This window comes from Triturus cristatus, chromosome 8 (genome assembly GCF_964204655.1).
Source record: "Triturus cristatus chromosome 8, aTriCri1.1, whole genome shotgun sequence".
In the NCBI taxonomy this organism is placed as follows: Eukaryota; Metazoa; Chordata; class Amphibia; order Caudata; family Salamandridae; genus Triturus; species Triturus cristatus.
The window spans coordinates 623,841,773-624,418,488 of NC_140591.1; positions in this window are offsets into that span (position 1 = coordinate 623,841,773).

Here is a 576,716-nt window from a genome sequence, read left to right on the forward strand (position 1 = left end):
CCGATTCGAATGTTTACAGTCATGTGACAACCAATCAGATTTGAGCTCGCGCACGGCACCGTACGCGTACGGTAAGCTTACCGTAAGCGCACGGAGCGCGCTTACAGATATATATATTGCTTTAAATGCTATTTTCTCAGGAACTACTGAACAGATTTACACCAGACCTACAAAAGGCACATCCTTGACCTACGGACTACCTCTCTGCCAAATTACAAGTAATTCTGTTCAGCCGTTCGGGCTGTAGCTCGGACTAAAGGTCCTATGGAAAATGCATGGGGAAAACGCGTTTTGGGACCCCCCTCTTTTCTCAGCCCCCGCTTGACGTATCACCCCGAGACTTTCAGGGTAGGAGCTGGACGGAGCGCCCCATTTGTTTTGAAAATTTCGCGAGGAATCGTCAACCGGCGCCAAAGTTATTCAAAATAGAATTTTCAGATTTCCTATGGAAACACGGTCCTGACTATAACTACCTACTGGCGACCGCCAGTAGGTAATATATATATATATATATATATATATATATATATATATATAATATATATTGGGGCATTGTCCCTGTCAACTTAACAATAATTAGGTTGATACCTCGTATTTGTTTCTCAACATCTCCTCAACATCTCCTGCCAATGAACGATGAACAGTTAACTCATAACCTTTAGACATGGCTGCAGCCAATACTGCTGAACGTAATTACACCAAATTTGGCAGGAAGGTGGATGTTGGTCCAAAAAAGTACCTTTTGTGATTTGGTATAAATTCGGTCAGTAGTTGCAGAGTTATTTAAAGGTTTTTCATATATTCAACTGGGGACGCGGAGGATCCACGGCTCCACCTGAGATCTCATGCTGGGATCTGACTGGATGCAACACTTCAAACCAGAAAATGTTGGCAGCCATCTTGTGACTCAATTAAACGGAGTCACAGAAAAAAAGATGTTTTTTTGTTTTTGTTAAGGGGGCAGGGTAGAAATACCCTGACCCCCTAAGCATCTTGAAGGGAGGTCCCACTGCAAACTCCCAGGGCCAAAAAAGCATTAAAAAAACATTCTGTCGGAGTAGCGCTAGATCCGCATCTCCCGCCAATTAGTTATTAACATCCAGGGGTCCAGGTCCCAGGTGCTGTTTTTCTGGTAATGTGGGGGTTACTCATGCAGCACCCCTGCGACCCGGGATCCATCATTCCCTGGGGTAAACATATGAAAACTGATGCAGGGGCTTGCATGGCCCCCTGCTACCCCGGGCACTGCCACCTCCCCAGGGCTATTGGTTAAAATTATTGCAGGGGAGGCCTGTATGGCCTCCCAGCAGCCCTGGAAATCTCCAACTCTCTAGGGCTAATAATGTATTAATGCACAGGCCCACTAGGCCCCCCTGCAGCGCCAAGGACGTCCACCGCCCCAGGGCAATAAATAATGAATAGAAATGCATAGAAATGCACGGAGTGCATGCCCCCACAGCCCCAGGGACCACCAGCCTCCCTGGGGCTCAAATCATATATATGCAGGGGGTCAGTCACTTCTCCCAGGCCCTAAGGACCACCCCGTTCCCAAGGCAAATTAGAACAAAGGAGGGGACATGGGCCTTTCTTGTGGGGCCCTAGATTGCCCTAGGGACCACCAACCCCTAGGGCCTGCTCCAGCAATGTCCTGGGGTACCCACCACCAGGACATTGCAGGTTGCTATGGCTTGGCAGGAGCACCACTCCCGCCAAGCCATAGCAAACAGTGCTGTGCTTTGAGCAAGCAGAGCACAAGCTGCTTTTACACACAGGGAGCCGAATGTTAGCAGCTCCCTGTGTGTAAAAGCAGTGCCTGCTCCCACAGGACGCAGGGAGCTGGCAGGGACCAGAGGGCCTTCAGTCTCCCCCCATGGTGCCCATCGGTGGCAGTGGGTGCCCAGGGTCAGACCAGGGCACCCACACTACAGGCCAGCCCCTGGGGATGGGGGCCCCGGTTCCAAAATCAGCACGCCCTATAAATTATATATAAACGAAGGAAAAGGCCAGGACCCGGGGATGGGGTCCCGGGGCTGAAATCAGCCCGGGGGGCCGCAGTTCCACTCCATAAAAATAGTTTTTTATAAACCTCCTGCAAGCTATCTCTTGGCACAATGGAACCCCTTCTGTTACCCCCAGTAAGTCCCAGATAGTGGGGTTGCTGAGATCACTTGGAGGCCATGCCCCTTTCTCCACCACTCTGCAAACACACCTCCTGGCATGCTGCTGGTTGGGGAATTAATTCCCCTTTACTCCTGAGGGCCTCAGGACTAAAGTGGACTTCTTCCCCCAACCAGTAGTGCGCCAGGCGGTGTGTTTGCAGAGTGGTGGAGAAAGAGGCCATGGCTTCTAGCGACCTCTCCGCAATGCAGCTATGTGGGTCTTACTGGAAGTAACAGGAGGGGTAGTTGGCCCCCAAGTTCACTCAAGGGGCAAGGGGACTTCATTCCCCAACTAGTAGTGCACCAGGAGGCGCATCTGCAGAGTGGTGGAGTGAGGCGGTGGTGCCACTCAAAACCTCTCAGCAAACCCACTGTGTGTGACTTTCTGGAGATAACAGGAAGGGTAGTTGGCCCCTAAGGACCTTTAATAGCCAAAGGAATTTCATCCCCATCTATTAGTGTGCCAGGAGGTGCGTTTGCAGAGTGGTGGAGAAAGGAGGCGTGGCCTCTGACACCCTCTCAATAATCCTGCAGTGTGGGACTTACTGAAGGAAACAGGAGGGGTAGTTTGCCCCCAAGGATGTCCTTGGGAGCCCACTACCCCTCCTGTTACCTCCAGAATGTCCCACACAGCAGGATTGCTAAGAGCTGGTCAGAGACACAGCCCACTTTCACGACCACTCTGCAAACACGACTACTACTTTTAAAACACATAGAAATTCATTGAAAAAAACCAAAGGTTACAGGGAAAGTATAGTTAGGAATTAGCATTTAAAAAAACCTCAGAAATTCACTTAAAAACCAAAGGTTACAGGGACGATATAGTTAGGCTCATGTTTCACTTGTACATAACCAGTGGAATTCAGCAGTTATAGTTAGCTCAGCTAACTATAACTTACGCCCCCGCAATGCACTGTTTAAGACCTCACATATTACATCAATCATGACATGGTCAGTTACATCACTGATTACATCACTGATGACATCTCATATCCATGTGATGTAAAGCGCTCTCATACCCTGCAATGGGATGTGTAGCGCTATAAAAGAAATAAAACAAAAGAGTTGTATTTAATTTGTTATTTGTGTAAATACTGAGACAGACCAAAACATGTCAGTCTCACAGTGCACGCATATCTCTTATATAAAGGGACTGTTCAAAGTCAAAAACATGTCTCTCTTGTACTTATGAAGTGATTACAAGCTGTGTGCTTTTGTTTCCCCTACATTGCATTTGCATCTAGACGTGGGGCTCGAGATCGCTACTAGCCAGGCTACTTGAACAAAAGGAGGCCTGATGGCCCCTTAACTTCAGCTTTTGTTTTGTACCCAGCTAGAATTTAAAATATCAAAGCCCCCTTGCCACCTGCAAGTTGCTGTTGGGAACAAAAACAGGCAACGTGTAGGTGTTGCTGAATATGTCCCGGTGTTTGAAAATTACACTGGATGGGTTCAACATATTTCAGTAGGGCCAAACTTCTTGGCATGGTGAATAGTGGGTGGACTCCGTCTATCCGCGTGTACCCTGACTTGTGCCCTGGGTGTAAATGACCCTGGAGGCAGATTTACTTTTTGATGGATTTTCCCATTCCACGTCTGATGTCAAGGCCCAACAGAACTAAGAGTGGTGACCACAGGCCATTAACATGTCAGATTAAAGCATTAAGGATTGTAACAAATAATGTTTTCACTGATTTAGGGTCAATGTTTTATGCATCTTTTTCAGTAGTCATTTTGAGATGTGTTTTAATAAATGCTGAGCATTTCACAAGGTTTCTTTGTAGGAAACAACACTGTTTGCTTGATGCCCATGCACCAGGTGTGTATGTGTTGTTGTAGTGTGTAAATATTTATCAATAGTGATTCACACATCCTTCCTGCATCGGTAAATCCCGCGCATAATGCTGGAAAATAATACTTCAGTTAAGATTCGTATTGGGCAAAGTCTTGTTCCCACTGCCTCCGGCTCTGATGCGAACATGACAGCATCCACCGCTACAATGTGCCATAAAAAGAGGGTTAGAGGGCACGGAAATCTTATTTAATCCATAGCACGGAGTGACCTATGTAAATGCGGGCCTGCCTCTGGATAGACAATGATGACCAGCTGCCAACGAGCAAGAGTGGAGAAAAAGAGCAATTAAGGCCGCCAGCAAGACACAACGCGAGAAACTGAAATTGCATACCGCGCGCGGATAAATGGTAATGTATATGTCAATACTTGTTAAATATTCATTGTTTAGAGAAAGCGCAGCAATCCTTGAGCTGTTTCCGTTAAGTAAGTCTCGCGCACTGTTCCTGTCATGCGGGGCCTGGCGAACGTGCTCACGGACGTCATCTGTTCTCGCTCTCAGGTCATGACCTCTTGGCTAGGTATTGAACGCCTAGCTTAAGCCGCAGCGGCAGAGAAAGAAAGGCATATTCCATAGACATGAAAAACTCTAGTTTTCACACATTAAAGCTGCAGCAGGGATACTGCCATTGTGAAGAAAACTGGAACATGTTTGAGCAAAAATGAGGATGACCGAAACAGAGGAAATTCAAGGTGACGTTCCCCATTTGTCTTTCAAACAAAAGGAACCCCATACAAAGTCAATTTTTGCTCTGTATCTGTAACTGCCGCAACTGACATTGCTTATGCCTTATACTCACACAAGAAAGCACTTGTTTTATAACAGTGAAAAAAAAGTGTCCCAACAACACGTTATTGAGAACAAATATACTAAAAATGCACACTGTGCTATGACAGTGCAACCCCAGTGCAGAGTAACTGACAGACATGTTGCAATGACTTTACACAAGAAAACAACTCTGTAAATCCTCATGAGACCCTTTCACTGGTATTTTACACCATTGCATGAATTTAAGCCCTTGTATCCTAATTCTGGTTGAATACGCACTGAACACATTGAGTAATATGTTATCTTATTTATAAAAATTATTGAGGGATGGGGGCAAGATGACCCTCTCTAGTCTTAGCCTCTTTTGATTTGTAGTTATGACCCATCCCCACACTCTAAAATGGTATTAAACACATTAAGCTTTGAAAATCTACACTTATACTATATATTTTAAGTAAACAAATGCTTTGGCGCAACTTAAGGTGAAAACAAGCTCACAGTGGCTATGCCACAAAAAAAAAACAAGAGAAATTGCAAAATTTAAGGTATGCCCTGACTCTCTTCTTCCTCACCAACATAATCAATTAACCTTGACCACAAACATATGATGCAGCTTTTAAGGCATGAAAGTAGATGCTAAATGTAAAATTGTCTATTTGTATGTTTTTAGTATTAGTTTTATAATGTTTAGAATGGTTAATGTTGTGAAAGGTGTATGTTGACTTTTCAACAATTGTATCAATAATAATAATAATAATAATAATAATAATGATCATCATCATCATACATTATGGAGATGACACTGATAGTTTAATGAATGTTGGCAGACGGTGTGCATAATTTTAGAATGTTATTTTGGTAAACTAATTGTAAAGTAGTTGTTTTATGATTATTTTTATGAAATGTTTTGATTTTGTTGTAAGGATGCTTTTGTTTGCATTATGTTAATTTTGTGAAATGTAATACATATAACATTTTAATTTGATTTTAGAAAATGAAGGTACATTGTATATAGAATGGAATGTGAATTCCTGGTAGAAGATTTTATAACAATTTTCTTACTGTTTACGAAACTGTCCTCCATTTTTTAAGAGTACCAAAACCATTGAATATGATGGTGACCATGTGAAAGCTTCTGTATGACTTTCTGCATGAACAGATGATGCTAGTGATATGTATGCATAAAGTGTCATTGTTTTACTAATTATTACACATGGCTGTTAACAGCACTTTGTGATTGAGTATTAATTAAGGGATGTTATAAAAAATTAGAATTACTATGTTCCAAATTACATTTATAAAAAATGTGTATTTGTAATTTGACATGGGTGGGAGTTAAGGCTTAGGGGCTTATTACGATGTCGGTCGGAGTTGCCTCCGACCGAACCTGTCTCAGACTTGTGATTTGACTGACCTGAGGTCGGCGGTTCTGATCACCTGATTACGATGCGACCGAACACTGTTTGGTCGGATTTACACTGTTCTCTATGGGAGCTTGTGTCACAGCCGTAAACCAGCCATAATACAGGCTCCTAGAGAGAAATGACTGTGTGTGTAAAACCCTGCATCCTGTGGCAGGCACCACATGGTGCCTGTCACACAGTGCCGGGTTATACAAGGGGGTACCCTAGGTACCCCCTCGACCACCAACCGTAGCCTGCGGAGGCAAGGGGGCCCTACTAGGGACAAAAGTCACTTTCTGACAGCCTTTCCGTGTTGGAAAGACTGGCATGGAAAGGCTGTGGGAAACCAACATCCTAGTCTTGATGGCGAAAACGCCTTCCATACGGAATTACAGTGTAGTTCAGACTGGCTGGAAGACCAGAGTTGAAATGACAGACCGGTTTACGTTCCGACCGCCGACATCGTAATTGGTCAGTCGGACCGCAAACCATGTTGGTCGGAAAGCCTCAGACCATGGTCGGAAAGCTTCTGACTAGCGGTCTGAGACTTTCCGACCGATATCGTAATCAGCCCCATAGTGTATGTTAGGGGGAGAAAAAAGGGAGTGTGTATGATAACATTCAAATTTCTCGGAGGAAAGCAAATCTTTTGTGTGGAGCCCTCCATTTGTTTCTGGATTCTGACTGAATGTGTTGGTATTTTTTTTCTAGGCACTTATTGCTCATCATCTCTGTGCATCTGCTCTAGTATCTTAATATGGAGTAAAATTGGCTAACCCCAATTAGCTAGCATATTTACATTTTAAATTAGGTCACAGTAACAAGGCATACAAAAATCCTACAGTGACATAAACGTTAAATGTCATGTGGACTACACTGTACATATGCACAACCCTAATGTGTGACTTTCAAAGTATTTCTTTCATTCATGCCACAGCAGCCCAGACTGGTTGTGATAAAAGCCACAACATGCCCTTGTCAAAAGATACTGATTTGACATGTGTATATGTCTTCTTCTAACATTAGCTATGTTACCACCAAAGTGGTGACTTGCAGCCCAAAAGGCTTGGGTGCATAATTTACAAAAGAGGGATATGTCTATTATTTAGTTTGTGTTGGAGAGAGGCTACACAGAAGCTTGTCTCACTGCTTTGACTAATATTAAAAGTATGCTCATGAATAAAATTGTTTTTGTACTGCAAGTCAGGCTCATAAAATGGTACAGGGTCATCCATGTACATTTGTAATATTTGGCAAAAACAATTCAGCTGTGAATATAGTTTTTTGTTGAAATACCATACAAAAATATATATACACATTTATTTACCTCCACCTGAGAAACCTGGACCTTAATTAATTGAGGGTTCTTGGGCTCTATTTCTCCACCAGTGGCATTTTTTAGCATATCGATGAAGTGTAAATAGCTTTCATTGGGAGAGGACAGTATAATAGGACCTCCTGTCAGGAAAAATGGCAGGGGCAACTGGCTAGAGCTTTGTAGTGTAGCTCATTATACTAAACAGTTCTATAGTGTCAGGGGACCTTTAAAGTGACTCCCCCCTAGACAGCGTATCCCTTTTATCAGCAAGCATGAGTCTAGCTGCAGAGCTAGTCAGGGTCGATTTCAAGTGGTGGTCCCTCATTTCCCTAGGGCAACCTCTGGGGAGTAGCTTTGTGTCAGGTTGAACTAACCTTGTGCACATTATGCAAAAATAATGATGCTCTTTTCTGTTTCTCGCCACTCTCACCAATGACCACACATACAGAAATGTGAGGGTGAATGACAGCATCAGGGAAAGGCCAGTGGGATGAGAGAGAAAATAGAGACATAGGAGCCTATCACTTCTGCCTCGTCACTCGTCTGCAAAGTGAGATCAGAGGGCTGTAGTGAAATTCTACAAAGCAAAGGAGATATCATAATGCCTGGTTGTTCCGAGAGCAAAACTTAACTGTTATTGTGAATTAATATACCTTACCTCTATCTCTGTGTAACAAACTCTCTGTACTTCACGATGGAAGACGTAATTTATGAAAACTAAATATATAAATAATACGTATCTTGAATATACATGCTCATTAGTGTTTCTTCATATGCGTTGGATAACTAAATCTAGCATTTTCACTGCACACTCTCTTATGGAAGATAAGTTACAATTTCTGCTTAACTTCTCTACAACTGCAAACAGCCCCCGTTATATTCAGTTTTTCCTAAGTTTGTGGAACTTGAATTACAATAGTAAATCTGCCCCCCCAATTTACACTCTTTCCTCAATGTTTGTGGAAGTGGAGCTAGAATAGAAAAGCTCACTCCTCCAATTTATCCAAATTCCGCAATGTTTGTGAGACTGGAAATAGAGTAGTAAATCTTACACCCCCAAATATATACACTTTCCTCAATACACTTTCCCCAATATTTATCGGATTGATTTTAGAATATTCACCCTATCCCCCGCTCTCCTAATTTATGCACTTCCCCTATGTTTGTGGGGCTGGAGTCAGAATAGTAAATCTGGCCCCTCGTTCAATCCATGCGCTTTCCCTATTGTCTATGGGATTTGATTTAGAAGAGTAACTTTCAAGCCTACCTGGATTTATGCTCTTTCCCCAATGTATGAAGAATTAGAGTTAGAATGGTAAATTTCACCTATCCAATTTGTTGTAGACATTGATTATGGCGGGAAAAACTCTGAGCAGGTGAAATTCAAATTTCATAGCCGAATAATTCATCGCATGAGGGAGATAGGCTTCATGTCTCCACCCTGTCAAGATTTCAACCCTTGTACTTCGTCTTTTTTGTGGAGCGACAAATCTTCCACTGTCCCAAGCCTGAAGCTGTATCCAATTACGGGCCTGATTACGAGTTTGGAGGTGCCGTGCTGGATCCATCCTTCCGCTGCACCACCAAAGCCATGGTCAAGCAACCTGCCAGATTAGGAGTTTCCTCTTGTCTGTCGGGCTTTGTTTTTGATGTTCCCACGGTAGTGCCTCTAAAAATAGGCACTGCAATGGAAACACAAAAAGCAGTTCCTGCACAGCATGGACTGTAAAGTCCATGCCGTACAGGAACTGGGGTGCATGCACACAGGGGGGCACTTGGTGTGCTCTCCTGCATGCATCCCAATGCGGGGGAGGCACAGAGGGCCGATTTTGTTTCCTCTCTGCCACAGTTTTCACAGCAGTGGAAGCGCCCTGAAAACTGTGGCAGAGAGGAAACTTGTAATATGCTTGGCAGAACTGCAGCAGTCCTTCCAAGCATATTATTGTCTTGTGACCGCCACAACAATGGCAGGGAGCGGCGACTGGTAGAGGGGCAATGGTGGTCTGACTGCCCTTATTGTAATAGGGCGGTCTGTAGACCACCACCACCGTCCTCCCATAAGTCTGGCGGTCCGTGGACTGCAGACTCATAATTAAGCCCCAAATTGCATCCAAATTGGACCCATTTGTGATTAGGCCCCGCAGACGCTCTTGGAAGTCACAACTTTTCAGAGTTTCTGGAGCAGCTGCAATTGGTCACTTCTAAGACTCCCAACACCTCAGGGACAGCACAAAAGGACCAGGGTTTACTCTAGCACAGAACATCAGCAGGGTATAATCCAGTTCCAGTTGCTACTAGTCATCTGGGCACTTCAAGGGAATGATCACTCACAGCTTAATGTCTCCCTGTAGCCTAGTGACCCTTGGAGTTTACTTCATAGTTCAGGGAACAAGTGGGAGCAGGCTCAGGCCTTCAAGTATCCACACAGGTTTCAAACAGAAGGTCCAGTCCTCTTCTGTTTTTCTACAGGTTCAGAGAGTATTCTGATCAGCTGTGGGTGAGGTGCCAGATTTGCAGATTTCACTAACCGATGGGTAGGATGACTCCTAGACACTCTATAACCAATGAGAATTTTTTTTAGTAGAGGCAACCCTTCCCACATCTGCAGCACATCCTGTTTGCCTTACTGCAAACTGTCCCACAGTGCACTATTATGAGGGAAATTCAACATGGCAGAATATGTCTGCCCCTTAAGAGATCTTTTGTGGCAGCCAGGGATGTGTTTATGTAAATAATCAGTGTCCTCCTCAGCGAAACAAAACTGGTTCTGGGACCAGCTCACCCGCCTACTGGCAAACTGACTAATATAGAACAAAACATTTCTTCCCAGGTCTCTCTTACCACTTAATATTAATGGGCAGGCCTCACCCTGGTCCCATTTGAGATAACAGTGTTCTTGAACTCTCCCCAGCTGCCCTGCCTGATCTGATATGTGACAGAAATCTCACACTCAGGTCTCACTGTGAAGATGCCTATGCTATTGTTTCTTCTCTAGTAACAACTTTCACACCTCTTTAATGCGAAGCACAAGCAAGGCCATCTGCCGAAGGCTAAGGCTAAGTAGCCTATGGGGGGACTCAGGCAGGCAAAGTCAATTTTTTAAAAGTTACTTTTCCTAAATATTAAAAAAAATCAGACTTTACCATTGAATTATAATAAACTTTGAACAGTGTTTATGTTATTCCAGTAACTTCTTCCAAGTTGGAGATAGCAAAGTTATGATTTTATTCTGAACTATAATTTTTTTTCTCCTAGGGCAACTGCAGTTCTTTACATTTGAAAGTGATTTTAGGGACTAGTCACTGCAGGTACAGGCCAACATTATGACTTTAATAAATCAACTACCCTACCTTGTGGGCTACAAGGCCTTCTTGAGGGTTACTTATTTGCTATTCAAATGTAGGGTTGTTTTCCGTCAAAAAGGCTTATTTTGATGTTTGCCTGCAGTTTCAAAAGCTGCACGAGTCAAGCTACACAGGCCTGTAGCCATGATTTCTTCATCACTCTAGTGGGTGGCACAATAAGCGCTGCGGTCAACAGGTGACATTTAACTTTCCACAACACTGGTGAATTTTCTTGAACATATCCTATGATCTTACTGTAAAGTTGAAATGTCAATTCTGGGAGTAGCCAATTCTACCTTGTTTTAGGGGTCAGAGCACATACACTGGAGCCCAGACAACAGTGTACCAGTGTGCAGAGCTCAAATACCAGCAAATGCCAGTCAGAAAAAAATAGGAGTGACCACTCAAAATATACACTTTCTTACAATAGTAAATCTCACATCCCAAAATGTATACACTCACCCTAATATTTGTATGATTAGAGTTAGATTTTTAAAGCTCATATACCCAATTTAAGCACTTTACCTAATCTTTGTGGGACTGGGGTTTTGAATAGTAAATCCCACCCACTAATTAATGCACTTTCCCCAATCTTTGTGGGATTGGATTTAAAAAACTAAATCGCAGCTCCCCCCGCTCATTTTTTGCACTTTTGCAAGTGGATTTGGGGCTTGCGTTAGAATAGTAAATAGAATTCCCAAATGTATGCTATTTCTTCATTGTTTGTGGGACTGCAGTTGGAATAGTAAATCTGACGCCCATCCCAATTTGCTCACTTTTTCCTATGTTTGTGGGATTGAGATTAGAACATTGATTCCAAACAACACCCCCAAAGGTATAAATATTTGCCAGTGAGTGTGACAACGGATTTAGAATAGTAAATCCTCCCTGAATTAGATCAGTAAAATATCACTTCAGTATATTTTTTTGAGTTTAATCAACTTTTAAAATTTTCCTAATACTTTAACATATGGAGATTTTACAGTTTATATGTTTATTTTGAATGTAGAACACAATAAAAAAGAAATTTAAATCACTATTCACTTAAATTTGAATTAAATCTTTAATTAATGTAAATTAAATTAATAATATTTTTCTGAAGTTTAAACTGAAAAACAAAACTCCCACCTAAATTAAAAATAATAATTATTAAGTGAAGTATAAATTTATTACAAATAACGTAATTATATTTCATCATAATGTGTTGGTATATTAATTTTGTAAATTCATAAAATGTAATTAAATATTTAATAATTAAATTAAAAACGTACTACTTTTACATACTCTTGAATATTAAATTAGATATATATTTTTATTTGTATTTATATTTTTAACTATTTCAAATAATGTAATTTAAATGAATTTAAATGCGAAGTTAAATTTGCATTTTTTTTCCTCTGGGGTTTACATATAAAACCATGTTGCCATTATTTGCCAAGGAAGAGAGTTGCACTAATAGGAGTTGGCCATGTGTGGTGCTAGACTTAATACTGTTTGTTTTTTCTTCAGAAGTACCTTATACTTGTAAGTTAGGATCCACTTCCTTTTTCAGGGGGTGGAAACGTGCAATTCTATACTTTTGAGTACCTTTACACTCAGATTTTGTAAATAAGCGTAAGTTTATATATGTAAATTACTCATAAATATAACTTACCTTTGTGAATAGCTGATAATATATATGTGTGTGTGTGTGTGTGTGTGTGTGTGTTTTTATATGTGTGTAATATGACAGCTACCCACCACTATGTAAACTATAAAACAAACTAGCACACTAATTGGAGGATGTTATCAGTGATGTGATCATAAGTTTATCATTTGAGATGCCATCAGTGATGTCAATAATGATGTCCTAGTACACGTCATGAGGGATGTCATATGTGAGATCATAATCAGTGCATGGCTGGGGCAAAAGTTATAGTTAGTGCTACTAACGATAACTGCTGAATTTCTGTGGTTTTATTTGTTTACATCTTTAACGTTATCACTGAGAAATTCACCTAACTATAATGTTACTTTAACCCCTTCGCTGCTGCGGACATTCCGCTGCAGCGCTGGGGGGGGCAGGGGGGCAGCGCGGTGGGCCTGTGCTCATGACGGAGCCGCTCCGTCATGAGCCACAGTTGAGCTGTGCTCATGACGGAACGGTTCCGTCATGACTCCGCCCATTTGCGTTGTCCCCTCGCACAGGTGGGGAAACAGCGCCGCGCAGGCGGAGCGGCCGCCAACAGGATTGTCATGACGGAACCGTTCCGTCATGAGCACACGGCAACCGTGGCTCATGACGGAACGGTTCCGTCATGAGCGGGGAAGGGGTTAACCTTTGTTTTTTTCAGTGAATTGTTTATTTTTGTAAGCAAATTAAATATTTTTATGAGTGTGTGTATGGTAGAATGACTATATTATATGTTGTGTTCAGACATTATTTTAGTAAAATAATGTTTTTTTATTGTAACAAAACAGGATATGGTTCACAGTTTGGAAAATCTTTGTAAAATGTGTGTGAGTATTAAACAGATAAATATTCAATAGAAATTGTTTATTTGCTCAGGTATTGTAACTCTGATATCAAAACATGTCACCAGCAATCTGGATTTAAGGTGTCATTACTCTAACAAGAGGACTGTGAGAGGCTTGTAGGACACTCACAAGATTGTAAAGTTCTACATTTCATTGTCATCTGTTGTATATAGTTCTTTATCATGTTTTCAGTTATTATTTAATGCTAATCTATAATAGAGTAGTAAATAAAAGATGGTTGTATATATATATTTTTTAGTGATGACTCTCGTGAGTCGCTCACGGAAGCCAGATACATAATCCTCCGCGTGGACTCTGAGGGGGCTGTACTTCCTGTTTGGCTCTCAGGAACCACTTGTGAGATCGTACATTTAGGATTGAATTAATTTGTGTTTTACTCTAATTTTGAACAAATTAGAACATAAGACATGTTAAGGTAAAAAAATGTACTGTACCATAGAAGATATAAAGAAGACCTTTTTTTACAGTTTAGCGAGAAAACCGTAAGACACTTGCTAGAGGTCCAGGACAGGAGGCACACCCCAAGGAAGGATTCTGATTGGTTCATATGGATGTCTTTATTTGGAAGAGGAAGATTTAATCCTTTTAGCTTTATTTCACTATTGGACTTTGGTGATAGTAGACATATTTAGCTTACTCTCCTACCCTGTTTCCCCTTTAGGAGAAGGAGGTCTTCACCATATTCAGAAGAACAGCCAGGGGCTTCTGTACCAGCTCAGGCATGTCAGCAACCCAAGGAATGCTTTTCATTAAAAAAAGGCCAGATCGCAAGAAAGTTTCTGCAAAGTATGTTACCTGCAAACTTTGCAGCAAGGTCAGAAGAAATAAGCATGAGTATTGCAGGGATGTGAAGACACCTGAGGTCTATGCATCTGCAAAGGTTTGCACAAGCCAAGTTGGCTTGTGCTGTGGAGCTAAACAACTCTACAGGGGCTTCAACATCAATTGGTTCAGGAGATACTGTTCCTGCACAGGTTCTCAGTAGCCAGGCAGACAATAACATCCTCCTTACGTGACCAAAGGTCAGTGAAAATAAATGTGTCCTTGTAAGACAGATTATTTATAGTTACTGAACTATTTAACACATATTGACGTATAAAACACAATCGCCAAACACAGTACATATGATATAATCATTTTAAGAACCCGCCTACGATTTCTGATAGAGATACGAACCACAAGAAAGTGGTCATGAATAACTTGTTACATCTCGCAGTGTAATTCTATTCAAAGCATAACACACATTTCATCTTTGTGTTAAGCTTACAATTAATACAATATGTCATAGCAATATAAGAATATCATGTGTCAAAAATAACATTCATAAATGCATCAAGGCCCAAAACATACACAAGACATGCAACAGTATAGGGAACTACTCAAGAAATGTTGTCGCCTTTAACACCAGCTTCAGAAAGGTATATATGGAAATTGCAGTCTCCTCTAAGCCACCAGATTGTAAAAAGTGCAGTGCTACCGTGGAATGGTGCAAAGAATACTTGTTGGACAGGCCACACAGAGGGCTTGCTCCCCCCCCCGCACGACAGGGCCCGAGCTCCGGCCCACCAGGCATACCCCCGTGACAAGCCCCTGTACTCCGTCTCCCGACGGACCCTCTGCCCTCGGACCCCTACTCATCACGGGGCCCAGCCCCACCGGCTTCCCCGGCCGGGTCAAGCCGCCATCTTGGGCCCTGCACCACGCGGCCGCGTGGCCTCACCTCGACCCTAACCCCGGGCCTGGCCGGCCCCGACATCCCGGCACCACCATCCACCCAGGAGGTGAGCGGACCACTTGGCAGGTCAATGGGAGAACGAAGCGTCAAGAGCTCTTCCCCCGCCAGGTGCCGATCGCCTCCAGCAGCCCCCAGGCGCTGGCTCCACCCCCTGCTGGGTGTCTGGACACCTTCATCCCGGACCCTCCGACCTCCAAGTGCGAGGGTCCGGACATCAAAGGGCACCAGCCCTATAACTAAGACAGCTCCGGAGCAGGAAGGCAGTTGTATCCTGGAGTCGAGAGACACCGAGTGAACTCAACCCTGACGGTCTACTGGCGCTGCCGTAGCCCGCTCTTGTGAACCATCGTCCTGCCTGCTGGCGCTGCCGCGGCCTTCTGCAACCTTCATCTTCCTGGGACCTGCTGGCGCTGCCGCGGCCCGTTGTAACGACCATCCTCACCGGGACCTGCTGGCGCTGCCGCGGACCGTCATCTTCCTGGGACCTGCTGGCGCTGCCGCGGCCCGTTGTAACGACCATCCTCACCGGGACCTGCTGGCGCTGCCGCGGACCGTACATCTTCCGGGGACCTGCTGGCGCTGCCGCGGCCCGTTGTATCAACCATCCTTACCGGGACCTGCTGGCGCTGCCACGGACCGTACTACCTAAACACCAAGCTCGAGGATTGTGAGCTCATCATCATCTCATCCGAACTACCTGATTGGTAAATAGACTGACCCGCTACCCCCTTCCCTACCTTACGAGACTCTAATCGAGGGGACCCCTGCGTCCAGACCTCCTTGTACCATTCTACCGTATCATAACTAAGTACCTATAAAGAACACTGAACCTTATCCGTGTGTGATCTCTGTCTGTGGGGGGGAAGTTACTTGTCTGTACGATCGCTGGAGACGGCTCTCCCCGGAGACCTCTCCCCCTGACCCCGGCCGGCCCTCCCGGTCCGTCTACCTTTTCTAACATTGGTGGCCAGCGGCGCGATCCGAATCAACGCGTAATCGTACAGAGAGTAGCTCACCCCACGACAAAAACACGATGTCGACCAAAGAGAGCAGCTCCACCGAGAAATTCCAAATGGAGAAATTAGAAGAATACAACCACCGCGAACTGAGACAATTTTGCATAGAACTTGGCATTGCTACCACTGGCCTGAGTACCAAGGATGATCTAAAGCGCGCTCTGGAGTCATGGACAGAAACGGGGGTCACAGGACCCTCCGACCAAAGCAGCGTCACACCAGACCAAACCAGCATCACACCAGAGGGGAACGCCACGGCTCCCGAGGAGCGGGGAACGGGCCTCCCGCAAGAGGAGATCCGAGAAAGAGACAGAGTCAGATTACACGAGTTGGAGATGGCACGACTCAAGATGGATGGGGAACTCAAGTTAGCTGAACAGAAACTTAACCTCGAGCATATGCGGCTTCGAGAGGAACGAGAAGAAAAGCAGAGACAGAGAGAGCTGGAAGAGAAAAAAATAACGCTCGAGCACGAGCGCCGACTAGCGGAAATAGAACTGCGCAAACAGAATAAGGAACTGGGGGTGCCTGAGCGACCACACACCCCGGGGCCAAGTGAGAAAAAAGTTCACATCCCCAAGGATGTTGTCTGCGAATATGTCCGAGAAGACGACATACAACAGTGGTTTAAAGCCTATGAGATCGCAATGACCTCCCACCGAATCGACCGGAGTGATTGGGGAGCCGGACTTTGGGGGAGATTTATCAACGAGGGTCGCGATGCCCTGCTGCAGCTCCCCGATCACCAGATGTCGTCCTACGACCACATGAAGGCTGCCCTCCTCACCCGCTACGGCCTCACGCCCGAGATGTACCGCCAGAGGTTCAGAGATTGCACCAGGATCCCAGGTACAACTTGGGTAGAATACGTGAACTATTTCAGCCGGGCATTCGAAGGGTGGATCAAGGGAAGTCAGGTCACCACTTACGAACAACTCTTCAACCTTATGGTATGGGAGCACCTGTCAAACAACTGTTTCGTCGAGCTCCGGCAGCACCTACTCGACAGTAAGCTGACCGACCCCCGGCAGCTCGCCGCCGAAGCTGACCGGTGGGAAAGCACCCGAGTGGGCCGGAGAGGGCCCCACGACCAGAACAGAGGCAACCAAGGCCAGCACCGTCCTCGGGGAGGAGGAGGGGGCCAGGGGCGAGGGAGAGACGCCTTACCAACAACACCCGTGGCCAGCACCCCGCCTCCGGCCGGCCGGGGCAACCCCCCGTTGCGGCCTGGGTACCGAGCCAACGTCACGTGCCACCGGTGCCAGCGACTAGGCCACTACGCCAATGACCCGAACTGCCCGCTAAATCAAACACCCAAGCCCCGCCAGGTAGCGGCCGCTGCCCTAGGGGAAGAGCAATCATCGGAGGGACCCGAAGAGTACGAGCCGGCCCAGCAAGGGTGGGAACCGGCCGCCATGGTCCTGGCATGCCTAGGGGGAAGAGACATGGTTCCGCGGGCTCCCCTACCCGCCAACACCAGAAAATACGGTCAGTGGGTGACCATTAATGGACAGAGAGCCGAGGCCTTGCGTGACACCGGCGCCAGCGTGACGGCCGTCCGCTGTCATCTGGTGAAGCCCGAGCAGATCCTGCCGAACATTCTCTGCCCCGTCCGCTCGGCAGATAACTCTGAGAGTATGTGTAAGATGGCCTGCGTCCCGTTTGAATGGGGAGGGGTCTCCGGCCTACTGAAGGTGACGGTCCGGGACGATGCCCCCGTGGACTGCCTCCTGGGGAATGACCTCGAGAGTTCCCCGTGGGCCACCGTCGAGAAAAGAGAGCACCTGGGGATGCTGGGCCTCCCGGACTGGGCCTGCATAACCACCCGATCCATGGCCGCCCGGGCCACCCCCCGATCAGAAGAAACCGAATGGCCAGCACCTCCGCCCCCGGTTGCCCCCGTCGAGGACAACGGCGAGTCCGACCTCCCGGACCCGACTATCGAAGCAGACGCACAACACCAGGACCTTCCGGATCTGGCTCAGTGGCGTCAAGAGGGGGGGCCCACCCGGGGGGCCCACCCAAGAACAGTTCCGCCAGGAACAAAAGACCTGTCCCTCCCTCGAGGGACTCCGCCAACAAGCCGATACCCAAAACGCAGGGGACACCACCGGAACCCACTGGGTCTACTGGGACAACGACCTGCTCTACAGCGAGCAAAGAATCGCCGAGCTGGGGGCCGGTCGAGTTCTGGTGGTACCGCTCCGCTTCCGAGACTTTCTGCTCAACCTGGCCCACGATGTCCCCCTGGCTGGACACCTGGGCCAGGACAAAACATACAGTCGCCTGGTGACCCACTTTTTCTGGCCAAAAATGAGGAATGACGTCCTGAACCACTGCCGATCTTGCCCCACGTGCCAAGCCAGCGGGAAGAGTGGTCGGAAGCTGAAGGCCCCTCTGCAACCCTTCCCTGTGGTCACCACCCCGTTCGAGAGGGTGGGGATAGACATTGTGGGGCCTCTGGACCCCCGCACGGCACAAGGACACAGGTTCATCTTGGTACCAGTGGACCATGCCACCCGCTACCCCGAGGCGGTGCCCCTACGGACAGTGACAGCTCCGGTGGTTGGCCGGGCCCTGATGGGGATCTTCTCCAGGGTAGGCTTCCCCCGAGAAGTCGTCAGCGACCGAGGTACGAATTTCATATCTAAATACATGAAGTCCCTCTGGCAACAATGCGGGGTCACCTACAGATTCACGACCCCCTATCACCCCCAAGGGAACGGACTAGTGGAGCGTTTTAACCGCACTCTCAAGGGGATGATTGGGGGATTGGAAGAGCCTCTCCGTCGCCAGTGGGATGTGCTGCTCCCGTGCCTCCTCTTCGCCTACCGAGAAGTCCCCCAGAAGTCCCTCGGCTTTAGCCCTTTCGAACTCTTGTACGGGCACCCTGTGCGAGGGCCCCTCAGCCTAGTCAAGGAAGGTTGGGAGATGGCCCCCTTAACGACCCCTCCCGACGTCTTCAAATACATCCTGGCCCTACGAAACCAGACCCGGCGCTTCAGGGAGATGGCCAAGGCGAACCTCGAGGCCAGTCAGGAGGACATGAAGAGGTGGTATGATCACAATGCCTCCTCCGTTGAATTCGAGCCTGGGCAGCAAGTATGGGTGATGTCCCCCACCGAACCATGTGCCCTGCAAGACAAGTGGACGGGGCCCTTCAAAGTGGTCGAGCGTAAAAGCCCCGTCACTTACCTCATCGACATGGGGTCCACCCGGAACCCCCTGCGGGTCCTCCACACCAACCGGCTCAAACCACACTTTGTGCGCTCCGAACTAAGCCTCCTGATGGCGACCGACAGTGGTACAGAAGAAGACTCCGAGCCCCTCCCGGATCTCTTGAAGACTCAGGAGAAGGACGGCTCCGTGGATGGGGTCCGGCTCTCCGACGCCCTCACTTCGGAGCAACGCCAGGACTGCCGGGACCTCCTGCTGCAGTTCGCTGCCCTGTTCTCCCTCACCCCCGGGGTCACCCCTTGGTGTTTGCACGACGTAGACACCGGGGACAGTCCCCCTGTCCGGCACCGGGCCTACCGCGTACCAGATCGGGTACGGGCCTGCATACAGGAGGAAGTGGCCAAGATGCTCACGATCGGGGTCATCGAGCCCTCGGACAGTCCCTGGGCCAGTCCGGTTGTATTAGTTCCCAAGGCCGCTGCCCCCGGCACCGCCCCTGAACTGAGATTCTGCGTCGACTACCGGGGCTTGAACGCTGTCACCCGGACCGACGCTCATCCCATCCCCCGAGCAGACGAGCTGATCGACCGGCTGGGGGCCGCCCACTACCTTAGTATCTTCGACCTAACGGCGGGCTACTGGCAGATCGGCCTCACACCCAGGGCTCAGGAACGGTCAGCCTTCTCCACCCCCGATGGCCACTATCAATTTAAGGTCATGCCCTTTGGCATGAAGAATGCCCCCGCCACATTCCAACGTCTTGTGACCCAGGTCTTGGCAGGGCTCGAAGAATTCAGCGCTGCCTACCTGGACGATATCGCTGTATACAGCCGCCACTGGTCCGACCACCTCCGTCACCTCCAAGAGGTCCTCCAAGCCCTCCAGCGGGCCGGCCTCACCATTAAAGCCGGCAAGTGCCAAATTGGCCAAGGGTCTGTGACCTACCTTGGGCACCAAGTGGGAAGCGGGCTGGTGGCCCCACTACAACTTAAGATTGCTGCCATCCAGTCCTGGCAGCCCCCCGTCACCCAGACCGAGGTCCGAGCCTTCTTGGGGCTCACCGGCTACTACCGGCGGTTCGTAAAGGACTACGGCAGCATCGTGGGGCCCCTCACGGGACTCACATCCAAGAATCAACCGAAGCGGGTCCACTGGACTCCTGATTGTCAAGCGGCCTTCGAGGAGCTGAAGGCCGCCCTGTGCACCACCCCGGTGCTCCAGGCCCCCGATTACAGTCGGGAATTTGTGGTGCAGACCGACGCCTCCGACCACGGCATCGGGGCCGTCCTCTCTCAGCTGAACTCCGAAGGTCATGACCAGCCGGTGGCCTTCATCAGTCGACGTCTCCTGGCCCGAGAACAGCGTTGGAGCACAATCGAGAGGGAGGCATTTGCAGTAGTGTGGGCCCTCAAAAAGCTCCGACCCTATCTCTTCGGTACCCACTTCCGGGTACAAACCGACCATCGACCCCTGCAATGGCTGATGCAGATGCGGGGGGAGAACCCAAAACTCTTGCGCTGGTCCATTTCCCTGCAGGGAATGGACTTCACTGTGGAGCACCGGCCAGGCCAAGACCACGCCAACGCGGATGGCCTGTCCCGCTTTTTCCGCCTCGACGAAGAGAGTCCCCAAGGAGATGGGTGACTCTCCCCGCCTTCAGCTGGGGGGGACGCATGTTGGACAGGCCACACAGAGGGCTTGCTCCCCCCCCGCACGACAGGGCCCGAGCTCCGGCCCACCAGGCATACCCCCGTGACAAGCCCCTGTACTCCGTCTCCCGACGGACCCTCTGCCCTCGGACCCCTACTCATCACGGGGCCCAGCCCCACCGGCTTCCCCGGCCGGGTCAAGCCGCCATCTTGGGCCCTGCACCACGCGGCCGCGTGGCCTCACCTCGACCCTAACCCCGGGCCTGGCCGGCCCCGACATCCCGGCACCACCATCCACCCAGGAGGTGAGCGGACCACTTGGCAGGTCAATGGGAGAACGAAGCGTCAAGAGCTCTTCCCCCGCCAGGTGCCGATCGCCTCCAGCAGCCCCCAGGCGCTGGCTCCACCCCCTGCTGGGTGTCTGGACACCTTCATCCCGGACCCTCCGACCTCCAAGTGCGAGGGTCCGGACATCAAAGGGCACCAGCCCTATAACTAAGACAGCTCCGGAGCAGGAAGGCAGTTGTATCCTGGAGTCGAGAGACACCGAGTGAACTCAACCCTGACGGTCTACTGGCGCTGCCGTAGCCCGCTCTTGTGAACCATCGTCCTGCCTGCTGGCGCTGCCGCGGCCTTCTGCAACCTTCATCTTCCTGGGACCTGCTGGCGCTGCCGCGGCCCGTTGTAACGACCGTCCTCACCGGGACCTGCTGGCGCTGCCGCGGACCGTCATCTTCCTGGGACCTGCTGGCGCTGCCGCGGCCCGTTGTAACGACCATCCTCACCGGGACCTGCTGGCGCTGCCGCGGACCGTACATCTTCCGGGGACCTGCTGGCGCTGCCGCGGCCCGTTGTATCAACCATCCTTACCGGGACCTGCTGGCGCTGCCACGGACCGTACTACCTAAACACCAAGCTCGAGGATTGTGAGCTCATCATCATCTCATCCGAACTACCTGATTGGTAAATAGACTGACCCGCTACCCCCTTCCCTACCTTACGAGACTCTAATCGAGGGGACCCCTGCGTCCAGACCTCCTTGTACCATTCTACCGTATCATAACTAAGTACCTATAAAGAACACTGAACCTTATCCGTGTGTGATCTCTGTCTGTGGGGGGGAAGTTACTTGTCTGTACGATCGCTGGAGACGGCTCTCCCCGGAGACCTCTCCCCCTGACCCCGGCCGGCCCTCCCGGTCCGTCTACCTTTTCTAACAATACTTAATCATGAAAGGCTTTAAAAGAAACCTATGATGGGAATAAAATGTACAAAAACACAATACATGTAAAGTTCTTTGTGCTGATTTCTGATCACATGGGCAAGGTGGTAGATCTTGCGAACAATCATTATATTTAGGGAAGGTGACTAATCTATGAAATAAACTAGGGTCCCTATTATGATGTCGGACGGAAAGCTGAGCGTCATAGGTTTCCCTTTCGACCGCCGTATTACAATGACGGCGTTCGGAATTGAAACCGGCCGGCCATTCCGGCTGGCTTCCGACTGGCTTAAGGAGCCCGTCAGGCAGTCGGATACGGAACGCAATCCCTTCAAGACGGTGGAAACGCCGTAGGGATTATGATGTCGGTTCGCCACAGGCTTTCCATGTTGGGCTTTCTGACATGGAAAGCCTGTAAAGAAAGTGACTTTGGGGGTCCCTAGCAGTGCCCCCTTCTCCCTGTGGCCTCAGTTTGGGGGGCCTAGTCGGCTCCTATGGCCCCCCTGTTAATCCCTCCACCAATACCTTTACCCATCTCACCTCCTCTCAAAGGGGGTAGTGCATAGCCCTAGGTATTTTTTTGTGTAACGTAGGCAATGATTGTAAATGGTCTTCAAACAAATCCCACCTGCTCAGAACCATGGCCGTGTCCCTAGTTCCCCTCAGCCAGGGAACCTCTAGACCTTGGGACAGGGTCAAGAAATCCTCAATTATCAATCTGTTAAGGGGGAGGGTCTCATTGACCCAGACCCCTTGCCATAACTTCATTGGACAGGTTCTTAAGATATCCTCAAGGTGTTGAAGCCTTAATGCCATATGACTAATAAAAGAGGGAGTGAACAGTAGAAGAGCCAGTTTGTGGCATGCAAATGTGTTTTTTGTGACCTGTAGGGGAGATACCTCAGACCACTGCCCCATAGGTTGCTATACCAACACATTTTGAATGGTAGATGTCCAGCATGTGGACAAGCAATATTTTATCTAGTTTGATCGCAAAGGCGAAAACAACAATAACACTTCTCATTAACTGGTTTTTCCAGATTTCTAGCTGTGGCTGCCAAGATTCTCTTGAGTTAAATGTTACCCCTAGGTAACTGAAGTTGATCACATGCTTAACAGGAGTGGCATGGAGCTTTAAAGTTGGTTTCAAATCCTTCCGATATACACAGTGTTAGACCCGGCACCTTGGCGTGGGTCTCCCTTCCATTTTTGCTGTTGTCTCATGTGTTTTTGCTTGTGTTAGTTGCTCAGGGCACTGTGCTACTGCTGTCCAGTGCCACAGTGCAAGTGCTCCCTATTGTAAATTGATGTATGAATTAGTGATTCCATGATTGGTTGGTTTGGTTACCTGTCAGGCCCCAGTACAGTGCACCAGGAGTGCCCAGGGCTAGTAATCCAAATACTGCTGGTGGGCTTGCAGCACTGGTTGTGCCACCCATAAAAGCAGCCTGTAAAAGTGTGTCTAAGGTCTGCCATTGCAGAGCCTGCGTGCAGTCTGGTAATGTCATGCTGACTGGGCAAGCGCACCCACTTGCCAGTCCCTAAACCTTCCCTTTTATTCATATCAGACACCCCTATGGTAGGCTCAAGGGCAGGGTACATTGTAAGTATAAGGTAGGACATGCCCTGCTGTGTGTGGCATGTTCTAATAGTGAATTACAGCCATTTTCGTTTTTCACTATTGCAAGGCTACCTGTTCTCCATAGGCCAGAATGGGCAGTTTGATTATTACATCTTATAATCCTAACTGACTCAGGGAACATGGTAGAAATTCGAATTTAGTATGCCTGAACTCAGAATGATAAAATACATCTTTTAGTGAAGTTGGTTTTAACATTCTGAGTTTGAAAATACCACTTTTAGAAAGTAGGTATTTTCTTGTCTAACCATTCAAACCTGCCTCTGCTGGGCTGTGTATTCCTAGTCTGGAGTTTGAGTGACAGGGCTGGGGAATTCCAGGAGACAGGGGGAGGTAGCCCAGTGGTGAATAGAGAGATCTGCATCTAGATGGGAGGGAGGGGTTGCACCTGGGACCTGAATAGGGCTGTGCCTTCCCTCCACAATGCTGGCTCCACCTCCTGTGGTGCGTCTGATGTCTCTGCCCTGCACTCTGAAAGGAAAGAAGGAGTCAGGTAAACAAAGTGCTCCAGGACTGACCAGAACTGATTTGAACAAGGCAAAGGCCTCTCTGCCTTCAGAGAACAAAGGAAAACTTAGTATAAATATTGTGACCCCAACCCCAGAACTTTAGATCACTTTGGGAAAACAAGAAGAAACATCTGCTGAGGAGAGGAACCAAGAAGAAACTGAGGGGAGACTATCCCTGAAGCTGGGGAATTGGCCTGCAGGGGTTGCCTACTGCCAAAGTGAGGAGAAAGGAATTTTGTGTGTACTTTTACTCAACTTGTGAAGGATCTCCAAGGGCTTGGAAAAGAGCTTGCCTCCTTCTGAAGTCTCAGGAACAACTGACTTCAACCACCAGCTCCCCAGAGTTCTTTGGAAGTGCCTGCTGCTGTTTTGGGCTTTCTGAGGGACTGCGTGTCGCAAGGAGCTGGAAGCATGACTCAAGAGGGAGAAGCATGCCGCCGTCGGAGCTGTTGTTGTCGCATCGCGTAAAGGGGTGACGCCGCTGCAGTAGTCACATCGAGCGGAAGCATCTCGCAACGCCGAAGAAGCGTGTCGCCATCGCAGCCATTGTAGCTGACGCATGGCACCGCATCAAGAGAAGAGTCTTGCATCGAGGAAGAAGTGTGTTGCCATAGCAGCCGCTGCCGTCGCATCTTGGATGATGCCGCTGTAGCTGTCGCATTGCACCGCATCAAGAAAAGCACCTCGCATCCATGAAGAAGCGTGCCGCCGTCGCAGCTGTTGTCGTCGCATCGCGTAAAGGGTGTCGCCGCTGCAGTTGTTGCATCGAGTGGAAGCGTCTCGCAAACGTCGGAGAAGAGTGTCGCCGCCAAAGCCGCTGTCGTCGCATCGCGTAAAGGGGTGTTGCCGCTGCAGCTGATGCATCAAATCAAGTCTTCTCGCAACATCGGAGAAGCGTGCCGCATCTGGAAAATCTTCACGTCTTTATTTATTTGCACGAAACTTTCATCGCATCAACATCATCGCAACACTTTTGTTGCCCTGTGTGTCGCATCTACAGGTACATTGACTTAAAGTGTCGCATTTAAGTACTAAAGAGGACTAAGCTAAATTCTACCATCTTAAAGTAACGGTATTGTGAATTTTTGTCGTTTATGGTCTTGTGGTAAATCTATATAAAGAATACTTATTTTTTATATAAAACCTGTGTGGTGTCCATCTGTAGTGTGTCACTTGATTACTGTATGTGTTCACAAATGCTTTACACACTGCCTCTGAGATAAGCCTGTCTGCTCGTGCCAAGCTACCAAGGGGGTGAGCAGGGGTTATTTTAGGAGTGTACTCCCTTACCCTGACTAGAGGCGAGGGTCCCTATTTGTCACAAGTGCATACCTCTGCCAACTAGGGACCCCCAAGTCTAACACACAGGACATTACAAAGGATGTATTGGTGTTTATGCTCATGTAAAGCCCCTTCATAAAGGATGCAAAACATCCAAGAGATGCTGCAATGCAACAGGTATGTGGCTCATGATGAGAGCATCGTTAGTTTATAGTAAGGCCGGTATTGGACACTTACATATATGGGGCATGTCACCTCACCTTAATAGTAACCCCCTCTCCAGATGATTGATATAGAAGGAGAATAAAAAAGGCGCAAGGACACACCCTTGACTAACATCCGTAGGTACCTGAAGCGTCTCGGAGCCCCAGCCCGACCCTTACTACAGCACTAGAATTGCAGTAAATGTCTCTGATGCTAATGACAATGGATCTGTAAATGCCCAAGTCTTCCATCATGCCCCACAATTTAGTGTGGAAAACACGATCAAAGGTCCTGGACAAATCCATGAAACCCAAGAGCAGTTCCCCACATTCTGTGATTCTGTATTTCCCTAGAAGAAGGCAGAGATTCATACATTGATCTTCTGTCCCCATCCGTCTTTTCTCCTGAACCTGTACTGGATGTCTGATACAGTGCCACTCTCCTCAACCCAAGCCTCCAGGATGGTAAAGACCCAGAACCTTCACAGTACAGACTGGGAGAGAGATTGGGTGATAGCAGAAAGGGTCCTCTCAGTTACCTGTTTAAAAAATTAGAACAATTTGTGAGTTGGACCATGATGGGATCTTAGTACAAGAGCTCATATCGATTAAAACGTTAGTTACCAAGGGAGCCCACAGAGCTAGATGACTCTTAAAAATACCTAGAGGGACCCCATCTGAACTAGGGGCCTACCCGCTGGGGCTGGATCTAATGGCCACTATCACGTCTTCCAACGAGAGTCAATACTGTGGGAGGAAACAGTCCTTTACTGGGGTCGAAAGATCACAATCACTTTAATTCATCCCTAACAGAATAGACCTTACTAGAGCCCACTTGTGACCAGATATGGCAGTTTTGATGCTATTCTACACGATTAAGAAATGGTTGGTTAATGATAGTCCAAAAGGCCATCTGACCATTCTTAGAGCAAGCTTCCTGGAGATATTCCCACGCTTTTAATCTGAGGGCATTTTTCCTTGTGATCGCCATTTTATAGGTATTACTTCAATGTGCGACCTCGGCAGCAGACCTAAACTGCTTCTAAAGGGAAGCCATTATATATTTATGAGACCTGGAGCATGCTGTGTCAAACCAATCCCTTTTCTTACCCGGGCCCTCACAGCCACTCTACATAATACCCTTGACAGTGCCTCTGAGAGAGTGATGAATGCTTGCTTTATACTAGCTCCATCAGCCTCAGCATCTAGGCAAGTCTTACCCTTATCCAGTTGGAATATGAAAATTTCTGCGTTAATGAACTCCCACTTAATGTGGGTACCCATTCTCCTTTGAGCGCCAATGCCAGTGACTCTCTTGGTGGAACAGATTGGCTCCTGCCACCTAGTAATACCCACAATACACAGGCACGGCCAAGAGTCTGGTGGTGATTCTGGATAGTGAGTTTTCACTTGACTGCCAGGTCAATCGCACCACATCACCCTGTTTTTCTATCTTCAGAATGTTGAAAAAAATGTTTCTGCTCATTCCCCTTCCGGCACGAAAATAAGTAGTCTTGGCATTGGTCTCTTCTAGAACTTACTATTGTGTATGAGTATGATAAATCTTTATTCGGTTTTAGAAAAAATCCTAAAAGCACAAAATACAATACAGTGGCAATAAGCCAGTTAAAATCACACTCAGCAAAATCATTAAGAGTTAAAAACAAACCTATGTGTTCCACATCACTACACTAACTCTAAAAAGTTCATACATTAGGGTGATTTGATTTGTAGTCATGCCAATACCAAAATGACAGAACAGTGACAAAATAATTAAAAGTGCATAAGTGCCATTAAAAAACAGGTGATACCAGCCACTGTAAATGTCTGTGGAATAACCTCCACAATTTAGTCATGCCAATACCAAAATGACAGAACAGTAACAAAATAATTTAAACTGCATAAGTACCATTGAAAAACAAGTGATACCAGCCACTGCATATGTCTGTGGAATAACATCCACAATGCTTTACACAACCGTTCAACAGCTACCCAAGTCCGATGATTCAAGTTCCTCTATGTTTACAAACAACTAGAAATAACAGAGGGAAATTGTCATGGCACCATCATATCATCAATAAAGGTACAAAACGTCTATCAATACATCATATACAACTTTGCATCATTCAAAATCTAAAAGAAAAAGGTAGGGCATTTAGAAGGGCCCTACCGGGAAGCCCTTGTTTCTTAAGGATGTCACTAAAATTTTGTTTCTTCTTCTTTATGCTTTTTTTTAGTTTTGTGGTCTTTGGGCTAAAGATGCAGGGTTTAGAAGCATGTTTCAGGTCTTATATAATTGTTTTACAAACTGTAGAGATTCAGAAAATATCAAAATCATATATGATATTTTGGCTACGTTTGAGTCTTTCACTAATAGGTAAAAAGGCTGGTTTCATAAGACTCTTTCCCAATATGTACAATCCCATTTACCCTCAGACAGAGAATGGGTGAAACCCATTTGATACATCAGCCCTCTTTTCTGGTGAGTCAGTATTGATAGTAGGTGAATTGCCAAACACCCCAGGCTTTAAACATTCCATGCAAGGTGTTGTGACAGGTATATGTGAAATGAACGGTGTCACCAAGCATCTGGGATAGTGGTAAAAACATGACACCAGACGTTTGGAAAACATGGAACGCAGTGTCACTTGGAATGCTGCTGCAAAAGGTTCCTACTAAGTTCAACAAAGATTGGAGTGATATTGTTTGTATTTGCAAGAATTCAGCTACGTATATGAAAATGTTGTGTGATGGCCTGTCAAAATGCTAGGTGGTATGCTAAAAGCATCTTTACAGTCTTGAGAGTTAATGAAGAATGCTATTGGCTTTGTAGTCTATTCTGGTGCACTGTTTTGTTATGCATGAGAACTAAAACACAAATATTTCTTATTTTGTGCTTTGTGTGCCATCAAAGAAAGAGCATCACAATTGTGTCATTTAGCCAGTGGTTCTCAGTTCTAGAGGCCATGAATGCTATATTATTCATGTGGTAACCGTTTACAGAATTTTTGCTTAGTGATGATACCAAAGGCAAGAAATTTGAAGATCTTTGGTCTCATATTGATAGTGATGTGAAAAAAAGTACACTCTACTGCTTTTTTAGATTTTTACAGGAAAACATGACTGCTGCAGTGGGCATAATCAAGACTAGAGTCTAAATACACCCTTGTCTACCAAGGTGCCAATTACGATCCGGTAAAAACTGGGTACGAACCGTCGGACGGAGCATATTCTCCGTCCGACGCGTACCCGGTCGTCAAAATATACAAACATGGAATTACGATTCGCACGGAAACACCATTTCCGTACGAATCGTACAAAACCCCGACCGACGAAAATAAACATACAAATGCGATCCGGGAAAGCGCCGACGTGACGTCGGGACGCACGCAGCCTGCCATTCACGAACCAGGAATCACGATTCGCACCGACGTCATCCCGCACGGTGAATATTTTCCGGCAGCCAAAAACTGCCGGGAAATCAGGACGACATGAACAAGGAGTACCTGTACGCGACGGACAGACATGGACGCAGACGCCGCAGAAGGTCAGAACAACACCCAGGGGCAAAGGGGGGGGGGATCAGGGGCAGGACACAAAACCCCCACCAAAGTCACACAGCACACATGCCCTGGACATACCTGACCCTCAGGCCCTGGTCACTACGAGGGGGTAGGGGCGTGTCCAGCAAAGCCAGCGACCGCCACAACGGAAGTGCTTGACGACGCGAACCGGCAACACAACAATACAGGTACGTCCCGTACCCACGCCTTAAGAGCGTGGGTACGAGTCGTACCCCGCCCACACCTACATCATCCCAACTATGGCGGGACGGCTGTACCCACGTGGCAAAGGCCTGGGTACGGCCCGCACAAGCATCACATAGCGTGGGGACGCATATGTACGGACCGTACCCCCACCCCCGTATGCATGGAGCGTACCCCCACCCCAACAGTGTAAGTATGACCCGTACCCTCACCCGCGGACGTATGGAGCATACCCCCACCCCAACAGTGTAAGTACGACCCGTACCCACACCCGCGGACGGATGGAGCGCACCCCCACCCCAACAGTGTAAGTACGACCCGTACCCTCACCCGCGGATGTATGGAGTGTACCCCCACCCTAACTGTGTAAGTACGACCCGTACCTTCACCCGCGGACGTATGGAGCGTACCCCCACCCCAACAGTGTAAGTATGACGCGTACCCACACCCACGGACGTATGGAGCGTACCCCCACCCCAACAGTGTAAGTACAACCCGTACCCTCACCCGCGGACGTATGGAGCGTACCCCCACCCCAACAGTGTAAGTATGACCCGTACCCTCACCCGCGGACGTATGGAGCGTACCCCCACCCCAACAGTGTAAATACGACGCCTACCCTCACCCGCAGACGTATGGAGCGTACCCCCACCCCAACAGTGTAAGTACAACCCGTACTCTCACCCGCGGATGTATGGAGCGTACCCCCACCCCAACAGTGTAAGTACGACCCGTACCCTCACCCGCGGACGTATGGAGCGTACTCCCACCCCAACAGTGTAAGTACGACCCTCACCCGCGGACGTATGGAGCATACCCCCACCCCAACAGTGTAAATACGACCCGTACCCTCACCCGCGTATGTATGGAGCGTACCCCCACCCCAACCGTGTATGTACGACACGTACCCCCACCTCGTATGCATGGAGCGAACCCACACACGTGTATGTTCTAAGCGTACATATCCTGAAATAGGAGGGGTGGGTGCAGAGTTCTCCCAGCAGTGCCCAGAGACAGGAGGGGTGGGTGCAGAGTCCTCCCAGCAGTGCCCAGAGACAGGAGGGGTGGGTGCCTATCACTCCCAGCAGTGCCCAGAGACAGGAGGGGTGTGTGCAGAGTCCTCCCAGCAGTGCCCAGAGACAGGAGGGGTGTGTGCAGAGTCCTCCCAGCAGTGCCCAGAGACAGGAGGGGTGGGTGCCTATCACTCCCAGCAGTGCCCAGAGACAGGAGGGGTGTGTGCCTCTCACTCCCAGCAGTGCCCAGAGACAGGAGGGGTGTGTGCAGAGTCCTCCCAGCAGTGCCAAGAGACAGGAGGGGTGGGTGCCTATCACTCCCAGCAGTGCCCAGAGACAGGAGGGGTGTGTGCCTATCACTCCCAGCAGTGCCCAGAGACAGGAGGGGTGTGTGCAGAGTCCTCCCAGCAGTGCCCAGAGACAGGAGGGGTGGGTGCCTATCACTCCCAGCAGTGCCCAGAGAGAGGAGGGGTGTGTGCCTATCACTCCCAGCAGTGCCCAGAGACAGGAGGGGTGGGTGCAGAGTCCTCCCAGCAGTGCCCAGACACAGGAGGGGTGTGTGCCTATCACTCCCAGCAGTGCCCAGAGACAGGAGGGGTGTGTGCAGAGTCCTCCCAGCAGTGCCCAGAGACAGGAGGGGTGTGTGCAGAGTCCTCCCAGTAGTGCCCAGAGACAGGAGGGGTGGGTGCCTATCACTCCCAGCAGTGCCCAGAGACATGAGGGGTGTGTGCCTATCACTCCCAGCAGTGCCCAGAGACAGGAGGGGTGTGTGCAGAGTCCTCCCAGCAGTGCGCAGAGACAGGAGGGGTGGGTGCCTATCACTCCCAGCAGTGCCCAGAGACAGGAGGGGTGTGTGCCTATCACTCCCAGCAGTGCCCAGAGACAGGAGGGGTGTGTGCAGAGTCCTCCCAGCAGTGCCCAGAGACAGGAGGGGTGTGTGCAGAGTCCTCCCAGCAGTACCCAGAGACAGGAGGGGTGGGTGCCTATCACTCCCAGCAGTGCCCAGAGACAGGAGGGGTGTGTGCCTATCACTCCCAGCAGTGCCCAGAGACAGGAGGGGTGTGTTCACAGTCCTCCCAGCAGTGCCCAGAGACAGGAGGGGTGTGTGCAGAGTCCTCCCAGCAGTGCCCAGAGACAGGAGGGGTGTGTGCCTATCACTCCCAGCAGTGCCCAGAGACAGGAGGGGTGTGTTCACAGTCCTCCCAGCAGTGCCCAGAGACAGGAGGGGTGTGTGCAGAGTCCTCCCAGCAGTGCCCAGAGACAGGAGGGGTGTGTGCCTATCACTCCCAGCAGTGCCCAGAGACAGGAGGGGTGTGTGCAGAGGCCCCCAGCATTGCCCATGAAAAAAAATAAGGGTGGAGTACCCACAGATCCAATTGCCACAATTGTCAGTCAGGTGCACAAAGACCCTGCAGTACATGTAACACATGTGTGCGAGGCTGGGAGTACACACCTGCATACAGCCTAAAATGGAACATGTCCACATGAAGTCATGTCAACAGACTACATACACAAGTACAGTGATCACCAAGGATGCCACGAATGATGCAGGTGGAGACATCGCTCTGCATGCATGGCCAAAGTTGAAGGTGTCCGTCACACACCCAGCTAATGTACACACAGCTCAGCGCTCAAAATTGGGAACACCCTGCAGGGTACACAGAGGAAGGAACACACCTTGGGACAATTTCACCATGCAGTAACTGCTGACATGAACAGAGAAACCTAGCTAACACCTTGTGATGGCACACAGATACCAGGGTCCCCCCTATGACCAGCACACTACTATATTTCCCACACACCCAACACATGATCACCACCCAAAATCACGTAGCAGCCCCACCAACAGCAACACCACAAAAGCAGTAGTGTTCTAAGGAAAAAAAAGGCTTTATTCAGCATTTCCAAATAACGTGTGTGTGGATCAAGTTCTATATTTACAAAGCCCATAGGGCAGTCCATGAGTCACAGCTGGATGGGGGACACAGTGGGACGCGTGTCCCCTAGCTTGCCTGCACATTCAGACTCCTTCGTCTTCCACAGAGGGGAGGGCATCATGTGGGGGGGAAGGACCAGGCACCGCAGGGACATGAGGGCGAAGGGTAGGCGTCGTGGGTGCAGGGATGGAGGACTCCACCACAGGGGGTGGGGCAGGGCCAAAGGCGGAGGCCAGGATCTCGCTGCACACCTTAGCAAGGTCCTCCAATGTCTCCCCTGCACCCGAAGGAACCACAGGCCCCAAGGAGGGGGGGGGCGGAGGGATGGGTCGCAGTGCCACTGGGGGAGGGTGCGGACAGGGGGGGGGACTCAACCACCCTGACCGGGGACTCCCTTGACCGCTTGCAGGGTGGTGTCACAGTGGGGCTCAGGGACAGAGCGGCCATGAAGGAGTCCTTGTCGGATATGTGGCCAGGAGAGCTGAGGGGAGGGGATTTGGAGGGAGTGGATTGGGTGGAATGCGGACTCCCACTCTGGCTGCATGACTTATGTTTGCCCCCCGACCCAGTGGGTGTGCCTACTTCACCCTGTGTGTGCGTGCCAGGAGGAGTGCGTATGACCTTCCCTGCTGGTGTGGTGCCTGTGTCTGTTGTGGTGGGTGCATGCTGACTTCTGGGTGTACGTGGGACAGGCATGGGAGTGGGAAGTGTGGATGGGGCAGGGGTAGGGGGTGGGACGTAGCGCTGCAGGAGACCCACTGCTGCAGTCAGTGTCGAGTCGATGGACCTCAGCAACTGCCGTTGGTCAGCCTGCGATGAAAAAATGCCCTCCAAGTATGCCTCCATGTTGTGCAGCACTTGGCTGTTGCCATGGAGGACATTAAGGATCGCAGCCTGACCAACCTGCAACTGCCGCTGGATGTCCACAGACTCGGCATTGGCGGCAGCAGTGGAGACAGGGGCAGGGGTGCGGTGCCTGGCAGGAAGGAGACATGTGGTGACCGGGCACGCTGGGAAGGGACACGAGCAAGTGGGAGGCGGCTGATGGCAATGGTGGGGGCGGGGTGCGATGTTGTGCCGCTGTCAGCTGCTGGTGCAGCCTCCGCCCACTCGGAGAGATCATCCTCGGACCCGTCAGCTTCATATTCTGTCGTGCCAGTGGACAGGTCCTCGGCCTCACTCTCCTCCGCCTCAGTACCACTCAATGTGCCAGCCACGATGTCAACGCTGGCACTGGTGCTCGGTCCCTCTGCTCCGTCTGTGCTCATGTCTCCCTCCGTGTCCCCTGACGATGCTGTGGGCAAGGTGAAGAGACAGCAATTAATCACACACCTGTATACATATGTCACATGAGTCCAATCTACATAGGTTACAGTGCATAGCCTGCAAAGAAAGATCAGTAACATCTACAAAACAAGGCACAGATGTAGGGCATGCAACACACAGTTGGTTCACCCACCATGCCAATGAAAATCCATGGAGAGCATGACACAATAGCAAATGACATGAGATGGAGTTTGACATAGGAGCCAGGCCCTGGGGACAATCCAGCACTGCATCTGCACCACACAGCGTTGGCGAAAATAGGGATGAGGAGGGACCATATCCATTAACTTGAGGCACATGCTGCATAGGTAATACTGAAAACATGCCCACCATGACTGGCTCACTGCACCTTAAGTGTATGTCCAGACAAACATCACACACTGGCCAGACCTAGCAAGGAGAATTCTGGTTTTGACATGTAGGCTTGGCCCGCACCAACCACCCCCTACATGAGACAATTTGTTGAGACACAGGTGGCACTGTTCTCGCGTATGCGTACCCATAGTGGTACGGACCGTACACACGCCTGTACGCTCACTATCACTATGAGTACACATACGCGAGAACACCCATAGTGATAGTGAGCGTACAGGCGTGTGTACGGGCCGTACCACTATGGGTGTTCTCGCGTATGCGTACTCATAGTGACAGTGAGCGTACAGGCGTGTGTACAGTCCGTACCACTATGAGTACGCATACGCGAGAACACCCATAGTGATAGTGAGCTTACAGGCGTGTGTACGAGCCGTACCACTATGGGTGTTCTCGCGTATGCGTACTCATAGTGATAGTGAGCGTACAGGCATGTGTACGGTCCGTACCACTATGAGTACGCATACGCCAGAACACCCATAGTGATAGTGAGCGTACAGGCATGTGTACGGGCCGTACCACTATGGGTGTTCTCGCGTATGCGTACTCATAGTGATAGTGAGCGTACAGGCGTGTGTACGGTCCGTACCACTATGAGTACGCATACGCGAGAACACCCATAGTGATAGTGAGCGTACAGGCGTGTGTACGGGCCGTACCACTATGGGTGTTCTCGCGTATGCGTACTCATAGTGATAGTGAGCGTACAGGCGTGTGTACGGTCCGTACCACTATGAGTACGCATACGCGAGAACACCCATAGTGATAGTGAGCGTACAGGCGTGTGTACGGGCCGTACCACTATGGGTGTTCTCGCGTATGCGTACTCATAGTGATGGTGAGCTACAGGCGTGTGTACGGTCCGTACCACTATAAGTACGCATACGCGAGAACACCCATAGTGAGACGGACCGTACACGCGTGCGTACGCTCACTATCACTATGGGTAGGCCTACGGCAGCACTCACATAGTGATAGGGAACGTACACAGGCCCTCTTAGCAAAAGTACGGTGCCTTTCACACATCACAGTGGTGACAGGCAGCACACAGGAAGGAATATGGCTGACATACTTGTCCATGGATGGACATCAAGGCATTGTCTGGGCAGTACTACATGTGTGGGGCACAGGTGTGAAAGGCTGTGATGTGGCACATTACTCCTGAGTCGAGAAGGCACCAGATGTAGGATGAGATGTGTACAGATGTTATGTGTGACGGTGCAATGTGTGCCAGGCATGCCCTTGACTCCTTTGACATGTGTGCATGCCGTACTGCACACTTGGGATGAGCGTCACTGGCATGGCATGGTCTACAACACACGCAAGTGTCCCCTGATGCCCGCTACAGGGGTTACCACACCAGACAGGTCACTACCCATGGTGCACCATGTGACTAAGTCATGTATGTGTGGGGGGTTCACATTGGGTTGATGTTGGTGCTCCCTCAAAAGCATCAGCTGTTGCAGCAACCAACATGTGTCTGTGTGTAGATTGACATGGCACACTGTTCCGCACACCAGGCCACATGTGGTATCGGATGTGAGGTGCGTATGTATGCATGGGACACAGAGTAGCGTAACAAGGACATGTCTGCATCCTCTCTATGAATGTGTGGTGAGTCATCACATGTACACCTTCATGGCAAGGTGTGTGGGCTGTCCTAGTGTAATGTCATGTGACCTGTGGCTCTAGTGTTCCGCTACCAGTCTCTGCAATCGACATCCTACTTCTGCTGATGTGTGGATGTATGTCACTCCTGTGTTGCATCTGGCTGTTCACTTACACTGGGACACAGCTAATCCCATGCCATGGCATGTGGAGGTTCACAATCTCCGTGTGTAGCTGGGTCTTGGTAGGAGTATCACCTGGCAGCCATACGTGTCCAGGGCATGTGGCACATACCTGACTCCATATGTCGCATATGTGTATTGACAGATTGACATGTGCTCAGTACATATAAATTGTTGTTGTAGTGTACTCACTCTTCCTTGCCTCTTTCCCGACCAATTCCGGACTTGGCTGCCATGCGGGAGAATGACTGTATCCGGTGCTACCGCTTCCCCCAACCGTTGATTCTGGAGTTGACGGCGAGACTGGCACCACACCTGCAACCGCTGCACAGGTATCCTACGGCACTGACACCCAAGCTGAAGGTAATGGCAGCCCTACATTTTCTGGCCAGGGTACCTTTCGAAATACCATAGCTCATGTTGGTGACATGTCCCAGAGCATGTTCTGCCGTGTGCTGCATGATTTCTTAGAGGCCATGTTGCTTCACCTGGATGAGTTCATCCATTTCCCAACCCCTGAAATGTTGACTGGGGACAAGCGTGGATTCTATGCCCTGGGAGGGATGCCCCATGTCATTGGGTCCATAGATGGGACACATGTGGCTTTGGTACCACCACAGGCACAGGAGGTAGCGTACAGGAATCGCAAGCACTATCACTCCATCAATGCCCTTGTGGTGTGTCTGTCCAACATGGTGATTTCACATGTCTGTGCTCGTTTTCCAGGATCAGCACACGATGCCTACATCATGAGGCGTAGCAGGGTGCCTGAAATGATGACGCAGCTGCGCAACGAACGAGCATGTGTTGTTGGTGGGTACAGTCTGTCTGTCCTGTATTTTGCGTAGACTTCCAGCACGACCGCTTCTCCTGTCCTACTTATGTCCATGTGCTTTCCATGTAGGGGACGCTGGCTATCCCAACATGCCATGGCTGATCACACCTCTCCGCAACCCCATCACGCCGGCCCAGCTCCGCTACAACACCGCCCATGGCCGGACAAGGCGAGTGATAGAGAGGACGTTTGGCCTCCTGAAGAGCCGATTACGATGCCTCCACAAGACCGGCGGCGCCCTCCCATATGCCCCGGCGAAGGTCTGCAAAATCTTCATGGTCTGCTGCATGCTGCACAACATGGCAGTTGAGAAAGCTGTGCCACTCATCCTGGATCAAGATGATCAGGACCATCCACCCATGGAGGACGAAGGGCTTGGCAATGGGGCTAGTGATGTGGAGGACGTGGTTCCGCAAGAGGACATCCGGACTCGGCTCATACACGACTTCTTTGCTTAGTGGTGAGTACCAGTGTCTGTGTGTGCACGCATTGGTCCCCGTGTGGCATGTGTTGCGATGTGTGTGTCCATCTGCATGTATGGCACGTGAGTCAGAGGTGTGTGTGGATGTGTCACTCGAGTGATGGTGGCAGTGATGTGTATTTCCCCTGTCATAATTGTGACCTGGCATGTTGTCATCCTTACATGTGTCGAGTACATGCACATGCAAGTGGCTGTGCTTTTTGTGGCTGACTTCTTGTGTGTCTCTCATCCCCAGGTACTTGCGCATGCCGTCTGCTGGTTGCATTGTTGTGGCACTGCTATTCCTCATGGACACGTCATCGTGTGCTGACTCAGCGTTACCCGCACGGACAAGTTTGGAAGTCTCCTTAGGGTAAGGGATGCATCAGGGGTGTATTGGGTGTGGCAGTTGTTTAACATGTGTGCACACTGCCCCTGTCGATGTTTGGTTCCTCTGCAGACATGTCGCATCACCATGGTACACATGACATGCAGCTGGGTACACCTGAATAGATGGTCAGACTTGTTGACAGTCATCAGTGATGGGATTGTGGAATGTGATGATGGCATCAATGTGTGTTACACTGCCCTCGGACACATACGGTTTGCATTGGCTTGACATGGTGTGGGACTTCTACATCAGCGGATCAATGGTGTATGGCAGTCTCTCTGTGAGCAGCAGGGGGTGTTTAGCTGTTAGCCGACACTTGTGTGCCAGTTCCATGGCTATCACGCATTTGTGCTGCAGAAGTGGGGTGGCAGTGTTGGACCCACATGTTACTCCACATGACCCGTTCATGTGTACTCTGAGTTGCCTCTGCAATCCCGAATACATGACTAATAAAGGTGTCCCTATGCCTCCAAGGTGCCTCTTCTCAGTCAATGCTGGTGTGTTGCCACGGTGCATCCGGCATGTCTGGCATGGTTTTCCGTGATAGTGGCTATGTGTCTATTTGTAGAGTTGCAAGATGCAAGCTGTTTGTGTGGGATTAGACTGTGTATTGTGCATGTAGTCCATGACTGTGTGGGTATTGTGACATGTGCCATCCCCATGCATCCAACGTTGGCCAGGCCACCATTCTCTGCATCCACCTGACTGAAGCTTGCAGGACATGGTTCTGCCACCTGTCCACACATACCTGGGTGCCCCCCAGGACACTCCACATGATCCCTGACCTCTGCGCATGGCTGTCGCTGTACTCAATATGTCTGTCGGCACGGTTGTGCGGCCACCCCCTCAGCTGGTTGGGCCCATCACGGGTGTGTATGGTGCTCCATGTCTGTCTTGCCTACTACAATGTGGCCCATGTGTGTCCTGTGCCAGACTCATGCCCCAGGGTGTGGATGGTTGAAGTCTAATGAGAACTCAGGCATAGTTAGACTTTACAAGACACATGTAAGGTAATAATGCAATCAGTAGGCATCTTTTCTTTATGGTGTGACTTTTTATTTTGGTTGGGGTGGGGGGGGGTTTGACATGACGGGCTTTCCGGGTGTGTGGAATCCAAAGTTCACTAGGGGAGTTGGTGTCCTTGCCATTTGAAATCCTCAGAGTCCATGCCACAGTCTTTGTCAACATTGGTCAGACAGTGACCAGCAAGTCCATGTGGCAGAGAATGTCTTTTGCTGCTGTGCTGCTGTTGCTCCAGTGGGCCAGGTGCCAGGCCAGGTGTCCTGGGAGATGGTGCTGTTGCGCCGACCCTCACGGTCTTTTCCGTGGATGACCCGCCCTCCTGCGGGGACCCTCAGAAGCAGGCCGTGACGATGTTTGGGATGCTCCATCGGATGTCTCCTCCTCCTCCTCATCCCTCCCTGTGGGTGGTGATGTTCTACGCCTGGTGGCACAGGGAGGGTTGCCCATATTGTCGGCCATCCGACGGAGTGTACTGTGAATTCCCGTGAACACCGTCACAAGCTCAGCCTGTCTGTCCTCCATCCGCCGTTGGAGTTGCAGTAGACAGGCATGTTGCTCCGCATGTTGCTGGGCCTGCTGGGTCTTGATCCCCTCGAGGATGGACACAACCTGGGCCATGCCCGTGGTGTCCTGCCAGTATGTGTCCAGGATGTTTCGGACATGGGAATATACCGGTTCCCCAGCCAACCGGTCAGGCTCGCGCCTCTGCCGTCCTCCACTCCCACCACCCCTGCCCACTTGCACCTGGCCTGCCCTTGTGGGCACATCGGGTCTCCGGGACCCCTGAGGGGTGGCATTGGCGTTGTCGCCTGCCTCCTCCTGGGTGCCCGGGACACCGTGTCCCTCCTGGCCAGCCTGGCTGCATTGTGGTGATGGGGCAGGGATCCTGGGTGTCTCCTGGGATGTGGCCGGAGTGGGGGTGGTGGTTGGCCCAGTTGTACCTGACGCAGGTGCTGCAGGTCGTTGGACACCAGAGGGGCCAGGTTGGTCGGGGTCGGGTTCGTCCACAGAGTGGTGTGAGTCGTCGCTGCCGGTGGCTCCGTCATCCCGCCAAGCCGGGTCCTGTGAGTCTTCCCCCCCAGTGTTGGGGGGTGATCCACGACGTTGACCTGTGTGTGAGAGAGACAATGTTAATTTTGTTCCATGCAACATCCATGTTTCATTGTTTTCAAAGTTGGCACTTTTCCTCTGGGAATTTGGATATGTCTTGCATTCCACTCACAGTGCACTTGTGCATGGGTATGTCCCTTGGCCACAGCTTTTGCGACTTTACCTATGTGTGGCACAGTCTTACTTGCTGCGTCAATTGTGACTGCAGTGGACAGGTGGGGCGAGCAATGCATTGGCGCCTTCCGTGTAGCACTGTACGTGTGCACATGGAGTTGTTCCACACACTTATATGATGCAGGTAGCTGTCGTTGTGCTCGTGCACAGGTTGTGACATGGCCCTGTGTTTTGCCATGGAGAAGAGGGGGGGTTCTGGCACTGGCCACCCTTGTCTACATGCACGCAGTCCACCTGCTGATGAGCAGACATTCCCACACCCCACAAGGCTGATTTGCTCTCCCTGTGTGTCCCTCTCTCGCTCCCTCTCCGTCCCCCTCTCCCTCCCTCTGTGTGTCAGCCTCCTCCCTCTGTCCGTCTCCCTGTGTCTCCCTCTCTCTCTGTCCCCCTCTCCCTCCCTCTGTGTGTCAGCCTCCTCCCTCTGTCCGTCTCCCTGTGTCTCCCTCCCTCTCTGTCCCCCTCTCCCTCCCTCTGTGTGTCACCCTCTGTCACCTCAGCCCAGCTTCCTGGGCACACACTGTTAGCAGATCTTTGACTGGCCCTTGGCTTGTTGATGTGAGTTTGTTTCTGATCTCCAGGCACCCATTGGGTGTAGTGTCTGTGTGTGCGCTGCTGCTGTGGTGGTGTGTGCTGCCACTCTTTCACAGTGTTGGCTGTTCATTAGCTGCTGTCATGTGCAACAAGTGCCTTCACCCCCATGTGTTAATGCAAGGCGTCCGCCATTTGCTGGCAAGTCTTTCCTGTGTGGGGACACACTGTTTGTCTGGTTGTGACCTAGGCCATATGGGCAGAGGGCATTGTTGTCTGCTTCTGAGTTGCACTATGTGATTTTTGTGGCCCACACTCCCGCCATCCGGCTTACCGTGTCTTGTGTTGGTGTTTTCTGTGGCCTGTGACTTGGCATTGTCCAGCCGGGTGCATGGGGCATGGTGGCGCCAGTGGCATGTGCGTGTTCATGGAGTGTGGTTGAGTCATGCGATAGCTTGGTGTGGTTGCGTGCCTGTTTGTGAGTTTGGTTGTGGATGACGTTCCCCCCATGTGAGGTGAGTTGTTGTGTACTCACCCGGGTCTCGGAGTCCGTCTAATCCATCCACTGCCACCACCGGCAGTATGGCCATCACCCTCTCCTCCCAGGGATGGTATTCTACGCGTCTGTGGGACGGCCCTCCTCCAGTGACGTTGGCCTGGTTGTGTTCGTCCGTCATTTTGGCTCGGCAGATCGTACCACCTGGCTTGGCATTCATGCCTGGTCCTTCTGGTGTCCGCAACGGCATTCACAGCATCGACGATCGTCTGCCACATGGATGTTTTTTTCTGAAATACTGGTCTGTCTGACCAATGTTCCAAAGAGGTGTGGCTCAACTCTGAGGATTTCATCGACAAGGACCTCCAACTCTCGGCTAGTGAACTTTGGATTCTTGTTAGTGGGCATGGTGAGGGGTGTGGGTGTGGATGGGGGTTGTGGATGGTTGTGGGTGTGTGGGTGTGGTTGTTTGGGTGTGTGTGTGAATGTGATGAGGGGGTGTTTGTGAAGGTGTGTGTGTGAAGGTGTGCAAGTGTAAGGTGTGGTTAAGGTTCTAGTATGGTGCTGTAGGTTGTCTGTGGGGTCTGGCAGCAGTGAGTCTGTTGCAAAGGCTCATGGTTTGTGTGTGTGGGCCCTTTTTATTGGTCCATTGGTGGGTGTGGCTGTGTTTGAACTTTGGGTGGGTGTGTTATAAGGAGTGGTTGGGTTTTGGGCCTCTGTTTTGGATTTTGGCAGTTGCAGGTCAGTGAATGTGTTGTTTTTGTGGTTGTTAGACATGTTTTGTGGCTTTGTGCCATTCGAATGGTGTATTCTTGTGTTGTGTTGTTTTGCTTTTGTCCTGGTTGTGTACGTGCGTTTTTAGCGTGTGTACGGTGTGTACATGGGCCATTTTGTTGTACAGTGCTGTCCTTGTGTCTGGCTTGGTACGACTCGTACATGCGCGATGTTGTGTGAAGGTGGTGATGTTGGGGCCTGGGGTACGCTCCATACGTACGCGGGTGAGGGTACGGGTTGTACATACACGGGTGGGGGTACGACTCGAACGTACACGGGTGTACATACACGGGGGTATGCCACGTACATGGGTGTACATACACGGGTGGGGGTACGACTCGAACGTACACGGGTGTACATACACGGGAGGTACGCCACGTACACGGGTGTACATACACGGGGGTACGCCACGTACACGGGTGTACATGCACGGCGGGTACGACTCGTACACGGGTGTACATACACGGGGGGGTACAACTCGAACGTACATGGGTGTACATACACGGGGGTACACCACGTACACGGGTGTACATACACGGGGGTACGCCACGTACACGGGTGTACATGCACGGGGGTACGACTCGTACACGGGTGTACATACACGGGGGGTATGACTCGAACGTACACGGGTGTACATGCACGGGGGTACGACTCGTACACGGGTGTACATGCACGGGGGGTACGACTCGAACGTACACGGGTGTACATGCACGGGGGTACGACTCGAACGTACACGGGTGTACATGCACGGGGGGTACGACTCGTACACGGGTGTACATACACGGGGGGGTACGACTCGAACTTACACGGGTATACATGCACGGGGGGGTACGACTCGTACACGGGTGTACATACACGGGGGGTACGACTCGAACGTACACGGGTGTACATGCACGGGGGGTACGACACGTGCACGGGTGTACATACACGGGGGGTACGACTCGAACGTACATGGGTGTACATGCACGGGGGGTACGACACGTACACGGGTGTACATACACGGGGGGTACGACTCGAACGTACACGGGTGTACATGCACGGGGGGTATGACTCGAATGTACACGGGTGTACATGCACGGGGGTACGACTCATACACGGGTGTACATACACGGGGGTACGACTCAAACGTACACGGGTGTACATACACGGGGGTACGCCACGTACACGGGTGTACATACACGGGTGGGGGTACGACTCGAACGTACACGGGTGTACATACACGGGGGGTATGCCACATACACGGGTGTACATACACGGGGGTACGCCATGTACACGGGTGTACATGCACGGGGGGTACGACTCGTACATGGGTGTACATACACGGGGGGTACGACTCGAACGTACACGGGTGTACATGCACGGGGGGTACGACTCGTACACGGGTGTACATGCATGGGGGTACGACTCGTACACGGGTGTATATACACAGGGGGTACGACTCAAACGTACACGGGTGTACATGCACGGGGGGTACGACTCGTACACGGGTGTACATACACGGGGGTACGACTCGAACGTACACGGGTGTACATGCACGGGGGTACGACATGTACACGGGTGTACATAAACGGGGGGTACGACTCGAACGTACACGGGTGTACATGCACGGGGGGTACGACATGTACACGGGTGTACATACACGGGGGTACAACTCGAACGTACACGGGTGTACATGCACGGGGGGGTACGACTCAAACGTACGGGGGTTGGGGGGGTGTTCGGCGCGTATGCGGGCACATGTCTCCATGGTTGCTATGGGTGTTCGGTGCGGACGGTGTTTTTTGCACATGGTTATAACATCGGACGCATGGGATGGATCGTGATTCCGCGGTCGGACTTTACTTTTCACATTTGTACGGTGAATCGTCCGGGGACGTGTAGGACACAATTTCCGACCCGAGGACGTGTGGGGAATTGTTCCCAATGCGATTCGTATGGTCTTTTTCCCATGCGAATCGTAATTGGCAGTTTGTACGGCACTTGTACGATTCGTACGGTAAAAAGACCAGATACGGGTCATACCGGCTATTTTTTTACCGGATCGTGATCGGCACCCAAGTGTTCAGCGTAATTGGTGTAGATGGGAAACAACTCCTTCAGAGTAGCCTGGGCAACACTTTTAGTGACTTTGACACTGAAGTATATTCCGCGTTAGAATTCTTGCCACTAGTTAAGCAAAAAAACTGTTGAGGACCAATTCAGGACATTTTATTTTCCAGTGCATGATAAATGGCTTGCAATGATGCATAGAAATGTCTCTTCACCAACCATAGCATTTGAAGTCAATGCAGCCTCCCTGAGGTACTCAGCACAAGTTCTAGATCACTTCAGTGAAGGGGAAATTTCTCTGGAATTTGAAAAGTACTGCTTCATTTTTTACCGCTTCAATAACTGAGGGCTTATGCACCCAGTTCAACACATATGTTGCAGAACCTATCCCACAGGATTACAATCTTCAGGTGCACAAGTATTGGCATGGAAAGCTATGTCAGTGGCCAGAGTTAGCAAATTGTTTAGTGGCTGGTTTGGCATTGCCGGTCTCAAGTGCCAATGTTGAGAAGGGCACTTCACAGATAAACATTTACATGGGAAGGAAAGAGCGAGCGCACCTGACCAAAGACTCACTAAAGAAGTATTTTATGGTGTACTACAATATGTTTGATTTGTAAAAATGTATTTGGCCCCCATATACCCTGTACGCACACTGTCTATACACTATAAACACCCGTAGTTCAAGTTCAACAAGCCATGATGAAAAAGGAAAATTAGTTCCTATTAACTGATTTTTTGACGAAACGACTGTTACCTGTCTACTTCTATAAGAACAACTGTTATTCTACATGAAAAACGTTAATCTTGCTTATATATAAATATATAGATGGAGACATTTTCCATATGAGATATAAATATAAATAGGAATATTCAATAGGTGTTTTTGTTGCTGTGTGTTGTCTGCACACTGCAACCAGTATGGTGGTGTTTATTGTATCTTTTAGTCCTGAAGGAGTCGTGGGGGACTCCTTATTCGACGAAACACATGTTGGCTGGGCAAAAGAAAATAATAAAATAAAGATAACAAAGAATAATCATTGTGTATCAACTGTCTGCATAATTTGTGATATTGTTTAGAGGGTGCTCAAGGATTGTGTGTTTATATTTGCAGTGATCCTTGAAATCCTATTTAAGGGGCTAGGGTGAATTCTCCTTCCTTTAGAGCACTGTGACATACATTAAGGCCCTTTTTGATAGCACAATAACTGTAAGCGCCGTAGAACACCTCACTTGTATTTACCCCTTTTGATTAGCTGGGATAGCGAGGTTGGAGCACTGGCGATAGTTCAATCCTCCACAGGAAGAATTTATCATTGAGCTGCCAGACAAGGTTGGCTAGGTTCAGGAAAATCCAAGTAGTGATAGTAATGTCTCTACCCCTTGAGGATGGATTTTCCCTGAACTCTATTGACTGCTGATGTGTGTTGTCAATCTGTCTTTTGCTTGCCATTGTCCAAAGCAATTTAAAAATTGTACTCCTGTTAAGGACATCACATTTGCCCCTAGAGACATAGCGTGGAATAAACTCCAGCTTGTTCATTGAAATATTGGATGTACATAAAAGCTTCTGTATCCTCGCTTCTGCTGCCTCATTATTGATTGCCCGGATCCTATATTTGTCGAATTAACTCCTTCTGCACAAAAAGATTAGTGAACTGTTAGAACATTAGACCTTACACCAGCTGTAAAGAGATGAAAGGACACAAAGGCAGTATTAGGCGAAGAAGGCTAATGGGCAGGCGCAGATATTACCATTGGTTGAGTTTGACAATTCCGTTTGTAGTTGAGAACCTAGAGGTCTAGGGTCTTCACTCAACATACTAGGCATGTTAGATCCAACAATAGTAGTAGTAGAATTCTCATAGAGTGTATTGCAAGTTTGAGGATTTAAACTTTGGGGTTTGAATCAAATGGAGATGATACCAAAGACATGATTGTATGCTGATTAACTGATATTGGTGATATCTCACCCATGACAGAGTCTGCTTTATGGCCAGGCTTTAATACTGGAGTGCAATGAAACAATGAGTATGTGTTTTATTCCACTTGGAAGCTGCTTGCCTAAAAGTGGAGGGGTATGTAGCAAGAGTACCTGCTGATGCCTCATTGTCAGGTGAGGCCATCTGCACAGGAGCTGCACAGGGATGCAGAATGCAGATAGCTCTTCGTTTATGTCTTGCTTTCCAAAGCCTTTTGCACTCCCTTTTCGTAGGGGTGTTCTCAGCCACTCTGTGCTGTGCTGTGGGCACTGTTGCATCATTGACTGAGTTGATGTTGTCATTTTGTGAGTTAAACGAGGGTGCACTGGGAGCACCAGGAGTACCCTCGTTGCCATTTTCAATGTTGGATGGTCCACGTTCCGAAGCAATAAGTCACTCAGATACTAGACTCTCAAATACCTCAACAGAATCAGGTCTGATGGTCTGTGTGCAGTGAATATTCAGAGATGCCATTAAACAAAGTAGAGTCCTGGCTAAATTGCATCTTAACCTGTTGAATCAAAGTTGTACCAGTCTTCTGGGCAAGTGTTAAAATCCGGTGATGGATAACATCCAACATTTGAGGTATCCTAGCAAGCGAAATGACCATACTGGAACAAGAGTGATATACAGCATCCGGGTATGACTGGACCCTTGTAATCAAATAATTCAGTGCTGCAAATTTTGCGTCAATACCCACAATGTGGGCCTCTAAAGCACTTAGATTGTCCACTTGCACATCTAGTTTATCAGAGTGATAATATAATGATGCTGAAACTGCCTCCAAATTGTTTAGTGGAGCATTACAGATGGTGGCACTTGAACTGTGCAGAGGCATCCCTCCAGTCTGACTACTAAAGAATTTATGTTGTAATTTGCATTCTTCACAAAGGGACATTAAATCAGAATTACTTGAAGAACCAAAGTCATGAATCTCATAATGCTCTACTATGGGAGGGTGACTAGACATTTCCTTAATTGAACTAGTGGTCAATAATTTTCCACATATTAGATTTAGCATTATGGGACTTAATGGGGTGGAAGGAACCAAATGACATACAAACTTACCTGAAGTGTTGTTCCAATCTGTTGCTTGAACACATGGACTATGCTAAGTTGAGCTTGTCAACTGGCTTACCGGGATAGCCACCTCATTGGAAGGTTTGGTCCTTAAAGCTTTGCCCACATCTGCAGTATTTGTTTCTGATAATAATGAAGTAAAGTATTCAAATGTTGTCTCAAAAAATTATATTACTCTCCTGGTGGTCTGTAGATGGGGCATGGTCCTTAGGGGTGTTAATGCCTTGTTTGCCACTCAAGGATACAGGGCAATCATCAGCTGAAGTACAGGAGGCATGCTAGGTCAGGCTCATGGCTCCATTGCTAATGTTGGAATTATTTGAATTTAAATAGTCAGTGATCTTGGAGCGCTTTTGTGGAGGGGGATGGGAATGAGATATGGAGGCGTGGCGAGAGCCAGATGATGTACTAATACTGATGTCTCCTGCCCAGTCATCATGGAAAGTGGACATGTCTTTCTTGCCAGACTTCTTGACTGCTTTTTTGAAGCCCCCTTTTTATTAAGAGTGTAGCAAACTGGGCTTCTTTGCACATGCCTCAACCCCCACTTTCTGCCCCGATTTGGACTGCTAGGGAATGTTTTCTTACACTGATAGTGTATTGGGACCTGCTAACCAGGCCCAAGTCCCTGTGCACTTTTCCCTAAAAGTATTGTGAATTGGTGCACCCAATTGGGAAGGTACTTTGCCTCCTTATAAGCCCCTAGTATATGGTAACATTGGCACCCAGGACAAGTGTGGTCAAAGAGTAACCAGGGCTGCAGCACTATATTGTTACACCCTGTGTGACCCAAGTAAAAGTATGTCTGCCATTGCAGCCCTGCATGAGCAACCGTTTCTGATCAAGAGTTACTCCACACACACCAGGTGCTTAAGAGCCACACCCCTGCTTTAATGTAAGTAAGTCATTCTTAAGTTTGTCCTCCTAAGCCCAGGAGGTGTAGTGCATGATATTAAAGGTGTGGATATATTTGTCTAAACATATATATATATATCTATCCCTACAGTAACCCTGTAAATCAAGGTTTTACTGTAAGTGAACATCGGTCAATAGAGTAACATTGGCTGGCTGGGTTGGTGCCAAACACTGTGCTTTTTCACCCCCAACACGATTCTCGTGTCGAGGGTGATCTGCCATGCACATAGGTGCCACCCTGAGTGGGTGCTCACCTAAGGTTTAGTGCTCCAGTGCCTTGGCGGGCTTCCCTGAGCTGTTTGCCACCAAGATAAGAGTCAACCCAGCTGGTGGGATGTGCTAGCACTTCCCCAGGATGGAGACTAAGGCCTGGGCAGGTAGGAAGTCACACCTCTTCCCTCCCGGGATGGCTAGTGTTTACAATCATCAAGGCAATAAGCCTCAAAGGCTTTCCTGCCCTTGATGTGTAGTTACTTGTCCCCCACTCGAGGACAAAGCCCTTCCCGCCCAATCCATGCAGACAGGTGAACAACATATGCAGTCAGGAAGCGTACGCCTCCAAAAGTCTAGCCACACCTTTAAGGTGGGCTAGGAGGTCTGTACAGCCAAGGAAGGGTTCTGCCTCTTTGGCAGACCCTACAATAGGGGGTTCCTAGAAGCACAGTGACGTACACCTACATGATGTTTGTGAGAAGTTGGCCTGGTATATGCTGTCCACTAGTTATAGTGGGCACCTTGCACCAGTCCAAACAGCCCCTTATTGATGATAGGTTAAAGACAACCTTAATTGAAAGCTATCCGAATGGTAGCTATGGAGAGCAGCCTTCAGGCTCAGTCTTGAAGGAATGTAAAGCAGCTTGTTTTACCAGTCTATAAACTCTTGAGTGGCTAAATGAAAGGAGACCACACCAGGTATATATATAAAATATATGTATTTATTCCTAAACACACTCTAGTAGTCTCTTTATGAGGCTAGAGGTAAAAGCACATATGTTACACTTCAAATATTACAGTAAATTAGCACAATACACGTTAGGCCCTAGGGGCGGACCAAACCATATACTAAGAAAGTGGTAAAAGAACCACGACTTGACTAGACACAAGGCCTAGAGCCTGTAGACTCACTGGGATCCCGAGGAACCCCCCAAGGTAGTGACACAGGGGACCCACGGAGGACGTGTGCAGTGTTCTATGGAGAAAGTCGCGGTTAGATTTTAAAGTTAAAGGACACTTAAAAATGGACTGGGACCGAACCCTCTTGGACTTAGACAGTTCTAGGGTCAACACCCATGGGAGCACCGGTGTACTCGAGTTACCTCACCCAGAGAACCTGGGTGCGTAGGTGTCAAATGGTGTCGGGTCGCGTCGTCGTCTTCAATGGCAGCTTGCAGAGAAGTGCTGTTGCCAGGAAGATGCGAAGTGTCCGAAGAGATCCAAGCCTGGATCGGAGATGTGAAGAACCTGAAAGCAGAGGGGACAGAGTCTGGGTCACTTGCCAGTGACCAGGGGCACGATAGATGAATGCCCACCAATGTCGGGTGTTTCAGGTGAAAGAGGTGAAGCTTGACTCTTCAGCCACGAGGACCAGGAGGCGTCGAGGACAACCAGTAGCTGGATATGAGCTGTCCCACAAAGTATGTCAAGTGCTGCAGTATCGGTGCCCGGATTGGACACAACAAACCTTGGCAACAGCAACCTACGCAAAAAGGAGAAAGAGGCTTCGGTGTGGACCAGCAAGGTCCTGGGGACTCCCCAAGCAATGGAGAGTCGGGGCACATCTGGAGCAACCAGGGAAGCCCAATGGAAGCGGAAGTTGCCTTCACAGGGTCCCACCAGTTGACAGACCGCAGATCGCGAAGGTACCTCGAGCGGGAATGCAAAGAGCGGACTCACGGAACACTCGTGGAGTGTAGGCCAGCAATCTTCGGTGCAAAAGGTGCTCAGGTCTGGGCTACAAGTAACCCAATGCACAGCCTCAAGAGACGGCGGGAAGCTGATACACTTGCAAATATGCACAGTGTTCAGGGGTTCCGGTTCCACGGTACCCACGAGGGTTACGGGTCTCAGCTTTGCTGCGGACTCGGGTCAGCCTCGTGGAAGTCTGGAAATCCACCTCTGGTGTTGCAAAGTCTTTGGCGTCCGGCGGGAGCTTCGGAGATGCAGACCAGACAGATGCTTCTTTGGTGCCTGCCAAGCACGGGAGTAACTCCTTTACCCCAAGGGAGATTCTTTAGTCATCTGGCGTTGAACAGATCGTCGAAGGTCCAGGATTCAGTTGCAGAGTTTCATCCAGGAATATCTAAAATCCTGTAGTCAGGGGTTCCTTCTTTATACCCAAGAAAGGGGTTGGACTTCCTCTGTGGACCCACCTATGGGAGGGTTTGGAAAGAGGGGTGGCTACACCCATTTCCTTTGTTCTGTTTGGTGCCAGAGCAGGGGCTGGTAGCCCCTGCAACTGGTTTGAGCTGGACTATGCACAGGGACACCATATGTGCCCCCAGTGCAGGCTTCAAAGCACTCCTGGAGTGCTCCCACCCAGCCCTAATCCACTAAGGCCTGTCTGGGAGGTGGTAACACCTCCTTGTGACAGGAAACCTATTGTCCAGGCTTCCCCTTCCGGAGTTTCGGAAAGCAGCAGGAGGCCAGACCCGTGTCTGTGGCTGGCAGCATCCATTTTGTGATGCCAGGGCTCTGTTAGCTGGTACCGGGTATACCGGTGCTGTCATGTCTCTCCCTCTAGAGGTGTGGGATCATACTCCCACACCAGTTACTGGCATGGGGGTATGATTCCAAGGTGTTTGACACCAAACACGACATGTTTCCATGCAGCCAGTCCAAAGTTAGCATTTACCGTTTGGTTATAATGCACTTAAGAGTATATGGTCAGGCTGCATCACAGACAACCCCGGAGAAGAGATTCCGAAGGCTGCAGAGGGGCTCAGCTCATGCCTGGACACCATCTCACACAAAACTAAGCACCCTGCCTTCAGGATTGATAAGGCCTGCCTTTAGGGGTGGGCGGAATTTGCGAAGTTGCCTTTCGCAAAATTTCGCCAAAAGGCAAAAAATCTCCGCGAACACGTGAAATTTCGCGTGCTCCTGAAGATTTTGGGCTGATTAATGCGTTACTGAATTTGAGCTTCAACTCGGGCACCTGCTTTATTTATATCTATAAGTGCTTCTTGTTGAGGTTTAGTTTTTGTGACAGGAGCATCGTGCCAGAATGAATCCTGTGCAATACCTCTACCCTCATGCCCCCCCGAATTCCGTTCCGCCGCGGATAGCGGAAGTTTCGACATTTTCGTGTTTTGCGCGGAACGCGAAAATGCTGAAATTTCGCAAGTTCTGTGAGCTGAAAGGAATTTGTCGCCCACTCTTACCTACCATCGGGGTGACTGATAGGTTTATATGTGCAGTAATAGGGTGAGATATAGTGAATCTATATCTCAGTAAGGGGTGCATGCACCACCTTACCCAGGCTGCAGTAGCAGATTGTAGTGTCATTTTGGAGGGCTTCCCAGGGGTGGCATAATATATGCTGCAGCCCCTGGTAGGCCTCTGGGGTACCTATGCCCTGGGTACATAGTATACCATATACTATGGACTTCTAAGGGCACCCCAGAATCGAATCTGGAGTTAACCTAAAGTACTAACAATCAATTTAAGGGAGAAAGCAGATAGGCTGGGGTCCTGAAAAGCAGGATCCCAGCCAAACTAAGTCAAAAACCAGCAAAACACCAGGAAACAAGTGGGGGCAACCATGCAGTCCAATTCCACCTTCCTACATAACCCCCCCCCCCCAAACGAAAGGAGATAAGGCTAACCTTGGCCAGTTGAGCCTTTATTGACTAAGTGGCCATATAAGGAAGTACCTGCACTAGCATGGTTACCCCTGTTTTATGGTCCACTGAGCAATCCCTAACCCCAGGAGTATGGGATGATCTCTGCCATGGTGAATTACTATCTGTGGTGTGTTTTGGCAAAGTAAACGGCTTGTGGGGTGTCTGAGTATAGAAGTGAAGCCCTAATAAAGTTGGTCTCACCTTCCTCAGATCACTGGTCGCCATGGAGGCCTTTCTTTCCATGACTGAGTTGTATCTGGCCCTGAGGGTTAACCTTTGGCTGTTTACAGCTGGGGGTTGGGTCTCTTTGGTTGGAACACTGGAGGGACATGGTAGGTTTGGAACCTTTTGGCTCCAGGTTTGCCTTTGCCCAACAGAGTCCATCTGGGGGAGATCCCTGCACAGGGGTGAGGGGGCTCCCTCAGTGGGTTGAGGAATTTTCACCTGGCTAGGGCTACTAGACTGCTGATGAGGGGGTTCCTCTGGACAGGGGGCCCTGTGGGGTCCACTGACCTCCCTGACCTTTGCTGCCCTGGGCTGACTGAGGTAGGGTAGAGAGGGGCAGATTACCTGCTCCAGACTGGGTACCACATTGGATGGGTCCCCTGCCATCACAGGTGTTGCCAGGGCAGGTCTGACTACCTCTGGGACAGTTCCTTCACTAGGGGTATGATCAGTTCCCTGAGGAGGCTGACCCTTACCTGTAGTATGGGGGAAGAAGACTTTTCACCAACCCGTGTGCTCTCTTGTGGAGGAGAGTGGGCCATTCTTTCAGGCTCCATCACTCCATGTTTCCCTGCGGTTGGGCTGTGTCCTTCACAGCCCCACCAACACTCTCAGGGAGGCCTAACATTCTTAAATGGGCCTGGTATTCAACTTCAACCCAGGGTGAAATCTCCAGATCATTGCCCAACGAGCAATCTACAGGCAAGTTGGGGCACACTGCCACTCTCTTTGGGCCAGTGACCCTTCCCCAGCTGAGATTGACTATGGCCATGGGATGATTTGTTCTGATACCATCAATGTTGGTCACCTGGTACTTGAACTCAGGTAAAAGCTGTTGAGGGGGGACTAGTTTCCCTGTCACCATGGTGACACTAGCCCCTGTGTCCCTGAATGCCAAAGCTTTTTGACCATTGATTAAGGGCTCCTGTCTGTACTTGCCCAAAGTATTGGGACTCATAGTAAAGGTGGCAAATCCCATGCCACCATCACAGACAGAGGAAGCCTGTGAGGGGGACCGCTCTAAATTAGGACCCACCGCTGTTCCCCATGAGAATGCACCTAACGTTTTGGGTGCTACACCACCGCCTGGGGGATTACCACTAGTAGTACCAGGAGGAGTGGTAGTATTAGTTGGACAAATATTTTCTTTATTGCCAATCCTGGGGCAACTGGGATCAGTTTTCCAGTGGCCAGGCTTTTTACAAACATGGCAATATGGTTTCTTTTCAGGAGAGGAAGGGGTTTGGGACCAACCCCAGAAGAGAACTTTTGGGGTCCTGTAGGGGACTTGTCTTTAGATTTATCCCAGCCTTTCTCTTGGGACTTGGTGGAATCTTTCTTCTGGTCACCACCCTGATTCTTAGGCCTTACCCTGGTTCTGACCCATTTGCCTTATTTCCCAATTCTTGGGGAGAGGTCAGATCAGAGTCCACCAGGCACTGGTGTAAAAGTTGGTTTTGACAATTATTATAGCACAATCTACAAAGTCAACCCAGTCTTGAGTCTGAGTCTTTTGGGTGTCTCTGAACTTCAACCTGTACTGTTCAGTGGTTAGGCCAAACCCATCAATCAGAGCACTCTTCAAGACCTTGTAATTGTCAGCATCCTCTTCTCTAACAGTGAGGAGCTTATCTCTGCCTTTGTCTGCAAAGGAGAGCCACAAGATTGCTGCCCACTGCTCCTAGGGGACCCTCTGTACTTTACAGGCCCTTTCCAGTGCAGTAATCCATTTGTGGATGTCATCCTCACTCTGGTAGGGAGGGACAATATGTTTAGGTTTCTATGGTCATGAGACCTCTCCCTAACAATAGGGATGGTGCTGCCACCATGGGACTCTAGTCCCATCTATTTTCTAGCTCTGTAGAGCTCTAGGGCCTCCCTATCTAGGGCTATCTGTGCTCTTCTGATTCTAAGCTGAGCTTCATCGTATTTAAACTGTCTGTCTTTCCTCTCCTGAGAGGCTTACCTCCTATGAGAGGAAACAGAGGTCCCTATGGAGGTGTCAGAATGGTTAGACTCCTGAGAAGGAGATCTGGACCTTCTAGGCACACTCCCAACTCTTCCTGGTGGAGTAAAGAGAGGGCCGTCATGGCCATCTTCCTCATCTTCAGGAGGAGTTGCATTGTCCAGGTTAAGATCATTTTCATCTTCCTGGCCAGCTACAGAGGTCAGGTTAGGGGAGTTTGTACCCCGGGCCCTTCCTCATCAGCTGCCCCACCCACTCTGCCTACCCCTTCAGACCCTGAGGTCTTTCTGAGACCATACAACAGCAGTAACTCTATGAGGTGTTGGGTGTTTGCACTTTTTCCTGTCTTCAACTTCCTAGTACTACACAACGCTCTCAATTCCAAGAATGAGAGTTTGTCTTACTTGGAGGCTAGAAGCCCACTGGCTTCTGGCAGGGACCCACTGGTTCCTGGCCTTGAAGACATCACTAGTGAGGTGTGGTGTATGCATTACCTACTTGAGTGTGGCCTACTAAACTCTCTTGAGTTGTAGAAAGGGTGTGCTAAGCCCTTGACACACAACTCTAAGTTCAGTGGAATGTACAGTAGTTTAAGCTTGTATTTTATGTACCTTAGGTACCTTTAGTGGTTTTCAGTTAGTCACTCACTTGAGATTATATGGTAAAACAATAGCAAGCTGGAATCCCAACCGCTGCACACCAATGTGAGAAGTTGGCCTGGTATATGCTGTCCACTAGTTATAGTGGGCACCTTGCACCAGTCCAAACAACCCCTTATTGATGATAGGTTAAAGACAACCTTATTTGAAAGCTATCCTAGTGTTAACTATGGAGAGCAGCCTTCAAGCTAAGTCTTGAAGGAACGTAAAGCAGCTTGTTTTACCAGTCTAAAATCTCTTGAGTGGCTAAATGAAAGGAGACCACACACGGTATATATATAAATTATATGTATTTATTCCTAAACCCACCCTACTAGTCTCTTTATGAGGCTAGAGGTAAAAGCACATATGATACACTTCAAATATTTCAGTAAATTAGCACAATACACGTTAGGCCTGAGGGGCAGACCAAACCATATATCAAGAAAGTGGTATAAGAACCACAACATGACTAGACACAAGGCCTAGAGCCTGTAGAATCGCTGGGATCCCAAGGAACCCACCAAGGTAGTGACACAGGGGACCCACGGAGGACGTGTGCAGTGTGAGAACACAGCCGCGGGACTCAATTAGCTTCTATTGGGAAAGTCGTGGTTAGATTTTTAAAGTTAAAGGACACTTAGAAATGGACTAGGACCAAACCCTCTTGGACATAGACAGTTCTAGGGTCAACACCCATGGGAGCACCGGAGTACTCGAGTTACCTCACCCAGGGAAGCCGGGTGCATAGGTGTCAAATGATGTTGGGTTGCGTCGTCGTTTTCAATGGCAGCTTGCAGAGAAGTGCTGCTGCCGGGAAGATGCGAAGTGTCTGAAGAGATACAATCCTTGATCGGAGATGTGAAGAACCTGAAAGCAGAGGGGACAGAATCTGGGTCACTTGCCAGTGACCAGGGACACTATAGACGAATGCCCACTGAAGTCAGGTGTTTCAGGTGAAAGAGGTGAAGCTTGACTCTTCAGCCACGAGGACCAGGAGGCATCGAGGACAACCAGGAGCTGGATTTGAGCTGTCCCACAAAGGATGTTGAGTGCTGCAGCATCGGTGCCCGAATTGGATACAACAACCCTTGGCAACAGCAACCCACGCAGAAAGGAGAAAGAGGCATCGGTGCTGACCAGCAAGGTCCTGGGGACTCCCCAAGCAATGGAGAGTTGGGGCACGTCTGGAGCAACCAGGGAAGCCCAATGGAAGTAGAAGTTGCCTTCACAGGGACGCACCAGTCGACGGACCAGGGATCGCGAAGGTACCTCAAGCGCGAATGCAAAGAGCGGGCTTACGGAACACTCGTGGAGTGTAGGTCAGAAATCTTCAGTGCAAAAGGTGCTCGGGTCTGGGCTACAAGTAACCCAATGCACAGCCTCGAAAGATGTTGGGAACCTGATGCACTTGCAAATGTGCATGGTGTCCAGGGGTTCCGGTTCCACGGTACCCACGAGGGCTGCGGGTCTCAGCTTTGCTGGGGACTCAGGTCAGCCTCGGGGAAGTCTGGAAATCCACCTCTGGTGCTGCAAAGTCTTCGGCATCCGGCGGGAGCTTCGGAGATGCAGACTGGACAGATGCTTCTTTGGTGCCTGCCAAGCAGGGGAGTAACTCCTTTACCCCAAGGGAGATTCTTTAGTCATCTGGCGTTGAACAGATCGTCGAAGGTCCAGGATTCAGTTGCAGAGTTTCATCCAGGAATATCTAAAATCCTGTAGTCAGGGGTTCCTTCTTTATACCCAAGGAAGGGGTTGGACTTACTCTGTGGACCCACCTATGGGAGGGTTTGGAAAGAGGGGTGGCTACACCCATTTCCTTTGTCCAGTTTGGTGCCAGAGCAGGGGCTGGTAGCCCCTGCAACTGGTTTGAGCTGGACTATGCACAGGGACACCATATGTGCCCCCAGTGTAGACTTCAAAGCACTCCTGGAATGCTCCCACCCAGCCCTAATCCACTAAGGCCTGTCTGGGAGGTGGTAACACCTTCCTGTGACAGGAAACCTATTGTCCAGGCTTCCCCTGCCGGAGTTCCGGTCAGCAGCAGGAGGCCAGACCCATGTCTGTGGCTGGCAGCATCCATTTTGTGATGCCAGGGTTCTGTTAGCTGGTACCGGGTATACCGGTGCTGTCATGTCTCTCCCTCTAGAAGTGTGGGTTCATACTCCCACACCAGTTACTGGTGTGGGGGTATGATTTCAAGGTGTTTGACACCAAACACGACATGTTTTCATGCAGCTAGTCCAAAGTTAGCATTTACCGTTTGGTTATAATGCACTTAAGAGTATATGGTCAGGCTGCATCACAGACAACCCCAGAGAAGAGATTCCGAAGGCTGCAGAGGGTCTCAGCTCATGCCTGGGCACCCTCTCACAGAAAACCAAGCACCCTGCCTTCAGGATTGATAAGGCCTGCCATTAGGGGTGGGCGGAATTTGCGAAGTTGCCTTTCGCAAAATTACGCGAAACGGCAAAAAATCTCCGAGAACACGCAAAATTTTGCGTGCTCGTCAAGATTTTGGGATGATTAATGCGTTACTGAATTTGAGCTTAAACTCGGGCACCTGCTTTATTTATATCTGTAAGTGCTTCCTGTTGAAGTTTAGTTTTTGTGACAGGAGCATCGTGCCAGAATGAATCCTGTGCAATGCCTCTACCCTCATGCCCCCCCCCCGAATTCCGTTCCGCCGCGGATCGCTGAAGTTTCGACATTTTCGTGTTCCGAAATTTCGCAAGTTCCGTGAGCGGGACGGAATTTGTCGCCCACCATTACCTGCCATCGGGGAGACTGATAGGTTTATATGTGCAGTGATAGGGTGAGATATAGTGAACCTATATCTCAGTAAGGGGTGCATGCACCACCTTACCCAGGCTGCAGTAGCAGATTGTGGTGTCATTTTGGAGGGCTTCCCAGGGGTGGCATAATATATGCTGCAGCCCCTGGTAGGCCTCTGGGGTACCTATAGCCTGGGTACATAGTATACCATACTAGGGACTTCTAAGGGCACCCCAGAATCTAATCTGCAGTGGAGGTCAGGCTACAGTGAGTCTGCCAAGAACATCTATCGAATTGCTCTGAAAGAACTCCACAGCATGATTAGGATAGCTAGAAGGCAGTACTTGGCTGATTGCATTTATAAGGCTGACAACTCAACCAAAGAGGTGTTCAAAGTTGTCAATTCCTTTCTTAAACCCAGAGCTATGAAGTCCACTGTGCAACCTTCACTTTCCTTGTGTGAAAATATTTCCGTCTTCTTCGACAATAAAATCCAGGAAGTGTATAAATCTTTCTCAGGTCCGGCGGTGACGGAGAAATGTGACAGGAAAGTAGCTAGAGCTATAGAGCCGTCCTTTATGGCATTTTCCTGCATCTCCCAACAAGACGCTCTGGCAGAAATTATGAGGTGCAAGTCGGGGGCACCTGATGATCCATGTCCCCCCAAACCTTGGAATGTGTTGGCTCACTCCCTGTCGTACACTCTGACACACATCTGGAACTCCTCCCTGATGACCGGCACATTTCCAGATATCTGGAAACATGCTGCTCTCCTCCGGCTAAGGAAAAAACCAAATGGGGATCCTGGGGATCTGACCAATTATAGGCCCATCTCTTTGCTACATGCACCAGCAAAGATGCTGGAAAAATTGGTGCAGAGGCAATTGTCCAGCTTTGTTGAGAGGGAGGGCATCTTGCATGACACCCAATTGGGTTTCAGGTCGGGTTTTAGTATGGAGACAGCCCTACTGAAGGTGGTGGAGCAAGTTAGACAGGCAGCAGATTCAGGGGCATCCGCGATGTTGGTGCTCCTGGATCTGTCGGCTGCATTCGATACAGTCGACCACACCTTGCTAGCTGTGGGACTTCAGGAGATTGGCATTGGAGGCACGGCTCTGGCGTGGTTGAAATCCTACCTGGCTAAGTGCACACAGAAGGTTGCACTCCAACCATTTCTATCTAAGCCAAAACAGCTCTGGTGCGGAGTCCCTCAGGGTTCAGCACTAAGACCTCTTCTGTTTAATCTGTATCTGGCTCCTCTGTTCACCTTGATAGCCAACTGGGTGATCAAAGCGATCTCCTATGCGGATGATTCCCAGTTGGTTTTCACTTTTAAAGAGCAGACCGAGGTCGCCTTTGAAAGCGTTAAGGGTTGCCTGAAAGATATTGCGTTGTGGATGAACAACAAACTCAAGCTCAACGCAGGAAAGACAGAGGTGCTGTTCTTCGGGAAAGAGCTGCCTCCAGCTCTGGACCTCTGGTGACCTATTGAAATGGGCCCGCCACCTTCACCGGCTGATTGTATAAAAAACCTGGGTGTGAAGTTGGAGGCTGACCTTTCTTTTTCAGCTCAGATACGTCAGGTGACCGTGACCTGCTTCTGTCAACTGAGAAATCTGAAGAAATGTCTACATCTTCTGCCAGAGGAGTGCCGGAAAAGCATAGTTCATGCCTTATTGACATCCAGGCTGGACTATGCAAATGGCCTTTATCTGGGTCAGCCTGACTACTTGATTAAGCGCCTGCAGATGGTGCAAAATGCGGCTGCGAGACTAATCAGGCGAGTGCCCTTTTGCGAGCACGTCTCTACGCATCTAAAAGCGCTTCATTGGCTCCCAGTCTCAAAAAGAATTTTATTTAAATCCTTGACGTTGGCATATCGTGCCTTGCATGGCAACTGCCCTAGATACCTAAAAAACAGATTGCATGGTTATCAACAGGCCAGGCCCTTGAGGTCCAATTTGCAAAATTTACTGTGCATCCCCCGTTTCAAAAAGGTGCGAATGGGGGGCAGATCTTTTACGCTCAGCGCAGCAAAACTGTGGAACTCCCTGCGGAGTAATTTCCGTACCATTGAAACCGAGTCCCTCTTCAGGAAAATTGTAAAAACCTGGCTCTTTAGGGCAGACTGAGGGCCCGTGGGCCTGACTTGAACTGTCCAGCACTGTACTACTGTTCGCTTAGCGCCGGGACACCTCTGTCTGAGGTAGCTGTTGCGCTTTATAAGTTTCTGTATTATTATTATTATGATTATTATTATTAAGACTCTCTGGGCAAGGTAAAGGAGAACAGACTGTTGAGGCTTGGTCTAGGGACCCACTAGAGCTTAATTTCATGACAGTTTGTATGAACTCACCCTGCAAGTGAGCTAGTGCCACCTGTGTTTCCCTCATTCATTTCAATGGGACCAGTCTGACAGTTTAAAGTGCATCTATTTTTGAACACTTGAAAAATCCACAACTCGGTTGTATGTATGATACAAATTTTGTTTTAGTGTCTATATTTCTATAAAAATACAATCTATTTCTACAAGTTGGTGTTGGATTTCTTTCGAGTCATCTCAATTACTTATGCACTATAATGGAACTGTAAAATGTGGTAATTTGTTCAGAACAACTATCTGAACACCCGACTCTTTAACAAATCTCATCTACTGTGCCCATGTGTCTTCTAAATGTAGCCCAACAAAGGGCGTCGATGCGTTCCGGTGTTAGTTAGAAATTTGTAACACCTTCTTCAGGACAACAATTATATCTCATGTAAACGTGACTATCATTAAAAACCAAGCAGAAGATAAACAATCTTTAACCCTTTGGGTGCCAGGCCTTTTCCCCCTCCTGTGCCTGGCGATTCCCTAGTGGGTGGGTGTCATGACAGGATAGTCTCGTCATGGGCACAGCGCGACTGTGCTCCATGACGAGACCATCTCGTCATGGGCACAGAAGAGGTTAAACTAAAGGGTGGTTCAAGTATTGTAAAGATCTGGTAATTTTCTTTTCTGGTCTCAGTTCAAGATTATTTACCACGGGTCTTTAAACCTCTTTTTATTATTACCTCTTTATCTCAGGGGTTCTCCCTCCTGGTCCAAATTATGAGACTCCCACTTGTGTTCACTGAGTGTTAAGGGGTGCTTGGCAGCTACGTCTCCTATGTAATCAAGGTATTTTGTAATCCTCAGTAGCTCTCAATATTGTCGCTGTATCGTGTTGCGTGTGTACGTCTGCGTGTCGTCTTCAGGTCAATTGATTATCAATACTTACTCATGGTGGGGGCACAAAGGTTAGATGCGTGGGGACAGGTAAAAGACATGAATGCATGAATTATGAATAGAGAAGTGTGTTGAACATAGGCACCAAAGGGAACAACTTTGTGACTTAAGCCCCACTGTTCCTGAATTAATAGTTGGGCAGCGCAATGCAATACAGTGCGAGAGTAATGTATTTTTGTGGTCACTCACTCGCTCACTCCTCCTCCACCTCAAATGAGTAACAAAGGACCCGCAGCCTCCGCAGTGCGGGGAGGCCGAGCTTCATGGGGCCTCCTCAGCACAGTGCCCTGGCCTGAGAGCTCCTCAGTGAGTCCTGAGGGAGGCCCTCTATGTACTTTGCAGGGGGGCCCCCTCAAGTTTCGTTACACCCCTGCTCTACCTGCTGTGTTCTCTCTCAGTTTCAGTCATCAGAGGCTAAATGTAGGTTATGATTATAATTATTATTTTTAACCATAGCACACAGAAGTTGAGATGAGAAAACCAGTTTACTATCTCACAGATGGCATGTTACCTCTGTTGAGAGATGGGAGCATCATTGGATCTCTGACCTCAATGCACTCAATTGCTCACTCACCCTGTCCAACTCCGTCAAATCTCTTGGCATCACTATCGACAATACCCTAACCCTTAATGTTCACATCAATAACTCTGCCAAAGGAGCCCTCTTCACTCTCCATCACCTCAAGAAAATCAAACCATTCATACCCACCGATGATTTCAAACTCGTAGTTCAGTCTCTTGTTCTGTCCCGTATTGATTATGGTAACGCCATCCTTAATGGAATCCCCAAGGTACACCTAGCTCCAATCAAAGCTGTGCTCAACCTTGCTGCCAGGCTCATCATGGACTGCAAACGCTTCGATCATATATCCCCGGCTCTCAAATCTCTTAAATGGCTCCCTATCGAAGGCAGATCTGCCTACAAAACCGCCGGCATTACTCAGAAAGTCCTCCACCAAAACACTCCGCAGTACCTCTCAAAGAAACTCCACATTGCGGGCTCCACTCGACCTCTGAGAAGCACCAACACCCTACTCCTAATCCCACCTCTGCATAAAAAGAAAGCCACACAATCTCGCTCCTTCTCTGGCAATGTCCCTATTATCTGGAATGCCCTCCCAAAAAACCTGTGCTGTAATCCCTCCTATTCTAGTTTCAAAAAAGACCTCAAAACCCACCTCCTCAATTACTATTGGGGTTCCTAACTGTGTCCTACTCCTGATCTCTTATCAATCATACTATATTTGTTCAGTAATATATACCCTGTTCTCCTGTTCACCCTTTACCTAATTACTTAAATGTATAGCTCCTGCCCCTGTTTATTAATCTTGATTTGTATAATGCTCATGTTGTTTGTACTTTGTATATTTCAAATTGTTTGTTGCGCTACCTTTCATATGCTTTGATACCCTATGTGCCTTATACTGTCCTTATCTTGTAAAGCGCTCTGATACCTCTGGGTCTAGCCAGCGCTATATAAAACCTTCAAAATAAATAAATAAAATTTTGAACCGCTCTAGACTTCACCTCTCCTGAGTCATGGCCCATCCCTGCCCTCAACAATGCTAATAAACAGCGCAATGCAGCCTGTCCACCTATATACAAATAGGAAGAAGACATTCTGTAAGACAATTATATTTGTCCAAAATCAAGCAATCAACTCAGTTATTGAAGCAGCGAGCATGTGCTATTGAACTAAGGCAGTCACATCTCCCCAGGTGATATAATAAAAGATATTATTGTTACCCAGCTCAGTGGCTTTCTTTTTTTTCCACTCCAAAAGGTTTAATTGCCGAGTACTGCATATCACAATTCCACCATGTGTCTTGCACGTTCCACACTGATCTCTGCAGAGAAAGTCAACCCCGTACTGGTCACACTTGGAAAGTACAACAAATAAATTGCATAGAAAATCTCAGTAAATGTAGTAATTAACACTGAGCAACAACGAGTACGTTACACGTGCGACATCCTGGCGTGGTATGGACGCCAAGACGTAAGCGGATACCGTTAAAATAAGCGCTCCGTCGGTAAAATACACAATTGGATTGCAATCACAATACAGAATATAGACAAGCCACTTCCATTCTTCACTGTGAAAGAAAGCACCGTCTGAGACGTCAGAACAGCAGTTACAGGGGTCACAGCAGGGTCAAAGTCAAGACGCTGTAGTTACTTAATTGGACAATTAAGGTACATTAAGACAATAGACTCTTCATTATACAAGTGTCAGGGGTTAGACACTGCGTTTTGGCCAGTCAGCCAATTACACTTGTTCAGGTAATTAGACAATGATAATTTGCCAATTATTTTGAGAGCGCAGCGTTCTGAGCTGGAAAAGGTGTGTCACTTTCAACGCCGGTCCCAAGCATCTTTTGAACTTGTGACCATAATATTGATTAGTATCATAGTCACGTAACGCGGTAGCCTTCATAAAGGTTTCTTCGTTAGGCATATCTCTGCGTCCAAATAGAAATGATTTAAAAACCCATTATGAGCTTTTAGAGTTTGGGGAGATTTACAGTTAACTTGATACATTTAGGAAATGCTTGAAATTAGCATTATTTATTAAGGAAGTGCATCGTTTAAGAATAATACTGCTGGTTTAAAAAAGAAAAATGGGAGCCCTGTAGTTCAGGTAAAATTTTGAAAGACCACCGCTAGATGGCAGCAGCAGATAGGATTTGGGAAAGTGCCCGCCTGACAAGTCTCATAACGCAGCCTAAAAATTCCAAACTGCACTGGCTGACGGAGACCTTGCTATGCCACAATCAGTCTTTATTCACCTCAGATTAAATGGTTAGATATACTTGATTGCCTCGGGTCTATAATAAAGCCCGTAAATACCACGTGCGTGTCATCTGCTAGGAGGATCTTTTGTCGGTGGAGAGGGTTGAAATCTTTCTACCACCCATTACGATGTTTGTCTTTCCAAGGCATCTACTACCTTCCTTGTGAAGCGGTATCTTGTTGTTGTGATTCATTTCAAAACAGAGAGATCCATATTCACTATAATGATTTCGCAGGGGATCTGGCGATGCATGGCGGTGCTTCGTGACACTTCACAGCGCTACAGTGCTGCTCAAATTTCGCTCACTGCAATAATTTTGCTGTAGAAGTTGATGGAACGTAACCTAACCACCACAATTACTGATTTCCGTGGAGCACAAGCCCCCTGTAAACTATATGTAAGGGGCAGTCGGGGTGGGAACAGGGCAATCACATATTTTCTCTTAAAAATCCAGTAACGTAGTCAGTTTGTAGTGGGCAGGCGGAGGAGCGTCGCCCCACTGCTTTCAAGCAGTGCAGAAGCAAAAACATAAAATGATAATAATGTTATGTGTGACTGTTTTGGGGACGGGCGTGGCTGCTCTCGGAGCAGGGTAGGGGAGGAGTGGTTTACCCACTCCTAAATATGCACAGTGACTGTTTGGTCGGCCCTCTCGGGTCGCCCAAACCAGTCATGTGCAGTTTTCAACCGCTCCATGCAGGCTGCATTACAGCCTGCAGTGAGGACAGGGCTACCCCTACACAGGGCCGGACTGGCCATAGCGGGCACCGGACGTTTTGCCGGTGGGCCGCCAGGGTTGGGGGCCGTTTTTGGGTCCCTGGGGGCTGATTTGGTACACGGCCGTTTTTTGCAGCATAGCTGCAATATCGGCCACTGTAACGAAATCGGCAGAAACCGGCCATGGAAAACAGCACGGCTGCACCCCCAAACCCCTGGGGGGCTGACCAAGCACTTTGCCAGGGCCGGTTTTTGGTCCCAGTCTGACCCTGCTCCTACAGCCCCTGGCTGAGCGCCGTGTCACGGCACCCAAGCCAATCACAACGCAACAATTGCAGCGTTGTGATTGGCTTAGCAGAGGGAGCCTGCCTGCCTGCCTGCTTCGGGTTCCTGAAATCGGAAGCAGGAGAGCAGGAGTAGGCGGCGTCAAGGTAAGGGATTATTTTTTAATTTCATTTTTCCCTTTCTCCTGCATTCATGACCCCCCCACATGCATCCCCCAACACTCTCCCGCGAGTCATGCTGGTCGCTGCTGGTGGAAGGTGCAAGGAAGGAAATGCCAGCTCCCTTGGCTGCTGTTTAAATGATTAAATACTGCAATAATCAGGGCTCAGTGGGTCCCTCAGGCCTCTGAAACTCGGCGACACTTCACTTGCTGAACCAATGGAAACTATGCCCCGCCAAAGTCATATCTTCTAAAATAGCATGACCTGTGTTACTTCGGAAACCAGGGACAATCAAGGAGCAAGCAAAAGATTGTGCGATATTCTTGTGCGCAAGGTCTATTAGTACTGCAAGTTACACAATTCACACGGCTTACCTTAGACGATTGATCTCCTTGAGTTTTCTTCACTATAAAGCTCACACACGGCACGGCTAGGTCTCCTTTGCGCCCTAGCATACTTCTTAGTTTTGCACTAAAATTAATATTTAGCATTTTTTTCCCATTCGCGCAATTCAGCCCTGTTGATCTAATTCAGAGGAATGCATGAATTTTTGTAAATTATGACAAAAAAGCATTAGCTTGTGTGGACAGCGAAATATGATAGTTTACACTTCCTGAAAGACAATGGCAAATTTTCCTTTGTGTCTTTCTGTGACATAGGTAAAAAGGTCTGGTCACACTTCTGATCTTTCCAAAACACAGAATGCTGCCCCATCGATTTATGCACTATATCCAGGGCAGGGACAGCCGTTCTCTGCACATAAGGAGGGCATGCTTGGTGTGCCCTTCCAGGTCACAGGACAAGTTCAGGTGCTTACATAGCAGTTGAAAAGCGCACAGAGTACCAATGACAACAAAAATGAAATTCAGAACTCAGGAGGGGTGAACACAAAAAGTCTGGGGGTGACCCTGCAGAGAGGGCCAAGTCCAACAGTACCTCTGACCACTCCACTGCCCTGGGGTTAGACACTCTTGGGGGTTGCCCACATGGCTGTGGCCAATTATTTTCACAGTGCAAAACGCCCAAAGCCAACCCAACTCGGGAGTTTCAAGATGGCAAAAAAAATTTGAGTTCTAATCCAGACAATCACATTTTGTAAAAAAAAAAAAGAAATCAGAATATAATGCTATTGGACTAGCACAGCAGTAGAGTACTGCAAACTTTGTTTGAATTTTTTTCAGTATAGCTGATCATGTACTAAATTGGTGAATTCCGAGTCCAAAGAGGGTCCCTAGGACCCAGGGAATGATCGAGGATCCTCAAATCCAGCATAAGTCCAGAGATTCCCATGATGAAAGTCATTTTATGATTAATATGTGTATTATTTTTTTATTTACAGAGGGGTCCCCATAGTGATCCTGTGGGTCAGTGTAAGTTAACCTTGCCCATTGTGCCCTTTTTGTTTATATATTTCCCTTTTAAAAAACACATTTCTGGAACATCTTTCTCTGTTCAAGCAGCCAAATTATGGAATTCCTTAACCACAAACTTAAGATCCACAGACAACCATCTCCACTTTAGAAGATTAGTCAAGAGCTGGCTTTTCCACACGTAGTGACTGTTAAACCTACCAGCATTAGGGTGCTCTTCCCCCAAACATTTTGCCTGCTTACCACCTCTTTTATCTTATTCTTTTTTGGACTTAGGAGTCTGAGCACTTATTTTTGCTGATCAGTACTAAAGTGCATGTGGATCTCCCCTAAACATGTTTACATTGGTTTGTCCAAAACCGCGATATTTCGTTTATCTGTAACTCCCTAGTAGCGTGCACTAACCGTGACCAGGGCCTGTAAATTAAATGCTGCTAGTGGGCCCGCAGCACTGATTGTGCCACCCACACAAGTAGCCCTTTAAACATGTCTATGGTATGCCACTCCAGAGTCTGTGTGTGCAGTTTTACTGCCATGTCAACTTGACATTTAAAACCCGTTGCCAAGCCCTAAGCGCGTCTTTGTTTTTTACACATAAGTCACCCCTAAGGTGTGCCCTAGGTATCCCATAGGGCATGTCCTGGTAGTAAAAAACATGTACATTTGTTTTCACTATTGTGAGGTCTACTTCTCTCATAGGTTAACATTGGGAATTCCTTATAACACTTTAAGCTGTAATTCCTGATTGAGAAGGAATAGCTCTGTCATGCGTGATATAATTGGAATGGTAATGATAAATCCTCTATACTGGTAAAGTTGGCTTTAACATTACTACATTAGAAATGTCACTTTTAAAAAGTTGGCCTTTCTATGCTCTTAAAGCTCTGTGTGCCTGCAGCATGTCTCCAATACACATATGGTGTGCATGAGAGCTTGACTTTGTTCATTTCCTCTAGACAGCAACACACAAAAGAAGGTTGGATGTGTCTGATTGCCCATCTGCATCCTGATGGCTCATCCCGGACAGGATGGGAGGGAGGAGCTGACACTTACATCTAAATAAGGCAGAGTCCTGTCTACACACAAAGGGTTGATTACCCCCATGTAGACAGTCTGAAGCTAGGGCTAGGAAAAAAGGACCTCTGTGCACTTCAAAGACCCTTCTTTGATGTCAACCCCACTTTGGAAGCACAACTGGGCATATGTACTGGGTCTGTGACCCAAGCAAATCAGACACTTCTGGACCTGTAAAGAAACTCTGTCAGAAGGAAGGACTGCTGTGCTTCTACAAGCACTGTCACTCTGCTGCACTGCTGCTCTGAAGAACTACTTTTCTCTTGTGCTGCCCTGCTTCTCTCTGACTCTGTTGATGTAGAACTGGACTCTGCTTTAACCCAGAGTGATCTCCAAGGGCTTTTTGGCTTCCTTCCTGTTTATGAGACTCAGAGATATCAAAGGCTCACCACCTGCTCCTGTGCCTGGTCCATTGGAAGTGTACCCAGGTGTTTGCTCCAGTCGAACTGGCGCATCTCCTCTCTGCGTGTAGCAGCACCGATGCGTCATCACAGTTGTGGGAGCAGAATCGGCGCATCGCACTCAGAACCAGTGCATCCCCTTAAAGAACCTGTGCATTGGAACCAACACATTGCCACCGCTGCAGTGTGGGAAGATTGACGCATCCCTTTGACTGCATGGAGAAACCCAGCACATCGTCTATGGAACCAACACCTCTGGGCACATCCTCTACTGAACTGGCGCATCACCACCACTGTGTGAAGAACATCGATGCATCACCTCAAGTGCAAGCCTGACACAGATGCATCGCTCGGCTGCACCCCACATCTCGTGGTTGCGACCAGGAGCAAGGTACTTTGTTCAGTGGGCCTTGCATGGTTCCTGTATCTGGCCTGCACTCTATTGCGGTCAGCCTGAACTCTTGACTTTGCTCCAGTCCAGCACTACCATATAACCCATATAGGCGCTTATTGCTTCTAAGTGCTATTTTATATGCAATTTTTAAATATTCATATCTCCACTTCTACTCATTGGAGTTTTGTCACTATGGTCTTGATTTCTTTATAAAAAGAATATCTATTTTACTAAACTAGTGTGGGGTCTTTTTGTGGTGTTTTCACTGTGTTACTGTTTGAAGTGTTGCACAATTATTTTACCTATTGCCTCTTAAGTTAAGCCTCCCTGCTCTGTGCCAAACTACCAGAGGGTGAGCCCAGGTTAATGTATGGTGTGTATCTGACTTACCCTGACTAGGATTAGCGTTCATGCTTTGACAGGGTACATACATCTGCCAAACAGCAACCCGATTTCTAACTGTGACTAAACTTACAACTCAAGAATATACCACACCAGTTTACTAAGGCAAGACTAACTGTACTTCTATACTATGCCTCTTGTTATTTGCATATACATTTATATAAAGGGAAGACTTTATATTGCAGCACAAGAAACATTTATATCAGATCATGTCAAAAGTACTTCTTCTATGACATATAGGTGCACATATAGAGGATTATGCCTGCTCCCAATAACCACAATAAGTAGCATGTGTATATTTTATAGATATATACTCAAAAAGGCACGACTCCCAGTAATCCAAAGAAAAAAGCATGACCACACACAGTGTTCTCAATCATTAAAGTTTATACGGTTTATTGGGAGGATGGACTCCTGTATACTGAGGCCAGGGACCCCAAACCAGGGGCATCTAGAAGAGTGGTGGTCCTCGAGTCATACAGGGAATTCATTCTTACAGTGGCCCATTACATCCACCTCGCTGGACATCTGGGACAAACTAAAACCTGGGAAAGGCTAGTCACCCATTTTTATTGGCCCCTAATGTCTGAGAAATTTAAGGAGTTCTGTCACTCTTGTCCAACTGTCAAGCCAGTGGCACGATAGGATCAACTACAAAGGCTCCTTTAATTCCACTACCTGTGTTTGGGCTCCCTTTGAGAGGGTAGGGATCGACATGGCTGTTCCCCTAGAACCCCTACTGCATCTGGGAGCAGACCTATCCTAGTGGTAGTGGTCCAGGCCACTAGATATCCAGATAGTCCCCTTAGGACTGCAAGTGGCCCTCCTTGGTATCTTTGCCAGGGTTGGTTTTCCTAGGGAACTGGTCTCAGATAGAGGGCCTACTTCATGTTCACATACCTCAAGGCTACGTGGGATGAATGAGGCGTGAGTTACAAATTCACAACCCCCTACAGCCCCCTGATTAATGGCTTGGAGGAGAGATTCAACTAGACCACTAAGGGCAAGATTGAAGGACTCCCAGACAAGCTTGAGAGGAGATTGGATGTCTTGTTACTATGCCTTATGTTTGCATACAGGGTGGTTCTCCAGAAAGGGGTTGGCTTTAGCCCCGTTGATCTTCTGTTTGGACACCCTGTAAGAGTCCTCCAAGATTCATGAGGGAAGGTTGGGAGAAACCTCTCAAACAATGTTAGCAGGATATAATGAATTATGTGCTAGGCCCACGCTCACACATGGCAGAGTACATGAAGAAGGCAAATAGGAATCTGCAGGCACGCCAGGAGCTCACAAAACTCAAATATGACTAGAATGCAGACATGGTCGAGTATCAACCAGGTCAGCTGGTGTGGGTGTTGGAGCCTCTGGCTTCCATGACCCTCCAGGACAAATGGGCTGAGCCCTATCCCATTTTAGAAATGAATAGGAAGGTCACCTACTTAGTTGACTTAGGCACCCAAAGAAGGCCTTTCATAGTACTCCATGTCAATCGCCTAATACCACACCAAGAAAGAATTGACATGACCATGCTGATGCTCACTAATGAGCGACAGAAGGAGGACACCAAACCTCTTCCTGATTTGTTGATAACAAACCCTCAATATGGTACTGTGGAGTGTGTAGTGTTATCTCACACTCTCACTGCACAGCAGTAGACTGACTGCAGGAATGTCCTCAGACAGTTTCCCCAAGCTCTTTTCCTTGACCTTTGGACAGACAACGTGGTGTACCCATGCTGTGGACTCTGGTGATAGCTTCCCTGTCAATAACAAGACATATAGACTGTCTGATCAAGTCAAGGCCAGCATCAAAGCTGAGGTTAGCAAGACCTTGGGGTTGTTGAACCCTCTGACAGACCCTGGGCCAGCCCAGTGGTACTGGTCCCCAAACCTCACCGAAAGGATGCTAAGGTAGAGATGAGGTTTTGCATTTATTGCAGAAGGTTAAATGCAGTCACTAGGACTGATGCCCATCCCATCTCAAGAGCAGATGAGCTTATTAATACGCTGGGGGCAGTCACATTTCTGAGCACCCTTGACTTGACATCAGGCTATGGGAAGATTGGCTTGACCCAAAGAGCAAAGGAGTGATCAGCATTCTCCACCCCTGCGGGCCACTTTCAATTTAATGTGATGCCCTTTAGATTAAAGAATGCATCAGCCACTTTTCAGAGGTTGGTGAAATGAGTTCTTTCAAGCCTGGATCACTTTAGTGCATCCTATCTAGATGATATTGCTGTCTTTGGCAATATCACCTGGTCCACCTCAGAGAAGTTTTGCAGGCCCTGCATCAGGCAGGCCTCACAATCAAGGAAAGCAAGTGCCAGATTGGGCAAAGTACTGTTGTGTACCTGGGCCATCTTTTAGGGGGAGGCTAGGAAAGACCTCTCCAACCCAAGATCCAGACAATTCTGGTCTGGAAAGCTCCAAAGACATAGACACAGGTCAGGACATTGCTTGACCTGACTGGTTACTATAGGAGGTTTGCTAGGGGGTACGCTACCATTATGGCCCCTCTCACAGAATTCATCTCAAGGAAGTAGCCAAAGAAAGTAATTTGGATGACAGGCTGTCAAAATGCCATGGGCTCTGTCTTAAAAGCACCTGATTATGAGAAACAGTTAATTGTTCAACTAGATGCTTCTGAACATGGGATTGGGGCAGTGTTGTCACAAACCAATGATGAGGGGCAGGATCAACCAGTTGCTTACATTAGCAGGCGACTCCTCCCTAGACAGCAGCATTGGAGTACCATTGAGAGGAAAGCCTTTGCTGGGGTTTGGTCCCTGAAGAAGCTAAGACCATACTTGTTTGGGACCCACTTCAAAGTGCAACCTGACCACATGCCTCTCAGGTGGCTAGAGGAGAGGACCCCATGTTATTGAGGTGGTGCATTTCCCTACAGGAGAAGGACTTTGTAGTGAAAAACAGGCCAGGGACTGACCATACGAATGCAGAGGGACGTTCCAGGTTTTGCCACTTAAATGATGAGACTGACTAAGAGGACAGTTAGCGCTCATCACCTTTCATCTGAGAGGGGGTCATTTTAGAAAGTGCCCTTTTTGTCATGGTCACCCCTCCACCTTTTTCTCTAGATGCTGTGTTAATAAGTCTGGAAGTGCACTCGGACCTACCAACCAGGTACCAATGGCAGTTCTTTTTCCCTTGAAATGTAACTGTGAATTGGTACATCCAATTGGCATGTACTTATCACTCCTTGTAAGTCCCTAGTTAATGGTACCAGTGGGACCCAGGGCAAGGGTAATACGAGGGGTAAACAGGGCTGCAGAGCTGCAGGGCTGTGTGACCCAAGTAAAATTATGTCTGCAGGTCTGCCATTTCAGCCCTACACAAGCAGCCTGTCTGTTCAAGAGTGACTCTGCACACACCATGTGCTACAAAGTTGGTCACTCTTAAGGTTGTCCTCCTAAGCCCAGGAGGTAGAGTGCATTATATTAAAGATGTGTATATGTATATATATGTTAACACACACATATCTCTACAGTAACCTTGTAAAGCAAGGTTTATTGTAAGTGACCGTCGGTCCATAGAGTAATATGGGCTGGCCATCGAGCAAATTTGAGATAGCCAGCTCCATTATGGTACCACCAAATTAAGTAGTGTTTGGCCCCAAACACCTCGCTTTTTCACCCCAGACACGATTCACAAAAAGGTTAGAGCCTTTATGAAAGCGTGGTTGGACAACTCCCATACAATCTTTGCCCTAACTCCTAGCATTGAAGGGCAACCTACAGGATTTAGAGCTGAATCCTTACCCATATATACTGTCAGGCTGTATACATAACCAGTAGAGCTTTCACTCAGCATGTATATAATGAGCTCTTTTATTTGATATTTACTGCCTGAACAGCAGCCACCCTTTCCACAGGATCAAAGACTCATAAGTGGCTATATTGTTTCCAGAAATATACATCTCTGGAAAGCTGGCAAAAAATGTTCCACAACATGCCATGTTTTAAACAATCTCTCATGGTATGGCTAGTCCTGGGGCAATGAAGTAGAATTATCATTGAAATGCAAATGTGCTGCAATAGCAAAAAAGTATCTCTGCTCATGATCAGTGCAAACGTGGGTGTTACCAAACCATGCGAGTAGACCAGGACTGTACGCTTGTTTTGTACACTATCCCCATTTTGAGCATAAGGTCCAGAATATGTTTCAACTCCCCAAGTGAAGAGGGAGTCCACCAGTGTACCGTGGAATGAGGCCTAATAGTGCCTCCATGCTCAGAAACAGTTTAGCACCCAAATTTGTTTGGTCACAATTTCCTCAAGAAAGTCAACATCCAAAAAAAGATGGATGTAATCAATAGAAAAAGAATTGATGTATCAACTTTGCATCCAGTGTCTGCAGTCAATGTGAGAATTTGGTGATGCACTAATTTGGGGTGCTGCCAAGGGAGCACTCGGTCTGTGCTTGCCCTTGCATGTGCCTGATCTCTGGACTGGTCTACCTTGCTATTGTCTCTCCATTGCACAGATTGTGCTTGCGATAATTACCATGACCATGCTCTTCAGAAGTTCTGGAAGACAAGTCATCTGATTGAACCACCCAGACTGAAAAATCACTTCCATATTCTGTTCCATTTTCTTCTCCCTCAGATGGTGTCTCATTATCTGATCCTGCTTCAGAGCTGTCCTCCATGTAATTTGAGTTAGGACTGAACAGCAGTCATCCACAGAGATGCAATTTCTGTGGACTGTCCAAAACGTGTCTAAACCCTTCCTTCTAAAATACTTTCCTATGTGGAAGGCAGAAGTATGTTTCTAAATCAGTCAGTGGGTGTGTGCATTGGTGACATGTGTGTTACAATTTGTGAAAGCCCTTAGATTATCGTTAGGGGGGTGTGTGTGTCTATGTGTGATGGTAGCAAACGCAGCGTATCAAAGCAGCTTCTCCAAAGTCACAAAAAAGAGAAAAAACAAAGTATTACTTCAGCTTGCCACATAGCCAACACCACAGTGTACTTCAAATAACCCAATCCAGCCACTGTTCATTTATTATGGCACTGACATGCAGCAGAGACAATTTTAGATGGGTGGGCAACTAAAATGACATAACCGAGTCAGAAACTAGGCATGCAATAAAAGTGACCTTGTTAGAAATGGGGGTCTCTAGTTGGCAATGGTGTGCACCTTGTCCAAGTAGGGACCCTTCCATCTAGTCAGGATAAGGGAGTTACACTCCTAAAATAACCCCTACTCACCCCCTTGGTAGCTTGACACGAGCAGTCAGGCTTATCTTAGAGGCAGTGTGTAAAGCTTTTGCAAATAACCAACAGCAATACAATGTAAGCACTACAAAAGGACACCGCACCAGTTTAGAAAAATATCCAATATTTTTATATACTTAAGACAAGACCAAAAACAATAAAAATCCACAATACAGTACTTAGAAATCTTCAGTTATCAAAATAACCTTGAAATAAAGTTCCTTGAAGTTGATAGCTCCGTCCGGGGCTATCATGGCATCGTGAATAAACAAATGCAAACAGTTCCGGCTGGCGTTGCGGGCCAGCTTTGGTGTCGGGCAGACCCGCAAAACAGTACCTTCAGAAATGCAGGGCATCGACGACCTCTCGTTGAGCTTCCGAAAGCATGGCGTCTGCAGGCGTTGGTTCCGGAGGTCGGTGCAGGAGTCGTCGGGCCCTCGAAGTCACACGCGTTGCAGATCGACATCCTCGTGGTTGAAGTCAGGAGCACTGGTGTCGGCGGGTGTAGGGTGCTGTGGTGCAAAGTGCAGCGGTGCGGCGTGCGATGCCCTCGGGTCGCGGTGCGAGCAGTGGCTCAATGGTGACGTAAGATGGTATAAACAAACTCCAGGGGTTTGGGCCCCACATTTTCTATAGCCCAAAATCCTTTGTCCTCTCAGGCAGAGAGTGTCTGTGTCCAGCCAGAACCAGTTATGTCCTCTCTGGTGCAGCTTCCCAGAAGGAGGCGGAGACAGCATTGTCCAAGGCAGACAGGGCCTATTCAGGTGCAAGGGAAATCTCCTCCCACCACTCTAAATGCACACAAGGCCTATCAGGTACTAGTGAAACTCCTCCCACTACTCTGAATGCAGCCCAGGCCTATTCAGCCCAGCCCTGACTCATTCAGACTCTCTGGAGCGACTGCTCCTCCCCAGCCCCTGTCATCCAAAGCCAGACAGTCAATCCTCAAACCCAGTAGAGGCACACTGGATGGCTGAGCGAGAAAATACCTACTTTCATAAAGTGGTATTTTCAAACACAGAATGTAAAAATCACCTTCACCTTCACTAAAAGATGCATCCTTAGATTCTGAGTTCAGGCATACTAAACTTTATTTCTCTACCTTGTTCCCAGGGTCAGTTTTGTTTATAAGATGTTATAAACAAACTCCCCATTCTGTCCTATGGGAACAAGTAGTCTTGCAATAGTGAAAAACTAAATTGACAGTAATTTACTATCAGGATATGCCACACACACCAGGGCATGTCCTACCTTTCACATACACTGCACCCTGCCCACAGGGGTACCTTGGGCCTACCTTAGGGGTAACTGACATGTAAGAAAAGGGAAGGTTAGGGCCTGGCAATGGGGTACACTTACTAAGTCGACATGGCAGTCCCAGACTGCACAGAGGCTCTCCAATGGCAGGCCAGAGTTACATTTGCAGGCTGCTTGGGTATGTGGCACAATCCAATGCTGCAGCCCACTAGCAGCATTTGATTTACAGGCCATTTCACTTTACTAGGGACTGACAAGTAAATCAAATATGCCAATCATGGAAAAACCAATCCATTATACAATTTACAGAGAGCACATGCACTTTAGCACTGATTAGCATTGGTAAAGTGCCCAGAGTCCTAAAACGAACAACAACAGGCCAGGAAAAAAATAGGAGGAAGAAGCAAAACATTTGGGGGTAACTCTGCAAAAAGGGCCATCTCCAACAGACCTCCATTAGTAAATCTGATAGCTAGGCAACCATTTGCACAGTCAATAGGTTTGGCAATCACTGCCAGTCTTTTGGCTTTGTCAGTGGTTTTTCATGGCTTATTCAAAACTGTACTGTTGGGCAATTGGCTGTATTAAAATAATTGATATGGACCCAAAGGGGGTCGACCGTTATGTCAGGAGATCCAACCCCCTAACATTTTTCAAATGTGTGTTTTTGTTTTCCTAGGGGGTCAACCTTTATATGAGGAGGCTGGACCCACTAATACATTTTTTTTAAATGTGAGTTTTCCCCTTACAGTTGCAATCGGCACCCCAGTGAAGGGGCCCAAAGGGGTCGACCCTTATGCCAGGAGGGTTGAACCCCTAACAATGATTTTGTTTTGTTTTTGAAATGTGTGTATTCCCCTGCGGGCATGATCAGCCACGAGGGAAAACACCTATTTAAAGAATATTTTTTTTACCCGTATGCTAGGATGGCCAATCCCCTAACAAAACAGTATTTTTTTTTTACACCTTTTAAGTACCGTGAGAGCTTGATTGCACTCCCCAGGGGAAAAAACACTTTCATAATAAATAATATGGCCCCCCATGGGGTCCGCCTCTATAGCAGAAGAGCTGACCACCCAAACACAAACACATCCCTGGTGGACCGGTGGCGTGACTGTGGTCCACAAGCAGGAAACTGTTTCAGGGAGGCATCACTGGAAAGGGGAGACTCTCTCTTTTCTAATGATGCCTCCTAGAAAAGCGGGGAGGCTATTTTGAGCAAAGAATCTCCACCTGCTTTTCTCCTCTATGGACGGAGGGATTTGTGATGTCAGTCCGCCTTGCAGCATGCCGATGTTACATATTTGCAGGGGTGGGGCTGAAGCAGAAGTGATTCCATGTCGCCCCCACCCTGTGGAATAAAAAAGGCCCCTTCTTGTGCAAACAACGGTGGTTCCCTTTAAACCCTTTCCAGTGCCAGTCAATAGCCTACAGATGCACTGAAGTTGTTAAAAATATATGCAGATTTTTATTTTCTCATCTTGTTGCAGTGGAGCACAGGCACCGCCAGTTCTGCACATTGAGCCTTTCTTTTGTTTTCCCTTAGAAAGAACCACAGCTATTGAAGTAGAGTTGGGCATAGACCCTCAAAAAGGAGAATGCTCAGGCAGCTCCATCAAAGTAGAAAAGAGAGTGGGGCAGGGGAAATTTGAAGTAGAAGATGACAAATGTGGTGTGTTCTTTAGGGCTGTTTGATCTGGTGAGCAGGAGAAGGCTTCCTCTTTTCCTCCTTTCCATGAGCACCCGTGCTATTGTTCTTTGCTGAGAGAGTCAAGCCATGTGCAGGAGTAAAGAGGTAGTTCAGGGGTGAAAGCTTAAGTAAGCAGATTTAGCATGGGGTATCAAAAAATAGCTAGAGTCAGCTTAGTAAGGGTTGCAGGAGGCTCACCAAATGTTGAGCATGTTAGGGATTGGGATTTTATTCCCTGGGTTGGTGACGTGGTTAGCACAAAGCACAGGAGCTGACACATGGCTGGAGGTGAGGGTACTTTTCTGGTCTTGGATGATTCCATCCATGGTTGCATGCAGCCAAGACAAGGCTGGCAGTGGGTAGAGTTGTCACCAGTATATTGAGTCTGAGGTAAGGCTGGGTTTGAGGGTGCCAGTTGTTGCGGGGATTCTGCTCATGCACAGAACTATGCACAGGAAACCAGGACAGTGAATTGTTGTGTACCAAAAAACTCACCTCAGTACCCAGAACCCCTATCTGACTAGCATCAGTGTCTCATTCGTTCTCCGTATCATCTCGAAGCTACCAATGATTAGACAACCCAGAACAAGCGACTTAGAGTACTCTCAGGAATGGTGGGAATCAGAAACACCTTTTCGTTATTATTCTCATATCAGTCCACAACAAGAGTAATCAGAGACACGGAAAAGTTTAAAATGTTTATTTTTAACTACGTGCTCTAAGATGCAGTACTTTGGCTAATATAAGCAGGCAAATGATTAAAAACAAAACCATCAGCATTGTTACAATACCATAGAAAACGAAGAGATAAATCATATTAGAAATTATAGCGGAAAACAAGTAATATAATACTTTGTGAACCACCCTCCCTTGGCTAGTAAACTAGTTTTATAAACTAATAGAAGGTCTCTAGGTTTGAATGGGGAACCCCATGCCTCAAAGATCAGCTTAGGTGAATCACATCACAGGATCAGCTCTGCTCTCTGTGTCTGGAAAGGTTTTCTCCACGTGTCTGAATCATTCATGCAAATGCAATATTAAAGGCACCCGAGTTTCAGATATTTGCAGCTGTGTGCGTGTTGTGTCTAGAGCGTGGGCCGATCAACCTGAATTCAACACATTGTTATATAAACTTGACGGCTTCTCCACACAGTGTTCAGACTAAGGTCGTGGTGCACGTCTAGGGATGTGAACAACAGACCGTTCTCATGTGAAGAAAAAGCAAGCAAGCAGTTTTGCTTGTAATAACAGCTACCGGTAGTGTCGTGTGCAAAAGCAGCAAAGTGGCAAGATGGCGTTTTACTTCCAAAGCGCTTATGCTAACATAGCAATGTGTGCACATAAAACTTAATCTCCACTACACAGTAACAGGCATGGCCTTGATCTGACGGTGAAATTCTCGTGCCCATGCAGGGGCTTTTGCTGGATTGGGAATTGCAGTGGGGGAAGCAGGAGGGAGGGAACAGAGCAGTTGCGAGGTGTTGGGTGTTTGGTGCCTGCAACTATGGGCATGGTAGGCAAGTTAATGTATAAAAGAGGAAGCCAGGGGCACAAAGGCCACCAGAGTATAAACATATTGTTAAGGGTAGTATTATGCCTAAAGCAATGGGGCAGCTGACACTAATGGTGGAATGTAAAAATGATGCAACTGAAAAATTAGTTCAGTGGTATGAGCTCAGGTTCCAGGCATCTGTGGCTCAAAGTTTGGATCCCTTCAGTTGTGTCCCGGCTTTCATAATGTTTGTATGTACCATTAAATTAAAAAAGAACAAATGATGGACAGAATGCAGAACAATGTCATACATTCACCCCAGTACAGAGATCTGGGCTTAAATCCATCATTTTTTTGCTCACCATGCCATTTCAGTTTGGACCCAGCCATATGCAAATCAGTCTTGATCCTGCGCCCAATGGGAACAGTCCAGCCCGAACTGCCAGGCCAGGTCCTCCCTGGACTGGAAACAAGCATCCTAGGACCAGTTTCGGGCTTTCAGCCCTCATCAGCCAGGATAGCTTGACTCCAGTGGCATGGAGAGCACGGGACCCATGTCTGGGCATACAGGGGTGGCGTAGTGGGCAAAAGAACGATGGATTCAACCCAGATCTTTTGACTGGGGGAGAATGTTTGCATTGTCAGCATTCTGTCCATCATTTGTTTGCTGTAACAATTTTCGCCCTAAGTGGGATGGGTATGCCCAGACGTGAGCCCCTTGCTCACTGTGCCACTGGATTCAAGCTAGCCTGGCTGAAGAAGGGTGACATCCCCTGAAACCGGTCCCAGGTTGCTTGTTTCTGGTCCAGGGAGGACCTGGCTTGGCAGTTCGGTCTGGACTGTTCCCATGGGGCACAGGGTCAAGCCTGATTTGCATATGGCTGGGTCCAAACTGAGGTGGCGTAGTGGGCAAAAGAACAATGGATTTAACCCAGATCTTTTGACTGGGCAGACTATTTGCATTGTCAGCATTCCATCCATCATTTGTTTGCTGTACCATTACATTGCCAAAACCTATGGTACCAAGCTTTGTATGAAAGCTTTGTTTTGGGTTGAAGGATAAGAGCAGCACATGCAAGAACACTTAAAAAAATGTGCTTGCGGCAAGGGCGCAGGAAGGATCTATGTAGCTGTGATCTCTGGGGTTGTGGGTGCCTGCTAGGCTTAGGAAGAGTGGAGTTTGCCGGAAACAAGGTCATTAGCAGTATAGAGAGACAGGTTTAGGGAGAGATATAATGGGGAAGGCATTATGTGATTGAGCCATGGTGGAGAGTCTAGGTTTTGAATGAAGGGGGTAGGCAAAAAAGCGGGAGAGGGGTATTAAGTCAGCTTGAGTGTACAGTATAGTGGGAAAGTGATTTCTCTAAAGATTGATGTGGTTCTGGTAGATTGACAGTGATACCAATTAGGGACAAGCTGGCAGAGTCTAGACTGCCCCTTGGATGCTGGTCGGAAGAGAAAGTGTGGTCTAGGATGGCTAATCTAACAAGGAAAAAAACATGTCAATAGTTTGGTGAGAGGTCACCTGTAAATGTTGAGATGAAGAGTGAGATGAATATGTTGGAATTGTTTGTTTATGAAAAGTGTCAGAGGTTGTATTGGAATATGAGGAGGAGATATATGGTGAAGAGGGATGAAAGAAAATGTTTGGAAAGGACAATGTAACAGGTCTTTATTGGAATGAGGCTTTGTCATGGTGGTGGGCGACATTCTTTTTAGATATGTTAGTGTGGGATACATTGTATTGAAGTGAGATGAACGTTTTCAAATGTACAGAGTTAGTCATAAGTGAAGGACGCAAGGCTTTTGATCCATGTTAGTAGTGTGGTGGTGTGTATGAAATTGGCCAGAGAGATAGGCGCTTTCTTATTTCTTCCTGTGGGTCTTTGTGGGGTGGGAGCAAGATTTCTGAGCAAATTGCAGGGGAATTCCAAGATTTATAGTAGTGAAGTGGTAGCAGCATTAGTGAAGAGGAAGTAGCGTTTAGAGAGTGATATGGTGTCTGGGGGGGCAGGCGGGGTGGCGGGGAGGTTTTGCTATAATGACAAGTGCCAAAGTATCAACTTGCCAACATTTTATGATAAAATATCAGATACTAGAAAACTGTGAAGGTTTAAGTTTATATAGGTAAGTATAGATTCACTATCTCAAACTCTTATCTATGTACCTTGAAGATATATATAATGTGAAGGAACTAATTGGTAGATTTAAGTATTGTAAATGTATAACTACCATAATTATCTTCACAATAGTCTGGTAGTCGATATTGTGCCCCAATAATTTGGCAAATCAATATTTAAATGTTGATATTCTTAAAGTAGCCTTCTTGGGATTTTTCGTAGAGGTGGGGTTTGTATGGTATGGTGCGGGAAGAAAATTTAGGAGCATTGAGTGCTACAGATGATTTGAGATATAAGAGAGTCAGGGAGGTCCAGTAATTTGATGGCCCCCTAGTTGACTGGCACACAAGCAGGGGAAAAGCATGGTGGGTATTTTCATATATCGGTCTGTAATGAAAATGATGGAATGTTTTGCGGCTAACTAAGGAGAGACAATATCTTGGGACTCATGGTTTATTTCTATCAGTAATGTTGAGACAGAAAAGTCCCATGCGTTGTGATGGACGTGCACCCCAGCCCTGAGTGCCCCAAATGTAATGAAGTCTGGATCCCTAATGCCGATTTTTGATGTCATGAGCAAACACAGATCATGTGTGTGCACCATGACATAGGACTCTCTCCTTGATTGCGGTCTTTTTATGTGAACAGGTTCTTTTTACCTGTGTCACTGTATTGAGTCCTACAGGCTTACTCATTTAAAGTTCCACTGCTGTGCGGTTAACTCACCCTTGGCCTGCATCAGTTTTCAGTCTGGTGTGGAGTGCTGCACAGTGTGTGTGTGTTATACAAGTGCTGGGCGTATGTGTTCCTGTGAATTGTACAGTATAGGGATAGTGCAGTGATGTGCATTGAGTGTATATTTTATGCATGTGCTGGATATATGTGTGACTGTGAATGGTACAATACATGGAAGATTCTGAGTTCCATTGTTGGCGACTAAGGCTAACTGAAGGAACACGAGGAGGTAGAGAACCCTCCCCAGACAGACACTGGAAGAAGGAGAACCAGGCTTTTCAATATACTTCATAGAGTGCTCTTTGATTCAGAGAGAGGTCATTGGAAAGGGGCATGGGTACATCTCAGGAAGGAGAATCATAAAGAGTAGGTCAGAGGCCCTGGGGTATCTTTTTGATACACATATCACTGTAGCTGACATTCAGGTGTGAGCCTCTAGTCACTGCCATGGCCTGGGCTGTGGTGCTGCTATCAAAAGTGCTGCTTGCAGATTGTCTCATAGTCTGATTGCAGAGCGAAGTTGGCAACCCTGTAGGTCAGTTGGCGATGCCTTGAAGTAGTGCTGCTGTGCTGATCGGGCCATGGCCAATGTGCAAAGCTAAGCTGGTGACCCCAGTGCCAGGTACGGCTGCCATGAAGAAGTGCTGCTGTGCCGTTCAAGCCGTAGCCTGTGCGCAAAACTAAGTCAGGGAGCCTGTATGCCAGTTTGGGCCACAGCGAAGATTGCTGCTGTACAAATCGGGACATAGCTCTTGTGCAGAGTGGCGATGGTGACCCCATAAGCCACGGGGGCATCAGGACAAGGCAAAGAGCATGGTCTGGTCAAGGACACAATTGTGAGGAGGAGGCTGCTCTAGTGAACCAAGCGCCAACTGAGGATCAGCACCAGGAGCATTACAGCCCATCTCTGAGGGGAAGATCCCAAGAAACTTACCAGCATCGTAGAAGCATCGAGGACCCCCCAGCTGTCTCATCTGTAGGACTGCATGTGAGGAACTCGAGGACACCTGACCTCTGGCCCTCCTGGACCACGTGTGAGGAATTTAATGGTGACAGCTGCTGCATCTTCGGGATCTGTAAAGTCGGTAAGAGACTCCAGTTGCTCAGATCTTGCTGGTGGGGGTAAGACTGATTTACGGGCCAGCCAGCACCAGAGGAACTTGCTTGCCGTATAGTGTTTCAGCGCTGGAACACTTTTGGCTTTCATGAAGAGTTGAAGTGGAACTCCTGAGACTTAGAATACTAACTGGACTCCACCTGAATTTCGTCTATAGTGAATGGGGAATAACCACTACCACTAGAGACTCAGGGACCTGCCTATAAAATACTAGAACCTTGACCTCAGGGGACTGTGTGTGTATGTTTGTGAATGTCATATTTTTCTTTATGTTCATTTAAAAAATACTCCTTTTTTCATAAAAGCAAGTATTTGGCTGGACAATAATCTTTTGCTGCTGCTCAATGTATCTGGAGTTCTGAGCCTGTGTCTGCCCCTTACGTCTACCTCCTCCCTGCCCTCACAAGAAACCTTGGAATGCTCGGCTCATGCTACCCTGAGAGTCAAGTGCTGAAAAGGGACTTGGCCCAGTTGCTCAGGATCCATAGTAGCTCAGACCCAGATACATCAGGAGTAAAAGGCCTCAACCTCCACGGTTGGGGCCAGCAGCTCCTGCTTGCCCCATGGCACTTTGAACGGAGTTCTGACAAGTAATGAATTATGTGGCCGATGCATATGATGAGATACAAACAACTGAGCAGCAGTGTTGCAGGAGCTGCTGGACCTTCATCAATGTAAAGAAAACCTAAAACAAGCATTGATTAAATGCCAGAATATATTTTTATCAAAAAGTCACAGTATTCCCCGGCACTGAAGAGGACTACTTTGTATGCGAACATAGGATTACATCTTCTGCAAGAACAGAATGCTGCCACTCACAGTGAAATTAGCCAGAGCCTTAAGTTGTCTGACCCGAATAACACATGCCGTATGTTGTAGCGATACCAAAGGGGATGATGGACGGAGCGTTTGAGCAAATTAAACACTCACCCCCAGTCAACTGATCTGGGTTTAATCCATCATCATTCTTTAGCTCACTCCACCACCCCAGTTCAGACATGGCCATATGCAAATCAGTCTGACCCTGTGCCTCATGGGAACAGTCCAGCCCGAATTGCCAAGCCATGTCTTCCCTGGACCGGAAACAAGCATCCTGGGACCGGTTTCGGGTTCATAACCCTCATCAGCCAGGCTATCTTGAATCCAATGGCAAAGTGAGCATGTTGTAGCAGTTATGTTTATGGATGAGAGAGAATCTGGTGGCAATAATTTCCCTATTAATCGCTTGGCTAAATTCAGCTACAGGTGCTAGGGGAAACATGTGAATTACTATACACAGAATCAATGGATAAAGAAGGCGCGATGAAAGTCCCATAACTAATTTTATCATATGTTCATTATTCAATCAAAATCAAAAGGTCTTAGCTAATGCCAAACCTAAAAAACAACCATTTTAAAATAGCAGAATTTTTTCAGTCACATTTTTTCTAAAATTGTTCTTGAGTAAAGAATAGGGATTGATGATTTTAACTCTACCACTGCAAATAAGCTGTTCCACAGGGAGCTGAGGCATGTGTTTGTGTTATAATGAATGTAGAACATGGAGCAGGTCTACTTATGTCAAAGCAAGCATTAGCAGAAAGACGTGTACAGATACACGAATTGAAGGGAAAATACAGGCCTAAGTTGTCTACAATGGCAGAATACAGATCACAAATTGATTCAGGACCTGGGGGGAGGGAGGAAAACACGAGTTTTAGTAGAATAGAGAAATATAATTAAGTAAACACAGCAGAATCGAACGTTACAGTATACACCACAGTCATGCAGTGCAAAACACGTCTCTGAGAAAATACGTAGATAGGAATGATACATAGACACATATGGAGTAGGGCATTGCCAGGCTTCAAAGCTCGAGACACGCCAAGGACACCAGTAGTGCAGTGGTGGTGTGAAATGTAGCAATAGCATGTGCACTTGAATCATATTCCATAAATGTGTGGTTAGATATTTTTGCAGAAACTATTGCTTTTTGCTGAAATGTTAATAGATAACAATGTGCTTGAGCAAACGTGTGATTTGATATGCTAATAATGTATGACATATTTGTGACTGCAAAAGTATATAAGAAACTGCTTGCTACATTGTAAGTTTGAAGTTCAGTTTCCAGTTCCACTGAGCTGACTGACCTTCCTTGTGCATTTTTTAAACTCTGTACTATATTGCCAACTGAAGTCGTGTCGTCTTTTTCTTTCGGCTGGCAATATTGGTCATCGATTAGGGTGACTGGGGGCTGAAGCTCTGTAAGGGTCTTTCGCACGAATTATCGATAATGTGCAACATGCTCTCACTAAAATGTATATTGATATGAGAAAATACAAACTTCATTTAGCGAACACAAAGTTTTCCTTTACTGCTGAACTGATCTCAAAAAGATTTTGATTAAAAAAGCAAAAATCTTTTTTCCATATCATCAATTTATGCATTTTTCACAGCCGTTGCTGCGACCCTGTCTGGAAATAAGCATCAAGATGCTAGATGGCATTCAAGCACTCTAAAAGTCATTAACATTAATTATATTTTAATAAAAGTAATGTTACATTAATTTTTACATTTACAGTTTTTTTTAAATATGTTAACTTTAAATGAAATATATATATATTTTTAGTTCATTTTACATTAACTTAAACTTATTTTAAATTGCAACTGATTTAAATAATGTAATTTAATATACCATTATTGTCTATGGGGTTTTATTTTAAGTCCTTACCTGCATTATTTTCAATGGGAGAGTGTTGCACTATCCGTGGTTGGATATGTGTGCTGTCTGTCTGTTTTGGGTCCTTTTTGGCTGTAGCAGCTTTAGAAGTGCCGTTTGTGAATAGGAATGGGCTTCCTCTTTTGTGGCTAGCTAAACGTCCCTCACTGCATCTCTTGCTACTCCTCCCTTAACCCCTCACCTTTGTAGTAAGTATTCCCCATTTTTCAGCCACTTCCTTCTGTCCCTCCACATTCACTACCAAAACACATATTTACGCGCGCGGAAACTCCACAGTTGGTCGGAGATGCAGAGAGGTGATATGAAAGTGGAACTTATGCGCATTGGTTTGCGAATAGCATTTTGTGGTACAGTAGTAGTACTATTGTACTACTATTAAAAGTAAATATAACACTCCTTAGCACACGTATATCAATCTTTGAAGTAACACAGGTACGTGATGTGTTCAGTCAGTAGGAAGCGTACTCGGCATCCAGACTAAGCGGTGGCGTCGGGGAAGAGATTTTCTACAATACAACAATCTTTGAGAAGAGTTTGACATGAAGAATTATACACCAACATATTATACAGAACAGTGACGCCACCACGACCCCAGAAACCCTATGTGGGTCAGAATTATCACCACATAAATAAACATATTCTTCACATCAAATAGCCTTGAGAAAGTCGTGGGACGACCTCCCAGTTGCTCCGAAACACGTGTTGGCTGTAGAGAACAATTTGTGAAGACTTTCACGTATTAAATTGAGCGACAAAGAAGAAAGAAGAACTATTTCATGTCTATTATTTATGCTTGTACTGACTGAACACATTACGTACCTGTGTTACTTCAAAGATTGATATACGTGTGCTAAGGAGTGTTATATTTTCTTGAAGGCTGAGGCTTGTCCTGAGGAGTCAGGTGGTTCTGCCCACCTTTTAGCACCGTTAAATAACTGGTAGCATCAAGATATTGTGTGCGAATATTCCACGTGGCGCCGTTATACCTAAACATAATACCACTGTTCAGAAAATGTTACTATTAAAAGTACTACAAACAGCATTTTGTGACTAGGATCCTGCAATCTTTTTCCAAGTGTCTCTCCATACGAGTAAAGCTTTGCAAATCATTCTGTCTGGGGTAGGATGGAAAAAAGGTATCTGCACAAAAAAACAGACATGAAGAGATCTGTGTGTATCTGTACAATGCTGTGTGCAAGACATGCAGAAGGGATTTTACTGGATAAAGCTGTTCAGGAGTGTAGCAGCTAGAATTTACAATGGCGGCCCAACCTGCAGTGTGTCATCAGCAGAGGATTTAACTCATGAATTCATTAGCAAAGAGCACTTGATAAGACAGTAGATCTTTTCCCCTTTGTTTAGGTTCTGGCTATCAATCTCCTACTAAATCTGTACTTTCAAACTGTGTAATTCACGAGGAGTTTGGGCCTGTAAAGCTTGTTTACTGTTGCAGTATAGGAGGACATATTTCACCTGTTTGCCAATAGCATTTGAATCGAGCACTGTGGTCTTCTTTATATTGAGCGACCTTCTCAAAGCACCAAATAAGCTTTATTTAATGAATACACTGTTTTAAATCTTTTGCTTCTGCTGACCTTCTGTAACAGGTTTATTTTTCCAAGCAAGAACTCCCTGCATATTAAACCCGAAATAAAACCACAGCTATTCTTTGCCGCCACAATACAGCCAGGCCGCTGCGCGTGATTTAATCTTGTTCCCTTTGTGTTCTTTTACCAAGTGATTGGGAACATGCAGAAAGCTCAATCCATTTCCTTGATTAAAACACAAGGGCAATAATACCTCCGAGCTCCCATCAGGTTGGAGGACATAAAATCCTGGCAGCCCTCACAGAAACTGGTGCCTTCTACCGGGGGATAAGTACAGGACGCAGAATCCACTTACCGCAGGCTTAAATAATATATCGCAGGGATAAACGAGTTGGCAGGTTGGAAAACACGAGGACCGCAGATAAATGATTTGGCAGGTGGGAAAAGTTGAGGAACGCGGCATATTCTTTGGGGCAGAACCAATAAGCATGGTTGGGGTGGTCTAGGATAACCTATTGAGTTAACACTTTAGCATAAGTGTTGCTGTTTCAAAATGGCGTATTTTCTTTCCAAATAGGTGCACTTTTGATAAAGGCATCTGAAAAACAATGAGGGGCCTGTTTACGATAATGTCACGCGGTGCAGCGCAGCAACTTACCTTGCTGCGCTGCACTGTGTGACAGGGAAAAGGCAGGAATTCACCGTATTCAAGGCAATACGGTGCATTCCTACCTTTTCCAATGCGCTGGCGCACTTTTGGCAGTCTAACACCAACGCAGTCACCCTTGCATAATGGTGCAAGGGTGCCTGCATTGCATGCAGGATTGTTTTGTGCAGGCACGGCTTCCTGCAAAAAAACACAATCCTGAGAGGTATATTCCTCTCTGTTTCTGCAACACACATAGAAAGTGGAAGTAACAAGGAGAAATTAAGACATTTCTCCGTGTTATGCCTCTCCTGGGAAGGTGTATGTTTTTGACGCATTTACAGGTTTACAAGTTCTGGTAAATCTGGGAATGTCAAAATCCATGGGAGGTGCGTGTGAACACCAACACACATGAAACGCCTTCCTAGGGCAGAGTAAGGCAATGCAGCGATTTGCACTGCGTTGCTTTACTCCTTATTTATAGAGCCGCCTAGGGCCATGCAAAGTGGCCTTGCGTTGCTTCATAAATCTCACTTAAGGCTGCATTGGGCAAGTATCATGTTGCGTGGTGTAAACGCGACACAAACAGGCTTGTAAATATGCCCCTAACTCTCTTGTATGTAGAGGCAATGGCTTGTAGACCTTGGATCCCCTCTCACACCCACAGACCACGCATGAAACCTCATATCATCCTAGACTCCTGGCTCACCATGAACCGCCACATCAACGCCGTCTCATCATCCTACTTCCACATGCTACGTCTGCTCCAAAGGATCTTCAAGTGGATCCCCACCATGTCCAGAAAGATGGTCACCCACGCACTCATCAGCAGCAGACTCGACTATGGCAACGCACTCTACGCCGGCATCACCTCATGAAACTGCAAAACATTCAGAATGCCTCCGTTATACGCATCCTCAATATCCCCCCTCCACAACCCCATCACTGGCCACCTGAGAGACCTCCATTGGCTCCCAGTCAACAAAAGAATCAACTTCAAGCTCCTCACACACACCTACAAAGCCCTACACATCGTGGGACCTGTGTGCCTCAACCACCGCCTCTCATTCCACACACCTACCAGAGACCTCCGCTCCGCCCAACTGGCCCTGGCCACCATCCCACATATCCGCAAGACCACGGCAGGAGGAAGATCCTTATTCTACCTAGCGGAACCTGGAACCTGGAAGGCCTCTCCACCTCAGGCAATCACCGTCACTGTCTCAATTCAGGAAGGACCTCAAGACCTGGCTCCACAAATGAACCACAGTGCCTTTCGACGTATCAGCTCCCCCCCCCCTCCTCACCCCTGCGCCATGAGACCCTTCCGGGTGAGTAGTCGCCATTTACAAGTCACCCGATTGATTGATTGAATGCTAGAGAGATGCAGTCCTGTTAAGGTCACTGATATAAAAATGATACTTGGCCAATGAAGATATAGACATGGGGAGTTCTGCAGCCGTTTTTTGTTCCACTGCCCTGAGCAATGGCAGCTGGCCAGTGAAGCACTTGATATACAAACATGTTTTCATCACCAGTGCGTCAATCAATCCAATGCTTTCAAAAGGTATTTTGGTTTCTGCAATCAGCGCGCTTCGCTTTCCGTGAAGTGCAGGTGTCACCCTGACAGCTATTATGGCATGCACGTTTTTCAAAGGAGCCATTATTTCGAAAAAACACTTTTTTCCGCCAATGTTTCACTGTCGACGCGGCGCGCTTTTACAGATGCGCTGCTTCACTGAGCCTTAAACAGTGTCGCTCCTTTCCAGGTGCCGTGTTGCATAAAAACAAGTCTGGGAAGAGGTTCTGGCTATCTCCCAGTCGTTTTCTCGATGCAAATTGAAAACAGATGTTATTTATTTGAAGAAAGACCCCCAGACCTTGATATGTGTTTATAATTGAATAGGAAAAAAGCGAGTGAAAATAATATGAATAATTTCATGGGGAAATGGAAAATGCCAGTAAATGCAGAGCGCCGATATGCTAAAGCATTTAGTTTAATTCAGTCACAAGAGAATCCATCGTTTTACTTACTGAAACCTCTTTCAAGTTGACTTTTTCAGAAGGTTATAATAAAATTAAAAGGGGCATGAATTCACAATATAAAATATGTTGCACCTTACTGCTGATGTTTTACCTTCTGCTGGATTTCAAGTCAACAAGCATTGGCAAAGTCATTAGGTCTGGTGCAATGTGTATATTTTTTGTAATGCAAGCAAACGCCACAAAATGAAAAGAAAATAAATGCAACCACCTAACCGTGGCTCCCATATGCTTATATTATAATAAAAATGTTTACATAAAAAAAACCACTGACGTGGCTACATTAATAATGATGTTTTAAAAAACAAGCTTTTCAGTTGCGCCCTGCATTTTATTATTATTATTTGTGAAGGAGATAAGAATAAATCACCACCAAGCACTCAAATTGCAGGCAGCTAAAATGTTACTGTGGCACTTAAACAATCTATTACAGTAAAGTTAAAAAGAAGGCGGGAAATTAATCGGCATCTAACTGGGCACTCAAAGTACAGGCAAAATAAATAGCCAGTATATAAAGTTAATATGCAAAATAGAATAAAGCACAAATTGAACCATCTTTACCATTGAAGAGAACGAAACTATTCTCAGGCACAGGTGCATAGGTTTTGTGCATTCGCTCAAAGTGAAGTGAGCCAATGAAAAAAGTGAGCTGATCGATTGCATCACGCAGAATGCTGCAAGTGGGCAAAAGCAACATGTGAATGACAGTTCAAGAGACCAATGGATGAAGCCCACTGACCAAAAACCCCTCTTTGTATATATATTATATTTGATTATTTTGCAAAAACAAGAGCCTGGCAGTACAGTTCAAGCTGCCTCAGAGGCCAAACCTAAAAACCCATTGCTTCTATCGTATTTTTTAGTTTATGTAATCAATTTTCATTGTTTTGGGGGTGTTAAACTTTTGAGACTTCCTTTAAAGCAAAGTAAGTGAATTCAGAAGAGGACAAGAAGTGTAGATTCTTGATCCATCACAGCGACAAACGTACAAAATAAAAGGTTGTCCTCTATTGGTCGAAAAGAAAATTAAGATGCATTTTGGCAGTGTCATAGATCTGAACAAGAGGATGCTTATTCTTCGCTGGAGTCATTTCCTGTTTTAAAGATAAAACACAGGTCACATAATTGTTTTGATTGAGAAACGTAGCAACATTAGTTTAAACAATACTAAAGAATAGCATCACTTTTTAAATGTTTGGTGTCTTCGTTTTCTCTGAGTTTCTGATTTCTGGTATCTATGTCAAGTTGACTTCGTTTCCAGATTTCCTAAATGCTAGATGTTAAGATCTGTAACTTCCTACTATGGGGCATATTTACAAGGCGGCGATAGTAAATTATCGCTGCTTTTACGACCGTTTTCGGCCGAAAAGCGGCGATAATTTTATCGCCTAATTAGCAAGGTCACGCTAACGCGTGAAACCTTGCATTAGCGCACAAATTCTTAACGCCCAGCTTTGCATCTCTAAAGAGTTGCAAAATGGGCGTTCCTGACCTGACATGACAGGAGAAATGTCGCTAAATTTCTCCTATCATCAAGCCCCACGCTATGAAGCATAGCGGCAAGAAAAGTAGCAATAACCCCTGTTATCGCTACTTTCCTTACGCCTGCTTCAGGACTGACTTAGCCATGATATCCTATGGAAGGTGGATATCATGGCTAAGTTTGTGGGGCCCTATCATCAAGCTAACGCCACATTGCGTGATATTATCGCTGAGTTTCCAGCGATAATCTCACGTTAGGCAATTAGCGCGGGGCTTTTTATCGCTTTTGAGATAAGCGTTGCTAATAGCACGCTATCTCAGCGATAAAAATCCATGTTACCCGGCGATAATTATCCTAGCGCTAAGTGCGCTTAGCGATAATTATCGCCGGTTCTTGTTGATATGCCCCCATATTCGATTCTTTCATGAGATGAACAGACGAGCTGAGTAAGCCTTTTGAAGTAGCAACGTTGAGCTGTTTGCATAACATACATAAAAAAGTAATGTATACTCTACCAAGACAGTGTAAGTGTTTTCATAAGGTGAGGTTGGGTGCTTTATGGAAGTCTTAGGGCACCATGACAGTTTGGCGCCAAATCACAGCAAAATACATAAAAATGCTTTTATTATTTTGTGTATTTAGAGAGCTCAAGAGGCAAAATAATAACTGCCCTGAAGCTTCGAAAATCTTTGCAATGTTTTTGTCCCAATGTTAAAGCTCTTTTCAATTCTACCAGGCATTTGGCTCAAGGAATCAAACACAAACTGAATTTATGCCATGCTCTCTTGCTCACATTGATAAAATGAGAATTTGGGTACCAGGTGAGATACAGAGAACACCGCGATCTAATAGAACTGAAGAAGCAACGTCATTGGCCCCTGATGGTACATCATATGCCTTCTTATTTTCTTTCGTTTATCAGTGCTTTAGTGGGGTGAAAACATTGAGTTTCTCTAAATGGGCAAGACTCAATCACGTGGCATATCTAACCAAGAATGTAGTTTAATACATGTCTCTTAATACCCTATGCCTGCCACATTCATAAATAGAGCCTTCATTTACAAAGATAACAACTAAAAGCAACAAACAAGTGTCTTATTTAGCAGTTTATATCACACAGTTATCTCAAAACATTAATACAAATCATTGGACAAGTTTCATGGAAAATCTAAGCTGGTGACTGCTGGAAAATGCATGAAGACAAGAAGTACAATTTGAGTACAGAGGACCCGAGCCAGACTGGGGATCCAAGCACCCACTAATTCTAACACAGTGCTGACCAGTGTCACATGGTTCCTACACATTTTGTAGGCCTGTGGATTGCATCTACAAAACATCATAATACAGGGACTGAGTCCTCTTATATTATCAGTAAATGTTGGTTCAGCTAGCTCATAGTGCCGCATCTAAATTCCTAAACCGCGAGAGTCATAGATGCTGTTGGCAACCTCGAACAGGACTACCCTTATTCCCAAAGAATTCATGGAAACAGATCTAACCCTTTCATATATCACTTTTGCATGTCCAAGGTTTCACAAAGAGAAGAGACAAAAATACATTTTTAAATGTTTATTGTAAAGATCTAACCCTTGTAATTAAAACATTAACTACGACTATTAGACAGAAGAGGCACATCAGCATTATAAGCATTATTGGAATGCTGAAAAATATTAATAATTTGACAATGTTGATTATTCCTAATATTACTTTCATCTATCACTAATACCCATGCACTAGTGAGAGCATGTGGAAGTATCCTTCTGCCAGACCCAGTTGGAAGGATTTTATCCCAAACCTTGGTGTAATGTCTCAGGAAGCCAGTCTGAGTGCATGGACGTCATTTGGGAGTAGTCAGGGGTTGCAACTGTGAGCTCTGGCTTACTCCCCGTTACTCCTGCAACTTCCTTTGCGACCCCTGGTCTCCGAGGATGCAAAGTAGTCAGGGGTCGCAGCTGTGACCTCTAGCTTGATCCTTGCTACGCCTGGCACTTCCTTTGCATCCCTTGCCTCTGAGGAGGCAAAGGTTTTGCCCCCTCTGAGGGAAGGAGGGCACAAAGGAAGTGTCAGTAGTAGCAGGGAGCAAGCTAGAGGCCACAGCTGCGACCCCTGACATATCTCAATTGATGTACATGTCTGAGTGTATTAGCAAATACATTCCATCTAAGTATGCAAGCCTACACATCTCTGTCAGCACAACTATCTTTCTTCTTAGAATGTGTGTAGGGCCTTCAGAGCTGCATCTTTTCGTATCTCTCCACAGCATCCTTAATAACTCCAGTGTGAAGTGCCTCTCGTCTGAATTCAAAATAGATGCAGTTTAAATAATAAAACACCGGCCTTATCTCATTTTGCGAGAGATGCAGAAAAACAGCTTTACTTAGTCTGGGTAAAAGAGTACTCTCTTACAAGCACCAAATGAAGCAATGATAGTGTGTTCTAATATGTGTCCCTGAAACTAACAGTGTAGACTACAGAACAACAATGTTTAAATATAATAAATGCATGTGTAGCATTTTGTCATTTTAGTGAAAAATATGTTCAAACCACCATCTACGAAAGATGCTAGGTTAAAAAGGAAAATTAAAATGGAGACAAAATATAATCCCTATAACACCAGCAGCCACCATCCGCAGCCAATTTACATGTGGAGGATGAAGCAGATACCACAGCACTTGTTTCCACTTTACCAATCATTTAAGGTACCACCAACTGAAGATTAGCCTGTGCCCAGGTTCATCACATCATGACCCCAACTAGACCATTGTAATCAGTCACACATCAGGGCAGCGTGGAAGTATGCCACCTCCTTTTGTCTCTGATTGCATCCTACACACAGATCTCCAGCAGACCACTGGGGTAGCACAGTGCTAAATCAGGAATATAGAGCCAGAACTGGGATATAGAGACTCATGTGCAGACTATGTGGAGTGCAAAAAGCAGGGTGTCATTCCCTACCTGAAGCGCAGGCCTGCCCATCAATTACCCACTATCTCATAGTCAAATACCCATTTCATTTTTGGAATGTTTTCAAAAATATTTTATTTAGAATTTTTTTCTATTAAAATCACATATCATATCACATTGATCAAAAAGTAAAATTTAAAACAAAATTGTTCTTATAAAACATCATACAGTACATCTTAATCGGAAGAAATTGATTAACAACAAATAACAATAATGACCAGCATAATAGAGACAAACACATATGTAAGACACAGCTACTATTCTTTACATAATTATGATTTGTTTTAATCAATTTCTTCCGATTAAGATGTACTGTATGATGTTTTATAAGAACAATTTCGCTTTAAATTTAACTTTTTGATCATTGTGATATGATATGTGATTTTATTTGTTTTAAATAAAATATTTTTGTAATATAGAGTTTGGATATAGCATTCAATGTTTTTATTGTTAGCTATGATACATTGATATTGGAATTGTAGAATCAAGGGAATACTTTTTATTTTGGTTTCAAGTACCTTATTTCCCTTGATAGTTTTAAGGGGTCCCTCTCCTTTTTTCTATTGGATTCACATTCCTACAAAAACGGCTGTACATGTCTGCAATATAATCTTTTAAATTATTTTTTCCGTTTTAACCCCATCCTCTGAAGCACGCTTAGCAACACTCAAGCCGAAGGCAATAAGTTCAGGCATTTCTCATAATGGAGGGAACCTGATGCTGCGCCAGCCAATGACATTTGATTTTCTAGAGGAACTCTTTTCACAATCTGTCACACGCAAGCGGGGAGTGTATTATTACAGGCAGCGGATTTGGGGCTATTTATTTATGCAATCTATTGCATTCAATGGACTGTGAGGTACGATTTCCCACTGCCCTGCTGTTACATTGTACGCTGGGTTTATAGTTAGAAATACCATGTCAAAGACTGCTGCTGTGAGATGGATAAAATCAAACCTGAATATCTTAGATGGAAGCCTCAGGACAAAATATTGGAAAAACAATTACACAAGAAGGTCCAAGTCACAGGACCAATGCGAGTGTGTGGCCAGATAGGGTGACCCAGGGTCTGTATATTGTTGATGTGACAACTACAGAGGTCAAGGGTTGGAATGTGTTACTGGAAGAGAAGAAGCAGAAAAGTTATTTCAGCAAGAAGATGATTTGGTAATCTCTGGGGATTACTACTTTCACAGGTCCTGGAGAATGTGATGGTGTATGATATGGGGAGGGGTGGGGGGCAAAACTTTGATTCCCCAATCCTTTACCTCTAATAGGAGGAGCTACATAGTAATACAAATGTAGTCTGTAAAATCAGCTTTGTCAGATATATGCATGTAGTATTCACATAGCCTGGGCGTAGCCAAACCGCCAAGCTACAGTTATTAATTATAGATAAATTCAATTACATTCATTGATATATTGAACCCAGCAGGATCCAATTCAGAAACGTATGCAAGGACACAGAAGAGTAGAGGAAGGCATCACATTTTATTAAACATCCTAAAATGGAGTAGCTTCCGTTTCTGTCATTTTTGCATTTCAAGAATTAACATTATATACAGTGCTCACACATACATAAGTGAGGGTGCGTGAAGTGAAGTGTTTAGTGACAATAAAAACTTTGCATCGCATTGAAAAAGTCCAATTATGACAAAGAAATTATGCGACAGCTTAACAACACTACTCACTATGAACCACTGAATAATAACCCTCTCAATGACATAAAAACTTTAATACAAACATCTACCAGGGCCGCAGAAGAGGCAGGCTACATCAGCCATAATGATTTTCTTTTCCTGAATAATAAAAACCCTAGAACTCCAGTACTTTACACACTGCCAAAGGTACACAAAGATTCCAGCAATCCTCCAGGCAGGCCAATCCTCTCGGGTTGTGATTCCATTTTGGAACCCCTAGGGAAATATGTCAATTTCTTTATTCAAGACATAGTTACGAACACAATTGCCTATGTTAAAGATACTACACATTTTATCAACATAGTAGAAACAGAGACCTTTGACCCTTCCTGTGAACTTTTGGTCACCCTAGACATCGAGTCACTTTACACGAACATTCCACAAGACAAAGGCAAAGAAGTCATTGAAAAACATCTAAACAACAGAACTCGTCCACACAAGGTACCGACTGAATTCATCATTTCCCTTCTCGAAATAGCTCTCTCTGAAAACTACTTTTTGTTCAATGAGAAATATTACAAACAAAGGAAGGGCACTTCTCTGGGTGCAATTTTTGCCCCAAACTTTGCCATACTGTATGTCGATGAAATAGAGAGGATATTCATCCTAAATGAACTCAATCCACACCGTAACAAAATTAAAAGCTGGCATCGTTACATCGACGATGTGTTTATGATCTGGCATGGCTCCAACTCAGAACTCGCTGAGTTCTGCCTGTGGCTCAACAACTGCCAACCGGATCTCAAGTTCACACATGACTCCAGTAACCACTCTATAAATTACCTTGATGTTACTGTTAGTCACTCAGAAGGTACCCTATATACCACTCTGTACAGAAAGACTACCGAGCGCAACACTCTACTACATTACAGAAGTGCACATCCCAGAGCACTCAGAGATGGACTTCCCTTTGGACAATTCCTACGAATTAGAAGGAATTGCAAACTCAAAGATGGCTATTTTAAAGAAGCCAATATCCAATGTGACAAACTATTTAACAGAGGTTACCCCAGACGCCTAGTAAAAAGATCTATGAAGAGAGCGTGGTTCTCCCACAGGGAGACACTCCTGGAACCCAAACCCAAGAAATCCCTATCACGGATCACCTGTGTGACCACCTTTTGTCCCGCTACCAACAACATAACCAAAGTAGTCAAAAAACATTGGCCACTCTTGACATCCATAAACATCACTAAGGAAGCCCCACTTTTTTCTGTCAGGAGGGGACGCAATATCAAAGATCGTCTAGTTAGGGCACAAAGACCTGCATCCAAAAACAATGGAATTCATTCTTTTTTTGGATTGCCTCCTGTTATAGGCCATTTCAAATGTGGTAACTGTGCTGCATGCCCTTTCACAACTAACACCAAAGTATTTCAATACGCTACTAGCTTGCATGACCTGAATTTCTTTTCCAACGGTAACTCCACAAATGTAATTTACTGCATTCAATGCCCATGTAACCTGAAGTACATTGGCCAGACAACGCAGAAAATCAAAGCCAGAATTGGACAACATAGGAGCAGAATACATTGCCGAGTTACAACAGCCCCCTTGGTGGACCACTATATTGAAAAAGGACATACTGAAAATGATCTGAAATGGCTAGTGATTGACATGCTTCACCCTAACAACAGAGGTGGGGACCCGAACCTCATTCTAAACAGACTGGAATGCAAATGGATATTTAATTGTCGCTCAATTGAACATGGTCTGAATACCATTGATGAGTGGAACATGATTTTGTAAGGAATAAGTCTATATGCTAATACTGACTCTATGCGCACGACTTAGAGCTCCTCATGCCCACCATTGAATATGTTGTTTATGTACCTTGCATGGTTTATAGGTGCACCATACTTCTATGTATTAACATCTTAAACAGCACTCAGTGTATAAGTGTCCATCTGTATTCATACCGTTTTAATTTGTTAATTGTAACCCTTTGTATGTAGATGCAATTCTACCCTTCACACCTGCATATGCGTGTATAATCCCCTCACCCAACATGGCCGCCTTTTTACTCTGCTTAGACTACATGACTACTCATGGTCCACGCATGCGCTGTTCCACCCTCAAGCCTTAATTAACAGGCTTTGGCGAACACACACGCCACATGCTACGGACTGCTGCCAGCGCGTTTCCTGCCGTGATTTGCTCACTCCTGAATTATTCTCCTTGCAAGTTAGTCTGACTCCTCACGCCGCCCGCACGGCTTTTCCCTCAACCCATTATTTTTTAATTTTAATTCCTTCCTCCCCTTGTCTCACCTCCAGCAATCCCGGGACGGTTGATTCCTCCAACGTGTCCCTCTGGCAACACGGGCATTCTTCTCCCGGTTTTGGATCCCTCGGCCAACTCAGCCCGGTTTCCTTACAATTGCTACTAATTCACATAGTAAGTCCCACTTCTTTGCGCCAACAATTAAGTTTGTGCATGACGTTAATTCTCTCCTTGCACTCCATCACGGTCCTTCAGATATAAGCAGCTCACTACCATACTCATCCTTGACCGCTTTTCGTCACTTCACCGCCGCCTTTAATTTGCTACTAATTCACGTAGTAAGTCCCCCTGCCTTGTGCTATCATCATTATTGTTCGTACATGGCGCATTAAATTCTCTCCTTGCTTTCCGTGACGTTTCCTTAATTGCCAGCTGTACCTCACAAGCACGGCGGGAGTTCTACTCCCCCTCCAAATTGAATTGCGCACACCACTACCTTGACAAGATTAGTCACCATCATACCATCACCAGCTTCGGAGTAACAGGAAAGCTCTGCCTTGTTCTTGTGTTTATTCGATATCCTTAGCATCACATTAATTGCTCTGATGTTCCTTTCTTTGGCCCTTTAGATTTACGCTAGCACGCCTCTAATTGCGCCTTCACTACAACGCAAGTGTTTGTTGATTCTTGTTTTTAGGACACAGTAGTAATTGATTTCTTTCCCCCATTTTAGATCTTACGTGCTCGCACTTACACTGTCCTGATGATGATCTTGAATTACTAAGTTCGAAACGCCGTCGACTTTCAAAGTTCCCTAATATTGTTTAAATCATTTGGGTTCTTTTGACCTTTTTTTCAATGTGATGCAAAGTTTTTATTGTCACTAAACACTTCACTTCACGCACCCTCACTTATGTATGTGTGAGCACTGTATATAATGTTTATTCTTGAAATGCAAAAATGACAGACACGGAAGCTACTCCATTTTATGATGTTTAATAAAATGTGAGGCCTTCCTCTACTCTTCTGTGTCCTTGCATACGTTTCTGAATTGGATCCGGCTGGGTTCAATATATCAATGAATGAATGTAATTGAATTTCTCTATAATTAATAACTGTAGCTTGGCTACTTGAGGATCCCTGACCTCACCAGACCACTGTCTTTTTGAACTATCTACCTACCCCAGGTCACATACGTGTGGGGTCCCCTTGTTTTTCAAACATAGCCAAACAACAGCAGATAGATATATTGGGTAAAAAGGTAAAATCATAATCACCAATTGATAGGAGGGGTAACTGGTTTCAAGGAGCGAAAGTGAACTGTTAATGCATCATGATATAGTGTTCTTAAGGAGGTGCATCTTCAGGGCTTGCATAAATAGGAAACTAGCTTAGGGTAGTCTTGATTATTGCAGCAATGTGGTTCCAGGTCCTGGCTGCACAGAGAAGGCCTGTTGCCTTTTCTTTTCCTTTTTTTACTTCTTTGCTGTGGGTGTGCCATGAGCCACCAGAGATGTTGAGCTTGTCAGATAGGTATGTCACTTATTATTCATGTACTTTAAATACAACTCACTTTACTGCTTGTCCATGAGGGCCAGCTGTATAACACTTTCCTTCGGGACATACCATCTTCATTCCATCCTCAACGTGAAGCAAAAGATTTTGCATCAGCAAAACTCACTGTCAGGGCTTTAAGTGGGTTGTGTCCCTCCAGGCCTCAGGCCCAATAGTAGTTACGAATGGACATTGAAATGTGTCCCTAATGGGACCTATAGTCAGGCCCTTAGCCCTAGTGCCAAAACAATAATCGATTTCTGAACAATGAATATAGAAAATGTTATGGTAATCCATGTCTGCCATTTAGATCCTGTTTACATTTCACATTTCAGTTAATCTTTCATTCCCTAAGTATGTTAGCCATTTCCAGGATGTTGTGTTTCTGTACCTTTTAACTTGTAGCATATTAATCTTGTATAATGCATACTTTGAACTAAGTCACCACCAGGTGTTTATAACATGCCCCATTTGAGAGCTATGAAGTTAAAGGCAGTGCAAGTTCTGACAGTCCCTGTTAGTGGGTAAAAAAGGTATTGGAATACATGGTCATCCGGTACTTACCCTCTCTTCACAGCACAGAGAGCAATGGTCACATATTCCAGTTTCAATTGTGATCCTGTGAAAACATGTGTTAAGGAGATGCATGGTTGTCAATATTTTGACAAGGCCAAAGAAAATGCAGTGCTTAGAGATGAGTGCGTGTGTTGTGTGTTTTGTGGGGTGTCAAAGTGAAAGAGATGTGAGGAAGGGCATTCAGGAAAGAGCAAAAAGAGGGTGCCAAAGATTAAAGAAATTAGGTGTAAGATAAGCAAATGGAAGAGCTGTGCAGAGAATACAGTCTACATGTCAAACACGGAGTGAACATTCTGGACAACACTAACCCTTCCACAGGGCTTAGTAATGTGTAATTCAGCATCACAATTTCACTATTGAAACGTTTTCAATGTTATTGTCAACAAAATTATTGTTGTTAGTCACTTATCTTAAACAGTAAACAATCATTGACCAAGCCAGTAGTCCAGGCTGGGTGTAGGTGTGCACACTATGGGCACCACAGAATTAGTTTACATGTTTAGGCTACGCCCTTAATTGCACACGACAGACCCCTTTTAAGACCTCCCCCTTGTTTCCTCCCACTTAAAGGCCTGTAGTTTGTTGTTGTAAACCTGGAATTGAAAGATATCCATAAAATAGGTTACAAAAGTGCAACTCACATTGTTAATTATTGGTAGAGAAAGAAGCCACAGACTCTGTGCCAATAGTGCACATTGGGAAGCACTACAAATGTATGTATCCACCTTACATCGAGCAGGTAGAAAAAGTTTGTAATCAAAAAGTAATCCATACTGGACAACTTCCTGTTTGCTCTTGGGCCAGCCATTGACTCCCTCTCCTCTCCCACTACATGTGAATGGGCAGGGCTTGTAACTGCGGCTTTTATTTTGATGGGAAATACTTGACTAGTGGCCGCAGGTGGATTCATCCCTCTGACCTTTGAGGATTACCTGCACTCACAGTAGAAACTGAGCAGGTCTTCCTCTATGCACTATGGTTGAGCTAGGTGGTGCAGGTTATTAGATAAATAAAGCAATATTTAATCAAGCAAAGAGCAAATCACACTGCAGAGTTTTCATTATTAACAGTATACAGTATTACCAAAGTGTTCTCTGATACATTCTGAAGATTGGTGGTCTTAAACAATTTTTGATGCATTGCACAAATTTACGAAAATGTTTACGGTCTTTTGCTACGGAGAAGCATTGAAATTAATTAGTTTATGAGTCAAACAGCCGTTCTCCTTAATATTTCGGATTACTTAAATATTTAATTGAAGCATTATAAGGGCATATTATCAAGATAGGCGATAACATTATCGCCGCTTTAGCGGCAGAAAACTGCAGCTAAAACGGCGATAATGGGCTTGATAATATGCTCTATGGAATTCCAATTGAAGCTCAGGTTAGATGTGAAGGACATCTAACATGGGCTTCAATTGGAATTCCATAGAGCATATTATCAAGCTCATTAACGCCGTTTTAGCGGCAGTTTTCTGCCACTAAAGCGCCGATAATTTTATCACCTGTCTTGATAATATGCCCCATAATTGTGCAGACCTTGACGCTAAAATCCCCCCAGCCCCGCTCTGCTCTACCGAACGTGAAATCCTCTTACTTTAGGGTAAAATTGTCAGAATTGGTCTCAAACAGATACTTTCAATTTGAAACCACTTGAATTAATCTCAGTTTTTGTTACAGGAAGTGCCTTCCAATAATGACACATTCCCTGCAGTGCTCCCTGACCTTGGTGATTGTGGGGCTGTGATGACTATGTATTGTTTCTGAGATTCATTTGTCTTCTCTCTCATCTGCATCTGTGCTGACATCTGATTTAGACTCATTCTCCCTCGAGATTGCTTTTTTCCTGAATGGTTCTTTTGTGTAACAAAATTGGCTTTGCATAATACATCTATGAAATAAACATGAACAAAAGCGCCCCTTCTTGCTGACTACGCTGGAATGAAAGACGGAATAATAAACGTCCCACACCTGTTTTGTAAGTGCCATGCTTTGGGTTGAATAGAAGAAGAGACCGTTTTATTTTCATGAACATTTTCTCTGAAAAAGAAACCTTTTCTGTTTTTGATGAAAAGTCAGAAAAGGTAATGTTCTTCATGGATTATGAAAGCGAATATGAAAGAAGGGACAATGATGCCATAGCAGCACATGTTTGCACGCCATTTTCTGTACTTTTGCGAGTGTTTTATTTGCCTTGATTATTCCGTATTGGACAGTGGTTACTGCTGATCACGTGATCCCACAACCTACATACAATCACGTGACTAAGCATTTGCCTGAGCAGAAACCATATAAAACATGCTTGGAGATAACCCATTGAAATACTATTCGAATATAATAGCATCAGATACCTTAAAGCAAAACCTATGCTCTCGACCTTACTGTAGAAAAATGTACCTGTCTGCAATGGAAATACAAATAAAACAGCAGAGGTTAGGGGAGGTGACCCTATTAATATATCATTTTTGGCTGGTAGGGAGGTTTTAGCACGTCAAGGGGGCTGAGTCCAGGATATTTTTTAAGCTAAGAGGTTCCTGTCAGGTGCTGCATTACCTCACGATGTAAGAAATTGAAGGAGGAAGATACTTCCTAATAAAGGACGACCACAGGTAAGTAATCAAACTGCGAGCTCTCATGGGAAAAAGGTACATGCTGGCCAATTCTCGTTGAAAAATCAGACTCATTGTTAGCCACTGACCTTCCCCAACCAGGGTACTCATAAATGAATACACGACACACAGAGCTTAGTTTTGCATGTCTTTTTTGCTCAGTGTGTAACTCAACGTTCTAAACATGAACTCTATTCGCTACACCCGAACACTTAAGTCATAGTTCTACGGAGTTCATCAGCAACCAAAAGGGTCCCATCATCGCTAACTGACAAGACATCACATCTCCCCCTTGTTAAATAAAAAAATGTTTTTACATCTATATATATATATATATATACATTCGAACAGGTTTTCTGGCTCTCCCCACTTCCCAGTCGGCGAAGAGAGAGTCACGGACTCCGATATAATGTGGCAGATTCAGGTCTTTATTTTCATAGCCATATGACGCGTTTCGGACAACAAGGTGTCCTTGTTCACATGTGGAAACGGAGTCCGCCTACTGTTTTATACTTTTGTTTTTTGCTTTCCCCCGTGTCATGTGATCACCAGACATAAATACCATACTACAGTGCTTGGTTTCTCATAGTCTGTTTTTCGATCAACGTGCTCTGTTCATTATACAATTTGGCTTTGCTGTTGACTGTTTTGCCTTGTGGCATATCTGAAGTTATTTTTTTTTTTTTAGAAAGTGCATGTGCGTCTTAATATCTGCATGAAAGCAGTTATGTCATTGAATTGTGTAAGATATGGTTAAAAATTACAATTCAACATTACAATGTTACAATTAATAAATAATTAAATACATATATAATTAACTATTATGTCATTCATTTCATGATAAAAAATGTATGTAAAAACCCTTTTTGAATTCTGACATATCTGCAATATAAAAGAACTGGATACGTTTTCCGCCTACATTACCTGTGCAAAACCTGCATTATGTCCTGATACTTTCTTACTATCTGGCACATATGTGGTACTTTTTAAATGGTTGCCTTAGTGCTAATGTCATATTGAGGTCCCTCATGTTCGAGATGGTCATATGGCCTCTGTATTGTAACTTGTGCAGATATTAGAAATGTACTCTAAAGAATGTTGGGGCACGGATCAATTTATGTATAAAGTGCTTGTTAAAGTGCAAAAAATTGTGTTATTGTTTGGATAGGGCAGCCGCCTTTTCCAAACTATAAAGTGCTAATGCTACTACATTATGTTAACGCATAAAAGACAGTGGGTTTAAAAACAAAGAATTAGCAGCTGAGGATCTTAAAGTGCACTCATTTTCATACGGAGGTGCCTATCTTAGGTCAGATTGTACCTGTACCCTCTTGTTTATGTAATCTTGCCTCTGTTCTAGACTTAGGTATTGTTGTGTGTATGTAGTGTCTATTTTCTAATGGGTCTCATATCTATTGATTATTAAACTACAGGAAGTTGTATAAATCCTCCGTATTGTATATATCCACACACACACATATATACATGTATATATACAAACACATATATATTTATAAATGTATATATATATCTATGTATATATATATATATATATTACCTACTGGCGATAGCCAGTAGGTAGTTATAGTTAGGACCACGTTTCCATAGGAAAACCTCAACATTCTATTTTGAATAACTTTGGCGCCGGTCGACGAATCCTCGCAAATTTTTCAAAATAGGTGGGGCGCTACGCTCCGCTCCTACCCTGAAAGTCTCGGGGGGATCCGTCAAGCAGGGGCTGAGATAAAAGGGGGGTCCCAAAACGCGTTTTTCCCATGCATTTTTCCATAGGACCTTTAGAACGAGCTACAGCCCGGACGGCTGAACAGAATTACTCAAAATTTGGCAGAGAGGTAGTCCCTAGGTCAAGGAAGTGCCTTTTGTAGGTTTGGTGTAAATCTGTTCAGTAGATTCTGAGAAAATAGCCTTTAAATCAATATATATATCTGAGCCAGCTTACGGTACGCTTACCGTACGCTTACGTTAAGCGTACGGTAGCGTGCGCGAGCGCGATTCTGATTGGCTCTTAGATCTTAGTAAACATTCGAATCGGCCGAAACCAGGAAGCGGCGGCCGCCATTTTGTCTCTCGCACTGAGAGTGATTTTTAAAATATCAAGCCCAAAAACATGTAAAGGGGCTGTTTTGACAACTCCCTCCCACATAGTCATGTTGAGGGAGTCCCCAAACATCCCCCAAGTGCAAAAACGGTTTTATTTTTTTTTCGGCAATTTCGCGGGGTACGCTTACCGTACGCTTACCGTAAGCGTACGGTAAAAAAAAAAAAAAAAAAAAAACACTATCCACACTTACCCCACCCCCTGTGCTTTTGGTGGCCGAAGGCCACCAAAAGCACAGGGCTTATTTTAAGGGCAAAAAACACTATCCACACTTACCCCACCCCCTGTGCTTTTGGTGGCCGAAGGCCACCAAATGTACAGGGCTTATTATAAGGGAAAAAAACTTAGCATTTAAAAAACCGTACTAATTCACTGAAAAAACCATAGGTTTCACACACGTTATAGTTAGGAATTAGCATTTAAAAAACCTTGCAAATTCACTGAAAAAACCATAGGTTTCACACATGTTATAGTTAGCGGAAATTTTACTGATAAAAAACCAGTGAAATTCCCCCGTTATAGTTAGCGCAGGCAACTATAACTCACGCGACTGCAATCTTCTGCTGATGACATATGTGTCTTTATGAAAAAAAAATATTTGTAATATATGTATAGCTAAAAATGTATGGAAGAAGACATGGGCAAATAAGTGTCTAAATACAGTATTAGCATCAGCAGAGGATAGCAGTCGCGTGAGTTATAGTTGCCTGCGCTAACTATAACGGGGGAATTTCACTGGTTTTTTATCAGTAAAATTTCCGCTAACTATAACATGTGTGAAACCTATGGTTTTTTCAGTGAATATATATATATATATTACCTACTGGCGGTCGCCAGTAGGTAGTTATAGTTAGGACCTATTTTCCATAGGAAATCCGCAACATTCTATTTTGAATAACTTTGGCGCCCGTTGACGAATCTTCGTGAAATTTTCAAAACTTTTGGCCAGCTCCGGTCCGCTCCTATCCTGAATGTCTCGGGATGATTTGTGTAGCGGGGACTGAGAAAAAAGGGGGGGTCCCAAAACGTGTTTTTCCCATGCAATTTCCCATAGGACCTTTAGCCGCAGCTACAGCCCGAACTGCTGAACGGAATTACACCAAATTTGGCAGAAAGGTAGACCTTGGTTCAGAGTCGTGCCTTTTGCTTAAATGGTGTAAATCTGTTCAGTAGTTCCTGAGAAAATCAAAATCAATATATATCTGGGCGGAGCCTAACCACACATCTCATCGTGAGATCTGATTGGCTGTCAGTACTTCATCCAAGAAGTGTTGGCAGCCATCTTGGGACCAATATACATGATAGCACCTCATTAAAAAGCATTGCAGTTAATAGAAGGTTTTAAGACTTTAGTTACATTATAAATCATTTGTTGATGGTACCATACTCATTTTAGAAATTTTGGTGTGTTCTAAGGTGATTTTACCTTGTGAAAAAGCCTTCTGCTGTGATATCATGAATCATGTTTGAGAGAAAACTATTTTCTGATGCTTTTCCCACAGAGGTTTGGAAGGTGATCTATAAGCTAAACTGAGAGCATATTTTCTGTAAATTCACATTATCTTTCTCAGTCATGTGAGAATGAAGTCTGACATTCTCAGTAAAACATGTACATCCAACAAGGGCAGAGACTGTCAGTTGATTCCTTTGTGTTCTACTGCAGCTTCCCAGAGTGTTCTAAAGAACAGTTAGAGCGCTAACAGTCTTACTTATGACAAAAGTATGGCACACCTGAAGCCATCTTGATTGGAATAAAGTGGTAACACTTAAAACATTTAATTTGCAAAGGAACAAAATGAGGGGGTTCATTTTGCCATAGAAATTATGATTAGTGCTGCAGAAAGAAAAATTAGGGCCCATTTTGACTTCTCAAATCCTCTTCTAATTCATAAAAAAATTCTGACTTGCAGACTGAAACATGTACTTTGAATACCAGCAGCAGACTTCCCTGGTGAGCAGTAGCTTTACTACAGTGATCTAATGAGCAACTAGAGTGCTAACATTCAGAATTTATGGCAAATGTGTGACATATCTGAATACCTTCTTGATGGAATCAAAGTAAAAAACTGAAAGCATTTCAAACTGAGGAGACTGCAGTAAATGAGGAAATTAGGAAACTTCTGAACAAATAAATCTCCTAAATTGACCACCAGAGACAAAAGAGCCCAAATGCAGCACAGATATCACCCAGATGTAGCCCACATGTAGCCCAATGACAGAAGTGTGCAAAACACTTATTTTTTGTGTTTTTGCAGTTTTATATAGTGCAGATTTGTCAGGTATTGGAGTGCTTTACATGTGCATTGGGTACATCACACAAGATCAAATTCATTTTGGTTGTAGACATAGGGAGATTAAGTGATTTGACCAGAATCACAGAATGTTGAGCTGAAGCAGAAACTCCAATCTGGTTCCCCAGTTGCAAAGTCTGCAGCTCTGGAAGTAACACCACATCCTCTCCCCTAAGTGCAACATTTAATCAAGTGGTCAACTGGATAAACAAATATAAAGATAACAAATAATTTAAAAGTGCTTTGTCGCTATTTGAAAACTCAGAAAATATGTCCTCATTTTAGTTTTTTAGCGCACTAACCATAATTTTGATGCAAATAAGACCCTCTCATATATGTAATTTCTAAAGGAAATGCTCTAGATATTACAGTTTTGATTACATCAAGATGACGTCAGCAATCTAGTTGTTCATTAGGATACTGTTGAGAGGCAGAGGCCAGGGGCACGGACTCTGAAAATTGAAGGCAGGTAGGAAGGTGCAGAGGCAACAATTTGACCACACTGGGCAGGCAGGAAGGGCAGTGGCAGCAAAACAGACTATGGAGGGCAGTGGATAGGGGGGCAGGGGCAACAAACCAACAATACAGGACTGGCAAGAGAGGCTGTGGCAATATAATAGACCATTGTGGGCAGAAGGAAGAGGCAGTGGTAGTACAACCATACATGCCAACAGACCGGATTCAGCCAGGAAACATCCAATGTTTTTAATCTCAAATGGGCTTTATTTGATCTGTCCCCTGTCTACAATCTCCTCTTTTTCAATGTAACTCAAAGGGGAAAATCAATACCCCAGTTTTTTTTTTTAAATCTCCCTCTTACCAAGTTCAAAATGTTCGCAAGTATGGTACACTGGATCATGGAAGGCAGGAGGAATTGGGGTAGGGACATGGACTCGGATAACAGAGGATAGGAGGGACATGGAGAGGTGCACCAAACTGACCCTACAGGGCAGGCATCAGGGTTTGCCGCAGCACAATACACCACACAGGGCATGCGGGACGGGAGTGCAGCACAACAATCAATAGAAAGCAATAGGGAGGGGACAGGACCATGCACATGGACAACAGAGAACAGAGGGGAAAGAGGCAATGGTAGCTAGCTGACCATAATGGACAGACAGGAGAGAAAGCTGCAGCATAACAGACCATAAAGGGCAGGAGGTACGGATCAGGGGCATTACAATGGAACAGACAAGCCAGGAGGGAGGGAATAGGGGTCTGCACATGGAAACAGAGGGCTGGGGGCAAGGGGGCAGGGCAGGAGCAGCAAGATGACCATGGAGGTCAGGCAGGATGGGCACTAGAAACAAGACACACAATGGAGAGCAACAGTGAGACTATGATGGCATACACACAGACCATGGAAGGAAGGTGGGAGGGGGTCAGGGGCAGGTAGCTGACCACACAGGGAATGTGGGAGGGGCCGTGGCAGCACAGAAGACCATGCATGGCAAGCGGGAGGGTTAGTGGCAGCACAATGGCTATGATGGGCAAGAAGGAGGGTGCAGGGGCATGCACAAAGGACCATGGAGGATGGAAGGGAGGGTCAGGACCTGGGCACAGACAAGAGAGTACAGGGGAAGGGGCCTCACAACAGACCGCGTGGGGCAAGCAGGAGAAGCAGTTGCAGGACAACAGACCAGGGAGGGTAGAAGGGTGTGGCAGTAAAATGGACCATGTAGGACAGGAGGAAGGGGATAGGGGCATGGCATGTGGACAGGCAGGGTGGAGGTGGCAGGGACAGGTTACAGTCATCTGACAATGCTAGGCAGGTGGGAGGGTAGTGGCAGCTCAACAGAACACAGAGTAGATAGGAGTGGCAGGTCCATGGAACATGGTGGGCAAAAAGGATGGAGCAGGGGCATGCACAAAGACATTGGAGGGCAGGGGGAAGTAGAATAGGGGCAGCAAGCTAAGCACAGAGGCTAAGCAGGAGGTCAATGATGGGGCATAGAATTGGGCAATGGAGGGCAGGAGGAGTGGACTGGTACATCATGCTAAATGGAGGGCAGTGGCAGCACATCTGACCATGCATGGCAAGAGGGAGGAGGCTAGTCCATGGATTCAGACAACAGAGGATAGGGAGGAGGTGGATGGGGCAGCAAGCTAACTGTTCAGAGAAGGTGGGTATTAGGAACTTTATTGTTTTTAAAAATGTTTGTCTGTGCGAACTACTTAAAATATGAACAAGTATGCAGCATAATCTCACTTTTATTCAGGAAGAAGAGGACGCTTGTGACTGTGACTCCGGGCTCACTTGGCAGAAACACCCCCTGACCCTCCACCCCCATCGCAAAATGTAATGCCTGTGAAAAGGGTAGGTGAACGCAGTGTTATATAGAACATAGTCCTGAGAGCACGATTGAAAATGAAAACTAGATATAGTGTATGGTATAAACTATGCACCAAAAAGTGTGACATAAGATGAACCGGGGCATGAAATATAATATGCAATACATAGTGCGCAATGACAGATTCATTGGAGAGCGCGAGATAGCACAGGCACTAGCGCGTGCTATGCAATACGCGCCTTGGAGTGTAATATGCACAGGACAGTGTTGTGTAACCTAACTAGTCTCTAAAGTTGTAATATAAGATATGTGCTGGGGAGTGTAACGTTGCATATGCACTGTGACAAAGATATGGATCCCAGATCGTAATATGTATGGCATAGTGCTGTGCGTTATAACATAGGCATCGAGCAAGGCACGTTAGATGGGGCAATATAACCCATGGGAAGGCAAGTGTGGCATGACATATTCACGGGGTGGTGTTAGAGTGCACATGTGCTAGAGAGTGTCATAGCATACTCACTTGCTGGTGGAATACAACACAGAGGTGTGTGGCACTCGACGGGCACTGGTAGGTGCAACACAGCATTGGGCTCAGCCAGGAGCCCGCTGTGACTCTCAAGTGAGGTTCGTCTCCTTTCCAGAGAGTGAAATAAAAAGTATTAGACATCGGCAGTGGATGTGTGTTTTATTAACCGTGATGGGCGTTTCTTGCATAGTTTTTGTCGAATCCCCTTTGAATGGCTTGGTGTGCGTGTGTATTAAATGTGCCCGTCAATAGCTACCCATGTTTGTATAAATAAATGACAAGGGTGTCTACTTGGAGAGTACCCACCGGCGGGGGTGCCGGGGTTAGGCATGGTAGGACGTCAGACACGTCAGAGCTTCACTTGCAGTGTAAATACATTCCACGTGTATTCATTGTATGCATAGTCGCCTTTTAATGAATATCACGCAAATCGTCATGGTGATAGGTACATATGGTTTGTCCAGCATGTCCTAGATGTTTCTATAAATATATATATTTTTTAAATATTAAAAAACAAAGGCCGTCCCCGGGGGATGGGGTCCCCGGGGCCATAAGTGGCCTGAGGAGGGGGGCAACACAGCCCCCCTCCTAAAGTGTTTTTTTAAAAAGCCATGCTCCGGGGGTTGGGGTCCCTGGGGCCGATTAAGGCCTTGGGATGGGGTCCCCAGGGCCAATAAATTAGAAAAAGAAGGGGGGCCACACAGCCCTCCTTCTTAAAAATATAAAAAAAATAAAAGACCGGCATCGCCCCGGAGGCCACGCCCCCTCCTTGCAGCACTCTGCAAATGCAGCCCTGGTCAGTTGTAAGTTGGGAAATTAATTCCCCTTCAATACTGAGGGTCCCTGAGGGCCAACTAGCCCAACAGGTATCTCCAGTATGCGCCAGGGAGCTGCGTTGCAGACAGGTGTTCTGAGGCCAAGCCCCGTTTTACACCTCTCTGCACGAAGCTCTGTGGCGCTTACTGGAGGTACCTAGTGGGCTAGTTTGACCCTAGGGAACCTTAGGATTCAAGGGGACTTAATCTCTCAACTTAGAACGGCCGCAGGGCGCGTTTACACAGTGGTGAATGGAGGGGACGGGGCCTGAGGTGACGTGTGAAAACACGCCCTGTGGCGCGTTTTAAGTTGGGGAAATAATTCCCCTTCAATCCTGAGGGCCCCTGGGGGCTAACTAGCCCACCAGGTGCTTCCAGTAAGTGCCACCGAGCTGCATTGCAGAGAGGGGGTTCCAGGCCATGCCACATTGTACCTCTCTGCAATGCAGCTCTGTGGCGCTCACTGGAGGTACCTAGTGGGCTAGTTGGACCCTAGGGACCCTCAGGATTCAAATGAACTTAATCTCCCAACTAAAAACGGCCCCAGGGCTTGTTTACACAGTGGTGAAGGGAGGGGACGGGGCCTGAGGTGACGTGTGCAAACACGCCCCATGGCGCGTTTTAAGTTGGGGAAATAATTCCCCTTCAATCCTGAGGGCCCCTGGGGGCTAACTAGCCCACCAGGTGCTTCCAGTAAGTGCCACCGAGCTGTGTTGCAGAGAGGGGGTTCCAGGCCATGCCACATTTTACCTCTCTGCAACGCAGCTCTGTGGCGCTTACTGGAGGTACCTAGTGGGCTAGTTGGACCCTAGGGACCCTCAGGATTCAAATGAACTTAATCTCTCAACTAAAAACAGCCCCGGGGCTTGTTTACACAGTGGTGAAGGGAGGGGACGGGACCTGAGGTGACGTGTGCAAACACGCCCCATGGCGCGTTTTAAGTTGGGAAAATAATTCACCTTCAATCCTGAGGGCCCCTGGGGGCTAACTAGCCCACCAGGTGCTTCCAGTAAGTGCCACCGAGCTGCGTTGCAGAGAGGGGGTTCCAGGCCATGCCACATTTTACCTCTCTGCAACGCAGCTCTGTGGCGCTTACTGGAGGTACCTAGTGGGCTAGTTGGACCCTAGGGACCCTCAGGATTCAAATGAACTTAATCTCCCAACTAAAAACGGCCCCAGGGCTTGTTTACACAGTGGTGAAGGGAGGGGACGGGGCCTGAGTTAATGTGTGCAAACATGCCCTGTGGTGCGTTTTAAGTTGGGGAAATAATTCACCTTCAATCCTGAGGGAACATGGGGGCCAACTAGCCCACCAGGTGCTTCCAGTAAGCGCCACTGCGCTGCATTGTAGAGAGGTGGTCTAGGCCGTGCCCCTTTTTACCTCTCTCTGCAACGCAGCTCTGTGGCGCTTACTGGAGGTACCTAGTGGTCTAGTTGGACCCTAGGGACCCTCAGGATTCAAGGGGACTTAATCTCCTAACTTAAAACGGCCACAGGGCGTGTTTACACAGTGGGGAAGCGAGGGGAAGGGGCCTGAGATGACGTGTGCAAACACACCCTGTGGCACGTTTTAAGAGGTAGTTTTAATCCCCCTGCCCTATTATATACTAGGGGCTTACAGAGGAAGTCATGCTAATCACAGGGCGACCCCAACGCATAGTGTTCCCTAGAGTATGTAGGTGTTTTTCACTGTATTCTGAGTGTCTTTTAACATAGCACTGGCTCTAGGACTGGTTAGTCAGACTCAGTTACCACCAGTATCCGTCTGAAAAAGTTGAGGGTCCAGGATGATTTTGCAACAAGGCTTCTTTCTGCTCTTCTGTTTGTTCTTTCTGCACGTTATCCTTCTTCCTGCACTTTTCTTCGTCTTTGAGGACTTCTGTTGCTTCTTTCTGCATTTCTTTTTTTGCTTTCTGTGTGTTTTTTCTTCTTTCTTCACATGTCCTATCTCTGTAGGCATAGTAAGAATTTAGCATTTAAAAAACCTTTGAAATTCACTGAAAAAACCATAGGTTTCAGGCACGCTATAGTTAGGAATTAGCATTTAAAAATCCTTAGAAATTCATTGAAAAAACCATAGGTTTCAGGGGCGTTATAGTTAGCTGGACTTTTCACTCATACAAAACCATTGAAATTCCCCCGTTATAGTTAGTTCAGCTAACTATAACTCGCGCGCCCGCAATGCACGGCTGATGACGTCACATATTACATCACTCATGACATGGTCAGTGACATCACTCATGACATCACTGATGACATCTCAAATGACATCACTGATTGGCGAATGATGAGGCAGATGCCTGAAGTCCAAAGAATCTCGCATAATGGACTTTCTAGGAAGGTGAGCAGTCACCATGTATCTTTACTCGTCACAACTTAACATTTTTATTTTCTCTGTTGTCGCTCCAAGACTCGATCACCCTTATTGAAAGTAGAGTTCTTGGCATATCGACACTTGCCAACATATATTTTCATCTTTTGCTTACAGTACAAGTCTGTTTGACAAAGTTCAATATCTGTTGTAGATCTTTTGTTGGCCCATTGTGGTAACTTGGTGATCCTGGTTCTCCCAAACAACAGGGGGGCAGGACTTTCACCTGTCATTGAATGAGGAGTCGACTGGTAAGCTTGAAGAGCAGCATAGAGGAGTGACTTCAGATCAAGCTTCTCCAATGTAGCACTCTTGACAGTCTTATTAAGTGTGATTATAAAGCGTTTCACAATGCCATTTGCTTGTTGCCAAAGAGGTGTGCTTTCCTTATTTTTCACATTAAAATGATTAAGAACGTCTCTGAGTTCTCGAATTTTTAATTGTGGGCCATTGTCAGACTTTAGAATTGAAGGAACACCTCATGTTGCAAAAATGCCATCAAACCTCTGGATGATTTTTTCTTAAGTTGTCGATGAGAGATCTTCTACTAATAGAAAATGGGAGCATTCATCGAAAGCCAACATCAAGTGATGCCCATTGTCAAGAGGGCCAAAGAAATCAACAGCGATACTCTCCCACACATGGTTTGCCAAATCCCACATATTCAAGGCAAGATGAGTAGTTTTGGAAGATAAGCAATGCACAAATGACAGATCTTCAACTCTCAACTCTCTCGTCAGGATAAGGAAAACAGACTAGATCTTCTAGAGCTCGTTTAGTGGCAACAATCTCACGATGTCCTTTGTGGGCCTCTTCAATTACTTGTTGTCACAGACTATTCAGAATGACGATTCTTGAACCGGAGAAGACACACTGGTGTGTGAGTGTAAAGACTGCCCCGAAGAGTGTGGGTTGAGTGACAGAGACAGTCAGATGCTGTCTTGCCAATCTCCGGAGAGTGGTGTGGAGTACGTGTGCGAGGCACTGGATGGTGAGGTGAAGGATAGTTTAGTTAACCCTTGTAGGGGGCTGTGTGATCCAATTGTGGGAGAACATTAGTAAGTCCTTGTTTTCCAGAGCTATGCCAACACCTGGTGGAGAGTGAGTTTTCTGACCCCAGGGAACTCACATTGGAGGCAGACCTTTTTGTGGATTCCAGAGGGTCTGAAGAGTTATTGGGGAGTGATCCTAAGAGGAGTGGTTCAGGTATCTTCCAACCCCGAGTGGTGGAAGTGGTTCAGAGTAGCCCAGCTAGGTCCCGGTGTAGTTGGAGGGGTGTAGGGATTCAAGTCCTGTCTCAGTGGAGAAGGAGTGAGTGTGGAGCTGCGTGTCCCAAGGTGCCTGAAACCCAGTCTCAGGGCCTGGATGGTTCTTTAAGGGAACACCAGGTGGGGAGCATAGTCTGTCCTGATGGGCCGTACGTTGAGGGGGATCCCCTCTTGTCTGGTGAACTGGGAGTGTCTGTAAGCAATCCTCCATCACTTTTGGTGTCTGGCAGTGCCACTCCTAAGTGGAGGGTGCAGAAGTCCAGACTGAGGGGTGAGAGGGGGAAAGAGTCCCCAGTGGAAGAACCAGTGGGTCAGGGGCCAGTCAGAAGGGCTGAGTCACCTGTGAATAACCATGGTGACTCCAATTCTGTCCTGGGGGATCTTCACGCGCTGTCAGATGGACAGGGTTGGGAGATCAGCGCCAGGCAGACTGTCACATGACACATGAGTTATGTGTCACCCTCGGGGGGGGGGATATGTGCTCCCAATGAAGTCCTGGTATGCGGGGCAAGTGCTCAACCGCAGGGGTTGGTCCCTAGGTTGGGAAGCCAGGTTCAGGTGTTGTCTGACCTGGAGGAAGGGGCAACTGTAATCAGTGTCCTGACCGATGTAGCTTCTAGGGGTACCACTCCAGTTGGGGGGGTGCAGTGCTCTGGAAGGGGGTGCAGAGGGAGGGAGTCCTCGCCTCTGACCCCGGTGCAGCCTGAGGGTTTAGACCCTAGGTTGGAGGGTCAAGTTCAGGATGTCCCCCATGACCTGGAAGCACAGTTGCAGGATAGAACCCTTGAACTGGTGGGCAAATTGTGCAGGACACCTGCTACAGGCACCCTGATAATTCTGGGAGGGGGTACCGCTCCAGGTGGGAGGGTACAGAGCCCCAAGGAGGAGGATCAGGTGTGGGAGAGCCCACCCCAGTCTCTTGTCCAACCGCCGGGTACAGGCCCGGGGCTGGTGGGTCAGTGCCAGGATGTCATACCTGACCTGACAGGAGGGAGAATGGACAAAGGGTGCCCAGCACCTGGGGCTACTACCCGCTCTCTGACGCCACAGAGGTTCAAGAGCCCTGAGAGGCATGAGACCTGGGTCTCATCACTGACTAATGTCAGTGGCCACTGTGGTTTGCTGTCTGTGTGTTGGGACACACCTGTGAGCAGGCTAAGGGTAGGTGCTGCACAGATGGTGTCCACAGGTGAGGAGAAGGGTTCCCCATGGATTAGCTTGGTGGGCCCTGAGAGTATGGACAGAGGAATTGAAATGGGTTCAGATTGGCTTAGAACTGGAATATACCCCTGCAGTTGCGGGCCACGTCCAGGTTCTATCGCCCAAAGCAGGGAAGTCCATCAAGGTAGTGATTAGTCTACCCTGCATTTTGGCTGGCAGGGGGTTGTGTTGGACTTGGCCCTTTTTGCAGGGTCATCCTTGAACTTTTTGCCTTCCTCCTATATTTTTTCTGACCTGTTTTTGTAGTTTTATGACTCTGGGCACTTTACCACTGCTGATCAGTGCTAAAGTGCATATGCTCTCCCCTTTGTAAATTGATGTATGGATTAGTGATTCCATGACTGGCTGATTTGGTTTACCTGTCAGATCCTAGTACAGTGCACCAGGAGTGCCCAGGGCTTGTAAACCAAATGCTGCTGGTGGGCTTGCAGCACTGGTTGTGCCACCCACAGAAGCAGCCTGTAAAAGTGTGTCTCAGGTCTGCCATTGCAGAGCCTGTGTGCAGTCTGGTACTGCCATGCTGACTGGGCATGGGCACCCACTTGCCAGTCCCTAAACCTTCCCTTTCCTTCATGTCAGACACTCCTATGGTAGGTCCAAGGGCAGGGTGCATTGCAAGTATAAGGTAGGACATGCCCTGGTGTGTGTGGCATGTTCTAATAGTGAATTACAGCCAATTTTCGTTTTTCACTATTGCAAGGCTATCTGTTCCCCATAGGCAAGAATGGGCAGTTTGATTATTACATCCTATAATCCTAACTGACTCAGGGAACATGGTAGAAATTCGAGTTTAGTATGCCTGAACTCCGAATGACAAAATACATCTTTTAGTGAAGTTGGTTTTAACATTCTGTGTTTGAAAATACCACTTTTAAAAAGTAGGTATTATCTTGTCTAACCATCCAAACCTGCCTCTGCTAGGTTGTGTATTCTGTCTGGAGTTTGAGTGACAGGGGCTGGGGAATTCCAGAGACAGGGCTGAATAGAGAGATCTGCATCTAGATGCGTGGAAGGAGTTGCACCTGGGACCTGAATAGGGCTGTGCCTTCCCTCCACAATGCTGGCTCCACGTCCTGTGGTGCGTTTGATGTCTCTGCCCTGCACTCTGAAAGGAAAGAAGGAGTCTTGTCAACAAAGTGCTCCAGGACTGACCAGAACTGCTTTGGACTAGGCAAAGGCCTCTCTGCCTTCAGAGAACAAAGACAAACTGTGTATAAAAAGGGGGACCCAGACCCCAGAACTTTAGATCACTTTGGGAAACAAGAAGAAACCTTTGCTGAGGAGAGGAACCAGAGAGACTGAAGAGAGACTATCCCTAAGCTTGAGGGATTGGCCTGCAGTGGTTACCTGACTACCAAAGAGAGGAGAAAATAAGTTGTGTACTTTATTCAACTTGTGAAGGATCTCCAAGGGCTTGAGAAAAGAGCTTGCCTCCTGCTGAAGTCTCAGGGACAACAGACTTCACCCACCAGCTCCCCAAGAGTTCTTTGGAAGTGCCTGCTGTTTTGCAAGGCTTTCTGAGGGACTGCGAGTCGCAAGGAGCTGGAAGCGTTACTCATGAGCAAGAAGCGTTTCCCCGCACTGCTGCCATCGCTTCACAACGAGAAAGCGCCTCGCATCGCCGGAGAAGAGGATCGGCATTGCAGCAGATGCCGCCGCATCACCTGGAAGCGTGTTGCAGGGCCTGTCGCGGCCAAGAAGAACCGTTGAGTCATCGCAGGGTCCCTGAAGCGCCTCGCATCGCCGAAGAAGAGGATGGACGTCGCAGCAGACGCTGCCGCATCACCGGGAAGTGTGTTGCAGGACCTGTTGTGGCTTGCATTGTTGTCGAAGCAGCTCGCATCGCCGGAGAAGAGGATCGACATCGCATCAAACGCCGCCGCATCACCGGGAAGCGTGTCGCAGGGCCTATCGCGGCTCACATCATTGCCGGAGCGTCCCGTACCATCGGAGAAGAAGATCAGCGTCGCAGCAGACGCCGCCACATCACCGAGAAGTGTGTCGCTGGGCCTGTCACGGTCAACATCGTGTCGCAGCAAGAAAAGATTCCATCTTTGTTTCTTTGCACTGGATCTGCATCGCATCACGGTGGTGTGTGCCGCATCGCCACGGAAGCGCAGTAAGAAACCGACGCATCACCTCCCCTCGCAGAGAAGAACCGACGCATCCCCTACGCAGCAGTAGGGACCCGACGCATCACCATTCTTGCGTGTAAAGAACCGACGCATCACCTTCCCTGCAACACTTTCGTTGAATTGCGTTACGCATCTTAAGGTACATTGAACTCAAAGCGTCGCAATTTAACACCTAAAGAGAACTAAGCCAATTCTACCATTTTAAGTACAGTATTGTGGATTTTTGTCATTTGTTTTCTTGTGATAAGTCTATATAAAGAATACTTATTTTTTATATACAACTTGTGTGGTGTCCATCTGTAGTGTTGTCACTTGGTTACTGTATGTGTTCACAAATGCTTTACACACTGCCTCTGAGATAAGCCTGTCTGCTCGTGCCAAGCTACCAAGGGGGTGAGCAGTTTTTTTTTTAGGAGTGTACTCCCTTACCCTGACTAGACGCAAGGGTCCTTATTTGTCAAAGGTACCTACCTTTGCCAACTAGAGACCCCCAAATCTATCAGTCCTAATTTTATCCCATGGGTTAGACTCTATTCTGAACCCCTGGCTCAAGTGGTAGTCAATAATAAAAAAATCGGACTTATTTGCTTTGAGCCGTGGGACCCGACAGGGCTGTCGACTGTCTCCACTCCTCTTTTCTCAGGACATGTAAAACTTTAAAGTACATAGCCTACTTTTCAAATACATTGCACTCCGCCCTCGAGACTGTCCAGGGCTTACCTTAGGGTTGACTTGTACATTTTAAAAACAAGGGAGGTTTGGGCTTGGTAAAAGGTCTAATTTGGCAGTTTGAAATAGCACTTTAAAACTGCATACAAAATGGCTGCAATGGCAGGCCGAAGACATGTTTATAGTGCTACTTAAGTGTGTGACACAATCAGTGCTGTAGGCCGACTAGTAGCATTTAATTTACTGATCGTGGGCACAGGTAGTGCCACTTTACTAGAGACTTACAAGTAAATTAAATATGTCAATTGTGTATACACCAATCTAACATGTTTTAAGGAGAGCGCGCAAGCACTTTATCATTGGTAAGCAGTGGTAAAGTGCACAGAGTTCTAATGCCAGCAAAAACAAAGTTAGAAAAAACAGTAGGTCTGAAGGCAAAAAGTTAGGGGAAAACCATACCAAGGATGTCAGGTCTAACGAGTGTGCCCTTCCAGCTGAAAGTGGGAAGAACTACCCAACCCCTTTGGAGTTCTCTTCACTAAGAAGGAGAAACCTTGAGAGACCATCAGCATTGGTGTGGTGTGTTCCAGTTTGGGATTCTCACCCCTCATCTGCATTAACCATCTGAGGGGTCTGTGAGCTGTCTGAAACTGGAAGTGAGCACCTAACAGGTATGGTCTCAGCTTGTTCAGTGCCAAAACCCCAAAGGCTTCCCTCATTAATGCACTACACCTCTCCTCGCGGGGAAGCAACCTCCCATTGAAAGCTACAGGTTTTTCCAGGCCCTCTTCGTTTAGCTGTGAGAGCATGGCTCCTATGCCATGCTCTGAGGCATCCATCTGGACAATGAATTCTTTGGAAAAGTTAGATGCCTGGAGCATAGGTGCTGTACATATGGCCTCCTTCAGGGTGTCAAAAGCGTTCTGGCATGGCTCTATCCTGATCACCTGAAGTGGCTGCTTCTTAGAAGTCTGCTCTATCAGGGGTGCAACAATGGTGCCATAGCCCTTGATGAATCTCCTGTATTAACCATTGTTAGAAATGGGGGTCTCTAGTTGGCAATGGCTGGCCACTGTCCAAGTAGGGACCCTTCTTCCTAAGTCAGAGTAAGCAGCCTACACCCTTTGACAACCCCTGCTCAACCCTGTGGTAACGTAGCACGAGCAGCTAGGCTTATCTCAGAGGCAGTGTGTGAAGCATTTATGACCATACACAGTAATATAATGAGGAACACTACAAATGGACACCACTCAAGTAGTTATGAAAAATAGGTATTTTTATATAGACTTAATCACAAGACCAATAACAGTAAAAATCCACAATACTATAAAAATATAATTACTTTAGAAATGCTGCAAGGAAAAATAGTTCAGGATGCACAAAATGATGTTTAGTTCAAGGCAGTGGTCTCTGCGACCCTTTTACTCACAAAGTATCTGGTTCCTGGAGCAAAGCAACAAGAATGTCGCTAAGGAGTTGTAGCGAGAAATTTCCTCACGCTAACCAGCGATGCGTAGAATCCTTACCGCGAGGGGGGATGATGCGCTGGGTTGCGGGCAGGACAAAGCAACAAACTTCCTCACGCTAAGCCGGTGATGTGATGAAATCCTTGCCGCGAAGGGAGGATGATGCACCGAGCCTGTTGCGTGTGTGATCTTGCTGCGTTGACAAAGATGGCGCTCCGCGAGGGAGCGACGATCCGGATTCGATGCGGGGAAAATGGCGAACGCTCGGCGTCCGCGCTGCGATGATCCTGTTGCGATGATTTCAGATAGCGGGCGTTTTCAGGCCCGCAGACAGGTGCTGCGACGATCTTCGGGGTTAGCGAGCGCTCGGCGACAGCGGAGCGGCGATTTATCTCACGCTCACCAGCTGCAGCGGCTCGCTAACGGAGGTTAGCGACGATTTTCAACGCTCTCTTCTCAACAGTAGAAATAGAGGTCCTGGAACACACAGGAGCCTCACCTGCAGATAGTAATCCTCGCTGGGAGGAAACAGGAGGCTGATGGTGGAGTCTGATGTGCCTGAGACTCCAGCAGGAGGCTAGCTCTCTCCTAGCCCTTGGGTAGTTGCTGTAGCAAAAGAAATAAAAGTCCAATCAAAGTTCCTTTCCTCTTCTTGAAGTCCAGTAGTAACAGCTGCAGGCCAGTCCCAGAAACAGCACACAAGGCACAAGGACAGTCCTTCTCTTGCAGATTCCTGTAGCCACACGGACAGAGGTTCTTCTTGTTATCCAGGAGCAATACCAATTGTAGGGGTTTGTGCACAAATATTTATACCCCCAAAGTCTTTGTTCTTAGGGGTCCCAAGCCTCTGAACCCAGCCAGAACCAGTTTTGCCCAGCCCTGGAGCACTTTGTTGATCAGGCTGCATCCTTCCTTTCAGAAAGAGGGGGTCTGCCTCAGACGCACAGTGGGAGGTGGAGCCAGCTTTCACCTTGCCAGGCACAGCCCTATTCAAGTGCAGGAGCTACCCCTCCCCTCACACCTAGGCAGGTCGCTCTATTCAACCCAGGTCTGACTCAGCCTGCCCTGTCCCTCCAAAACCAGACAGCCAATACACATAATAGCAGAGCAACTGGAAGGCTTAGGCAAGAAAGTACCTATAATCTAAAAGTGGTAGTTTCAAACACAGAATATAAAAATAACCTTCACTAAAAGATGCATTTTAATATTCTGAGCTCAGGCATACTAGATTCGTTTTTCTACCATGTTCTGTGGGTCAGTTAGGACTATAGGATGTAATAGCCCAGACCTCCCATTCTGGCCTATGGAGAACAGGTAGCCTTACAGTAGTGAAAAACGAAATTGGGTGTAATTCACTACTAGGACATGCTACATACAACAGGGCATGTCCTACCTTACACATACAATGCGCCCTATCATAAGGGGGCTTACATGATGCCAAGGGAAGGTTTTAGGGGCTGGGAAGCGGGTGCACTTCACAGCCAAGATGGCAGTTTTGGACTGCACGCAGACACTGCAGTGGCAGGTCTGAGACACACTTTACAAGCTGCTTCTGTGGGTGGCACAAACCAGTGCTGCAGGCCAACCAGCAGCATTCGGTTTACCAGCCCTGGGCACACACCGGCCACGCTACTAGAGACTAACAGGTAAACTGAATAAGCCAATCATGGATGTACCAATTCATATGTCATCTTTACAAAGGGAGCATTCGCGCTGTGGCACTGAATGACAGCGGCACAGCGCCCAGAGCATCTATAACCAGCAAAAACAGAGGAGACACAGCGAAAAAAAGGAAGGGAGACTCACGCCAATGGTGCCAGGTCTAACACGCGTCCCCTCCAGCTGAAATGTGGGGAGAACTACCCATCCCCTTGGAAGTTCTCTTCACTAAGGCGGAAAAATCTGGACAGACCATCAGCATTGGCGTGTTCTGTACCAGGGCGATGTTCCACCGTAAAGTCCATACCCTGTAGGGAAATGGACCACCTTAACAACTTGGGATTCTCAACCCTCATCTGCATCAACCATCTGAGGGGCCTGTGGTCTGTCTGAACCCGGAAGTGAGTCCCAAAAAGGTATGGTCTCAGCTTCTTCAGTGCCCAGACCACAGCAAATGCCTCACGCTCAATTGCACTCCACTTCTGTTCCCGTGGAAGTAACCTCCTACTGATGAAGGCTACGGGTTGGTCTAGTCCCTCCTCATTCATCTGTGACAGAACAGCCCCCACCCCATGCTCTGAAGCGTCTGTCTGGACAATAAATTCCTTAGCAAAGTTGGGCGCCAGGAGCACGGGCGCTGTACACATGGCAGTTTTGAGGGCATCGAAAGCTTTCTGACAGGTGTCAGTCCAGTTCACAATGTTGGGCTGCTTCTTGGAAGACAGCTCAGTCAAGGGGGCAACGATGCTGCCATACCCCTTGACAAACCTCCTGTAATAACCCGTGAGTCCTAAGAAGGCCCTCACCTGGGTCTGGGTCCTTGGGGGCTCCCACGCCAGGATCGTTTCAATCTTGGGCTGTAGAGGTGCCACCTGGCCACTCCCTACCTGGTGTCCTAAGTACACCACCGAACCCTGCCCAATCTGGCACTTACTGGCCTTGATTGTGAGGCCTGCTCTGCGCAGCGCCATCAACACTTCCCAGAGGTGGTGTAAGTGGTCCTCCCACGAGGAACTGAATACTGCAATGTCATCCAGGTAGGCGGCACTTAAATCCTCCAGCCCAGCCAACACCTGATTGACCAACCTCTGGAAGGTGGCAGGGGCATTCTTCATTCCAAAGGGCATCACACGGAACTGGTAGTGCCCGTCTGGGGTGGAGAATGCTGACCTCTCCTTTGCCCCATCAGTTAAGGCGATCTGCCAGTACCCAGATGTTAGATCAAACGTGCTGAGGTACCGGGCAGCCCCTAACCGATCTATGAGCTCATCAGCTCTGGGGATGGGGTGCGCGTCGGTCCTCGTGACCGAATTGAGACCTCGATAGTCCACACAGAACCTAAGTTCTGGAGTGTCACCAGGCGCTGCAGCTTTTGGTACCAAGACCACCGGGCTGGACCAGGGGCTGCTAGAGGACTCAATCACCCCTAGAGCAAACATTTTGGAGACCTCCTCCTTGATGTAGGCCCTTACCCGGTCAGTCACTCGGTAAGCCTTGTGCTTGACAGGAGGACTGTGACCGGTGTCCACCTCATGGACGCACCAGTCAGTGACCCCAGGCACCAGGGAAAATAAATCAGGGAATTGCCCCAACAGCTGGCGGCAATCTAACTGTTGCTCAGGGGTCAGTGTGGTGGAGAGGACCACACCCTCCACTGACCCATCCTTTTCTCCTGCACACAGGAGGTCAGGAAGAGGCTCACTTTCCTCCTCCATCCCTGCATCTGTGGCCAGGAGCATGCCCACTTCAGACCTCTCAAAGTGGGGCTTCAGGCGATTCACATGCAGGACCCGCAGGGGGTTCCTGGGAGATTTAAAGTCCACCAAATAGGTAACTTGACTTTTGCGCTCCACCACCTCAAAGGGACCGGTCCACTTATCTTGGAGCGCACAAGGCTCCACTGGGGCCAGTACCCAAACCTTCTGACCAGGTTGAAATTCGACCAGAGTGGCATTCTGGTCGTGCCAACGTTTCATCTCCTCCTGGCTGGCTTCCAGATTTGCCTCAGCAATTTTTCTGAAACGCCGAGTTTGGTTCCTGAAGGCCAGGATGTAGCTAAATACATCCTGGGGAGGTTTCCTGGGAGATTGCTCCCAGCCTTCCTTGACCAAACTCAGAGGTCCTCTTACCGGATGGCCATAGAGCAGTTCAAAGGGACTGAACCCTAAGGACTTCTGTGGCACTTCACGGTATGCAAACAACAGGCATGGCAAGAGGACGTCCCACTTACGCCTCAGGGGCTCTTCTAGGCCCATGATCATGCCCTTCAAGGTCCGGTTGAATCTCTCAACCAGACCGTTACCCTGGGGGTGGTAAGGAGTGGTGAACTTGTAAGTCACCCCACACTCCTTCCACAGGGACTTCATATACTGGGAGATGAAGTTGGTCCCCCTGTCGCTCACCACCTCTCTGGGGAACCCCACACGGGAGAAGATCCCCATCAGTGCACGTCCCACCACGGGGGCCGTCACTGTCCTGAGCGGGATGGCTTCAGGGTACCGGGTGGCATGGTCCACCAAGACCAGGATGTACCTGTTGCCCATGGCTGTCTTGGGGTCCAGAGGCCCCACAATGTCGATGCCCACTCGCTCGAATGGGGTGCTAACAACTGGGAAGGGTTGGAGTGGGGCTTTGATCTTCCCCCCACTCTTCCCACTTGCCTGGCAAGTCTCACAGGTCCTACAATACGTATCTGAACTCTTGCGCATCTGGGGCCAATAAAAGTGGGTGACCAGCCTTTCAAAGGTCTTAGTCTGCCCCAGATGTCCTGCCAATGGGATGTCATGAGCCAACCCCAGTAGGAAGGTTCTGAAGCACTCGGGTACCACCAGCACACGGGCTGACCCCGGTTCAGCAACCTTAGGCTCGCTATACAGGACGCTGTTCTCCCAATAAATCAGATGTGAACCGGACACATCACTTGCTGCCTGGGCTGCAGCCTGTTGCCGCATACCCTCAAGAGAGGGGCAAGTTCTCTGCTGTTCACAAAACTCCTCCCTGGTGGGCCCCCCTTCCTGCTGCCACTGGGTCAGCTCAGGCCGGTCCCCCAGGTCGGTACTCTGCTCCCCGGTAGGCTCCAGGGCATCCCCCTCCAGGTCTGCTCCCTCCTGGGCCGTGGGAACCAAGGGGGCCGGTTTCCCGCGCCCCCTGCCCCCTCCCTCTGAGGCAGGGACCTGGGCCATATTCTCAGGCTCCAGGTCTTTCTCAATACTCTCTTTGGCTGCCATGGACCGAGTGGTAGCACATGCCCACTCAGGCAGTCCCAACATTTGCAAGTGAGCTCTCTTCTCCACCGTAGCCCACGGGGAGTTCTCCAAATCATTGCCCAACAGACAGTCCACAGGCATGGCGGGCCTCACAGCCACCTGAAGAGTTCCTGAGACCCCCCCCCACTCAAAGGGAACCTGAGCCACCTCACAGTGGCTCTCTGTGTTGTCTGCAGACACTACTGGGTAGAATGCATGGGGTACAACCTGCTCTTTGGACACCAACCGGGAGCTGACAGCAGTTACACTGGCTCCTGTGTCCCTCAGAGCCTCCACTCTATGGCCATTGATGGTTACCCACTGCCTGTATTTTTTAGTGTTATCAGGCAGTGCAGGCTTAGGAACCATTTCAAAGTCTCCTAGTGAGACAAGGGTCAATTCTACGGGGTCCCACCCACCTTGGGCACCCATCTCCTCCTCCCCCAGGGCTACACTAGCAAGCTGGCGGGGCGGTGCACGGGGTGGTGCAGGAGTATCCCTTTGGGGACACTGGGGGTCAAAGTATCTGTGGCCCACCTGGCCACACTTAAAACAAGTAGGGGGCCTCCTTGGAACAGGATTACCTGTTGGAGGCACTGGCTTCTTATCTGGGGGAGGCTGGGATACCACTGCCTGGTTCCCTTGGGAATTATCTTGGGGCCCTCGGTGGAACTCCCTTGGTTTACCCCTGTCCCCCCCACCTCTCTGCTGGGGACCCTGCCCACCTTTGGCGAAGTCTCCCACTGGACCCTTGCGAACCCGGGTGCTCACCCAGCGGTCCGCCGTTTTCTCAGCAAGCTTCCTAGGGTTAGTCAGCTTGCAATCTATCAGATGCTGGCGTAGCTCAGGAAAACAGTTACTAGAAAAATGCTCAGATGCAATCAAGTCATACAGTTGCTCAAAAGTTTCTACTTTGCTGCCTTTTACCCAGCGCTCCATTGCTCTGCCAAAAAAAGACACATATTCAACCCACGTGGTACCCTCTATCTTCTTGCAGGTTCTAAATCTCTGCCTGTACATTTCAGGTGTTAAACCATAGCGGGTAATCAAAGCTTCCTTCATGTGGGCGTAAATCATCCTACTTTCTGGGGGTAGGTCCAACAAGGTATCCCTCCCCTCACTCACAAACCGTCCCCACAACCCCGCTCCCCAATCCTTCTCAGGGACCCGGTGGGACACCATGGCTAATTCATAAGCGGCAAACCATTGCCCAATATCCTCACTTTTATGAAAATCCTTAATAACCTCTTTAGGTATGTACACTCTACCCTCAGTATGCACTACTGGTATGCTGCCACCAGAGGGGGAGATCTCAATACCCTTGGCCTTAATCTCCAACTCCCCCAAAATTCTCTCATGTTCAAATTTCATCTTCATCATCTCAACTTCTAACTTCTTATTCTCTAGGTCTCTCTGACCATCCAATTTGAGCTTAGCCATCTCCATATTATGCCGCCTATCTCTCTCCCTGTCCTCCATCTCTTCTGGAGACAGACCCCTTGAGGACACGCTAGTGCCCGGGCTGGAAACTGCTTTATCCCCTACCAAATCTACAATTTCTTCCGGCTGCTCTCCTGCATTCTCTCCCCCCTCCACAGGCCCTTCCTCATTCCTAGGGGCATCCCTGGCTTCTAACCAGGCCTTCAGCGCCTTGTAATACTCTTCCCTCTTAGTGAGACCTGTGATAGGGACCGTGAAGCGTTTGCAAAAACATTTGAGCTGCTTGGCATTGTAGGTGTCTAATTTCTCTTCTTCCCAGGAGAGATCCTCAGAGGCATTGGATCTGGCCTTGCCCATTGTGGCAATAACTGGCAATAACGATCAAAAATAGAATCAAAAAATCTCAACAACGTACGTGGTTATGTTATGGTCTGCACTCACTAGTAGTGTACACTATAATTACTGTATGCAATCATAAATGCAAGTCCAGATCCTCACCGCTGACCACCAATGTTAGAAATGGGGGTCTCTAGTTGGCAATGGCTGGCCACTGTCCAAGTAGGGACCCTTCTTCCTAAGTCAGAGTAAGCAGCCTACACCCTTTGACAACCCCTGCTCAACCCTGTGGTAACGTAGCACGAACAGCTAGGCTTATCTCAGAGGCAGTGTGTGAAGCATTTATGAACATACACAGTAATATAATGAGGAACACTACAAATGGACACCACTCAAGTAGTTATGAAAAATAGGTATTTTTATATAGACTTAATCACAAGACCAATAACAGTAAAAATACTATAAAAATATAATTACTTTAGAAATGCTGCAAGGAAAAATAGTTCAGGATGCACAAAATGATGTTTAGTTCAAGGCAGTGGTCTCTGCGACCCTTTTACTCACAAAGTATCTGGTTCCTGGAGCAAAGCAACAAGAATGTCGCTAAGGAGTTGTAGCGAGAAATTTCCTCACGCTAACCAGCGATGCGTAGAATCCTTACCGCGAGGGGGGATGATGCGCTGGGTTGCGGGCAGGACAAAGCGACAAACTTCCTCACGCTAAGCCGGTGATGTGATGAAATCCTTGCCGCGAAGGGAGGATGATGCACCGAGCCTGTTGCGTGTGTGATCTTGCTGCGTTGACAAAGATGGCGCTCCGCGAGGGAGCGACGATCCGGATTCGATGCGGGGAAAATGGCGAACGCTCGGCATCCGCGCTGCGATGATCCTGTTGCGATGATTTCAGATATCGGGCGTTTTCAGGCCCGCAGACAGGTGCTGCGACGATCTTCGGGGTTAGCGAGCGCTCGGCGACAGCGGAGCGGCGATTTTTCTCACGCTCACCAGCTGCAGCGGCTCGCTAACGGAGGTTAGCGACGACTTTCAGCGCTCTCTTCTCAACAGTAGAAATAGAGGTCCTGGAACACACAGGAGCCTCACCTGCAGATAGTAATCCTCGCTGGGAGGAAACAGGAGGCTGATGGTGGAGTCTGATGTGCCAGAGACTCCAGCAGGAGGCTAGCTCTCTCCTAGCCCTTGGGTAGTTGCTGTAGCAAAAGAAATAAAAGTCCAATCAAAGTTCCTTTCCTCTTCTTGGAGTCCAGTAGTAACAGCTGCAGGCCAGTCCCAGAAACAGCACACAAGGCACAAGGACAGTCCTTCTCTTGCAGATTCCTGTAGCCACACGGACAGAGGTTCTTCTTGTTATCCAGGAGCAATACCAATTGTAGGGGTTTGTGCACAAATATTTATACCCCCAAAGTCTTTGTTCTTAGGGGTCCCAAGCCTCTGAACCCAGCCAGAACCAGTTTTGCCCAGCCCTGGAGCACTTTGTTGATCAGGCTGCATCCTTCCTTTCAGAAAGAGGGGGTCTGCCTCAGACGCACAGTCGGAGGTGGAGCCAGCTTTCACCTTGCCAGGCACAGCCCTATTCAAGTGCAGGAGCTACCCCTCCCCTCACACCTAGGCAGGTCGCTCTATTCAACCCAGGTCTGACTCAGCCTGCCCTGTCCCTCCAAAACCAGACAGCCAATACACATAATAGCAGAGCAACTGGAAGGCTTAGGCAAGAAAGTACCTATACTCTAAAAGTGGTAGTTTCAAACACAGAATATAAAAATAACCTTCACTAAAAGATGTATTTTAATATTCTGAGCTCAGGCATACTAGATTCGTTTTTCTACCATGTTCTGTGGGTCAGTTAGGACTATAGGATGTAATAGCCCAGACCTCCCATTCTGGCCTATGGAGAACAGGTAGCCTTACAGTAGTGAAAAACGAAATTGGGTGTAATTCACTACTAGGACATGCTACATACAACAGGGCATGTCCTACCTTACACATACAATGCGCCCTATCATAAGGGGGGCTTACATGATGCCAAGGGAAGGTTTTAGGGACTGGGAAGCGGGTGCACTTCACAGCCAAGATGGCAGTTCTGGACTGCACGCAGACACTGCAGTGGCAGGTCTGAGACACACTTTACAAGCTGCTTCTGTGGGTGGCACAAACCAGTGCTGCAGGCCCACCAGCAGCATTCGGTTTACCAGCCCTGGGCACACACCGGCCACGCTACTAGGGACTAACAGGTAAACTGAATAAGCCAATCATGGATGTACCAATTCATATGTCATCTTTACAAAGGGAGCATTCGCGCTGTGGCACTGAATGGCAGCGGCACAGCGCCCAGAGCATCTATAACCAGCAAAAACAGAGGAGACACAGCGAAAAAAAGGAAGGGAGACTCACGCCAATGGTGCCAGGTCTAACAACCATCGAGGCCAAAAAAGGATCTCACTTCTGTTTGGGTTTTTGGAGGTTCCCAAGCCAGAATGGTTATAATAATCTTTGCTCAGAGGGGCTGCACATTGCCTCCTTCCACTTGATGACACAGGCAGACCACTGAACCCTGCCCTATCTGGCACTTGCTAGCCTTGATAGTCAGCCCTGCCCTTTGCAGAGCCTGAAGCAATTCTCTAAGGTGGTACAAATTGTCCTCCCAGCTAGAACTTAGGACCGCAATGTCATCCATATAGGGGGCACTGAAGTTCTCCAACCCAGTCAGAATTTGTTTGTCCAACTTCTGGAAGGTGGCAGGGGTGTTCTTAAATGCAAAGGGCATTACCCAGAACTAGAAGTGCCCTTCTGGGGTAGGGAACGCAGACCTCTCTTTAGCCCTCTTTGTCAAAACAACCTGTCAGTACCCAGACGTTAAGTCAAATGTGCTGAGGACTAGGCCTGGGAGGAGCTCGTGGAGTTTTACTCCGCGGAATTCCACGGAGTGACCTAAAAACTCAGTGAGCAGGGCCGGACTGACTACCGGGCTTTTCGGAATGCTGCTGAGCTGGGGGCTGATTTCGTTGATGGGGACCTGCGTGTACTGAACGAAATTCGTTTTGCTTTAGTTATTTCGAAGTACACGCAGGTCTCCATGAACAAAATCAGCCCCCACCGCAGTGAAATCAGCCCCCTGCTCGGCAGAATTCCAAAACGCCCGGTAGTCAGTACGGCCCTGTCAGTGAGATTCCGTGGAGCTCCGCCCACTGTCATAAGCATGAAACCAAACCACCTGCGTTTGTAAAGCAATATTTAGTACAGTGAACAAACTGGTACATTGTGTTATACTACAGCACCGAAAGTATTTCAAATCATACAGACAAAAATAGTATGAGCAGAGCATTTAATAAACAAAGCTGCTTTTCACAGAAACAAATTCAACAATCGTAATAGCATATCATTGCTGGAAGGTAGCTGTCAGTAGTAACAGTGAGCACCTGCACATCTGCACTATGTATTTCTCTTGAAAAAGTTAGACACACTATAAAAGACTGAAGACAATTGAAAGAGGCAGATCATGCCATCGAAAATTGCTTCAAGAGACATTTTATAGTTTGGTATTTACTGAACATGGGAGAACCAGTGCAAAAATGAAGGGGCAGATTTACGTCCCTGGCGCATCCCTGCAAATCAGCAGGGATGCGCCAGGGAAGATGCGTCACGCAAGTTTGCCCTTGCGCCACCGCAGATGGGCCGCATTTACAATGCGGTGCATCGTGGCGCAAGAACAAGCAGATGCTTGACGCATCTCCTGGCGTAAGGTTGGCGCAGTACTGAAGTTGTGTCGCAAGTGCGACGCAACTCCAGCACTGTTCCAACCTGCCCTATCCCTAACATGGTGCGTCACGCCTTACGCCTGCTTGAAGCAGGCGTAAGGATTTGATGCACCAGCGTCGGAAAAATGACTGCGTGAAATCTTGTAGATTTCACTGCGTCACTTTTCCGAGGCTTTTTCCGACGTAACGCCCACCCTGCATACATTAAACCTGACGCGGGTTTAATGTTGCGCAGGGCTTTACAACGTGACTCATCTCCCTAGATGCGTCACGTTGTAAATCTGTTGCAGCATGGCACTAGCTTTGCGCCGCTGCTGCGTCACAAACGTGACGCAACGGCGGCGCAAAAGTGGCGCATGGGGCTTGTAAATCTGCCCCCCAGTGCATAGCGAAATGTATAGGACTCCTAACTGGATGGCACAAGCACATAAAAAATTCAGAGTGGGTAACAGAATAAGGAGAATGGATTCAATAAGAATCAAAAACGGATAGTTTTCTTGACTCGATTTTGCAAAAAAAGCAGGAAATACATTTCAACCATTTTGTTGCTTACTACGAACAGCATGGAGAAACAAATGTGGCTATCTATTTTTTTTAATGACGTAAAGTAAAGGCTAGGCTAAAGTTGCAGAGTTGCACCCGTGCAAATTTTTCTAGTGCTTAGTAATACCAATGAGTACTGTGTCGCCTTAGGACAACGGAATCTAATGTGCTATCAGACCCCTGTTAGTTCCTTCAGTCACTTCATATTTTTGGTACCAGCAATCTGGATAATTACATTTTTTGGTCATGAATGTTCAACACACAGACCCCACAAGTCACGCCCCCTTCCCAGCGCGAGTGAAACTAAACCACCTCTCGGGCAGGATTACAAGCTCAATGCACAAGGCGTCTTCCACCAAGTACATGGCTAGAAAATTACAAAATCATAAAATTCCACAGTGGACACAAATAAATGAACCATGGCTCCAATACAGCGTTATCAGTTCCGGAGAATTTAGGGATTGAAAAAATACTTTCTTATAACTAAACTCACTCATCATTCAAGGATCATAAGCTTTTAGGAACACATTCCTAATTAAAGTGATTCAATCAGTGCATGATTTCAGAAAACAAGCATAAATACAAATGGGGTGCTGGCTGTTCGGAGGAAGCTAGACTGGGTACGGCTAAGTTTCTACATTTCAGAGATGTTTACAGCTCTGCGCAAATGAAACCCAGGTACGGACTGGGGAGTGCTAGGCATTTATTAGAAACCAAGATATATCCTGAATGCAATCCCTTACAGTATATCACATTCCTTTTCAAGTTTTTGTGTCCGGTATGAAACACTCGGGCGGATTCTCGTCCAATGGGCCAGTAACTGAGAACAAACACAGTTTGCTTCTTGTGATGGTCACATGATATGGGCGTGAGCTCAGGAGTTCCTACAGTAATATCCCTTTCGGTTTCAAATTGAGTAGAGTGGGAGTATGGGATTTAGAAAAGCAATAGAAACAGGAGAAGTCCTCTGCAAACAACTTACTCAGAAGAACTGCAGTTCATGGTGGCCGTATTAAAAGGTATGAAAATGTATTCTCACTGTATGAGATAGTCATTGATTAGATGGTGAAAGCTATTAAAATGAACAGGTCCTCGTTAGGAGCAAGAAAAGAGTCATGAAACATGTAAATGGAAGAGCAGGCAGTAAAAATCCATTATGCAGTGGAATTCGTAGTTTTTGCTGAACTCCGCTCTCCAAGCGGAGTACCAAAAACTCTGTGAACTTTGCGGGTGGAGCATAGTTTACCACCCAGCCCTGCTGAGGACCATTTCAGCACTCAACTGTGATGCCTGCCGGTCATTCAAGTTTTCGGCGGGAGATTGTGTATTTAAAGGCAGAGCCAGCACAGGCTCACTGTCATTTGGCCAACAGCAGACAGACTGACGTTGTCGTGCTGCCCGCGTAGTGGATCGTCACATGCTTTGAAGACTACAATTATTGAAGGTAAGAACCTGATAATGCTGCGCACATATAGGGACTCCAGTAGCTTTACTCTCCCTGTTGCCTGACTAATCAGCTGATTCCTGTTAATTACAGGATTCGTCTTCATTGAAAAATAACTCGCTCCTATAGATGGACTTCACACCATATGTAGGTAAGAACCTTTGGCTTTGCCCACCATTGATCCACTGAGCAATGCCGTGAGGCAGTAAAACCAAGTGTAACTCTGTCCTCTCTGCTATTCTCAGGTACAGACCACCATATTGAACATTTGCGATTCACAGGTCAGCGTGACAGCACCGCTTGTGATTAACACCAACTCCAGGTAAAACCAGTCCCCAGAGGGACACATTTTATAGAACCACACCTAAAGTGCACAGGCCCTAATTGTTTCCCATTCTTAACAAGAGTTCCTCATCACCGTCTTCATACACGTCTCTGTGTATCATCAACACAGTAACAGTGCTCAGCTACCCACAGAGTGCCAGCCTTCACTCTCACTTGGGGTAATGTGTCCTTAGTATGTATTATCATTAGGACAGATAGCCCTTACAGCACCTCTACCATTTTGCCTGCCGTCCCTATACGTAATATTCTTTTCTTTGCTTTTCTTCTCACATAATCAGTTCCCAGCTGGGTGTCCTTGTGAGTATCTCATTTTCCTTTTTCTCCATCACCCACTGTTGGCGCGTACACCTCACTAAGTCTGGGCAAAGCACTACGCTATGCTCGCATAGTTTGCGAAGTTTGCCCTACTTCGCACTACGCGGATTGCACGTAGCACATTGCAAACATGCGTAGCGTTGCGTAGTGCAGCGGTCATTTTTTGCTTGCTCGCGGTCCTCAACATCAAGTTGGCGACCACGAGCAAGCAAAATGACATCCCGGCGAGACTTTTTCCTTGTTTGCGATCAGCAACATCAAGTTGCCGATCGCGAGCGTGGAAAATAAACATCCCGGCGAGATTCTCAACGCGAGGAGGTCAGGTTTCTCATTGCGAGTGGTCGCGTATGCTCGCGATGAGAAACTACCAGTCCGCGTTGAGAAAGCTGCCGCTCGAGTAAAAATCTACTTGAGCAGCAGAAAACTACAGCTTGCACTGTGCAAGATGCCGTTTTCAATGATTGCACAGTGCCGAATGCTTGTCCGCAATGTGTAATCATTGAAAATGGCATCTTGCACAGTGCGAACAGGGTACTACGCAGTTCGCGAAGTGCTACGCGTAGCTCGCGTAGTGCGAAGTGCACTTTGCGTAGTTTCGTGTAGTGCTACTTCGCGAACTACGCCCAGGGTTACACCTCACGCGGCTGCGCAATCTACCCATCAGGTACTCTTGAATTTTATGACCTTTTATCCAATTGGTCACATTTGTGCTGGTACATGGGCCAAATGCTTATTTCATTATTTTTTCTTTTCATAGATGTCCCTAAATCCATAGGTCCTGATGAGACCCTAGATCACCTATAGGGTCGAAACGTCGTCGGCAACATAAGAAAGTGAACCATTAACAGCGCATTATTGCATATAGCTGCTGTATATTGTGTATCGAGTGGCTAAATGGTCGACTTTTTTGACTACCTTGGAAACCTTGTAAAATACTGTCACAATTATGTCACCGATATTTTAGGTTCCTATTTCTCACACATTTTTCTTTTTCATTGTATATAGAATTTTGTTTGTGAAATATAAAATACGATTGTATCAAACCAAAACCATAGGTGCATGTGGTTTCTTCACCCTCTGACATCATTTTAACCCTTCCATTGTGATTGTGAATCTTATTATCTATATATGATTCTATTATGCCACAGGAACCACTGTTTCTGACAATAACTGCTGAGGACCATGGCAGCTCCCAACCTATCTATGAGCTCATCATCTCTGGGGATGGGGTGTGCGTCAGTCTTAGTGACCTCATTGAGCACCTGTTAATCTACAGAGAACCTAAGTTAAGTGGTGGCACCTGGAGGGGCTGCCTTGGGGACGAACACCACTGGGATGGGCCAAGAGCTATTTGGTGACTCAATGCCCCCTAACTGCAGCCTTTTGTAGACCTCCTACTTAATTCTGGCTTTCACCTTATCAGAAAACCAGTACACTTTACTCTTCACCTGTGTGCTGTCCCCAGTGTCAATATCATGGATACACCATGTAGTGAGTATTGGGGTAAGGGAGAATAAAGAGGTAAACTGTCCCATCAGGTGAAGGCAGGCTCTCTGTTGTTCTAGGGTCAGTGTAGGAGAAAGGCTGACACCCTCAATTGACCCATCCTGCTTTTTGGAACAAATGAGGTTGGGGAGAGGTTCGCACTTCATTTCCACCCCATCATCAGTAACCAGGAGCATGGTAAGCTCAGACCTCTTGAAGTGAGGTTTGAGGCGATTGACATGCAGGACCCTTAAAACAGTCCTAGGAGTCTTGAGGTCCACCAAGTAGGTGGTGACATCACTCTTGCACTCCTTCACCTTTTAAAGCCCAGACCAGAGGTATTGCAGGGCCCATGGCTCCATGGGCTCCATCAATCACACTTTTTTGGGCAGACTGAAACTCAACCAGAGTGGCTTCTGATTGTTCCAGCATTTCATGTCCTCCTGACTAGCCTCCAGATTCTCCTGGGCTAGTTTCCGAAAGCGGGCTGTTTGGTTCCGGATGGCCAGCATGTAGCTGACCACATACTGGGGAGCTCTCCCAGGAGAGGCCCCAAACTGAGAGGCCCTCACTCTCCCAGGGAGCCTTTAGAGAAGCACAAAGGGGCTGAAGCCACCCCCCTTCCGTGGCACCTCCCTGTAGGCGAACAAAAGGCATGGCAGGAGGACATCCCACTTCTACCTCATGGGCTCTGGCAGGCCCATAATCATGCCTTTCATTGGTCCTGTTCAATCGTTAAACGAGCCCATTGGCCTGTGGATGATAAGGAGTGGAGAACTTGTAGGTTACCACACACTCCTTCTAAATGGCCTTCATGTACCCTGACATGAAGTTGGTACCCAGTAAGATACAACCTTCTTGGGGAAATCCACACAGGTAAAGGTCCCCATCAGTGCCCAGGGCATGACAGGCCCAGTCATCTGTCTCATAGGGATAGCTTCCAGGCATGATACCAGGTGGCATGGTTCATCATGGTTGCAATTAATCTGTTGCCCATGGCTGTCTTGGGATCCAGAGGCCAAATGATGATGATGCCTACCCTTTCAAAGGGGGTGGCAATGACAGGAAATGGTTGCAGGGGAGCATTGCTCTTCCCTCCTGACTTGCCACTGGCCTGGCAGGTAGGACAGGACCTGCAGAAAGAGTCTTACCCCTCTTCATTTGAGGCCAATAAGATCTTGTCCTGCCCCATAGGACCTGCCAGGGGTACAGCATGAGCAAGCTCCAATAGGAAGGCCCTGTAGCATTAGAGGACCACCAACACACAGTTTGCCCTAGGCTCAGCAACCTTAGGCTTGCTATACAGGAGACCATTCTCCCATTAAATCAGGTGATCACCAGAGGTGACACCTGCTGCCTGGGCCTTAGCCTGCTGCTGTAGGCCCTCAAGAGTAGGGCACTCCATCTGCGCTTTGCAGAACTTTTCCCTGGTGTACCCCCTTCCTGCTGCCAGTTAACTAGGTCAGGTAGGCTCCCCAGGGCAGCAGCATCCTTCCATGTAGGCTCCAGGGCGTCCCCATCAGGGTCAGCCTACTTTCGGACCATGGGAGATTCAGGAGTGGGTTTACCACACCCCTTGCCCTTTCTCTTTTTGGTAGGCGCCTGAGCCATTCTTCCAGGCTCCTCCTGACTACCATCTCTGTCGGCCATGGTCCGTGTAGTCAGGCACACCCACTCAGGCAGCACTAACATCTCCAAGTGTGACCTGAGCTCCAACTCTTTCCAGATGGTGTGCGCCAGGTCACTGCCAAGCTCACAATCCACAGGCATGGACCGATTTACAGCTACCCTAAATGAACCTGAAACCCTTCCACTCAAAGGGAACCAGAGCCACTGGGTAGTGACTCTCATGGTTGTCAGCTGAAACACCTTGGTGTAATACATTAGGTACTACCTGCTCCAAGGTCAGCAGATGTCATCTGATAGTTGCCATGCTGGTTCCAGTGTCTCTCAGAATTTCCAGTCTCTTCCCATTAATGGTGGCTCACTGCTTGTATTTCCTAGCATTACTAGGCATTCACCATCTCTCTGTCACCTAGGGACACTACGGTAACCTCTACACTTTCCCCCAACTCTTTTAGAAAATCACCTCCCCAAGTGCTAAACTAGACCCAATGACTGCCCACCAGTGGGGTACGGTGCCCGCTTGGGACACTTGGCACTGCCCTTGAAGTACTCTTCCTGTTTGCACAGATAGCACTCAGGAATGCCTTTCCTGAGGACTTATTATAAGGGAACCACTTTTTGTTTTTCTCTTGTTGAGAGATGGGAGTCCTGACCCATGGAACTGTTTTGGGGGACTTTAGAGAACTCATTAGTTTTATTTTTGTCTTCCTCCTATTTCTTCTTGAGGGAACTCCCTCCTTCTTTGTGGTGATACCCCCAGATACATTCTTGTGGACCCTGGTGCTGATCCAGTAGTCTGCCTCCTTAGCAAGCTCCATGCTTATCAGTGAGCTTACTATCAATGAGGTGTTAGCATAGATCTGCAAAACAAAGACTGAACATGTGCACCTTTGCAATCAAATCGTACAGCCACTGATAATACTTTACTTCACCACCCTTCACTCAACCATCCAGTATCTTGCAAAAGGAATCCATACAACCCACCCAGATCAGTTGGGATATTTTCTTACTCTCCCTAAACTTCTGCCTGTTCTTAGGGTAAGGCCATACTTCCTGACAAGGGCTCCCTTGATGGGGGGATACCTCATCCTGTCCTCCTTCTCTAGGGCCAGTAGGGTGTCCCTGCCTTGGCTATAGATATGCTTCCACAGACTATCTCCCAATCCTCCGCAGGGATCCTGTGCATTTCTAAAGCAATCACATAAGCCTCAAACCATTTGTCAATGTCGACCCCATAACAAAGTCAGGCACCAGACCTTTTGAAATATGGACCCTCTTGTCTCCAGATGGCACTGTAGAAATGCTGCCACCATCACTGCTGAAATCTGCCTGTCTGGCCTTGATGTCCAGCTCCTTAAGGCTACTCTCACAAACCAATTGCTCCAAAGTAAATCTCTTATCCACGGACAGTTTCTTTTCTGCCATTGCCAGTTCCCTCTTTTCCATTCTCAACTGGACCAGATGCAGCTTGAACTGTCTCTCCTCTCTCCTTTCTGTCAGGTTCACTGGGGACAGGCTGCAGGAAGACACATTGCTCCATGCCCTGGCAGATGGCTGCACTTCAGGGGTCAAGCCCACCCCCACATCTGCAGGTGGTACCAAAGGAGGGTCCTCTCTAGGCCCTTCCATTTCATTATTCTCTCCTGTGGCTTCAACCAGTGACTGATGGGCTTCTGCCTAGACCCTCAATGCCTTTTGCAACCTCACCTTCCTGGTGCTGCTCTTTGCAGGAAGTCCCCTCTCCTTACATAACTCCCTGAGCTGGGCCACAGCGTTGGACTCCATGATAGCCAGCTTAAACTCCATTCTTGCAGGTACAGAATTTAGAAAATCAAAAAGCTTATCAAGGAAAATGTATAATCGAGTTGGTCTCAGATATGGTATGGTAGTGTACACCAAATCACTGTATAGAACTGCACAAACAAAATTCCAAATCCATGCAGCAGCGGAGATGTCTCAGTTCGGCTCAGGGTTATGCCACGCAGCAGAGGAGATGCGCCAGTTCTGCTGGATCCACAGAGGCTGATAGAGCTCCTTAAGCCCACTTCAAAGTGCCCAGGACTGGGGTGGCACCATTTGGCAGGGTAGACTCACATATGGCAGAGTCCAGGTGCAGGTACAAGGTTGTTGAAAGCCTGTTATATCCTTGACGCTTCAGATCAGGAAGCTAGTCAACTAGCCCTTGAAGTCACTTTTGGTTCAAGAGATGCAGGTCCAGTCCTTCTCACCCAGGCAAGAGGGCAGCAGGCAACAGGTCAGCACAGCAGGGCATCAGTTTCTTCAGAGCAGCCATCTAGCAGAGGTGTAGTCCTTTCAGCAGCACTGCTGTACTTCTTCATGGCAGAGTAACCACATGTCCATAAGTGTTCTGAAATGGTGGTGGCTGAGGTCCAGTATTTATACCCAGTGGTGCCTTTAAAGTAGGGAGAAACCTCTAGAGGCATGCCTTTGGGGTGCACAGGTGCCCTGCCTACCTTGCCCTGGCTCGAGACTAACCACAGGGGGTATACAGCCCTTTGTGTGGAAAAGCGATACAACATATTCAAGTGTAAGTGAGGCTGGGCCCAGCTCCTTCCTCCCATCCTGCCAGTGATGGTGTATCCAATCACACCTAAGCTCTCTATTTTGTCTAGTCATCTAAGAGGAATACACAAAACCCAACTGTCACCCACACCCAGTCATGTGTCCCAGAGACACCAAATGGCTAAGGTGAAAAAATGGCAACTTCTAAAAGTGCCATTTTGAGAGTAGTGATTTAAAATCCAAAGTCACTATAAGTTAGGATTTGAAATGACAGTTTCAGAGATACCAAACATGAAATGGTTACCTAGTCCCATTTCGGAATTACAGTTATAAAGCTGTAACAAGGTAAATTCGATGTTATCCTGAGGGAGAGGTAGGCGTTGCAGTAGTAAAAAAGGATTTTAGGAGATTTTCACTGCCAGCACATGTAAAAATTAAAAGTGTATGTTTTACTTTTAAAATACATTGCACCCTGCCCTCTGGGCTATCCAGGGACTACCCTAGGAGTGATGTCTATGTATTAAAAGGGATGGTTTTGGCTTGGCCTAATTTTAAGACTTTCGGTATTCACAGAAGGCATTTAGGAGTCCTAAAGTTAGGACTCCTAACTTCTGTGAATACCGAAATGAGTGAGTGCCTTCTGTGAATACCAAAATGAGTAAGTGCCTTCTGTGAATACCAAAATGGTAGTAAGTTTAGGATTTTGTCTTAAGTTAGTTCTATGAATCGGGCCCAAAATGTCAGGAAAACAAAGGTATCCACCATCCATAGATGCTGGAAGCAGAGTTGGTGGGGACCTTAGCACCCCCAAAATAAACATGTTGGAGTTCAGAAAGTGACTCTGGTGACATTTACTGTGAGTTCAAAGGCAGAGGTCAAATGTCAAGCTACGTCTCCTGACAAAGTACTTAACATGGCGATTGGTGTTTACTTTCCTTTGCCTGACTGCAATGTGAGATAATTTTGCCACAATCTTGCTGGGGTACAAGGAGTGTGAAATTAAAGGCTGTAGGTTGTCAATTTGTTTGTAACGCACTTCAAAATGTGGATACTTGTAAATGAACTGTACAAATATTTCAAAGTACATTATCATTTATGAAAGCACAAATGAATCACATTTTTAATAATTCTGAACTGTGATGCAAACAAAGATTTCAATCAGATCAAAATAAATGAGGACACTTGGTGATGCGCAAATGATAAATATTCGCTGAAACATTATTTTCTCACATCATCCTTATGGTCTACATATTTTTATCAGTAAAACTTCGTCTTTGCAAATTTAGTGGCCATTTCAAAAGAAAAAGCAGTGTCTGCAAATGAAAGTACACTTCCTCCAAACCATAGTTTAGTAATGTATTTGCGACTGTGTGTTCAAAAGTACACTACTGGCTACATACTATACTTTACCACTCCACTGCTGAATGAGAGTGCCTCATTAGCTACATTTTGTGTGATGCTTCAATTATTCACAGTCTCTACTACTGCAGTGATGAAACATTGATGGTAGCATCCCCCCCCTCTGAAATTTGTTCCAGCACCACTGCCACTATCTTGACCACTCTATACTGCCTTGCTACTACATTTACCACGGCGGCCAAGGATGCTGTTCTTGTCAAAGTTTCCTCATGTCCGCCTATGTTGATACATTACTTTGGTGTTAAATATAAGACATCATGGGGCATAGTCTCAAGAACGTGTGATAATCATCACAAAAGTAACTTAACGCAACCTACAACATCGCACTCTATCGCGGGAAATGTACGCCGTTTTAACCAAGTATTCACAACCTGGCAGTACCATGCGATAGTCACCAGATAACGCGTCAAATGGCCGCGTTAAAATCAATGCCACGCCGTAAAAATGCGAAAAACAAACGCAAAAAAAGTTGGGATGAGGCCAGGCGCGATACAAAAAGCTGCGAAAACCAGCCACATGCCTGCACATCCCACGCGTCTAGTGGGAAAATGCACTATAAAAGCAGAACAAGAAAAACACACCAGAAAGAAGCCAAAGTGCGTAGCAACATGGATGCACCCTGACCGAGAGCAGAGGCAAACGCGATCCCCACAAGCCCCACAGACCACCAGCAAGGAACAACTGGCTCGGGGAAGGCCAAGGAGAAGAGGGAGAGGAAGACGGGCTGCAGTCCACAGGAAAACAAGACCAGCGTCACGGAGGTGACAGAACACAACCAGCAACTGACCCACAATCAGACTACCTTGAATGCAGCCGGAGTGTCAAGGAGGCCAATGGAGGAGGCCAAGAGGCCCTGGCTTGACGTGAAAATCTGATCCACGCACAAAGACACCGCCAACAGGAAGGCAGCAACGGCTACAGAAGGTGGGAGTTCTGTGCCATAGGAGGAGCTGGAGGAAACGCAGGCCACAGTCAACAGTGCGGAGACGGTGCAAGGAGTCGGGAGTGCGGACACAGCTCGGGAGGACCTGACTCAACATCAACAGGGTGAGTAACGACCAGGGACTGGAGGTGCGGGAGGAGGTGGGCACAATGGCACACATGCACAACGATGTGTAGCACACTGCACACCCACAATGACCCTGGATCATGTCCCTCATCCCCGTGGCACACTGCAGCACACACACATAGCAATAATAGCACATCCACATTGACTACAATGTGTTACAATGTGCAACTCTGACACTGCAGAACAGAGGACACAACTGGCTCCGCACATGCACAGAAAAAGGCCCACCACATCTGACAGAGCTGGAAACTGTGAAATGGAAATGTACGCCTAAAAGTTCACACCCATCATGTAGTCCAAATGTACACTGTCCTGCATCTAAATCCTGCACCTCCATAACAGTCACAATGTACACTGTCATACAGTCTGCATGTAAACAAGAACAATGTGCCAAAACACATGTTAACACAATGTCAACATGCATCTCCCCTCCACATTGCAGAGGGACACACAACACCTCCAGCAGAGCACAGAAGACCACACATCTGTGATGCAGGAGTGGACCACCACACCTACGACACCGACGCCCTACAACAGCCCATTGACATCCCACGCAGCCCACCACCAGAAGCAGGGCAGACAGCCTACTTAGAGGAGAACCCAGCCCCTGAAACAGACCACACAGCATGAAGCACCCGCAAGCACGGCAGGCTCACAACACTTCACTGAACCACACATGGCACCCCAATACCAGGTGTTTGAACGCCAAAATGAGGTGGCCCAACAGGTGCAGGTGTGTTCTGAACCCATTGAAGGTGAACTAGAGCACATACGTGGGTATCCATTACCCTTCAGGGACCACCTACACCCCACAAAGGAGACCTACACTGCCAGAGAGACACATGCAGATGCACATTCCCAGTACAGAACCACGCCCAGGGGCACGCACAGATCAGTCACACACCCACGTTAGCTCTGCGTACGACGGCACAGTCCACAGCCCTTACGAATTGCGTGGGTGATGACAAGGCTACATGTCCAAGCCCTAACCCGCTGCCTGCGGTGACATGTCTGCATCCGCTGTACACAGCGCAATGTAATGTCCTAGGTCCCAGGGCCCTCATGCATACAACAAGACCACAGGGACACATGCAGATATCATGTTGAACTGGCTACGGGCATGTGCGCCCGGCCCTTTTATTGACAGGGCCACATGTACAGTGATGCCTGTGCTGGTTGTGTGTGGGGTGAGTATACAGCAGCCCGCATGGAGTGCTTGGTGCTGGCAACAACTTGAACAGTGGACATCAGTGCAATGGAAACAAAAAACACCTGCATAACATAGTCAACTGCTGAGCAACATGGAGGGAGCCAGAGCAAGCACAGAGGGCACCCAACATACAAACAGAAGTGTCTGTGAGTTTCAGTGCATTGAAATTGGGGCCCCAGAACTGAGCATGCTCATGTGTAGAAAATGTCTAGGATTGTGTCCTTTCTGGACATTCCTGATGCAGCTGCAGTGGGGGATATCACATCTGCATCATCTTCCTCATCACCGTCCCAGGTCTCCCACACTGTCTGGGGTGACATTGCTGCATGAGCACCCCACTGCACATAACCAAATCATTAATGGACGATGATTCATGGTGCACAGAGCTAGTGGCACCTGGAGTGCTGAGCAGGGGATCAGGCAGAAGATGGCATCCACAACAGGTGCAGGCAACTCTGTCAGTCTGCCAGTATGACCGTTTCAACACTGGCAGTTGGCGGTTGGAGTTGGTCCTGGAGGTGGTGGCGTGTGCGTCCTGCAGTGATGCGACGTCCGGGCCGGTCAGGACTCGATTTTTTGTGTGAGCCCTGTTGGGCCGCAGTTGAGGCCGGAGGCAGTGGACAGTGCAGCGCTACAGACACATGGCGTTGATGCCCCCAAGGCCATCGCCTCAGAGGCCATCCAACATCTCATAAGAAGGGGTCCTTGACCTGACCAGCACAGAGGTAGTGTCCCCGGACGCACTGCGGCCGGCACAGGCACACCGCCATGGGACGGTGACTTGTGGTGCAGTGAGATAGGAGCACATGAAGTGCTGAGCGGGTCCTCGTCGATGTCCAAGGTGGACGTGGCAGAGGCTTGCAGGGGACAGTGGAAGGTATTCTCCAGGGCATGATGCAGGGGGTGGGAGTAGTCCGAAGCAGCAAATGAAGGAGTGGAATGCTACAGCATTGTTTTGGCCACAAAGTCAGTATCACCGACATGATGGCGATGACAACCCCAAGTTCATGGACTCAGTCACCACCAAAGTTCAACCAGAAAGTGTCCATGGGTCTCGGGGAACAGACTTAGTAGCACCGGGTCTGCAAGGGGATGCAGTCTGCGTTGAGGCCTGTACAATGACATCAAGTCAGCCATAAATAAATCAAGACTGAATTTGAATAGTGTGTGACCCACTCAACCACAGTGGAGGCCTGAGGCAGCGGTCAGCATGGTTCAGTGAGCTCCCCCTGGAACTCTAACACACAACAATGACATGACATTTAGGGGTGACTTGTGGTTGACATAGGCAAAAGCACCAGAGCCGAGCGGGTGTTCAGTCAGCGACGATGACGTATCCTGCCTGGTAAGGACTGGATTGGATTTGCGTGAGGCCTGCTGGACCGCAGTGTAGGCCAGAGGCAGGTGTCAGCCGTGGCCCACAGCCACGTGTTGTTGGCTCGCGATGCACAGAGTTGCTGACACCAGGGCAGTTGTCGGTAGTGTTCGTTCACCTCTGTAACGATGATCCTTTTACCCTCCGGACTGAAACGCAGCATCCTCTTACACCTCTCCTTGCGTGCAATGATATGTACTCTGCCATTGACAAATCAAGACTCAGTCCCACATGTGCGAATGACTCGAACACAGCGTGGCCCGAGTGCAGTAGTCCACGTGGGCCCACAGACACCTGTGGATGGACTGCTATGCACAGACTTGGTGGTACAACATCGATGGGAGTACAGTGAGATAAAATATGCCATCATTGATGTTCTCTGCCATAGTGTAATCAAGACTCAGTTCCAAATGTGTGACCTACATTTCCGCTGTGCATGCAGGTGGAGTACCTCAACGAGAAGGGAGTACAGCGTGCTGGTGTCGCGGAGGCCGTGATGGTCTCAGGAGGCTGACAGGTTCATGGCACTCTGGCTTGGAGCTTGCACGGGCACGTGGTGGGCCCTCATCGACACACGCCGGTGTCGGCAGGTGTGCATTGAGGCCTGGCTGCGCAGGGCCCGACAGGACTGGTACAGGGCCCTGTGTCCCGGGGTGCAGCAGGCGCACAGGAACGCAGGCAACACCGCTCATGGCGATGGCGTCAGCCAAGTGGCGGCGTGATGGGCACCACCCTGGCAGAGTCATTGGGCATTCCGGAAGAGGACAACGCCCAGAGCTACGTGCTTTTTATTCACATCCCAACGTGTGCCCGGCGTATGCCGGGCTAGCCCACTCCACCCATGCTTACAGGGGGGGACATAATAAGCTACATTTCCAGGATCTTTCCCACTGGCTGGGGTGACATGCTTGCGTCCACTGTCCCCTGCACTCCATACACCAACGGTGTATGTCGACATGGATATGTGTGTGGTCTGCATACTGCAGTCTGGCTATCGCTTCGACGCCACACTTGGCATTGTGTACATTGTCATTCATAGGTCAGTTGCCTCCTTCGCACATGCCTGGTCCCCACCTCTTCCCACAATCAGCTATCCTTTGGCTGAGGTGGCATGCAGTTGATGGCTAATGTGCATGGCAGGCCCAGGTTGCCCGAGTGGGTTGTGCTGTCGTGTCTGGTGGGTGGGCATGTTGTTTGGCATGTTGTATGTTATTTTGTGACGTGTGCATTCCCAGTGTTATGAGTTGCTTGGTTGTGGAGTTGAGGTGTGTGGTGTGTTCATTTGGTACTTGCCAACGAGCAGCGCATTTCTGTAGGTGCCAGCCAGGAAGTGCCGGGTGATGGTGGGCTGTCGGAAGATGTAGGACTCATGCACTAGGAATGGGTGGTTGGCGTCCAGGTTGGTGGAGATTCCCAGCTGGTCCACAATTGCCTGTACAGTGATGGTATGTGTGTGCTTTAGGTAGTGGACATTGTGTGCAGTGTCACCAGGGGGCACAAGTAGGACATGTGTGCATATAATTGCCTTGCTTGGTCTCCAGCTATTCCTGCTCAGTGTGGGGGAAGGATAGGTAGTGTGGTACCAAGCTGAAGATGGCATCCAAGACAGTTGGGGGGGGACTTGGATGTGGCTGGCTGTGAGACTCCTCGGACTCTGGCGGTTGTTGGTTGGGGGGTACCAGAGGCCAACAGGTGTGGCACAGCCAGCAGCTTTGTGTAGGGTGGGATGTTGGTTGTCCGCTGTGTTGGTGCCATTGGCCTGTTGGGCGATGAGGGTCAGGATGCGTAGGATGGTTGTCATTTTGAGCCTGTGGTGGGCAATGACATGACTCTGGTGTTAAGTCTGTAAGGCTGGTGCGTTTCCTGTGCGTCCGCTGTCTTTGTCCATGCTGCCTCTGTGGTGGTCCGGGGAGGGGTTATGCGGGGGGTTGTGGTCCTGGGTGTGGTGGCGGTGGGTGTTGTTGCCCTCTTGGGTGTCCGGCACACATGTTCAATGGCTCCATGGCATCTGTTGTTCTTCAGGTGTGGCTCTGGGCTGGGCTCCCTTTTCTGTTGCAGGCTGCCGTCCGACTTTGCACCAGGTCAGGGCAGGTGTTAGTTTTCTGCTGCTAATGCACCTTATCGCATGTTTTGTGGTCTTTTCGCAGATGTGGCTGGTCGTTGAGAATGTTGTGGAGTGGTGTTGTCGCGGCTTTTTGCACGGGAATGCCTCCTCTGCATCTCATTAGCGATAGTTGCCGGGGTCATCTGTGGCGATGCTTTTTGCGGCTGCTATTTCTGGTAAACTGGTGCCATGGGCTGTTAGCACCAGCTTGTGAATGGGGTGATGAATTTATTGCGAGTTTGGCTGCGCTAAGGTGACGTTAACTAGGCGATAGCTCCTTGAGAATATGGCCCTAAGACTCTTGGGCCTCATTTACGCAAGGAATCTTTCTGAGGTGCCCTGTGTCAAGAGAAAAGGGCAAGAATGCGCTGTATCTATGAAATACGATGCATTGCTGTCCTTTTCCCCTGAGCTTGCGCACAATGGACTGCCATGAGCCAACACACCGTAGCCATGGTGAAGGGTGCCTGCATTGTAAGGTTGATTGTTTTGTGCAGGAAGGGACACCTTCCTGCACAAAAACAATCTCTAGAGGTGCCTTCCTCTTTTTATATGTGCTGAATAATGCAGCACACACAGAAAGAGGAAAAATGAGGAGAAATATGGATTTTCTCCTCGTTTGCACCTCCCTAACACCACCATGCTGTGGCGTTAGAATCTGACGCATTCCCAGGTTTAAAAATCTTCATAAATCTAGGAATGCTTCAGATTCCACGGGTGTTGCGTGGGAGCACCCACAGCAACACCCATGGAACGCGCCTTTCACACAGTGTTCTGCGTGAAAGGGGCACATATTTACAAGGCCATGAAAAGCCACACAAAATGACTTAGCCTTGTAAATATGCTGCAGCACATTGCGCCACCAGAGCATCAAAAAGTGATGTTCCAGCGGCGCAAAAGTGCCGCTAGGGGCCTCGTAAATGAGGTTTTAGTCTTTTCAGGCCTGTAATCCTGATGTCTGCATAAAGGAGAGTTTATGCCGTAATTGGGATCCAATTTGTACAGTAATATCACTCTATGAGGTTTTACCTGCATAAATTCCAATTTGTAGAACTTGTCATGACGATAATACCACACCCTGAACCCCTTTTCAGAATTAGGGCCATAGAACCTCATACTGATTCCTGCAGTACTCATGATTCATACTTTTACTTTAACAGGAGTTTGCGTCTGAATTGGGATTACATTTAGTGCACAAGTTCCACACGTGCGACCTCCTCAAATGTCACCAGGAAATAATACCCTGTGGGCTTTATACAATATTCTGAGTTCTGTACCTTGGCACTGAATAGATAATGCAGTGGTACAGGGTAAATACCACACCATTTTCTATTAGTATATACAGGATGCAAGTTTTAAAACAAAAATTGCCTTTACATAGAATCCTACTCAAATACTGCAACATATCTAATGTGATTTGCCACAGAAGAGCGAATAGATGGGATACCCTTTGTATATTAGCACTTCCGCCATCTCACATGACAGACTGTGCAGCATATTCTTGTAAAATCACTATCGTCTCATAATTTGAAGTAACATAAAAATACCTCATAAAAACATAGAGCTAAGCCCCACGCCTAACCAATAAGCATAAAAAAGAAATCAGAGCTTCCCTTGATATCCGTGCTCTCGGCAAGTCTGAATTTCTCCCTTGAGGCTCTCGTGAGCATGAAGCATGGTGAATGGCTCTTGTTCCTCAAAATCAGCCTGAAAACCTCTTAAAGTGTAATCGCCTGTGCAATGAAATGAATAATAAGCTAACAGACAGAAGACGTGAAGTCTATTCAATGACTTTCATTTTCAGCGGAAACAGGCTTAGTGGCTGTGCTGGGAGTGTTATTCATCGCGCCCCGTGTGTCCGTTTACAGGGCGCGCGGAGCGCCGGCCACATAAATAATGTGAATGAACGAGTGCCTGCTCCAGTCGGGCTTGAACCGCACCTTTGCATCATTCATACGTTTTAACACAGAAGTGGTTTAACCGAATGATTCGCGGAGAGTTGGACACGTTTAAAGCCAAAGATCGTATATTTTTAATGGGGCTTACCAAAGATATGGCCATGATTATCCGCTAACAGCTGCATTATGTATTTTCACATTTCATTCATTTTATCAATGTGTAGTGGAGTAGGCATTTTGGGAAATCCTATTTTGTGTGCGTCCCCATTTGTGCCGTCAATGCTGTGTCACTCAAATACACAACTTTCATTGCTAAATCATGTCAGAATGTCTGGATTGTTGTCAATATCGTTTTTAAACCATAAACATGTTTGATTTTAATCATTATTGCTCCATGGACATACATTTATTCTCATCAATCTTTCACCCACGCATCCTTTCAGCCATACACCTACCAATTGTATGCAACAATCCATTCAACCACACATGCATCATTTCATCCACCCACGCATCCTTTCAACCATCCTTTCACCCCTGCATCCTTTCACCCACCCATCCATCCTTTCACTCATTCCTTAACCCAGCCACCCTTTTGTCCATCCTTTCACCCACCCAGGCATCCTTTCACCCACCCAGGCATGCTTTCACCCATCTACCCTTTCACCCATCCTATCACATACCTACCCTTTCAGCCATCCTTTCACTCATCTATGCATCCTTTCACCTATCCTTTCCTCACCCATACATCTTTTCACCCATTCACTCTTTCACACATTCACCCTTTAACACATCCTTTCATCCACCCAAGCATTCTTTCACCCCACATCCTTTCAACCATCCTTTCACTCACCCTTTAACCCATCCACCCTTTTGCCCACCTTTTCACCCACCCATGCATCCTTTCACCCATTGACCATCCTTTCACCCACCCATGCATCCTTTCATACATCTACCCTTTTACCCGTGCCTCCTTTCACCCATCCTTTAACAGAGCTACCCTTTTTTCCTATCCTTTCACTTACTCATGCATCCTTTCACCCATCCACCCTTTAACCCATCTTTTCATCCACCCATGCATCCTTTCACTCCCACACCCTGTTACCAATCCACCCATCTTTTCCATCACCCACTCATCCCTTAATCCAGCCACACTTCTGCCCATTCTTTTAACCCACCCATGCATCCTTTCACCCATCCACCCATCCTTTCACCAACCCAGGCATCCTTTCACCCATCTCTCCTTTTACCCATCCTTTTGCACATGCATCCTTTCAGCCATTCACCCTTTCACCCATCCTTTCACACATCTACCCTTTCACCCACCCTTTCACTCACCCATGCATTCTTTACCTATCTCTTCACTCACCTTTTCACCCACCCATGCATCATTCCTTTCACCCACCCATACATCATTTTAGTCATCCACTATTTCATCCATCCTTTCCCTCACACACGCATCCTTTCACCCATCCACTTTTTAATCCATGCTTTCACCCATACATGCATTCTTTCACCCATTCTTTTTCCCACCCACTCATCCTTTCACCCATCTGCCCTTTCACCCACCTATCACTTCATCCACTCATCCTTTCACCCACCCATGCACCTTTTCACTCATCCTTCCTTTTAACTTCCCATCCTTCTTTCTCTTTCTTATCTTTCTTTGGTTAATTACGAGCTTTTGTCTGCCGAGCTGCAGACAGAAGAGGCGGACAGAAACACATACCCCTGCTCTAGTTGGCAAATTTGGAGGTTCATGACACCCCTGCAGGCAAGACAGATAAAAACACAAGGGGGAAAGAAGGAGGAAGAGAAAGATAGAAAGAATAACAAATGGAGAAAGCAGGGATGGACAAGAATCTGCAAGAGTGAGATAAAGAGGCAGCGAGTGACTGGTGGTGGATGAAAAAAGCATGAAGCGTAATCAGGACTGACCAGCCTTGATATTCTGCACTCCGACCTTTGATAGCGCAGCTGTGGCCTTTTAAACAAAACTTTGGAACCCTACACTTATTCTTTCACAAATAAACTGATTGCACTTGACCTCTACCACTAACAAGTACTCAAATAACATAGCCATGGCCTTTGTGTAGGCACAGTTTTGAGTGTATGGTAAATCTGGTGGAAAGGGGATGTGAGGAGGGGCTGAGTTTGAGCTTGATCATAGTTGTTGGAACACCAGGACATTACCGCGTCAGAAGATTTTACTTAGAATACTGCGTTGACTCCAGTAGATGGAGAACATGTGGATACTCACTATTGTTAGGTGTCCGGCCCACTCCCTTTTTTCTTTTCTGTATGTTTCCCAGTAATTGGGCTAACAATGTCTTACTCTACACTTCAACTCCCCCAAGAGTGTAGGAGAAGCTGTAGCATCCACTTAAGCAGAGTTTGTGCATGACCATATATGGTGGGAACACTGAGAAAAATGAGAAGCCCTAATTCCAGTCCACACTGGTTTGCTGCAAAGGACCACTGAGCTCACCCCCAACCCTGTAGGTACTGGTGTTAGGGTTTCCAACTTTTTTGCTAGCCTGCATAGAAAAACATTGGCCAGCATGGTAAAACCTGTCGACGTGGTAACACTAGCTGATGTATCTGGCTCCCACTGATCAGACAACATGGGGACATATTATCAAGAAACGGCATTACAATTATCGCCACTTTAGCGGCAGAAAACTGCCGCTAAAGCTGCGATAATGGGCTTGATAATATGCCCTTGAGAATTTCCATAGAAGCCCATGTTCTGGTGTCAACATGGGCTTCTATTGGAATTCTCAAGGGCGTATTATCAAGCCCATTATCGCCGCTTTAGCGGCAGTTTTCTGCCGCTAAAGCGGCGATAATTTTAATGCAATGCTTCATAATATGCCCCACAGTTCACTATTATAAACGTACTAGACTGACTGGAAGACGTAACAGGAAAGTAGGAGATTGGAGAGTAAGGTGAGGGACTCAAAAAGTATTCCTTGCAAGCAGCAAATGGACCATAAAAGCCCTTGGAATGAGAGGAGCTGTAACACCCACAGTTACATTTCTGACTGGCCTTTGTATTAGTGAGAACTTGTGATCCTTTGTGGGAATCTGCTTACTTGGAATCTGTGAATAGCACTCACACAGAAGCCCCTTGGCTGTGTGTTTGCACATCAGTTTATACATTCAACTTCTCCTCCAATCCATAATGCTCATTCTATGGGCTTCCTTGGTGCCATCTTGGTGCCAACCTAGCACCAAGGATTAAGAGCTCCGGGGCTTTCAACTCCATTCCCATTCCAGCACTGGAAATAAATGAGGATGTTTCAGACACTAGCATCAATTCATTGTTGCATTACAAATAAATATATGTGCTACTTTTCCCAGACATTGTTTTACACAATCATGCTTAAATAGGAATACAAATGAAAACTTCACCTCATCCTTGGACGTTCACTAGGGGCCAGATGTACGAGGCATTTTACCTGTCACAAACTGCCCATCAGGCTGTTTGCGCCCGTTAAAAGGCATTTGGTAATGTACAAAAGGCAAATGGCGACTTGGCAACTTGTTACTGAATCGCATTTTGCTTTTGTGATTCGGTATTAGGAAGGGGTGTGTTTAGGGTGTCCCTCCCTATTTTAGAGTAGCACTGGTATGTATGAATGTTTTGCGACCTTAATGCGGTTACAAAACATTCATACTTTACCAATTCCATAGAGGAGGCTGTAGCCCATTCGCAATTTTGAAGGCATTGTGAATGTGGGTGAAAACATATTCTAGGAGCAGGCAGTAGTCGCACGGACAACTGCCTACTCCTACAAAATTAAAACAAAACTTTGTATTTCTATATTTGTAATGCAGCCTGTTTTACTTTTAGGGAAACAGGCTGCATTACAAAAAAAACATATAATGCTTTTTTTAAAAATGATCCCAGCAGGCCACCATCACTGTGATTGTTGCCTTTCCCAGTAGGTCGCAAATTGCGACCTGCTGCATGAGTTTTGATGAGGCAGGTCCATTTGTGACCCAATGGGAATGGTAAACAATGTCTGAGACACTGCTGTACATAGCTGTTTGCGATTTCCTAATTGAAAATCACAAAAATTTGCATTAGGAAATTGCAAATTGACTTTTTTGTACATCTGGCCCTAGATATCTGGCTATGCTGCCTGAAGTCCTGTAGCAGAGAAAATCTCTTAATTCTGCCACGTAAACCCCAGACTCACAGAGGCCATGTGCACCAGGTTGGGAAGTATCTTTTTGATGAGGGGTAGTAGGTGAGTGTGGCTCAGGAGTGACTTCTATAGCAGTCACGGAGTGCAGGAGTGCTGGTCCTTTACTGGTTCTCACACTCGGCTTGTGGCGAGGTCAAGCTTATTAAGGAAGATTTGTTTTGGTAGTAGCCGACCCCATTTTATGGATCAGTAATTTTTACAAAAAAAATTCGTGCATTTTCTCCAATGCAAGAAAAACCAAGGGAGTGGGTGTATCCAATGTTACAGTATCAAGTTTGTCAAACACTTGCCGCTTCGGGGCAAACCTGGGCCTATTTAAGTGAACTGGCTTCTTTGGTTGGACAAACTCCTTGTACACTTCCTGGTCATGTCAATTTTATTCCAAAATTGCATTGGAGATTTACTTCAGGGACAACCCAATCACACATCATTCATATATCCTTCCAAATCCAAGATGATTGAGGCAGTGGCATAACAAAGGCCCCCCGGAGTCACTGTGGTGCAGGGGACCCAAGCTCCGGGGCCCTCCCTCAGCACAGTACCCTGGCGTGACAGCTTCTGAATGAGTCTAGAGGGGGGGCTCGATGTAGTTTGCAGAGCGGCCCCCTCTAGTTACGCTAGTCGATTGAGGTGTCTACTAGCAAGAGTTCTCTGTCCTTTGCTATCCTTCCCCTCTTACATCAATGAAAAGGAGGCCATTGTTGAGCTAGCGTTGGGGGGATTTCCTACATACTGTGCTTGGAGTTAGCCATCCCCCTGTGCTCTGTGACAAACAATAACCACTTGGGTTAAATGGCAAGCTGGTGCTTCGTCCTCAATCACTTGCACCTTGTTGTGGTTTAAACCAGCTGACATTTCTGGCTGAGCTTTTCAAGCAGGCTTGTTAGCATCACTGGAGGTCAAACGTAGACAATCTGTAAGTCCAACAAGGTAGAATGTAGCACCATAGTTTTATTAATTACTGATTTCAATACATTTTGCATGTATATGTACATTTTGTAAAGTATAATCACTTCGTCCAGCGCTAAATAAAGTTAAAATGTAATTTACTTTGAAGAGTTCAAAGTGCAGCATTTGTAGGTATCACTATATCACATTTCAGGAACCAGCACAAAAGTAGACAAAGAGCATGGAGAGAAAAAGTTACATTTCTCCTTCTGTAAAATACCACAGAGCTTGACAGGGGCATGGGGCATTATGCTCACCTGCAAATTAAAACTGTTTCATGTGCAATTTGTACAAAATGTTTCCTCAATCACAGGCCGGAACACGTGATTATTACCAGGCCACGATTGCAAAATCAGTATGGTAGGAATAGGGGTAAAGAATTTTATTCATTTAATTGAAAACCTTGTGAATGAAGAAAAATGCAGGTGTCAGTTGATCAAGGAGGTAAACATTAAAGTAAAAGATATGTACATGGTTTTTTAAGTTCACGAAAAGGTGGTTGGAATTTCCTGCACTCAAACTAAATGACGTTTTGCCACCGTAATAAAACTCCCCTGGTAGCCAGTTACCACATGGATTTACCATTCATAATGCCATATCTACTTTGCCAGTAATTACTTTTCGTCCTGGTACTTGAAAGGGTTGGGAGAGAATCTTCAGGTGTTGATGACCTTTTCACACAAAGCTCATCCCAGGGCGAAAAAGTAGGGTAGGCAGATCTCTGGAGCCAATCACAGGAGGGCTATATTTTGAAGCTTTGAAGGAAAGGGCCAGGCAACTATGGCAGTTAAGGGTGTGGCTTCAGGCTTTCAGGGAGTTTTTTTTAGCAGACCTCTTGAAGTTACCATATTGCAAAAACCCAAAATGTCGTGCAGAAGGGTTGCAATGAGGTAGAATGATAAAGTGTCACCCTAGAATTGGACAGGCATGCTCTCCTTCTGTAACTTTCCACAAATATTTAAAAACATAACCACAGGGTAGTGAAGGGGAGAGAGAAGATGCATTTTAAGGACCCTGAAGCAGAGAGCACCCCTGTTTGGAGTGCTGGACCACCCTGGTGTTGGCCTCAATGGGACTCTGCAGATTCACCTCTCCGCGGCCTGTGGTGCTGCCCATCCTAAACCCTCTGAGGGACAGTAGAGGGATGTATCTGCTGGGGGACCCTGGCCAAAAGGGATTTTCATGAGGCTTCTGAGGACTTGGACTGTAAATGGGTAGCCCTCATCAGAGGGGGGGGGGGCACTGACGCCTGCTCCACAGGTGCCTTGAAAGTGACCAAAGGATGCTGTGGCACCTGGGATTGCAATTACAGGTGTTACACTGCTTTGAGGGCTATGGGGTAGTGTTGGAAGAGACCGCGGGCTGAAAGCACCAGAGGCTGAACAGAGGACCGGTTCTTGGTAAGGGGCTGTGAGGCCAAAAGGAGGCTCTGAGCTCTCCTCTTTGAGACTAGTCAAGAAAAACAACTATTAAGAGAATTAGTCAATTTTAAAAGTAAACAATCCAGAAATAAGTTCTCCTTGTGGCTAGACAGTGCCATCAGCCGCAAAACAAAGCTAAAAATCATCCAAATTAGCCCACCAGGGCTACTTATTTGAGCCCATCATTTTGGGCCAATGAAGAGACATCTCAAGGATATTGCACATCCCAGTACCACCAGGGGACTGATCAGGCCGGGTGCACATGGTGTCCACTGTCCACAACGGAAATGTTCTTCCAGGGAGGGATATGGCCATTAAAGAGGTTTTGCTAAGGAGGGCATGCATGGCGTCCCAAATTACATTTATGAAGTTGCCCTGAGGGCCCTCAGTGCCCAGGGATTGACAACAGAGGATACAAGCACTGCTCCTGTGAGTGCAGGCCCGATCTGCAGCCTCAAGATCTCGGGCAGGGCCAGAACCCCTGGAGACATGTGGTGTGCGGCCCCTCTTACCATACCCATGACCGGGGAAATCACACTTAATCATTTCCTCTTTAAAAAAAATCCCATTTGGATGAGCGATCAACATCTCAACAATCCCCAGGTCTTTAGAAAGGGAAAAAAAACCAGGGCTCGAGTCGGGGTACCACGCGGGTGGACGTCGTCCCCCCACTTATTTTACCGGGTGGACGCCGTCCCTCCTGCCCAAAAACTGGCCGCATTGAGGGCTTCACCAATGTGAAGGAGCTGTATGGAAAGATTGCCAAGGCTTTCAAGATTCCCCTTTCAGAGGTGCATATACTTTTACCACTAAGTATGGTGGGTCATGGTTTACACTGGGAAGGAGCATGGCAGCTGCCAAGGGGCACATGGTGGTAGCGGGCCTACTAGGCTACAATAAGGCCCCTTAGGAAAGAGTGAACTGTGGCCAATGGCCAGTGCCTGATCTGGTGAATGTAATGTAGATTTTGGGAGAGCTGAATTGTAGCTGAGTTGTACCTGCCCCCATCGCCGTGTGACCTTGCTGGGTCGACTCACAGAGATTTTCACAGAATCGCTCCCAAAAACACACAGAGAATGATGCTACATTCCACAGTGTGTTAACGTGGCCCCCAAGGGAAGCGGGTCTCCCTGTAATAAGAGGGGACTTACTTTTGTGACATCACTTCCTGTTGTGACGTCACGTCCTGTGACCACCTAACTTGGAGCATCACCCACTTCTTTTATTAGGACTGGTGCCCTGAAAGAAACTGACAGTTTACTGAAACACAGTACCAACTGGAGGCAAACCAGAATAGGCTTTGGTCAATCTGTTCAAGAAGCCCTCCTATATCTCACACTCTTTCGATACATTTCTCATGAAATACTCTACAGCATTATTGGAGCACACTCTCAGGCCTCGGATTTGAAAACCAAACATGTTCTCCCAGAGGTAAAACTCCAACAAACACCTCTGCATCCATACATAACTACGGGGCATATCAGCAACACCCGGCGATAATTATCGCTCAGCGCTCTTAGCGTGAGGATAATTATCGCCGGGTAACGTGGATTTTTATCGCTGAGATAGCGTGCTATTAGCAACGCTTATCTCCTCAGCGATAATAATCCTCACGCTAACTGCCTAACGTGAGATTATCGCTGGAAACCCAGGGATAATCTCACGTAGTGTGGCGTTAGCTTGATGATAGGGACTCACAAACTTAGCCATGATATCCACCTTCCATAGGATATCATGGCTAAGTCAGTCCTGAAGCAGGCGTAAGGAAAGTAGCGATAACAGGGGTTATCGCTACTTTTCCTGAAGCTATGCTTCATAGCGTGGGGCTTGATGATAGGAGAAATGTCGCTTAGCGACATTTCTCCTGTCATGCCAGGTCAGGAACGCCCACTTTGCATCTCATTAGAGATGCAAAGCTGGGCGTTAGGAATCCTGACGCTAAAGCAAGGTTTCACGCGTTAGCGTGGCCTTGCTAATTAGGCGATAAAATTATCGCCGCTTTTCGGCCGAAAACGGCTGCAGAAGCAGCGATAATTTTTAATCGCCAGCTTGTAAATATGCCCCAAAGGGAGTAGTTACTTATGAGTTCACTCGGAAAGCACTTTGGTCCACGCAAAGGACATGAAAGTGCTATTCAACTGGGGATGCAACACAATTGCTCTATGCCTAAGCACAGCAATAAACGCAACATGTTTGAAGGGATCCTGAGCACCCCATGCACAACAGCAAATGATTCCTACAAAGGCCCCACAGTAAGCACACATTTTACAATCCACACTGAAATAAGAGGTTAGCCTCGTATATGACTATCTGAATGTGCTTTGGGGCGTTGTCAGCAACCTGAAGCGCAATACACACGCTATCTTGCAATCAATCAGAATGAAGTACTTAAATATACTGATTATACATTCCTCAGGTAATACACGTTGCTGGCCTCACAGAAGTTACAAAATTAGCAGTGACTCTGTGTACCGAGTTTAGTCCCCCGGAGTCGTCAGCTGCTACATTCGCAAGTTGAAATGCGCAAATGGGGCTTAACTAGGGGAACCACGATGGCATTACAGACTCCCACACATAACAAGCATTGGCATAGCCAATAGGTCTCGCCTTTGGGACCTTATTAGCAATGCAATAGTTACATAACTAAACACTTATAAGGTCCCAAAAGCGAGACCTATTGGCTATGCCAATGCTTGTTTTAACTGCTGCAATCTATTGAAGCCTCACGGAGAACATCAAAGCGGCCGTGCGGCCGCGGTAGTGAAAGTAATCGCAGTAAAGCGCGACGCGCGCGCCCGCGCACATGCACTGTAGCCCTAGGCTGGCCTGGTAGCACTTTTTGGAGCCCTCACAAAATGTCTCGCCAGACCAGCGCATGCGCTGGGTCTGGCGAGACCTATAAACTGGCATCTCCGGCCCCCCCCCCCACCCCCTTTCCCCCTCCCCCGCCTCAGAGTTGCCGATATTCCAGTATCGGTTACTTTGGTGGGCGGAGTTTAAATGGTACATCAGTTATGCTCTCCCAATAAGGCCCTTACTCCCAGCATTTGCTTGAATGATTTCCTTCGGGTCATAGGGTGTACAACGTCATAGAAAACTGAATCTGCGCGTTAGTGCCTCAGGACATCAGCTCCTCCGGTCTCCTCTTGAAGTCTGTGCTGCGATAATTTACATTGCCTTGGAATTGCGCTTACATTATTCTATATAAAATGGCAGGAAATCCAAACTTAGCTTGAGGCAAATAAATGCAAGCGAAAATTTGACAAAATCCACTAATATGTCAAAAAACGTATCTGTCATAAACTCGGTTTACAGCCAATAACCCTCCTTTAATTACACGTTGATTGGCATGTGCCATCAATGTTGATCATGTTAAGAAATCTTTCATCATCGAATACCAGACAGTGTGATAAATCATCGACTTGATGCTGTCACTGTAAACCCTAGCAATATGCCGCATTTCAATTCAAAATGCAAAACTTGGCTCAAACTGTGGTACATTTTGACTTCCGGATGAACACTCTGGTAGCTGCATAGACCCGACAACTGTGGGCTTTTGACAGAAAGTTATGATTTCTGATCATGAGTGATGGTTTAAAAGACAAACAATGCATTATTCCTCAAGAATACTGTGGAAATAGCTTCCAGCAGCCGTCGCCATCTGCAGCTCTAATGCCACCCAGGCATTTAAAGCCAGGCTGGCTGCCTTTGCCAATCATCGCACATATTGCAGATGGCAATCACCAGCTGGGAGGGAAACAGAACAAGTGGCTCCATCATTCTGTGACAAACAAAGTCCCGAACTCCAAATGTAAATGAATGCACTGAAATTGTATAAAATGTTATCTTTAACTTTACAGAAGTAACTTGCCAACCATGAAGCAAACGCATTCGGAAGTGGACTTCTTTTTTTACAATGCAGCTGTGCTTTTGTAAAAGCATGGAAACTTCAGTGCTTGAAGACCTTGCCATGTTCATTCGAAAGTCTTAGGTAAGGTAACTAAATGTGCATCAAAATGGGGTTTTAACGTGAGTAGACCTTGATTAATACCGTGGATGCACCCATTTTGTATCTTCAAGAGTTTTCTGTCATTCTACATTTGTGGTGCAATAGATAGAACGTCCCCCACTACGTAAGGTGGTGGTAGGAATCTGCTGGTAGGTAATCATGGATATCCTTTGATTTAAGGCATAGAAGAAGTAAAATAGATGTGTGTGTCAGAAGGAGGTGGTCCCCCACTACCCTGCACTTCAGTGACATTTTATACCAATCCAGTGGACCACAGGGTTGAAGAAGGGAAGTGTTAGAAATGGTTTTTCTTTTTAGCTAGGGTTTGCACCTAAGCCAGGCAGAATCCACCACTCTAGCCAGGATAAGGGCATTACACATCTGAAATAACCCCTGCTCACCCCCTTGGTAGCTTGGCATGAGCAGTAAGGCTTATCCCAGAGGCGTGTAAAGCATTTGCATATAACAAACAGTATTACAGTGAAAACACTACAAAATGACACCACACAAGTGTTAGAAAATTATCCACTATTTATCTGTGTAAAACAGACACATAACGATAAAAATCCAACATAAAGTGATCAAAATACAAATAAAGCAAAAATAGACTTTTTACACAGTTCCTTTAAGTCGATAGCTCCGTCTGGGCTATCATAGTGTTGTGAACAAACAAATCCCAAAGTTCCAGCAGGTTGCGAACATCGCGGGCCAGCTACGTTATCGAGGAAACCCTTAAAACAGTATCTTTATAAATGCAGGGCATCGGACCTGTCAGTGAGCTCTGGAGGAGCAGTATGGGCAGGCATCGGTTCCAGAAGTTGGTGAAGGAGTTGTTGGACCCTTGAAGTCACACGTGTTGCAGGTCGAACTCCGTGAGTATGATGTCAGGAGCGCTGGCATTGGCAGGCGTCTGGGCTGAGTTGTGAAGCTGAGTGGTGTGTCATGCAGTGCCCTCAGGATGCGCTGCAGACAGCGGCTGGGTAACGGTCGTCCAGCGGCTGAGGTGAGACCAGGGCTGCAGTGCAAAGTTGGGCACTGCTCGTTGCAGTGCTAACAAGTCATGGTTCAAGCAGCGTTGTTGTCATTGCTGAAGCGCTGTCGCCGGTAGACCCAAGGCTGCAGCACGAAACGGGAAAATGCAGTGTTTGGGGCCCACAGGTCGCAGTGCAAGCAGTGGTGTCATTTGACAATCTGGAGTTGATGGCGCTGTAATTGGTGGGCCAAGGCTGTGGTGTAGGACTGGGTGGTGCGTTGAGTAACCTATTAGCTGTGCCCCCAAACCACAGTGCAGGCAGCGGTATCGATGTCAGCTAGGAGCGGCAGCATCAGTGAGACCAGAGCTGCTGTGCGAAGTGGGACGGTTCTCTGTGTTCTCCACGAGTGGTGTCCAAATGTCACGGTGCAGGCAGCGGTGACGGTGTCACAACATTGTCAGGAATACCGGGTCAGTGGTGTGAAGCAAGGTGGTGCAGAGAGTGGTGCCCACAGGTCACGGTGCAAGTAGCGGCTCAGTGGCAGCGTCAGATGGCAGAGTCGGTGAGACCAGGGCTTCGGTGTGAAGTGCATTTGTGCCCTCTGTGGTAGCAGCATTATTGATGGCGTCTGGTTACCTTCTCTCCCCTGTGGCAGCTGAAACATCCAGTTCTAGAAGCCACTACCCAGAAGAGGTTGAAGTCTTTGATTTTCCTGAGACTTCCAAAAGAAGGTGAAACAAGTGGTATGCAGTTCCTGGAAGGAGTGGGCTGGCAGGTCAGGAAGGAGGAGGGAGGTGAGGGACGGGCAGCGGCGTCCAATGTGCATGCTAGAATGCTCCAGGTAAGGGAGGAGAGACGGGAGAGGAATAGCTCCTACAAGAAGCAAGGACCCTCACACACCCCGAAGAGGTGTCATGCTTCATCATAGGGCAGCTCCTCGTTGGGCTGGCACTGCAATGCCAAACGGGCCCCACAGGGGAGCTCTTTGCCGGAGTTTGTTGCTGTGAGGCCCTAGTAGAAGGTGGTGGGGGCGTATGTGAGATGAGTAGAGGTGGGAAGGAAAGTGTCTCTAAAAATAGCTACAAGTGTCCAAAAATTACTTTATATGTTGGACACTGTTGCTACGGTTAAAATCAACCGACTGTGGAAGTTGTGGCTGGTGAGGAGAATTAAACATGCTGCAGCTCAAGGTGATTAGTGAATGGTGGAAGTGGTCAAATGGTCGACATGTTTCATGCCTGAGTTCTCCAGTAGGATTAATGGCATTTCATTAGGACCGGGGGGATCGTCATCTATTCTAAAAGGAAACGGTCAAAAGGTGTACTGGGATATTCCGTCTCTAAAGTCAGGATTCGTGTCGTAATCCAGGGTGCAAGTGCGCAGGCACTGCAGTGGCAGGCCTGACATCTCTTTTCAGTACTACCTATGTGGGTGGCACAATTATTGCTGCAGGCCCACTAGTGACATTTGTATTACCAGCCCTGGCACACATAGTGCACTTTACTAGGGACTTTACTAGTAAGACAAACATGCAAATTATGGGCAACCAATTACCATTACACTTTATACAGGGAGCACTTACACTTTGACACTGATTAGCAGTGGCAAAGTGCCCAAAGCATCTAAGCCAGTAAAACGAAATCCATCACAACATCAAAAATAGAGGAGGTAGAGGCAAAAAGTCAGGGGTAGCCATGCCAAGAAATGCCAGGTCTAACATGTGTTCCCTCCAGCCGAAAAGTGGGGGGAACTACCCACCCTCATGGGAGTTCTCATCACTAAGGCGGAAAAATCTGGACAGACCATCAGCATTGGCGTGTTTGGATCCAGGTCGGTGTTCCACCGTGAAGTTCATTCCCTGTAGGGAGTTGGACCACCTCAACAGTTTTGGGTTCTAACACCTCATCTGCATCAACCATCTGAGGGGCCTGTGGTCTGTCTGAACCAGAAAGTGAGTACCAAACAAGGAAGGCCTCAGCTTCTTCAGTGCCAAGACCACAGCAAAAGCTTCCCTTTCAATTGCACTCCACCTCTGTTCCCTGGGAAGTAGCCTCCTGCTAATGAAAGCTACGGGTTGGTCCAAGCCCTCGTCGTTCAATTGTGAGAGTACTGCTCCCACACCATGCTCTGAAGCATCTTCCTGCACCATAAGTTCTTTGGAGAAATCAGATGCCTTGAGCACGGGCGCCATGCATATGGCAGTTTTAAGGGCATCAAAAGCGGTCTGGCAGGCATCAGTCCAGATTACCTTCTTGGGCTGTTTCTTTGAAGTCAGTTCTTTCAAGGGGGCAACAATGGTGCCATACCCCTTCATAAACCGTCTGTAAAACCCAGTGAGTCCTAAAAAGGCCCTCACTCCTGTCTGGGTCTTGGGGGTTCCCAAGCCAGGATGGTATCAATTTATGCCTGTAGGGGCGCCACCTGGCCGCTCCCTACCTGGTGTCCTAAGTACAATACAGAGCCCTGCCCTATCTGGCACTTACTTGCCTTGATAGTGAGACCTGCCCTCTGCAAGGCCTTCAACACTTCGCAGAGGTGTTGTAATATTCCTCCCAACTGGAGCTGAACACAGCAATGTCATCCAGGTAGGCGGCGCTGAATTCCTCCAGCCCACACAGCACCTGGTTAACCAGTCTCTGGAAGGTGGCAGGGGCGTTCTTCAACCCAAAGGGCATAACCCTGAACTGGTAGTGCCCCTCTGGTGTTGAGAACGCTTACCTGTCCTTGGACCCCTCAGTCAAGGCAATCTGCTAGTACCCAGACGTCAAGTCAAAGGTGCTGAGGTACTGGGCAGCTCCTAGCCGATCCACGAGCTCATCAGCTCTGGGGAGGGGATGAGCGTCAGTCTTAGTGACAGCATTGAGCCCACGGTAATCCACACAGAACCTGAGTTCTGGGGTGGCACCTGGTGCAGCAGCTTTTGGCACAAGGACCCCTGGGCTAGCCCAGGGACTGCTAGATGGCTCAATCACCCCTAGTGCCAGCATCTTGGAAACCTCCCCCTTGATGCTGGACCTGACCTTATCAGCTACTCTGTAACATTTTTGTTTTACTGGCAGACTGTCTCCAGTGTCCACATCATGGATGCACCAATGGGTGACTCCTGGGGTCAGGGAGAACAGGGAGGCAAACTGACTCAATACCTGGCGAAAGTCCCTCTGCTGTTCTGGGGTCAGGGTAGGCGAGAGGCTCACCCCATCCACCGACCCATCCTTCTCCTTGGCTGACAGGAGGTCAGGGAGAGGTTCAATCTCCTCCTCCGCCCCATCATCTGTAGCGAAGAGCAAAGTCACATCAGACCTCTCAAAGTGGGGTTTGAGGCGGTTCACATGGAGGACCCTCAGAGGGTTCCTAGGAGACTGGAAGTCAACCAGGTAGGTCACTTCGCTCCTGCGCTCCACCACCTCATAAGGCCCAGTCCACTTATCCTGGAGCGCGCAGGGCTCCACTGGTGCCATCACCCACACTTTTTGCCCAGGTTGAAACTCGACCAGAGTGGCATTCTGGTCGTACCGCCGTTTCATTTCTTCCTGGCTTGCTTCCAGATTCACCTGAGCGTGTTGACTGAAACACCTAGTTTGGTTCCTGAGGCCAGCATGTAGTTGTATACATCCTGGTGGGGGGGTTACTAGGAGCCTTCTCCCAGCCCTCCTTCATCAACCTCAATGGTCCTCTTATGGGGTGTCCATACAGGAGCTCAAGGGACTGAACCCTAGGGACTTCTGTGGCACCTCTCTGTAAGCAAACAATAGGCATGGTAAGAGGACGTCCCACCTACACCTCATGGGTTCCTCAAGACCCATGATCATGCCTTTTAAGGTCGTGTTAAATCTCTCAACCAGCCCTTTACCCTGGGGGGGGGGGGGGGTAAGGCGTGGTGAACGTATAGGTTACACCTCATTCCTTCCATTGAGATTTCATATACCGAGATATGAAATTAGTACCCCGGTTGGACACCATCTACCTGGGGAATCCCACGTGGGAGTAAATCCCATCAGGGCACGACTCACCATGAGGGCTGTCACCATTCGCAGAGGGATAGCTTCCGGGTACCGGGTGGCATGGTCCACAAAGACCTGGATGAACCTGTTGTCCATGGCTGACTTAGGATCCAGAGGCCCTACAATGTCAACGCCCAACCCTCTCAAAGGGGGTGCTGACTACAGGGAAAGGTTGGAGAGGAGCCTTGCGCTTCCTCCCTCTCCTACCACTTTCCTGGAAAGTCCGACAGGTCCAGCAATGAGTATCAGAACTCTTGTGCATTTGAGGCCAGTAGAAGTGGGTGACAAGCCTCTCAAAGGTCTTGCCCTGCCCCAAATGTCCTGCTAACGGTACATCATGAGCCAGCCTGAGTAGGAAGGCTCTGAAGCGCTGGGGTACCACCACCACACGGGCTGACCCAGGCTCATCAACCTTAGGTTCACTATAGAGGAGATCATTCTCCCAATAAATCACATGTGACCCGGACTGATCACCTGCTGCCTGGATCGCTGCCTGTTGCCGCAAACCTACAAGAGAAGGGCACTTTTTCTGCTCCTCACAGAATTCCTCCCTGAAGGGCCCTCCCTCCCGCTGCCATTTGGTCAGCTCAGGAAGATCCCCCAGTTCAGCTACTTGCTCCCCCCGTAGGCTCCAGGGCATCCCCCTCAAGGTTTGCCTCCTCCTGGACCATGTGGACTTTGGGGGCCGGTTTCCCGTGCCCCCTGCCTCTTCTCTTTAAGGCAGGCACCTGGGCCACTGTTTCAGGCTCCAGGTACTCTTGAACCTCTTTACTGGCTGCTGGTGGAGCAGGTAAAGCAATACTTTGTATACCATCTCTATTTGCATGACAAAATACTATTTACGTAACTATTCTAAATATTAACCTGTATTAACTGTTTGGAGTGTTATTATTAATCAATATATGCACCTTAATAAACACAAATTACACGTGGGAATAAAATGCTAATTGCATGGCTAATAAGTCTAATGATTAACTGTGGTACACATATTAACCGTAGGATGTGTTGTGATAGAAATTGCATGATTTATGTTGCTTTTGTAATGGTTTGTGCTCCTGGTATTGCGGAATGGTGAGTATTATTGCTTTACATGTTGCTATAGCTAGGAAAATACTAATATATATTGGGATTAGTGTGGGTTTAACATTAGAATTTAATTTCCGTATATTCATTATTTTTATGTTTGTTTTGCTTAAGTTGGCATTCGGGCCTACTAGGCCCCGATATTCAAGATGAAGTTCGGAAGTGGCCACCGTCGTGTGAGCACGATGTCTACTGCGCGGACTCGGATGGCTCTGAAGATCTCCAGGCGACCTCCAAATCAGGCTACGTGTTCCTTGTCAAGGATAGGACCATGGAGGATTGCCAGCTAGTGTGAATGACAGAAAAGACAATGGTGACCTGTATCCAGAGGTCTACATGTTGTTACTTTGGAACTTTACGCATGTGAACTGTACAAACTAAAGGATGACATGTTCAATTCCCAGAGAACCAAGAAAACCTGGGAACCGAGTTCAGTATTTCAAATTTTAGGGGCTTAGCCAATCGGAACTCTCCTACTCCTAGAAAATGTTGCATATTATCCTAGAATTTACTATATAAGGGGAACTTTAGAAGAGGGTGGGTGTAAGTGTGTTCCAAATTTCCGTTGGTGGCTGCTGGTGAGGAGGGTTGATTTGCTAGCACGATTTCCTGGTCCTTTGTGCCAAAAATAATCATTGAAACTCTGATTTGATTAAATGCTGACTATGCCAATGAAAAGTGAATTAATTAGATAAGCTAAACTTTGATTAACAGATAATGAGTTTGTGATTCTTTTATTAAGGTGATGATTAATCAAGGGTTCCGAAGCTTTAATGTGTTTTAGCTGGTTCTATATCACCATCAACCAGTCCAACTAATTGGTCCATCGACCAAGTTGTGGAGTGCCTTGATGTTAAAGTTAGGATTCTATAGGTACTAATGTATATAATGTAAAGTATTTTCCTCCTATAGGTAATAAGGTACCCCCACATGTCCAGCGCTTCTTTTACTCCTGTGTGCAGATTCGGAGTGAGACGTATGAGTGTTGGTGTTATGGGCCCCACCAATGAATGCGTGCATGAATGAATTAATGTGATGACGGGTCTGTGATGCAGTGAGGATATGTAAATTTGCCCTTTTCCACTGGAGCACTGCCATAGACCGAGTGGTCACACAAGCCCACTCAGGCAGACCCAACATCTCCAAATGCACCTGGCGCTCCATCTCCTTTCAGGGGGAACTCTCCAGGTCATTCCCCAGCAGACAGTCTACCGGCATGGACGGACTCACAACGACCTTCAAGGAACCTGGACCCCCCACTCAAAGGGAACTAGCGCCACCTTGCAGAGGCGCACGGAGTTGTCTGCTGCGACTGCAGGGTGAAGTACATTGGGAATTACTTGTTCCTTAGACACCCACTGACACCTGACAGATGTCAAACTGGCTCCTATGTCTCTCAGAGCCTCCACCCTCCTGCCATTGATGGTCACCCACTGCCTGTACTTCTTAGTACTCTCAGGCAGAGAGGCTTCCTGGACCATGTCCCGGTCTTCTAATGAGACCAGGGTCATAACTGCTTGCTCCTCCCTATTCCAAGGACTCAATTCCTCCCCCAACACTACACTCACTAAACCTGGTGTTGGAGCACCAGTGGGGGCAGGTGGTTTCTTGGGGCCTTTAGGGGCAATGTGACCCACTTCTTTACAGAAATAACAAGAAGGAGGACCTTTGTGGTCCCGCTTGCCCTTATGGGGCCAGGACCTCTTAGCCTTGGGGGACTGGGACCCCTTTAACTGGGAACTACTTGGGGGCCCTTTAGAGAACTTCTTGTGGTTGCCCTTGTCCTCCCCCACCTTCTGCTGGGGACCCTGAACACCTTTGGCAGTAGTACCCCAATCCCCCGGTGGACCCTGGTGCTTGTCCAGCGGTCCGCCTCCTCAGCAAGCTTACCAGGATCAGTCTGCTTACTGTCTAAAAGAGGCTGGCGCAGCTCTGGAACACACAGACTACTCAAGTGCTCCCAACTAATTCATCTGCATAAGCCCTTAAAATCAGTTACCTTGCTGCCCGTCATCCAACCATCCAATGCACGCGTGTATGCATTCACATACTCCACTCAAGTACTGGATTCCAGTTTCTTGAAGTTCTTGAATTTCTGCCTGTACTGTTCAGGAGTGAACCCATACCTGAGGCATAAAGCCTCCTTCATATTGGCGTAGCTCAGGGTTCCTGCCCTCTCTAAGGGTGGTAAAACATCCCTGCCAGAAGACTAAAAGTGTTTCCATAGGCTTGCCCCCAATGCTTCTCAGGCACCTCATTCATCCTCAGAGCGATCTCATATGCCGTGAACCACGCATAAATATCATCACCCCTTTGGTAATCTTGCAGTAAGTGGAAATGTACACCTTACCCGCTGGCACTGGTTGTGTGCTGCCACCATTCAAACTGGACTCCACCTGTTTAGTCTTAATGTCCAGTTCCCTCATGGTTAACTCATGAGCTAGGAGAATCTTCTTCTCTTCCAAGGCGAGAGCGTTCCTGCTCTCCTCTGCTCGCTTTCACTTTCAATGAGCAGCTTTTTCTCTTCTGCTTGAGCCTTAAGTTTTAAAACCTCCAACTCATGCTCTCTGACCCTTTGGTTTTCCTCCAGCTCCTCTGGGGAAAAACTCCTCACTGAATAGTTACTACCAGCCGCTGAGGCTGGTCCTTTCATCGGAAAATCCTGTGGACCAAACCCATTCCCTGGGTCATCCTCATCCACCTCAACATCACCTGTCTCCTGAGCCTCTTTGGCTTCTCACCAGGCCCTCAGGTCCCATTGCAGCTCCTCCTTCTTGGCGCTACTTTTCATGGGACATCCCAAAGCTCTGCAGAATTGCCTCAATTGATCAACTTTGTAGGTAAGCAATGCCTCAATGTCGAATTCCAATTCTGCAGCCTCACTGGCTTCTTAACTCCTTTGAGACATGATGTGTGGCTTAAAGGTTGCTCAAAAATAGAACCAAAAATCAAAACACAGTATGTGGTTGCGTCATGGTGTGCCCTAAACTAGTGATGTACACCAATCACTGTGAGTGAATTTGCAAATACACGTTCAAATCCCCAACCGCTGCCACCAATGTTAGAGCTGGAGGATCTCTAGTTGGCTGAGGTAGGTACCTTAGTCCAAATAGGGACCTTTGCTTCTAAGTCAGGGAAAGGAAGGACACCTTCTCAGATAGCCCCTGCTCACCCCCTCGGTAGCTTGGCATGAGCAGCCAGGCTTATCTCCGAAGCAAATGTGTAAAGTATTTGCAACCACGCTCACAGTAACACAGTGATAACACCACAAATGGACACCACACAAGTCTCATAAATACAATTATATGTTTATAAAGAAGAGATACGATGAGACCAAACGATAAAAATCCAACATATGCGTATTTGTAATATTTCACCTCGCCGGTTATCAGGCCAGCAAGCACTTGTAGGTTCTTGTAGTATTAATGAGCAATTCACGATTATCTAATGCAGTCCTAATGCAATGCTATGCAGTTCGTAATGCAAGAATCAGGCAATTCGTAATGCACCATTTAGGCAGTTCGTAATGCAAAAATAATGCAATTCGTAGTGCAACAATCAGGCAGTCCGTAATGCCAAAATCATGCAATTCATAATGCAACAATCAGGCAGTTCGCAATGCAAAAATAAGGCACTTCGTAATGCAACAATCAGGCAGTTCATAATGCAAAAATAATGTACATCGGCACCGATCGCGGTGCTCTGAACGGTCTCTATGCCACTCTTACTGACTCGTGGTTAGCTACTGCCAAAACATGCCCCCAACACTGTTAGGATGGAAAACAAATTGCGGTTCCACACTCCGGCCCGGTACTGCCACACCCCGGCACGTATGGGCAACGATACGGACTTGAACGGAGGCTCGCGCTGCAAAGATGGGAAAGGCCGAGAGCATTTCTCCCGTAACCCGCAGCCCGCCCCAGATGGTGACACACGCACGCTCGCTGAGCATTAACAGGGGGGTGTGATCTCACTCTCCTCTCCTCGCAGCTTGGGCCTCTGGTGCGACTTCGTTGATCATGGGCAGTGGAACTCGGACACCCGACGGTGATGGTTCGAGGTCCCTCCTTGGCAAAGGCAGGCTTGGGCCGGCGGCGGTGACTTCTCACAGCTCCTCTGGGGATACTGGTCCGGGCTGAAGGCAATGACGATCGCAGCACTTCTGGTCATGCTGTCGATCGAATTAGAGAACAAGACAGCTCCGGGACACACAGTCATGGGGCAATTCTCACGAAGGTCTCAGGCTGCAACAGGGCACACACACACACAGCGGCGCTGAGACTCACTTGAGCTCCGGGCGTACACGATCACAGGGCAATCCTCACGAAGTTCTCCGGCTGCACGAAGCACACTCACACAGCATTGCTGAGACTCATTTGGACTCCGGGTGCACGCGATGACAGGACAATCCTCATGAAGGTCTCAGGCTGCATGAAGCACACGCACACAGCGTCGCTGAGACTCAGTGGACTCCGGGTGTACATGATCCCAGGGCAACCCTCAGGAAGATCTCAGGCTGCACAAAGCACATGCACACATCGTTGCTGAGACTCACTTGGACACCGGGTGTACACGATCACGGGGCAGTTCTTACGAAGGTTTCAGGCTGCATGAAGCACACGCACACAGCGTCGCTGAGACACACTTGAAAACTTTTATGTTCCTGAGTTTCCACAACAGGGAGCAAGCTCTCCTCGGGCCCTTGGAGAAATGTTACTTCGGGACACAGCACACAGCAAAGTCATTTCAAGCAGGGGGGCACAGCACAAAGCAAAGTCCCTTAGCCTCTCCTTAGCTAAATCAGCAAACTGCAGCCCAGCCCCAGAACACACAGCAAGGGTCAGTCCTTCTCTTCAGTCTCTTCAACTGTTCTACCTTGGCAGAGGTTCCTCTTGACCGCGAAGTAGTTTCAATCCTTGTCAGTCTTGATCAGTCTAAAGTTCAGGGGTTTCAGCTCTCATAGTTATACCCTTAAATGTCTTTGAAGTCTTTGGGTTCAGGGCGAACTGACCCCTGTCCAAACCGGTTCTGGGTCTATCCCTGAAAGTGACACCTTCTTGCTTTGATAGTGGGGGGTCTGGGTCCTCAATCACTCAGCGGGAGATGGAGCCCTTGTTTTATGGCAGCAGCCCAGGCCTCTTCACCTCCAAGGGCTACTCCACCCCCCTACACTCCAGATGCAGTTCAGCCGTGGCTGTCTCACCTACTCCTCCCCTAGGTCAAGACATTCCCCAGATCATATCACATTCTAATCTAGACCGTCAATCCACAACCAGGCAGAGACACACAGAATTGTTAAAACAAAAAAAACAGCCACTTCTAAAAGCGTGATTTCTAAACACACAGTTCAAAAACCACCTTCTCAAACAGATGTGTTATTAAATTGTGAGTTCAGGCACACTAAACTTCACATCTCCAAAGTGCCCAAAGTATCTTAGCCAGTAAAACGAAATCCATCACAGCATCAAAAATAGAGACGGTAGAGACAAAAAGTCAGGGGTAACCACACCAAGAAATGCCAGGTCAAACAATAATGTATTGAACCTGTTTAGTAGTGCAAATAATTCAGTACTGATCATTGTGTTCAAGGTTTTCATTACAAGTTCTCTTTTTACTCTGTAGCTAGATTACGGGGTGGAATTAATGATTCCAGATGGTATTTCCACATGAACAATTCCCAGATCTCAATTAGTCAAATCATGTCTGAAGGAACTACACTGGCTCCCTATCAAGATACACAGTATCTTCGAGCCCTTGGTCATTGCTTTCTGCTCTTTTCTTAAAACTGCTTCTAAATATCTTTGTCAGAGTCTTTGTTACTATGTATCTAGTCGACCCTTAAGATCAGAGAATACATCACTTCTGAAAACCCCGATGTTATGTCTTAAGACACAGGGAGGCTGTTCTTTTACCTACCTGAGTTTTAAACCTTGGAACGAGATTTCTCTCTTTCTATTTCTAATTACTAATGAAAGCCAGTTTAGGAAGAAATTGAAAACCTGGTATTCAACCAATGATTCCTTTTATTCTGGTTGGTTCCATTTTTGCTCCTAACGCTGAGTCGCCTAGAAAGCAGCTGTGCACATCAAAAATATACATGTTTGACAAGATAAATAGTAGGTCACCATATCTGTCCACAGCACCAAGATTGAGCTAAGACTCCAAAACTCATCGGGGCTTATTTACAAGCCCCTTGCGCCGCCGGTACGACATTTTTAATATGGGAAAAAGTGACATACTGGCGGCGCAAGGGGCTTGTAAATAAGCCCCATCATGTATTACATGTTTCCCAGTACTGTCTTCCATGTTTAGGGTGCCTCTGATATTGAAGACCCACAACATTATACACCCCGCACCCAAACAGCCATCACCATCCAAAATAAACACTGTGCATGCATAGTGTTCTGCGATAATTTAAATGTGAAGTCCTCCATATATCCTTTTAAACAGGTGCACATGAAACAATTTATGGTGAATTGGTGTCATTCACAGCACCCAATTAAATGCTATCATCCCCTGGTCTGTAAAGTGCTCGAGTGGCCTTTTCTCTTTTTCCTGGGATAATAGTTTTGATATATTAATGCTGGTTGTGTGAACAATAATCCTTGCTTATGACATGGGAAGCCACGCTGCCACACCTAGACTAAAGAACTAATGTCAAACATGTCAAGAAATATTGCACTAATGGCAAGTGAATTAATAACATTCCTAGCAGATATTTTCACAAAATGTTAAAGGTATCCATACATTTTGGGGGAAAAACAAGTGGAAAGGTTATTTACAAGCCCTATGAGCTGCTGGTGCGTCACTTTTTTTAAAGCACCGGCAGTGCAATGGACTTGCCAAAATTTACAAGGCCATGTAAAGTCACACTGCGTGACTTTTCCTGGCCTTGTAAATATGGGCCCCTTTCACCCATTACTCTGCATGAAAGGGGCATTCCACTGGTGTTGCTGTGGGTGTTCCCATGCAACAGCTATCGAACTTGACTCATTCCCAGATTTGCAACATTTTGTAAAACTGGGAATGCATCAGAATCCTATGCCTCCCCAGGGGAGGCGTAGGAATGGCGCAATGAGGAGAAATACTCTTACTTTTCCTCGTTTTATCCTCTTTCTATGTGTGCTGCATTTTGCAGCCTGCATAAAAAGAGGAAAATGCCATTAATTATTGTTTTTTTGCAGGAAGGCGTTCCTTCTTGCACAAAAACAATCATCCTCGCAGCGCAGCCATCCTTGCAAAATGACGCGTGTGCCTGCCCTGGCACATGGCAGCCAATCGTGCGCCAGCTAAGAGAAAGTACAGGGATGCATCTCATTGTTGTTAATACAACGTATCCCTGTGCTTTGAAAATGAGGTAGCACGACACAGCTAAATGGCTTGCAGCGCCGTGCTGCATCATTTTCTTGTAGATGAGGCCAATTGTTTCCACTAGTCATTAGTGCAAGTCCTCTCTGGCAGAAAACATCTGCAGTTAACACCTCCCCTCAGTTCCAAGAAAAAAAAAGAAAAAATATATATATATTTCTGTGCAGTGCCATGAAACCTGTGACCAAGGAGCTGCCTGCTCTGAAACGCGTTGGGCAATGAAATGCATCTGAATGAAAATGACGGTTTCTTTTTTATTAAGGAATCAGTGGAATTCATCTGCTTTTCGAGTGTGTTCAACTGGGGATATATATAGCGGGAACATAAATAGCTTTATGTTTTTGTATTGCCATGTTCTCACTTGCAACATATTCCTCTGCTTAGCACCTATGTGTCATATACTCTGCAACGAGTTAACAATACTCACGCATCCTTCATTGATGTCCTACTGCCCACTATGCCTGGGTGAAATGTAAATTATTCTGGTGTAATTTGCATAATTTTGGGAATCTAGCATTATGCTTGTTATAGGAAAGTCCGGAAATTACGACCACATTGCCTTTTTATGTTGCAGTTCACAGCATAAAGATAGCAGGGAGTGCGGTAACATGTGAACAACCGTGAATGTTTTTTGCGACAGTAGCTTTCTCTGTGCATTTTTAGTGCTAAATACGTTCTAGTGAAAAAAATTGACACATGCATCCATTTCACACAAAATGTAGCACTAAAAGGTGCAGCAGTATCTATAAAACTCGGTGTTTGCTTGCATCCCTTGGTTTTGCAGCAATCTCTTCCTTTGCTCTGAAACACTATGTACAGCTGTTAGTTGTTTAGTTTTGTGTATAAGTTAACTTTTTTGTGGTTTCATTTAAGAAGAGTATTTATAACCCTCAGAAAAATGTTCACTTTCATTAAACTTCATTTCCACTCTGAGTTGTTCTGGTGGGTGGGGAGGTGTCTGAGAATGCCTCCTTAAGTATCAACATAAACCTCCACATCTGATATAAATTGTGTGCCTCTTCTGCAGAGAATGTACATTTTCTGTGTTTGGCCAATGACATTCAACAGAAAGGCTACTGTGAGGCCTCATTGAGACGTCCAATTTACAATCACATCAAAATATTATTCCCCCCCTAATATAAGGCAGAGGAGACTTCCCCTCCAAAATTACCAGAGACCATTTAGTGTCATTCTTACATTAGAGAATCTAACAATTCTCACAGTGTATTTATTGCAACTCATAAACAGGCCGTAAAAACATTTTCACATTATTTACAATACGCACATAACTTCATTGATGATAACTTATACATGAGATCTTCTAACAATAATTCTCAAAGGTGTCATGGGAAACCACTCCTCAGTCCCCTATGTCATCGCATACTTTAATTTACATCAGAGCTTGGGTAGCCCCTGAAGTCCCCCTCATATATTGTACTTTACAAGGTAAACTCACCTGCTCCTTAAATTCCATCTTGAATTCATTTACAGTTCTATTACTTATGCCCAGCTTGCCCAGCTTGCCCACCTATTTTGTTGCCAAACAGTACTCTTTCCCTGCCACATGCCTGGATGGCAGCTGACCAATCAGCCTCCCCCAAACTGCCTCACCTAGTGTTGTGAAAAATGTTGTATTGTAAATGCCACCAATTTCTCAACAAAGAACTTGTTGCCCTGGTCGGACCAGTGAAACCCTTCTCTGTGGAAAATTTACCCTCCGTGGAGACACCAGTGAGGAAAAGTCTTTAACAACGCTATATTTAGCAACTGCTTCATCCTGCTGTTCAGGTACCTGTCCGATTCATTAAGGTACTTATCAGACTGGCCTGATATCCAGACTTACCTCATTATGACGTGGGACCATGCAATGATGAGCCTGGACACCTCACAACCAACCATGACATTTCCATTGTCAAGTTGTTGAATAGGACTCTTCTGATCATTGTTACCAAATTGTTACCTGCTATGTATTGGATTAGTGCAGGCAGCAGCAGCTGAAGCAGCAGCTGCCTGCCCGCAACCTCCTTGAGGAGTTGTCGAAGACCATCCAACTGTCATTCTATTTGGACAAAATCTCCAGTGCCCACAACTGCCCTATGGCTCTTTTCAACATGGTTAAGGAACTCTCTGACCCTAACGAAACATTTCCAGTGCCATCACTATCTCAGTTACAAGACGAAGAACTGGCGCACTTCTTTGTCAAAAGGAAACTGATATTCAACTCCATTTGGCGAAGGGTCAAACAGCAGAAGGGCAGTCTGCTGACATCTCGCCCAACACCAACACATGGGAGCACACCCCAAGAAGTGAGATAATACCTTGAACAAAGTCACTTGCTACTCCTAAAATGAAGTTGTTATCTCTTCTGAACACCCCTTCTTTCCTGTCGATTAAATCAGGTTCTCCTCAAGATCCCCCCCATTGACTAAGGTCAGCCATTCGCACTGATTTTAAGGGCCGGGTGTTTATCCCATGCTGTAAAGTCAGCATAGTGGAAGTCCGCAAAGTTACCAACAAATTATTTTGAGCTATGCGGAGTTCCGCAAGCGGCGGAGTGCATTTGCTTGCGCTGTTTGTGCTGATTTTTATCACCATTGTGTTTGTTCCACGCTGTCAAATCCTGATGAATGGCACCTCGAGCAGTGCAAGAGGCCACTTCTTCTTTCTGGTGCTTGAGAAGATGTTCTACTCTAGTGGCATCTACCTCAACGTGAACAGAAGGTTTCTCAATGCGAGCAGTGACGACCATCTGTGACCGCATGCATTGAGAAATCTCGCTGGGAGTTGGTCTGGAGTAGGATTTTTCGCGCTCATGCTTGCCTTCTTAACTTGGGCGAGGGAGGAAAAAACTCTGCTTTGCTCTGTGGAGTTTTTTTGAACTGCATGTGCTACTTGGAGTGCGGAGTGGGAAAAACTCTTCCAACTACGTGAGTGGAGTGGAATTTCATGAAAAGGAAAACTCTCTATGAAACTTCAGGTGGTTAAGGTGGCCTCCACCTACTTTGCAGTGCTAAAGTGGGAATCAAATCATTTGGAGGATTCCACAGTCAGCCAAAAGGACAGTGATCAAAGCTCTGATACTGTCAAGAATAGACTACTGTTGTGATTTACCTTTTGGGCCCACTTTGTTTCTCTCTTAGTACCACGTATTAACTGTTATTAACTGTTTTAGGCTGCCACTGCTTTGCACAGCCACACAATACATTTGTTTTTGTGACATGATATTATTTTAGAAATATGCTGCACTTATCATTTGTAGTTCTTGGGGTACAGTCTGAACATCTCGTACAAGGTTGAACAACATGGTGTACTATTTTCTTGTGCCCAGTGAGCAACATCTCCTAAAATTTTTAGACATAGCACGGAAGCACAGCTGCAGAATTCTAACACAGTACTTCTTATCATATAAACCATGTCTCACTCCCTCGGGGGCAGAGAGGAGAATTCCAGCAGAGAAACCACTACTGGATCGGAAGCAGCAGCCTTGCATAAACTGAGTTTACATCTATGATGCAGACCACCAAATTACACACACCAGGTATGGGGCCCGTTGTTAATCCCAGAGATCATTAATATAACCCAGTGCTCACATAGTGAGGGTAGGTCCAGTTATACATATTAGTTGCCATGGTTGGGTTGTTCATTGTATACAGCCTCCTAGTAATGTTGATTGCATTGTTTTTGTTTACTTATCGCAGTACACTTGCTTCAAAATATACTACGATAGCTTCAATAAATATATTGTATACTTCCTTTGTGTCTTTCTTTTGTTTACGATGGACATGCATGAGTGAGAAATGAAAGGTGATGATCTGTTTCCATGGTTCCCTTAGGGGACTAGAGATTCATGTTCTAGGTTTGCCGAAATCACCTGCTACTCTGGAAGGTTAGGAGTTCTGGTTAGGCACTGTGAGCTAGTCGGATTTGGGCCTACAGGTTCTGATGTGGTACAGAGACTCAGTCCTTATTTTCTGACATCCTGTTCTCCCAAGGCACAGTTATGCTTCCAAGCAGAATCCCTCTCCTGAGTAGTGCTTGTTTGCAAACATAGTACCATCACACCTACCACCAGAGATGTCCGTGGTATTGGGAATATATCCTCTACAGTATTTTTAAGTAGCGCCTAATATTTTCTGTTGATTGTTCTAGCTTGAACCTTTAAAAGGATCACCCATATTTGTGATTGCACTTTGTTCCCTTTTTATAATGGTGCATCCTATACCAATTGCTGACAATTATAGACCTGCAGTCTTTGCACATGTAACTTTGCATAGCCTTGGCATTGCAGGAGGTGACTTTATATTCATTGTTGAAGCCCACACTGGCTATCGCTTAGAAGTATTTTATTCTTAGGTCAGTTTTCCAGCTGTGGATGCTAATACACAAACATTTCATCAATCCACTAATGTTAATCCATCACAAGCATACATAGCATATGTACGCTTAGAAATTTCACTTTCACAGGAACATCAAAATTGGTTCTGAGGCACGCTTATACATGAACGTGTACCTGTACACATTGGTCCCCTTAGTTATGAAGAGGTCTCCTGGCCAGCATTAGCTGGTTATGCACCATTCCCTAATTTACAGAATCTCAATGTTAATGACCTCCAACAAATGTACACTGGTCTAGTTAGACTCTATAGAGGCTTAACTTAATATGTTTTGCGCACCTTGTTGGCTACCCCAGCAAGGGCTGGCATTGCAGGGCAAGCTCAGTTGCCTGCAGTGCCAACCATAAGTCCTGTGATTGTTCACTCAATTATGGGTGAAATTCCCACAAATTGTGAAAAAATCCTTTTTGGATTGCCAAAGAAATTGATCAACTTGAGCTGTTCCTCTTACAGGACCACAAGACAAGGTTCTCATCATAGGTGACTGTGCCAGGTGAGGCACTGTCTTTGCTGCAATCTAGTTTCATAACACATGGTACTACATCTATGTCAGTCTTGCAGAAGCTGTTAAAATAAGCACAGAACGAACACAAGGCAGTTGCTGCTCTAGATTTGGGGATGAAACTAATGGCAAACTTTGCCGTAATCTCTGCAATGATTCTAACAATAAAAGCAAAGCAGCTTCTCTGGCTGTATGCCAGCGCTTATGTAGGTTGCACCAGGCAAACAGGAAAGTGAGCCACCTTTATTTATTGATGAACTGAATAACTCTATAGGACGCACTAATTATGAAACTATACCTTGGCAAACCTAGTTTCGACAAGTATAGTGCCAAGCAGACCCCGGAGTTTGATAAGAAACGATGGGACAAACCCACACCTAAAGATAAAGTTAAACCTCAAGGAGGTTCTCTACCTCTGAAGTCCTCTGACAGATGCAAAAATTTGCATGCTCGCACACAAATAAAAGTACGTGATAAGTATCAGTTCTCTGATACTTGTCGTTCTCGTTCCTTTCAGGACTCATCAAAAAACAATACACAAGTACGAGTAGGGCATTCTGATAGCAGACAGGAAGAGTATGTGAAACTGAAGAGGGACTCAAAACGCTCGTCTGACGTGAAAATAAAGAAGGAGGAGAAACCTCCTCAATTTAAGCCCCAATTAAAAAAAATAGAAAGATGCGGCTATATCTGCAATATATGTCACAAACACTGAGAACTCTCCTCCTGAACAGGAGGTTGGCGGTGATTCTCCTCAACCGCGCAGCAGATGTCACAATAGTGCGACAGAATCTCCAGGCGTTTCTGGCAGTGACAGCAACTAATAACTTTGTTACAGTTGAAACCCCAGACAGGTGCATTGCCTCTCCAGACATATTATATAATTTGAATATACAAATTAAGGGTGAAATACTGTGCACCATTGGAGTAATATTCTGGAAAAACGTAACATTATCCTGCAACATTCTCTTAGCAGAGGTCGATTGGCCCCCGCAGTTTGTCCAGACATCCCCAAAAGATGAGGATGTAATACTTCCTTCTTTTTCTTCGCTTGTCCCTGACAAAGTCAAAATAAGCCTATGCAGCATAATGGGCTTTTGCACTGGCCCCACGTTTATATCACAATCATGTTGGTGGGTATAAGGATTCTCCTTATCATATAATACCCAAAAGGTCCAGCCCAAAAGTTCTACCACAATATCTCATACAATGGGATTTTAAGGCACCATTTAGAGAAAGTCTCTCCCAGTTTGAGTACCAGGGAGTAATTGAACCCTGTGTCTCACAAATGAATATGAATAAGAACAGCTCTGGACTGTTTGCTGCCCGCAAGTGTCAATTCTATAAGATATTGACCCCATCGCATTGTCCTATGTAGATTATATCTAGCCAACAATTGATGAATTAAATGCACATTTGGCCTAAGTGCATCACATAATATTGGGATTCACCAGAGCTGGCTACAGTTCAACTTTAAGAAATCTAATATAGCATTTCTAAGTGTCTTATTTTTAGGTTATAAACTTACAGATGATGGAAAAAGCCTTGCACCACACTTCCGAGAGAAGTGTGCCCTGTAGCAGCCTCCAAACATTTTACGGAAAGTGCAATCCTTGTATTTCTTAATTTTTAAGAACCTAAATACCTGCTTATGCACCACACATAAAAACATTATATGACTGAATTCATTCTGATTTTTCAAGTTCTCGTTGGACATCAGAACATACAAACATACTTAGATTACTACAATCTGACTTGCTTGCTGCACGTCACTTACATACATGTGTCAATACAACAAACCTGGTCATCCGTATAATTTAGAGTGCCATTGGCTTTACCTATGTCACCTTTAATGAAGGTGAGACAGTGCCCATTGCATAAAAATCACATTTATATTCTAGCACAGAAATGCATTTTGCATCCACTAAAAAAATACTGACTGCAGTGCAGATGGGTATGCTTAAAGAGCAGCCACTTGCACAACTTAAATGCATTATTGTCTTAACTACCATACCATCCTTAGAGGCTGTTACCAAAGCTAGCATTTCTAACACTAAGGCTCTCCATCCTAGATGGATACAGTGGGCAACATCCTTAACAGATGTTGATGTAGACTTTTTCTTTGGAGCGTCTTTGCAGACACAAGAGTTTCATCAATATGAGCATGTTTATTCCATGCCCAGCAATATTTTACCTCCTGAGCAGTATAAATACATTGTTTATACTGATGGTTCAGCCCAACCTGGGGTTGGTGATCGTCTGATTCCCAACCAAGGCCGCAGGCTAGCATTAGTGATAGCTGCATATGAAGGTGTTGCTTCTGCACATGCAGGTGTGGCAGCCACAATTTCATTACTTCAGCAACATTATTGGTGGCATGGCTTATACAAACAGGCCCAAAAATATGTCCTTTGCTGTGACATTTGTCAACAAATTTAAACTTCCACCGTGGGCCATTCACTGCAGACTTACCTGTTGATTCCAACAAACCTTTTGGTTGCATTTATGGTCCTCTAAATTCGGATGGAGCAATTAAATGGATCCTTGTTACAGTTGATTCTCGCTCGAAGATCCTCTAGGTGTGGATGACACTTGAACTATCATCAAAGATTTGAAAGTCTTTATCGGAACATATGCATGCATTAGATTCCACTCGGACCAGGGCCCTGCTTTGGCCTCAAAGTATATAGGGATTTTATGGCTTTCGCTGGGTGTAGAGATACATTACTCTTCTCCATATCGGACTGAAAGCAATTCTGTTGTGGAGAGGATGAACCGTGACTTAAAGCAGTCTTTAACAGCTAAAATATTAGGTACAGGGCGTAGTTGGATCCACCACCTATATGGGTGGACGGACCACTTGCAATGTCTTTTTTGGCATCAATATGTACGTTCCAGACCTTGACAGTCCAGACATTGTGGTGGCAGCCACGACCTTTTAGGTAAATTACCATTGTGCTGTCTTAAAGGACTTACAAAATGTCTGTGATGGCCAAACCAATGAGCAGTTGAAGACGTAGGCCTCAGCAGGTATCAAGGAACAAGCAGCACCTTCCAGATGAATTTCACAATTTGGGTATCTCATTTGAGTAAGGATTGTGGGAAAGAAGGATTTGTCCCATCATTCGGTGTACCGGCATCAGTCCTTGGCATGCAAGGTGCAAGAACTGTAATAATGCCACCGCTTGCTGCTTCTAAAGACAATTATTTTGTCTCTATTGATACATCAAATTATATCATGTGGCCAATTCTAAACAGTAGACCACAAGGAGTCCTTGGTAGTTTCCTAACTCCTCTCGCCACCATACAGGAAATTCCTCTGTAGCTTGTGAGCATCATCAAATCTGTTTCTCTTGAAGCTGGGGGGGGGGGGGGGGGCAGAGAATGAACTTCAGTTAATTCCAAATGCCACAACAATTTCCAGCCACACAACTGAATTGAGTACTATACTTAACACTACGTCTTCTGCAGCTTATGTCGTTTATACTGATCCACCTCTCGTGAAATCCACCAGTTTTTTTCATGTACCTGTGGTTCCTGTTTTTCAATGAACGGCTTCTGGTTATTATGTGGGAACAGATGATTTCTCATCCAACTCTTTGGACAGTTCCTCTGTTCGCCACATTCCACCTAGACAGGCCTGTGTTTTCTTTTCATGGCTCAAATGCACTTGTCTGGTCCCTCCTTGGAAATATTTGTTAGGATAACACTTTCCTTGGTTTTTCTATTTCTTTGAATTGGATTTGCGACTGTTTTCTTCTTTCTGAATAATGGCCATTACCTTTCAGAATGCTGTGCCACAGAACTGGTCGACAAAGTGTTAACACCTCACTCATCTTCTCATAAGCTAAAAAGAGACTTGTCCCTTATGAACATTTCAGCTGTTGCAGTAACTGATAAAATTGTTTGGGATGAAGTGCCTTATGATATCTTTAGCCCATGGAAATAATGCAGATTCCTTATGTTTTTAGGGTCTCTATGGGTGATGTTACTGTACTTGGGTTACATGCTGATGATTGAGATGTTGAGACTGTAAACGCCATGCTCTTGAAGCTGGAATACTACACTGTTTTTGAATCTGACGACCTGTATCTAAATTCTGCTAATTATGGTGAAATGTTCTGTTACCACCATTATGGACATCACAGCTACAACGAGCTAGTGTTCAACGCACACCTTTTAAATATACACAATGGGAACATTATCCTGCTCCCCCCCAGGACGCTCCAAAACATATAGGGATAAATTCACATATTTCTCTGAACATGATACATTAGACCCAAAATCCTTTCATTTTAATCTTGCCCCTACACCAGTAAAAATATATATGCTTACACAAACCAAACTAATATATACTGATTTGTTTGTCACAAAATTAGACATGAAAGGCTATGGTTTTGGAGGGATAACATTGACATGAAATCAATTTGGGGTACCAAATGTTGGCAAGTTCAAGGTACAGAGTCCTTGTTCTAAGCCTGCTTAATTCCAATACAGAAGTTTCTGAATGATACAGTTCAGCGGACTATTTGGCTGGGACAGGCAATAATTAGAGACATGAATGCACCAAACATTCCTTTGATTGCACGATTTGACAATTGGCAACATTTAACAAATTGCACTGAACAACTGCTCAATAGTATGTTACAGAATGGTTCGTTTAACTCCACACTTTCAGGTCCAAATGAGTGGTTATTGTGGCAAGTGGACACAAATGGTTTTTATGCTTGTTTTTTTTAAATTCTACACCAAGGTTTAAGGCAACTACCTATTTGTAGGGAAAGTGTGCCAAAAATGGTTGGAACATTCTACACTATCTATTTTAAAGCAACATCTTCCCATCCTTTCAGAAGACATAGACCTATCTGATTTCATATTAGGTCCTAATTATCTGCGTTCAATAAGATTGATTTATTCCACATATAATGAAATTTGGAAACTATCACAAATGGAAGCTGCTGCGTGTGTGAGACAAATTGATCACAATAATTTGGATAATGTGCTTGCTGTTGTTGATAATAGTATTAATGCATTGTCTTCTTACATTTACAACTTAAAAAGCATTGTTTCGTCTGTTATCGAAATTATGCACATTGTTATGTCGTCATTATACCATGGGCAAAGTCAGCTTAGATCTATCATGCAGTTTAGGTGGCTGCGTGCCATGGCACTACCTAAAGTCTATGCAGCTATTCTTGCCTTTCAACCTGACACATAAGCAACAGCTCATGGCCATGAAAGATGCCACTCCACAATGTTACATCTTGATAAATTAGAATGGCTCACATTCACAATAGCTGAGACACCCTCCACAGTGTGGTTAATACATGGTGTAATATCTTTGCCAATTTCATCATTTCATTTCTCAACTTACATGAACCATTTCCTAGTGGGTACATATGTAGCCCTAGAAGGGAGCTTTATTTATGAGTTATAATCTTTACCATTCTCTTACGGATGTGAGTGGGCTGAAAAAGATGTATTGCTTATGGGAAACATCATTTACCCCACAGTCACAACAAGAACCAGCCGTTAAAATGCAGTCGTTTCCCCGACTGCGATATTACCACCGGCCACTTTAACCCGCAAGTTGATACACCAACTTGCTGTAGGGGGTGCGTTGGACTGGTGCTGAATTTTTAAGTCCAACACCTTCCCTGCTGTTGCGTGGACAGAAGTTGGTATAGTAATATATACTATTCCAAAGTCCAGCGCTCCCTAAAGCAAGTTTTTGTAATGACTTGCGTGGTTAAGTAATGCGTGGTAACATCGCAGTTGGGGTACTGACTGAGTTGTAAAGGCATATGGAGTAAATGCATGAGTTCCGTCATACAACCATTACTTACTGGAAAGGAATGCAACTCTTCTGTTGGTCATTCACTTGTCTATAAACATGCTACCATTCACGGTGCATGCAATGCTTCAGTAGTGAATTTGGCCTGTTTTCTAAAAGGGTTACCAGTCCCTTCAATTATACCCCTCATTACTGTTCTTAAAAATGGAAGATATTTAATGTTAAGCAGCCAAGACTGTTGTGGCATGAAGGCCGGGATCCCATATATTTAACCGTTCTCCCAGATAGTGACCTGCTGCAATATTGGGCAGGGGGATTAAAACTACCTTTAAGTCCCTAATATATAATAGGGCATGGTGGTTTAGAGGCCAGCAGCCCTTTATGCACTTGCATGTGTGCACTGCTGAGAGCTTGAGGAAATTTTGAAAGCAGCTCTGTGTTGCAGCAAAATTTCTATTCTACCCAAACTCGACTTTGATGTTTAAGACACTTACAAATAAACAAACTACACTATTTTGGCTTATTAGGTGCCACCAGGGTCTCCCCTAGGTGTCCCAGGGGTGAGGGGGTCAGGTACTTATAGAAAAGGCCCTTATAAAAGAGGTTTTATATGCCCTGGGGATAGAGAAATTACACATTTCACTTCCCCCATTGTAGCAAAGTGCTTCCCAAGATTACCTTTTGTGCTAGGAGCACTGTGGAGTGAGGATCTACACTATGTTTGCATATTCAGGATCCCTAAAGCCTCCCCTAGGTGTCCCAGGGGTGGAGGGTCATGTTGTTATAAGCACGGTCTTTAGAAAAGATGTTTTATATGCCCTTGTGTTGCACATTTAATTTTCCCCATTGTGGATCCCCTACCACATAGGTTAACATGGCAATAGTTTATTAATGTACAACTATTGCAAGGAATTTACAAAAAAGATATTTGAAGGACTTAGGAGAATGGTGTTGACAAATCCAACAATATGCTATTGTTGAATGTATCCTAAACTATAAAGTAAAGTTGTAATATAACTTTCTTGTCTGTAGGTTACAATTCTGCCTTCCTGTGGTCTCCTCTGATTGGTCAGAGTTACCAGGATAAGCCAGGCCGCTTTGATGATGTGATAAGTGGCTCACCCAGCAAGAGGCTATCTGTTAGAGAGAGCTCTGCTTCACAGGAATGACAGCACAGGGGAAAGTGGTCGTAAACCATGGATATTCAAAGGGGCATAGGTCAGGCAGGAAATACCAGTCCCACCTACCCATCAGCTACCATTACCCAACCAGATGGTAGGTTTAAGGCAGGAATTTGTAGATGGTAGGGGGAGTAGAGCAATGGAAATGAGCCATACTAAAGGTTGGTTTAACTAGTTCTTGTTCCTCTGCGGCAAGTTCAGCCATACTGAATTTTGGAAGAGTAGTGCTTTCTGGGAGAAGATTATGCCACATTTTGTAGGAAGTAGTCATGACCTGGGGTGTGGCCTTGTATGGAAGACCTACTGTGGACTGTCATTGAACAATTGAATAATGAAAATGGCCTGTTCGAAAAAGAACAGCGGTGGGTGTTCCCCCTGGGTACTCACCTCACGGGACTGAATGATGACATACTGGGGGCAATTTGGCTAAGGTTTATGAACTATATGACAATACATACCAGCAGCAACAACCTCTGTTGGTAAAAAACACACACCCTTTCTTTGCTCACACCGGGACGTAGATCACCAACTATGGGTGATACATAAATCCAGGACTACCAATTAGAATATACAAGGCGCCAGGTCTTTTAGCATGCATGGTGGAGACTAGATCTTGCAACTGGGATAGGATTTATATCCATATCACACTTTCTTTGGAGACAACCATGTGCCTAGTCTCCTTAAGGGTAGACATTCCACTATGCTTTCATCCTAGACATCTGGGGACTTGTTTTTTTTTGCATGGGTTCTAATCGATTGCATCAAACCTGCATCACCCGTAAAAGAAAACACCCATGCGGAGGGCCCCTTTTTTTCAACTCCACACTTACAACATTGCTCATACGAGGTATGCTTTTTTTACAAACACCTTATATTGACAACAATGCCAACATGAGAGACCTCTCTCAAACCTCAGACTTACAACAATGCACATTTGAAAAACAGGTGGACATATTTTCTCCACTGATGTGAGGGTGGGAAGGTGAACAGCACGCAATACCAGGTCCTACATAGAAGCCGTTTAATGTACGGACCCACACAGAGCAGACAGCGAATGGACAGCAGGGAACGGCTGCCATATTGCCAGTCAGGGTTTTTCATGCATCAGAAGCCTTACCGAGGTCTTTTAAGATGGCTAAACTTTTGTAGCATTTTTTAATAATGGTCATACCGATATACAACACCCTTCCTCCAATATGAATTCCTTGGGTATCAGTGAACTCACTTATATCACAGGAGACGAGGAAGTTGATCATTCCCCCACCGGGGATGATCCATTCCCAGTGGCCATTGGGTAATAGGCGCACCAGTCTTTACACAATAGACGAGTCATAACAGGAAGTGAGGATAGACATTGTCCCCACTACGGTTCCGTTTTAGGGAACCAGTTTTGAATTAGTAGTGAAGTAGTGTTGTCAGCCAATTAGTGTGTGTTTCGCGCGAAAACCGCCAATTGAACTGAGCATAAAACGGGACTCCTCACACAGGCTCAATGTGCCATGGAGCCCGCGGTGAGGTAGTATCCAGGCGAGGTAGCAACCTTGATGACGTGAGTACGGCATAGCCATATACGAGCAGTGAAGTGCTGCTGATACAGGATGGTACAGTTTAAAATCAATGGCTTTCTTTGTTATTCCTCTATTTTTCAGTGTCTGACAACAGGTGCAACGTCCCTCCCGTTTTTGCAGGCTCATGGGGCAATAGATTGGGTAATTATAAGTAGATAAATAGCCTTCTGAACAGATGTCTTTACTTGGCATATGGCACCTATTTTTGATGCATGGATACATACAAAGTGGACTTGCAAATTACGAAGTCTCCCATTATAGAGTGTGTGGTTTATGTTCATTGTTTGTCCTTGTCTTTTCTTATTTCGCCAGCATAACACAGCTCCGGTTACAACACGTAATGTATTGGAATAAGAAAAATATATCACGCAAAAATATATCTCTTTTCCTTACAGGTCACCTCCACAAATGGTGCAGGGTGTATGTGTTGTGTAATTTTTAATCATGTTATTTTTCTTCCAGACCCATACGAACACAATACCTATTGGGGTACAGTATACAGTGCATGTAGATTGTAATATGCACCACATAGTGTTCATCCTAATTAGAAATCACGCCTTATCTTTAATAATTTGATTGTAGAAGGGATCTTTCTAGGTTCTGATGAGAAGCCAGGGTGGGCTTCAAAACATGTCGACACAGGAAGTACTGCCCATTGAAGCATAACACCTCCGTCTCATTCCCCATTTCTAAAAATACCAGCCCAAAGGAACATTAAAATGTATTTTTCCGCAGACAGGTATTTTTGAATTATGCACCACTTTCACTCACTTCTGACCCTTCTACTCACACTCCTACACCACAGATAGTATTGTTTCATAACCAGTGCTTCCACGTAGTCGTAGGTCGTAGCACGCCCCGTCCCGCAGCGGGCGGGAAGACCCCAATGATGAAGCATGCCACCAAGGGTCCTTTTGGTGGGTGAGGGATACTTTAACAAAGCTTTGTGCTTTCCATCAGTGTAAGAGACACACAAATTCTGGAGGACACTTATTTCCACAGTCTGACTGACTGCACCTGCTGCATTATCTGGGACTGCAGCCTTTTGGCTGTCCCTTTTCAAGAGGAATAAAGAGTGGACTCCCTGCAAGCTACAGGTTAACAGAGCTCACCTGGAACATGACCACCAACAATCCCCAGCCTGGAATGCATCCAGTGGATTTGTAAGGGTTTTGTCCAAGTGGATTGTGAGAACTGAAGTCCCAAACTTTCAAGGACTGTCTTCGAGATTTCAAACCCTTGGATTGTGTTTTGGATACTTCGGATCCCCAAGAAGAACTTCAGGAAAAATGTCCAGAAGCTTTGAGAAGTTTGGAGCAACTTTGGAATAAAGCTCCATAAGAGGACCAATTCAACTGCTAGAGTCAAGCCGTCGACTTTCATTCGTGAGCCAGCCAACCCTGCTTGTTCAGTCCACTGAAAAGCTCTGTAGGTTGGACTTCCACCGCTTGACCGGGAGCTCACTGGAAAGCAAGCCTGTGAACGCTCACCAACCCCAGACGCATGAAGAGCATCAAGCGACCCGGCAGAAAAGGCTCCAGAAATGTTTCTAAGTCTAAAATCTCGACCAAGGACTACCACGAGGGGTATCCAAGCAGGGCTCCATTGCAGTCAGCCTGAAACTTTGACTCCCAGTCAAACGTGACCTGGTGTCCAAATGAGGCCTTATAGGTTTCTAAGTGCTATATACTGTTACATCTTTAAAAATCCATATCTCTGGTTCCCTACATTAGATCTTTTTATGTGTCAATTTAAAGATAAAAATATTTCCTATTTTTATGAATTGATGTGGGATTTATATTGTGTGTTGTGTCTTAATTACTTACTGAATTGGTGTTTTTAAATGCTTTACATACCTGTCTCTTAAGTTAAGACTGCCCACTCGCAGTCAAGCTACCAAGGGTTGTGCATAGGAATAATTTACTGAGACCTATTCTGAGCCCTAGACTGTGTTAGTGGCCTAACTGCCAGTGGTAGATGCATATATACCATATTAATAATCCACTTTCCAACACTGCAACACTACAGTAACATCCTGTATCTAGAAGTAGATAAGGCATCCATCTGATGCCTACCAGTAGTTCAGAACTCCGTGGCCAGACTCTTATATTGCTTCCAGAAACATGCTTCTGTGTCAAGCCTCCTCTTTGAGCTTCATTGGCTCGCTGTGGAAAAGCAAATACAGTTGAAAGCCTTGTGCTACAGGTCCACAATATATTCAAGAATTGGTGGTGCCTTATCACCCCACAAGTACGCTGCGATCAGTAAACTCGGCTCTGTGCACAGTGCCTAGAATCCGATTGGCTCGAATGGGAGGCCACTCTTTTGCATACTTGGACCTGAAGTTGTGGAATGCCCTTTTGAATCCTAGAAAAGCTGCACCTTGATGACCGTTTTCAGTAAGAACCTGTAGACCTGGATGTTCTAACCTAACAGTCTGGTCTGCCCTACCTATGCCTAGAACAGGGAAAACCTTTTTGGGTAGCTGAATGCTTTACAAGATGCTATAATAATAATAGTAGTAGTAATAATAATAATAATAAGGCTACCTTGAACAGTGCCACCTCGTACTCTGATGTGCATACTGTGGTAAGGCCCCATGATTCTTCCCAGCTTGTCACCATCAATGGGATGCCTTTGTTCTGGGATTGCCCACTCCAACATTTTCCATCCCTTGAGGGGCTTCTTAATATGGAAGGATTGGAGATGGCCCATGCCGTACCCCTTAACTTTGAAAAAAAAGGTCACAGCCGAGATATGCTGCCTGGCACACACTACTGATCTATCGTGCACTTGCATGTGCTAGATAAATCCCAGCCAGTTATCAAAAGAGAAAAACTGTGCATGAAAGTTGCATGTGGTGATATGCAATGTATTCATGAGAATAGTTCTGAAATGCCCTCGTTTGTTTCAGGAGAGAGTCTGGCTGCAATTAGATCTGTGAAAGTTGAGTTCCAAGGTACCACTGATGTCCTCAGAAATGTGTGGATTCCATCTCCTGAGTGGAAGCGTGGAACTTCTATAGCTTGAGACTAGACGATGCATCAGCTGTGTTAATAAAAATACCATGTATATGTTTTGATTTAAACAGAATGTTGTCCTTTAAACAAATTAAGACCAATCCATTTAACCAACTGAATATTTTTTTGCATTTTGCGTGTTGGAAATTAATGCAATGGATTGAGCGTGAAATTGGTCAATCTTGTCGATCCAAATGTGTAATGCCATCACTGTAAGAAATATTTCCAATTAGGTGATGTTTCTGACCAATCCCAAATCCTGGCAAGGCTGTGGCAATGTTTGTGAGCATCATTTTGCCCAAAGGATGGCACCGAAGTCAATGCCAAATCGGTAAACCCTGAGTTGACTGTAAGGGTGCCGGCCATACTCTTGACCCATTAAAGTCCATAAGGAAAGACAACCAAATCACCAAATTCAGCTTCAGATCTAAGGTGTTTCTCTTTTAAACCAGACCAGGTCTGAGTTGTGGAGTGTGAGAAAGGGTGACAAGGCAAAATTGAGTTGTCTCTCTAATACCACTAACTGGCACGAGCTGACATTTTGTCCTACCATAACAGTTTCTAGAGATACCCTGAAGTTGTCCACCTCATCAAGAGGTAGTCTGCATTCTCCTTTCACTGAATTGATTTCTAGCCCCTGGAAATCTAATGACATAGGTGGCCCGCTGTTTTTTCGTGATCCAAAAAAATCCCCAAATCAGCCATTCATACCTTGAATGCATCCAGTGACTTGGCAAAGCTGTCAGAGCCACTAGGCCCCAATAATAAAAAAATGTCTAAATAGTGAATAGCTGAGGTTGACCTAAAAACCTGTGTAAAAACTACAAGAGGTGATAAACTGTTAAAAATAAGTGCACAAATCTGAGCACTCCATGGGCATACACCTGTCATAGTAGAACTTCCCCTGAAACTGGAAAACCATTAAATGGTAGTCGTCAAAGTGTACTGGCAACAGTCGAAAAACTGATTCTATGTCTGCCTGGACCCAGCTATCTTAATATCCTTAGCGCGCCATCCAAGGATGCGTACTTCACTGAGCAGGGTGCTGGGTCAATTGCCCCTCTGGGGCTCACAGGTTGTTTATCCTTATGAATTCCCTGGGTTTCCTTTGGGCACCAAGTCTAAGGGAAAGTAGACAAAACCTGCGAGCAGGGGGCTGTCGATTGGTCACAATCCTGTTTAAACTGAGTTGCTTTTGATCTTACATTAGGCCACCCACTGACCTACACCAAAGGAGTGTTGGTTTGTGCAAATTCTGGCCCTTGTATACCTGCCACTGGTATTCTGAAGCCATAGCAGAAGTCGTTATATAACTGGTGAGTCGCCTCAGTATGTGGGTGTATTTTTAGACAAGGATTCAAAACCAGTAAAAACACAGGAGATGAACTACAAAAAAATGAAGTCGGGGCACCATCACTCCTGCGCACCCTTCTCCCTGTATTTCTTAACACATTGACCGCGGCGCGAATTACGCCGCGGTTCTGGTGAATTAATGAGTGGGCGTGGTTCGGACGGCCCCCGGCCGTCCTCCGCACACGTCCACTGTGACGTTGGACGGCCGATGCATGGAAGTGGTTAAAGCATTTGAACTCTGGGTTCCCTGCGTTGGTGATGTGAGACATCACATCATCAACGCTCGAGAGAAAGATACGGAGTGTGGAGGACTGGGGGTGCAGGAGCTGATATTAATCCCTCCTCCACGTATGATACCTCTGATGAACCACAAAAGTATAAGGTATGAACTCATGGGAACACCAATACTATGGATCACAAATAAAAAGAAGATGGAATTTTTCAGCACACTTTATAGACCACATATGGTTGTTTATGTTGCTAATTAGTAACGAAATTCAGAAAATAGTGCAGTGTGTCCAAAGGATTTTTTGTCAGCAGACATTTAGCTTCTTTTATTATTATTGTTTGGTACACATACAAATACAAAACAGCCTAAAAGCATATATAGGGGCAGATTTATGAGCCCCTTGCGCCACTTTTGCGTCACTTTTTCCATGTTAAAAGTGACGCAAAAGTGGCGCAAGGGGCTCATAAATCTGCCCCATAGTTTTTGTGCACAAGGTGCTCAGTTCTGCAGAAAACCTACGCTGACCAAAAAAGAGACATTCTTGCACTATGACGCAAAGGTAAGTGTGTTGACGCATGACTGATAAAAGTAAGGCTGCACAGGAGTGAGTAGAAATGACACTACTTCTTTGAAGATGTGGTGCAGTTCAGTTCTCTCCAGTTCACGCAACATAATGCAGAAACGTTGCTTGCTGTCCTTCGTTTGCATCAATTCCTTGTAAATCTAGACCCAGGTCTACAAGTGAAGAATAGTTCTTCAGTAAAATACAGGAACCTTGTAGAGAATGTTGGCACTGGAAAAGTAACGTTGCGGTGGGGGTAGTCTCCTCACCAATTTAAAATGTACACCAGCCATGCTGCAGCGGTCTTCACCGGGTAAAGTTGCCTTGTATAGGACTAGATCCTGCTTGCTCCACATCATTCTCTGGTGGAACAGCCACGGCCCATGCAGGTCACAGCGGTGGGGAGATGGCACCGAGTTGGGGGGGGGGGGGGAGAATTTGACAGACAACCACGAGGGGAAATTAAATAAATACATAATTTGCCCTCGCCGTCGTATGTTGAATCACCCACCCGGCCACAAGGCCCCACCGCTCTTATCTACACCGGCCACGGCTTCAGCAGAGCAGGAGGCACCACCTCCAGTGGCATATCCGGCATCCACCAATCTCATAACCTACGGCTATCCCATAGGCAGGGTTTGGCTGAAAATCTGCCGTTTGTTGGTGAATCTACTACTCTCATCTAAACCAGGTCCTTTTTGTTTTTGTTTCACTACTAACATTATTGCATTATTTTTTAACCTACCTTTTTCAGAACTTCATATAATCGAATTAAATAGTTAAATTGAAGCAACATAAGGGTCACAGTCTAAAACATAAAATTGAAATTCTCAAGTTATGCTTAGCTAGGCAAATGTAGCTACACCAAAATGCATTCATTGCTCGTGACCTCATCAATCAAACGACATGGCATAAATAATTATATCGCCATTGACTTCCTTAGGGATGTAAGCATTGAACTTTGAACCCAACATCCAAATGTGTAGTGCACGCAGGGCATCACCGCAGGCCTTGCAATGTTCTGCAAAAATCATCATTAGTTTATTGTACATACGAATTGTCATGGTCTTTTTCGGTTGGGGGAATACCAGATACGTTTTATTTTAATTTTTATATAAGCATTTTTTTTTTTTTTTATTTGATGAAAATATAATTCCTTTCAATCTACTCAGAATCTATCCAAACGCACGTCGTATAATTTTAAGTGCTGCTAAGCCTTATGAGGAAGGTTATTCCTGCGTTGTAATGCTTTTCATCCGAGTAATATCCGATGATATTCAATAAAAGTAATCGCTGCATTGTTTTTGTGCCATCTGTGTGATACTTAAAATACGATTCCAAACAGTTATGTCTGGCCTCAGTCACAGTCATGTGGAGATACAGTCCGCACACTCTGCATGACACTTCTTGAACTGACTTGCACACTAGACTTGAAAATGAGACGGCGTCACAACTTAGATATCTGGGGACACACAAACTGTTCACTTGCCACCTTTGCAGAAAAGTGTTTTAGACACTCTTGGGCAGGTTTGTTTCCAAACGCGGGAAAATGTGAAAACGTTGCATACTGGTACATGTTGATGTTGCAACACGGCCAATAATAACACTAGAAACACTCACTTTTCTCTCCTTTTCCACCTTTCTTTGACCATTTATATTATATAGCCTTCTATAACCTTCTCCTTCTTCAAGGATCATAGGCATCAATTCCAGTTCATCTTAAGGACATTTTGGCCCAAAGCATGACATATTCAGGGCCCCCTGTTCAAACAACTTTGCATTGATTATTGTTTTTTATGTAATGTAGCTCTTTCTGATGCCAAACAATATTGAATTATATGTTAAACTTTCACAAATGGGGACACGGAAAACCTGCTGAAAGTAGAAGATGCTCGGCATCTGCTAGACAAATATTGGCAAAGGAACATTAGTCAAGCATTGATAATGCCATTTATTTTTACACTGTTGCTTAGATTCTTTTTTTTTTGCCTTGCGAAAACAATATTTCGCATTGAATTCAGTGTCTAACCAGCATGTTGTACCATTTCTAGGAAAGACATGCAAAAGGTGATATAGTGACGATGGCTCTTAATTGCACATGAAGAAGTAATCGCCAGGAGACTGATAGGTAAGTGAAACAGATCCTTTATTAGAGACACACCCACAGCATAGCTTCACATTTGCAACTGCCTCTGTCCCACATCCCCAGGTTTCACCTATGTAAATACATTCCAAAGTCGACATCAGTATATTCTACAGCTGACATGGAGTACTGCGAGATGGAGATCCCCTAGAGTCTACCAGTCACAAAGTATCTTCTTCTTACACAAAAACAACTACAACACTAAGGGTGTTTAATGGACAAGGACTTATTAGAACAATGGCATTTTGAGAGCTCCATTGAAGACAATGCAGTAGCTCCGGGCCTATAATAGCTGACATAAGCCTGGAGCTCCAACATTCCATTGTTTGTTTTCATGTTTCTCCCTTTTTAATTTAGAACATTCTGCCCTTAGTGTGTGGAATGTTCTAATAGCCTCATAGCCCCACTGCCTCGGGCTATACCAGTTAATAAAAGGCCCTCTCCCTACTTTAAGGCCCTCGCCTACAGCTCTGCCCTATAACTTAGGCTCATGGCCTTTAACAACCGGTGTATCCCTTGACAGCGGGCAATCAGGCTATATTATTAAAACAAGATCTACTCTAATAATGCTCATAATAGTAGCTTTAGTTGAAAGAAATTCATAATCACAGCTAAATCCACCTTCATAACTGGCACTCTCCCTCCAACAATTAAAATGAAAACACTACTCCCTAGATTTTGACTGGAGCACTGAAGGCCCATATTCAGAAGTATAGTTTTAGGGGGGCATGGCCCTCTGCTATGACCAAACAATAAAACTGCTCTCTATAGTTACATTCGTTCCCAAATACAAATTGTATTAGTAAATAACGACACCCAGAATATTATGGTCCCAGAATGCTGAGGAAAGTATATTAAAAGGTATGTGCATTTATGAAAGCATAAACTTATATAGCCTTATAGCCCGCCGTAGCGGGCTATACCGGCTGTTAAAGGCCCGCTGCAGCGTTAAAGGCCCGAGCCGAAGGCGAGGGACTTTAACAACAGCAGCGGGACTTTAAAAGCCGGTATAGCCCTGCTACGAAGGGCTATAAGGCTATTAGAACATTCTGCCACTAGAGGGCAGAATGTTCTAACAAAACGAAGCCTTCAGGGAGCGCGAGGGGATTCAAATCCCCTCCGGCTCCCTGAAGTCTTTGTTCACAGCCAGAGCTGTGAACAAAGACACGATGGAATGTTGGCGCTCTGGGCTTATGCCAGCCATTATAAGCCCGGAGCACTCCATTGTTTTCAATGGAGCTGCCAACATTCCAATGTTCTAATTATTCTTAACTCCACATCTACATACCTTGAAGAGATATATATTGTGTGGGTACATATATGTGGAGTAAGGTATAGAAAAACTATACTTACCTGTAAATATTTTGGAATCGTTATTCTGTGTCATTGGTATTCTAGTTTGGATATTGAAGTGCACATTGTGTGATTCTATCTGAAAGAAAATGTTTTTTTTAAAGTACATATTAAAGCACACTCAATCAACTTTTCATAATCCACTTCAAATCCTGTCCATTAGATGGAATTTAAGGTAGAAGGTTGTAAGCTGTAAAGTAGGTTAATTAACAACTTTGTGTTTTTTCTAAGCTGTTCAAACTTTGTGCAATGCAAAGCTTCCCAAGTTCTTTTTTCTAAAAACAAAAAAGCTGGCCTCATCTCAGAGTCCTCCCTCCCACACCTGTTTCCTTAGATGGTGGTTGTCCAGCCTCCACACTCAGAATTAATTTTCAGGAGAGTGTCTACCTGGGACATTCTGTATTAGGAAATCATCACACCTGGAAGGCTCAAAAGGAGAAACCTTACCTCGTGTAAATTTGGGAAAGTTTATCTGCTTCACAAAGTGTGTAGTTTCCTAATTCTGAGCAACTTTGTCAGTTAAGTTTCATTTAAGTCACCACTAATTTAAAGTAACTTTACAGAGAACTTCGAGCATATCCATCAAGAACATTTTAGGAAATTAGTGGCGAACATTGTGTTTTAAATATCTTAGAGATACAACAATGGTGAAAAGGAAATCTAATTTAAATGCCACTTTACAGGGGAAGTTGGGAAGGTCCCACAATCAATTTCAATATGAGGTTGTGAAAAAAGATGGAAACTCCAATTACATTTCATCAAAAGCACGAATCAAAACTGCATGTACTTGTAGCAAGCTCCAACATTGACATTCACCCCTCATAGATACAGGCAGGTTGTGCAAAAGGTATTGTACAAAAGAAGATCTTCAGTACACATCAACCAGCAAGACAGGTAAGCATGGTAAAGGGTAGGTGATCGGTTGAACCCCGGATGGATCTGTTTGAGGCCTGTGGCTTGGCTGGGGACACTAATCTCATATACATTTAAAGGAGCCGTGGATTGACAGGCAGCAGCTCTGCCCCCAATGCTCTAAGTGGTGGTTTTATGGTTTGCATCTAAGATCCTGCTATGTAATAATATTCAAAGATCTGTAGAGCGGATGCATTATCTTACCAGGATATATTTCACAACAGGCGTGTTTAGACTGTAGCAATGTCAGTCCAATGTAAGTCTTACCTGGCTTTTGATAACTGTGCCCCAACATAAAAGGCTGATAAAAGCCCCATGCTGTATTGGAATCTGGAGTTTTCTGATTGAGCATTGCTTCTCAATGTCTGGTAGGTTTATGTATCAGGAATAGGAAATGTCATGAAAGTTGCTGGCTTAAGAACAATGTGGCTCAATGTCCTGTACAATTGTGCAATCTCCACAAACAGCTAATTAATGTCTGACATATAATCTGTGAAAGCTGAAAAGGTAATGCCCATTAAATTCTTGACCTCTCAGCTGTGACAGAGAGCTGGTGTTGATAACACCTTTCATACCACCTCCTCACACAGAATACTGTGGTGTCCCACAAGGTCCAGCATATCCCCTCCATTATTCAACATGTACCTAACCTCCTTACCAAACCTGAGTAAAAATACCTCTACAGTTTAAAACTTGATGACTTCCTTCTGGTCATAAACACATAGATAATGAGTAACCACCTAACTCTCAATACTTCAAAGACAGATCTTATGACCTGCGGACAATGACAAAAAGACCATTTACCACCATATGGCCTAAGGAACATGAGTCCTCTTCAACAATATCAAGAGAAGTCAGAAACATAGGGGTAACCATAAATTTAGACCTATATTTGATACCACATGTTAACAATGGAAAAGAGAGTGCCTTCTGAAAACACTGTGGGCCATATTTAGAAAAAAATGTCAGAGCGCTGTGCTGTGCCAAATTTGGCAACACCGCGCTCCTCCATTTTTTAAACGCAGAGATGCGCAGTGTTCACAAGAATACAGTGCATCCCTGTGTTTCCCCTAGTGCTGGCGCACACAAAGCTGCCTAGCACCAGCACAGGCACCCTGACGCCATGTTGCAAGGGTGACTGCACTGCAGGGGTGAATGTTTACGTGCAGGAAGAGACACTTTCCTGCCCACAAACAATCAATAATGATGATTTGCCCTTTCTATGTGTGCAGCAGAATTCATCAGCAAGAGAAAGAGAACAGAATGAGGAGAAATTAATAATTTCTCCTCATATCGCCATGCTAAGACCAAGTATTCCCTGGCCTTAGTTTTGGTGCTGTCTCAGCCTTGTAAATTTGGGGCAGCGTCAAAAAGTAAAGGATGTTGTGGTGGAACGCTCACTGCAACACCCATTACATGCCCCTTTACTGCAGAGGACTGCGGCGGAAGGGGCATATTTACATGGTGGCGTTAGGCCATGTTAAGTGATTTAGCATTGATCCAGCGAAAGGCCAGGATAAACTTTTCACAAATCAAAGCATCACTCTCAATGGGCCCATATACACATTCAGATTCAGATTCGCTGGGGGTCAAGTTTTATTTCTCTTTGATCTGAATTAGTCAATGCCTAACTAATCTTCACAGATCAACACTCTTCCTTTGGTCAATGGACCATTAGTTGAGTAGTTGATGGTGATATTAACAAATTCATTAATCTATCTTAAAACTTTTCAATAAAATGATCACAGACTCCAATTAAGATTCAATAGATTTGATCTAATAATTCAATCAAAATGAACACTCATTTGTACAAATTCACAGTGCAAACTCCATCAACTTTCATGGGAGAGAAAATTCATTTATCAAATAACATTTAATACGTCCAACAATCTCAACGCATTAGGAGTGATAGAGGAAGAGACAAAAGACACAATAATTCATACTTTGCAGAGAATATGCAAAATTTAAGGTAGAATGATAATTACCAAGGTGAAACAGGAAACCCAACCCCTGGCCAAAAGGATTGATGGAGGTCACCTGATTAAGAGTCAAGAGAGAAAGACTATATGACAAGTGCAGGATAGGATTATACTTACTATACTTCTCTAGAACCCGAGGCACCGGAGCGCATCCCTCTCTTACACTCTCTCCCTCCTCGATATTCTTCCGCAAAATTTCAATATAATCAGGCTGTCTTAAGTATTGAATCTTCTCAGTCTGTTCTTCCCCAGCAGCAGCTCTCGCCCACTCCTCACTCAGCATCAACGTCTCTTCATAGCAGCTCTTTTCATCTTAATCTTAAGTCACTCAAGTTATACCCTTACATTTTGCATGTCCCACCCTCAAAGGTTGCAAGTATCTGTGAATCATGAACTGTGATTGGGCTGGGGCAGGGGAGTTGTCATCACCTCATGCGATCATTCCAGAATTCTTAACTAATTCTTTTCTTTAGTAAACCATTCCCACTTAATTTATTCAATTATCAGAACACTTCCTTTCACATGCATTCACAAAACAGATAGATGCAAATTGTATATAATTTCTTCAGTTGAAGAACTTTCCCAAGCATCCGTCCTTGGTTCTTGGCAGCAGGTCAATGTTCCGGTCAGCAGGTCATTCCAGGATTTTTACGCGCAGACTCAAACTGCGTTATGTTTCATCCACCATCTTTTCTTTTGGCTTAACACATCAGGCCCAAACGCACACTATTGATAAAGGAATCATAAACAGAGGTTAATTTCTCAAATAGGTTATTATCACTGTTTACCACCCACTTCTACTCTATCCCATGTTATGTTCTTCTTTGTTAAGCAAAGCATTAGTAGTGAAAACCTCTTTTAAAATTCAGGCAAGCATATGCCAGGCATGCGGTACTTCGAGACCTACAGTTAGCAACTCCCTGCACATGCGTGAGAGTTTTCCTCTCACATGGGTTACTCATGTCGTTATTTACACGGGACGGGTTCGCACATGCGCAAGCCAATTTTTGGTTTCAAGCGGGATTTTAGTTACGTAGCAAATTAATCTTTGTTATTTAAGCAAGCAGAGCCTTTTCCCCCGTAAATGAATGTCGTATGTATATTAATTCTCTTTCATTTTTCTAATTCTATTTATAAATACTTGTTAATGAGAGGTTGATTTGAGCAAGTTTCTTTTCTTCGAATCCTTGCTCCATCAGCATCACCTTGTAAAGATGGGAAACGGCGCTACGCAACCTGAGTATCAACAAATAGTGATGCTCCAGTGGCGAATGGGGCATGTAAATATGCCCATGTTTTGCTCCATCCCATACATTGGATACCAACAGAAACTGCAAGCCAGCCTCACACTTGTAATCTTCAAGCCTGACAATGCCAACTGTATATACCTTGGATCCCCTCATTCATCATATGAAAAATACAACTTATCCAAAATGCTGCTGCAAGACTTCTCTGCCTTCACCCATAAGAACACATGACTGCAGTCTTGCAATCACGCCACTGGAAGGACAACAGTCAAGGCATTCTGCATTGTCTACAGGACTACCAAAGAAAAGTATTGCTGTATCACAAACATTGCTTAAAAATACAAACAAATCAGGACACTGCACTCCAGGCTTGTCTACCTTTCATACCACCTTACCATTCTAAATGTGTATGAGGCACTGCTTTCTCATTACAATCTGCCAATCTCTGGAACATACTACAGCCAGCATTCAAATAATCCAGTAGTAAATAAACTTCTGAAGAATGATTAAAACATGGCTGTTTTCAAGAGAACTGCATCACCACACATCCCAGTAACAGAAACTGAAAAGATGGTTGCATCCTCATGCTCAATCTTTAGCTTATAGTCCACAAATTGGAAAAACCCCAACCCAAAAACTACTTTTAATAAGCAGGTAAGATAAGGAGAGCAGAACTATGCTTTATCAGGGCATTTTATAGTTATGTAAGTTCATGGATAACATTTCTGGACCACACTAATGCTAATACCATAACACTCAGCTGTCGGCTCCCAACTGTAATTTACATCTCTTACATTCAATCAAGGCATATGTGCTGTAAGCATTGCCCAACGTCAGTACTGTGCAGCCAATAAACCGGCCATCACTAAATGAACACAAAAGAAACAAAATTGATGGACAGAATGCAGAACAAATCAAAACATTCACCCCCATTCAAGAGATCTGGGTTAATTCCCTCATTATTTTGCTCACCATGCCATCCCAGTTTAGACCTGGCCATATGCAAATCAGTCTTGACCCTGTGCCTCGTGTGAACAGTCTAGCCTAACTGCCAAGCCAGGTCCTCCCTGGCCCAAAAACAAGCATCCTAGGACCAGTTTTGGGGTTTCATCCCTCATCAGCCAGGTTATCTTAAATCTAGTGGTACAGTGAGCCCTGGACCCACGTCTGGGCATACCATGCGCACTTAGGGCGAGAAAGCAAAAGACACACAATTGATGAACAGAATGCAGAACAAACCAAACATTCACCCCAGTCAAGAGATCTGGGATAAATCCATCATTCTTTTGCTCATTATGCCACCCCAGTTTAGACCTGGCCATATGCAATTCAGTCTTGACCCTATGCCTCATGGGAACAGTCCAGCCCGAACTGCCAAGCCAGATCCTCCCTGGACTGGAAACAAGCGTCCTAGGACCAGTTTCGGTCATTTTAGATGGTATCAGTGATGTCATGAGTGATGTGACTGACCATGTCATGAGTGATGTAATATGTGACATCATCAGCAGTGTATTGCGGGGATGCGAGTTATAGTTAGCGCAACTAACTGTAACAGCCGACTTTCACTGGTTTTGTACGAGTGAAATGTCCAACTAACTATAACGTCCTTGAAACCTGTTTTTTTTTCAGTGAATTTCTAAGGTTTTTTTATATGCTAATTTCTAACTATAATGTCCCTGAAACCTAGGGGTTTTTTCAGTGAATTTCTAAGGTTTTTTAAATGCTAATTTCTAACTATAACATCCCTGAAACCTATGGTTGTTTCAGTGAATTTCTAAGGTTTTTTAAATGCTAATTTCTAACCTTAACGTCCCTGAAACCTATTGTTTTTTCAGTGAAAAAATAAATATCAATATATATATATATATATATATATATATATATATATATATATATATATATATATATATATTACCTACTGGCGGTCGCCAGTAGGTAGTTATAGTTAGGACCCTCTTACCATAGGAAATCCGCAACATTCTATTTTGAATAACTTTGGCGCCGGTCGACGAATCCTCGCCAAATTTTCGAAATAGGTGGGGCGCTGCGCTCCGCTCCTACCCTGAAAGTCTCGGGGGGATTCGTCAAGCGGGGGCTGAGATAAAAGGGGGGTCCCAAAACGCGTTTTTCCCATGCATTTTTCCATAGGACCTTTAGACACAGCTACAGCCCGAACGGCTGAACAGAGTTAAATGAAATTTGGCAGAGAGGTAGTCCTCAGGTCAAGGAAGTGCCTTTTGTAGGTTTGGTGTAAATCTGTTCAGTAGATTCTGAGAAAATAGCCTTTAAATCAATATATATATCTGAGCCAGCTTACGGTGCGCTTACGGTGCGCTTACCGTACGCGTACGGTGACGTGCGCGAGCGCGATTCTGATTGGCTGATAGATCTTAGTAAACATTCGAATCGGTGGAAACCAGGAAGCGGCGGCCGCCATTTCGTGTGTTTTAGTCAGAAAAAAAAGGGAGATAACTTGAAAAGGGGGCAAGGAAGAGAGTTACAGACCCCCTAACATTTGAAAGGGGGACAAAGAAGGACAGAAAAGTACAAAAAAAACATTTATTAATTTTTTTAAAAATCGCGGGGTACGTGTACGGTAAGCTAACCGTACGCGTACGGTAGAAAAAAAAAATAAAAAATGAAATGAAATGCAGATTTAAGTGTTTAGATATTAGGGGGCTCTAAAAAGAGCCGTTGTGTTTATGAAGTGATTTTTTAGTGGTACCTACAAGTAAGTACCGATGCAGAGTCTAAGGTTCAAGAGGAAGACTCTGTTCCCTTCATCATTGAAGTGCACACCATCTCCTCTATAAATGTCTTGCATGTCATAACGCAAGTTGTTGTGGTAAATGGAACCCATACCATACTCTCAGAGGAAAGCAGAAACAGATTTGTTGACGTGCTTTCTTGCTTTGTCAATCTGTGGACAGAAATGATTGGACCAGTTCCATTTTTGCCTTTGGCAAACACAAAGGCAGTTTTAGGGAAAAGTGAAAACAGTTGTGCAAAGGTCTCCTTCATAAGCATTTCCAGACCTACCCCAGTCAAAGTGCCTAGGTCATTGCCACCACAGTGCACTATTATGAGGTCAGGGTGTTGGATTTGCATGAAGGATTTCACCAATGGCATCAATTGGTGCCACTTTAACCCTCTCTGACCAATCCATTTAATGTCTACATTTGGCAAAGCAAGGTCTCTCACCATACCTGTTTTCTCTGCATACTTTTCACTCCAGAAGACATAGCTGTGCCCTACAATCCACACTGTGAACATCTTCAAAGGAGAACTGGATGCACTCAGGAGGTGTAATTCAGTAGAATGGTAAAAAGAAATGAAAGACAGTTTGGAAATGGAGGCATACATATTTAAAAAAAAAAAAAAAATGATTGGCTGTTTCATACCATTCTACAATAAAAACTAGGCTGTATCTGTAAATTTATAGAAGCATGTTTTGTATTGGTACAGAAAAATGTGTTACCAAAGAACAGTATTATGGATTTGCTGTTAGGTTTGAAAAGTCAAGCACTCCTGCTCTTTGGAAATGAAACATTGTTTGGTGAACTTCTGACCTAACTCTGCACAGCAGTGTTTCAAGAGCTGTTGCTATGGTAGCAGGCAGAAGTCAAGTTGGGGGAAGGGTACTAGGCAGAAGTCAAGTTGGGGGAAGGGTACTTTTGGAAAAGGGTTGGTTTTCAACCAATAGAAATGTGTGATTACATTTGAAAAAAAGGGGGAAGCACTGAGATTTGAAATTTACATGTATATGTGTGGAAAAAGAGAGGGAACATTTGCCATTATCTGGTTCTGCTGAGAGGAGAGAGGTGTACAGAACAGAGATCCTGGCTCTGATAATCTGCTGTTTGAGTGCCACATTTCTTTCACAACTAACTAATTTTAAAGGTGAGTTTAGAGTTTGAGAGGGGATGTATATGGTAAATTAAGAAATGAATAATAGAATTGGAATTCCTTTTGTTGAAGTTGTGTTTATCATTTTCTGTTTTGGGAGAAATTTAAATGTGAGGAGCATGTAAAATAATATGGACTATGTTTTCACCATAAAATAAGGTGTACTGGTATAAATAAGGAATACTTTAAGGGTTTGAGGTTGCACTCAGTAATGCAAATACATTCAGCATCAGTAAGGCTGGTTGCCCTTGCTGGAGTGTAGTCAGTCACCCAGGCTACACATGTTGTTGGTCTCAGAAAGCTGTTTGGTATTGCTCTGGTGATTTTACATTTGCATTAGATGGAAAGGGGGAGGTATTTTTTTCTGCAGAAGCAGACTCTTAGCACACAGCCAGCTGCATATCATGTGGAATCATGCATAGTATTCACAACCGAGTGGGGTTTGAGGTTTCAGTCAGTAATGCAAATACATTCAGCATCACTAAGGCTGGTTGCCCTTGCTGGAGTTTAGTCAGTCACCCAGGTTACACATTTTGCTGGTCTGAAAATGTTGTTTGGACATGTGCTTTTTTTAATAATCTGAAAAGTGGATTCATAATGTGTCAGACTGTAAAAGTACTTATCACTTGCCAAAAAAAAGAGTAGTAAGTGTGCTTTCAAATTGGCAAAGAAATTTCGTTTTGTGACTAATATGAAAACATGACTCTGTGAGCAAATAGGAATTACAGGCAGAGATTTATTGCGTATTGCTCTGGTGATTTTACATTTGCATTAGATGTAAAGGGGGAGCTATTTTTTTGTGCAGAAGCAGACTCTTAGCCCACAGCCAGCTGCTTATCCTGTGGAATCATGCACAGTATTCACAACCGAGTGGGGTTTGAGGTTTCAGTCAGTAATGCAAATACATTCAGCATCACTAAGGCTGGTTGCCCTTGCTGGAGTTTAGTCAGTCACCCAGGTTACACATTTTGCTGGTCTGAAAATGTTGTTTGGACATGTGCTTTTTTTAATAATCTGAAAAGTGGATTCATAATGTGTCAGACTGTAAAAGTACTTATCACTTGCCAAAAAAAAGAGTAGTAAGTGTGCTTTCAAATTGGCAAAGAAATTTCGTTTTGTGACTAATATGAAAACATGACTCTGTGTGCAAATAGGAATTACAGACAGAGATTTATTGCGTATTGCTCTGGTGATTTTACATTTGCATTAGATGTAAAGGGGGAGCTATTTTTTTGTGCAGAAGCAGACTCTTAGCACACAGCCAGCTGCTTATCCTGTGGAATCATGCACAGTATTCACAACCGAGTGGGGTTTGAGGTTGCAGTCAGTAATGCAAATACATTCAGCATCACTAAGGCTGGTTGCCCTTGCTGGAGTGTACTCAGTCACCCAGGTTACACATGTTGCTGGTCTGAAAATGTTGTTTGGACATGTGCTTTTTTAAGAATCTGAAAAGTGGATTTAAAATGTGTCAGACTGTAAAAGTATTTATCACTTGCCAAAAAAAGAGTAGTAAGTGTGGTTTCAAATTGGCAAAGAAATTACGTTTTCAGACTAATATGAAAACATGACTCTGTGTGCAAATAGGAATTACAGGCAGAGATTTATTGCGTATTGCTCTGGTGATTTTACATTTGCATTAGATGTAAAGGGGGAGCATTTTTTTTATGCAGAAGCAGACTCTTAGCACACACCCAGCTGCTTATCCTGTGGAATCATGCACAGTATTCACAACCGAGTGGGGTTTCAGGTTGCACTTAGTAATTAATGCAAATACATTCAGCATCACTAAGGCTGGTTGCCCTTGCTGGAGTGTAGTCAGTCACCCAGGTTACACATGTTGCTGGTCTGAAAAAGCAGTTTGGACATGTGCTTTTTTAAGAATCTGAAAAGTGGTTTTAAAATGTGTCAGACTGTAAAAGTATTTATCACTTGCCAAAAAAAAGAGTAGTAAGTGTGCTTTCAAATTGGAAAAGAAATTTCGTTTTCTGACTAATATGAAAACATGACTGTGTGTGCAAAGAGGAATTATAGACAGAGATTTATTGCGTATTACTCTGGTAATTTTACATTTGAATTAGTAGGAAAGGGGGAGCTATTTTTTTTGTGCAGAAGCAGACTCTTAGCACACAGCCAGTTGCTTATCCTGTAGAATCATGCACAGTATTCACAACCGAGTGGGGTTTGAGGTTGCACTTAGTAATGCAAATACATTCAGCATCACTAATGCTGGTTGCCCTTGCTGGAGTGTAGTCAGTCACCCAGGCTACACATGTTGTTGGTCTCAGAAAGCTGTTTGGTATTGCTCTGGTGATTTTACATTTGCATTAGATGGAAAGGGGGAGGTATTTTTTTCTGCAGAAGCAGACTCTTAGCACACAGCCAGCTGCATATCATGTGGAATCATGCATAGTATTCACAACCGAGTGGGGTTTGAGGTTGCAGTCAGTAATGCAAATACATTCAGCTTCACTAAGGCTGGTTGCCCTTGCTGGAGTGTACTCAGTCACCCAGGTTACACATGTTGCTGGTCTGAAAATGTTGTTTGGACATGTGCTTTTTAAAAAATCTAAAAAGTGGATTCATAATGTGTCAGACTGTAAAAGTACTTATCATTTGCCAAAAAAAAGAGTAGTAAGTGTGCTTTCAAATTGGCAAAGAAATTTTGTTTTCAGACTAATATGAAAACATGACTCTGTGTGCAAAGAGGAATTACAGGCAGAGATTTATTGCGTATTACTCTGGTAATTTTACAGTTGCATTAGATGTAAAGGGGGAGCTATTTTTTTGTGCAGAAGCAGACTCTTAGCACACAGCCAGCTGCTTATCCTGTGGAATCATGCACAGTATTCACAACCGAGTGGGGTTTTAGATTGCAGTCAGTAATGCAAATACATTCAGCATCACTAAGGCTGGTTGCCCTTGCTGGAGTGTAGTCAGTCACCCAGGTTACACATGTTGCTGGTCTGAAAAAGCAGTTTGGACATGTGCTTTTTTAAGAATCAGAAAAGTGGATTTAAAATGTGTCAGACTGTAAAAGTATTTATCACTTGCCAAAAAAAAGAGTAGTAAGTGTGGTTTCAAATTGGCAAAGAAATTACGTTTTCAGACTAATATGAAAACATGACTCTGTGTGCAAAGAGGAATTACAGGCAGAGATTTATTGCGTTATGCTCTGGTAATTTTACAGTTGCATTAGTAGGAAAGGGGGAGCTATTTGTTTATGCAGAAGCAGATTTTTAGCACACACCCAGCTGCTTATCCTGTGGAATTATGCACAGTATTCACAACTGAGTGGGGTTTGAGGTTTCACTTAATAATGCAAATAAAAACATGTAAAATAATATGGACTATGTTTTCACCATAAATTAAGGTGTAGTGGTATAAATGAGGAATACTTTTAGGGGTTGAGGTTGCAGTCAGTAATGCAAATACATTGAGCATCAGTAAGGCTGGTTGCCCTTGCTGGAGTGTAGTCAGTCACCCAGGTTACACATGTTGATGGTCTCAGAAATCTGTTTGGTATTGCTCTGGTGATTTTACATTTGCATTAGATGGAAAGGGGGAGCTATTTTTTTGTGCAGAAAAGTGGATTCATAATGTGTCAGACTGTAAAAGTACTTATCACTTGCCAAAAAAAAGAGTAGTAAGTGTGCTTTCAAATTGGCAAAGAAATTTCGTTTTGTGACTAATATGAAAACATGACTCTGTGTGCAAATAGGAATTACAGGCAGAGATTTATTGCGTATTGCTCTGGTGATTTTACATTTGCATTAGATGTAAAGGGGGAGCTATTTTTTTGTGCAGAAGCAGACTCTTAGCACACAGCCAGCTGCTTATCCTGTGGAATCATGCACAGTATTCACAACCGAGTGGGGTTTGAGGTTGCAGTCAGTAATGCAAATACATTCAGCATCACTAAGGCTGGTTGCCCTTGCTGGAGTGTAGTCAGTCACCCAGGTTACACATGGTGCTGGTCTCAAAAAGCAGTTTTGACATGTGCTTTTATCAGAATCTGAAAAGTGGATTCAAAATGTGTCAGACTGTAAAAGTACTTATTACTTGCCAAAAAAAAGAGTAGTAAGTGTGCTTTCAAAATGGCAAGTAAATTTCGTTTTCTGCCTAATTTCAAACCATGACTCTGTGTGCACACAGGAATTGTTTTTAGATATTTAATTTGTGATGGTGTTATTGTGATTTTCACGTGTAGGAAAGGGGTACATAGTATTTTAAGATTTGAAAAGATCATAAAAAATGTAGTAATATATTTAAATAAAATAAAGGAATTTTGTTTTAGTTTTTTTCAGGTATTGCTGAAGAGCAGTGAACACAATTTAAGATGCCTACAAAATCCAGACAAAGGAAAAACCACAAAAAAAATCTATATTTGAAGACAACTAGAGGACCTAAGTTAGCTGGAGATGCTCATGTTGGGAAAAAGAGAAAGTCTTCTGGTAAGCAGACAAAAATGTTTTTAAAGAACATCTTCAAAAAAAGGAAAAATGTACAAAATGTCTGTACTGGAAAGAATCTTTTCAATAGAAAAGAACAGGAAAAAATTGAGAATGTAGTTAATGCAAATATACCTTCTGCAATAACAAAGATTAACTTAAACAGAAAAACAGCGTTTAAAGAGATACGTAGAAAAATGTTTCAGAGAAGAGTTATGTCCAATTTGATAAAAGATGTAAAGAAATATAAGAAAAAGGCAAAATATTACAAGAGAAAAAAAGAAATTGAAGCCATTGCAGCAAAGGCATTAGAATTAAAAAGGAAACTATTCATTTTAATTTTGAATAGGATGAATGGATGAATAGGATGCGTACATTAGATAAAATGGTCAATGTACTGAAATCACAAAGCAAAAGGAAAAGAGTAGTGAAAAGAACAAACTTTTGTAAAGTGTTTTTAGGAGAATGGATGCATAGTTCAAGTAGTGAACCTTTTTTTAATGAAGAGAGTTATTTTCAAAGTAATAGTTTGCTGCATGCAGTTGACACCAGAGGTCGTGCTTACGAAGTGAAAAATGGTTGTATAATGAAGAAGGAGAAAATGGTTCCAAGAGATGAGGTACAAGTGATGGCGGATGAGGCTATGGGGAGACGTCCTAAAGCCCCAGTGTACACTTGGAATTGTAGTAGTATTTGCACTGTGCGTCAGGAATCTATTGATAAATTTCGTGAGTTTCTAAGAGAATATAGTAAAAAAAGTGTAAAACAGAAGATTAAGGTGCTTCAAAGTCTAGATCCATGCAGAGTGAGAGAGAATACTGGTTTGCAGGGTCATTCTCTGGCTTTTCTATCTAGAAAAGTGTGTAATAGTGTTTTCCATCATTTTAGGATGCTGGCTGTTCATCATACTGAAATGAGAAAGTTTGTGAGACGGTTGTATTTTGCTAAAAGTCCAGCAATAAAGTTAGATGAATTGAATAGGGCTCTGTTCCGTGGATCGGTATCAGATGTAGAGAAGGTTGTTGACGAAATTCAGTTTTGTTACTTTGGTCCTGAACAAGACAGTGCAGAAAAGGACACAGTAAATGAGGAAGAAGTGGAAGAGAATGTAGAACCCTCTGTAAGTAAAACCTTTAATGATCACATAACAAAATTTGCAATAATCTCTAATGAAAGACCAAATATAACTTGTATTTGTTGCCGCAGAACTCATTATAGAAAACAAACTAGGAATGTTGATCTCTACAGAAAGAGTCAAAATGAAGATAATTATAAGTGGAAGGATTTTGCCACATATATATTTCTTGAAAATTGTTTTGAATTGGGTGAAGATCAGCGTATTTGTAAATACTGTTACAACAAGTTAGAGGAAAATAGAATGCCGACCAGAGCTGTACATAATAATTTAGAATTGGATGCTATTCCTGCCGAACTTTCTGAATTAAATACATATGAGTCTATACTTATTCAATGTGTTCATCCCTTCCAGACCATAGTACGTATGGAGCCCAAAACTGGTAAATTACCTCCTTCAGATTTACTGAGAGGTTTAAAAGGTAGAGTGGTGTATTTGCCCTTGGATTTGAAAAAAAATATGGAAACTATTGATGCAGATACTTTGGAAACTGAACCATTAGTTATTCTGGTTAATGGTGTACCTACAAAGAATAAGAAGATTTGGCAGGAGCTGGTAGATGTACGGAAAGTACAAAGAGCAAATTTGTATTTGAAAAGGAATAACAAATGGTATGAATCAATTTATATAGAAGAAGAAGAAGAAGATTTACAAGAAGACACAGAAACACCAACTGGACAAATTGAAAAAGTGGACAAGTCAAAGGAAGAAGAAATTTATGAACATTTTAGCATACATCCTCTACATTCAAAAGAAGCTATGGGAGACAATATTGATCTGTTTCAGATGAAGAAAGCAAAAGGAACTCCCGTGAGTGTATGGGAGGAGAGCTTGGAAGCTCGATGTGTTCCCCAGCTGTTTCCTAAAGGAAAAGGAGGACGATACGATGAACGTCCAGAACAGATTCCAGCTTCTGAGTATCGGACTACAAGACTATATGCAGAAGATCCCAGATTTCGACAAAGTATTCCTTATTTGTTCCATCTTTTATTTGAAAGCGACTTGTCTGCACTATCTTATGCAGTAAATCACATTTTAAAAAGTGGAGTACATTTACAAAATGTGTCTGCTAAGGATTTTATGGAGAAAGTGCAGCACCGAGATGATCATTTGGAAACATAACTGATCAATCTGATGGCTTGTCAGCGTGGGACAAATGAATATTGGTACCGACGCCATGGTGAATTAAAATGCATGTTACGGAATTTAGGAACACCAACGTGGTTCCTTACCCTAAGCTGTGCTGAGTACGCTTGGGATGATTTACTGGATTTTCTACGAGAGGCAAATTCAAACATTAAAAACATTGAATACAAGACAGCAGGAGAACTGTGCTCATTGGATCCGGTTAATGTTTGCAGATATTTCAATCATAGATTTGAGGCTATGATGTCCTTCATCTGCAATAAAAAAAAGTAGTGGATTTCTTTTGGAGAAAAGAGTACCAGGCAAGAGGTGCTCCTCATATTCATATGCTGTTGTGGATCAAGGATGCCCCAAAGTTTGGAACAGATACTGATGAAGCAGTGTTATCTTACATTGAAGAATATGCAACATGTGCTATACCAAAAAGCACAGAAGAGAAAAAGTTAAAGGAGCAAGTTTTACGTTTCCAAAGTCATCGGTGTGGAAAATACTGTCGACGGAAATACAAGAGCAAAGATAAATACTACACTAAATGTCGATTTGGATTTCCTAGACCTGTTCTTTCAAATGGAAGAGTAAACATTTTTATGTCATCTGTGAGACATACTATCACAACAAAATCACCTAAGAATACCTACAACCTAAAAAGAAAAGAAGAATCAAAAAATATAAATGACTACAACCCAGTCATTTTATCCATGTGGAATGCTAACATGGATATACAGTATGCAGCTGACAATTCCATTGCTGTTGCTCGATATGTAACGTCTTACATTACTAAATCTGAAAAAACTGAATTGAAAGAAATGTGGGAAGAGATTTCTCATGAGAAGACTGTCAGTAAGAAGCTGTACAGTTTCAGTTTAAAGATGTTATCGCATCGAGAAATTGTATCCTACGAATGTTCAGATAGGTTATCTTCTGCAAGTCTCTACTCGAAATCAAGAAGAATAATTTGGGCAAGTAGGCCTTGCAGCAATGAGAAATCGGGTACTGAAATCTGTTGGAGAAATTGAATATTTGGCCGAGAATGACCCAGAAAGTACAGATATTTTGAAATCAAACATGTTTGACACATATTATCCAAAAAGAAGTCATCATCTGGAGAACATGTGTCTCTATGAAGTGCTGCAGAACTACATTTATTCACGGAAAGCCGCAGAAGACATCAACAATGGAAAATATAAAGTCATTGGTGAGGAAGGATGTTTGGTGAAGCAAACAAAAGGAAGTTTGATAAATCACAGGAAGCTGAGTTGCGACACTACTGACAAAAAGGAATTTTACTACTTGGCTCTTTTACAGCTGTTTAAACCATGGCGTACAGAGGATGAACTACTGGGAGAATTTCAAAGCTATGAAGATTCTTTTAATGCTTGCAAAGACAGCATACAATGCAGTACATTCTCAACTTATCTGCAAATGTTAAATGAAGAAATTGAACAGGAAACTACAATTGCAGCTGAAGTAGCTAGAGACAGTTCTCAAGACAGCCAAAGTTCAGGAACACTCAGTCAAGATCCCCTAGGACAACCAATCGTTGAAAATGAAGCATCAATAGCCATGAATGAAGTGGAAACGGCTATGAATCAAGCTCAAGAAGAATTTATAGACTTACAAAATTTGGAAAGACAACTGAATGAAGAGCAGCAACAAATTTATGAAGAGATCAGAAGCAAAATTGATCACGGATTTCTACATGAAAAAAAAGAGTGCTCATGCACATCATTTCATCCAATCAGGATGTATGTAAGCGGACAAGCTGGAACTGGAAAAAGTTTCTTAATAAAAGTCATCAGAAGCTACCTACATCAAAAAACGGATTCTACTTTGTCTTGTGTGGTTACTGCTCCAACTGGGTTAGCAGCATATAACATAAAAGGAATCACCTTACATCGTTTGCTAATGTTACCAGTGGAGCATGAGAACAAAATACAATACAACAAGCTAACTGGAGAAGCATGCTTGGAAGTTTCAAGAGTATTGAAGAAGATGCAAGTTCTCATTATTGATGAGGTGAGCATGGTATCAAACTTAATGCATGCCTTTGTGCATTTAAGAATGCAGCAAATTCTAAGGACAGACTATCACGTGTTATTTGGTGGAAAACATGTCAGAGTTTTTGGGGATCTTCTACAACTTACTCCAGTTAAAGGACAACCAGTGTTTAATACTATGACACATGAAGACACAAAGAAGTCATTGGGAAGCATCGGTAATGCAAATATTTGGTCCTTCTTTGAGTACAAGGAACTTACTACTAATATGAGGCAAGCAAACGATGAAGAATATGGAAGTATTCTGAAAGATATCAGAATTGGACTACTCACAGAAGTTGGCAAAAAAGTATTACAGAGTCGGCTGCTACATAATTTATTTCCAAAGGAAGAAATAGTTGCAGAGAAGATATACAAGAACATTGCAGAAAAGAAAAGTGTCATCTGCTTAATGCCAACTCTACGTGAATGCTCAATATTCAATGAGGAGCTTTTAAAATTGGAAAAGGAAGATATCAGGAAATTGGAAGCAGTGGACAAAATTGAGGATGGAAGAATTACTATCACATTAACAGGCACACTGAACAATAAATTGGATTCACTAGAGAAGAACATTTCCAAAACAGCTGGATTAGAAAAAAATCTATATGTTTGCATGAACTGTAGAGTATTTTTAAGGAGAAATTTGGATGTTGAAAAAGGTTTAGTTAATGGAGCTATGGGAAGAGTTGTGGGTTTTATTAATTATCAGAAAAAAGATGGAATTGAATGTTTAAAAATAAAATTTGATCAGATAGAAGAAGTTAAAGACATTTGTCGTTGTTCAGTTTGTTTCATGCTTGTGAAAGACTTATATGTACGTAGGAAGCAGTTTCCGTTTTCTCTAGCATATGCTGTAACTATTCACAAGTCTCAAGGATTGACTGTAGATTGTGCTTTTGTGAACATTGGTTCAACTGTGTTCAAAGAAGGTATGGCTTATGTAGCTTTGTCACGAGTGAAAACATTATCTGGTTTATTCATGATAGACTTTGATGACTCAAAAGTTAGTGCTGATACAAATTGTGTAAAGGAGTATAATAGATTAAGAAGAACCTATGCTCCTCATTTAGGTCAGTATCCTGTGTTTGAGAAACGTGTAGTTTCTCGTAAAAGGAGAAATGAGAATATCTGTAATGAGGATGTAGAGAGGAGGAAAAAAAAGAGGAGTGATGTAATTGCAAGCAAAAAGAAAAAGGAAAATGAAGACGAGGTTGTAGGATGTCATTTTAAAAATAGCTCTGGTGTCAACTGCTACGCTAATGTAGTGCTGAATGTTGCATTTTATCTGGAAAGTGTGCAAGAGCAGATAATAGTAAATCAGAGAAAAAGATTCTGTTCTGAGTTGAGTCTCCTTTTTCAAAAGCTGAGTAATGATAAAACTCAAATAGAAAGTGCTACTGAAATTAGAAAACTTTTAGATGTATGTTCAGGACGAACACAGTTTTCTCAAAATGTACAGCAAGACGCACAGGAATTCTTGATGTTTTTTCTTCAGGTACTGGAAGAAGAAGGGGTTCCCATTGAAAATATGTTTGGTGTCTCTTATAAATGGGAACATAGTTGTGAAAACTGTTACAATACATGTGGCTCTAATGTTGATTCTGAAAGGTTTATTTATTTAACATTGCCAGAAAGTAAAACAGTCACTTTTGCTAAATTAGTTAAAGTTGCTAATCATAGCATGGAATGCAGTGAGTGTCAATCTGAAATGTTTTCAACGTTAATTTTAAAGGAATACAGACAATATGTAATTTTAATGATGCAACGATGTAAAGCTGATGGTTCAAAATTGGATACTTTAATAAAGAAGTTTACAGGACAGCAATTATCAATTTCAGGAAAAACTTTTGTAACAGTTGCAATAATTTTCCATGAAGGACCTACTGTTACTTCTGGACATTACACAGTTTATCTTAAATGTGAAAAAGGCTGGACACTGTGTAATGATTCCCAATTGATTTTCAAGCAACGTTTGCCTTTTGATTTAGCAAATTCCTATCTAATCTTCCTGAAACCTAAATTTTAGAGAGACTTGGCAAGATCTGTACTAAACAATTTTACCATTTTATTGGATTACCATTGGAATTTTCAAAAAAAATTATTTTTCAAATTACCATTTGGCCTAATGGAAAGGTAACCAATTGTAATGTGGACTTTTTAAATTTTTAATGAAACTTTGGAAAACCAAAAATTTAGACAAAATCGGTAACATCTGCACAATTTAAATTTTGGAATGTTATTGGATTGCCATTGGAAATTTATTCAAAAAAGATTTTTAAAATTACTATTTGGCCATGAGGAAAGGTAAACAATTGTATTGTGGACTTATTTAATTATTAATTAATCTTTCGGAAACCAAAATGTTACAGAGAATCGGTGAGATCTGTACAATTTAAACTTTAGAATTTTATTGGATTAACATTGGAAATTTAATCAAAAAAGAATTTTAAAATTACTATTTGGCCTAAAGGAAATGGAACCAGATGTATTGTGGAGTTATTTGAGATATATTTTTGTGATTATACTTCTGAAACAAAAATGTCAGACGGTATTTTAAAGAAATAAGTATTGATATTAGATGATATTTTTTTAGAATATTATGCATTTCTATAATGTTATGTTTAAGTAAAAAGAGATTCTGGGCTTTTCTAAAACAATCTTTGAGATTGTTATTTTTTTTTTGCCCGCTGTTAAATGATGAATGCAATTGCTTTCACAATTTATAGTGAAATGCAATATATTCTGAAAACAGCAAAAAAAAGGCAAAAATTTTTTGGGGAAAATATGTAAATATGTGTACTGTATTATAAAATGTTTTATTAAATATTAATGCTTTTTTCTTTTTTTTCAGATTGAGATAGAACATTTTCGAAAACTTGAACCATTTTTAAAGCAATTAAAATTACATTTTAATTAATAAATAATTTTTTGAGTGGGTATGGTAAGTCAAAAATTTCATGGTCCCTTTTTTCCACTTCTCCACAATCACATTTTCAGTTTTTCATTGTAGTCTCTCAAGGACCTTGTAATGTGATAATTGATTTTTAGTGTTTTTTAAAAAAAAAAAAAAAAAATTACGCGTACCGTACGCGTACGGTAAAAAAATAAATAAAAAAAAGTTTAAAAAAATATATAAAAAAAAGTTGAAAGGTAAGGTTGGCTCTTAAATGAGCCGTTGTGTTCATGCAGGGACAGAGGAAAGAAAGAATGGGAATATTAGTCGGTACGACAAATGTGCTGTTCTATTAAATTGTTCACTAGGGCAACACTGGTCTCCCTATGACAAATTAGATCATGACAAGTGGCGCACCGAATTAAAACCCTCGCAAACCGATGGTTGGTTTCCAGAGGACCAGAAAAAGGAGATGCTCCCCCCACAGATGAAGGGCTCAGCTGACCTGCCGAAGATGGACTCGGCCCTGCAGATGATGGACCAGGCTGAGCTGCTGTGGAAGTGCTTGGTTGACTTACTGAAGGGTTACCTTCAGTATGTCGAGCATATGTCCTACCGTGTACATCATGAAGGTGTCTCAACATGGTGTGATTCCCGAAGGAATACTTCTTGTTGGGATTCCCTCTTGAAAGTACACGGTCACAAAGCTTACAAGTCACTAAGGGTGCATTTACCTTTTTCTTGCCCTCTGGAAAAGAAAAATACTCCCATATGAAAGAGCTCTTTTGTTTCCTCCTTCTCTGCCTCAAGGTAGTGCTGCTAGCCTCACTCTCAGAAGAGGTCTGCTGTTCTGCCATCGTATCACAAAGACAACTCAGCTCCTTCTCCTAAGGGATCACAAGCAGAAATGAGGGGAATGGGTGTGGTGTAGGAGAGTTCTAGAACTGAAAGTACTTTAAACCAATCAAAAGTTTTGTTTCTTGATCACATGACCTACCGTGCGCGTACGTTACGCTTACGGTGCGCTTACGGAGCGCTTACGGCAAAAGTACGCATGCGCGTAAAAAAGACACACGCACGCGCGCATGCGCAAAACAGGCACGCCCCTTCACTTCCGCGTAACATGCGCGTGCAGCGTACGCGTTACGCGCTGCGCACGCGTGACGTACGTCTACGCAAATTGCGTAAATGAACGCAAACAGCGTAGAAATCTAACGTTATAAACGCAAGATGTGCGCTTACCGTATGCGCACGTTAAAAAAATACTAAAAAAAAAAAAAAAAAAGGGGAAAAAAAAACAATATGTTATATTAATAAATCTTACCTGTTTAGTTTAAAAAAGTGGTAAAAATAAAAAAGATATTGTAGAATTTTTAAAATTTAACCATAGTCTTTAAAAAAGGATAGAAAATTAAAATAAAAATATGTAAAAAAAATTGAAAAAAAAAAAAAAAGAAAAGGTAAATATAAGAATTAGCATTTAAAAAACCTTGCAAATTCACTGAAAAAACCATGGGTTTCACACACGTTATAGTTAGGAATTAGCATTTAAAAAACCTTAGAAATTCAATGAAAAAACCAAAGGTTTCACACATGTTATAGTTAGCTGGACATTTCACTCGTAAAAAACCAATGATATTCCCCCGTTATAGTTAGTTCAGCTAACTATAACTCGCGCGCCCGCAATGCACTACTGATGACGTCACATATTACATCACTCATGACATGGTCACTGACATCACTCATGACATCACTGATGACATCTCAAATGACTTCACTGATGACATCACTGATGACATCATCCTTGTGATAGAGTGGCAGACCTCCTCTTCCCCTAATATAACCTTTGATACACACATTCAAAACTAGAGACTAACATTTTCAAAACAATGGACATACCAATACCAGTTACAACAACCTCTTCAGTAATTCTAAGAACCACATACACATCCACTCATTCACCAACAGTCATATACAGTCACTCATACATGTACTCACTCATCATATGTACTCATACACCTATACATCCTGTTACACAATGCCACTCATCCATAGAGTTACTCACACATACTCACTCATGCTAATAAAGAAACAAACATACATTTATTTGCATATACAGTTATACACACACCACCACACTTACTTCTACGGAAACTTACACATACTTAGTCTTATAAACAGTCACTTATAGAAACACATACTTATTCATACAGGAACTCTTTCAATCTCTCACTCTCACATATACTCACTTATATACACCAATAGTCACATATATTAGTTTAATAGATATGTAGTTACTCATAAAGACACTATTGAGACAGTCATTCACTGAAGAAAATGGCGGAGCAGGGGTCCGGCTAGGCAGCTCACCTGAGGTCCTCCTACCCTCCCTCCCTCCTTCACTCGGAGAGAATGAACCGTTACGGAGAGGCTTGAACTAAGCTAAGAGAAACCTGGAAACTCAGGAAGACGGCCTGATCCTTCCCAAGCGCCAAATTTGAATAAACGCTCACATCGATGCTGATACTGCCGGCCTCTGTTTTTCTTCTTCGGCAGACAATCCAGGGTGTACGCAGAAGCTCCGGACTCAGTTGGTTCAGTCTCAATCTTCGGGCTTTCCCCAATCCAATCCGGTGGCTGTGGAGAATGCCTCAAAAAAAAAACTCACAGCGCGCGACGAGGCACAGCAAACAAAATACTGGCACGGCCCCCGCGGCTGCAACGGTGCGAGCGGCTGTACCGGGAGTAGCAGCAGGGTCGATCTCAGCTGTGCTGCCTCTGATTGGAGCCGGAAATGATGGAATCCCTGAACTAAGAAAGGACGGACGCAGTAGAGCTACGGAGACCGGGGAGACGAATAATGAAGCACTTTCTCTACTAACGCCACTGCCTCTTTCACCGCTCCTTTCACCCATCAAACCCACCGAACCACTACTGCAGGAAAAAGGGAATAACATCAAACAGGTATTGAAACCACCTCTTACTGCAGACTTACTTCCTAGCAGTTCAGGTAGAACTGTAATTAAGCCGATGGTCAAATCTTCAGCGGGGGGTGATACAGCAGGTCTTACTTATGTTACTAAAACTGCTTCGAAAATCCCCCCCATTTTAAAGGAGACTTATATTGGCAAGGCTACTATATCTAACATACAGGGAGCTAATCAATCAATCCCAAGTATGGGCTACACAACGGAGATTTCTGATGGGACTTCTTTTGGTCCCTTAAAGGAGCGGGCGCAAGCTGAAGAACAGACTAAGGTTTTAATGGCTAGAATAGACGAGGCTCTATCCCCCGGTCTACGCACTGTTGTGCAGAACCCAACTGGGGGGGAACGTGCTGGGGGCTTGGGCCTACCATTAATTGAGGGGCCAGGTGGGAGTTCACAACTATTGCTGCAAGAAACTGGGGCAAGTAAGGCGGATGAGCGTACTTTGGGGAGAAAAGGACTATCAATGGATCACACAACTATTACTATTACTGAGCCTACTGAGGCAAGTGAGTTTATGGAATTTAATGACCCCGCGGAACAAGATTCATCTCAGGAATTGTTAGCAGGTACTGGAACAGAGGATGAACTGGAGGAGAGACGAGTGAAAGGTCTTTATACAGATAATAAGCCTAAACCGCGATCAGGCAGAGGACGTAAACTTAAAGGCAAGCCTAGGGTTAAAAAAGGAGGCAAGGGCACCACCATATCAATCCGGCCTATTACAGATAACTTTCAAAACTTAAAGAAAACCCACCTGGACAAAAGCCCTTTAAGAAAATGGATAGAGGCAAAAGGCCTTGTTAAAAATATGACGATGAGACTATCAGGAGCTAACTTTATCGATACCTCTGAATATGCAGAACAGGCAGAATCTTTATCTGTTAGAGAAACACCTTATTCCTCCATTAGTCCTCCCAATCAGGAACACTGCACTCTAACCGCCTCACTCAACTCTTCATCAGATGGGCTGAACGATCGAGAGGTGTTATTGACTCAAGAATGTATGAGCGATCCTATAACACGAGCAGGCAAAAATCCACAATCTATTACATCTACGGCTTCCCCGCTGACTTGCCACACTTCCTCTCCACCTTTGGAGAGTACCATTGCTATAGCAATACCCCCTTTAGCCTCCCAATTGCAGTAAACTCGCTCAGCCGGTAAGGGACAAGGGCAAGATATGATGAGTTCCTCTTCAACAGACCTAATACTTCGGATCTTGAATGACCAACGGGCTACCACTCAGGAGCACTATCTCCAATTGAGGGAGGACAATAGTAAAATGCAAGCATCATTACAAGATCTCACTTCTAAACTAGATGAGATAGCTCAGGATATCAACGATCTTCAGCAACGAGTGGTAGAGATCGAGGAGACAAACTCGCAAAATACCGCTGTACTGGACAAACACGATACACAACTATCTGCACTTCAATTAAAAGTTGAGGACTTGGAAAATAGACAAAGACGCTCCAATCTAAGGCTGTTTGGGATACCAGAAGGGTCTGAGGGATCAGACCCTAGGGCTTACCTTGTGGGGCTGCTCCAGAAAGCCTTCCCTGACTTGGCAGACTGGGACTGGGATTCACAAATTCAGCGTGCTCACCGCTTACCTTTGGTTAGGAGGAATAGGGAAAACCAATTTCCACGTCCCTTTTTGATCTTTTTTGGGAATTTCTTACTCCGTCAGGCAGTATGGCAGAGAGCACGGCCTAATACACCTATAGCTATAGGGGAATTTTCTATCTTTGCCCGTTCTGACTTAAGCAAGGAGACAATGAATAGACGATGGATGCTACGTAAATTAATAGATCCCATCAAATCCAGTGGGGGCCAGGCATTTTTACAGGAACCTGCATGTCTTAAGGTCATAAGAAATGGGCATACCCATTTTTTTAATGATGTTAAGGCAGCTGAAGCATTTATTTCTGGCACAAACACGAGCAAGAGCCAGACGGAGAAACAGTCTTAAGCTCCGATAGGTTTAAATACTAATATCACCTATATGTATTAGGTCTGGCTAGGCTATGTGGGGATTGCAATCTGTACTAATAGCATACATAGCAGTCAACCTTTATAGTATCAAGGCCTAACTTTTTGGGTCTTCTTGCTTTGTCCATTTAGACTATGAGAATATACGTATCAAGAGGTTTTTTCTCTTCTTTTTTTTTTCTTCTCTGTTCTTCCTCTTACCAGAGGGAGGGATTCTAGGGGGTTTCCCTAGGTGATCTGCTTTGAGCGCTGCCCCTTTCAGCGGCAGCTGTTAGTTAAGGGTGGTTCAGCCCCGCTCGGGGCTAGAACCAGGGGGGTGATGTGGGGTGGGTTTGGGGGGGTGGCTGGGGGGTGTGTTAATTATAATAAAAATGCTTACAGGCAGACATTGAAAAACTTTGTAAGATCATATTGGTATTATTTTTTTTGTACTTTTCTGCATATGTATAGGAATCATATTAGAGCATTTGGAATTGGATCCAAGGTTTTTACCTTTTACAATGTATGATATAAAATGTTTAGCTTGGAATGTTGCGGGGTTAAATAGTAGAAACAAAAGATCTTTGATTACGGAAGAATTAAAACTACATAATCCCCATATTGCTCTTTTATCTGAGACACATATCGCCGGGAAAGATAAGAAACTTCTCAACCAATTGGGCTATGATATTGTGATTTGTTCGAGCCTAGGGCTCTCTATTAGAGGAGTGGCTATCCTTAAGGACAAGCGCTTTAGGACTGAAATTTTACAAACCCTCTGTGACAAAGATGGCAGATGGGCGATTGCCCAGCTCTGTATCGAGAATCATAAATACATCTTTTGTGTAGTTTACGGCTCTAACACTGATGAACCGAAGGTTTTTGATCAACTGAATGTCAGACTATTGGATTGGGAGGGAGAACTTATCATCATGGGGGATTTCAACTGTATCATGGATTACAAAATAGATACAACTAGAACCAGTAGCTTTCAAAGGATGCGTAGAACTAGATTATCTATTTTAGATTTATGCCGTATCCATGATATAAAGGATGACTGGAGACACCTATACCCAAAAGTACCGGGCTACACATATTATTCGGCACCTCATAAATTGTGTTCAAGATTGGATATGGCACTAATAAGTGACAATTTATTAAAGATTAGCAACATGGTATTATGTCCTCGAATCTCCTCGGACCATAATGCAATAATTCTTACAATTACTATTTCACAAAATAGGACCCCGCCCAGACCCTTCTCTTTCCCTAGACACTTGATTTCTGACCCACAGTATGTGACGCAGCTTAAATTACACCTTACAGAATTTATAAATATTAATATGGACTCGGCTGATTGTGATATCGTTTGGGACGCTTGCAAAGCAAGCATTAGGGGTTTTACCCAGGCTTATACAATTAGGCAAAATGCGGAGTACAGAAAATCCAACGCCTTGCTTATATCCAAAATAACTACTCAAGAAGAACTGCTGGCTTCCGCACTTCGTTCAGATATGCCAATGGCTACAGAAATAGGTCTTAAACTTGGACTTTTAAAAAACGAAGTTAAAACAAAGCTCATTCAGAAGAGCAGTGCTAAAATTCACAAATTCAAAATAGCTCAATATGAGGGTGGGGATAAAATTGGCAAAATTTTGGCCTATAAAGCCGCTGAGGATAGAGCCCGAACCCTGATTACCAATATCCGGGGGGATGATAATATATTATATAGCCAGCCATCAGATATAGTTGAATTATTTGCTGATTATTATAGAAAACTATATACTCCTGAAAATATTCCCAACCCAAATACAATTCGGGACTATTTGGACCAACATACAACAAACTGCCAGGTCATATCGGCAACGGACTCATTGTCTGATAATATATCAATGGCAGAATTATACCAAGCTATCGCTCTACTTCCTGCAGGGAGAGCGGCAGGGGAAGACTCACTTCCGTTGGAGATATATAAAGTTTGCCTAGCCGAATTGGAATCTCTTTTCCTGAAGGTACTGCAGTCTGCTGGGCTCAACGGTAAAGCACCCAACTCATGGAATAGGGCAAAAATAATCTTTTTCCTAAAGAAAGACAAACCAAAGGCAGAGAGAGGGTCATACCGACCCATCTCTCTGATAAATACCGATGCAAAAATATTTGCTAAAATTCTGGCTTTAAGATTATCCCCTATCTTGCCTAAAATTATAAACCCTCAGCAACATGGGTTTATAACCGGGAGAGATACTACAATGCACATAAACATGGCTATCACGGCATTTGACGTAGCAGAGGTAGAGTCCACCCCACTCGGTATGATACTATTAGACGCTGAGAAGGCTTTTGACCGAGTGGGGTGGGACTATCTTTGGTGTGTCTTGTCCAAAATGGGGTTCGGAGGGCAATTTTTGCAGGGTATCCAGGCCCTATATGATAACCCAACAGCCCATACCTGTTATGGGGGCCTGACCTCCTCAGACTTTCCAATACTCCGTGGTACACGACAGGGATGCCCCTTATCACCCCTTTTGTTTGCTCTCTCACTAGAACCTTTTCTGTCTGCCCTCCAGTCCCAAACTCAAATCGTACCTTTTAGCTCTGGTCCTCAAACGTTAAAAATAACAGCATATGCTGATGACATCGCTGTCTATTCACAAGATATTGTGGAGGCTCTTCAAGGCATTGCTTACGAGGCTGGGAAATTCGGGGATATCTCGGGATATAAACTCAACCTACAAAAGACTCAGGTTATTGCTAATTATACCCCTGCTTCGGTTGTTCCCGAGATATGTCAAAATGCCACATATCTAGGCGTCAAACTAACGGCTAAAATACAGGAAATTAATAACCTTAATTATAATGCACTAATCAAATCTACTATCTCGCTATTAAAAAAATGGCACAGATTACCTTTGAACATAATCGGAAGAATTAATTTAATAAAGATGACGATATTACCCAAATCTCTGTATCTTTTTCGATCCATTCCATTTGCTCTAAATAATGTATTTTTCAAACAATTGGACGGTGCATTCAGTAGATTTATCTGGGGCTATAAAAAAGCAAGAAGGTCTATGAATCTTCTTAAAAATAACACTAATACGGGAGGGCTTAATTTTCCTGATTTTAAAGTTATACTTCTGGTCTGCTTTTGTTTCGCGTATTCGTTCCTTGCAAAAAAATGGTGGAGCACTTTTCTTCCACATTCTTATGCTGAAAGATGACTCTAACATGTTTTTGTTTCGAGTTAATGATCCTAATTATTTTAAAAGAGTCAAATTTAAGACCGCCAGAGATTTAACAAAGATTTGGGGCAACATTTTAACTTATTGTAATATTATGTTTTTTCATTCAAAATTGCCGCTATGGGGTAACCCGGGCCTTCCGGTAATTTTCAATGATAGCATCGCTCACAGCTGGTCTAGGATGGGCATTAGCGTTTTAGGGGATCTATATGGCTTGCACGGGTTTCTAGACTTCAACACTCTCAAATTGTTATATGATCTCCCTGAAACAACAAGGTATAAATATCTTCAGTTACACGACTACCTGATTAACAAAAAACAGCTCTTGGAGGTCTCAGATAGCGATATATGGACTAGCATATACTCTGGGAAAACAAAATCAACAATTAGTGACATCTATAGCATTCTGACTAGCCTCAAATCAAACGATTGCTCTAAACTAGCTGATAAATGGGGCAGGCTATTAGGCCAAAATATTACAGTAAGAGAGATAGAGTGCTCTCTGTCAAATATTAATAAACGGGTTCGATCTTCCAGCTTAAGGCTTCAACAGTTTAGAACGACTTGTATGTTGTATTATACGCCTGAAATAATTTCCAAGTGGTCTGCTAATAATTTATATGGTGATCGAACCAAATGCCCAAAATGTTCTGCTGAGGCCGCGGATCTGACACATATGTTGTTTTCCTGCCCTATTCTTAAGGTTTTCTGGGGGGATATCCAGAAGGTTCTCAAAATTAAGCTTATTCAGCTACCTTCATTTACTGCTGCCTCGGTTTTGCTAGACATTTATCCTACTTCTTTCCCACAGGCTCCTCTGGCCTCAATTCTTATGTCTTGTGCTAAGTTAACTCTGGCCAGAGCCTGGATCAGCCCCGACCCGCCCACGGTTTGGGACTGGTGGGCATTGGTAACTGAAATTTATTCAATGGAGTTAGCACTAGCAAATTTAAGAGGGATATGCTCTCTGAGAATACATGAAAATAACTGGGGAACTTTTATGGAATGAAGCGCTTCTATTGTATTCCCAGTAATGTGTAATATTCTTTTTTTTTTTTTTATCATGACTCTGTGATGAATGAACGATACAAATTTCTTTTATGATATATTCTTTTCTCCATGTTCATTAATGTATGTATTAATATATGTCTTTCTTGTCAGCCTGTTTAATAAAAATAAAATAAAAAATAAAAAGAGACAGTCATTCACTCACTAACACACCCATACACACACTCATCCACCCATACAGTCCTGCACACATGCTGTCTTCAACACATACAAAGAGTGAATCACTCATTCATGCACCTATGCACTACGTAACACCCCCCACCAAACCATGCAGACACTCAGACTGATACTCAAAAAAACAACTAATAACCTATATAGACACCCATGAAGCTAATCACCAACCCATGCAGCCACTTATACACAAAGTGAGAGACTGATACAGATATTTTCATATTTAAACATTACTCAGTAAGCCATGTATTCACTATGATACACTTAATCAGTCAGTTACACAATACATTTTTCAAAAACAAAGCATCCATTTAGACACTTATATACCCATTTATTCTTCCATTGACCTTGAGATATACATATTTAAAACATATTTAATTTTCAGAAAAACACACATTCACTGGATGATGTCATCAGTGATGTCATCAGTGATGTCATTTGAGATGTCATCAGTGATGTCATGAGTGATGTCAGTGACCATGTCATGAGTGATGTAATATGTGACGTCATCAGTAGTGCATTGCGGGCGCGCGAGTTATAGTTAGCTGAACTAACTATAACGGGGAAATTTCATTGGTTTTTTACGAGTGAAATGTCCAGCTAACTATAACATGTGTGAAACCTTTGGTTTTTTCATTGAATTTCTAAGGTTTTTTAAATGCTAATTCCTAACTATAACGTGTGTGAAACCCATGTTTTTTTCGGTGAATATATATATATATATATATATATTCCGAGGTTTCCCAGTTTTGACGCCGGCGCTCCTTTCTAGGGCGGTGCATTCCTTCCGACAGGGAAGAGTCGGTTTAAAATTTGAAATGGAACAAAGGCGCTGCCAGGCGTCAGCACCCTTCGTAGTATAGAAATGCACTCACTCGTGTGTTTTAAATTCAAAGGCGCTTTATTAGCACAAGCGCTGCTTCACCCAACGCGTTTCACCTCCACCTGAGGCTTAATCACGGGATGTTGTCTGCCTCACTGTGACTTCTTTTATTTCCACATATTTTGCACATAGATATCATTTGTCCAGTGGTGCATTGTGGTATTTGTAGTGTGCAAGTGAATGCAAGTGAGCTTTTTTTCTTTTTTCTGATTTTTTGTTATTAAGTGCTCTTATATAGTGTTTTAAAGAGGATCTTTGAAGAAGTCCTAGTGATTAGTAGTGTTTATCAGTTTCTCAATTTTACAATTTTTCAGTTGTCGCGAAGCCAAAGGATTGGAAATCAATTAGTCCATTCATGCTCTCTGGTGACTTTTCTTCATCCGTCATTTCATTTTTCTGGTAGGCTGTTGTTCTCCTAGACTGCATTTATCCTCTCCGGTGAGTTATAATTAGCAGCTATTGATCCTGTTGGTCAGTGATTCATTTACAGTTTTAATGAGGTTGTGGATGAGTTGTTATTACCAAGTGTGGTTATAGATGTACATGTAATTCCTCATTTTGATTCAAACCTCTGGTTTCTGAACGCAAAGATGTGGCGGGATTCTTTCTGTCTTAGGGTTTTTATTCTGTCTCCGCCTCTTTCCGATTGTGGTATTTGTTCTAGAGCCCAGAATTTTAATGACTCCCATTTGCCATCCTTCTGTTGAGACATATGTTTTGCTATGGCATTCGTTGAATCTTTATGGGTTGTGGCTCGGGTGTGCTCCAGGATTCTCTTTTTTGCTTCAAAGATTGTGCTCCCGATGTACCGTTTCCTACAGGGGCATTCTATCATGTAGATCACATGGGTGCTTTTGCATGTTAGATGTTGTTTTATTTGCCAAGTTTTGTTTTTCCCCATGTTTACGGATTTCATTGGTATTGCAATTTTGCATACTTTGCATTGCTTGCAAGGCCAGAAGCCTGTTCTTTGGAGCCAGGTAGTGATTGGGGCCTCTTGGAAGTGGCTGTGTATGATTTTGTCACTTATGTTAGTTGCTCGTCGATAAGTGATGTTCGGGTGGTCACCAATGATTTTAGATAATGTCTGATCCAGTTGAAGGATTCCCCAATGTTTCTTAATTATTGCTGATAGTTTGTTATTTTCTGCACTTTGTGTGGTTATCAGTCTTATGATCGTTCCTTCTTTCTCCTTTGATGTTGATTGTGGCTGTAGAGTGTCTGTTCGATTTAATGTCGATACTCTGTTCAGACTTTTTCTTACCACATTTTTCGGGTATTTTCGTTTGAGGAATCGTACTTCAGCCTGTTGACTATGTTTCTGGAATTCACAATCTTCTGAGCAATTCCTCCGCATTCTTAAAAACTCTCCATATGGGATGCTCCATTTGAGACTTTCTCTGTGGAAGCTTTCTCCATGTAAGACCGCGTTTGTCGCAGTTGTCTTTCGGTGTAGTGTCGTTTGAAGAGAGTTTTTAGTGACATAGATTTCTGTATCCAAAAATTCAACTCTTTCATTGCTGAATTTATATGTGAATTTCAGGTTCATTGGACTGTTGTTCAGTCTCTCAAAGTAGGTTGTGAATTCCAGTTCGGTTCCGTCCCAAATAATAAAAAGATTGTCTATGAAACGCAGCCATAGTACTATCTTTTGTCGAAATTCATAATTTGTCGTATTCCATGCCACTCTTTGTTCAAACCACCCCATTGTTAAATTTGCGTAGTTAGGCGAAAAAGAGAAGCCCATTGCACATCCTTTTATCTGTTTAAAGATTTGTTTATTAAACACAAAGATATTGTTGTGCAAGCAAATGGAGATCATCTCATTCAGCATTCCATTATGTTCCTTATAGTGAATGCTTCTTTTTCCCAGGAAAAATTTGCATGCTTCCATTCCTATGGTGTGTTCAATGTTCGAGTATAATGCTACCACATCCATGGTTATTAGGTTATATGTCGGATTCCATTTTATTGAGTTTAGTTTATTTAAGAGATCCGTTGTGTCCCTTAGGTAGGAGCTAAGGTTGGTTACCAGAGGTGCCAGGAAGTGATCTATGTACTCAGAGATTGGTTCTAATAAAGAATTGTTTGCCGAGACTATCGGCCTTCCTGGGGGCTTCGTCTGGTCCTTATGGATTTTGGGCAAGCAATAGAAAGTTGCCATCGTTGGGTGTTTTTTATTTAGATAGCGATATTCATCTGCATCCAATAGGCCCTTTTGGAACCATTTCAGTAAGTTCCCCTCTAATATGTTTTGAATATCCTTTGTTGGGTCTTTGTGCATTTCACTCGTGAAAAACCATTGAAATTCCCCCGTTATAGTTAGTGCAGGCAACTATAACTCACGCGACCGCAATCCTCTGCTGATGACGTCAGATATTACATTACTGTATTTAGACACTTATTTACCCATGTCTTCTTCCATTAATTTTTAGCTATACATATATTACAAATATTTTTTTTTCAGAAAGACACATATGTCATCAGTGATGTAATATCTGACGTCATCAGCAGAGGATTGCGGTCGCGTGAGTTATAGTTGCCTGCACTAACTATAACATGAGTGAAATGTCCAGCTAACTATAACATGTGTGAAACCTATGGTTTTTTAAGTGAATTTGCAAGGTTTTTTAAATGCTAATTCCTAACTATAACGTGTGTGAAACCTATGGTTTCATCAGTGAATTTGTACGGTTTTTTAAATGCTAAGTTATGTTTTTTTTTTTTCTTTAAGGTTTTTCACTGTGCGCGTACCGTACGCGCACGGTGCGCAGTTCACGGAATTTTTCCGTTTCTACCGTACGCGCACGCTACGCGTACTCCGCGATTTTTCGCAAAAAAATTAAAGGAAATTTTGGCCCTTGGGGTTACTTCTGGGACCCCCTGACAAAGGCTAGGGGGTCAGGAACTGTCCACCCTGCCCTCTTTTCACGTTCTCCACCTTTGTTTTTCACCCCCTCAGACTGCGAGAGACAAAATGGCGGCCGACACTTCCTGGTTTCGACCGATTCGAATGTTTACTAAGATCTAACAACCAATCAGAATCGCGCTCGCGCACGGCAGCGTGCGCGTACAGTAAGTTTTACCGTACGCGCACGGAGCGCGCCTATAGATATATATATGCTTTTAAATGCTATTTTCTCAGGAAATACTGAACAGATTTACACCAGACCTGCAAAAGGCACATCCCTGACCTGAGGACTACCTCTCTGCCAAATTTCAAGTAATTCTGTTCAGCCGTTTGGGCTGCAGCTTGGACTGAAGGTCCTATGGAAAAATGCATGGGGAAAACGTGTTTTGGGACCCCCCCTTTTTCTCAGCCCCCGCTTGACGAATCCCCCGGAGACTTTCAGGGAAGGAGCGGAGCGGAGCGCCCCACTATTTTGAAAATTTCGTGAGGATTCGTCAATCGGCGCCAAAGTTATTCCAAATAGAATGTTGCGGATTTCCTATGGAAACACGATCCTAACTATAACTATCTACTGGCGACCGCCAGTAGATAATATATATATATATATATATATATTCACTGAAAAAACCATAGGTTTCACACATGTTATAGTTAGCTGGACATTTCACTCGTTATAGTTAGTTCAGCTAACTATAACTCGCGCGACCACAATCCACTGCTGATGACGTCACATATTACATCACTGTATTCACTAAGATACTGTTAATAAGTCAGTTATACAATTAATTTTACAAACATCCATTTAGACACTTATTTACCCATTTATTCTTCCATTAACCTTTAGATATACATATATAAAAAATATTTATTTTTCAGAAAGACACATATTCACTGGATGATGTCATCAGTGATGTCATCAGTGATGTCATTTGAGATGTCATCAGTGATGTCATGAGTGATGTCACTGACCATGTCATGAGTGATGTAATATGTGACGTCATCAGTAGTGGATTGCGGTTGCGCGAGTTATAGTTAGCTGAACTAACTATAACGGGGGAATTTCAATGGTTTTGTACGAGTGAAATGTCCAGCTAACTATAACGTGTGAAACCTATGGTTTTTTCAGTGAATATATATATATATATTCACTGAAAAAACCATAGGTTTCACACATGTTATAGTTAGCTGGACATTTTACTGATAAAAAACCAATGAAATTCCCCCGTTATGGTTACTGTAGGCAACTATAACTCACGCGACCGCAATCCTCTGCTGATGCTAATACTGTATTTAGACACTTATTTGCCCATGTCTTCTTCCATTAAATTTTAGCTATACATATATTACAAATATTTTTTTTTCATAAAGACACATATGTCATCAGCAGAGGATTACGGTCGCGTGAGTTATAGTTGCCTACAGTAACTATAACGGGGGAATTTCATTGGTTTTTTATCAGTAAAATGTCCAGCTAACTATAACATGTGTGAAACCTATGGTTTTTTCAGTGAATTTGCAAGGTTTTTTAAATGCTAATTCCTAACTATAACGTGTGTGAAACCTATGGTTTTTTCAGTGAATTTGTACGTTTTTTTAAATGCTAAGTTACTTTACGCCATTTGTGGCGTGCGCGCCCACTTAACGCAGTTCGTTCCGTGCGCACACAGTGCGCTTCGCGCACCGCGTGCCCACGTTACGCTAGATGGGCCATGAACGCACGATGCGCTTCGCGCACCGTGCGCACATGGAGGACATATGATGCGCATCGTTGTGACAGGTAAAATATATGTTTTGTTTTGCTGTAATAAGCCATGCACAAATGGTGACCTTCGGGCACCATTTGCACACGGGGTGGGGAGAATGTGGATATATATATATTTTTTTTATTATTTATTACCGTACGCGTACGGTAAGCGTAATCGGCGAAATTTTCGAAAAAATTAAAATTGCCTTTTTTCACTTGGGGGATCGTTGGGGACTCCCTCGACATGGCTAGGTGCTTGGGAGCTGTCTAAACAGCCCCTTTACATGTTTTTGCACTTTGTTTTTAAACCCCCTGTCAGAGTGCGAGAGAGAAAATGGCGGCCGCCGCTTCCTGGTTTCGTCCGATTCGAATGTTTACCAAGATCTAAGGGCCAATCAGAATCGCGCTCGCGCACGTCACCGTACGCGTACGGTAAGCGCACCGTAAGCGCACCGTAAGCTGGCTCAGATATATATATTGATTTAAAGGCTATTTTCTCAGAATCTACTGAACAGATTTACACCAAACCTACAAAAGGCACTTCCTTGACCTGAGGTCTACCTCTCTGCCAAATTTCATTAAATTCTGTTCAGCCGTTCGGGCTGTAGCTCTGTCTAAAGGTCCTATGGAAAAATGCATGGGAAAAAGCGTTTTGGGACCCCCTTTTATCTCAGCCCCCGCTTGACGAATCCGAGACTTTTAGGGTAGGAGCGGAGCTCAACGCCCCACCTATTTTGAAAATATTGCGAGGATTCGTCGCCCGGCGTCAAAGTTATTCAAAATAGAATGTTGCGGATTTCCTATGGTAAGAGGGTCCTAACTATAACTATCTACTGGCGACCGCCAGTAGATAATGTATATATATATATATATATATATAGAAAGAACCATAGGTTTCATGCATGTTATAGTTAGGAATTGGCATTTAAAAAACCTTCAAAATTCACTGAAAAAACCAAAGGTTTCATGGGCGTAATAGTTAGGAATTGGCATTTAAAAAACCTTAGAAGTTCACTGAAAAAACCATAGGTTTCAGGGGTGTTATAGTTAGCTGGACATTTCCCTCGTACAAAACCCTAGAAATTCCCCTGTTATAGTTAATTCAGCTAACTATAACTCGCACCCCCGCAATGCACTGCTGATGACGTCACATATTACATCACTCATGACATGATCAGTGACATCACTGATGACATCACTGATCACTATCTCCAGTAGCGTGCCAGCATTTCTGCTGTCCGCCTTTCATGTAACTCAGCCAAGTTACCTTGGTGCATGTGTGAAATGTAAGTATATCTGCCCCAAAATTTCTGATTGGCAACTCTCTGCAGTAAAAGCCATACATTTTGCATCTGTGTCTTTCCCACTTCATCATCCACCACACTGCTACGCGCTGTGCCTCAAACATGATAACCATACCTCAGCGGTCATCATGGGCAACATGGAAACACTTACTGCAGAGGATAACAAAACAAAGACAGTACCCCTCCATCTATGTAGCACCCTATATGGCGAAGTTTGCTGCTCACATAGGTAAGTGCTTCAGTACCACACATGGGGTGGTAAGCACTATACAAATTTGCAATACAATACAAAATTTATAATTGGTGCACTACCATGATTTGCTTTGACCCTATTACAATCTTTGTTTCCATCACACTTCAGAATTATAAAACAAAATGTGCTTCATGTTAAAATATTTGTTCAAATCATTTACAGGTATTGTGAATTATCCTACAGTATTTATTTTCACACTCCCTGTACACAATTCTATTGGATTATGTGATTCTGAGCCACATAATTCATCATCTGCTTCATTATCTGCAGATTTGAACAAAACATACATTTTGTTTCTAGCTCAACCAGATCAAAAGTTACTAAAAATGCAGCAACATGGACTGCTGTGCAGTGGAAGGTCCATGGCAAAGGTTGACTGGTCACGTTTTAGTTACTTACAGCCGTATCTGGATGTGGGACTTGTACTAACGAAGTGAAACCATTGCCCAGACAGTGGTGACATGTGTAAAAATCAGGGGTGAGAGGTAAACTTCTCTCCGCCGGTGTAGTTAAAAAAATAGGCCTTGTGGTGGAGTTTTTATTGTTGTGTGGCTTGCCAACGTTAAGTTGGCAAGTGCGAGAGAGAATAAACAATCGCTAGATCGCCTCCCGGCAAAAGTTCTAAAAGCGGACATTTGCAGCAAGTCACTACCGCTTGTGCTGAGAAAGTTGACCCTCAAGTAGAAAATCTACTCAAGCAGTAGAAAGAAGCCATGCCTTCTGGTGCGCTGTGTGGTGTCATTCATGCAGATGTTTCAGTGTGGGACATGCTCCCAGCGCTAAAAATCAGAGCAAGCAGCAAGATGTATCCGGAATTCTGTCGCTCCTGGAACTCCGTTGAATATCTGGAGTTTTTAGGTAACTCTGTGGAATTCCACGGAGTGAAAGTCTGCCAGTTCCACTCACCCCGAGTAAAAATTCCAAAATAATGAAGTGATAATTTCCCAAAATGTGCTGCATTAAGAGCTTAATTTGTGTTTATTGGCCACATAATTTGGCAACATTGCCGTATAGATTCAGCCTCCCCTGCCGCATAGTTTGAGTGGCCCTGTCTGTATCCCAGAGAGATTGCCACATAGTTAACTTTACAATATCCTCTCACTTTGCAGTCAAAGAAAAAAAAGGAAATGACATCTCCGGAAAGAGAGAGATAAGAGAGATAGGGAGGTAAGAATATATAGAGAAAAGGAGGAGGAGGTAGAGAACCAGGTAGCAAAAAGGGGTAAGCGAGGAAGAAAGAGAGGTGAGGTAGGGGCAGTAGAGATAGTAAAAGAGAGACGGCAGGTGGAAAAGTATGATATTGACTGGATAGTGAGGTAAGTTTGGATGTTAGGTAGCAAGGGAGATGTGAGGTAAAGAGAGAAACATGGTAGAGAGGATTGAGGTAGAAAGTGTTGAGGTAAAGAGAATGGTAGAGAGAGGAGAGGTATAGAAAGATGGATAAAGGTGAGGTAAAGCAGGAGACACGTTGTAGGAGTTTAAATAGATGGAGAAGAGATAGAGGGATTTGAGATGGAAGCAGAGCAGTGAGGTTTAGAGCTGGGTGAGTTTTAGAGATGGGTGAGTTTGAGAGAATTGAGGTAGAAAATCCAACCACCAAACCACTAAACATTAAGTATTAGGTAAGATGATGTGTGTCCATTTTAGAGAGAACTATGGCCTGATAATAGTTAAGTTATCAGGGTTGATAGACTAATGTACTGGGTTGCAATTATAAATTGCAAGGAGAATAGGGCCAATTAAAATTGTAGGGCTTCCAAAGCTTTTCAGTCTTTTCATCAATATGCTGATCCCGTTTAATAAGAGGTTTTTCTCCAGTCTTCTTCTAAGCAGGTGAGGTACACAGCCTCAAATTGGCTAGCCATGAAATATTAACACTCCCTTACAGGAGAGGGAGTTTCACAGTTTCCTATTCTGAACTCTGCTATTATCCTGCCTAGGCCCAGTTTTAAATACACTGCTACCATACAATTCTTAAACCAACTCAGTTGATCATAGAACAAGAGCAAATACCATAATTTATGTCACAGATTTTGCAACACCAAGCTATCTAGGCTACAAAACAAGGTATTGATGATAGCAACTTCAAGTTGAACACAGCGAGCTAGGAGTAAAAAAGGTTGGTCTTGCCCAAATCTAGTCCCTTGCATCCCACTGTGGCACAATCCTCATCTCTCACAGACGAAGGAGAAAAACACTACAGACTCACTGAACTGAGCAAATAGAACCTTCATGTACAGACAAGAGGTTTATAACTTTGGAACTACAGAATAGGGGATGCTCACAATGAAGTAGAAATCTTCACCTGTTTCTGATTGGGACTCAAGGTGAAAGCAGCCTAATCAAGTTAGACTTACATCCGCACAGAGGTCATTTCGACATCAGATGCTAGATGATGGGGCCCCTATTCACAAATATAACTTTGCATGTGTAGATCTCCTAACGTGTAGATCTACCTCCAGCTGTAATTGTCCTTGGATGGAATTAATATGTCTTTCTATACATAGATTTAAACCTAGGTGTAGTCAGTCTCCATAACCTCAAATAAGAGGACAAAGACTCCTACAACTGAATTTATAATTAAGAAGTTACTATTAGAAGCGTTTGCAAGCTTGTGGAGCCACTGTGGCAGACATCTACCTTTAGAAAGTAAACTGAATTTTTAAAAACAATACATTTAATTAAATACATTTGTTTTAGCTAAAATATTGAAAACAATTTCCATATCTTCCCTAACTTCTACTCACTTAAGATGACCATAGTAACAATGTGCAATATACCTATTCTAAAACTTTACATATTATTACATTTTAACTTGCTGAATTGGTTTTATATAAATTTGAAATATTTTGGTGATTACATTAAACTGTGTTCGTTTTTCCCAACTCCATCTCTTGCAGTATATTTTGTGCTGAATGCATCACAATCTTGGATGCAAGTTTTGTATTGTTTTATTTGTGATTTTCAGTCAAAAATAAGTTATGATTTGCAATATACTTATTAAAACGGTATTACGTATACTGAAATTCATTTGTATTTAAAATATTTAATAATACACTCAAATAATTTAAATGAAGTGTAATTAAAATGTTAATTATATTTAGTTGTATTGCAGGCCTCCATTGATTTCTTCAGGAGTAAATTGCAGTATCAGAGGATGGCCATATGTGGTGCTTGACTTACTCCAAGGATGGGATAATGTACATTTGAGTCTGCTTTGTCACTGGTACTACAGCAGTAGATTTAAATGTGCATTTTGTAGATTATAATTGTTTTACCCTTACAAGGTTGTGTATTTTGTCTTATCACGCTCCTCTCTTCAATTGTCCTTAATACCAGCAGATTTGTAGTACTTATACCCAATATTCTAACCACTTTGTCTTGTACGTCCTCATTTACTGCTAAATCCTATACTTTCATGTGCTGAGATCTTTGTTACTGTGGTGGAAATCTCCATCCAGGAAAAAGCAGGAGAAGTAGAATATTTGAGAAATGCATTTTGAGTAGGTAAAGTAATACTTCTTTACATACTCCAGAATAACTTTTTTGACTAGACCCCTGGGTGTCTTAACTGTATAGGTTGTAAATTCAAGTGAAAACTAACATGATTATGAGAAGTAAAGAGAAAAAAGAGGTTAACATGGACAGGCACTAGATGAGAAATGTTGGCCACCGTGTTGCTCGCAGAGAGCTCAAATCTCCATGATTTACAGGCACAAACTGTTACATTAGGTATATTACAGTTACGTTTAAAAAATGAGATAGACTCTTTATTAAGCCCAAGGTGTTGGAGATGTCAGGCTGCACACTCAGACATGCTCACCTGGCCTTGAACTGTCCAGCAGTGCAAGATTACTGTACACAGGGGATGACGGGTGTGTCTAGTATGATTGATTATGACCTAGTTGTTTCATCACTTACTGCATTATTTGGCTGTGTTCATTGTTCAGCCAGAAGGATGCACTGGCCCTTTTGCCTTCTAAAGGCAGAGCTACAAAAACATAGTTTAAAGGGCCAGACCCTGTGCTTAAGGATTGGCTGCAGGGATGGCAATTTGTAAGGAGTGAGTGCAAAACTATACAACTCTACAACTGGACGCTTCCAGTCCTGAAAATAAATGAGGGGCACTGAGGGCATACTCGAAAGAAATGACTGATCTGCCTTTATAGCTTAAATTGAATGGTATGTTGGTACCTTTAATTCCTAATGCTAAACATGGGTTATTGCACTGCTGCTGCAGTGGGAATACTGGGCATGTATTCAGGTAGTTCCCTACAGACATTTGAGCAGTATTGCCTCGCTTAGACCTCCATATTGTGCTCTTAAAGAACAGTTCAATGGAAACTACTAATCGCCTGATGTGTAAATCTGTGCTAGTTAAGTTTAAAATTTTGTTGGAACCACCTTTGACGACTGTTAACTAATCTATCACTAATGTTTGTTGTTGTTGTTGTTGTAGGTCGGTGAGGAGGTTATTGTTCTAAAGCAAATAAAAAATCAAATAAAAGATATTTGAGGTAGGGCAGGGAGTAGAGATACAGTAGTAGTCACAAAGAGTAATAAAGAAAGAGGTAGATTGAGAAAGATGTGAGGCAGGCAAAAGTGAAGAAGAGAGATGAGACTGGAAGAGCGAGAGGTAGAGATAGGTAGATGGGGTAAAGAGAGGGATGAAGTAGAAAATGTGATGTGGAGTGAGGAATGACACAAGATTGTTTTTAATGTATTTGCTACCAGCTTCATTAGAGAACAAAGGTTAAGGTTGGACCACCTGGGAGTGCATAATAAGTTTCTTTGTAATAGGAATGCTCACCTGTCACACTTAAAAATAGGATTTACTTCTTATGCAGGATGTTATTCACTTCTGACTGTCCAAATCACTGAATATTCATTTTATTATTATTATTATTATTTAAAATCTTATATAGCGCGCAGCTACCCTTGGGCATCCCGGCGCTTCCCGACACATCCAATCCCAGATGGGAAACAGCAATAGAACGTTATTCAGGGAATAAAAAGGTTTTAAGACCTTTGCGGAAGCGCAATGTACAGGTCTCAGCGCGTAGTTTAAGCGGGAGCGAGTTCCAGAGCTTTGCTGTATTAAAGGAGAATCTTCTTCCCCCAGTGCGGGCCTTTTTGACTCTAGGAACGGATAGGAGGTGTTGCCTATCTGAGCGCAGCGCTCTGCTTGCTTTATAGGCCGTAACTAGATTCTTTAGGATGAGGGGGCCTTTCCCTAGAAGGATTTTATGAGCCAAGCAAAGTGCCTTAAAAGTCACTCTCTCTCGCACAGGGAGCCAATGCAATGCCTTTAGTGCCGGCTTCGCAGATTGCATCCTCGGAATGTCCATGAGCAGCCTTGCCGCCGCGTTTTGGACCTGTTGCAGGATCTTAAAAGTAGATTCAGGGGCGCCCAAGAAGATAGCATTGCTATAGTCAAGTCGAGATGTTATGAGACCCTGAATCAGCAACTTCCTTGATGTTAACGGGAGAAGAGGGAAGATTTTCCGAGCCGACCTAAGTAAGGCATAACACACTCCTGCTGTTTTCTTGGCATGGGTACGGAGTGACAGATCCGGTTCTAACCAGACTCCGAGGCTCTTAATAGCTTCCTTGGGGGCAGGGGGCTCACCCATGCAGCCAGGCCAGCTGAGGGGGGGAAGGAGGGTAGATTTACTTCCCAGCAGCAGTAGTTCCGTTTTTGAGCCGTTTAATTTGAGGGAGGACTCTCCCATCCACGTGTGAACATCCACAAGACAGGACTTCAAAATGTCCGGGTTGTCGGCCAGATGGGACAAAGAAACGACTAGCTGCGTATCGTCAGCATAACTGACGATTTTGATGTTATAGGGGGAGACTACACCCTCCAGCGGGGCCATATAGACATTGAACAATGTAGGGCTCAACGAGGAGCCCTGTGGCACTCCACACTGGAGGGGGATTGATTTAGATCTCTCCGGTCCATCCCAAACCTGGTATGTTCGATCCGATAGGAAGGAACTCAACCATCGCAGAGCCATCCCAGACACCCCGACCTCAGCCAGCCGCTGTATCAGCAACTGATGGTTCACGGTGTCAAATGCTGCGCTGAGGTCCAGGAGGATCACTGCCACTGATCCTCCTGTGTCTAAGATCCGTCTGGCCTCATCCACAACCGCCACTAACGCTGTGTCAGTGCCCTGGCCTGGGCGAAATCCAGTTTGGGAAGGCTGGAGGAGACCATTCAGCTCCAGAAAGGCAGACAACTGCTTGTTGGCCAGTCGCTCAGCGACTTTGCCAAGGCCCGGCAGCAGTGAAATAGGTCTATAATTTGAAAGGACCGTGTGATCCAAATTGGATTTTTTTAATAGAGCCCTAACAACTGCCATTTTCCAAGTGGGAGGGACCAGGCCCTGGGTAAAAGAGGCATTCATTAGATCAGTCACAGGGGCTGCGATGGTCGCTGTTGCCTGTTTAAGAAACTTCATAGGGACTGGATCCATGGGGGAACCACTTTTAATCAGCGATAGAGTTTTAGTAACGTCGCTCACTGACACTGGGCCAAAGAAGTCCAGGCCGGGGGCGCTAGCTCTTTCCTGAGTTTCCCCAGTTCGCTTACCGTGATCCTGCGCTAAGCTGGGCAGGGGAAGAGAAATTAGGATTTTCTCTATTTTCGTGTTAAAGAACTCCGCAAGTTCCGAGCTCTTTTGTTTATCATGCGGAGCAACCGGCTCCGGAACTTTGAGCAGTTCTCTAAGCAATCTAAAGCTTTCCCTGGAGGAGCTGGAAGCAGATTTAATCCGATCTTCAAAGAAGAGGGCTTTCGCAAGTCGTACAGCTGACTTGTAGCCCCTCATTGCGGTACGATATTCTTTCCTCCTGTGATCGTCCCAGTTCTTCCTCCATAGCCTCTCCATCCTTTTGCATCCTTTCCTGAGGGTGCGTAGTTCAACCGAGTACCACGGAGCCGAGCCAACCCGTTTCTCCCTCTTTTGGACTCTCTTTTTCGGAATCAGAGTATCAAGGGAGGCGGATAGCCAGTTGTTAATGTTGGAGTCGGCCATAACTGGATCCGATACGCAGGGAGGGATCGTCTCTTCCAATTTCGAAGTCCACTTCTCCACCGACAGTCTGGACCAAGCTCGGTCCACCAGGAAGGCCTGTTTGGTACATGTTGGTAGTGGATCAATTAGCCAACAGGCTGGGACCAAAAAATGGTCTGACCAGGGAAGAGGGAGGGCGGGCTTTGCCGTGAGGCGAAGGATGTTCGAAAACATCGGATCGAGTAAATGTCCTTTTTCATGAGTGGGCCCCGAGTTGATTAAATTCAAGTCACACTCATTTAAAACGCTCTGGAGATCCCGAGCTGTTTGGTCAGTGGGCTCGTTGAAATGAAGATTCAAGTCGCCCAGCACCATAAAATTGTCTGTTGATATGGCCAGAGTCGTAACTGATTCAACTAGGGAGCTCACGAAGTTGCCCACGGGACCCGGGGGGCGGTAGATCAACAGGCCCGATATGGACACCGTCGGGGATATCCTGAGGGAAAAGTGGCAGCTCTCACAATCCAAGAGTTGACCATTCTGTGCCCTACAGACATACACACTCCTGTAAATTATGGCAAGGCCACCTCCTCGCCCTTCTGGTCTATCAACATGACAGATCAGGTAGCCTGGTGGAAGGGACTCCACGATATCTGCATCGGAACTCGGGGTCAACCACGTTTCCGTTAGCAGCAAAACGTCTAGGGCAGAGTCTTGGATAAGAAGATTAACTTCTGTCCCATGATGCGGGAGGGATCTACAATTCAAAAGGCCTATCGCCAGTTCCTTTTTACCTATAGGGGCCAGGGAATTTCTCCTTACCTCATTAGTGAAGGAGGAGGAAGATCGCCGCGAAAGGTCCTCGCTGTTAGGCAATGCATATCGAAGAGCCATAAGTTCTGTGCGATCGTAGGAGCGAAACGCATCCTTGGATTTCGCCATAGTATCCTGCCCTGTGCCCGTCTGGGCCCGGACGGGCACAGACGGGCTGGACTCTGGCGTGACTCCGGCGCTGAGACGGCGCTTCCGCTGCGCGTCACCGCTGCGCGTTGTCATAGCAGCTTTAAGTAGGGGCCCCGCCTCCTGTGTCTCCAACTAGAGCACACACGGAAGTGGCGACTCTCCAGAGTCCTCTACACTACCCCCAAGATGGCGGTGCTGCAGTGTCCCGGACTGACGGCTAACGGCCTGCGAAAAGCGCAGTGAAGGTCACAGATTAGAGTGCAAGTAAGTGCTACTCTGGCGCTCGTAAATACGAGTAAATGTTTAAAAAAGACTAAATGAATACACAAAGAAACGCGCGCTCAGTTTAAAAACGCGCTGCCAATTCTGCGCGCTGTTCTAATTTTAAAAAGCACCCACACTCGATTTACGATGGCGATTCGTGCTATCCACTACAGTTGAAAGTTAATTTATATGGCAGTGAGTCTGTAGTTATTTTATTTCTTACGGAGTTTTATATAGTGCGAACTTGACCCGAAGGTATTGGGTATCAGGGTGCTTTACATGAAGACACATTCATTTTTTGTTAGGCGTGGACAGATTAAGTGATTTGTCCAGAATCACAGGATGTTTGGCGTCGTTGTCGAGACTCGAACCCAGCTTCCCAGATTTGAGGACAACCGCCCTAGCTGCTAGGCCAACTCCTATCCCCAGGTATTGACTTGCTTCACTCTTCTACAGAAGTTATGCTATTTTGTTCAACAGGCAGTGGTTATGGATGCAATCCAATGTGGAAGGTTTTGGTCATTCAACATATAAAAATACTAAAGATATGTATGACAACAAAATACCACAACTTTGTACAGTCACATGTTTTATACTTTAATGTGAAACAATGCTAAATGCAATGTAGGTCATTTCATTACTGTAATGAAATGGCAGAACACGCACTCACCCGCTGCTCCAACAACCTAAATTTCAAGCTGGTGGACCAGGTCCCCATGTCAAATCACCACATCCCCCAACCCTTGTTGAACCTGGTGCAGGCTCACCTTCACACCATGTATGTGCTCCATTTGAACTAGTACACTCTGACACCAGTAGCAGCTGGCACAGATTGGGGTTGGCTGGACGGGCGGGGGATGGAGATAAAAAAAAAAGTACCTCCTCGTGTCTCTCCACGTCATACGTCGTCGTCCCTCTGCTCCAGCCGGAAGAGGAACAGCCAGGCTCCCCTGACCAAGCACAACATTACAATGCAGTGTTGTGATTGGTCTGAGCGCCGTGGTTCGGTGCTCACATGGGGAATGGGGGCCTGAGCATGTTGTCCATGCAGCTTGTAATGCAGCCTGCATGGAGAACATGCAAAGTGTGCATGTCTGTTTGGCTGGCCCAAAACGGCCAGTTTAACATTCATGCGTACTTTACAGAGTGTCACCATTCCATCCTCTGCTCTGAAAGCAGAGCAGCCCCGCCCTGCATGATAATAACGTCTAGTTATCATTATTTTATTTTTCCTTCATTTCCACTGCTAAAAGCAGTGGGGTAACGCTCCTCCACCTCAGCGGAGCACCGTCCACTGTTTGTTGTTTGCACTTGTGTATGGGGTGGCCTTGTCTGAATCAACCTGCAGCAGAGAGTATCCCCAGAAGGTATTGGAAAACCAGCCAGACGTGGGCCACCACCTTCCTTTCCTCAAAATTAACTTACTGGCTAAGGTCAGATGGATATGTGGCATCCTGTCTGACAATAAAGGTGTGGGGAGGAAAAAACAGACACAAAACAACCAATTCCAACATCAGCCACAGCCGAACACACCCTCTCCAACACTCTTAAACTACCCAAATAATGGTTTCCGCACGACTTGCACAAATGTTTCCAAGGCGATGACATCATACACATTTTTTGAGGCAATCGTGCTTTTGTGTTACTTTACAGAGTGAAAATGAAATGCTTGGCAATGTTTTAATTAATAGCATAATTGACTGCACATGTTCCCATGCTATAGTATTAAAGCATGACCATGTGCCGAAAATTATACCTTTAAGTCAGAAAAGGTAATGCAAAGTCATGCACCAATATATAAATGTAATGCATGGTGCATATGGCACCTTGGATGTCAGTGCCATCAGTCATTGTAAAATTTGGATCAGATGTCACAAGCAGTTTTGCCCTTACAAAGGCTTTGAATGCCCAAAAAACAGGGTTTGAATACACTAAAAAATATTTTTGGGATGTACAGAGATTATTTAGCTTGTGTGAATCATATTTCTAAGTAAAAAAAAACCTATTGCCATCCATTTAAAATTGGGGAAATGAGGGTCTAGGAAAAAGACATCCACCTCTCATTTTGCTTTTCGGATTGCTGAGTAGGCTTGTGTCTGTAATTGTGGTTACACACCATTGACAAATTAACAACACCTCAAAGGGAATTACACAGTTACCAAGGGGAAGCTGTCACTGCAGCACAATGCCCTTGGCAATCCTATCATAAGACCCAGGGAAGCAAGCAGTGATCCAGGGGACCATTGCTGCTTCCCCAAATGCCCTTCTTAATTTGAGCCAGTAGTTGCTGATTTTTGGGGGCCAGCACTTAGTTTTTATGCAGCAGATGTTTACTGAGAGCGAGAGAGGGAAAAATACAGACAGACAGGCAAAGTGAGCAAGGGACTAACGTCTGAGCATACCCTGCCAACTTTGCCGCTGGATTCAAGCAAGCCTGGCTGAAGACGGCTGAAATGCCAGAAACCGGTCCTAGGAAGCTTGTTTCTGGTCCAGGGAAGACATGGCTTGGCAGTTCGGGCTGGACTGTTCCCATGAGGCACAGGGTCAGACTGATTTGCATATGGCCATGTCTGAACTGGGGTGGCAGAGTGGGCTAAAGAACGGTGATGGATTAAACCCAGATCAGTTGACTGGGGTGAGTGCTTGCAATGTTCAACACTTCGTCCATCATTTCCTTTGGTTTTTTATTTGTTCGCCATAAGTTGGCAGGGTATGCTCAGACGTGAGTCCCTTGCTCACTTTGCCACTGGATTCAAGCAAGCCTGGCTGAAGATGGCTGAAATGCCAGAAACCGGTCCCAGGAAGCTTGTTTCCGGTCCAGGGAAGACATGGCTTGGCAGTTCGGGCTGGACTGTTCCCATGAGGCACAGGGTCAGATTGATTTGCATATGGCCATGTCTGAACTGGGGTGGCAGAGTGGGCTAACGAACGGTGATGGATTAAACCCAGGTCAGTTGACTGGGGGTGAGTGCTTGCAATGTTCAACACTTTGTCCATCATTTCCTTTGGTTTTTGCTTTGTTCGCCATAAGTTGGCAGGGTATGCTCAGACGTGAGTCCCTTGCTCACTTTGCCACTGTTTTCTTTTTTTTTTTTTATTTTTTTTTACAACCTTTATTCATCAAAAAACAGGGACACAGCTATTCAGCCGACAACCCGGAGGTTCGGCAGCTTCAAGAGGGCAGTACAAAGAAGCGTCCACAGTGCATGAAAGGAGAAGCAAAAAGGTTCTATTTTAAATAAACACAAACACACACCAAACCCAAGCAAGGCGAAAAACACTGAGTACAACTGGTGAATGCCCCTCAGGGGAGACCGGACCCCCCTCGTCTATCAGTCACAGTGCTGTGATAAGAGGAAAAAGGGGAAAAGCAGAGATCCAAGAAGTCAATTAACAATCAAATATATGTACAGAGCTGGAAAGAATGCTAAGGAGAGAGCTGCTCCTCGGGGGGATCCAGATCAGGGGCAAGACATATGCCCCCCCTATATTGGTTCCACCTCCCCCAAATGGCATGCCACTTCCGAGGGCGCCCTCTAGCGCAATATACCGTCTTTTCCCTGAGCATACTCCAGTCCATGTTTTCCTTCCACGCAGCCAATGTGGGGGGTCCCGCGGAGCCCCACAGGCGCGCTATGTCTCGCTTAGCCACCATGTTACCCAGTGTCACCCACTGGGTCTGTGCCTCATCGTGATCAGTAGGCCCCCAAACATTCAGGAGACAACACCGCGCCTCCGGCTGCATAACAATGCCCGTCACCTCCCCCATTACCGCAGGGACTCTCCTCCAAAATTCCATGATGACGCCACATTCCCAAATGATATGCAGGAAGGTACCCACCATACCACAGCCCCTCCTACATAAGCCCTCCTCAGAAAATCCCATATGAACCAGCCTTGGCCCCGTAACATAGACTCTGTGGAGTATTTTGAGCTGCACCAGCCGCAGACGCGACGGGATCGTGACCTCCTTAGGAGAGGAAACCGCAGACTGCCAGTCCTCGTCGTCCAGCTCAAGTCCGTCCCTAGTCCATTGGTCCCGCAGCCCCAATAGCAGGTCCGCCCGAACATTAATCAATTTCTTATAGATAAGAGAGACCGTACTCTCTGGCATATGGCCATCGAGGATCCGGTCCTCCAATGGAGAGGACTCAGGTACCTTCTCTCCTTCTACGAGGACTGACCGCAGGGCATGACGCACCTAAACATAGCGGAAAAACTCGGATTTCCCCAACTCATACTCCTTCTGCAGCTCTTCAAAGGACTTCACCCTCCCCTTAATCAGCAAATCTCCAACCCTGGAGATACCGATCAAGTCCCATTTCTCAAAACCTTTCGTATGCCAAAGCTTCCCCAATTTTTCAGAGTCAAACAACGGGGTAGCAAGGTTGAGCCTATCCTTCCAGCCCAGCGAGTCAGTCGCCAACTTCCACACCCGCACCGCCACCCCAGTGGGCCCTGTGAGGGACGAGTCCAGCGACCGCGAGTACAACGCTCTGTGATAATTACCGCCGCGCAACAACCATCGGTCCATGGCGTAGCCGGGGCTTAGAGCCGGACCATAGAAACCATGATTAATCGCGCTCAACTGGGTGGCCCAGTAATAGCGTCGAATGTCCGGAAGCGCAATACCCCCGTCGTACCACGGAAGCGTCAACTTAGCAATCGCTATGCGCGGCCGCCCATCCCACAACAACGATCGTTGGAGGCTTTCGACCTCCCGAAAGTAACTGGCCGGTACCCAATCAAGAGTATTCTGCAAGGCGTAGAGGAACCGGGGAAGAGACATCATTTTGAACAAGGCGGCACGCCCGAGGAGGGAGAGCGGCATCCTCCGCCAGCCCGCAACATCCCGCCGCAAACGCGCCAGGGGAGGGAGCAGGTGAAGTCAGTGGAGATAAAAATCCCCAGGTACACGAAGCCCTGCTGGGCGATCTGGATCGAGCAAGTTCGCGGGACAGGTGGAACATCGCCGCTCAGAACATACAGATATGATTTACTCCAATTGATGACGAGACCCGAGTTCTTACCAAAAGATGTCAGAACGTCACAAACCACTATAAGCGAGTTCTTGGGCGAGGCGAGATATAACAGGATGTCATCGGCATAGAGCGAAATACGGTCCTCGTGATCGGGCGACCATCTAAGTCCACGTATATCCGGGTGCCAGCGTATCCACGCCGCCAGCGGCTCGAGGGCGAGGGCGAACAACAAAGGCGACAGGGGGCAACCCTGCCGGGTGCCCCTCCCAAGCTGGAACGGAGTCGACGCCCGCCCGTTTACCACAACACTCGCAAGGGGACCCTCATAAAGCAACCTCACCCAGCTCACAAAACCAGGGCCAAAGCCGAACTTGGCAAGCACAGCCCACAGATATGCCCATTCCACCGTATCAAAAGCCATCGTGGCATCAAGAGACGCCACAATAGCTGGTTCTCGCAGCGTGCTCGCCCTGGCAATCACTCCATGAAGATGCCTAAGGTTTAACGCAGTGTTACGGTGCGGGATAAAACCCGATTGGTCCGGGTGGATCAAGTCTCCAAGCACCCTGACCAAGCGGCCCGCCAGAATTTTAGCCAGAATTTTCGGCTCAGCATTAAGGAGTGATATTGGCCGATAGGAGGCACACTTGTCCCGGGGTTTACCATCCTTATGTATCACAACAATCGTCGCCAGTCGCTGGTCCAACGGAAGGGACCCACTCCCCCGCGCCTCCACGAACATGGCGCGCAGGTGAGGGGCAACCCTATCCGGGAACAGCTTATACAAGTCAATCGGCAAACCATTTGGGCCTGAGGCCTTGCCCGAGTTCAGCGCGCGGATAGCACCCGCCACCTCATCAACCGTTATATCTCCATCGAGGTCATCTCTGTCTACATCAGAAAGGCAGGGCAGAGCGATGTCACGCAGGAGGTCACGCGAATCCTCAGTTGGCCTATCCGAAACCGAGGCGTAAACCATACGGAAATAATCCGAAAAACACTGTACTATACCCTCGGGATCAACAACCACCTCAACAACCACCTCTCCCCCCTCTCTCGTCAGCTCCGGCACCACTCTATTAACACGTTCTTTTTTGTCCAGCCACGCTAGGAGTTTCCCGGCCTTATCGCCAACATCGTACAAGCGACCCTGCTGTTCCCTACTGAGGGTCTTGGCGGCATTCGCCACCAGGTCCCTATATTCCGCTTGCTTCAAGCTCAGATTATGCAGTGAGGCCGCTGTAACCTCCCCCTCCAGGGCCACCTCTAAAGCCGCGATCTCATCCTCAACCTGTATAACCTCGCCATCTCTCCGTCGCTTGGCGGCCACTACCAAGGAGAGGGCCTCCCCTCTCAACACGGTCTTAAATGCTTCCCACAACGACACAGCCGAATCAACGGAACCCTTAAAATAGTGATCAACTGTATTCAACAGCGCACTGCGCATCTTGGGATCACGAAAGTACCAGGGGTTAATGGGAGCAACCCTGCCCCTGATGCAGATTGGGGTGTACAAAATCTCCCTACTTCCACGGATAGAGTAATTTCACAGTTACACGCACATACACTCACCATACACTAGGGCCCATTTCACTAACATACACTCAAATACTCCATCAGCACTGAACCTGTGGAAAGAAAACTCCTAAACCCCACAACTACACCAAGGTCGATAAGACCTAGCTATTGCAATTGTCATAATCTAAACAATCTATACATCAATGATCAAATAGAGTACTCAATAATTGACAAGAAATAATCACCAACACCGTATTTAAAATTATGATTCTTTATCTAAAATTAGTCAAAGAAATTAATCAGAATAAATCATTTTCTCATAATTACCTATTCTAGCTAGATGTCAGAATGGGTCATCAGGACAAGTCTCTCAGTAGAAATCTCCCAAGTCACCATCTTCACAGCATCGATCCTCACCAACGCAGGTTTGGGAAGAAAATGGCAAAGTGGCAAAAACCCTCTCTAGGCTAACAATTTTTATAGTATTTTAAACAAAAGAAAGCAACAAAAAGTATTCATCGCGTCCGCTGAACCTCTGAGCAAAGCGAGAAGGAAAGGATGTAGCATCGCTACATTTGGGAAATCTCCGCTCAGGAAAATCACAAAAATAAAAAGACAGAACAGGAACCAAAAATAAAAAAGTATCTCTTTACAGTCCACATTTCCTCAGCGATGACACAATGCTCAGAGTTCTTTCTTAACAGTTCCTTTGTCCTCCAAGGCTGTCCAATACATCTGGAAACCTGCCCAGAACTGCTGCTGTCCTCACGGAAAGTTTTAACCAGGCAAGGACTGTGATCAAATGTGTTCAGCAAGGCCTTCTCATCACAAATTCTCACTCGAGGCCAGGCTGCAAACGGCGGACATGTTTGGTTAGGCCAAAATGGACCATCTTAATTAAAAGAGACAAAACAACGTTACCACAGCATAGTGATTGAACAGTGTTAACCCCACTAATACCCTTATGTGTATGTAATTATCTAGCTTTAGCAACACAGAAAAGCATTAATTCAAAAGCATTTCGTGCTTAAAATAAACAGCACTCAGCAACGTTTATTTAATAAAACATGCACATTGTTAAATAGCAATACAAAAGCATTCCCTCGTGTCGGTTTTCTTCTCATTAGTATGTTGGTAAGTTTAAACATGTACACAAAACAAATAATTAGTGATTATTAATTAGTAATGTTAATCTTATGACAAATAGACAAACCAGAGCTTCAAAACCCTATAGATTTTCATTAGAAAATCCTGCTCCAGCAATCCCCCCTATGGTGATTTTATCACCAAATAACCCAAAAAAAAAATTAGTGAAAATTTAGTCCCATTTTAGGAGAAATTGGAAATGTCTTTTTCCTTCTTACACAACACTACACACCAGACACTCTTTCATCATCCCTCTTTGTTTCTAAGTAGACACTCTCCCTTAATTCTTCTAATTCAATTTCTTGTGGTTCTCTTTTCAACCTTTTATTTCTCTTTTCATTATTTCTTTTAATTAATTTCTTTTTCCCTCCCCTGTTTTTACAACACAAACACACCAATCTCAATATCAATAAAGCAACAATTATACAAGTTAAAGGAAACAATATCTTACCTATAATAGTACTACCTATTTTTGCAATAAAACTCGTAACAGCTATCACCTTATTAGCTATTTTAGTCCAGATACTTTCAGCTTCAAGTGGTACTAATTCTTCATGCAAATCAGTAATATTTTTGATATAGACCTTCAGGTCTTTGCTTTCGTCTGGAATGTAAGTGCAACAATGTTGAACTTTCAGCATTCCACAAACTCCACCCTCCTTAGCCAATAGAATATCAAGAGCAAGTCTATTTTGCATAGACATAGCACGTACGGCAATTAGTTCCGTATTCACCAAAAGAAACCCTCCAGCGGTATTTGTCGATAAGCGATCCACCACTGTTGACAGTTTCCGAATCCCATTAGCATTTAAAGAAATTCCCACTGCTGGAATTAAAGCTCCAAAAATGTCACCCACAATTTCAGACCAAGTTTCCCTCTTGAAGCGCATTAGTAAATTAATATGTTCTACATCTTCTATTCTATCTATATGAAAGATCTTTGGAAAAACCAGGCCCACATAACACGTGCCATACCAATGGTCAGGCAACTTGTAATAAGCCTTGTTCCCACAAACATAATACACTCCTGGAAAAATTGTATCTTCTCCACCTCTGAAACCCCATCCTGTTGCAATGAAGTATGTATCATGACATTCACTAGTCCCAACAAAATATGTATCATATTGGGATTTCCCTCTTGTAATGCACAGCTTACCCTTCTGTGGTGCATCTAAAGCTAAAGTTGGACTAGCTCCATTTCTCAATTCTTTTCCCATCTCAATGTCCCAAATTGTCTCACTCTCTTTTTATTTCCCTGCTTTTTCATGCATACTCAATCTCCTTTCCTCCACCATGTTCAGAAAAGCTTTCTCCTCTTCTTCCAAACTACAAGTTAAATTATTCTTAAAAATGTAATCTAATGTTAATTCTTCTTTCTCAATAAAAATCTCACCAAAAATGTTAGCTTCTTTAGCTGGATTCAGCTCTTTGTTCATTGGTAAGTGCCCAAAAATACTATCTTTGTTAGACATCTTATAATCTATTTTCCCTAACAAATAAAAAACACTACTTAATACACTACAAGAAATTCCATACGTAGCTGGTAAATGGTGATAAGTAACACCCTCTGAAACGGATGCAGGTAATTGCATACAAACGTAGCAATCCCTTACTTCCATTGTTTTCACATATTCGTATAACAACTTTGAAAAAACATTACTAGAAAAATCATTAATTGACCTATCTTTATGCATGTAAGTATTACTAATTCTAGTTGGAACTACTTTTTGCGAATTCTTTTCTACATTTGTCTCATTCTCAGTATGTATCTCAAAGGTACCTATTGAAACTCTAAATGTAACTAATAAAGCTAAAATACCCCATAGTAGCATTAATAATCCAGTACAGCAGCAGCACATTCTACACCATCTTCTTAAGAAGGCACATCTACTTTGATTATTCTCTATGTTAGCCATTTTACTACTTTGACCTTGTCTTTTGACTTAGCCTCTACTACTCCACTACTGTAATTTCTCAAACTTTGGATTATTTCAGACAGCTGAATTTCAGACTTTCTCCTTTTCACTTTCGCCAAGTGATTTCTTCAGTTCACTCAATTTGGATATTCATCACTTTTCACTCCTCCTTCTTCAGCAACATCAAATTGTATCAGATCATCAACAACATCCTGTGCATCTGACTCTTCTCCAATGTCAGTCAGGATAACTTTTAAGATTCCAACAGATTCTTCCTTTTCCTCAACCACTTTTCTCAAGATCCCCTCCGGATTATCTCGAGTCACTGTTTCTTCTTCTCCTTCTTCAGACAGTGCCACATAAGACCATTCCGGTGATCTGTACTTTTGGTTGGGTCTTCTAATTCTCTTTATTTCCTCAGGTTCTCTTGACTCCTTTTGTTCCTTTCTTTTTACTTCGTTTTGACTCGATACTTCATTCACTTGTTCAGCTTTCGATGTATTTCCTCTTATCAGTCTGTATCTCAGCCTCTTTACTCTGTTGTTAGGCCAAAAATCTCCTCTTACGACCTTTTTCGGTCTTGTTTCTGTATTATTTCTTTCTCCAATCCAAGTTCTCTTTCTCAGAACTCGACCCTCTGATTTTCCACTCTCACTTTCATCTGATTCTGTTTCAAATGCCTCTTGTTCTTCAGCAGTTTTCTTTCGCTCTTGTTCTTCAGCAGTTTTCTTTCGCTCCACAGTCTTTTTCACCACTATTTGAGACTTCCCTACTTCTTTCCCTCCTCGGGTCTCCGACACGCAATCTTCTTGCTGTCTACTTGTCCCTTCACCTAGCTTATTAGAAGTGTTCCCTACACCTCTTCGGGGGTCTTCCGCAATCTGTCCCTCTCTATCTTCTTCTGACCCTACTTCTTCAGATATAATCTCAAGTGGTTCTTCAATCTCCTCCTCTTCTGATTCAGGAGTAATTTCTGTGGAACTGCTCTTTTCTTTTCTTTTTCCTCCACTGCTTTTTGGAACTTCAGGCTCTCTTTCAGAATCTGATCTCCTTTCTGAGATTCTCAATGGTTCACTTGAACTTGAAGCCTTTTCTGCTTCTTTTCCTGAACTTTGATTCTTTCTCACTGGTTCTGAGTCTTCATCATCACTGGAATCTGATTCTTCAAAATACTCTCTACCAGTCCCATCCTTTGGGTTTGGAACTCTCAGAGTATGACTCGCATGCACCCAGTTTTTCACACCAGCACACTTCACTGCAGTCGTCGTAGTTAGAATGACTTGTCTTGGTCTTCCCCACCTCGGAACCAAGCAATTTCTTCTTCTGTGAACCTTAATCCTCACCCAGTCTCCTGGACTCAGATCATGAGCTTGCTTCTTCTCAAGTGTAGTAGCTTCTTCTCCAATCTGGTGAAACACAGAATGGACTGCGTCAGCCAGGCCTTTACAGTAATCCAAAATCATGTCATCAGTTATTGTCATCAACTTATTGACAGGTACATATGCATGTCGCATTGCACGTCCCATTATGATTTCGTGCGGACTTAAACCAGTAGTTCTATCTGGAGTAGATCTAATAGTCATTAGCACTAGAGGCAAGACATCTGGCCATTTCATGCCAGTGGCTAAGCACATCTTACCAATCCTGTTCTTGATTGTGCCATTTATCTGCTCAACCACACCAGAAGCCTCTGGTCTGTATGCACAATGTAGCTTCTGCTGTATGCTTAATGCTTCACAAATCAAACTCATGAGTTCATTATAGAAGTGTCCACCTCTATCAGACTCAATCGTTACCGGAAATCCGTACCTAGGAATCAACTCTCTTAACAGTAACTTTGCCACTGTTACTCCATCATTTCTCCTAGTCGGATAGGCCTCAACCCATCTTGAAAACAAACAGACTACCACTAGTACATATCTCAGTCTGTTCACTTGGGGCATTTCAATGAAATCAATCTGCATTCTTGTAAAAGGACCTCCTTCTCTGCCTATTGTTCCCAGACTCACCACTGTCTTTTTCCCAGTGTTAAATTGCTGGCAAATCAAACATCTTTGACAGATACTTTCTGCAATTGTCCTGAACTTTGCATTGTACCAGGTTTGCTTAAAAGACCTAATCATTGAATCCCTTCCCAAATGTCCCTGGCCATGATACATCCTTGCCATTGCTGACAGCATGGAATTCGGCATTACTGGTCTGCCATCTCTATAGACCCAAACATGGTCTGTCTCTCTTGGGGCACAACCTGCCTTAATCCAATCTTTCTTTTCTTCCTCCTCTGCCTCATCCTGCAACTGTTTCACTTCATCCCATGTCTCTAAGACATTAGTAAACATCACAGAACAAAAAGACATTTCACCCTCTCGTTCCCGATTAATAGATTGGTTATTTTTGGCACAGTATTGTGCAATGTCGTTAGCATATCTATTGCCAACTGTCACAAAATCATCTCCTTGTCCATGAGCAGCACATTTCACAACTGCTAATTCTTTAGGCAGCTGTATCGCCTCAAGCAATTTCCCAATCACTTCAGCATTCTTTATTGGAGTCCCACTCGACGTCAAGAAACCTCTTTGTAGCCAAAGTTGGCCAAAGTCATGCACAACTCCAAATCCATACTGACTATCAGTCATCACAGTCGTTCTCAAATCTTTCCCAATTTCACAAGCTTTTGTCAATGCCACTAATTCAGCAACTTGCGCAGATTTCACTCCTTTCAATGATGATGCTTCCATTACTTCTGAAACCTTACACACTGCATATGCTGCACATAGCACACCCTCATCATTCCTCAGGCATGATCCATCCACAAACAACACATGATCACTCTCATGCAAGGGAAGATCCCTTATGTCTGGTCTCGGTTTTGTACAGTAATCAAGCACATTCAAACAATTGTGATCATCTTCTGTTTTCACACCCACATTTTCAATATCCGGCAACAATGTCGCTGGATTCACATTCACACATCTCTCAAGAGTCACATTTGATGCTCCCAGAATGACTTTTTCATATTTAGTCAACCGACTATGTGACATCTACTGCTTCTCGTCAAAAGAATTGCCACATTATGAGGTACGAATACCCTTACAGGATATCCCATTATGATTCCCTCACTCTGTTCCAGGCTTCTGCATGTTGCAGCCACAGATTTCAGACAACCTGGTAAACCCACAGCTACAGGGTCAAGTGTCGATGAGAAGTACGCAATAGGCCTTCTCAGTAATCCATGCTTCTGAATTAACACTGAAAGTGCACATCCATTTCTCTCACTGCAGTACAATTCAAATTCTTTTTCATAATCTGGCATACCCAAAGCAGGGGCTTCACACATTCTGCTTTTTAACTCTTCAAATGCTGCCATTTGTTCTCCATCTAGTTCCAATGGGTCTGTCATCTCACTTTTAGTCAGCTTAATCAGTGGCTTTGCTATCAGCGAAAAATTAATTATCCACTGACGACAATAACCCACCATTCCCAGAAACATTCTCACTTCCCTCTGGGTCTTTGGGGCTTTCATTTCCCTGATAATTTTGATACTGTCATCAGTCACTTTTCTCAGACCTTTCTTAATATTGTGTCCAAGATAATGCACCTCTTTCTTGCAGAATTGCAATTTAGCTGGAGATACTTTTAACCCTCCATCTGCCAGATGATTCAGTAAAGCTATAGTATCTACTTCACAAGCTTCACGTGTCTTTGATGCCACAAGTAGGTCATCAATATACTGCACTAATACTGAGTTTTCAGGCATGATCAAACTCTCCAATGACTTTTTCAATAACTGATTGAATATCGAAGGACTCTCTGTATACCCCTGTGGGATACGACACCATGCTAAAATACGCTGGCCAAATCTAAATGCAAAAATCGGCTGGCTGTCATGATGCAATGGAATTGAAAAGAAAGCATGACACAAATCAATCACTGTATACCACTCAGCATCATGTGGAATCTGATACAAAATCACTGATGGATTTGGCACAATAGGACAACATGCCACCACAATTTGATTAACTTTTCTCAAATCCTGTACAATCCTGAATTTCCCATTAGGCTTCTTTAGCCCCATTATCGGTGAATTACACGGACTACTCAGTAGTTCTCTCAGAACTCCCTGCTGAATCATTTTCTCAATTATAGGAGTTATTCCCTCAATTATTTCTGGTGTCATTTTGTGTCATTTTGTACTGAGGAATGTTAGGATAAGTAATTCCCTCTTTCACTGAAATTTTCACAGGATCTACATTATTCATCAATCCCACATCCTCTCCAGTAAAATCCCAAACTGTCCTTTTCACTGTGTCTCTCAGCTCTTGAGGCAAATCCTCCGGATCAAACACAGCATATGCACCAATTAACTCACTCTCTCTATTTTCTAGAGTCATTCGGTACAAAACATCCTCATCTGGTGTTTCAAAAGCTATTCCATCTGGTGTACAAAAAATTGTACAGTTCATTTTACAGAGTAAATCCCTACCTAACAGGTTCACTGGACTTGTGTCACAGACGATAAATCTGTGCATGTCTGAGAATTTCCCTATTTGTACTCTTACTGGTTCAGTAAGACGTGTTCTGATTTGTGTATTGGCTACACCAACTACTTGGATTGCTTCATCCGAGAGAGGAAGATTTCTAATATCTGTTGACCTGACAGTTGATCTTGTCGCACCTGTGTCTACTAAAAAAGTAACACCTTCTTCATTTATTTTTCCATCCACAAATGGTCCTGCCTGGTCTATTTCTAGAGTTGCACCAAGTATGCACTCTTCCTCCTCTCTTCGGCACCGTCAATAATCACCCTCAGACTCACTCCCTTCATTCTTTAACAAGTACTGTTGTACCTGGTTAGAACGCCTTGGTTTGTTTACCTGCTCATCATTGTAGAATCCCGAATCCGGATTATACTTTTGTGCTCCTCTATTCTGCGGCAAGGGCGGTTTTGGCTCTTGACTCTGCTGTCTCACAACTTTCTGCTGTTGCTGCTGTTGATTATTCCCCTCGTTCTGCACCTGTTGATTTAAGGATTTTCCCTCATTATTCACTAATGGTGGATTGGTACATTCAGATCTCCAATGTCCCAGTTGGCCACAGTTGTGACATGGGAACTTTTTCTTAGCTTCCTCAAGATTCCCCTTTCCTTTCCCTGCATACCTAGGTCTATTCCCTGCATTATTTCCTGCATTATTCGCCTGTTCCACCAACTGTGCTTCCTGTCTTTCCGCAACTTTCACTTGTGCCCACATTGCTTTCTCTTTCAGCTTTCTCTGTTTTGCTTCAATCTCATCACTGAAGTATTTTGCATGTCTCAGAATCTCATCTATTTTCTTACTCTGCCAATCCACAGTATGCTCACGAATTCTTTCACTAATCTCAGGTCTCAGGCCATATACAAATCTGTATACAAAATGACTCCAATCCTTGTCACCCAGGTGTTCATCTCCACTGAATTGTTTAAACGCCAGTATCAGCCTCTCGTAAAAAGCATGAACTGATGTGTTCGATCTATTTTAACCCAGTCTGTTTCTTTTGGAGGTACTTTATTTTTTAGGTATACAATCACCTGCTCATACTTTCGCATTACTTCTGGATCTGGTGCTCCTGTTCTCTGATCTCTTGGATATTCCTCAGTAGGCCAACTCACAACTATTTTACACTCAGCCCACAAGTCTGCTGGAACAATTATATCAAACAGACTATTCAGGTCAATCCACAGCACTTTTGACAATTTCACAAACCTGTCTACCTGCCTATACCACTCGACGGGCTTTTCTCTCAATCGAGGGAAATCATTCGTAAATGATAAAATATCCTGTCTGGTCCATGGAACATGTACATATCCTCCTCCAGGTATTTCTCTCATAGGATAAGTATCCACTGTTTTTTCCTTTTCTCTCACAGGAAATGCTGAATAAGTCCTATCCCCTGATTCTTCTCTCTTTTTGTACCATCTATCCTTCCATTTTTCAACATCTCCCCATTTTCGCAATAAAGCGATCATCTCTTTAATCTGTCCTGTTCTACAAGTACCATTCAAATTTTCTATGTCTTTGTCTGTGAAATCCATCCTGTAAGACTTCTGCAAAACTTTCACTTTATCAATGTCAACTCCATAGTCATTTGCAATTGCTCTTAATCTGTCATGTGTATTTCTCGCTCTCCAGGTGATATTCTTACACATAAACGATAATTCACCATCATGATGATTTTTTAGAATTTCTGTTGGAACAAGCTCTTCTAATTCTACACGTAACCTAGCAACATCAATTGCTTGTGAATCTTTATCCCTCTTTTGAAGAACTTTCATCCATTCATTCAAATCTTCAGCTGTTATTTTCTCACTGGAACCACTTTCTTCTGCGGTTCTAAAATTGGCATCCCTGAACAACTAGCTTCACCAGCATCCAGTCCTGAATTAGACTCCTCTAATCCTTCACTACATGTGTCATGTCTGAATTTTCCTGCCCTTTTTCCTGAATCTCCTGAAGGACCAGCCAAATTTGTCAATCTATTCCCAACATATGGAATAACCAAACCATTCTCACCCGTCCTCTGCTTATCAAAAACAGGCATAACCGGACCTATGGTTACGGGTACCGTAACAGCGTCTAGATTTTTTGTCAGTTTCTTGATCCTTTCAGTCAACTCTGATGTAGTTCTGGCTAATTCTCTCGTATTTTTGCCACTGCTTCTATTCTCTCTCTCCCTGAAAGGATTACCACTTCTTAACTCAGGTGTCACATTTTCTGTCTCAATGATACGCACTGTATCTCTTATCGGAGAAACAACTGGTGTACTCTCTTCTGGTTCCGGTCTATATGGAGGTGGTCTTTTGTAAATCATGTCATTTAAAATCTCATCCTCATATTCATTAACTCCATATCTTCTCACTTCTGCCTCAGGAACTCTTTCTGCTCCCTCTTCAACTGTTCTCACAGGATATAATCCCTCTGACATACTAGCATCTCGCCATCTCGTCATTCGATCATGATGAGTTTCACGACCATGTCTCCTCCCGAACATATACCTATAGTTGCCTCCAGACCTCTGTTTCTCTCGCTCATGTACTTCCTCTTCCCATTCCACTAAAGCCTCGAACTGTGTCGGCCTTGGTCTTGGGTCAAGACATAACATCTTTTCCCGTAAATTTTTCAACACGGCCAGATTAAATGAACCATGTTCTGGAAATGCTAAAACTCCATCTTCTTTAGTATACCTAACCCAATTTTCCAACCATATACAGGTATGATACCCATATCTCGCAGCCATGAAGGATGCAGGTGTTTTCGATGGAGGTAACAATTCACCCTCTCTCGTTTTAACATCTTTATCCTTGTCGAACCAATTTTTAATCTTTCTGAACAAAGATTTTTTCTTTTTCTCTTCTTGGTAATACATTTTAACGCTTACCAAAACTTTCTAATCCCTTCCGTAATACAACTGCACAATATGATTTTTTCAACCAATAACAGCGCGACTCACACTAACGCACCAATCCTGGAACGTTACGTCACTAGAATAGCTCTTCCAATCCTTGCGCGGCTCACACCAACGCACCAATCTCAGCGCGAGCACTATTATGATCTAATATCCAATCAGAGCGCGGTCTGTTTGACGTCAGCAGTCGCTGCAGTCGCTTCTGTCTCCTGTCTCTTGTCACTCGTCTACCCCTCCTTTACAAAATTTCTCAGTAGACTCCGTGTCAAATTTCTACAAAATCTATTAGTTACAACATATAAACATCTCCATTGTCTGCTTCGCTAACCACAGAATAGTAAAGAAAATCTATTTCACAAGAATCAACGAAATTCTTTCATACATTTCTTAACTATTTCCTCTAGGACTTGTCCAAAGAGTCTTACAGTCAACTAAATATACGAACATTCACGCACATTCATACAAGAAAATATAGTACATACACACAGAATCCTGCTTTTCCCGAGAACAGCGAACAATCTGCTCCACTACAGAATTATAACACACATCAACCAAGCAGCTTACTTCTACCCAGTTTCTCAAACAAGCTCAGAGAATACCTATTACTTCTCCCGCGATAAGCTTTAACGGCGAACCTTACGGATCCCTGGGACTTAAAACCAGAGTTTCACAGATAACCTTCACTACCATACGCACTCCTTATATACCAGAAATATCTCTAATAGTAACATACAACAATGTCACTGATTCCGAATCCAGACAATGTGACTTTCCTGCATACGTACAGGACCAACAATCCCGTCTTTCCCGAGAGAAGCATATACTTCCCTCTGCCCTACTACGGAACTGCTACTAGCTCCCAAGTTCCAGAAGCACTACATATAACTCAACATGACGACTCCAACATATAGTATTAGTACATATACCAACATCAATCAATAATCAATAAGCTAATGTACAAGCAATCTAATCAGATCAAGACAATCATCAATAACCATCATCACTCTGCTACCAGGAACTTGATGCAGATTGGGGTGTACAAAATCTCCCTAATTCCACGGATAGAGTAATTTCACAGTTACACGCACATACACTCACCATACACTAGGGCCCATTTCACTAACATACACTCAAATACTCCATCAGCACTGAACCTGTGGAAAGAAAACTCCTAAACCCCACAACTACACCGAGGTCGATAAGACCTAGCTATTGCAATTGTCATAATCTAAACAATCTATACATCAATGATCAAATAGAGTACTCAATAATTGACAAGAAATAATCACCAACACCGTATTTAAAATTATGATTCTTTATCTAAAATTAGTCAAAGAAATTAATCAGAATAAATCATTTTCTCATAATTACCTATTCTAGCTAGATGTCAGAATGGGTCATCAGGACAAGTCTCTCAGTAGAAATCTCCCAAGTCACCGTCTTCACAGCATCGATCCTCACCAACGCAGGTTTGGGAAGAAAATGGCAAAGTGGCAAAAACCCTCTCTAGGCTAACAATTTTTATAGTATTTTAAACAAAAGAAAGCAACAAAAAGTATTCATCGCGTCCGCTGAACCTCTGAGCAAAGCGAGAAGGAAAGGATGTAGCATCGCTACATTTGGAAAATCTCCGCTCAGGAAAATCACAAAAATAAAAAGACAGAACAGGAACCAAAAATAAAAAAGTATCTCTTTACAGTCCACATTTCCTCAGCGATGACACAATGCTCAGAGTTCTTTCTTAACAGTTCCTTTGTCCTCCAAGGCTGTCCAATACATCTGGAAACCTGCCCAGAACTGCTGCTGTCCTCACGGAAAGTTTTAACCAGGCAAGGACTGTGATCAAATGTGTTCAGCAAGGCCTTCTCATCACAAATTCTCACTCGAGGCCAGGCTGCAAACGGCGGACATGTTTGGTTAGGCCAAAATGGACCATCTTAATTAAAAGAGACAAAACAACGTTACCACAGCATAGTGATTGAACAGTGTTAACCCCACTAATAACCTTATGTGTATGTAATTATCTAGCTTTAGCAACACAGAAAAGCATTAATTCAAAAGCATTTCGTGCTTAAAATAAACAGCACTCAGCAACGTTTATTTAATAAAACATGCACATTGTTAAATAGCAATACAAAAGTATTCCCTCGTGTCGGTTTTCTTCTCATTAGTATGTTGGTAAGTTTAAACATGTACACAAAACAAATAATTAGTGATTATTAATTAGTAATGTTAATCTTATGACAAATAGACAAACCAGAGCTTCAAAACCCTATAGATTTTCATTAGAAAATCCTGCTCCAGCACCCCCTCCCTCGCGGCCGACATCCAGCCGGACCCACACTGGCGAATGATCAGATATGCCCCGCGCCATATGCCTAGCCTCAGATACCAATGAGGCGTGCGCAGCCAGAGTGAGCAGGTAATCAATCCGAGAGAGACTACCATGCGCCCCGGAGTGGAAGGTATATTGGCTCTGTGTGGGGTGCCGGAGCCTCCAGCAGTCTACCAAGCCGAGTGTATCTATAAAGTCTGAAAGCCACTTCTGAGCCCCCCCCGGTGTCCCTGGGCGGGTACCTATCCAGCAACCCAGAGCCGACAGCATTAAAGTCTCCCCCCACCACTAGCATACCCTCCGGGAGGTCCAGCAAGGCCCTACCCAGATCTGCAAACGTGGAGGCCTGCAGGGCGGGAGGGACATAAACAGAAACCAAAACCAACATTCTTCCCTCCCACCTCCCCGTCACCGCCACAAACCTCCCCCTATCATCAACAATGGTGGAGTCCACCTCGAAAGGGAGTGAAGCTCTAACAAGGATGCCCACACCCCTGGAGCCTGAGGAGAATCCCGAGTGAGCGATGAATTTGTAACCTTTTCTATTAAGAGCATAGCAAGTATTACCTATAAGGTGTGTCTCCTGCAGTAGGGCCACATCCGGCAAAGACCGTTTCAAGAACTGCAAGACTATCCCCCGCTTAATACGATCTCCCAAGCCATTAACATTCCAGCTAATAATATTTAAGCCCCTACCCCCATCCCCACACACAAAGAGGCCCACCCCACACCCGAAGAGCCGCCATTGAACAACCCTGACAACCATTACTACGCCTTGCAAAAACAAACCCCCCAACAACAACCCCAAAATCCCAACTCTCCCCCCCCACCCTGCACCCCTGCTGCAGCTTACAAAGCCCCCCCAACTTGCAGTGTGCCTGTCGCCCCACCATAACACAAAACTACAAAAAGTACCCTGAGGGAGGAAAGAGCTCCCATCTTCCTCCCGCAACCCTCCGTATTACTGCAATCAGCTCAAGTCAGTGTCCGGAACCAAAGCAAGTCAGTCCGGCTCCAAAGGCATCAACCCTGCCCATCCCGGTCACCCTCCATGTCTGTGGCAGCATCCCCGCCAGTCCGTCGTCGGGGCAGAGCGTCCAACCAGTCTCCGGCCATAGCAGGCGACTCAAAGAAGAAAGTCCGGTCCTCATACACCACACGTAATCTGGCAGGGAAAAGCATAGCATACTTCAGGTCCCTCTCCCAAAGACGTCTCTTCACCCCCAGGAAACTCTGCCTTTGCTTTTGCACCAGCTGGGTGAAGTCAGGATAGAAACTCACTGATGCGTTCTGAAAAGGGACCCGTCACCCGCGATGCTTGCAGGATAGCGTCCCGATCTCGGAAGTGAAAGAGCCGGGCGACAATCGGTCTCGGAGGGGCTCCTGCCCTGGGCCTCCCGCCAGGAACTCTGTGAGCCCGCTCGGCTGCAAAAAACTTTCCAAGGCCCTTAGGCTTCAGATGGTTAAGCACCAAGTCCTCCACGAGCAGATCTGCAGAGATCTCATCCGAGGATTCCGGGACCCCAATAATGCGCACGTTGTTGCGCCGGGCCCGGCCCTCAAAGTTCTCCAGCCGGCGGGCGGAGAGGTCGTTCTCTGCCCGCAGCTTACGAACTTCGGTCTGAAGTTCCGAGACATCATCAGCGAGGCCTGTGGTCTTGAGATCAAGGGATTTAACCCGCTCATTAGTTTTGCCCAAATCCGCGCGGATTAGGTTGACATCCACCAAGATAGTATCCACTTTATGCGCCAGGGCATCAAACTGTCTCCCAATCGAGGCCTGCATCCCCTCGAGCGCACCCATGACATCCTGCAACGAGAGCTCCGAGGTCGGGGATGAGGCAGCCTTCTGTACGTCCAGCGACTGGCCCGATCCACCAGGCGATCCCTTCTGCTGGGCATAGCGATCCATAATATTGGATTGGGTATAGGCTCCCCGCCTGGTAGCCTTGGGTTTCAGCCTATCCACCTCTGCTTTACCCGACATGTCTGGCACCGAGCAATCCGGTGCAAAGAGACGACCCTCTCTCAGTCAGATCTGCAATAACCAGTCAGAGTAGGGCGCAAGGCGTCCAGAGGATAGTAAAGCATCAGAAGGCACTCCCGGGCCAAGGCAAACAAAGGGCGAGAAAGTGAAAGTGAAAGTACGGTGTTCTCCGTCCGCCAGTTCACACCTCGCCAGGCCGCTGTTGTTCAATTAGAGGCCGGGCATCCTGCCAACGCCAGCCCCTGGCATCCCTCGGAGATAGGCCTCAATCTTCCGCCGTGCACAACTCCGGTTCCCGGTGGGCGATCCGAGCCCGGGCAGCATCAATCGCCTCAGCAATGAGTCATCTGCAAGATACCGTGCATATAAAACAGGATTTAAGACAGGATAATCGACGGAGGGCGCGTGGGTCCCGGGAGCTCAAAGCTCACGCGGCCATCTTGGTCAGGCGCTAGGCTCCTCCTCCTTTGCCACTGTTTTCAAGCAAGCCTGGCTGAAGACAGCTGAAATGCCAGAAACCTTGTTTCCGGTCCAGGGAAGACATGGCTTGGCAGTTCGGGCTGGACTGTTCCCATGAGGCACAGGGCCAGACTGATTTGCATATGGCCATGTCTGAACAGGGGTGGCAGAGTGGGCTAAAGACCGGTGATGGATTAAACCCAGATCAGTTGACTGGGGGTGAGTGCTTGCAATGTTCAGCACTTCGTCCATCATTTCCTTTGGTTTTTGCTTTGTTCGCCATAAGTTGGCTGGGTATGCTCAGACGTGAGTCCCTTGCTCACTTTGCCACTGGATTCAAGCAAGCCTGGCTGAAGACGGCTGAAATGCCAGAAACCGGTCCTAGGAAGCTTGTTTCCGGTCCAGGGAAGACATGGCTTGGCAGTTCGGGCTGGACTGTTCCCATGAGGCACAGGGTCAGACTGATTTGCATATGGCCATGTCTGAACTGGGGTGGCAAAGTGGGCTAAAGAACGGTGATGGATTAAACCCAGATCAGTTGACTGGGGGTGAGTGCTTGCAATGTTCAACACTTCGTCCATCATTTCCTTTTGTTTTTGCTTTGTTCGCCATAAGTTGGCAGGGTATGCTCAGACGTGAGTCCCTTGCTCACATTGCCACTGGATTCAAGCAAGCCTGGCTGAAGACATCTGAAATGCCAGAAACCAGTCCTAGGAAGCTTGTTTCCGGTCCAGGGAAGACATGGCTTGGCAGTTCGGGCTGGACTGTTCCCATGAGGCACAGGGTCAGACTGATTTGCATATGGCCATGTCTGAACAGGGGTGGCAGAGTGGGCTAAAGACCGGTGATGGATTAAACCCAGATCAGTTGACTGGGGGTGAGTGCTTGCAATGTTCAGCACTTCGTCCATCATTTCCTTTGGTTTTTGCTTTGTTCGCCATAAGTTGGCTGGGTATGCTCAGACGTGAGTCCTTTGCTCACTTTGCCACTGGATTCAAGCAAGCCTGGCTGAAGACGGCTGAAATGCCAGAAACCGGTCCTAGGAAGCTTGTTTCCGGTCCAGGGAAGACATGGCTTGGCAGTTCGGGCTGGACTGTTCCCATGAGGCACAGGGTCAGACTGATTTGCATATGGCCATGTCTGAACTGGGGTGGCAAAGTGGGCTAAAGAACGGTGATGGATTAAACCCAGATCAGTTGACTGGGGGTGAGTGCTTGCAATGTTCAACACTTCGTCCATCATTTCCTTTTGTTTTTGCTTTGTTCGCCATAAGTTGGCAGGGTATGCTCAGACGTGAGTCCCTTGCTCACATTGCCACTGGATTCAAGCAAGCCTGGCTGAAGACATCTGAAATGCCAGAAACCAGTCCTAGGAAGCTTGTTTCCGGTCCAGGGAAGACATGGCTTGGCAGTTCGGGCTGGACTGTTCCCATGAGGCACAGGGTCAGACTGATTTGCATATGGCCATGTCTGAACTGGGGTGGCAGAGTGGGCTAAAGAACGGTGATGGATTAAACCCAGATCAGTAGTCTGGGGGTGAGTGCTTGCAATGTTCAACACTTCGTCCATCATTTCCTTTGGTTTTTGCTTTGTTCGCCATAAGTTGGCAGGGTATGCTCAGACGTGAGTCCCTTGCTCACTTTGCCACTGAATTCAAGCAAGCCTGGCTGAAGACGGCTGAAATGCCAGAAACCGGTCGTAGGAAGCTTGTTTCCGGTCCAGGGAAGACATGGCTTGGCAGTTCGGGCTGGACTGTTCCCATGAGGCACAGGGTCAGACTGATTTGCATATGGCCATGTCTGAACTGGGGTGGCAGAGTGGGCTAAAGAACGGTGATGGATTAAACCCAGATCAGTAGTCTGGGGGTGAGTGCTTGCAATGTTCAACACTTCGTCCATCATTTCCTTTGGTTTTTGCTTTGTTCGCCATAAGTTGGCAGGGTATGCTCAGACGTGAGTCCCTTGCTCACTTTGCCACTGGATTCAAGCAAGCCTGGCTGAAGACGGCTGAAATGCCAGAAACCGGTCCTAGGAAGCTTGTTTCCGGTCCAGGGAAGACATTGCTTGGCAGTTCGGGCTGGACTGTTCCCATGAGGCACAGGGTCAGACTGATTTGCATATGGCCATGTCTGAACTGGGGTGGCAGAGTGGGCTAAAGAACGGTGATGGATTAATCCCAGATCAGTTGACTGGGGGTGAGTGCTTGCAATGTTCATCACTTCGTCCATCATTTCCTTTGGATTTTGCATTGTTTACGTGCAGCGCCACCTCTCCTCCTCTTTAGCAGCAGGCAACAGGCCTGGAAGTGAATATGGCCTCTGGGTTCGTCTGCAGCACTGGGGTATGGTACTCCATGCTCTGCGCCCCAGTTCTGGGGTCCAGCGCACCCAACAACAGCTGGCACACTGGTGGCCCAACATCCTAGATTGGGATAGGGACCTGCTCTACCTGCTGGGCACGAAGGTTGTGGGGCTCATTGAGTAATAATTATTTATTTTTTGTGTTCTTGCTAATATTTTCTTCTCAAATAGCCAGCATGCCGCTCACACTCAGGTAAGTTAAGTTTATGTTACAAATAATATTACTATTTGGACGATGGTAAGGTTTAGACTGCGCTTAGGGGGAAGTGCAAAAGTAAGAATGATCAAATTAGTGTAATATACTAGTGCTCTAAAGTGATTCCAGTCAGAGACCATCAGCACTGACAATATAGTTAACAGCAAGGGCTAAAAAACCACAAGAGAAAAAAAACCAGTAGGAATCACTGAGACAAACAGTATAAATTAGGAAGTAGACGATTTTTCTTCTTTGTCACGGTGCTTTAATGTTGACACTCTTCAGTAGCCGTTGAACATAGCCTAATGTTGACACTCTTCAGTAGCCGTTGAACATAGCCAACACGTGTTTCGTCTTGATAGGGGTATAACCCCAAGACATCATCAGGGCTTCAGAAATATTCCAACAAGTAATCAGTAAAAGTCCAGTACCAAGAGATCACAACTCCTAAGTGACGTATAACCAACACTTCTTCCCGAATACGGGAAAATGAGGAAAAAGAGAAGCTACACGGAGAGTTTGAATCTTGTAACCGAACTGTAGTGATGTTTTGTGGTTGGATTTTGCTTAAAAAATAATAGAGGGAGTCGTATCTGCATCTAAATGTGTAATGTTTTTTCTAGCCACACAGATCACCAGTGCCAGGGCCGGAAGTGAGAGTAGACGGGTAGCGGTCAATGAGGAAGGAGTCCCAGCAGCAGCAGGGGAGGGCAGTGGTAAGTTACATTGCTTCCTTATTGACAATAGTAATAAACTCACTGCGAGGACATTGATTTGTGAACACCACGCTTTAGCAGATACAGCAGGAATTGAGTAGTTACGGCCTCTTCTATTTGCAACTCAGCAGACAAAGGTTCATAAATTAACTTTAACAATGAAAAGTTGATGGAAACAGGATGGAAGGAGAAAGGGTGGATGAAATGTCTGTAATCTGAGTGAAAGGATGCGTGGGTGAAAGGATGCATATAGGTGGGTGATGTTAGGAATCTGCATGGCTGGGTGAAGGATGGATAAAAGGGTATATAGGTGAAAGGGTGCCTGCCTAGGTGGATGAAAGGAATGCTTGGGTGGGCTAAAGGCAAAGCAGGATGGGTGAATGGTGAAAGGATGCATGGGAGGGTAAATGGATGTTGGTGAAAGGTTCGTTGGGAGCTATGTTTGGATGGATGGCTCGAATGTATATATATATGGGTGGATGGTTTTCTATGGTGATAGACTGGAAGAGAAAATGTGAAGCTTAAATGGTGTGTATCGAAGCCAAGGGTGAAGATTAAGGGTACTAGAAGCAAAATGTAATGATGAATGGATAGCTGCTTGACTTTTGTGGATGGGATAGTTTGTTACAAACGTCCCAATGCTATATCCCATTCCTTAATCCTTTCCCTGTATTGCAGTACATCGCTTTTTCCACGTCTACTTATGGCAGATAGAATGTCTGCATGATTGATTAATTTTATATGTGATGTGTATCATTTATATTATTCATCTGCCTTGTAGTCAGGGTAAAATTGAAAGACATTTTGGAGAAGAGCAGGGCCCTTGGAATAAGATAATGGTCTAGTACAGCTGCCCCAGCTGAAGACGGCAGAGACTAGCAAAGTTTGACTGATGAGTACAACTAGGGTGCCAGCTGAGACATACCTACATTAATTAATTTAGCACAACAAGAGAGAGAATACTTGTACTCCATAGTGCATAATACCTTCCTCATTAATGAGAGGTCATTTATTTTTATTTTACACACAAAGTGTCTGTTTTAGTTACTTTCTACTAGGGTATCCTTCAAAAGAAAAAAAGAAAACCAGTTTTTTCAAACTGAGGCACTGCTGTGTTTATTCTGCCTTAATTCCTTCCAGACAGTTAGTGCATTTGCCATTTGCCTTTAGTTTTATGAAAGGTATGTGCAGGTAATGGCTTTGACTTTAACCATATCAAATCAAATAGCCCTAGGGGACCATCAATGTACTGCTACTAAGTTTTTTGCACAGAGCATTGTTAACAATTTGGTTATTTTCTTTCTAGCTCCTAATGGTCATCATCGTCCATCTTGCCAGGATGTAGCAGCCTGGCAGTAGCAGCCTGGCTGTAGCAACAGAAGCTGGAGGTGATCAGGACCGAGTACCAGCAGCTGGTGGCCCTGGAAAAGGAGGAAGAGGAGGATGCAGCCTCCCAGGGCCTGAGCCAGGCCCCAGCACCAATGCCTCCAGCCTCTCAAAATCAATGCTGCAGTCTGCCAGCAGCCGCCCATCACCAATCCTTCACTGTTGCCCCCCTCAGACTGCAATTTTCAATGCCGCATCCTTTTGAGGCTGGTGCAGGTGGAAGCCTATCAGAGCCAGATTAAGAGGCACTTAACAGAGCTCCCGAACCTAGCCCGCAGTGCCTAGTAGTGTCCTCTTCTGTCCCTTTTTTAACTTTTGTTTTGGTCGGTGGGACTTGTTGTTGTCGGTGAAAAGTGTAAGGATGTAGGAGTTGGAACCGGGGTAGTTATAATTTGGAATTTAGGTTGTTTTGGATAATGAGCATTTTGATTGGACAATGGTTGGGGATGGATAGATTTGTTTGGGGAGAGAGGTGAGCCCGTTGTGGGTTGAAGGGGTGGGTTTTTATTATTTCGGTTAATAAATACTTATGCCTCAAATCTTTTTGGGGATGTTCTACATTTCACTGCTGCCTGTTATTAAAATTCGCTGATAGTGTATAACAACAGTTAGGTATGTGCTATGTGGTACCCTTGTCCTACTACTCTCCTAGTCTTTGCAGTCTGCAACTATATTGACCACTAAGGGGGGATTGCCTATATTGCCTACAACTTAGCAGAACAATTCTCCATAGTTCTCTTACTGAATAGATAAAGCAAGGGCTGCAGGGTTTCCCAAGATGCCATGGTGTTGGTATTAGTAGTAGTAGCAGGCTAACACACTAACAACAGTGAAGGAATCAGAAGTGAGGTCCCACTCCAACCTAGTTGAACTCCAACTGTAGGATTTTAATCAGAAGTATTATTCATCATAGGCAACTAAATTGAAAAAGAAACTGAGTTAGTGGGTTACATATTATTATATTATAGCTTTACAAACAATTGAAACCAGACTACACAACAAAGAATGCCTGATAGTGAAAATGCAACAAGCAATACTAAATTATTCAGAGCAATGGTGAGCTAGTATTTTGATTAAAACAAAAGTGATACTCAAATTGTGAAGAAGACTCTAAGTGCCTGATTATGATGGTGGTGGGACCTCCACCAACAGGCCATTGGTGGCGGTTCCACCGACATCTGGCCCATCGATTCGACTGCCGGATTAGGATGCTGGTGGGAAGGAGCTTGGCTTTCGGGAGATAGACCGCCTCCTACTACAGGATCTATCACCCCAGTGGGGCAGCAGTTGGACTCCTTTCCCTACAATGAGGGTGGTGCCTGTGCAGGCCCAGCCTTAGGGAATACAATGTTCTTTTCTGTCACCTGTTCATGGCAGCCTTACCGCCATGTGCAGGCTATCAGAAAAGGACTTTGGGTGCCCCAGGCAGGTCCCCATGGGCCACCGTACTGTGGCCCAGGGGGTACCTGTGGTACCCTCATGCCCATCCATATCCATGCACCGTGTGCCAGGCACCACATGGTGCCTGGCACACGGTGCATGGCTGTGCACAATGTGCCTCTTTCAACAGTGGTTTGTGCTGTGGCCCTTTTTCTGGGCCACAGCACAAGCCACTGCTGAAAAAGCCATTTTAGGACCACATGCATGAATGGACACCAGCCCAAAACAATGGCGCCATCGCAATCAGGCCTGGAGTGGGCATGGCTAAGCATTCCCATAACCCAATGCCTGAATGATGATGCTGACAAACAATGTTCTTTTATACCTAAAATATCGGTCACTTTTTATTCATGGATGGGTAAATGGGGCCAGTGTGGGCTAATATTTTGGTAATAGAGGTAGAACTAAACATCCTGCACTGGATTGGTGTTGCCTTCACTACATCCGCCCCACCAAGTGTGTAATCAATTAATGGTGTAAATTATTAAATCACACCTCAATAAATCCCACACCCGAGGGAAGAGGGTTAGGTGTTTGATGAATAGATGGGAAAAGGGGTTTGGGGAAAGTTGTGAGAAAGACAAGCTCTACAGAAGGACACTATTCGTCTGGGCAATGAGCAGCCAACCATCATTAATCAGTTGTGGGAAGAAAAGGAAATGAAGGAATGACTACTATGGCACAGTTAACTTAAATACAATGTAAACAGTTCATCAGTCCTAGAGAGACGCAAGTTATAATATATTATTATGTATCTAAATGCTCTGTCACCTACGTTTGAAAATTAGTAAATAAAAATTATGTAGGAGTGAAGCGAACAGCACACAGAGTTCTAAAAAAATATTATTAAAAGAAAAATTACGCTGTATTGCCAAAATGGGAGGTGCATCTGCTGCATTCTTTATGGATTGTTTGTCAATCTTTGGAGCCTGGTTGATACGGCCCGGTGAGGTAAGCATGAGTGTTATGGTGCTTTTGCCTTTTGTGCTGGAGAAGAGAAGGCACGTTGATTGTAAAACAAAAATAATTTTTGTGGAATCAAGGAGAAGGAAAGAAGGTAAATTTCACGAGGAGTACACCAAGATGACTCAGAGGCAGAGCGAGAGAGAGAATACCCCTTTGCAATCATTCATTTTATGACTGATGTGCGATCAATTAGATGAGAGCAATTACAACAACCACCAATCACAGACAATTGGCCACATGTATTGGGTTGATCAAACTCGCAATTGTTATGATCATCTCAATATGTAGCCGAATGCGTGCATAATGTGATGATCACCACATGTCTATCTCCAGTTACCTACAACAACATGCCCCCCCACCCAACCACTACTTAGTTTCAAATTGGAGCCAGCCAGCGCACACATTCAGCAACATTCCATTTCCCAAATCAAGTAAAATCAACGCGCCTCTCACCAGTCCGCATAGTTGAGTAGGCCTCTTAGAGACATCAACATGCTGGTTTCTGTGAAGATTTTGGGGCCGATGCTCCTGTTCCTGTTGTTGCTGGTGTTCTTGTTGTTGGTTTTGGCACTGCCTTCAGGCTCTGAAAATGAAGGCTGCACTGCGAAACTTGTGCCCTGGAGGAGTGGGTCTCTTAGTCCCAGCTGTTCTTTATCTAGGTCGTTGGCTTGCACAGCAATCCCCATCTTGTAGCTTGAAACATCCCAGTCTGAAAAAGGAATTAAAGTGGCCAATAATTGTTTGTGCCGTCAATCAATCAATCTTCCCCTTATTTACAAGGCAGCGTTAAGACACTTAACATGGCTTAACAATGCCTTGTAAACAAGGCACCCTTTCATGCTGTACGTAGCATGAAAGGGGTGGGCAATGGGTAGTGCGGTGGGCGTTCCACCGCAACACCCATTGATTTTGATGCTGCCCCCTATTTACAATGGTGGGGTCAACACAAGCAGATCTCATTTCTCTAACCCCCACAAAAGAGATCCAGTGTAGAATGATGCACATGTGATCAGTGACTTGGCTACTGGTCCACATGTCTGTCTTCAGGTGGATAGTCTGAACAGCACTCTGCTGCAAAGCTTGTCCATCCAATTCCAGCACATCACGATGTAGCACTGGAACCGCAACTCTGGCAAAATAGGACCGGCTAGGAACCTTCCATTTCAGGCAGATTGCCAAAATAAATTCTAGAAAACACACTCCTTTCAAAAAAAGAAAAAGGAAGGAGGTCCAGCGCTAACATTTTAGCAGAAGGTGGTAGACTCAATGTGCGTCTCATCCGGGCAGTGACTGTATGCTCTTGCCTTGGTGTCTCAACCTGAATTTCTCAAATGGGTTGTTCGGCCTCCGGTACCATAGTTTGTACCAAACTTACTCCAACAAACACTTGCTCCACAAATGGAGCATGTGGCAATGTTCGGTTTCTTATTGCTAACTGTGAAGAAGTCCCAAACTGAAGAAGTCCACTTTCTAACACTGGTGCACTGCCAATGTCAGGAGAAGTGGCAATAGGTGGGTGTTTTGACATTTGTCTCTCTGCAGTGCCTACTTCCACTGAGGTGGTTGTGGATGTAGGTCACTGACGAACCTTGAAAATATGGAAGCTGGGGGTGATATCTGTACCACATCCCTCAGAGAAGGTTTGAGATGGGGTATCGTCGGTCTCCACTGGGGATGGGCTAACATCCATCATGACTGCCTCATCGTCATCCTCCTCTTCTTCATCCAAAACTCTAAGGCTTTTCTGGAACCTTCCTTTTCCCTAGCCTCTCCTGGCTTGTCTCAGACTGAGACAGCATCCAAGCAGAGTCTTGATCATCAGACAAGGGGGCTAGGAGAAGGAGATGGTGAAGTATCTCTCCTTTTTCTTGCTGTAGAGCTGGAAGACAGTGGGTCTTTTGAAAGAGGGTCTTCTTCTATTCTTCGGCATGAAGCTCAATCTCCTGAACAGCTCCTACTTCAATAGGAACTACAATTGTTGGCTGCAGCTGTTGTTGTCCACTTATCTGAGTTTTCTGCAATGATTGGGTACTACTTTGGGAAAGAAATAAGTCAATTTCAACGTCACTGCTCGTCACTGTTGCCGTAATTAGAGTGGCTGCCTCTGTGCCAGACATGGCTTGGGCTTAGGTTGGGGTGGGTACTCTGATGCAGGGTTGCTTCTCCCAGTTTGGTCCCCGGAGGCCGGTGCGGCAGGCACAAGTTTGACGAAAAAGGCTCTGCCCGGCACTCCAATGGTGGAAATCAGCTTCTTCTCCTCCCCACTGGCCACTTTCTTAGCAGCACCATTCTTTGGGGCCATATTGAAGCTGTCAGTTGGCAGTGGCAATTAGCTTCACAAGCTGAAGAGATGTCCGTGTTGTGTGGTCAAGTGTCACGTCGTGCACAGGCCTTCTGTCTGGCAGTACTGTGGGTGATGTTGTCTTTCTCTTGTGCACCTAAAAGCAAACAAGCAAGAAGAATATCAGTGAAACGTGGCATTGTTGCAGTTGACTTAATAATATAATTTAGTGTGGCTACTTAAATTATAAATAATTAACAATACAGTGTATCCAGTCATAAAACCACACCAACATAAACTTTCATGTACACTCAGGTAGGATAAGAAAGAGCAACAACAACAAGATGTAACTTTGCTTTATGTGCATCATCAAGTTGGAATGTGGCAACCGGAATAATCCCTAGAAAATGAATGTTAGGAAAATGAGAAAAAGAAAATTGGAAAACTATTTCAATAAAAAAGTAACAAAGAATTGTAAAAAAAAGTCATTCTAAAATTGTAAAATAATCAAAAACTAAATTTTATATGGATAATCCAATTGAATTTCTTTTGAAAAAATAAAAAAAGGAAAAAAAGCTAAAAAAACACATTGCAAAATAAGAAACTGGGAAAAAAATTAAAAATAAATATAAAAATGTAAAAATGTCATTGCTGATGTATTATGAAGTAGTACTGCCATGAGAACTGAATATGAAACCAACTGGGATTTTGAAGGCAAGGAGTGGTGCAGATGCAGAATACAAAAAAGTATGTAATAATATAAAAAACACAGTTTATACAGTACATTTAGTATGAGCATTGAGTTACTAGGCATCAAGCATAACACACAAAATGGCCACCAAGAAGGAGGCATGGGCACACAACAGAGAGCGGAAGCAGGCCTATGGCAAAAACACACTGGCTTCCTACACACTCACAAACTGCCCAGACAAAGGAGGCATTGGTAACACAGAGAACACAATATTAATTCAGCAATGCCAAAAATGAAAATTAACTGGGCTAAAATATTTTACAACTGCACACATCTTCCAAAGGCATTACCCCACATATAAACTGTTTGCAGACCAAAACTTGAAATACCGCTAAAAACGACATTTAATAATTAGAATCCAATACCATGCATGGCCTAAATGATTCTTCAATTCAACAGACACCACAGAAACAGTTGTTCCATTCACCCATGACTAGTACTGGGGATACTGGCTGGAAGGCCCATTGGCAGACTAAGTAACAAAGTGAATTAAATGAATATTGCAAATTAATTAAAAAACATGGAAAAAATTTACTAAACTGTGCAAAAAAAGAAAAATAACATGCAAAAAAGTAGCTACGCCCCCCTACTGGTACTGCAGGCCATAATACATTTAAAAAAACTGAATATAAATACAAAAAAAAACTGGTGCATGCCCTCTATCAAAACAAACAACACCCTTATACAACAGTTTTTTAAAACTTATTTGTGAAATCTCAAATGCAAAGTCCTTAAATCCAATGTTATATCTGCAGCAGACACAGTGGGTGATCCTTCCACCTCTAAATCCAAATGAAAAGTGACCAGGAGATGGGCTTAGCACTGGGAGGAGCCTGCTGGACAGAAATAGGAAGTTGGAGACTCTGGGGCACTTTCTTCCTGTTGGAAAAACAAAGTTTCAAAAAATGACACCTAGCAAAACAATACAAATGGTCAATTTCAGAAGGTTTTTAACTCCAAATTGCCTTTTTGAGGAGATATAGCTGCTTCTTGAGAAGAACATTTTCCCCAGGTTGCAGCCGTGGTAGATCACACTCACTTGCTTTTGCATACATCACAAAAGAAGCGCCAGAAGGCACTGACGTGGCCTTAAGATGCGCTACCAAAAAGAACAATTGATGGACAGCATGTTGAACAATGTCAAACATTCACCCCTGTACAGGGATCGGGGCCTACATCCATCCATTTTTTGCTCACTGTGTCATTCCAGTTTAAACTTAGTCATATGCAAATCAGTCTTGACTTTGCTCCCCATGGGAACAGTCCAGCCCAGGTCCTCCCTTGACTGGAAACAAGCATCCTGGGAGCAGTTTCGGGGTTCCACCCCTCATCATCCAAACTAGTTTGACAAGGGTTGGGCACTGCTTCTGTGCTTTACAGATCTCCTCCCTGGTGGGCCCTCCTTCCACTTGCCATCTAGCAAGTTCAGGCAGGTAAAAGGGAGGCAATGTCTGTCTCAGTAGGCTCTGAGGTGGCATCCTACTGCACCCCATCTACCTCTGCTAGGGGACATTTAAGGGCTGGTTCCCATGCACTTGTCCTTCCTTTTTCTGGTAGCCGTTTGGGCCATTTTTCCAAGCTCCAGACCTTCTTGATTTCACTCCTAGGCAGCTATGGACTGATGGTTGCACAGATCCACTCAGGTAACCCTAACATTTCCAGACATAACCTGAGCTCCACTTCCCTCCTGGCAGTGTGCTCCAAGTCACTCCCTAACAGACAGTTTACAGGCATAGCATGGCTCACACCTGAGACCCCCCTCCACTGAAAGGAAACAAGAGCCATGGGGTAGTGGCTCTCCCAGCAGTCATACTGGTTCCTGTGTTCCTAATAACCTCTACCTTCTGCCCATTGGTGGTGACCCACGGCCTATACTTTGAAGAATTGGAAAGCATGTGGCCTTTGTGTACCATCTCTACATCACCAAGGATAATCTCACTGGTCTCCCCCACACTAACTGCGGCCATCTCCTGTCCAACCGCTACACTAGCTATTCCCTGTGACTGCCCACCACTGATGGGTGGCGCCCTCCTGGAGCACTTGGCATCACCCTTCATATGCCCATATTGGTAGTACTAGCGATTAGGGACAAACTTTCCAGTTTTATGTCTGTGAAGCCTTTCTTTGTGGTGACCAGATTGGTATTGGGACCTTTTCCCTGTGAATTGGTTTGGGGGCCTTGAGAGAACTCCTTAGTTTTATTTGTTATCTTCCCCCTCTTTCTTCTGTTGGGAACCCTGACTACCCTTTTGGGTTACCCCCTAAACTCCTTCTTAGACACTCTGGTGCTGACCCAGAGGTCTGCCTCCTCAGCAAGCCTCCTGGGATCAGTAAGCCTGTTATCTAGTCGGAGTTGGTGCAGTTATGGAAAACAATTGTGCACCCTTAGAATTAGATTGTACAGCCCAGTAAAATCATTCACTTTGCTGCCCCTCACCTCGCCTTGCTGACAGAACCTAAGAAATGCACCCAGGACTGATTTGAGAGTCTGTGGCTGTCCTGAACCTCTGACATGTACTTCTCAGGGGTCACCCCAAACATAGCAACAAGGATTACCTTCATGGGGTCATTCCTGATCTGATGCTCTGCCTCTAGTGCCAGGAATGTAACCCTCTCCACAATGAACATCTGTTTCCACAAGCTACCACCAGTATTCCTCTAGGACCTTATACACCCTGAGCGCAACTTCATGAGCAGCAAACCACTTATCCATATCATCTCCCACCACATAGTGGGGCATCAGCTCCTGGGGAATGCAGACTCTCACCTCTCCAGCAGACACTGTTGGTATGCTGCCACCATCACTGCGGAGTCCCGTAGGCTTCTTTGCCTTTAGCTCCAGCTCCCTAATTCTCTTTTCATGCTCCAGTAGTAGATTTTTCTCAGCTAAGGCCCTCTCAGTCTTAGCCTTCTCCTTCCTTAAGTCCCTCTTAGTCTCAGCCTTCTTTACCTCCATGGCCAGTTTCTTCCCCTGCTTTTTTAGCTTTAATTTGGCCAGCTGGAGCTTCCTCCCCTCCCTCCTGCCCTCCAACTGCTCTGGGGTTGGTCCCCTGGAAGACACACTGCTCCCTGCCCAGGGAGGAATTTCCAATCCTTCGAGTAGGTACCCACCTCCGCAACTGGCTGCATTCCAAGATCCTCCTGCTAGTCCTGCTCTGATCCGTCTTCATCATTCTCTCCCACCTCATCATCAGGAAGGCAACTGGTGGGCCTTGGCCCAACCCCTGAAGGCCTTTTGGACCTCTGCCTTCATGGTGCTCCTTTAGGCGGGGATCCCCTCTCCTTGCAAAACTTCTTGAGCTCAGCCACAGTGTAGCTCTCCAGGTTGTCAAGCTCAAGCTCCATCCTTGCAGGTGGTTCCAGAAACACAGACAATCGTGTAGAGTTGGAATGAATATAGAAAACAAAATCAAAATGGCCAATCAGGGAGAATTTAAAAACTCAAATTGGTCTTAGATATTGTTAGACCTGTCAACCTTAGGGTGGCCTTCCCCCCAACTTTTTGCCTTCCTCTTCCATTTTTTCTGACCTCTCTTTTGCTGGTCTTAGGATTCTGAACACTTTACCACTGCTCACCAGTGCTAAAGTGCATGTGCAGTGTTCTCTAAGCATGGTAATATTGGCTTATACCCAATAGGCATATTTATTCTACTTAAAAGCTCCTATAAAAGTAGAACTATTTGTACCCAGGGCCTGTAAATTAAATGCTGCCAGTGGGCCTGGAATATATGAAATTGCAACGCATACCATTACAACGCATATGTTTACATTGCAGTTTTTACTACGCAATTACCATTACATTGCATGTTGTTACAAAGCATACCATTACAATGCATGTTCATTGACATTTTTTAAAACTACCATTACAACGCATACCATTACAATGCATACTAATACAACGCATACCATTACAACACATAATATGTTTTCATTGTTCTTTACTAAAATTTTAGTAACTTAATATTTTAGCATCTATCCCCAGGGACCGGATGCAAGGGAAATAGGGTGTTGGGTGGGGTAGATTAGTAATGCCCATGCATTAATTTTAATACTCAGGTATTTTATAGTACCTAACCATTAAAATTCCTGGGTATTAATAATAAAATCTAAAAATATGTTTTGAAAAACGGCGATAATTACAGATATTATTAAAGCATTTATTTTTAAAATACACACTAATGTCAGAGGCAAAAAGAGATTATACATACAATCAATTGGAATCACATGAAACAACAGTCCTTCAACTATTTTTATACAGACCCAGAGCCAGCATCTACTCAAAATGCATAACATTCAGAGAAGACATTTCTAAACGAACATTTTTACACAAGCAAAATAAATATGCATTTAGTCATGGTATGAATCACGCGAAAAAACTGTTTCCAAAACATATTTATTTTAAAATTCTCGTTTACCCCCATAAAATGTATAAAAGAAGCCGTCCACCATTTTGTGCTCAGTGGCAAACTGACTTCCATAGTGACCACACACAGCAAGGGTAGCAGGAGAATGTTGCCGATTTACCTGTTGAACACTGCCATCTACAGACCGAAGTAAGTGTACATTTAAAAATAAACAGTTTCCAAATAATTACACCTTATTCTCTAGTACTTATATACAGCAGTTACTGAATTTGAAAAGCAGCACTAAATTTACAGCAGATATTCTTAACTTATCTTTCCATTGAAAAGTAAGAGAATAAAATTACTAAATGTTTTTTGAAGTAAAAAAAGCCATAAACAAAAAAAAAGAATATTAACATTTTTCTTTTGATATTAACAGAGATTGGACATACAGCAAAACCAAATACCTACCAAGAACAAACAAACGCTTACAGAATCAAATGTAAGTGAACAGTAAAACATGATCTGAGCGAAAAAACAACGTTATTAATGTCAGAAATAATATATTAGCAAGCACTGATAAGTGATATGTTTCAAGAATACGATTTTTTTACCTTCATGACTTTGCCTCAGGGAACATGCTCATGTAAAGTACTGGATGGTGGTGGGGGTACATTTCCAATTCCTACTCCTACAGGTGCTTGCCTCAGGAAAAGTGTTGGATGGTGGTGGGGCAAATTTACCATTCCTATTCTGACAGGTGCATGCCTCAGGGAAAGTGCTGGACTGTGGTGGTGGCAAATCTACTATTCCTACTCCGAGAGGTACTTGCCTCAGGGAAAGTGCTGGATGGAGGTGGGGGCACATTTATTATTCCTGCTCCGACAGGAGCTTGCCTCAGGGAAAGGGCTGCATGGTGGTGGGGGCAAATTTACTATTCCTACTCTGACCTGTGCTTGCCTCATGGAAAGTGTTGGATGGTGGTGGTGGCAAATTTACTATTTCTACTCTGACAGGTGCTTGCCTCAGGAAAAGTGCTGGATGATGGTGGGGCAAAATTACTATTCCTACACCAACAGGTGCTTGCCTCATGGAAAGTGTTGGATGGTGGTGGTGGCAAATTTACTATTTCTACTCTGACAGGTGCTTGCCTCAGGAAAAGTGCTGGATGATGGTGGGGCAAAATTACTATTCCTACACCAACAGGTGCTTGCCTCAGTGAAAGTGCTGGATGGTGGTGGGGGCAAATTTACTATTCCTACTCTGACTGGTGTTTGCCTCAGGGAAAGTGTTGGATGGTGGTGGGGGCAAACTTACTATTCCTACTCCGACCGGTGCTTGCCTCAGGGAAAGTGCCAGATGGTGGTGGGGGCAAACTTACTATTCCTACTCTGACAGGTGCTTGCCTCAGGGTAAGTGTTGGAAGGTGGTGGGGGCAAATTTACTATTCCTACTCCAACAGGTCCTTGCACCAGGGAAAGTGCTGGATGGACGTGGGGACAAATTGATTGTTCTTAAATTAAAAATTAAAAATTAAAACTGTAAATTTCACATTTTCATTTCTGTTCTTTGTCAAGCAAGCAATCAAACAGTTTTTTTTCTTTACAATTCTCAACAATAAAATCATAAAAACCAACAAGAGTAGAGGAACACATGCACAACCACAGTAATCCAAACAAGCCCTTCAACACTGAAGAAGCAAAATTATACAAGGTAAAAATTATCTAAAACCACATTTTTTGTTTTTATAGGTTTCAAGTAAAGAAGCATTTAAAAAAAAAAATTATCAATGCATTAAAAAAAATGAGCCTCAGAAACAAAAGCAAAATGACTTTTTTTCTAGTACATAAACACTAATCTATTTCTTTGCAGGCTATTTGCAAAACTAAGACTGTTCCAAGCAAAAAACTTATAACATTTCTTCACTTTTTTTTAGAACCAAAGAATCAAACTAACTTTTCACTTGCAGGCAAAAAAAATTAAAAGCAACCACACACAAAATCATTAAAACATTTCCTTCTCTTTTTCTTCTTTCTACTGAGAATGGCAGCAAGAAAACAAGCCAATTATTTGCAATCAAGCAGGGGAAATAGACTTTTAAGTTACAGTGGCTACATTTATTGTAAGGAGAGCCCATTGGAGGTGTGTGCATTATTACTCGTCCCATTGCACAGGCAGAGTGGTTACTCTTGGTGACACTGTTGACAGGACCACCTAGCATAACCACTCTGCCTCTGCAATGGAGATGGAGTTAAGAGAAAATGTAAATGAAATGAAAGCCCTGGCATCCACCTCCAATGAATCCTATGACTCAGTTTTGAGGGAGGTATCACAAAACATTCCTACACATGTAGCAAGTTGTATGCCCACAATTCCCAACCTACGCAGAATTATTCAGCGTAAAAAACAGGGCAGTAACCCCCTACGGGTAACACCCCAAACCTTCTCTGATACTAACATTCCTCCTCAACTTACTGTAACAGTTACTAATGAAACCCTTTCTTTTGCATGACAACAAAAACCCTCTTTAAAGAATTCTAATCTTTAGCACACCCCATAATATTGTTAAGTTAGAGAGTAGTGATATTTGGATGATGGATGGGACGTTTAAATCCACACTCCTTCCACTCACACAAATATACACTATTCATGCCTACAGTAATCATACAGTAGTGCCCTTAGTGTACAATTTACTCCCCGATAAACAAACCTCAGCTTATACTGAATTTTTGTCAGTGATAAAAGCTAAAACCATGAACAAAAGTCCTAGAAAAGTGTTAATTGACTTTGAACTTTCTATGATGAAACAATTACCAAAATGTACACGGTTACCCAAATTCAAGTATTTTCTTACACTTTTCACAGGCTTAATAGCAACAAATTCAAAAAATATCCTTAGTTGAGGATTTCATATCAGATAGTAAACTGCAATTAGAATTGAGGAAACTAACAACACTTTGCTTTTTTCCTACTGACTGTGTAGATGAATACTACACATCTATTACTGAATCTGACTATTTTACTGCAAATTAGGACAAATTGGCATCCCTTGTAAATTACTTTGAAGACACATGGATTGGCCATCTAAGCAGGTCAGGTCGCAGGAGGAAGACACGTTTCAATTTGAAGTGGTGGAACTGCTACTCGATAACGTACTATGGCATACAAAGGGAGCGAACTCCCTGTGCCGGAAGGGTCAAGAGGAATCCAATGATAGGAGTACGTCCTCCAGTGTGTATACACTATTTCACAATAAGTACTCCACGTTTTAATGACCTAAGTCCACTAACCATTAAGAATAACCCTATATGGTCAAGGAAGGGAAAAGTCTTACTCCGAATGATGAGCTGTTCGCCACTAGAGAGTGGGGAAGGACGCACATCCTTTTGCATTAATTATCCTCACACACCCTAGTGGTGTTATGCTTCATCATAAGGTCACCCTGACGCCTAAAAGTCAGGGTGGGCTCGACCGTGTTTCAGGGAGCTCTTGGATAGTATGGCCAGGGGGAGTTTAAAGATTAAAAATCACCGTCAGATCTCAGTATCCCTTTAATCTAGGATCTGATGGGGATATTAAAACAAAAATTAGGAGGGTCAGACAGGAAATTTATGGTCCTATGACCCTAATGCCAACATGTTTCAGTCCTGGTTGGCCGTAAAGGTCCGGGACTTTCTTCACGGCAGAAAAATAAAGTATCCTCCCTGGAAAAAAAGACAAGAGGGGGGAATTGCCCTACCCTACTTTTATTTTCAGGGCAGATAGCTGCTCCTGAACTCCCTATTTTAGATAATTTATCTATGTTCAGTGTTCACTCTATCTGCAAAACAGAAAAAGAGGAAACAAAGAAACAAGATCATACTGCACCCAGTTTGTCAGCACACTTAGACCTTTCCCAAATGCGACGTGCTATAGAGTGCACACCAATTATCTGAATAGCGGGATGTTCATAACACATCGTGCTACAAATTTACTACACTGCATCAACAGTACCATATACATGTTTCATTTATAGCACTTTGGTAAATTTACAATCTCAGTGAGCTATATCGTGACACAAAAATTATTCACCAGTGCATTGCGTGTCTCCAAATTCCGTGACAAACTCGTTTCTGTTTATCTCACACCACACTGTCAGGATCAATATAATTTACGTTACATTAACTCTCACTTATATTCATACTTGTCGGCCTTACCCCTTCACAGGTAAGTAATCGTGTCTCTGGGAACATCGAATCAAGGGTAGCCCTTTAGTCAAACTCTGCGAGTACACATCATCATGTTAACATTGCGTTAACAGCAGCATAGAAAAGCAAGTGGGGGACAGAAAAGACATCATTATGTTAGGCCCTTCAGTATTATGCGCGTAAACATACCTGTTTAAGTGGAGCTTGAGTTTGTCATATACTCACATCCTCAAGGGTCCTGCCCCATGATACCACCTGTTCAGTTCATGTCCCCGGGCTTTGTGCAACTGTCGCTACGGGGAACTCTCTATTAAATGCCTTGAGGCAATGTTGGAAGCGTCAGAGGAGCGTCGCACTATCGCGGCTCAACGGAAGTGATACATGGTGATCACAGGATTTATGGGTAATGTCGTCACTTCCTACTTACGTTCGAGATTCGAACAATTTCAACAGGATCAAAGTAAAGATTACTCGCTTATTACAGCACACCCAATTTGGTTTCACATTTATAAGGTTTATTTAGTAATATTCATTGGTGACACGAAGTGTGTCAGTTAAATTCCGCGTCCATAATGTTTTTGGGCACATTTTTCTTTTTCAAGAAAACTTTATTATACTGAACATACACTAGTTTCTGCCAGATGGTATCAAATATGGTCCTGGGAACATAAGTGGACATACAGGATGCTTTGACAAAGGTGTGGTATTAGTACTATACATCCACACGCATATATTAGCTTTATTATTTATACCTAGGAACATGACCATGCCTAAAGCAATAGCGGGAGCCTTTTGAATTGCCTGATAGTTTATATAGTGCCATTCGTATGTTGTTTTAATCAGAATGGGCACTCCAGTGCTGTTGGTATCACTGAAATAAGCCCATAATTCTCAAGGTGGAAATGCATATAAGGACCGCTCATCTGTTACTGAGTTCCAAGGTATACAGTCGTTTAATTCGATTTTGTGGGTCTTTAACCTATACACCCAACGTTGAGTCATTTTTTTGTTATGTTGACTGTACCCTGTACCTTTTCAATTATTGTCCATTTGATGTCAGTGTCACTATGGCACTTTTCTAGGTAGTGCGCTGTAAGTTTAGTGGCGGTAATGGCACGTCCGATGGTGCTGCGATGTTCACTGATCCTGACCTTAATTTTACTGCTAGTCATACCAACATATCGTAGTTGGCAAGGACATTGGATTAAATAAACCACGTTATCAGTATTACAGTTAGTTTGCGTTCGTTGTTCCCAAGGGTATTGCATGCCTAAATCAATTTGTTTGGAATGCTCTGTAAGTTGGGCACACTACACATGATCCGCAAGGATAATCTCCCACAACCGGGGGTTGGTTCCATGATTTGACTGGTATGTTTCGGTTTGTATGTGTCCGTGTGTATTAATCTGTCTCTCAGGCTTTTCTTCCTTCTAAAGGAAAACATCAGTTTTTCAAATGGTAGTTTATTTGATGTAAGAATTGGCCATTTCTTCTTAATTATCTTCTTAATTTGATTGGAGGAAGAATTGTATGTGGTGACACTGTCAATCTTCTGATGAGACTCAAGCAGAGCTGCTCTGGGTGTATTGCGTGATCTTTTTTTTTGCCTTCTCAATGATTGTTCTTGTGTAGGTTCGCTGCTCTAGTTTTTTTGTTAGGATTTCTGCTTCCTTTGTATAATCAGATAGGTCCACACAGTTTCTTTGGATCCTCAAAAACTGTCCCACAGGTAGAGTCTCTTTTAGAGAGCGTGGGTGGGCACTCTCAAAACATAGTAAGCTATTTTTATCTGTAGGTTTTGTATATAGTGAGGTTTATATCCAAAAAGGAGACCTTCTCACTACTGGAAGACATGGTAAAACGTAAGTGGGGATTATGATGGTTGATCCACTCAGTGAGGCTGGTGGAATCTCCTTTCCAAATCATCAAGATGTCATCTATATACCTGTCCCACCTACAGATGAAGTTGGAGAAAGGGTCATTCATCCAAATGTGTTGTTCTTCAAAATACCCCATGTACAAACACGCCAGACTGGGCCCGAACTTGCTCCCCATGGAAGTATCATGGACTTGCAGGTACATCTGATCCTCGAATCTGAAGAAATGTTCAGTAAGCGCCATTCGCGCTAGGGTAATGATCCAACTCACTGGTGCATCCCATTGCCACTGTTCCTGTGTTAGAAGTTCCTCAACAACACGGAGACTTTCTTCTTGCGGGATGCTGGTATACAACGCTTCTACGTCAAGACACACCATGATGTTTTCCTTTGGATTATATTGAAGATCTGTGAGGAGGTTGAGCAGATGTTTGGTGTCTTGTACGTAAGATCTTATGCGTGTAACCAATGGTCTAAAAAACCAGTCTGCATACTTAGACAATGGTTCAAGGATAGTTGGTCTGCCGTGAGGTGGAAATATGCCTTTCTGTATCTTCGGTATGGTATAGAAGATGGGCAATCTAGGGTTTTCAGCATTAAGAAAATCATGTTCCTTTATAGTGATCCAGTCTTCCTCTAGAGCTTTGGCAGTAAGTGTTTCAATGGTTTTCTTGATCCGTAAGGTGGGGTCCTTGTTGCTTCTCCTGTAGTGTTTCTCCTCGGTCAAGAGGTACATAGATGCCGTCCTTTAAGCCTTGGTGGCTTGGACAACCGCTGCTCTGTATTTGTATTTGTATTTGTAAAGCAAGTCATTCATCCAGAGGATATCACGGCGCTGTGCTAGGACTTCTATTGTGAAACTGAGTGGTTCATGAGTTTGGCCAGTAATATTTTCCAGAGAACAAATGAGTCTTGAGTTTTTTTCTGAAGGTTAGATAGTCCTCTGTGAGGTGAAGTTCTTGTGGTAGGTCATTCCAGTGTTTTGCTGCCAAGTATGAGAAGCTATGGCCCCCTTTTCTTGTTTACTTAATGCGTTTTGTTCCTGATAGAGCTAGGGACACTGATCTTAAGCACCTAGTGGTTAAATAAAATTCAACTTTCCTCTGTAGGATAAAAGACCCCCGTTGATGCAGGGCCTTGTGTGTGTAGTTGAGCAGCTTAAATTTTGCTCGTTGGCGCATTGGCAGCCAATGAAGTAGTTTCGGGCACTCAGACAATGAGCTGAGTCTATCTTTGTTACATACCAGTTTGGCGGCGACATTTTGCACCACCTGTAGGCGTGTGAAAAGGTAGTCTGCTATGCCCACAAATAGTGCATTACCATAATCCAATCTGCTGGTCAGTAATGCCTGTGTGACAGTTCTCCTACAATCTTGCGGAATCCAAGGAAATAGCCTTCTTAGAAGCTTCAACATCGCAAAGCTTCTTCCACACAGAACCCGCACGTGGTCCTGCATGGATAGGGTATTGTCCATAAGGACACTCAGATTTTTTGCGCATTGCTTTGGAACTGGGGCATCCCCCAGTATCTGGGGCCACCAGGTGCAATTCCAGACAAGCTTGGCTCCTCCAAAGAGTAAAATTTCAGATTTCCCTGCATTTAATTTAAGACAGTATTCTGCCATCCAGGTTGCCATCTCCGAGAGACAGTTATTCAGTTTTAGTCTTGTGTCTCATGCTGTTCTTCAATGGTTATCAGCAATTGAGTGTCATCAGCGTAGGAGCAGATATCAAAGCCCAACTTCTCACTGATTTTTCTCAGAGATGACACATAGGCATTAAAAAGTGTGCGGCTCAGGGATGCCCCCGGTGGAACACCATAACTGATGGGTTTTGGTTTAGATGAGAACTCCCCCATTTGTACTCTCTGTGTTCTATTATTCAGGAAGGAGCTCAGCCATTGAGGGGCTTTATCGTAGACTCCTTTTCCATGAAGAATCTCCAGTAGGCGATTGTGTGAGACAGTGTCGAACGCCGCAGCTAGATCTAATAAAATCAAGGCAGCGGCTTTCCCTTGGTCAACCAGGGATCTTATATTGTCTGACACAGCTAAGAGAGTTGCTTCCGTGCTGTGGTTGGCTCTAAAGCCAGTTTGGGAGGGGTGTAGTAGATTGATTGACCCGAGATAGTTTGACAGCTGTCTAATAACTAATTTTTCCATGACTTTTGAGAGGTACGGCAGTTGGGAAAAAGGTCGGTAATTTGCTGGATTACGCACGTCTGTTCCTGCTTTCTTCAGAAGGGGGGTTACTACGGCCTGTTTCCATGTTTCTGGAAATACTGCGGTATCCAGCAAGTTATTGAATAGCTTGGTAACGTGTGGGCACATTATCGGTATGATCTGGGTGAAGACAAAGTGGGGACAGGGGAACCCATTGTTTTTGCAACTTCTACCTCTGTGAATGGGGAGAAGCTGCCCATGCAGGCAGGTGCGTCGGAGGGGGGGGTTGAAGTTTCACGGTTGATTGCTGGCAGTGAGGTATTGAATGTGGAGTATATTTTACTAATTTTGTCTGAGAAAACTCACTGATTTCTTCACAGCCTTCCTCTGAGGGTGGCAGAGTTTGGGATAGGCTCACTGGGTTGCATAGCTCCCTTACTATCTTGTACAGCTCCTTACTTGAGTTGCAATTCTCGTGAATTCTTCTAGCAAAATAGGACTTTTTGGCTTTCTTAATGGCATTACTGTAGTTCCTAAGCTCTGTTTTGTATGCCTGTCTGTCTGTTTGTAGTTTAGATAGCCTCCAGTGATGCTCTGTGGTTTGGCACTTTCTTTTGAGTGCCTTGAGTTCGTGTGTATACCACTTTCCTTGTTGAGATTTGTTTGACACCTTTAATGGCAGCTTAGGTGCAAATAAATCTAGGGTGTTAATAATTTATTTTTCGAGATACGTTGTTTCCCTATTAGCTTGAAGCATACTTAAGGCCTCTGTGTTCTCGGGCGAAAATGGGATTGAAAGGAGTCTTCGGTGACTAATCTCCATGCTCGCCTTGTTCCCTGTGAGCACCTTGAGGGCTTAGTAGGATTTGCTGGGAGCGTAAGTGTGAAGGATATAAGTGAGTGATCAGTCCAGGAAAGGGGTTTGATTTTCTGGATAAAAATTGAGTCAAAGTTTGAAAAAAGCAGATCTAAAGTATGTCCTGCAATATGCGTGGGCCCTGAGACCCACTGCTTTAGTTGAAGAATCTGCATATCGTTCTCCAGGTGCAAGGCTGCAGAGTTGTTGGTTTTCTCAAAATGGATGTTAAAATCCGCTATGACCAAATACTGTTTATATTTCAAGTGGGGGGAAATAATTGAGTTAGTAAATGGGTGCTGAGTTCAGGTTGATGCCCCGGGGGATTGTAAATGACAGCTCCTCCGAGCAATGTTTGACCGTCTCTGGCTACTTGAAATGATAATACCTCGTGCTTCCCTACTTGTACCACTGCAACATGGAGGCAAGTGAGGTAGTCTTTAAAAAGTATAGCCAGACCCCCTCCTTTCCGTCCCTGCCTATCTTGTTTTAAATTTTTGTAGTCTGTAGGCAGGGCGGTGGCAATGACAGGAGAGTTACTTTCATCCAGCCATTTTTCCATTATAAAAACCAAATCAGGGCGCGTATCGTTTATAGTGTCCAAGATATTGAGAGAGTGTTTGAGTACAGAGCGGGCGCTGAAACAGATGCATCTCAGTTTGTGCAGGTCATCCTTTTCTCTGGAAGGCCGCTCCGACTGTGTCAAACTACACCATTTACAGTTCAGGCATGAGAAAGGGCCTTCTGTGTGCCCAGCGTGAGCTTTGATACAATGGGTTTCATCGCCTACATCCTTACCTGAGAGTGTTAGGAGTGTCTCTCTAGAGTAAACTTGAGTGGGGGCTGTGTCAGGAGGAGCAGGGGTCCTGGGCCCTGGGTCCGGCCGGGCATAGACGGGCGTAGACGGGCGCAGACGGGCTTGCGTAAGGCGTGCCTTTGGCACGCCTGCGGTGCGCATGCTGCACTCGTCCGCTGCGCGGGCGCTGGCACATCGGTTTTATATAGCGAGGCGAGTGTGAAGTCCCTCTACCCTCTCCTTAACCGGAAGTGCTAAGTGGCAATACTTGACCCTACTAGCCACACCCTCCACACAAACGGCACTTACGCCGCGATGGACCGGGGCAGGCGATCGGATAAGGTAAGTGCAAATAGCAATTTTATCAGCAAACAGTTTTTTAAAAAAGTGCCAGTTCAGCCTCTCATTTAAAAACTTCGTAATTTGTAGTTAAAACTCAATGGACTAAAAATGGACTAAAAACACAGTGATATCAAATGAGCAGCGTGATTTAGCAGCATAGTTTTAAAAAAGAGCACACCTGCAGTCTCACCTGCAGTCTCACCTTGTCAGCTAGTTTAACAATTATATCTTCTCTAGTGCTCAAAAATCGCAGGTGCTGGTGGTAGAAGGTTGATTTCAACGGTAATGTGGTGTGTGTGTGTCATCTTCCTCAGGTTTTTCCTTATCCCGAAACAATCTTCGGCCCTGAGGAAAATGGGCGTATTAAACAAGGGATTAGGATTCGTCCCAACTACCTTTCTTGACAAATTTCAACTATGGTGTGAACTCAGCGAATTTTTTCGCAAAATTTGCAAAAAACATTCTTCCGGGATAAGGGAAAACCTGAGGAAGATGACACACACACCACATTACAGTTGAAATCAACCTTCTAGCCACCAGCATCAATGATGCCCCCTGAAGTTAGAGCTTTTGAAGAAGCAATGTCAAAGGGAATCGAATTACTGCAGCCCAGGAGAGACACCTTTAACAACCTCAGTAGACCAGAGCGCGAAGCCCTGCGATCTTTGAGCACCAGAGAAGATATAATTGTTAAACCAGCTGACAAGGGCGGAGCAACGGTTGTCCAAGGCACCAATGCTTATAGGACGGCATGCATGAACCTCTTGACCGAGGGGAAACACTACAGGAGAATCAACAAGGACCCCACCTTACAGAGCACTAGAGGAAGACTGGATCGCTAAAAAGGAACATGACTTTCTTAGTGCTAACAACCCTAGAGTGCCCATCTTCTATACCATACCGAAGATACACAAAGGCAGATTTCCACCTCCCGGCCAGCCAATCGTGTCAAGCATAGGGTCTATCCTTGAACCATTGTCTAAGTATGCAGACTGGTTTGTGAAACCATTGGTTACCCGCATAAGATCTTACGTACAAGACACCAACAGCGTTGTATACTAGCATCCCACAAGAAGAAAGTCTCCGTGTTGTTGAGGAACAGTGGCAATGGGATGCACCAGTGAGTTGGATCATTACCCTAGCGCGAATGTCCCTTACTGAAAATTTCTTCAGATTTGAGGATCAGATGTACCTGCAAGTCCATGGTACTTCCATGGGGAGCACGTTCGTGCCCAGTCTGGCGTGTTTGTACATGGGGTATTTTGAAGAACAACACATTTCATCTGTAAGTGGTACAGGTATATAGATGACATCTTGATGATTTGTAAAGAAGATTCCACCAGCCTCACTGAGTTTACAGAGTGGATCAGCCATCTTAATCCCCACTTACGTTTTACCATGTCTTCCAGTAGTGAGAAGGTCTCCTTTTTGGATATAAACCTCATGGCAAACGACGGTACTTTGGTTTCCTCACTAGACACAAAACCTACAGATAAAAATACCTTGCTATGTTTTGAGAGTGCCCACCCATGATCTCTAAAAGAGAATCTACCTGTGGGACAGATTTTGAGGATCCGAAGAAACTGTGGGGACCTATCTGATTATAAAAAGGAAGCAGAAATCTTAACAAAAAAACTAGAGCAGCGAGCCTACCCAAGAACAATCATTGAGAAGGCAAATAAAAATAACGCAATACACCCAGAGCAGCTCTGCTTGAGTCTCATCAGAAGAATGACAGTGACACATTAATCTGTGTCACCACATACAATTCCTCCTCAAATCAAATTAAGAAGATTATTAACAAGAAATGGCCAATTCTTACATCAAATAAAGTACCATTTGAAAAACTGATGTTTTCCTTTAGAAGGAACAAAAGCCTGAGAGACAGGTTAATACACACAGACACATACAAACCGAAACAGACCAGTCAAATCACGCTGCGGAACCAACCCCTGGTTGTAGGACATTATCCTTTCGGATCATGTGTAGTGTGCCCACTTACAGAGCATTCCAAACAAATTGATTCAGGCATGCAATACCCTTGGGAACAACGAACGCAAACTAACTGTAATACTGATAACGTGGTTTATTTAATCCAATGTCCTTGCCAACTACGATATGTTGGTATGCGTAGCAGGAAAATTAAGGTCAGGATCAGTGAACATCCCATCAGACGTGCCATTACTGCCACTAAACTTACAGCGCACTACCTAGAAAAAGGCCATAGTGACACTGACATCAAATGGACAATAATTGAAAAGGTACAGGGTACAGTCAACATAACAAAAAAAATTACTCATACGTGAACAACGTTGGGTGTATAGGTTAAAGACCCTCAAAATCGGATTGAACGACTGTATACCTGGAACCAGCTCAGTAACAGATGAGCGATCCTTATATGCATTTCCACCTTGAGAATTATAGGCTTATTTCAGTGATACCAACAGCATTGGTGTCCCCATTCCGATTAAAACAACCTATGAATGGCACTATAGACAGGTTAATACCCTGCGGGCATTCTTATTTATAGACCACTCGACTGTGCAACGTCCGCTCTGCAGACTTTGTGTCATTTTATCACCCAAAATTCAGTAGTATACAATAACTTTATGGCCCTGGGAGACTTTAATCTTCAGGTGAACGACCCGAACTGCTCACAAGCAGCGCAACTCATCTCGTCTCTAGCAGGGGCTAATCTTTTACAACAGGTGTAATCTTCTACACACATAGCGGGACATACCCTAGACTTCTCGAATAATACCGATACCATCATGGAGACCCCGCTCCCATTGGTTTGGTCAGATCACTTCCTGATTTCCTTTTCAATTACCCTGCCAAAAATTAAGCAAGTTAAGAGCAATCAAACTATTCAAAAGAGAAATTGGAAGAACTTGTCCGAGGCATCAGTAAGCCCCATTCTGCGGGAGAACTACCCCTGTCTTTCCTCTGACCCCAATGCAGATACAGATGTTATACATCAATGGATTGTGGATGCGGTGGAGCTAATTGCACCGATTAGAGTAGCGAAACCGTCTAGATGCTCCCCCTCCGCTCCCTGGTTCTCCACTGTCCTGAAAGAACAAAAAAGTAGGTGCAAAAAACTGGAATGCCAGTGGAGACTGGCCTATTGCGCTCTAGCTAAGGAAACTTACAAAAAGGCACAAAAAGAGCTTCATAAGGCTTTAAAAGCAGCCAGACGGGACTATTTTGTCTTATTCAGAATGCAGACCACTCTTGTAGAGAAGATTTTAAAGTAGTTCAAACTTTTTTTAAACCCAAGGCAATAGAGACGGAGGTGACGCCGTCTCTAGCCTTATGTGAAAAAATTGCTAACCATTTTCAAGATAAAATTTTAAAGGTCTATGACTCTTTTATAACCTCTGAGGCAACTGAGAAAGCAGATATATCACCTGGTGTAGTGGAGATTGTTCCACTCACTAATTTTACGCCAATCTCTTACCAGGAGGCGCTAGCTGAAATTCAAAAATGTCGCTCAGGTGCTCCAGATGATCCATGCCCTCCCAAACTGTGGAAAATATTAGCTCTATCCCTGACGGATGGGCTACGCCATATATGGAACACCTCTTTGGACACGGGTACCTTTCCTGATAAAAAGAAACATGCAACACTTCTCCCTCTGAGAAAGAAACCAAATGGCGACCCAGGTGACCTTAGCAACCTGAGACCCATCTCCCTGCTCCCCGCACCAGGTAAAATGTTAGAGAAATTGGTTCAGCGCCAACTGACCACTTTTATTGAGCAGAATGGTGTCCTACATGATACTCAATCTGACTTTCAAGCAGGATTTAGTGCGGAGACCGCTCTCCTTGAGGTGGCAGAGTCAGTGAGATGGTCATTGGACGCAGGAGCATCAGCATTGCTGGTGCTCCTGGATTTGTCCGCTGCTTTCGATACTGTTGACCATGCTATATTGGTTCAGAGACTTCAGGGTGTGGGCTTTGATGGGAAAGTATTAAGGTGGTTGTCATATTACCTGACTGGACGTACGCAGACAGTTGCTCTTCAACCATTTGAAGCTAAACCAAAACAGCTCAGCTGCGGCGTCCCCCAGGGATCTGCTCTAAGCCCCCTACTTTTTAATCTCTACCTTGCTCCACTGTTCTCCCTTATTTCCAACTGGGGTGTGAAAGCGATTTCCTATGCTGATTACAACCAGTTGGTTTTTCCATTTAAGGAACGGATGGCAGATGCTTTAAAGAACTTCAAGGGCTGTTTGCGGGACATAGGGCTGTGGATGAATACAAACAAATTAAAGCTCAACGCTGGGAAAACAGAAGTGCTGTTTTTCGGCAAGGGCCCTGCACCAGATTCAGAGTTGTGGTGGCTGCCTGAAATGGGCTCACCACCCGCTCCTGCCAGTCGCATCCGTAATTTAGAGGTGAAATGGGAGGCGGACCTCTCTTTTTCAGCCCAAATACAGCAGGTGTCGTCAAACTGCTTTAGTTAACTAAAAAACCTTCGGAAAGTCTTACACTTTTTACCGGAGGATTGCCGCAAATCAATAGTACATGCCATAGTTACTTCTAGGCTTGACTATGCGAACAGTCTATATCTTGGCCTTCCCAAATATGTCATCGGTCGTCTTCAGATAATACAGAATGCGGCTGCAAGACTGGTTCGGTGTATCCCTTTCCGCCACCATGTCTCTCCGCACCTACAGAAGCTACGCTGGCTTCCCGTGGAGAAAAGAATTACATTCACGGCTTATCGGGCCCTTGATGGAAAATGCCCTGGTTACCTGAAATAAAGACTATATTCATATAAGGAAAACCGCGCGCTGCGCTCAAACTCTCAGAACTTGCTGCGCACCCCACGCTTTGCAAAAACTCGCTTGGGCGGCAGAGCCTTTACAGTTGGTGCAGCTTCAATGTGGAATGCCATACCAGGCTTTTTACAGCAGGCTAATACAGAGGCCAGTTTTAGAAAAGCTTTAAAAACGTGGCTCTTCACGTCAGATTAGTATGGTCTGACATGTTCACCGCTCCTCTGGTCGCATTTTTTACCTGCTGTTTTCAGGGCCGGGACACCCCTGATTGGGGTATCTGTCGCGCTTTATAAGCCCCCGTATTATTATTATTATTATTATATAAACTATCAGGCAATTCAAAAGGCTCCCGCTATTGCTTTAGGCATGGTTATGTTCCTAGGTATAAATAATAAAGCTGATATATGCGTGTGGATGTATAGTACTAATACCACACCTTTGTCAAAGCATCCTGTACATCCACTTATGGACCCAGGACCATATTCGATACCATCTGGCAGAAACTAGCGTATGTTCAGTATAATAAAGTTTTCTTGAAAAAGAAAAATATGTCCGAAAAAATTATGGATACGGAATTTAACTGACACACTTCGTGTCACCAATGAATATTACTAAATAAACCTTATTAATGCGAAACCAAATTGGGTGTGGTGTAATAAGCAAATAATCTTTACTTCGATCCTGTTGAAATTGTTCGAATCTCGAACGTAAGTAGGAAGGTACTACATTACCCATAAATCCTGTGATCACCATGTATCACTTCTGTTGAGCCGTGAGAGCGCGATGCTCCTCTGACACTTCCAACATTGCCGCAAGGCATTTAATAGAGAGTTCCCCATAGTGACAGTTGTACAAAGCCCGGGCACATGAACTGAACAGGTGGTATCATGGGGCAGGACCCTTGAGGATGTGAGTATATGACAAACTCAAGCTCCACTTAAACAGGTATGTTTACGCGCATAATACTGAAGGGGCTAACATAATAATGTCTTTTCTGTCCCCCACTTGCTTTTCTACGCTGCTGCTAACACAATTTTAACATGATGATGTGTACTCGCAGAGTTTGACTAAAGGGCTACCCCTGATTCAATGTTCCCAGAGACACGATTACTCACCTGAAAAGGGGTAAGGCCGACAAGTATGAATATGAGTGAGAGTTAATGTAACGTAAATGATAGTGATCCTGACAGTGTGGTGTGAGATAAAGAGAAACGAGTTTGTCACTGAATTTGGACAGAATGCACTGTGAATAATTTTTGTGTCACGATATAGCTCACTGAGATTTACCAAAGTGCTATAAACGAAACATGTATATGGTACTTCGTATGCAGTGTAGTACATGTGTAGTATGATGTGTTATGAACATCCCGCTATTCAGGCAATTGGTGTGCACACTATAGCACGTCGCTTTTGGGAAAGGTCTGAGTGTGCTGACAAACTGGGTGCACTATGATCTTGGTTCTTCGTTTCCTCTTTTTCTGTTTTGCAGATGGAGTGAACACTGAACATAGATTAATGATCTAAAAATAGGGAGTTCAGGAGCAGATATCTGCCCTGAAAATAAAAGTAGGGTAGGGCAATTCCCACCTCTTGTCTTTTTATCCAGGGAGGATACTTTATTTTTCTGCCCTGAAGAAAGTCCCAGACCTTTACGGCCAACCAGGACTGAAACATGTTGGCATTAGGGTCATTGGACCATAAATTTCCTGTCTGACCCTCCAAATTTTTATTTTAACATCCCCATCAGATCCAATATTAAAGGGATACTGGGATCTGACGGTGATTTTTAATCTTTAAACTCCCCCTGGCCATACTATCCAAGAGCTCCCTGAAACATGGTCGAGCCCACCCTGACTTTTAGGCATCAGGGTGACCTTATGATGAAGCATAACACCACTAGGGTGTGTGAGGGTTATTAATACAAAAGGATGTGCGTCCTTCCCCACTCTCTAGTGGCGAACAGCTCATCATTCGGAGTAAGACTTTTCCCTTCCTGGACCATATAGGGTTATTCTTAGTGGTTAGTGGACTTAGGTCATTAAAACGTGGAGTACTTATTGTGAAATAGGAACTGCTACTCGACCTGCTTAGAGGGAGGATCAAAAACAAATAATGCCATAGAGAGATTGCACAAGTCCTTCAACAAATCCATAGTTAAACCACAACCTAACTTTTATCATTTTTGAGAAATCTTGAAGAAGGAGCAAAGTTTCCAAGCAATGAGAATTGTGCAATCATTAACTGGTAGTCTAAACCCACGAATTTCTTAAAGAGCAAAAGAAATGTCAGAGCGACTATTGGGTGCAATTCAATAATTTATTTTAATGGTCGCTTCAGACTACCTAGATAATATTGCACACATCCTAAATTTCTAATTTACTCTACCTCCTAAACCACTTTATTGCCTGTTTGACAATAAATTTCCCTAATTCAATTGGCATTTTCTAAAAAACTTTAAATTATAAATTAAAAGTCATGGAAAGGCTGGTGGTGATTGGGTTTGGGGGGCAGTTGCAGGCCCCCCTTGTTTGGGGGTGTTTTGTTGCACTGGGGGTAACCATGGTACCCGCTGCATTTCCTTGCACAGCGTGGCAGGCACGTGGTGCCTGCCACACAGTGCAGGTAAGGGAAATGCAGTGCAGGGAAATGCAGTGCATGCCAATTTGCAATTGCGAATGGTGCTGCATCCAGCAACACCATGCGCAATGTTAAGGGCCCAGGATGCGCCCACCAGTAAGGCGGGCGCTTCCTAATGTGTGTGTTGGGACCGCCGCTCGTCTGGCGGGCGGTCCCAGCACCGGAACGAAGTCGGCAGACTGATGTCCAGCCGCCATCGTAATGAGCCCCTTGGACTTGCATACAATCCCACATTTCACCAAGAGTCTTGAACAGTCCTTTAATCCATAGGAAATAATCTATAATCCGTGATGTAAACTATAACCCGAGTTAAACTAACCAAAATGGACACAGTTTGGCAAAGCCATTTTTTTACAGCAAAAATTGTGCTGAAAACTGTACTGAACACCTACAAAAACCGCACCCCAAAAACGAATACTTGTTTTGCAAAAAACAAATCCTTTGTTGCAATCCTCTCTCAAATGAATTCAAGTTAAAAGAACCTCGAAAAGCAAAAATATTTTGAAAAAATCGCAACAAAAATATCCATCGTTGACATCCTCTTGCGTCCAAAATCCAGCATAAGTCCCAAAAATCATATATCAATGTTTTAAAAATGTTTTAAAAAGTATTTCTGCAATACATGAAGTCTTTGTCCATGTTCCTTCGTCCTACCCAGAAAACCACAAAGATGCAATAACTCTATTTAACAAAAACAGTTGCATCAAAAAAAAATATTGCTTTCCTAACACTTTTGTTTAGTAGAAAAAGTAATCATTCTTTTAAGATAATTCTATTAAACAAAACGTGTTCTGAAAGCAATCAACCCGAAGTGGGCCGACAACTACTACCTGTTTAAGAAAACATTTTTAAGTTAAAACATACAAAAATATAAAAATACATCTTCCCTAGTTCTTACTACCTTCCTCCTCACTCCTTAATAATTTTAATTTTAACTTGCCTCATCTGGACGCAGCTCTTCCTTGCTTCTAATGCGGACCTGCTATGATCCTCACAATGACAAAACTACGTACAAGCGGCAACGTCATCTCTTTCCGTGAAAAAGGAAAAAAGGACAATTTCTCTCATTCACTTCAATAGGAAACCATGGGAAAACCTACAAAGAAAATAACAATTATATGTTATAATACATTAAAAAATGTATGTTTATTTTTTAAAAATAATACAACTAATAAAGTTTATATTTTTAAGTGTATTATATATGTTTTAAATATAATAAAATTACCTACAATACTAATAATGTGTCAATTGATTGTTTTGTTAACTGTAAAAAAAATTACTTAAATGTATGTTTTGAAACATTTTATATGTCTATTTATGCAAACTCATGTTGTACATATATGCTTTTTTAATTTTAAAATGTATTAATATAAAGGATTAGAGATTTTATACATTACGTTTAAAATTTATATTAATTTCCTAATGATAGGGTATAATTATACTTTGATATCAAATCATCCTCTACTCAAAACACCCTGAGTTTGTCTGCATATCACTTTTAGAAATGTTAATATAAAAATGAATTTAACAAATTTACAATGAATAACTTAAGAATTAATAAATAATACTCAAGTATTAAAAATAATACCTGAGTAATAATAACCTCCCCCGCCCAAACTCCCTGTTTCCCATGCATCCCATCCCAGAGGATAGGTGCCAAAGCCTTTTTTAATAATTTAAAATCAAATTTATTTTAAAATATTATAATACTAAAATTAAATATCAATTAATTCTCAAGTATTAAAATGAATCCATGAGTATTAATACAATCCCCCACCCAAATCCCCTGTTTTCCATACATCCCATCTCAGGGAATAAGTGCAAAGCACCTTTAATATATTTTAAATAAATATATTAGTTTTTAGATATATTTTATTTAAGAAAAATATTAGCAACTAATCTATTTTTTTTATAATACTCAAGTTTTAAAAATAACACCTGAGTATTAATACACTACCCCTCCCAAAACATATGCTTTTGTGGTGTCCTGAATGTTCCTCAAACCTGCATTCCTTTTGCTTTGGAATGTAGGGTCAGTTGCCAGGCGCTGCATTGAACAGCTTGTGTGGCAGTTGAGCTGGGTGTCTGACTGAATGGGGTCTCATCGAAGTTATCTCCTGAATAAACCTGCTTCAACATCTACTTCTGTCTACTCCTCATTCAGTACTGAAGAGAGTCACCTCCACATTTTGGCGATGAGGATGGGATCTAAAATGTCTATGTGGAAGTCAATTTGTGTAATAACAGTTTTATGTAAATTGGCATCCATATGTAACTTTAGTGCAACCTTAGAAGAACGATTAAAGAGATCAATTTATGTTGTTATGTACACTAGACAAAGCAAGAGATGCTCTGTGGCAAAAAGACTCTCCTTCACTTCAAGAGGTTCTCACAATAGCCAAACACATGAACACTCTAAAGCTTGTATAGACACTATATGTAAAGATTGCTCAAATGAGAAAAAGGAGAATTCTGATGTTAAATTAGTTGTGGATGGTTCCACTAAACCCAAGGTCATTTCTACTCAAAAGACTTTGCCTTCAAAAACCTTTCATGGAAAGTGTTTCTGGTGTGGTAACCCGGGTCATTAGGTGAATTTTAAAGGATGTCTGGGATTCAAAGCTGTTTGTAAAGTTTATGGGAAAAGAGGACACGTTTCTAAAAGTTGTCGTTCAAGTAAGGGTCAAAAGAAAGTCAGTGAGGTTGAACTCTATGACGAAGATTTAGAAGAAATTAAAATTCTTCAAACTTCACGTGATACCAGTGATAGTCCACGTGAACTTGTCTTGGTCAACAACGCACGTGTAAAAATGCTATTTGACCCTTGAGCAAAAATTACTCTGGTACCAAAACAGTTTTATGAAAGTAATCTTTTGGGCAAGGTTGTCCTTTTGAAGCCAGACATTAGGCTGAAAGGATATGAGGAAGTGACTATTCACCTACTTCGTTATTTTTGGGGTACAATTTACTTCAAGGGAAGGGTTATTCTTGGCAAAGTTTATGTCTCGATGAAGGGTGATTCTCTTATAAGCTGGTTCCATCAGAGAGATTTACATGTGTTTCTCGATCCTAATGAATCACCTTCGATTTGTTTAAAAGAACTACCTCCCGTGAGGGTAGTTGACAATTCAAACTGTGACTGGGTCAAGGAATTTCCCTCTGTTTTTGCATTTGATCTTGGTTGTTTAAACAATTACATGCATCGCATAAAGATAAAGTCTGGTGCCATCCCCAAGGTTGCCAAGGTAAGAAACGTGCCTCTATTTTTAGAGAGAGCATGAAGAACGAGTTGGATAAACTCTTAACCAAAGGGATAATTCAAGAAGTAGAAGCAACAGAGTGGGTTTCTCCAGTAGTAATGGCCCATCAAGCCAATGGTGAAGCCAAGCTCTGTGTTGATTTGAGAGAACTCAATCGAGCTGTCATCGTTGATCACTACCCTTTGCCGAATATACCAGAGATGTTGTGCTCACTTGAAGGGGCAAGACATTTCAGTTCATTAGATCTTACCTCCGCTTACCACCAGGTCAAACTTCACCCTACTTCCCAAGATCTGACTGCCTTTGTCACACTTTTTGGCACTTTTAGATTTCTGAGGATGCCCTTTGGCCTCATTTCTGCTGCATCAGTGTTTCAGAGAACAATGGAGGGCATTCTTAGAGGCATCCATGGTGTCAAGGTCTACCAAGATGATCTTCTCATCTTTGGTGCAGATTTAGAAGAACATGACACCAGACTTAGATCTGTTTTAAAAAAACTTAATGATGCAGGTCTCACTCTTAGGGCAGACAAGTGCAAATTTGATGTGAAAGAGATATTATATCTTGGTCACTCTGTTTCTTCTACAGTTATTAAACCTAAAGTGTCCTTGGTAAGATCTATCAACAGTCTGCGGGCTTCAACAAGTATGGAAGAACTGGTTACATTTCTTGGGATGGCTGAGTTCTATCTAAGAGCACTTTTAAAAAAGGGTTGCAAATTCGTTTGGTCAAAGTCTTGTGAAGAGGAATTTTCATGTATCAAGAAACACCTCAACAATGCCCCTTGTTTAAGTAGTTTTGACCCCAAGAAAGTTTCTTATGTTATGACTGATGCGAGCTCCACTGGTTTGGGTACCATTCTGTTGCAGAGGTGGATGGAGAGGAGAAAAAGTTTTGTTTATCTCAAAGCCTTTGCGTGGTGCGGAATACAATTATTCTGTTGTGGACAAGGAGGCACTTGGTGTATTTTGGGCTGTGCATAAACTGAGGAAATTTTTGTGGGGGAAGAAGTTTAGTATTCTTATGGACCACAAACCTCTCAAGGAGGCCTTCTCAAAAAAGGGGATATACTTTGTTTCCCATCACATTAGGAAATGGGTGGTGGCCTTGCAAGAGTTTAATTTTGACATGTCATACTTGCCTGGCTCTATCAATGTGTTAAATGCCAAAACAACAGTAGATGGACAGAATGCAGAACAATGTCATACATTCACCCCAGTACAGAGATCTGGGCCTAAATCCATCGTTTTTTTGATCACCATGCCATCCCTGGACTGGAAACAAGCATCCTAGGACCGGTTTCGGGGTTTCACCCCTCATCAGCCAGGATAGCTTGATTCAAGTGGCATGGAGAGCACGGGACTCACGTCTGAGCATACCCGTCCCACTCGGGGTGACAAATGCAAAAAAAACAGTAGATGGACAGAATGCAGAACAATGTCATACATTCAATGTGTTGGCAGACTGCCTCTCTAGGCTGGGTGGTGAAGATAATGACTTGACGGGTGAAGTTGAGCGTTTTGGTGGCGAGGAGTTTGAAGAGGAAGTCAATGTGTGTGTAATCACCGAGGAACTTATTTCTGAGAGTCTTTGGAGAGGAAGTTTGACAGGAGATGATGTTTTGCAGAAAGTCATTTCCTTTGTCAGGGGTGGTTGGTATGAGAAGAAAGACTGTGAGGAAGTTCTCAAGGGTTTTTGGAATGTTAGAGAGGATCTTTCGATTGTAGACGGTCTCCTCATGCGTGGCAGCAAACTTGTGCCACCACATATCTAAGAGACAAGTTGATTGGAAGTGCTCATGTGTTTCACATGGGTATTGCAAAAACAAAAGAAAGGATCAGGGAGGCTTATTGGTGGCCAGCTGTGGATGTGCATGTGGAAAGGTTGGTACGAGAATGTGCAGAGTGTTCATGTTCTGACAGGGTTCTGAAATGTAGGACACAGCCCATGGTTATTAGGGAGCAAGCCTCTGGTCCGTGGACGGATATCTCCATAGACATTTAAGGTCCCGTGCGACTTAAGACTCAGGACCGGTATGTTATTGTATGTATCGACATGTTTTCTCAATGGCCTGACATTAAAATTGTAAATTCGGATGAGTCTTCTGTGGTAGATGAGTTCTTAGAAGAACTTTTTGAACATGAAGGATTTCCATTGACATTGTTGTCAGACAATGGTGTTCAATTCACCTCAAGGCTCATGGAAGAATTCTTAAGTTCTAAGGGAATTAAGCACAAGAAAGCTGCTCTTTACCACCCATAATGCAATTGGGTAAATGGGCTAATCTACTAGCCTCCCATTTCTCTTTTACCCGATTGTTAAGAACATAGGTTAATTTCTCTTTCAGGTCCAACAATTTTTGAATAATCTCATCCTTTTGTGAACTATCCCTGTCGACCATAGCTGCTTCACCCTGTCTAATTTCTTGTTCTAAACTTTCAACCTCAGAGAAATATTTCCTTCTTTTACTAGCACCAATCGCACCTAATCTACCTCGCAAAAAAGCCTTAGTCGTTTCCCAAACAATGTCCAACCTAGCCGTGCCCAAATTTTGTTCAATAAAGATTTCAAGTTCCTGCTGAAGAGACTGCATTGCCACCTGATCATATAAAACTGTGCGATCCAGCCTCCATACTGACTCCGATTCGCGAATTCCAGTCACAAGCTCTAAAATGACGGCCGAGTGGTCAGATAAATGTACTCCAACATGTATACTTCCTTTTACTTTGCCCAATAGTCTTACATCTAGTAAGAAGTAATCTATTCTGGATTAGTGACGGTATTTTTTATTAAAAAAAGTATATCCGACATTCTGACCTGCCCTCAGTCGCCATACGTCACACAAGCCAAATTGCTCCATCAAGCTTCTTACTTTAGAGGCCATTTTACTATTTACATGAGCTCTGCTGGTCGCTGACCGATCTAGCCTAGGATCTAATACTGTATTAAAGTCTCCAGCAAAAACTACAAAACCCGAAAAAGTCAACATCTCCTTAGCTAACTCGTCCAATGAGCCTACGTCGTCTTGATTTGGGCCGTAATACCCAATAACATTATATAATAGGCCAGCGATCCTAATATTCACTATCAACCACCTACCCTTACTATCTGCCTTTTTCTCTTCAATCTGGCAGTTTAATCCCTTCCTAACCAATAATAAGATGCCCCTAGTTACAATTGTCTGTGGGGTATAAAGTACAAAATCTAACCACCGAAGTGCACCAATACATTTTTTACTCTCTACCCCAGTTAAGTGAGACTCTTGGAGAATAATAATATTTGCTGGACAATCCTTCAAATAACTCATAATCCTATCTCTCCTAGATTTAACCCTCAAACCATTTACATTCCATGACATCCAAATAACATGATCTATCTTACCCGTAATCATCCTTACCCCAATTTGCTATCTCCACCATCCAGATGCTAAAGTAGCTCATGAGGACTGTTTTAAAGTTTAATACCCCCTGGAACCCTCCCACTACCCCTACCCCCAACCCTAACCCTCCCAACCCTCCCAACTTCCTGCCTCCCAACCCCTGAGGCCACACCCGGGAAAACCCACCCATTAACATAAGGCCCATCCTAGGCCTGCCGAGTGCCAAGTCTAGTGGACGTACTGGATCTATCACCCCAATTTATTACATCAATAATCTGTAACGACGTTGGTACTTATAAACCTGCAGGCTGATCTCCGGCCTGACACAATTCCAAAAAGCTGTCAGCCTCTTCCACATCTCTAAAAATATGCATCTTGTTATTCTACATGACTTTCAAAAACGCCGGAAATTTTAACTGCACCGTGGCTCCCAACTTTCTGAAAGGTTCAATCCTTTTACCCAGCTCCCATTGTCTATTCGCAGTCACCTCCGAGAGATCCAACCTAATCTCAATTCTTACATCACCAACAGTTAAGAGACCCTTCTTTAACGCAACCGCTAAAATTTTCTCCTTTAGCCCATACGTCAAAAAATTAATCAATATCTTTCTAGGCTTCGAGCGGTTTGGATTCAATCTGAAAGGGTCACGATGTACCCTCTGTATATCCTGCAAAATTTCTTCTTCAGTTTCCTTGAGCTGTAACTCTGTTTTTAATAAATGGACAATAAATCCCTTTAAGTCATCCCCTTCACTTCCTTCTGGACGCCTCAAAATTTTTAAATTATTTCTTCGCTGCATATTCTCCAATCTTTCCAAACGCTCCTCATAGGCCTTTTCTCTAACTTTAACTCCTTACAATTCTCATCAAGCTTATCGTGGATCACCTTTACCTCAGTCTCAAGAGAAGCTGTACGCAGATTCAACTCATCAAATTTAGCTTCCAACTGGCCGACTGCCTCCCTAATTCCATCCTGCTTAACCTTAGATTCTTCAAAACCCTTATGCATGTCTAAATCGAGCTTCTTTAATAAAGCAATAACAACAGTGTCTGTATGGGCCTCATCCGAAATATCTTCCACCCTCAGAGAATTATCAGCCATAGCAACGGAGTCAGTCTGTCTCAAACTATCTGTTGGGACACCCAAAACTTCATCCTCTCCCAAAACCTGACTTCCTGCCTCCATCTCCAAAGACTTATATCTATTTGGGGACAGGTAATCAGCCCAATCGTCTAAACTGCCTTTGGAATCCGCTAAGTCTGATTCGCTTTTAATTTTTTCGAGACCAGCCAGATCTAATAAACCCTTGCCTCTCGAAAGTACTAGAGTCTTAGGGACCGGTTTGAAATATGCGTTTAGGGAGGGGTTAAAGGTGGTTTTCTTTCCTGATGCCCCCGGTTTGTGAGCTTGCCGAGTATGTTTTTTCGTATTACTGGAGATTTTACTAGCTAATTGTATACCCCCAGCTTCTCCCGCCTCTACCTGACCTACACTTCTAAGCGCGTAATGTTTGTTTATTTTTTGCGATGATTTTGTCTTGAATTTGGAGCAAATGTCTACCCCCCCAGCCTTTACCACTCGCCTGCTAGAAGAAGTACCAGGTAAAGCCCCCCTAGGTTGCAACAAATCAGCTTGAATTTCCGTAGAGGAGGTAGGTTTCACTGCTTGATCGCTAGCGGTGCCCCTTCCCAGTGCCCCACCCGCACTAAACTGAATTCTAGACGCCGCCCGCCTCCCTCTACCTCGCTCGATAACAGCGCGACTCCAGCGCCCAGACCCTGCTACTCCGCTTGCTCCATTTGCTGGTATAGAATGCTCCTCCGTCGGCTTGTCTAGAACTCCCACCTCCGTAGCAGGCGGGTACACAAGTAAGTTTTCCTCAGGCGTAGCGTTCGCCATGCACCACCGATTAATTTGCTGAAATTTTACTGAAGTTCAAACCTGTGTTGCAGGGATATTACATAAACATACCGCAGGTTCTCTAAACCACCCCCGATGCCGGCTCACCACTCAATTCACTCTTGTCGACTTGCTCCGCCCGCTGCTACAAACTCCAGCGTCCAGGACCTGCTAGTCCGTCTACTCCGTTTGCCGCTAAGGAATGCTCCTCCCTCGGCTAATCCCTGCTAATCCAGGAGCCCCGCCATGTTTCCACCTCCGGTTAGCGAGGTGACATGCGGAAAGCCCCTGGAGGCCGAGGTCTCCACACGGAGAGAAAAGACCGGGGTCAGAGATGGAATTCTAACCTGCGCCCACCACCGGCGCCCGTCCGCCCGAGATGGAATCAGCAATCAGCAATCCCAACCTACCTATTAGCTCCGTAGCGGGTGGGTACAGGTGAGTTCCTTGGCCGTAGTAATCACCATGCACCGCCGATTAATTTACAGGTTTAACTCGAATTCAAATTCGATCCCGTATTACAGGGACATTACATATACATGCTGGAAGCTCTCCGAATTATCACCCGCGCCGTTACAGCGCTCGATTCACACTTGTCCAGTACGCCACTCACAGCACTCCCGACCAGTCTCCCTAGCTGGCCGCCATGTTTTCCCCCCCGGGAACAGAACGCATAGGCCAACATATTGTAGGCTTTGCCAATGCTTGTTACTTTTTTGGGAGAAATGGGAGGCTAGTAGATTAGCCCATTTTCAATATGGCGAGGGAACAAGTAAATTACTTGCCTGGAAAGCTAGGACAGATAGGATCAGGAATATAATTAAAGAAGTGAAAGTAGAACCATTAGGTGATATAGTGACAGAGACCAAGGATATTGTGGATGCCTTCTTTAATTATTATGTAGAGGTATATAGGGAAGATTTGCTCCCCGATTTGAAAGTGATAGATGAGTGGTTAAAATTTTTACAACCTTTGTCTGATGATCTACAAAATATGTTGGATCAAGAGATATATCATGGGGAACTAGACCTGGTTATTAAATTAGCGAAGAAGGGTAAAGCACCAGGTCCAGATGGCCTTCCGGTGGAGGTGTATACATTTCTATCTAGCAGCTTATCACCGTTATTATTAAAGGTATTTAATGGGGTTTTTCGAGGTAATGTAGAGCTTCCTGCCTCTTGGAATCAAGCTAATATTATTGTTATCCCTAAACCTAGGAAATCACCAAGGTATATGGATTCATACAGACCAATTTCACTTTTAAATAGTGATTATAAACTTTACGCAAAGATTCTAGCAGATAGGTTGGCTAAGGTGATCCCCAGTATAGTTCATGAAGATCAGAAGGGGTTTATTAAGGGCAGGTTTCTTAAAGAATTAACCTTTTCCCTAATAACAAGCATTGATGTTGCGATTGATCGAAAGCTTCCTTTGGCGATTATTGCTTTAGACGCCGCTAAGGCTTTTGATCGTGTCAATTGGACTTTTTTGAAGGCTGTAATCATGCACCTTAGATTGGGGAAAAACTTAAGCCAATCTTAAGTATCCTTATATCAATCTCCTACCTCAAGAGTATTAGTGAATGGAGTTCTAACCAAAAGTATTAAGGTAATGAGGGGAACGAGGCAAGGCTGTCCCCTATCCCCTCTTTTGTTCGACCTATATATTGAACCGTTAGCCTGTAGAATTAGGGAGACAGATGGTATTCCTTCTTTTAGATTTCAGGGCTGGACTAGGAAGATTGGGCTTTATGCCGACGACATAGTTATTTTAACATCAGACTTGAACCAAGCATTGCCTATGATAGAAACAATTACAAATAATTTTGGATTGGTTTCAGGTTACCAATTGAACACTGATAAAACGGATATTATGTCTTGGAATCTGGCAACAGATTCTATAACTACGAAAAAACAGATTAGATATTTGGGTGTTCAAATAACACAGGATATCTCACAAATTGTAGCAATTAACCTGGCAAAAATTAGGAAAGACATTTCTAGTCTAATGAAAGGCTGGAGTCATCTCCCACTCACTATTTTTGGTCGAGTTAATTTGATTAAGATGGCAGTGCTGCCTAAGTTAACTTTTTTATTTGATTCTATTCCTTTGATGTTTGAGAAAAAGGGGTTGGCAAAGCTGCAAAGTGAGATTGGCTCATTTATTTGGTCTTCTAAGGGGTCTAGGTTATCATGGAAGAAGATAAGGAGGAAACATATTAAGGGAGGATTGGCAACTCTAGTCTTTTAAATTTATTCCTGGGCTTTTTTGCTTAAAAATTATAGAATGCTATTGGGAATTCCAGGTAGCTCAGTGATAGGGGAACTACTTTTGATTTTGTTAAGTATTGAGGGGGTCAAACAGGCTGGCTTTATGTACAAATTTTCCGACCCAAAATTTTTCAAAAAAGTTAGATTGAAGGTTTTAAGAGATCTGGCTATGGTTTGGTATCGGGTTAGACCCTAATTTAGCGTGAATGCACCAATCTGGGAAACTCCGGGCGCCCCAAGCTGGTCAGATGACGCATTGGCAAAGACCTTAAAATTAGAAGGTCCCCAGACATGGGGGGAGTTATTTGTTGATGGATATCTGTTGCCATGGTCTGAATGCGATTTATGTTGGGGGTCTAAGTTTTCCAAATTTAAATATCTCCAGATTCAAAGTTGGGCTATTGGGAAAAACCATCTTATTGGACGCCATAATGACTTTGAAGAGAAACTGGCATCGGAAGGTTGCTTTAAAAAAGAAGTGGCCATGTGGTATTGGGCTATAATTGAACTGGAAGATGGACCCTTTCTATTGCCGGAAATTCTCTGGGGAGAGAGCTTGCCGAGGATTGCGACAGAAGATCAATGGCAAGTAACTATGTTGATACTATATAAATTGGTGAAACCTGCGAATTTAATAAGAAATCACTTGTTCACTCTCCACAGGGCGTATTGGTATCCAAAACGGCTGGCAAAATTTAAAGATGGTGGTAATGTAAGATGCCCTAAATGTCACAGTTTAAATGAAGACGATATCCACATGTTTGTAACCTGTCCGGCGATCAAGATCTTTTGGGATGCTGTAAGTAACTGTTTGTCAGTCATTCTCAAGCAAAAGTTTGAGGTAAGCCCTGAAAATATTATTACAGGTAGATTGGATCTACAAGCTAAGGGCTTGGATGACAGTCCAAATTGGTGTTCTACGCTATATTGTTGGCCCGCAGGGAAATTTGTAAACTTTGGGTTTCTCCTGACCCCCCACTGAGTTGATGTGGATTAGAGCTATGAGAGACATTGGTAAATTGGACATGGTAGTTCCCCTGAAAAAGAAGCATAGATTTTGGTTGTTATTTTTTGATTATTATGGGTGATGGGTTGGGTAGGTTTTCTTTTAGATTTGAATAATTGTAATGATGGAAATCCAGTCTTATGATTAAGTTGCTTTTTTTATCTTCTGGAGAATTTTTGCTTGGAAGGTTTGAGTGAGGATCTTGTATCTTCTCTCCTTCTGCTTTCCGTCTAGCAAGTCTCTTTAATTATAAGATAAACTACACCCTAGGGCGGTACAAAGAAAGAACGGGTGGAAAGCGGCACATGAGGACAAAAAAAAATAAAAAATAATGCAATTGGGTTGTGGAGAGGTTTATCAAGGTCCTCAGTACCTAGAACCCCAATCCGACTAGCAATAGTGTCTCATTCGTTCTCCGTACTACAGCGAAGCTACCAATGATTAGACAACCTAGAACATGTGACTCTGTTCCTCTCAGGAGTAGTGGGAACAAGAACACTCTTTCGCGTAACACTCATACTAGTCCACAACGTGAGCAATGAGAGACACTGTATAGTTTAAAATGTGTATTTTAACTAACGTGCTCTATAATGCAGTACACGAGCCAATACTAGCAGCAAAATGCATAAAAACAATATAATCAGCATTGTTACAATTCCATAAAATACGAACGGGGATAACATATTATAATGACAGTGGAAAAAGGGCTACTGTGTCTTACCACCCTCCCCGTGCTAGGAGCTAGTTAATTATAATAATAGAAGACCTCTGGGCTTTGTCAGGGGGACCCCATACCTCAAAGTCTTAGATGCAAAAGTCTACATCGCCGAACAAGCACAGCTCTTTTGTTGTTGAAATATTTCTCCAAGTACCTTAACGTGTATCATGTGCAATATTAAAAGGCACTGAAAATTCAGCAGCGCAGCTGCGTTCTCTTGTTATGTCTAAGGTGCATGGGACTGACCAAAGTCGATTAAGAGGGATGTTGTTTTCTGACCTTCAACATTATGTGCAGATGAGAAGCACAGAGCACAGCTAGGTTTGTGAAAGGCAGACTGCTCTCATGTGGAAACGTGTGCAAAAGCGGCAGAATGGCGGCTAAGCAAATATGAACTGATGCGAATTTAGCAATTTCCGCTGTTAATCCCATATCTTCACTACAATATGTAAAGCAAAATGGAGGTGGAGAGGCATTCAGCTTTGGGGTGACAACCCTAAGGCTGCCAGGTTGAACAATGTGTAAGTTTACTCTTACCTGTCGGAGTAACTTTACTACTTGTGGCTATTCATAAAATCTGAGTGTAAAATTACTCCAAAGTGTAGACTTGTAAATGTCCACCACTGAAAAAAGGTGTGGTGCCAAATGTACGAGTATTACTTGCTACTTTGAAAAAGAAACAATAGTAAGTCCAGCATCTCGATTGGTCAACCAATATTACTGCAACTCCCTCCCATAGAAAAATAATGGAGGTAGGGATTTAAATCAGGACCACACATTAAATAATATTAAATTAAATTAAAATATTTTAGTTAAAAATGCAAATAAATGTCATTTAATGTTGAAATATCAAAAACCTATGCATATTTTATATTTTCTTTTACCATTTTAATAACCTTTTTAATTAAATGTACCAAATTGTTATTAATATGCAATGTAATTCATTCTATACATCACTCTTAATAATTATTAATGTATAATAAAAAATGCTTTTTTAACTTTAGTTGGGAAAAGAAAAAAATCATTTAAACTTCAGAAAAACTATTTCAGAATTCTCCCTATGTTTAAGTATAGAGAAAATTGAAAACATTTATTCAAATTTTAAAAAATGAGTAACATATTTTAAATTAAATGTTCATGTAAATTATTTTCTAATTTATTTTAAATCTAGAAAAACACAAAAATGTTGCAACATTAATAACTTATTTTAAATTTGAATGTATTTATTTTAAAGATATTACATTGAAATTTCTTTACTGAAGTTAGAATTGGAAAAAATAACACATACATTAAAAATGCATATTTTGCTCTGTATTAATAATTATTGAAAGTAATTTATAGAAATATTAAAATAATTGTATTTTATTTTGATAAAAAATATGTTAGATTGATTTTAAGATTTCGAAAAAGGTAATTACAATATGTTTAAAAAAATCATTCATTAATTTGTAACATAAAATCATATTTATTATTATTTTTACCTATTTTAAATATTTTTTTTCATATACCACTATTGGCTATGTGGTTCTATTATAAGTCCTTTCCTCCATCAATTTCTATTGGTGGGTGTTACAGAACCCCTGTTTGACCATGTATGGTGCGGGACTTACTCCAGATTGGAGCCAGAGTAATTTACTACTCTTTTGGGCCATTTTTAGCTGTTGTAACTTTATAACTGCAGCTTCTGAATTGCAATGGGCTTACTCTCTTGTGGGGGGTGTCTATCCCTTCCTGAACACCCAAAACTATTCAGTGAGCTGATACAGCTATTGAAAGGAATGACGTTCAGTTTTTTTTTCTGGCTCTATGTGGGCATCAGCAATGCCTCTTAGAGTCCTCCATGCCGCGAAGCCATGTAGGCCTACTTGCTTGAGAAAGGACAAGCATATTAACTCCTCAAGCAAGTAAAACACATTTTAAAATAAATGTTGTTGAATGACACAGGTGGTAAATATTTGAGTGGGCACATTAAATTAATTTAACTGTTCATGTGGAAAACTCTGTCCCAGACAAAGTGCCCATAGTGCACAGGGGACTGTATAGTGGTCAGCAGAATTTGTGTGCAGAAAGTGTTCCCTTCCTCCATGACAACTATGCTGAAAGGCAATGTCCTCATTGTAACTGTACTGCAAAATGCAGCACACATACAAAAAGGACAAAACTAAGAAAAATAAAAAAATATTATCACTACACCAGCCTCAGGGAGGCAGGATTTTGGCACAAATCCACATCTCCACCTCTTTGTAGATATGGATTTGTGTCAAAATCCATGGGTGGATGCATGGGAAAGCTCATGCCCCAACCATTGACCGCCTCATTGATGCAAAGTAAGGTTACCTACAATCCAATGCAAATCATGATTTGAGTTGTATGGTATACACCAACCCAACACTGTGCATCGAGCTTGCATCAGAAAAGAAATGCACACCCAACGCGAATTGTTTGTAAATCTGGGCCCAAGTGTGCAAACGCTAATGGTGTATCCGGCCTTCATCTATACAATAGTTAACTATCAGCTTTTGCACATGCACAGCGCAATCACTTTTCCTCGCTTAGCACTGTGCTGTGCACAAAATATTCCATCACTGTGTACATCGCCCTGTGTTTATTGGCATAAACAAAACTATCACCTTTGACATACACAAAACATGGAGGCATCTACACACTGCATGGCATTGCCTGTGAATGTATTGTGACATGACCCTTGGAGTCCTGAAGACGGAGCGTGTGTTTTCTGCCTAAAGAGAATCACGAAACGCCCCTTAAGTCCACTATTAGAGTGGAAGCTGGTAACATTACTGGACCGCTCAATTTACGAGTCCTCCATTTATATTCCACAAAGGATGCATGCTGGCGTGTTTCGAGCATTGCACTCCTAGCAATTTTCCGATCAGCAGGACGTAGCCCTGGCTTTCAATCTTTCAAGTATAAATCTGTGTGGCTCGGCCTCTGAACCACAAATGCATCGCTGTCAAACTGCCTGACCTCTCAACCACTCTTGAACATACTAACCACAGCACTCACGACACAGAGCACCAAGCAGAGAACCAATTACCCTCAACGACTGCATTTATGGTTGGAGGAGAAGAGGTCAGTTTGAAAGAAAGTTACTCGTCATTGCTGGATTCTGCAGTCACTGTAGAAGTTAGCTTAGCAGGCCCTTATCTTTCAGTTTAAAAAGTCATCCAGGCCAATCAGATGCATTTCTTTTTTTACAAGTAATATGTTAATGACTGAGATCGCCAAGCAAAGGAGTGGTACAGTTTGTTTCTTGGACCCTGTCAGCAGACAACCCACACCATTGTGCAAAGCCAATAGACAGGGAGACAGAAAAAGCACTGTCCGCCAATGGAAGTCTCTTGTATAACATGAAGTCATGTTTTGCTCTCCCGCATAAAGTATGCAGGGGCATTTGAAGGATGCTGTGGGCCCTGAGCCAAATGTATTTTGGGGGGCCCTGTTCGGAACAGCTTTGAATTTGTGATTCAATTCCAGCTCTTTCATGCCCTCTATGGCCACTTCACTGAGAGTGCACAGACACACTGGCCCAGATTCTAAATGTGTTTACATCTAATATTCAGGGATAATGATGTGTGTGTTCATAACTGTAACTCAGCAGCAGGTCACTAATAGTGCTGAAAATAATCTCTGTGACACCCTTCCATTTCTCATATGTTTGCATCAAAAAGTAACTTTTTTTATGGATATTGCACGAAGCATAAACACAACATTTCTCTGCAAAATGTCTGTAATTGACTCGCACACATCACCCACATTAAAGATAAATTAAAGAAAAAGGTATTAAAAGATAATCTGTTTAAGAATTATTCAAGATTATCGGGGTGGATGGGGGGGGCAGCCTCTCTCCAGGACATTGCTGGCTCTATCAGGGGCCCTCTGAAAGGCTGGACCTTAAAACGTCTCTGTGCTGTGGCACCCTCATGGGTGCAATAGAGCACAGCGAGCCTTCTGCACCGACCCAGCCACAGTATCATTATGGTCGTCACTGAGAGTTGTGCAGAGTGGTGTTACTGCATGCTTTTCTGTGGAAATACACTGTATTTGATTACAAGGTTTACCTGGCGACATTCAGCACATTGTAATACCATACCTGGTAATACCACCTGCTTTTCAGGTGATGTATTCCAAGTTCTAAAAGCAAGTAAGTGAGAAACTTAGGGGCATATGAACAAGGGGCTAATGCCACCATAGCAGCACTTTTCCAACGGTTTTGAGCCGATATTTTTATCGCCATATGTACAAGCTGTCGCTAATCTCTGTTAGCAGCAGTTTTCCAGCGAAAACGGCCATTCTTAAATATCGCCACTTCTGTATGTGATAATGACATGCAAGGGAGGCGTTTCCGTGCAAAAACGGCCGCTAACCCCATTTTGAGATATTTACATGGGGATTCCTAAACTTTGGAGGACCAAAAAAACTGCCTCTAACTGCAGTTAGAGGCAGTTTTTTAAGACCAGAAAATAGCTGGTCTTAAAACTGGAGATAACACTTGGGGCCTCTTTCCAGCAGGTTTTGGTGCTGGACAACACTGCAAGCAATGTTGCAGCACTACCCTGCGACAAAACTACAGGGCAGGAATGCGCACCATCAATAAGATAGTGCGCATTCATTGGCCTCAGTCATGAAAAGTGTTGCAGCACTGCGACAATACAGCGTTGCAACTCTTTTCACTACGCCCTTCTTGCGACACATGGATGCGCAGTGTTCACTGGACAGCGCTCTATGACACAAGTAATGACAGATACATCCTGAATCCTGACGGATTTGTCTGCGCTTAAGTCGCGCATTGCTGCAGTCATGTCACAAGTATGATGCGACTCCAGCAATGCATGGGGCCAGCCTATACCTGTGGCACTGCGTCACTCTTACACCTGCCATCAGGCAGGCGTAAGGTACTGACGCAGTGTCGTCCTACAATTGTCGCATTGAAATCTAAGGGATTTCACTGTGCCACTCCTATGAGGCCTTGTTGCGTGGGAATGCACACCCTGGGTACATTATACCTGATGCAGGTATGATGTGGCACAGGGCGTCACAAGGTCACGCATATTCCTGCATGCGTCACTTTGCAAATATGGTGCAACGTGGTGCTAGTTTTGCCTGGTCCATTCTTGAAGGGTGCCAGGGTGTCGGCGCAACTGTAGATCCATCGGCGGCAGTTGCGCGCTGTGGTGTCATCGTCTGTAAGCGTTGGCGGAGTGGTGGTGCTGAGGGAGTTGACGAGACGTTCTTCGGTTGCCATGATCCAGCTGCTAGAGGGGGCGATGATGGGGATGGTGTACGATGGGCATGGTGAAGACGTGATGTATACATTGATGGTCGGTCCATGAAGTCCGGTGGTGTGGCTGTAGTTAAAGTTGCCGCTGGCGGAGGCGATGTGCTCGACCTTGTGTCCTGCTATGTGGCTTGCTGCGGTGACTAGCTGCTTGAGTCTGATCCTGGGGAGCTTCCCCAGGAGGGGCTGGTGTTCTGGTCACTGGGGTTGTCCAGGTGGAACTTGAGTTCGCCGACTAGGATGTGGTCGGTGGATGGGAGAGCCTGGTGTGCAATGAGGTCTAAATGGTATCGAAAAATGGGTGTCCATGACCATGGGGGGACTGCTGATGAGGGTGCCTCAGAGGATGGCGTTGGTCTGGATCTGGAAGATGAGGTGTTCCATGGTCACTGTTGGGTCATTAGAGTGCGTGGTCAGTCGGAGTGTGCGTCTTTAGGTGATGGCAATGCCTTCTCCTGGACGGTTGAGGTGGTCCATGCATGTGATTTAGTAGCTGTCAGTGATGGTGATGGCGGCGGTGATGGCAATGTCTGGACCGGAGCAGATGTTGGTCCTTGCAAACGATGTGGCGTCCAGGGTTGATGGCGTGGAGGGTGTTGGCACCGTAGTGGTGAAGTGTCCGAGAGGAAGGGTCCTCACTGCTGAGCGCGGTCCAGGGGCAGATGGATTCAGACGGGCTTGCCTATGGCTTGCCTTTGGCACGGGAGATATCCAATACAACGCAGGCATTACATCGTAATTCCTTTACAACGCACCTCCAACAACGCAGGTACCTTTACATCGCATTCCATTCCAGTGCATTGTGAGGTCAGTAATGGGGTGTTTTTAAGTTTTAGGGTGGGTATGGGTTTTGGGTGTCGGAGATGAAATTTGGGGTGTCTCATGGCGTAGAATTTGAAATTTGGGGTGTGTTTTGGGGGTCAATCATGAAAATGCGGATGAGCATTTGGGTCAAAAATGAAAAATAGGGTTTGCATTTGGGTCAAATATGATTTCTATGGTGTGATTTGGGGGCTCAAAGATGAATTTTAGGGTTCAGGGTTTGCTTTGTGGTGCAAGGGTTAGTTTTAGGGTTGCACTCACTGCAGTGGGAATAGTAATATTTACAATTCCACTCTCCAACACCTTCCCTACTGTTGAAATATGCCTAATATTATTAGTATGCATTGTAATGGAATGCGATGTAATGGTATGTGTCGTAACTTCATATATATCTTTGGCACACCAGTGGTATGCACGCTACGCATGGCTGCACAACAGCCGCCATTGAGAAGTGCTGCAGGGGGGACTGGACAGCTGGGAGGTGGGAAACGCTGGAAAGGACACTGGATGGGGCATGGACGCGGGGGTGTGTGTGTGAGAGAGGGTGTTGTAAATATTTAAATGAGAGAAATCTTACCTCGAGGCCGGGTCCCGTGTCTTCATTGTTCCTGCTCTCCTGAGTCTGCTTCCAGGAACAGGAAGTAGGCAGCCAGGCTCCCTCACCTAGGCCAATCACAACGCTGCAATGCGGCGTTGGTATTGGTCATTGGAGCAGGGACAAGGCGTTCAGCCAGGAGCTGTAGGGGTGGGCATGTTGTTCATGCGGGCTGTGATGCAGCCTGCATTGCGAACAGGACAGTGTGCATGACTGATTTGGGTGGCCTGAGTGAGCTGACCAAACAGTCATTGCGCACTTGAGTGGCCATGCCACTCCGCCCCTGCCCTGCTCCGTGAGTTAAGCAGCCCTACCCAACCTCCCGCCCGCAAAGGAAACATAGCACGATTACATCCTGAAGTTATCATCATGTGATGATTTTTCCTCTTCTTCCACTGCTTGAAAGCAGTGGGGCAATGCTCTTCTGCCATAGCGGATGAGCTGCCACTGGGGGTTTGTCATCTACAGGTGCTAGGCCTGAGCGACTCAACCCCGGGCTTTCTCCGCTACGCATCCCACCTTCTCCTTACCTGGACATTGACACCGTGGCGAAATCGGCTGCACTCTCTCCAAATCTGTGAATGAGCCAGCAGGAGCCTCAGCCAGGTGGGATTCACAAGACTGGGGACAGCAGTCGCCAGCAAGTCCGCTGGTGAACCTCCTGATGCAGTTGATGCAACAGGGCCTCCTTCGGCGTGAAGTTGAAGCGCTTCCGCCACACAAGTTCGGTGCAGCTCAGGGGCCTCACCCTCCACAGCATCCAGCCAGCGCAACATCATCCAGCCTGTGATGCAGAGAGGTGCCGCCCACCATTGGTAATCCCCTCAGTGCACCCCGGTGTAGTGGTGGATCGTAGTATGCGATGCAGACCTCCCTACTTTGGTGCGCAGGAACGCCTCTACCATTCACAGCTCCAAGGGGCTCAAGGAGATCTTCTCACACAGGTCAGCAACGTGCCTCCATGCGACCTTCCAGACTTCACCACCAGATACGGGTGATCGTTGTGCCTCAATGTCTACCGCCACGGCTCATCGACTCCACAGTTCCTCCGCATCCCACTCCAGGCTGCAGACGCAGGTCCAGCGAGGCATCCAGGCTCCAGGCGCAGGTCCAGCGAGGCATCCAGGGTCCAGATGCAGGTCCAGCAAGGCATCCAGGCTCCAGACGCAGGTCCAGTGAGGCATCCAGGCTCCAGACACAGGTGCAGTGAGGCATCCAGGCTCCAGGCACAGGTCCTTCGAGGCATCCAGGCTCTCATCCTGGATGTTGGGTGGCTTTAGGGGGTTGTTGATGTGCACTTGGCCCTGGCTGCTCCATTCTGCATTTCATTGTGTTTTTTCCCTATTTTCTATTGGAGGTCGACTGATAGGCTATTTTTTCCAATAGAGGCAAAAAAAACTAACGTTGGACTGACTAACGTGTGTTTTTTGCCGCTAATGGGCCTTCATTGGTTTTCACTCGCTAACGCCGGAATTCCTTTCGCCATCACGCTAATGTTAGCGGCAGTTATCACTAAGTGTCTCTGGGTTATCGGTGGCCATAGAGGTACAGAAGTACGTCCACAAACTCAACCATGCTCTTATAAGGTAACCATCAGTGGAGACAAAGGCCTATTTCCAAATTCCAAAGATCTCCGGTGACTGTCCTAGAAGCAGTAAAACAGCCATTATGGGGACAACAAAGTAGATAAGGAGAAAGGGGAACGCAGTACAGGAACACCCCAGCACACAAATGACTAAAATGTACTCATTGTTTATCAGGGATTTATACACAGGTACCCTTCTTTGACTCATTAGTTATTTAACCCTTTGAATGCCAGGGTGTTTTTGGGCACCTGTGTGCCAGAAAGAATAAAAAAAAAATAAGTGTTACTTTGTTCAAACACACATACATCTTTGGTCTCTTTTGGCACTCATACAAATGGTATGATTCTTGTTTGGGTACATTGACCCTTATGCATTGGTGCAAAACTGCACTATTGCAACCTGAAGTTATGACAAATGTGAAAAATGTCATATTTTCAAATTTTAACAAATGTCAATGTTTTGATGGATTTGAGTCTACAAAGATAATTCGGGACAATATAGAAATCTTTTTGTAGTTTACTAAGGAATGTAGTCTGTACTATTAATTGTGTAATATGATTGTAGAATGCTAAATTGTGTCAGAATCACTGTTTATGATGATGGTAGATACCACACTCAATACTCCATGACAGTATAAAAATAATACATTTTATAATTCTGTCCAACGAAAGGAATCTAGTGGTGCAAGACAGACATTCTTTTTCAATGCATGATAATTCCCTCAAATGTCCATGACTCTGGAACATATGCCTTTAAAGGCTTCAACCGCATAATTGTTCCTTTTTCTCTCTGGAGCATGGTGTAACAGACATAAATTAATTTTCCAGGAGTTCAGGGTGCCAACAGCAGATACACATCTTCAGTGCATTTGGAGTATATGGAAAGTTAATGAAACCAGAATGCTAGTGTAGGGTGTCAGGGTGTATTGTTTCGCCCGGGTGGCTCAGTACATAGGCTACCTGTCTTTTGATCACAGATATCACCCCTAGGCCCTAAGAAAACATTGCACAATCATATATTTTCCTGGGCAATCGGGAGGCGCCATTTTGGATAGTTGTGAACTCTACTTGCCACTAAATCTCAGACCATTCACTAATTAAGACAGACAGAGACACGGATTAACTGCCTAGCTTAACATACCCCATTGATTACCATAAACTCAGTTTTAAAGTGTTTTAACTTCCTTTTGGGGGGCATAATTTTGAACTAAATGTCACTTTACATTTTGCACATAAATCAGACCAGAGCTCACCGCTCGGCTACAGTTGCATCTGCAACCATACTTTTACTCCTGATTGAGCCTATGGCTCTACCATTCAGCACTTTGGCACTTCAACATGAATTCATTTATGGTTTACAGTTGCAGCAGCGGCCCGTGCAGGTAAGAGCAGTGGGCGGAGGGTGGATTTTGACCGACGATGGCGAGGGAAAATTAAATAAATAATTCATTTCCCCACGTCATCGTCTGTCAAAATACACCCCCACCAAGCCACCAAGTAGGCAACGGTTAAGATATTCTAAAGAGGCCCTCATCAGCATACATGGTAAGTGTTTAGTCTTCATTTCAGAGATGAATCCCACAGAGTGTGGGAAGGGTCTTGAATGGTTTTGCAAACAATGTGAGTTCACCATTCCTAAAATCTTAGGGGGGGAGCTGGCAATTCTTTTCAATTCTCCCACAAGTATACCAATACTCCAGTCACTTGTGTGTGTCCTAGTACCAATAATTTGAAAGCAACATTGTGTGTTCTCCTTAACACTAGCTCATTGATTAAAAATTAAGTTTGAGTTTAGGGAGTTTGTTCAGACACGCAAACTTGAGATTATATTTTGAACTTAAACATTGTTGCATGATTCGTCTGGCTGAACTTAATTACTGCAATCCCAGCTGGGTGTTATATACTCCGTAAGACACAGGTGAATAAGGTGGGAAGAGGTTTAGCTATAGTTCTCAAAGACAAGTTTAGAGGTTCCATTTCTATGCTGGTGTCACTGCATTGCAAAGCCACTGCCTTCTCACTTGAACGGAATGCTTTAAGTACATTTAAGGAGGTTCTCATTTACAGACTGCTGGGACCCAGATGTAATTTTTTAAAGGCTCTGGGATCCTTACGAAAAGCATTTCTTCATAAACCTGGCTTCGCCATTTTGGGGGATGTAAATTCTAATCTTGACATGGTGGGTAATGCAGATACTATTTGTAGTGTCCTCCCCAGCCCGATAGCATACAAATGACCACACCACACACGGAGCTCTGTTGTGCACGTCTTTATTTGTCAGAGTGCCCATGTTAACTCACTTCACTGCATCATAAACTTTATGAACCACATCCAGACACACCCAAACATTTATGTCATTCTCCTATACAGTCCATCAGGCACCAGAAGGGTCCCGCTATTCATGTCTACAAGATGCTACATCTCCCATTCTGTTAAATAAAAAGTACAAATATTACATACATAAATCATAGTTCATCAGTGAGTCATCAAGGTGCTTGCACTAGTCTTCTAGACCGAGTCGTGTGAGGTTGATGAAGCAGAGGAGTGGTGCCTGTCTCAGGAACTGGGAATGCAGAGGTAGCCATAGGAGGTGACCTGGTCAGACTTTCAGGTGGGCAGATTTCACTTCTGACAACTGAAGCAGACAGACTTTGAGGTAGGTGCATGAAGTGTAATGAATCTCTTGTGATGGACGTTCTGGGATGTTGAGCATTCATCATATGTCCTTTGCTGATTATAACCCTCAAGGGCTCAGCAGCAAATGGAGCATCAAACTTGTGTTTCTCTTTTTGCTTGACCAGGATCCAATCTCCTGCTTTGAATACTGTGTCTCAACCACATTGTCTTTTATCAGCATGGGTCCTCATTCTGGACTTGTGCAAGGAATCTGTCATATGGATGTCATCCGCATTAGTTAACCTATGAGTGGTCCATTGCTACAATTTGGTTGCCATGGCTCTCCCAAATATCAAGGTGGCAGGGCTTTCACCTGTAGAGGAATGGGGAGTTGATCTGTAAGCACGAAAGGCTGAACACAGAGCCGATTCGAGATCCCTTCCTTCTAGCATAGGGCGCTGAACTGCTCTCTTTAGGGTGCCCATAGTAAGAAGGGTAGAGCACAGAATGTAGTATATTTAGGGCCTCATTTATGAGGCCCCTGCGCTGCAGGGATGTCACTTTTGTGTGACATTCGGTGGCGCAGGAGCCTTCTCTATATTTACAAGGCAGCACTAAGCCACTGTTTTTGGCTTAATGCTGCCTCGTAAATATTGTTCCCTTTAACACAGTTTTCTGCGTTAAAGGGGCATGCAATGGGTGTTGGTGGGGGCGTTCCCAGCAACATCCATGGTTTTTTGATGCCCCAGATTTACAAGAAATCATAAATCTGAGGCAGTGCCAAAAACGTACTCCTCCCCAGGGAGGTGTAAGGGAGGCACAACTAGGAGAAATTTGGTTTTGCCTTTTTCTAGGTGTGCTGCAGAAAGAGGTAAAGCCTCTTGTGATTGTTTTTGTGCAGAAAGGTTTCCCTTCCTGCACAAAAATAATAATCTCTGCAATGCAGGCACCCTTGTACCATCTTGCAAAGGTGCCTGCGTTGGCGCACAGCAGCCCATTGCGTACTGGCACATGGGGAAAGGACAGGAATGCGCTGTGTCTGATAGATACGGCGTATTCCTGCCCTTTTCTTTTGGCCATAGGGCAGTGCAGCAGGACGGCCTGCGGCACTGCCCTATGGCAAAACCTCAGAAATGAGGCCATTATTTTTTGGCAGTGAACAACAGTATTGGTGTGAGGGCATACATATGGATCCTCTAATGTTTAAGGCATTAACAAACCGATAAAGTTTAATCTTTTCAGATCATGTGACTAGTGTAATTGAAAAGTAGTTATAACATTCAGTGAATGTGACTGGATCCACTGTGGCATAAATATAGCAACTTTAACTCATTTTGGCACTAGCAAAGAACAGTGGTTCACGCAATAGTAAGATAAAACTTTGGCAATTGAGGAAGCACGGGTAATTAGATGTATTGCTCAGTTAGTGGTCTCCAAGGCAGTTGGAATTGTTGACCTAACTCTGGGGCAAAAAGGAATAAGGAGTAACTATAAGTGCCAACACAAGGATTTGCAGGGTTTTCAAGCCTAATGCTGTTTATGTATTAGGTGAGGTGAATATGTCTCGCCCCTAAGCTCAGAACCCATATGGGCCTCAAGTGAGGACTAGGGACCTTGAGTGACACTTGTAACATGAAAAATGTATATGATTGCATTGTACCCCTGCACAAAATAAACACTGAAAACCATGAAATAAAAACAATAACCTTTTTCTCCTTTGATCCAGGCAAAGATTGTTCAGAGTGAGCAAAAAAAATAATACTTATGTAGGATCAGAGCAGATCCAATAAACTCAGTCAGACCTAATAGTTTAGATCTGTTTACATGCAGTTGAGACCGTTTGTGACAGTGGTATGATCCTGGTTGGAAGAGAAGGGCTTTCTAGCTTGAGGCATCTGACATTTCAGATTAAATAGAAGAAGGACGGCTCAGGCATTGCCAGTGATGCTACAGCAGCCTGTTCTCTGATATCACAAGAGAGGGCAGCTTGGGAGGTGCGAGGCCTGAGATGAAACAATGGGCAAGCTAACAACAACTGGCAGGCCAGTACCCTCTGACGTGATGCATAGAACTGCAGTTAGGATCCCTTAAGTATGTGGGGATTCTGAGGCAAAGGGCAAATGCTTTAAAACAGTCAATGCTTGGGTAAAATACACAAGAGGTGTTTGGCCTCCTGGATAGCCTTCCAGGCAAATGACCTGGCTCTCTTTGGGTAAAAAAGTAGGAGGTTCCCTCTGAAATTTCCCTAGTGAAATGGAAGAAAAACAGGGCATTACTGCCATGTTTGGATGATCTGCAACCATTTGCAGGTCATATTTGCAAGGCAGGATGCAGAGCAACACGGTATGATTTGGGATACAAAAGGGCTCTGGGCTTCCCAGGTGCAAGGAGTGCAGTATTTGCTATTCCACCACAATCCCAGGAAGATCCTTCTATCCTGGGGCCTTTTTCTGATTCTCACTGTCAGCATGGCAGATGTATTTAGTGGTTCAGCAGACAAATAAATATGCCCATTTAGAAGAATTCATTGATGAGCAGCCCAAGCCCCTGCAGCAGAGCTCTACATTCCTGTCTCTGTGTAAGTAGACAATTGATAATACCAGCCAATTCTTGAGAAATGTGGCTGCTTGGAGATATCTCTCTCAGGGGCATATTATCAAGCACGGCGTTAAAATTATCGCCGCATTAGCGGCAGAAAACTGCCGCTAAAGCGGCGATAATGGGCTTGATAATATGCCGCAGAGAATTCCAATAGAAGCCCATGTTGACACCAGAACATGGGCTTCTATGCGAATTCTTAAGGGCATGTTATCAAGCCCATTATCGCCGCTTTAGCGGCAGTTTTCTGCCGCTAAAGCGGCGATAATATTAACGCCGTGTCTTGATAATATGCCCCTGAATTTCATCGCCTGGAGCACCCGCCTCGTAGTGGACCTTTCTTATTGTTTCTTGTAATGTCAGGGATCCACCTGACAAAACATACAACCAGTACTTGCCATGGCTCCTGTGAGCATTATACTGAGGTCAACCCTTCATGTAGCCCTTCACCAGATGAAGGCCTTCCAGTAGAAATCCTGGCTGCCAATGTGCCAAGGCACTTCTGTCCTTCTTTCATGGAATGCAACCACAGTGGCAGACTAATAGAAGAAAGAGGCTGTGGGGGGGGGCGGGGGTGGTAGGTAGCTCGTGGGCAGAGGCTCAGATGCCAGAGTACCCCGATATATAAACATAGGCCATCTGATTCAGGCACCTCCGTCGACCTGATTGATTGTTGTTTGACTGTCGTTATGAAAGCTAGTTTTGTCTATCCATTGAATTATAACATTCAATCAGGGTTCACAAAGTACCAAAAATGTGAATATTCTGAACTTTTAACAGGATTTTACAATTCACTGATTACACACACTGAATCCTACTTGCAATTTGATTTTCCAAAATGACTAACTAATTTAAAATACAGATTTAACACGTGTCCTTTGACACAGAAAAGATAAATACAAGCACATTTATAACTACAGAAAGAATTGATCACAGATAACTCCTAGAAATGTATGGTGCTTGTGTACTTACTATAAAATCTATTGCCAGCTGCACACAATATGTTTCTTAATATTCATAAAAAATGCAAGAAATAGACATAAAAACCTAGAGCATTTATTAAACAAATATGAGCATGTGATAGAGCAAAGCATAAGCCACCGAGATGGAAAACAGACAGCTCTGTTAAGAAATACTGTGACCAAAATATTTTGTGAGTGGCTGCCATGGCTCTTTATTGAATGTTAAGTATAGTGCATCCAAATAGAAATGACCCCATGCAACCATCAATTTCCTTGAGTGAGGCCACCCTGACCAGAAATAATGTGAGGGCTGACGTCTACACAGACATAAATTACTAGGTATGCCTCCTCGACAAGTAAGAAAATGATCAAAAATAAAAAAGTAAGTATTGAAAATCGAGCACAAAATGGCAGTGAAGAAGTAAACAGATGCAGAAACGACCAAACAGCAAATACAGATATTAACTTCAATTGCAGAATATTCTCATCGAATAATGGCAGCTCAAGAGCAGGCAATATGTGTAATTGAACAGTCATAATTCACATGCTGATGCTGTTAAAGATATGAAAAGCTGAGCTCCTGCATTAATGAAAGTCCTCAATTAATGTTCCTTTCCAATTCATCCTTTAGCAGCCAGTTCTTTGGATTCATTAGCACCATTTGCAGAAAATGGGTTATTAGGGTGAATTTGAACAGGGCGCGTTTACAACCTGGAGAATGTCTATTAAGGACCCTAACTCAATTACCACACAATGGGCCTGACCTCTTAATGGTTTCCGTGGTAGCAAAGTCTGTAATTAGCAAACTCGCAGGCGTCGCGACCCTAAAAGCACAAGTGGCAATGTACCAAAGATAATTTAGAAGTCAGAAAGTGCCTTTTGCCAATCATTGCAAATCACAAATAGGAAAGGGTGTAATATGTTCGCCCTACTCCTCTTTGTGATTTAAAGAGCAATGTAACAATGGTTTATAACTGCATTAGCAGTTGCAGACCCTTAATCAGTTAACAACCTTGTGATTTGTGGAGGTGGCCTCTGAGGGCGATGACAATGGACCAAAGGATCAATGTATGCTCCCTTAAGTTGTTATTCCTTAACTACTGACATTTTTTGATGGAGAGCAGCGCCTGTCCATTTGAGAGACAAGAGCTACTTTTTAACAAAACATGTCAGCAGTCAGGCAATGGGAATGCAGGGAAAGGTCTGCTCCTCCTCGCAAGCCTTCATTCTTCATTCTCAGGCATTTATGGAGGGTGTGGAGGGGGAGCAAATTGCTTCATTACTCGTGCATGTGAATGAGATGGAGGTTTTATAACTTATTACAAATGTGCATATTTCAATGTTAATGATTAGTTTGTTAGTCTCATTGCAAACTGAAGGGTTGGTCTCAAACCAGTCAGTGTCCACAAAACTCCATCTGATTCGCGATCTGCCCTATGTACTTTGGACCTGAAATTCTGATAACCTTAATATACTGAAACAAAAAAAATTGCTTCTGAAAGGGGTAGGTATATGATGAACAAATGCAGATTACACTATACACAAAGTGCTTAATTTACAAGGAAATTAAGCTTCACTGTGCTGCAAACCATTTTGCTGCGTCCTTTTAAAAGCACCGGGATACGGGGCATCCCTGTGCTCTCCCCTGCACCGGCTCTAAAACAACAGGTGTGCGCCATTGCGGGTGCAAGGGTGCAGAATGCAAACCACATGGAAAGAGGAAATAAGTAGCAGAAATAAAAGTATTTCTTCTCATTGTACCACTCTTATGCCTCCTTTGAGGAAGTGTAGGATTCTGATGCGTTTCCAGGTTTATGAAATGTAAATCTGGGAATGCGGCAGAATCCATGGGTGTTGCTTTGGAACACCAACTGAAATACCCATGGCACGCCCATTTCACACGAAGTACTGTATGAAAAGAGGCCATATTTACAAGGCCATGAAAAACCAAGCAGGTTGGATATGCGTGGCCTGATAAATATGCGGCCGGTGCATCAAATAAAGTGACGTACCGGCGGTGCACAGGGCTTATAAATAAGCCCAACATTTACTTATGCTACATAAGTGATGGAACTGATACTTTAGCTTTCCTAAAGAGGATTAAACTTTCAGAACATTAATCAGGTTTAGGAATCTTAGCTGAGAAGTGGCTCTTGTTTTGTCTTCACTATGATAGCCTACAGTAATGAAGCTGTCTAACATGGACCTATTTTTTTTCACACTTCCCTGTGAAATAAGTAACCAAGCAGCTGCATGTTAGCGAACTGTCATGGGGTGACCCCAAATGCAAATCACAGTGTGCTTACCAGCATGATAGGATAATCTCAAGATTATTGTGCTGTAGTTGGTAGAAGGCACTAAACTCGTATAATAGATGAAGGCCAGCCTCCAATCTAATGTTGGCTGTGGCACAATTATGCTTGGCTGCACAGCAGACATCTATGTCAATCCTTAGGTAGGTGGGGAGGGGAGGGGGTTGAGACATGAAATTCTCAAAGGTAGTAGTACCGCCTCCAGACAACTGAGAACAAACAATGAATATGATTACCTCTCTCAAAATTATTTAAAGGGAGCATATTAGTTGTCCTTCACTGAGATTACATGTGTTGGATAGAGTGGTGTGAATATCTAGGCAAATACCCCTGATTAAGGGTGTCAAAGCCTCACAGATATAATGTGGCATTTCTTGTGATTGGTTTTACTTCCGTAAGAGATTGGACATCCACTGAGATAGTAGACAGTAAAGGGTGGCCTAAAACAATGTTTGCATCAGGAAATGCTATACCTTACATCAAAGAACTGCTTCTCTTCCTGCATTTCCCACTACTGCTCAGATTTTCTATTCTTCGTGCTATGGAGAGTTGCATAGGAGAATACATTTTGAAGCTTTAGATTTACAAATGGTCTTGTGCCAATGTTATCATTAATGGTGCTCATGTGACAAATGAGTGCCACCCTTGTTTGGGATGGGACTGCAAGAATCCAGGACTGTTATGAGGAAGACTAGGATTTGGAATAATGAGAATTACCAGAAAGTAACTAGAGTGATTACCTCTTTATCTGTCCTAACAACTTGAGGATATACCCTAGAAAAGCAGCACTTCTTATTTTTTTAGTTTAAAAATGTTTTATTGGAGAAATCAAAATGACAAGACATTGCAATCCTAGAAATAAAGTGATGTAAAGTGATGTAAGATAACGCAACATAACAGAATAATTTATTAAAAATGAAAAATGTCTTATAAAACAGAGCTATCCCATGACAATTTTCTATAGTCAGGCACTGTGGGTAATTGCACTTTAAATACTTCATAGATTTATATTAAAGTAGGGAAAAAGGAAAATAAAGGAGAAAAAAGGGTGGAGTAGAAGTATAAGAAGGTGAAAAAGTAGAACGCGGAAAATAAGATATACAATTATAACAGCTCTCTTTCCTACTATATAATAACAGATATGTGTATTACATGAAACTCACAATATTAAGGAGGTTTATAATCATGTACATTAACAATAGGTATTGTAGATATTGTAGAAGCAGGTATCTAGGTCTCTATAAAACAGCAAGTAAATGGGACCCACTTCTGCCAACATTTACATTCTAAGTTAGGATGAGAAATTAGCTAAATCAAATTTATGATTATAGCACATATCATTCTACCATGCTTTATATGAATTCTCTGTGACATCTTTCCAATTGCATGGTATCTGTTGGATTGCAATGGCAATAAACAAATCGATTATTTTACATTTCATCATAATTTCATCTACTCTGGAATTAAACTACCTAGTAATATATTTTGCAGAGACAAAGGAGCAATATTGTGTATAATATCATTACTAATTTTAAATCTGAACCCAGAAATCATACACAATGGAACAATCAAGTATCATATGAATCAAATCAGTCGGTGGTGCATCACATGGCCATTATACTTGAGTAATAACAGAGGGGTAGGAAATAATCTAACATTGATATCTTTCTCCCATATATTTTCAACACTCTGAAAGAAAGGATCTGTGCAAAAATCATGGAAGGTTTAGGAATTTCAGATTTATGAATCAATAATGTCTGAATATTATGAAATGGATTAACCAGCAACTCAAGAAAAGTATACCGGTTCTCCATCCATTCAACCAATTTTAAGTATTGAGGAAGGAAAAGCCCAGGGAAACTGTAAAGTTACGTTAAGTGATTGAATGTTAGCCACTTCCGATTATCAAATAATCGGCGACGCAAACAATCCCCCTTGCAATCTATTTTGGCCTATAGAACCATTCCATTGTTAATTTTAACGTGTATTTTACAGAAGAGGTGATTGAAGTAATTCTGTCCTTATTTAAAAATTGGATTTCAAAATCATAGAAGTCAATTAAAAAATATTAACAATAGATCAGATCACCTACGAAGTAGAGGGGGTTGGAGGACCTGCAAAAGTTGAGTAATCATCAAAATGTAACTCAGAAATATTTCATGTTTTCTGAAAATAACAATATTAAAATGCCCTATAGAAGCTACCCAATTATCATTGGCCAATTTAGAAAAGATCCCAGCAATGTTCCAAAACAAAATTCCTGAAACCCGAAAGTAGTGTTGTGCTTTTTACCCAGCTCATGAATAGAAGTATTGGGATCCTCAACAGAATCAGCAATATTATTACATGAAACTGTTTTCCAAACATAAAGGTAAGTCATTTGAATACAGTGACTTTAAAAGTGTAAACCAATTAGGGTGAAGAGGGGAAGAGAAGGCTGCACATTAAGGGCCTGATTACGAGTTTGGTGGTGTGGTAGCGGACTGCCATGCCACCACCCTGTTCCCACACTGCAAACGATTGCTAGTTAATTCATCGTCTGGCAGGCGGGCGGTGTGGCAGTCCCAAGGAAGTGCAGTTTAAAGGCTCATAATTGAACCTTAGAACTGCACTGCCGTGGGACCACCAATGCACGTTCCTGCACGGCATGGACTGAGCAGTCCCTGCTGTGTGGGAGCAGGGGTGCATGCACACAGGGGAGCAATACATGTGCCTCCTTGGATCACCCCCATGCACTGGGGCAACAGTTGGCCCTGGAGGTTCCCCTTTGTTTCCCAATGCCAGCCTTTTCATTGCGGGCTCACCTCTATGAAAAGACTGGCGGTGGGGAAACTCGAAATATGCATGGCAGTGCCACAGTAGCACCGCGATCCATATTGCTTTCCCAGACGGCCACGCCACTGCCAGGGATCGTGGGTCACTGGTAGTTGTGGTGGTCCCAAAGATCTCTGACTGCCGTACTTGTAATAAGGCAGCCAGACCACTGGTGCGGTGGTCCCCGACCCTCACTTCACCTCCGCCGCAAGTTTGGTGAACTGATGGCCACCAAACTCGTAATCTGGCCCTAAGACTGATTGTACTGGGAGTCAGGTACTAAATTGAACAGAGTTTATTAAAAAAGCCCAAAGGCATAGTTTTAATCCCACTTTTAGAGGCCTTTCTGCAATTAAGGCTGAAAAATGTTTTCTCAAAGAAATCAACATTTTCATAATTAATCACAACTGTCTCCTACACTCACTTTCAGTGCAGCACCAACCAAAGAAACACGCCCAACCATATTAATTTCATTTTGTAAAATATTCACAGCTGCCAACTACATATCAAGCAACTTAACTTTTTATAATTTTAAATAACTCATATAAAGATTTTCTGATCTGAATTATTAGTAATAGCGGTTAGGAAGAAAAAAATCGTTTTTTGTAATAAATATAAACCCCCTTTAACGAAAAAGGGGACTCATAACATTCCTCTAACTAAGCCCAAATTTTAACATTCAAAGTTTTTTCTCCATGTAACCAGAAACAATCTTGTTGCATAGAAAAGGCCACGTGACAAGAGTATAAATCAGGACATTTCTCCCCCTATGTTGCCTAAAACATTTTAGTTTGCATAAAGTTGTTCATTTTTTTCTTATGATATCAGAGGAATTTAGATAAGGATACATCAAAAGCCTTAAGGAAAGATTTGTGTAAGATCCTTTGCAATATTGTTTTATGTACATAATAATTGAGGAGATCATAATTTTGATCATGTCCAATGTACCCCTTCTACGATTTAGTGGAGACCACTTGGTAAGTAGGTGTCTTCTGTTTTGTAAATTCAAAATTATAGTTAATCAAATCTCTAATATAACTGGAGAACCACATACCCAAGTATTTATTTATAGAAGGGTTCATTTATACATTTTAATCTGTGAGCAAAGTATGTATGATGGGATTGATAACATAATAATATATAGACAGCATATGCAGGCAATTGTAGCTAAAATGTGTCTCTGGCAAAGCCTATAATATCTTTATTTTGTTGATCAGTAATAATAAAGGTACCCATTTTAAAATAAACAAAACAGGACACAAAGGTCAACCATGACGTATACCTCTTTTAAAGGGAAAATATGAGGATGTCATACCTTTATGAAGTACTTTCATTGTAGGAGCATAGTACAATATAGAACTAAGAAGTAAAATTCTAGGTTCAAAGCCAAACCATTTTAAAGATTCAAAACGAAAATTTCAACCCATGTGGTCAAAAACATTTCTTGCATCTTATATTATTGTCACAAAGAGAGATAGAAATTCATAATATTTGCTAATCTTATTTGGGCAGGTTCTAGCATTATCAGATAAAAATCTACCTTTATTAAAACCTGTCTGGAAGGAACTAACAATTCGGTAAATAACTCAACATTCTAATTACTAATGTTTTGGCAAAAATCTTCTAATCTAAATTAATTGGAGATGTAGCTTTTGAACTTTTACATGGACATATATGTCTACCCTTCTTTGAAATTATATCAGTATAAACAAACACACTTTTGAACATATCTTTATAAGTAAATCATTGTAGAACTCACAGATAGTGTAAGTCAGAAGATCAGAAAAATATCAATAAAACTCTTGAAGAAATTCATTTGGTGCTGGAGATTTCCCATTTCTTTGCCCTCCTGTGGCCCTTTTGATTTTTATCAGAGATAAATGACTCCTCCAAATCAGAAAAATCCCAGATTATTTGGTAAATTAAGTCATGATATTGTATCTTGTTTTGATTGATTGAAATCTGTCCAATATCTGTGCAAAATTATAAACTTTTATGCTAGGTCTCCTATCTCTTAGTGTCTCAGACCCTTGATGGGACGGCTCAGGTCTATAGTGATGTTTTTATCTGGTAGGCAGAATTATATTAAGAGGGTTCCCCAATTAGGAAACTAGTCTTGAGATGGGAGATTTGGCTTTGTTAGTGAGGTTACATTGAACATGACCCTTGTAATTGCGATAATGTCTTTTGCACACTGCATTTTATAATGCTCTCTAATTTGCGAAAATGAGTTGCATGCTGCTGGTCAATTAGTTACTTCTTCAAATGTTTTAATATGTGTAGGATAATGCGCTGCGGATCATCTAACGAGTTTTAGTGAGAACGAATTTGAATATTTTTACTGTTTTATATTCGTTAAAAGTCGATGATATGTGTTAGGCTGAATCGATCTAATTAAATGTTAGATATTGCAGATTTTATATTTGTAATTGTATATGTAAAGGAATTGGGGAATGTGCAATATTTCGTTAAGAATATATTTCTTGGAAATAAAGAAATCAAGTTTGGATTGATATCTGAGCAATATAATTCTCTGTAACTTTTCTTAAAACAATGTCTAATATTGGAGTCCATACTCAAAGGCATGCAGAATCATCTCTTATAAAAGAAATATTGGATTATTTTGCTTTGTAATTTCTAAACCTTCAATTTTTAAATAATTAGCTAATAATTTGCCACACTTTTCAGCCTCTCATAAAATTCAGGCTTAGTTTTAAGAAGTAGATTACATGTACTATATATATATAAATATTATTAAATGGCATTTTAGTCTTAACCAAATCTGCCAGACTAAACCGGAACTTTGGTGAAATGTAAATATCTTCTAGTGATGTAATTGATGCTATTATTTCAATCAATTTACTTTTAGCTTTTTATTTGGCAGAAGAGACAACATACATAATTAAATCTCTTGATGCTGCCTGAAAAGCCCCTTGAGTAATTTGTAACAAGGTACCAGAGGTAAATTTAGAAGGGAAATGTGCCTCTTTCAAACCTCACTATTAAATATCCATCTGCTATTTTTCATTCCATGTTAAGTAAGATCAAAGTCTGTGATAGCTTGCACATGATCTGAAATTAGAACAGTTTGTTTCAAAATAAGACTGTGTAAACAAAATACAACCTTTCTTGAGTTAAACATGTGAACCAGAGAAAAAGATGAAAATTCATATGTTTCTGGATAACAAATTATTCTGGAATTTATGAGGATTATTTGAGAAATTACTCTAGCAAAAACCTTCTGCATTTTGTTGGGAGCTTATTTAAACTGAGGGTTTCTATCAAGAAAGCAATCTACTGGGTCATTGCGATCCTCTGAAGCAATATTACCACCCACCTTTGCCCGGGGTGCCTAGTAGAGGAGGAAACTGCAATTCATGTGTTGTTCTTCTGCTTGGCATATAAGTGGGCAAGGTTAAAGTGGGTTACTCAACTGTGTAGGAACCTAGGTATTAGAAATTATAAGGAATCCTACAGGGTTTTAAAATCTGATACCAACCCGGTTTTTGTTGTTGCAATTTCTAAGTTTCTTTTTGCAATGTGGTGTAAACGAAGGTATCTATTGAAAAACCGTTGTGAGAATTAGTAATACCCGCTCCCCCTTGTCAACTATTGTGACCCTAGTTTTGGCAAAAACCTAGCCTGTAAGCGTAGGTATTTTATTAAACAACTGCTACGAGATTTATGAAGACCTGCTTTTAATTGGCTGCTACTGTGACTTAGGTTTAATATAAAAACATAGGCTGTGAATTTCTTTTTAACTTATTTAGTTTCATTTATATTTTTAATGATTGGTTTGCACTGATTATATTTCCCATAGTGATGATTATCATTTTATTCCCCTGTTTCCCAATGAGTGATTATTACTGCTATCTATGCTTGTACTATTTTATAATAAGTGGTTCTTATGACATTGTGTTCTTACTTGATATTAATTTTAAGTGGTTGTGTATATGTATGTACTTTTATGGCCGCAATAGCCGAAATAAAGTTTCATGAATGAATGAATGAAAATATTATTTTCATATTTATCTTTAAAGCTCCTCACCTCCAATGGGAGGTGCACAAGAGAGAACATTGCAAGAAGAGGGGCCCATGCAGGAGATAGATCTATTGGAAGCATCCAGTATGGTGTATATAGGAACAAAGAATACCAATGACAATGAGACTAGTATGGAGCTGTCAACTGAACCTCTTTATGTTGTCCTGCATCTTGAGAAGAGCTTTGGGCAACACATGCAGTAGAGGTAATGCTTATAGCATACCATGAGGCCATGCAAGAGAAAAGGCAACAGTCCTGTGCTCCTTGAGTGGCACGAAGACTCCAATAGTAATAAAGAAGACAATTCTCTGCTGTGGCAAAAAGATTCCATCAAAGGTAACCAACTCGAGTCAAAATCTGCTGAAACAAATGGGTTCGGTCAAAGATCTGCAGAGGATGGAAAGACCCAGCTCAAGTGATCCTCAGGTCTCCCAGGAAAACAGACTGCTGTCAGAGGAGGGAGATTGTCCTCTGGCAAAAAGCAAATGTCTTGGGCCATGGTATCTGGGCACTCTCTTGCCAGTTCTTTTAGCCTTTGCCACTTGATTGCCTGTCCTGTTGCGAATAGACACACCATGTAAAAGCGGGAAACATTTTAAATGGTACACTAAATTGCAGCAAACTTTTTACAGTTGGAGAAATTGATTGCTTCCTCCGCATACCAATACCTGCAATGAATGTTGCCCCAGATGACAAGCCTAGAGTACTCACCTATTTTTGTGCTAATCCTGTTAGAGCAAGCTGGATTTCAGAGAAGAGAACTCCCAGTTCTATATTCAGATTACCCATATCCCCTATCAGTCAATACCTTAAGCGCTAGATGCTTTAAACCTAGTAGACGGAAAGGGAATGTGGATGAGCGAGCAAATAAATGAGAGATCTTCTGCACCTGTTGCAGAAACCATTCGTAACTGCACCTTGGTCCTAAGGACTGCTGTTCTAGTCCTTCTGTCAGCTTAGCTATGAATTATAGAGAGAATGTTAGTTTGTGGGATTGGTCCTAGTTCACACCATTCCTTTCATTCCTTTATTTTGCTTTCAATTTCCTTATCTTAAATTCTTTCTCCCCCCTTGTAATTGGTAATGTGAAAAGCTAATTTTCCCTGATATTTATCTGTGCTTGTTGTATGAAGAAGACACCCATTACCCACCACTTATTTAGCAAGCATGTTCAGCTACTGCAATTCTTAAGGACTTTACTTCTCCGAAAAATGATAGCATACCTGAGAATGGCTTGATTCGGGACTTGGGAAAATCCTTACGGAATTTGAAAATTGTAATCCTTAATGCATGAACCCTCCCATGTTCCCTAGCAATCCTACCACTATTGCATTACTGCCCAAAATTCGATATTGTCAAATCGAATAATTCTCTCTTGTCTGTTCTTCTTGCATTTTCTCCTTGCTTTTTGGTCTTCTATGTTGCCCAGGACTCCCTCGAGGCATCAGAGACACAGGACTCAAGATTTCTGTGAAACAAAGACCATCTTGGCAACCACCAGACTCTTCTCTTGAGTTCCTGAATATTAAGCACATCCAAAGATGGCCACTGGTCTCTCGAGACTTAGTCACATTCCATGGGAGCAGGGCAATTACCAGGTTAATGCAATGAACATAATTGAAGGCACAACCACTTACATACAAACATTTGAAACATCCCTTCAACAGGTCACTGGTATGCTCTCTAGTGTCCTTTTATGTGCTAGATTATAAGCCTCTTGTGCATTTGTTGAATGTTGAAGCAAGGCAGCAGTGACCCATCCTTAAGGGTTTAGTGAGAAGTTAAGTTATTGGTTGACTGGCATGTGAGCCCTGATCAGGCAACAGCCACAATCCTGGCCCATTAGAAGTTCACCTGACCCACCCTTAATTATAGAGGTCAATGAAGTAGTGAGTGCAATCAGGGAATGCCCACTAGGGAAAGAACCAGGCCCAGATGGTGTACCAGCAGGCATTTTGAAATCTAATATGAACCTGTGGACACCTCTTTTAACAAATAGATTTAGGAGTGCTGTGGAGGGCCAAATTCCCCAATGATGGAGAACAACCATAATTATCCAGATCTACAAAAAAAGGAACAGCATTTACCATCTTGCTACTGACCCATATCACTGATAGATTCTAGCACGGAGATCCTTGGTAGAGTGCTCTTAGCTTGTCTGCAATCATGGGCTACTGAAAACAAGATTTTGTCCAATATGCACATTCTGGCTTTAGACCAGGTGTGGGGACATTGGACCAGTGAATACAAAGAGGTATGCAGTACCTAAAGTTAACGCAAGGTGTGTTAGAGTCACTATAGGGCACCAGGGTGGTACTGTGAAAATTGATGTGAAAGACATGAGTAAAGGTTACTCCTTTTGGAAAAGAAGACCCTCACACACCCAACAAGCGGGTGTCTTGCTTCATCACCGGGTCTTTGCTCCTTATCGGGCCGGCAGGTGCAATGCCCGATCAGGCACCCAATGGGGCCTTGCTATCGGAGATCTTTATTTCCAACGCCGATGAGTGATGTGTGTGGGGGGGAAAAGGGGTTAATTATAATGGTGTGTGTAGGTGCAAATGAGGTGAAAGAAAGTGTACTAAAACAGGGGTAGGTGATCCACTTCAAACAATTTTAATAAAGCATGGTCACCATCCTGATTAAAATCCAAAATAATCCGCACATCTCTCACCTTTAGGTGTGTGAGTAAACGTGCTAAGGGGATCAGAGGGTCAACATGTTTCTTGCCTTGTAATGTATTAATTGGCAATTCTTCAGGACCAGGGGAAAAGATACGGCTACCTACACCTTTTTGGTGGTGGCCACAGCCTCTAAGAGGTATCACTGGTGGTCACACATACAGCACCCTAAAAATGTGTGGTACCGTGGGTAAAGAAACACAACCCTCATAGGCTGTGCCGGATTCGAGGCCAGGGTGAGAGAGCACTAAATTTTAGTGTCGATTCCGTATTTGGGAAACACTGCAGTGGCTGGTGAGGTTTTAGGTGCACGGTGTTTCCCAAATACGGAATGCTGATGGAGTCAATGGGGTTGGAGACAGAACTGCTCACTTTAATTTAATGTCTTAACCACGATTTGATGGTGACGGGACGTTTCGGCTTGCAAAACTAACCCCAAATAAAATCTACTTGTGGGTGCAACAGACTTGTGTCCTTAGTCCTTTCCTATTTTGTCTCTACATAAATGAGATTTCCAAACACCTTGCCGAGGTAGGAAAGGATACCCTCTGAATAGGGAGGCAAACAACTCTTATCTTATTATATGCAGACAATGCCGTGCTAATTGTTCCCATTGCAAACAGTCTACAAATCCTATTGGACTCTTTTTCCTCATGTATTGGTAACCTAGATCTCAAGGTCAACTATTCTAAGTCTTTCATATTGACATGTGAGTCCCATTATGTGAATTTAAAAACCTTCTTCATGGGGAATTCAGCCCTGGAGAAAGTTAATGATTTAAACTATTGAGGGATCCTGATTAGCTCCTCCTTTAAATGAAACTCACTTCTGACTGTCCTTTCCCATAGGCTGGGCCAGACACCCCATATATAAATGATTAATTTGCATAAAAGCTAATTTATTTCTGCAGGGTCATATGGAGCAGGTTTATGGTGGTATACACACATGACAATTTTTCAGCGGGCTGAAGATCACTTGCTACGAAGATTACTCCTGGTCCCCCCAGGGACCTCTTCTCCGATCCAACGTGAAGAACTAGACCTTACTTATCTGGAAGACAAGCTGGGTCTTCCACCACTTTCATTGTGGATCAAGACCTGGATATGCCTGGAGGCAATTTTGGTTGGATCTTGCATCACCGACTGTCTAACCTTGAATGGAGTTTCCCGGATCCCTTGGGTAACATATCTGAAGGAAACCTTTGAATTAATAGGCGTGAAAGATTTGTTTGATAATCTTTATTTGATTACCGCAAAAAGTAAAGAAGAAGCCAAATCTTTTTTTCTTAAATGCCACTCGGACCTAGGGCTCCAGAAGGGGCAATTTATGGCATCACTCACAAGATATGTAACGATTTCTACCACACCCAATCTAGAACCATATCTAGTTTGGGTTGTAAATCCTACATATAGCTGCAATCTTTCTCATGTAAATTCTGTATGATACATTTGAAGGTTGTCTTTCCCCTACAATGTGCATGGTCCCATGATTTACCCCATGTCGGTGTGACCAGGTAACACAACAAAGCACTTGTCACTTTAGATTGTTCTGTTCACTATATGCAGAACCCAGACATGCTTTTTTGATGCATGTTTTAAGGAAATCTAATTGAGAACCTATAGGGAGTTTTTCACTACCAGGACATGTAAAACTTAAAAGTACATGGCCAACCTTTTAAATACAATGCACCCTCCCCTGTGGGCCACCTAGGGCCTACCTTAAGGGTGACCTATATGCTATCAAAGGAGAGTTTAAGGGTTGGCGAGAGGATTATATTGCAAAGTCAAATTGGAAGGTTAAAACTCCATCCAGGATACAATGGCAGCCCTGGGACATGTGTTATGGAGTTACTTGCGTGGGCACCACATTAAGGGCTGCAGGCTCACTGGTAGCATTTAATTACATGCACTGTGTAAATGGTATACTACTCTACAAGGGACCTATAAGTAAATTAAATATGCCAGTTTTGTGTAAACCAATTTTCTAATGTCAAGGGTTTGAGCACAAGCACTTTAGCACTGGTTAGCAGTGGTAAGGTCCACAGAGTCCTACGGGCAACAAAAAACAAATTTCAGCAACCACGGAGGTAAACAGGTTAAATTTTTGGGGGAAGACCACCCTAAGGCTGACAGGTCTAACCGACACATTTTTATTTCCCGCTGTCTTCTAATCTCTTATTCTAACCCACATCACTACTACCATGGACCACAACCTTTAAAGGAATGGCACCCAGAAAAAATGGCCATAAAATGCAGAACTCATCATTCATGAGAAATAGTTCCATGATGTAGCACAAGTTTGCATCTCAGCTACTCAATTGATTTGAGATCTTATAGCCTGGGGGTTGATTACCTCAGCCTTAGACAGGGGAAGTTGTTTGCTCTTACAGGGCCGAGGACCTTGAAAACAGATGGCAGGAATCTGGGTTGGAGTGCAGTTCTTCGATCTCAGTTACCATAAAGCCTGACTCTTCTATGAGACGGTCATCCCCTGAGCCTGAGTAAAAAAGGCAAAGCATACTGCAGGTAGGAGAATAGCATCCAACCACAGGCTCTCTCAGACAAAACCTGGACAACTTATGTTATTACACATACAAATATTTCCTGAAAATATTCCCAAAGATTAAGGATAACAAACATCCTGAAGGACAAGGAAGGAACAATTCCCATACCTGAATGGCCTGGATTTCATCATCCTTTCAAAGAGACAGGGTACAAAAAGGGAAAGGGAAAAGGGAAAAGGACTGTCCTTGTGGTTTCCTAAGAACCTATTGAGAAACTACCAGATTTAAAGGAAATAGTTCAGCAAACTGCAGAAGTGTGTCAGTTTAATCTTCTACATATTTTGTGCACAGAACCATTGTCTTTCTCTTGACAGTGTGAGCAAAAACCTGGGAGAATTTGTTTGAAAGAAGATGATACGCACTATGTTAATTGAACAAATAATTCATTGGAGTCCAAAGCCTCTGCAGAAACATTAAAATATGTACAGCAATTCATAGAATCTATCACCTTCCAGAAACACTATAAAGGAAAGGAAGAAGAGACCTTGAATAAGCTTTCAAGGCTCATTCTATGGAAGAATTTAGTTGAAAAAAAATGCTTTAATTTTGTATCACCAGTATAGCAGTCCACTGAGGTCACAGGCAAAATCTCCTCCCATTGTGCAAGCAAACTAGAGGATTCTCAACTGAAAGAAATAAGCGCCATTGGAGAATAAAGGAACTCTTACTAAAAACTAATTTCACCATGTTCTACTGCACCCTGAACTAAATTAGGTGTAAGCCTTTGGCAATTGAAGAAAAAGTCCTAATCGAGCTTTCAGGAGGTAGGAAACAAAGTTAATCCAGAAATAAACTCCCTAAAAAGATCAATTTCTAGCAGAGGCAGGAATATTTGAGGATCAATAAGAAAACCCGGTGGCTGAATCATCTAAATAATATAGACAATATCTCAGGGATCCTAAACTGATTCCAATACATAATTACATGGGATTAATTATTATGCATTCGCCCCACGTGGTTGGAACTAGTATACAATAGTCTAAAGTAACTTCTGAACACATAGGGAATATATAGAAGTGTCTTTAACCTCTGGAAAAACTGTTGGATGACCATGTTAATACCTGGAGCTATTCAGCAGCCATAAACAGAGGGGCATCCATATTGTTCTATTCCTAAAAGCTAATTTGGGTAAATGTTGGGCCAGATTAGGAAGAAACCAGAGAAGAACTCTTGTTGTAGAAGGCTTTGTAAGAACTTTTATCAAATGCTCCATCCATCATGTTGAAACCATTTCTCCCAGAAGAGAGTGGAGACCAGCAACCCACCTGCTATCAACAACTTAGAAGAAGATCTCAATAGGCAGTTGTTGCATGTTCAAGTGATGACTAGAACAACCATCCTCCTCCATCATGCCTTAAAGAACAGAAAGGTATATTCTCACTGACAAATGACCCACATGGGTGGCTTCTGACCTCTTTTCTGACACCTTAGAAAAGTTTGGAGACTTGGTCTACTACAAAAACATCATATCCCTACTCAAAAGATACAATGTGGGATCTATAATACTGTTGGCCCATAGAAGAGATATAATCCATGATCTCTGAAAAGAAACACCATAACCAAGTCTGTATATGCAGTACCTCTGTATTAAATGGGGAGCCTGCATTATAACACTTTTTAAAAATGATCAGTCAGCTCAACTTCAACTTTAAGTCATTGATCAATCATTGAAAAATGTTTTAATCTGCTTGAGACTGAAAAGAAAGACAACGTCACTTTACAGTTGAACCAATTAACTCCAATGGTGACCATCCTACATGACCAAGAGTCGGCAATCAATGATTTTACAGAAAGTAAAGCCCACACCTCCATGTTGAAAGGCTGCCGCTCCCATCCAGACCTCACCTCCCATCTAGTGGAGTCCTGCACAGTAAAGGAAATCCTTTCATGATCCTTTCATATACGATACTTCTTCAGTATAAGATTACCATGAGAATTTCATTCTTCACACGAGAAAAACGTTGAATCATTAAAAATCATCAATCATTAGAGAGATCTTAGAAAAACCTTCTGACAGGTGAGAGACCTCCCAAAAATGTCCTGCACAAGTCAAACACATCTCATCTCCAGACCAGCAGAAGTACTAGATCTTGTTGGTATTCACATAGGAATTTATATTATCAGTTAAACCATATCTGTAAATACCAAGCAGAGTAAGGTAACTTAAATCCAAATCAGTGCCATTGATGGCTACTGAGCCTATGAACTAGAGATGAGTATGAGACTGGAGGCAAATAGAGCTGCCTCCTGCTACAGCTCCCAACTGCCAGGTAATGTAGTAACTACAATAGTAAAAATCAAATCTCTTTGGAAAATCACCAAACCACGGGCCACATGTATCAACATTATGAGTAGCAATTATCTAATTGTGATTTCCTGTGAATCGCAATTTGGTAATCGCTATTCCTAATGTTTCCTAGAGTTTCATTTATCGATTCCTAGGGGATAGCAAATCAATCTACCTCATTAATTTATATTTTTTTCCAATTTTTATTTTTAATGTAGCTAAGAATGGTCAGCAGAAAAATATAGTAGCCAGGATAATGTGATTTCACTATTACAAATACTTTTCTTCCGAGAAAAAAATTAATCTTAAATCCAATAAAAGACCAAGCTTTCCTTAAACAATCAAATAAATACATAAAGTGCATATATAATTTGAAATTCATAAGAAAGAGATAATAAAACATATACAATACATGTATATCTCATTTATAGTAGTAAAGTGCCTAAGATAAGTTTTACCTCTCTTCTTCCAAGAACAAACCTTGCCCAGAATTCATTAGATTCTTAAATCCCATAAAAGATCGAGTTTTCATCAAGCATTTGAATAGATAAGATGTATACATAATTCCAAATTCATATTAGAGATGACTATTTAAGCCTTAAAAGTGCATACATAATTTGTTTCAGGTAGTACGATGCATAAGTTAATCATGACTGATTCATACTTTATCATTTACCAATTGCTAGAACTTTTGCTCCCCAATTGAACACTTTTCTGGTGTCATTTAATGAGATTTTAAAATCTGGTGTCATTTAATGAGATTTTAAAAAGGGGAAACAGTTTCTGATGCATTTAACCAAGCTGCAGTGAAGAGCTTTTTCAAAAAAGGAAAATCGGAAGAAGAGGTCAATTAATATCGGCCTAAAAGTCTATTGAATATCGATTATAAGATGTTCTCTAAAATTCTTGCAAATCAGCTCTCAAAAGTTGCTCCCTCTCTCATTCATTGTGATAAAAGTGTTTTTTTTTCAAGGTAGGTTTTTGGCTTCTAACACCCATTATCTAATTCAAGTGATTGATTATTTTCGGATTAATAAAAAAAGCAGCAATAATAATGTTAAATGCAGAAAAGGAGTTCGATAGAGTGCAATGTAATGTTCTATTTGCAGTTTTTAACAAATTTGCGTTCCTAGCTAAATTTTGCCAGGTGGTAAAACACATATACCTCAGTGCTAAGGCTTCTATAATTATTAATCGGAACATGGCCTTCTCAATTTCTATTAGCCGGGGGACATTCAAAAGCTAGCCCCTATCCCTGTGCTATTCTCGCTATTCATTGAGCCTTTGGCATGCGCTATTAGGGAAGATTGCGCTATTATTGCCCCTGTACCTGAGTCCACCAAACTTAAGATATTCGCGGACAATATGGCTCTTTATCTAGCAGCAGATAAAGATAACATAGCGAGAACCTTCTCCAAAATAAGGGAACTCACAGAGAAACAAAATAAATCATTCTAAATCAGGGGCGCTACTTTTCAATTGCTCCTTAAATATACTGCCTCCTGCAGTGCAGGTACACTACTCGACTAATTCCATAAGGTATATGGATTTATATTTGCTTAACTGTATTCCCAGATTAAATAAAATGCACAAACTGTTTAAACAATGGAAGAGCTTCCCCATACCAATCATAGCACGAGTCGCTCGAGTATTCTCCCACTATTCTTATTCCTATTTTCTAATATAATGATCAAGGTCCCCCAATAAGACAATTTATTTGACAATCAAAAAAACGAGATTAAGAATACAAGCGCTGCAATTAGAAGTGGAAGATGGAGGAGTTCTCCTACCTAACTTATGGTTCTACTATCAAGCCTTGCTTATTGATTGGCTGAACTATAATAATTCAGGGTATATGTCTGATGCCATTTCTTTTCTTACCTTAATACTTAAGGAATCTGAGATTGGCCTTGTCCCTTTTCTACGTGTTACCAAATTACAAAAAAAAATCGCTTTATAAGACTCCTAGAGTTATCACTTCTCATTTCCAAAAATTCTGGGAAGCACATGGAATCCCTTGGCTTCATCCCCGGATGAAATTAGAGTAATGCATTCCTTTGGCGCTTCAATGTTCTCCTCTGAATTGCGGCCAGTGGGCAAAGCTGGGATTTTATACAATACAAGACTTCTACAAAAACGAGAAGTTTTTATTCTGGCAGGAAATCCTGAATCATAAGATTAATAGAAATAGGTTCCTGTTTTCAGCTGTGCACGGATTAAGCTGTTTTGCTCTGGTTTAATCGGTTCAGAAAACAGTGATGGCACATTTCTTGGGAAGTCCCACTTTGTATTAAGAACTAAAGGGCTTGGTAATTGGTATATAATATTCAAATCCGTGGCGAATAAGCAGGTGATTTTACCATCTTGAGAGAGTTTGCACTTCCACGGGCTGCCGCTTTAATGTTCCACAGTGGCAGTGTTATAATAAAATGAGCTGCAAGGCAGTAAGAGCAGCTAATTTAAGGAGTATTGCATTGTTCAGTAAATGGATGATCTATTATACCCCTTACAGACTCCACAAAATCTATCCTGCTGTTGATCCTAGATACTTTAGAAGTGGACATGCAACTGGGGATTAGCTGCGTGCGGGGTTCACATGCAGCCGCAAAATGAATTTCTGGCAGAGTGTCTTTTTAGAAATTGGAAAAAAACTGGCAATTAACTTCTCCCCCGATCCTTTAGCCGCTCTTTTTGGCAGAGTCGATATAGGCGAAGAGTTAACTTTTGGCAAACGCCAATTTATCGTTGTTGCAACTCTAGTAGCAAGATCACTAATCCTAGCCATTTGGAAATCCAAGACGACTCCGACAATCTCCCAATGGCTGACTAAAATGCAAAGAGTTTTTAACAGGGAAACTATCTATGCAAAAAGGGTGGGTTCTGTAGTTAAACAGAACAGAATATGGCAGAACTTGAATTGAACTGTCCTAGCATTTGGTAAATGACCTACCTCATTATTATTAATGAGGTTGGTCGCAATGTGTGACCCCCTAGGAATCGCTAAAATCACGGGGTTGGTGGCCCATTTGCGAACTCAAAATTGCTTGATACATGTGTTCACTCTGTAACCAACCCTTAGGACTGGCATAGCATACACTATTAGCATTCCAACTCCAGTACCACTACAATATAGAGAGACATTAGGCTTCGATGGTGTGTTCACAAATACCTTTTTAAATTGTAAATTTCTAAATCTTCATAATGTATACATTGGCAATGTCACAATAATAGGAATTCACAGATTAAAAACTGTTGCTGTTTAAGAAAAATGTCAAGCACTTAAAAACTCTCACAATGTGGCACAAAACAAATTATAACAATTAAATAAAAAGAAAATTGAAAACAAAACAGGGAGAGACAAAAAAAGCACAAACAATGGTCTATTCAGCACTACTGAACCATCAAGGTTAACCCTAATATTGGAGGAGAATCCTAAAGCAGAAGAGAGCAATACCATATATCTCTATCTCGCTCACAGCATTCCATTTAGTTTCTATATATTACTATAAATCACATTTCTTTGCTCACCCTTATATGGATACGGCCACCTCGATCACTAGCCACTGGATACAGCATTCTCCGGGAGGAAGAAGTAATGTAGGGTAAATACATCCTCCTTATGACTTTTAATGATTGTTCCCCCCGACCGGCAACAGCAGCACGCCTCCATAAGCGCCTGGCATTACCTACTAATGAACACATGCCGGCACTTCGAAATTACTATCTCTTTATGGGAGCTTTAGGAACACTAAAATGCCTCATTCATTCAAATAAGACCCACTGTTTTCACTTCTCTCCCTCGTGTTGCATCACGTGTTACACATGGGCTTCCCTACCCGCCCCAACCAAGGGTGGTTTAACCCATTGTCAGCAGTTACATTCTCCAATCTCCTGAGGTCCTTTTAGGTGGTGAACCTGTCCCATACTTCCTTATTGTTCAAACCACATCTCCTTGTATTAAATTTGGATATAAACCATTGTTCCTTTAACTTTCTTCTCTCCTCTGTATTACCTCCTCTATTTTCGTTCATTATTTTTTCTCCAAAAAAACACCTGATGTCAGTACTCGCTTGAACCTTTTCTAAAAAATGTTCTACTAATGGGGCATTGATGTTTTGTGCTCTCACAGCTGACTTGGGTTAACCTTGATGGTCTTGAGTCTTCAAGTGTTGGTGAGTGTGTTTTTGTTGGCTTATGAATAGGTGTATTAACGTATTCATGTGTATTTTGGTGACAATGAGAGTAATTTTGACATGTCACAAAATGCATTATATATATGTCAGAATATATGGATGTCATGTATGGTCTTTGCAAGGATTTATGGATGAGGCGTGTTGATTCAGTGACAGTATCACTTCAGTATTGGAAAAAATGGGGGGGACCTTTAGGTTCATTTAACACCGTTAGAGCTATCTTAATATGACAACAGCTGTATCGCGGTTCTACTAGTTTTAATTATTTGATATTATCTGGGAGAATTTATTTTTGTCCTGAAGAAGGTGGCTACAAAGTTTTGAGGATCCACAGAAACGCGTCGACGAAGTTAACCAGACTGAATCTGTGTGCATTTCTGATATAGTAGATGCTGATTCTTAGGTAAGTTCAAGTATCATGCATAATGGTGGAACGGATCAGGATCAGTAGTGCTGAATAAACCATTGTCTTTGCTTTTTTTTGTCTCTCCTTGTTTTGTTTTCAAAATAGTTTTGCAACGCAGTGTGAGACTTTTTAATTAAATTACATTTTTCTTAAACAACAACTGTTTTAAACTCTGTGAGTGGATTTATCATTCCTATTATTGTGATATTGCCAATGTATACATTGTAATGATTTAGAATTTTACAATTAAAAAGGTATTTGTAAAGACCCCATCTAAGCCTAGCTTCTCTCTATATTACAGTGGTACTGGAGTTGGAGTCATAATGTTGTATGCTATACCAGTCCTAAGGGTTGGTTGAAGAGTGAATGCAGTATATTTACGTTGATTTGTTTTTCAAAGGTAAGTTTTGATTTTTACTGTTTACATGTGTGCTCTGTCCCCCTTTTGTGTGGGGCCCTCGCTCCTATTTCATTGTAGTTACCATAGTGGCATAGCACCACTGTCAGTTGAACTTGAACCCCTATTTTAATGTTTGGGAACAATAGACAAGTAAAACACAGACACAGAACTTCATCCCCCCATATCAAGCCCTACAATAGGAATTAAAAACAAACATCACATTAAAGAAACCCTTACTGTAAAGGAGCTTACCTGATTTCAACCACAGAAGGATACAATTCTTAATGTAACAACGTGAATTTGATTGTGAGACTCTGGAGTTGACGTATTAGCTCACTGAGCCACAAATCAAATTTAGTAACTAGAAATTATCTAATAGTGAGCCCAAACACCACTTGGATTTTACCTCAGAAGGATGAAAGGCTGAGTGAGCCCTCTTGGATTCAAACCTGCAGCCATATGATCAACACAGGTTTTATGAAGTGGGTGCATTAGCTCACTGAGCCAGCAGTCAGATTAAGTATTTGGGAATAAACTAATGGTGGACCAAAGCACCACCTAAATTCGACCTCAGAAGGACGAAAGGCTGAATGAGCCCACCCAGATTCAAACACGTAGCCATAGAATCAACACAGGCTTCTAGAATGAATGCGTTAGCTCACTGACCATCAGCCAGATGTAGAATCCAAAAACTATCCATAGATGGGCCCAGGCACCACCTAAATTCCACTGAGGTTTCTCTTATCTTTTTTTTAAATTCTATAGGTCTCCTCACCTCCAGCAGAAATTAAAAACAATGCGAGTCCCTTGCACCACCCTTGACCGGACCCATACACTCTCTGCCTGCTTGTATGTAACATTATACATTTTCCAACACAGGGAAACTAAGAGACCTCCAGAATTACAGTACATCTAGCCGAGGCTAAGACAGTTGCATTCCCAGCCCCATCTGACATTCTCCAAAAAGCAAACGAAGGCACTGGTGTTATTATATAATACATTGCTGTGAGGGACCCGCAGTGGAGCCAAGCTGTGAGCTGAAAGCAGTCACAATTCTAAAAATAGAAACAAATACAGGACAGGCCCCTGCACTGCCCCATACTTGGACACAGTACACCAAAACTAAAAGAGAACACGAATTCCGGTCCTGTGAGAGCATGGGGAGCCTACCTAAAAATAGAAACAGGCAGTAGCGGTCCGTGGAGGGAGTTCCATGGGGCGGTGAGGCGGGACGGGGGAGGGGCAGGGTGGGGAAATGTAAACACCGGAATATGGATGAACGGAGTTAAGTACACATTTATATAAATAAAACGAATTTCGTTGCGCGCGCTGCATCGCATTTTGCGATGCAGCGCGCGCGCAAAGGAATTCGTTTTATTTATTTAAATGTGTACTTACCTCCGTTCATCCATATTCCAGTGTTATATTTCCCCACCCTGCCCCTCCCCCGCCCCGCCTCACCACCCCACGGAACTCCCTCCACGGACCGCTACTGGAAACAGGAAGTGCTTGCTAAGCCGGTCCCTCTTCAGGGACCATATTGCCATTAAGGTAGGGCGAGGAAAGTTTCATTTCAAGGAATTTTCTCTAAAAGAATTCTGTGTTGTGGGAGACAAGCCTCTCCTCATCAAGAAAGGAATGAGAGGAGGAAAGAGATGAGGGGGTAATGATATTTTGTAAGTTTGAGAAGCCTATATTTGCATGAGAACAGGTTCCATGTTGCTAAATGCTGACTGCAAACATTTCTTGCGTGTTTTGTTTGCTAGTAATGCAGACGTTTACAAGGAAATGACAGAGTGCAGAGCTGTGGCAAGTTTTACAGCATCAAGCTATGCTATTTCCAAAATGCAGGGATTGACCATATTTACAACTAATATATATACCTGCTTGAAAGGGTACCATATTTAGAAAGCAGCGTTAAGCCACAAAAAGTGGTTTAACGCCACTTTGTAAATATTGTGAAGGGCATTGTGCCACCGGAACAACAAGAAAAAAGTGATGTTTCGGTGGCACAATTCCCTTGTAAATATGCCGCAGAGTTTTCATTCAATTTTTTCTCTGCTCTCTGCTTTGTACTTCTTTTTAAAACATGATATTGTTATGAACAGCGCAGCTTGTTTAACCCCTTCCCCACTCATGACGGAACCACTCCGTCATGAGCCACGGTCGCCGTGTGCTCATGACGGAGTGGTTCCGTCATGCTGCGGCCGTTGACCGCCGCGCCGCCCACGCGCCGCTAATTCCCCGCCTGTGCGGGCGATTAACGCAGTGGGCGGAGTCATGACGGAACCACTCCGTCATGAGCACAGCTCAACAGCGGCTCATGACGGAGTGGTTCCGTCATGAGCACCGCGCCACCGCGCTGCCCCCAAACCCCCCCCAGCGCTGCGGCGGAATTCCCGCCGCAGCGAAAGGGTTAAGAAAGAGTGCAATTATTTTGGCCGAACTTGGCCATGTTAAGGTATTTGAACCTGTAGACACTTTAGTGCCATAAAGTTCAATTTAATTCCCTAGCTGGAAATGGGTAGGCCCTGAAAGAAAGACATTTCCTGGTTTGGATTAGAGGTTCGGGAAACCCTCAAATACAATTAATCGAATAATCTTTGCGAACACACACTCTGAGCTGCCAACAGATCTCAAGATTCTCAACTCAACACCTTGTTCATTTTTTGACAGTTTTGACATGCCCAACATCACGCTCATGTGTAATTGTCCAGTACATATAATACAGCCAGTCACCATGGAGATAGAGCCATGTAGTGACTGGCTGTGCGCCTTGTCCTGAGCTCTCAATCAAACTTTTGAGTGTGATGCAGGACTTGTCTTTTGTTTTAGATCAATGGCATCAGGGATGGCTTAAACGCTAGTGGGGCCCACTGTGACAATCTTTGTTGGAGCCCCCTGCTGACCTCCACCACCGATTCCCTCACAACTACACTCCAACAGTGCCCTTCATCTCTCCATAGCACCTCTCCCACATGCATTTCATTTGTTTTATAGTGCTACTCATACCAGTGCAGGATGTCAGAGAGCTTTATATCACACACATAATACAGAGACAAAGAAACATACATGAGTAAATCGGTGTGTAGGAAATGTTGCATAAGAAAATGAGGACCAAAAGGTGTAAAGGTCACGTCACCCTTATTTGTGGGCATTATATGTTAAGAGGGTTTTGTCTGGAGAAGCGCAAACTTTGTAATTGAAACACAACACAGTGGTTGAGATTGGCTTTGGTAATAAGAATTTATTTCTACCTAACAAACCCTATTTTAGGATATTAAGACTGGGGGAAATCATAATATTCTAACCTATACCTTGTTGTTTGCATGAAGTTCTCTGGTAACAGTTCTAGCTCACTATGCTATATCAGGATTTTAAATTATGGAGTGCAAGCAAAAAGCAGTACCACTGAGCTATGCACATAAAACACAATTCTTTCATCTGCATGGTGCACATTCTTTGCAGCAGGCATATTAACCCTCTGTGCTACTTTATTATGAGTCAGAACTACCACTAGAGGAACTTCGATCTCTCTCGAGCAGTGACATTAATCATCAGAGTTATTATTGTGGTATTTTTAGTGTTGCCTGATAATTGCTGGATACACAAGAAACTCTGCAACTAGTGCATTTAAACCCATAAAAGATTTCAGCACGTCGCCCAGTGCCGTAGCACTATCTCACCTCCATAAAGCCGGCCCTGACTGACACAAACTGTCAACCACCTGCCAGTCCGATATCTTTAGCTTTTCCCATCACTCACTGGGCCTCGTGCTATGTGGCAGAGGAAGTGCTACACAAACTCTGGGAGAGATTGGGGACAACACGTGTGCCACTATTAAACTCTCACTTTTTGAGCCGTGCCGAGATTTATTGAAGCATAGGATGAAAATAGCAATGTACAAGACATACAATTGAACAGTCTTTACATTTGAAACGCCTTTTAGACTTCGCTAATTATATAATTACTAATAAACTATACAGCGCCAAGATGCCTTCGTGTGACAGCGTGCTTCATAAATAATAAATATATATGTCAGAGCCAAGAGGTATTTATTCTGAAGCTTGAGTACCATAGTGGGATGGGTTCACTGTACCTGAACATACAATAGGTCACAAAAGTATTTAGCTGCAAAAGTTAAATCCAGCTGAATCCAGAGGGAATTGGCAATAATTATGAATAGGTATCCAATCACTTTCACAAATTGAGTACCACAGAATGTCAAGGAAAGAGCCCAGGTTCATGTGCGCCTAACTTAACATAAAACTCAAAAATGATTTCCTATAATAAATGAAAACAGTTAAAATTTAGAAACGTTTAATTAGAGCAACTATGAAATCTTGCGAAATCTTCATCTCGAAGCCCAAAGAGCTCAGAATTAAGTTAAAACACATTTCTGAATCATGTATTTGTCTTAACAATCGGTGCAAACAGTTTCTTCACGCTTCTTAAAATCTAAATATTCGTCATAATCATTTGGGGGCATATTTATCAAACGATTTTGTATTCGCAAACGCTGCGAATCGCAAAAAAACAGCGTTTGCGAATACAAAATCGCAAAAGGAGATGTATGAGGCATTTCTGCCTCGCAATCTTAAGGAATCGCTAAATTTGCGATTTCTTAAGTTTGTGTAAGTATTTAAGAAATCGCAAATTGCGATTTCTTAAATGCAATGTAACACTCACCCAAGTTGTGCGATTTCTCCTTAAGAAATCGCAAATTACCACCAACTTCAAGTTGGTGTTAAATTGCGATTTCTTTGAAATATGCACTTTTTTGCATATTTCAAAGTGCCATGTGGTGCACATACATGCCCTTAGGGCATATATGTGCGCTATATGTGCACACATACTGATTTCAGGGGTGCATCAGGGTGTCATCATGACACCCTTGCACCTTTGAAAATATTCTCAATTTGCGATTAGCAAATAGCGATTCGTAAATTGAGAAGGACTTCCCATTCATTGCTATGGGCCTCCTGGCCCATAGGAATGAATGGGAAGGTATTCCTTAATTGCGATTTCGCAATTTGCTAATCGCAATTAAGGAATTTTAAGAAATCGCAAAATTTGTGCGATTTTTTAAATACATCCCGTTTTGCAATTCTCAAATAGCGATTCTCAAAAAATCGCCATTTGAGAATCGCAAATGGAGATGTTGATACATATGCCCCCAAGCATTTTATCTAGAACGTTTAAATCACCCCTAACCCATAACACATTACACTGAGCATGGTATTGGAAAAATCGCATAAACAAAACCAAAAAGATCTTTTGCCACTTAAACAAAACCAAAATGTCCTTTGCTGCAAGATATGTTCAATATGGACTAAAGCAATTCTTATAGGGCACACACTCCGCACTGATTTATACTGGTAGTCTTTTAGAAAGAGGACAGACCCTGCGGCTCTAAAAAGTACAGGAAATCACTCAGTGGGGTCCTTCAGAGTGTGTTGCCATGAACCTGATAAATCCTTTCCTGGCTACATATAAAAGGATTATAAAGGAGCTGGCCTGGCCTCACTGATTACCGAGGGAACACAGTAAAGCCCATCTGGAGGACACACGTCATAGAAGTGACTGATATGCCACTTCATCAATAGGGCTTTGAAGCTAGGCTGCACAAGAGCTCCGACTCTGAAGCCCAGGGGGGGCAGCCTTATCAACTCTTCCGCAACACTCTCTGGTGTGGTGCTGATTTGACGCCAGGCTCTTTGAAATCGTGCAAACAATTCTGTCAGAAAGAATTTATACATTTTGTGTGGCAGACTGGTTGAACAAGGTTCTTTTTATAACACTCGGAGATCTGTACAATTGAACTCTTCCTGAACGTCACTACAAATATATAAGTTTTGCAAATTAATACCTATTTTTTGTGTCCCCCTTGTGCACATAGGTTGGAAAACATTTGGAATTTGACTGCATTTACAGTGCAAATCTGGGAACAGTTTTCTAAAAGGCATGTTCATTTGAATGTCCCACAACTTACTGCGTCGATGAAACCATATTGTGATTTGTTTATTTATTTGCAGAGTTTTATATAGCGCTGGCTAGACCCGGAGGTATCAGAGCGCTTTACATGAGGATCAGTGTGTTACAGGATTACAAAAATGACATCAGTTACACTTACAGTTACAAGTAAAGGCATAGGACAAAAAACATGAGATTATACAATAACAAAAGTTATTAGCGTGTTGCATAGCCAAGACAGACGTATTACGGGGAATGGAAGGTAGAGGGAAAAAGGTCCGAGGGGAAATTAATGCAGATAGTCAGGCAGACCAGAAGGGGGAAAGTACTTCAGGAGGAACAAAGCAGTCAAAAAGAAAGACAGACCAAACCGTGAAGAACCGTTAAAAACAATGTCCAATGTCCGGCTGGGTAGGTGACGGCCGAGGGGGTGAACCAGAGCCAGACACCTCTATAGCTGCATATGACAGCTCCACCTGGCAACGGCCAATGGTGCTAGGGCTCCGTGGTAAGTACAGACAGTTTCGGTTTACGCCCAAGGGGCAACATCATAGTTCAGTTGAAGGCATCAGTCCCGAGGAAACTGGGATGCACCATCCAACTCGTCCTCCAGCTAGCCCCATGGGAGGAGAGGAGGAAGAGACAAATCCAAAGTCAGGAGATCTTTCCCATTCCCAGGAGCAGTAGTGAGTGTTGGGTATTTGTGCAGGAAAAACCTTCAGTTGTTCCATAGAAGCCCCGAGGTCCACCTTTAACTCTTTGCGCAACTCCAATTTAAGTTCTTTCAGGAAAGCCAGCAGGTCTTCCTTGGTCAGTGCAATGCTGGCTCCGGCGGACCCCTGCTCAAGTACTTGTTTCTTCTCTGTAGGAATGAGGAATTGGGATACCTTTGTTGAGGCTTTTTTTGGTGGCATAAATGTACTTTCCAGTCCCCGCTAGGAGTCACCTGACCCCACTGCTTACTTGGGCATCTGGGTCTTGTAGCGCTTCTCTGTTGGAGGCCCCATTGTGCACCTTCGCGCTCCTTTGGCATGTGAGAGAACCCCCTCCACGGATCAGACAACCTCAGCGGTGGCAATCTTAGAGTCAGGCACTGGCCACAGCTCTAACTGCTCCTCACATCGGGACTACCCTCTGCTCCACTGCGGACCCCAGGGACTCTTGGTTGTGACCTTTCTCCTATCTGGTAACTCCCGGGCCTCCACGTCTCAGGCTTGCCCACTTTGGCATAGCAACCGCCATTTTAAAATATGCGCTCTAATGGTGTGGATCGGAACCACGTATGATGCTTTCACAGTGTCAAGACAGCACCACACTGTCCTTGGGGGGCGCAGGTGACCACATTCCAGCTTTTGGGCGGCACACTCACCCTGACCGTCTCTCTCCAGGAACCCACCCTCCACAGCAGACGCGAGCCCTGGGGCACCCGACTCCCGGCCCCATCAACGACCGCGCCGCCGTGCGAGCCGGTGAGTCGTACTGCTGGCAGCCTATTGAATGCTCGGTGCCCCTCCGATGCCATCACAGCTCCCTACCGGGCTATTCCCTTCCCATCTCGCCCATCAGCGTTCAGCCGCAGCACCCTCAGGAGCCCGGCGCCATTTTGTTAGTACTTGTTGTGCCGGCAGGCTGGCGAAAAAGCGATATTGTAGGAGTGAGGCTTTAGTAACGAGATTAAGCAACCAAGGACCAGATGAATTAAGGTATGCAAGCTAAATCCATATCCAGGTAAGGCTCCCGGGCTGTACAAATATTCAGTTGGAGACAAAAAAGAACCTCAGTAGGCCAAACGTGAGAAGTGTTACAGGATTGATATGGTGAAGCATAGAATTGTTTGCCTTATGCAGCTGTCTAAATGGGACAAAAGGCTTTTGCCCATGGTGTTTGTGCCACACGGCTCCTACAGTTGTGAGCACTGTCGCTTCAGGAAAAAGGTGTCAAAGACAATGATTATAGTGTAAACCCACAGATAGAAGGCAGTGACTTTAGTGTCTCAACGCATTTCAATGTCATCTGTCAGCACACGCTGTCCCCGTCATGCTGCGACGCGGTGCCATTCCCTCCATTTTTGCTTCGTCTCTGAAAATCGCTTCCTATTTTGCTTTTTGGCAACTCTGAGACCCCTTATTCTGAGGGACATCTTAAGAAGTAAATCAGTAACTTCCAGGGTCAGCCTTTCAGTGTGCCATGGAGATGCGACCTTTCCGACGTTTGCCAAGGAGAGCAGAAGAGAAGCATGGGACATCTGGGAGTAGAACCAGGAGAGAGAAAGACAATGATGATGGGTGGAGGTGATAAAGGTTAAGGTGTGGGGGGCATTCTTTTTAGGTAGACTGGGAGCTTAGAATATGGGTTGAAGAGGGTTGAGGAGCTTTGGAGTTGTACATGAAGCATGAACCTTTGGAACACAAGGCCATCAAGCGTGCTGGAGAAGAAAAGAGTTTAGAGCAGGAGTGTCCAGTGTAGATCCAGAAGGGGTAGATCCTTGTTCGCGACATCCAGGGGCGATAAACTGACATTTAAAGGATTCAAATGAACGTTATGTGCATAATCTCATAGTATCATGGGAAGTCTTGCATGGATCTGGCCCACCTGGACCTCTACTGAACATCAATATTTTGGACAAAGGATGAAAGTTTGAAGGCATAGTAGGGTTGGCATTATGTGTTTTTTTTAAAGGTGTTTGACAGAAGCTGATCAAAAGTATCAGGCAAAGGACAAGCGTGAAGGTGTTTCAAATTAGTTTATATTCAGCTGGGTGTTGTGTGCTTTCGCCACTTGACCAGGAAAGCATACATTAGAGTTTGGAGCATTCAACAGAAGGTAAGACTCATGGCTGTAAGTACAAAGGGGCAGATTTATGAGCCCCCTGCGCCACTTTTGCGTCACTTTTAACATGGGAAAAGTGACGCAAAAGTGGCGCAAGGGGCTCATAAATCTGCCCCAAAGAATTTAAGGATGAAACAGAGGGATTAATGAGAGTCGAAACCTGAACTCATTGAACCAATGTAGACATCATAGACATTTGACTTGAGAAGCTGTATTAGGTTGGGGTGAACTTGGTCCACATACGTAGCCTTCAGTGTATGCTTACACCATGAAACGAATGCTGCAATAGTTTGAAATGGGGGACATCATTAGTAGAAGGGGTGGGAGAATGATTAGATGGGGGACATCAGTAGTAGGAGGGGTGAGAGAATGATTCGATGGGGACATCGGTAGTAGGAGAGGTGAGAGAATGATTAGATGGGGGACATCAGTAGTAGGGGGGGTGAGACAATGATTGGATGGGGACATCAGTAGTAGGAGGGTGGAGAGAATGATTAGATGGGGACATCAGTAGTAGGAGGGGTGAGAGAATGATTAGATGGGGACATCAGTAGTAGGAGGCGTGAGAGAATGATTAGATGGGGACATCAGTAGTAGGAAGGGTGAGAGAATGGTCAGATGGAGGACATCAGTAGTAGGAGGGGTGAGAGAATGGTCAGATGGGGACATCAGTAGTAGGAGGGGTGAGAGAATGATTGGATGGAGACATCAGTAGTAGGAGGGGTGAGAGAATGATTAGATGGGGAAATTAGTAGTAGGAGGGGTGAGAGAATGATTAGATGGGGACATCAGTAGTAGGAGGGATGAGAGAATGATTAGATGGGGGACATCAGTAGAAGGAGGGATGAGAGAATGATTAGATGTGGGACATCAGTAGTAGGTGGGGTGAGAGAATGGTCAGATGGGGGACATCAGTAGTAGGAGGGGTGAGAGAATGATTGGATGGGACATCAGTAGTAGGAGGGGTGAGAGAATGATTAGATGGGGATATCAGTAGTAGGAGGGGTGAGAGAATGGTCAGATGGGGACATCAGTAGTAGGAGGTGTGAGACAATGATTAGATGGGGACATCTGTAGTAGGAGGGGTGAGAGAATGGTCAGATGGAGGACATCAGTAGTAGGAGGGGTGAGAGAAGAATTAGATGTGGACATCAGTAGAAGGAGGGGTGAGGGAATGGTCAGATGGGGACATCAGTAGAAGGAGGGGTGAGGGAATGGTCAGATGGGGACATCAGTAGTAGGAAGGGTGAGAGAATGGTCAGATGGGGACATCAGTGGTAGGTGGGGTGAAAGAATGATTAGATGGGCCATCAGTAGTAGGAGGGATGAGAGAATGTTAGATGGGGTACATCTGTAGTACGAGGGGTGAGAGAATGATTAGATGGGGACATCAGTAGTAGGTGGGGTGAGAGAATGGTTAGATGGGGACATCAGTAGTAGGAAGGGTGAGAGAATGGTCAGATGGGGACATCAGTGGTAGGTGGGGTGAGAGAATGGTTAGATGGGGACATCGGTAGTAGGAGGGATAAGAGAATGGTCAGATGGGGGACATCCGAAGTAGGAGAGGTGAGAGAATGGTCAGATGGGGACATCAGTAGTAGGAGGGGTAAGAGAATGGTCAGCTGGGGGCATCACTAGTAGGAGGGGTGAGAGAATGATTAGATGGGGACATCAGTAGTAGGAGGGGTGGGAGAATGATTAGATGGGGTCATCAGTAGTAGGAGGGGTGAGAGAATGGTCAAATGGGGACATCATTAGTAGGAGGGGTGAGATAATGATTGGATGGGGACATCAGTAGTAGGAGGGGTGAGAGAATAATTAGATGGGGACATTAGTAGTAGGAGGGGTGAGAGAATGATTAGATGGGGACATCAGTAGAAGGAGGGGTGAGAGAATGATTAGATGTGGGACATCAGTAATAGGTGGGGCGAGAGAATGGTCAGATGGACATCAGTAGTAGGAGGGGTGAGAGAATGATTGGATGGGAACATCAGTAGTAGGAGGGGTGAGAGAATGGTCAGATGGGGACATTAGTAGTAGTAGGGGTGAGAGAATGGTCAGATGGGGGACATCAGTAGTAGGAGGTGTGAGACAATGATTAGATGGGGACATCTGTAGTAGGAGGGGTGAGAGAATGGTCAGATGGAGGACATCAGTAGTAGGAGGGGTGAGAGAATGATTAGATAGGGACATCGGTAGAAGGAGGGGTAAGGGAATGGTCAGATGGGGACATCAGTAGTAGGTGGGGTGAAAGAATGATTAGATGGGTCATCAGTAGTATGAGGGGTGAGAGAATGGTCAGATGGGGACATCAGTAGTTGGAGGGGTGAGAGAATGATTAGATGGGGGACATCAATAGTAGGAGGGGTGGGATAATGATTAGATGGGGACATCAGTGGTAGGTGGGGTAAGAGAATGGTTAGATGGGGACATCAGTAGTAGGAGGGATAAGAGAATGGTCAGATGGGGGACATCAGAAGTAGGAGAGGTGAGAGAAGGGTCAGATGGGGACATCAGTAGTAGGAGGGGTGAGAGAATGGTCAGCTGGGGGCATCACTAGTAGGAGGGGTGAGAGAATGATTAGATGGGGTCATCAGTAGTAGGAGGGGTGAGAGAATGGTCAGATGGGGACATCAGTAGTAGGAGGGGTGAGAGAATGATTGGATGGGGACATCAGTAGTAGGAGGGGTGAGAGAATGATTAGATTAGATGGGGACATTAGTATTAGGAGGGGTGAGAGAATGATTAGATGGGGACATCAGTAGTAGGAGGGGTGAGAAAATGGTCAGATGGGGACATCAGAAGTAGGAGGGGTGAGAGAATGATTAGATGGGGACATCATTAGAAGGAGAGGTGAGAGAATGATTAGATGTGGGACATCAGTAGTAGGTGGGGGAGAGAATGGTCAGATGGGGGACATCAGTAGTAGGAGGGGTGAGAGAATGATTAGATGGGGACATCAGTAGAAGGAGGGGTGAGGGAATGATTAGATGTGGGACATCAGTAGTAGGTGGGGTGAGAGAATGGTCAGATGGAGGACATCTGTAGTAGGAGGGGTGAGAGAATGATTAGATGTGGGACATCAGTAGTAGGTGGGGTGAGAGAATGGTCAGATGGGGACATCAGTAGTAGGAGGGGTGAGAGAATGGTCAGATGGAGGACATCAGTGGAAGGTGGGGATGGGAGAATGATTAGATGGGGACATCAGTAGCAGGTGGGGTGAGAGAATGATTAGATGGGGACATCAGTAGTAGGTGGGGTGAGAGAATGATTAGATGGGGACATCAGTAGTAGGAGGGGTGAGAGAATGGTCAGATGGGGATGACTCTTAAATGCTGTTTACGTGAAAATGTCAGTGACTAGCATGAGGGTAATACAGTATCTGCATTTATGAGGGCGGGCCGAGTGAGTGCTCATGAGTTCTTTAAGTAAGGAAACATAATAAGTTAGAATCTCTCTTTCTTCGTTGAATAACCAATAAGGTAAAAGCTAACTATGAAAAATTGAACATTACGTGCTATTGGTTAATACTATCTTGTGCTCTTTTCCCAGTACCCTGCCCTGAGCCAATTTGCATAAATCGCATATTCTTTCGCATACTTTTGGCTATACTAAACTGCTTTCTTTCTCAACTGTGTCATTGACAATATTTTTGTAAAACAGCATTACGTTTCTGAAATAAAAGCACGCAAAGTATGGAAATGTATTTTTTATCTCATGTATAATTAAAAAAATTAGCTCTTACCTTTAGTAATGTTATTATCTGGGACATGTTGCCTTTTATTATATTTATTTTTTGTAGGTTAAGGGGTAGTAGTGCCAGCATTTCACAGCTCTAACTGCTCCTCACATCGGGACTACCCTCTGCTCCACTGCGGACCCCAGGGACTCTTGGTTGTGACCTTTCTCCTATCTGGTAACTCCCGGGCCTCCACGTCTCAGGCTTGCCCACTTTGGCATAGCAACCGCCATTTTAAAATATGCGCTCTAATGGTGTGGATCGGAACGACGTATGATGCTTTCACAGTGTCAAGACAGCACCACACTGTCCTTGGGGGGCACAGGTGACCACATTCCAGCTTTTGGGCGGCACACTCACCCTGACCGTCTCTCTCCAGGAACCCACCCTCCACAGCAGACGCGAGCCCTGGGGCACCCGACTCCCGGCCCCATCAACGACCGCGCCGCCGTGCGAGCCGGTGAGTCGTACTGCTGGCAGCCTATTGAATGCTCGGTGCCCCTCCGATGCCATCACAGCTCCCTACCGGGCTATTCCCTTCCCATCTCGCCCATCAGCGTTCAGCCGCAGCACCCTCAGGAGCCCGGCGCCATTTTGTTAGTACTTGTTGTGCCGGCAGGCTGGCGAAAAAGCGATATTGTAGGAGTGAGGCTTTAGTAACGAGATTAAGCAACCAAGGACCAGATGAATTAAGGTATGCAAGCTAAATCCATATCCAGGTAAGGCTCCCGGGCTGTACAAATATTCAGTTGGAGACAAAAAAGAACCTCAGTAGGCCAAACGTGAGAAGTGTTACAGGATTGATATGGTGAAGCATAGAATTGTTTGCCTTATGCAGCTGTCTGAATGGGACAAAAGGCTTTTGCCCATGGTGTTTGTGCCACACGGCTCCTACAGTTGTGAGCACTGTTGCTTCAGGAAAAAGGTGTCAAAGACAATGATTATAGTGTAAACCCACAGATAGAAGGCAGTGACTTTAGTGTCTCAACGCATTTCAATGTCATCTGTCAGCACACGCTGTCCCCGTCATGCTGCGACGCGGTGCCATTCCCTCCATTTTTGCTTCGTCTCTGAAAATCGCTTCCTATTTTGCTTTTTGGCAACTCTGAGACCCCTTATTCTGAGGGACATCTTAAGAAGTAAATCAGTAACTTCCAGGGTCAGCCTTTCAGTGTGCCATGGAGATGCGACCAGGAGAGGTGAGAGAATGATTAGATGGGGGACATCAGTAGTAGGGGGGGTGAGACAATGATTGGATGGGGACATCAGTAGTAGGAGGGTGGAGAGAATGATTAGATGGGGACATCAGTAGTAGGAGGGGTGAGAGAATGATTAGATGGGGACATCAGTAGTAGGAGGCGTGAGAGAATGATTAGATGGGGACATCAGTAGTAGGAAGGGTGAGAGAATGGTCAGATGGAGGACATCAATAGTAGGAGGGGTGAGAGAATGGTCAGATGGGGACATCAGTAGTAGGAAGGGTGAGAGAATGATTGGATGGAGACATCAGTAGTAGGAGGGGTGAGAGAATGATTAGATGGGGAAATTAGTAGTAGGAGGGGTGAGAGAATGATTAGATGGGGACATCAGTAGTAGGAGGGATGAGAGAATGATTAGATGGGGGACATCAGTAGAAGGAGGGATGAGAGAATGATTAGATGTGGGACATCAGTAGTAGGTGGGGTGAGAGAATGGTCAGATGGGGGACATCAGTAGTAGGAGGGGTGAGAGAATGATTGGATGGGACATCAGTAGTAGGAGGGGTGAGAGAATGATTAGATGGGGATATCAGTAGTAGGAGGGGTGAGAGAATGGTCAGATGGGGACATCAGTAGTAGGAGGTGTGAGACAATGATTAGATGGGGACATCTGTAGTAGGAGGGGTGAGAGAATGGTCAGATGGAGGACATCAGTAGTAGGAGGGGTGAGAGAAGAATTAGATGTGGACATCAGTAGAAGGAGGGGTGAGGGAATGGTCAGATGGGGACATTAGTAGAAGGAGGGGTGAGGGAATGGTCAGATGGGGACATCAGTAGTAGGTGGGGTGAAAGAATGATTAGATGGGTCATCAGTAGTAGGAGGGATGAGAGAATGTTAGATGGGGTACATCTGTAGTACGAGGGGTGAGAGAATGATTAGATGGGGACATCAGTAGTAGGTGGGGTGAGAGAATGGTTAGATGGGGACATCAGTAGTAGGAAGGGTGAGAGAATGATTAGATGGGTCATCAGTAGTAGGAGGGATGAGAGAATGTTAGATGGGGTACATCTGTAGTACGAGGGGTGAGAGAATGATTAGATGGGGACATCAGTAGTAGGTGGGGTGAGAGAATGGTTAGATGGGGACATCAGTAGTAGGAAGGGTGAGAGAATGGTCAGAGGGGGGACATCAGTGGTAGGTGGGGTGAGAGAATGGTTAGATGGGGACATCTGTAGTAGGAGGGATAAGAGAATGGTCAGATGGGGGACATCCGAAGTAGGAGAGGTGAGAGAATGGTCAGATGGGGACATCAGTAGTAGGAGAGGTGAGAGAATGGTCAGCTGGGGGCATCACTAGTAGGAGGGGTGAGAGAATGATTAGATGGGGACATCAGTAGTAGGAGGGGTGGGAGAATGATTAGATGGGGTCATCAGTAGTAGGAGGGGTGAGAGAATGGTCAATTGGGGACATCAGTAGTAGGAGGGGTGAGATAATGATTGGATGGGGACATCAGTAGTAGGAGGGGTGAGAGAATAATTAGATGGGGACATTAGTAGTAGGAGGGGTGAGAGAATGATTAGATGGGGACATCAGTAGAAGGAGGGGTGAGAGAATGATTAGATGTGGGACATCAGTAATAGGTGGGGCGAGAGAATGGTCAGATGGACATCAGTAGTAGGAGGGGTGAGAGAATGATTGGATGGGAACATCAGTAGTAGGAGGGGTGAGAGAATGGTCAGATGGGGACATTAGTAGTAGTAGGGGTGAGAGAATGGTCAGATGGGGGATATCAGTAGTAGGAGGTGTGAGACAATGATTAGATTTCCCAGTACCCTGCCCTGAGCCAATTTGCATAAATCGCATATTCTTTCGCATACTTTTGGCTATACTAAACTGCTTTCTTTCTCAACTGTGTCATTGACAATATTTTTGTAAAACAGCATTACGTTTCTGAAATAAAAGCACGCAAAGTATGGAAATGTATTTTTTATCTCATGTATAATTAAAAAAATTAGCTCTTACCTTTAGTAATGTTATTATCTGGGACATGTTGCCTTTTATTATATTTATTTTTTGTAGGTTAAGGGGTAGTAGTGCCAGCATTTCACAACAAGTAGCAGAAGGGTATTGTTGCTTCGTTAACGATATTTTTGTACAGTACATATGGCATTTCTGTTTCCACAACAAAATCCTTTTCCTTAAAATGCCAGCAATTAAAGGCGCAAATGGCAGATTTCCGGTCACTTGGCCTGCCCACAACCCATTATCGATATAAAATTCGGTCCATAATTGCAACTACTGTGTTTCTGCTCATATGTGTTGGGATAATAGAAAAATAAGATCCATAAAGCAAATCGTGGTAATTGCATCTAATTTCAAAGTACTTTTTCTTTGGCTGCTCTCATTGATTTGGTACACATTTGCTCTCATTAAAATGCCCTAGAGATACTCTTTGATTAACAGCAGCAAAATAATGAAGCGATACTTCAGACTAGTCTGTTTGTGAAGAAGCATGTTACAGACATACACACTTAACAAACCAGTTTATTCTGCAACTAATACTTGGGGAGCTTGTTAATGCGTAAACAGAATGTAAAGGTTTTGCTTTTCCATCCTACAAAATTGGAAATTGGAAAGTGTTACTTTAGTGTCCTATAAAGTGATTACCGAAGGCGTTGCCTTGTATAACTGTAGGTCTCAGCTAGTGTTTTTTTGCAGTATGTATTCTTTTTCGGAATATACCTAAAATGCTGGAAGAGTTTCTATTTTTGAGGGACCTCTGAAAACTGCAAAAATCAAGAATAGGTATTTGGGGTAGTTCAGAAATGCCTATTACTTTATTTCATCCTTTCTTCTTTCTGCTACCCAGGCAAACAGGCCATTTCACCACTTCACAATTTTCTCTGTGGGTTGCAGGGTAGAGACTCCTTTCAGAGGAAGTCGGCCTTTCATAATCCAGTAATGCTGCCATGGTTCTATTCTAGCTGCTGTCTCCTGCAGTGTGGGCTTGATTGGACGTTTTTACCGGGGATAATTTAGTTTTTCGATCTGGCCCTGCCCTCAGCCATCAATGGGACGGGTTGTTTCTTGTAACTAACTTCTAGTAATATTAATGTTGTATCATGGATGTAGCTTGATATAGCCCAACAGGCACAAATCACATTTGGGAGGATGCAGCATTGAAGTTATTCAGATATATAGGGGAACACGTCTACCCATTGTTAATGAAGCTATGCACCCTCTGCTTGATTTTCCTTTTCTGGCCCCCCCTTGCAGCTTTCCATTAGTGATATTCACATTTGTTACATCTGTCAATATTTTTAGTGTTGTTCAACCAGCTGAGCACAAGGCTTTGCTCTACATGGTGTGCTCCAAAAATACAGTCACTGCTGGAATATCACTTTTTGTGGCGTTCCGTGGCGCAGGAGCCTGCTCCATTTTACAAAGCAGGACTAAGCCACTTGTTTTAGCTTAATGCTGCTTCGTAAATATTGTTTCCTTTTAACACAGTCTTCTTCACCTGTGTGACACACAAATCACCCAATGTCTAGTTTTCATATATGTACAGGTTTGCTAGGTTTCAATCGGTGCTGGCTGAGCTACGGCCCAAAATCCACAGCTGGGCACATTTCAAAAAAAGGCAGTTTTCAGTGAAAAAATGTGATGTGTCCACATTGTGTTTTGGGTTGCTTCCTGTCAAGGGCACTAGGCCTACCCAAACAAGTGAAGTACCATTTTTACTGAGAGACTTAGGGGAACACATAATAGTAGAACAAATGTAGTACCAATTCTCTTTCTATGCATTTCTGCCTTCCAAATGTAAGACAGTGTGTAAAAAAGAAGTCATTTTTTAATATTCCTTCTAATTCCCATGCCAGCATGTGTACCGACATATTCAAAGACTTGGACATAACCACTGCTTCTAAACTGCATATATTGTTCCTATTTCAAAGATGTGGAAATAACCTCTGCTTCTATACTGCATATATTGTTCCCATTTCGGAAATACATAGGTTTCATTGATACCTATTTTCATTCTTTATATTTTACCAAATGAATTGCTGTGTACCCAGTACACAATGAAAATCCATTGGAAGGTGCACGTAACCAGATGCGTCCAACAGATGTAACGGTATATTGCTTTAAAAAAATCTGCCATAGTTAGGAGAAGTTACAGTCGAAAATATAGGCACAAATGGCTGTTTTTTTCAACTCAATTTCAGTATGTTTTTCATTTCAAATGCTACTTTTTATAGGAAATCCTGAAGGATCCACACAAATGAACCTTTGGCTTTGATGAATTTAGAATTTTGTCTACTTGTAAGAAATGTATAGCTTCCTGGAATCCATTATTGATTTCACACCCATTTCTACCACTAACTGGAAGGAGGTTGAAAGCACACAAAAAAGGAAAAATAGGGCTATGTCTCGGTAAAATTCCAAAACTGTGTAGAACATTTTGATTTTATGACAAATGTCTGCCTGTCCCCGAAAGATTGGAACATTGTGATTTTGGCACCATAAACCCTTCAGTGATACCATTTGCAGGGGAAAAAACAGACGGTTTCTTCTGCTGCACTTTTTTCCCATTTTTCCCAACAACTCAAAATCTAGCTATATTTTGTCCAATTTCCCTGTCCCCACCAGGGGAATCCACAAACCCTGGATACCATTAGAATACTCAGGATGTTGGAAAAAAGGACACAACTTTGGCATGGATACCTTTTGTGGAAAACATATATGGGAGTCTAAGCACAAACTACCCCAACTAGCCCAAGAAAAGATTGACATGGAGGGGAGGGGATGCCTGGCAGTGAAGGGGTGAAGTGGAAGTGGAAACTTTCAGACAGTAGACATCTCTGTCCAATACAATGATGACAGGTCTTCACTCCAACCCAGCCCCTTCCATCCTGCACAGTATGTTGGGACTTTTCAAAATGGTAACTTCAAGTAGTACTAGTCACATATCTCTTTGAGAGCCTTGTCCATAACTGCCACTGCCATACTGGTTCTTTCCCACCAAACCTCAAAGGTGTGTCCTCGAGACACTGAAGACAGAGGTCTGGTTGCTTCCTTATTTTTCACTGGTAAGGGCCTGTTCAGGCTTCTTACACAGTATGAATGTAATTCACTTATACAGATTCTATCCCCACTGTTTTCCTTGTCTATTGTGTGGTAAAGGCTTTGATATACTAGCTGGCACAGAAAGTAAATAACTTGGCCCATCAGGGTAGTCCGATGCTCCAATCTAATAAAGGGCTAACACAGAGAAATATGACCAAATATGACCAAATTTTAAGTACATGAAATAGTGCAAATACGATTAAAGTAATATCATATTTGCATTCAGGAACCCTTGTTTGCCTAGGACTGCACATGTTTGAAATCTCCATAAATGTAGTCAATATGATACTTTGCTGCACGTTTGACTACAGTGTAAGTACACTGACACTCCACAGACAGACTCATTAATAGAAAAGAAATGGGAACATTTTTTGAATGTCCAAGTAAATGATAAGGCCTGCAGAGGCCTTATACAAATTATTAAAAGTCCCATCTGTGACAAGTTACCTGTGTGTACATAGTGGGCAGAGTTAGACAGCAGTCCCTCTCACTCAACCTACACAAGTTTGCACACACATGTGCATATGATTAAATGCAATCAGCCAAGAGCCTGTTGCTCCAAATGGGCACTGGCAGGTAGCACTCAAAACAATTTCACCTGGGCTTATAGTGAGACTCAGTTAGCAAGTCTCATTCAAACCAGAGATTCAAAAACGGTGTAGCCTAAAAGGAAAATAAAGTAGGGGCTCTAAATGGGTCAAACACCATTTTGCACAATGTTCTTTTTCATGCTATGTATTTCTGAGAAAGTTCCACTCACTATTGCTCTAGTATTTGCCTTTGAGTGCAGAGGCATCATTCTTCTAGAAATCGGAGCTAAAGGCTATCCTCTGTAGACAACATTTAGATCATTCAAATTGAACTTATCAAAAGCCTTTACAGAATGTATGGAGAATCACATAATATCCTTCCCTCCTTCTCCTGGTTTCAAAATATATTTGACTGCAATCTTATGTCATCATGACTGTATATGCCCTTTATAAAATCAATGTAGTCACTGTACACTTATTTCTTAACCATCCTTCTGATTCCATACATTAAACTTCTAGATATGATTTTGGTATCCTCTTTATTGACTGAGTTTAGCTTGTAATGTCCACCACACTGGGGCTCTTTCCCTTCTCCATGAATGACAGTAATGGTTGATGATAAAGCATATTAATGAAAGGCTTAATGCAGGATGGCGAGAATTCATCTCAAAACTCACTAGGGAGACCATCTAAACCAGGTGCATTATTTTCACACATATCTCTCAGTGCTTCCTTGATTTTTTAGACTCACCAATATCTTCATCTAACCCTTCCCTATCATTTCCTTTGAGATATGGTAGCTGCATTGTGTCTACAACAGAAAGTAACATTTCAATTTGTCATTCAGTGGACCTATAAAATGTCTCATAACATTTTTAAATTCTCCTACAATTTTTTTATTTGTTAATGTCAAAATGCGACCATCTGCTTGTGTCCTGGATTTATTAAACCTTTGACACTAAAGGCCAGTAGCAGTCCGTGGAGGGAGTTCCGTGGGGCGGTGAGGCGGGGCGGGGGAGGGGCAGGGTGGGGGAATGTAAACACTGGAATATGGATGATCGGAGGTAAGTACACATTTAAATAAATAAAACGAATTTCGTTGCGCGCGCTGCATCGCATTTTGCGATGCAGGGGCTTGTAGATCTACCCTGCCCCTTTTTTATGTTCTCCACCTTTCTTTTTCACTGTCACACACACAACACACAAAATGGTGGCCGACACTTCCTGATTTCGACCGATTCGAATGTTGACTGTCATGAATCCACCAATCAGAATTACGCTCGCGCACGTTAGGGTGCGTGCACCGTGCATGTACGGTGCGCGGACGGTGTGCGCATATAGATATGTATGTGCTTTTAAATGCAATTTTCTCAGGAACTACTGAACAGATTGACACCATATATGCAAAAGGCACATGCCTTACCTGAGGACTACCTCTTTGCCAAATTTAAAGTAATTCTGTCAGCCGTCCGGGCTGTACCTTCGACTAAAGGTCCTATGGGAAAACGCATGGGGAAAACGCATTTTGGGACCCCCTTTTTTCTCAGCCCCCACTTGACGAATCACCCCGAGACTTTCAGGGTAGGAGCTGAGCAGAGCGCACCATTAGTTTTGAAAATTTCGCGAGGATTCATCAACCGGCACCAAAGTTATTCAAAATAGAATTTTGAGATTTCCTATGGAAACTCTATCCTAACTATAACTATCTACTGGCGACCGCCAGTAGATAACATATATATATATATATATATTCACTGAAAAAACCATAGGTTTCACACATGTTATAGTTAGCGGAAATTTTACTGATAAAAAACCAATGAAATTCCCCCGTTATAGTTAGTGCAGGCAACTATAACTCACGCGACCGCAATCCTCTGCTGATGCTAATACTGTATTTAGACACTTATTTGCCCATGTCTTCTTCCATACATTTTTAGCTATACATATATTACAAATATTTTTTTTTCATAAAGACACATATGTCATCAGCAGAAGATTGCGGTCGCGTGAGTTATAGTTGCCTGCACTAACTATAACGGGGGAATTTCATTGGTTTTTTATCAGTAAAATTTCCGCTAACTATAACATGTGTGAAACCTATGGTTTTTTCAGTGAATTTGCAAGGTTTTTTAAATGCTAATTCCTAACTATAACGTGTGTGAAACCTATGGTTTTTTCAGTGAATTTGTACGGTTTTTCAAATGCTAAGTTACTTTACGTCATTCGTGGCGTGCGCGCCCACTTAACGCAGTTCGTTCCGTGCGCGCACGGTGCGCTTCGCGCACCGTGCGCGCACAGTGAGCACGCGGTGCGCTTCGCGCACCGCGCGCCCACTTTACGCAGTTAGTGCCATGCACGCACGGTGGGCACGCGGTGCGATGACAAAGCGTCTTCCTCTTGAACCTTAGACTCTGCATCGGTACTTACTTGTAGGTACCACTAAAAAATCATTTCATAAACACAACGGCTCTTTTTAGAGCCCCCTAATATCTAAACACTTAAATCTGATTTTCATTTTTTTTTTTTTTTTTCTACCGTACGCTTACCGTAAGCTTACCGTACGCGTACCCCGTGATTTTTTTTAAAATCAATAATGTTTTCTTTGTACTTTACAGTCCTTCTTTGACCCCCTCACAAATGTAAGGGGGTCTGTAACTCTCCTCATTGCCCCCTTTCCTTGTTTTCACTCTTTTTTTTCAGAGTGAAATACACAAAATGGCGGCCGCCGCTTCCTGGTTTCGGCCGATTCGAATGTTTACTAAGATCTAAGAGCCAATCAGAATCGCGCTCGCGCACGCCACCGTACGCTTACCGTAAACGTACGGTAAGCGTACCGTAAGCGGGCTCAGATATATATATTGATTTAAAGGCTATTTTCTCAGAATCTACTGAACAGATTTACACCAAACCTACAAAAGGCACTTCCTTGACCTAGGGACTACCTCTCTGCCAAATTTTGAGTAATTCTGTTCAGCCGTTCGGGCTGTAGCTCGTTCTAAAGGTCCTATGGAAAAATGCATGGGAAAAACGCGTTTTGGGACCCCCCTTTTATCTCAGCCCCCGCTTGACGGATCCCCCCGAGACTTTCAGGGTAGGAGCGGAGCGTAGCGCCCCACCTATTTTGAGAAATTCGCGAGGATTCGTCGACCGGCGCCAAAGTTATTCAAAATAGAATGTTGAGGTTTTCCTATGGAAATGTGGTCCTAACTATAACTACCTACTGGCGACCGCCAGTAGGTAATATATATATATATATATATATATATATATATAATAACGGCTTTTGAAAAGCAACTGAGCTGGGAAGTTGCGCCCTTGCTTCAGGGCAAACTTTTTTGTGGAGATATATATATTTTCTACTGGCGGTCGCCAGTAGATAGTTATAGTTAGAACCGTGTTTCCATAGGCAATGCGCAACATTCTGTTTGGAATAACTTTGGCGCCGGTTGACGAATCCTCGCAAAATTTTCAAAATAGGTGGGGCGCTCCGCTCCACTCCTACCCTGAAAGTCTCGGAGTGATTCATCAAGCAGGGGCCGAGAAAAAGGGGGGTCCCAAAACGCGTTTTCCCCATGCATTTTTCCATAGGACCTTTAGTCGAAGGTACAGCCCGAACGGCTGAACAGAATTACTTGGAATTTGGCAGAGAGGTAGTCCTCAGGTCAGGGAAGTGCCTTTTGCAGGTCTGGTGTCAATCTGTTCAGTAGTTCCTGAGAAAATCAAAAGTAAAATCATATATATATGTGGGCGGAGCCTAACCACACATCTCATCCTGAGATCTGATTGGCTGTCAGCACTTCATCCAAGAAGTGTTGGCAACCATCTTGGGACCAATATACATGATAGCACCTCATTAAAAAACATTGCAGTTAATAGAAGGTTTTAAGACTTTAGTTACATTATAAATCATTTGTTGATGGTACCATACTCATTTTAGGAATTGTGGTATGTTCTAAGGTGATTTCACCATGTGAAAAAGCCTTCTGCTGGGATATCATGATTGAGAGAAAAATATTTTCTCATGCTTTTTCCACAGAGGTTTGGAAGGTGATCTATAAGCTAAACTGAGAGCTTATTTTCTGTAAATTCACATTATCTTTCTCAGTCATGTGAGAATGAAGTCTGACATTCTCAGTAAAACATGTACATCCAACAAGGGCAGAGACTGTCAGTTGATTCCTTTGTGTTCTACTGCAGCTTCCCAGAGTGTTCCAAAGAACTACTAGAGCGCTAACAGTCCTACTTATGATAAACGTATGGCACACCTGAAGCCATCTTGCATGGATTAAAGTGGTAACTCTTAAAACATTTAATTTAAAAAGGAACAAAATGAGAGGGTTCATTTTTCCATAAAAAGTATGATTAGTGCTGCAGAAAGAAAAATTAGGGCACATTTTGAGTAATCCTCCACTATTTCATAAAAACATTCTGACATGCAGAATGAAACATACACTTTCAATACCAGCAGCAGTTTTCCCTGGTGAGCAGTAGCTTTACTACAGTGATCTAATGAGCAAAAAGAGTGCTAACATTCTGAATTTATGGCAAATGTGTGACACATCTGAATGCCTTCTTGATGGAATCAAAGTAAAAAACTGAAAGTATTTCCTACTGAGGAGACTGCAGTAAATGAGGAAATTAGGAAACTTCAAAACAAATAAGTCTCCCAAGATGGCCACCAGAGTCAAAAGAGCCCAAATGTAGCCCAAATATCACCCAGATGTAGCCCAAGTATAGCCCAATGACAGAATGTCCCAGAGTGTTCTTAAAAACAACTAGAGCGCTTACTGTCTTCATTATGACAAAAGTATGGCACACCTGAAGCCATCTTGATTGGAATAAACTGGTAACACTTAAAACATTTAATTTAAAAAGGATCACAATGAGGGGGTTTATTTTGCCATAGAAATTATGTTTAATGCTGAAGAAAGAAAACGAGGGCACATTTTGAGTGACTTCTCAAATTCTCTTCTATTTCATTAAAAAATTCTGACATGCAGACTGAAACATGCACTTTTAATCCCAGGAGCAGACTTCCATGGTGAACAGTAGTTTTACTACAGTGATCTAATGAGCAACTAGAGTGCTAGCATTCAGAATGTATGGCAAATGTGTGACATATCTGAATACCTTCATGATGGAATCAAAGTAAAAAACTGAAAGCATTTCCTACTGAGGAGACTGCAGTACATGAGGAAATTAGGAAACTTCATAACAAATAAATCTCCCAAGATGGCCACCAGAGACAAAAGAGCCCAAATGTAGCCCAAAATCACCCAGATGTAGCCCAAATATAGCCCAATGACAGAAGTGTGCAAAACACTTATTATTTTGTGTTTTTGCAGTGTTATATAGTGCAGACTTGTCAGGTATTGGAGTGCTTTACATGAGCATTGGTTACATCACACAAGAACAAATTCATTTTGGTTGTAGAAATGGGGAGACTAAGTGATTTGACCAGAATCACAGAATGTCGAGCTGAAGCAGAAACTCCAACCTGGTTCCCCAGTTGCAAAGTCTGTAGTTCTGGAAGTAACACCACATCCTCTCCCCTAAGTGCAACATTTAATCAAGTGGTCAACTGGATAAAAAAACATAAAGATAACAAATAATTTAAAAGTGCTTTGTCGCTGTTTGAAAACTCAGAAAATATGTCCTTATTTTAGTCTTTTAGAGCACTAACCATAATTTTGATGCCAATAAGACCCTCTCATATATGTAATTTCTAAAGGAAATGCTCTAGGTATTACAGTTTTGATTACATCAAGATGACGTCAGGCGTTCCACACTTTTGTAATAAATATAGAATGTTAGAAATCTAGTTGTTCATTAGGATACTGTTGAGAGGCAGAGGCCAGGGGCACGGACTCTGAAAATTGAAAGCAGGTAGGAGGGTGCAAAGGCAACAATTTAACCACACTGAGCAGGCAGGAAGGGCCGTGGCAGCACAACAGACTATGAAGGGCAGTGGAAAGGGGGGCAGGGGCAAAAAACCAACAATACAGGACTTGCAAGAGAGGCTGTGGCAATTTAATAGACCATTGTGGGCAGAAGGAAGAGGCAATGGTAGTACAACCATACATGCCAACAGACCCAATTCAGCCAGGAAACGTCCAATGTTTTTAAGCTCAAATGGGCTTTATTTGATCTGTCTCCTGTCTACAATCTCCTCTTTTTCAATGTAACTCAAAGGGGAAAATCAATACCCCAGTTTTTTTCAAAATCTCCCTCTTACCAAGTTCAAAATGTTCGCAAGTATGGTACATTGGATCATGGAAGGAAATGGGGTAGGGACATGGACTTGGATAACAGAGGACAGGAGGGACATGGAGAGGTGCACCAAACTGACCCTGCAGGGCAGGCATCAGGGTTTGCAGCAGCACAATACACCACACAGGGCATGTGGGACGGGAGTGCAGCACAACAATCCATAGAAAGCAAGAGGGAGGAGACAGGACCATGCACATGGACAACAGACAACAAAGGGGCAAGAGGCAATGGTAGCTAACTGACCATAATGGACAGACAGGAGAGAAAGCTGCAGCATAACAGACCATAAAGGGCAGGAGGGACGGATCAGGGGCATTACAATGGAACAGACAAGCCAGGAGGGAGGGAGTAGGGGTCTGCACATGTAAACAGAGGGCTGGGGGCAAGGGGGCAGGGCAGGAGCAGCAAGATAGCCATGGAGGTCAGGCAGGATGGGCACTAGAAGCAAGACACACCATGAAGAGCAACAGTGAGACTGTGATGGCATACACACAGATCATGGAGGGAAGGTGGGAGGGGGTCAGGGGCAGCTAACTGACCACACAGGGAAGGTGGGAGGGGCCATGGCAGCACAGAAGACCATGCATGGCAAGTGGGAGGGTTAGTGGCAGCACAATGGCTATGATGGGCAAGAAGGAGGGTGCAGGGGCATGCACAAAGGACGATGGAGGATAGAAGGGAGGGTCAGGACCTGTGCACAGACAAGAAAGTTCAGGGGAAGGGGCCTCACAACAGACCGCACGGGGCAGGCAGGAAGAGCAGTTGCAGCACAACAGACCAGGGAGGGCAGAAGGGTGTGGCAGTACAATGGACCATGTAGGACAGGAGGAAGAGGATAGGGCCATGGCATGTGGACAGGCAGGGTGGAGGTGGCAGGGACAGGTTACAGTCATCTGACAATGCTAGGCAGGTGGGAGGGGAGTGGCAGCTCAACAGAAAACTCAGAATAGATACGAGTGGCAGGTCCATGGAACATGGTGGGCAAAAAGGATGGAGCAGGGGCATGCACAAAGACATCGGAGGGCAGAGGGAAGGAGAATAGGGGCAGCAAGCTAAGCACAGAGTTTAAGCAGGAGGTCAATGATGGGGCATAGAATTGGGCAATGGAGGGCAGGAGGAGTGGACTGGTACATCATACTAAATTGAGGGCAGTGGCAGCACATCAGACCATGCATGGCAGGAGGGAGGAGGCTAGTCCATGGATTCACACAACAGAGGATAGGGAGGAGGGGGATGGGGCAGCAAGCTAACTGTTCAGAGAAGGCGGGTATTAGGAACTTTATTATTTTTAAAATGTGTGTCTGTGCGAACTACTTAAAATATGAACAAGTATGCAGCATAATCTCACTTTTATTCAGGAAGAAGAGGACGTTTGTGACTGTGACTCCGGGCTCACTTGGCAGAAACACCCCCTGACCCTCCACCCCATCACAAAATGTAATGCCCGTGAAAAGGGTAGGTGAACACAGTGTTATATAGAACATAGTCCTGAGAGCACGATTGAAAATGAAAGCTAGATATAGTGTATGGTATAAACTATGCACCAAAAAGTGTGATATAAGATGAACCAGGCATGAAATATATTATGCAATACATTGTGAGCAATGACAGATTCATTGGAGAGCGCGAGATAGCACAGGCACTAGCGCGTGCTATGCGATATGTGCCTTGAAGTGTAATATGCACAGGGCAGTGTTGTGTAACCTAACTAGTCTCTAAAGTTGTAATATAAAATATGTGCTGGGGAGTGTAACGTTGCATATGCACTGTGACAAAGATATGGATCCCAGATTGTAATATGTATGGCATAGCAATGTGCTTTATAACATAGGCATCGAGGAAGGCACGTTAGATGGGGATATATAACCCGTGCGAAGACAAGTGTGGCATGACATATTCACGGGGTGGTGTTACAGTGCACATGGGCTAGAGAGTGTCATAGCATACGCACTATCTGGTGGAATACAACACAGAGGTGTGTGGCACTCGGCAGGCAATGGTGGGTGTAATACAGCATTGGGCTCTGCCAGGAGCGCGCTGTGACTCTCAAGTGATGTTCGTCCCCTTTCCAGAGAGTAAAATAAAAAGTATTACACATCCGGCAGTGGATGTGTGTTTTATTAACCGTGAGGGGGGTTTCTTGCATAGTTTTGGTCGAATTTTTGTCGAATCCCCTTTGAATGGCTTGGTGTGCATGTGTATTAAATGTGCCCATCAATAGCTACCCATGTTTGTATAAATAAACGACAAGGGTGTCTACCGGGATTAGGCACGGTTGGGCATCAGACATGTCAGAGCTTCACTAGTGGTGTAAATACATTCCACGTGGATTCATTGTATGCATAGTCGCCTTTTAATGAATACCACCCAAATCGTCATGGTGATAGGTACATACGGTTTGTCCAGCATGTCCTAGGTGTGTCTATAAATATATATTTTTAAAAAATAATAAAAAACAGTGGCCGGCCCTGGGGATTGGGGTCAAAAAAATATAATTAGGAGACAGGCCCTGGGGGATGGGGTCATCAGGGCCAATAAATTAGAATAAGAAGGGGAACCACACTGCCCCCCTTCTTAAAAAATTAAAATATATAAAAGACTGGCATCGTGCCGGAGGCCACGCCCCCTCCTTGCAGCATTCTGCAAACGCGCCCCCTGGCGAGTTGTAAGTTGGGGAATTAATTACTCTTCAATACTGAGGGTCCCTGAGGGCCAAATAACCCAACAGGCATCTCCAGTATGCGCCAGGGAGCTGTGCTGCAGACAGGTGTTCTGAGGCCAAGCCCCTTTTTACACCTCTCTGCAACGCAGCTCTGTGGTGCTTACTGGAGGTACCTAGTGGTCTAGTTTGACCCTAGGGACCCTTAGGATTCAAGGGGACTTAATCTCTCAACTTAGAACAGCCACAGGGCGCGTTTACACAGTGGTGAAGGGAGGGGACGGGGCCTGAGGTGACGTGTGCAAACACGCACTATGGCACGTTTTAAATTGGGGATATAATTTCCCTTCAATACTGAGGGCCCCTGGGGGCTAACTAGCCCACCAAGTGCTTCCAGTAAGCGCCACTGAGCTGCATTGCAGAGAGGTGGTCCAGGCCGTGCCACTTTTTACACCTCTCTGCAACGCAGCTCTGTGGCACTTACTGGAGGTACCTAGTGGGCTAGTTGGACCCTAGGGACCCTCAGGATTCAAATGAACTTAATCTCCCAACTAAAAATGGACACAGGGCGTGTTTACACAGTGGTGAAGGGAGGGGACGGGGCCTGAGTTAACGTGTGCAAAAACGCCCTGTGGCCTGTTTTAAGAGGTAGTTTTAATCCCCCTGCCCTATTATATACTAGGGGTTTACAGAGGAGGTCATGCTAATCACAGGGGGACCCCAACGCATAATGTTCCCTAGTGTATGTAGGTGTTTTCACTGTATTCTAAGTGTCTTTTAACGTAGCATGTTATGTCATTAGAGATGTCATCAGTGATGTCATGAGTGATGTCACTGACCATGTCATGAGTGATGTAATATGCGACGTCATCAGCAGTGCATTGCGGGCGCGCGTGTTATAGTTAGCTAACCTAACTATAACGGGGGAATTTCAATGGTTTTGTACAAGTGAAAAGTCCAGCTAACTATAACACCCCTGAAACCTATGGTTTTTTCAGTGAATTTATATATATATATATTTTATCTACTGGTGGTCGCATGTATAAAATACTCGTACTCCTAAGGTGTTAACATGTGTAGGTTCTATAGCTCTACACAGTGTGTCTTTCAGTGATTTTGCTTTTCTGTATGTAATCTGCGGAAAAGTTTCAACACTCACTAATAGATCTTTGTCGGTGTGTAGCACTGGCCAAAATTTGTTGAGACTTTTACGTACATCACGGGCTTGATTGTTATAAGTGGTGATGAACCTGATTTTTTCAACTTCGTCATTTTCATTCACTTTATCAAATAACAATGATTCTCTAGATCTTTTCAGGGTTCTATACTGGATTATAAGTTTCGACTCAAGACGTCTGATATCCTGAACCCTATTGCCTCCCCTTTCATTCATCTTTACTTAGTCAAGAACACAAAAACTGAGTAAATCACTGTTCTGACTATGGTGACTCAGAAAGTGGCATGCTATAGGGTACTGTTTATCGCCATGTTTAATGGCGCGCAGATGTTCTAAAATCCTGATCTTTGCTTTATGAATGGTACTTCCTATGTAAGCTTTTTTACATGGACAGAATAAAGCGTAAACTGCAAAATCCGTATTGCATGTGGTATGTTTCAAAATCTTTTGACCACTTCTGCTTTTGCTTTGTTTATGACAGATTCAGAGTACCCTCTTTCCAAAAATCTTTTGGTCATCACCATTTCCTCTCTTCCAAAACTTTCCAATGAGCTACAGTTACGTTTTGCTCGTAATAACTCTTCCAAAGGAATGCTATCTAGCAAGGACTTTGGATGGCAACTACGTGCGTGGAGAAGGCTGTTCCCTGCTGTTTTTTTCCTAAAAAGACAACTTTTTAGGCCATCGTTTTGAATAGTGAGGGAAAGATCTAGAAACTCAATACTTGTTTGTGACCACTAACTTGTGAATTGGAGATTAAAATTGTTGTCATTGAGACTTTCAACAAACGCCTTTGCTTCAGTCTCATTGCCATTGCATCTGCAAAAGATGTCATCTATGTATCTTACCCATTTCACTACCTTGTCTTTGAATACCACATGCTCTCTGACCACTTTTTCCTCCCAGTACCCCAGATAGAGACCCGCAAAGCAAGGAACAAAGCAAGTGCCCATCGAAGTACCGAGAAATTGTTTGAAAATTTTGCCATCAAAGATGAAAAAATTCTGTTTGAGACAGGATGTCATCATTTCTACCAACATTTCTGTATGATAGAGATATGAGATAGACCTTTCATTGAGATAGTATTTGCATGCTGCGAGTCCCAAGTCGTGCGGTATGCACGTATAGAGACTTGTGACGTCTAGTGAAAGAAGTGAAAATTCATTTTTCCATTCTAGGTTTTCAAGCTCTCTCAAAAAGTGACCTGTGTCCTTAATGTAAGATGGAAGTTTTGTAACAAAAGTTTGCAGAAAGTATTCCATATATTTAGAAATCCATCTGGGGCGAAAAATCTGCAGCTGCTGTTATATTAACAATATGGCTGTTTTCGGACAATATGCCCACTCGGGTGACATTTAAATGCTCAAGGTGGAGTTTTGAAATTTTGTTCAACTCACTTTTCAGATCGAATTGTTACTGTCTGTTTATCCTTAATTGGTTATTCAGTAGGGTAGACAAAGCCAGAAACACCAGTGTACGATTTAAATGTTTAATTACCATAGCATTTGAATTAATGAACATTATGTGTTGATTTCTAGTTCCCTTGCTAGCTGTGACCAACTTAATATCACTCAAGAATCATTGACAAAGTATAAAGTTGTATTGAAAAAAACAGAGCGGCTTCGTGTAGTAACGAAAAACCGCAGAGTATGTTTTCACTGTTTACTATAATGAAATCACATGACTGTTTAAAAACACTTCCTGGTTGACTAACGCTATACTCGTGAGCAAGTGATTTTTATCCCGAAATGCGTAGAGTTGGTCGTTTGTTTGATGCTCCAATAAAGGACTGTTTGGAAGCTAAGAGTTGTTCGTGGTTGCTGTGGGTTCAAGCCAAAAAGAATTACAGCGTTGAGCTCAGAAGTTGAGGATTGCCACCTCGCTGCGGACCACCATCGTAAGTGAGTGAGGGGAAGGCTGAACACAGTGTTCACGCTGCGGATTTATATATATATATATATATAGATATAGATATATATAGATCTATATATTTATATATGTGTGGATATATATCACCTACTGGTGGTCGCCAGCGGATAGTTATAGTTAGGACATATTTTGCATAGGAAATCCGCAACATTCTATTTGGAATAACTTTGTAGCCCGTTGACGAATCTTCATTAAATTTTCAAAACTTTTGGCCAGCTCTGGTCCGCTCCTATCCTGAAAGTCGTGGGATGATTCGTGTAGCGGGGGCTGAGAAAAAAGGGGGGTCCCAAAACACAGGCAGTAGCTTCTCCTGCACTCCCATGCTAAGTATTCAGCACTGTGTGGTATTTTAGATAGTAATGTGTAACGGTAACACATTCACTGTCACCAAGGCTCATTTCCTTTGCTCTAGTCTAATCACTCACTGAGGTTCCACATGCTCATGCTCTCAAGTAGCTGTTAGGACATGTGCTCTTTTCTGCCTCTAAACTATAAGGAAAATGTGTCAGGCTCTTACAGTATTTATCACTTCCAAAACCACAGTGGTAAAAGTGCTTTGAAATTGCCAATGAAAAATCGTTTTCTGCCTAGAATCACACCATGAGTCTGTGTGCACACAGGAATTTGTTGTCAGAGATTTAATTCGTGTTGGTCTGGTTCTGTAAGACTTGCATTCGTAGGAAAGGGGCAGCTTGTTTTCTTGAACTGTGATGGTTTGCATTCAGTAGAAATCACTATCTCACAAATGAGAGGCAAATGCTAAAACATTTGAAAACAACAGGGTAGATTTTCCTTCCACTCCTGCCATGGGTGAGGTAGATCCTACATGTTCAAAACTGCAATTAACCCTTACCCCACATGTACTCTTACATACATCTGTGCAGTCTTCATGTAGTTCTGCAAGCGTCCATGCAGATCTCTCTTGCACCTGACAATACACAGTCTCCAGAAGCACGCTCTTATCACACAGGCAGTAGCTTCTCCTGCACTCCCATGCTAAGTATTCAGCACTGTGTGGTATTTTAGATAGTAGTGTGTAACGGTAACACATTCAATGTCAGCAAGGCTCATTTCCTTTGCTCTAGTCTAATCACTCACTCAGGTTCCACATGCTCATGCTCTCAAGTAGCTGTTAGGATATGTGCTCTTTTCTGCCTCTCTAAACTATAAGGAAAATGTGTCAGGCTCTTACAGTAATTATCAGTTGCAAAACCACAGCGGTAAATGTGCTTTGAAATTGCAAATGAAAAATCGTTTTCTGCCTAGAATCACACCATGAGTCTGTGTGCACACAGGAATTGTTGTCAGAGATTTAATTTGTGTAGCTTTTATTGCGTAAGACTTGCAGTCGTAGGAAAAGGGATAGCTCATATGATATGTTTTGAAAAGCTCATAAAAAATATAGTAATATATATAAATGACATAAAGGTATTTTTTTTTTAGTTTCTTTCAGGTATTGCTGAACAAGACTGAAATAAATTAAAGATGCCTATAAAATCAAGAAAGAGAAAACAACAGCAACAACATCTATATTTGAAGACAACTGGACCAAAAAAATTAGTTGAAGAACCTCATGTTGGAAAAAAGAAAAAGCCTTCTGGTAAGCAGACTAAGGATTTTTTAAAAAATATCCTCAAGCCAAGAAAAAATGTAAAAAATATATCCACTGGAAATAGTGTTTCAAGTAGAAAACAACAAGACAATCGACAGAATATACTAAATGCTAATGTACAAACAGAAGTAAGAAAGAATGACTTAAAAAGAAAAATAGATTTTAAAAACATTCGTAGAAAAATTTTTGAGAGAAGAGTGATGTTCAATTTGCTAAAGGATGTGAAAAAATATAGGAAGAAAGCCAAATTTTATAAGAAAAAGAAACATATTGAATCAATTGTTGCCAAGGCTTTGGAATTAAAAAGAAAACTATACATTTTAATTTTGAACAGGATCCGTACATTAGATAAATTAGTGAATGTAATGAAGTCAAAAAGCAAAAGAAAAAGAGAAGTGAGAAGTGAAAAAAAAAAACTTTTGTAAAGTGTTCTTAGGAGAATGGAAGTATAGTTCAAGTACTGAACCATTTTTTAATGAAGAGAGTTATCTTCAAAGTAATAGTTTGCTGCATGCAGTTGACACCAGTGGTCGAGCTTATGAAGTTAAGGATGGTTGTGTAATGGGAAAGGAGAAAATGGTTCCAAGAAATGAGGAAGAAGTGTTAGCTGATGAGGTTATGGGGAGACGTCCTAAAGCCCCAGTGTACATTTGGAATTGTAGTAGTATTTGTACTGTACGACAGGAATCTATTGATAAATTTCGTGATTTTCTAAGAGAATATAGTAAAAAAAAGTGTTAAACAGAAGATGAAGGTGCTTCAAAGACTAGATCCATGCAGAGTGAGAGAGAATACTGGTTTGCAAGGACATTCTCTGGCTTGTCTTTCTAGGAAAGTTTGTCAAAGTGTTTTTCACCATTTTAGGATGCTGGCTGTTCATCATACTGAAATGAGAAAGTTTGTGAGAAGATTGTATTTTGCTAAAAGTCCAGCACTAAAGTTAAATGAGTTGAATAATGCTCTGTTCCGTGGATCTGTAATAGATGTGAAGAAGGTTTTGGAGGATATTGAGTTTTGTTACTTTGGTCCAGAGCAAGAAAGTGCAGGAAATGACACAGTTATTGAAGAAAATGTGGAAGAAAATGTAGAACTCACTGTTAGTAAAACATTTGAAGATCAAATGACAAAATTTACTATCATCTCTAATGAAAGACCAACTATTACTTGTATTTGTTGCCGGAGAAGCCATTACAAAAATCAAACAAGGTATGTTGGTCTCTATAAAAAAAAGTGAAAAAGAAAATAATACTAAGTGGATGGATTTTGCTACATATTTATTTCTGGAAAATTGTTTTGATTTGGGTGAATATCACCGTATTTGTAAATACTGTTATAACAAGTTAGAAGAAAATAAAATGCCTGCTAGAGCTGTACATAATAATTTAGAATTGGTTGAATTTCCTGCAGAACTTAGTGATTTAAATACGTATGAGTCTATACTCATTCAATGTGTCCATCCTTTTCAGACTATAGTTCGTATGGAGCCCAAAACAGGCAAATTACCTCCTACAGACTTACAAAGAGGTTTAAAAGGAAGAGTTGTCTATTTGCCATTAGATTTGAAAAACAATATTGAAACAATTGATGCAGATAGTTTGGAAAGTGAACCATTAGTTATTCTGGTTAATGGTGTACCTACAAAGAACAAGAAAATTTGGCAGGAGCTGGTGGATGTACGAAAAGTACAAAGAGCAAATTTATATTTGAAAAGAAATAATAAATGGAATGAATCAATTTATATGGAAGAAGATGAAGAAGATTTACTAGGAGACTCAGTAATACCAACTGGGCAAATTGAAAAAGTGGATAAGTCAAAAGAAGAAGAAATTTATAAACATTTCAGCATACATCCTCTTCATTCTAAAGAAGTTATGGGAAACACTATTGATCTCTTTCAGATGAAAAAAGCAAAAGGAAGTCCCGTGAGTGTATGGGAGGTGAGCTTGGAAGCTCGGTGTTTTCTCCAGCTGTTTCCTACAGGAAAAGGTGGACGATATGATGAACGTCCAGTACAGATTCCTGCTTCTGAGTATCGGACTACAAGATTATATGCAGAAGATCCAAGATTTCGTCAAAGTAGTCCTTATTTGTTCCATCTTTTATTTGAAAGTGACTTATCAGCCTTATCTTATGCAGTAAATAACATTTTGAAAACTGGAGTACATCTACATAATGTGTCTGCAAAGGATTTTATGAACAAAGTGCAACAGCGAGATGATCATTTGGAATCTCAATTGATTAATCTCATGGCTTGTCAGCGTGGGACTAATGAATATTGGTACCAACGCCATAGAGAATTGAAATGTATGTTACGGAATTTAGGAACTCCTACATGGTTCCTAACCCTAAGCTGTGCAGAGTACGCTTGGGATGATTTACTGGATTTTCTTCGAGAGGCAAATTCAAATATTGAAAACATCCAATACAAGACAGCAGGAGAATTGTGCTCATTGGATCCGGTTAATGTTTGCAGATATTTCAATCATAGATTTGAGGCTATGATTCCCTTCATCTGCAATAAAAAAAATCCACCTCTTGGAGAAGTTGTGGATTTCTTTTGGAGAAAAGAGTACCAAGCAAGAGGTGCTCCACATATTCATATGCTGTTGTGGATCAAGGATGCCCCAAAATTTGGAACAGATTCTGATGATGCAGTTTTATCTTTCATTGAAGAATATGCAAAATGTGCTATACCTAAAAGCACAGAAGAAAAAAACTTAAAAGAGCAAGTTTTACGTTTCCAAAGTCCTCGGTGTGGAAAATACTGTCGACGAAAGTACAAGAGTAAAGATAAATTCCACACAAAATGTCGATTTGGATTTCCATGACCTGTTCTTTCAAAAGGAAGAGTAAACAGTTTTATGTCAGCTGTGCGACATACTAATACAAGAAAATCACCTAAGAATACCTACAACCTAAGAAGAAAAGAAGAGTCAAAATATATACATGACTACAACCCAGTCATTTTATCCATGTGGAATGCTAACATGGATATTCAGTATGTAGCTGACAATTCTATTGCTGTTGCTCGGTATGTCACATCATACATCACAAAATCTGAGAAAACGTAATTGAAAAAAATGTGGGAAGAGATTTCTCACGAGAAGACTGTCAGTAAAAAGCTATACAGTTTCAGTTTAAAGATGTTATCGCATCGAGAAATTGGCTCTTACGAATGTTCAGATAGGTTATCATCTGCAAGTCTGTAATCCAAATCCAGAAGAATAATTTGGGTAAGTTTAGGCCTTGCAGGAATGCGAAATCGGGTACTGAAACCTATTCGAGAAATTGAATATTTAGCAGAGTACGAACCAGAAAGTACAGACATTTTAAGAACAAACATGTTGGACACATATTACCCAAAGAGAAGTCATCATCTTGAGAACATGTGTCTCTATGAAGTGCTGCAGAACTACATTTATAAACGGAATGCCACAGAAGACATCAACAATGGAAAATATAAAGTCATTGGTGAGGAAGGATGTTTGGTAAAACAAACAAAAGGAAGTTTGATTAATCACAGGAAGCTGAGTTGCGACACTACTGACAAGAAGGAATTTTACCACTTAGCACTTTTACAGTTGTTTAGACCATGGCGCTCAGAGGATGAATTACTTGGACATTTTCAAAGCTATTAAGATTCCTTTAATGCATGCAAAGATACCATTGAATACAGTACTTTCACAACTTATGTACAAATGTTAAATGAAGAAATTGAACAAGAAGTAACAATTGCAGCTGAAGTAGCTAGAGACAGTTCTCAAGACAGTCAAAGCTCTGGGACGTTCAGTCAAAATCCCCTAGGACAACCAATCGTAGAAAATGAAGCTGCAATAGCCATGAATGAAGTGGAAACAGCTATGAATCATGCTCAGGAAGATTTAATAGACTTAACAAATTTGGAACAGCAACTGAATGATGAACAACAACAAATTTATGAAGAAGTCACAAAACAAATTGATCAAGGATTACTGCATGAAAATAAAGAGTGCTCATGCACATAATTTGAACCAATCAGAATGTATGTGAGTGGACAAGCTGGAACCAGAAAAAGTTTCTTGATTAAAGTAATTAGAAGCTATCTACAGAAAAAAACTGATTCAACTTTGTCTTGTGTTGTTACTGCTCCAACTGGGTTAGCAGCATATAACATAAAAGGAATTAACCTCCATCGTTTGCTAATGTTACCAGTAGAGCACGAGAACAAAATACAATACCACAAGCTAACAGGAGAAGCTTGTTTTGAAGTTTCAAGAGTATTGAAAAAAATGAAAGTTCTCATTATTGATGAGGTAAGCATGGTATCAAACTTCGTACATTTAAGAATGCAGGAAATTCTAAAGACAAACTATGATGTGCTATTTGGAGGAAAACATGTTATAGTTTTTGGGGATCTACTGCAGCTCACTCCAGTTAAAGGACAACCAGTATTTCATACTCTTACACATGAAGACACGAAAAAGTTGTTAGGAAGTATAGGTAATGTGAATATTTGGACATACTTTGAGTACAAAGAACTCATTACCAATATGCGGCAAGTAAATGATGATGATTATGCAAGTATTGTCAAAGATATGAGAATTGAACTACTCACAGAACATGGCAGAAAAGCTTTACAGAGTCGATTGCTATGTAATTTGTTTCCAACAGAACAAATAGTTCCAGAGAAAATATACAAGAAAATTGCTTGAAAAAATACTATAATCTGCTTAATGCCAACACTACATGAATGCTCTATATTCAATCAAGAACTTTTGAAATTGGAAAATGAAGAGATTTTAAAACTGGAAGCTGTGGATAAAATACAACATGAAGGAATAACTATTATATTGACAAGCAAATTGACAACTAAATTGGATTCTCTAGAGAAAAACATCTCGAAAACAGCTGGTTTAGAAAAGAATCTTTATGTATGTATGAACTGTCGAGTAATTGTAAGACGTAATTTGGATGTAGAAAAAGGTTTAGTGACTGGAGCTATGAGTAAAGTTGTGCGTTTTGTTAATTACCAGAAAAAAGTTGGAATTGAATTTTTAAAAATAAAATTTGATCAGATTGAAGAGGTTAAAGACATTAGTCGTTGTTCAGTTCGTTTCTTGCTTGTGAAAGACTTATATGTACGTAGGAAGCAGTTTCTGTTTTCTCTAGTATATGCTGTAACTATTCACAAATCACAAGGATTAACTGTAGATAGTGCTTTTGTAAACATTGGATCTACTGTGTTTAAAGAAGGTATGGCATATGTTGCTTTGTCATGCGTGAAAAAAATATCTGGTTTATTCATGATAGCCTTTGATGAGTCAAAAGTTAGTGCTGATGCAAACTGTGTAAAGGAATATAATAGATTAAGAAGAAGCTATGCTCCTCATTTAGGTCAGTATCCTGTGTTTGAAAAACATGTTGTTTGTCAGAAAAGGAGAATTGAGAATATTTGTAATGAGGATGTACAGAAGAGAAAACAAAAGGAGAGTGATGTGATTCCAAGCAAAAAGAAAAAGGACAATGTTGAAGAGGTTGTTGGTTGTCATTTTGAAAATAGCTCTGGTGTCAACTGCTACGCTAATGTAGTGCTGAATGTTGTATTTTATCTTGAAAGTTTGCAAGAGCAGATAATACTAAATCATGAAAAAAAATTCTGTTCTCTGCTGAGTTTTCTTCATGAGAAGCTGAGTAATGATAAAACTAAAATAGAAAGTGCTTCTGATGTTAGAAATCTTTTAGATGTATGTTCAGGATGTACACAGTTTACACAAAATGTCCAGCAAGATGCACAGGAATTCTTAATGTATATGCTTATGGTACTGGAAGATGAACGGGTAGAAATAGAAAATATGTTTGGTCTCTCATATAAATGGGAACATAGTTGTGAAAACTGTTTGAACACATGCAGCTCTAATGTTGATTCTGAAAGGTTCATATATTTAACATTACCAGAGAGTAAATCAGTGACTTTTAGTAAATTAGTTAAAGATGCAAATCACAACATGGAATGTTCTCAATGTAAATCAGACATGTTATCAACGTTATTTTTAAAGAAATATGGACAGTATGTAATTTTAATGATGCAACGTTGTAGAACTGATGGATCAAAATTGGACACTTTAATAAAGAAGTTTACAGGACATCAATTATCAATATCAGGAAAAACTTTTGTTGCAGTTGCAATAATTTTCCATGATGGACATTCTATAACTTCTGGTCATTACACAGTTTATCTAAATTGTGAAAGAGACTGGACACTGTGTAATGATTCAAAATTGATTTTCAAGCAACGTTTGCCTGCAGAATTACCAAATTCCTACTTAATTTTTCTAAAACCCAAATTTTAGATACAAATTGCAGTATCGGAAGAAACCATTATTTCGATTTTATAGGATTAACATTGGATATTTCACCAAAAAAGAATTTTAAAATTACCATTTGGCCTCATGGAAAGGTAAAAATTTCTATTGTGGACTTCTTTGACAGATAATGTTTTGGTGTATGAGCTTAAGCAACAAGATTTACAGACGTTATTTATTGCAAATAGTTATTGTTCTTGGATGATATTTTTCATATATATGTTACATTTCTATCAAGGTATGTTTTACTGAGAAGAGATTCAGGGCTTTTTTTAAACAATCTTTCAGATTGTTAATTTTTTTGCCCGCTGTTAAGTGATGAATGCAATTGATTTCACAATTTGCAGTGAAATTCAATATATTCTGAAAACAGCAAAAAAAGGGCAAAGCATTACTTTGTTATATATGAAAATATGTGTACTGTATTCTAAAATGTATTCTTAAATATTAATACTTTTTTTCTTTTTTTTCAGATCGAGAAAGAAAATGTAGGAAATGTAATCCTTTTTTCTAGCAATTAAAAAAAACATTTATTTATAATTAAGTTATTTTGTTGGTCAGGTAAGTTTGAAATATCTGTATTTCTCACCCCTTCACTTTCATGCTCCCTATTCTTCAGTTCTCCTCACTGTGCTTTTCTCATTCCCCTTCTCTCTGCCTTCTTCCTTTACTGCTCTTTCGTAACTCCCTTACTCCTGCTATACTACTCCCCTAGGTTTACTGCCTCCATCACTACTTTTTCAACCATGTATCTCTCCCTGTCTCCATGTGTCTCACTCATTCTAACTGCCTTACTCCTTCTCAGTTCCTTGCTCTCTTTCTCTGTTTCTGTCTCTCTCTCTTTGTCTGTCTTACCCTTAATTTCCTTAATCACCCTGCGTGACTTTTCCTCTCCACATAAATACAGCCACTTCACATGCGGCACTGTGTGTTGAAGGGGCGTTCCATGGGTGGTGTTCCCCCGCAACACTCAAAGAACTAGACACATCTCCTGGTTTAAGAGAAATCGTAACTCTGGAGATGCGTGTGAATGCTACGCCACCCTAGAGTTAAATGTTTTTATTTCTCCTCGTTTTTTCCTGTTTTAGTGTATCCTCCATTCTACAGTACGCATTGAAAGAGGAAAAAGCGTCTTGTGATTATTTTTGTGCAGGAAGGTGTCCCTTCCTGCACAAGAACAATCTCCCCACCACGCAGGCATTCTTGTATCATGGTGCAAGGGAGCATGCGCCGGCGCATGGCTGCACTTTGTACGCCTGCACAGGGGAAGCATAGAGATGCGACAAAAAAAAAATCGATGAAAAAAAAAATTATAAAAAAGTTTAAGTGTTTGGATGTTGGTTGGCTTTAACAAAAAAAAATAATGTTTAGAGATTTATAAAAGATATTAACTATGCTGTTCAACTATATCTAATTTTTTTTTTAAAAAGCTGAGCCATTCCATATTGCAGGATACAGTAAATCAATAATTATATACATAGGTAGCATATTGTAAAATAAATAAATAAAAAATGTAATAAAAGAATGAAAAATTAGCATTTAAAAAACCTTGCAAATTCACTAAAAAAACATAGGTTTCACACACGTTATAGTTAGGAATTAGCATTTAAAAAACCTTGCAAATTCACGGAAAAAAACATAGGCTTCACACACGTTAAAGTTAGGAATTAGCATTTAAAAAACCTTTGAAATTCACTGAAAAAACCATAGGTTTCACACACGTTATAGTTAGGAATTAGCATTTAAAAAACCTTTGAAATTCACTGAAAAAACCATAGGTTTCACACATGTTATAGTTAGCTGGACATTTCGCTCGTAAAAAACCAATGAAATTCCCCCGTTATAGTTCGTTCAGCTAACTATAACTCGCGCGTCCGCAATCCACTGCTGATGACGTCACATATTACATCACTCATGACATGGTCAGTGACAACACTCATGACATCACTGATGGCATCTCAAATGACATCACTGATGACATCACTGATGACGTCATCCATGTGATAAATTTCCACATCTTCTCACACCCTAATATAACCTTTGATACACCCACTCAAAATTTAAGAGTTCCATTCTCAAAACCATACATACTACAATACCAATAACTACATACCCACTTATTAACTCTTAGGTCTACATACACCTCCACTCATTCACCTGTACAGTCACTCATACTTACAGTCACTCCATACAAAACTATCATAAGCATTTATACACCTATATAGACACTCACACACCGCCAATCATCCATAGAGGTACTCTCACACCTAGTCAGTCATGCAAATAATTACACTTCCATTTACTCACCTATGCGGTTATACACACTCAAGTTCACTTACTCATAAAATAGTACCACATTCTTACGCTCTTTGATACAAGCACACACTCATCCATACAGCCACTCTCACAATCACACAGTATCACATATACCCACTTATATACACTTACACGCATATAAACTGCCTTTCACTTATGTAGTTAGTCACAAAAGTACCACTGAGATATACATTCAATCCCTAACACACCCATACATACACTCACTCAACCATACAGTCCATCACACATGCATTCTTACAACCATGCACCCATAGAATCACCCACTCACACATCTATGCATAGAGTCACACACACCCTATCCACACAAACACTCAGGAACCCATACAGATACTCAGACAACTAATCAATAACCCATATAGACACTCATATAGCTATTCACTAAACCATGCAGCCACTTATACACCAACATACAGACACATACAAACATTTACACAGTTTAGTCACTAGTCTGCAGTAAGATACATACAATGACTCACTTATAGAGTCAGTTACGCACCACAGAAAATCATCCATTTACACACTTGTACACCCACTCATTCTTCAACAGGCCTTTCCCTATATATATTAAACATATTAAAATTGTTCAGAAACACATACTCAATGGATGATGTCATCAGTGATGTCATCAGTGATGTCATTTGAGATGTCATCAGTGATGTCATCAGTGATGTCACTGACCATGTCATGAGCGATGTAATATGTGACGTCATCAGCAGTGGATTGCGGGCGCGCGAGTTATAGTTAGCTGAACTAACTATAACGGGGGAATTTCATTGGTTTTTTATGAGCCAAATGTCCAGCTAACTATAACATGTGTGAAACCTATGGTTTTTTAAGTGAATTTCAAAGGTTTTTTAAATGCTAATTCCTAACTATAACGTGTGTGAAACCTATGGTTTTTTCAGTGAATTTGTACGGTTTTTTAAATGCTAAGTTATGTATTTATTATTATATTTTTTTATATATATTTTTGTATGGTTTTTCCCCGTGCGCACCGTGTGCGTACCCCACGATTTTTTAAAAAAAAATTAAAATGTTTTTTTCTGCCTTCGGGGTCCTTCAGGGACCCCCTGACAAAAGGCTAGGGGGTCAGGAACTCTCTACCCTGCCCCCTTTTCACGTTCGCCACCTTCCTTTTTCACTCTCGCACTCAAAACAAACAAAATGGCGGCGACACTTCCTGATTTTGACCGATTCGAACGTTGACTGACATGTAACCACCAATCAGAATTACGCTCGCGCCCGTTAGGGTGCGCGCACGGTGCGCGGCTATAGATATTTATGTACTTTAACTGCAATTTTCTCAGGAACTACTGAACAGATTGACTCCATATATGCAAAAGGCACATCCCTGACCTGAGGACTACCTCTTTGCCAAATTTCAAGTAATTCTGTTCAGCCGTTCGGGCTGTACCTTCGACTAAAGGTCCTATGGGAAAATGCATGGGGAAAACACGTTTTGGGACCCCCCTTTTTTCTCGGCCCCCGCTTGACGAATCCCCCCGAGACTTTCCGAGTAGGAGCTGAGCGGAGCACCCCATTAGTTTTGAAAATTTCACGAGGATTCGTCAACCGGCGCCAAAGTTATTGAAAATAGAATTTTGAGATTTCCTATGGAAACACGGTCCTAACTATAACTATCTACTGGCGACCGCCAGTAGATAATATATGTATATATATATATTTACAGAAAAAACCATAGGTTTCACACATGTTATAGTTAGTTGGACATTTCGCTCATAAAAAACCAATGAAATTCCCCCGTTATAGTTAGTTCAGCTAACTATAACTCGCGCGACCGCCACTCTATCAAAAGGATGATGTCATCAGTGATGTCATGAGTGATGCCACTGACCATGTCATGAGTGATGTAATATGTGACGTCATCAGCAGTGGAATGCGGGCGCGCGAGTTATAGTTATCTGAACTAACTATAACGGGGGAATTTCATTGGTTTTTTACGAGTGAAATGTCCACCTAACTATAACCTGTGTGAAACCTATGGTTTTTTAAGTGAATTTGCATATATATATGAGCTCAACGTTGTAATTCTTTTTGGCTTGAACCAACAGCAACCACAGACAACTCTTAGCTTCCAAACAGTCCTTTATTGGAGCATCAAACAAACGACCAACTCTACGCGTTTCGGGATAAAAATCCCTTGCTCACGAGTATAGCGTTAGTCAACCAGGAAGTGTTTTTAAACAGTCATGTAATTTCATTATAGTAAACTGTGAAAACATACTCTGCGGTTTTTCGTTACTACACGAAGCCGCTCTGTTTTTTCAATACAACTTTATACTTTGTCAATGATTCTTGAGTGATATTGAGTTGGTCACAGCTAGCAAGGGAACTAGAAATCAACACATAATGTTCATTAATTCAAATGCTATGGTAATTAAACATTTAAATTGTACACTGGTGTTTCTGGCTTTGTCTACCCTACTGAATAACCAATTAAGGATAAACAGACATTAACAATTCGATCTGAAAAGTGGGTTGAACAAAATTTCAAAACTCCACCTTGAGCATTTAAATGTCACCCGAGTGGGCATATTGTCCGAAAACAGCCATATTGTTAATATAACAGCAGCTACAGATTTTTCGCCCCAGTGGGCTCAAAAAGATACTTTAGTTCTTCTGCATTCCATCATAAGTGACCAATACTTTGTATCTAGAAAAAGAAAAAGAAAAAACAGATAAATCAATCAAAAACTGACCCATATAAACCACTTAATTCTAACACATCTTGATCTTCTACACTAAAAGATTATCTTAAAAAACATTTTTTGCATCAGTTATATCGATAAAATACAGTGGCTGCTGATTCTCAATTTAACACTGTGGGTACATTTACACAACGGTGAGATAATATATGTACCTATATTTCACCCCAAATGTACTGCCAATTCTTCATCGCAATTGTGGCCTATAGGGGCCAGGGTTCTATACTGGATTATAAGTTTCGACTCAAGACGTCTGAGATCCTGAACCCTATTGCCTCCTCTTTCATTCATCTTTACTGAGTCAAGAACACAAAAACTGAGTAAATCACTGTTCTGACTATGGTGACTCAGAAAGTGGCGTGCTATAGGGTACTGTTTATCGCCATGTTTAATGGCGCGCATATGTTCTTTAATCCTGATCTTTGCTTTATGAATGGTACTTCCTATGTAAGCTTTTTTACATGGACAGAATAAAGCGTAAACTGCAAAATCCGTATTGCATGTGGTATGTTTCAAAATCTTGTAGGGCTTGTTCACAGGGGAAAGTATACATTCTTTGCAATTTTTACTGTGTTTGCATGCTTTGCACCTTCTGCATGTAGAAAATCCTTGTACTCCTAAGGTGTTAACATGTGTAGGTTCTATAGCTCTACACAGTGTGTCTTTCAGTGATTTGCTTTTCTGTATGTAATCTGCGGAAAAGTTTCAACACTCACTGATAGACCTTTGTCGGTGTGTAGCACTGGCCAAAATTTGTTGAGACTTTTACGTACATCACGGGCTTGATTGTTATAAGTGGTGATGAACCTGATTTTTTCAACTTCGTCATTTTCATTCACTTTATCAAATAACAATGATTCTCTAGATCTTTTGGCCACTTCTGCTTTTGCTTTGTTTATGACAGATTCAGAGTACCCTCTTTCCAAAAATCTTTTGGTCATCACCATTTCCTCTCTTCCAAAAGTTTCCAATGAGCTACAGTTACGTTTTGCTCGTAATAATTCTCCCAAAGGAATGCTATCTAGCAAAGACTTTGGATGGCAACTATGTGCGTGGAGAAGGCTGTTCCCTGCTGTTTTTTTCCTAAAAAGACAACTTTTTAGGCCATCATTATGAATAGTGAGGGAACGATCTAGAAACTCAATACTTGTTTGTGACCACTGACTTTTGAATTGGAGATTAAAATTGTTGTCATTGAGACTTTCAACAAACGCCTTTGCTTTAGTCTCATTGCCATTCCATATGCAAAAGATGTAATCTATGTATCTTACCCATTACACTACCTTGTCTTTGAATACCACATGCTCTCTGACCACTTTCTCCTCCCAGTACCCCAGATAGAGACCCGCAAAGCAAGGAGCAAAGCAATTCCCCATCGAAGTACCAAGAGATTGTTTGAAGATTTTGCCATCAAAGATGAAAAAATTCTGTTTGAGACAGGATGTCATCATTTCTACCAACATTTCTGTATGGTAGAGATATGAGATAGACCTTTCATTGAGATAGTATTTGCATGCTGCGAGTCCCAAGTCATGCGGTATGCACGTATAGAGACTTGTGACATCTAGTGAAAGAAGTGAAAATTCATTTTTCCTTTCTAGGTTTTCAAGCTCTCTCAAAAAGTGACCTGTGTCCTTAATGTAAGATGGAAGTTTTGTAACAAAAGTTTGCAGAAAGAAATCCACATATTTAGAAATCCATCTGGGGCGAAAAATCTGCAGCTGCTGTTATATTAACAATCTGGCTGTTTTCGGACAATATGCCCACTCGGGTGACATTTAAATGCTCAAGGTGGAGTTTTGAAATTTTGTTCAACCCACTTTTCAGATCGAATTGTTACTGTCTGTTTATCCTTAATTGGTTATTTAGTAGGGTAGACAAAGCCAGAAACACCAATGTACAATTTAAATGTTTAATTACCATAGCATTTGAATTAATGAACATTATGTGTTGATTTCTAGTTCCCTTGCTAGCTGTGACCAACTTAATATCACTCAAGAATCATTGACAAAGTATAAAGTTATATTGAAAAAACAGAGCGGCTTTGTGTAGTAACGAAAAACCGCAGAGTATGTTTTCACTGTTTACTATAATGAAATCACATGACTGTTTAAAAACACTTCCTGGTTGACTAACGCTATACTCGTGAGCAAGGGATTTTTATCCCGAAACGCGTAGAGTTGGTCGTTTGTTTGATGCTCCAATAAAGGACTGTTTGGAAACTAAGAGTTGTCATTGGTTGCTGTTGGTTCAAGCCAAAAAGAATTACAGCGTTGAGCTCAGAAGTTGAGGATTGCCACCTCGCGGCGGACCACCATTGTAAGTGAGTGAGGGGAAGGCTGAACACAGCGTTCACGCTGACACTGCGGATATATATATATATATATATATATATATATATATATATATACATGTGTGTGTGTATATATATATTACCTACTGGCGGTCGCCAGCGGGTAGTTATAGTTAGGACATATTTTGCATAGGAAATCCGCAACATTCTATTTGGAATAACTTTGTTGCCCGTTGACGAATCTTCGTGAAATTTTCAAAACTTTTGGCCAGCTCTGGTCCGCTCCTATCCTGACAATTGTGGGATGATTCGTGTAGCGGGGGCTGAGAAAAAAGGGGGGTCCCAAAACGTGTTTTTCCCATGCATTTTCCCAGAAGACCTTTAGCCGCAGCTACAGCTCGAACTGCTGAACGGAATTACACCAAATTTGGCAGAAAGGTAGACCTTGGTTCAGAGTCGTGCCTTTTGCTTAATTGATGTGATCCATTCAGTAGTTCCTGAGAAAATCAAAATCAAATTCATATATATATCTGGGCGGAGCCTAATCACACATCTCATCGTGAGATCTGAATTGGCTGTCAGTACTTCATCCAAGAAGTGCTGGCAGCCATCTTGGGACCAATATACATGATAGCACCTCATTAAAAAGCATTGCAGTTAATTGAAGGTTTTAAGACTTTAGTTACATTATAAATGATTTGTTTATGGTACCATACTAATTTTAGGAATTGTGGTGTGTTCTATGGTGATTTTACCATATGAAAAAGCCTTCTGCTGTGATATCATGAATCTTGTTTGAGAGAAAACTATGTTCTCATGTTTTTCCCACAGAGGTTTGGAAGGTGATCTATAAGCTAAACTGAGAGCATATTTTCTGTAAATTCACATTATCTTTCTCAGTCATGTGATAATGAAGTCTGACATTCTCAGTAAAACATGTACATCCATCAAGGGCAGAGACTGTCAGTTGATTCCTTTGTGTTCTACTGCAGCTTCCCATAGTGTTCTAAAGAACAACTAGAGCGCTAACAGTCCAACTTATGACAATCGTATTGCACACCTGAAGCCATCTTGATTAGAATAAAGTGGTAACTCTTAAAACATTTAATTTAAATAGGAACAAAATGAAGGGGTTCATTTTGCCATAGAAAGTATGATTAGTGCTGCAGAAAGAAAAATTAGGGCACATTTTGAGTGACTTCTCAAATCCTCTTCTATTTCATTAAAAAATTCTGACATGCAGACTGAAACATGCACTTTTAATACCAGCAGCAGACTTCCCTGGTGAGCAGTCGCTTTACTACAGCGATCTAATGAGCAACTAGAGTGCTAACATTCAGAATTTATGACAAATGTGTGACATATCTGAATACCTTCTTGATGCAGTCAAAGTAAAAAATGAAAGCATTTCCTACTGAGGAGACTGCAATAAATGAGGAAATTAGGAAACTTCATAACAAATAAATCTCCCAAGATGGCCACCAGAGACAAAAGAGCCCAAATGCAGCACAAATATCACCTAGATGTAGCCCACATGTAGCCCAATGACAGAAGTGTGCAAAACACTTATTTATTGTGTTTTTGCAGTTTTATATAGTGCAGACTTGTCAGGTATTGGAGTGCTTTACATGAACATTGGTTACCTCACACAAGATCAAATTCATTTTGGTTGTAGACATGGGAAGATTAAGTGATTTGACCAGAATCACAGAATGTTGAGCTGAAGCAGATACTCTAACCTGGTTCCCCAGTTGCAAAGTCTGCAGCTCTGGAAGTAACACCACATCCTCTCCCCTAAGTACAACATTTATTCAAGTGGTCAACTGGATATAAAACATAAAGATAACAAATAATAAAATATGTCCTTATTTTAGTTTTTAAGAGCACTAACCATAATTTTGATGGAAATAAGACCCTCTCATATATGTAATTTCTAAAGGAAATGCTCTAGGTATTACAGTTCTGATGACGTCAGGCGTTCCACACTTTTGTAATAAATATAGAATGTTAGCAATCTAGTTGTTCATTAGGATACTGTTGAGAGGCAGAGGCCAGGGGCACGGACTCTGAAAATTGAAGGCAGGTAGGAGGGTGCAAAGGTAACAATTTAACCACACTGAGCAGGCAGAAAGGGCCGTGGCAGAACAACAGACTATGGAGGGCAGTGGAAAGGGGGGCAGGGGCAACAAACCAACAATACAGGACTGATAAGAGAGTCTGTGGCAATATAATAGACCATTGTGGGCAGAAGGAAGAGGCAATGGTAGTACAACCATACATGCCAACAGACCCGATTCAGCTAGGAAACGTCCAATGCTTTTAAGCTCAAATGGGCTTTATTTGATCTGTCTCCTGTCTACAATCTCCTCTTTTTCAATGTAACTCAAAGGGGAAAATCAATACCCCAGTTTTTTTTTTAAAATCTCCCTCTTACCAAGTTCAAAATGTTCGCAAGTATGGTACATGGAAGGAAATGGGGCAGGGACATGGACTTGGGGTCAGGGGCAGCTAACTGACCACACAGGGAAGGTGGGAGGGGCCATGGCAGCACAGAAGAAAATGCATGGCAAGTGGGAGTGTTAGTGGCAGCACAATGGCTATGATGGGCAAGAAGGAGGGTGCAGTGGCATGCACAAAGGACGATGGAGGATAGGAGGGAGGGTCAGGACCTGTGCACAGACAAGAAAGTTCAGGGGAAGGGGCCTCACAACAGACCACACGGGGCAGGCAGGAGGAGCAGTTGCAGCACAACAGACCAGGGAGGTCAGAAGGGTGTGGCAGTATAATGGACCATGTAGGACAGGAGGAAGAGGATAGGGGCATGGCATGTGGACAGGCAGGGTGGAGGTGGCAGGGACAGGTTACAGTCATCTGACAATGCTAGGCAGGTGGGAGGGGAGTGGCAACTCAACAGAACACTCAGAGTAGATAGGAGTGGCAGGTCCATGGAACATGGTGGGCAAAAAGGATGGAGCAGGGACATGCACAAAGACATCGGAGGGCAGGGGGAAGGAGAATAGGGGCAGCAAGCTAAGCACATAGTTTAAGCAGGAGGTCAATGATGGGGCATAGAATTGGGCAATGGAGGGCAGGAGGAGTGGATTCACACAACAGAGGATAGGGAGGAGGGGGATGGGGCAGCAAGCTAACTGTTCAGAGAAGGCGGGTATTAGGAACTTTATTGTTTTTAAAACGTGTGTCTGTGCGAACTACTTAAAATATGAACAAGTATGCAGCATAATCTCACTTTTATTCAGGAAGAAGAGGACGTTTGTGACTGTGACTCCGGGCTCACTTGGCAGAAACACCCCCTGACCCTCCACCCCCTATCGCAAAATGTAATGCCTGTGAAAAGGGTAGGTGAACACAGTGTTATATAGAACATAGTCCTGAGAGCACGATTGAAAATGAAAACTAGATATAGTGTATGGTATAAACTATGCACCAAAAAGTGTGAAATAAGATGAACCGGGCGTGAAATATAATATGCAATACATTGTGCGCAATGACAGATTAATTGGGGAGCGCGAGATAGCACAGGCACTAGCGCGTGCTATGCGATATGCGCCTTGGAGTGTAATATGCACAGGGCAGTGTTGTGTAACCTAACTAGTCTCTAAAGTTGTAATTTAAAATATGTGCTGGGGAGTGTAACGTTGCATATGCACTGTGACAAAGATATGGATCCCAGATTGTAATATGTATGGCATAGCACTGTGCGTTATAACATAGGCATCGAGGAAGGCACGTTAGATGGGGCAATATAACCCGTGCGAAGACAAGTGTGGCATGACATATTCACGGGGTGGTGTTACAGTGCACATGGGCTAGACAGTGTCATAGCATATGCACTAGCTAGTGGAATACAACACAGAGGTATGCGGCACTCAGCAGGCAATGGTGGGTGTAATACAGCATTGGGCTCTGCCAGGAGCGCACTGTGACTCTCAAGTGATGTTCATCCCCTTTCCAGAGAGTAAAATAAAAAGTATTACACATCCGGCAGTGGATGTGTGTTCTATTAACCGTGAGGGGGGTTTCTTGCATAGTATTGGTCAAATTTTTGTCGAATCCCCTTTGAATGGCTTGGTGTGCATGTGTATTAAATGTGTCCGTCAATAGCTACCCATGTTTGTATAAATAAACAACAAGGGTGTCTACCGGGATTAGGCACGGTAGGGCATCAGACATGTCAGAGCTTCACTAGTGATGTAAATACATTCCACGTGGATTCATTGTATGCTTAGTCACCTTTTAATGAATATCACAATCGTCATGGTGATAGGTACGTATGGTTTGTCCAGCATGTCCTAGGTGTGTCTATAAATATATATTTTTTAAAAATAATAAAAAACAGTGGCCGGCCCTGGGGATTGGGGTCAAAAAAATATAATTAGGAGACAGGCGCTGGGGGATGGGGTCATCAGGGCCAATAAATTAGAATAAGAAGGGGAACCACACATCCCTCATTCTTAAATAATTCAAATAAATAAAAGACTGGCATCGCGCCGGAGGCCACGCCCCCTCCTTGCAGCACTCTGCAAACACGCCCCCTGGCGAGTTGTAAGTTGGCGAATAAATTCCTCTTCAATACTGAGGGTCCCTGAGGGCCAACTAGCCCAACAGGTATCTCCAGTATGCGCCAGGGAGCTGGGCTGCAGACAGGTGTTCAGAGGCCAAGCCCCTTTTTACACCTCTCTGCACTTACTGGAGGTACCTAGTGGTCTAGTTTGACCCTAGGGACCCTTAGGATTCAAGGGGACTTAATCTCTCAACTTAGAACAGCCACAGGGCGCGTTTACACAGTGGTGAAGGGAGGGGACGGGGCCTAAGGTGACGTGTGCAAACACGCACTATGGCACGTTTTAAATTGGGGATATAATTTCCCTTCAATACTGAGGGCCCCTGGGGGCTAACTAGCCCACCAAGTGCTTCCAGTAAGCGCCACTGAGCTGCATTGCAGAGAGGTGGTCCAGGCCGTGCCACTTTTTACACCTCTCTGCAACGCAGCTCTGTGGCACTTACTGGAGGTACCTAGTGGGCTAGTTGGACCCTAGGGACCCTCAGGATTCAAATGAACTTAATCTCCCAATTAAAAACGGACACAGGGCGTGTTTACACAGTGGTGAAGGGAGGGGACGGGGCCTGAGTTAACATGTGCAAAAACGCCCCGTGGCCTGTTTTAAGAGGTAGTTTTAATCCCCCTGCCCTATTATATACTAGGGGCTTACAGAGGAGGTCATGCTAATCACAGGGGGACCCCAACGCATAATGTTCCCTAGTGTATGTAGGTGTTTTCACTGTATTCTAAGTGTCTTTTAACATAGCACTGGCTCTAGGACTAGTTAGTCAGACTCAGTTACCACCAGTATCCGTCTGAAAAAGTTGAGGGTACAGGATGATTTTGCAACAAGGCTTCTTTCTGCTCTTCTTTTTGTTCTTTCTGCACGTTATCCTTCTTCCTGCACTTTTCTTCGTCTTTGAGGACTTCTGTTGCTTCTTTCTGCACTTCTTTTTTTTCTTTCGGTGCATTTTTTCTTCTTTCTTCACATGTCCTATCTCGGTAGGCATAGTTAGAAATTAGCATTTAAAAAACCTTTGAAATTCACAGAAAAAAACATAGGTTTCAGGCATGTTATAGTTAGGAATTAGCATTTAAAAAACCTCAGAAATTCACTGAAAAAAACCATAGGTTTCAGGGGTGTTATAGTTAGCTGGACTTTTCACTTGTACAAAACCATTGAAATTCCCCCGTTATAGTTAGTTCAGCTAACTATAACTCGCGCGCCCGCAATGCACTGCTGATGACGTCATATATGGTTGTGTGGCCCCCTCCCCATGCGATTTAGGTTCTGGGGACCCCTTTCCCCCGGGCCATGCATAAATATTTTTTTACAACAAGGTTGCTGTCCCTGTGGGCTCCCCGCCTCTTGTGAGAGCCGGCATTGCTTTGAGACCCAGGGAGCTGCTGACATGTAGCTCCCTGGATCCCAAAGCAATGTGTCTGTTTCCCTGCTTGCTTCACAGTGGCAGGGAAACAGACACTTGCTCTATTTTCAGCAAGCAAGAGTATTTTTGCTCTCTCTTGCTGAAGCAGAGCACTGTTTGCTATGGCTTGGCGGGAGTGGGGCTCCTGCCAAGCCATAGCACACTGCAAGGTCCCTGGGGTTGGCACTCCAGGACATTGTTAGAGCCGGCTCTGGGGGGTGGTGGTCCCCAGGGCCATCTAGGGCTCCAGGAGGGGCACCACGTGGCCCCCTTCCTTTGTTAAGCAAGCCCCGGGGAGGAGGTGGTCACTGGGGGTCTGCAACAGACCTCCTTAATTATTGCATTTGTGCCCCTGGATGGTGGCAGACCCTGGGCCTGCGGGGTAAGCCATAGTGCCACTCCCACTTTTTTTTTAGTAAAGCGTGTGCCCCAGGAAGGTGGCGGACCCCGGGACAGAGGGGGGGCAAAAAGCCTCCCCCTCATTACTTTAAAAAAAAGCCTGATGTGCCCAGTAGAGTGAAGTTTTGGGAACATTTCATGGAGATTCGTTGAGCAGCACCAAAGGTATTGGCAAAACAAAAAATGCTTTTTCCTTGGAAACTTTGGTGTTAACTATGAGTAGGGAATATATATATATATATATATATATATATATATATATATATATATTATCTACTGGCGGTCGCCAGTAGATAGTTATAGTTAGGACCGTGTTTCCATAGGAAATCCGCAACATTCTATTTGGAATAACTTTGGCGCCGATTGACGAATCCTCGCGAAATTTTCAAAATAGGTGGGGCGCTCTGCTCCGCTCCTTCCCTGAAAGTCTTGGGGGGATTCATCAAGCGGGGGCTGAGAAAAAGGGGGGGTCCCAAAACGCGTTTTCCCCATGCATTTTTCCATAGGACCTTTAGTCCAAGCTACAGCCCGAACGGCTGAACAGAATTACTTGAAATTTGGCAGAGAGGTAGTCCTAAGTTCAGGGATGTGCCTTTTGCAGGTCTTGTGTAAATCTGTTCATTAGTTCCTGAGAAAATCGCAGTTAAAAGCATATATATATCTATAAGCGTGCAAAGTGCGCGTACGGTAAGCATACCGTACGCGCACGGTGACGTGCGTGAGCGCAATTCTGATTGGTTGTTAGATGTCAGTAAACATTCGAATCGGTCGAAATCAGGAAGTGTCGGCCACCATTTTGTCTCTCGCAGTCTGAGGCAATGAAAAACAAAGGGGGAAAACGTGAGAAGGGGGCAGGATGGACAGTTCCATGACCCCCTAGCCTTGGTCAGCGGGTCACTGAAGGACCCCCAAGGGTAAAAAAATAAATATTTTATTTGCGAAAAATCACGGGGTGTGCGCACCGTACGAGCACGGCACGAACAGCGCATCGTGGGTGCTTGGTGCGCAAAGTGCGCCAAGCGCCCACAGCGCGCGCACGGTGCGCGAAGCGCACCGTGCGCGTACGGTACGCGCACGGTGAAAAAACTTAAAAATAAAAATACATAACTTAGCATTTAAAAAACCGAACAAATTCACTGAAAAATCCATAGGTTTCACACACGTTATAGTTAGGAATTAGCATTTAAAAAACCTTGCAAATTCACTTAAAAAACCATAGGTTTCACACATGTCTGATGACGTTAGATATTACATCACTGATGACATATGTGTCTTTCTGAAAAAAAAATATTTGTAATATATGTATAGCTAAAAATTAATGGAAGAAGACATGGGTAAATAAGTGTCTAAATACAGTGATGTAATATCTAACGTCATCAGCAAAGGATTGCGGTCGCGTGAGTTATAGTTGCCTGCACTAACTATAACGGGGAAATTTCAATGGTTTTTCACGAGTGAAATGTCCAGCTAACTATAACATGTGTGAAACCTATGGTTTTTAAAGTAAATATATATATATATATCTATCTCCAGTTATATTCCAAACAGACCTCCCAACAATCCAGGGCCAAGGAAAAGCGGCACAGCTAGGCACCATTGAGGTTGTAAGTCTTTTTTATTTATATAATTCCACCAGCAGTGCAGACAAGAGACCAACGCATTTCAGCCGTGGCCTTCAACAGGGTCATATAGTTTCAGTATGTAGACACTTTTTAAAAAGGAAACTTCCTCCAAAATCACCATCTTATTTTAAAATAACACACCCATTTATTTATGCACACACATATATGTTTTTTTGCCAATAACTTTGGCGCCTCTTGACGAATTTCCACGAAATGTTTACAAAATGTCCTCCTTTTGGTTCAGCTGCTGTGCTGAACATTTTGGGGTTGACCGTCAAGTGGGGAACCAGAAAAAGGGGGGTCCCAAAACACGTTTTTCCCATGTTACGTCTATAGGGATTTTTCATTTTTTGAACACGAGTTCAGCACGAAGTGCTGAACGAATTACACCAAATTTGGCAGAAAGCTAGATATTGGTCCAGAAAGCATGCTTTTTGTGATTTGGTGTAAATCCCTTCAGTAGTTTTTGAGATACTTTATTAAAAAAAATATGGCTATCTAGGGAGGCGAGTCTTTGCAGTGGACTCGCGGAAATAAATGTAAATGTCTGCCAACACTTCAACCAGAACTGTTGGCAGCCATCTTGGGACTCTGCTTGAACCTGAGTCCCAGAAAAAATCTAAAAAAGAAAGAAGAGAGAGTAGGATAGGAAAACCCTGGCCTCGCAGATTTGGTGGGGGGGTCCCCTCAGGGGGTAAAAAGCTTTTATATTTTTCTGCCCTGGACTCACAGCTTTAGAATAACCCCCAGGTGGGCCAGGTATGGATGGCATCTGATAAATATGGGAGGGGAAGCACACAGGCCATCCTCCTCAGAATATTTAAAGCCCTGGGGACCGCCACCTCACTTGGTAGTGACATAATTATATGCAGGGGAGCCTGTCCGAGGGACTGCCACCTCCCGGGGCACAAGAGTAAAAATGAAATAATGCGGGGTAGGCCTTACAGCCTTCCCTGCAGCCCAGGGGATATCACCACCCGGAGATAAACATTACAGAAATGCAGGGGGCCATGTGGCCCCCCACAGCCCTGGGAACCACCACCGCCTCAGGGCTATAATAAAATAATATTGCTTGGGGAGTCTCCGCTCCCCCATGCAGCCTCAGGAACTGCCACCTCCCTGGGGCACAGGAGTGAATACTAAATAATGTGGGGGAGGCCCTACAGCCTCCCCTACTACCCAGGGGGCTGCTACCTACCTGGGGCTAAATATTACAGAAATGTGTGGGGGCCATGCAGCCCCTTGCAGCCCTGGGGACCTCCACCTTTCAGGGCTTAGTTACCAAAGGTGGGGGGCCGAGCGACCCCACTCGTGGAGCCCTAGATGGTCCTGGGGACTGCCACCCCCCAGGGCTGGCTCTAGCAATGTCCAGGGGTGCCCACCACCAGGACATCACAGTTTGCTATGGCCGCCAAGCCATAGCAAACTTGCTCCGCTTTCAGCAAGTGAGAGCATACAATTCTCTTGCTTGTTGAAAGAAGGGCATGTATGTTTACCTGCCTGCATGTTAGCAGCTCCCTGGGTCTCAAAGCTATGCCAGCTCCTGCAAGAGGCGGAGAGCCGGCAGGGACTTCAAGCTAACCTGCAGTCTCCCACAAAGTTGCCAGGCCCTAGTAAATGGGGTCCCTGGGGCCGATATTGGCCTGGGGCAGGGGCATGCAGGCCTTGCCCCATTTAAAAAATATATATAAAGGCCTGGCCCCAGAGGATGGGGTATCCGAGGCGGAAATCGACCTTGGGAGAGGGGCGCGCCACGGCACCCTCCCTTTTAAAAAAAAAAAGAAGAGTGGGCAGGCCATAGAGGATGGGGTCCCTGTGGCTGAAAATGGCCTGAGAGAGGGGCCGCTCAGCCCTCTACCCTTTCAATTATAAAAAGATAAAATGAAAGTTAGGCCCCAGGGGATATGGTCCCCGGGGCCCCCTCCCTTTTTTAAATATTTTTTTTAAAAAGGGTCACGCCCCAGGGGATGGGGTCCTTGTAGTCCAAAACAATCCAGGGAAAAAGGGCACTGCTTATGACCTCACATGTTACATCCCTCATGACATCTCAAATTAAATCACTGGGTGCACTCAATACAGCCAAGTGCCAATTCATGCACCCTTGTGCCATGGTGAAAGTGTGCCTGTGTTACAGGCAGGATTGTTTTTATGCAGGAAGTAAACCTTTAGGCATGAAAAGAATTATTCTTTCTAAGTGTGCTGCAGAATGTAGTACACTTAGAAAGAAGAAACAGTGAGGAGAAATAAAGATATTTCTCCTTGTTGCACCTCTAATGGGAAGGTGCACAATTTTAATGCATTCCCATGTCTACCAGTGTTGGTAAATCTGGCAATGCTTTGGAATACCTGGGTGGATGTGTGGGAACACCCAGGCTCAACCCATGTAACACTTTCCCGGTGCAGTGTAATGGAGGGCAGCGTCTTGTGTTGCCTTGCGTTACACCAAATTTACCAAGCCATGCAGGGCCACACATGGTGCCGCTGTGTGCAGTGGCAAAACTTATTCTAGGTTTTGTATCACCATGTGTCACCTTGCATGGTGCAAGGGCAATGCAAAACCTTGTTTAATCTGGGCCTAAATGCTAAGCTTGAAATAATTATTTAGGTTCAATCTGGAAAGTAGTGATGTACCTATTATTTCAGATACTTTTAAGCCTATTTAAGAGGAATGATTAACAAATGGTCAAGTAGGACAGTCCATAGATATCAAGTAGAATACTTACTTTTAGCCCCAAAATGACATAATTTAGAACTACAGTTACATGCACAGCAATACAACCCAAAACTTCCATCCATTAAAAAGCGAAATGTGTATGGCAAGGTGTAAGCTTGGAAAACTAGGGTTGAAAGAACAAAAACTATTTTAAATGCATTCAAGGTTCAGAATACAAGGAAGACATAAATCATCTGTGCGTCAAATATGCATGTTACAGTTTTTTCCAAGAGCTATGTCAGGAAGAGATAATACGAGAGTCCTTACCTTTGAAAGAGTGATTATTAAAATGACAACTTCCCAGGTTAGATAATGACGACAAAACAAAACTGACCAAGATAACACAACAGAGTAAATAGAGACTGCTGTAGCAAGGCTTAAAAAATTATAAAGCAGCAGGTCCTGATGGCATTCAGGCGGACTATACAAAAATGGAAGGTAGATTACTATTGCAGTATTGAAGCACCTATTCAATACAATGTTATTTTAAAAAGTCCTGGCAGATGCATCATGGGGAGAAGCAACTATTACACCAATCCAAGGTTCTCCAATGTCGGTCCTGGAAGGCCGGATCCATACCCGATTTTTAGCATATCCATATATAGATAAATGTAGTTATCTTAAAAATCTGACATGGATTTTGCCCTCCAAGACCTACTATTTAGAACCCTGTGGACTAATCCATAAACCAAGAATTCTAAAAGAAGTGAATCCTACATATCTATCTCCATACTAAACACTGATTACAAGGTATTTGCTTGAAAGCTGGCTAAAACATTATCAGGAGTGGTAGGTAAATTAATCCATGATGATCAAAAAGGCTTAATTCAGGAAGACAAATAATGGATCTTGCACGTTTTTCAGATTAGTGTAAGATGTATGACCTACAGGCCCCCCGGACCTTGAACAGCGTTCACCACTACCATCGCTGACCTCGTCGCACACCACGCCATCGCCTCCATGGACTAAATACTCATCGGAGACCTCAACTTCCACCTCGACAACCTCAACCACCTAACTCCTCCACTCTCCTGGACAACCTCGCCAACCTCAGACTGAAACAGCGCATCACCACCCCACCCACATGACAGGATAAGCCCTTGACCCCATCTTCGCAGGAGGGAACACCATCCACTTCAGCCACTCCACGCAACCCCTCTGGATGGACCACCACTGCGTACACTTCCACGTCGACAAACCCACCGCCCCCAAACCTGCACCCCACCCATTGTGAAGGAATTGGAGTAAGGTCACTGAGGAGCACTCAACTCCACCCTTATCTGCGATGCCCCCTCCACCTCAACCAACACCAACCTCACAGCCAAAGAACTACACAGATGGATCACCAACTGCGCAGACGAACTCGCACCTCTTCGTAACCCCAACATACAGCATCCCAGAAAGGCCACCTGGTTCACCGCCGACCTCCAAGACTCCAGACACACATGCAGACGACTCAAGAAGAATTGGCCAAACAGAAAAACCTCAGAAGACCGCACCACATACACAAACGCCATGACAGAATACCACCAACTCATCAGAGACACCAAAAGGCCCTTTATCCAGAACAAGATCACCGCCAACTCCAGCAACTCGAAGGGACTCTTCCGCATCATCCAAGAATTCACCAAACCCCTCAGTGAGGCCACGGACATCACCACCTCCCAGGACCACTGCAACAAGCTCAGCTCATACTTCCATCTGAAAATCAAGTCCCTCTATGACAATTTCAATGAACGGACACCGGACTCTGAAAACACTCCCTCCTCCAACAACAACAGCCAAAACACCATCTCCGCCTGGACTCCAGCCACCACAGAGGACACCAAATCCACCATGAAAGGCATCTACTCAGGAGCACCAACAGACCCCTGCCCTCCACACATCTTCCACAGACGCGCCGCCACCATCACACCGGAACTACAACTCACCATTAACACCGCCTTCAAAACCAGCATTTTTCATGATTAATGGAAATGAGCAGAAGTCAAGCCCCTGCTCAAGAAGCCCACAGCAGATGCCTCAGACCTAAAATACTACTGACCCATTCCCTCCTCCCCTTCACAGCCAAAGTCACTGAGAAGACTGTCAACACCCAACCAACAAATTTGGCAAAGAGAACTCTGTCCTGGACCCCTCCCAATCAGGATTCCACAGTAGCACAGCACCGAGAACCACTCTACTCGCCGCCACAGATGTCATCCGCACCCTCCTCAACCAAGGCCACACCGTGGCCCTGATCCTACTTGCCCTCTCCCCAGCCTTCGACACCGTCTCCCATCGCACACTCACTGCCAGACTCCACGACGCCGGCATACAGGGAACCGCTCTCAAATGGCTCTGCTCCTTCCTCACCAGCAGAACCCAAAGAATCAGACTGCCACCCTTCCTCTCCAAACCCACAGAGATCAACTGCGAAGTACCTCAAGGATCGGCACTCAACCCAACGCTCTTCAACATCTACGTGGCCCCCCTCGCCACCATCATCAGACAGCACGGACTCAACATAGTCTCCTAGTCCAACGACACCCAGCTTATCATCTCCCTCAACAAGGATCCCGTCACTGCCAGACTCAGCTTACAGGAAGGAATAAAGGACGTTGCATCCTGGATAAGCAACAGCTGCCGGAAGCTCAACTCGGAGAAGACAAAGGTCCTCATCCTCGGACCCACCCCCACTGCATGGGACAACTACTGGTGGCCAACTGCCCTTGGCAGCCCACCCAACCCCAAGGACCTCACCCGTAACCTCGGCATCATACTCGACTCCCCTATCTCCATGACCCGACAGGTCAACGTTGTCACCTCCACCTGCTTTAAAACCCTCCTCATCCTTCGAAAGACCTTCAAATGGATCCCCCGGAATCAAGAAAGACCGTCACCTATGTACTCAAAATCTGCGGACTGTGCTACAGAAACACCCTCTATGCCAGAATCAACAAGTCTCTGCTCTGCAAACTCCAGACCATACAGAACACCACAGCAAGACTCGTCCTCGACATCCCTCAACAAGAACACATCACTCAATACCTGCGAGACCTCCACTGGCTCTCAGTCGAGAAGAGAGTAACCTTGAAGACACTCACCCATGCCTACAAATGCCTCTACAACACCGGACCACAATACGTCAACAAGAAAATCTCCTTTCATGTACCCAAGAGAAAAATCCAATTCGCCGACCTCCCCGAAACCCTGCGCATCCGCAGAACCAGAACGGATGAAATGGCCTTCTCCAAATTTGCGGCCAAGACCTGGGATGAGCTCCCGATTGACATCAGACGTGTATATCTGCACGAGCCCTGGCTCTTTGACTGACTGGAGCTGCTCCCCCTCAGCTCCTTAAGACCCTCATGGGTGAGTAGCGTGCTTGAAAACTCCGTGATTGATTGATTGATTGATCCATACAATTCAAGCTCTATATAGCATCCCAAGTGCAAAAATGGTGGTTAGTGGAAAAAAATAAGTATAAAGGGGCAGATGTATGAAGAATTTTACTGGTCAAAACAAGGCCATTGCGACCATTTGCGACTAGTAAATGCATTTTGCCATGTCCAGAAGGCAAAATGCTACTTGGTAACTTGTTACCAAATCGCATTTTGCTTTTGCAATTTGGTATTAGGAAGGGGCGTGTTTAGGTCATCCCTTCCAAATACTGAATAACACTATATAACACAATAATAATAATGTATGAATGTACCGAATAACACTATATAACACAATAATAATAATAATGTATGAATGTTTTGCGACCGGGAATGGGGTCGCAAAACATTCGGTGTTACCACAAACTTCAAGTCGGTGGTAACCCATTCGAGCAGGAAGGGGTCTCCAAGGGACCCCTTCCCCTTAGTGAATGTGGGCGGTAAAAATGTTTAAGTTCAGGCAGTTGTCCAATGGACCACTACTTACTCTTAAAAAACTAAAAGGTGGCTTTTCATTTTTATTTTATTAATGCAACCTGTTTTTCTTTGAGGACACAGGCTACCTTGCATAAAAAAATTCTTTATTTAAAAAGCAATCACAGATATGGTGGTCTACTGACCCCAGCAGGCAGCCATCCCTGTGATTGTAGCCATTCACAATAGGTCGCAAATTACGACCTGCCTCATGAATAGTGATGAGCAGGTCTATTTGCGACCCACTGCAAATCATTAACAGTGTCAAACACACTGTTATACATCACAGTTTGTGATTTCCTAATAACAAATCGCTAAAATTCACTATTAGGATATTGCAAATATGCGATTTTGAACATCAGGTCCATAGAGAGGTACGAGGCTGGAATTCCCTTGTCACTACTGCTTTTCAATCTATATATAGAGCCTTTAGCGCAATTAAACAGAAGGTATCTAATATAAACCCTTTGAGTTTCTGAAAATATCTCTCTATGCAGAAAATGTTGCTCCAAATGCTTCCGATCCTAATATTGTCGTTCCATAGGTAATGAAAGTAGCCCAGGAATTTGGGTCTTTTTCTGGTTATCAACTAAATTTGGAGAAGACTGAAATAATAACATGGAATATAGGATCCAAAGGCAGATATAGAACCAAGGAAATAGGAGATTGCGGTATTATAATTACAGAGAATTTTAAGATTATTTAATTTAGAAATCCAGATAGGGCCAGAAAAGTAATCAAACATTTTATTGAAAAAGTAACAAAATATACTCTAGCAATATTTGGCTTAACTTGGTCAAGATGTTTATATTAAAAAAAATTACTTTTATTTTCGATTGCATCTCTCTGGATTTTGAAAGAAAGAGAATAGCCAATTTAGTCGGCAAATAAATAATTTTAAATTGACCTTTAAAGGTATCAGCTTAAGCTAAAACAAAACTGAAGAGAAGGTTAGAGGAAAGGGTGCAACTTCCAGACAAAATTATACTTTTAGACCTTTCAGTTTAAGAACTAATCTCATGTTGAACCTACATATGCAGGGCACTGATGTTCAAGCAGTGCTAAGAAATATAGCTCAGGAAGGGGTTTACCTATACAAATTCAGGCTCCTCGTTTTTTTAAGGGAGTTGTATTAAAAGTGTTACAAGCATATGCTTTGGTGTAATAACAAGTCTCAATGAGGTTCATATTATAGTAAGAAGTCTCCGGTTTACCAATACCGGGTACATGAGAATGTATGAAGGACCTACTAAGGATACATCACCTAATGGCGGGTCTTTTAGAATGGAGTGGCCTGATAGAAGATGCAAGATTGCAACCATGGACTAATCTGGTGCGAAAAAAGGTGGAGCTGTCGTGTTTGTACCATGCGCAATGTAAGAATCAACAGGATATTGGCGAGATGGAAATGGAACTCCAAGATAGCAATATGAAATTTAAAAAGGTATTCAAATGGTAGGAGACACTTTGTAAGGAGATGAAAATAAAATGAGTGCATCATGTTTGATTTGAAAAGATGGTTCCAGGTCAAGAGCTGGAAAATTGATGGCAAGCATCTCTGCACACTTTATACTCTATTGTCAAATCCACTGCATTAAAAAAGAACTTTCTCTTTACACTGCAGATTGTATATTGAAATCCACAAAAGCGCATGAAATCGGGGACATTTAGGGGCATATTCTCAAGAACGTGTGATAACCATTCAAAAGTTACTTAACGCAATCTCCAACATCGCAGTCAATCACGGGAATCCAACGCCGTGTTAACCAGGAATTCACAACACAACGGTACAATGCAATAGTCACCGGATAACGTGTCAACTGACCGCGTTAAAAACAACGCCATGCCGCAAAAATGAGAAACGCTAACGCAAAAAATCCTGCGATGAGGCCACTCGTGATATAAAAAGCCGCAAAAACCAGCTGGAGGCCTGCAAATCCCACGCGTCTGGTGGGAGCATGCACTATAAAAGCTACAAAAACTACACACCAGAAAGAATCCAAAGTGCGTAGCAACATGGATGCCCCCTGACCCAGCGCAGAGGCCAACGCGAACCCCACACGTCCCACAGACCACCAGCAAGGAACAATGTGGCGGGGTAAGGCCATGGAGAAGAGGGAGAGGAAGACGGGGTGCAGACCGTAGGAAAACAAGATCAGCGTCACGGAGGTGACAGAACACATACCAGCAACTGTCCCACAATCAGACTACCTGGAATGCAGCCGGTGTGTCGGGGAGGACAATGGATGAGGCCAAGAGACGCTGGCATGACCTGAAAACCTAAACCAGGCCTAAAACCGCTGTCAACAGGAAGGCAGCAACGGCGACAGGAGGTGGGTGTCCTGCGCCACAGGAGGAGCTGGAGGAAACGGAGGCCAGTCATCAGTGTGGAGACGGTGCAAGGAGGTGGGAGTATGGGCACAGCTCGACAGGACCTGACACAACAACAACAGGGTGAGGATCCAACAGGGAATGGGGGGATGGGGGAGATGGGCACAATGGCACACATGCACAACGAGGTGTAGCACACTGCACAACCACAATGACACAGGGACTTGTGCCCCATCCCCGTGGCACACTGCAGCACACACACTTAGCAATCACAGCACATCCCATGACAATGTGGCACAAAGAGCAACACCGACACTGCAGAACAGGGGATACAACTGGGCCCGCCCATGCGCAGAAACAGGCCAATCACATTTGACGGAGCAGGGAACTGTGAGATGCATATGTACGGGTACAACCTCACATCAGTCATGTAGTCCAAATGTCTACTGTCCCAAACTAAATTGCAAGCACCCCACAAACAGTCACAAGGTACATTGTCACACAGTCTGCATGTCTACAAGAACAATGCGCCAACATAAATGTCAACACAATGTCAACATGCACCTCCCCTTCACATTGCAGAGGGACAAACAACACCTCCAACAGGTCAGACCAGACAACCCATGAGTGATGCCGGAGACGAACACCACACCTTCGACACCGACACCCTACAACAGCCCCTGGACATCCCATGCAACCCACCACCAGGACCAGGGCAGACAAGCCACTAAGAGGAGAACCCATCCCCTCCAACAGACCACACAGCATGGAGCACCCACAAGCACAGCTGGATCACAACACTTCACTGACCCACACATGGCACCCCAATGCCAGGTGTCAGAACACTAAAAGGAGGTGGTTCAACAGGTGTGGGTGGGGTCCGAACCCATGGAAGGCCAACTAGAACACATACGTGGGTGTTCAATACCCTTCAGGGACCACCTACACCCCACAAAGGGGACCCTCACTGCCATAGAGACACATGCAGATGCACATTCCCAGTACAGAACCTCGCCCAGGGGCACGCACATATCAGTCACACAGCCACGTTGGCTCTGTGTACAATGGCACAGTCCACTCCCCTCACCAATTGAGTGGGTGACGACAAAGCTATATGTCCAAGTTCTAACCCGCTGCCTGCGGTGACATGTCTGAGTCCACTGTACACAGCACAATGTAATGTCATAGGGCCCAGAACTCCCATGCATACAAGAAGACCACAGGGACACACGCATATATCATGTTGAACTGCCTACGGGCATGTGCGCCCAGTCCCCTTTATTGGCAGGGCCACATGTACAGTGATACCTGTGCTGGATGTGTGTGTGTGTGTACGAGCCAGCTCGCACGGAGTGCCTGGTGCTGGCAACAACTTGAACAGTGGACACCAGTGCAATGGAAACAGAAAACACCAGCATAACAGAGTCAACTGCAGAGCAACATGAAGGGAGCCGGAGCAAGGACAGAGGTCACCCAATATTCAGTCAGGAGGTTCAGTGAGTTGCAGTGCACTGAGGTAGGAGCACTAGAGATGAGCGCACTCATGTGATGAAATTGCTACGATTGTGTCCCTTCGGGTTAGTCCTGATGCGGATGCAGTGGGGTGTGTTGCAGCTGCATCAACTTCCTCATTAACGTCCCAGGTCTCCCACACTGCCTGAGGTGACAGTTGCGTCCACAGTCCACAGCGCAATACCCAGTAATAGATCCATGTGTGTAGCTTGACTTCCACCTCCAGTCTGCATTCCTGCCTTGGGGTTGTTGCCTCCTGCCCTCCCATTGTCTGTGCCTTCTCCCGACCGCACACTTGACACATCTTCCTCATCATAGTCCCAGGTCTTCCCCACTGCATGAGGTAATATTGTTGCATGCGCTGTCCACAGCACAGTACTCAATCAGAACAGGTCCATATGTTGTGGTGCACAGAGTTAGTGGCCCGGGATGCAGTGCGGCCGGCACAGGCACACCGCCACGGGACGGTGACTTACGGTGCAGTGTGATAGAGACACAAGAGCTGAGTGGGTCCTCATCGATGTCCATGGTGAATGACGCAGAGTATTTCAGGGGACAGTGGAAGGTGTTCTTCCAGGGCCTGATGCAGAGGGCAGAACCAAGCAGACACAGGCAATATGTAGTAGATGAATGCTACAGACACCTACTTGACAGCAAATCAGTATTGGCTACATGATGATGATGACAACACCCAGGCCATAGTCTCACATGCCACCAAAGTTCAAACAGGGAGTGTACATGGATCAACGGGCACAGAGTCAGTGGCACCAGTGCTGAAAGGGAATGCAGTCTGTTATGATGCGTGTACAATGGCATAGAATGTGCCATAAATAAATCATGTCTCAGTTCCACATGTGTGACCTACTTGTCTGCAGTGCAGTCCAGAGCCATGGCTCAGCAGGGGTCCACAGACATGTGTTGTTGGCTCACGATGCACAGAGTTAGTGACACCAGGGCAGTTGTCGGTAGTGTTCGATCCCCTCCGTAACGATGATCCTATTCCCTCTGGACTGCAACGCGTCATCCTCTTACGCCTCGCCTTGAGTGCGATGAGATGTATTCTGCCTTTGAATAATCGATGTCCAGTGCCAATTCTGTGACCTACTCGTGCGCAGCGTAGGCCGAGGGCAGTTGTCCGCGTAAGCCCACAGACACGTGTGGTTGTAATGCTATGTGCAGACTTGGTGGCACCACATCGAAAGGAGTATAGTGACATAAACTCTGCTTTGAATGATGTTCCCTGCCATGGTGTAATCAAGACTCAATTCCAAATGTGTGACCTACTTGTCAGTAGTGTAGGCCAGATGCAGCATTAGAGTACGTCAACAAGAAAGGAGTAAAGCGGGCCTGTGTCGTGGAGGCCATGATGGTCTGAGGAGGCTGCCAAGGTCGTGGGCCTCGGGCTTGGAGCTTGCGCACGCACGTGGTGGGTCACCTTTGACACACGCCAGTGTGGCCTTGCTGAGCAGGGGTGGGCCTGATGGGTTAGGGGTCCGGCGGGCCGAGGTACAGCAGGCACACAGGATCGCAGGCAACTCCGCTCATGAGGACGGCATCTGCCTCGTGGTGGGGTGAGAGGTGCCGCCCTAGCAGGGACGTTGAGCATTCTGGAAGAGGACCATGCCCAGGGCTACGTGCTTTTTATTCACACCCCTACGCTGGGCTGGCATATGCTGGGCCATCCCACTCTGCTCACGCTTACGGGGGGATGTAACAGGCAACATTTCCATGTACTCCCCCACTGGCTGGGGTGACATGGTTGTGTCCACTGTCCACTACACTCCATACACCAGCGGTGTATGTCGCCAAGGATATGGGTGTGTTCTGCATACTGGGGTCTTTCCAGCACATCGCCGCCACTCTTGGCATTATGTACTTTCCCAATCATTGTTCTCCTGCCTACTTCACACATGCCTGGTTGCCACCTCTCCCCACATTCGGCTATTGTGTGGCTGATGTGCCATGCCGTTGATGGCTCATGTTCACGGCTTGCCCTGGTTAACATTGTAAGTAGTTCTATCATGTCTGGTGGGTGGGCATGTTGTTTTGAATGTTGTATGTGATTTTGTGACGTGTGCATTGCCAGAGTTGTGAGTTGCATGGTTGTGGAGTTGAGGTGTGTGGGGTGTTCATTTGGTACTTGACAACGGGCGGTGCATTCCCATTGGTGCCATCCTGTAAGCAATGGTTGATGATGGACTGTCGGAGGTTGAGGGAATCATGCACACTGGCTGGGTATTTTGCGACTACGTTGGTGGAGATTCCAGGGTGTTCGGATGTTGCCTGCACATTGATGTGAGACGTGTGCTTTCTGTTGGGGCGAATGTGTGCTGTGACGGCAGGGGGCACAAGTAGGACATGTGTGCTGTGGATTGTCCCCAACACGTGCGTGCATCAGCTAAGGCGTATGGTCCTTGCTTGGTCTCCAGCGGATCCAGCACATTGTGGTGGATGGATAGGTACTGGGGTAGCAGGCTGATGATGGCATCCAGGACAGGTGTGAGTGACTTGGATGTGGCTGGCTGTGAGACTCCTCTGACTCTGGCGGGTGCTGGTTGGGGGGTAGCAGTGGCCAACAGGTGCAGCACAGCCAGTAGCTTGGTGTAAGGTGGGAAGTTGGTTTTCCGCTGTGTTGGTGCCGTCGGCCTGTTGGGCGATGATGGTCGGGATGCGTAGGATGGTTGTCCTTTTGAGCCTGTAGTTCTGGCTAGTCGTTGAGAATGTCGTGGAGTGGTGTTGTCGTGGGTTTTTGCTCGGGAACACCTTCTCTGCATCTCATTAGCGATAGTTGCGGGGGTCACCTGTGGCGATGTTTTTTGAGGCTGCTATCGCAGGTAACTTGGTGCTATGGGCTGTTTACACCAGATTGTGAATGGGGTGATAAATGTATCGCCACTTTGGCTACGATAAAAAACTCGGTGATAAGTCCTTGTGAATATTTCCCTTAGTGGTCTATTCATTAGGGTTTTGAGCTTGGAACCAAGAGATGCTGAGCATTGGGCCCATTTACTTTTCATTACAAAAGCCAGCAGGCGCAGCACAAGATAATGCTGCATCGCCCGAGGGAACACACGGCCCTTAGTAAATAAACTCCTTAATTTTTCTTTTTACTTTTTCCTACCTCCTTTTTATCCGTAATTGCACCTCCCTGCGTAAGACTTAATTGATTTCAGAATCATTTTTATCGTGAGATACATATAAGGAAATGATTTAAAAAAAATTAAAAAAAATACTTACGATTTGTCCATAAAAGTGTTGCACTTTTCACGTTATAAATGACCACATTCAAAATAAATCATTTTATTAAAACTTATTTTAAATAATTACCATTGTGAAACAGGCAAACGAATGAGGCTACTGTTTTAAAACATAGTCAAAACAGTTAAGGACTACACAAGTCTTGGAGCACTTTAATACAAACCAATGAAAAGTAATGTTTTATGTATACTCAATTATTTTAGGGACGTGTAGAGCAGAGATGTGAGACTTTTTCATGTACATATTTGGACTTGGCAGCAGGAAGGCCAGTGATTCTAACACTGTCTTCACCTGGACCATGTTTACCAGAGCATATGCTGGGAGCTAGGAAGAAGGCGTAGGAAGTAATAAGTGGGTTGATGCTGCAATGAAGCTTGTCTCAGGTACTGGTTATGCATCTCCTGGGTAGGTAGCGACTGGCTAAGAGCCAATCAAAATGCAGCATTTTGGAAGTGCACAGCTGTCTGATGCATGATAATGTTAATTTCAAGCCAAGAATGTTAAGTTTCCAAACCAAATTCCAAATGATTAAAATGTAATACCTTTACTATGATCTGTGCATTCTCATTTAAATCAGCAGGGCTTATTGCAAAGCCCGCTGTGATATTTTATGAGGTTCCACGCATTAGTTCCCTTGTTGACTTATCGCCCTATAGATTTACAAAGTCCTGCTGAAAGGCAATTAAAATGTTTATTTAGGTGTGGTGCAAAGATTTTGCCTGAGGAGTAAACACTCGGCTGGGATAGCGGTAATGCTGAAATCCAATTAAAAATTACCAGACACTTCATTTACGAACGTTTAATTAAGTTCACAACATTTCACAGTTTCATTTTTCAATGTTTAGCTAAAATATTGCCCTTCTGTCTCGGGCTCACACAGTTATATATAACAACATTTTACACATTCTCGGAGTATTTCCAAAATTCTGCAGAAGGTGAAAAAGAGTACGCTGGAATGTGATAAAAGGAAGCAGCAGATGGAGACATTGTAATAAGCAAGGTTGAAACACCTGTGACGGTGTGTTAATAAGTCCTACTGCAAATCAGATACTCATGTTTGCTAGCAAAAAGCTGAGACGCCGTGAGAAGCATATCAGCCGGCCACCTTCAACAGATAGCATTCATACAGTAATGGTTTCAGTGACGCCTTGTCCGTTGACTCTCGTCAGCTCATGCAGAACGTGCAATGCTGTCATAAAATATTTTCATCCAAAAATGTCTGAAAGTGTCAATGAACGCTGTGGCGAGTTTTCAGCTGGAAAGATGTTTCCAGCGGAACCAGAGGAAAGATGGGGTGTGGGAGAAATGAATACAAAACTAGACTAGCAAAAAAACGCAGTAGAATTAGGATTGTTGATGGTACTCAACCACAGCAAGGCAGCCGATGTAAATAACGCCGAACACCGAACCAACATTAAAAAGCAAACTGTCAAAATGATGTCAATCTGTGCTGTTGTAGCAAACCAATTTCTTTTTAAAGTCCCTTAAATGTGTTTCATATTTTTCTGGATTTCTGACTCAATGAAGGGTCTTGCATCTTTAAATATGTTTTGAGCCGAACATTATTTTGCAACTCTGAGCACAATCACCACACTTACAGGCACATGCATCAAAGCTTTTTGAGATCGCAAACGGTGTGAATCGCAAAAATCGTCCGTTTGTGATTGCAAAACTAGCTTTTGCGATGCATGAAACAACTTGCCACTCACAAAGTAAGAAATCGCAAGTTTTTGCAATTTCTTAAATTGCAATTGCATTTAAGGAATCGCAAAGTGCGATTCCTTAAATGCAATGCAAGATGCCTTTAAAAATAGCGATTTCGCTATTTGGGCCCGCTATTTACTGTGGAATCATACCGCAGGGTAAATAGCGAAAACTTTGAAAAATGCACTAAAGTGTATTTTTCAAAGTTGTAGGTTACACACTCACACATGTCCTTGGGACATGTGTGTGCACAACATATGTGCACGGATCAATTTCAGGGGTGCAACAGGGTGTCCTTTTGACACCCTTACACCCTTGAAATTGTATGCGCAATTTGCGAGTACCTATTGGTACTCGCAAATTACGCTTGCAATTTCCCATTCATTCCTATGGGCCTGTAGGCCCATAGGAATGAATGGGAAGATATTCCTTATTTGCGACTCGCAATTTGCGACTCGCAAATAAGGAATGTGTAGGAATCGCTATTATTATAGCGATTTCTACATGCATAGGATTTTGCAAGACCTTAATTGCGAATCCTTAATATTCGCAATTAAGGACTCGCAACATCCTAGCTTGATGCTTGTGCCTGTTAAATGTATAAAAAGGTGGATTCTACAATTAAATCCGAAAATTATAATTTTAAGAAACTGTCAGTCATTTATGTTTGCAAGAACCTGGTTTAATAAACTATTGATGAGAGAGTACAATATCGTTTATGTACCTGAGAGTGAATTCTGTCAAAGTCAAAACCTCAAGAGCAGAAATCGTATACAAATTTCCACCAGTAACATCACTTTAAAACTTACTTAGAGAACCTGGAATGTCCACACCTTCGTAAATCGATGAATCTTTGCTGACATATTAAAATGTCGCATCACACAATATAGACATAATTTTTTGCATTTGAAGCAGGCCAATTAAGAGAGAATTGGTGAAGTTTCAAAAGTTTATTTCTCTTTATGCGATTAGTCAGTATTTTGTTCTTTTTATTCAGAATAGTCAAATAGATCCAATTACAGAAATTATTGAAAATAAGCTTAGCTAGAACAAGCATAGAAAATAACAGTGTGTTCCATTCAGACTTTAATCCCTATTCTATTCTAAAGGACCTATACTATCCCGACGAGAACCCATAAAGAATTCCTTCTGGAAAAGAGAAAGTACATTTTAGAGCAAGTCAGATAACGAAGAAAAGGTAGAACTTCACATAAAAGGTATTCCTGGAGACTCAGCCGATTTGTCCATCACCACCCCCTTTTTCCCAAATCGATTTTATCCACACTCAGTGTGGGAGGGTATGCTCAGACGTGAGTCCCTTGCTCATTGCACCATCAGGATTCAGGCAAGCCGGGCCGACGAAGGCTGTGATGCCAGAAACCTGTCCCCGGAAGCTTGTTTCCTTCCCAGTATAAGAATTGGCTTGGTAGTTTGGTTTGCCCTGTTCCCATCATGCACTGGGACAGGTACAGACTAATTTGCATGTAGCCACGTTCTGAGCTGGGATGGTGCAGTGAGCTAAAAAACGGTGATGGATTAAAACCATGATCTCTTGACTTGGTAAGAGTATTCTGCATCATTCAGAAACTCTGTCCATCACCACCCCCTTTTTCCCAAATCGATTTTATCCACACTCAGTGTGGGAGGGTATGCTCAGACGTGAGTCCCTTGCTCATTGCACCATCAGGATTCAGGCAAGCCGGGCCGACGAAGGCTGTGATGCCAGAAACCGGTCCCCGGAAGCTTGTTTCCTTCCCAGTATAAGAATTGGCTTGGTAGTTTGGTTTGCCCTGTTCCCATCATGCACTGGGACAGGTACAGACTAATTTGCATGTAGCCACGTTCTGAGCTGGGATGGTGCAGTGAGCTAAAAAATGGTGATGGATTAAAACCATGATCTCTTGACTTGGTAAGAGTATTCTGCATCATTCAGAAACTCTGTCCATCACCACCCCCTTTTTCCCAAATCGATTTATCCGAACAGCAGCAATAGCAACTATTAAGATAGGTAGAAGGAAAGAACCATAGCAGTAGCTATGTTTGATATAAAGATAGAAAGTCTCCTTGCTTACAGCAAGGATAAATCAATGAAAATCACCATTAGCAATAGCTTCTGGCAATTTGAGCTAGCACCATAAAGTGCTAAGGGTAGGAGTGCATAGATTGCGTTGACTCTCTAGCTAGAAATATGTACTATATAGAAAAGCGACTAAACATGTTGCAAAAACAGGTGAATATGTCATCAACATCCAATGAAAGAAGGAGGTCCATCGTCTTCGTCCTCTATTCCCACCGTAAATGTCCATGTCGACATGAAATCACTCAGATATGGCTACAGCTTTTTACAAATAGATACAGCTACGAAGTTTCTCATGAGAACCTTTTTGCAAGCCTACTATATTAGCTGCTCAGTGTCCCATCATGTAACAATGAGCTGTTCTATGAAACAAAACAATTAAATCTGTGATGTCCTGGTAAGATCACAAAATTTAAGCTGCAGCAAGCATTTTCTTTCATTAATTCGCTTGTTCATTATGAATATGTTATAATGTTAAATCATCTTTTGCAAAAAGTATTTATATTCTTAAAGGGATAGAGAAGTATAAAACAATATTGAGGCCTAGCAGTATGAGAAAGATAGAAATAAGAGCTTTCTGTAGAAATAGGCAGCATTTTCACTTTTGCAAGTTTAATAAATGCACGTTTTCCTAAAGCCTGTTTTATTATGCATTTTTAGGTCTCGCCTGACCCAGCGCATGCGCTGGTCTGGCGAGACTTATTGAGAGGGCTCCAAAAAGTGATACCAGGCCAGCCTAGAGCTACAGTGCATGTGCGCGGGCGCGTGCGCTTTGCTTTACCGCGATCACCCTCACTTTCGTGGCCGCACAGCCGCTTTGATGTTTGATCGCGATCACTTTCACTTTCGTGGCCGAAAATTCACGGCTGAAAATTACTTAATCTGCCTGCTCCGTTGAACAGTTACTTCTTTAAACACTTGGAAGAGTTTAAACAAGCATTGGCATAGCCAATAGATCTCGCTTTTGAGACCTTATAAGTATTTAGTTATGCAACTGTTGCATGGCTAAACACTTATAAGGTCCCAAAGGCGAGACCTATTGGCTATGCCAATGCTTGTTTAAATATTTTGTTGGACTTTGATCCTTATTTTGTTGACAAGTTCAGACGTTTGTGGAAACACGAGTAACTCCTTGCGGCCGCACGGCCGCTTTGATGTTTGATCGCGATCACTTTCACTTTCGTGGCCGAAAATTTGCGGCCGAAAATTACTTAATCTGCCTGCTCCGTTGAACAATTACTTCTTTAAACACTTGGAAGAGTTTAAACAAGCATTGGCATAGCCAATAGGTCTCACTTTTGAGACCTTATAAGTATTTAGTTATGCAACTGTTGCATGGCTAAACACTTATAAGGTCCCAAAGGCGAGACCTATTGGCTATGCCAATGCTTGTTTATTAATGTTAAAGCACATTGCTAATTACTTGGTGGTAAACTTTTCGTAAAAGTTTTCAAATTCCACAGTCCCCCATCTGATGATTTATAAAATCATCACATCTCTACGTTTCCCATGTGAGTCAATTTCAGAGTGCACTTTCAACATCACTTGAGTCTCATCTTTTCCTTTTCAAACCTCTAAATTTCAGTTAGTTCATGTAGTCGTCATTCATAATACCCATCGATCCTAAATACTTCTCATACCATTTCCTTTCCAACTTTTCCTTTCTTTTGCGAAGCATGTATTTACAGCCCAATGTTAGTGTGTAAAGAAATATAAGACAAAGCCCCACTATTAATATTGGTTTAATATAGCTTTTAAAGTACCCTTTCTAGGCGTGGAAAACCAGTTGCCAGTTGTGGTAATTCCTTTTCCCAAAATTATCAAACAAACTTGGTGTTTTCAAATTAAAGCAATTCAGGTTCCAAACTTGAAATATTCTTTGCAAAGCTTTCAATTTCCTTCCTCTGGTCAGGTATGTTTGTGCAGCAGTGAGCTAAGTTAAGCATTCGTCAGACTCCGCCCTTTTTGGCAATTAAAATTTCTAAAACAAGATGGTCTTGTTAAACCATCGATCGTATAGCTATTAGCTCTGTATTTATCACAATCAAAGCTCCAGATGTGCTATTTGCCATTTTTTCGACAACTGTTGACAATTTCATAATCATTTTGTCATGTAACATGATGCCTACATGTGGAATGACTGCTCCAAATGTGTCTCATACTAGCCCAGTTCCTTTTTCTGTACTGTGTTTCTGCCTATGTGTGGATGTTAATGTTAGTGAATCTATACTTTTTACATGATACAGTTTTGGAATTAGCATGCCTAAATAGCAGATCACTTTCCAGTCACCTGGCAATAAGAAGTAAGCATTCTGTTCACAAATGTAATAAAACCCTCGAATAACATTCTCGCTTCCCTGCAAAATTTGCCAAGATCCACCTGTTAATTCAAAGGTGTGTTCATAGCTACTAGTCCCCACATGCCTAGTTCTTGTAGGTGTTCATCTTCTATACATGCACATTTTCCTTTTATGATGACTGTCAAGTCTTAATTGAGGGTAAACCATCTTCTTTCTAAATTCATTTTCCTCTTTCCTCACTCTTTTTTTCAGTAGTATGTGTGAGAGGTTGGCCTGGTATGCTGTCTACTAATTAAAGTGGGCACCTTGCACCAGTCCAAACGACCCTAATGATGTATGAGGTCAAATATAACCTTTAAAAAGCTATCCTAGTGGTAGATGTGGAGAGCAGCCTGCAGGCGTAATCTTGAAAGAATGTAAAGCAGCTTTTTTGACCAGAATATCACCTCCTAGATTGATTAAATGAAAGGTGAACCACACAGTAGTTATATAAAAATATGTATTTATTAAAATAACACTCTCTAGTGTCCCCTACATGAGGATAGAACACAAAGCACACAATACGAGATCAATAGAACAGTTGTAAGCAGCACAATACACAGTGGGCTCAAGGGGGAAGAACAAACCATATACTAAAATAGTGGTAGAACAATCACAACTTGAGTCAAGACAAGGTCTAGAGCAGGTAGAATCGCTGGGACCCCAAGGAACCCCCCAAGGTGAGTAGATAGGGACCCCATGGAGGACGGGTGCAGTGTGCTAACACGACCGCAGGCTCCATACAATTCTATGGGACAGTCGCGGATGGAATTTTAAAGTTTAAGGACCCTTCAAGGAGGACTTTAAGCAAACCTTTGGAACTTAAGAGGTTGGAGAGCTACCCCACCCATGAATACCGTGGTACCCTAAGAACCTATCCCAGAAGAGACGCGTGCATAGGTCTGGAGTGGTGTCAGAAACCACCGTCGTTTTCAAAGGAGGGCTGTGAAGAGGTACTGCTGCCGTGAAGGTGAAAAGGGTCCGGTGGAATCCAAACCTGGATTCTGGAAAGAAGTAACCTGAAAGCAGAGGGGACAGAGTCTGGGTCATTTCAGAGTGACCCGGGGCTCGGTAGACGAATGCCCACCGATGTCGGATGCTTTAGGTGCGAAGAGAGGATGCTTGCCTCTGCAGCCACGAGGACCAGGAGATGTTGAGGATGACCAGGAGCTGGAGGTGAGCTGTCCCACAAAGGATGTCGAGTGCTGAGGGGTCAGTGTCTGGCTGGAGCGCCAACAAGCCTTGGAAAAAGCAACCCACCTAGGTTGGTCAAGCAGGTTATGGTGTGGAACAGCAAGGATCGGGGGACTCACCAAGCAATGGAGAGTCAGGGCACATCTGGAACAACCAGGAAAGCCCAACAGAAATCCAGACGACCCTCAGGACGACCAACCGGCCGTATAACCAGGAGTCGCAAGGGGATCTCAAGCCAGATTGGAAAGTACCAGCCCACAGAGCACTCGGTGGAAGGAGGCCAGAGTTCTTTGGTGCAAATACTGCTCACGGTCAGGACTACACAGAGTCCAATGCACAAGCTCAGGAATTGCCAACAAGCATGAGCAACTGCAAATGGATGCAGTGCACAGGGGTTCAGGTTATGCAGTTCCACGAGGGATAGTGGCCTCAAACTTGCTGAGAGGGCAGATCAATCTCAGCGACTTTCAAAAACTCACCTCCTGTGTTGCTGAATTCTTCAGAGTCTGCAGGAACTCAGGAGCAGCAGACCAGTTAGTTGCATTAAGGTGCCTGCAAACACAGGGGAGTGACTCCTTCACTCCAAGGGGGATTCTTCAGTGGTCCTTAGTGCACCACAGGTCCTGCATTGAGCCTATATGGAGCAATGGCACAGACAAAGCTTTGGACAGAGAGGGAGGCGTAGTCAGGCCCAGTCAACGTCCAGCGAAGTCTAGAGTGTCCAGACAGTCGAAGGTCAGTGGTTTTTTCTTGTAGAATCTTGTCCACATAAAATCTAAAGTCTTACAGCCAGATAAGCCCTTATGTACTCACTGGAGGGGTTTGGACAGATTTGAGGGACCCTCATAGGGGAGGGCCAGGACAAAGGGTGGTTACACCCATGTGCTTTGTCCAGTTTCATGCCAGAGCAGGAGCCAATGGCTCCTAGAACTGGTTTGATCTGGACTGTGCAAAGGGACACCAAATGTGCCCCATGAGCAGACTTTCAGGCACACTCAGAGTGCACCCACCCAGCCCCAATACACTAAATCCTGCCTGGGAGGCGATCACTTTCACTTTCGTGGCCGAAAATTCGCGGCCGAAAATTACTTAATCTGCCTGTTCCGTTGAACAATTACTTCTTTAAACACTTGGAAGAGTTTAAACAAGCATTGGCATAGCCAGTAGGTCTCGCTTTTGAGACCTTATAAGTATTTAGTTATGCAACTGTTGCATGGCTAAACACTTATAAGGTCCCAAAGGCGAGACCTATTGGCTATGCCAATGCTTGTTTAAATATTTTGTTGGACTTTGATCCTTATTTTGTTGACAAGTTCAGACGTTTGTGGAAACACGAGTAACTCCTTGCGGCCGCACGGCCGCTTTGATAATTGATCGCGATCGCGATCACTTTCACTTTCGTGGCCGAAAATTCGCGGCCGAAAATTACTTAATCTGCCTGCTCCGTTGAACAATTACTTCTTTAAACACTTGGAAGAGATTAAACAAGCATTGGCATAGCCAATAGGTCTCTCTTTTGAGACCTTATAAGTATTTAGTTATGCAACTGTTGCATGGCTAAACACTTATAAGGTCCCAAAGGCGAGACCTATTGGCTATGCCAATGCTTGTTTATTAATGTTAAAGCACATTGCTAATTACTTGGTGGTAAACTTTTCGTAAAAGTTTTCAAATTCCACAGTCCCCCATCTGATGATTTATAAAATCATCACATCTCTACGTTTCCCATGTGAATCAATTTCAGAGTGCACTTTCAACATCACTTGAGTCTCATCTTTTCCTTTTCAAACCTCTAAATTTCAGTTAGTTCATGTAGCCGTCATTCATAATACCCATCAATCCTAAAAACTTCTCATATCATTTCCTTTCCAACTTTTCCTTTCTTTTGCGAAGCATGTATTTACAGCCCAAGGTTAGTGTGTAAAGAAATATAAGACAAAGCCCCACTATTAATATTGGTTTAATATAGCTTTTAAAGTACCCTTTCTAGCCGTGGAAAACCAGTTGCCAGTTGTGGTAATTCCTTTTCCCAAAATTATCAAACAAACTTGGTGTTTTCAAATTAAAGCAATTCAGGTTCCAAACTTGAAATATTCTTTGCAAAGCTTTCAATTTCCTTCCTCTCGTCAGGTATGTTTGTGCAGCAGTGAGCTAAGTTAAGCATTCGTCAGACTCCGCCCTTTTTGGCAATTAAAATTTCTAAAACAAGATGGTCTTGTTAAACCATCGATCGTATAGCTATTAGCTCTGTATTTATCACAATCAAAGCTCCAGATGTGCTATTTGCCATTTTTTCGACAACTGTTGACAATTTCATAATCATTTTGTCATGTAACATGATGCCTACATGTGGAATGACTGCTCCAAATGTGTCTCATACTAGTCCAGTTCCTTTTTCTGTACTGTGTTTCTGCCTATGTGTGGATGTTAATGTTAGTGAATCTATACTTTTTACATGATACAGTTTTGGAATTAGCATGCCTAAATAGCAGATCACTTTCCAGTCACCTGGCAATAAGAGGTAAGCATTCTGTTCACAAATGTAATAAACCCTCGAATAACATTCTCGCTTCCCTGCAAAATTTGCCAAGATCCACCTGTTAATTCAAAGGTGTGTTCATAGCTACTAGTCCCCACATGCCTTGTTCTTGTAGGTGTTCATCTTCTATACATGCACATTTTCCTTTTATGATGACTGTCAAGTCTTAACTTACGGTAAACCATCTTCTTTCTAAATTCATTTTCCTCTTTCCTCACTCTTTTTTTCAGTAGTATGTGTGAGAGGTTGGCCTGGTATATGCTGTCTACTAATTAAAGTGGGCACCTTGCACCAGTCCAAACGACCCTAATGATGTATGAGGTCAAATATAACCTTTAAAAAGCTATCCTAGTGGTAGATGTGGAGAGCAGCCTGCAGGCGTAATCTTGAAAGAATGTAAAGCAGCTTTTTTTACCAGAATATCACCTCCTAGATTGATTAAATGAAAGGTGAACCACACAGTAGTTATATAAAAATATGTATTTATTAAAATAACACTCTCTAGTGTCCCCTACATGAGGATAGAACACAAAGCACACAATACGAGATCAATAGAACAGTTGTAAGCAGCACAATACACAGTGGGCTCAAGGGGGAGAACAAACCATATACTGAAATAGTGGTAGAACAATCACAACTTGAGTCAAGACAAGGTCTAGAGCAGGTAGAATCGCTGGGACCCCAAGGAACCCCCCAAGGTGAGTAGATAGGGACCCCACGGAGGACGGGTGCAGTGTGCTAACACGACCGCGGGCTCCATACAATTCTATGGGACAGTCGCGGATGGAATTTTAAAGTTTAAGGACCCTTCTAGGAGGACTTCGAGCAAACCTTTGGAACTTAAGAGGGTGGAGAGCTACCCCACCCATGGATACCGTGGTACCCTAATAACCTATCCCAGAAGAGCCGCGTGCATAGGTCTGGAGTGGTGTCAGAAACCACCGTCGTTTTCAAAGGAGGGCTGTGAAGAGGTACTGCTGCCGTGAAGGTGAAAAGGGTCCGGTGGAATCCAAGCCTCGATTATGGAAAGAAGGAACCTGAAAGCAGAGGGGACAGAGTCTGGGTCATTTCATAGTGACCCGGGGCTCGGTAGACGAATGCCCACCGATGTCGGATGCTTCAGGTGCGAAGAGAGGATGCTTGCCTCTGCAGCCACGAGGACCAGGAGATGTTGAGGATGACCAGGAGCTTGAGGTGAGCTGTCCCACAAAGGATGTCGAGTGCTGACGGGTCAGTGTCTGGCTGGAGCGCCAACAAGCCTTGGAAAAAGCAACCCACCTAGGTTGGTCAAGCAGGTTATGGTGTGGAACAGCAAGGATCGGGGGACTCACCAAGCAATGGAGATTCAGGGCACATCTGGAGCAACCAGGAAAGCCCAACAGAAATCAATATGACCCTCAGGACGACCAACCGGCCGTATAACCAGGAGTCGCAAGGGGATCTCAAGCCAGATTGCAAAGTACCAGCCCACAGAGCACTCGGTGCAAGGAGGCCAGAGTTCTTTGGTGCAAATACTGCTCATGGTCAGGACTACACAGAGTCCAATGCACAAGCTCAGGAATTGCCAACAAGCATGAGCAACTGCAAATGGATGCAGTGCACAGGGGTTCAGGTTATGCAGTTCCACGAGGGATAGTGGCCTCAAACTTGCTGAGAGGGCAGATCAATCTCAGCGACTTTCGAAAACTCACCTCCTGTATTGCTGAATTCTTCAGAGTCTGCAGGAACTCAGGAGCAGCAGACCAGTTAGTTGCATTAAGGTGCCTGCAAACACAGGGGAGTGACTCCTTCACTCCAAGGGAGATTCTTCAGTGGTCCTTAGTGCACCACAGGTCCTGCATGGAGCCTGTATGGAGCAATGGCACAGACAAAGCTTTGGACAGAGAGGGAGGCGTAGTCAGGCCCAGTCAAAGTCCAGCGAAGTCTAGAGTGTCCAGACAGTCGAAGGTCAGTGGTTTTTTCTTGTAGAATCTTGTCCACATAAAATCTAAAGTCTTACAGCCAGATAAGCCCTTATGTACTCACTTGAGGAGTTTGGACAGATTTGAGGGACCCTCATAGGGGAGGGCCAGGACAAAGGGTGGTTACACCCATGTGCTTTGTCGAGTTTCATGCCAGAGCAGGAGCCAATGGCTCCTAGAACTGGTTTGATCTGGACTGTGCAGAGGGACACCAAATGTGCCCCATGAGCAGACTTTCAGGCACTCTCAGAGTGCACCCACCCAGCCCCAATACACTAAATCCTGCCTGGGAGGTGGTCACACCTCCCTGTGGCAGGTGCCTATTGTGCTGCCTTCCTCTGCACCCTGCCTTCACGATTGATAATGCCTGCTATAGTGGTGACTTATACGTTTTAAGTGTAGTGACCTATAGATATGGTGAACCTATATGTAACATAAGAGGTGCAAGCACTATCTTACACAGGTTGCAGTAGCAGACATGTAGTTCCATTTTGCATGGCCTCTCATGGGTGGCATAATTCATGCTTCAGCCCATGGGAGGCCTCTGGGGTACCAATGCCCTGGGTACATGGGTACCATATACTAGGGACTTATAAGGGTACCCCAGTATCCAATCTGGAGTGTACCAAAGTACATGTGTAACAATTTAAAGGAGAAAGCAGATAGACTGGGGTCCTGATTAGCAGGATCCCAGTCAGACTAGTCAAAAATCAGTGCAACATCAAGAAAAAAGTGGGGGTAACCATAGGAAGCAGATCCTAGTTTCCTACAGTACCTGTCATGCTAAAGTATCTTTCTTCTAAAGCCAATACAAAGGCTGTTTCTATAGGTGAAATAAACAGGTTGTAGTGTCTATATAAGCCTTTACACTATCTATGGTCTGTGAGGAAAGAAATAGTACCAGGCTGTATCCATTTCCTTTGCTTGTGAGTGTACATTTGTGCTTTCTATTAATGGTACACTAGCACATATTAGATCATGATTAGATTAAAAATACTCAAAGTGTTATCATCATAAACTAATGATAATAAGATACTGTAAGAAATAGCATAAAATAAAGGCATATGGTAATAGGTAACGTCTTCTGACACAATATTGAGCGAGCCCCCTGCTCTCTTCTAACACAATTTTGAGCAGGCCTTCTCTCCCCACTGCCATCATTGCCCTGGGATGTTCTTGTCCTAGGAGCTTGCCAATTGCCAGCAGCCAGCAGCAGCCAGCAGCAGCCAGCAGCCCTCGTACCAGCAGTCCTTGGTAGCAGCCCCTGCACCTGCGCCTGCTACCAGCCCAACTTCCCCTAGGCTTCCTGACCCCAGGCCCCTCTCCACATGCCTGCCTCTCCCCACCTCTCACACTGCCCTTTTACTGCTTTGCCCCACTCCTGCCTCCCTTGCACCCCTCCCCTCCCTATGAGTTCTATTTAATGAAGGCCACAGCATGGCCACGCCGAAGGCGCACCAAAGACAAACCTGTCTTCTCCCATCTGTACTTGGCCCACGCCCAGCACCAGGTCCCCTGGTCCTACCAACATCCACCGCTACTCCACAGATGAGCTCCTAGAACTCAACACTGGATGCCAGGACTCCTGCTGCTGTATGTCCTCCCCGCGCTCCACTGAACAACCTTTCCCCTGTCGCCACTGCCATTTCTCCTGCCTAACAGGACTGCCTGCCCACACAGGGCCCAACACAACCACCTCCCAGAAGATCACTAACAACCTGGCACCGCTACACTGCATCCTGCTCAATGCCCACTCCCTCAGCAAACACACCATGGAAATCTGGGACACTATCTTCACCCTCACCCCAGACATTGCCTTCATCACCGAAACATGGCTCACCCCGCCTTTAACCCCGACATTGCCACCACCACCCCAATGGATACAAGATGATACACTGGGACCCCCAACAAGTACGGCAGAGGAATCACAATAATATTCAAGGAAACCATCCAATGCCCCACCACCAATGACAACCCAATGTCTTTTATGTAGCACCTCAACTTCCTACTACACATCAACTCCAAGACAACCATAAGAGGCACCCTTGCATACAGAACACCAGTACCTGGGGCAGCATTCTGTGAAGCCATCAGCAACATCATCACCTCCCTTGCCATTGATTCCCTACATTACCTTCTGCATGGCGACCTCAACTTCCAAATAGAGGGCCCCAAGGATGCCAACTCCACATCCCTACAGGAGAACCTCAACAACATCAGACTCACTCAACTAGTCATTAAACCCACCCATCGAGGTGGACACACCCTCAACACTATCTTCTCCTCCAGCGACAGAATCAAATTCACCCACGCCATGGAATTTTTCTGAACCGACCACATAATCGAAGGCCCAAGCGCAACTGTCGTCTACTCGAGAAGTGATGGCGCATCACCAAGGACCCCTCTTACAGAGCCGCACACAAAACAGCACTCAACAACTATTAGCACATCAAGGAGGCCAAAAGAACAGCCATCACGGGCTGCATTGATGCCGCAGTCAACCACACCAAGGAACTTTTCAATATCATCAAGGTCTTTGCCAATCCGACTGCCACAGAAAACACAGTTCATCTCTCCCAAGAACTCTGTGACTCAATATCCGACTACTTCCACAGCAAGATTGCCAACATCTACAATAACTTTAACCCCCATCCCACATCGCTCAGCCTTGACAACCTAATCCAACCAGCGAAATCCAGCCCAGCCATAACTACCTGGTCAACACTCGACGTCAGGCCACCATGACCATCCTGTCCTCCATCCAATCCGGGGAACCCACTTACCCCTGTCCCAACCATCTCTTCAACCTTGGATCCAACATAATCAGCCCTGAACTCGCCAACCTCCTCAACGCTTCCATCTCCACTGAATCCTTCCCAGATGGATTGAAGCACACAGAGATCAGACCCCTCCTAAAGAGCCCTCAGCCAATCCCAGTGACCACAAAATTATGGGCCGAAATCCCTGCTTCCATACCCAGTCGAATTACTCAAGAAATCCGTCAACCGATAGCTCACTGACTACCTAGAACAAAACCGCCTATTCAACACATTACAATCAGGTTTCTGGGCCAAGCATAGTACTGAGTCCACACTCATCACCACAACTGATGATATAAGAACTCTCTTTTACCAATGAGAAACAGTGGCATCGATTCTCCTCAACCTGTCTGCAGCATTCTACACCGTTGCCCACCACATCCTAATCAGCAGACTTCACAACATAGGCATTCAACAACACAACTTCAAGTGGATCATCTCATTCTTCCAAGGACACAACCAGAGCACCTGTCTACCTCCTTTCACCTCCGCCTCCAAGGACATCATATGCGGTGCACCCCAAGGGTCATCTCTTAGTCTGTTCAACAACATCTGCATGATCCCCCTCATGGACATCATCAGATCCCACGGACTGAACATCATGTCCTACTCTGATGACACTCAGCTCATCCTCTCGCTCACCAAGGACCCCTCTAACACAAAAAGCAACCCCTGCAAAACCATGACTGACATAGCCAACTGGATGAGATACAGTTGCCTCAAATTGAACTCTGACAAAACTGAGGTACTGATCTTTGGAAAAAGAAATTCTCAGACCCACACCAACTGATGACACTCACAACCTCTGCCAACTGACCATGTAACAAGAAGTCAATGCAGTCACCTCTTCCTGCTTCCACACCCTTTGCATGGTCCGCAAACTTTTCAGATGGATCCCAGTAAACACCACAAATATCATTGCAGAAACTCTCGTCAACCAGCCACCACGGCTACAGCAATGTGCTCTACACTGGTATCTCAGCTCCTCAGAAGACTTCAGATATTACAGAACATGGTAGACAAACTCATTCTGGACCTCCCAAAACATACCCACATATCTCCACACCTCATAAACCTCCACTGGCTCCCTGTCTAGAAAATATGCCAGTTCAAGATGCTCACACATGCCTACAAAGCCCTCCACAAACAAGGACCTTCCTACATCAACCTTCGGCTGAACTTCCATCTTTCCTCGAGATACCTGCACTCCTCTTCACTTGCTCTGGTGAGCAGTCTATATATCGACTTTTGAATATCGAGGGACATAAATATCGAGTCAAAAATATCTACTGTACAAAATATCGAAATAGATAATATCGATGTGCAAAATATTGATTTTATTTTTTTATTATATATCGATGTAAGTAATATCGTTAGTAATAATATCGACATGTGAAAATATCGTTATTGTGTGTTTAGTAAATATTTTGAAGTTGTTTGTATAAATAGTTAAAATGTATATAATATGAGAAATATTTCTTTTGTTTTAGGGGCGGGATGTTGGGTTATAGGGGATAAGGGTGGGGAGTGTTTTAAAAAAGTTAATTATTTTTTAAATATATTGTAAAATTTAATTAGTACATTTTAATTCAAATTTGAAATGTATATTTAATTTTAGGAGCGGGATGTTGGGTTACAGGGGATAAGGGTGGGAAGTGTTTTAAAAATGTTTATATATTTTTTAATTTTTACAAAAATTTAGTTAGAAATTTTAATATAAATTTAGATTTTTAAATATTTTTTTAGGAGCGGGATGTTGTGTTATAGGGGATAAGGGTGGGAAGTGTTTTAAAAATGTTTATATATTTAATTTTAAAAAAAAATTATTTAGAAATTGTACATTAAATTTAGAATTTTACAAATAATTTTAGGAGCGGGATGTTGGTTTATAGGGGATAAGGGTGGGAAGTGTTTTAAAAATGTTTATATATTTTTAAATTTTTTAAAAATATAATGTAGAAATTTTAATTTTAATTTAGAAATTTAAAAATAATTTTAGGAGTGGGATGTTGGGTTATAGGGAATAAGGGTGGGAAGTGTTTTGCAAATGTTTATATATTTTTGAATTGTTTATAAAAAAAATTTGTAATTTTAAATTTAATTTAGAAATTTAGTAAAAATTATCGGAGTGGGATGTTGAGTTATAGGGGATAAGGGTGGGAATTGCTGTAAAAAAATATTTTAAATTTTGAATATTTAAAACATTTTATTTGAAATTTGGAATAAAAATTTATTTTTAATATTATCTTTTAGGAGTGGGATGTTGGGTTATAGGGGATGAGGGTGGGGAGTGTTTTAAAAAATTTCATTTATGTGTGAATAATTTGTATACAAAATTTAGAAAATTATAATAAAATTTCGAATGTTATATTGAATTTTAGGAGTGAGATGTTGTGTTATGGGGATAAGGGTGTGGAGTTTGATAAAAATGTGTAAAATGTTGGTAATATTGTATAAAAAGTATGTATAAATTTTGATTTTTATTGTACAATTTTAAATTTATTTGGGGCTTGGGATGTTGGCTTATAGGGGATAAGGGTGGGGAGTGTTTAAATTTTTTTTTGAAATTAGTAATATTGAGTAATTTATATTAAAATTTAATATATTATAATATAATATTTTGGGATACATTTTAGATTGGGGATTTGGATTTGTAGAGGATAAGTGAGGGTATTTTTTTATGTTAATTTATTAATAATGATTAAAATATATATTTTTTTATATAGCTATATTTATATATTTGTACTGCAATTACTGTAATTAAATACATATTGGAGTGGGAATATAAAATTAATTAAGATTAGTATACATGATCTAGTGTAATTTAATATATTTATGAGTGGGAATACTAAATTAATTAAGTTTATTGTTTTGCAACTACCATAATTAAATATAGATTTGAGTGAGAATAGTAAATTAATTAAGTTCAGTGTCCAGCACCTACTCTAATTTAATATAGGTTGGAGTGAGAATAGTAAATTTATTAAGTTCAGTGTCCAGCACTTATATTAATTAAAGATAGTCTGGAGTGGGAATAGTAAATTAATTAAGTTCAGTGTCCAGCACATACTCTAATTAAATATAGGTTGGAGTGAGAATAGTAAATTAATTAAGTTCAGTGTCCAGCACTTATCTTAATTAAATATAGACTGGAGTGGGAATAGTAAATTAATTCAGTTCAGTGTCCAGCACCTACCCTAATTAAATATAGATTGGAGTGAGAATAGTAAATTAATTAAGTTCAGTGTCCAGCACTTATATTAATTAAAGATAGTCTGGAGTGGGAATAATAAATTAATTAAGTTCAGTGTCCAGCACATACTCTAATTAAATATAGGTTGGAGTGAGAATAGTAAATTCATTAAGTTCAGCGTCCAGCACTTATCTTAATTAAATATAGACTGGAGTGGGAATAGTAAATTAATTCAGTTCAGTGTCCAGCACCTACCCTAATTAAATATAGATTGGAGTGAGAATAGTAAATTAATTAAGTTTAGTGTCCAGCACTTATCTTAATTAAATATAGACTGGAGTGGGAATAGTACATTAATTCAGTTCAGTGTCCAGCACATACTCTAATTAAATATAGGTTGGAGTGAGAATAGTAAATTAATTAAGTTCAGTGTCCAGCAGTTATCTTAATTTCATATAGACTGGAGTGGGAATAGTAAATTAATTCAGTTCAGTGCCCAGCACCTACCCTAATTAAATATAGATTGGAGTGAGAATAGTAAATTAATTAAGTTCAGTGCCCAGCACTTATCTTAATTAAATATAGACTGGAGTGGGAATAGTAAATTAATTAAGTTCAGTGTCCAGCACATACTCTAATTAAATATAGGTTGGAGTGAGAATAGTAAATTAATTAAGTTCAGTGTCCAGCACTTATCTTAATTAAATATAGACTGGAGTGGGAATAGTAAATTAATTTAGTTCAGTGTCCAGCATCTACTCTAATTTAATATAGGTTGGAGTGAGAATAGTAAATTAATTAAGTTCAGTGTACAGCACTTATATTAATTAAAGATAGTCTGGAGTGGGAATAGTAAATTAATTCAGTTCAGTGTCCAGCATATACTCTAATTAAATACAGGTTGGAGTGAGAATAGTAAATTAATTAAGTTCAGTGCCCAGCACTTATCTTAATTAAATATAGACTAGAGTGGGAATAGTAAATTAATTCAGTTTAGTGTGCAGCACCTACTCTAATTTAATATAGGTTGGAGTGAGAATAGTAAATTAATTAAGTTCAGTGTCCAGCACTTATATTAATTAAATATAGACTGGAGTGGGAATAGTAAATTAATTCAGTTCAGTGTCCAGCACCTACTCTAATTTAATATAGGTTGGAGTGAGAATAGTAAATTAATTAAGTTCAGTGTCCAGCACTTATATTAATTAAATATAGACTGGAGTGGGAATAGTAAATTAATTCAGTTCAGTGTCCAGCACATACTCTAATTTAATATAGGTGGGAGTGAGAATAGTAAATTAATTAAGTTCAGTGTCCAGCACTTATCTTAATTAAATATAGACTGGAGTGGGAATAGTAAATTAATTCAGTTCAGTGTCCAGCACCTACTCTAATTTAATATACGTTGGAGTGATAATAGTAAATTAATTAAGTTCAGTGTCCAGCACTTATCTTAATTAAATATAGACTGGAGTGGGAATAGTAAATTAATTCAGTTCAGTGTCCAGCACCTACTCTAATTTAATATAGGTTGGAGTGAGAATAGTAAATTAATTAAGTTCAGTGTCCAGCACTTATATTAATTAAATATAGACTGGAGTGGGAATAGTAATTTAATTCAGTTCAGTGTCCAGCAACTACTCTAATTTAATATAGGTTGGAGTGAGAATAGTAAATTAATTAAGTTCAGTATGTAGTGGGAGTGGTATGTTAATTAAGTTTGGTAAATAGCAAATATTAGAATTAAATATAGAGTTGAATAGGAACAGTTAAATTAATTTGTTTTAATTTACAACAAATCTGTAGATTTTAGTTTTGTTTGGATAAAAGATAGAAGTTATATGAGAATGCAAATTCCAAATTTTTGCATAAAATAGTAGAAAGGAAAATAAGATTTGTTTTATAGTTGTTGGAATGTATATTAATTAGAGAGAAAATATTGTTTATTATTATGCATATTATAATAATTAAATCATTGAAATAAACATGTAATAACATAATTAATATTTAACATTTGTATTATTGTAATAATTTTTTTATAATGGATATATATTTATTTAATGTATATTTTGGACATTAATATATGAACAGACAAAATATTAAAAAAATAACAATTGTGATTTTTATAGCTGTTTAATATTTTTTAATTTATATTGTGTACTCTCAATATTTTTAGACTTTATTTGGATTTATAAGAAATTGTATGTTTTTAAATATATGATACATATATTTTAATTATTAATATTTATATTAGATCATTAATATTGAAATTATTTACATTTTAGAATATTTCTTTTGATTTTTATTTTTGGTATGTTGTAGATACAATATATTTATAATATCATGTTCATACATTTTTTTGTTTAATATATACAGTTTGATTATTATATTAATAAATATATTTTATTTATTATATTAATTTTTATAAGTTAAATAATTTTCACATATATAAAAAAATAGGTATTCTTTTTGAGTATTTTATTCTAATGTTTTACTAATTTTTAAAGTAATGTTTAATGTTAAATAAATAGTTAGGGCATTTTTTGGGATTTTCTTAGTTGTTATGTTTGTTTGGGTCTTTTATTTTGTAACCGCTCGCTGTTGTTTTGGGTTATTTTGGTAGAATCCAGGTCGCGGTCGGGAGCTGTTTCGCGTTTGAGAAGGTAAGAGTTATTTTCTTTATTATTAAATAGTTTTAAGTGTTTTGTGGAAGTAGTAATGTTGTAATAAGTGTGCATGGATTTATGTTTTAGAAGTTAGGGTGTTAGGGTGTTAGTAATAGTTTGTATATGGTTTTATAATTTACGTTGTGTTCCGTGTTTGTGGCTTTGTTAGTGTTTTGTTATTTAGGTGTGTTAAAGTTTTATAGTGTTTGAATAATGTTTGTAGTGATGTTTTTAGGTGTATTATGTGTGTTTGTGTGTGGGTGGGAATGTTTGTTTCTCTTTTGTAGGTTTTACGGAGAAGATATTTTCGTCTCTTTCAAACACCTTTTTTTTTTAAGGAAGTGTGGATTAGTAGTGTTTACTAATCTTTATTTTACACTTCCTTTATTGTTCGGGTTTCCAGGAGCGGTTATTTACCTTTTTAATATTTTTCGGGATTTTTATGGTTAATGGATAGCCGTTTTTTGGCGTAGACGTTTTTTTCGAAAAACAGTTGTATTTTTCCATTTTATTTGGATTTCTTTTGGATACCTATGGATTTTGAACTACCTGGATTTATTTGGAAGGAATGTTATTATCCCATTGGAGCAACTACACAGGTAAGTTTATTTAAATATTTTAATTGTGGGTGGGCAAATCTTATATATTTAATACTGTTGTTGTGTGCTTGGTTTGTTTAATTATGTTGTCTAAATATATGTAGATATAAATTATTTATATATTTTAGACCACATAATTAAATATGTGATTTAATAAAGTGGTTTATTTATGTTGTGATAGTTGTTTTAGTAGAATTGCGGGTTAATATTTTGGAAAGGGTTTAGGAGAGAGTTTGAGCTATTATATTTAAGTACTCAAGTCCTCTTGTGGATGGGTATAGCTGTACCTGTTGTTGTAGGTAATTATACATTTGAGTAGTTTGTCTAGATTGTTTTGGTTTTAATTGTAGGACAGATTGTTGCATTCTTAATTCTTTGAAACTTTGTTCCTTTTGTATGGCAATTAGTAGTTTTTGTAGTGTTGGAGTTGTTCTCCCAGTAGAAGTTAGGAATGCATTATGCCAGCCCTCGACGGCGTTGTTAGTTTTGGCTTGTTGGTTGAGTGTACTTACATATACATTCCACCAAGGTATTTGGAACTTGGGCTGACGTCTATGGCCTGATCTGTGTAGTCTCCCTACCCAGGTATCCTCAAAATAATCTAAGAGGGGAGATAACTTTACTTCATTTTGTTTGTAGAATGGACTTTCTAATAAAAGATTGTAATGTTCTGCAACATCTGTGGTTGGTACATAAGCTAGGGCTGTTAGAAGTTTTATTTGGTGTGCAAAACTTAAGTTTGTGGCATATTCTACACTTAGGTGCCAATTCCGATCCGGTAAAAAAATTCCCCGTCCGACTCGTATCCGGATTTTTTTCCGTCCGAATCGTCAAAGTAGCGTACAAACTGCCAAGTACGATTCGAACGGAAAAAAGTCCATACGAATCGCATTGGGAAGATTTCCCCACACGTCCTCGGGTCGGGAAAAGTCACCGACACGTCCCCGGGCGAGAAACCCACCGTGCGGAAAAATAAAGTCCGACTGCGCAAGTACGATCCCTCCCGTCCTCCCCATTTCACAACCGTACGCAAAAAACACCGTCCGAACCGAACTCCCATAGCAACCATGGAGACATGTGCCCGCATACGCGCCGAACACCCCACCACCCCCCGCCCGCGTATGTACGCCCCGAACCCCCACCCGTGTATGTACGCACCGAACCACCAGCCGTGTATGTACGCACCAAACCCCCCTCCCAGCCCTGTATGTACGCACCGAACCACCAGCCGTGTATGTACGCCCCCGAACCCCCCCCAGCCGTGTATGTACGGACCGAACCACCAGCCGTGTATGTACGCACCAAACACCCACCCGTGTATGTACGCCCCCGAACCCCCCCCAGCCGTGTATGTACGCACCGAACCACCAGCCGTGTATGTACGCACCAAACACCCACCCGTGTATGTACGCCCCCGAACCCCCCCCCAGCCGTGTATGTACGCACCGAACCACCAGCCGTGTATGTACGCCCCCGAACCCCCCCCCAGCCGTGTATGTACGCACCGAACCACCAGCCGTGTATGTACGCACCAAACCCCCACCCCAGCCGTGTATGTACGCACCGAACCACCAGCCGTGTATGTACGCACCAAACACCCACCCATGTATGTACGCCCCCGAACCCCCCCCCCAGCCGTGTATGTACGCACCGAACCACCAGCCGTGTATGTACGCCCCCGAACCCCCCCCCAGCCGTGTATGTACGCACCGAACCACCAGCCGTGTATGTACGCACCAAACACCCACCCGTGTATGTACGCCCCCGAACCCCCCCCCAGCCGTGTATGTACGCACCGAACCACCAGCCGTGTATGTACGCCCCCGAACCCCCCCCAGCCGTGTATGTACGCACCGAACCACCAGCCGTGTATGTACGCACCAAACCCCCACCCCAGCCGTGTATGTACGCACCGAACCACCAGCCGTGTATGTACGCACCAAACACCCACCCGTGTATGTACGCCCCCGAACCCCCCCCCAGCCGTGTATGTACGCACCGAACCACCAGCCGTGTATGTACGCCCCCGAACCCCCCCCCAGCCGTGTATGTACGCACCGAACCACCAGCCGTGTATGTACGCACCAAACACCCACCCGTGTATGTACGCCCCCGAACCCCCCCCCAGCCGTGTATGTACGCACCGAACCACCAGCCGTGTATGTACGCACCGAACCACCAGCCGTGTATGTACGCCCCCGAACCCCCCCCAGCCGTGTATGTACGCACCGAACCACCAGCCGTGTATGTACGCACCAAACCCCCACCCCAGCCGTGTATGTACGCACCGAACCACCAGCCGTGTATGTACGCACCAAACACCCACCCATGTATGTACGCCCCCGAACCCCCCCCCCAGCCGTGTATGTACGCACCGAACCACCAGCCGTGTATGTACGCCCCCGAACCCCCCCCCAGCCGTGTATGTACGCACCGAACCACCAGCCGTGTATGTACGCACCAAACACCCACCCGTGTATGTACGCCCCCGAACCCCCCCCCAGCCGTGTATGTACGCACCGAACCACCAGCCGTGTATGTACGCCCCCGAACCCCCCCCAGCCGTGTATGTACGCACCGAACCACCAGCCGTGTATGTACGCACCAAACCCCCACCCCAGCCGTGTATGTACGCACCGAACCACCAGCCGTGTATGTACGCACCAAACACCCACCCGTGTATGTACGCCCCCGAACCCCCCCCCAGCCGTGTATGTACGCACCGAACCACCAGCCGTGTATGTACGCCCCCGAACCCCCCCCCAGCCGTGTATGTACGCACCGAACCACCAGCCGTGTATGTACGCACCAAACACCCACCCGTGTATGTACGCCCCCGAACCCCCCCCCAGCCGTGTATGTACGCACCGAACCACCAGCCGTGTATGTACGCACCGAACCACCAGCCGTGTATGTACGCCCCCGAACCCCCCCCAGCCGTGTATGTACGCACCGAACCACCAGCCGTGTATGTACGCACCAAACCCCCACCCCAGCCGTGTATGTACGCACCGAACCACCAGCCGTGTATGTACGCACCAAACACCCACCCATGTATGTACGCCCCCGAACCCCCCCCCCAGCCGTGTATGTACGCACCGAACCACCAGCCGTGTATGTACGCCCCCGAACCCCCCCCCAGCCGTGTATGTACGCACCGAACCACCAGCCGTGTATGTACGCACCAAACACCCACCCGTGTATGTACGCCCCCGAACCCCCCCCCAGCCGTGTATGTACGCACCGAACCACCAGCCGTGTATGTACGCCCCCGAACCCCCCCCAGCCGTGTATGTACGCACCGAACCACCAGCCGTGTATGTACGCACCAAACCCCCACCCCAGCCGTGTATGTACGCACCGAACCACCAGCCGTGTATGTACGCACCAAACACCCACCCGTGTATGTACGCCCCCGAACCCCCCCCCAGCCGTGTATGTACGCACCGAACCACCAGCCGTGTATGTACGCACCAAACACCCACCCGTGTATGTACGCCCCCGAACCCCCCCCAGCCGTGTATGTACGCACCGAACCACCAGCCGTGTATGTACGCCCCCGAACCCCCCCCCAGCCGTGTATGTACGCACCGAACCACCAGCCGTGTATGTACGCACCAAACACCCACCCGTGTATGTACGCCCCCGAACCCCCCCCCAGCCGTGTATGTACGCACCGAACCACCAGCCGTGTATGTACGCCCCCGAACCCCCCCCAGCCGTGTATGTACGCACCGAACCACCAGCCGTGTATGTACGCACCAAACCCCCCCCCCAGCCGTGTATGTACGCACCGAACCACCAGCCGTGTATGTACGCACCAAACACCCACCCGTGTATGTACGCCCCCGAACCCCCCCCAGCCGTGTATGTACGCACCGAACCACCAGCCGTGTATGTACGCCCCCGAACCCCCCCCCAGCCGTGTATGTACGCACCGAACCACCAGCCGTGTATGTACGCACCAAACACCCACCCGTGTATGTACGCCCCCGAACCCCCCCCCAGCCGTGTATGTACGCACCGAACCACCAGCCGTGTATGTACGCCCCCGAACCCCCCCCAGCCGTGTATGTACGCACCGAACCACCAGCCGTGTATGTACGCACCAAACCCCCACCCCAGCCGTGTATGTACGCACCGAACCACCAGCCGTGTATGTACGCACCAAACACCCACCCGTGTATGTACGCCCCCGAACCCCCCCCCAGCCGTGTATGTACGCACCGAACCACCAGCCGTGTATGTACGCACCAAACACCCACCCGTGTATGTACGCCCCCGAACCCCCCCCCAGCCGTGTATGTACGCACCGAACCACCAGCCGTGTATGTACGCCCCCGAACCCCCCCCAGCCGTGTATGTACGCACCGAACCACCAGCCGTGTATGTACGCACCAAACCCCCACCCCAGCCGTGTATGTACGCACCTAACCACCACCCCACCAGGGAATGTACGGACCGCACCCCCACCAGTGCATGTACGGACCGTACTGACGCCAAAAAAACACGTACTGAACCCGGACAAACCATATTTACACAAGGAGAGTCAAGTAGAGTTTCCCCACACCACCAAACAGGCCCAACAACCCCACAAACATCACATACACTCACCTGCAACTGCCAAACTGCCAAACAGAGGCCCAAAACTCAATCACTCCTCATAACACACCCACACAAATTTCAAACACAGCCACACCCACAAATGGACCAATAAAAATGGACCACACACACAAACCATGAGCCTTTGCAACAGACCCACTGCTGCCAGAGCCCACAGACGACCCACACCACCATACTTGAACCTCACACTTGCATACCTTCACACAACCACCTACACAAACACCCCCTCATCACATTCACACACACACCTCCACTACCACACCCACACACCCACAGCCATCCACACCCACACCCCCACAACCACACCCCACGCCATGTCCACCACCAAGAATCCAAAGTTCACAAAGGAGGAGCTGGAGATCCTTGTCGACGAAATCCTCAGAGTCGAGCCACAGCTCTTTGGGACATTGGTCAGACAGACCAGCATATCCGAAAAAACCGCCATGTGGCAGAGGATCGTCGATTCTGTGAATGCTGTTGGGACAACCAGAAGGACCAGGCACGAGTGCCAATCCAGGTGGTACGATCTGCGGAGGACGGTCAAGAGGAAGATGACTGACAATCACAACCAGGGGAACATCACTGGAGGAGGGCCGCCCCCCAGACCGGTACAATACCATCCCTGGGAGGAGAAGGTGATGTCCACGCTGGCGGTGGAGGGACTACACGGACTGCCAGGACTCCCAGACCCTGGTGAGTACACAAACAACTCACCTCACATGGGGGGGATGCCATACACAATCAATCATGCATGCCACCCCCCCCAAGCCACCACCGGACACAACAACACTCCACAAACACACACATGCCACTGGCACCTCCATGCCCCATGCATCAATCAGGGCCATGCCAAGTCACAGGCCACACAATACACCAACACAACACAGGATGTGGTCGATGCTGGGAGTGGGGGCAGCAAAACTAACATTGAGCAACTCACAAGCACACAACAATGCCCTCAGCCCATATGGCCCAGGGCACAGCCATACAAACTGTGTGTACCCACACAGTACTGTCTTGCCTGCAAATGATGGCTGCCATGCAGGATGCCATGGGTCTGAAGGCACAATTTGCACATAACAGCAGACAATGAAGATGCATCGCTCTGATAGAGTCTCAGCACACACCGCCACAGCAGCAGCCTACACTCAGACACACTGCCCAATGGGTGCCCGGAGAACAGGGACTAACTCACATGAACAAGCCAATGGCCATTCAAAGACCGGCTAACTGTGTGTGCCCAGGAAGCTGGCCTGAGGTGACAGAGAGTGACAAAGAGAGGGAGGGAGAGGGGGAATGAGAGGGAAGGAGACAGAGGGGGGACACAGGGAGACAGACAGAGGGAGGGAGTAGGGTGACAGAGGGAGACCGACAGAGGGAGGGAGGAGGGTGACAGAGGGAGGGAGGAAGGGAGACACAGGGAGACTAAATCACCCTTGGGTGGTGTGGCCATGTCCACTCGTCAGCCGGTGGACTGTGTGCATGCAGACCAGGTCTGGCAGTGCCTCAACCCCCCCTTCCGTAGATGAAGACCGGTCCATGTGTCAATCTGTGCACGAGTCCATCCGTGCTGCAGGCACAGACCTAACCACACACCCAGTATACCCACCCACCGTGTCGGTAAGAACCCTGTCACAAATGCTTCAGTCCCCTACCTGCAACATCAAATTGCCTTGCCAAAACACCATTTGGCCACGTACAGTGCAACACGTAAGGCGCCTCTGCATGGCTCGCTACGCCCGCACACCACACTGCTGACTGTGTACCCAAATAGATGCATCAACTAAGATTGTGTCTCACACATGCGTAAAGCCCTGACAGCTGTGGCCAAGGGACATAGCCATGCACAAGTGCACTGTGAGAGGAATGCAGGACAGATCCAACTACCCAGAGGAAGAGTGCCAAATCAGAAATGCATGCAACATGGATGCCACATGTGACACTGTCAACATTGTCTCTCTCACACACAGGTCAACGTCGACGAACACCCCCCAACACTGGGGGGGAAGTCACACAGGACCAGGCTCCGCGGGATGATGACCCCACCGCCAGCGATGACTCTCACCACTCCGTGGATGACCCAGACCAACCTGGCCCCTCTGGTGTCCAACCACCTGCAGCACCTGCGTCAGGTACAACTGTGCCAACCACCACCCCCATTCCTGCCACATCCCAGGAGACGTCCAGGAGCCCTGCCCGCACACGACCACCCAGCCAGTCTGCCCAGGAGGGACACGGTCCTCCGGGCACCCAGGAGGAGGCAGGCGGCAACGCAGATGCCATCCCTCAGGGGTCCCGGAGACCCGATGCACCCACAACGGCAGGCCAGGTGCACGTGGGCAGGGGTGGCGGGAGTGGAGGACGGCGGAGGCGCGAACCTGACCAGGCAGCTCAGGACCCGGTAGTGTCCCAGGTCAGCAACATCCTGGATACATACCGGCGTGACACCAGGGGCATGGACCAGATTGCGTCCACCCTCAATGACATCAAGGGGACCCTCCAGGAGATGAAGACCCTGCAGTCCCAGCAACATGCCTGTCAACTGCAACACCAAGGAAGGATGGAGGATAGACAGGCTGAGCTCGTGGCGGTGCAAACCCAAATGACCGGTGTACTCCGTCGGATTGCCGACAACATGGGCAACCCTCCCTGTGGCACCAGGCGAAGGCCATTACCAGACACAGGGAGGGATCAGGAGGAGGAGGATTCATCCGACGGAGCGTCACAGACATCGTCACGGACTGCTTCCGAGGGTCCCCGCAGGAAGGTGGGTCGTCCACGAAAAAGACTGTGAGAGTCAGCAGAACATCACCATCTCCCAGGTCACCTGGCCTGGCACCTGGCCCTCTGGCCCAATAGCAGCACATGACATTGTCTGCCACATGGACTTGCTGGTCACTGTCTGACCTATGTTGACGAAGACTGTGGCATGGACTCTGACATTTTGCTACGACAAGGATACCAACTCCCCCAGTGAACTTTGGATTCTACACTCCCGCTGTGCACCTCTTGTCATCCCCACAAACCCGTACCCCACCACAAATAAATTAATCACACTTACAAGATGATGCCGTGATTCTACATTATTACAATACATGTGTGTGTCGTACAGTCAAAGCATGCCTGATCTCAGAATTAACTCCAACCATCCAAACCGTGGGGTCGCAGTCTTGCCCAGGACACACATGGGTCCCAATGTCTCATCTGATACAGACATGGAGTACCAAACTCACCTGTGCTGGGCCCAACCAGCTGAGTGGTTCCCGCACAACTGTGGCTACAGACACATTCAGGGGAGCAACAGTCATGCGCAGAGGTCAGGGATCATGTGGAGTGACCTGGCTTGCCGCTCCCAGGTATGTCTAGACATGTGTCCCTACAATGTGCAGCATGCTTGCGTCAGGCGGATGTTGAGAATGGTGGCTAGGCCAAGGTTGGATGCATGGAGATGCCAGAATGCAGTTTAGGATCACTGTGCCACATGGTTGTGTTGGGGTTGTGGGCTGCATCATGAGTGTGGGCGTGGATCTAGAAGGTCATCCTGCAGCTGGCTGTGAAACATTCCCCCCATCCCGTTAGGACGTTGATGTGGCCTGGTTGCCCGACGCAGTAGCAGAGCTGTGCAGATGCACTCCGGATATGGACAAGTACCATGGGAGTCGTGAGGCACATGTCCGTAGACTGCAGGGTAGGATTCTACACAGATGTTGTAGTTTCCCTGGGGGATGGTCTCTCTTGCCTTGAGGTGGATGGAACTGTGCATCTTGTGCATAATACAGTTCCCACTCCCTGACAAACCCCTAGCATCTTGTCACTCTACACATAGACACATATGCACCACCTATGAAAACTATGCCAGACCTGCGGCACGCACAGTGGCAACAGGGCACCATTGACAGGGAAGAGGCACCTTGGAGACAGAGGGACAAATTTATTAGTCATGTGTGTTGGAATGACAATGATACTCTGTCAACACATACACAGGTCATGTGGATGTACATGTGGGAGCAACACTGGCACCCCCCATTGCAACACAGATGCTGGCATCCCATTGACCTGGCACACAAGTGACGGATAACAGCTAAACACCCCCTGCTGCCACGGAGAGGCCGCTATACACCATTGAGGCCCTGATGGGGCAATCACACACCATGTCAACCCGGTGCAACCTGTATGTTTCCGAGGCCAGTGTTACACACAATGATGGCCTCATCACAATCCCCAATCCCCTGCCACATGACAGTCACCAAGTCTGAGCATGGCTCCAGGTGAAGCCTGCCCCATGTCATGTTCCCCATGTAGGATCACCATGTATGCAAATGGAACACACATGAACCGGAGAAGTGCACACAGACTACAAACAATTCACACACCCAAAACGACGTGAGGCATCCCTTACCCTGAGGAGATTTCAACACTTGCCCGTGCATGTGACGCTGAATCAGCACATGTCGCTGTGTTCATGAGGAGTAGCAGGAGCACAACAATGCCACCAGCAGACAGCATGCACATGGACCTGTGGAAGAGAGACACACAAGGATTCAGCACAAAGGAGCACATCCGCAAGCATGTACTTAACACGTATCATGTTGTTAACATGACAGGTGACAATGATGACCCTCAGACAACATCCTTCCATTGCGCCATCACTTGAGTGACACTTCAATACACACCACTGACTCACTTGGCAGACATGCAGATGGACACACACATTGCAACACATGCCACACACGGCCCAATGCGTGCACACTCAGACACTGGAACTCACCACTAAGCAAAGAAGTTGCGTATGAGCCGACTCCGCATGTCCTCCACAGCCTCCTCCTCCTCCACATCACTTGCCCCGTCACCAAGCCCTTCATCCTCCACGGGTGGATGGTCCTGGTCATCTTGATCCAGTATGAGTGGAACAGCTTCCTCCACTGCCATGTTGTGCAGCATGCAGCAGACGATGATGATCTTGCACACCTTCACCGGGGCATATGGGAGTGCTCCGCCGGTCTTGTGGAGGCACCGGAATCGGCTCTTCAGAAGTCCAAACGTCCTCTCAATGACTCTCCTGGTCCGCCCATGTGCGTTGTTGTAGAGGTGCTCGGCAGCCGTGCTGGGGTTGCGGACAGGCGTCATCAGCCATGGCATGTTGGGATAGCCAGCGTCCCCTACAAGGAAACATCATGGACAGAAGTGTGTCAGCACAGGCAGTGAGATTGGAAGATGACGCCAAACACTGAACTGCCAGAGTCTACCCACCAACAATACATGCTCGCTCGTTCCGCAGCTGCAGCATCATTTCTGGCACCCTGCTACGCCTCATGATGAAGGCATCGTGTGCTGATCCTGGAAAGCGAACACAGACATGTGAAATCACCATGTTGGACAGACACACCACAAGGGCATTAATGGAGTGATAATGTTTGCGATTCCTATACACCACCTCCTGTGCCTGTGGTGGTACCAACGCAACATGTGTCCCATCTATGGACCCAATGACATGGGGCATCCCTCCCAGGGCATAGAACTCACGCTTGACATCTGTCAACTGCTCACGATTTGGGAATTTAATGTACTCATCCAGGTGAACCAACATGGCCTCTAAGAAATCATGCAGAACACGGCTGAACATCGTCTGGGACATGCCCCCGACATCAGCAATGGTATGTTGGAACGTACCCGTGGCAAGGAAATGTAGGGCTGCCATCACCTTCAACTTGGGTGTCAGTGCACTTGGATACCTGTGGCGCGGGAGGAGTTGTGCTTCCAGCCGGCCAGTCAACTCATCAATCAACCGTTGGCTGAATCTGTAGCGGCGTATACAGTCCCGTTCATGCAGGGCAGCAATGTCTGGCATACGTCGAGGGAGAGGCGGAGCCCTGCAGTGAAATGGAAGGAACACCTAAGAGTGAGCACTGTACAACAACATCGTCAATGCACTGAGCACATGTTACACAGCCAATACACATATGCCACGTTGTGAGTCAGGTCTGTGCCACAGTTCCTGGACACGAACGCCAGTCAGGTTACACTCCTACCAAGGGACAGCCACTAACGGAGGGGGGCAAGATCACGATGACATGGCATGAGACTAGCTGTGGGCCAGTGTAAGTGAACATGCACACGCATCACAGGATTCACAGACATCCACACATGTGCAGAGGTAGTATGCGTATGGTACAGACAGGTAGTTGGATGCGATATGCACTGGTCACATGTCATAGGAATAGGACAGGCCACACACATTGCCTTTGAGGAGTACATGTCGAGACAGAACATACATAGGGAGCATGTGGATATGTACTTGTGTTGATACTCCGTGTAGTTGGATACATACACACCTCATGGCAAATCACATATGTGGGCTGGTGTGCGGAACAGTGTGCCATGCCCATCGACACACAGACACATGTTGGCAGCAGCAACTGCTGACACATTGAATCACACACCTACAGCAAAATCATGGAAAGACATGCCACACACATGACATGGTTGCAGCATGCAACGCAGCCATACACGTGTCATATGTAATATTCCGTGTACCTGGCATCAGGGGACAGGTGCGGGTGTCCGTGACTGGGACATGCAAGTGACTCATGGCTCCACTAGTGTGTACGACATGCACACATGTCAAAGGAGTGCAGGGGATGTGTGGTACAATGCGCACCATCACACACGACATGTGTACACAGCTCATCGTACATGTGCTTTGCCCACACCTCAGGGGTAAAGTGCCACATCACATCCTGACACACCTGTGTCACACACAGGTGGTATTGCACAGACAATGCATTGGTGTCCACCCTTGGCAATACCTGTCCGCTCCATTCCTGTCTGTGTGCCGCCTGTCACCACTGACAGTTGTTATACGCACCGTACATACGCTCGGAGCGCGTGTATAGGGTCCCTGGGCCAATATTGCCGCTGGCGTATGCGTACGCCACAGTAGTACGGACTGTACACGCGCTTGTACGGTCCGGATCACAATATGGGCGCTGGCGTATGCGTACGCCACAGTAGTACGGACTGTACACGCGCTTGTACGGTCCGGATCACAATATGGGCGCTGGCGTATGCGTACGCCACAGTAGTACGGACTGTACACGCGCTTGTACGGTCCGGATCACAATATGGGCGCTGGCGTATGCGTACGCCACAGTAGTACGGACTGTACACGCGCTTGTACGGTCCGGATCACAATATGTGCGCTGGCGTATGCGTACGCCACAGTAGTACGGACTGTACACGCGCTTGTACGGTCCGGATCACAATATGGGCGCTGGCGTATGCGTACGCCACAGTAGTACGGACTGTACACGCGCTTGTACGGTCCGGATCACAATATGGGCGCTGGCGTATGCGTACGCCACAGTAGTACGGACTGTACACGCGCTTGTACGGTCCGGATCACAATATGGGCGCTGGCGTATGCGTACGCCACAGTAGTACGGACTGTACACGCGCTTGTACGGTCCGTACTACTGTGGCGTACGCATACGCCAGCGCCCATATTGTGATCCGGACCGTACAAGCGCGTGTACAGTCCGTACTACTGTGGCGTACGCATACGCCAGCGCCCATATTGTGATCCGGACCGTACAAGCGCGTGTACAGTCCGTACTACTGTGGCGTACGCATACGCCAGCGCCCATATTGTGATCCGGACCGTACAAGCGCGTGTACAGTCCGTACTACTGTGGCGTACGCATACGCCAGCGCCCATATTGTGATCCGGACCGTACAAGCGCATGTACGGTCGGTATCACTGCTTGTGGGGTGCCCTAGGGCGTGGAACGCACCGTACCTGTGTGTAAATGTATGAAAACACATAGGGGACACATGAGGGACAAGTATAAGGGCCTAAATGCCTGATGGTTGCCATGGAGACTGAGTTAAATTTTTGAATTTGAGCACCAGGTGCACAGCAGAAGTCAGTTTGAAAGAATCTACATTGTTGCAATGTGGATGTTGACTTGACATCATTATCAAAACTGAAACCATGCAAAGCCACACACTGGGGTAGGTTTGAAGGGATTGGATGAAACGTAGGATGCTAATGTGACTGACCAATCAATCTGTACTCCTATACATGAACAGGCCAGCCAGGCATATATAAGGCAGCCAGGTCCCATGAGAGAGCACTTGCCTGCACATCCATTCATCCATGACCACTGCTGCTGATAGTGATTCCTCTGGCACCATGTCCAGGACTGTGGAGAGGTCACAGCCATTCACCCAGGAGGAGAACCTTGCCCTGATAGATGTGATCCTCCCACAGTTCCAGAGCCTGTATGGTCGACCAGGGGTTCAGGTGAGTGCAGACTCCACTAGCTTAGACTGTGCCCCTTTTGTGTGACAGTGACTTCTGGCATTGTGTCCATGTGTGACAGACATGCACTGTTGTTTGGAGTGGGTCCCAGGGTGTGGAAGGCCTCATGTCACCCATGCAGAGCATGCTGTGTTTCCTGTGTGCACTCCTCACTTGCATAGTGCCTACTGTGACAATGAATGCAAGGTGCATGCCACATTCTGCCTGCATACTCCTCCTGGGGATGTTGTTTCCACAGTCCTGATGTGATCCTGTGTTCCCCCCAGTGTGACAGGTGTCAGTACCCATGGATGTGTGTTTGTTCAGTGTACCTGTGCTGTGAGTGTCCAAAGGCCGTGTTCGTCCCCTGCACATTGGTGTGTGTGTTAGTCCCCTGTCATGTGGGTGAGTGCATATGGGGAGTGTTGCACACAAGCAGCATGAGGGATGGATATGGCCTGGCCATCGGATGTGAGCAGGGAGCAGTGCTGTGTGCATGCCGTGCTGAGCCAGCCCCACACCTGTGACACCCCCGTCTACTGGCACATGGGCAGAGTGAGGTGTGTACCCGCAGTTGGCAATGCCATGTGATTGTCCTGTACCTGTGTGTGTCTGTGTACTCTGCTGAGGTAGCATCAGTGTGCTGGGGCAGGTGACTGCTGTGAGGTGCTGTACATAATCCTGGTGTAGCCTGTGAGGCACAGTGTGATCCCTGGTCAGTGAGTGTGTGGTACCCCTCATGCCACCCGTGTGCTTCCACTGGCACGTAGTGCATTTGGCCTTCCACAGTGGATAATGTCCCTATGACAAAGGTGCAATTAGTTGCATGCATACCATGGCCTGTTCATAATGAGGATTGTTCTATATGTGTGTCTCTGTGTCTTTGCTCATGTGGATTAATGTATTCTCTCTTTTGCATCCTCACAGGTAGGCGCCATTGCCAAGGGGGAGATCTGGAGGGAAGCCGTCAGTGCCGTGAGGGGTACAGAGGGTCGGAGGCGGAGCCTGTCTCAGGTGAGGAAACGCTGGCAGGACATCCGGTGCTGGACGAGGAGGATTGCACGGCTCCTGCTGGGGGACTCACCTGAGAGCCGTAAGAACCGTGGCCGCCGTCGTCTGACCCACATCCAGAAGCGTGTGCTGGCGGTGGTCTTCCCCGATATGGACAGGCGCCTACAGGAGAGGCAGCAGCAGGAAGGGGGTAGGTACATGTGTGTCAGTTGTGTGTCCCCAGCCAATGTAAGTGTGCAGTTGCATGGATACACTGCCAGGGTTTGATTGTGCAGTGCGTCAACTTCTCCACAAAGTAGCACAGTGCTGTTCTCACTCCCTCCCTTCCCCTCCTTGCAATGTGTTCCCTGGTCTGTCGCCACTCTTGCACAAGGTTATTTATGCAGGCAGTTCATGCAGGTGCCCTATGCTATCAGCATCATGTGTGGGGGTGATGTGCCACAGGTATGGGGACCTTGCGTGTGCCATGGCCAATTTCAGTCATTGTGGTGTCCATGTCACTTGGCACTGATTGTGAATCACGACATAGGGGTGTGTCTCCAAAATGTACAGCCTTCCAGCATGCATGTCCAATTGTGTGCCCTCTGACATGATGTGCCTGAGTGGGAGGCCTGCTAAGTGCAGGGACGGTTGCTTAATTTGCAGTCATGTCCATCCTGGACCATGGAGGAGTGTGGGCACTACTGTGCCCTGGGGCACCTCTTCCTAGGTATCATGTGCGTCATCCAACAATATGGCCATTCACTGTGTCTTTGCCATGGGTTGCGTAGGGTGGCATTGTACCCTGGGCTCAACTGTTAGGACCTACAGGTTGCTACATGTGTCCACTGTACAGGGGGACCCATTTTGCTTGTGCATACTCACAGTGGGCATTACCTGTGTGTGTTGTTGAGACAATCTGATGATGTTTGCCTGTCAATGATGTGTGGACATGGCCACCAGGGGCTGTGTGTTTACAGTCATGAATTAGTGGAGGCCATGTGTTTCCATCCCAGAGTAAGAGGTGTACATACTTTCTCCGTCTCAATGAGATTGTCTCAGGTGTGGGTGGTTTGTGCGTACAAGGCCTACATGTCAGAAGCTTCATCCTCCTTGCTGGGTTTAGCCTGTGTGTGATGTTTGACTGGACATACGCTCAAGGTGCAGTGACCCTGTCATGTGTGGCCTGGTTTCATGTATTGCCTTTGCAGCATGCGGCAAGAGTAAATGGATATGATTCATGCTCATCCCTTTTTGACGACGCAGTGTGGTGCAGGTGCTGTGCACATTTGTCCCCAGAGGCTGACTCCTCTCTAAAATTTCAGGTGCAGTGATTTGCTGTTGTGTCATGATCTCCATTGTGTCTCAGTGGCATGGTGGGTAGAAAAACTGTGTGTTCCATGGCCTACATGTGTACATTGTTTTGTAGGTGTTACTCCTGTTGCTTTTCAGGCTATGCAATGTGACCTATGTATATTTGACTCATGTGACATAAGTGTACAGGTGTCTGATTTTCTCCTGTCTCTTCACCTTGCCCACAGCATCGCCGGGGGACACGGAAGGAGACACTAGCACGGACCGGGAGGAGAGATTGAGCACCAGTACCAGCAGTGCTGTCCTGTCTGGCACATGGAGTGGCACGGAGGCCGAAGGGAGTGAGGCGGAGGACCTGTTGACTGCCAACACAGACTATGACGCAGACGGGTCCGAGGCTGAGCTCCCAGAGGTGGCGGAGTCTGCCCCCCCAGCTGATGGCAGCCCTCCACATCCCCCCGCCACCTCAGGTTCCATCACCGGCCTCCCACATGCTCGTGGCCCTTCCCTCCGTGCTCGGTCCCCACATGTCTCCTTCCTGCCAGGCACCGCACCCCCTGCCCCTGTCACCACTGCTGCGGTGAGTGCGGAGTCTGTGGACATCCTGAGGCAGTTGCAGGTTGGTCAGACTGCGATGCTAAATGTCCTCCATGCCCACACCCAGGTGCTGACCCAGATGGAGGCATACATGGAGGGCATGTCGGCTGCGCAGTCTGACCAACGGCAGTTGCTGAGGTCCATAGACTCCACACTGACTGCAGCACTGGATCTCCTGCAGCGCTGCGTAACACCCCCTACCCCTGCCCCATCCACAATTCCCACTCCCGTGCCTGTCCCACGCACATCCAGACGTCAGCGTGCACGCACCCCAACAGACACAGGCACCACACCACCAGGGAAGTCGAAGCGCACACCTCCTGTCACGCACACACAGGGTGAGGAAGGCACACCCACTGGGTCGGGGGGGAAACGTAGAACACGCAGCCACAGTGGGAGTCCGCATTCCACACAACCCACTCCCTCCAAATCCACTCCCCTTAGCTCTCCTGGCCAACAGTCAGTGACAGCATCATCCACTGCGAGTGTGCCCCCCAGCCCCAGGATGACACCACCCCGCAAGCGGTGGAGGCGGGACCCGGCCAGGGGAGTTGAGTCCCCCACCCTGTCCACACCCTCCCCCAGTGGCGCTGCGACCCATCCCTTTGCCCCCCCCCCCTCCTTGGGGCCTGTGGTTGGATTGGGTACGGGGGAGTCGCTGGGGGAACTTGCCGACGTGTGCAGCGCCATTCTGTCCTCCACCTTTGGCGCTGGCACCCCCCCTGTGGCAGATTCATCCCTCCCTGCACCCACAACACCTACCCTTTCCCCTCCTGTCCCTGCGGTGCCTGTTTCCACCCTCCCCCCTGATGCCCCCTCTTCTGTGGATGAAATGGACTTGTGAACTGTGCAGGCAAGCTAGGGGACACACGTCCCGATGTGTACCCCCCCCCCGGACATTGCTGCTGGGCTGGCCCATGGCCCTTGTACATAGTGGACATTTTCTCTGATATATTTTCCTGCTGAATAAAGCCTTTTCTTTTTGTTTTGCACACTGATGCTTTCCTGGACTTGCTGTTGGTGCTGGTGCTCCCTGCGTTGGGGTGGTGATAATGTGTTAGGGGTCTGTGAAATGTTGGAGTGTGCTGCTCATGGGGTGTACCCTGCCATCTGCGTGCCATCACAAAGGTCTCTGCAAATGGTATTTGGTCATGTTTGCTCTCACTGTATGGTGACATTGTCCCAAGGTGTGTTCCGTCCTCTGTGGCCCAGGCCATTTTTCCTGCAGGGTGTCTCCCAAATGCTGTGCTGTGCTGTGTCTACATTTCCTGGATGTGTGAGGGTTGCCTTTCAATATAGCCATGCTGGCTCAGCGATGGCTCCGCCTGCATCTGGGGTATCACCCTTGTAGGTCACTGAACTTGTTGATGGGGTATATTGTCCGATGTCTGGGCACTGCTGGGAGTGATAGGTACACACCCCTCCTGTGTCTGGGCACTGCTGGGAGTGATAGGCACACACCCCTCCTGTGTCTGGGCACTGCTGGGAGGACCCTGCACCCACCCCTCCTGTGTCTGGGCACTGCTGGGAGGACCCTGCACCCACCCCTCCTGTGTCTGGGCACTGCTGGGGGTGTTTTGCACAGCCCATTCTTATAGCAGGTTCGGTGCGTACATGCACGGGTGGGGGTTTGGTGCGTACATACACGGGTGGGGGTTCGGTCCGTACATACACGGGTGGGGGTTCGGGGCGTACATACTCTGCTGGGGTGGGGGTTCGGTGCGTACATACACGGGTGGTGGTTCGGTGCGTACATACACGGCTGGGGTGGGGGTTTGGTGCGTACATACACGGCTGGTGTGGTGGTTTGGTGCGTACATACACGGGTGGGGGTTCGGTCCGTACATACACGGGTGGGGGTTCGGGGCGTACATACTCTGCTGGGGTGGGGGTTCGGTGCGTACATACACGGGTGGTGGTTCGGTGCGTACATACACGGCTGGGGTGGGGGTTTGGTGCGTACATACACGGCTGGTGTGGTGGTTTGGTGCGTACATACACGGGTGGGCGTTTGGTGCGTACATACACGGGTGGTGGTTTGGTGCGTACATACACGGCTGGGGTGGTGGTTTGGTGCGTACATACACGGGTGGGGGTTTGGTGCGTACATACACGGCTGGGGTGGGGGTTCGGTCCGTACATACACGGGTGGGGGTTCGGGGCGTACATACTCTGCTGGGGTGGGGGTTCGGTCCGTACATACACGGGTGGTGGTTCGGTGCGTACATACACGGCTGGGGTGGGTGTTAGGTGCGTACATACACGGGTGGGGGTTTGGTGCGTACATACACGGCTGGGGTGGGTGTTAGGTGCGTACATACACGGGTGGGGGTTTGGTGCGTACATACACGGCTGGTGGTTCGGTGCGTACATACACGGCTGGGGGGGGGTTCGGTCCGTACATACACGGGTGGTGGTTCGGTGCGTACATACACGGCTGGGGGGGGGTTCGGTGCGTACATACACGGGTGGTGGTTCGGTGCGTACATACACGGCTGGGGTGGGGGTTTGGTGCGTACATACACGGCTGGTGTGGTGGTTTGGTGCGTACATACACGGGTGGGCGTTTGGTGCGTACATACACGGGTGGTGGTTTGGTGCGTACATACACGGCTGGGGTGGTGGTTTGGTGCGTACATACACGGGTGGTGGTTTGGTGCGTACATACACGGCTGGGGTGGGGGTTCGGTCCGTACATACACGGGTGGGGGTTCGGGGCGTACATACTCTGCTGGGGTGGGGGTTCGGTCCGTACATACACGGGTGGTGGTTCGGTGCGTACATACACGGCTGGGGTGGGTGTTAGGTGCGTACATACACGGGTGGGGGTTTGGTGCGTACATACACGGCTGGGGGGGGTTCGGGGGCGTACATACACGGGTGGTGGTTCGGTGCGTACATACACGGGTGGTGGTTCGGTGCGTACATACACGGCTGGGGTGGGGGTTTGGTGCGTACATACACGGCTGGTGGTTCGGTGCGTACATACACGGCTGGGGTGGGGGTTTGGTGCGTACATACACGGCTGGTGGTTCGGTGCGTACATACACGGCTGGGGGGGGGTTCGGGGGCGTACATACACGGGTGGTGGTTTGGTGCGTACATACACGGCTGGGGTGGGGGTTCGGTCCGTACATACACGGGTGGGGGTTCGGGGCGTACATACTCTGCTGGGGTGGGGGTTCGGTCCGTACATACACGGGTGGGGGTTCGGGGCGTACATACTCTGCTGGGGTGGGTGTTAGGTGCGTACATACACGGGTGGGTGTTTGGTGCGTACATACACGGGTGGTGGTTCGGTGCGTACATACACGGCTGGGGTGGGGGTTTGGTGCGTACATACACGGCTGGTGTGGTGGTTTGGTGCGTACATACACGGGTGGGCGTTTGGTGCGTACATACACGGGTGGTGGTTTGGTGCGTACATACACGGCTGGGGTGGGGGTTCGGTCCGTACATACACGGGTGGGGGTTCGGGGCGTACATACTCTGCTGGGGTGGGGGTTCGGTCCGTACATACACGGGTGGGGGTTCGGGGCGTACATACTCTGCTGGGGTGTGTGTTAGGTGCGTACATACACGGGTGGGGGTTTGGTGCGTACATACACGGCTGGTGGTTCGGTGCGTACATACACGGCTGGGGGGGGTTAGGGGGCGTACATACACGGGTGGTGGTTTGGTGCGTACATACACGGCTGGGGTGGGGGTTCGGTCCGTACATACACGGGTGGGGGTTCGGGGCGTACATACTCTGCTGGGGTGGGGGTTCGGGGGCGTACATACACGGGTGGTGGTTCGGTGCGTACATACACGGGTGGTGGTTCGGTGCGTACATACACGGCTGGGGTGGGGGTTTGGTGCGTACATACACGGCTGGTGTGGTGGTTTGGTGCGTACATACACGGGTGGGGGTTTGGTGCGTACATACACGGCTGGGGGTTCGGGGCGTACATACCAGGGTGGGGTGGGGGTTCGGGGCGTACATGCACGGGTGGCGCTTGGGTGCGTACATACACGGGTGGGGGTTCGGGGCGTACATACCAGGGTGGGGTGGGGGTTCGGGGCGTACATACACGGGTGGCGCTTGGGTGCGTACATACACGGGTGGCGGTTCGGGGCGTACATACACGGGTGGGGGTTCGGGGCGTACATACACGAGTGGGGGTTCGGGGCGTACATGCACGGGTGGGGGTACGGGCCGTACTTCCACGGGTGGGGGTACGGTCCGTACATACCCCTGCCCACGCTCTGCGTGCCTGGGTACGGGCCGTACCCATGCCTTTGGTGTGTGGGTACGGTGCGTCCCACCATTGTTGCGGGCCGTGGGGTCCGCACCGTACACAGGCCTTGGGGGCGTGGCTACGGGTCGTACCACGCGTACCCCTACATGACCCCAGCAATGCTGGTACGAGCTGTACCAAGGCCTTTCTGACGTGGGTACGGGCCGTACCGCTATTGTTGGAGTGACGTAGGGGGACGCGTGGTACGTTCCGTACCCACGCTCTTGCGGCCTGGGTAGGGTACGTACCGGTTCGCGTGACCATCCACTTCCGTTGTGGCGGACGCTTGCGTTGCTGGCCTTGCCCCCACCCCCTGGAAGTGACCAGGCCCTGATGGTCAGGTATGTCCAGGCCATGTGTGATTTGGTACCATGTGTTGGTGTTGTGTGTCCTGCCCCTGCCCCCCCCTTTGCCCCTGGTTGTTGTGCTGACCTTCTGCGGCGTCTGCGTCGGTTCCTGTACGCCAGGTGGACTGCTAGGAGGGCAGGGATGGCACGTAGGTTCGGGTCCATGTCTGTTCGTCGCGTCCAGCTGCTCCTTGCGTGTGTCGTCCTGATTTCCCGGCAGTTTTTGGCAGCCGGTAAATATTTTCCGTGCGGGATGACGTCGGTTCGAATCGTACTTCCTGGTTCGTGAAACGTAGGCTGGATGCGTACCGACGTCACGTCGGCTCCTTTCAGGATCGGAATTGTGTTTAGTTTCTGTTCGGTCGGTGTTTTGTTCGAATCGTACGGAAATGGTGTTTCCGTATGAATCGTACTTGCATTTTCGGATGGATTTCGCACCGGGTACGAGTCGGACGGAGAAAAGGCTCCGTCCGACGGTTCGTACCCGGTTTTTACCGGATCGGAATTGGCACCTAAGTGAAGATTTTTGTAAATGTCTCCATATACATTGGTTTAGATGGAAGTAACATCCTTGGATAGCTGTATGGGGGTACAGTTTTAGAATGCAATTTATCATGGCTTGCTCAAAGTCTATGATAATTCTTTGAGGGTAAAAATCATTTGATTCTTGTTTTAGTTTTCCTAGCATTTCATTATATGTTGTGTTTTGTTTGTTAGGTAATAGTGCATAAATTAAAGGTATGGAAGTGTTGTGATATTGACCGTGTATTGTGTAAAGCTGGTAGAATGGTTTTGGGCATATTGTAAAGGTGCCATCCATCATCCATGTTTGGCATTGTTGGAGTTTAGTTATATTGTTTGCAGTAGCAAACATTATGATTCTTTTTTCAGTGCTTTTGTTATCAAAAAAAATAAAAGGTTCATTATTGTGGGTGATAGTTAATTCTGGTGGAATGATGATATCTTGAAAAGTTTTAGGGGATGGTATAGTTGTCGTGGTTGATTTTTTGGTCCTAGCAATTGTTCTTTTTATAGAAGCAATTGATGGTAATTGGCCTCTTGCTTCTTTGGGCACTCTAGGTAATAGTTCTTTTAGGATTACACTTGTAGCAGTTTGTGAACCAGTGCTTAATTCTTTTATATTTTCAAGGGTTGATCTGACTTCTATTTCAGAGAGACTGGGTGGATGGTTATGCTCTCTTGTATATAGTACAGTTGTTTCTCTTGTTGTTGCTCGTCCGTAGCATTTGTTTGAATAATATTTAGAACACTTCCAGTTCACTTTTCGGTCCATCTGCTTTTCTTGGGTGTATGTGTAACGGTTACTGTAACCCATGTAACACAATAGGAATTTTCCTTTCTGCGAAGTTATAAATTGGGCTTCTTCTGTCATCTTGATGTGTTAGAAATCTGGAAAAAATGTATATGAAAATATATGCAATTGTACTTTATATATTTCTATAAAAATAGGAAACAAAAAACTATTTTATATATACTTACCAAGTGTTTTTGGTTGTATTTGAATGAAGATGTTCTTTGTAGACATAGGTGCCGATCACGATCCGGTAAAAAATGTCCCCGTACGACTCGTATCGGGTCTTTTTACCGTACGAATCGTACAAGTGCCGTACGAACTGGCAATCACGATTCGCATGGTAAAAAGTCCATACGAACCGCACTGGGAATATTTCCCCACACGTCCTCGGGTCGGAAAATGTGTCCGACACGTCCTCGTACGATTCACCGTACAAACGTGAAAGGTGAACTCCGACCGGGGAATCACGATCCATCCCGGGCGTCCGAATGTACAACCGTATGGTGAAAAGACCGTCCGCACCGAACTACCATAACAACCATGGAGACGTCCAAACAGGTGCCCGGTACGTGCCGACCCCCCCCCAGCCCCCGTAGGTACGTGCCGACCCCCCCCAGCCCCCGTAGGTACGCGCCGACCCCCCCCAGCCCCCGTAGGTACGCGCCGACCCCCCCCCCAGCCCCCGTAGGTACGCGCCGACCCCCCCAGCCCCCGTAGGTACGCGCCGACCCCCCCCCAGCCCCCGTAGGTACGCGCCGACCCCCCCCCCAGCCCCCGTAGGTACGCGCCGACCCCCCCCCCAGCCCCCGTAGGTACGCGCCGACCCCCCCCAGCCCCCGTAGGTACGCGCCGACCCCCCCTGTGTGTACACCCGTGTATGGTGCGTACCCCCCGTGTACGCTCGAGTCGAACCCCCCCGTGTACGCTCGAGTCGAACCCCCCCGTGAACGCTCGAGTCGAACCCCCCCGTGTACGCTCGAGTCGGACCCCCCCGTGTACGCTCGAGTCGTACCCCCACCCGTGTATGTACGGTGCGTACCACCCCGTGTACGCTCGAGTCGAACCCCCCCGTGTACGCTCGAGTCGAACCCCCCCGTGTACGCTCGAGTCGAACCCCCCCGTGTACGCTCGAGTCGAACCCCCCCGTGTACGCTCGAGTCGGACCCCCCCGTGTACGCTCGAGTCGGACCCCCCCGTGTACGCTTGAGTCGTACCCCCACCCGTGTATGTACGGTGCGTACCCCCCCGACTCGAGCGTACACGGGGGGGTCCGACTCGAGCGTACACGGGGGGGTTCGACTCGAGCGTACACGGGGGGGTCCGACTCGAGCGTACACGGGGGGGTTCGACTCGAGCGTACACGGGGGGGTTCGACTTGAGCGTACACGGGGGGGGTCCGACTCGAGCATACACGGGGGGGTTCGACTCGAGCGTACACGGGGGGGTTCGACTCGAGCGTACACGGGGGGTACGCACCGTACACGGGTGTACACACGGGGGGGTCGGCGCGTACCTACGGGGGCTGGGGGGGGGTACGCACCGTACACGGGTGTACACACGGGGGGGTCGGCGCGTACCTACGGGGGCTGGGGGGGGGGGTACGCACCGTACACGGGTATACACACGGGGGGGTCGGCGCGTACCTACGGGGGCTGGGGGGGGTACGCACCATACACGGGTGTACACACGGGGGGGTCGGTGCGTACCTACGGGGGCTGGGGGGGGGTCGGCGCGTACCGGGCCACCTACTCTGGTCGATTCGCGCCGTACTTCGCTTTTGCGGCACTTTTTGGGTGCCGTGAAAATATTGCCGTCCGGACTGCTGTCGGTTCGAATCGTAATTCCTGGTTCGTGAAACGCTGCCTGAAAGCGTCCCGACGTCACGTCGCAGCATTCCCGGATCACATTCGTATGTATATTTTCGTCGGTCGGTGTTTTTTACGATTCGTACGGAAATGGTGTTTCTGTGCGAATCGTAATTCCATGTTTGTAAAGTTTTACAACCGGGTACGAGTCGGACGGGGAATTCGCTCCGACCGACGGTTCGTACGCGGTTTTTAACGGATCGTAATCGGCACCCTAATGTTGTTTAGTTGATGTAGTCTCTGAAAGTTAAAGAAGATATATTGTTTTGGTTGGTTTAGTTTTTTAAGTGGGGTGGTATTGCTGTTTGGTATAGACTATTTTTTTTGTAGAAACTTTTTTTATTGATTTACAAATCAATAACTCAACAAACATTCCCCTGCCTTCACCCGTCCCGGAAGTACCACACATTTATCATCAAGACCAATTATTCAGGAGAAGGAACAACCTTCCCACCCAGTTCTCTACCCCCCCTCCCCCACCCCATGTCAATGTACCCCTGTCCTCTACCCCTCTTCCTATGTGCCCCTCCTCCCTAATAAATAAGATGCAGGAGCCCAACCTCTCCCTAAGCAAACGGAGCCTTCCCTAATGCCGAGTGGTATAGATTATAGGTGTTTATTTATACAGGTTTTTAAAAACTTAAAAAAGAGAACATGGATTTGTTGAGGGGTTTAGGATGTTTTGGGGTTTGAGTAGGATTTAATTAATATTTTATAAAGTATTTTGATAGTATACTTACTTTTTAGTGAGTCCTTTCTGGCAATCTTCAATATTTTCTTTAGCTGTTTTGAGTAATATCTGTAGTGGAAACATAAAGAGATGGAATATATAAGTTAGTTATTTAGTAAAGATAAATTAGCGTTTCAGTTTAATTTGGTAGTTTAGTTAGAAAAGATTATTTACTTACGTTTTTAGAATAGTAGTAGGATGTAGGTTTCTTCTGTTTAGCAGAGTTTCTTCTTCGTTCAATGCTTTGGTTTAAGGCACAGTAGAAGACTTGTTTTAATTGGTTTATATAGTGGTTTTAAATTGTTTCTTGAATGTTATTGGTTGTTTTCTGTATGTGGCCTTTCTATTGGATGGTTTGAATTTTTTCAAGTTAATTGGTTTCCTTTTATGGAAAATGCTAAGAGTATATTTAGTTTTAAAGGAGGAGAGTTTTAAATAATTATATATAAAACGATTGTTTATAATGTGTTGTAATTGTGTAAAATGTGTTCGAAATGTCTATGTGATAATTATTTCAGTGTTTTTTTATTATATTGTTAAATATTTAGATCGTTATAAATGTAATGTTTATGTTTAAGTAGAATATAATTGGAAAATGTATGTTTTCGCAAAATATTGTATTTATGTTGTTTAAAGTATTGGTTTTATTAGTATTAGAATTGTCGATATATTTTAAAAAACGATATTATTGATGTCTATATTTTGGTTATCGATATTTGTTACATTTGTTATATTTATTTACTTATGTCGATATTTAGTATTGCGATATTGATGTGTGCGATATTTGTGTGATCGATATAATTGTATTACGATATTGTCGTGTCGATATTAGTGCAGTTTTTTAATTAAGTATACAATGTCGATAATTTTGATGTCGATATATTTGATGCGATATTTGTGTAGTTCGATAATGTGTCTTTCGATAATATGTCAGAGATCCCTTGCCCTTGCACCTGCCCCCCGCATTCATAGTACCCACAACAGTGGCCCCACATTCTCCTACATCACCACCAAAGTCTGGAATGACCTCCCCCTACACCTCAAAATGGCACCCTCACTGCCAGTCTTTAGAAAGCAACCAAAGACATGGCTTTTTGATGCAGACGCAGCAACCTCAGCGCCCAGATGCCCCTATCGGTGACAGTGCTGCCCTTTCAAAATGATTGATTGATTGATTGATTAATGTAGGTAAAAGTGCACATATATAGCTGTCCTTTGTGTTTATAACAATAGTGTATTCCTGTACTGAACTAGAATAGACATCAGTAGAATAGTCATTCTTCTTGTAGCTTACAAAGGAGTAACTAAAGGGGTCTTCCTTAGCATTGTGATTTTGTGAATTAGTATAGTTCTAAGATCTGACTCTGGCACTAGATAAAATCCTATTAGTACTATAGTGATCATTATTATTGTTATTACAAAAATGTAACCCATAATATATATACATTTGTTTCTAATGCAACATATTCTCTGAGTCAATTCAAACCACCTAGTCCAATAGCTTGAAGCGAAGTTTAGTAAACAGCTTTTTTCTTTTCTTCAGTTAAGCTTCTAACCAGACAATCCTTCACCCTACTTTGTGTGCTTCTAAAATGTTGTCCCTACTCTTCTGTAACATTAACTAGGGCCTAGGTTGGTCTTCAGTAAAATAAAGAGCTAAAATAACAAATCTCTAATAGACACAGTTCAAGCCTCTTTCTTCATTTGGTCAGTCTCAGATTTTTCCCAATTATTTTCCGTTTGTTTTTGTTGTTGTTTTTTTCTGTTTCAGGGAGGTTCAAATAGTTCAGGGTTCACGTTTCACAAATCTTCCCGAGTGACATTCAAAGCAGGTTTTGCTGATTCGGGTCTAGGCTATTTTCATCACTAGACTCAGCTTCTTCAGGAATTATTTCTGGTACTCAAACTATTCAAGAGCTTCTCCTTGGATTTTTGGTTTCATAACTTTGCGGGCATTATGCTTGTCTATTTACTCTCCTTGTTCCAGTGCTGGCCCCTTCACATGGATCTTTTAGTCTCAGGACCACATCAGCGGCACTGTCTCTCAGTGACTCAATCTCAGCATCTCTTCCATTAAACATCTCCATGCCACTCTTCATTATTTCAGGTACTTGAACTTGATTTTCTGCCAACTAATCCTCACCCCTCTCATCCTCTTATTGTTGAACTGACAACGGCACTGCTGGTCTGGGCGGTCTTTCTTCTGGTGGTGCAACCACCAATGCTCATCGCTCAGGATCATAGACCAATGGCACTTCTTCTGGATTGCTCACTCTTTTGGTGTGCAAGGCATAAATCCAGTTAGAGATTCCACCACACTTAACAGCCATGTGTATAGTAAGGATCACCTGAAAGAGGCCTTTTCATCTGGGTTGAAGGCAAGCCTTCAGAAACGTGTTTCTTGATGATGACCCAAACACCAGGGTTGAAGTTGTGGCACTGTTCTTGATGCTGATCTTGTGTGCCAGTTGAGACCTTATGAGAGACAGACTGGACTACTTCAGCCAGTTCTTTAAATTAATCCCAAATATTATCATCAGCAATATTTAAGAGAGCATTTGCAGGAATGTCGGGCAATCTCATTGCCCTTACCCATTAGAATCTCTTGTGGGGAGAACCCTGTCTTCCTGTCAGGTGTCCTCCGAATACTCATCAGCACCAATGGTAAAGCACCTGGCCTTTTTTAGAAAGGTAGGTGCACAAGCTTTAGCCAATCTAGACTTAACGGTACCATCCATTTGTACCAGAGAACTTTTGATCTGTAACTGCAATATAATGTTTGTTCAGTCGGTAAGGCTGAGCAAATCATTTTCATAACTTCCTTGTTGAAGTGTGTTCCTCTATCTGACTCAATAGAAATGGGCAAGCCGAACCTGGGTATCAGTTCACACAACAACAACTTTGCTACAGTGAGGCTGTCGCTTCTTCTAGTTGAGTAGGCTTTCAACCATCTTGAGAAGATGAACAAGATCACCAGGATATATCTCAGCCCATTATATACGGGCATCTCTGTAAAATCCATCTGCATCCTGTTGAATGGGCCACCTGATATCCCTAGATATGTTAGAGTGACATGTTTCCCGATGTGTAACTGTTGAAAAATTTCACACCAATGGCAAACCTCTTCTGATAGCATCCTGAATCTGCGGTTTTACCAATTCTGTCTGAAAAGTCTCACCATTGCATCTCTCCCTAAGTGTGTGTATCCATGGTAGTATCTTGTAATTGGAAACAACAAGCTATCCGGTAATACCAGTGTCCCATCTGCTGACATCCAAATATCAATTGAATTTTTCTCGCAACCTGACTTTATCCAACCATTCTGTTCTGTTTTTAATACATTTTCCTGCACCCGTTTCAGTTCCTCCTGCATATATGTGACTTTCATCAACATTGTAAAAGAACTCTCCTCTTTGGACTCACAATTGAAACCTCCATTAAATAAAGAGGCTAAGAGAGCACAGTATTTGGCTACTTAGTCAGTGTATCAGTTGGCCATGGTAACATATCCCCTCCCTCCTCAATGTGCTAAGTACTTTACCACAGTTATCTTTGCCTAAAGATATAAGAAAGCCTCTCTGTGACCACAACTGTCCAAAATCTTGAACTGCACCAAACCCATACTGGCTGTCAGTAGATATGGTTACTCTCATTCGAGCAATTAGTTCAACAGCTTGGCCAGAATATTTTTTTGGAGCCATGAAGCTTCAACCACATCATTTATGGTGCACGCAGCATGTACTGTTTTAAGTGTGCCATCATTAGTTCCCAAGTATGAGCCATCTACGAATAACACATAATCAGGCTAAATCAGAGGTTCATCCTTAAAGTCATGTTCACTTTCATCATAGTTATCATCATCATTTACAGGAAATAATGTTGAAGGGTTCAACACTGTGTAGTGTTTTAAAAACAACATTATCCGATGGGAGGATACTCTGTTTATACCACGTTAACCTATTGTGGATCATATATTGAGTCTTTTTCCTTGTTTATAACAGCTCCACGGAGTGTGGTACCATGACATTTAGTGATTATCCATCACTATATTCTTGCTCGTTTCCAGATTAGTCATTACCAAGGCCACCGCTTTAAGGCAACTGGAAAGTCCTGCCGCTACAGAGTCAAGGGTGGTAAAGAAGTAGGCAACAGACTTTCAAAATCCTCCATGTATTTATGTAAAAACCAAGAGAGTACACCCACCTCTCTCATTGCAAAATAGTGTGAACATTTTTGTATAATCTGGCATTCCTAGTGCTGGGGTGTGATACCGCTTTTCTTTCAACTTTAGGAATGCTTCTGTACATTCATTGTCCCATTAAATAGGATCTGGCACATCTCTATGTGCTAGCCTTAGTAGAGTCTTTGCCACCAAGGAAAAGTTTGGTGTCCACTGTCTATAGTAGACAACCATTCCCAAAATAATTCTGATTTCTTTCTGAGTTCTAGGTGGATTCATCTGCAATATTGCTTTCACCCTTTCTGGAGATACTGTCCTAGCTCCTTTCTCAATGTTGTGTCCCAGATATTGAACTTCTTTTTGACAACACTGCAATTTTCCTGGAGACACTTCTTGTCCGTTCTCAGCCAGGTAGTTCAAGAGTACGATGGTATCATTTTTACATGCATGCTGCATTTCTGGTGCCACAAGCAAATCATCTATATATTGAATCGTAGTGGATGTGTGTGGCATTTTCAGGGTCTCTAAATTTCTATTTATGGTTTACATCTTTTATTAGTAATCTCATGATTCAAAGCCAGCGGAGTACAGTAGTCAAACCATCATATTTGGCTTTCACATATGGTTTGGAATTCTCCATCTCAAGTGACTCCTAGCTCGACAAGTGTGTTTTATCAGTTAACCTAACACAACTAAAAAAGAAAACAAAACCCCCTCCCATCCCCCCCTCCTTCCCCATCAGAACTTAACTTTTGGGTGTGTGGCCTTTTGTTGAAGGGGATGGATCTGAGGCCCTCCCCCATGGCATATGGCTCGGACTACTCCTTCTCCAGAGGCTGGAGGATTCGTGAGTATTTGGGACAGGTAAGATCTCTGAATTCTGTGGACAGGAGACTGAGAAAAGGGTGCCATATCTCAGAAAACAAGGCCTTACATGGAGATGAGGGTGGTGGACATCCTCTCCATCCCCAGTGTATACCATAGCCTGTGGAGCCATCCATGGTGTGTAGGGGTAATAGCACATCCCTAGTTCAAGAGATTATTATGGTGCCGCTCCCAAGGCTATCCCCATCGCCTACCTCTGTGGGGGGAAAAGTCAATGGGTTTTGTCATCCTAGGACGGTGTAGGCGGAACCGGGAATTTGAGTGTCAAAATGCATGTGTATCTCATCAAAAATCTGTGTCCAGTTTGCAGAAATCTGTGAACATTCCCAGAGTATATGTAAAAGCATGCCTGGCTATCTGCAGCCCCACCAACAGTCTGGGCTAAGTCCTGGATTACCCATGTTGAGGCGTACCAGTGTCATGTACCAGTACGCAGCTATTTTAGTGGCTGTCTTCAGGTTATTTGTGCTCTGTGCTGTGTGTTGAGCTCTAAAATATGTTTCCCCCCACTCTTTTGAAGATAGATCCCTTCCAAGTTCTCTTGCCCATGGAGCTTGACTTGGAGTAGGCTGTGTAGGAGTGGGATGGAGAAGTAGAACATATAGTTCCGAGATCATCCGCATGTGTGAAGACTTGGTGAAAGGCAGTTTCTCATATGTTTGAGATGTCTGCTAACCATGGATGTGTTTGTGGGATGCATTAACCAGTGGCGCACCAGGAGGTATCGGAGTCTCTCGGATTCCGGGAGAATTTACTGTTTGTGCATTTGTGTTAAAGAGAGGATGCCCGTCTTGTTGAACATGTGACCTGCTGCATGTCATGGTGTTCGAGGCCAGGACGCAAAATCCCCCCAGAGAAGACCCAGGGTAAAACTGCCATTCTCAAACAGTGGTATAATCTGAAATGAGAATGTGGTGAACCCCCTCGACCTGCCACAGAATCCCAGACGTCCAGAGCCGTCTTGGCAATGGGAGAGCCCCAAAAGGCTCTGTGGTCTATCTGCTCTTTTGAGAAAGGGCACCTTCCGGGGGGGGGGGGGGGGAGGGAGCCGTGCAAATGCCCTATCTTGAAACAACTAATGCTTCTCAGACTCCTCCTTATTCCATTCTACTAGGTACCTCATCTGGGCCGCCTGTAATTACGTCTTCAAATCTGAAATGTCTAACCCGCTTCATCTGGCCTAATAAAGCTTAGGTTCCTTCTCATGTATGGCCTCACTCCAAGCCACACAAACCTGTGGAGCTCACTCTGTAGCGTGGGTAGCACTCTCCGGGGGGGATACTGAGATCGTCTGTAGGAGATATAAAATCTTCGGAAGTATGGACATTTTAATGGCTGCGACATGCCCTAGGAGGTAGAGGCGGTGGTTCTTCCAGCTGTGCAGCTCCCTCCTAATTTGTCGCAGAATTGTGTTGCAGTTGATTGCACCAGTCTGTGCTACTGAAGGGGCAGCTGGATCCCCAAGTAGAGTATGGACCCCTTCATCCATTTCACTGGGCAGCTCTCTTTCAATATAGACAAGTGTGCCCCCATCCCTGGTAACCCCAAGGCCTGAGATTTCCCCACATTTACCTGGAGTCCAGAAGCAAACCTGAAGGTGGACAGTTCCCCAGGAAAAGCCGGAAGGGATGTGGTGGGGTTGTTTACGGAGGCCAGGTTGTCATCGGCATTCAGGCTGACTGTGTGTCTCTTGCCTACATAGGGGGTGCCCTCAACTTTTGGGTAATCCCTAATTCCTTGTGCTAGGGGCTCTATGTATAAAGAAAATAACAAGGGTGATAGGGTGCATCCGTGTCTGGTACCTCTCCTGATGAGAAAAGGAAGAGGAAAAACCCTGTTTACCCTGACCACCACCGTGGGGGAGCCGTAGCAGCTCACCACGCAAGCCTGGAAACGGTCACCGATTCCAAAGTGGGCTAGGGTCTTCGCTATGCATTGCCAGTGAACCCTATTGAATGCCTTCTCAGCATCGACTGTCAGGAGAAGGTAAGAACCATAGAGTTTCTTATCCTTCCCCAGCTGCTTCCAACATATTTGAGGGGACAAAGCCAGGGTCCCCAAATTATTTAAAATGTCCTGTGAGGACTGGAGCCAGGACCTGACAGAATGACTTTAAAAAACTAGCAGGGAATCCGTCTGGGCCCGGGTATTTAAATGAATTGAGGCGGGAGATAGTAGAGATGACCTCTTCCACCCTGATCGAGGCATCTAACGCAGTTGCCTGGGAATCATCCAAACTTGGAGTATTCGTCTTTTCCAAATAAGTCTCTATGTGTTGCGTTGCTAGCTCTTGACTCTCGTATAGCTCTGCATAAATATGGCGGATCTCCTTTGCAATCTGCTCATCTCCCACTATCTCACCTCCCACCTGTGATTTCAGGGACTGAACACTCGTCCATGGTCACTGGGCCCTTAACTTGTTTGCTAATAACCTCTCAGATTTGTCCCCCCTATGTAAAAAGAGTGTTGCATGCAGAGGGCAGCATACTCCATCCTGTGGATGTCAATCCCTGCCAGTTGAGCCTGTGCCAAGCATAGTTGGCGCCAAACCCTGGGAGCCCTCGTGCTACTATGTATGTGTTCCAGTTCCCTGATGTGGGCTGACTTGGGCTGTCAGCTGGTCCCGTTTCTCTCTACACGCCTTATTGTCAGCTGCTGATATCGCTATGAGTTCACCCCTAAATAAAGCTTTTATGGCCTGCCACAGTTTTGAGATATTGATATCAGGGGTATCGTTCTCTGCAAGATAATTGTGGATAGCGTCTGTAGTTTGTTGTACAATTGGAGGCCTTTGCAGCAAGGTCTCCCTTAGTCGCCAGCTCCAGATTGATGTTTCTGCAGAAGAACCTCCAACGTGAGAATCACTGCATCGTGGTCTGTTAACACAGTGGCTCTATCTCTATGCCCTACATGATGGGTTGGATCCCCTGGGTTCCTAGTATGTAGTCCAGCCGGGTGAAGGTTTTGTGGGCATGTGAGTAGAATGTGCATTGGGTAGATTGTGGGTGTGCTTCCCTCCAGAGATCTAGTAACCCCATTTCCTGCAGCCACTTGCATCCTCCCTTAGAAAGAGCCCCTCCTTGATCAGACTTTGAGCCAGATCTATCCCTGCCAGTGTCGAGGACTAGATTCAAGCCCCCCACCAGTGTAATGTGGTTGTGTTTGAACATCACCTCTGAGACCACTGTCTTGAGGAACTGCTCTTGGCCCTTGTTTGGGCCATAAAGGGACCCCTCTACAAGGTTGTGGCCCCCAATTTGGACTGAGTGTGCTAAAAATCTGCCTTTGACCACCGCTATTTTGGGACCCACCTTACCTTTAAACTTTTGTGCTATTAGCAGAGCAACTCCTGCTTTTTTATCCATGGTGGAGGAGAAAAATTAGTGTGGGAACGCTTGTGCTTTAAGGCGTCGCAATTTTTACTCTACGAGTGAGTCGCCAGGAGGAGGAAAATGTCCGCCTCTGTGTTTTCAAGGAATGATGATTCGCTTGATGGGATTATTTAGTCCCTTAACATTATGTGAGAGCACCTTAATTACCTGTGGTGCCATACTTAATGGATGAATCATCTAAGTGATCCAAGCCATCTTTCATGATACAGATCTCTTGCCGTCCCCTTAACCAGGGCATTACCCTTGTATAGGCCATTTGTGCATGTGTGACTCTCTTTAAGTGAGTACTGGATCCTCCCCAAATTTGAAGCAAACATAACTGAAAACTTAAGGCAGTCATTTTGAGTCTGAGACCTGCGGGTTGAGTCCACAAGTCTCTGGGAAAGGTAAACATTGGGGATGTGTGCGTCCCTCCCCTGGCAGCGCCCACTACTATATCAAACCAGTATGTGTAGCTTTACTAGTCAGGTGACTTCATATAGCGTTGTTGCCTCGTTGTTCCCCTGACAGCAACTCCAGTACCGCCTGGCACTCCTTCGCCATAGTGGCCGGATCTGGCTTCACGTTGTGCTCCCTTGGTCGTACCTTTGAAATCCAATGATTTCTCCTCCGCTGCGACCTTGGCTCTCCCTTCTCCAAGTCTTTGTCCGAGGTGTCCAAAATCTCCAGGATGTCACACATTTCTTGCAGGGACTAAAGCTGGAGCAGTTTACCCTCCCACCAAAAGATCAAATGAAAAGGATGGCTTCAGGAGTAGGCCATCCCGAGGTTGCTTAGGTGTGCAGTAGCTGTACAGGACTCCCGTCTTTTCTGAAGTGTGATCATGGCAAGATCCTGATATAGTGTTGGAGTATGACCCCGGGACACCAATGACTGCTTTTCCCTTGCTTTTTGCAGGATCGTATCCTTTAGCTAGAAGTCCGGGTGGTAAGCTAGGATGTCTGGAGGGGGAGCCGCAGGGACCGCGGTAGGCCCACTCTGTGTGCCTGGTCAATTTTGATTTCTTTGTCCTGTGAGGCCCCCAGAATATAATTGAAGAGTTCCCTTAACCCCTTCAATGCCCATGACGAGCTGGACTCGTCATGGGCTGCGGTGGCGCTGTGCCCATGACGAGTCCAGCTCGTCATGAACTCCGCCCGCTAATACAAAGCGCGGCACTGGGCGGGGAAAGGGGCGGGCATGCAAGGGGTTAAATATTGAAAGATACTCAAGCCCTCTGCCTGTGATGGAACTCCTTTGACTCAGGTATTATTGCATCTAGAGTAGTTCTCTAGATCCTCAATTTGTGCCTATAACTCAATTTGTTGCTCCCAGAGGCGAATCACCTCTTGCTGCATGGACTCAACTTCCTCATCTCACACATGTTCGCTTACATGATTAAGTGAGTGAGTGTGTGTGTAACTGGATAGGTGAGTAAGTGGCTGTGTTATTGACTGTATGGGTGTGTGAGTAGGTGGGTGAATAGCTCTATTGGTGACTGACTCAGTGTGTGAGTGGCTGTATGGGTATATGAATGGATATATCAGTTGCTGTATTAGTGAGTGAGTGGGTGTGTGAGTGACTGTATGGTGAGTGACTGAATTGTGAGTGAGTGGATGTGTGTGTTGATCCATGAATCAGTGAGTATCTGTGTAAGTACTGATATGAGTGTGTGAATGAGGCCGCTCACCAAGTCATGAGTAACCCTGGGGGTAGGACTATGCTACGCTTGTGTAGTTTGCGCAACAACGCGCTACGCGAATTGCACGTAGCACAGTGCAAAAACGCGTAGGGTAGCGGGCATTTTTTGCTTGCTCGCGGTCCTCAACGTCAAGTTGGCGACCGCAAGCAAGCAAAATGACATCCCGGCGATTTTTTCCTCCTTCGCGATCAGCAACTTCAAGTTGCCGATCGCGAACTTGGAAAATAAACCTCCCGGCGAGATTCTCAACGCGGGGAGGTCAGGTTTCTCATTGCGAGTGGTCGCGTATGCTCGTGACCGCTCGTGATGAGAAACTACCAGTCCACGTTGAGAAAACTGCCACTCGAGTAAAAATCTACTTGAGCGGCAGAAAACGACTGCTTGCACTGAGCAAGATGCCGTTTGCAATGATTGCACAGTTAGGACAAGCATCTGGCACTGTGCAATTCCCTACCGCACTACGCAGCTCGCGTAGCTACGCGTAGCTTGCGTAGTGCGAATTGCACTTCGCGTAGCTACTCGTAGCGCTACTACGCAAACTACGCCCAGGGTTAGACATGAGTGATATAATATGTGATGTCATAAGCAGTACATTGTGGGGTGTGAGTTATAGTTTGCTCTGCTAACTATAACTGCTGAATTCCACTGGTTTTGTATAAGTGAAACCTGAGCCTATAACGTCCATGTAACCTTTGTTTTTTTCAGTGAATTTCTAAGGTTTTTAAAATTCTAATTCCTAACTCTAATGCTCCTCCTGGTGCACTGCTGCCTGGTGGAAGAAGTCCACTTTAGTCCTGAGGCACTCAGGAGGCAAGGTGATCATATCCCCCACCAGCAATGCACAGAGAGGTGCATTTTCTGAGTGGTGGGGAAAGGGGACATGGCCTCTTACCACCTCTTAGCAGTCCACCTATGTGGGGCTTACTGGAAGTAACAGGATGTCTTGTTTGCCCCTAAGGACCCTTAGTAGCCATGGGGACTTCATCCCCCAACCAACAACACACCAGGAGGCTTGATTGCAGACTGGTGGAGAAAGGGGGAGGGCTTTTTTTGTTAATTTTTTCAAAGGAAAGGGGGCTGCTTAGCCCACCTCCTCTGGGTCGATTTTGGCCCCAGGGTTCCCATCCCAGAGGGCCAAGCACATTAAGTATGGGGAGGGGGCTGCATGACTACCCTCCCTGGGCCGATTTTGACCTCAGAGACCCCAACTTCTGGGGCCTCAGTTTATTTTTTGTTTTTTGTGTGCTTTTTTTCAAATAAAGGAAGGGGGACCACATGGCCCCCTGTCCCTGGCCCATCCCCCAGGGCCCAGCCTTTTCATTTTTTTAAAGAAATTGAGGGGAGCTGAGTGGCCCCCCTCCCAGGCTGATTTTGGTCACGGGGACCCCATCCCCCGGGGCTCTGCCTGTACTGTGGGTACCCTGGTCCCACCCAGGGCACCCACTTTTCAAACATTGGGACCGCCGGGTGACCCTCAAGGCCCTCACTGTACTGCAGGCTTTCTGCCTCCTGCAGGAGCCGGTATTGATTTGAGAGCCAGAAAGCTGCTAGCATGCAGCTCCCTGGATCTTAAAGCAATGTGTCAGCAGGCAGGGAAACAGACATGCTCCACTATTAGCAAGCTAGAGCATTTTCAGCTCTTGCTTGCTGTAAATGGAGCAGGTTTGCTATGGCTTGGCTGGAGCAGTGCGCCCGTCATGCCAAAGCAAACTGCAATGCCCCAGGGTTGGGCACCCCAGAACATTGCTGGAGCCAGCCCCAGGGTCATCTAGGGCTGCAGAAGGTGGGCAGCATAGCCCCCTGCAGTGTTAACTTTAGCCCTCTGGAGGTGTCAGTCCCTGGGTGTGCAGGAGGGCCTAGCAGGCACCACCGCATTCCTATTAAGTGCCCCGGGGAGGTGGAGGTCCCTGGGGCAGCTCATTTCATTTAAATAACAGTGTGCCCTGGGATGGTGGTGGAAGAAAGTATTTCTCTTAGTGAGGTAGCAGTTCTTGGTGCAGCAGGGGAGGCTGTAGGGCCACTCCTGGTATTTCATTAAAAAAACTGTGTGCCCTGGGGAGGTGGCGGTCCCCAGGGCAGCGGGAGGCCAAGTGGACACCCCCTCATTCAGAGTGATCATTGCCCCAGAGAGGTGGCAATCCCTGAGGCTGCGGGGGGCTGAGCGGGCCCCCGTAGTTTTATTGTTTACAGCCCTGGGAATGTAGCGACCCCTAGGGCTTTTCATAAGCCCAAGAGGGAGGCCCCCATGAGCCCCCTTCCTTCATGCCCCTGGGATATGGCCTACTCCGGGGCTTTAAAAAAAGACGCACATTTTTTCTTTTTTAATTTTGCTGCAGATTCACCTGCATGTCCTTGGCAAATAAAAAAGATGCATTTTAACCTCAAATGGGAAATGGGTCCCTGAGTGATCCCCTCACCCCCTAACCTATGGGGTTAGGGTATTCCTTCCCTTTTCTTTATTTACTTTGTTTGTGGGACTTGCCTTCAAGCCGAGTCCCAAGATGGTGCCCAGCACTTCCTGGCTGAAGTGTTGGCAGCCAATCAAATTGTTGTTGGCTCCACAAGTCCATTGCAAGGACTCATGTCACCAGAGATCTATATTTTTTTAAGTTAGATATCTCAAAAACTACAAAATGGATTTACACCAAATCACAAACAGCACGCATTCTGGACCAACATGTAGCTTTCTGCCAATTTTGGTGTAATTACGTTCAGCAGTTTGGGCTGTAGTCATGGTCAAAAAATGAAAAATCCCCATAGAAAAACAGGGGAAAACGCATTTTGGGAACTCTTATTTTTCTCATCCCTAACTTGAGGGATGACTCCCCAAAACTTTCAACACAGCAGCTGAACCAAAAAAGGGATCTTTTCAAAAAAACAATTTGAGAAGATAAGTCAAGAGGAGCCAAAGTTAATGGCAAAACAAAAAACACACTTCCTATGAAAACTTTGGTCCTAACTATTACTATCTACTGGCGAGCACCAGTAGTTTATATATATATATATATATATATATATATTCACAGAAAAAACCATAGGTTTCAGGCACGTTATAGTTAGGAATTAGCATTTAAAAAACCTCAGAAATTCACTGAAAAAAACATAGGTTTCAGGGGTGTTATAGTTAGCTGGACTATTCACTTGTGCAAAACCATTGAAATTCCCCCGTTATAGTTAGTTCAGTGCACTGCTGATGACGTCACATATTACATCACTCATGACATGGTCAGTGACATCTCAAATGACATCACTGATGACATCATCCAGTGAATGTCTGTTTTTTCTGAAAATTAAATATGTTTTATATATGTATATCTCAAGGTCAATGGAAGAATAAATGGGTATATAAGTGTCTAAATGGATGATTTGTTTTTGAAAAATTGATTGTGTAACTGACTGATTAAGTGTATCATAGTGAATACATGGCTTAGTGAGTAATGTTTAAATATGTAAATATCTGTATCAGTCTCTCACTTTGTGTATAAGTGGCTGCATGGGTTGGTGAGTAGCTACATGGGTGTCTATATAGGTTATTAGTTGGTTTGTTGAGTATCAGTCTGAGTGTCTGCATGGTTCGGTGGGGGTATTATGTAGTGCATAGGTGCATGAATGAGTGACTCACTGTTTGCATGTGTTGAAGACAGCATGTGTGCAGGACTGTATGGGTGGATGAGTGTGTGTATGGGTGTGTTAGTGAGTGAATGACTGTCTCAATAGTGTCTTTATGAGTAACTACATATGTTTTAAACTAGTATATGTGACTATTGGTGTATATAAGTGAGTATATGTGAGAGTGAGAGATTGTAAGAGATGCTCTATGAATAAGTATGTGTTTCTATAAGTGATTTTTTAAAAGACTAAGTATGTGTAAGTTTCCGTAGAAGTAAGTGTGGTGGTGTGTGTATAACTCTATATGCAAGTAAATGTATGTTTGATTCTTTATTAGCATGAGTGACTATGTGTGTGAGTAACTCTATGGATGAGTGGCATTGTGTAACAGGATGTATAGGTGTATGAGTACATATGATGAGTGAGTACATGTATGAGTGACTGTATAGGACAGTTGGTGAATGAGTGGATGTGTATGTGGATCTTAGAATTACTGAAGAAGTTGTTGTAACTGGTATTGGTATGTCCATTGTTTTGAAAATTTTAGTCTCTATTTTTGAATGTGTGTATCAAAGTTTATATTAGGGTGAGAGGAGGTCTGCCACTCTATCACAAGGATGATGTCATCAGTGATGTCATCAGTGATGTCATTTGAGATGTCATCAGTGATGTCATGAGTGATGTCACTGACCATGTCATGAGTGATGTAATATGTGACGTCATCAGCAGTGCATTGCGGGCGCGCGAGTTATAGTTAGCTGAACTAACTATAACAGGGGAATTTCAATGGTTTTGTACAAGTGAAAAGTCCAGCTAACTATAACACCCCTGAAACCTATGGTTTTTTCAGTGAATTTCTGAGGTTTTTTAAATGCTAATTCCTAACTATAACGTGCCTGAAACCAATGGTTTTTTCTGTGAATTTCAAAGGTTTTTTAAATGCTAATTTCTATCTATGCCTACAGAGATAGGACATGTGAAGAAAGAAGAAAAAATGCACAGAAAGAAAAAAAAGAAGTGCAGAAAGAAGCAACAGAAGTCCTCAAAGACAAAGAAAAGTGCAGGAAGAAGGAAAACGTGCAGAAAGAACAAAAAGAAGAGCAGAAAGAATCCTTGTTGCAAAATCATCCTGTACCCTCAACTTTTTCAGACGGATACTGGTGGTAACTGAGTCTGACTAACCAGTCCTAGAGCCAGTGCTATGTTAAAAGACACTTAGAATACAGTGAAAACACCTACATACACTAGGGAACATTATGCGTTGGGGTCCCCCTGTGATTAGCATGACCTCTTAAAACAGGCCACAGGGCATTTTTGCACACGTTAACTCAGGCCCCGTCCCCTCCCTTCACCACTGTGTAAACACGCCCTGTGTCCGTTTTTAGTTGGGAGATTAAGTTAATTTGAATCCTGAGGGTCCCTAGGGTCCAACTAGCCCACTAGGTACCTCCAGTAAGTGCCACACAGCTGCGTTGCAGAGAGGTGTAAAAAGTGGCACAGCCTGGACCACCTCTCTGCAATGCAGCTCAGTGGCGCTTACTGGAAGCACTTGGTGGGCTAGTTAGCCCCCAGGGGCCCTCAGTATTGAAGGGAAATTATATCCCCAATTTAAAACGTGCCATAGTGCGTGTTTGCACACGTCACCTCAGGCCCCGTCCCCTCCCTTCACCACTGTGTAAACGCGCCCTGCGGCTGTTCTAAGTTGAGAGATTAAGTCCCCTTGAATCCTAAGGGTCCCTAGGGTCAAACTAGACCACTAGGTACCTCCAGTAAGCGCCACAGAGCTGCGTTGCAGAGAGGTGTAAAGAGGGGCTTGGCCTCAGAACACCTGTCTGCAGCGCAGCTCCCTGGCGCATACTGGAGATGCCTGTTGGGCTAGTTGGCCCTCAGGGACCCTCAGTATTGAAGAGGAATTAATTCCCCAACTTACAACTCGCCAGGGGGCGCGTTTGCAGAGTGCTGCAAGGAGGGGGCGTGGCCACAGGCACGATGCCAGTCTTTTATTTATTTAAATTTTTTAAGAAGGGGGGCTGTGTGGTTCTCCTTCTTATTCTAATTTATTGGCCCTGATGACCCCATCCCCCAGGGCCTGTCTCCTAATTATATTTTTTTGAACCCAATCCCCAGGGCCGGCCACTGTTTTTTATTATTTTTAAAAAATATATATTTATAGACACACCTAGGACATGCTGGACAAACCGTACGTACCTATCACCATTTGAGTGATATTCATTAAAAGGCGACTATGCATACAATGAATCCACGTGGAATGTATTTACACCACTAGTAAAGCTCTGACATGTCTGATGCCCTACCGTGCCTAATCCCGGTAGACACCCTTGTCGTTTATTTATACAAACATGGGTAGCTATTGACGGGCACATTTAATACACATGCACACCAAGCCATTCAAAGGGGATTCGACAAAAATTCGACCAAAACTATGTAAGAAACCCCCCTCACGGTTAATAAAACACACATCCACTGCCGGATGTGTAATACTTTTTATTTTACTCTCTGGAAAGGGGACGAACATCACTTGAGAGTCACAGCGCGCTCCTGGCAGAGCCCAATGCTGTGTTACACCCACCATTGCCTGCTATGCGATATGCGCCTTGGAGTGTAACACTGTAACACCACCCCGTGAATATGTCATGCCACACTTGTCTTCGCACGGGTTATATTGCCCCATATAACGTGCCTTCCTCGATGCCTATGTTATAACGCACAGTGCTATGCCATACATATTACAATCTGGGATCCATATCTTTGTCACAGTGCATATGCAACATTACACTCCACAGCATATATTTTTTATTACAACTTTAGAGACTAGTTAGGTTACACAACACTGCCCTGTGCATATTACACTCCAAGGCGCACATTGCATAGCACGCGCTAGTGCCTGTGCTATCTCGCGCTCTCCAATGAATCTGTCATTACGCACAATGTATTGCATATTATATTTTACGCCCGGTTCATCTTATATCACACTTTTTGGTGCATAGTTTATACCATACACCATATCTAGTTTTCATTTTCAATCGTGCTCTCAGTATGTTCTATATAACACTGTGTTCACCTACCCTTTTCACGGGCATTACATTTTGCGATAGGGGGTGGAGGGTCAGGGTGTGTTTCTGCCAAGTGAGCCCGGAGTCACAGTCACAAACGTCCTCTTCTTCCTGAATAAAAGTGAGATTATGCTGCATACTTGTTCATATTTTAAGTAGTTTTAATAAAGTTCCTAATACCCGCCTTCTCTGAACAGTTAGCTTGCTGCCCCATCCCCCTCCTCCCTATCCTCTGTTGTGTGAATCCATGGACTTGCCTCCTCCCTCCTGCCATGCATGGTCTGATGTGCTGCACTGCCCTCAATTTAGTATGATGTACCAGTCCCCTCCTCCTGCCTTCCATTGCCCAATTCTATGCCCCATCATTGACCTCTTGCTTAAACTCTGTGCTTAGCTTGCTGCCCCTATTCTCCTTCCCCCTGCCCTCCGATGTCTTTGTGCATGCCCCTGCTCCATCCTTTTTGCCCACCATGTTCCATGGACCTGCCACTCCTATCTACTCTGAGTGTTCTGTTGAGCTGCCACTCCCCTCCCACCTGCCTAGCATTGTCAGATGACTGTAACCTGTCCCTGCCACCTCCACCCTGCCTGTCCACATGCCATGCCCCTATCCTCTTCCTCCTGTCCTACATGGTCCATTGTACTGCCACACCCTTCTGCCCTCCCTGGTCTGTTGTGCTGCAACTGCTCCTCCTGCCTGCCCCGTGCGGTCTGTTGTGAGGCCCCTTCCCCTGAACTTTCTTGTCTGTGCACAGATCCTGACCCTCCCTTCTATCCTCCATCGTCCTTTGTGCATGCCCCTGCACCCTCCTTCTTGCCCATCATAGCCATTGTGCTGCCACTAACCCTCCCACTTGCCATGCATGGTCTTCTGTGCTGCCATGGCCCCTCCCACCTTCCCTGTGTGGTCAGTTAGCTGCCCCTGACCCCCTCCCACCTTCCCTCCATGGTCTGTCTGTATGCCATCACAGTCTCACTGTTGCTCTTCATGGTGTGTCTTGCTTCTAGTGCCCATCCTGCCTGACCTCCATGGCTATCTTGCTGCTCCTGCCCTGCCCCCTTGCCCCCAGCCCTCTGTTTACATGTGCAGATCCCTACTCCCTTCCTCCTGGCTTGTCTGTTCCATTGTAATGCCCCTGATCCGTCCCTCCTGCCCTTTATGGTCTGTTATGCTGCAGCTTTCTCTCCTGTCTGTCCATTATGGTCAGCTAGCTACCATTGCCTCTTGCCCCTCTGTTCTCTGTTGTCCATGTGCATGGTCCTGTCCCCTCCCTCTTGCTTTCTATGGATTGTTGTGCTGCACTCCCGTCCCGCATGCCCTGTGTGGTGTATTGTGCTGCTGCAAACCCTGATGCCTGCCCTGCAGGGTCAGTTTGGTGCACCTCTCCATGTCCCTCCTGTCCTCTGTTATCCAAGTCCATGTCCCTACCCCATTTCCTTCCATGATCCAATGTACCATACTTGCGAACATTTTGAACTTGGTAAGAGGGAGATTTTGAAAAACTGGGGTATTGATTTTCCCCTTTGAGTTACATTGAAAAAGAGGAGATTTTAGACAGGAGACAGATCAAATAAAGCCCATTTGAGCTTAAAAACATTGGACGTTTCCTGGCTGAATCGGGTCTGTTGGCATGTATGGTTGTACTACCATTGCCTCTTCCTTCTGCCCACAATGCTCTATTACATTGCCACAGCCTCTCTTGCAAGTCCTGTATTGTTGGTTTGTTGCCCCTGCCCCCCTTTCCACTGCCCTCCATAGCCTGTTGTGCTGCCACGGCCCTTCCTGCCTGCTCAGTGTGGTTAAATGTTGCCTTTGCACCCTCCTACCTGCCTTCAATTTTCAGAGTCCGTGCCCCTGGCCTCTGCCTCTCAACAGTATCCTAATGAACAACTAGATTGCTAACATTCTATATTTATTACAAAAGTGTGACGTCATCTTGATGTAATCAAAACTGTAATACCTAGAGCATTTCCTTTAGAAATTACATATATGAGAGGGTCTTATTGGCATCAAAATTATGGTTAGTGCTCTAAAAGACTAAAATAAGGACATATTTTCTGAGTTTTCAAATAGCGACAAAGCACTTTTAAATTATTTGTTATCTTTATGTTTTTTTATCCAGTTGACCACTTGATTAAATGTTGCACTTAGCGGAGAGGATGTGGTGTTACTTCCAGAACTGCAGACTTTGCAACTGGGGAACCAGGTTGGAGTTTCTGCTTCAGCTCGACATTCTGTGATTCTGGTCAAATCACTTAGTCTCCCCAGGTCTACATCCAAAATGAATTTGTTCTTGTGTGATGTAACCAATGCTCATGTAAAGCACTCCAATACCTGACAAGTCTGCACTATATAACACTGCAAAAACACAAAATAATAAGGTGCCGATTACGATCCGTTAAAAACCGCGTACGAACCGTCGGTCGGAGCGAATTCCCCGTCCGACTCGTACCCGGTCGTAAAACTTTACAAACATGGAATTACGATTCGCACGGAAACACCATTTCCGTACGAATCGTAAAAAACACCGACCGACGAAAATATACATACGAATGTGATCCGGGAATGCTGCGACGTGACGTCGGGACGCTTTCAGGCAGCGTTTCACGAACCAGGAATTACGATTCGAACCGACAGCAGTCCGGACGGCAATATTTTCACGGCACCCAAAAAGTGCCGCAAAAGCGAAGTACGGCGTGAATCGACCAGAGTAGGTGGCCCGGTACGCACCGTACCCCCCCAGCCCCCGTAGGCACGCGCCGACCCCCCCCCCAGCCCCCGTAGGTACGCGACGACCCCCCCCAGCCCCCGTAGGTACGCGCCGACCCCCCCCCAGCCCCCGTAGGTACCCGCCGACCCCCCCCAGCCCCCGTAGGTACGCGCCGACCCCCCCCAGCCCCCGTAGGTACGCGCCGACCCCCCCTGTGTGTATACCCGTGTACGGTGCGTACCCCCCCGTGTACGCTCGAGTCGAACCCCCCCGTGTACGCTCGAGTCGAACCCCCCCGTGTACGTTCGAGTCGAACCCCCCCATGTACGTTCGAGTCGAACCCCCCCGTGTACGTTCGAGTTGTACCCCCTCCCGTGTATGTACGGTGCGTACCCCCCCGTGTATGCTCGAGTCGAACCCCCCCGTGTACGCTCGAGTCAAACCCCCCCGTGTACGTTCGAGTCGAACCCCCCCGTGTACGTTCGAGTCGAACCCCCCCGTGTACGTTCGAGTCGTACCCCCACCCGTGTATGTACGGTGCGTACCCCCCCGTGTACGTTCGAGTCGAACCCCCCCGTGTACGTTCGAGTCGAACCCCCCCATGTACGTTCGAGTCGTACCCCCACCCGTGTATGTACGGTGCATACCCCCCCGTGTACGCTTGAGTTGAACCCCCCCGTGTATGCTCGAGTCGAACCCCCCCGTGTACGTTCGAGTCGAACCCCCCCGTGTACGTTCGAGTCGAACCCCCCATGTACGTTCGAGTCGTACCCCCACCTGTGTATGTACGGTGCGTACCCCCCCGTGTACGCTCGAGTCGAACCCCCCCGTGTACGCTCGAGTCGAACCCCCCCGTGTACGCTCGAGTCGAACCCCCCCATGTACGTTCGAGTCGAACCCCCCCCGTGTACGTTCGAGTCGAACCCCCCCGTGTACGTTCGAGTCGTACCCCCACCCGTGTATGTACGGTGCGTACCCCCCCGTGTACGCTCGAGTCGAACCCCCCCTTGTACGTTCGAGTCGAACCCCCCGTGTACGTTCGAGTCGTACCCCCACCCGTGTATGTACGGTGCGTACCCCCCGTGTACGTTCGAGTCGAACCCCCCCGTGTACGTTCGAGTCGAACCCCCCCGTGTACGTTCGAGTCGTACCCCCACCCGTGTATGTACGGTGCGTACCCCCCCGTGTACGCTCGAGTCGAACCCCCCCGTGTACGCTCGAGTCGAACCCCCCGTGTACGCGCTGGGGGTACGCACCGTACATACACGGGTGGGGGTACGACTCGAACGTACACGGGGGGGTTCGACTCGAACGTACACGGGGGGGTTCGACTCGAACGTACACGGGGGTTCGACTCGAGCGTACACGGGGGGGTTCGACTCGAGCGTACACGGGGGGTACGCACCGTACATACACGGGTGGGGGTACGACTCGAACGTACACGGGGGGGTTTGACTCGAACGTACACGGGGGGGTTCGACTCGAACGTACACGGGGGGGTTCGACTCGAGCGTACACGGGGGGGTACGCACCGTACACGGGTGTACACACAGGGGGGGTCGGCGCGTACCTACGGGGGCTGGGGGGGTACGGCACGTACCGGGCACCTGTTTGGACGTCTCCATGGTTGTTATGGGAGTTCGGTGCGGACGGTCTTTTCACCATACGGTTGTACATTCGGACGCCCGGGATGGATCGTGATTCCCCGGTCGGAGTTCACCTTTCACGTTTGTACGGTGAATCGTACGAGGACGTGTCGGACACATTTTCCGACCCGAGGACGTGTGGGGAAATATTCCCAGTGCGGTTCGTATGGACTTTTTACCATGCGAATCGTGATTGCCAGTTCGTACGGCACTTGTACGATTCGTACGGTAAAAAGACCCGATACGAGTCGTACGGGGACATTTTTTACCGGATCGTGATCGGCACCTAAGTGTTTTGCACACTTCTGTCATTGGGCTATATTTGGGCTACATCTGGGTGATTTTGGGCTACAATTGGGCTCTTTTGTCTCTGGTGGCCATCTTGGGAGACTTATTTGTTATGAAGTTTCCTAATTTCCTCATTTACTGCAGTCTCCTCAGTAGGAAATACTTTCAGTTTTTTACTTTGATTCCATCAAGAAGGCATTCAGATGTGTCACACATTTGCCATAAATTCAGAATGTTAGCACTCATTTTGCTCATTAGATCACTGTAGTAAAGCTACTGCTCACCAGGGAAAACTGCTGCTGGTATTGAAAGTGCATGTTTCAGTCTGCATGTCAGAATTTTTTAATGAAATAAAAGAAGATTTCAGAAGTCAAAATGTGCCCTAGTTTTTCTTTCTGCAGCACTAATCATACTTGTTATGGAAAAATGAACCCCCTCATTTTGTTCCTTTTTAAATTAAATGTTTTAAGAGTTACCACTTTAATCCAAGCAAGATGGCTTCAGGTGTGCCATACGTTTACCATAAGTAGGACTGTTAGCGCTCTAGTTGTTCTTTGGAACACTCTGGGAAGCTGCAGTAGAACACAAAGGAATCAACTGACAGTCTCTGCCCTTGTTGGATGTACATGTTTTACTGAGAATGTCAGACTTCATTCTCACATGACTGAGAAAGATAATGAGAATTTACAGAAAATAAGCTCTCAGTTTAGCTTATAGATCACCTTCCAAACTTCTGTGGGAAAAGCATGAGAAAATATTTTTCTCTCAATCATGATATCCCAGCAGAAGGCTTTTTCACATGGTGAAATCACCTTAAAACATACCACAATTCCTAAAATGAGTATGGTACCATCAACAAATGATTTATAATGTAACTAATGTCTTAAAACCTTCTATTAACTGCAATGCTTTTTAATGAGGTGCTATCATGTATATTGGTCCCAAGATGGCTGCCAATACTTCTTGGATGAAGTGCTGACAGCCAATCAGATCTCAGGATGAGATGTGTGGTTAGGCTCCGCCCACATATATATATGATTTTACTTTTGATTTTCTCAGGAACTAATGAACAGATTGACACCAGACCTGCAAAAGGCACTTACCTGAGCTGAGGACTACCTCTCTGCCAAATTTCAAGTAATTCTGTTCAGCCGTTCGGGCTGTACCTTGGACTAAAGGTCCCTATGGAAAATTGCATGGGGAAAACGCGTTTTGGGACCCCCCTTTTTTCTCAGCCCCCGCTTGACGAATCATCCCGAGACTTTCAGGGTAGGAGCGGAGCGCCCCACCTATTTTGAAAATTTCGCGAGGATTCGTCAACCGGCGCCAAAGTTATTCCAAATAGAATGTTGCGGATTTCCTATGGAAACACGGTCCTAACTATAACTATCTACTGGCAACCACCAGTAGATAATATATATACATATATACATAGGAATTAGCATTTAAAAAACCTTAAAAATTCACTAAAAAAAAATAGGTTTCAGGGACGTTATAGTTAGTTGAACATTTGACTCATATAAAACGAGAGACATTCGCCTGTTATAGTTAGTTGAGCTAACTATAACTCGCCCGCCCGCAATGCACTGCTGATGATGTCCCATATTACATCTCTCATGACACGGTCAGTGGCATCACTGATGACATCACTGACCATAGAAGCCCAGGTTCCCCCCTTATCGCCGCTTTAGCCGTAGAGAATTCCAATAGAAGCCCATGTTCTTGTGTTAACATGGGCTTCTATTGGAATTCTCTACGGCATATTATCAAGCGCATTATCGCCGTTTTAGCGGCAGTTTCCTGCCACTAAAGCGGCAATAGTTTTAACGCCGTTCCTTGATAATATGCCCCTTAGATTCTAGTAGAATTACATACTAACATTCTGCTATGACTTACAATGGAATACTACACAGAGCACATGACTTTACAGCAATGAGCTCATAGTTTCATTCACGAGTCTTGACACCGTTAAGTGTAAGACTTTCGCTTCCCACTCCTTATATTGTATAAACGTAAACTAACACTTCTTCCACAAGTATGCTACAGCGCCCAGAGCACATCACTTTACTGCAATGAGCTCCCAATTTAGGCACACGGTTTAATTCCTGAGACTTCACACCAGTAGGGATGAATAGTTCGCTTCCCACTCCCTATATACTATAAACGCATACTAACACTACTTACACACTTATACTACAGCGGCTAGTATCCTACACCGCCCAGAGCCCATCACTTTACAGCAATCAGCTCGGTTTCATCCCCAAGTCTTCACACCGTTTGGCATAACTACTTTGCTTCCCACTTCCGGTATACTATCAACACACAGTAGCAGTCAGTAGTTCGCTTCCCACTCCCTGTATGGTATAAATGCCTACTAACACTACTTGCACACGTATGCTACAAACACCAGACCACACCACTTTACAGCAATGACCTCACGGTTTAGACTCTCGGTTTCATACCCGAGTGTAGCACCATATCATATCATCACCATGCCACTCTGAGCAACACCGCACTTTCAGACCGTTAACAGTGATAAGTAGGTAATCAAGAACAAATTACAATAGTTCCTTGATTCTTTTAGCTTTCAACAATTCTCACTATTACTGTCTTTTTACTTTTCCATATAAATAGTTTTTTAAATATTCAAGTACACATCGAAGTCAGAAATGCAACATATTCTATCAACACACTTTCTAGAACATTCTACAACACGTGGAGGTTAAAAGTTCATCAATTTTTAAAAACCTAACGATATATTATTATCAACATTTTCTCGAACATTTAACGGCACATGCAGGTTAAAAGTTCACGATTGTTTTAAGTTCGAACAGTGCCTTCCAAATGCAAGTAGCAGGTGTGGTTGAGTTGAGCAAATTTTATCCTATAATATGTACTATAATATGTACGTGCAAACTGCTTTTTCTTAACCAATCACAAACCACAAAACGAATGTGCACCCTACTTTTAAAAAACAATGCTTTTCATCTCCCAATCAGGTACCGTTTTGTATGCGAAAAGAAACTAGTTCCCCATCTTTAAACATATCTCTCATTCTACGAAGGAACTACATGAGCTACAGATATCTTTCCATACCTTCCAGCCATACCTTCAAAATGCTAGTGTGGATCGTAGGACATAGCTATGTTTTCTGGTGCAAGAGGAATGCAAAACAGAGACGTATTGACTTAGACCTAGGTTTACAAAATGTGGACATTAAATGGTTTGGACAGAGAGGATTGAAGTGGCAACAATTGTTGCCTTTGGTTAAAACCTGTTTGCATCTCCAACACACTGACCTCATGATTGTGCACTGTGGTGGAAACGACCTAGGCACATTGACTGGGGTAGATTTGGAAATGCTTATGAAGGACACCTTTGGACAATTGATGTTACTTTTGCCTCAAACTGTCTTTGTATATTTCAATATATGCCAAACACAGAAGTGGAAATCGTCCAAACAATTTTGTCCTCAGATTGAAAAATCTCGTAAAAAAGTCAACAAAGCTGTCTCTGCATTGCTCAGAGACCACAAAATGGGGTCCATATACAACAACAACATATATTTTGATATGGCGGATATAATACAGAAGTGATGGAGTACACTTCACAGATCAGGGAAACCGAGTTTTCCTGAATAACTTGAAGCTGTGCATCCGCACTTATATGTAGCTCCAACTAATGAACACAAGGGCTCTTTTTAGAGCCACCCTATAACATACAACAAATTTTAGGGCCATTTAATGCCCACTCCCTCGCCAAAATGTATTCTCCACACAGCTGTGGCGCAGCGGCCAGACCATCTCACTTTGCAGCACAGACCTCTCGCTTTGATCCCCAGCTCTACTCACCCATAGGGGTGAGCAGTTTGCGCTCTACAAATACCATATTGATTTACCTTCGCACTCCCTATACAACACCACCTAAGCACCATACACAAGCTACAATGTTCTAAACAAAAGTTCAACCAAGTACCTATAACTATATGCTGACACTACTTGCACAGATGTGGCACAGCGGCCAGAGCACATGACTTCACAGCATATGACACACAGTCTGGGCTCACGCTTTAATCCCCGACTCCGGCAGCAGCTCAGCTTAGCAACATGAGACTCTAGACAATACCTCACATATATTCCGTACCCCAGGACTTTCATACCAGTACGGGTCAGTAGTTCGTCCTGGTAGTTATAAACACATCCGGAGACTACTTCCACAACTGTAGTGCAGCGGCCACGGCACATGACTTCACAGCATAAGACACACAATTTGGGCTCACGCTTTAATCCCCGAGTCCCGCACCAGCTCACCTTACCTGCATCAGACTCTACACAATACCTCACTTAATTTCCATAGCCCACCACTTACACATTGGTAGGGGTAAATACTTAACTTCGCACCCCCTCTATAGCACACCCTAAACACCCCACAGAGGTTACAGTGCTCCTATCCTCCTATTTCCCACTTTTTTCCCCCTTTTTTCACCTTACTCGCTTCAACGGAATCACAAAATGGAGGCCAACACTTCCTAATTGCAACCGCTTGCATCGCTCACAGCCAATCAGCAACAAGCTTGTGCTCGTAATGCCTCAGCCAATCAGATGTCAGAATTACCAAATATCGATATCTGTAAATCTTGAAGGACAAGAGGGAGGGGGCAGGAGAGTGACAGCAGACCAGACATGGCAGAAGGGAGGGGCTAGGGGCCTGCACATGGAAAACAGACAGCAGGGGGCAAAGGGGTAGGGCAGGATCAACTCTCTGACCATGGAGAGCAGCTGGGATGGGCACTAGAAGCACAACACACTATAGAGGCAACAGTGAGACATAAAGTCCACTTTACTCCTGAGGGACCTTGGTCGCAAAGAATCGCTCCTGGTACCTCCTGTAAGTGAGACTATAATAGCATACACACAGACAACAGATAAAAGGTGGGAGGATGTCAGGGGCAGCAAGCTGACCACACCGGGCAGATGAGAGGGGCTGTGGCAGCAGAGAAGACCATGCATGACAAGTAGGAGAGTTAGTGGCGGCACAGCAGGTAGGGCAAGAGGGAGGGGGCAGGGGCATGCACAAATGACGATGGAGGACAGAAGGGAGGGGTAGGGGCTGGATATAGAAAATTAGGGCAGGGGAGGGGGCTTCAAAATAGCCCTTGCAGGGCAGACAGGAGGAAAAGTTGCAGCACAACAGAACAGGGAGGGTATAAGGGAGTAGCAGCAAAATGTGCCACTGAGGGCAGCAGGGAAGGGATAGGGTCACAGAACTTGTAAAGGCAGAGTGGAGGTTGCAGTGACAGGTAGCAGCCATCTGACCATGCTAGGCAGGTGAGAGGGGCAGTGGCAGCTCAACAGAACACTCAGAATAAATAGGAGAGTGGCTGGCCCATGGAACATTTTGGGCAGAAAGGTAGGGAGCTGTGGCCTGCACACAGACATGGGAGGGCAGGGGGAAGTAGAGTAGGGGCAGCAAGCATGGCTCAGAGGCTAAGCAGGAGGTCAATGATGGGGCATTGAATTAGGGAACGGATGGCAAGAGGAGTGGGCAGGGACTTCAAGCTAAATGGAGGTCAGTAGCAGCATATCAGCCCTTGCATGGCAGGAGGGAGGGGGCTGCTGTTTGGACTCGGACAACAGAGGGTAGGGAAGAGGTGGATATGGCAGCAAGCTAACTATTTAGGGCCAGCGGGAAGGGCAATGGCAGAACAATGGCCACACATGGATGTAATGAGAGAGCATGGTCATGGACTTGGACAATGGATGGCCAGAAGGAGGGGGAGGCAGGAGCAGCAAGCTTAGGTGGGGGCATCACAATTCCAGGCCAGGCCCTGCATTTAACCCCACCTACACCGTGCACTGCGATGGACATCTTACTTATCATTAAAAAAAACTTAGAAATTCACAGAAAAAAACAAAGGTTACAGGGATTTTACTGTTTGGAAATAGAATTTAAAAAACTTTAGAAATTCACTGAAAAAGATAAAAGTTACAGGAATGTTATACTTAGGTCACTCATACAAAACCAATGGAATTCAGCAGTTATAGTTACTTGAGCTAACTATAACTTGTGCCCCTGTAATGCACTGCTTTTGACCTCAAATGTGACATAGCTCATGGCATGGTCAGTGACATCACTCATGACAACACTGGTGAGATCTCAAATGACATCACTGATGACATTACCCAGTGATTGTGAGTGTTTTCCTAGTGTTAAACATGTATACTGAGGTACCACAAGAGTACCACATACGCCCAGATATACTAAATTTGTTTTCCCATGAATATGTCAAAAACTACTTTTTAAATGTGGTCTCTGGAATAAAATCTACTTTTCCGCCAAATTTGATGTAATTCAGTCCAGTGGGTCAGGCTGCAGGAGAGTCTAAAGACTCTATGGAAATAACATGGATATACACTTTTTTTGACCACCCATTTTTTCATCCTCGGTTTAATGGATCCCCTGAAACTTTCCATGCACAAATAGAATCACCAGCACTGAAGTCAAAAAATGCAAAAAAATCCCTTGCCACCCAAAAACCCATACCTACCCAAAACCCTAAACATTCCCTTGCCAATCAATAACTCATACCCACTATCAACCCTAGAAATTCCCTTGCCATCCTAAACCCTAACAAAAAACTATTTAAAAAAAATACTGTGCAAGAATTGCATTGGATCCGCTACTCCCACTGAAAATGAAAAATAAAATAAAGCACAGGCTCCTGCGCTTCGTTTACTATAGGCCCCCGGGTAGGCCAGGTCCCAGGGGCATGTTTTAATATGTAGGTGGGCTTCCTAGAATACCTAAAGCTCTGGGGAGTGAAGAACCAGGGCCTTATGGGCCTGGCGGCGCAGGGTACGCCTTAATCTCCTGAGTTCACCTGCTTTGTTGAACAGAGACACAGGACACTCTGTTGAGCGTAGAAGATCAGGTTTATTAGCTGCAGCTAAGTACAGTTGTCCCAGAAGTACACTCAGTATGTTCTTAGGAGACTGCCACTTTACTCCGTGGCGCACAATCTTTTATAGCGCATAGATTCACCAAGAACACTCCCCATGCATACATGATTATCCAATGAGTAGAGTTTGAAAACAAGATATAACCAATGAGAAAAGTTTGAAAACAAGATATCAAGTAACCCAAATAAACCTCTCTTCCAACTGTTTTTGTCACCCCTCCCCACAAGTTAATCAGTGGTAGTGTCTACAGCTCAACTTGCAGGTGGCAGGACAGATTTGTATGCTTTGGAGGACAGTTGTGAAATGAGAGAATACAAGTAGAGAATAGCGAAGGCCAGAAGATAAGATAAAGTCAGGAAAGAATGGTGCGAACCAACAGACTGTCGAGACAGGGTTTAGTCAAACCAGACGAGGATTAGTGGACTCAGCCAGTCCCTGAAATCAGTTTCGTAAACAGAGGCAGGAGGTTATTTTGACACGTCGCAGTGAGATCAGCAGAAAAACTTTGTTCATTGTGCGGGTGGAGGGCAACACAAAAGGGCAGTGGGACACAAGTGGTGGCTAAATACAAGCGAGATCGAAAATCGAATTTCCTCAGGACAGCCACCTCCCTCAGGCATTTTTTTATATTTATGCTGGGGCTGCCCTAGAGGCCACCCTGTGTCCTGGGCACCACCACCTCCCCAGGGCAAATTAATTGTTTATGATAATGCAGGTGGGCTGTGCACTACAGCCCCAGGGGCCACCACCTCCTGACCACGCACCCTTTCTCCACTGTGGAAATATGGATTTTTATGATCAGTTATGTTCCCTATCTTGGACCCCAACGGTTTCATGTATAAATCACAAGTACATGTATGTTCCCTCCAGTTCCAGTTATGAAGACGCAAACACATGTGCGTCCACTGCCAACATGTCCTCTTTCAGATCCGCCATGAATGGGCCGGATATTCCATTCCTAAGTACGAAAGGCCACCGGCTTTATATGGTTCACTTATGCCATTTTCCAGTCCAGGCCAGTAGGCCCTGATTCTGCCATCAAGCCTTTTCCTGCCTTCTGCCTCTGAAAGCTCCAGTCTGAGCTCGCATCTGTATCCATGAACTTTGTCCTCATTCTCTGCGCAGCTAACGGTGCCTGACATCAGCCTGTTGCCTGCCAAAAACTGTATTTCACCTTCGAAATTATCTGCTCCGCTCCCTACCCAATGCATTCATGTCTAGTAGTTTAAGTAAACATCCTGCCAGCTACCGAGCAAAAGGCCCGGCTTCTCTGTCTTTATGCAAGTAATTCATAGCCCTGTTACTATGGAAGATTTCTGCCCCCGCATATTGTGTAGACACTTAGACGCTTGTACACGCACTCACAGTCAGTATAGTCAGTATAGAATAAGATTCTACTCTAAGAGACCTCTCTTTTGGATAACATAGTTCTTTAAACATAGGATGTTAGATATGATTTGGGATTAGGTTGACTTGACCCTCCAGACTTCTGTCGCCACATGTAGAGCTAAATGTCAAGTCCCCTTCACCCCCTAGTTGCACGTCAATCACACGTCATGCTGCTGCGCACGCATTTCTGCCAAATATTTCTGCTGACATTGCGAAATTCTTTCATGGAACCACCCTATTATGACATCATACCTGATGACGTTCTTTAGTTACACCCAGTTACACCCACTTTTGCTACGCATGCATGTTTTATCTTTACTATCAATTGTTACGCCTCCTGCATTTGCTTCACTGTAAATGCCTATTGTATAAAAATGATTACTTGTCAATAAAGTAACGTCTTCACTTCCTGAACCTTCGTGGTGATGGAATATGGAGCTCATCAATTTAAATTGATTCTGGAATAAAGCCCGTTCCGAACCTCTAATACCACGGATTCTGCCTCTTATTTTACTGAGCTATTGTTATAGATTTTCCGCATCAAAATTAAGTTCCGGTAATTAAATTATTTACCACATAAATGGCGCCCGAATAGGGACACTTTCTCATCTCACGCGCCGGCGGTGCGTTGCAGGCCCGGTCTCCTGTCACAGCTGGACGGACAACAACGCGTACCCACAGGATTTCCTGTATCTCCCTCCTGCCGAGCGGGGGTAACTGAGGCTGCGATCAACACCCAGACGAGGCGGTGAGAAGTGCGAAGTATCCCGACCAGAGCCTAGCTGAGAGAGCAAGATCCGAGGTATACAGAGGCCCACCAGTTTCCGAAGTTTCCGAAGTTCCGAGTCGAGTCCAGTCCGGTTCAAGTTCAGTTCAGTTCCGAGGCCTTCCGTTCCGAGCTACCCGGTGAGTACCATTATCGGGGAGGCGTTCTGACGTGCACATAGGTTGTGCCGGTCAAGACGGGTTTGGGTACACAAATCCGGTCCGCACTGTTTCAGCAGTGTATCTGTACTGTTTAGCAGTATATCTAGTATGTCTAGTATATAATTCAGAATCACCTAGTTAGTATCGAGTATTATGTTTAGTGACTAGTTCCTTAAATGGCCATCATTGTTTATTCATTAAATGTTAAATGTTAAAATGTTTTAAATACGTTCTGTATACTGTGGTGTGAATGACTGTTCATTATTGTGTTTTATGGTATTAAACGTGTTCAAAATTAGGTATCAGATCAGTTCTCAATATGCCGCTCTTTTCGAAATTAAGACAGATCACAACTAGAAAAGGGGTACTCGAAGAAGCTGTTCCCATTCCTCCTAGGGACACTCCAGGGTACTTCATGTATCATAAACATGGCCTAGACGCCATATTATTTCTTGATCTATGGGTAGACTACACCAAGGAATTACCAGAAAGTCAGAGGTGGCCCGCAGCTGGGACCTGGGATGCAGATTGCATTATGAAAGTAGAAGAAGAATTATGGAAAAAGAAAGCTAGACAGTCACAGAAAGATGCCATTGAATTATGGCGTAAAGAATCATATAGACGCACAGAGAAAGCGCTCAGACAGGAAGAGAAAAGTAAGGAGAATTCAAATAAAGTTCGAGAAAGTGTATTAATTGAAGAAGGTACTCGAGTAAAGTCAGAACAAACAGACAGACAAAGAAATGCCCTTGTGAATGGTATGTATCCTCTTCTGGCCGAAGGATTACCTAAGGCTACTCCGGAAATACCAAAAGACTTGCCACCCCCATTGTTTCCGATAAAAGCACATCCCAAAGGGCATCCCAGATCCGCGGAAGATGTTTTTCTTTCCTCTTATTTAGACGACGCAGCTCCCGAGTATGCAAATGCTGCGCCACATAGACCGTCTGCCGAGGGGGTTCAACGCCAAGACCCTCCTCCGTCTGTACCTCTGCAACAGCAAACTCCGACACAAGTTCCGGCAAGCACATCTGTTTCTACATCCGCATCCACACCAATGGTTGCTATATCCCGTTCAACGAATCCTTTCACATCCAGCACCCCAGGTGGTGCTACCGGAGGTACATCAAGCATTTTTTCTACGCCACCCAGAACAAATAAACTTTCCTTCCAAGAATTAGCCCACCAACGTACACCCAAACTAGTAACTCCCAACACGCTCAAGGAACTTCTAATAGATTGTAGATATGACCCTGTGCCCGGAAAAGGGGACGAAATGATGCTGGTATCATTACGTATCCGACGAGCTGCAATATACTTAGGGAAGCTACCAGGAATGACTGCACATTTAGAAAATATATATCATTTTGTTCAGTCAGGGCGAGACCCTGAGAGTATTAATAGAGCCATGGAGTACCAAAAAGTGGAAATACAGGGGGAACTGTTACGTTTCCTCATAAACTGTGTGATCAGAAATCAAGATCAACCAGGGGTAAGTCCGGAAGAAATGCAAATTCTTACCACTTGGGGTAAAAATATATCAGAGGGGAGACACGATAAACGATCATGTATAGTAGCTATGAGCCGAAAGATCCGCAAAGAAATAGAACGAATACACGAAGAAAGATTAGCAGTAGACGAACCTGAACAAACCGAGGACGAGGAAGAATTAGAACTGCCCACAGGACAGTTAGAAACCATGGCCAATGTAGGTAGAGGAAGATCTTGCAATAATACTAGATGCTTTACTGATCCGATATGTCCGATACGTCCAGATAATAACAGAAAATTCCAAACTCCTATAATAAATACAAGGTCCCCCGAACATTCGTTCCAAGCCGCAGACAAATTACTCCGAGAACGAAGGGGTTATCATATACTCGATTCTATGGACGAACAAGAATTAGCCAGGTCAGCCGTTCACTGGGTTGATAGTCCTGGAAAATATGGTGATGATACACTAGCGCATACGTTTTTGAACCTCGCCCCAGATGAACAGCGTTTAGCTGGTATCTATATGATTCAACAACTCCTTATATTATATAAAAGCCAACACTCCGATCCTGGCCCCTTACCTGATATATTGACTGAATTACTAACGAATAAATGGAGAGGTTCCGGTACTAAGTTAATTAGAGAAATACTAGAATCTAGAAGGCAGTACAGCCTTTTTGTATGTCCTGAACATGTCTCACTGCCCATCAAGGAAAGAACGACGTATTACATGGATAGACAGAATCCCTTACGCGAAGTGCACCCGATAAAAGGTGATGACAATGAGTTTAAACGTGTGTTTGTATACATACCCATATCCAAAATAGAACTATTAGAAATGAAGAAAGTGGTACCCAGTCATGACAAAGACCCAGCGGGTTTCCACCGTGAAATTAAAGATATGTTACTCATGGGAGAATATACCTACCCCGACATTATGACAATATTGAAGGTATTAATGCCTGCGGGCATTTACGAAAAACTCAAGGAAAAGGATTGGGAGGTGGGAGACCAGAAGATAGATTGGACAGCATTAGAAAACAAAGAAAAAGCTCGTGTATAGCATTTGATGCTTCTAGAATACCCTTGAGGTGTATTTTTGGTATAATTCCCGTCCCCTCTCACCCGCACTGCTGCCATCCTACCTTGCATCTTAAAACTGACTTTATCACCGCTTTTTTGCGGGCCCCTCGCCCTTGTCACGTTGGCCGCCATCTTTGGTGAGGAGCGATCCATCACGCGCTCTAGTCTTCCTCTAGGAGGCTCGACCTCCATAAAAGGCAGGTAACTTCAGGGCTCCTATTCCAGCTTAGCGCATTAGCGTGCAGCGCCTGACCACTGTATAGCTGCTACTGTTTTTAAAAACCTCCGTTTTTGTATTTTGGTTTTTCTGTGTTATTTTATTCCCTGTTTTTATACTAGTCGCGCCTTTCAGCTCAGTGCAACTGCGTTTAGTTTAGCGCATTAGCGCGCAGGGTGTTAACAGTGTATAGCATTTGATGCTTCTAGAATACCCTTGAGGTGTATTTTTGGTATAATTCCCGTCCCCTCTCACCCGCACTGCTGCCATCCTACCTTGCATCTTAAAACTGACTTTATCACCGCTTTTTTGCGGGCCCCTCGCCCTTGTCACGTTGGCCGCCATCTTTGGTGAGGAGCGATCCATCACGCGCTCTAGTCTTCCTCTAGGAGGCTCGACCTCCATAAATGGCAGTCACACAGTCGCGCAGCGTCATCGCGCAGCGGGATCGCCGGTCTTCCGCCGGAGTTACGCCAGAGTTCAGCCCGTCTGCGCCCGTCCGCGCTGAGGACGGGCTGCAGGTCGGGCCGGACCAGGTTTATGTACCTCCACACTCCGGTAAGACAGTTTTGCGCTATTCCTCATCTGCGCTGTGGGCCCTTAGATCTCCCATATGCTCCGCCTTGCACTGCTGGACTCCTTTGGACCTACTGAATTCTCATCGTTGTACTGTCTGTTTTGCCCCCTTTCATCCCCAGGCCACCTGTTTTACCAAATCATGCTCTTCCTTCTCTGGGCCCAAGGTTTTTCATAACACTGGGTTCTTAATAAACGCGCGCTCGCTAATTAAGCATAATCTTGCTTTCCACGATTTCGTGGACGAAAGGCAGCCAGACTGGGTCTTCATTACGGAGACCTGGGCTACTGACTCTTCTGGACATGACCTTCTGTTAGCCATTCCTGATGGCTATTCTCTACATCGGCATGACAGACCTAAACGCAGAGGAGGAGGTATTGCCATTCTTTTTAAATCTTCCTTGTCATGCACGATTAAGCCATTGTCTTCGCCTCAAGACTGTTTTGAAGCTCTATATTTTTGTATCACTTGTGCCCCCTCAGTCTCTTTCACGGGCATACTGATCTATAGGCCGCCTGGGTATAGAGCTAACTTTGCCCTGGATTTATTGAAAATCCTCGAACAATATTTTGGAAAGCCCTCCTTCACTATTCTAGGTGACCTCAATTTCCATCTCGATGAGGTTCACTCTAAGGATACTATATCACTGGTGGAATCTCTTGCATCCTGTGATTTTACCCAGCTTGTTACTAACGCCACCCATTTAGCTGGCCATATCCTTGACGGGGTGTTCTCCAATGATACAAGACTTTCCAGTGGCTTACCCCTACCCCTGGTCTGGACTGATCACCTTGCTGTCCCTCTGCAGCTAGCCTTCTCTCTTTCTTATGGGATTAGGAAAGGGACTACCCCTTTTGTTTCTAGAAGAAACTTTAGAAATCTCACGAATGAGGTTCTGGCTCCCTTTGTTTCCACACCAGAGGCTCTTTCACTAAAGGATGCGGCTGAGGCAGCACATGATCTGCAGGATTCCATCGCCAATGCAGTGGAAAAACTTGCCCCTGCATCCCTGCGATATGTAGCCCGGCGCAAACCATCAGCACCTTGGTTCTCGGACCATCTCAGAGGACTACGACAGGGCTGCAGAAGCAGCGAGAGAAGATGGAGGAAATCTTGGGATCCCATGGACAGGGAGGCCCATAAGTCTGCTCTTCGTGAGTACAAGCAGAAAGTGATTATGGAGAAGCAGAAATACTTCTCCAGCCTTACCAGCTCACTCACTTCCTCTAGGGAGCTCTTTAAGATTGCTGACTCGTTGTGCTCCCTCCAACTTCCAGATCCCGTAGTCAGTTCTCAGCGTCTCTGTGACGATATTGCAGACTTCTTCCATACTAAGATCTTAGATATTCATACCTCTTTGGAAGCACAACGTCTTGCCCTGCCGGAAAATCTTCTATCAGTCCCTTTCAGTCCTCCTTTAGTACCCCCTAGCCTTCTTTCTGCATTTCCTTTAATGTCTTTGGAGGGTCTGAACGGCCTCTTGGATAAGATCAAATCCTCCTCTCCTCTTGATCCACTGCCGCTCAAAAAATTAAAAGAGTGTAGGAACAGTCTTCTCCCTCCCTTACGTGAGGTGATGAATAAGGCAATTGATCAAGGCATCTTTCCATCAATATGGAAGAAGGCCATTGTGAAGCCGCTCCTAAAGAAGCCTTCACTTGATCCAGGCCTCCTGAAAAACTTCAGGCCGATCTCTCTGCTCCCTGCACCCGCAAGAATTTTGGAAGCCCACCTGAATCGCCACTTATCCTCTTTTCTTGAAGTCTCTGAGTATCTTGACATTACCCAGCATGGTTTTCGAAAACACCACAGCACAGAATCCGCTCTCACCTTTGTAGTCGATAGCATCCGACGCAAGGTGGACGCTGGACAAACAACTGTTCTTGTGCTACTGGACCTCACAGCCGCTTTTGACACTCTGTCCCCTGCCATTTTAACATCCCGGCTTAGAGAGGCAGGTGTCACTGGTTCGGCATTGAGTCTCCTCAATTCCTTTCTCCTTGATAGGGAACAAAGAGTAATGCTCGGCAACCACCTCTCCCCTGCAAAGTCTCTGCAATGTGGGGTGCCACAGGGGTCGGCATTAAGTCCCACCCTGTTTAATATCTACGTGGCCCCCCTTGCTAGACTAGTAAGATCGCAGGGGATGGAGGTGGTATCATATGCCGACGACACCCAGATCATGGTTTCGCTGACTCAATCCTCTGTCATAACATCTGCCTTTAGCTTCCGGTCTTGCATGCAACATGTTGCAGACTGGATGGTTGCAAACTCCCTGAAGCTAAATGGCGATAAGACTGAGGTTTTGATTTTCGAGAAGAACCAAGAGATTTGGTCAAGTGAGTGGTGGCCTTCCTCTCTGGGTATCTGCCCGACTCCATCTCAATCTGCCAGAAATCTGGGTGTAATGTTCGACACCTCACTCTCAATGTCCCTACAGGTGAATCGGACTGTCTCGACCTGCTGGGGCGTGATCAGGACGCTCAATAGAATTCGCAGCTATCTGTCACTTCAAGCTCGCAAGCAGATTGCAGTCGCCCTTGTTGGCTCCAGGTTGGATTATTGCAACTCTCTTTACATGGAAGCCAACAAGGGCCTTATACATCGACTGCAAATCGTGCAGAATGCTGCTGCACGTTTTGTCCTTGATCTTTCCAGGTCCTCTTCTGCTACTGCTGCGAGGAGAGACCTTCATTGGCTGCCTATTCAGCACAGAATTAATTTTAAAATTCTGTGTCTGACATACAGAGCAATGGAGGATGAATCTAAAGGCGCCATCAGCTCCTTGCTGACTCGTTACTGTCCTTCAAGAAGTCTGCGTTCTTCAGGGCTGCTTCAACTTGGTGTCCCTCGTTTTAAGCTCGCCAGATGGGGAGCCAGGGCTTTCTCAGTTGTTGCTCCACAACTTTGGAACAGCCTGCCGATAGAGCTGAAGACTCTGCCTTCTTTAGCTCTGTTTAAAAAGGCCCTAAAAACCTGGTGCTTCTCTAGAGCTTACACAGGTTGAGCTGCAGGAGCTTTGTTATGAGCTGGATTTGGAATTAGGCGCCTTGACGCCCATTGGGCTATGTTTGCGCATGACAAGATCCCTTTTATTATTAGGTCCAGGTTCAGGGCTCGGGGACAAGACCAAAGCGCTACCAGGTTTACTAGTACAGGTACTGCCACGATTATTAACTACGAAAAAGGAAGACTGGGGTGCAATCTCAGCCTGTAAACAAAAATCAGATGAAGACACTAGTGATTTCTATTCCCGATTTGAGAAATGTTTTGGTATAAATAGTGGAATAAAAGCAAGTAGCGAGTCGTATCCACATCTGTTTGTGACAAAGTTAGTTGAAAATGCCTTGCCCCAAGTTAAGAATAGAATATTGAAGTTCGAGAGTACCTGGCAAGGTAACACTCCATCACAAATGTTACAAATGCTACAGTACCATCACAATAGGATTAGAGAAGAACAAGAACATGAACATAGACGCATGAAAGACACGAAAATGAAAATGCTAGTTTCCCAGACAGTGCCAGCCGACGGTCATAAGAAGGGTATAACACAGTCCAGTGTTTCAACAGGTCCTGTAAAAGGGACGTGCAACTATTGTAAACAGCCAGGTCATTATGTACACGATTGTCCAGTTTTAAAACATAATATTGCCATAGGTAACGCAAAAGAAAGACCACGACCAATTAGACAGGATCAGAACCAACAAGGAGCCCCGCAGCATGCACAGTCCATGCCAGCTCCGCAACAGTCTATGCCAGCTCCACCACCGCAGCCTATTGCTGCCACACAAACAACGACCCGACAGATGTATCAGACCGCACAGTATGACTATCCTGATTATCAACGATACTCATGAAACAGCCTAGAGAGGGAAGTTGGCTTACCCCTTATTGAGGTCCCTGTAGATCAAGAAGGACCTTATGTACACAGTGAACTATTAGGTCAAGATAGAAAATTCTTACTTGATACAGGGGCAAGCCAAACAACAATAAAACGTAGTGAAGTTCCAGGGGCACCCCTCTCAGGCACACAGAATATTTCCCTTGGCTTTTCAGGAAAACCTATCATTAACGAAGTAACACAGCCTCTTCCACTTACGATCGGTCCCTTGACACGAACTACAGATTTATTACTTACTAAATCATGTCCAGAAAACTTGTTAGGCATAAAAACTTTGAAAGCTCTAGGAGCTATTATATGTTGTTCTCCAGAAGGAGTAAGATTGTTCTTACGAGATTTCAAAGGGCACTACGTGTCCCGAGACATGGATCACCGACTGCAGACTTTACCGACACATTTATGGGCACAAGGCCCTACAGATGTTGGTTGCATGAACATTACACCATATCGAGTCACACTAAAGGCAGGAGTGGTACTTCCACGAATGCGACAATACAAGTTACCCCCAGATGCTGTAGTGGCTTTACTACAAATCATTGACGAGCTTATTACCCAAGGAGTGGTTGTGGAAACTGACTCCAATGTTTGTAATTCACCGATAATTCCGATTCTTAAACAAACCGATCCAACAGCCCCGCCAGTATATCGATTGGTTATTGATCTGCGCGAATTAAATAAATGCATAGTACCACAATACCCGTAGTCCCAGACATTTCTTCATTACTGACAGCCATTGATTCCGAAGCAACATTCTTTACTGTAATTGATCTTAAGAATGCCTTTTTCAGCGTCCCAATAGATCCGGAAAGCCAATACTTGTTCGGATTTAGTTTAAATGGACGTAGCTTCAAATTCACACGCGCACCTCAAGGATTCACAGAAAGCCCCAGCATCTATAGCCAAGCACTGAAACGAGAACTCGACAGTATCCACATGCCAGTCAACACTGCCCTGCTTCAATATGTCGATGATCTGCTGATCACCGCTAGAAGCGAACCTGAATGTGAAAAAGCCTCACTGACGGTTTTACAATTTTTGGCCGAAAAGGGGCACAAGGTGTCCCCTTCTAAGCTGCAATTCTGTGTCCAGCGAGTTGTTTACCTTGGTCACTCGCTGTCCAAGGAGGGAAGGCAGCTTACACCAGATCGCATCCAGCTAATTGCTAATATGCCAGTACCCAAGACACAAAAGGAGGTGCGGGCTTTCATAGGCCTCACTTCATATTGCAGGCAGTGGATCCCTCAGTATGCATTTCTAGCAAAACCACTCATTCAATTGACAACACAGGAGGCAGCCACATCGACTGTTCTCCCTTGGACTCAGGAACATACACAAGCTTTTGAAAGCCTAAAGAAATCCTTATGCCAAGCACCTGTTTTAGCAACACCATGTTACAATAAACAGTTTACACTCTTCGTTACAGAACGCGAAGGTACTGCCTTGTCAGTACTCACACAGGAACAAGCAGGATCACACAAACCATGTGCTTATTTTTCTAGTACATTAGATCCCGTAGCTCAGGCTTTGCCTGCGTGCCTGAAATCAGTGGCAGCAACAGCTTTAGCAATCAGACAAAGCGATGCCATAGTATTAGGACATCCATTAACAGTACAAGTACCACATGCAGTAGAGGTTCTCTTGAACCGCACACAAACACAACACTTGACTATAGCACGACTTACTGGTTACGAATTAACATTGTTTCAGCCACATATAGAAATCAGACGTTGTAGTACATTGAATCCTGCCACACTGTTACCTATAAATGGAACAGACCCACTAGCACATGATTGTATTGAAGTTATCACTATCACGACGAAACCCAGACAAGATTTGACAGACGTCCCATTGTCAGACCCAGACCTGACGTTGTATGTAGATGGTTCATGTATGAGAACAGGTACAGGAGAGCTGGTGGCCGCTTACGCAGTCACAACAGACACTGAAATCATTGAAACAAATTGCATAAATACCTTGTCCGCTCAAGCAGCAGAGCTCATCGCTCTGACACAAGCCTGTATTCAAGCCACAAATAAAAAAGTCAACATATACACTGATTCACGTTATGCATTCGGAGTTGTACATGACTTCGGCGTGCTGTGGCGAGAGAGAGGTTATTTAACTTCTCACGGTGCCCACATTCAGCACGGACCCCTCATTCATGCCTTATTAGATGCAATACATCTACCCACTGCAATATCAATTATGAAATGTAAAGCCCATACGAAAGTTACTGATATCATTTCTCAAGGCAATGATCTAGCTGACAGAACAGCTAAACAGACTGCTCAAACTCAAACATCCGACATGACAAAGACAATAGTCCCGACACCCACATATTGCATGACGGTTAAGGATCCCGCTCTTGACGTAATCGACATACAGACACATGCTACACCAGACGAAATAAAGAAATGGACTGAATTAGGAGGGATCCAAACGGATCAAGGATGGATAACGAAGGAAAAATCTGTATGGTTCCTTCCTGATTCAATGGTCCAAGTCGTTATTAACACTGTACATAGTCCAGCGCATCTAGGAGAAAAAGCTATGCTAGACAGCATTCAACACATTTGGTTCAACAAACATTTACGAGCAGCAGCTAAACAAAAAGTTCGTACCTGTATGATCTGTTGTCAGTTTAACCCAGGAAAAAGCATTCCCGTAGAACAGGGTGGATTTCAGCCTCCTGATCACCCTTTTGAAGTCCTCCAGATGGATTATATCCAGATGGAACGATGTCGAGGATTCAAATACGTTCTCGTAGTTGTCTGTGCTCTTTCCCGTTGGACAGAGGCATACCCGGTTTCAGATTACACTGCCCCGACTACTGCCAAACAGTTAGTTCGAGAATTCTTCCCACGGTACGGTTTACCACGTGCTGTCTACTCAGATAACGGCCAGCCGTTCTCATCCGAATTAATGAAACACGTTTCACTTTTGTTAGGCTATCAGTGGAAATTTCACTGTGTCCGACACCCCGAGGCAGCAGGTCTCGTGGAACGACATAATCAGACCCTGAAAATTAGATTGTCCAAAATTTGTAGAGAGAAAGGTGTCGACTGGGTAGTAGCCTTACCCGTTGCACTCTTTTACATGAGAATGGTAGCACACTCTCGAACAGGGCTATCCCCTTATGAGGTGATCTTCGGTAGACCACCAAATATGTGGGGGACGCCTATACCTCGTAAAATAACTGATATTGACTGTAATATGCTGACAGATTACTTGGCTTCCTTGATGTCTGCACTACAATCTTGTCGTTCACAGGTAGCTGCAGCCTTTCCCGACAACACCGAGGTGAAACCCCATGACGTAATTCCAGGGGATTTAGTTTTAGTGAGGAACTTTGATCGGAAGTCTCAACTGGATCCTAGGTGGAAGTCGCCTCAACTCGTATTGTTAACGACGAGGACAGCCGTGAAGATCGAAGGTCGAAAAGGCTGGATACATTCAAGTCATATCAAGAAATTTCATGGACTACCGTCAGACGTAAACGACACACCTTGCGTGTCTTCACCGATTGACTCTAAACTTCCTTTGGTTGAACTGAATAACCATGAACTATATAAACTAAAACTTAGGTCTAACAAGTCAGGCAATTTGATTGTTTAAGTCCTCTCCAAGGTGAATCGGTCGAATTTGTCTCTGATATGTATCGCTTAGACCTGTACAGAGAAAGAAACAGAAGGATAAAGTTGAAACGACATGCGTACTGTAAATCACTGCGTAGTCATTGCACAGTGACGTTATTAATTCTGTTTTTCTTAAGTCTTTTAATAATTACTGCAAGTATATTGTTGCACATATATTATCCTATTTCTAGACATGTTTATAATGTTACTGCTGAACATTCTTTTAGTGAATTACCTCCGCATGAATTGTCCTATAGATTTGCGCTGCGCAATAACACGTTTATTAGTATGTTACATCATTCCCATCAGGTTAGCAATGCTACAAATTGTTGGATATGTGGCCGACTCCCTCCCTATCAGAACTATAAAGGAATTCTACCTCTCTTTCCATACCCGTTCACACACAATGGATCCTGTGGAGCATGGTTTAGTTTAATTAATTCCCTAGATTCAAATTCTGCAGTTTACCAGAATAACTGGGTATGGGGAAATTTGAACTTAGTTTTACTCAAAGTCTGTCACCCTAACAAGGAGGGACTTCCCAAAAGAACAGGAACTGATCTAGAAAATGAAGTATATGGATTAGGTAATTTTACGCTTAATCTCATGATCCTGAATGTCGAATCCGAAGCCACTCCAATTTTGCCCGCCATGTCAGTATTTCCAGTTAAAGGTGAATGGTTCCATACATATGGGCCATAGTAGATGCACCACTGTAATAGAATTTAGTGATCAAGGCAAGTCTATATTTAGAGCTTCCCGCCATTCCTACTTCATATGTGGTCAGACGGCATACATACGTTTGCCACTAGATTGGGATGGTACCTGCTACATCGGATTCCTTTTGCCACCTGTTTTCCTAGCTCCTCCTGATTATCACAGAAACACTCATTTAGTACACAATAGAGAAAGGAGAGATCTCCCAATAGTCGATTACACTGAGACCGCATGGGAAAAATACACAGATTTCAATAAAGGTCTCTTCCCCTATATAGGTACAGTTACCAATAGTAAGCTGATACGTAGATTAACCAGAACCCTTGAAGCAGTAGTGAACGAAACTATTTCCGCCTTAGGCAATTTAACAGAAGAGCAGTCTGCTATGCGGATTGTTGTGCTTCAAAATCGTCTTGTCCTTGACGTCATCCTGGCCGATAGGGGCGGAGCTTGTAGGGTCATCGGATCAAGTTGTTGCATTTTCATACCAGAAAATTCGCCATCTGTATATAAAGCCATAACTCGCCTTCATAAGATTGTAAGCCAGATACACCAGAATCCAGGCACCTGGACTTGGTCCGGTTGGTTTTGGAGTGTATTATCTACCTTTGGATGGAAGGTCCTATCCTTCCTAGGTATTGGCTTTCTCATACTATTCAGTTGCTGTCTATGCCTACAATGTGGACCAGCGATCTGTGGTCTGTGTGCCACATCGTGTATTCCACCACCAAGATTTCATTCATCACGGAAGAAAAAAGAAGAACAAATGATGCTATATGAACAGATCGATGGATTGATGAAGATTGATATCTCTTGACGGGCAAGTAGGGGACAAGGAGGGAATGTGGAAATATGGATTTTTATGATCAGTTATGTCCCCTATCTTGGACCCCAACGGTTTCATGTATAAATCACAAGTACATGTATGTTCCCTCCAGTTCCAGTTATGAAGACGCAAACACATGTGCGTCCACCGCCAACATGTCCTCTTTCAGATCCGCCATGAATGGGCCGGATATTCCATTCCTAAGTACGAAAGGCCACCGGCTTTATATGGTTCACTTATGCCATTTTCCAGTCCAGGCAAGTAGGCCCTGATTCTGCCATCAAGCCTTTTCCTGCCTTCTGCCTCTGAAAGCTCCAGTCTGAGCTCGCATCTGTATCCATGAACTTTGTCCTCATTCTCTGCGCAGCTAACGGTGCCTGACATCAGCCTGTTGCCTGCCAAAAACTGTATTTCACCTTCGAAATTATCTGCTCCGCTCCCTACCCAATGCATTCCTGTCTAGTAGTTTAAGTAAACATCCTGCCAGCTACCGAGCAAAAGGCCCGGCTTCTCTGTCTTTATGCAAGTAATTCATAGCCCTGTTACTATGGAAGATTTCTGCCCCCGCATATTGTGTAGACACTTAGACGCTTGTACACGCACTCACAGTCAGTATAGTCAGTATAGAATAAGATTCTACTCTAAGAGACCTCTCTTTTGGATAACATAGTTCTTTAAACATAGGATGTTAGATATGATTTGGGATTAGGTTGACTTGACCCTCCAGACTTCTGTCGCCACATGTAGAGCTAAATGTCAAGTCCCCTTCACCCCCTAGTTGCACGTCAATCACACGTCATGCTGCTGCGCACGCATTTCTGCCAAATATTTCTGCTGACATTGCGAAATTCTTTCATGGAACCACCCTATTATGACATCATACCTGATGACGTTCTTTAGTTACACCCAGTTACACCCACTTTTGCTACGCATGTATGTTTTATCTTTACTATCAATTGTTACGCCTCCTGCATTTGCTTCACTGTAAATGCCTATTGTATAAAAATGATTACTTGTCAATAAAGTAACGTCTTCACTTCCTGAACCTTCGTGGTGATGGAATATGGAGCTCATCAATTTAAATTGATTCTGGAATAAAGCCCGTTCCGAACCTCTAATACCACGGATTCTGCCTCTTATTTTACTGAGCTATTGTTATAGATTTTCCGCATCAAAATTAAGTTCCGGTAATTAAATTATTTACCACACCACCCTTCTGCAAAAGCGCCTCCTGGCATGCTGCTGGTTAGGGGCTTAAGTACCTTTGGGTGCTGCGGATCCTTAGGGGTCAATAAGACCTTCTGTTACATCCAGTAAGCCTCGCACAGCAGGATTGTTGAGAGGTGGTCAGAGGCCCTGCACCCTTTCTCCACCTCTCTGCAAACACACCTCTCGGTTCACTGCTGTTGGGGGGATAAGGTACCCTTGCCGCCTGAGTTCCTCAGGACTAAAATGGACTTCTTACCTCAAGCAGCAGTGCACCAGGAGGCATGTTTGCAGAGTGATGGAGAAAGGTGGCATGGCCTCCAAAGCCTTATCAGCAATGCCACTGTGTGGGACTTAGTGGAGATAACATAATGGGTTCTTGGCCCCCAAGGACCCTCAGCATCCAAGGGAACTTCATCCCCCAACCAGTAGTATAACCAGAGGCGTGTTTGCAGAGTGGTGGAGAAAGGGGACGGGCCTCCATTGACCTCTCAGCCATCCTGCTGTGTGGACCTACTGCAGGTAACAAGAGCGGTCCCTGGCTGCCATGGACTTTCAGCATCCAAGGGTACTTCATCCCCCAATCAGTAGTGTGCCAGGAGGCGTGTTTGCAGAGTGGTGGAGATAGTGGATGGGCCTTTGTTGACCTCTTAGCAATCCCGCTAATTGGGACTTGCTGGAGATAACAGGAGTGGTAGTTGGGCCCCAATGATCCTCAGGAGTCATGGGGACATCATCCCCCAACTAGTAGTGTGCCAGGACATGCATTGGCAGAGTGGTGGTGAAAGGGGGTGGGGCCGGCTTTTTTTGCATCCCCTGGGGCCAGGCATTTTTGGACTGTGGGAGGTGGGCCATGCGATCCCTCTCCCAGGGCTGATTGTAGCCTGGGGACCCCATCCCCGGGGCCAAGCCTTTATTGTGGGTGCCCTGGTCCCACCCAGACCACCCACTTACATCTGTTGGTGACCATGGCCGAACCTCAAGGCCTCCGCAGTTCCTGCTGGCTCCCCTCCTCCTATGGGAGCCGGCATTACTTTTAAACAAAGGGAGCTGTAAATCATGTAGCTCCATCTGTCCATAAGCAATTTTGCTCTGCTTCAAGCAAGCAAGAGCATTTGTAATGCTCTTGTTTCCTGGAAGTGCAGCATTTGCTGTGACTTGTCAGGAGTGGTAAAGCTCCCGCCAAGCCACAGAAAACAGCTCTGTCACAGGGATTGGCACCCTGGGACATTACAGGAGCCTGCCCTGGGGGGTGTTGACCCTGGGGCCCTTTTGTTTGTTGAAGTTGGCCCCAGGGATGTTCCCAGGGCCCAGGGACGCCCTGAGGCCTTTCATTACAAATGTGGAAGCCCCGGATGTGGTGGTCCCTGGACAACGGTGGTCCAGGAGGCCCCCCTATTTTTTTTTTTTTTGCCCTGGGGGGATGGTAGTCCCAACGGCCTGGGGGGTCTGAGAGGACCCTCCTTTAAATAATACATTAGATCCAGGGAGGTGATGGTCACCTGGGCACAGGGGTTCCAAGAGGCCTCTCTGATTTGATTTTGGAATGAGGCCCTGGGGAAGTGGTGGTTTCAGGGGCCCGGCGGGGGGGTACAAGAAGCTCCCCATTTCAAAATAAATAAGTCCCAATGAGAAGGTGGTCCCTGAGGCATTATTAAGCCACCGGAGGGGGGACCAATGCCCCCCTTATTATTAAAATGCCCCGGAGGCCTGCACTTTGTTTCTTTTTACATTTTTTGCAGCATCCACGGATAACAAGCGACTCCAGTGGAAAATTCTGAAAGAAAATGCTTTTGTGGCCCTGCAGGGTCCTGATGGGACACCCCCCAGAGGCCTAAAGGGTCAGGGTACTTCTACCCTGCCACCTTTTTTTTCTAATTGATTTTTCTGGGACTAAGCTCAAGTAGAATCCCAAGATGGTTGTCAACACTTCCTGGTTTGAACTATTGGCAGTCAATCAGATCTCAGTACACGGTTGGGTGGGGTTGCATACATACAATTGGAAATTTCCTTGAATAACTCCGCAACTACCGAACGGATTTACACCAAATCACAAAAAGGCACTTCCCAGAACCAACATCTACCTTTTGCCGCATTTGGTGTAATTCCGTTCAGCGGTTTGGTCTGTAGCTTTGTCTAAAGTTCCTATTGAAATTACCATGGAGAAAACAGCAGTTGAAGTGAGTGGCAAACTAGTTCTGAAAATTACGGGGGGATTCATCAAACAACGCCAAAGTTATTGGCAAATGAAAAAACGGTCTTCCTCTGAAAACTGCATTCCAACTATAACTATCTACTGGCGACTGCCAGTAGGTAATACATATACAAAAAACAAAGTTAAAATGTAGTTAAGTATGATAGTAAGATTTTAACTTACTTAAATAAATTGCCCTTTAAAGTCATTGAAAAAAACAAAGTTTAACATGGAGATATATGCAGGTCTTCTAATGCAAAAAACCTAGCATTTTAAAACCAAGAAAACACTGAAATTCACCAGAAATACGTAACCGACCTGAGTATGAGTTGCATTGTCATAAATTTCATATGTCATCATTGATGTAATATGTGAGGTCATAAGCAGTGTCTGACCTGAATATGAAGAGTGTCTATCAAGCTGGTTCCAAAAGGGTGGAAAGGAGGGTCCTTCTGCCTTTAAGGACATGCCGCTCCTGCTGTATGGCTTAATTCTGGAGGTTTTAAGACCCAATAAAAAATTGTTTACAAAAAGAGCAACGTGGGCTTGGGGAACAGGAAATGGGAATGCTGTGCTCACTTAGGTAATTAGATTAAAGTGTAGGTTAATTGTAAACATAGTGGTCCATGAGAATAGCGAATGGCAAGTATCACTCTACACAAATGGAGGAATGATCCTATGTATGTGGGAAATTTCGTTTACAACGCATGCGATACATCACATGCCATTACAACGGAAGTCGTTACAATGACGCATTGTTACATCGCATGCCATTACAATGCAAGTCGTTAAACGACTTGCTGTAGGGGGAAGAAGGTGCTGGATTATTGGATTTTCAATCCAACACCTTCCCCAATGTTGCACAAACTGCAGTTGGAATAGTAAATTATACTATTCCAAAGTCCAGCATCCCTCCCCCCACAGAAAGTCATTTTAACGACTTGCATTGTGATGGCATGCGATGTAACAACGCGTCGTAATGACTTGCATTGTAATGGCATGTGTAGAAAACGTATGCTTGTAACAAGAGCTATTCATGTATGTAATACAGGGCATTAAACATATCTTGCTCTCACTATTACCTTTCAATATGTTTTTCTTCTTCCAGATTATTCCTCCCTCTCTTTGATATGCTTTGAAGATTAAGAGGATTGTTTAGAAAATGGCATGTAATCACCAGTCATCGAAGGCCATTGTCTCTGCCGTCTCATGTGAAGAGCTTTCTGCAATTTTCCGGCCCTGGACTTCACTGCATAGCCGCCCGTGCCATGGAAATCTATTGACACTCACCCCATTTGATTAGGGTAAGGTGCCCAGTCACTGTGAGCAGAGTCCCTGTGGTGGGCGGTCCGGTAGATCAGAGATTTCTGACGGTAAAGCCAACTGAGGATCTGCTTTCTGAATCTCATTGGTCTGCCCAACACTAAATAAAGCAATGAAACCACACGTTTGGATGGGACACCACTGAATTCCGAAAGCGCTCCAACTCCGCCAAACTGTAAATAACACTAAAAATGTTTGCCATGTTTTTACTTTTTTATATTTAGATAGGTCAACTGGATGGATGCATTATAAAAAAAAATTAAAAAAAATTGACACACAGATGTTTAAGCAAAACTTTCTCCAGAACGAATTACGGAGGTTACATAAAGTCTAGGCCAGAACTTCCTCTGACTCTAAACAGAATGGGAGAACTCCGAGTTTGGCGGGAAAGCCGAATTTTGCCACTGCTCCCGCTGCACTGATCTCTAAATAACCTCCTCAGTCGAAAAATTGCAATGACTTGTAGATATTTGAATAAAGTACATAAATCCATTTTCCATGAAATGAACAAGTCAGGCAAGGTCAAGAAAAGCCTGTGCGGGCCTGCGGAAAGAAAATGCACGTTGCACAGGTGTGAAGCGCTGTATTTGTTTGTGTCCAGGCAAGACACCATCCTACCATATTAATAGCTCCTGAGAAACGTCTTGCATTCCCTTTATTAACTCTTCCATCCCTCTCCGAGGCAATAGTATTTGAGCGAGAATATTGTTTGGATTTGTGAGACTCTCAGGCCCACGGCCACTGAATTGAAAGACTCCCTGGAGTCTCGCCTATTAGGAAACCCCCACCGGCTGCCTCGCTGCCTCAGCACCTGCAGCTCCTGCACGCTCACTTCCTACGTGCAAGGCACTCTCTTTCGGGTCTTAAGAAGAACTCGGGGACTTTGTTAGAGGGAAACACGATTTTAAATTACTCACTGTAAGAAGTAATGTACCACAGCCGTTTTAGATTACATTAGATATGCAGGAGAGGCCGAAGGAGGAGGACTGCTGGCTAAGTTCTATGATTAAATATCAACTGTTTTCATTTTCTTCTCCTGAGTGTGTAACAACGCCGTTCACGTCAGCAATATATCAGAGTGTTCAGGGACCCCTGGCTGATTTATGCAGTTGGCAAGAAATAGCTTTCTTGCAATGTCAGGCTGCTCAGAGGTTTGGTGGAACGCTTGTATATACATTTACTTTTTAAAAAAAATTATTTTATGCTGAACGGTTCCTGTAAGTGGAAAGTGTTACCTTACCTCCTTTGGTGGACATATTCTGTCAAATGTGTTTATCTTCTATGAATTTTTGTTTCCAAAAACAATCTATTTCTTGAGTTGGCGTTGATAAGGAATACTGTGAATACTTTCCTCACATGTTTTAGTGGTTACGGCTTTATTTGATCCATCTTCATATGTAGGGAGGTTTCTGTCTGATATCATTTTCAATTCCCAGCAGTTAATTTCGAAGGCTTGAGTACCACACAATAATGGTAAATAATCAATCGAAACGTAGAGATAAGAGGGGCATATCATCAAGGCCCTGCGATAAAATTATCTCCGCTTTAGCGTCCGTTTTCAGGCGAAAAGCGGCGATAAGTTTATCTCAATATCAGCATGGACACGTTAACGCGTGTTCCCATGCCTCAGCGCTGGTTTCCCTAACGCCCATCTTTTCATCGCCAATGAGATGCAAAGTGGGCGTACCCTGCCAAACTAACGTGGAGAATGTCCCTAACCGACATTTCTCCAATTATCAAGGAAATCGCTAACCTGCTTAGCGAATATAAAAGTAGCGCTAACCACGCTTAATGCAGGTTTTTTTACGCCTGCTTACAATCTGACTTAGCCATTATATCCGCTGGATTTCCAGCGATAATCGCACATTTTGCAGCTATCGCTTGGATTTGTATCGCTTTGGAGAAAACGTTGCTGATAGCGCGCTATCTCCGCGATAAAATCCAGCGATAGCCGGCGATAATTATCCTCGCGCTTAGCGATAATTATCGCCGGCTGTTGCTGATATGCCCCAGAATTCCTTATCCTAGAGGAAGAGATCTCCCACAAACACCGGTCCAGTTTTCTGCTCCAATTCAGATCGAAGAAATGAGAAGGAGGATAGATCTTGGAAGGTAACAAAAATACATATCGTATTACAGGCCACTGTCTCACTAGGTTACCCCTTTTCGATCGTATGTGCCAATAACAGTTTTCTTTATCTTACAGTATTATTGTCCTTTAGGTAGAGTAACATTAGGCGGGCACCTATATTAGTGGAAACAAAATGAAAAATATACAGCTATTCAGTGCTGGGCAATAGAATGAGCATAGTTATAACTTTCTATCCTGTAGAATGATAGCAACATTTTACTGTGACAAGAAAGAGACATGGCAACACCACCTTGGCATGACCAAGAGAAATCTACTAGCAATCATGCAGGATATATGTACAAATAGGATTATCTGCAATTTTTAATTATTACTGAACACAATCTCACAGCTAGAAATTAACCTTTTTCACATCGGTCACAATGACACACTGGATAAAAAAAAATCCATAAAAGAAGTGTCTTCAGAAAGGTCTGCCAAAAAATCACTGAGGAAACTCTTCATAATTGTCAAACAACAAAAAGGAATCCTCAATACTACCTTGAACACATTGACTGAGTCTTCTTAACCTTTTACGATGAGAAAATAATGAAAATTGAAGAGTCTATCTAAATCGTCATGGAAAGGAAATATGAGTTGAGTTTGAATAAACAACCCTTCCAGGTGCAAATGTCAGCCTTTGAGAGGGATGATGCTCTCAACTATCCCAAGATGTTTAAAAGTGATGCTATAAGGAGTGAATTCTCAATGAAGATGTGTTGTTAGCACTCTGGCCATGTGCACAGCTTATTTTAATATCCTAGGTGACCTCAACTTGCATTTTGATCTTAATCAGGATAATGATATCAACAGTTTGCTGGTAGACCTGGTGGCTTGTCAACTGACGCAATTGGTTTCTGGCGCTACCCATACGGCCGGACATTTATTGGACCCTGTTTTTTCTAATATTCCTCTTGCTTCGGTGGAGACTCCTTGTCCCGTATGCTGGTCAGATCATTATGTGGTCGCATTGTCTTTCCCGACTTTCGAACCTCCTCATAGAACCCTTCAACAGTCCTTCTTTAAACGCCCGTGGCGTAAATTGAAACTGAAGGATTTTCAAGCACTTCTTTCCGCTCACCCCCCTCAAGGGCATAGTGATCCTAATGTCTCCTATAGATTATTTTGCAATTGGTTCTCTAGAGCTCTTGATTCTCTCATTCCTGCTAAATGGTCTAAGGGCCGTAGCTCGGATTCTAATCCTTGGTTCAATGAATGCCTAGCTGAGATCCGCAAATCTTGTAAAAGGTTGGAGCGTATCTGTAGAAAGGACTATGATCCCAGGGCCAAAGCCGGCTATCAGGCTGCAATTAAAAGTTACCACAGGACTATACATTCTGTTTGGGCGGCTTATTTTGCTAAGGAAATTAAACTTAGTCAAAATCCGGCTAAATGTATTTTTAAAATTATTAAGGATCTTAGAGTTAGAAAAAACCTGACTACTCCGGTGATCAGCTCTAAGCAACTGTGCAAAGATTTGGCAACTTATTTTGTGAACAAAGTGGATAATATCTACAAGTCATTCCCGTTGCGTCCTCCCTCTTCTACTGCCCCTCATGGGTCATTCCCCACACTTCTTTTGGAGACTATTCCTTCCATCTCTCAGGAAGAGTTTTTTCTGCTGTGTGGTAAAATCAAATCGGGTTCCCCAGTCGACCCTTTGAAGCCCGCCCAGTTTAGAGACTCTCTCTCTGTGCTCCTGGCCCCTTTATGCCAGGTTGTTAACTCCTCCTTTGCTACCGCGGTGGTGCCTGAGACATGGAAGCAAGCCATGGTGACTCCATTATTAAAGAAACCATCGCTGGACCCTACGAAGTTGGAAAACTTCCGCCCCATTTCTCTTCTACCTTGGGTAGCTAAGATCACTGAGGCTCATGTTAATAACATCTTAACTGGGTTGATTAATAGCAATGGCACCCTGGATTCCTCTAAGAATGGGTTCCACACTGGCCACAGCACTGAGACGGCTCTCTTGGCTGTGTCCAAACATCTGCATGCCATTCTGAACACAGGGCACATGGTGGCACTGATATTATTAGATCTCAGTGCCGCATTTGACACAGTCTCCCACAGCATTCTCTTGCGCCGTCTGGAGGAGGCAGGTGTTGTTGACTTAGCCTTGGAATGGTTTAGATCCTTCCTGTCAGGGAGAACTTTCCAAGTGTCCACCCCGCCTTTTCTTTCCTGTGTCCAGGGAATTGGGCAGGGGGTTCCTCAGGGTTCTGCTCTAAGTCCAGTACTTTTCAATCTGTACGTGCAACCCCTTGCGATGGTGGCTAGGGACAAAGGTCTTTCTATGGTCTCCTACAACGACGACACACAGCTGGTGGCGGCCCTCTCCAACGATTCTACGCAGGACGCTTCTAAGTTTAGACACGGCCTTGCGGCAGTCGAGGAGTGGATGAATTCTAACTGTCTCCAGCTCAATGCTAATAAAACCGAGGTGTTGTTGGTGGGGAAGAACAGGAGCCTGTGGAATGAGCAATGGTGTCCACCCACTCTCGGCATTATGACTATCCCCAAGACAGCGGTTATAAACTTGGGAGTCTGGATGGACTCCTCCCTCAGCTTTCTAGACCACACCAAGATGGTAGCTGGGACCTGTTTCGGTCTTCTTCGGGGTCTTAGACCCATGTTGGGTTTCTTCAACCCACCCACTCATCAGCTTATTGTCCAGGCGGCGATCCTGTCAAGACTTGACTACTCCAGCTTGCTCCTCCTAGGAGCTAACCAGGCTGAGGTGGTTCGCCTACAGTGAGTTGAAAATGCTGCTGCCAGAGTTCTGCTGGGGCTTCCGCGTAGGTGTGCGTCAGCCACTGCTCTCTGTCAATTACACTGGCTGCCTATAGATAGGCGAGTCGAATTCAAGGCTCTTTGCCTATCTTTCAAAATTCTTAAATTCACGTCTCCTGGACTTTTGGCCAATTTGTTGACATCTTATGTCCCTGGTTGCCATCTTCGCTCCCTGGGGCAACACTTAGTGGTGATTCCCCGTGTGAAGCATCTCCGGATTGGGGGGGGCGGTCTTTTCGCTGCCTGGCAGCTAAACTATGGAACTCGCTGCCTCTTCACATTTGCAGTATAGATAGCCTGCTGACCTTTCGCAAAGCTATCAAGACCTTCCTTTTTCCTGTGGTGTAATCCTGTTTTCTCCTGACTTTCTTTTTCTCTTTTTTTCTGCTTGAGCCCTCCTTTTGTCTCTGCTCCTCTACTGTTAGCACCGGGACGCCTTTTTGCTGAGGCAGCTGCACGCTTTATAAACCTAGCTTACATAACATAACATAACATAATATAACAGATGCGATTAATAAAATCATAAATATAATGAAACCAATCTCGCATTTCAACAACCTTATCCTTTCTACCATCATTAAGGACATCGGTCAATATGTCCTCCTCCAGGTGAAGATTTTTATCTCATCTGTAGCTCACGGCAAAATCTCAGACTGCTTGAAGATTGGGCAAGTAACTCCCATCATGAAAAAAACAGGAGAAGACCTAACAGATGTAAGTAATTTTTGTCCAGTTTCAAACATCCCCTTCCTCGTGAAACTATTGTAAAATATGGACACAATCATCTATGTCAGTACAATGAACAGATCAACCTGCTAGACAAGTTCCAGTCTGGATTCTGACCAGAACACAGCACGGAAACAGCTATCCTGTGTATCATGGACAAAACTCTCAAAATCCTGGACCATAATGATATTCATCCTCCTCGATATTTCTTTGGCCTCGACGCGGTCGATCCCAGCACTCTCCCAGAGCCACTGGAATGCAGACTTTGGCTGTCTGGAAAAGTAAAAAAATGCCTCACCTCTTTTCTCCAAAATCTCTCACAATGAGTCAGAGTGGGCAGCTTGTTATCTAAAAAATCCTCGGTAATGTGTGGAGTCCTTCCAGGATGTACCATCTCTCCCACACTCTTCAGTATGTACATCCAACCGCTGATGGAGATTCTCTAGCAAGCGAACCTTGTGTGCCTCATGAATGCTGAAGAAACTCAGCTATACTTGAAAACGTCCTCCCAGGAGAAATTCAATGATTCAAACAAACCATCTCAAAAACCCAAACCTGGCGTGAAATTACTTCAAATTAAACACTCTGAAAACATATGTCCTCTTCATCTCCCCACCCATCTGCTCCACCCCCATTGCAGAATGGATCAACCATCTAGCCGCCCTCAACTGTAAACCAGAAATCATCTAATTAACAAAATACTTCTGAAACATCCTTGATATAAACTTTATCATGCAAGCACACTTAAGTACAACCACTCATAGCTCAATTTTTCAACTCAACCTCTTCAGAAAGGTGAAACCATTCATTCCACCTCAATTTTAAGATCCAACTGCAATCTCTAGATGTTTGCAGACTGGATTGTGTTAATGCAATCCTGATGGGTTTACCGAAATCACAAACAGCTCCACTCAAGGTGAACCTTAACACTGCAGCAAGACTGGGAACAAGAACAAGACGATTTGACCATATCAGAACATCTCTTACGTCGTTCCCCTTGCTCACTTCCGAAGGCAGGATCTAGCTGAAAATTGTGTGCCTAATGCATAAAGCCCTACATAGCGAGTAAGTGAAGTACCTTAAGAGAAAAAGCTCACAATCTGAAGATGTAGCCTCTCCCTTAGGAGTGCAAACTCCCTATGGCTGCAACCCCAAATATTATGAAAAAAGAAGATTTACTCCCACACCTTCTCTGGGTCGATCTCACAACCTGGAATCTGGAACTTTCTTCCACCTGAGATTTGAAAGAACCCCTTTAACATAGCTTTCAAGAAATAGATTTCTTAAAACGCAAAACAGAGGCAACTTCAAACAGCTGCATAAGTAACAACAATGTGCTATTTGATCACATAATTGGACATGCCACACAGTACTAGCAAACCTTGATAAACACCGCATTTGCATGGACACACCATCAATGGCCGAACACGGCTCAAAATGACTGGGCAAATCAAAAATAAATGGTTTTGCTAGTACTATATTGAGGTTCCAATTATGCCGCCCTGCAATGTATTGTAGAGGATTCATAGACTGAAACCATGTTTGTATCAGGAGTAATTCATGGACAGGTCTTCCTTTAAAAATTTAAGACACATATACAATTGTTTTGAGGCCCTGAAGAAGCCCATTACTGGGCGAAATGCATTATCAGTGTGGAATTGTTTTCTTCAGCCAGAAGATGTTGAATAAAGAAACTTAAGCCGTTGTTTGAAGTTGCATCTCTATTGTGTTTCAAGAAATCTGTAGTATTCATTGGTTAAATTGGTGGCTAGCCATTTCAGGTGGGCAACAATTGATTTTGTACTCAAACAAACATAACACACATGGTACTGCATCAAACTAACCGACATCCTCCTATAGAAACGCAGAACCCTTGTCCCACACAACCAAGAACAATCAAGTATATTTGTTTTGTAACAGGTGTGGGTTTTTCTATGTATAGCACTGTGATGCCCTTATAAATTCTTTAAATAAAATTGATAAAAAGCATACAGTAGAACTTCATAGGTGTCAATGCATCAAGCCACCAGAAAATTAACACTGCTTGGGTTCACCAAAGTCATCAAAGACGTAAACAGATTAGATAACTTGTGTACGAACACACCCTTAAATTGAAAGACCCCTAACCAACAATGGTTGAAATGAGCTCAAGTTCAGTGAGAAAAAAGTGTTCACAACCATGAAATGAAAAATTGTACCACGATCTAGCAGTAAAATCTTCCAACACTTGAGGGGAGACTGTTGAAATGGAAAGTTTGGGTGGGGTTATCTGACAGAATATAGTTGTCAAAAGTATCCAGAGACCCAATATCTTGCCAAAAATATTGTATACACAGTATTGTATTGCTATAGTTATAATGGGCTCAAAAAGCAAGGAGGGTTCTGGCTCAAATAGCAGCACGGCCAAACCAAAGCTAATATAAAGAACAAAACAAGTGCCAATACTGTATGTGTTTTCAACTCGAGTTTTATGTAGTGGACTGAATTAAACAAGAACACTAGCCACCACTTTGTCGTTGAATTTAATCTAAAACGTGTTTGCTATTTTATAAACACTGCATTTTTTTGTTTTTTGTTAAAGTTAAATAAAGTGCGCTCATTACAATACATCACAACATTAATGACAATACTGACAATACGAATACATTTGTTACAATTTAGACACCTGTGCACAAAAAAGAAAAAGAAAATTTTTTTTTTGTTCAACTTAACATACAAACAAACAACACATTCAAATCACATTATATACAATTTATATACAGGCCATCAATATATCGCAATTGGCATAGTCATGAGTTGATTCACTGTTTACTTTAAACAAAGATTGGCCCGAGGCGGAGAGAGGTCTACGCGTTTCGAATCCCACTGAGTGCTGGGATTCTCATCAGGACCAACATGTGGCTAACAATGAACAAAGCCAACTTATTCTCTAAGGTGTTGCTTCTTCAAACAGAAACCTTGTTTAAAATGTTGTAATGAGCCGAAGATCTGGGCCAGAATGATTCTTTTGTCTTTAAAATTTGTGTATAATTCGACAGCCGCTCCAACACATGTTCTAATTTGGCGGTGGCTGGCCTCAGAGTTACTGAGCTTGCAGTAACTCTGAGGCCAGCCACCGCCAAATTAGAACATGAACTCCGACGCTTCCGCAGAGCTAAATGGACGCCGCGATTGATTCGTCACTCCGCTAGACTACGGAAATTGTTTGCCTGCTCGCGCTCTGCACCGAGATAACGCGCTTGTCGTGTTGGAGCGGCTGTCGAATTATACACAAATTTTAAAGACAAAAGAATCATTCTGGCCCAGATCTTCGGCTCATTACAACATTTTAAACAAGGTTTCTGTTTGAAGAAGCAACACCTTAGAGAATAAGTTGGCTTTGTTCATTGTTAGCCACATGTTGGTCCTGATGAGAATCCCAGCACTCAGTGGGATTCGAAACGCGTAGACCTCTCTCCGCCTCGGGCCAATCTTTGTTTAAAGTAAACAGTGAATCAACTCATGACTATGCCAATTGCGATATATTGATGGCCTGTATATAAATTGTATATAATGTGATTTGAATGTGTTGTTTGTTTGTATGTTAAGTTGAACAAAAAAAATTTTTTCTTTTTCTTTTTTGTGCACAGGTGTCTAAATTGTAACAAATGTATTCGTATTGTCAGTATTGTCATTAATGTTGTGATGTATTGTAATGAGCGCACTTTATTTAACTTTAACAAAAAACAAAAAAATGCAGTGTTTATAAAATAGCAAACACGTTTTTGATTAAATTCAACGACAAAGTGGTGGCTAGTGTTCTTGTTTAATTCAGTCCACTACATAAAACTCGAGTTGAAAACACATACAGTATTGGCACTTGTTTTGTTCTTTATAGTTATAATGGGAGCAATCAAAATATTGTGTTAAAAATATTGTGGATAACAACATCAAGCAGAAACAGGTTAGAATACCGTTGTTGTAACACATATTGACTCTAAAGTAATTTAGCAATTTATCTTGAACAGTAATTAGTTAAAAACAACATAATGCTAAATAAACAGTTTTAACAATTTATTTTATTTACATATATTTATTTTTAATGAAGAAAACAAAGGTTAAAGATAAGTTATAGTTAGAAAAACTTGATTTATTCTTTCTATACCAGCCCAACTTTAACTCACCACTCTACCATGCACCATATTTTCAGGAATACTGTCATATGGGATATGATAAATCTCATTAGGACTGCTATGATTTCACATGCTATGAATCATATAATATGCATGAGTATAACAGGTGCATGGAGAAAGGGTGAGTTATATGTTGAGTTATAGGTAATACATAAAAAATAAAGGATTACACAATGTACATAATTAATAATGAATAACAATTTTAGTACAGACTGAATGCGCTAAATGACCTTGGCGCACATTCACACACCATGATTTTGTCAGCATTATGTCCATTTGATGAATTTTTATTACAATATGATTATTTGCACACCAGTGGAGATTATGACGACAAGAAAATGATTTTATTTATCAATATATTTTATATGATTGTTTTCAATAATATGACCCTTATTTCTCTTCTTTTGGTTTCTGTCTATACAATTGATTGTTTCTCAACAAGGCCTATTGATACTAAGATGGCTGCTGTCTTCTCAAAAACATTTATTATTTCTATTTGAACCAGTCCTATTTCTACTTCCTCTGTTTGTAAACATGCTCTGCTTTCCATTTTGAGCTGGTTCTATTTCTACTCCCTCTGTTTGTAAGCATGCTCTGCTTTGCACATTGCTGTCGGGTCAGCATGACACGAATACGTTTTCATTTGGGACTACTTAACTATTAAAGGTAAGACCCACCATCTGCACTGATAATTTCTTTCTCTTTTACCAAAACGATGCTCTACATAATTGGAGGAGCTATGTTTTACACAATGTTCTCACGCTAGATTTGTTTTTGTGATTCCTCTCCGGGCAGGCATTAATTCCCTCTTGCAGTTTACTCTCATATTGTATTGAAAACGCATGTCAATAGAAGCAGCACTAGTAAGGGTCTTCTGAATTATTACTATACTGGTCTCAGGTTATATACTCACTCAAGTCCTTTATTTTAGAAAATGATTGTATCATTATATGGTGTATATTTGGATTTCACCCAAATCCACCGTAATATGTGGATTCAACAGTGCACTACCTTGTAGGTATATCTGCCCATATATGTTTTGATTCTTCACACATGCATGGGACTGCAATCACACTCTTACCTGTCAACTTTACACTATGGATTTTTGATCAGTACATTACTAGTAATCATTTGCTACAGGGTACAAGAAAGCATATTGCCCTTGTCTCATGGTTCATGCATGATTGTTTTTTGGTCCTTTGCTTCCATTACTTTGAGAGAAATATTCGCAGTACACATTTCTCTAGGTATATGGCCCTAATATACATATCTTAAAAATAAAAATTATTTCTTCATTATCCTAATTCTCATTCCCATTCCTTCCTTTTCTCTCCTTGTTTATTTTAGGTGCTTCATCTTCATATGATGCTAATGAACAGGTACTAATTATTTTGAAAAAGCCTGTTGTTTGCTTAAATACAGATTTTTGCAAAATGACGTGCTTCATGTAATATATATTTTTTTTGTCATCTCTCTGCCAACATTCTTGCCAGGGTGTACTCTAATCCCTCTAGGTCTTGCAAGGGGGGGACCAGACCGGTGACCCAAGAGGAGAAGAAAGAGTAATGACCCTCAAGTAAACTGCTGCTTCCACTTCCATCTTCTTTACATACTGAAACCGCCGGAAAAGAAAGAGGAGATACCATGGCCGACAGCAAGATTGGCTTAATCATAGGACTCAGATTGTTTTCTCTCTCCACCTTACCAACGGAGCCCACATTTCTTCCTTGCTTCCTAGATCGCATGCCATGTCAGACTCGCTTGTGTATATGATATTTCTAAGGCACTCAATAAAACACGGAAGACTTTCCAATTTCCATAGTCTACAAATCTCACCCCTTGCTAACAGGATTATATAGAACAAAAGCTTTAAGCTAACCACTGAGGAACCACTGAGGGCTGTACTTCTTACTCCAAACTTAACCCGAAGAAAACTAGGCAACGGCTTACTTTAATCTGTGTCCCAATGATTTCTCCTATAAAGTCACAGACTGAATTCCAATAAGATGATATTTTTGGACATAGCATAAATAAATGCACATCATCTGCCGCTACCAGCATACATCTTGGGCAGTTGTATATATTACTGGAAACCTTAGACAGCTTCACAGGAGACCAATAAACTCTATAGGTGGTAAATAGATGGTTACGTTTAAGTGATGCTAGTTTTGCTACTGTTCGTAAGATACCTTATGAATCGCACCACATTTGCTTCCGATCTACCTCCCAAACTCTTTACCCCACAGTTTTGAGATTTCAGCTTCAATCTCCATATCTGTTTCCAGGAACGCCCAATACCAAAAAGAAATTTCCTTTTTCCACTGGTCAGTTCTCATCACCTGATTGAATTTTGACTCCTCTTCCTCAGCCCAGTCTTGTGTCACCTACCAGGAGCTCAATTGGTAGTATTTAATCCTTGTTAGCTTCCCCTTAGTCAGGTTATTCAAAGCTTCCAAGCTCATTATGTTTTAGCCCTCCTTGAGGTCTGCCCAATAACAGTTACCCTCGGATTTCAAGGGCTGACTAAGTTGATCCCTCAGACATTCCGGGGTGCCCGAAGAATCCCAAAGCGGTGCCCAAGATGAAAAATATGGAACCCTCAGTGTTTTCCTCACATACATCCACGTGTTCAATGAGGACTTCAAGATCTTTAACTGCACTTTTAAAAAACAATATAGGATCTCCATATTTAAAAAGGAAATGCAGTCGACTTTGCAGAATATCCACTAACATAGCCTTAAAAAGTAAGCCAATCGATGACTTATCTGTCTTATTGACAAGCATGCGCACATTTTTCAAATGAAAGGCATAGCAATAGGCAAGTAAATCTGGAGGTGCCAATCCCCCAACCTCTAGCCTTTTCCTCAATTTCTTCTAGGCTATCCTGGGACCTTTTGACGCCCTAATAAAAATTCCTACTCTCCCCTGGAGTTTAGCTATATCTTCCTTCTGAAAGACTAGCGGGATAGTGTTGAAGAGGAAAGTGATTTTTGGAAGGACAATAATTTTCATTAGGTTTACCCGATATTTAAAGGTAGGTTCGCCCATTTTAACAGCAGCCCCACTACTTCCTGGCTAACTTTCTTCCAGTTCGTTTTTGTAATAACCTCCATCTTCTGTGTAATTAAAACCCCAAGATACCGTATTTGTGCTTTTACCCCATGACTCGGCAGACCCTGGTTCTATTCCATTATCTCAGTTTTTCCTATATTGACTTTATACCCAGAGACCTTGCCAAATGACTCCGCCTTCCTCATCAGATTGGGGATTGCGTCTTGCGGGTTACTTGTGAACAGCATCAAATCATCTGCGTATAATGCTAATTTGACTTTAAAATCATATGATTTAAAAGGAAGAATGGTGGTGCCTGCTCTTATCAAGTTGGCTAGTGGCTCTATATACAAATTGAAAAGAAGTGGGGACAGGGGACAACCCTGTCTTGTCCCCCTGAAAATATTGAACCAATCTGACTACTCCCCATTTACTAACACCTTAGCCTTAGGGCCATAATACAAATTTTGCACCGCCCTAACCATATTCTGCGGAAAGCCAAAACTAAGTAAGGACTCCCGAAGGGAAGCCCAATGCACCTGGTCAAAAGCTTTGGCTGCATCCACAGCTACTATGGTTAGGGGTAAATTCAGGGCCTCCACAATGTCTACCATCCCCATAAACTGAAATGTTAATTTGTTAAGCTTTGATTAGGGTGAATAATCTCTTTTATGACCTTGGCTACAGGGGATGCTATAACTCTTGAAAATATCTTGTAATCTGTATTCAATAGGGATATCGGTCTGTACGAATCCACTCTCTGCGGGTCCTTATTTGGTTTTAAAATCAAAGTTACTGAGGTCTCTAACCAAGAACTGGGGACCCTTTCCCCATCCATGTATATCACAATAAATAGATCTTTTAGAACTGGAATTATTACATCTATAATACAGAGAAAAACCTCAGCAGGGAGACCATCTGGCCCGGCTGCCTTTCCCTTTAACATTTTCTTACACTGGGCTCTTATCTCTCCATCCGTGATCTCTCCCTCTAGGGCTTTCTGTTGTTCGTTAGTTAACTGTGGGAGTGTCGTCAATCCTAGCCACTCTTTTATACCCTCTCGGCCCGGTTGGATATCTTCACTATATAAATCGCTCAAACAACGACAGGCCTCTCCGCATATATCTGCATTAGTATGCAGTACTTCCCCTGATCCCCTAGTGATAAGCTCCCGAATTGTATTCCTAGCTGCCTTAGCCTTCCAAGCTAATAGGGAACTACATTTTTCTCCGTAAGCAAAATGTTGAAGCTCTCTGGCTTTCCATTTATCAAGTACTTTCTTATCTATCTGCATCTGGAATGCTACTTGTAACCTCTCTAGATCTTTACTCAGAACTTGCACACTATCTATATCTTCCATTGAAGCCTTCTGTAGTTCTCCTTCATTTCCTTAATCTCTTTAATTCTGTATTCATCTTTTTGCTTCGCCACTCTTCTTTTCCCCACCATTATAGAGCTTAAGATCCCTCTTAAATATGCCTTATAAGCATCCCAGACTATTTGATATTCAGTTGATCCTCTATTAGAGTGAAAGTAAATCTCAGATTTTTCCCTTAAATCACACACCACATCCTCATCTAATAGTATGGATTTGTCTAATGCCCATCTTCTCTGCCCCTCTTTTTGATGTATCCTCAAAGCCATGGCTACTGCGGAGTGATCTGACAACATTGCGGGAGTATGAGCGACCTCAACTACCTCTCCACATAGTTCTTGATCTAATAAAAAGTAATCTATACGGGAGTGATGCCTATACTTTTTCCTGTAAAAAGTGAACTCTCTAATCTCCCTCTTCTTGGTACGCCAAATGTATTAAATTCCTTCATCATACTTTTTAATTTGGAGAATGTTCTTGGTAGAATATTATACTTAACTTTTGACGTCCTATCTAATTCTTTGTTCATAACTAGATTAAAATCTCCTCCCTTTACAATAGGGGCTGTTGCCTCTAATAAACAGGATTCCATCCTAATCAGGGCCTCTGGGTTATCATTATTCTGCCCATAATATACTGCACAGACCAATGGCCTACCTTGAATTAGAAGAGTTGCCACTAACCACCTGCCTGAACAGTCAGATTCATATTTAACTAATCTTATTCCGTTATTACTTTTAATGATGATGGCCAATCCCCTAGTGCTCCCCCTCTGGTCTGAGCATACTACCTCCTGGACCCATCTAAGTTTATCAAAACATTGCCTACATTCATTTAGTTCTAGATGAGTCCCTTGTAGCAATATGATTTGGGCCACACTGTTCTTTAGAATTTCCATGAACCGGGACACTTTCCTTCTAGATCTCAATCCATTTACATTCCATGTTAGAAAATTGACTACTTTTAATTTGTCCATACTCTGGTTCTATAACACCAATTCTTACACAATAGATTTTGATTCCAACTCACAATAATTTTTAGACCTAGAAGTTTTCTCTAACCCTCCAAGAGATAGTCTAATGAGGACAATTCTTTTCTGTTTAACTCCCACTGCTCCCCACACCCAGTGCCCCCAATACCCCATCCCCCCCCCGGGAAACTCCCTCTCTAAACCTTGGGCAATACAATCCTACCTTTGCGATCCCCCCGTCCCGCACAGAGAAGAGAAAATAGAATAAATTGAAACAAAAAGAAATCAGCCTATCTATAACGTCTATCTATGAACATGCCACTATCTTTTCTAGATATCTTCAGAGAACCTATACCCTTTTAGCATGAACTAACAACTCATCACTCCATCTGTGATAGAAGAGTGTCCACTTCCTCTGTAACACTAATATTATACATTTTGTTTCGCCACATTATCTTTAGCATTGCTGGGAATTTCAACTGGACCTGAGCTCCCTTGCTTCATAACTCATTCATTCTGGTGCCCAGCTCCCACTGTCTCTGAGCCGTCCTCTTACCAAGGTCTGATCTTCTTTGATAAGTGAAACCATCATGGCTTAAGGAACCCTCCTTCAGAGCCCGTCCCAACACTAACTCTTTCACAGCGAATGTCAAAAAGTTTATCAAAATCTTTCTAGGAGTCTTCCTATCTGAGTTCAACTTAAAGGGGTCTCTATGTGCTCTCTGTATCTCCTTCTCCCAATCAATTTCTGGTCTATCCTTCAAAACTTCCTCTCCCAGGAGGCCACATATAAAGGCCTTAACATCTCCTTTCTCGGCCCCTCCGGGAATTTTGAGGAATCTTAAATTGTTACATCGGGATTGTGTTTCCAACCTTTCTAATTCATCTTGCAGCAATCTGTTCTGTCTTTTTAATGACTCAATCTCCTTGGAATTTCCCGACACTGCTACTGATATTGATTTGACCTTCCCTTCCAAAATTCCGGGTACGCGGCGCAAGGTCATCCAGTTTCTCCTCTAGTACCTCACATTTGTCTCGAATCCCTTTTTGATTGGTTTCGGATATCTCGAATTTTGTGAAAATATCCTGTCTCAGGTTCAAAACATCCTTTCCATAGAATTTTCAGCTCCATTGCCACATGGATTGCTGTCACTTTGCTTGGAGTTCTCCACCTCCCCCCTACTACCTTGAGATAGTTCCATACTGATGCTTGGGGCAGGGCTTGAACGAAGGCTAGGACTGGAGCTGGGGTTTATTTCCGAACTTGAATTTTCGTCCCGTTTCTCTTCCCCATGTATGGATCCTGCCAGTGGAGTGAATCGGTTCTCCAAAGGGAGTGGAGCTATTTGCGACTGTCTTGTTGCCTTATTCCCCTTTGCCTGTGAGATTTCAACCTGTTCCATAATTTTGAAGTATGATCTTAGGGATGGTGAAGGCTTGACAGGCATACACACTTCCTTTGGGCCACAGCATCTTAGTCTCCCTCCCGACTTCGAAACCTTCTTTTTAGGGGAAATCACTACAGCCTCTTTAACTGCCTGCTCCTTAGTACCTCCTCCCTTACTTCCTTTACCCTAACGTTTACCCTCCAGGGAGCGACTGCAGCTGGTAACGGCTCCTCACTCATATTTCATTGTTTGTAGGTACATTTTTGACCGTACTTTCTCCTTCCTCCGTAGTGACTAACTCGGTTAGGGAATTAATTAGGGGATTAATTAGGGAGAGATTTACCCCTATGCCCGAACTCTCAATGACACTATCTCCACTCCCCTCTACTGTTTCTTGAACTGAGTGTAGAACCTTCGATGGATGCTCCTTTTCCATCAGTCTCAGTCTCTCCGTGTGCACCCCTGTACCTGTAATCCACTGGTCTTCACACTTCTCCTACCTCCAGACGCATCCCACATTTGCACATCTACATGCGTATTTCGGCACATAGACTGCACCGCTTTGCCCTCACAGCTCTCCACGCTGATCCCAAAGCCTCTCTTTTCAAGCGACCAGCGTCCAGTGCTTCCTCTGCCTCTATCGACCCGGAAGCCCGCTGCCGCTAATGTCGCACGAGTCTTTCGCAAGAGACGCGCAGCATGCTGCCAAATCCCACTCCTTGACTCCGCGTCCAACCCATCAGCGCCGTCCACTCAAGTAAGTCAGTTTTTAAATAGCACTTCTCTCTATTTTTGAAAGCGTGTAAATATCTATTAACGCCTCTACTTAAACAGCATGCATATAATTATTTTCTCAGGCTGTTTGATCAGTAAAGCTCCATTTCTCTCCTCTCTCGGTCCGGGAGCTCACTCGGCCATCGTCAGCTCACCACCATGTTCCCCTCACCTCCCCCCATTCTTCATGTAATATATCAATTGATACCGTGCTTGGCAACTGATCCTCAGTCCTGATGATAATCCCATATTCCTATGGAATCGAAACATCGTCAACATATACTCTCACTTATTACACTATGCTTTGTAGTATTTTTGTTTTGGGTGCAGTAGTGTTTTGCTTTTAATTAAAAGTGACCTAAAGGTGTTATATTAATGTTGGTCACTGTTTGCTTGCCTGTATATTTCTATATGTTTTTTGTTGTCAGTTTTTAACACCTGGCTTTCTGTGCATTATTGTTTTTTTGCTCATTGTTTGTTTCAGTTCATTGTTTGTTTGCTCTCTTGAGCTTTGGTTTTTGATATTATTTCGGCTGAGGTAATTCAAATTTTTGTTCGAATTGTAGTAATAAAATTGAAAACTCTGATCATCGCATCTGTTTATGGAACTGATTTTTTTATCCAGAATGACTGTATTTCATTTTTTGTTAATGTTTGATGGCATACCAAAAGGAAGTGGATAATTGTTTTTTAATGCAGATTGACACCCTCATCGGACTTTGTTGACCATCTTTAAATTACTGAAGCCACCAAGAGGTTGCCCAGTCAACATTTCATGTTGAGAGTTCTCTTTTTCACTGGGAACATTTCTTCCAAATAAGATTAAAAACTGCAATCTTGCTTGAATGGCAAACAATGTTTTAGCAGTGGACATGCCCGGCTTCTCCTTGATGGCTTCATGTGCGACCAGTATGCCTTTATAACAACATCAAGGCTAGCCTTAGTACTATTTTCCGGATGAAACCAGAGGTCTTCCAGACCGATGTGATGGAGAACACATGATATATGGACAAACAATGGTAATAAGCGGTAGTTTTAGTTCCTCATGATGTCCAATAGCATGGATCTATATAAAAAAGCTCCTCTTTGCACTAGATATGGATCCAGTACTTAAACGGTACTAGTGCAATGTATTGCTCAATTATTTCAATACCTAGATCGGCTCTCAAGGCACCCACCGGCGTTCCCCTGCACCAATTGTAATAACTGTCTAAAGAAGTTGTTCTCTGTAATTTGGATGGATGGAATGTTTCTGCTCTTCTAAATCTCTGATCTTTAGATGCAGGTGGCCCTGGCTTTCATTTTATATGCCAGCATAGCTGAGCCTATTAAACGATTTCAGCAAATCTAAGTACAGCACCAGCTTGCTGTGCCAGTACTGTGTTACACTTGGACAATTGGCGGGACCCACTGAAGTCTGCTATCCGCACAAAATCCCAGATAGTCATAGTTGGTCACGAGATCCAACGGCTTATTATAAACCCTAAAATCGCTCCCAGATATTTTTTTATTGAGAATCATATATTTCGTTTTTCCAGCGTTCATGGTGAAACTTCTAGTGAGACAAAAAGACTCCAAGCCTGCCAGAAGGCGGTACATTGATATCTCTGTTCTAGCCGCTTAGCACTGCGTCGTCAGCGAAGAGTCATATTTGGATTGGCTCTTTGTTTATTTTGGGGACTTCTAAGTCAATGTTCGCTAGTGATTTTACAACATCATTTATGTAAGAATTGAATAATGTTAGTGCTAATAGGCAGCCTTGCTTGACACACCGTTCTATTGGGATTTCTGCAGTATAATCACCTCTGGTACTATGCTTCACCTGGGTAGTATTTTCAGAGTGAAGTACAACTAGTATCTGTAGGAGAGTAGGATCTGCTGCACATGGGTACCCCCACTTTTTGCTGGTGTTTCACTGTTTTTCTACCTTAGTCTGGCTGTGGCCCTGATAATCAGGACCACAGCCTAGCTGCTTCCTCTCTAAAATGGTTTCCATGTACATTAGGTACATTTCTAATTGGATTCTGGAGTGCCTTATCTGCCCCATGTATATTGTATACTATGTACCTCGGGCCTAGGTACCTCAGAGGCCTACCAGGGGCTGAAGCATGTATTATGCCACCTCTGGGAAGCACTCCAAAATGGCACCACAGGTCTACTACTGGAGCCTGGGTAAGGGAGTTCTTGCACCCCTTACAGTGGTATAGGCTACCTATATCACTACCAATGCACACACATATAAAACCTATGAGTCCCTCCTATGGCAGGCCTTAACAATCCTGAAGGCAGAGTGCTTGGTTTTTATGTGAGAGGGTGCCCCTGCATGAGCAGATCCCCTCTGCAGTGTTCGGAGTACCTCCTCTGATGCTGTTTGTGGTGCAGCCTGACCATATACTCTTAAGTGCATTGTAACCTCGTGATAAATGCTAACTTTGGGATGGCTGCATGTCATGTTTGGTGTCAAACACTTTGGAATACTACCCCCCGCCAGTTATGGCGGCGGAGGTAGCATTCCACCCTTCTAGAGGGAGAGACATGTTCACACTGGTCTAACCCGGTAGGACTTTCTACAGCCCTGGCATCACAAAATGGAGGCCTCTGCCACAGACACGGGTCTGGCCTCCAGCTGCTGACCGAAACTCCGGCAAGGGAGGCCTGGACAATAGGTTTCCTGTCCCAGGGAGGTGTAACCACCTCCACAGACAGGCAGATGTGTATTGGAGCTGGGCGGGAGCACTCTCTGGTGCTTTGAAGTCCTGCACTGGGGGCACACTTGGTGTTCCTGTACATAGTCCAGTTCAAACCGGTTGCAGGGGCTACCTGCCCCTGCTCTGGTGCAAAACTGGACAAAGGAAATGGGTGTAACCACCCCTCTTTCCAAACCCTCCCATGGGTGGGTCCCTAGAGTATGTCCAACCCTCAAACTTAGTATAAGTATGGGAACCCAGTCCTTGCGACTTTAGATTACCCTGGACGAAACTCTGCAATATATATCCTGGACGTTCGATGTTCTATTTTGCTTAGAAGACTGAAGAAATCTCCCTTTCTGGTTAAGGAGTGACTCCCCTGCTTGGCAGGCACCAAAGAAGCAACTGACCGGTCTGCATCACTGAAGCTCCCGCCGGACGCCGAAGTCTTTGCATCACCAGAGGTGGATTTCCAGACTTCTCGAGGCTACCCTGAGTCCACAGCAAAGCTGAGGCCCATGGCTATCGTGAGTGATGTGGAACCATGACCCCTGGACACCGTGAACTTTTGCAGCAACATCATCTTCCTGGTCTCCCTTGAAGTTGTGCTTTGGGCTCTGAGTAGCTCCAGCCTTGAGCCTCTCCTGCTCCGAAAATTTCTGGCCTCCACTCCACGAGTGACAAGTGGGCTAGTTTACAGTGCAACCGCTTGAGGCTCCTTCGCGATCACTAGCCTGTTGGCTAGTAGGTCCCCACGAAAGCAACTCCTCTTCTGATTGGGCTTTCCTGGTTGCTCCAGATGTGCCCCAACTTACCCTTGCTGGGTGAGTCCCACAGACCTTGCTGGTCTGCACCGCAGTCCTTTCTCTGATTTCCAGTGACTTGCCGTTGCCAAGGCTTGTTGGGTCCAATCTGGTCGCCGATACCGTAACACTCAACAGACTTCGTGGAACAGCTCGAATCCAGCTCCTGGTTGTCATCACCACCTCCTGGACCTCGTGGCTGAAGAGTCAAGACACCCGTAAACTCACCTGAAGCACCCGACATCTGTGGGCATTGGTCCATCCTGCCCTTGGTCACTGGTAAGTGACCCAGACTCTGTCCCTTCTGCTTTCAGGTTCCTTCCATCCTATATCCAGGCTTGGATCGCTTCGGAGTGGAGAAGTGTGGCTCAATGGTTAGAGCGGCAGACCCTGATGCAGAGGTCTGGCCCAGGACCAGGGTTCAATTCCCCGCCCTGGCAGGTCTTGGGCTCAAAATTCCACGGACCCGATAATTCTCGCCTCGGTGCCTATTCCAATCATGGAGTCCCACTCTGCAACTCTGGGCAATAGCTTGCTTTATCTCCACAACGGCCCCCACTATGCTAAAGGATGCCTGGCCTCCACCTTGGGGGTGCCCAGGAGTGGACGCCTCACAGGGAAAGCCAGGATGGGTTCCACAGCGGTATTCGTACAAGTGCCTTGAGACCCTTGCGGGTGAGTAGTGCGCTATACAAGTATCAATTTACATTACATTACATTACATCTCCTCTTCACGACAGCAGCACTTCTTCACCAGCTTCCATTTTAATCGACGACGCGACCCGACACCAAAAGACACCTATGCACCCGGCTTCCCTGGATGAGGTAACACGAGTACTCCGGTGCTCCCGTGGGTGCTAGCCTTAGAACCTCCTAAGTCCAAAATGGTTTGGTCCTGACTCGATTCTAAGTGTCCCTAATCTTTAAATTTCAAACCGCGACATTGCCCATAGAAGCTAACGGGAACCCCGCGGTTGTGTTTACGCACTGCACACGGCCCCCGTGGGTCCCCTGCATCACTACCTTGGGTAGTTCCTTGGGGTCCCAGCGATTCTACAGGCTCTAGGCCTTGTGTCTAGTTCAGTCGTGGTTCTTATACCACTTTATTGGTATAAGGTTTGGTACGCCCCTAGGGCCCAAACGTGCATTTGTGCTATTACTGTTGATTGCTAACTTGTAAATTAAGTACTTTGAACTCTAGCCTCATAAAGAGACTAGAGGGGTGTATTTTATCTTAAATACATATATTTTAAATATATACCTGGTGTGGTTGTCCTTTCATTTGATCATTCAAGGGATTTAGTCTGGTAAAACAAGCTGCTTTACATTCCTTCAAGACTTAGCCTGAAGGCTGCTCTCCATAGCTACCACTAAGATAGCTTTCAATAAAGGTTGTCTTTGACCTATTCATCATAAGGGGTTGTTTGGACTGATACAGGGTGCCCACTATAACTAGTGGACAGGATACATCAGGCCAACATTTCACAGTATCTTAATTAGCTTGTCCGGGGATCCCAAGTCCTTTAGTATCTGCCATAGCGTAGATCGATCAAAACTTTCAAAGGCACTTGGAGATCGATGAAAACCAGGCATAAGGATGACTTTTGAAGGATATGTAGTTTGAGCAGATAAGGTTTAATTTTATAACATGATCCACTGTGCTCTGGCCTTACCTGAGACCCCCTTGGTATTTGAATATTATATCTATTTTCTCACACCACTGCTTCAGGCGGGAAAGAAACAATTTCCCAAAGATTTTCCAACTTAGTCAAGCAATAAAATGTGTCAATAATTCTTTGGGAGATCTCTAGGCCCTTTCTTATGAGATGGAACAGTAATTGATTTACTCCAGGAGGATGGTATCTCCTCATAGCACCTGATTTTATTAAATCACCTTGTTAATGCAGTTGACTATAAGGTTAGATGGTTTGAAATGTATCCAATCCACCAGTTTTGTGTGGATTTTGGGCTTGAATCGCTTGAACAGCATGCTTTTTAGTGAATTCATCGGCTGGAGCAATTTGGGGAGTGCAGGACTTTAAAATGGTTGCGTGGTTTTTGAACAGACTCGAGACTGGTGTTTTGGTTTGGAGTTTTTGCTCATATTTACCTTTAGGTCAACTTTTCGACAATGTTGTTTAGGTTGTAATAGCTTCTTGAGGATGATATTGTCCTTTGTTATTTATGTGCTGGACCATAATGTGTGTGTGTAGATTATTTTCCCCCGTTCTTGTCAAATTGATAAACAAATGACACCTACCAGGTCATTTGACCTTATATCTTGTAGACCTGGCAACGTATTTTTAAGTCACAAGATGTTGCCTCTGTGAGAATATCTTGTTTCCCTTGTGATGCATACTGAGGGGTAAATATTACCATCAGCTGCACTTTGGTAGCATTTATACTGCCCTGCTGGCCATCACAGGATATATGTATTTGCATGTTGCTCAGTCTTTCTTCTTTGATTATTTTCACCAGTCATGTGTTAGTAGTTGGGCCCTATCATACATAGGAATTGCTAATTTTAGCCAGGAATGTGACATATCTTCAGAATCTGAGCTAGTAACAGGCATTTTTTATTCACAAGGAGTCATGAGTTGAGATTTTCCATGGAATGCATTTGTGGTGCTTAGATCTATTTGTTCTGTGTTAACTTCATGATGCTAAACTCCTCCACTGGAAATCTAAGTTCTTGTTTGAAAATTACTGATCCGCATTAATGGATAGCAGGGCCTTTTGTTTTCTGTTGCTCCATGTTGATGTTGAGTTTGTCTTATTTGGTTTGCTAAACTCATTTGATTTTTTTGATTTAGATTAGTTTCATTGAAATTGCCCTAAATACAGGGTAATGCTTTAAGACCTCGAAGAATGATGTTATTTTTCCACTTTTGATTTCCAACTTAGGTGGATGGATTGACCTGTACTCAATTGACAGTGACACTCGATTAGTATGAGAAGGAAGGTTGCATGCTTTACTATACAACAGCCCTAGATTCTGGTTTGCACAAGATTCAGTGTGATCAACTACAGTTGCGCTATTTGGTGATTACGTTATGGCTCTTTCTGTTACTTGGGCCTTAGGTGTTTCAGGAACTTGTGTAGTAGTTTGAGATAGTTGTGTTGTAGTTATGGGGATAAAAAACATTTTAGATCTTTTTGCAGCACCAGTTTTCAGTTCATTCCTATGGACTTTTGCATTCAGTTTATCCGCTTGCTTTGAACCTTTTTAATAAGATAGATGTAAATCCGTATTTGTAAAGCGCAAACTACTCACCCTTACGGGTCTCAAGGCGCTGGGGGCCGTTGTGGAAATTAAGTGAGCTATTGCCCAGAGTCACATGGTGCTGAGCTGAGCTGCCTCCAGAGCCAGGGATCAAACCGTGAGCCCTGTGCTCCGAAGTCAGCTGCCCTGGCCGCTGCGCCACACCTCTTCACATTATATAGTGTCTCAGTGTTGGAAGTGTGGGGAATTCCTGGGTCTTCAAATGAATTTCAAATTCTAGGATTGTGCATTTACTGGGCCAGACCCTGATGCATAGGCGATATTGCCATGGCTTTTGTTGATGGACTACTTTGTGATCAGTAGATCGATCGATTGAATTTATTTTGCCTGTAATCATTTATTCCTTTATAATGCCATCTTTAACCTTTGGTACTTCAGCAGTTTTTCCAACAGGGGGGTGCAGTTTTAGTTTTCTAATACCCCTAGGTTTGAATTTTTAATTAGACTTTCCTTTACAACTTCTTCCACCGTGGCCATCCTACGATCGATTGTCACTATGAAGGTTATAAATTGCTTTGTAAGTTCTAGTTGATTGTCAAGTTTTGAGGTCATGTCCTAGTCGCATCTGTGATTATGTCCAAGGTTTTGCACATAACCTTCATGATACTCAAAATTGGTTGATCCAATAGGTGGTCATTTTTTGCTTGCTTTGCAATTGGATCCATGGGTTGATCCACTTTCTCATATTCTGTATGTAATTGTTGTTCCTTATTAAGTAATTCGAAATTGTCTAAGGTTGTGCTTTCAAATTGTCAGTTAATCCTGATACTGAGGAATACAAGTAGTGTACAGTTCCCAAGGGAGGGGAAGAAGGTCTTTTCTAAAAAGTACCCTCACACACCTCGAAGGAAGTTATGCTTCATCATTGGGCCTTGCTCCTCATTGGGCCGGCGCTGCAATGTCCGACGGGCACCCGCGAAGGGGCTCTTTGGTGGAGATCTTTTGGATGAAGCCGTAGGGTGAGTACGTGTGAGTGGGCTTGGTAGTGCAGTGGGTAATGGAGTGAGTCTCAAATAGGTCTAGGGCTGTCCTAACTAAATGTGTTTATTCTCAAGGGGCACTAGCCTAGTTGAAAGTAATCCGCCCCAATTGGATATAATGTTCCTATAGGGCTAGTGTGGTGCATAGGGTCGACATGTTTCATTCCAAAATAGCCCCTAACTGGGTCTGGTGGCACTTCATCATGACCAAAAAAAAATTGGAAATTGGGTAATTTTGGCACTACCGCATGTCTGGTTCAGTGGCTTGCAAGCTAGTTACCAGAAGCAGTTAGCAGCCCCGGGTTGGATGATCCTGAGGTAGAAGACCTAGGGGAAATGGGGAGGGAAATAAAAGAAAACAAAACAGAAAGGACCAAGGTTTTGTTAAGATTCCATGACACAACGTGTAGACATTGTGCTACGAGTGATTGGAAATACAATTAGATTAAAATGAAGTTGCAGCGCCAGTTTCGGTTACTATGGTTAGATAAAGTAACCCGAGCTGAAAGGAATCCAAGAAACACCATGGTTGTGTTGGTGATGGTGATTCCAAACTAGCATGGACAGTTCTATCAAGAATTGTGAGCAAAATCATTATCGGCGTGTGAGTATACATGGTGACATTGGACGGTCATGTCCCATGCATAGGAACGTTAGGTAAAACACACATTTTCAAAAACTTATAGCAGCCACACTAATTCAAGCAACCATGCAGTATATTGGTAAGGTATACCTATAAAATTGCAAGCACAATACCTCAGGCATATATCAGGCACATCCATTATGATTTGAGCTTTTTTTGGGAACAGGCCAGTGTGACTAAATGAAAATTCACCCTCCGCGGTTAACATTCCTTTACATAATACAGATCCCATTAGGGGAGTGTTTGTAATGCACAATAAAGTGGTCTATGTAAAAGTGCTACCGCATTGGCCGTGGTCCACTGAGTGGATGACCGAAAAGCTGAATGAGCACTCACCTCTGGGGATCGGGGCTTCTTCTGGCGGGGATGGCAGAGCACCTCGTTGCTCTGATTCTAGAGAGGAAATACAATTCAGAAAATATAAGGCGCTTGTCTTACCAAGATAAGATGCAGCGTTACCACACACACGAACTTCCATACTCACTCAGCGAGGCAGTGCAACTAGCGGCTGTCCTACCCTTGCTCCAGGCCCCGCAGTTCTCGCTTCCGGGTCTGTCGTATTTGACTCAAAGTTTCAGCAACAACACCGCTGCTGCTTGTACTATGACCTGCCAGTACCGTGCCACGTACCGTATCACTTCACACCGTAGCCCTGGTCTCACCGATGCCGCTGAATGACCGTTACCGAGCCACTGCCTGCACTGTGACCTGAGGGCACTGCATACCGCACCGCTACACTTCGCACCACAGCCCAGACGCCTGCCAACACCTGCGCTTCCGAATTGAACTATGAGAAGTTCGATCTGCAACGCGTGTGACTTCAAGGAGCTCAACAAGAGGTCTCCGACACCCTGAATTTTTAAAGGTACTGTTTTGCGAGTCTTTCCAATGCCGTAGCTGGCCCATAACATCGTGGTCAGCCAAAACTGTTTGGATTTTCTGTTCATTATGCGGTGATAGCCCTGGACGGAGCTATCGACTTCAAGGAACTGTATTTTGAGTCTATGTTTGATTATTAAGATTTCAAAGAGCTGTATGGTGGATTTCTTCCTTTATCATTTTTGGTAATTTTTGCACATATACAATATTGGTTATTTTTCTAAAACTGGTGTGATAGCCTTTTGTAGAGTTTTCACTGTATTACTGTTGGTTATGTGCAAATGCTTTACACACTGCCTCTGAGATAAGCCTAACTGCTCATGCCAAGCTACCAAGTGGGTGAGCAGGGGTTATTTCAGTGGTGTATCCCCCGTATCCTGACTAGGAAGTGGGATCCTTAATTGGACAGGGTAACAACCTGAAAACTAGAGATCCTCATTTCTAACAATTGTTGTCAGCGGTGAGGATAGGGCTTGGGTTTGCACTTGACCTACAGTGATTGGTGTGCACTACGAGCATATCGCAGATCATTAGTTACCCCAAAATGTGTTTTTCCTTTTCGATCTATTTTTGTCTTTTCATAGTTTTGAACTTCTTCCTACTGCATCATGTCTCAGTCAAGAGCTTCATCAGTTACATTCTTAGAATTGTTTTTTGAGGGGGAGAGGTTAGGAACATACACTGTAAAGGAACTGAAGCCCTTGGAGAAACACACACAAAGAAGTTGCAAAAAGTTCAGTCCAGTCCTTTCACTGGCCAAGACAGAAGCAGCCACTGCAGGCCAACACATCAAAGCACACAGCAAAGTGGTACTTCCTCCTCAGAGCTTCTCCAGCTCTTCTTCTTGGCAGTCTTCTTGGTCCAAAAGAGTTCTCTGAAATCTTTTATCTCCCTCTGACTTCTAACAGGAGGCAAGCTCAACTTCAAGCCCTTGGAGAAAAATCTAACAGCAGGATGATGAAAGTACAATCCAGTCCTTTCACTGCCCAAGACAGAAGCAGCAAGCAGCAGGCCAACACAGCAGAGCACGCAGCAAAGTGGCAGTTCCTCCTGACAGCTTTTCCAACTCTTCCTGGCAGGTTTCTTAGTTCAGCTGTAATCTGAAATTCTGGGGTCTGGGCCCCAATATTTATACTCAGTTTCTCTTCGTTCTTTTGGGAAGAGAGTGTCTGTGCTCAGACCAAACCAGTTCGGTCCTCTCTAGTCCAACTTCCCAGCAGGAGGTGGAGACAGCATTGTCCAATGCAGACCAGGCCCATTCAGGTGCAAGGGAAATATCCTCCCACCACTCTAAATGCAGACCAGCACTATTCAGGTGCTAGTGAAACTCCTCCCACTACTCTGAATGCATTCCAGGTCTATTAGGCCCAGCCCTGACTCATCCAGGAAAGGCAGGATTCACTCCAAAACCAGACAGTCAGTACTCAAACCAGCAGCGGCACATAGGATGGCTAAGCAAGAAAATAACTATTTTCTAAAAGTGGTATTTTCAAACACAGAACACAAAAATCATCTTTACTAAAAGATGCATTTTTATATTCTGAGTTCAAGCATACTAAACTCCACCTTTCTACCTTGTCCTAAGTGGAAGTTAGACTTATAAGATGATATAAATGAACTTGATCAGAATTTAATCATGAAAGACCAGGTAACATCTACCACTGGTTCCTGCTTTCATGTTATGAGGCTACTACAAAGAGTTTTTCCAATGATTCCACTGGCGTACTGAAATACCCTAGCCCAGGCACTGGTGGTTAGCCGCCTGGACTATGGTAATGCTCTCCTGGCCGTGGTCAACGAATCTCTCCTGGATAAACTCCAGGTGGTTCAGAATACAGCGGCTCATTTAATCCACAATCTTCCAGCAAATTCTGCCTCAGCCCCTTTACTACGTGTACTACACTAGCTGCCAGTGCAGAAGCATATCACCTTCAAAATCTGTTGCCTAGTGCACATTGTGCTTAATGGCAAAGGACCTCGCTATTTGAAGGAAAAATGTATCTTCTACCAACCAACAAGGTCTTTCAGATCTAGGAATAAGTCTCTTCTCATTATACCATGCATCAAGAAAACCCGCTCAGGTGACTGTGCTTTTACATTTCTAGCCCCCCATCTTTGAAACAAACTTCCCTTTCACCAACGAGAATGCACTGCCCACTACAATTTTAGGAAATTATTAAAAACTGATTTATTTTAAACTGCTAGGCTTCTTGTCGGACTTTTTGGTCCTGCTGCGCCGAGATATTCCTTCGGGGATGATTCATGCGCATTACAAAGCAAAGAAATAAAATAAAATGAATAAAACACCCATTCTATCCTATGGGTCAGATAGTCTTTCAATAATGAAAAACAAAATACACTGTATTTCACTATCAAGACATGTCACACACACCAGCACATGCCCTACCATTCACAAACACCGTACCCTGCCCACCGGGGTACCTTGAGCCTACCTTAGGGGTGTCTTACATGTAAGAAAAGGGAAGGTTAGGGCCTGGAAAGTGGATGCACTTGCCAAGTCGACATGGCAGTAACATCTGCGCGCAGATACTGCATTGGCAGGTCTGAGAACCCTTTGAAAGCCCTTGGAGAAACTCAAACAAAGAAGTTGCAAAAAGTTCAGTCCAGTCCTTTCACTGCGCTAGACAGAAGCAGCTACTGTAGGCCAACACAGCAAAGCACTTTGCTTGGCCATTAATAGTGGCCAACACCTCCTTACATGTGATCACAGCTTCTAGCCGAGACCTAACTGCAGCCGTAAGTGTTGGTATGGGAAGGTTGGCCCAAAAACCCACATTCTGCCAATAATCAGTGCCAAGGGGTCTCTTATACAGGGCCCGATTCACAAAAGTAATCTGAGACAAAATCCTAAGTTTACAACTTTCGGTATTCACAAAGGGCATTTAGGAGTAGTAAAGTAAGGATTTTGTCTCAGTTAAACTTAAGTTTTGGTCTGAAGTTTAACTTAAGACCAAAACTTAAGTTTAAATGAGACAAAGTTCTGGTCTTAAGTTTAAGTTGTGGTCTTAAGTTCAACTTAAGACCAAAACGTAGGTTTAACTGAGTGAAAGTTTTGGTCTTAAGTTTAAGTTTCGGTCTTAAGTTTAACTTAAGACCAAAACTTAAGTTTAACTGAGACAACATCCTAACTTTACTACTCCTAAATGCACTTTGTTGAATACCGAAATCGTAAAGTTACGATTTTGTCTCAGATTACTTTTGTGAATCAGGCCCAGAGAGTTGCCAGATATGCTGATTGTCTGCTTTTATACCTGTCCGCGTCACTACACTTGTCCGGTCTGCTGTGTCTCCCTCCACATGCAGTCACTGCCTATAGTCACAAATAGTGTGTTTATCTAAGGTGTCCCACAGATCTGCAATCTCTCAAAGCAACTATAGGAGGAACTCTGAATGTGGTCAGTTAGATCCACTCCAGGACTGCAGTTCCTCCTGACAAGCCTCTTTCTGTTGTAGTCCAAGCATCAGTTGTCGCATAATGTCACACCTTTTTGACATACATTCCCCCTCACCACTGACTTCAGCACCTCCCACTCTGCCACCAGTCTCTGTGTGAAGCCCCAGTTATGACCCAGGTAATCTTCCAATGGTACTCTGTGGTCAGCCCGGAAGAGCTGATCCTTTAGCACCTCAGGAGGCAGTTGCCACGTGGAGGATTGAGTGTCCCCCATGTTTCTTACAGCGGTGCAGACACTGGGCTGTGTGTATGTCAAAGCTGAGGGTTTGAGTCACCTGTATGTGGTCCAGCCTACTATATGTGTGGTGTATGGCTGAGTAACAGGAGTACTTTGTAAGAGTGAGGTATAAAATGCACCACATGTCAACACATGTCTACACACCCCAACCCAACCAGTTTATCATTTCAGTCAATGTCGACGTCATTCCCAGTTCTGTATTGTGTATGGGAACACACCTGAGCAGGATCTTATCTAGTACCCAGTTGAAGTCACCCCCACAGATGAATGGGACACCTATATATGGGGGCAATATATCCATTCAGGCACAGTAGAATATATTGTTTTGTTCCTCCCTCAACCCCCCCCAGTGGGTCCCCTGTTGTGTGCATGTGCCCCTCTTCCTCTTTGACCCTCTGCCTCAGTAAACACCACCAAAAGAGAAAAAACAGTGCTACCCCATATTACCCCAAATATAGGGATATTACAACAGCTTTGTATAGTAACTACAAAGAGGTCCAACTGGGACTGCCAAACTATCAGACACTCAAGTGGTAGGCGGTTACATGACCTTCGCATCCATCCTGCATACACCTGCCTAACGCAATGGCCAGGCTCCTTCCATGTCCCTATTGACTAGTTCGAAGTACAGTGACACCCCCCCACTGCCCAGGTACCTCAGGTTACCTCAGTATGCATCTTCCGCTAGCCACCCCGCTCACCAGCAGGTCATATTTGTGCTCATCCACCATTATTATTTATTCAGAGGGCCCCCCATATGTCTCAGAGATGTCCAGACGCTCATAGGTGCCCAGTTCTAGATCCAAAGTGGACAGGAGTATCAGGGTGTCGTCAGGCTGCACCTCCACATGAGGGGAAGAGTGCTCAGTCCCCTTGCCCAATCTGTGCCTCGCTTTCAGTCCCATTGGGCAGCGTCTGCTCCTGGAGCATTTTTCTCGCTGCGAGCCCGCATCTCAGTTCCACCACTCCGACCAATGCAATCAATTCAGTCCCACAGTACCCCGGGCCCTCAAAGAAGTGTGTACGTCTCTCATACACTACACGTAGTTTCACTCAGAACAGTAGCATGTGATGACTATTAACTAAGTTGCCTCAAGGTTCATTTTACTGTGAGGATGGATATCTTTTTGAATTGCAATTTTTTGTGTAGTCTGGGAAACTGCAAATAAGCCAGCCTTCAAACTGGACATCACCCTGCATCTGGGCCTATTTCAGGAGAGCGTCGCTGTTGTGATGATTTACGAACTGAACAGTCATGACTCCCAGTTGTTCCTCCATTTGGGGCCGAGGCACCAGGGCACGGTGAGCTTTCTCATATCAAAAAATAGGGACATTTCTTCCAGCAGGAGTAAGCCCTGAGCTAGCTGTTTAAGAATTGTTCTGGGTCCTTCCACTCCCTGCCCTCCAGAAAGCCAACAATTCTGAGATGACATCTCTGCTCCCTTCCATCTGTGTCCTTCATGCAGGCATGAAGATACGCAGCTTTGACAGTGAGGGTGTGAAGCATCATTCGTATCTCTTCCAGTTCCGTAGTGATCCCCACCATAGTATGCTCCGCTTAGTCCACCCTCAATAGATTTACATCTATCGATACTGCATCCATTTTTTGCTCCAGGGAGTGCTGTAGTTGCACAATGGCTGTCAATATTTGACCCTTAAAAGCGTAATTTTGCAACTGAGTACCCTTTGCTTTTTTGTCCCATTCAGGCCACTCTGAGCCTCTCTCTACCAGGTTCTGTGTACCTGTCCATCTTAGTTTGCTGACCTGTTTGTAAGGCTCTATTGTGCCTAATCGCAGCACCACTCCAGCCTCTCAAGGCACTTCCTGCATTGTGGACAATGGGATACTACCTAGGAGCACCTATGTGCCAGCAATGGCTACACAGAGAGCGATAGAAAGGAGAGCAATTTCCCCTGATGGCCCCCAGCCACCTCTAATGTCGCTCTCTGAAGTACAATGGGCTGGCTAGAATATCAGGCTGGAAAAAGGCCAGATTCCGCTCTCAGGACTAAAGTAAGAAGGAGCCAAGCCTCCACTATTGTTCTCTCATCTTCAGGGCGTGTGGGCTGGGGCACAGTCTTACCTCCACTCTCCGATGCTTAGCAATCCTTGAGTCATCAGCATTTCCACTGCTGCCACTCAAAGGTAAAAGACACACAATTAATGGACGGAATGCAGAAAAAATAAAACATTCTGATGAATATAGGCCCCAGCTAGGCCCGCAAGACACAAGGGTTCGCTCTCCTGTAACGGAATCTATAAGGAAGTTGGCACGGAAACTGCAAAGTACAAACACAGCATTTATTAACCCTTAAGGGTGGTCCTACAATCCACACAACACTCTTCAGTATTGCATGGAGTAGCACACAGAACATTCGTACACAGTCCCCTTTTATACACAACAGAGGGGCTCATAAGTGGGTGGATACAACATGAGGCCGAAGAACATTACCATTTATGGTTATTCTCGATACTGAATCAATACATGGGCGGGCCAACACACTCCTTGAGCCCGCGAAACACATGGTCAGGCAAGGCTAATTATAACAGATGTGGTTAAGTCTGGGCATGCGCCAGATGGACAGGAGAGAGCTATTTATAAACTGTTACTAGGCAGATTACAAGAGCAACTAACACAGAGGTCGGACTCTCCTCGTGGTGAACACATGGCAGCATGTCAATACAAAATGGAGTCCGGACTTCTGTCAACATAACGAGGAAAACATGATCTAAAGGGAAAGCATTAATGTCTTTAGTAAATGCTTAATCACATTCTGTTTCAATTTACAACAGACGACCCTTTCAGCATTTACTGAAGACATCCGGTTTCCAAGAATAATCATCATATATGTCAATTATCATCATTCCTTTAACCTCTTTAGCTAGACCCTTCTGGTGAGCAACATCGGCAATAGTTTTCTTATCTGGAATGCAGAATGAAATGCATACAGAACAGCACAATGGTCCACATTGAACACACATACAGAAAAAGAACAGAATTGCTATAATAATACAGAGACCAGTTAAGACCTTCCAACCCCAGGCAGTAACCAACGCCCAAAACCATCCAGAAAAGGACCAAGTGCCGTTTTCTGTGTGGATTTCAGCTGCTATTTTATGCAGCTTGTTAATGGCGTTATAAACGGATGGCGTATGAACAGGGATGAACACACAGCAGCTACTTCCAATAATTTTACAGGCTCCACCTCGATCAGCTAGCATTACATCTAATACCATACGATTCTGTAATGCAACAATCCTAGTTATTTGTAACTCTTCCGTAAGATTCCCAAGAGCAGCAGCAGTCTGATTTGTCACAGCTTCTACCACTCTTGTTAATCTTCGGATCTTCCTACTATTCAAGGCGGCTCCAACAAAGAAAAACAGTCCTAAGTTAAAATCAATATACTGTTGCAAGCTGGTATCAGTTTGATCCACATCATCAATTGATAGAGTACGTTTATACCTATTTACAGTCACATTATTCAACAATTTCAAATCCTTATGATATGACGCGGGTGCTAGAAATACAGGAGGTAATAGGAATGATACATAGCATACCCCAGACCACCCAGCCGGCAAACGGTAATAACCTTTATTTCCACATACAAAGTAAGTATTATGGGACGCTAGGAAGGTACTGTTGTTCAACCCGTCAATATTCAGTACAGTTATGCAATCACTGACACCAACAGGGATAAAACCCACACTCTGGACACACAGGTCCGCTTGAGCTTGTGCCACTTGGATCACGAATTTGTCCTTCCCCACAGTGTCTCTGGTGTTCGTGAAGATATAGGGAATGGATTCATTGTCCGGTCGGTACTCTTCCCATTCCCAAATTGTCCCATTCGCTTGTGGATACCCATTCTTGTCTTGATGGCATTCTCTATTAAGTCTAAAAAGCAATCGACCCACTGTCGGTTTCCGAGTGGCAAAAAGCAAAGTGTACCATGCTCTACAAGAGCCATTATGAGAGAAAGGAAGTGGTATGAATGGCGTACCTCCTTTCTTCTGATGGGCCGGCATCATCCCACATATCCAACAGTTCGTAGCATTTGTAGCAACGTGGGTATGATGCAGCATCTGGATGAAAGTGTTGTTCAAGTAAGATTGTCGATGCTTCAACTCTTGATACGGTAATGTATAAAAGTAGTGCTCCTCAGGCACCGGAGTTGTCAACACAAGTGTTTTCCGAGCAGGGGTTACCTCCTCCACAAACCATGTGGTTATCCCAACAACAGCTACTGTTAGCAGGAACCCCAACGCACAAAGGATTTTCTTCTTCTCCATGTCAAAATAAACAGTACCCTGGTATCTTCCTGAAACTAAAAGGTCTGTCAGAACTCTTCCCCTTGGGCAGCGGTTGATTTCTTCACCAGCGGGCCAAGACGGGTGTCACTACACTAATGCAGGGCTGATCCCCCCCCTTGCCTCATCGGCTCTCCGTTTCACTAACCCAAGGGCCGTTCTGACAGTATGTCCCGGCACTGGAAACCTTACTTCCTTGGTCGAAGATGATATCGCCTTCCTCCAGAAGTCGTGTGGTCCGGAAAGAGCTCCTCAGTGTCTCGTGGCTCAGCAGCACGACCTGTCTCTGCTGCCAGGATTTCTCGTTGATCGGTCAGCACGGCAGACTCCACCAATCCGGGCGGTACCTTTCGACAGTGCAAGGAATGGATCCAATTCTTTCGGTTCGAGACTCGCACAGCCGTCCTCGTTGCAAGGAGGACTTGCTCAGGTCCTACCCATCTCGGCTCCAAACTGTTCGTTCTGTCGAAGACTTTCACCATAACATGATCTCCAGGCCGGAGACCATGTCCTTCGCCGGTAGACCGATCAGGGAGCGCCTCTCGGACCTGTTGATGAATAGAAACCAAGTTATCCGTTAACTGTGCCAGATAATCGCTCATCATTACACAAGGTACATCATACACAGCCTTAGGCCTTGGTGGACCCCAAATGTTCATTGGGCGTCCGAATACTATTTCGTACGGCGTAAGGCCGGTTCGAGAGTGTGGCACTGACCTAATTGACAATAACGCCAGTGGCAGGGCGTCTGGCCAAGTCAAAGACGTTGAAGCTTGGATTTTGGCGATCTTAAGCTTCAGTGTACCATTATACTTCTCGACTAGTCCGGCAGACTGAGGGTGAAACACGGCGTGGAACTTCTGGGTGATGCCTAGACCCTTCAAGACGTACTTTATAACATCCGCTACAAAGTGAGGGCCATTATCACTCCACAGAAGTCTACAGACGCCGTATCGAGGGAAAAACTCTTTTAGCAGTAGCTTCGCCGTGGTCATTGCAGTATTGTCTTTCGTAGGGTACGCCTCAACCCATTTACTGAAAGCGCAAACCACTACTAGAACATACTTCAAATTGTTACAGCGCTCAAGCTGGATGTAATCCATCTGCAGAACCTCAAAGGGTGCAGTGGGTGTCGCAAATCCTCCTGCTGGAGTTCGAGTGCCTTTCCCTGGGTTATACTTCAGACAGATCATACAGGTCTGCACCACCCTCTTTGCCGTGCTAGCAATCTCTGGATGCTCCCAGACTTGGGTAAGCAATTTCACAATTGCGGAAGCTCCAACATGTGCTAGCCCATGTGCCATCTGAACCATAGGTTGTACGAAAGCCGTGGGTAACTTCCATCTATCCATCTGTTTATTTCTCCAACAACCCTCATCATCCAACTCTCCCTCGCTAGCCCATTTCTCCCGCTCTTTATCAGAAGCGGTCCTTTGCATTTCTCGCACTTCCTCCTTCGCATCACGCCATCTTTCCACCTGTGACTTTACTACATACATGGCAGTAGCACCGGGCTGCATCGCAGTCTCCCGCGCTACTCGGTCTGCTAACGCATTCCCTTTCCCAACTTTATCAACTACTTTCCTATGGGCGCTACACTTAACAATGGCAATTTTCTTTGGGTATGTCAATGCAGTTAAAAGATTATGAACTAACTCTCCATGCATTATCTGTACTCCATGTGACGTTAAAAACCCTCTCTCCTTCCAGAGTAGGCCGAAGTCATGCGCTACTCCGAAGGCATAGCGGCTATCTGTATAAACATTCACACATAATCCTGTACTGAGCTCACATGCTCGTGTTAATGCTATCAGTTCCGCTGCTTGAGCTGATTTCTGTGGTATGCGTGCTGTCTCCACTATCGTGTGTAATGTGGTAATTGCATACGCTGCTGAAGTCGTACCATCTGGTAGCTTCAGGCATGATCCGTCTACCCACAACTCTCCATCTACATCTGAAAAGGGCGTATCCTGGAGATCAATACGACCCTTTGTTTGTTCCTCAGTCACAAGAATACAATCATGCGCTTTCTGCGCCTCAGGCTGGGTCTCGGGGTATGGCAACAATGTGGCCGGGTTTAATGTTACGCACCTTTTCAACGTAATATGAGGAGCCAAAAGCGTCAACTCATATCCCGTTAAACGGGCACTGGTCAAATGCTGCGTCTTTGTTTGATTGAGCAGGGCATCCACAGCATGGGGAACTAACACCAACAATTTATGGGACAACACAATTCCTTCACTTTGGCGTATTGACACAGCTGTCGCCGCTACCGAGCGAAAACACCCTGGTAATGCTCGGGCGACAGGATCAAGCACAGCCGAAAAGTATGCACAAGGGCGCTGCTTGTCGCCGTGCATATGCACTAAAACTGACAATGCACATCCATCTTTCTCATGCACATACAACGAAAAGGGTTTTGCATAATCAGGGGTCCCTAACACTGGTGCTGAACAAAGGGCCTGTCGCAGTTGCTGAAAAGCAGCATCACACTCATCTGACCAAGGGATTGGGATAGGCGTGTCTTTTGTCAAAAGAGCTAGTAATGGCTTAGCTATGTGTGAAAACCCCAATATCCACTGTCTACAAAAAGAAACAAGGCCCAAAAATGCACGCACATCCTTCTGCGTGGATGGTCTCGGTGTGTCCAAAATTACTTGGATACGATCTGGTGTGAGTGCACGCCCCTCCTTAGACAAAAGGTGACCTAAATAAGTCACCTTTGGTCTACAGAATTGCAATTTCTTCCTAGATACTTTATGATTGTGGGATGCTAAAAAGGAAAGTAGGGATAACGTGCTCTTCTCACACAACTCCAGGGTGTCAGCCGCCAACAAGATGTCATCGACATATTGAATGAGGGCGACCCCCTCGAGTAAAACAAAGGAATCCAACTGTCGTTTCAAAGCCTGACTGTAAATACTAGGGCTTTCTGTGTAGCCTTGGGGAATTCTACAAAAACGATAAGATCTATTGTTTAATGTGAACCCAAAAAGAAATCGGCTATCAGGGTGAATGGGAATGGAAAAGAAGGCATTCTTCAAATCAATCACTGAAAACATGGTCGCCGTAGGCGGGACCAAGGTAAGCAACGTCGTGATATCGGAAACCACCGGGTACTGAGGTATCACGATCTTGTTCACCTCCCTCAAACCAATTATGAACCGATAGACCTTTGCATCCGTGTCCTTTTTCAGAATAGGGAGAATCGGACTGTTACAGATATTATAGGGAACTTCTTCCACCACCCCTACTGCGATCAAGTCTTGCACAATCTGTATGAGAGCCTCCTCGCCCTCCTGGGAAATACGATACTGCGGGAGGCGTGGTAACACCGCCCCCTCCTGGACACTAATGTGAACCGGCGGAATCACCATTTGTCCCACATCTGTGTCCGAAGTCGCCCATAAAGCTCGGGGGAGGGTAGCCAACAACGCATCCTCTGATATCGTACACATCCGCCCAGACCGGGGGTAGTTGTCATTTAAGATCACCCTCACACCCTCAGGGGAGCAGCGGATTGTAGCCCTAAAGTGCTTTAACATATCAAGGCCCATAATGTTATCCGGTGTATACGGAGCAAGCAGAAACGGACAGGGCGTAGAAAAAGAATCAACCTTAAATGTAAGGGGCTGTGAAAGAGGGCTTCGGGAGAGTGTACCGTCAAACCCTACCGATGTAACCATTGAGCCGGATGGGGGAGCCCCCGGAACCAAGTACCTAGACAATGCACTACGTGTCGCTCCTGTATCTACTAGGAACTGATCAGTAGAACCTAAAACCTCAGCCGATACATAAGGACCCGTCTGATCGACCGGCACCTCAACTGATTCAGACCCCCATCCAACGCATTCCTATGCATGCTGCGAATCGTGATATCCCGATCGATCGATGTCCGACACATGATACTGGTGCTGGCGATCGAAAACATTTGAGCTATCTCGGTGCTGCCCAGCAGTATCGAAACGGGCATTATCATTAGAATTCCCTCTAAAGTTCGAGGAACCCCCTCTACCTCTCGGGCCACCCGGAGTATGCCCCTGACGTGAAGCACGCAACACTGGGCAATCCCTGGCCCAATGGCCCAATTGCTTACAATACGCACACTGGTTCCTATTCAAATCAGATCGGCCCGAAGGGGGACCATAAGATCCGCCCCTTCCTCTATTATTACCCCGTCGGGGCGGGCCATATACTTGTGCTAACATCACCTTAGTCTTGAGGTCTTTCGATTTCTTCTCTTCCTGGCCCTTCGCCTCGTGCTCCTGACGCTCATAATACTGAGCGATAGTCAGAAGGGCCGTCGGCGTCGCGGAGGACCAGGAACTCTCGCTCGCTTTTAACCGGGCCGCAACTGCCGGTAGCAGATTAGCCACATATTTGTCCGCGAAAAGGTGGCGGCCCGTGTCGTCAGTAAGCGACTGGCCACTAAAATCATGAAACGTCTCCTCAAAGCGCGTAAAGAAGTCCGCAACTGACTCGTCAACTTTCTGTTTACATGCAGCTAACATGTTCCAGTCAATCTTTTTAGGGGGGATAATCGTCTTCAACTTAGCCACAATAGCCGCAGGGAGATCTAAAATATTCTGGGGTGGTTTCTGTGCGGGCTTCCGTTCCCTATCCTCATCCTCAAGGTCAGACCACCGGGCCTTGAAGGCAACCGCATCATCTACCTTTCGGACAGAGCGCCACGTATCCGGCGGTAGGATAAGGCCAAAGAATAGGTCTATATCCGCTAAGGTCATAATGCAAGAATTCAAGGCCCCCTCGACTTCTTCATAGAAGGCCGCTGGATTCTTGCGGGGGTCAGGCAACGCATTCTTTAATGCCATAACATCGGCCCTATGCCATGGAGTGTAAACCCAATTATACACAAAATATCCCCTTGCATCGGCGAAGTTAATGTCCGAGCTAGTCCCCGCTCCCTTAGGAGGAACATACAAAGGCGCCGCCTCTCGCATTGGTTTAGCATGCACTATATCATCCTTATCTGACTGGGAGGCGGATGGGTGGCCCCCTGCTGCAGACGAATCCGACTGCTTCTCCTCCTCCGTTTGTTGGCGTGCTTTCTCTCTAAGGGCCAGCACCTCGTCCCGCAAAGCGAACAGCCGCCGAGCCGCCTCAGGAGCCTTAGGGGGAGAAAAAACACCATTACGTAATGCTCCGGCATCCGAAGACACTTCGTCAGGCTCAAGGACACTAGAATATTTTCGGAAAGCAGCAATTACTTCATCCGCAAAATGAGACAGAAAATACACCCTCTCTCTATCTTGCCACGACCCCCAAGTATGGAACAACTCCTCCTTAGACATCTTGCCCTTAAGTGCACGGAGGGAAAGTTTCCGAAGCTCAGCCATATGCTCGGCCGATAACATGGACCGTGTGTCTACCTTACCCGAAGCCGGGCCAGAATCTTGCGGCCGCGGAGCGGATGCGCCAACATAAGGGGGCGGAGAGCGATCTAGTAAATAAAAATCATCATCAGGATTATTAAGGACAGGATAAAGTGGCTGACGAACAACATATTGACCCGAGACCTGTAGCCTACGCTCTTTCTCTTGTCTGTCCGTTTGCTCTTTGTCCTCCCGACGCTTCGCTTCCTGCGCTCGCACATGATCATTCTTCCGTTGTTCTTTATCAAACAGCGCTTTCTCACGTTTCTCTCGCTCACGCACTTCCTTCACCCATAATCGCACACACTCAAACATATCCTGACGAGCACGTCGCTTACACATACACTGTTCCACATACTCAATCTTACGTATATCAAACGATCCATACAAAGGCCATCGCAACTCAGGATCCTTCTTCGTGTATTTCCTCCATAGCGTGCTGTACATTATGGAAGAAAGACCATGCTTCACATACATATCCCTATTAGGAGTCCCCTCTGGGGGAGCTGGAGCAGATTCCTCGAGGTTCAACCGGTTACCAAAACAGCAGCACCACTTACGGAGTGCGCTAAAAGCAGGCATGCTAGGAATAATGCAAAATATGCAATATTATAAGGAAAAATGGCACTTAATTGTTGCGCCGTTCAAAGTTTACACAGCTCCGGAGAAATCTCTCCACATTACCTGCCTATATGTGTTGCAACGCATATATTTTCACAAAGACAAATTCAAAATATGACTAGTCATCATCAATCAAACTCAAATAGCCAAACCAGGCTTCAAAAACTCGGAGCAAGTACCTTACAACGGTTCTTACCAATCAAGAGTCCAGGTTCCAACTGCCAAGCTCCACAATCGCCCAAACGGCTCTCACGGCAGGACCGACAGAAGAGGTCTCAGTCGATGACCGGCGCCACCCAGACGGTCAGCTCGGAAGGGAAGGAAGAAAAACCTCGGGATGCCAGGGCTAAGACGCCGCTGGCAGTGATCACGTCCCCGGCCAAACTCCTCACCTTCGTCGCGACCAGTCCTTCGAGCATCCGAGTCGCCGATGAGCCCCACGTGACGGGCGCCAATTGATGAATATAGGCCCCAGCTAGGCCCGCAAGACACAAGGGTTCGCTCTCCTGTAACGGAATCTATAAGGAAGTTGGCACGGAAACTGCAAAGTACAAACACAGCATTTATTAACCCTTAAGGGTGGTCCTACAATCCACACAACACTCTTCAGTATTGCATGGAGTAGCACACAGAACATTCGTACACAGTCCCCTTTTATACACAACAGAGGGGCTCATAAGTGGGTGGATACAACATGAGGCCGAAGAACATTACCATTTATGGTCATTCTCGATACTGAATCAATACATGGGCGGAGCCAACACACTCCTTGAGCCCGCGAAACACATGGTCAGGCAAGGCTAATTATAACAGATGTGGTTAAGTCTGGGCATGCGCCAGATGGACAGGAGAGGGCTATTTATAAACTGTTACTAGGCAGATTACAAGAGCAACTAACACAGAGGTCGGACTCTCCTCGTGGTGAACACATGGCAGCATGTCAATACAAAATGGAGTCCGGACTTCTGTCAACATAACGAGGAAAACATGATCTAAAGGGAAAGCATTAATGTCTTTAGTAAATGCTTAATCACATTCTGTTTCAATTTACAACAATTCTGCCCCAGTCAAGAGATCTGGTTTAAATTCATCATTCTTTTGCTCTCCATGCCACTGGAATCAGGCTATCCTGGCTGAAGAGGGGTGAAACCCCGAAACCGGCCCTAGGATGCTTGGTTCCAGTCCAGGGAGGACCTGGCTTGGCAGTTTGGGCTGGACTGTTCCCATGAGGCACAGGGTCAAGACTGATTTGCATATGGCTGGGTTCAAACTGGAATGGCATGGTGAGCAAAAAAACGATGGATTTAAGCCCAGATCTATGTACTTGGGTGAATGTATGACATTGTTCTGCATTCTGTCCATCAACTGTTGTTTTTGCGACTTGAAGGTGGCACTCCATTTTTGCTGGGAGCTAATCTCGTCCACCTACTCCTCTCTCCCCCAAAGCAGCTTCACTGGTAGATCAGAGCCCAGTATTTCTGCCACAGCAGCACTTTCCAGCACTCCCTCCTAACATCCAGCTGTCAGCTCACAGTAGTCCTCAATCTAGTCCCTGGTTACCTCCTGGCCTTTCTGCTTTATCTGTCGGGCACGGCCGCATGTCACTGATCGCCCTCGCTGTAGTTCCCCATCTCCGTCACCACCGCAAATCTGGGCAATTCACCTCCAGTCTGCACTCCCCTGGGCCAACTACTGGCTCAGGAAGTGTGTCAGAGAGCAGGGCACACCATAGCTTCTCTGAGCAGCCGTGTATAGCAAAGGATAATGAAGGATTAGGCAGGGTGGACAGTGGACCTCACACTTAGATCAAAATATGGAGGCTAGCCATGAGAGCCAAGGGATGAAAGTAGAAAGTAATGTTAGGGACACCACTATGGGAGGAAAACATCCTAAGGGGATCTGGTGTGTTCGTCCAAAGTGAGAGATATCTGAGAGGAGGGCAAGATGGTTACCTTTGCAGAACTACAGAACCGCTAAGAGCTGGCAGAAGAGCAATTTCTGACGTACCTACAAGTGAAACAGGTGATGAGGGTGCATGCCGGTTTAATAGAAAATGTGGACGATGAGACACCATTGGAATTTAGAATTCTGGTGTCACAGCTGCACAAGCATGTAATCTCACAAATATACCAAACACTCATAGTGAACTGTCAACACTCTCTAGATGCACTGAAGGTGAGATGGGAACTGGACTTAGGACTTAGGAGTTCTGGAAAACTTAGACTGAGTGGGAGCAGTGATGCTCAGACTCATACAATTTAAGATACTTGCGCTGAGGGACTGTCCACGTCTGCAGCAATTCCGGTCACAGGTAGAAAAGCACATAACCGAAGTAGTGAAGGAGGAGATTACAATCACACCATCGCTGGTCCTCCTAGGAATATGGAGAGACGTGACATTATCCAAATGCAACTTACTGTTCTTCAGTATGGCACTAGTGGTGGCTAAGCAAGACATAAAACTGTGGGGAGTGAAACCCTACAAAGTGGGAATGAATGGGAACACAACATGAACTGGTGGATGTAGGTAGAAGCTATTATTTACCAGGCAAAAAGGTGCCCAACAACATTTCGATAAGAAAAGGACCAAATGGCAAGTCACACAACAAGAGAGCTAGCAAGACCTGACGGTAAGGTAGAAGAGGATAAAGATCAAGTGATTCATGTGCTGGGGGTGATGTTGTTTATAGATCTAAGGAAGAGTTGGCCAATGTACCTGAGATTGTTTAACTTGATTGCCAAATGGGTATTTGATCTGTGTTTGACTACTAGGCTTATGTATGTCACCAATGTCTGTACCTGGCGATGTCTGAATATACAGTGTTTATTAATGGTCCGCTGTCAACCACTTGTTGTAACTGTTGAGAAACTAATAAAAAAGAACTGAAAATAACGACCTTTCTTTTACCCTACAAAAAGTTGTAGTTATGTTTCATTCCTTCTTGTTAATTTTACAAGCCAAAGTCTTACACAACTGGTCATCTCCAATGGCAAACGCAGCCCAAACTATTTAATAATTGCTTTTCTGAAAGACTTTAAGCTTCAGTATATATTTATGCTATGGGCATTTTGGCATGTGTTCTTCTCTTTAGTGTTGCTACACTCGTTTATGCTCTTTTGAGATCAATAAAAGGGCAGTTATCTTTTGAACAGCCACGCTTATCACAGGTGGTAGGCACATAAGGATCCCTGAAATTACCAAAAAATAAATGCAATTTCTAAGATGAAGATTTTCATTTTAGTCTTTCATTATGGTGGTGGCAGTGTTTGAAAAAACTAACTTCTCTATAGAATTTGGCAAAGACGCAATTTTTTCGCATCCCTGATAGGCCCCACCTAGTCCCTTCATGAAATTTCAAGTCAATTGGACATATTTAGTTCCACTTGTTGGCAACATAAATTTGCTTATTATGGCTCCCTGAACATGCTCATGCTTTTTAATTTGGAGATAAAGGGCCCCATTCACAAAAGTAAACTGACACGAAAGACTAACATTACGACTTTCAGTGTTCACAAAGGGCATTTACAAGTATTAAAGTTCGACTTTTGTCTCAGTTAAACTTACATTTTGGTCCTAACTTTAACTGATACCAAAACTGAGACAAAAATTGAACTTTACTACTCGTTAATGTAATTTGTGAATACCAAAAATTGTAAAGTTAGACTTTCATCTCAGGTTTCCTTTGTGAATCGGGCCCATAATCTTTTTTTTGTTCAGTTGTTGATGCTCATTCATATGCCCAATGCACTGCTATCTCTGATGAGCTTGTGGTACATAACTAATGTCAACCAGTGGCATAACAAAAACTTAGGGGGCACCCCTGCAAGGAATGGTGAGGGGGTCCCACACAATGCCCATACCCTAGTAGTCAGCAAACACCCTATAGAAGTAACTCACTTTTGCTGTCTGTATTCACATTACATCAGCAGGAGTTTCCACGATTGTAGGAGAGTAGGATCTGCTTCACATGGGTACGCCCACTTTTTGCTGGTGTTTCACTGTTTTTCGACCATAGTCTGGCTGTGGCCCTGCTAATCAGGACCCCAGCCTAGCTGCTTCCTCTTTGAAATGGTTTCCATGTACATTAGGGACATTCCTAATTGGATTCTGGAGTGCCTTATAAGCCCCTAGTATATGGAATACTATGTACCTAGGGCATAGGTACCTCAGAGGCCTACCAGGGGCTGAAGCATGTATTATGCCACCCCTGGGAAGCACTCCAAAATGACACCACAGGTCTGCTACTGCAGCCTGGATAAGGTGGTGCCTGCACCCCTTACTGTGGTATAGGCTACCTATATCACTACCATTGCACACACATATAAAACTTATAAGTCACTCCTATGGCAGGCCTTAACAATCCTGAAGGCTGAGGGCTTGGTTTTTATGTGAGAGGGTGCCCCTGCATGAGTAGAGCCCTTCTGCAGCGTTCGGAGTACCTCCTCTGATGCTGTTTGCGGTGCAGCCTGACCATATACTCTGAAGTGCATTATAACCTCGCGGTAAATGCTAACTTTGGACTGGCTGCATGGAAACATGTCGTGTTTGGTGCTAAACGCTTTGGAATACTACCCCCTGCCAGTTCTGGCGGTGGGGGTAGCATTCCACCCTTCTAGAGGGAGAGACATGTTCACACTTGTCTACCCGGTAAAGACTTTCTAAAGCCCTGGCATCACAAAATGGATGCCACTGCCAGAGACACGGGTCTGGCCTCCTGCTGCCGACCGTAAGTCCAGCAGGGGAGGCCTGGACAATAGGTTTCCTGTCCCAGGGAGGTGTAACCACCTCCCCAGACAGGCAGATGTGTACTGGGGCTGGGCGGGAGCACTCTCTGGTGCTTTGAAGTCCTGCACTGGGGGCACACTTGGTGTCCCTGTGCATAGTCCAGTTCAAACCGGGTGCAGGGGCTCCTGTCCCTGCTCTGGCACGAAACTGGAAAAAGAAATGGGTGTAACCACCCCTCTTTCCAAACCCTCCCATAGGTGGGCCCCTAGAGTATGTCCAACCCCCAAACTTTGTGTAAGTATGGGAACCCAGTCCTTGAGACTTTAGATTACCCTGGACGAAACTCTGCAACATATATCCTGGACCTTCGACATTCTAGTTCAACTAGAAGACTGAAGAACTCTCCCTTGGGGTCAAGAAGTGACTCCCCTGCTTGGCAGGCACCAAAAAAGCAACTGACCGGTCTGCAATTTTGAAGCTCCCGCCGGATGCTGAAGTCTCTGCATCCCCAGAGGTGGATTTCCAGACTTCCCCGAGGCTACCCTGAGTCCACAGCAAAGCTGAGGCCCATGGCTATCGTGGGTGACGTGGAACCATGACCCCTGGACACCGTGATCTTTTGCTGATCCCTCATCTTCCTGGTCTTCCTCGAAGTTGTGCTTTGGGCTTCAAGTATCCCCAGCCTTGAGCACCTCCTGCACCGAAGATCTCTGGTCTCCACTCCACAAGTGACCCGTGGGCTGGTTTGAAGTGTGACCGCTCGACGCTCCTTCGCGATTGCTAGCCCTTTGGCTAGTGGGTCCCCACAAAGGTGTCTCCTCTTCTGAGTGGGCTTTCATGGTTGCTCCAGACGTGCCCCAACTTACCCTTGCTGGGTGAGTCCCCCAGACCTTGTTGGTCTGCACCGACGTCCTTTCTGTTTCTAAGTGACTTGCCGTTGCCAAGGCTTGTTGGGTCCAATCTGGTCACCGACACCGCAGCACTCGACAGACTTTGTGGGACAGCTCGCATCCAGCTCCTGGTTGTCGTCGACGCCTCCTGGACCTCGTGGCTGAAGAGTCAAGACACCCGTCAACTCACCTGAAGCACCCGACATCTGTGGGCATTGGACTATCGTGCCCCTGGTCACTTGTAAGTGACCCAGACTCTGTCCCCTCTGCTTTCAGGTTCCTTCCATCCTAGATCCAGACTTGGATCTCTCCAGACACTTGTCCTCTTCACGGCAGCAGCACTTCTTTTCAAGCTTCCATTGAAAAGAGCATCGCAACCCGACACCAAAAGACACCTATACACCCGGCTTCCCTGGGTGAGGTAACTCGAGTACTCCGGTGCTCTCATGGGTGTTGGCCCTAGACACCTCTAAGTCCAAAAGGGTTCGCTCGTAGTCATCCTCTAAGTGTCCTTAAACTCTTAATTTCCAACTGCGACTTTCCCCATAGAAGTTAACGGCGATTCACGGCTGTGTTCTCACACTGCACGCGTCCCCCGTGGGTCCCCTGTGTCACTACCTTGGGTGGTTCCTTGTGGTCCCAGCACTTCTACAGGATCAAGGCCTTGTGTCTAGTTCAGTCGTGGTTCTTATACCACTTTCTTGGTATATGGTTTGTACGCCCCTAGGGCACAAACGTGTATTTGTGCTTTTACTGTTGAATACAGACTTGTAACTTAAGTACTTCGAACTCCAGCCTCATAAAGGGACTAGAGGGGTGTGTTTTATCTTAAATACATATATTTTAAATATATACCTGGTGTGGTTGTCCTTTCATTTGGTCATTCAAGAGATTATAGACTGGTAAAACAAGCTGCTTTACATTCCTTCAAGACTTAGCCTGAAGGCTGCTCTCCATAGCTACCACTAGGATAGCTTTCAATAAAGGTTGTCTTTAACCTATCACCATAAGGGGTTTGTTTGGACTGGTACAAGGTGCCCACTTTAATTAGTGGACAGCATATACCAGGCCAACTTCTCACAATGATACATTTAGGTGCAAAGAGAAATTTTTTATCCATGTTAGATGAGCATGCTGTTTGTGCACACACACTGAAAACCGAGTTATGTTCATACTTTTCATTATAATATTATTTTTATTAACAAAATTGAACTTTAGGGTCTAAGGGTATGTTCCCCTCGTTGATACTTAAAAAAGGAATTCTATTTTTGAGGGATGTGCAGAAGCAAATTAAATCTAACCACCAAAAGATAAATATTCAGCGGATCATTTAGATTTTAGCTTGGTGAGTTAATCCATCATACATTTGTGGAGCTCCCATGCTACAAGTCTAACATTTCCCCTTTCCATTTAAGACCTTATTCTGAGTGAATGTCAGTAGCAACTGTTAATACCGGAAATTCCACATCATAAAGTTACTAATATGAGTGTAATCGATAACTTTGGGCTAATGTGTACTAAAAGTTGAGTCTTAGTCTGCCAGAAGTCTATCATAGGTGGTGGTCTATCAACCACAGAATCCCTGCCACCAGTACATGACGGCCATCTGCCGTATTTTAGATGTTTTTCCTGATGCAGACCTCTGTCAGGTTCTGCCATGCCAGGCAGGGAAAACATAAGTGGCCTCCACTTACACAGAAAAATCTAAATTTCTGTGGAGGCCATTGTTTTGTTTTTGTTTTCAGAAACACTTGGATGACTATTCTATTCACTAGCTGGGGAGGGCTTAGCCAACATTGATGGCATACCCATTCTGTACTGAGTTGGAAAGGTCGGAGTTAAGGAGTATGTAGGAATTGTTTATGACTGATCAAGAGCTGCCAAGCTCCTTCTTGGGGACAAGACAGGAGGAGCAGACCAGACAACTTGTGATGTCATGGGCAAGAAGCACACTGCATCATTTATTATATTACATTTTTTATTGTTTTACTTTTACTTCACTATTTTTTTTCAATCTGGAAAGTAGAACAAACAATCATTTTCTGAGTAAGTTTCACTATCACCAAACAGATATTTCAACTAAATTCAAGAGGTACATGTAAAAATATGCTTAGATAATTAGGCTCCTGAAATGCAGTCATGGGGGTTGTAGTGACATGACAATCTAACATGTGGGAGTTTAAAAGCAATATTTCTTTATATTATTTGAATATCCCCAACATTATGACATTTCATTAATTTATCTTGCCCACTTTCAATTATCTATTAGGATTCTAAAGTCATGGATTATGCACTATCACATAAAATAGTTATATTGTCAGTCACTGATTATGAATGACTTCACAGTCCAGATTTACCATTTGTCTGTAGACCTGGGGTAGTGCTTGAGTAAGTTTTGAGAGTGATTATTGTCACTTTCCTATAGCTACTGAAGAATGAGAGTGAAACACACAAATCTTTGAGCAGAAGTCTGGCGTATCTCGAATTTTAGAGGTGTGCATGATGTTTGCATTTGTAATCTGCACTGGCTTGTAACGCTGCCTTGTGACTCTGAGGTTTAGTGGACATTGTCAGATTTGGTGTTTCTAAAATGCTGCTATGGCTGGGGCAGCATAAGTTATATGTTGGACCCATCTACTAGACCTGATAGACACGACTCCAATCCTACTGGCCTTTCAAAGAAACCAGAATGCTATGAAAAACCTCTGAATGTCCATAGAGGTTAGTCCACCTTGAATGAAAGTGGCCTCTCTGCCACTGACTCTAAGGCCTTCATTGGTTCAATATTCCATTTTTTTCTGACTTCTTTCAGTGTGGGGCCTCTTGCTGACTGCCGGGTAATGTTTTTGACACCTTGGCACAATGTTGTGGAACCTCATGCTTATATACCAGGTGGTGAGGGGAATGGTAAGCCTTAAGAGTGATCTTAGGTATTAAGATTCCAAGGGGTGATTTACTAAGATTTTGCACCATGTTTGCATCACAAAAGTGATGCAAAATGGAGCAAAATCTTATTTTCCTAATTTACTTTCCAGAGCTAAACTAGTTTAGCGCTGGAAATAATGTAAAAGTAAATTACGCTGCTCCAAGGGGCGTGCCAAGGGAGATGCATTCCCATGCAACCACCCAAGGTTTCTCACGCTAAACCTACTTTACTAAATACAGTAGATTGGGTTTAGCGTGAGAAAACTGCCCCCTTTTAAACAAGGCATAAAGGAGAAATTCTTTCATTTCTCCTTCATTTTCTGACTTTTCATGCGTGCTGCACCGTGCAGTGCGCATACAAATTGGGAAAAGCATTCCCTCATGTCTAAGCATAGTATTTTGTACAGGAAGGGTAATCTTCCTGTACAAAACCTATGCTAGACTCACACACATCTGAGTGCTATGGCCCTAAAGCGGTGCTGTAATCAGCGCCGGCACAAGGGAAAGGGAAGGAGACAGCCTTATCTTTGAAAATATGGAGCTTTCCTGCCCCTTCCCTGTCACACAATGCAGCTCAGCCTCACAGTAAATAAATCTACCCCCAAGGCTCTAAGCATGTCCAAGATGTGCTCATTCAGGAACATAAGCCCTGCATATTTACCCTGCAGGCTGAGTTTGCATCATTGTTGAGCTTTGATGCAGGCTAGGCTGTTAATTTTGATGTCTTTGTATCTTGTGGCCCAAGCTTATCCCACAGCCTGTACAACATTAGGCCGAAAATCACACTGTGTGCATGTAGCCCAGCTGGGATCAGGTCTTCGTCTACTCTAGTGAGAAAGTGTTGTTTGCTTACAATGTAGAGCAATGTAGAGCAGTGGTGTAGCACTGCCAAGGCGTATTGAAGAATGAATGGGTGTGTAAGTGTCTGAATGGATGATTTAGTAGGTGTGTGACTGACTGTATAAGTGAGTGCTTGAACGTGTCTTAGTGAATGCATGGGTTAGTGACTAAACTGTGTGAATGTCTGTATCAGTCTGTCAGTTGGTGTGTAAGTGGCTGAATGGGTTGGTGAGTAGCTATATGAGTGTCTATATGGGTTATTTATTAGAGGTGCATAAAGACGCAAGAGAAGTGCGGAAACGAGCAAGAGAAGTGCAGAAATAGGCATGAGAAATACTGAAAGAAGCAACAGAGATGTAGAAAGAAGCAAGAGAAGTGCTGAAAGAGGCAAGTGAGGTGCAGAAAGGGGCAAGAGATCTGCAAAAAAAAGTAACAGAGTTGCTAAAAGAGGCAATTGAGGTGCAGAAAGAAGCAAGAGAGGTGCTAACAGAGGCAATAGAAGTGCAGAAAGAAGCAGCAGAGGTGCAGAAAGAGGCAATAGGGGTGCAGAAAGAGGGAAGAAATGTGCAGAAAGAGGCAACAGTGGTACAGAAAAAGGCAAGAGAGGTACAGAAACAGACAGGAAAGGGGCAGAAAGAGGGAACGGGGTTGCAGAAAGAGGCAAGTGAGGTGCAGAAGAGGCAAGAGATCTAGAGAAAAAAGCAACAGAGGTGCTGAAACAAGCAAGTGAGGTGCAGAAAGAGGCAACAGATCTGCAGACAAGAGCAACAGAGGTGCTGAAAGAGGCAAGTCAGCTGCAGAAAGAAGCAATAGAGGTGCAGAAAGAGGCAAGAGCAGTGTACAAAGAACCAAGAGAAGTGCAGAAAGAAGCAACAGAGGTGCAAAAGGAGGCACAAGGAGTGCAGAAAGAAGGAAGAGAAGTGCAGAAAGAAGCAGCAGAGGTGCTGAAAGAGGCACGAAGGGTGCAGAAAGAGTCAAGAGAAGTGCAGAAAGAAGCAACAGAGGTACAACAAAAGGCAAAAGTCATGCGAAAAGAGGGAAGAGAGGTATAGAAAGAGGGTAGAGAGTTGCCCAAAGAGGGAAGACGGGTGCAGAAAGAGTCAAGAGGGGTACAGAAAGAGACAAGAGAACTGCAGAAAGAGGCAAAAGAGGTACATAAAGAGACTGGTAATGTTGATGTCTTTGCATCTTGTGGCCCAAGCTTATCCCACAGCCTCTAACACATTAGGCCAAAAATCACACTGTGTGCATGTAGCCCAGCTGGGATCAGGTCTTTGCCTACTCTAGTGAGAAAGTGTTGTTTGCTTACAATGTAGAGTAATGTAGAGCAGTGGTGTAGCACTGCCAAGGCGTATTGAAGAATGAATGGGTGTGTAAGTGTCTGAATGGATGATTTAGTAGGTGTGTGACTGACTGTATAAGTGAGTGATTGAACGTGTCTTAGTGAATGCATGGGTTAGTGACTAAACTGTGTGAATGTCTGTATCAGTCTGTCAATTGGTGTGTAAGCGGCTGCATGGGTTGGTGAGTAGCTACATGAGTGTCTATGTAGGTTATTGATTGGAGGTGCATAAAGACTCAAGAGAAGTGCAGAAACGAGCAATAGAAGTGCAGAAAGAGGCAAGAGAATTACTGAAAGAAGCAACAGAGGTGTAGAAGGAAGCAAGAAAAGTGCAGAAAGAGGCAAAAGAGGTACATAAAGAGATAACAGGGGTGCAGAGAGAAACATGACAGGGGCAGAAAGAAGCATGGAAAGTGCAGAATGAAGCAACAGGGGTACAGAAAGAGGCAAGAGAACTGTAAAACGGAGCACATGAGGTGCAGAAAGAAGCAAAAACAACACAGAAAGAACCAACAGAGGTGCAAAAGGGCAAGAGGGGTGCAGAAAGAGGTAGGAGAGGTGCACAAAGAGGCAAGAGAGGTACAGAAGGAGGCAGGAGGGCTGCAGAAAGAAGGAAGAGAAGTGCAGAAAGAGGCAAGAGAATTGCTGAAAGAAGCAACAGAGATGTAGAAAGAAGCAAGAGAAGTGCAGAAAGAGGCAATAGCAGTGCAGTAAGAACCAACAGAGGTATCGAAAGAAGCAAGAGCCATGCAGAAAGAACCAACAGAGGTGCAGAAAGAGGCAAGAGGGGTGCAGAAAAAGGTAGAAGGGGTGCACAAAGAGGCAAGAGAGGTACAGAAAAAGGCAGGAGGGGTGCAGAAAGAAGGAAGAGAAGTGCAGAAAGAAGTAACAGGGGTGCTGAAAGAGGCGTGAAGGGTGCAGAAAGATCAAGAGAAGTGCAGAAAGAGGCAATAGAGTTACAGAAAGAGGCAAGAGAGGTGCAGAAACATGCAGGAAAGGTGCAGAAAGAGAGAACAGGGGTGCAGGTAGAGGCAAGAGAGGTTCAGAAAGAGAACACAGGGGTGCAGAAAGAGACAAGAGATCTGCAGAAAAAAGCAACAGAGGTGCTGAAAGAAGCAAGTGAGGTGCAGAAAGGGGCAAGAGATCTGAAGAAAAAAGCAACAGAGGTGGTGAAAGAGGCAGTTGAGGTACAGAAAGAAGCAAGAGAGGTGCAAAACGAGGCAATGGAAGTACAGAAAAAGCAGCAGAGGTGCAGAAAGAGGCAAAAGTGATGCAGAAAGAGGTAAGAAAAGTGCAGAAAGAGGCAAGAGAGGTACAGAAAGAGACAAGAGAGGTGCAGAAGCAGGCAGGAGATCTGCAGAAAAAAGCAACATGGGTGCAGAAAAAGGCAAGAGGTGCAGAAAGAGAAAAGAGATCTGTAGAAAAAGCAACAGAGGTGCTGAAAGATGCAAGTGAGGCGCAGAAAGAGAAAAGAGGGGTGCAGAAACAGGCAAGAGATCTACAGAAAAAAGCAACAGAGATGCTTAAACAAGCAAGTGAGGTACAGAAAGAAGCAAGAGATCTGCAGAAAAAAACAGCAGAGGTGCCGAAAGAGGTAAGTCAGCTGCAGAAAGAAGCAAGAGAGGTGCAGAAAGAGTCAATAGAAGTGCAGAAAAAAACAAGAGAAGGGCAGAAAGAAGCAACAGAGGTGCAGAAGGGGGCAAGAGGAGTGCAGAAAGAAGGAAGAGAAGTGCAGAAAGAAGCAACAGAGGTGCTGAAAGAGGCATGAAGGGTGCAGAAAGAGTCAAGAGAAGGGGCAGAAATAAGCAACAGAGGTGTAGAAAGAAGCAAGAAAAGTGCAGAAAGAGGCAAAAGAGGTACAGAAAGAGACAACAGGACAGGGGCAGAAAGAAGCATGGAAAGTGCAGAATGAAGCAGCAGGGGTGCAGAAAGAGGCACGAGAAGTGCGGAAAGAAGCAACAGGTGCAGAAGGAGGCAAGAGAACTGCAGAAAGAGGCAAGAGAGTTACAGAAACAGGCAACAGAGGTACAGAAAGAGGGAACAGAGGCGCAGAGGCAAGAGAGGTGCAGAAACAGGGATAAGGGGTGAAGAAAGAAGTAAGAGGGGTGTAGACATTTGCAAGAGAGTTGCAGAAAGAAGCAAGAGCAGTGCAAAAAGACCAACAGAGGTGCAAAAAGAGGCAAGTGAGGTGCAGAAACAGGCACAAGGGGTGCAGAAAGAGGGAACAGGTGGGCAGACTGAGGCAAGAGAGGTACAGAAAGAGGGAAGATGGGTGCAGAAAAAGGTAGGAGTGATGCAGAAATTTGGAACGGAGGTGCAGGAAGAAGCCAGAGCAGTGCAGAAAGAACCAACAGAGGTGCAAAAAGAGGCAAGTGAGGTGCAGAAGGAGGCAAGAGAACTACAGAAAGATGCAAGAGCGTTGCAGAAACAGACAAGAGAAGTGCAGAAAGAGGCAAGAGAATTGCTGAAAGAAACAACAAAGGTGTAGAAACAGTCAAGAAAGGTACAGAAAGAGGGAAAACAAGTGCAGAAAGAAGACAACAGGGGTGCAGAAAGAAGCAAGACATGTGCAGAAAGAAGCATGGAAAGTGCAGAATGCAGCAACAGAGCTGCAGAAAGAGGCAAGAGAAGTACAGAAAGAAGCAACAGAGGTGCAGAAGGAGGCAAAAGAACTGCAGAAAGAGGCAAGAGGGGTGCAGAAAGAGGGAACCGGTGGGCAGACTGAGGCAAGATAGGTGCAGAAAGAGGGAAGAAGGGTTCAGGAAGAAGCAAGAGCAATGCAAAAGAACCATCAGAGGTGCAAAAAGAGGCAAGTGAGGTGCAGAAGGATGCAGGAGAACTGCAGAAAGAGGCAAGAGAGTTGCAGAAACAGGCAAAAGAGGTACAGAAAGAGGGAACCGGTGGGCAGACTGAGGCAAGACAGATGCAGAAAGAGGGAAGAAGGGTGCAGAAAAAGGCAAGTGAAGCACAGAAAGAAGCAAAAGAGGTGCAGAAAGAACCAACAGCGGTGGAAAAAGAGGCAAGAGGGGTACAGGAAGAGGTAGGAGAGGTGCACAAAAAGGCAAGAGGGGAATAGAAAGAGGTAAGAGAGGTGTAGAAAGAGGCAAGAGAGTTACACAAAGTGGGAAGAGGGGTGCAGAAACAGGCAAAAGGGGTGCAGAAAGAAGCAAGTGAGGTGCAGAAAGAAGCAAGAGAGGTGCAAAAAGAAGCAAGAGAGTTACAGAAAGAGGCAAGTGAGGTGCAGAAGGAGGCAAGAGAACTGAAGAAAGAGGCAATAGAGGTGCAGAAAGAGGCAAGTGAGCTGCAGAAAGATGCAACAGAAGTGCAGAAAGAGGTAAGAGGGGTGGAGAGAGGGGCGAGAGGGGGGCAGAAAGAAGCAAGACAGGTGCAGAAAGAAACAAAAGAAGTGCAGAAAGAAGGAACAGAGGTGCCAAAAGAGGCAAAAAGGTGCAGAAAGACATAAGAGGGGTACAGAAAGAAGCAAATGAGGTGCAGAAAGAGGCAACAGATGTGCAGAAAGAGAGAAGAGAGGTGCAGAAAGTACAAGAGATTTGCAGAAAGAGGCAAGATAAGTGCAGAAAAAAAGAAACGTGCAGAAAGAAGCAACAGAAATGCAGAAAGAGGCAAGAGAGGTGCAGAGGGAAGCAAGAGTGGTTTGCACACCATTAGTACCAATTTAACACCCACATTTAGCTATAAGTAACAGGTGACCATTCTAGGTTTGAAAAGGGCCTTCCACCACTTGTCGCTGCATTTTTGGTAATGTTTGAGTGGTTTGAGCAAGTAACAAGGCTTTTTTTGTACAAATCTGCAGATTAGGCAGCAGATGATAGATTATGTGGCTAATGCAGAAAATGTATAGAGGGAGAGGGAGCTTCCTGAGTGCTCTCAAGCGCTAGTTCTACCTGCTGGAGGGCTGCACCATTCCGAAATTTGCATTGATTGCTTGTAGGTCATCTACATTATTTTAACCTGCGTCTTTTAACGTGGCACTGACTTTAATAGCACTGCTGCACATTATTGGCACTTACTGAGTCCTGCTGCGGGGGGGATTTGGAGCGCTGCCCCCTCGGTCCGCCACGAGCTGAAGTGCTTGATTGATGCCGAAGGGGGCAGACATCTTGCCTGACCTTGCCTGACTCACTCACCTCTTGGTTCGCAACTTAATAGTTAAGCCGGCTGTGTGGTCAGATCATCACCTGATACGCTTTGCTATAAACGGCCTATTCTTAGTTAAATCGTTGAGTGGCATGAAATTACTGACTAGAAATTGGAATTGTGTCCGACTACCAGAGTTCCTTAATACCTTGAAATCTACACTCTGCCTAATGTTAATGAGTTGGAAAGAGCCATCACCAACTGGCAACTACAGGCATGTGAGATGCACGCCCCATTACAATAGAAAGAGAGGGGCTTGAGGCAGCATGAAACCTCTTATTGGTTTACTACAGAGTTAAAATTAGTAAAACCTAAAACCTGCGAGGTGGAACGGAAATACAGGAGAAGCTACTTCCCAACGGAAAGGAAAAGGTATGAAAAAGCACTAACTCAGTATAAAGTTGCCATTGTGGAGGTAAAAAACAGCCTTTTACACAAAGAGGGTACTTAGCTCTGAAAATAAATCCAAAGATATTTTCAAAATAGTCAGAGAACTCTCTAGTGCTGACCGCATCACACTGGCCATTACTCCCTCCCAAGCCTTATGTGATAACCTGAATACTTTCTTTGTTGACAAAATAAAGGTCATTCAGAAATCTGTCTCCTCTAGTTCCCAAGATTGGAAGTCACATAAGCAATTTACTAATACCATAACATTGTCTAGTTTCCAAAATGTTACCTTAGATCGGCTAGCAGAGCTTAGAAACAAGATACAATCTGGTTCCCTTAATTTCCCCTGTCCTGCTAGGATACAAAAAGATCTTCTCACACAATTTCTGGAAATCTTTCTCTCTCTTCTCAACATCTCCTTAGAGCAAGCGGTGGTCCCACGTGCCTTTAAAGAGGCAGTGCTGGTCCAATTGCAAAAGAAAGCTGGAGTAGATCCCAGCTTAATGAGCAATTTTAGACCAATATCGCTCCTCCCATATCCTGCGAAGATACTGGAGGCACAGGCAGCAAAACTTCTTTGTGCTTTCATTGAAGAAACTAATTTCCTGGACTCCCATCAGGTAGGCTTCAGACCATCAAACTCCACTGAATCAGTCATCTTGAGTGTAGTGGATGATCTGAAAGAGGGTGCAGAATGGGAGTGCACACAGGCCCTGGTTTTACTAGACCTGTCCGCTGCATTCGATACTGTGGATCACACCATATTAGCGGATAGAATGGAAGCGGCAGGCCTGAGGGGCACGGCACAGGACTGGATGCTTTCAATCTTAGGGAAACGCACCCAGTCTTTTAGGCTGGCACCCTTCAACTCAGCTTGGGTCAAGACCACATGGGGTGTACAGCAAGGCTCATCTCTCTCCCCACATCTGTTTAACATCTACATCTATCCCCTGATACACACTCTTCAAACCAGGGGAGTGAAAGTATATAGTTAGGCAGACGATATGCAGCTGATTTTCCCGATTGACGGGATGGAGGAATCCAAGGATTTTTTCCAACATACTATGCTTTTCATTAAAAACTGGATGAGTCATAACTATCTCAAATTAAACTCGGATAAAACTGAGATAGTCATCTCCAATAACAGACTCGATCAGTGGACGCAAGCACATTGGCCAGCTTCATTGGGTACTCCACCTATCCCTAAAAATTTGGTTAAAAGTCTGGGGATTAAAATTGATGTCAAGCTATCCATGCATGAACAGATCAATCTGATTGCTTCCTCCTGCGTCTACCACCTGAGGACCTTTAAGAAAATCAGGAAATTCTTTACCAAGGACACAAGCATGGTAATCATGCTGGCCATGATCATATCCAGACAGGATTATGCCAACGCCATCTATTTACGGCTTCCTGCTAATCAAACCAATAGGCTGCAGCTGATTCAAAATCAAGCGGCCAGGCTGGTCTTTCAGCAACCTAGACATTGTCACACCAAACCACTTCTGAAGCAGCTACACTGGCTGCCTGTGATGCAGCGGTCCATGTTTAAGACAGGTTGTATGATCTTCAACGCACTCTATGAGAAGGGCCCCAAATTCATATCTGCAAAGATCTCAAGGTACTTACCCAAACGGAACCTTAGATCAGCTACAATGTTTATGCTGACTATTCCTAGATTTAAGCGCAAGAGAACGGGTGGCTCCTGTTTTTCCGTACTTGGCCCTACACTTGGAATTCCTTGCCGATAGACATCAGACTAACGTCTGAGTACACCTACTTCAGAAAAAAACTGAAAACATGGTTGTACACCCTAGCCAACTGTTAGTGATCCTTAGGAAGGTTCTCCCTCCCCTCATAGCACCGGGAGACCTTTTGGTATACGTGCGCTTAACAAATTCCCTAAACATAAACATAAATGTGCGAAAGTCGGTGCAGCCAAGCACTCACATAATTCCAGTGGCCCAGCCCATACCTCTGACTAGGTCCACAAGTGCTCCTTAGTGATTCCTTCTTTATTTGTCTCACTGAGTTCATATTTGAGCTTCTATGAAAACGAGGAAGACTAAACCTGCGGTTACCACTCCACAACATATTCTACCATACCACATAATTACTCTCCATAACACATAATTCCACTCTACATAATTCCTATACACTAAATACCACATACTTTCTATCCACATAATTTCACTGCACAACATACCACATAATTCCACCACACAGAACGTACATACAGTTCATTCCAAAAAACATCTGCAAAAAACATTTGCATTTACAATGCCAATAGCTCTAATTCTCGCAAATGCGAAACCTATTACATTGCAAACACTTCTTTAACCCCTCCCCTGCTCATGACGGATCCATTCCGTCATGAGCCACGGTTGCCGTGTGCTCATGACGGAGTGGTTCCGTCATGCCGCGACCGTTGGCGGCCGCTCCGCCCACGTGGCTCTTTTTCCCCGCCTGTGCGGGGGGACAATGCAACTGGGCGGAGTCATGACGGAACCACTCCGTCATGAGCACAGCTCAACCGTGGCTCATGACGGAGTGGCTCCGTCATGAGCACAGCGCCACCACGCTGCCCCCCAACACCCCCCAGTGCTGCGGCGGAATTCCTGCCGCAGCGAAAGGGTTAACTAGTAGTCGCATTTGCAGAGTCGTGGAGAAAGGGTGCTGGGCCTCCGACCAGCGCTTAGGAATTCCACTGCGTAGGACTTACAGGAGGTACCAGGAGGGCTTCTTGGCCCCCAAAGTCCCTCAGAAGTAAATTGGATTTCATCCCCCATCCCGTAGTCTGCCAGGAGGTGCGTTTGCAGAGTGGTAGATAAAGGGGGGCATGGCCTTCGAAGACGTCTTAGCAATCCGACTGTGTGGGACTTACTGGAGGTAACAAGAGGGGTAGTTGGCCCCCAAGGATATCCTTGGGGGGCAACTACCCATCTTATTACCTCCAGTAAGTCCCACACAGCAGAATTGCTCAGTTCTCATAGCAGGCCACACCCCCTTTGCCCACCACTCTGCAAACGCGCTCCCTGGTGCGCTCTTGGATGGGGATTGAAGTCCCCTTCGCTGCTAGGGGTCCTTTAGGGGCCAACTAGCCTACCTCTTACCTCCAGTAAGCCCTACACAGTGAGATTGCTGAGAGGTGGACAAAGGCCACACTCCCTTTCCCCACCACTCTGCAAATGCGCCTCCTGGCGTGTTCTAAGTTGGGGTATTAAGTGACCTTCATTCCTGAGGGTTCCTGGGGGCCTACTAGCCCACCAGTTACCTCCAATATGTGCCACACACATAGATTGCTGAGAGTGGTCCTAGTCCACGCCCTCTTTTTACACCACTCTGCAAACACGGCTCTTGGCACACTGCTGCTCAAGGGATGAAGTCTACTTGTGTCCTAAGGTCCTCAGGACACAAGTGAACCTCATTGCCCAACCAGCAGTGTGCCAAGAAGCGTGTTTGCAGAGTGGTGTAAAAAGGGGCGTGGCCTCGGACCACCTCTCTGCAATCCAGCTGTGTGGCGCTTACTGCAGGTGCCTGGTGGGCTAGTTGGCCCCAGGGGATCCTCAGTATTCAAGGGGACTGAATTCCCCAACTTAGAACTCACCAGGGGGCGTGTTTGTAGAGTGGTTCAGGGAGAGGGCGGGCCTCCGGAGAGATGCTGGCTTTTCTTTCTAATATATATTTTTAGAAGGGGGGCTGTGTGGCCTCCCTTCTTCAATTTTTTGGGGGCCTTGGGGACCCCATCCCCCAGGGCCTAACCCTTTTTAAATGTATTTAATTTTTTAAACAGGAAGGGGGCCGCGGGCCCCCTTCCGGGGCCGATTTTGGCCCTTTAGACCACATCTCCCGGGGCTGGCCTCTTTTTAAAAATCAAATCATTAAAGAGGAGGAGGGCCAAGTGGCCCCCCTCCCGGGCCACTATTGGCCCCAGGGACAGTTACCTCCCCGGTTCTCAATTAAAACAAATAAAGTCTGGGGGCCTCCTGCCCCCCCACACTGCCCTGGGGACCACCACATCCCCAGGGCATTGTTTAATTATATGCGGAGGGCCTCACAGGGCCCCTCAAGCCCTGGCACCGCCACCTCCTTGGGGCTTTCTTTAATTATATGCCTGGGCATGTGGCCCCCCACAGTCCCGGGGGCCGCCACCTCCCCGGGGCTTTGTGTTATAAATGCGTGGGGGCCCTCCTGCCCCCCCACACTGCCTTGGGGTGGACTGAGAATTTGGGTTGTGAAATAAGGTTGTGTTTCCCATAGGAACATTGAGCCACACCTACAGCACGAAACGCTGAGCTGACTTCCACAAAATTTGGCAGGGAGGTAGATGTCGGTTCAAGAAAGTGCCTTTTGCCTACTTGGTGTAAATCTGATCAGTATTTGTTGATAAGTGTAAGTTTAAAATTATAGTGATATCTCTGGCCGCGGATATTTTGTGGTGGTTTTGCGATGAATCGCGAATGCAAGCACCAATGGGAATGCACTGATTGGCTGGACGCAACCTGAATAGAAAGTTGCGGCTGCTTATTTATCTATCAGGAAAGGTTCCAGGGGCTGAAAATTTGTGTGAAAGCCAACATAAGTGGTCAGGGTGGAGATACTCTGACCCCATGTTTGAGAAAGGGGGCTGTTAGTGACACAAGTTATGTGTCCAAAATAGATTTTGTTTATTCGCGCTCAATATTCGCGACGACGACCCAACCACCAGCATGATACCCTGTGTACCATCGAGAGGACATCACGACTATCAATGTTGTTGCGAATATTGGTGGAAACATAAATAAATATATCAGTGAAACATTAATACGCATTGTTATAGAGATATTGAGATTCTGATAAATGTTTTTATAGTGTAATTTACATAGTGAGCTATGTACTCTGATGGTTAGAATTGATTATATGGTTATAATTTTTTAATGTAGTGGTGGCTATTGAATTATGACTTTTGCTTTCCACTTTTGTGACATAACTGCAGGGATCACGATGACATTGCGATCTTCGGCCTCACCGTGAAAACAGAAAATAGTTTTTAGAGATGGTTGTTCTAGAAATACACTAGAAAAACATGAGTTTGAAGTGTACAGTAATAACGCCCTAGTGTGTAAAATACTGTAATATGTGTGCATATATGTGTTTTCACTTTATGGAAAAGGTGCAATCGTCACGGTTACTGATGTCATTGTGATGTCCAGAATGACCGCAAGATGGAAAATAGGTCTGAAAGATGGTTTTTAAAGAAACTTAGTACAAAAATTATAATTTTAAACATGCTTTGAAAGAAGTAATTGTATGGTAATATGTGTAGGCAATTTTCATGACGTATCCACGGGGATCGCGATTACCGACGTCATCACGATCTCTGTCATCAACGTGAAAATGGAAATAGGTTTTAGAGATGATTTTTATATAAACTCTTTGGGGTACTAGGATGGCTCTGACCAGAGAAAGTCGCGTTGGTTGTGTGTATATGGATGCTACACATAAGACCGGATGCAGAGTTTAAGGTTACTTAGAAACACCCTGTTACCTTCATCTGTAAAGTTCCCTTCATCATTTCTTTAAATTCCATGCATGTCATAATGCAGATTGTTGTTATAGATACAGCCCATGTGATGGTCTCTGTGGAATGCAGAAACAGTTTTATTAACATGTTTCCTGGCTTTGTCAGTCTGAGGACAGAATTGTGACAACTTCCATTTCTATCTTTGGCATATATTAGAGTGCACCAAGACAGTGTGAAGGAAAAGCAACATAATTTCTGCAAATGTTTCTTTCATTAGTATTTCCAGCCCTACCCCAGTCAATATGCCTAGGTTATTGCCATCACAGTGCACAGTCATGAGGTGAGGAGCATGGGAATCCACAATGGATTTAACAAAAGCCAGAAACTGGTGAAACTTTAACCTTCTCCAGCCAAACCAAGTAATCTGCACATTTGGCGTACCCAAGTCTCTGTCAATACCTCTCTTTTTTGCAGCCTTTTCAGCACAATAGATATAGCCGTAGCCCACAATCCATACTCTAAGGGCCATATGTTTCAATACATTTTCCCATAGACACATAATGGGTAAAATCCTTTGATACATCTGGCCCTAAGCATTTTGAAGTGAAGGAGCAATAGTAGCCAGGAGAAGGCTGGAGCTGAATGAGGTAGTTTTCCCAAGGAAAAGCAGGGTAAATGGATCTGTTTTTTTTATATATTTCATTGGATGCTGTCAGCATGATTGTGAATACAATTAGGTAGTGTGTTGGATGCCTTATAAGTAATTCTTACTATTGGCTGCTGTTTAAGAAAATAAATGTAATACAGGCATGGATATGCTGTTGAATCTGTGGAGTAAAGCACACCTGCTGTATCTTATTTGAAAGTAAGCAAACACAAGGAGATGATGTTTCAGACACACACCCCTAGTCACAGATCTGGGTTGAATATATCATCATTCTTTAGCTCACTTTGCTACCCTAGTTCAGATCCAGCTATATGCAAATCAGTCTTGACGCTGTGCCTCATTGGAACAGTCCAGCCTGAATTGCCAAGCCATGTCTTCCCTGTTAAAGAGACAGATTTTGTTTTTTTTAAATTGTGGAGAGATTACACAATTTAAAAAATGGCAAGCTTTAATTTCTAAATCAGCACTATGTATTACGGTTGTTTAGTATTTACATTTTTTTTTAAATGAAGCTAGATATAGGTTTGAACTCCAGTGTTTTTGCGATTTCTCCACGATCATCGCAAATACATCACAAAAATGTGTCAACAGGAACCTCGTTTTGAAAGAGAGTGAAAGGGTTAACAAACTATAAGCATTCACAAGTGGAGATAGAGTAGTCTAAAATTAAAGACAAGACATGATTTCATTTGCTGCCTTTCTCATGATGATAGGGAGGAAAATTGAAGAGGTTGCCATGTTATCGTTCTTTGTATGAGAGTGGTGTACCCATGCACACATACAATCACCTAGGCACTACTCATGCACAAATCTATTCACTAACGCACTACCCATGTCTTCATCCTTTCACTTAGGCACAACTCATGCAGTCACTCATTTACTCAGACACCACCTATGTACTCATCCATTCACTCAGGCACTACACATGCCCTCATCCATTCACTCAGGCACCACTCATAAATTCATTCAAACAATCAGGCACTACACATCCAACCATCCATGCACTACCCATGCGCTCATTCAACCACCCAGCCCCTACTTATGCACTGATCCAATTACCCAGCCACTACCCATACCCTCATCCATTCACTCAGGCACTACCCATGCACTTATCCAATGACCCAGCAGTACCCTTGCACTCATCCATTCACTGATACACTACTTATGCACTCATCCAGTCATGCAGGAACTACTAATACACTATGCTTGCAGTACTCATGTACTCATCCATTCACACAGGCACTCATCCAGTCACCCAGGCACTACACATGCACTAATCCATTCACTCAGGCACTACCCATACACTCATGCATTCACTCAGGCATTACCCATGAACACATGTAATCAACTAGGCACTAGCCAAGTACTCATCCATTCAATCAGGCACTACCCATGCACTCCTTCATTCAACCAGGTACTACCCGTGCACTCATGCAATCAACCAGGCACTGCCCGTGCACTCATCCCAGGCAGCACCCATGTACTCATTCAATTACTCAGCGACTAAACTTGCACTCATCCAATCACTCAGAAACTACCCATGTAATCATCCAATCACTCAGGCACTTATTCAATGACCCAGGCAGTACCATTGCACTCATCCAATCACTCAGGCAATGCCCATACACTCATCTAATCACCCAGACAGTACCCTTCCACTCATCCATTCACTCAGGCATTACCCATGCACTCATGTAATCAACTAGTCACTGCCCATACACTCATTTGATCACTCAGGCAATACCTATGTACTCATCCATTTACTCAGGCACTGCCCATGCACTCATGCAATCAACCAGGCACTACCAGTGCACTCATCCAATCACCCAAGCAGCACCCATGTACTTATCCAATCACTCAGGCACTACTCTTGCACTCATCCATTCAATTACACGCTACCCAATCACTCATCCAATCACCCAGGCACTACCCATGCACTCATCCAATCATCCAGGCACTACCCATGCACTCATACAATCACCTAGGCACTACCCATGTACTCATCCAATCACCCAGACACTGTGCATGCACTCATGCAAGCAACCAGGCACTACCCATGCGCTCATTCAATCACCCAAACAGTACCTATGTACTCATCCAATTAATCAAGCACTACCCTTGCACTCATCCAATCACTCAGATACTACCCATGCACTTATCTAATCATCCAGCCACTACCCATGCACTCATCTCAGACCCCCCAGGATATAGCGTCATGGATTAGCAAATTTAGCGGCACAAATATGGAAATTTAGCAGCACAAATATGGAAATTTAGCAGCATTTTTGCGGCACTTTATTTTACTCATAATCATTAATTTTCAGCCTTAACTCAATGGAAACTGTTTTAGCAGAGTACTCCGCTTTGAAATAGGCAACCTGGGATATGGAACAGAGGAAGCAGCCCACAGGTGAAGGCTGTTATTCCTTGGAAATGCAATCCTCCATTTGCTTTAGTATAGGTTCTGAGAAGCCCATCAAAGATGGCCTGGTAGCACCCCATGAGAAATGGCATTCCAGAACCTACCTTAGTGAAATGAAATATTTTCCTAAGATCACACAATTTCAGCAAGGAAGCCACAGTTCTATCCAGATTTTCTGGTTTCACTCTGTACAAACCAGCAAGTAAGTGGGTATCTATTTGTCGTTCCTTATGTTAAAACTTTGTTTTTAGTTTGAACTTTCTAGTGCATTCTTCTGTAGTTTTTTTAATTATAGCTCCAACTTGACCCACAGGTATTGAAGCGCTTCACATGCGCACCAGTCACACTACACAATTAAAACACAAACACATGCATTGTATATAGGCATAGGGAGATTAAGTGACTTGCCCAGAATCACAAGCCGATGTCGAGATTTCAACCTGCCTCTCCAGCTCCACAGTTGGCAGCTCTGGCCTTTACATCACATACTGGTAGTCTAGAGAGAGAGAAGCCGCAGTCACATCAGAGCTCTGCTCGTCGAGGTTCCAGTATGACCTTGGCTGTGGCCCATAATTGACCTCAAAAGGAACATAACTTTTGTTTCTAAAGAGCATGCACAAAAATAGTTTGATCAGGAACAGCCTAAACACAGACCATCATTGATAAATGTAGAGGTTTTTTTAAAAAACCAGCATACAAATAGATTTATTGAAAAACATTCCTAATGACCAGTGCATGCGTTTTACATCGACAGTGTTCTGATGTATTTTTGTTGTCTTCACTTTTCGGAGTTGTGTTACCATAGCAATGTAACAACCTTTTCCCTGCATTCCTTCAATTTTGCGTGCACTTTTGTAAAAATCTTGGAATTTTTACAAAAGTGCCGATTTCGCAGGCACTTTTGTAAAAATTGCGGCATTTTTACAAAAGTGCCGATTTTGCTGCAAACCGCAAAATCGCGAAATTCTGGAGGGTCTGTCCAATCAACCGGGCACAACACATGCACTCATCCAATCACCCAGGCACTACCCTTGTAGTCATCCATTCACTCTGGCACTACCCATGTACTCATGCACTCACCCAGGCACTACCCTTGCACTCAGCCATTCACTCAAGCACTACCCATGTACTCATGCAACCAACCAGGTACTACCCATACCCACAAGAAATCATGCAGGCACTATCCTTGCACTCATCCATTCACTCAGGATGGCACTGTTTTGCCTGGAGGGTTGTGTTCAATACCTTCAAGATCTTTGGCGCCCAGTTGCCTAAGCGGAAGCCAGCTGACGAGGCTCGTTCAGTTCGGCAGTGGTAGGCGGGGTCTGGAGCCATTGGTGGTTACCGCTCTAGTGCTCGGAGGCTACATATTCTGACGTTGCCGCGACCGCTAGCACTGTTTTGCCTGGAGGGTTGTGTTCAATACCCTCCAGGACTTTAGCGGGTGAGGTCGCGGGTGCTGGATTATACTCCTCATTTCTGCCTGAATGAGAGACTGCTCTTCGCATTTGCACTTTGCACTCTGTTTCTGATGCTAATTACGTTTTTAACCTGTATTTACTGTTTTGAAATCATTTTAACTCCTGGTTTTTTACTTGCACTAAGCCCTTACCTGATCTTTGGCGCCCAGTTGCCTAAGCGGAAGCCAGCTGATGAGGCTCGTTCAGTTCGGCAGTGGTAGGCGGGGTCTGGAGCCATTGGTGGTTACTGCTCTAGTGCTCGGAAGCTACATAAACAGATGCAGATTCGACCACGCAGCGGGCGCGTGCAGCGGGCGCGCCGCCTGCGCGCCAAAGGCACGCACAAGGCAAGCCCGTCTGCGCCCGTCCGCGCTCGGTCCGGGCTCAGGGCCAGGTTCCCTTCCCCATGCTCTCCATGTCGCCTAAGATATTCTAGTGCCAGGCTACATGAGCTAAATCCTATGAGTCTCAATGTGGACTGCCCTAAACTTCATCCTCTCCTAGCTTCTAAGCACTCGCTCAAACCTTGTGCTAACTGCCTCATTCCTCTCCCACATTTCCTGGCACTTCCTATCAAGGCCCTTTTCACTGATCACACAATCCCTTTTACACCTAAAAGCAAACCGGAAGATTTCAAATGCCTACTGCTCAACACCAGATCTTTGGTAAAGCATAGCTCTGATATTGTTCATAGAATCCAACAATATCAAGCTGGCCTTCATCACGGAAGCCTGGACTGATATGGCCTCTGGGCCGGATATAGTTAAAGCCACCCCCCATAATTATCTCTGCCATACCTTAGACAGACCCATAAGGAAAGGTGGAGGTCTCGCTGTTATCTACCACAATAGTTTAACTCCCACTTTCGAGGTTGCCTCAAATGGCGCATGCAAGGCTCTATCCATCATGGTTCGGTATGGCCCTCAGGACTCGTTGAGAGCAATGCTCCTTTACCGACCCCCTGGCCCTACAGGTGGCTTTCTTGATGCACTTGGATCTTTTTTAGAAGTAGGTTGCTGTTCCAAATCCTTCACCATTCTTGGGGACTTTAATTTTCATTTAGTGGACGCCTCTGAATCTGACACCGTCAGGTTGCTTGAAATTATGGGGGGGGGACCTTTCGCAGCTTGTTGCTGGCCCCACCCACAAGAAGGGTCATACTTTAGATGGTATTTTCACTAATTCTTCCACCCTGTCCATTTTAGATATTTTACCGCTTACCTGGTCTGATCATGTGGCCATTATTTTTGGAATTTCCTCTTCCGTTACCGCCTTGTCTAATGCTAAACATAAAGGCAAAATAGCCATTCGCTCATGGAAACTCATAAACCCAGTCAATTTGGAATCTACCCTGACTGACTCACTCCCTCCTCTTTCCTCCAACCCTGAAGAAGCTTCATCCAGGTATGAAGACTGGATCAGGACTGCCTGCCACATATTGGCCCCGGTCAAGTGGTGTTCCCCCAGACGTTTAATTCCATCTGCCCCTTGGTTCCCACAAAAATTGCATGATCTTAAATCTGAATGTAAGAAACTGGAACGCAAATGGAGAAAGGACTACAACTTAAATGAAAGAGTTCTCTATAAAACTAGCCTCTCAGCCTATAAGAAAATTTTGGAGGAAGAAAAAAAGGCTTATTTCTCAGCCAAAATTGCTAATGCCAAAACCTCTGCTAAAGAACTGTTTAATACAGTAACTCTCCTCACGACCCCCTCCAAGCCCATTGGGCTTGGCGACTCTGAATTTTGCAACACGCTTGCCATGTTCTTCTTAAATAAAGTAGACACCATCTTCTCTTCTTTTATTAATCAAACAATAACGGCAAATGCTAGAAATCCTGTGATTAATCCTACTCTTCCTGCTCCCATTTTCAATTCTTTCTCCCCTCTGACCGTTCCAGAGGTCTGCTCCCTGCTTATGGGTTGTAGATCCGGGTCTCCTAAGGACCCTTGTCTGGCCTCAATACTGAAGATGGCTCCCGCAACTATTTCTTATTCTCTGACCCCTATTCTCAACCAGATTCTGTGCTCTGGGCACTATCCGGTGTCCTGGAAAACTGCCTCCATACTCCCTCTCCTAAAAAAAAAACACTTAGACCCAACTGACCCCAACAACTATCGGCCTATCTCACGCCTTCCCTTGCCGGCCAAGATCCTGGAGAAGGCCATGAACATACAGTTAAGCCGGTTTCTGGATTCCTATGACCTGCTGGATCACTCTCAGTATGGATTTCGGGCAGGGCACAGCACTGAGTCTGCCCTAATAAAAGCCACGGAAGAAATACGTGAAACGGTCGATCTGGGCGGTTCAGCCATTTTGATTATGCTAGATCTGTCCGCGGCCTTCGACACGGTTCATCACGACCTACTGTTGAACCGTTTGTCGAAAGTCGGGGTCCAAGGAGTTGCCTGGGACCTTCTCAAGTCTTTTCTGACTGATAGAACTCAAATGGTGGACCTTAACGGGGAAACATCTGAACCTTTTTTCCTTCCTTGTGGAGTCCCTCAGGGCTCCTCCTTAAGCCTGACTCTTTTTAATATTTATGTAACACCATTGGCTGCCCTTATTCGGTCTTTTGGCCTGCTTACTACATCCTACGCTGACGACACCCAAATTGTGCTGTCTGGTCAGAAGGGGAAGGAACAGGGACTTGCCTCCAGCTGTCAAAAATGTATGGCGGCCATCTCCAGTTGGATGACAGCCAATTGCCTAAAACTGAACTCGGGCAAAACCGAGGTGATATTCTTTGGCAACAACCCCAATCTCTGGTCCCCAGCTTGGTGGCCGAGTGATATGGGGCTCCTGCCTGCTCCTTCACGATCGGTTAAAAATTTGGGTGTGATGATGGACAACACCCTCTCCTTCGGGGATCAGGTTAGTAAAGTGGTTTCCACTTGTTTTTTCATCCTAAAGACTCTGAAAAAAATTAAACCCCTTTTGGAGGAAGATAGTTTTAGAACGGTAGTCTCTACTCTATTTCTATCCCGTCTTGACTATTGCAACAGTCTTTATTTGTCTATAAACAATAAACATCTTAATAGACTCCAGATGGCTCAAAACGCGGTGGCAAGACTGCTTACTGGCACGCCAAGAGCGGTTTCAATCAGTAAAGGGTTGACCCATCTTCATTGGCTCCCAATCAAAGAAAGGGCCCATTTTAAGGCCCTTTGCATGGTGTTCAGAGCCCTTCAGGGAATAGGTCCCATGGACCTGAGAGATCGGGTCAACTGGTACACCCCTAGGTGAGCCTTGCGATCTTCGGAGGCCAAATTGGCAGCAGTTCCAAGGGCAATGAAGGCCAGCTGGGGTGGTAAGAGCATGGTGGTTAGAGCTACTGCCGCCTGGAATAAACTCCCATTTTACCTAAGGTCTACCACGGAACTCACTACTTTCAGATATAATTTGAAGACTTGGTTGTTCCCAGTCTAATTACCTGGTTTCTTCCATGAGGTTGGACTTTCCTTCCAGGGTAACAGTGTGCAGCGCCAGGACACCCGTGGGTAACAGTGCGCTTTATAAACTTGTATAACATAACATAACATAACTCAGGGACTATCTATGCACTCATCCATTCAATGAGGCACTACCGATGCACTCATACAATCAACCAGTCACTACCCATACACAAATCTGATCACTCAAGCATTACCCATGCAGTTATGCAATCACCAGGCACTACTCATGCACTCATCCAATCACCCAATCACTACTCTTACACTCTTCCAATCACCCAGGTACTACTCCATGCACTCACACAATCACCCAGGCACACCCCATACACTTATCCAATTATTCAGACACTACCTATACACTCATCCAATCACCCAGGCACTGCTCATGCACTCCTATATCACCTATGCACTTCTCATGCAGTCATACAATCACCCAGGCACTACCTTTGCACTCATGCAATCAACCAGGCACTATCCATGCACTCCTCCAATCACACTGACAGTACACTTGCATTCAACTATTCACCCAGGCACTGCACTTGGATGTAACCATTCATCCAGGTGAAAGAAGTGGTCCTTATGGGCCACCCGGGTTGCTTACAACCACCTCCTCTGCCTTCCCAAGAATGAAGAGTCAGTCAGACAGTAGAGAATACAAATATTGTTTATTAGCAATACTCAGCAGAGGAGTTCAATCTGACCTGCACCCTAAGATGTCTGCCGAGGGACTGACTCCCCAACAGTCTGCAACATGTAATGATTCTTCCCGAGAGCTTCCAACCATGCTCACAATGGAAAGTTACCAGCCTGGGCCGAACATGAACCAGGGAGGCACAGAAGAATGAGCTACCACCTGCCAGATGGGTACATACTATCTACAATTCAAGGCTACTGCGCTCAGTCTCAACCTCTCCTAACGTGAGAGCAGAACTACACACTCGGATAGGTATGCAAGGGCAGAATGGCCTATTTACTAGTAAGTCGGGAAGCAGCCTTGAACAGGAGAGAAAATAATAATGAAGCACAGTGTTCTGCTGAGGCAAGCAATACTAAATAATGAGTCCTAGTACGGGCGCAGCATAAGGAGCCTAATAGGGATTACGAAATACAAAATGGAGTCACACTTGCTAACTGAAGCCTGCACATTATGGGGTTAACTCAGTGGGCAGCATAACGTGAATACAAATGGTGTCTATTTAGCCACACACTGCTAACCTATAATAGCATGAAACGAGTGCATTGCAGGAATGGGATTTTCAAACCTAACACAGGCACTGCACTGGCACTCATGCAATCACTTGGGCATTACCCCTGCAGTCATGCAATCACCCAGGCACTGTACTTGCACTTATCCATTCACTCAGGCACTACCCATGCACTCATTCAATCAGTTAGGCACTACCCATGCACTCATCCAAGCACTCTGGCACTATACTTGTACTTATACGTTTACCCAGGCATCACACTTGCACTTATTTTTTCACCCAGGAATTGCTGTTTCACCCATCCAATGATCCAGGCACTGTGCTTGCACTCATGCAATCATCCAAGCACTGCACTTGCACTCATACAATCAGTCAGGCATTACCCATTGAGTCATGCAATCACCCAGGCACTACCCATGCACTCATCCAATCACCCAGGCACTACTCTTACATTCTTCCAATCACCCAGGCTCTACTCATGCACTTTTATACTCTCCCTGGCACTACCTATCCACTCATGCAATCACCCATGCACTAGTCATACACTCATACAATCGCTCAGGCACTACTTATACACTTATGCAATCATTAGGACACTAATCATACACTCATAAAATCACCCAGGCAGTTTTTCTTTCTATAACAATAAGATGTGGCTCTAAAAAGAACCTTTTTTTGTTCTTTTAACTGTTTTTTAAAAACTTTTTTTGTCTTAGTGATGCAGAGTAATCAGCAACAACAGGTTGGAAAATTAGAAGATGTACTCCAGAAAAGGTGCAGAAAGTAAATTTGAAAACAAAATTAACATTTGTGATTTTATGACTGCGGCACCGTAGCGGAGGTGTACTGTTCTCCTGCACTTAGAATAACCCCACAGTCCGTGCAGTACATGGCAACATGAGAAAACTCTGGAGCCGTTTCTTGTCCTTTGATTTTCCACCTCCACAGGAATCTTCTGGCCAGATGTAGATGTTCTGTGCACTCCTGTTGATGGCCCTGTATGTTCTCTTTGTTGTATCGCCCTCTTAAAATGGTTTCTGTGATAAGTTTTAAAGTGGTAAAGCATCGATGTAGTGCTACAGCTATATTTTTTTATTGGAGCCTCTAGATACAACTTTTTCAAGAAGTGAGCATTTTACCAATGTTGCTACAGTTCTAGACTCCCCAGAAGGGATTGTAAAAATGTCCCAGGCAATGCTGGTCTTCTTTTGGGAAGGTTCTTTATCATCTGAATTTTCTCCATGGATATCCTGCACATACTCTTGCTACTCCTGAACCACCGGCTCCTCTTCATATCTTCTTTAGCCATGTACAACTGCAAAACTTCTGAAACTGCAATTTTCCTCTCTCACCAACTTCAGCCACCTGCTCTCAATACTGCTGCAATAAAATGAAGGTTCCAGAAAAAAGATGCGGGTGGAGTCTTCATGTTAGGATAGATGAAGAGTGTGTTATCCAATGAGATTACTGTATTTTCCACGATGACCGACGTCATCGCGGGTATCAGAAATGGAAATAAAAATTAATTTACAGCAAAATAAATATAGAAACATAATTTTTTATAGTTTCTAAATATGTACCTATACACAAATATCCCTTGTAATATGTGCATATGTGCATTTTTCACTTTGAAAAAAACATGTCTTTGCAAGTAACGACGTCATTGCGACGTGCCGTGGCGTCGCTAAAACAGGGAAGCATTATAAAAATGGTATTCATAAAAATAAAATACAACTATATTTTGCTTAAACTTCCCTAGTAGTAAATCGCTATCTTCAAACGCTGTCTGCACTACATGTATATATGTGTTTTAAACATAGAAAAAACAGGTAGTCTTCATGAGTACCAACGTCATTGCGATGCCCAGCATCACCGTGGAATCGGAAAATAGTCTTTGAAGATGATTTTTTGAGAAACTCACTACAAAAGTATGACTTTGAAAAGTAGACTAATACAGCTCCACTGTCAAATGTACGGTAGAACGTGTCTATAAATGTTGTACACTATGTGTGCAAAAAACACGCTCTTCGCGACTACCAACGTCACAGCGATGACATTGGTAGTTACGAAAATGTTTTCCTAAAAGTGGTTTTCTACACAAATCGATCACAAAAAGAAAAGGTAAAACAAATTCTTACTTAGGGGCCGATTCCGATCCTGGAAAAACCGGGTACGAACCGTCGGTCGGAGCGTTTTCTCCGTCCGACTCGTACCCGGTAAAAACACCATACAAACTTGCAAGTACGATTCGCACGGAAACACCATTTCCGTACGAGTCGGAAAAAACACCGACCGACAGCAAAATCCATACGAATGTGATCCGGGACACCGCGGACGTGACGTCCGGACGGAGTTAGGCATGTTTTTACATCCCAGCAAGTACGATTCGTACCGACAGCAGTCCGGACGGCAATATTTTTACGGCACCCAAAAAGTGCCGGAAAAGTGAAGGACGCCTCGATGTGAGCGGAATAGGGGGCCCGGTACGCGCCGTCTCCCCCCCAGCCCCCCGTATGTACGCGCCGTCCCCCCCAGCCCCCTGTATGTACGCGCCGTCCCCCCCTCAGCCCCCCGTATGTATCAACACAGAATGAATGCCCATCCTCAACATGCAAGAGTTCTAAGGTGGCATGTACGTGAGCATACACATACATATACCAAACATGCAGGTAGTAAAAGAGTTAAAAATAGGGAATCCGGTGACCCACAAAACACAGTAATTTACATATAAACAGTTCAATTAATTTATTAATATCTATAAATTTAGATTCATGCAATAACCTAATTCACACAATTTACATTCAAATGTACAACAATTAATCAAAATCATTTTCCTTAAGGTAGATATAGTAAAAATATTTCTTTAAAACAGAAAAACCTTTCTTAAACAAATTGTACTTTGTAAACAATATAAAAGATAATTAAAAATTGTTTACCAAAAAATACAACATATTTGAAACAAAGAAATTGAAGTGTTGTAAATTGAAAATATTTTGTACCAAAACCCCCAATATTCCACAATATTCAACATTTAAAATTTCATTAAACATAAAAATAAATACTTTCTAAACTGTCATTATTTTAATAAATGTAATTTTAATTCAAATAAAAATATAAAAACTGTACAATATTTGTAAAATTGGAATAGTAAATGTTAAACATTATTCTAAATCACTACCCACAAAAAACCTTTTAGAACCCAGCAACCCAAAAAACATAACTATTGCAAATTCAAATAAATAAGAACAAATAAATATATTAGACTAAAAAAATTAAATCACCTAATTAAAACACAGAATTCCAAATAAGAAAGGATTTTCAAAAAAGACTAATAAAATAAATTACACAATATTAACAGCTGCACGCACAATTGATATTAAAATCCACAATATTAAAGCAATAGGTATTTAAAGTTTTGATTTAAATGTTAAAAAATACCATATTCTTAACTTCGATATAATGGTATCCACAGTATTATGACTTCAGTATGAAGGACCAGGGATATTCTGCCATTAACAATAAGGATCCACACCGTCATGTGAAGCATAGAGCAAAGAGGGGCCATAAACAGTTGTCTTTGTGTCGGAGCCTCTTATTGTAATTGTAGACAACAATCACAGCAGATCATGTACAGATTTGTCACTTAATGCTGTCCACTTCCACTTACTTATGTAGCGAATGAGTCTCTATTTTGACTCATTTATTATAGTAACTCATTCACACATTGGATCAGTTACTCACTCATTCAATCACTGTATAATTTCACACTTCTATAGGATTACTCACATTAATTTTATCAACTCACTCTTATAATCACTATCTCATTTACTCATTCAAAAAATCACTCACTGACTTGTTAAACTAATTCATTGCACTCACACTTTCTCTCACATATTCTTTAAGTTACCTCCACCTGCCAAACTTGTGAACTCAGACCCTGATCATATGTTACTGAGTTATTCAATTGCTACACTGACAAGCTCAATATAGTCACACAGTGATTTGGTCACTTGACTACTCAGTCAGTCAGTCAATTCGTTACTCACTGAGTCATTTGACTTGTCTCCAAACTGCAATGAGGATATGATAAATGTATATTTCAGTTCATCCTGAGGTGAATGGCTTGCAGAGGCTGCTTATTATATGAGATGGCTAGAGAAGAGTACCTCTCTGGCCTGATACCAGATGGGGCACTCCCCTATGACCATTATGG